At 37.8% G+C, this 576,716-nt stretch overlaps 26 protein-coding genes and 1 pseudogene across 45 annotated transcripts in view; 13 read left to right on the top strand and 14 right to left on the bottom strand.

Moving 5' to 3' along the window:
* Positions 1–2,974: 2,974 nt before the first annotated feature.
* LOC139952810 (vitamin D3 receptor-like) lies at positions 2,975–20,598 on the bottom strand. Of its 2 annotated transcripts, none has more exons than XM_071952167.1 (7): positions 20,475–20,598; positions 11,861–12,004; positions 9,951–10,023; positions 9,348–9,639; positions 8,441–8,841; positions 7,081–7,921; positions 2,975–6,306 (listed from the first exon to the last, which is right to left on the bottom strand). In XM_071952167.1, the coding sequence occupies exons 4-7, from the start codon at positions 9,637–9,639 to the stop codon at positions 6,053–6,055; spliced, it is 1,788 nt and encodes a 595-aa protein (XP_071808268.1). In that variant the 5' UTR covers positions 9,951–10,023; positions 11,861–12,004; positions 20,475–20,598; the 3' UTR covers positions 2,975–6,052. The 2 variants fall into 2 exon arrangements, with proteins under 2 accessions (XP_071808268.1, XP_071808187.1); XM_071952086.1 differs by having other exon boundaries at positions 9,951–10,079.
* A 431-nt stretch (positions 20,599–21,029) lies between these two features.
* Positions 21,030–48,566, top strand: LOC139952930 (uncharacterized). Of its 7 annotated transcripts, none has more exons than XM_071952294.1 (14): positions 21,030–21,104; positions 23,916–23,972; positions 26,098–26,235; positions 27,122–27,397; positions 28,603–28,746; positions 29,337–29,477; positions 30,347–30,430; positions 31,119–31,205; positions 35,053–35,181; positions 35,535–35,615; positions 36,695–36,901; positions 39,895–40,127; positions 42,221–42,291; positions 43,010–48,566. In XM_071952294.1, the coding sequence occupies exons 2-14, from the start codon at positions 23,934–23,936 to the stop codon at positions 43,639–43,641; spliced, it is 2,262 nt and encodes a 753-aa protein (XP_071808395.1). In that variant the 5' UTR covers positions 21,030–21,104; positions 23,916–23,933; the 3' UTR covers positions 43,642–48,566. The 7 variants fall into 7 exon arrangements, with proteins under 7 accessions (XP_071808395.1, XP_071808560.1, XP_071808633.1 ...); XM_071952459.1 differs by having other exon boundaries at positions 31,140–31,205; XM_071952532.1 differs by having other exon boundaries at positions 31,149–31,205.
* A 13,407-nt stretch (positions 48,567–61,973) lies between these two features.
* LOC139953795 (uncharacterized) lies at positions 61,974–83,552 on the bottom strand. 2 transcript variants are annotated; one of them, XM_071953477.1, is made up of 4 exons: positions 83,403–83,552; positions 81,664–81,768; positions 77,523–77,771; positions 61,974–68,654 (listed from the first exon to the last, which is right to left on the bottom strand). In XM_071953477.1, the coding sequence occupies exons 2-4, from the start codon at positions 81,709–81,711 to the stop codon at positions 68,607–68,609; spliced, it is 345 nt and encodes a 114-aa protein (XP_071809578.1). In that variant the 5' UTR covers positions 81,712–81,768; positions 83,403–83,552; the 3' UTR covers positions 61,974–68,606. The 2 variants fall into 2 exon arrangements, with proteins under 2 accessions (XP_071809578.1, XP_071809499.1); XM_071953398.1 differs by having other exon boundaries at positions 81,664–81,867.
* An 85-nt stretch (positions 83,553–83,637) lies between these two features.
* Positions 83,638–88,919, top strand: LOC139953657 (3-oxo-5-alpha-steroid 4-dehydrogenase 1-like). Of its 2 annotated transcripts, none has more exons than XM_071953202.1 (6): positions 83,638–83,769; positions 84,663–85,000; positions 85,498–85,664; positions 86,610–86,711; positions 87,213–87,363; positions 88,259–88,919. In XM_071953202.1, exons 2-6 carry the CDS (start codon positions 84,672–84,674, stop codon positions 88,323–88,325), a joined length of 816 nt encoding a protein of 271 aa, XP_071809303.1. In that variant the 5' UTR covers positions 83,638–83,769; positions 84,663–84,671; the 3' UTR covers positions 88,326–88,919. The 2 variants fall into 2 exon arrangements, with proteins under 2 accessions (XP_071809303.1, XP_071809380.1); XM_071953279.1 differs by having other exon boundaries at positions 83,646–83,795.
* A 147-nt stretch (positions 88,920–89,066) lies between these two features.
* On the bottom strand, positions 89,067–98,423 carry LOC139953577 (DDB1- and CUL4-associated factor 4-like). The gene is made up of 14 exons (XM_071953080.1): positions 98,296–98,423; positions 97,244–97,817; positions 96,716–96,878; positions 96,206–96,288; positions 95,879–95,987; positions 95,254–95,309; positions 94,721–94,820; positions 94,163–94,218; positions 93,383–93,444; positions 93,019–93,120; positions 92,393–92,493; positions 91,775–91,948; positions 91,323–91,437; positions 89,067–90,976 (listed from the first exon to the last, which is right to left on the bottom strand). The coding sequence occupies exons 2-14, from the start codon at positions 97,747–97,749 to the stop codon at positions 90,792–90,794; spliced, it is 1,812 nt and encodes a 603-aa protein (XP_071809181.1). The 5' UTR covers positions 97,750–97,817; positions 98,296–98,423; the 3' UTR covers positions 89,067–90,791.
* Positions 98,424–98,552: 129 nt separating this feature from the next.
* On the top strand, positions 98,553–119,919 carry LOC139953945 (uncharacterized). Its single transcript, XM_071953591.1, has 22 exons — positions 98,553–98,621; positions 99,851–99,921; positions 100,276–100,318; positions 100,755–100,828; positions 101,483–101,548; positions 101,858–101,992; positions 102,211–102,299; positions 102,769–106,986; positions 107,443–107,615; positions 108,139–108,240; positions 108,689–108,798; positions 109,318–109,408; positions 109,825–109,941; positions 110,380–110,467; positions 111,002–111,155; positions 112,942–113,085; positions 113,999–114,099; positions 115,005–115,064; positions 116,082–116,185; positions 116,631–116,731; positions 116,925–117,050; positions 117,761–119,919. Exons 2-22 carry the CDS (start codon positions 99,881–99,883, stop codon positions 117,879–117,881), a joined length of 6,258 nt encoding a protein of 2,085 aa, XP_071809692.1. The 5' UTR covers positions 98,553–98,621; positions 99,851–99,880; the 3' UTR covers positions 117,882–119,919.
* Positions 119,920–120,062: 143 nt separating this feature from the next.
* On the bottom strand, positions 120,063–122,357 carry LOC139954120 (sperm-associated microtubule inner protein 10-like). Its single transcript, XM_071953791.1, has 3 exons — positions 122,188–122,357; positions 121,780–121,873; positions 120,063–121,302 (listed from the first exon to the last, which is right to left on the bottom strand). The coding sequence occupies exons 1-3, from the start codon at positions 122,229–122,231 to the stop codon at positions 121,081–121,083; spliced, it is 360 nt and encodes a 119-aa protein (XP_071809892.1). The 5' UTR covers positions 122,232–122,357; the 3' UTR covers positions 120,063–121,080.
* A 132-nt stretch (positions 122,358–122,489) lies between these two features.
* LOC139954113 (uncharacterized) lies at positions 122,490–129,203 on the top strand (annotated as a pseudogene).
* A 142-nt stretch (positions 129,204–129,345) lies between these two features.
* Positions 129,346–137,405, bottom strand: LOC139954106 (kinetochore-associated protein NSL1 homolog). Its single transcript, XM_071953768.1, has 6 exons — positions 137,214–137,405; positions 136,091–136,175; positions 135,541–135,698; positions 134,229–134,292; positions 133,581–133,642; positions 129,346–133,057 (listed from the first exon to the last, which is right to left on the bottom strand). Exons 1-6 carry the CDS (start codon positions 137,403–137,405, stop codon positions 132,764–132,766), a joined length of 855 nt encoding a protein of 284 aa, XP_071809869.1. The 3' UTR covers positions 129,346–132,763.
* Positions 137,406–140,077: 2,672 nt separating this feature from the next.
* Positions 140,078–152,076, top strand: LOC139940148 (uncharacterized). Its single transcript, XM_071936462.1, has 3 exons — positions 140,078–140,717; positions 141,078–142,855; positions 149,595–152,076. Exons 1-3 carry the CDS (start codon positions 140,078–140,080, stop codon positions 151,932–151,934), a joined length of 4,758 nt encoding a protein of 1,585 aa, XP_071792563.1. The 3' UTR covers positions 151,935–152,076.
* A 2,401-nt stretch (positions 152,077–154,477) lies between these two features.
* On the bottom strand, positions 154,478–165,504 carry LOC139954025 (arginase, hepatic-like). The gene is made up of 9 exons (XM_071953709.1): positions 165,332–165,504; positions 164,112–164,337; positions 163,768–163,840; positions 162,646–162,758; positions 160,282–160,607; positions 158,630–158,734; positions 157,802–157,878; positions 156,855–156,914; positions 154,478–156,427 (listed from the first exon to the last, which is right to left on the bottom strand). Exons 2-9 carry the CDS (start codon positions 164,310–164,312, stop codon positions 156,261–156,263), a joined length of 1,122 nt encoding a protein of 373 aa, XP_071809810.1. The 5' UTR covers positions 164,313–164,337; positions 165,332–165,504; the 3' UTR covers positions 154,478–156,260.
* Positions 165,505–166,994: 1,490 nt separating this feature from the next.
* LOC139954128 (uncharacterized) lies at positions 166,995–203,959 on the top strand. Of its 7 annotated transcripts, none has more exons than XM_071953827.1 (24): positions 166,995–167,258; positions 171,019–171,107; positions 172,233–172,447; positions 173,239–173,528; positions 173,917–174,204; positions 174,702–174,843; positions 175,581–175,848; positions 176,525–176,679; positions 177,496–177,681; positions 178,193–178,510; positions 178,699–178,856; positions 180,032–180,191; positions 180,686–180,778; positions 187,965–188,018; positions 189,019–189,045; positions 190,565–190,939; positions 191,266–191,442; positions 191,997–192,129; positions 193,979–194,110; positions 195,642–195,833; positions 196,112–196,213; positions 196,641–196,836; positions 197,857–198,017; positions 201,231–203,959. In XM_071953827.1, exons 1-24 carry the CDS (start codon positions 167,234–167,236, stop codon positions 201,420–201,422), a joined length of 4,128 nt encoding a protein of 1,375 aa, XP_071809928.1. In that variant the 5' UTR covers positions 166,995–167,233; the 3' UTR covers positions 201,423–203,959. The 7 variants fall into 7 exon arrangements, with proteins under 7 accessions (XP_071809928.1, XP_071809954.1, XP_071809920.1 ...); XM_071953819.1 differs by lacking the exons at positions 166,995–167,258; positions 193,979–194,110 and adding exons at positions 170,002–170,302; positions 193,239–193,337; XM_071953802.1 differs by lacking the exon at positions 166,995–167,258 and adding an exon at positions 170,003–170,302.
* Positions 203,960–204,091: 132 nt separating this feature from the next.
* On the bottom strand, positions 204,092–208,481 carry LOC139954164 (uncharacterized). Its single transcript, XM_071953862.1, has 6 exons — positions 208,318–208,481; positions 207,326–207,465; positions 206,741–206,871; positions 206,088–206,231; positions 205,283–205,415; positions 204,092–204,999 (listed from the first exon to the last, which is right to left on the bottom strand). Exons 1-6 carry the CDS (start codon positions 208,399–208,401, stop codon positions 204,819–204,821), a joined length of 813 nt encoding a protein of 270 aa, XP_071809963.1. The 5' UTR covers positions 208,402–208,481; the 3' UTR covers positions 204,092–204,818.
* A 1,254-nt stretch (positions 208,482–209,735) lies between these two features.
* On the bottom strand, positions 209,736–216,487 carry LOC139954172 (uncharacterized). The gene is made up of 7 exons (XM_071953874.1): positions 216,315–216,487; positions 215,855–215,927; positions 214,473–214,566; positions 213,819–213,962; positions 213,239–213,326; positions 212,534–212,643; positions 209,736–212,201 (listed from the first exon to the last, which is right to left on the bottom strand). The coding sequence occupies exons 1-7, from the start codon at positions 216,354–216,356 to the stop codon at positions 212,030–212,032; spliced, it is 723 nt and encodes a 240-aa protein (XP_071809975.1). The 5' UTR covers positions 216,357–216,487; the 3' UTR covers positions 209,736–212,029.
* A 129-nt stretch (positions 216,488–216,616) lies between these two features.
* On the top strand, positions 216,617–250,829 carry LOC139954182 (CCAAT/enhancer-binding protein zeta-like). The gene is made up of 24 exons (XM_071953886.1): positions 216,617–216,745; positions 218,067–218,206; positions 218,815–219,289; positions 220,608–220,716; positions 221,422–221,678; positions 221,807–221,932; positions 222,460–222,549; positions 223,699–223,783; positions 224,364–224,448; positions 237,819–237,915; positions 238,856–238,940; positions 239,432–239,546; positions 240,007–240,148; positions 240,777–240,905; positions 241,143–241,287; positions 241,631–241,713; positions 242,428–242,584; positions 243,029–243,161; positions 243,956–244,116; positions 245,059–245,119; positions 245,457–245,665; positions 247,043–247,248; positions 247,783–247,864; positions 248,577–250,829. Exons 1-24 carry the CDS (start codon positions 216,617–216,619, stop codon positions 248,774–248,776), a joined length of 3,501 nt encoding a protein of 1,166 aa, XP_071809987.1. The 3' UTR covers positions 248,777–250,829.
* A 148-nt stretch (positions 250,830–250,977) lies between these two features.
* LOC139954190 (small ribosomal subunit protein uS5m-like) lies at positions 250,978–259,410 on the bottom strand. Its single transcript, XM_071953898.1, has 9 exons — positions 259,279–259,410; positions 257,665–257,808; positions 256,330–256,455; positions 255,723–255,950; positions 255,028–255,153; positions 254,592–254,696; positions 253,189–253,251; positions 252,773–252,909; positions 250,978–252,332 (listed from the first exon to the last, which is right to left on the bottom strand). The coding sequence occupies exons 1-9, from the start codon at positions 259,331–259,333 to the stop codon at positions 252,114–252,116; spliced, it is 1,203 nt and encodes a 400-aa protein (XP_071809999.1). The 5' UTR covers positions 259,334–259,410; the 3' UTR covers positions 250,978–252,113.
* A 41-nt stretch (positions 259,411–259,451) lies between these two features.
* On the top strand, positions 259,452–270,765 carry LOC139954204 (26S proteasome regulatory subunit 10B). The gene is made up of 12 exons (XM_071953922.1): positions 259,452–259,545; positions 261,149–261,228; positions 262,135–262,174; positions 262,591–262,711; positions 263,404–263,518; positions 264,370–264,457; positions 264,724–264,785; positions 264,939–265,124; positions 266,577–266,697; positions 268,004–268,084; positions 268,198–268,269; positions 268,993–270,765. The coding sequence occupies exons 1-12, from the start codon at positions 259,461–259,463 to the stop codon at positions 269,109–269,111; spliced, it is 1,170 nt and encodes a 389-aa protein (XP_071810023.1). The 5' UTR covers positions 259,452–259,460; the 3' UTR covers positions 269,112–270,765.
* Positions 270,759–277,186, bottom strand: LOC139954212 (26S proteasome non-ATPase regulatory subunit 8-like). Its single transcript, XM_071953931.1, has 7 exons — positions 277,028–277,186; positions 276,319–276,391; positions 275,178–275,280; positions 274,519–274,612; positions 273,663–273,761; positions 272,580–272,765; positions 270,759–271,972 (listed from the first exon to the last, which is right to left on the bottom strand). The coding sequence occupies exons 1-7, from the start codon at positions 277,136–277,138 to the stop codon at positions 271,841–271,843; spliced, it is 798 nt and encodes a 265-aa protein (XP_071810032.1). The 5' UTR covers positions 277,139–277,186; the 3' UTR covers positions 270,759–271,840.
* A 28-nt stretch (positions 277,187–277,214) lies between these two features.
* Positions 277,215–302,128, top strand: LOC139954198 (nephrocystin-1-like). The gene is made up of 28 exons (XM_071953908.1): positions 277,215–277,425; positions 278,639–278,727; positions 279,177–279,237; positions 280,234–280,308; positions 280,971–281,032; positions 282,340–283,053; positions 285,631–285,900; positions 286,676–286,817; positions 287,437–287,531; positions 288,297–288,366; positions 289,025–289,076; positions 289,360–289,393; positions 289,787–289,829; positions 290,222–290,306; positions 290,977–291,068; positions 291,206–291,281; positions 292,613–292,665; positions 292,905–292,979; positions 293,892–293,964; positions 295,206–295,243; positions 295,969–296,054; positions 297,205–297,281; positions 297,756–297,855; positions 298,269–298,381; positions 298,829–298,902; positions 299,750–299,794; positions 300,391–300,507; positions 301,252–302,128. The coding sequence occupies exons 1-28, from the start codon at positions 277,366–277,368 to the stop codon at positions 301,399–301,401; spliced, it is 3,021 nt and encodes a 1,006-aa protein (XP_071810009.1). The 5' UTR covers positions 277,215–277,365; the 3' UTR covers positions 301,402–302,128.
* Positions 302,129–313,813: 11,685 nt separating this feature from the next.
* Positions 313,814–380,029, top strand: LOC139954220 (ras guanyl-releasing protein 3-like). Of its 2 annotated transcripts, none has more exons than XM_071953942.1 (16): positions 313,814–313,994; positions 340,719–340,853; positions 344,578–344,683; positions 345,001–345,111; positions 357,888–358,019; positions 362,346–362,496; positions 363,144–363,317; positions 364,051–364,167; positions 365,252–365,346; positions 369,963–370,143; positions 371,124–371,204; positions 372,111–372,215; positions 373,319–373,434; positions 374,206–374,615; positions 375,181–375,503; positions 376,951–380,029. In XM_071953942.1, the coding sequence occupies exons 1-16, from the start codon at positions 313,850–313,852 to the stop codon at positions 377,119–377,121; spliced, it is 2,553 nt and encodes an 850-aa protein (XP_071810043.1). In that variant the 5' UTR covers positions 313,814–313,849; the 3' UTR covers positions 377,122–380,029. The 2 variants fall into 2 exon arrangements, with proteins under 2 accessions (XP_071810043.1, XP_071810051.1); XM_071953950.1 differs by lacking the exon at positions 313,814–313,994 and adding an exon at positions 336,916–337,032.
* A 10,855-nt stretch (positions 380,030–390,884) lies between these two features.
* LOC139940147 (DNA polymerase eta-like) lies at positions 390,885–399,767 on the bottom strand. Its single transcript, XM_071936427.1, has 11 exons — positions 399,534–399,767; positions 398,926–399,077; positions 398,035–398,169; positions 397,466–397,728; positions 396,851–397,005; positions 396,304–396,407; positions 395,689–395,808; positions 394,817–394,940; positions 393,934–393,999; positions 393,143–393,312; positions 390,885–392,684 (listed from the first exon to the last, which is right to left on the bottom strand). The coding sequence occupies exons 2-11, from the start codon at positions 399,057–399,059 to the stop codon at positions 391,589–391,591; spliced, it is 2,367 nt and encodes a 788-aa protein (XP_071792528.1). The 5' UTR covers positions 399,060–399,077; positions 399,534–399,767; the 3' UTR covers positions 390,885–391,588.
* A 775-nt stretch (positions 399,768–400,542) lies between these two features.
* Positions 400,543–456,701, top strand: LOC139954236 (apoptosis-stimulating of p53 protein 1-like). Of its 4 annotated transcripts, none has more exons than XM_071953958.1 (12): positions 400,543–400,707; positions 406,603–406,750; positions 410,457–410,582; positions 421,526–421,569; positions 438,750–438,893; positions 444,181–444,310; positions 445,961–446,151; positions 446,696–448,978; positions 450,193–450,326; positions 451,683–451,849; positions 452,292–452,491; positions 453,018–456,701. In XM_071953958.1, the coding sequence occupies exons 1-12, from the start codon at positions 400,684–400,686 to the stop codon at positions 453,045–453,047; spliced, it is 3,621 nt and encodes a 1,206-aa protein (XP_071810059.1). In that variant the 5' UTR covers positions 400,543–400,683; the 3' UTR covers positions 453,048–456,701. The 4 variants fall into 4 exon arrangements, with proteins under 4 accessions (XP_071810059.1, XP_071810066.1, XP_071810072.1 ...); XM_071953965.1 differs by lacking the exon at positions 400,543–400,707 and adding an exon at positions 401,305–401,380; XM_071953971.1 differs by lacking the exons at positions 400,543–400,707; positions 406,603–406,750; positions 410,457–410,582; positions 421,526–421,569 and adding an exon at positions 423,260–423,971.
* Positions 456,702–458,108: 1,407 nt separating this feature from the next.
* On the top strand, positions 458,109–469,986 carry LOC139954260 (uncharacterized). The gene is made up of 10 exons (XM_071953993.1): positions 458,109–458,339; positions 460,811–460,905; positions 461,502–461,598; positions 462,080–462,665; positions 462,921–463,031; positions 463,510–463,585; positions 464,942–465,084; positions 465,551–465,731; positions 466,284–466,410; positions 466,988–469,986. The coding sequence occupies exons 1-10, from the start codon at positions 458,208–458,210 to the stop codon at positions 469,202–469,204; spliced, it is 3,765 nt and encodes a 1,254-aa protein (XP_071810094.1). The 5' UTR covers positions 458,109–458,207; the 3' UTR covers positions 469,205–469,986.
* A 1,930-nt stretch (positions 469,987–471,916) lies between these two features.
* On the bottom strand, positions 471,917–477,443 carry LOC139954270 (AP-2 complex subunit sigma). The gene is made up of 4 exons (XM_071954004.1): positions 477,382–477,443; positions 476,309–476,458; positions 475,251–475,364; positions 471,917–474,790 (listed from the first exon to the last, which is right to left on the bottom strand). Exons 1-4 carry the CDS (start codon positions 477,382–477,384, stop codon positions 474,629–474,631), a joined length of 429 nt encoding a protein of 142 aa, XP_071810105.1. The 5' UTR covers positions 477,385–477,443; the 3' UTR covers positions 471,917–474,628.
* A 277-nt stretch (positions 477,444–477,720) lies between these two features.
* On the top strand, positions 477,721–492,348 carry LOC139954345 (DNA-directed RNA polymerases I and III subunit RPAC1-like). Its single transcript, XM_071954105.1, has 11 exons — positions 477,721–477,780; positions 478,548–478,619; positions 479,077–479,184; positions 480,253–480,385; positions 481,149–481,268; positions 482,194–482,243; positions 483,999–484,131; positions 485,248–485,367; positions 485,776–485,843; positions 486,690–486,738; positions 487,071–492,348. Exons 1-11 carry the CDS (start codon positions 477,721–477,723, stop codon positions 487,193–487,195), a joined length of 1,038 nt encoding a protein of 345 aa, XP_071810206.1. The 3' UTR covers positions 487,196–492,348.
* Positions 492,349–492,494: 146 nt separating this feature from the next.
* LOC139954327 (inactive tyrosine-protein kinase 7-like) lies at positions 492,495–551,018 on the bottom strand. The gene is made up of 13 exons (XM_071954084.1): positions 550,664–551,018; positions 541,045–541,341; positions 507,208–507,498; positions 505,496–505,664; positions 504,664–504,791; positions 503,618–503,908; positions 501,127–501,260; positions 500,553–500,688; positions 499,438–499,710; positions 498,702–498,971; positions 497,722–498,108; positions 496,854–497,086; positions 492,495–496,219 (listed from the first exon to the last, which is right to left on the bottom strand). Exons 1-13 carry the CDS (start codon positions 550,740–550,742, stop codon positions 495,644–495,646), a joined length of 3,264 nt encoding a protein of 1,087 aa, XP_071810185.1. The 5' UTR covers positions 550,743–551,018; the 3' UTR covers positions 492,495–495,643.
* Positions 551,019–553,679: 2,661 nt separating this feature from the next.
* Positions 553,680–576,716, bottom strand: part of LOC139954279 (uncharacterized) — a 42,145-nt gene continuing 19,108 nt past the window's right edge. The window contains exons 4-11 of the mRNA XM_071954016.1: positions 567,598–567,824; positions 566,567–566,721; positions 565,489–565,572; positions 564,112–564,237; positions 563,277–563,318; positions 562,692–562,775; positions 559,488–559,757; positions 553,680–557,943 (exon numbers count right to left, since the gene is read on the bottom strand). Coding sequence (XP_071810117.1) covers positions 557,761–557,943; positions 559,488–559,757; positions 562,692–562,775; positions 563,277–563,318; positions 564,112–564,237; positions 565,489–565,572; positions 566,567–566,721; positions 567,598–567,824 — 1,171 coding nt within the window. The 3' untranslated portion in view covers positions 553,680–557,760. The remainder of the gene's footprint in view (positions 557,944–559,487; positions 559,758–562,691; positions 562,776–563,276; positions 563,319–564,111; positions 564,238–565,488; positions 565,573–566,566; positions 566,722–567,597; positions 567,825–576,716) is intronic.

Below are 576,716 nucleotides of genomic sequence, written 5' to 3' on the forward strand. Positions count from 1 at the left end.
GAGTGGTCTACAGTGCCCAAAGTATATCTTTATTATTTACATTAAATTAAATTCCATTATTTACAGTCATTACCTTTTTAACAATTGATTCCCAATATGTACACATAAAGCACAAAATAAATGAATGTTTAGTGCTGGGTCCTAAAAACTGTGATAGTGGGAAAACAATTTAATGTACTGAAAACCATGTGAATTTTTACACGGGATTTGTTAGAGTTAACACATCTGTTAAGAACTGAAAGGCCTCAAAAATATTGACACTATTGTAAAACTGCCAACTAACAGCAACTGCAGGTTCACATCCTGTACTTGACTCGTTTCTGTTCACCCAGAATAAAATAAAAACCTATTATTTACCATTCATATAGCAAACAAATGCAAGCACAATTTTAACCTTGACAAAATAACCAAAACAAAAGTGGTGTTATTAGAAATTGTAACCCTGAACATGTTTTGTAAATGGTTGTAACAAATTGAGTTTTGGATTTTGTGAGCTGTCAACTTACAAACCAGCAATGGCAAAAAACTGTTAACATACACCATGGCGGCTCTGCTACTAGAACATTATTTCACAAACCATCGGCCCTCCAAAACACAACCAAACTCTGAGGCCCTCTTGTGATTGTGCAACAGAACTTTCTTTCACACCATGCAATTAGTCCCTGGTTAGAAAATAAGGGCTTTATGTGTTTGATATTTTCAAGTGTTAAATATCATAACGGAGCTCTTTAGCTAGTTAATGTAACCTAGTTCATCTTCCTGCGAATGTGAAGCCAATAACATGATGGAAGCAATCTTCCTTGCTGTTTTTCAATTTGATTTTAAAAATGGGAAACGCCAAATTAACCTAATTTATAGGGTTTATCATGATAAACATGCATGGACAATTACCTATTTGTTCACATGGCATTTAACCTATATCTAGTTGAGATAAAAGAGAAAGACAAACAAAAGACTAAGGAAGAAGCATAAATCTTGTCAAACATTCTTCCCGATGCCATCATACTTGCACAAACACAGAGAGGGATGAAATTGCCGGCAGGGAGACAATGTTGTAGTAGACTGTTGCAGTCTTTGTTTTGACAACTGTTTATCTCCTCTACGTTAACTAGAGGCTTCTGGGCGTTCATAAATAACAAAAAGGCAAAAGTTCTGCATTAATGGTGAATAAACATTACGTACGTGCACCTCTGGGGGGTTATTGAGGTGAGGTGACAGTGAGATACAACTCGTTTGTTTTTCTAGTGTCAAAGGCACTGGACACTATTGGTTATTATTTGGCAATTGACTAAAGAAACCAACTAACTGGCAGTTACATCAAAATGAAACTAAACTTGCAATGTAGTTGGAAATTTGCTGTTGAAAGCGCTCTCGTGCTTTCAACAGCAAATTTCCAACAACATACCATCAGTTGGGGAGAAATCTAAAAATGGACACACACTCGCCTTTTGTCTTATCACAGATACATCTGTGAGGAATGAAAGTACCATAGAACCTAAAAATATTCCTTTACATGTTCAATTCAATGTCTTCTGGAAAACTAACAATAAAATAGCATGGTTTGGTTTGCTCTATGTATGTAAAAAACACTATCCAAAGATATTGCGAAACAGCTCTAAACAGCAAACTGATAAACTGAAAGGAAACAAAAGACCAGTTGCAGGGAAAGTAAAACATTTCTTTACAGCTCTGCATTTTTCTTAAATAAGATGGTAACAGAATGCCATTTAGTTTGAATGTACAGTACACCTAGAAAGGGAGTCCTTGCACATGTAGGTACAGTGTACCAGACTGGCAGGACATTTTGCCTCCCCCCCCCCCCCCCGGTGATCTGTCCCCCATACAGTAAATCACATATAGATTCCATGTGATAGCGCCCTCTTTTGTCTCAATTTCCTTCAAAATACCCGAGTAATATGCATGTGATTTTTTTTCACAGAACTTGGGAAAGTACCGAGTATACAGTGCTAACACACACTGATGTATATGGGTTAAACCAAAATGAATATTCCTTTAGTTAGTTTACTGTATGGGAGATACACACACTGTGGGACAAAATACCCTTTGACACCTTCAAAAACTTGTATGGTAGATCCCCCGAGTGAAGGTTATTTCACTCCACACCACCACCCGGTTCAGACAGGCGCTCCAGAGTCGCGCCGAACCAAATAGATAAGGAGCGACGCTGGGTCGACCCAATTAAATTTTAGTTTTATACAGGCGAACTTAACATATCATTTACATTAGGTTCGGCTCATGACAAGTTCGGCGTCTGAAACCAAGGCTCCAGAGTTGTTCCGACCGACTGCAACAGGTATCTTTCGACTTCTAGCGCGTCCAGTCGCTCCTAACTGTTTCAGACGTTGAACTTTTCATGCACTTAATTCAGAATTTGGTTTGGCACGACTCTGGAGCGCCTGTCTGAAACGGGTGTAAGTCGCCATTAACTTGTTTGAGGGATGAGGGAGGAAATAAGGAAAGATGGGTTAAAGGTAGGGTCATAGTTTGGCAACTACTAAAAACATTTATGACCATAAAAAAATGACTTGGTGAGAAGCACTGCAGCTGTAGAAAGTATAAACTATTTTGAGAAAGGAATTCCCTTTAAAGCAATATGGTTTGGATAATTTTTTACCCAAAAACATTTTAACTTAAGTCGTTTCTCAGGTTTTCTTTTAGGGTTGGTGACCATAAGCAAATACTGCAGCCAGAAGCAAGTGGTACTCACTGTCACCGTGGATGGATTCAACATTCTTGTGAAAATACTTTCACTAATGTTGTTATAGACTGTGTTCACCTGAAACTTTCACAAGTGACTTTTATTGTAACTTTCTTTGAAATTTCCCCTACAAATCAATAGTACCTTGAGAAAACCAATCTATGACTCTGCCTTTGAAACTTCAATCCTCAAATCCTCATTTTAAGAATGTGCTTAAATGTGCACAGAAACTACCTGCACACAATACATCCGATGTCCGGCACAACTCAACGAGTCAAAACATTTATTGAAGCTTACTGTAAATTAGCACACAAAAGACACTCTTTAACATAATAATATACATAGTTCATTAAACATTTTAATATTAAACCCAAAAAGGTTTACACAAATCTCAGGGATAAAACAAGAAAATTAATATTGCTTTCTACAAGATTGACTCAATATCTTTGCATGTTGAGACCCTCGGTGCAAATAATTAATCTGCGAGACAAAGTTGACCTCAAATAAAATTGAATTAAAAGGAAACACTCTAAATATTTGGAAACAACAATTTCAGTAAATTATCAAGTAAATGCTGAAAGGAAAAGTTAAAGCAACAGACTTTTGGCATTGGATGTTGCAAATGGCTGGAGACAAAATCAAGGGAAAAACACTGGGCCCTATCTCATACCTCTGCTTACTGTCGGCAAAGAATCTGCGCTTACAGAATCAGGGAATTAACGTCAAGTGTTTTTCACTGGGAATCTATGCTTGTACTCGTGCGAACTCAACATTTTTAGGCTAGCATTGAAATTCTATGTTTTGTCTGAAAAGCAAAAAAATGGTGATCACAAGCCATGAATTTGGCAGAAAGCAGAGCCATGAAATTGCTCTGTAGTGATGTACCAACATCAACAACCCAAAATATCAGTTCAGACACTGCCTTCCTAATGTGTATTAACATGTCACATGAAATATTTTTGGCACAAGTTCGTTTTGTTTTCTTTTCTTGATTCCAATAAAAAGTGCATTCACAAATTCTTCAGTTGAACAGTTGAAATGCGAACAAGGCTTTATGGTGCATTGGTGCGAAATCTATTTTGCTATAACACACAAATTCATCTTTACATTCTTGTACATTGTGGTACTACGACAGTCAAAGTGACAGGTCTTCAGGGATTTTGTCCCCATCCTCGGTGCTTTCCTTTTTGGGCTTAGGGAAGTTGAGTCAAAAGAGGGCGCTGTCAGAAGACAGCTGGCATATGGTGGGCCAGAATCTCCCGCCTAACTGATTCTGTTCCAATCGTAACGTGCAAGTACATGTATGCATTAACTTCCCTTTTTTTTTTTTTTTTTTTAGAATTCATTGATTTCAAATTTGAGTGTTGCGAAATGAATATCAAGTGCACTTCATGTCTGTCAAGAGAGAACATTTCTCTCTTTCAATAGAGAACATTTCTCTCCTTGTGTCCAGTGTACCATGTTGCCATTAACATAATGACATAACAGAGCAGTGTATCATGAGTGTGTTATGGGTGCCTCTACCCAGTGTTATTGTGAAGACTTTCATAAAAAAAGATCCAGAGATGGAAAGCGAATAGACTTGTGGACTTAAGCACCTCCAAACAGTTCTTTTTTACAGTGTTGAAAAATAGAATTTGTACAGAAAAAAAAAGGAATATTCACAGAGTGACTGTAGTATAACAAAGAGTTCTATGTGTATGAGTAGGAATACACATTAAAACCAGACCATTATCCCACAAGAATCAAAGATTATAGAGCACCGTAGGCACAAGATGCGGAACTGAAGCTTTATCTATTGTTGGAACGTGAAATACACATGTTTTGTTTCCCATTGATAGGAATGGTCATTGTCTGCACTGATCTGCCCTGATCTACTGTTGTATCAAAAGAGTAACTTGCCGAAATGGCGTCCAGAAGATTTCACATTTCAGCCCGAGTTCCGCATCTTGCTTCTACGGCACTCTATAATCTTTGGCAAGAACACAATAGCCTCTCCAATGCCATTCTGCACAACTCTGCCGTGAGCGCCAAGCATACACGCACGAATGTCGGACTTAATAGTATGGGACTTTTGGTTGCGTAACGGGTTGTGATTGGTCACAGAGTCCCTGTTTATTGGGGGAAACGTTCCTCTCGTTGGAAAGTGTGTACAAACCCAATGGGAGCTAATGCCATATACAGTGGTTTGAGTACAAAAAAAACACACAAAAAAACAGAAAGAAGTCATCAATTACAAGTGCGTACACACTTTAGTGTGTTTGAACTGAATCTTTTATATCAAATTTTCGAAAAAGAAAGAAACTTGAAACAAAACTACCATTAGTGCATCTTTCTGTACATGCCAGAGTAGCTTTCTGATAAAAACTTCAATACCATTATTAAATTTTCTTTATATTGGCCTCAATTACATTTACACAAGCCATCATTATATTATACTATTATTTCATTCATCAAATTCACAGCTGCCCGATTTTAAAAATATTAAGTGCAATTCGACTTGGTACAAAATAACAATTTAATCATTGTACTTGGTCAAAGATGAACAGGTTGGCCCCCGAGAAATTAGCATAAAAATATCATCAAAGATTTATCTTGATTTGTGTTTATAATAGAATATGCTCACCCGGCTAGCTCACGTTGCAAATGATTAAACCATGTTGTGCTAACAGAAATGTGTCTGCCAAGTTGAAATGAATGTTGGCGTACTGTCAAACACAACTATATTTAAATAAGAAAAGTGTTTAGAGGCACTGGACATGTTTTGTAATTGGTGTTACAAGTTTGGTAGTTCTCACTTGGTGTATCTCAATAAATGCATAAAATAAAATAAAAAAACAAATCTGTGAAAATTTAGGCTAAATTGGTCATTAAAGTTGCTAGAAAAGAAACCTTGTTGCACAAATTGTGTGTTTCAGATGCCTGAGAAAGGCTTCAATAGTTAGAAATTACCTCTTTCTTAAAAACTGTGTCACTTCTCACAATGTTTTATACTATTAACAGTTCTCCGTTGCTCGTTACCAAGTAATTTTTTTATGCTAATATTTATTTTGAGTATTTACCAATAGTGTCCAGTGCCTTTAAGAAGAAACAAACACAAACAAGCACCCGTTGGTACCAGCAAAGAGGAGATTGTCAATGCCTAAGAACACCTCGAAAACCAAAACCCCCAATGCTAGATTTACGACCTGCTAAACATAACATTTCTTTGCAAAAACATGAGAAAGATTTGCTAAATAGAAAGTGGAATGCACCACAGGCGGACAAGAACAGCAACCTCATACCCAAAGTAACGCCCCTGCTCTATCCCTAATAGACTGCCCTCACCTACTGTCATACCGTCGAGCTTGTCTCCAAACCAAAGAGTTCAATAATGAGAGGACTCAGGTCTCTCTCCTGTACCTGGACCTCCATCAGGTCGCTGAGGTGCACCACGGCAATATCTCTCATCTTGGTGAGCTTCATGATCAGCTTGGCAAACAGCGTCTTATCCTCCTGGTGGAACACCTTGGTGGTGGCGTGTAGCGTCTCTACAACGGAGAACTGGATCTCTTCAACAAGCTCGCGATTGTGGAGCTCGATGCGGTCTGTTTCATAGAAAATATTGGACACAACTTTAAGATTAGATTTTTGCAAACGAAAACAAAAGTAGAACAGCTTTTCAGTATTGAAATCCTAATTTTAAAAATGACACTTTGGATGCATTACTGAGCATTCACAAACGGTAACAGTTTATTCCACCTTCTAAACACCATTCTAAATCCAGAAACCAAGACTAAAGTCTCAGGAAGCCACTTGCAAATCATTGGCAAAACCTCTTAAAGCCATTGGACCCTTTCGGTAAAAAGTGTTGTCCAAGGCCCACACTTTGTGTACCACAACTTCTATATCAAATAACAAACCTGTGAAAATTTAGGCTCAATCGGAGAAAACAACGGAAAACCCCACCCTTGTTTCCGCGCGTTTCGTCGTGTCATGACATGTGTTAAAAATAAATTTGTAATTCTCGTTAACGAGAATCTATATTGTTTTGCTGTTTTCTCAAAAAGTAAAGCATTTCATGGACTAATATTTCAAGAGAAGTCTTTCACCATTGCCTTCTGTAAACCCTGTAAGCTATTTGTGAATCTGTGAACTTTTATTTTTTTTTTCTGAACCGAAAGGGTCCAATGGCTTTAATAACTGCCGACGATCATACCCCAGATTCCTGGGCGATCTGGCAATGGGAGGAACATTGGTGAAAGTCCAAATCAAAGCTTTATTTTTTACTCTAACCTATGTTATGCACAACCTATTTACAAGGATATTTGCTTTCAGATTTATATGATGGTGAAGATGATACTGTATTCGATAACACTTACCCGGTGAGAGGATTGCTACAGCATTAAGCAGAGCATACTCTGCCGTAGACAGTTGACACTCTTTGGTCTCTTTCATAAACTGAAATGCCTGCTCCGGTAGGGTTGTATACCCCATCTGGTACATCATGTTAATGTGGAATATATCATTGGTCATTTCATTAAAGACACAGCCCATATCGGGAACGTAGCTCTCCGCACAGCGCAACAGGAGTGCGTCCATTATACTGGCTTTGATCAGCACCGCCTGGTCATCGCACAGCAAGTCCATGAACCCGGGAATTGTTTTGGCAAAGTGAATTGTCTGTTTGACCAGGATGGCGAACATGTCCATCGCTGTGTGTAATAACTCCTTGTGGATGGGTAACTTAGGTCTCTCCTGTGTGGCGCACTCTTTCATGGAGCCGTTGGTAATGAAAGACGTCACACGATGTACTGACTGGTAAGCGTTGGGTTCTTTCCCCTCTCCGTCTGATGAGGTTCCAGCTGAGTTTGTCTCACCAGTCCCTGCTTGGTTTTGAGCGCCCATTAGACCCAAGGCAATGTTTGACAGGCCAGGGGGTAGACTGCTGAGGTCGAGTCCAGCAGGTATGCTGAGGTCTCCCGTAGCCAGGGCATTCAACGCCATCTCGGCCGTCATCCCATCGGGTAGGAGCGACATCAACCCAGTCAAAGGGTTCTTTGAGGCTGATGAGCCACATGATGTAGAGGCTTGGGATGGGGCAGTTCCTCCTGCTGCCGTCGCTGAACCTTCTTCTGATGTTGTCGCAATGAGTTGTGATATGCTGCTACCATTGGCTCTCACTGAACTCATGGGTATGGCAAGCGACCCAGGTGCTCTAGGCTATGGAGAAAATAATACAAATTTGATTAGAAATTACCAAGGAAAAGAAATTAATTACTTCAATACCATAACAGACTTTGACGTAAAGTATTTTTTAAGAAATATTTCCAGTTGTGGGGGAAATATGTTCGACAAATCTTTTGTTAATAAAAATTGTTAACCTCGATTGAATTGCATAAAGCTGTTAAACTGAAAATACTGCTTAGCGAAGGAAAATATCTCTAAGAAGAGACGGATTACAAGCCAAACTACCAAGTTTTGTGTATTGTTTGTGACTGGTTATCTACATGTACTCATCTTGTTTCGCAGAATTTTTTTTTTATGAGAACCATTTTCTGCTTAAAAGCTTCAAGACATTGGGCCCAGTAGGCAAACGGCCTTGGAGGGAAGGGTTAATGACTAACTCAACAACGCTACCTACTACAAGCAATCAAGTAAATGTTAGATTAATTTGGAATGCCCCGTACCCCCATCTTGAGTTTATTTTCTGGACTATATCCTAATGGTAATAATACGTACAAAGATATTTTTGAAGACTTCCTTGGATGCCGTGTAGCCTTTCTCCAAACGCTCCAACAAGCTCTTCTGCTCTGCAGTCAGCTCCCACTGAGGCTCACTCTGGCCCATTGGCGAAGGTTGCATAGAAGTCTGGTCTATGCCAGGGGACATGACAGTATTCATGAAGGCTGCTATATCTGGGGTCATGTCAGAGGTCATACTTGGGGTTATGTTGAAGGAGCATGTCGGATGCGACTGCCCAGGCGGAGGGGAGTTGGCAGCCGATGTGTCAGTACTGGATGGAGGGGAAACGGTGCTCGCAGCCGCAGCGCTGCGCTTTGGGTTAGGAGAGGGCTGTTTTTTCTTCCGCTTGACTCGGATGAGCTGCTTTCTCGTTTTCAAACGACTATCGTCCCACACCCCTGCGTGAAGAAAACACAAAAAATGCAGATGAGTGATTAATATGGAGCGCATGATGCATGAACCCAGTCTTCAAACATGAGATGAAATATGAGTACTGTAATTGTCAAATCAGGATGTATTTTCTTTCCACCTATATGCATCCACTTGGTACTCCAGTTTCAGCCCTGACGGTCCCCATTCCTCTGTGTCAAATTGGCAAAGTAAATGACTCACAAAGATAGGGCCGGTAGGTTAAATGCTTTTTACAGGGGTGGCCATTCCAATGATATTCGAAGTCACATAGGAGAGAAGGATTGGGGCTATCGGAGGATTGAGGCTACATGTACATGCTAGCAAAATTGCTCTTTAAAACTTCTTTGGTTAGAAATCCCGTAGAAATTATTGAGTACTTCACACTTAGTAACCATGTATGAACATGAGTTAACGATATTCTGCAATAAAAGTTCCAAAATTTACTTCCAGCATCGTTTGATAATAGGGGTTATATTAAGATAACCAGACTTACGATCCACATTCATTCCTAGCTCCACACATCTTGTCATCCGGCAGGCTGGACAATGCCGTCTGGTGTACAAATCCATGGAACATTTCCCGCCCTGGTTGCAAACGAAGGTTGCCTTGGACTTGGTGCTGCGCAGGAAGAAACTCTTGCAGCCCTCGCAGGACAAGACGTTGTAGTGAACCCCGTTGGCGCGATCGCCGCATACTAGACACAGGCGTTCATCTTTGGTGGACGGAGCACTGGATTTCAGGTCAGAAGATTCCGCTGCTTGGGACATTTCTATTGTGCTTTCCATCTTAGAGTGGGGGGGAAAAACAGACAACTTAATTTAACTGTTAAGGTTTTGAGGAAGACTCTGCTAGGGTCGAATCATCAGTCCATTAACTATTTTTCACATTTATATCATAGGTCCTTTTGGTTGGTTAACAGTTTGCAACAGCTATTTTCTCGCATTACAAATAGATTTGACTTTCGTGATTCAAGCATTTGCTAAAATGCTACTCAGGCAAAAGAACAAACAATTTTGTCAAATTTATCAGTCAGTTTATGCCGATATAAACATTTATTTTCCCCTGACTGGTGCCAAAATTGGTTTGACTTGTTTACCTTCACACTTGATAACTGGATTCACATCAGCATCTCCGAGGTTTCTGTCAAACACTTCAGCATTTCTTTGGAACTGTCGAGATTAAAAGATGTTTTGAAGATACTTCCACCCAACTTCCTTGCTAATCACTGGGTAGACAATAATAAAAGCTCATTGAATAAATTCATCTGGATTGTTGAAAATCACAGATTATGGGGCTTGTTTTTTTAATCGAAGATTAATGTAGTTGCTACTAACATATTATTTGAGCTATGTTTCAATCCTAAGCTAGGAGCTTCATCAGCCTGGTGACCATGTTCTATGCTTAATTGCCTTCTGTACCCTTTCTTTGTGGTCATGGAGGGGTTAGGAAGGCCAAACCACACCAACAACACCCTCTATGACCACGAAGGAAGGATACAAAAGGCAGTTGACTTTTGGACATTGTCACCAGTCTGAAGAAGCTCTTAGCTTAGGAGTGAATTTTGACACGCAAGTACATTATTTTGGGATTTTCAACAAAAAATGTCATCATCCAAGAATAAAAGCTACTGTCATTTAAAACGTTTGAAATCACACAACAGATCATTTTATTATTGTGTTGTTACCTGTGCAACTTTTCACCACACATTTTTTATGAACTTAAATACTCATGATCTTGGTTTAAAGACTTGAAGACAGCTTGGGCAAGTTAGTTCAACTGAAGACAGAAACCAAAACAATGTCTCTTAATACCCGGCAATAGTGAAAGCTAACAATGTCTCCCTGCAAGCAAAAGTCAACAAACATGTAGCCCAGGCAATTCAGGACATCCAATGAACAACTTCAATTGTGTCTGTTTTTAATAATACTCAGGATAGCGGAAAGAGATTTAAACTGAAAGTGTTTCAGGGTCTATATCTTCCTGTTACATCCAAAATGAAAACAGACATTCTACACTATAAACAACCATACGTGTAAGTTTGTAATAAGTGCATGACCAACCCAAATGTTATCAAGTTACATGGTGACTATATTTTAGTAACCTGTAATGAACCCATGTTCATAGGTCAAAGTCATAACTATCTTACACAATGTGGTTTTGAGATGATCAGAAAACCTCAAGATTTCTTGTCTGTTTGTTTGTACTTTGATGGGGTTTTTTCTTCTAGAGTAAAATCTCTAGTAAAATCTCTAGTGGAAGAGAAGAAAATGTGCTAATCTTGAAATTTAGTAAATGTCCAATGTAAGTACATGTACATGAAACTCTGAGTGCAGAGCATATCTTTAAAAAATATACACACGGAAAAATGTGGCATGTGGTGTGGCGTGGCTTGGCCGAGCAGTCAAATGTTTTGGACTCAAGCTCTGGTGTTTCTGACCAGCGGAGTGTGGGTTCCAGTTCCAGTCGTGACACTTGTATACTTCAAACTCAAGCTCTGGTGTTTCTTATCAGCAGAGTGTGGGTTCTAGTCCCGGTCTTGACACTTGTATACTTCAAACTCAAGCTCTGGTGTTTCTTATCTGAGGGTTGGTTTGTGTTAGTCTTGACACTTGTGCCCTGTGCATTTTCTAATGCACTTAAAATAACCCAGTTACACTTAACGCTAAGCGAAGGGGGTTTGCCCTAGTGTTTCTGGCAGTGGCTGCTGAGCACCTTTTAAACCATTATCAGGATGCTAGATACATTTTAAATGGGTATAATCATAGTTTAACTTCAAAACCTGGTGTTTTGAGCAGCTTATCGGTGGACACATTTGCCGTATGAGACTTCAATGTAACTATAATAATAACATTCAATGTTATATCTGCTTTATCTAAGGGCGTGTAAAGGAACATAAAGGACACAAAGTTCAGTTTACTGTTTGCATGCATAAGCAGGTTAATTTATAACAAATTTTGAAATGCACAGTTCTATCTGAAAATCAGGCATTTACCGACGCATCCTTACCTGATGGTGAGTTTCCAGGGATAAAACTAGACCAACTGGTGCTCTGAAAGTTTCAATATGGGACTCATGGACCTGGCACAAACATCAACGCAGCAAGACTCTTAGTTTATTGACAAATCAAAACCACCCTCTGGTCTTTTTCTCCTGTAAGGTGAATGAAAAAAAAAAAGAACTTAGTAACAAATATTTATATGATAACATTAAAGGTACTACACGGGATTGTTACCGCTCACAAGGGGGTAGGAGGCAGTATTTGTTTTGTGTAATCCACTATGAAATAACCAACCTTTGAAAATTTAAGCTAAACCTGTTGTGTGAGTCAAGAGAAAATAGTGAAAAACCATGCACAATTTTCAGCATCTGAACATTTTGTATACAGTCCATAATTTTGATTGTAAAAACCAAAATCATAATTTGTAGGTTTTCGGATCCAGTTTTCTCAAACTGCACAGGAAAAGTAAGCTTTCAGACTGAACAATAATGTTTAGTTTTTTTTCTTCTCACAAACCTGTATTCCCTCTCTTAATATTTATGCATGAGGTACGTCACAATGCTAACCCAAAACGAGGCGATGGGTGCTGCCACTGCAAGTGGTGGCGGACATAAATATTAAGAGAGGCGTATTGTACCTTCCAATTTCCACATTTCGATTTCACTGGTTAATAAAATAAAAAAAAACATAGGCAAACAAAGTAACATTAAATCAAGTAATAACTGAGAATAGTAACTAGGCAAATGGAGGCAACCCTCGATACGTAGGTGCTTGTGTTGGGGAAGCCTTATATTTAGGACAAGAGACTAGACAAGAAAAACCCAGACATAACGGAGAACGGGACTAGAAACAAAACACGAACACAAACATTTAACAGTTAGCATGGTTACGAGCATCTTAAGAGGGACAAATATATAGAGCTCATACAAAAAGCAGACATTACAAGGATATGGGACAAGAAACCAGACATAGGCCTATCGGGGAAAAGGGACAAGAAACAAAAACACGAACACAAACAATACACAATTAGCGTGGTTACAAGTAAACAGGCATCTGTAGAGTGGCAAAAATAGCTTGATCAAATACCCACAGCATTTTACGTTGCACAGCTCAGTTAAAAGGCACGCTGACTAATTGACCTTTGTATTTTAACGCTAAAAATGAAATGTTAGTTGATCTTGCACAGCCTTTGGCCTCTGATTCTAAAGGCCATGTAGACACATGCTGTTGAGAGCGTGCTTTGATTGTGGCGTGACACATTCACTTGGCCTTCTACCTGAGAGTGGGCCGCTACATTGAACAATAGATGCATAAAAATAGTGCTTAATTGTACTTGACAAACGGAGAGATAAAAAAACCAGTTTATGTAATACTATTGGGATTTGGTTTTTTTTTTACATCTTGACAGTTCCATAAATGACCTTATCAAAAACATAAGCCATTATACACTTTCGGATCAGAAAAAAAAAAGTTCACAGATTTATTTACAAATAACTTACAGGGTTTACAGAAGGTGATGGTAAAATACTTCTCTTAAAATATTATTCCATGAAATGCTTTACTTTTTGAGAAAACATTAAAACAATTATCAATTCTCGACATCAAGAATTACGGATTTACACACATGTCATGACACGGCGAAACATGCGGAAACAAGGGTGGGTTTTCTCGTTATTGTTTTCCCGACTCCGATGACCGGTTGAGCCTAAATTTTCACAGGTTTGTTATTTTATATATAAGGTGTGATACACAAAGTATGGGCCTTGGACAATACTGTTTACCGAAAGTGTCCACTGGCTTTAAACCAGCATTTGTATGCAGATCTCTACATTTTACAGACAATTTGTGTATTCCAAACAAAATATAAGCTCTTGATAAAGAAGCTTTTCATTTGAAGACTTTACATAAAGAGCTTCTTTATTAAGAGCTTAAATATGTTTTGCTTGGGATACAAAAAGGTCTGTAAAATCAAAGTGTCCTTCAATTATTCTAAATTGTTAAGTTCTACAAGGGAAGGGGAGTGGAGGCATGTACAATGAAAAAATAAATTTAAAAATAAAAAGGTAAGGGGGCGTGGAGGAATGAAAACTCACACAAACACATGAAACATACACTCGTGCGTTCTTCTTCATGTAACCTTTGAGCTGTAGATGATGTAATGAAGTGACTTCCTTTATAAATCTCATGACCAACTGGGACAAACAACTTTGCACCATTGTCAGTCCATGGTCAGTCATGTGATCTTTGACTTCCCTTGGGTTAATGACTAGAACCAATGATGAAAACATCAACCCAAGTTATCTATTCAGGATTTGCCCTTCGGAGCTAGCCTGGCGTACATTTTCTAGTAAAAAAAACTGCTGTGGGCTAGTAAACACTCTCAACTTGCCATGTGGGCTACTACAACCCTGCACAACCTTGTTGCAATGTTTATTGCTTCTTCTCAGGATATGAATAAAGAATTTCTTTAAGTCATAAATAATTTTCCAGGACTGCAACCCTCAATAAACCCACTCTTGTTAACTTATGAGTTTCAATACCAGGCCTGATATTCCATGAAGGCATTGAAGGTGATTGCCTCCGTGCCCCCTTGCCTCCATGGTCATTGCCTTGGTGCCCTTGAAATGCTCTACTACACTGAAAGTAGATATTTAGAGTTTCCTCATAGTCATAGGGTGCTCTTTACGAAGAAAGAAATGCCTTGGCGTCCTTGCCCTTTAAAAATGAAGCATACCGACCTGCAATACTAATCACAGTACTTAAAATAAAACACTTTATAAGTCAGTAACCCAATTTGCAACGCAACACTAGCATCAGTGCCCATTGTCATAGAGCTGCCTAAGCAAAGAATTATATTGAGCAACTTTCTGCTCCGCATAACAAGTCAGGATACCCGTCACAGAATGTATGTGGCATTGATACTTTGGCTGGTACCCTTATATTCTGGTTAGCATATTTGTGCCTTTAGAAGTGCTTGTCAGCTCTATGAGATTGGGCCCTGTGATACGTACAGCTGTACTCACACTATCAGGTTTTTATCACTGGCAACATTTGGTAATGAGTTATTGGATGCAAATACTATCGAGATTTAAAAAGTGATAGCCGTCCCCCATACTCGATTCCCGATTCCCTTTGCGTTTGCAGGTCATATCTGGATGTTTCATGGTCCAAATGTTATCAAGATATATCAAGATAAAGCACATCATTGATTGTGTACATTTGGTGGGTGGGTGGGTGGGGAAACTGTATCATCAAACTTTAAACCTATTGTTTCTAAAAAGCAATGACCTAATTTTCAAAGAACAAAATCTACACAGCACAGTAGGGTGTTGCAAACCGCAAATCATTTATACCTCCATGGTTATGCAATATTCACTGGGCATTAAGGCTTGAACTTGATATGCTCCATGATATGATTGAAGGCAAACAGAATCAAGAGTCATGAATTGTTCATAGTTTTCTACATACCCTCTATTGATGACAAGTCACTGTTGAGATCCTACCATGTAGCCCTAGCTGAGGTTACCCAAGTGTGGATTTTATCCCAGCAGTTTGGACAGTGGTATTTTAATTGAAACAGGTTGAAGCATGGAGGAATTTATTCCTCCATGGTTGAACATTGGTGGGATCATCATCTCACAATCAATGTGCAATCAAACAAGACCTCAGGAGGACCTTGTCTCTAGAACCATGGAGGAATCCCCCCCCCTAGAACTACTCTTCTTTATTAACAATAAGGGTCAATGAAAAGGAACAGGTTTATGCCAAGTGGATCAAAGCAAAACAAAACTACTTAAGACTTGCTGTGTCTTGCAGCTCCACCCAGCAGCCCGATCCTGTGTGCAGTACCCCAGCTTGGTAAATGAGGTCTAAAGAGGGTACAATGTACATTCCCTATTCATCAACCATGAATGTGACTCTCATGCATCATCGGACACTCTGAACCATGGGTTTCCACAAATCAATCTTGGGCTGTTTCAAAGAAGTTCATCCCATACACTATATAGAGCAAAAGGACCTGAGTGGTGAATTTCGGTTTGACATGATTTTCTGTGAGGCTTTCTGCATGCCTACTGAGGCTAATTTCAGAAGAACTACTTTTGAATTATAAGTAACTGAAGAAGACTGTACTGCTATCCATGTAAACCAGATCAACCTGAAACAATACACTGTAGGTGTCAAGATGCTTCGACAGAGAACCAGATTGGTAAGGTTGGGTTCAATATTTTAATTTGATTAATTTTCAACAGACAAGTGGTGCATCTAACTTTCAAAAATATCTCATTGCCGAATCTTTTGGGTAAATAATAGCTAATCAGTACATTTTGTATCATGAAACATTAACCATGACGGTTCTTGTAAAAAAAAAATGTTTACAATTTATATTAGGTAATTTAGCTATACAAAAAGAACTTATGGCTGACGTTTCGATAATAGGCAGAGTTTTCTCAAGGCTCTTTTAGCCTTTGAGAAGTATCTGCTTGAGTCAAAACACATCAGGACATTAAAAAGAATTTGTGTTTGTATCATAGGTCCTTTTGGTCGGTAAGCAGTTTGCAAACATTTCTAAATTTATCTATATTATACTATTTCTACCTCCATGGTACAATACAGCTGCAGTGCCAGTGCCCTCACAAGGATAAAGGACTCACAAGGATGAAGTTAGACCATGAAGGATTTCTCTCCTTCATGGTCAGAAATAAGACCATAACTGGTGACTATACATGTATAAACTAACACAACAAAAAAATTTTACCTTGTGTTTATCTATTGAATGTAGGCAAACATTTGCCAGACACTGTCCAAATAATACAAATTGCAATGTTAGCGATTCTTGTCACTCAAACTAGCCATGATATAGCCCAATATATAGTCTTTGTACTGAACTTTTCCAGTGACTAGCCAGGAAGGTTGGACCTGTTAAATGTAGCTTATCATTTTACTAGTTCGTTAAAGGGACACGTTATCTTGGATCGGACGAGTTGGTCAATTAAAAGCATTTGGAGTTTGTTATAAAATGCATGGTTAAAATTATGTTTTAAAAGTAGAATTATATAGCTATAAGGATCCACAAAAATATGCTTCGAAATTGCATGGTTTCCTTATACGACGTGAACTAACATGACACGCCATTTTGTGGAGTCAAGTTTTTGACTCCATAAAGTGGCCGACCGTGTTAGGTCGCAAAGGTTTTCCTGAAAAACCATGCACTTTTGAGGCATGTTTGTGTGGATCATTATATTCTACTTTTAAAACATCTTTCTAACGATATCAATTACATAACAAACAGTTTCAAATGCAACATAGACCAACTCGACTGATCCAAGGCAGCGGGTCTCTTTTGAAAGCTTTTTCACTGTTTCATATTTTGAGTTTTTCTATCAACATTGTCATAGGCATGGAACTTGTTATTTGAACTCCCGGTAATATGAAGTGGTTTACATATGTATCAATGGGACTTTAGCAAACAGGACTAGTTGGACCGAATTGAATTCTGACTGGTTCGTCTTTCGTTAAAGGCAGTGGTAATTACTCAAAAAAAATTTCATCATAAAACCTTAATTGGTAACGAGTAATGGAGAGAGGTTGATGGTATAAAACATTGTGAGAAACGGCTCCCTCTGAAGTGACATAGTTTTCGAGAAAGAAGTAATTTTCCACGAATTTGATTTCGAGACCTCAAGTTTAGAACTTGAGGTCTCGAAATCAAGCATCTGAACGCACACAACTTCGTGTGACAAGGGTGTTTTTTCTTTCATTATTATCTCGCAACTTCGACGACCGATTGAGCTCAAATTTTCACAGGTTTGTTATACTATGCATTTGTTGAGATACACCAAGTGTGAAGACTAGTCTTTGACGATTACCAATAGTATCCACTGTCTTTAAGAGAGAATGCTGTATGAATGTGAATAATTTGAATACCCTTGCCTTCCTATGCTTGCCCTTAAGGGCGCCAGCTTCCATGGACACATAAGCTTCTTATTCAGTCTTTTTTACTTGTTCAAAAAACTAGTTGTGATAACCATTACCCTTCATCCTTCCAACGTTTGGCCTTCAATCCTCCAGACAGTCTTCAGTTTGGAATATGGAGGGTTGTAATGATAACAACTAACCTGAATCTTGCTCACCATGTTCACTTACATCATGGAGGAATATGTAATCCATTCCTAACTACGTCATAGGAGAATCAGAGGGAGAGAGTCCAGAGTAATGACACTTGTACTATTTTATAATCCTATGCATGAGTAGGACCTAAAGGATTATGAAGGTCGTTTCTTTCAATTTTTCCTCCATGGTAGGATCAATTATGCTAAAATAATAAGACATAAAGCGACAATGCGAAAAGCCTTTAAGCGCATTTAAAGAGAACAATAAAATATCAAATGAGAGAAAGATAATTACAAATAAGGAGATTATAAAAAAGCAGCTTTGTAAATGAGTTTTCAACAGAGACTTAAAGAAGCTATGTCAGATTTTTGACCCCAAACATTAAAAAATAGATGGTCAGGAACCATGACAAAAATTTAAAACGTTTCTTATAAAACACATAAGAATTGGTCAAGTGATATATTGTCGGGATCCCAACAAAAACTAATTTTGAGCACTTTATTTCACTGCTACTAATAATTGGCGGACTTTTTTGAGCAATGGCTCAAATGAAAGCTTGTAACTTTCTCCACCCCCATCTAAATACCTTTTGAATTTTAAATCAAAATTTTTGGGTCAAATCGACCAAAAATCTGACATAGCATCTTTAAAACATTGTAAAGAACTAGCTTGGTAAATATGCACAAGGAGACTATTCCAAAGAAACGGTGCTGCATATTTGAAAAAGATCTGTGGCCATAAAAAATGGAAGAAGCTCTAGTAGTTGATACAGCAATGCCTGTTGAGATGATCGTAAGGTCAGAGTAGGGAAATAATGGTGAACAAGTTCAGATTAATAAGCAGGAGCTGTTAGAACCAATCTTTGAAGAAAAAGATTTTTGTAAAATTTAAGCAATGTGACATTTTTGACTGCGCAAACTATTTCCTTGGTTAACTAAAAAACTATTACAAATAACTCAAGCACAGTCAATGAACACCGTGCAACCTTTGTCGTTCAGCCATAATTCTCTGTGAAATATATGCTGATAAAACCACAGAAAACCATGTTTTTATGCCAAGATTTTTACCCAGTGTTGTCACTTACCCTAGCTCATTTGTGGAGAGCAAATTAACTCACTATTATGTGCGCTCGTTTTAGTGTAAATTTATGAAAACTTTTAGAGCTGGTAATCAGCGATCGCTCAAAAGACATCGTCCATGACATGATGTTTACCATTGCGCATGATCATGAGGGAGCATGGGAGTTCAGACAACTTGTTTTAAATTGGACAACTCAACATTCTGACAACTCGATGGGTGGAGTTGTCAGACTGTCGAGGGTTGGTAAGGTCTCCAACCATAAGACTATTCAACTTTTGATCAGACTGAGCACGCTGATTGATGTCAGTTAAACGCACGTAGATCAGTCATTCAGTGTTTCGTCCGTTGATTCGTGTGTCTTCCATTGAGTTGTTTTGCTGAGGCATCAGTGACGACTTGTCAAACTGTTGAGATGTCTGACCAGCCAAGTTATCTGACCCGTCTAGTTGACAGACTGTCAAATTGTCCCCCTGACGGGTCGTCTTACATTTGCATCATGAGAGAAACCAACTATCTTGATGATGATGTCAGACAATTCGTCAGGGGGATAATTTGACAGTCTGTCAATTTGCTTGTAATTTCGTGACGCCACAGCGCGCAGTTTTTCTCCGCACAGCTTGTTGCTGAATCACGTTCCGTAGTGGCACTGTGAGCAAAGAATACTGAATTTATCCGAGGACTACTCGTCTCGCTTGCACATCTAATCTTTTGAGCATCATGGCGCAGACGATGTTTTTTAAAAGAGTTTTTAATAAAATGACACCAAAACAAGGGCGACATTTTTTAATTAATGCGCTTTCGACAAATGAGGGAAAAAATTAACAAAACTGAAAAATATCGGCACAAAATTAAAAACCTGGTTTTATGTTAAGTCTATTTAACAAAAATGAACGCTGGCTGCATGGAAGAGATCGAGAGCGTAGGGCCAAAAAGCATAGGGCCAAAAAGCATAGGGCCAAGAAGCGGAGGGAGTCCAGCGTGTTGGCACTATTTCTATTTCTGGGGCTAATTATACATCCAGGACCTCTCTCTCGATCTCTGCTGAGCCTATCTGCTGAGCCGAACCTGAGAAAACCACCCGTTTAATAAAAATTGTATCAAAATCAAATGCAGCCCTAATCTAAAACTAAAAGCAATTCACCTGATATTTGATCTAAACTAAAGTAAAATTCTGATGATATTCAGATAAAAACTATGGGAATTTCACAATCATGAATTACAACCTTATGTCTTTTGATGAGTATCACAGTGACATGGTTTGGCGTTATGATATTGATAATTGATTTCTTAGTAGGTCCTATTAACGCATTATTTGTGAAATAATTTTCTGTGTAACTTATGGCGAAATTCTGATCAATAAATTGAATAACTGCTGAAAAGTTGATGTTAGTTTTTATACTACAGTCGTGCCAAACTTTAAAAAATACTTACCGTGTAGAGGTGAACTATCTTTATCGGCACACTGGGCTTGATTGAAGTTAAATGACGGAAAACCTGCAGGAATTTGAGTGAAATCGAAGTTCATCTCTGAACTCCGTGACATGGAAATTGCACTTTTTTGCCGATAACTCACCAACAGAGGGCGGTCCGGCTTGTCAGGTGACTTTCCATCAAATAATTGATAGCTAGAGAGTCAATATATTTCCCTATTTTTTTATTTATTGGTCAACATGGTCATATTGAATTTCACTTTCGTAAACTTAGCTTTTTTTCTCTCAAGTTCGTTTTTGTTTTACTTTTTATTTATTCTGAAAGTTTCATTTTTTAAAGACACAAACTTTCAGGGGTGGTGGTCGAGTAGAGAAGTAGACAAGATTAGCAAAGCCCTTCAGTCTCCTAGAAAATTAACCAAAAGGATCAGATGTATTTAGTCTGGTACCATTCACATTGAGTTGTGTACAATGCTCAATCAAATAAGAAAATAGAGATGAGCAAATAATGAACACCAGGTACCGTACTGATTTCATCACACAATAAATCACACGTAATTCAATGTCGCCGGTTTGGCCAGCGATACATAGCTGAGTTTTCGCAGCCTGCATACCCGCACAATCTTCACAGGTTTGTTGGTCAATAAATGGGAAATTTAATAGGTATACAATAATGTTGTTATAATGCAAATGTATACTATAACTGTGTTCAATGTAAGACTAAGCTAAGGTCTAATTCTACCATGGAGCAATAATTCTACCTAGTTGAATTGAAGTTGGACTGTTATGGAGAGTTGAACTGTCTGGCCCATATTATACAAATATTGACTGCTTCGAGTGCTATGGTTAAAACTATGACTCCCGAGGTGATCCACGGAGCGTTCTATTTTCCCGAGGCGAAGCCGAGGGAAAATAGAACGCTCCGGGGATCACCGAGGGAGTCATAGTTTTTAACCATTGCACGAGTAAAAGCAGTCAATATTTGTTTTATAACACCCCAAACATTTCTAAAACCTGTATTATTATTATTAAGTTACAGACCTGAATGCTACAATCCACGGACGACGCGAACACAGATTGCAAACACTTTTACCTACTGTGTTGCATGTAGTGTCGGACAATCCGAAATGGTTACAGACTATTAATTTATCATCCTCGTACACGCAACGGACGTCTGGGTACTGCACGCCGTGTGCTAGTCTGTCGGACTAGCGCACGGCGCCATGTGCTAGTCTTCGGACTAGCGCATGGCAAACCGACGCACTATCACACGGCCGTCGTCTAGCAAAACTAAGACATGTCATGTGACGCGCTCTAAACCAATGAGCAGGCACAATACTTGCAAGGGGTGTTATAATATTGAATAGGTCCTGGATGGGGAGGGTGGGTTTGGGGCGGGACCAGGGGGGGGGGGCTATGTGGTATTGGGGAGTGACGGAGACCAGACAACTCGTCCGTCGGACAACTCGTCCGTTCGGACAACTCAACGGTTCAGACAACTCGACGGTTCGGACAACTCGACGGATGATTTATTCAACCGTCAGACAACTCGACTTGGGGTCAAGACAAGTCGACGGATGGCCTTGACGGGGGCTCAGCGCGGGGCGCGGGAGGGGTAGATAGCGGCCTTGGGATGGAGGGATGTACTGACTAGTGACTTGGCAATGATGCACGGGCGTTCCGGCCCCAGGGGTGGGGGTATATTATGGTGGGTGGGTTTAATATCCGGGCAAACGGATAATTGATACGTGGTTTTTTTAAAGTTTTTTTTTAGGATTCTTTTTTTACCATGAGTCCATGACCCCGCATTTTAATTATTTTTGTACCATACATGTCTGATCGAGTTGTTGTTGGTAATAAAGTAAATAAAAGTAAATCTTCTAAATAGAGCTATATTATAATGTTTTAATTATTTAATGTTTAAACTGGTTTTTTTTTAACCTGTTATTTTGAATAAATTGAAGACAACTGCTAGCTGGCTGGCTATACACTAGAGATCATAGTCTGTTTTTTCACAAAGTATCGAGATAGAGTCACGAACAGATATTTTTTAGCAAGTATGTCTTCACTGGGACACCACACTTTCTTGTGATAAATAATAACTGATAAATAATAGAATCGCAGGAATTATACAGGAAAGTTCGTGTAAACATGACAGTTTCGGAGGTCGGCTGCTCAACCATCGACTTGCCTTGGCCATCCTTCGAGTTGTCTCAAAGTCGAGTTGTCTGAACCGTCGAGTTGTCCGAACCGTCGAGTTGTCTGAACCGTCGAGTTGTCCGAACGGACGAGTTGTCCGACGGACGAGTTGTCTGACATTCGTTATTGGTGTTACTATAGTAAATTTTTATTCATATTTTGACTGCTGGAATTGTGGCAAAGCAAAAGGGGGTGTTAATTGTCATGTCTTGTCATCCATTCAAAGTTCAGTATCAATATCAATCATGTCAATGACTTGAGTATATTTTATTTCTTGCCTCCCTATTCTCTGATCCAGTCCTTTTTTTTGCTGGCCTGTCACGGAGGAGGATAGGCCGCGCCTACTGATCATTTAAACTAATCCCATTCTAGATCATTGGAACAGTGGGATCTTTCAATAGTAGTGGACTTTGAAGTTGGCAGGTTGTGTTGTGCTTCTTCAAGAAACTAGGCTCCCCCGTCGTGAGCCTTAGTTATATATAGGGGTATAATATTTTGGACCTCCTTATAACGCTTTACGCTTTTAAAATCAGCGTTGATAGATGAAAGTTTTACGACCGATCGCCATCAATAACTAAAATGTCCTTTGTACTACAAACCCAAAACTTATCACACACACTCAATATACATTCATTTGATGATGTTTTTAAATTTAACTCAACAAAAAGGCAATACAAGCATCATGAAAAGGCAATACAAGCAACGTGTGTGTGATAAGTTTTGGGTGTGTAGTACAAAGGAAATTTTATTTATTGATGGCGAACGGTCGTAAAACTTTCATCTATCAACGCCGATTTAAAAAACGTATAGCGTTAAGGAAGTCCAAAATATTAGACCCTTATAAGGCTCACAGGGGAGCCTTAGGCTTATAGTTTCTAGAAGTAGTATTATGTTAATGAATTAAATTGCAGGTATGTTCAACAACTGTGTAGCACGTTGAAATGCCTCCGGTTTATCAACCAACATGCTCCGATGACATCCATTTTGTTTCCATCCCCCAAATAAGAAGAATGTATTCTTTAGAAGTCCCTGAAGAAGTTAGATAATCGGCCATAGCTGCCCACATCACAAGTGAAGTAATTTTTCACATTTGCCCTGGCCAGAAATAAAACACTGGAGGCTGCTACCACAGCTAGGTGTCGTCTGTTATTAGATGTATACAAAGCTATTGTGAAGTATGATACCTATAGATGTAGTACTTAAAATACTTATTTTTTACTCTGTTTTTTCCCCCTAATTTCAGAGTCCATATGAACTGACCATGTCAACTAATGTTCACCTTGAAGTGGCGTCAAATCAGGTAAGATTAAAAGTAGAACTGAGGGGGACATATTAAATCTTTGTGTAAATGAAATCATCATCATTTAGCGGTCGCAACCGAGATTCCATGCACAACGTTACTCCAGAGGTGTTTATCCCTCATCAGGTTTGGAAGGTCCACGATTTCAGTCTCCGTATCTTTCCCGATCACATCGATGTAGTTGAGTGGTCGCGGTCCTCTATTAGGGAAAATACCAATCCTCATTGATTTGTAAATCTGTTCTTGTCAATAAGACTCATCTACAGATCAATCATTTATGTGGGATGCTCTGTTGGTGTGTACACTAGTACAGTCTAGTTGGTTATCAAACAATGGACTGGTTTTTCTAAAGTTTGTATGGAATTGTTTCTACGAGTTTTCCAAAGAAAATAAGTTTTCAATAGAAAGTTGAAACATTTTATATAAGGTTGAAGTCAAGTCGACTCATAAGTAATTATGAAACATGTAGGCCTAACTGTTTCTATCTTGAAATTGTGGCAACATATTTCGGGTAATAAACAACAATAGAAACTGACTTGGTGTTTATAAATCAACTTTTGAGGTTGGCTTAAGAAAAATTTACTGGAGTGAGATTTAAATTGTGACCTCCAGGTTTACGTGTGTGCTAGTGCTCTTCAAATAGAGCTTTCTAGATGCTGACAAAATGGGGAGACTGCCCACAAAGGGCAAGATAGAGCTCCAGTTATTGATCCGAAGGTGGCAGGTTCAAATCCTACTAAACTCTTGTTCTTTGTGAACCCCTTTAACCAGTGACATTTTACATTACATATTAAAATCTAAAGCCATTTGGGACCATAATTCCTGGCAGGAAAATGAAAGTGTCAATTCAAAGGTCAAGAAATTAGGTCACAGTTGTCTTCACTCTTGTAAAAACTAATAACCTTTTAAAGCCATTGGACCCTTTCGGTTCAGAAAAAAAAAAAACTTACAGGGTTTACAGAAGGCAATGGTGAAAGACTTCTGTTGAAATATTATTCAATGAAATGCTTTACTTTTTGAGAAAACAGCAAAACAATATAAATTCGCGTTAACTAGAATTACGGATTTATTTTAAACACATGTCATGACACGGCGAAACGCGTGGAAACAAGGTTGGGTTTTTCCGTTGTTTTCTCCCGACTCCGATGACCGATTGAGCCTAAATTTTCACAGGTTTGTTATTTGATATAGAAGTTGTGGTACACAAAGTGTGGGCCTTGGACAACACTGTTTACCGAAAGGGTCCAATGGCTTTAAGTTCTTTTAAAAGCTTGGTATCATTTTGGGAATCTATGGAAAATGGTGTTTGCGTTGGTGACTGGTTGGAATTGGGGATTTGTAGTCGATCAATTTGCATGCTTGTTTCTAAAGTTCTACATGTATTTCACTGTGCTGAAAGTTGTTTAATACATAAATGTCAGTCAATGTACGTGTAGTGTCAGAATAGTTGCTTTTATATTTTTATATAAAAATTGTGAATGTCATCTGTGAAGGAAGTTTCTTGTCATCTCCTGTGTTTTCTTTGAGTTGAAATTTCTGGGTACTGGATTATTTTCAGATGAAAAACTTTTCAGGCCAATATGATCTGGTAAAAACAACACAATTTAATGAAAAACTCACAAATGGTAACATTTTATATGCTTGTAGTGGTTGGTGTAGACATACAAAGAAAAGCAGAAGGCGCAATGTTTAATCCGGTGTACTATGCCATTTGTAATGATACGCCCATCACATGAGACGCCCATCACATGAGGGGGTACCACTACATGTTTAATCCGGTGTACTATGCCATTTGTAATGATACGCCCATCACATGAGGGGGGTGCCACTACATATTTAAAATCACTTGAAAAAAATCAATATTTCATCATTTTACTGACTGACAGCACTTTTTATTTCTCTCTTCCTGTTTTTCTTTCTGCTTTGTGCTTGTCCGCTTTGTTCCTGCTTTTCCCTATTCGTTGCTGCAACTGTACCCCCCAAAATGGTTATGTCATGCACTCCACACAATGGCATCACTTTATTTTCTTGGTGGTCGGTATCTTCACACTGGGTGCTCAATAATGGTTTTGATGACGCGGTTGGCCCATCTCCCCCACTTGTCGTCTCTGTTCCACCTTCGTAGCTGGCCCAAGATCTGTCACAGATCGTTGATAATTTCACGTTACTGGATATCTTGAGCAAAGAGGAACAGGAAATGGTCCTGGAGCAGAAGATTGATAACATTAAGAAGACCAACCAAGAAAGGATGCGGAGATACCAGGTAAATGGTTGCCCCCCTGCTGCTCACAGAATTCACAAAAGTTTTACCTGAGGAAGGATATTTGTCTTTTTTTTCTCTTTATCTGGTGTTATTTTGCTTTGCTAGTTGTTGTAATTCAGCTCATTTATGGTTTGTTTTTGCTCACATTTAATGTCTATTTTAAAATATTTTTTCACTGCATGTTAACCGTGAAGTTAATATAATCTAGTGAAAGGGTGAAAAATTACAACAGTTACTTCTTGACGTTATTGTTGAGCCAAATGTTTGCTTGGCACTGTTAAAATATGCTTAGCCATTCAGAAAAGCCCTATATACATTGTCACTCTTTTTGTAAACAAAATGTTACATGGTCTATACAACTCTCACAACCATCACAAGAACCTTTTATCAAACATATTTTTGTTGAGTGTCATGCATGGCTGCAATATCAAAGCAAAAATCCATGCAAAAGTTTCCTTTACACTATGAGATAGACATGGTATGTTCAGTTTTCATTTGGATATTTCCGCTATATGAAGAGACATATTTTTATGATGCATGCACCATGGTTGTTTTTAGTCATTTTGCACAAAAACAAAATTTATTTGCTGGTAATTTTTGCAATGTTGTGAGTTTGGATGTAGGGCTAAATATCGGGCTAAATATTGAGTGGTTATTCTGGAGTTGTGTTTAGATTGTTGTAAGTAGCATGTAAGGCCAATAATGCAATTGAATTCATCTTGTTTCATAAATAGAATTTATGGTTTGCTATTTTATTAACCTTCTGGTCTGTTCTCCCATTTTCTTTCAATTGCTTCTCTTGCACAATCTAAATATCGATCTATCTATCCTTTTCCCACTTTTTCTGTTTCTTTTTCCTTCCTCAAAATATGAATGATTCCTTTAGGAAATTGAGGAAGACAAACAACGAGCAAGCCAAGATGGGACGACCATTCCAAGCACCCCATTGCAGGAACCTACAAGCCCCTCATTTCCTCCAGAATTACCTGCAACCTCCCCTACTCAGCAGTCGACAAGTCCATCTGCAGATAGCGGGCTTGCATCACCAGCATCATCCATTGAGAAGCATGGGGATGATGGAGGTGGGGGAAGGGATTGTAATCAGGATGGGGAGAGGGTTGGAAGTGGAGGGTCAAGACGAAGACAAGAATCTTCGGCTAAGGTTTGATTCTTTGGTTTCCTAATTCTTAAGGGCCGTTGTACACTATTGGTAAATCCCTCAAAATAATTATTAGCATAAAACCTAATGGGGAGAGGTTGATAGTAAAAAGCATTGTGGGAAACGGCTCCCTCTGAAGTGACGTAGCTTTCGAGAAAGAAGTAATTTTCCTTGAATTTAGAATTTGAGGTCTCGAAATCAAGCATCTGAGAGCACAGAACTTTGTGGTACCAGGGTGTTTTTTCTGTCATTATTATCTTGCAACTTCGGCGACCAATTGAGCTCAAAATTTCACAGGTTTGTTATTTTATGCATATGTTGAGATATATAAGTGAGAAGAAACCAATAGTGTCCAGTGTCTTTAAATTCTATGTTTTAGAGTTTCACATACATCACTTGAATTAGGTATTCTCCTTTTACAATATGTTAAGCTCTATTAGTCAAGACGATATTTAAAGATAATATGAAATGTTTTATAATATTGTTATAAGTTTTAAACTATAATAGATCTAACTTGCCTGTACTTTATCAGGATTTCAGGATTGTTAACACTGATACTGTGTACAGCGGTGACCTTACAAATACTTATTTGGGGAGGGGCCAAAGTAAAATTTTAAGGAGGGCTACCACTCGTAACTTCTGCTGAAAAGGCTGGTGCAATGCAAACATAATTGACCATATTTTTGACAGCATGAGGGCGCTTTTACCAGCAAATTTCCTTGCATCACAATTGGAGTTACAAGTATCTTATTGTTACCGCCTGTATTTTATTTATACCTCCGCTGCTGACTAAATTTTCATTTAAGTGGTGTTATTTTTTAGTGAGGTTCATTTGATAAGAAAGATTTTTTGGTGACACCATGTAGGTAAATCCCATTTGAGTGATTGGGGTTCTGAGAAGAACCAGAGTTTCCAACGTTTCGGACAGTGTACTCTGTCATCAGTCTCCTGACAGAGTATACTACCCGAAACCTTTAGTCCTTTGGTTCTGCTCAGAACCACCATCACTCAAATCACCATCACTAGGTTTAGCTACACCGTGTCACCGCAAAAAATTTCTGATTATCCTTCTACCATGCGAACCTCTTAAGTCTTTACTTAGGTTCAGTTGTATTGAATTGAAAACTCGCTTAGACAATCATTTCTCCTGAAACTGATCATCACTTTAATGGCTTAATCTCTTCCTTTTACTACCTTCCATATATCAGGAACCTAGCTCGATGAGAACACGCAGTGAGACAATAGAGATTGATCTTCACACATCAGGCACTGGTCTTGGCTTCGGGGTCATGAACTTCCCTGGTATCGGCGTAACGATCAAGACCATCTTGCCGGACGGTGTTGCAGGAATGGTAAGTCTGGTAGTTTCTTGTGAATAAACATTTTCTACCTGCATTACATTATTAAGAATTGTTGGAACAATAGTTGATTTGACACCATGTCAATAGTAAGTAATGTTTGCTCTGAGAAGAGCCAGTTTGATCTGCTTGACTTTTTCAATCAGTGTGCTCTGACCGTCTTGCTGTTTGTGTTAGCTCATGGAGGGTTTGGTGGGTTTCAGTGTTGAATGGGTTCGCTGGAGCGTGTGGTTGAAACCCTCCTACAATCAGTTAACAACAGAAAAATTATTCCACAGAATTCCAATAAGTTGGAATTTTGTAAAAGTTTGAAGAATGTGTGTATTGCTGTATCAAAGTCTCATAAAGGATTGGTTTAAACAGTTTGGGCTTTAAAAGGGTTCATCTCGTCAAATATTTTAGAAGCAAATCATTAGGTAAGCTGTGAAAAACATCATGTTTGTAAGTGTGACCTACTTTTTTTCAAATGAGAAAGATAGAATTAGCTGTTGCAAACTGAGGTGTAGGGCAAACAGCCACAAATATTGTATCCACAACTTTTAAAATAATCTACACATTATACATTTTTTTATTCTTATTGGCAGGATGGACGACTACATTCTGGGGATCTCCTTCTTGAGATTAATGGCGTGGATGTAGAGAAGAAGACTCGAGATGAGGTGTACAGCATCCTCAAGGAATGCAAGGGGGAAGTCAATCTTGTTGTATCAAGAGAAGTTATACAGGTAGGAAATACACTGTAGATACCTAACTGACTTCACTCTGGTCATGGCTGAGGGGATAAGAGCACCGAACTCAAGCTCTTGTGCTTCTGTTCCCGGGTCGTGACACTTGTGTCCCTGAGCAAGACACTAAACTATAATTGCTTCTCTCCACCCAGGGGTAAATGGGTACCTGTGAGGGCAGAGATGGTTCTAGTGCTTGATTTAGCTGAGTAGCGCAAGTTAATGATGCACACGCTGTATACTCCCCAGGGAGCTGAGATGGTTTAAGGAATGAATCAGGGGTAATAATGTTGGAAGCGCTTTGAGACTCCCTTCGAGTGTGAAAAGCACTTTATAAAACTGGTTATTATTATTATTATCATTTTAAAAACAAAATTTATGACATATCTTTGTTAAACTACTGGCATGTTGCCGTTAATGTAGATTTTGCCACCAACATCAATGGCAAGATCTATTGAGTGGAAAAATCGAAACGGCAGCCAATTTGAACTCCAAGGTTTCAAGATGGCTGCCCCCTCTGCTATGCCAGCCCTCTGCAATGCCTTCAAAGTATCAAAATATACTTATATCTATGTATTGTGTTGTCATTTAGCCTCTGAGAAGAACTCTGCCTGGATCGAGACACGAGGCACATTTACAGTTTTTCCCATTCAACATTTTTTTTATTGTACTTAAAAAACATGCTTGGATAGGTGGAATCTTATGATCATTCAGAATCCATGGAAAAACATAACCCACAAGGACAAATGTTTGAGATTGTCTAAAACAAAACAATACAAAAGCATTTATGAGAAAAGATTAAACTTGGTTTGTCAATAAACCTTATTTCCCCCTGTTTTGATTCTGACTTTTTTTCCTACTCTATCCAGGTGCCAAATAGAGGACCGCCTCCTCAGAAACGAGAAGGCCAGAGAAGAGGGCCGCCTAAAGAAGCCGCCAGACCCAAAAGAGAGGTACGATTTCTTTTAGCCTTTTTACTTTTCTTCCCAATTATCTTTTCATTTCACACAAAGTTTTTTTGTTTGTAAATTTTCTCCACTGTAGAAAGTAACATCTTACAGTGTGCTTAATCTTAAGTGTTCTTCTGAAGCATTTTGGAAATGGAACGCTACTTCAGTCTTTCATTTCAACATTGAAATATTGAAATATGTCAACATTGCATTTTTATTTGAAGTCTATGTGCTGAAATAGATTTGTTTGGTTTAAACTTGTTGTTCAGTATGAGCAATAACTCTCAAGTATCTAACTAGCAAATGTTGTAGGGATGGTTTTGTGTTAATTTTAGCTGTAAATATACTGTTGGGAAATTGTTGATTGAATGACAAATGTAAGTATTTATTTACACAATATGTCAAACTGATCTATATCATAAAGGTTTTTTAGCTGTTCTTCTATCTTTTTTATGAACTCTTGGTTTACTTCTATTTTTTGATTTGTTTATTGTTTTGGTTTTCGATTCACACTCCACCCTTTTGACCTTTCCGCCCTTATTACCCCATCCCCTGTGTTTGCTTTTTTGGGGGGTTATATACATGTACTTAAATTGCCCTGCCTTGTCACTCCCTCTTCCCCCCCCCCCCCTTGTCCCTCCCTTCTCTCTGGGTGTCTGTGTGGGTGTCTATCTTGGGATTTGTTGAGCAGGATTTGGTGGTGACATTTCAGAATGATCAGATGGTTCGAGAGCAGAAGGTGAAACGCAAAGTGACGATGCGGGGCGGACAGCAAGAGGTATTGACTGGTCATTCATGGGTCATTCCATGATTTGACCCCGCCCCATGTTGCTACTATTCTGCATGTTGGTATTAAGGTGCATTAACTCTCACCTTAACCAGTTTAGGTTGGAATGCCTGCCTCTGTGTGCAAAATTGTGCATGGTTTGTTATGTCTTCTTCAACAAATTTGAACACTTCGGCCTATGTTAATTTTTTTCTTCAACAAATCATGTGATATTTTTTTAATGCAATGAACTTGGATATTTGTTTTATGCAGGCATGATATTCTCCCTACTTTAGTCTGTTTTCCAATTTTGTTGGCCCTTGTAAAAATCAGAATTATTTGTAGTAATAAGCCATGCAAAGTCTTTTAAAGCCTACACCATGAGCCCCAAAAGCTGCAATCTCTCCTTTATTCTGCAGAAAGTTCCCTGAAAATTTATCAATCTGTCCATGTTCTGATGAACAATTTGAAAATCTTCTTGATTGAGGAAATGGTTTTTGTTTCCTATTAGGTTGAATGTTAATATTCTAGAAATCCCCCCCTGATTTCTGTACACAAAAAACTCCCTGCTTGCAAGATGCAAATGTTGGCAGCTGTGACATGTAGGTCAGCCCTTGGACTCAAATAAAATGTTCCTACTTTTTTCCAAGGATCAAATGTCATGCCTGTTTATGGACCAGAATAATCTCTGAACAAACTGTATCTCCCCCTCGACAAGAAATGCTGATAAATGTAGTCTCTATGGTTCAACAATATGAGTTCACATTATCTCTGATTTTACTCCTTTCATAAAACATGTAATGCAACTACTATACCCTATTTGACATTTAGGCCGTGTATGAAAAACGGAGACTTCGGCTACAGCTACGGCTAGATCGTGCGCGTCTGCCTATTCTTCAACACTGGTAGACGCGCTGATCTAGACGTAGCTGTAGCCGAAGTCGTCGTTTCGGACACGGCCTTAGTGTCAAACACATGGTGGATGTAGTTGTAATCACTTGTACTACTTCAAATACACACAGGCGTGTTAAAACGGCAATATTGTCTACTCTCAACATACCACACACTCAAAGAACTGTTGTTTAATTGTTGAGCAGAATTTAACGAGTCTCTTGTCAAGGGTTCTTTGATTTCAATATATTATGCTGGTATGGACCCTTGGCACCGACAGTTACTATAAATAATAAACTTGCAGGTAGAACAGTGAATAAATCTCTTTGGGGAGGAGTGTTGGCTTTTAGAAGTGACGTTACTTTTTGGTATATGATGAGCGATTATATCCTGTTGTTGGTGCTCTCATCTGACCTGTATGATGCAGGTGTTTTCCATTGGCGAAAGCAACTGTAAACCAAACAATCATGTCTGTGATGCAATTTATTTTGTTTGCTTGCTTATATTTTAAGTAAATTAGCACAAGGTAGATTTTTTTCAGATTTGTTTTTTTTAAGGCAAGTTTGCCCCAAACAAGGCTAAAAGTCACTCTGTATGGGCTACAAGAAAAACGATTATTAAATGAGAAAAGAAATCGGGGGGAGGGGGGGGGGGCTGAAGGTAGGAATTGATATTCCTCTTAAAACAGTCTAGGTTGGAGGATCGGGGAGAAGGCACCAGGCAAGGAGTTCCAAAGAGATGTAGTACGTGGAATAAAGCTGTTGCAATGGCTCATCTAGATATAGAAAAGAAATGCTTTTTCTGACTGAGGAACATAGGAAGAAAGCTGTTGTGGACTCACTGTTGTGTTCTCCTTTTTTTCGTCTGCGTCTTTGCAGAGCCAACACTCCTCCCACAGAGATTTATGTGTGATTGCACCCCTAAACTTTACTTGTTATAGTTACTGCCCCAACAATTATTACCCTCCAGTTTACTAGTTAAATGCACACCATGCCAAGTTTAAAACAGCACTTAATAAAGCCCGGTTCATACTTCCTGCCAATGGAAATGCAATACGAATTTAGATGTCACATGCCTTTTTCGCTGCAAATGTTTTAGAGGAGCTCAGCAGAAGTCAACTGATGCGAATTACTCTTTGCGAATTTTTGACGTCAAACTTCGTATCGCATTTGTATTCGCAGGAAGTATGAACCTGGCTCAACTGTCATTTATGATTTGGTATATTTAATTGAACTGCACCATGCAAGATTCTAACCTCATTGTTCTCTCTTTTACTGACATCTTAATAATTTTCAGTTGCTGAACTGCTGTTATTTTCACTTTGAGTCTGTTCGTGTTGGAATGAAGATTTTATCTTTGAAAGTGACATCGGCTGAATTAACCATTGTTGGCTTCTTAAAATTTTCTTAACTATTCAATAGTAATATTATTTGTGGCATCTTCTTAAAAATAATATTATTTTAATAAAGACTATGGCTATTTTTAATGCCCCGATGTCCGTTCTAAAACGTTGTTGTAGATGTGATTGTGCTACTATCTGGCTCTGGCTACGGCTAGATCATAGCATCTTCCAACAACAGATAATTCAGCATTGGTTTGCAAGCAACACTTTAAAAGCCATAGCCATGAGTATCTGCCTTGCCCTGAGTTTCTTTTAACATCTTATTTTCATTTAAATTGCAGCACAGCATGTAACATCCTTCAAGGTCTTGCGGATAAAATTTGATTGATTTTTATAATTATTTTGTATGAAATAATTCACTAACTTGCATAATGGATTTATATTCCTCCACAGTCTATGCACATATTCGGCCAAATACCATAGAGCTGCTTAATCACCAAAATTTGCTGTACACAAAATATATTGTGATTACCCCCAAAAAGTTACCAGTCAAACTGCCATGTTTAATCTACCAATTGTAATTGTTATACCTCGGTAACAAACTGTAAAGTTTGATTGGTCTAGAGCTTAATCACCAAAATTTGCTGTACACAAAATATATTGTGATTACCCCCAAAAAGTTACCAGTCAAACTGCCATGTTTAATCTACCAATTGTAATTGTTATACCTCGGTAACAAACTGTAAAGTTTGATTGGTCTAGAACCAATCATGTGACGCGCAACAAAAACGCATGTTACATGGCTCGATGGGCCGGGTAACATGAAAAGTGATGTACACCGGTGTACATCACCTTGATCGTTCCCGGCGTGGTCGATTTCCAGCGCCGTGTACGAAACAACCGCGGGTTCGAGGGAATTGTTTCTTGTTCGTCTGCTTATAAAACAATGAATAGTCGGTCGTAACAATGTTTGAATATGACAACAGAACTTCGAGAAGAGGAATAACAATTATACAAAGGTATAACAAAACAATTGTTGCACGCTGTGACTGGGGTCCATGGTTTTTGTACACCCTCGGGGGGGGGGGGGGGGGGATTTTCCCCCTTGAGTGTACAAAACACCATTTACCCCGTCACATCGTGCAAAAATTGTATACTGGTATCTTGTTTTTTTTGCCTAGCAGAAAAAGGCACTTTTTTCTTGAGCAGCTCTACGAAAATGTACCCTTTTTCAAAATAGTTGCTTAAACTTCGCTTATTTGTTGGAAAGACACTATATCTTGCATTTTAAATGTGGAGCGACATTTGATAAAGGCTCATGGCTTTCACAGTTTCTTGTCAAACTAATCATGAAATCAAGTTAACAATACGCAGCTTGTCCTAAGATAAAGTATGTTTTCACGGGAACGAATCTACATTATTTTTTAACCTACTTCTGTAAAGATGTGAATGATATTTGTACCACTAACCTTAGAATTAAAATGCTTAACTGTGCAAGAGAAAAATTAATTTAAGATGTTACCTTTTTTTCAGAAACTCACTGGTTTGAAGTAATTTGTTTCTGTATTAGTTTCCAGATTGTATCTAACCAAAATGTTTTGTTTTCCCCCGACCTAACATTTGTAGGATCTGATGATCTCTGTGGAGAATGATCAAGGGAAACCAGCAGGGCGTGGTGGTGGTGGGGGAGGAGGGGGAGGTGGTAGGGGGCGTGGCCGGACCGTCAGGGTCAGTAAAGAGGAAGTCAAGAGACGGGTAAGTCTCATGGATGTTTGTTTTTTTATGTATTTGTAATTTGATGGCATTATTGTACTTATTGTGTGTACACATGTATTTTGTGCTGTAAATGCTGTCAGTACTTTAACCAGTTAAATATATTACTTATTTTATAAATTTGAAATTGGTTATTGAAACAAATAATGTTACAAAAATAATACATTCGTTATGATTTATGCTTGCTTGTGTACATTATATGACTTGGCGAAATTGAAAAATATAACTCCTGTCAGTTATTTGCCGTGGTATGAGAAAAAAACCTCTGCTTTTCCATCATTTTCTTCACAACTTTTTGATGTGAAAATCATGAGGGAACACTTTTCATTTTGCAGGAGTTTGAACTGAAACAGAAGGATAATTACGATCGAGTAGAGGCTGAAATTGCCGCAATGAGGGAAGCATTGGAAAATCAGGTAAGACTTCTGCCCGTCAGACATTTTTGCTCGCAAGTTTGAGTACAGACCTTTCTTTTGCAACGTCACAGCCCGAGTTTTTGCCAACCCAGGTTGGAAAACTATGGAAAGCCATAAACGCAATCAAAAACAGATCGCTAACAATAATACAAAAATATTCAAACGTTGTGTTGATTTTGTTGAAAGCAAAACAACTAATTACAAGAGGTATTATATTTAACTGAAAGTTCGCAGAAAATGTTGAATTTAGTTAAAACATCTGTTGGTATGATTGAGTGTTTTACTAACATTCGGCCAGCCATGCCAACCAAGGCGGTCTGTTTTTTTAACAAAAGAAAGGTCTATAATCGGCTCTGTTCTCAATTAACTTGACGACCTATGACATGAAAGTTTGAGGTCATTTCATGAGATTTAGTGAATGGGATTTGGTTTTGACTATGTATGATTGTTGCAACTTTAAAGTAATGTCACAATTGTCTGTTGTATTGTAGTTCACATGTATTTATTGGAAGTTTATTTTGGTAAAAAAAAAACCAGCCAAACCTATAACTGTCCCTCTTGTGTGCCCTTTGTAACATATGTTTTGGTTACTCATCTTTTCTTGTGCAGTTTTACATTGTTCGCACAGTTCAACCTACAGTTCGACGTTTGATTTCTATAGAAAATGTTTTATTGGATAAAAAGTTAATAATAATAGCAATAGTTAGAGTTTACACAAATTTGTTTCCATTTTGAAACAATGAAACTTAAGTTACTTTTACGTAGCCAGTGGCATTGTAGTTAAAGAATTTAGAGTCACAGTTATGTAATGAACTTTTTTTGTTTGTGAACTTTTTTTGTTATAGGTTTGTGCTATTTACTTGTTATCTTGTTTGTATAGTATTGTTCTTTTTGTATTTTGTATTGATCTTTTTGATATTCCAAATAAATAGTAACAATAATAGTAATGAAAGACACTTAAATTGTATTGGTTTCTTCATGTTTACAATGTATATTGAATAGATATAATACAGTGTATGTTTTTAAACCTTTTTATTTATCCATTGAATTTTGAATCATGGACTCATCTGTCACTTCAGAAAGCCACAGGTGTCACCGACTCCCCATCAAAGTCTGTTTATAGTTTCCTTGACGACCCTGCTCGCTACGGGGCTGATCCAGATCATGAACGCTCCGCTAAAGGAAATCAACACAGCGGTGGAAGAAGGAAACAACAAGTCAGAGGTGGGCAGGAGTCTGACGTTGGGGGAGGCAGAGGCCGCAGGAAAGACCAGCGTGGACGTGGGGTGAGTTTTACAATTCATTGAACTCTAGTGTAGTATTATTATTTCTGAGAAAATAGAATAAGCTGTTGCAAACAACTTACCAACCAAAAGGACCGAGGGTATAAATGAAAAGGGAAAAAATTGTTGATGGCCTAACATTTTGACCCTAGCAGAGTCTCTCTTGAAGGCTAAACAAAAAGACAAAAATAATGATTATTTCTGGTAATGAAACCAAGGATGCTTCGTAAGTGAACTTGATCAGTGTACCTCGTACGCCTGAGGTAACCTGTAAACAAGGGTGCTTGCTATGTGAACCTGAAACACTGGAGTTAAGTCCTACTCTTCCACAATAAGTGTCCTGCAGCCGATTTCACGAACGCTAGGATCAATCCTATCTCGAGTTAGGAGGAGTAACCCGTCTTACTTAGGACATGTTCAATGCGGCCTACGTATTTGGATATGGAAATGAACCCGTCCTAAGTCCTAAGATTAATCCTAAGTTAGGAAGAGTTTGGTAAAATCGACGGCTGGGCTATGAAATGGAAACCTCCACAGTAAGCACAAAGTCAGTCGCTAAGCAGCTCCATGAAATTGGGCCCTGATCTTATTTCTCTGGCATGCAATTGTAGTGGAACCATTTATCTAGAAAATTTAACTTAAAAAGAGGGACCTTTGTCATGAAATTTAGCATTGCTGTACATAAAATGATTAACTCTGTAACTCAGTTACTGCGCGCTGACTGGCACTTCATAATATAATAACAACGGTAATAATAATAATAATAATGGAGTCTTATATAGCGCCGGTATCCGCCACAAAAAGGCGCCCATGGCGCTCGCTCAGGATACAAAATAAACAGTTCAAAAGAAAGGAACAGAAAAAGTTTGTAGAGAGTCGCTGGTCATTGTTTAACTGCAAAGAGGTGGGTTTTGAGGACAGTTTTGAAGGAAGATGTTGTATTTGCAGTCCTGATGTGGTAGGGAAGATTATAACACCCTTTGCAAGTATTCTGCCTGCTCATTGGTTTAGAGCGCGTCACATGACATGTCTTAGTTTTGCTAGACGACGGCCGTGTGATAGTGCATCGGTTTGCCATGCGCTAGTCCGAAGACTAGCACACGGCGCCGTGCGCTAGTCCGACAGACTAGCACACGACGTGCAGTACCCAGACGTCCGTTGCGTGTACGAGGATGATAAATTAATAGTCTGTAACCATTTCGGATTGCACGACACTACATGCAACACAGTAAGTAAAAGTGTTTGCAATCTGTATTCGCGTCGTCCGTGGATTGTAGCATTCAGGTCTGTAACTTAATAATAATAGTACAGTATTTAGAAATGTTTGGGGTGTTATAAAACAAATATTGACTGCTTTTACTCGTGCAATGGTTAAAAACTATGACTCCCTCGGTGATCCCCGGAGCGTTCTATTTTCCCTCGGCTTCGCCTCGGTAAAATAGAACGCTCCGCCTCGGGAAAATAGAACGCTCCGGGGATTACCTCGGGAGTCATAGTTTTAACCATAGCACTCGAAGCAGTCAATATTTGTATACTATTCCACACCTTCCCCGCAGTAACCAAGAAAGAACATGTGCCCTTTTTTATGTGAAAGCCAACGCACACATTAACAATGGGTTTGAGTACACAGTTTCACGTACAGCCACAGGCCTGCTGTGATAATGACATCAGTCCCCTTTTAATAGAAAATCATTCAAACAAAGCTATATCCTAAAAAGTCTGCTACAATTAATTAAAATTATCACATTCTACAGAACGTGTTTGATGAACATGAGGGGAGAAAATTAATTATCCTTCTGAAAACCTATTATTTACAATCCCTTTGTCCTTTGCAACAAACTGTCTTTCACACATGGACATTTATTTAGATAATTGCTTTTGAAAGATGCAACATCGGCCATAGTATTAGATAGATTCTGTTAATAGATCCTGCTAATCACTCTATATGTACCAGCATCTTCACCATAATTACACAGTTTTTGATCAGGCGTGGAATTCATGATGGCCATCGTGAAATGGATGGTTACACATGTTAAGTATATTCACATAAAAAAAGAAAAAAAATCCTCCCTGTGTCCTTTTTCTTTTCCTGTTTGGCCTTGGTGCCCTTCCCTTTTGACCCTACAGCCCTTCAACTTTTGCACCTATTCCAAGGCCACATTGGCCTTGCCCCTAAAAATGACGAAATTCTAATTGGTGATAAGTTTACATTGCTACCTTACCGTGCTAAAAACTACTATTCGCAATCTTTAGGCCTATAAGCTTACTATCATGTTAGGTTGGATCAAGCTGCATGAAATATCACCAACCTGGTCATGGCTTGACTTGTTTTTTAATTGCCACCTCATTCCTGGATTGATTAACATACTAACAAAACAAATGCTGGTAGAAAAATATGCAGATGTCTCACATCATGTTTGTCTGTTTGTTAGTAATGTTTTTTCCCCCACAAGATCAATTGATAACTACAACTCCTTTTAATCTATATTCAAATCATTGGAAAACCTTTATTGTAACACCATTGTTTGAGAAAGCTGTAATGCAGCTGATTTTTATGTGAAACACTGCATAATTATTCAACATTTTATTTGTTTGTACCCAACATTAAATAAATTTAACCAGTGTAATGGTATTCGTGAAGGGAAAAAAATTATTTCAGAAAAAAAATTGACGCCTGAGAAAAGATTTTTGGTTAAGATTTTTTAAGCGTGACACAAGACAAGTTTCCTTGAAACAAGGTTTTTTCGTATTTCCGAATGCCAGTTTTATCAGTATAGTTATGTCTGATAAAGTGTTTTTTTGATCTTTTTAAATAAATTCATGGTGTAATCATTACCAGTCTGCAACTATAATTATTATATTAAAGTTTGTAAACGGTGAAATTTTAATCCTCCATTCAAAATTGGGGGAGGTTTGTGGTTTAAAGAGTAACCTCTCAACTGACTCAAAACAATATCGATAGCGAGAGGTTTAACAATAAAATCTTCTATTCCCAGGGTCATTCTCAAGGAAGGGGTGCGCCAGAGTCCACTACAGAGACGGTCACAATGAGCGGGAAGGAACGGCGCGAGTACGAAGCCTGGAAGCGAGAACGCGAGAAGATCGACCAAGAGCGCATACGCAGACACAAACAAGCTACTACAGGAGACCAGGGAATGCAGTGGAACCCTGGGAAGGAGAAGGCAGTCGAGGAAGAGTGGAAAGAAAATGTTACTTTGCCGGCAAAACAGTAAGTATACAAAAAAACTTGTTTTAATCTTACTGTCTTCCCTGACGAAACAAACCAAATTAAAATGGTGTTCTGTCATCCAATTTAGGTTAAGCACTTTTTGTGTTTCATGGACCCTTCAGCTCCTGTTTTAGACAGGCGCTTCCAGAGTCGCGCCAAACAAAATCCTGAATTAAGACCATGAAAAGTTTGACGTCTGAAACAACTAGGAGCCACTAGCCACGCTGGAAGTCACAAGATTGACTGTTGCAGCCATTTAGAACGACTCTGGAATACCTTGGTTTCAGACCTCAGTCTTGTCATGAGCCGATGTTAATGTTATGTTGAGTTCGCCAAAATATGGGTTGACCTAGAGTTACTCCTAATCTACTTGGCTCGGCAAGTCTCTGGCGCGCCTGTCTGATTCAGGTGTTAGTCAAGTACAGTTTCATGTTCCATGTAATCCCATTTCAATCATCAACTTAATTGTTTGGCTTTACCTAAAGCAATATTTGTCTCATGTGCGGATAAAAAAACAGATGTTTTTGCAACTTGCTACAGACTAAATACAGCGGCTTGTATCACGCATCGATTCTTTTCTCATTTTTACAGCTGGACCTTAACTATGAATAGCTCCATAAAGAATCCTTAAGAAATGTTTAAGACTCATTCCAAGTAATTACAATAAAATTGTGTAAATGTAACTTTTGTCAGATACGTTTTTATCTGCAGCTTCAGGTGTCTACTCTTGGTGAATTTAAATACTTTTCTTGCAGAATCATTTCTGAACGAATGATGCAGAAACTGTCTTTGGAAGGGAATATTCCTTTCAGATGTTTAGTCAATTCAAACTAAACACATTCTTAGAAAAGTGTAAAGTTGTTGTACAAAAAGTGCAGCAAATTTTTATTATATTTATTATGGGTAAAACCAAAATTAATATACTATATCCCCGATGCAAATTTCCATCCATTATTTTTGTAATGGGGACCTGACAGAATCATTCCATCAGAACCCTCTTAGAATATCCATTCTCTGATAATGACTCGGGGATCGTTTATATTCTGTTATGCATCCATGTCAGCTATCCCCACCAATTATAATTCTAGCACACAACACTTGCCATTGTGTTCCCTCGGGAGTTTTCCATGTTGTGTCGAGGAATGCTGCCAATAAGTGTTGCATGTTTGCATTCATTTCCCATGAGATGCAGCCAGCCAGCCAACCATTAACTAGTAATCCTTTATTAATGGATGAGACATGAACAAGGACAACACTAAGCAATGTGACAGGGGAAATTTACTTTGGGAAATGAAAATCACTTCTTGTCTAGCTGTGTCTGGTGCATTGGTGTTTCCTGTAGATATAAGAGATGTTAAATTTGCATCGGGAATAAAGAATATTTTTCCTGTAGATGCTCTTTTTTGTAAGAAAAATGTAACTTTGTAGATCCCAACCCGTGGTGTATTTGGCTTCAGACTCTAAAATATTTTATTTGTGTAACTTTCGCCCAAAATGTTTCAATTGTTATTTGGGCCTGCAGTCCTAAATCCAACAGAAAACAGACAGAAATTTCCTGAATATATTTATTGAGAATTTGGGACCTATGTGGGTTAACTTTAAAAAAAAAAAAACATGAAATCTATTTCAAAATAACAATTAATCATTGTTGGTATAGGGTGTTCCATCCGTGGCAAGGGCCCAATGTGCTGTATAGGCATGAAACTTATAAAAGAACATAGATGTTGACATATTTTATTTGAATTTTTTATTATTTACTTTGCTGTTTATTACCATACTCTAGCAACTTAATTTCCTAAATAGTAAACCAGACTATCCTACTTTGGTAATTTCATAAAGAATGCTGTCTTATTTGCTGTCAATTACTGTTTTCTTTGAAGTCTTAGGCCCTTTTTGAAACGACGGCTTTGGCTTTGGATTCAGCTTCAGGCTAGCTTGGCCCAGTGGTTGTTTCTGACAATTGCGCGTACTGTGCATATAGGCCCTCAGGGTTTCAGACGAGTGGACAGAGACTGAAGTCGAATCCAATGCTGAAAACGTGGTTTCGAAAAGGGCCATAGACTTATTCCTTCCTTTTGATCATTCCATTATAGAGAGCAGGGGGATCAGGGAGAAATGAGGATCGGTCACTGGGATGCAACGGATGCAGTCACTAGTCAAAGAGGTAAGCCGACATGTCGCAATTGAGGCTATCGTAACCATACTTCTGTCAAAGTTTTCTGGTTAATTTATTTATGAATGATTAAAGGAACATTGCAGAGTTGCTTTTGGTAACAAAACAGTTGCTTGCAGTGTAAGTAATTTATGCAATCCACCATAATAAAACTGACAAACCTGTAGAAGTTTGAGATCTATCGGCCATCTGGGTCACAAGAAAATAGTGAAAAACCAATCACACATTTCGCATGACATTGGTTAAAATAAAAATTTAATGAAACGATCACTGAGCGATAAACTCCGCATGGGAATCAGTTTTATTTACTTCTCATCAAATGGCATTTCCGACAGAAATACTTTTTCATATCATTCATGTCATTATAAGACCGTGTAAGTTTGATGTAAATCTGTGATCTTTTTTCCTTACCGATTCTGTAATGTTCCTCTTATCTGAAAGAAAGGTTTAGGTTTTATTCAACTTGATGTTCAATTCTCTTTCGCTCTGTTGCTGTTTTTTATTCTAATTCAAAGGCAATTTAGAAAGCATTTCTATTAAAATACCAAAATCAATTGGATTTAATGTTACACTGATATTACCTTTGAGAAACACTTTGCTAGAGTACAAAATTGTCATTAACAATGTATTGCATTTGATGTTAAGGTCAATTGAGTCATACTTCATGCGAAATGCAAAACATATAATCTTCTCTTCAATTACCCTACAGACAAGAGAAGTGGGGGTGGACATTTTGAACATGATGATCGTGTCAAAGGTCAAACCCCTGACCAGGACCCACGCATTGGGAGTGGACGATTCACCCAAGAAAGTAATCAACGAGGCCGAGGAGGTGGGAGAGGATTCTACCGCGGTGGCCGGGGCGCCGATCGAGGGCGTCGGGGACGCGGGGGAAGCGGGTCCGACGAGAATAGACCGGGCAGGCGAACCTCTCCGCAAAGTCCTCAAAATAAGTCACCGAATAATTCTCAAGGGGACAACAGCCGACAACAAATATCAGAGTCAAATTCTAGAGATGATTCGTACGGGCAGTGGCAGCAGTCGGCGAGATCTGACTGGAACGCTGGAGGCTCGTCAAATACTACCCAGTGGGAGAGTGAATCAACCAAGGCATTAAGAGACAACACTGAGAGCTTACACATCGGCCCCTTGCCCAGTCCGTCATCAGCGAGTGATGGGGTTAAGTCCCCCAGGAGTCCAGTGTCTCCGTTTACTCCTACTGGTCACACCTTCCTGGTAGATTGGGCTGCCGAAGTGGAAGCACGGCATCCCAATGATGGTAGTTTTTCTACTGGGAATGATCTTGTTTATAGCAATTCACAGACAAACCAGGGTTTTTGATAGTGAATGTGTCTAGCAAACAAGAAGTAATTCCCTGTGCCTGAAAAGAATAGCTTGTAAATGAGCCTTCTGAGTGTTTCTGTGTTGACTGTGACTTCTGCAAAGTGGAGAATTTCAGTCAAATTTTTTAATACTTCGCTTGCTAACGTGTAAAAAGCTTTAAGTATTTTTGTGTAGCACTTGCCAAAAGGTGTAGGGATGTTGGTATCCTGAATACGATTACGCAGCATGTAAATTGAATGCAGTGTATTCACATTGAGCAATCAGTGTACATGTAAGTCTGAACTTTTTTCAAATGCATTTATTTCCTTGGATTTGAAAATTGAAAGATGTGCCTTTTCTTGATGGTATTTTCTTTCAAACAGCATGCAGTTTACAGCAATATAACTATTCCTCATATGTTGTGGATTGTGTCGGTTCAAATCACTGGTAGGTTGTTCTGCCCTTCACTTATATGAAATCCCGATAGACGCCATCTTTACAGACAACTTTGGTCCGAGCTTTGAGTCGCGTCAAGCGTACTAATCTTTTTCTATGGTGCCAAGTAGTTTACCACCGAATCATGCAAGGAGTTTGATCAAATTCCTGCATGTCACATGTGGTATTTATACATAACTCATAATTGTTGTTATTCCTTCTTTCTTTAACATTTTTAATGTCAATTGTGAGGAGCTGTGTACCTTACAGAGCAACATAGTTTGGCATTTACAAATCATGACTTAGCGCTACCTGTAATTATGGCTGACTTTACACTGTGTGCCGTCAACTGGGAACTGTCCATGACGCTGTTTTTTAATTGGTCCCTTCCGAGTCCAGTGGACACAATAACAATATCCACTGGCAACTCAGGTGGGAGTCGAACCATGACCTTATGCATTCTGGAGCAGATGTCTTGAACAGTTACATCACAGCTTGCCTGGTGATAAGAGAGCATGTTGATTTCTCTAATTAGAACGTGATGGGGTTATTGTAGTGTATCTTTACTATGCAATTCTTGCGGCTGAAGTAACAAGCGTTGTTTTTGCATTTTTGTTTTTGTTTGGATATGAAGAAAGGAGGACCACGTTAACACTAGTTGCAGCGCCCTCTTTGTTTGTTCATTTCATTGTTGTTTCTATAAATGCTAGGTTTAAAAATGGCTTGTAAGACCCCTCGCCCCATAGTTTTAATTGTAATTATGATTCAAGGTCGCAAATGCGTAAAGCGCAATGCAGGATTCAAAAAATACTTTTCTCTTTGTAGCAATGATAATGATTTTACAGAAACCCTCTGTCTCATACCAGTAACTCTGCACAGACATGTGATAATACAAGTTAAGCTGTAAGTGATTTTAGTATCAAAGATTGGTATTTATTGACTATGAGTGCAAACTCTGGATTCCTTAGCCATAAGACATTTAAAACCTCATGGATACAGACATGTTCAAGGCTGTGCGTGACTAGACTGAGGAATAAATTTATTGTTTATGAAAATTATGTTCAAACTGATGGGCAAAAAAATGCATAAATGTACCGATTATGATATTCAATTTTTTGACGGGTTAGCAGGGTATTTTGGCTTGTGTGCGTTTGTACTACCTGTTTAGGCATTATTTGCTTACAAAGGTAGCGCAGAAGTTTGGTGCTTGCCTGCAAGCGGGGAATGGTGATCGTAAGCGCGGAATTCGTTGCTTAGCAGAGCTATTGAATTGGGCCCTAGCTGGCTTCTTACTGCAGCTACATTGTGTAAAACAGTTTAATGTGTTTGCTGAGGTTGAAGTGCTTTCGTGTACTGGTCAACTTGTGTATGGAATCTTAAGTGTTGATAGTCCACCAGCAAAAAAAGCATAACTTGTTCTTTATAGGTTATGTGGTTATGTGCTTGGCACATATTTGCATAACTTCCTATAAACAGTGGTTGGTATTGTTCATGTTCATACAAATCAGCTGGTATTGTTTGGTTGGGGTCTTAGAAACCATAGCATGCATAATGGTGCATTTTCCTCTTCACTTTTTGTTTTGTTTTGGGGGTTTTTTTTCCGGAAAAGTAAAGATGGTTTTATTCTTCATCTAAAAGCCAAGTTGGTCTGTGACAAAATGGCCCAAGAGATAGTCTGCTATTGTTTAGCATTTTATTGAGATCTTAAAACCCATTTCTTGTATTATAGCGGGTTTTGTCTTCTTTATTAAATTTGTTTTGAACTCCTTAAAAACCAATGTGAAGTTAAGTTGGTCTGGACCGATCCGGCCTGTCAATCAAACTGTGCGCGTTCACCCATTTGAACAATCACAGCATGATTGTGGTCGGACAATCTCGGTCATTCATGCGCGTATATTTGGCACGCGCGGCAGAATCGTGCAGAATGTCATTGGGAGTGCTCGTACACGTGTCCGCGGTGGGCGGAGCTTAGTGGAAAGCCGGAACGGTCTATTGATACTATTACCAAATCACCTTAGAGTGGTTCTGTCTCCATATCTTCCTCATAAGAATTAACTAAACATTTATATATTTAAACAAACATGTCAGTTTAAGCTGTTACTTAAATAAACATGCATGATATTCTTCCCACTGAAGACATTTGCTCCTGGTTTGCTGAGAGCGAAGCCAGAAAAGGCCAGAAAAAACATTAATAATTTGTAGGTTCAGCCCTTGTAATCAATAAAATTAAGGGTTTTTAAAATGACAAAATGTCACTGAAATATTTACTTTGATGATATTTCTTGATGAATGATTTAATCTTCTTTATCAGAAAAATATACAAAAATCACCCGCACCATGATAAAACATATGGATGCCCCTGATGAGAGTGCGCTTACCTCTTCTTCAATACAATTGTTTGCCTTGAAATTTTGCTCTTCATAAAAAATATCTAAACACAAAGAAAAAAAATGCCATTGTGGCATAAATATTTAATATTTATGATAGCAGTTGCTTTTCTCAAGGCATTGTTTCCAAATGGTAAATCATCTATAAACACCATAATTTATGCTGGACTTTCATGAACACCTAAAAATAAATATCCAAGCAGAATTTTTAATTCTACTGGCAGTATTTTTTAAATATTTGTCACATATTTTTATAATGCTGGTCCTGTTTTCAAACTAACAAAATTGATCTGTATCGCAAAAGAAATTGTTTTTGTATTGGTTGATTTTATAGCAACAGTGGATTGAAAACTACTGCAAACGTCTCATGCGCTGTTCACAGTTCTTATGTTATAAGTGTTTCTAAAACGGGGCTACATTCTTTTCCCTTCCAACCACAGTAATGCTTTGGGTAATTTAAATGCATTATTTAGCAATATAACATTGCTATCTATAACAATATAGAAAGAATACCTTTCTGAATCATGGTTTAGAACTATTTGATTTATACATGTTTTTATTGAAGGAGAATGTAAAATTGAATGTTTAGAACACAAACATTTTTTATGAGTGTAGTTAAAGGCAGTGGACACTATTGGTAATTGTCAAAGACTAGCCTTCACAGTTGGGGTATCTCAACATATACATAAAATAACAAACCTGTGAAAATTTGAGCTCAATCGATCGTCGAACTTGTGAGATAATGAAAGAAAAAACATCCTTGTCACACAAAGTTGTGTGCGTTTAAATGGTTGATTTCGAGACCTCAAGTTCTAAACCTGAGGTCTCAAAATCAAATTCGTGGAAAATTACTTCTTTCTCAAAAACTATGGCACTTCACAGGGAGCCGTTTCTCACAATGTTTTATACCGTCAACCTTTCCCCATTACTCGTCACCAAGAAAGGTTTTATGCTAAAAATTATTTTGAGTAATTACCAATAGTGTCCACTGCCTTTAAAACAAGTGCTGTGCCTCCCAAACACTTAACACTTGTTTAGTTCAAGTTGTTCGGGGATATACTGTATGCTCGCAGGCCTGTGGTGGCTAGCCAGAAAATGTTCTATAGCCTACCCCTAATGGAGCTATGTTTGTACAGTTAGTTTAAAGGTAATTCCAGCACTTTAGACTAGCCCCTTCTGGGCACAATGGCACTGCTGACTAGGGAGTAGCGCACTTGCAGTGCTCTGTTAAGCGTGTGATTCTAAGACCCTTAATCGCTGAAATCCCCACTAAGTAGTGAAGTGGTTCTCCTGATGGATCCACTGGGAAACTGACCTTGAAACGAGAATTGAATCAACAATTAAATGTTCTTAATGAACAGTCACAGCCAGCGAGAAAGGATATGAGGGGAGAAAGAGGATCAACTCTTAATCTTCCATGAGTAATTGATGGAAGTTTTCTTTTCTTAGAGTAATCACACGCCCTAATTCCAAGTCGTCTTTGTGTTTTTTTAAATTTGAGACTCCATTTGTAGGTCTGATTCTAGTTTGGATGATCAGAAAAGGTCAAAGGATGTAGACTTTGACAGCTAGTGAAGAGGTTTGTTACCGTAACGCTGGACCTGAACGTGCTTGAGTTACCTTGAGATTCTATGAAGGTCTTGCATTTAAAGTGGTCACGTTGCCATTTTGTAGAGTCAAAAATTTGACTCCACTAAATGGCGCGCCGTGTTAGTTCACAACGTATAAGGACAACCGTGCAATTTAGAGGACTATTTCATTATACTTTTAAAACTACTTTTAAAACATCTTTATAACCATATGCATTTCATAACAAATGCTTTTAAACGCTGGACCAACTCGACCAGTCCATGGCAACGTGTCCCTTTAACATACAAGGGCCCAATTTCATAGAGCTGCAAATAAGCACAAAATGTAGCTAAACACAACACAATTATGCTTACCAGAATAACGTTACCAGTCGAACTACTGTGTCACATGTACAATTTGTGACTGGTATCCTGTTCATTGCTGCTTAGCAGACACTTGAGCATTATTTTCTGCTTAAAGGAACACGTTGCCTTGGATCGGACGAGTTGGTCTTTAAAAAGCGTTTGTAACCCTTTTTTATAAAATGCATATGGTTGGAAAGATGTTTTGAAAGTAGAATACAATGATCCACACACATTTGCCTTGAAATTGCGTGGTTTTCCTTTTACTGTGCGAACTAACACGGTCGGCCATTTATGGGAGTCAAAAATTTGACTCCCATAAATGGCCGACCGTGTTAGTCGACGAGGTAAGAGGAAAACCGTGCAATTTCGAGGCATGTTTGTGTGGATCATTGTATTCTACTTTTAAAACATCTTTCCAACCATCTGCATTTTATAAAAAAAGGGTTACAAACGCTTTTCAAAGACCATTTCGATCGATCCAAGGCAACGTGTTCCTTTAAGCAGCTCTATTAAATTGGGCCATGGGTAACAACAACATTAAATATTTGTATATTTTTCTGAACTATAATTTGATTTTATTTGTTCTGGGTTCAACTTACTACTTTCCAACTCTTCTTATTTTATTTAAGTATTTGATTGTTTTTTTTTTAGCACTTTAATTGTACAGATTCTCAGTTATCGATTTAGTCACTTTGAATGATGTAATACCTTGTTTTAGTTACTTGAATTAAGATGGTTTGGGAAGGTACAACATTGGTACTGGAGAGATTCTAAAAGAACAGATAGTGGTTTTTGTTTATCCCCATTCAATCTATAATTTATAAAAATGTTGTTACCAATGTTGTACTGACCTTAAACCCTCCTTTAAACGCCTTGAATTTTAGTTGGAGTCCGATGAAAATGTTTTCATGAGGTATGAATTTTGATAAAATATTTATAAACTTAACTTTATTTATTCCAAAACTAATGTATTATGTCCCCTTGTAAGCAGTATGTTTTTAATAACATAAATTTTTTATGAAGCCTTGCTTACTTTACTACCTCTGCTAACTGGCTATACTTTCAGCTAAGCAGATATTGGGTTGTAAAACTGCTGGAAAATAATACAGAAGACTTAAGGCCATATTTTATTTCTTAAAGCATGAAACAATTTATCAAGAATGAAACCCTTTAATGAATGATTTGTTAAAGATCAAGCTCTAGGTTCGATTTTGGCCGACTTACCCAAAAGTTTAGATTGAATTTAGATTGAATTTCTAAATTATTTATCTTAGTTATTGCAAACACATAAATGTCCGCCAGTAAGAATTTGTAATTTATATAAACTAACAATGATTTGTCAACAGAAACCTGACATTAACTCACTTCCATCAGCCGTAATAAGTATGTACACAAAATTGTGCATGTTGCATGTATTTTGTGCGATGTCTGTGCCGTGTGCGAAATTTTTTGTACTTTTTCATTTTAAAACATCATCATCATCTGGCCTTGCAACTTTAATTCAAATAGTTTTAATGTCATTTAGGAAATACAGCCTTTGTCAATCCTCGACCTTGACCCCCAACCCACCATCTAAGGTGCTTTTCTGAAAAGAACCGTTCGGTTTTGTCAAAGCTACTGGCAATCCAACAGCACACATGTCTTCCAAAATTACTATGTTAATCACCGCCTTCTTGTCATAAAGACTTGACAAGTATCGAACACTCGAAGGAAAAAGGAATGGTTTACGTGCCATTTGACTTCATCACTTTGTCGTCTGCAAGAAGTGATGATATAGTGGCTATCAAGACTCATGGCAATAAGGTGCGCATGGCTAGCCAATGAAAACCCCAACTACTATCATTATCCCCTGAATGTTCCGCTTCGTCGGTTGAAAGATATCTACAAATTTTTGTATTGCCAAAGTATCTAGAGTTCACACCACCTTCTGGGGAAAAACCAATAATGGGAATTGCAATGTTGGGAGTTTTTATTGGAGTGGCCATGCACCAACGCTTTGAAGTCATTTCCTAAGTAAATACAATTAACCTAGGATGCTTTATGTAAGACTTATAAACATACTAACAGCTGTATAAAGTAATTAGTTTGTACTTACCCACGTAGGGGATTGTCAGAACCAGGGAAGCGATAAAATTTACAACCTAGCAACCTTTCTCCATCTGGGGCTTTCCCCCACTTGATAAGACCCTTACTTCCTTTTTTTTGTTGCTTATAGTTTCAGTGACCGTGCCTGTTGCTTCGTTTTTAAAAAGGCGAGGGCACCAAGGCAGTTTCTCCTTGGTCAATAAGGAAGTTGTAATTTTTTTACTGAGGCATTTCATGGGGGGGGGGGGGCATGGAGGCAATCGCCTTCATTGCCTCTGAGAAGTAGCGGCCTGAGTGATGATGTAATCATTTCTGAAATGTATCATGTCATGCTGCATTTGGAGTTCAAAAACAGTTCTACTCATAACTACCTTGAGTGTTAAACAAACCAATCTCTGTTCATGAATTCAAGAACTTGGTGCGTGTCTACCATCTGTCGGTTTTTGTATGTTTTTTTTTGCTCTTTTTTTGTTGTTGCTTTTTTGCGATTTTTAAATTTATATGTTCAAACTTTGTTATTTAAAGTGCCTGGACATTATCCTTATGATCTATATTTATACTTGGCATTATTTTAATGCATGGGTTATTAATTCAGATCTGTCATTTATGGACTAGTGCACAACTGACACAACTTTTGATGTTTCTACAGGAAAGAAATGAGTTTGTAATTAGTGTAATAAGTTCTTCACATCAATTACTTAGGACTATGGATGGTTTCATTTGGATTTGTGTTGCTATGACATTAGGCGCAGTCATTCTTACTCAAACTGAATATCATCAATAATGGGTTTTTTTCATCAATAATGGGGTTTTTATGTTTAGGGTATGATATGCAGTTCCTGGCTTGCTGACTGTCTTTGAATCGACATAAGGTACAGCATAGGGTTTGTTTGTAAACCTGATGCAGCTGAGTTGACTTTCTTAGAATGAAAATTGGTTACAAACATGGTTGGCCCTAATAATGTTAGTAGAACTGCTGCATTTGGTATGTTTACTCTCTTTTTGATGAGGCAAAACTAAAAGCAAATAAAAGTATAAACAAAACAATTTAGATTTCAAAAATAAAGCAACATCATGAAAGAATCCACTTGTGAACATTTTAAAATCATACCATCGTTACAAAATTAAATGACCCTTCCTTTAGTTATAATCATCATATATTTTTTTCTTCTTGAATAATTAGTATTCTAGTTTTATATGTACTACTAACCTCTCTAAGTATTACAGCTAGTGGCATCCTCAGACTTGGTCAATATTTCATGCGACGATTTGCATAAAAGCATCCGCAGTGGTGATCCATTATTTGCCTCTTCAATTATTTATATGCCTATCTAGCTACCATAATGGCGCCAACTCAAATTACTTTTTTGGGGGAATTTTTTTAATGGCTTTTTACTCACAGATTTCTACCAGATTATCTTCTCTTCTTCCATGTTGGACAGCTTTGATATTTTATAAACTTCCTGTATATTTCATATATTTAAATAGGCTGTATAGTAAATTATCCTTAAATTTTGAATTTTAAATCATGGACTGACAAGGTTTCATATGGAGCCCCTAAACGAACATATAATGAAACCTCCGACGAAAAAAACGTTCCAAGAAATAATTTGAGATCTTTATTTTCATGCGCTCAGAATCATTTACTGCAGTGCGCATGAAAAACATCATTTATTGCGAGCACACAAATTTACTCATTTTGAGTGCACAAAATGTTTTTGAGTGCACAAAATAAAGTGAATTTGTATCCTTTATATTTCCCTTAGAGGCTCCATATTTTTATAATGTTATCTTGAATAATAGGTCGTTATGCTACTGAATGCTCACTTTTTACTAAATGCTGAGAAATACTTTAATCATAGAGCAAGGATATTGCGCTACAAACGTTTCCATGACAAGGGAAAGCAACAATGTTGAAAATAAATTACAAACATCTGTAGGACTAAAGGAAAGACAAATTTGTCAAGATTCCATTCCTTAATGTGAATCAAGTAATATCCTATAGTTTTAATTACATGTAGTTATTAAGCATATTTAAAGACAGTGGACACTATTGGTAATTGTCGAAGACCAGTCTTCTCACTTGGTGTATCTCAACTTATGCATAAAATAACCAACCTGTGAAAATTTGAGCTTGATTGGTCGTCAGAGTTGCGAGATAATTATGAAAGAAAAAAACACCCTTGTCACACGAAGTTGTGTGCTTTCAGATGGTTGATTTCGAGACCTCAAATTGTAAACTTGAGGTCTCGAAATCAAATTCGTGGAAAATTACTTCTTTCTCGAAAACTACGTCACTTCAGGGGAGCCGTTTCTCACAATGTTTTATACTATCAACCTCTCCCCATTACTCGTTATCAAGTGAGGTTTTATGCTGATAATTATTTTGAGTAATTACCAATAGTGTCCACTGCCTTTAATTGAAACAATTTTTTATCACAGGTATTTGGGGCAATAGTAATAATCAATTTTTGACATCAATTATGTATTTAGTCTTGTTTAACAAGTGTACTTAATCAATCATGTTTTTAATCTGAGGAATGATATATATTCCATCAATTTGTATCCAATAATGCTGGATGAAAGGGATTGTTACACTGCTGGAAAATAATATATAACCTTGACGCAAATGAAGTGGACATATTTTGTTTTCTGACTCATTTGTTGTTTGTGTATCAATGTACTGCATTTAAACTGAGTGAAGTCTTTTGATCACTTATGCGTCACTTAAACATACAGAATACACCACTCCAGTGTTGCCAGCTCGCCCATTAGCAGAGTTAAAACAAATACTACATCTACCGTTACAACAGGTCTACATTTACATTTGTTATGATTGTTGATTGACATATGATGACTAACATCGCTTTACTGCATCATAATTTCCCGACACCATCACCGTCAAGCGAGGGATACTATTTCAAAATGTGTTCACCATACCCCAAGGAAGGTCACAAACATACAGTTTTAATTTCATTTCTTAAGAGGAAAGATACTATTTGATTTGTTAAGCAGGTGACTGGTTTTTGGTGCTATATTAAGATCGGATGGACAACTGCCAGAGCCTGCCAGCATTTTAGGCATAGCGGAGTAAATGAGAGCCCGCTGAGACATCATAAGGGAATGTTGTTGGGTTATTACCATCAGATGGTTATTACTAGTGATAGATCTAGGGTTGTCATCTACATTCCTGTCTCTGAAATATGAAATATAAGTCAACAAAACATAGTGTGTAAACAACAGCAAATACGGAATGACCACAAACAAAACATAAAACTTAGACACAAAAATAATACACAAAACAATTGTAACAAATAATTTTATCTACATCTTTGCTTCTCATGATTTGAAATCTCTGTCATAACACAATGTGTAAACAACAACAAATATAAACAGAGCGTGAACAGAGAAGACAAAACAACACTAATTTATTTAACCTACATCTTTGTCTCTTTTGATTGGAAATTTCTGTCAACAAAAAACAATGTGCAAACAATTACAAATGCTGCAAAAGAGTAAGGAAATCCTAACACATCAAACTTATTTGAGTCTTTATCCTTGTCTCTCTTCAAATGGACCGTAAACAAAACGGAAAGGACTGTGGTATGTAAAATAAACAAAATATTTACGGAATAAGAGTAAACAAAAATGTTAACTGAAATTATGTGATCTCCTACGTTACCTTGACTCTCACTCCGATAAGGGAATTATTGTTTGGGATGAAAGTAAATAAATAACAATTGTGTGATCCTTATCCTTGTTTGTCTGATATGAAATTAAATGCTGAACACAACTTGCTAAAGAGGAAATGAAAGTAGTATCGAGTAGTATTTGAAACTTTTGCATGGCGGTGGAAAATACAATCTAGTAAGGTTGCTGTAACATCATGGAGTAGTATTTGAAACTTTTGCATGGTGGAAAATACAATCTAGTAAGGTTGCTGCAACATCATGGAGTAGTATTTGAAACTTTTGCACGGTGGAAAATACAATCTAGTAAGGTTGCTGTAACATGGAGTATAGTATTTGAAACTTTTGGATGGTGGAAAATACAATCTAGTAAGGTTGCTGTAACATCATGGAGTAGTATTTGAAACTTTTGCATGGTGGAAAATACAATCTAGTAAGGTTGCTGTAACACCATGTATTTGAGTAGGATTTTAATTTAACCTTGAATGGTAGAGAATACAGTATATTACTTGATTTGCAGGATCAGTAGGATTTTAAGCTTTAATACCATCGAGGCTTAGAACTTGCACAGCAATAATATGAACATAAGTAGAATTTGAAACTTTGCTTGGTTGAGTTACAGTCTAGTAAAGTTTGTTGCAACACATGAACATGAGTTGGATTGGATTGAAACTTTGCCTAGTGGAGAGACTGTATGTAAATTGATATGGGGAGGAACAATTTGAAAATGGCTGCCGGCATTTTAGTACAGGAAATAATAATCAAATAATTTAACATAATATGACATAACTCGAGAGTCTTTGAGTGCAGTTTTGATTGATGTTTAATAGAGTGATACACTTCCTGCCATAAAGGCAGATAAATTGATGTTTTTCATCCTTATTGAAACCATGACTGAATTGAGAAAAGGGAGTATTTTTTGTCTTTGATCATGATGAGTGTTCAATTGAAATTCAAACAAAAAACAACAAAAAACAAATGAATAATTACCTACTGAATTCCTTCAAAATCAATAATGAAATTTGTTTAAGAACAAAAGTTTAAAGAGTGGAACAATTGCCCAGAAATTTGAATCTGTGAAATGTTTCTGCATACAGTTTATTTCTCTATACATAGAAAAATATGCATGGTGTACAAGTGAGCACATAGAAAATTGCCTGCATATAAATGTACATAGAGAAGTGTACAGTATAGTAAACAAGTATATAAAACAATTTTTTTTTAACTTAACATTGTTCAACCATCCATCTCACTCATATGCCTTTTCAACCAAGATCAAACTGCAACTTTCCTTCGTCTGTTTGACCCAATATTATTCAACTTGTTCATATCTGTTGTCAAAATCACTGCATGATTATCTTAATCAACCTTAGCACATACTGGGCATTCTACCCCCAGGATATGTAACAAGCGGATACCATCAACCATTTCATCTATCACTCTCAATTATCCACACAATGTGGATGACCAAGATGACCTGCCATAATTCCACTGATTCTGAAGGATGTCTGTATATTTATGCAGGTAAACTCTTCCACAAATCATTTGTGGCAGCAGTAACTCATATTGGCAGTCATAAAGTAACTTCGCACTGAGATAATGTACTAAGGGCTCCAAAAGTTTGTTTTCCTCTCTGCTTTTCACCTTGGTAACCCCTGGTTAGATTTGAATTCTGGACCAGGCATTGCTTGACAAGCACTAAAGGCAGTCAGGTTGGCTCTAAAGTTGTTTTCTTTCTTCTGCGTTGTCACCTCTGTAACCTCTAGTTAGGTTCGCATCCTGAACCAGGCCTCGACTTGCACTAAGGGCAGTCTGGTTGGCTCTAAAGTTGTTTTCTGTCTTCTGCTTTGTCACCTCTATAGCCCGTGGTTATAGGTTCAAATCCTGGACCAGGCCTTGACTTGCACTAAAAAAAACCAGTCAGGTTGGCTCTAAAGTTGTTTTCTTTGCTTCTAGTTTGTCACCTCTGTGGCCCCTGGTTAGGTTTTAATCCTGGACCAGGCCTTGACTTGCACTAAGGGCAGTCTGGTTGGCTCTAAAGTTGTTTTCTTCTTCTGCTCTTCACCTCTGTAGCCCCTAGTTAGGTTCACATCCTGAACCAGGCCTTGACTTGCACTAAGGGCAGTCTGGTTGGCTCTAAAGTTGTTTTTCTTCTTCCGCTCTTCACCTCTGTAGCCCCTGGTTAGGTTTGCATCCTGAACCAGGCCTTGACTTGCACTAAGGGCAGTCTGGTTGGCTCTAAAGTTGTTTTCTTTTTCCGCTCTTCACCTCTGTAGCCCCTGGTTAGGTTTGCATCCTGAACCAGGCCTTGACTTGCACTAAGGGCAGTCTGGTTGGCTCTAAAGTTGTTTTCTTTTTCCGCTCTTCACCTCTGTAGCCCCTGGTTAGGTTTGCATCCTGAACCAGGCCTTGACATGCACTAAAGGCAGTCAGGTTGGCTCTAAAGTTGTTTTCTTTCTTCTGCGTTGTCACCTCTGTAACCCCTAGTTAGGTTCGCATCCTGAACCATGCCTTGACTTGCACTAAGGGCAGTCTGGTTGGCTCTAAAGTTGTTTTTTTCTTCTGCTCTTCACCTCTGTAACCCCTAGTTAGGTTCACATCCTGAACCAGGCCTTGACTTGCACTAAGGGCAGTCTGGTTGGCTCTAAAGTCGTTTTTCTTCTTCTGCTCTTCACCTCTGTAACCCCTAGTTAGGTTCGCATCCTGAACCATGCCTTGACTTGCACTAAGGGCAGTCTGGTTGGCTCTAAAGTTGTTTTTTTCTTCTGCTCTTCACCTCTGTAACCCCTAGTTAGGTTCACATCCTGAACCAGGCCTTGACTTGCACTAAGGGCAGTCTGGTTGGCTCTAAAGTTGTTTTTCTTCTTCTGCTCTTCACCTCTGTAACCCCTAGTTAGGTTCACATCCTGAACCAGGCCTTGACTTGCACTAAGGGCAGTCTGGTTGGCTCTAAAGTTGTTTTTTTTCTTCTGCTCTTCACCTCTGTAACCCCTAGTTAGGCTCGCATCCTGAACCAGGCCTTGACTTGCACTAAGGGCAGTCTGGTTGGCTCTAAAGTTGTTTTTCTTCTTCAGCTCTTCACCTCTGTAACCCATAGTTAGGTTTGCATCCTGAACCAGGCCTTAATTGACTTGCACTAAGGTTGGCTCTAAAGTTGTTTAAGAGTTGGTAGTACTATGAACATTTTATCGGTGTCATTTAAACCAATGTTATATAAGATAAGTTTTAGGTCACTAAGCCAATAATCTTGGCCAAACTTCATCACTGCTATTAAGCAGAACATTAAGCTATTGCTAAGCAATAGCTTCGAGTATTTCACGGACAAACCTGTTTTCATGTTATTTTCCAGGTTGAAATTTCCTATAGTGACTCGATTCACCCTAACAACATCAAGACCCCATGATAGATCTTGGTTGCACCATTGTGAGTCTCAACCTCAATCCCCATGTGTAAATGTGAAGTGCATTAAGACCATAGAGCAATGGTTAGATGCACATCATATCTTGCAATTTGACTTGCAAACTGATGGCAGACAGAAGACTGTATAACCCCCAGCGACGTCAGTGCAAGGGGCTCTAAACAATAAAGAAGAGGGAAAGCAATAAAAAAAAAAACAGAACAAAAAAAACCAGCATCATCTGGGGACTTTACTAATGACCCAATCAACATTCAAGCGTGCATCATCTGATATTTCAGCATCACGGTTGCCATGGCAATGCAGAGTAGTTGCTAGATGGATAGATATCGAAATACACGACATGGAAAATGCAAAGTCAATAATTTCTTAATGGCTGGCTTCAGTTATGACATCTAACCAAGACAAGGCTGATCACTCACACAATGGAGCTATCTCCTGCTTGTAGCTCCATGCTGGGAGCTATCTCCTCTTTATAGCTCCACGCTAACACCATCCAACTGAAGATACTATAACCCCCCCCCCCCCCCCCCCCACTCCTCCTATATGGTTCTCAGATATGATCAGCTTAGGAACTATGATGAATTGACCATTGACATGTTCATAAATCCACAAACATCTCAGGGATGCAGAATGGCATGCAAGAACAAAATACCAAAGATTATATTTAATCTGATGATCAAAATGTGAGACACTCGATGAATGATGCAACTCTGTGCAAATGAAGTCCAGCTTTCTATTGGTATCCTAAATGTCACTTTAACACGTGTGTAGAAAATAAATATAGAATTCCACATTTGCAGAAATATAGAAAAAAATATTTTGCCTTCAATGTTATCACATTGCAACTGAAGTGAAACTTCTGTTGCTATATTTCCTGTTGCTATATTTATCAACGTGAGGTTTAAAGCTCACTTAAGTTTGATAAAAACAACTTTCAGTCATTTTAAAAAAATTTGGTGATGCAAAAGCTGCATCCAAAACAGCTTCATCACAGTAATTTGGACTCAAAAGGAAAGTTGTCTACTTGCAATATTTTAGTTAATAGATTGAAAATTGTACTCAAGTGCATGTACACACGCATGCAGTCCACGTTTTACCATCATTAGCAATGCAGCACTTTGTCTCCACACGCAATTAAGAATTGTACAGTAGACCTGGTCCTTGAGTAATTCACATAGAATAACTGTAGACAGTATCAATTAGAATGTCAACGTGGAACCCTAAGTTGTGACTAACGTAGCGTTTTCAGCGGCATTCGTGTTTGTCTTCTGCACCCATCATCCTCTGTGAGGTTATCATTGCTAATGTAGCAATCTTAACCCGCACTAATTAATCTCCGATTTTCAAGGCTATCCCGTTAATGGAAATGTGTCCCAATTTGCAGATGGTGTATTACCACAACATCTCATCACAAAAAACATTGTGTGCTCAAGCTATGAGGAAGGTTTTACATACTTTATGTTATTCAACCAGGCGCTGATACAGGAATTTTACCAGGGAGTCCCCCCCCCCTTCCTAATAAAAAAAACAAACAAAAGATGCAAAATGCAAAACAATGTTTTTTTTTAAGAGTATGATGCAAGCAGGCATTATGACTAGAGGTCTGTAATGAGCTTTAGGGTTGAAACTGTGTGATGGCACAATTAGGTCCCATTCCCTGGAACCATCCCCTAGACCAACACCCCCCATGATTCATCCTTGGACCCAACCAAAGGACCCAACCCCTAAAAACCACCCCTTAGACCCCAACCCTTGGACACGCCCTTTAGAACCACACCTAACAACGTCTACTGTATCTGAGCACACACTACTGTATAACGCAATAATAAATTTTAAAAATCTGACTGTAACACCTTTAACAAATGTTTCCCAGAAAAGCTAATCGAAAGGAACTTCTGACAACAACTTTGTAAAAGTCCATCCCTGGGGCAGGACAAATATCATGTTGATTATATTCACCCCGACCCTCGCTTCAACAAAAGAATGAATCACAACTAGTGACATACAAGTGTTATAGACACTGGTCCCTCCGACACCAATCAAAATAGATGAACACACCCATCAAATAATAAGTGCTTTATCAACTGTGTTATTGAGAGCGTATTTTTTATCCCACCCATGTTTATATTAGTTTACTTAATCATCATGACAACAAACGACTCTAATTGTTGTACAGCGCACAGTTTTATGACCAAGCAATCCTGTTCTACATTATGATACATTAAGACCACACTTATCGTGCTGTCGCTTGACTGCACACAATGATCATTTTCTACTTTTCTTTCAGTCTTGGTTTCAAATAACATAATTAGACAAGGTGAAAACAAAAAACCCAGATGGTTTGTACGGATATTATGTTCATGTTTTTTTAGTTTACAGACACGGCAGACACAGTAAACAAAAATGGCTAGTTGCCTGCAGAGGCAATGTATTTAAAAAAATACAGGATTGGTAATTTCTTCTTCTTTTTTAGAGAGGGGTAATCTATAAAATCAGAAAGCTTACTGGTGATCAAGTTCAAACCTTTACCAATTATACAAAGAAATGATCAGTAATACTGTGAAAGGGCAAACAGCATTTGAAGACACCCAATATAACCATTGCTTAAGTTTGTTAGAGTTGCTCAAGTCTAAAACAATCATGTTTACACCAAGGAATGTTTGGTGTAACATTTTTAACTGGTTCCCTGATATTTCTTGCTAAGCAGAATTCTTTTGTAATAAAAAGTTTGCTGCATAACAAACTCTATAAAATAGAGCCATGTTGAAACAAATAAGGCAACATCTTCAGACTTCATCTATGTGCGTTTTTGAGTCTTCTTCAAGATGACTCCGCCATCTTGGAAAAAGTGGATAAAGGGAGGGAGTACTTCCGATTTCACCTTTGGCATTCATTTGAATGACTGTATCTGTGCATTTGGACTCAAGCAATTCACTCAATGGGTCAATAAATTCAAGGCTTTTTGCAAGAGATGAAGATTTCCCTACACCGGCCTCAACAAAAACAAACCACTATATATCACTGTGTATTTCAAAATACACATAAGCCTTATAACATACAACTTCACAGCACTGTCCTCAAGGAAAGAAAGCAAGTCATGTCTACATATTTTTTTTCTTTTTGATTTATTACGAAGATGTATTGATTTAAATTATGTTAGTACACTATTGAACTTAATCAATTTATGAAACAAACAAGAAATTAACAAAATCCAAGCCACCCTTACTTAATTTACCCATTACAGCTACCATGTAGGAGATGTTAAAGGAACACGTTGCCTTGGATCGGTCGAGGTGTCTTTCAAAAAGCGTTTGTGACCGTTTGTTATAAGATGCATATGATTAGAAAGATATTTTAAAAGTAGAATATAATGATCCACACATGTATCACTCGAAATTGGCTTGTATGGGAGTCAAAATTTTGACTCCCATAAATGGCCGACCGTGTTAGTTCGCAAAGTAAAAGGAAAACCACGCAATTTCAAGGCAAATGTGTGTGGATCATTATATTCTAATTTTACAACATCTTTCCAACCATATGCATTTTATAACAAACAGGTTACAAGCGCTTTTTATAGACCAACTCGTCCGATCCAAGGCAACGTGTTCCTTTAAGATTGATGAATACAAAAATAATACACAGCAGATTGATGTGCAACACAAATATTACGACACTGGGAGTATACACCATTAATAGAGTAGCCCGATATGCATCCACAATTGAAAGAGGAGGTACCCACATATGATGTTGAAACTTAACTGTGGAACTTTATCTCTTTCTATTGCAATATCTTAATATTTAAATATCTTAATATTTCAAGGCAATACATGTGCATAGCAACAAAAGAAATGCCACTAGAGTTCTACCAATTCTCTTCATTTCTTTCATATGTTTTTTATGCAGAATAACTCTGCATAATGTTATCCATTCATAACCAGCAATACTTCCTCACAATTCTTTTGGGAGGTATTTATCAATGGTGTAGACACCCTTAACAGACTTTATATTAATCAAAAATACATGTTAGATACTCAGGAGAGTTTCTAACAATGTTTGATTAAAAAACCAACTCTGCCGGTCTGCGGAGCAAAGACCCTGGCAGGGGAAATACAGCTACATGTACATTCAACTGACATGTGGTTTCCCAGTGGCCCGGTGATCATGAAATATGTACGTCTGTCAGGTTATTAAAACATCTTTCTGTAGTCACACTATCAATTGGATCATTGCGTAGTTTGAGTTTCCTTTGGGAGAGGTTGAGAGAAAGAGAGAGAGAGAGAGAGGGGATTTGAAATTGTATTGTCTGTAAGTCATACAGCGTGAGGAATAATATGACAAGAAGCAATGCAATGCTTTGCCCCGTAGTTCTGTTCATGCTTTTGTGTTGGTTTTTAACCAATCATTTATAATTAGTCACAAATGGTAATGATAAAGGTAGTACGGCGCAATTTCATTACTCCTGCTTACAACAGAATTGTGTGCCTTGCAGTACAAGATTCTACCCATAAGCAAAAATCCATGGTAAGCAGAGCCATTATATTGGGCAGAGGCTTCTAAAAGCATGCATGCAGTGACATGCTGGTGGTACAAAGCATGTGTAACATCTTCTTTAAGGCATGAGCACTTCATGTACATAATCACTAATGCAAGAAGCGGCCATTACTCTATCAATGAACAGTGCAGAATGCTGCACTAAGCTTCTATTATGACACTGGTACCTGAATGCATACGTTGCACTTAGTCAATAAGAAACATACACTTGACATTCATCATGGTTCGGCCATCTTGTTTTTGTTATTTTTTGGTCCCTTTATATATATTTTTTAAAAATCGAAGTTATCTGTGTCTTATAGGGAGTCTGATTAAGATGACCATATACCATCATGGAGATCTTCATGAACCAATCTACGCAATGAGTGCAATACAGAGCATGAAGCACTTCGGGAGTGCTTAAGTAACTGACCACTGGCACTTACAGGATTTTATCATAATATGGGCCAAGGCCAAACGATAAATGCACCTCTTGTATATTGAAAAAGAGCAACGTTGAAAAAGCAAAGTTTTCTGCTAAGGAAACAAAATAGTAAATTGCTAGAACATGTAGAATGTACAATGCACATTAATATTTACTATGTGTGTAAATACCTTGCATGTCTTCAATTAATAATAGTATCATTCCAAAGTAAACCACGGTACCATGTATTACAAAGGTGTGCTTGTTTTATAGGGGAACAAAACATCAACAAAAACCCGACTTATGAGATTCTCTGAGTATGTCTTTACATTCATCCATCAAAAACGAATGTGCTTAGGAGCTGTCAACAATTATGTCTCTTAAACTTGTAAAATCTTTACAGTACAGTATGGTGTTATATAGGAATACACACTGATAAGTTATAACAAAGTACATAGGAGATAATTTTAAGGTGAGTAATTTGTAAAAGTTTTACTTTTTTATAAATAGTACCTCTAACAAGTAGTACCTTTTGAAAAGTCACCAAAGAGTCAGAATGTGAGGGAATAGTAAAAGCTGTAGTTGAAGAGAGAATTCTTGGGAACAGAATCAAGGAACTGAATTATTTTCATCAAACCAAGTTATTACTATTTTTGTTAATATTATTATTCTTTAAACCAAATAAATACATAAATATGAAACACAACTACAGATACAGACAACAGACATCCCTGCGTATTATGGACAATATGAAACAAAAATGTGAAGAAAAAAAACTTACAGTAAAAAGTGATTTGTGTCATCAATCCTCAAAAAAAATAGTACCAAACATCTGTGATCGATTGGTTTGTTTATTCTCAAAGCAAATTCATCTGCACAACAGTTGCCAATCAGGAAATGATACTGTTATTTCCAACTAAACAAAAAACTTGGGATTTCAGTTGAACTATATAGGCAATATAGAACTTGTACAGCGATGTCACAAATCAACAGCATGTTTATCACTCAGCCTTCTTTCACCTCAAAATAAGAAAAGCTCACAAGTATCAATGAAATTTTCCAAAACTTTGCCACCTGTCCCTTTATAAATTCAGTTGTTAAATTTTCATTTTTTTTTCCATTAGACACTTGGCAAGCGAACATGATACACAAAGGTGGTACAAGTGCCATTTCTCTAATGTGGTTGGCACAGTACAACTCATTGTTTCACACACTGTTATTAATGTAGATGAAACATGAAGCGATTGCAACCTGTCGACATCCACATGTCCACATCCACATGTCCACATGTCCACATCCACACGATTTCAACAGAAACCGGCTATTCTCTGAGCCACCACATACTCACAAAAGAGATTTCTTACTTATGATTTCATCTTGGACATGTTGACACCATATTCAAATCAGCCAGTGTCATACTACATGCATGATGAATTGTCAGATATGGCAAAATGTTAAAACTTGAAATTCCATCACGAATCAAACTACACAGACAAGAGGTGAACAAATTTGTTTCAAGACAAAACAATGTACAATCCAAAAATAAAAATATGACAGTAAAGAACAGCTGTTATACAAGATGATATATTGAAAATAATTTAAACTGTTTTTTGTTGGCATACATTTAGTCAAGAACAACGTACTAATGTGTCCATTCAAATCTAGTGTGTATTTTGCCATAATATACTTTCTTTAACAAAGTTGTTATAAACTTGAGGGATGTGAGTATTTCAAAAAGGTATTCTACAAATATGTCTCAACAACTTTAAACTATAATAATTTTCTTATAAGATAACCCTTGCAAAAAAATAAAGAAACTCTATTCACCACAAATATTAGTGCACTTCCAGGAAATAAATTGCATTATTAAACAAATAAAATAATAAATACTAAGCCAATGAACAAGATCTGAAAGAACTCTAACACGACTCAATCGCTTGAAAGAAGCAATTTTGATAAAAAGTGTACATCTTTGATAAAGTCTCCACGACAGATCCATGGTTTCTTAGACCCTTTCAGAACCAGGAAACCAGACTCAAATGACGCCATTTGCATACAAGGTCTATAGATTACCACGCAAAGCTGCACAATCTTTACCAATAATGGACACCAAATAATACGTACGTTTATCATAACAATTAAAAATAACCCAGAAATAATACCACATACAAAGTTATTACAGATTTAAGATTTTTCTTAAGATTGACACAAATATTTTTTGGTTATTTATGAAGCATGTCTCGATATTTTGTTTGAAATGACCACAAAAATAGCTCATTTGGGGGTTAAATTTCCCAATATTCTACACAGTAACTGCAATAAGCCATTTGCAAGTTAGATTTTCACTTCTATAAAAAATGTCTGGTTACCGCTTAAATTTGAATTCCTCAGACTAAAGCTGTCTCATGAATCGGGCAAGCTTCAGAGAGCTTATTATGTTGCTAATAATAATAATAATAATGAGCAGTTTTTAGATAGCGAAAAAATACATTAAGTCTCAAAGCGCTATCGTCTAAGGAATTCAAGTTTCACCCACAACTTGTGAATATAAGCATGTCATCATTGTACCAGACATTCAAGTCTAACTCAAATATAGATTGTTATAAGAGATAACATGTACATGACATTAAAAAAATGACAATACATCAATCCAACAATTAACATCTCACATCAACAACATGAACTTGAAGAGTGCCTTAAACCTCAACACTCAGATATTTATGTTTCAATAACGATATTTAACACTAGACTGAAATAACTTAATCCTATAAAAATGTATACGTGTACATGTTTTGAGTTTAAAAAATATAGTACCATAGACAAATCGACTGTGCTTGAACTCTCCACCCTACATGAGGTGAGTTTAATACAGCAAGTCAATACACCGTGAGGACACCTGTAGTGTTAAGAAAATATTAATATTTATACGCAGTTACAAGTTTTTAATTATAAACTACACGAGCCCACTCTTGTAATGTAAACTGCAAGTGCATGAGATAATTAAAGCACATATTTATATACAATGTTATCAAATATTATATGTTAATATATTACAGATTATACATGCAAATTATTTTACATGATAGGCACAAAAGGTTCCTATTTTTTTGTCCTCGTAATTGCACAGCCAGAAGAAGGTGGTTTTGGACCAAGCGATGGTATCTAATGAGGGGAGTAAACGATTCTTAAAACCCACAGACCCTTCTCAAGAATCCTTTCTAAAATATTGAAAGAAAAAAATATATCTGCATATCATCAAAGTCTCAAGAGCAGGATTTGTATCATCTTAAAATTCAGATTCTTATGTGGTGAAATTATTTATATTTTAGTGTCTTTTGTGCGTTTGCCACAGAGAAATATTATTGTCCCTTCTCACCTATGTTAATACAAAGCACGTGTAACCACAAAACATTCTCCAGGGGCTAACCTCTACCTTGTAACATAAATGGCAATATATTGATTTTCCTGACAGCCTATTACTATGGCAACCGGGAGGGTTGTTTAGACATTATGGTGACTCATTTCAGATGTACATGTAGGCAGAACAAAACGTCGGTTCAATCAAACACGGAGCTATTTATGTAAACGTTTGCAATACTGCCAGCTGGGTAACCACGTACGCTTGTCCGTCTTGCTTGAAGTGACGTTATCAAGTTGTGGCCACGCTCCGTTTCCCTCAGACTCTACGGCGCGGAAGCCGTTGGTCACCGGTGGTCAGTTACCGTTGCGGATGTCCATATGGCGTTGAAGCCACATTCCACACACGCACGTCTTTTTCCCCCCTCCCTTTCAATATGACAACAATCATCTTGAACGAATTGCTGCCTGAACTTCCCCGCAGGATGACCTTGCTAATATTATTAATGTGTTTTGCGTGACTTTCATGTTGGATATCTCAGGGCCATATGTGACCGAATCTCACAGCATGAGCAGGAAAAACCTTTGCAATCGCTCTTGTGTAAAGAGCCAAAAATGAAGATCCTCACAAAATATCGACCACAAGATTGTTTAATAAAGACAGCTAGATATAGTATTGTTTAGTTCTACATAGAGATGATAATTAATGCTCCTAATTGCCTCCCACATGAATATATTTGCTAGGCTCACACAGTTCTGTGTTACATAAATGTACACTCTGTGGAAATTCCTTTTTTATAGTGTGCTTAAAAAAGGATATTATTCAACATTGGTAAAAGCACCGTGTGGAGGTAGTAAACATAATGTCAAGTGCCTTCACTTTGTTGGTGTGCTGTCAAGGCCCAATTTCATAGAGCTGCTAAGCACAAAAATTTGCTTAGCATGACATTTCTTCCTTGATAAAAACAGGATTACCAACCAAATTTCCATGTGATTTTGAGGATAAGCAAACAACAGCCGAATACAAGTAAACAGGCAATATGCAACAAATGGAAATTTGTTGGTAATCCTGTTTTTATCAAGGAAGAAATTTCATGCTCAGCAAATTTTTGTGCTTAGCAGCTCTATGAAATTGGGCCCTGATAGTTTCACTTGGTGCAAGATTGTTAATCAACAGAATTAAGATTGATTTGGGATTACTTATTATTATATATTATGTATGCTTGTGTTTTAAGGCAGTGGACACTATTGGTATTTACTCATTATAATTATTAGCATAAAACCTTACTTGGTAACGAGTAATGGGGACTCTCAATGGTTGGTAGTATAAAACATTGTGAGAAACGGCTCCCTCTGAAATGGAGTAGTTTTCGTGAAAGAAGTAATTTTCCACGAATTTGACGTCAAGCATCTGAAAGCACACAACTCCGTGTGACAAGGGTGTTTTTTTCTTTTATTATTATCTGGCAACTTCGATAACCGATTGAGCTCAAATTTTCACAGGTTTGTTATTTTATGCATACGTTGAGATACACCAAGTGAGAAGACTGGTCTTTGACAATTACCAATAGTGTCCAGTGTCTTTAAGCAGAAATGAGCAGGAAACCAGTCACAAATTGTACTTGTGACATGATAGTTTGGCTGGTAACCTTATCCTGTCAAGCATTGTTAACTTCTTTAATTGCTTGTCATTATTCGCTTGATTTTTTGTTGTTGCTGATTTTAAACTTATTTTTTATATCTTGTTGTTTTTGCTGATTATCTATATTTTAAATGTTTCTCTGTATTAGCGCCATGGAGCATTGTTTTTCGATGGATATGGCGCTATATAAATTTTTACTATTATTATTATTATTATCATTAGTGTTATTGTACTTCAGCACTTTTTGTGCTTTAATCGGCTCTAAGAAATTGGGCCCTGATTTCCTGCCAATTTTTGCTCATCAAATTAATTTGTATAAAAGGTGATTTTTCAGCTTTGCCACAACTACATTTGCCCCTCGGGTTAAACCGGTGCTATTAGTCAGTAAATTTGTGCAAAATATATATTGAACATTTTAAACAATTGGATACATTGAATAAAGCGGGAGATACTTGTTTAAAAGTGTACTTTGAAAGGCATAGTTTTCATGTCTATATGGCTGATAATACAATTCAACCTCTTAATATTATTTACTTGTTAATTTTCTTCTTTTTAATTTTTTTTTACGTTTTGTTATAAATAATCAAGAAAAAGTGCCTCACAAATGGTTCAAATTTTAGGACAGCGTACTAAGAAGTACAAAGTGGCATTAAACTGGTGCCATCCAAGCTCCCTTCTTCACCCTATAAAAAATTAATCTTGGTGCATTTTGTTTGACGGCTTCATATGTTGTATTTCCCAGAGGTGTCTACACAGAGATTGGTCGAAGTCACAAAACATGAACTATGCAATACCATCTTAAACGAACTGCACAAGGTTTGTCCACTTGCAGCGTAAACATACTCGTGTCATACATTTCATCCGGACACGGGTGGTACACACACTGCCACAGACGTCGCCGCCATAGTTTTTGGTTATTTTCGTCTCTCCATACCAATTCAAATTTATCTTGCATATTGTTGTCTGTCTTTTGACATCTCTCCCTGTTCCTCACCGTATCTGTCGGCATGTCTGTGCTGTGCTCAGCGTTCCAAAATAGTTTTAGGTAGAGACTTGATTAAACTGCATTCCATGATGCAAGGCTAGGTCGTAGGACCATAAGACGGGGTGTTAGTCCCAGCAGGTTGAACCTGTGGGCAAAAAAAAAGACAATCAGATTACCAATTTAGCTGAGCAGTGAAGAATGTAATTTGTCCCCTCTGCTTTTCAATACATTGTAGATGCTGTGTCATTTTGTAAATATTGTGTAACAATTAGGCCGCAATAAATATATTCCTAATATTTGTTTTGTTCAAACATTTTTTAACCAATGACAATTAAAAAATTTGTATAATAAAAAAGAGAGCATACTTTCTGTTTCGAATACCAAGCCGTTTCGTTACAAAATTCTGAAATGTGTGCCAGTGAACATGGACTACCAACAAATGGGAAAGAAGCTACAAATTCATTGTACAGTTTTACATGGCTTGATTTTTTTTTTTTTACGAGGAATTTTTACGAGGAAGTCATACATACGCAAATTTCTGTTAAGAGAAGATCAAAATAGCGGGGATTTTTTTTTCTCTCATCCGATGTTTTTTAAGAGAAAAGTAAGTGGACTGCAATGGATGAATTCTCAGGTTATTTAAAAAAAAAAAACATTCCAGCACATGGATTGTCACAAAGAATTTGGATCGTAAGTTACAGTGGGTATCTCAAGTGGATGTGACTGGATCTCCGAACACATTACAATTGGGATCTAACAAGTGAGAAAATCAACAGGAAATTCAGCCGGACATTCGCCACTTATCGGCGGAAGACTCTGGGGAAGTACATTTTAAACTACATTCTCAAGACTTTAACTTGAAGCGAATAAACCTTCGGGGGAGACGCTCAGAATCTTAAAACGTTTTATACTGGAGGGTATAATGGAAAACTAAACTGGCTAACTGCACTACTGGTGGAAAACTTCACATCAAATGTTTTGCCAGAATGAAATGCTAAAGCTTTTAAGAAATGAGTACACCAAATAGTTTTGAGCTAGCGAGTCCAAAATCCAATGTTTACGAACAGTGATGGGGTTTTCAGGCTGGAATGTTTGAAAATGGCACTTTCGTTGGAAATTGAACAGCTAAAAAAAGGCCATGGAAATTTTTTTGAAGGGGCACCAAGCAAGGCCCAGATCAGGGTAACATACATTGTAGACCATGGTGTTGGTGGCTTCCATACAATTCTGGGCCTGGGTTTTTCACAAATTTCATGTGACTCCACTGACAGATTGCGCTTTTAAACTTGAACAGGTTTGCTATTACACGTATGCTCAACAAAATGTAGATTGACAATATGACCAATGTTGCCTGCAGCTTTTAAATCATTCAGGGGTCAATAACTGATGTAAGGCTAACTGTCTCATTATAACCAGCTGGTGTATATTTGAAATCAATTCTTCTTCAAATCATAATGTCCAGCTACTTGTATGATTACAAGTAATGTAGTATTTCTAACAATGATATTGAAACCGATGTACAAAGTCTGTCAGTGTTTCTTTCATGGAACCCGTCTGTTGCACAATTAATGGGGAACGATCCGCACCGAAGAGGATGAACATGGCGCAGGAACACACACGATAGTGCAATACTTGTAATAAGCAAATTAATAGCACAGTACATGTATATTTGTAATGGATATTTTATGACATTATCCGCCAACCCTCAGGCCTACAAATATAGCCGCATGCGTATAGGTTTAACAGTACAGAAAGCTCACACATGTACAGGATTCACCTTAAGTACATGTTACTATGGTAATTGATGATGTCAAAGCCTATTTCACTTCATTGTAAGTAACGTGACAGTGAATTATACAATATAATTACATGTACACCTTCATGGTTTTGTTATCATTTTTCAGTTTGCTCACAATTACAAAAACATTATCCATCTTTTCACACATCATTAATATGTTTTTAGCTTTAATTCTACCAATTTTAAATTATTAATATCTTCTCCGTCATGATCATTTGTTCTTTGTCATGCCTCAATGTTGAAAAAGCACTCTGCACTTAATGCTTAAAATGGAAGCTCAGTGAGTATGGTGACATTACGAAAATTTTGTACATGTACCAAGACCCAAGTTGTTTGGTTGGCCCATTAAATGTATTCAAATCTTGCTAAGACCTTGTTACCTGCCCTTAACAATACCATGTGATACATGTATTTATAAGATACAGTGAAAATCTGATAAATTTACAGTATACGATACACTTTTGGCTGATCTTTTTCGTTCCATCACCATAGAATGTGTGTGTACTGAAGGGAGGGAAAAACTGATCTTTCAAATTGATTGCCTTGCACTTGCACACGTGTGAAGAAAAAAAAACAGAGTACATTTTCACTGCAAAGACGTTATAAGGTACATGTACGTCACTACCATTATAAAATGGCCATGACAAGTGTCAGGAAAATTTATTACATGTTCACACACACAGGCTAAGCACTTACTACATGTTGTAAATGACAGAAAGTACACACATGTATTATGCATACTAATGTACAAGTACTTCAAGGATTATGAAAGATAACAATTTGTGACAAGTTTATGACAAATGGCACCATTTTGTTTTAAGATGTTTTTATTAGTGGTGTACATCTTGATGTAGTTCACCCTGAATTAAAGAGTAAAATTCTGTTTCATTGATTCTTCGCTGCATTTTACTGAGATAATAAGAATTCACAATGCAGTTGGCTGATTTTTCAGTGGCGATAGTTTTGACGAGTATTTAGGGCATTTAGAAATGAATTCTTTTGGTAAATTACACCTAATGGCTTTTTTCAGGAACCAGAAAGATAATTGTTAAAAATCTGCATACCTCTTCTGACCTTGAAAGAATATCAGATGCAAATTAATTTACGCAAATAATTAGCATATGCTGGTACGCTTTAATTATAGAAATGATAGTAATATGTATATTTTTTATGATGATATGTGTAACTCTTTAGAGTTATTTCAGATGTTTTGTAATGTTGACGTGTTAGACACAGATGTCAAAAAGAAAAAACACTTCTTCTCCAACTGTAATGACTTTACTGAAGTGCAAAGTCAGCAATGTCGAAAGAGTGAACATTTTGTGGCTTGCGATCCCACCGCAATGTGACAGCGGTGATCGCAAACAGGGACTTTGTTTTCATGGGTACACACCACTATGAATATTTTGTGGTTAATTTCACTACACAAAACAGCAGTGTATGATTCATTAACCGTGTTCAGCCCGGTTCATACTTCCTGTGAATGCGTTGACGTCACAAATTCGCAACGAAATTCGCAGTGGGTTGAGTTGCAGGCGAATATCGCAGCGAAGGCAGCGAAGGCAGAGTTGTGACGTCAAATTTGCATCGCATTCGCATTTGCAGGAAGTATGAACCGGGCTTTAGGTAGATGCCCTAAAGAATGTAGGGCAGGGCACTCTTGTACTCACCAATAGAAGATGAGGCAAAACAGAAAAGGGAAACAAAAGGTCTCAGTATGGAAATTCTAATGGCAGCAATGCTCCACCAGAAATTGTTGTGTATAAAGTCTAAGAGAGGATTTTTTGTACAGGGACAAAGACAAGAACAATGGTACTGTAGTCTCCACAGGGATGCATACTACACGTAGGTGTGCATATTTGAGAATGTGCACGTACCGTATCAATTTCAAGTGTACAAGGTGTATAAATATATAAATATATATTTTTTAATTTTTTTTTCATGTTTGTGTTTTTTCATGTTTGCTGGCAAATAAAATGAAATGAAATGAAATGAAATAAATTATAAATACAGCCATGAGCCATGCTTGATTAGGCCACCTGTATTCAACTTTTCAAATACTGAAAATTGTGTATGGGTAATGGTGCAATTGGGTGGATGGTTTAGGAATAAACATTAACATGAACCATGCATGCTAACACATGTATACAACCTTCCATTTTTATTTTATTTTTTCTTCCAAGTAGTGGAGGCATTTGTGTATGGTTCAGTAAGTGGGAGGTTTAGAAACACATCAGGTGAAGAGTAAACACTTGATTGATTAGATGTGGGTTGTAAAAAGCTCAGTCAAAAAAGAACCCTCCAGCTAAAAAAAGAAATGGCATCCGTGGGCAAATTCCTGGAACTAATGACTAACAAAAATATACCATTTGCGTTTTAATGTTGTTCATGTCCTCGGGGCTTGATTTTCACAAAGAGCTAAGATTGATCCTTGCTGCAAATCAATCTTTAAAGCCAGCAAAGCGTGAGGCCACAATACAAATTACTTCTGGTAATACCATACTGGCTACTCATCTTACAAAGAATCTTACGCCGTTTCCGGATAGGTGGTTATACAGCTACAGCTGTTGCTAAGGGTGTTTTTTAGGGCGTTCTACACTTGGATACCTTTGGTAACTGTCAAAGACCAGTATATTCTCCAATATGTATCCCAACATAGCGAAAATTTTGACTCAGTTGTTCATCAAAGTTGCAAGAGAATAATGAAAGAAAAAACACCCTTATATCACAAATTTGTGTGATTTCAGCAGATGCCTAAAAAAGGCATCATTCCTTCGTTTTTTTTCATATTTGAGTGAGAAATTACTTTTATCTCTAAAACTGTGTTACTTCAGAGGGAGCCATTTCTCACAATGTCTTGTACTATCAGCAGCTCTCCATTGCTCGTTCCCAAGTATTTTTATGCTGAAAATTATTTTAAGTAAAATATTCTCAATAGTGTCCAGTGCCTTTAACATACAGTTAGCTACATAGCCGTAGCCACAAATTCAGACACTGTCGAAGTGCTTTGTGAAATTGAGCCAGGACATGTCAGCCAGACTCGCATGGAGGAAGAAACAGTAGACACTTGTACAAGTAACACACAAGTCTGACTGCAAATATGCCTTCATTCTGGAACTGCAATGACAACACATACATGTAGAGTGTGTGGCCAAAGATAAAGTCAAGGTTTTTTTTCACCACTGATGACCAACTCTCACTGTCACCATCAAGAAGAAAACACCACTTGATGGATAGAATTCTTTATTCTAGCAATACTCTCTCCGAATTTTAACAGATATTACCTCAGATGAACACAGCACGAACCTATCAGCCCTTACAGAAATAATTATCAACAGTCTAGTGTCATGATTGTCATAATTAAACGGAATGTCCTGTAGCTGTACTATGCACAGTACTCGGGATGCAGAGAGCAATATAAGCGACAATATTACAGCGTATTGAATGAGCGTCAGCCAGACAAATAATTAAATATTTCCCAGGTTTTAAGCATGGAAGATAAGGTATCCTATGAACCTGTAGATGCTTTATTACATATAGTGGAATCAAATCCATTAGCTTACAAGATGTACCATTGTAGTGCATGTTTTGTACATACATTGTAGTATGTGCAACAGCTGATACCTGTTTAAGTGCCACACATCAAACAGATATAGAATCATAATTTATATATTTTTTACAAATAATGCGTAATACTGAGAAATTACCAATTGTAATGAAAATTACTACATGTAACATCATGGAACAACTAACGCTTTCTCATTAAAATTATTAGATTTGTACAGCATAGGTACATCTTGTAAGATATGTGTACTGAATAATTAATGATGAGGGTGAACCACATTGAGACTTCAATGCAACTGAATGCAAGTCAGTCTTGCATGTAAATGATTCTTTAAGTTTCGAGGTCGGACAAAGAAAAGTCCCACTCACCCTCTAGTTATATTCTTCTTTTTTCAACCAAGTCAATTTCCCCAGTTTTCAAAATTACTTTTTTTTAAGGAGTTCACGTGTACTGCAATTGTAGTGAAAATGTAACAACAGCTTTGTGGGTTGTGCCAACGTGCAACTTTATTTAAAAAAAAACATTATTGATAAAATTTTCACCCCCAAAATAAACTGCAAAAAAGCCTTAAAGGTCTAGGGCTCAAACCCAGGCTCTCCCTACTGGACACACCCTTGACCCTTATCGATCCCGTGTGGTAGATGGTTGGCACGAATATCTTTCTAATTATTGGACCACCTTTAAACACCAATATCATTATCATCATCTGCGCCTTGAACACCCAGCAGGGTGGATACGTGCACATTTCAAGTCTTATTATTATTATTATCATTATCATTATGAGACAAGTGCATGTAAGCTGCATCTCCTTGACACAAAAACTGTCCAACCTTGAATTTCAAAATGCTACTGGTAGTACATGCAATCGTTACCAGGATTTCTGGCATCACTACAGTAATGTAGGTCTATACCAGTAACTCAACTGACTGTCAATAAATGTTGATGCACATTTTGACACTGGCAATGGCCAAGTGGTTTAGATGTACATGCTTTTGTACAATAACCTGCTCCATTTTGATGTTTCTGTTCAGTGCCTCAATAAAGTGTCTAATTGATCATCAGATTGAAAAAAAGAGTTGTAGTTTATTACTGAACAGTGTACATTTAGTGTACAATACACAATACACTTGTACAATACAATACATTGGTCACACAATATTCAGCTGTGCATAAGAACTATTCAAAATAGGAAGCAAAGCCAAGTGAACCATACATTTACAATGCAATGGATGGCAGACGACAATTGCTTCGATATGGTGCAAGTATATGGCTTTGTAAAATGTTATCACAGTTGTGTGTATACTTTCAGAATTCATTGCACAAATAAACACAAACAAGACAGCCCCAAGAATGGCATCACCCTTCCGTTAACAAAAACAAGAATGAGGTATTTTATTGCCTGTCCTGCTTTTAAACAGAAAGTCAATCCTGAGGTAAATGAGTCTTCTTACACTGTTAGTTAAATAACCCAAATCTATCCATCCGTTATGCAGTCTTTTGTCACAATTCCATGGCTGGATTCAGTTGACAAACCTGAGGCCAGAGTTAAATGGATAATCCACCATCCACTGAAACATGCCTTTAGATAGTTTCACCCTGTGAAACTGCACCCTACTGTAGTCTTGTTTTCCCAAACCTCGGCTACAAAGGCTCCAACTTCAGGCTCTGTTTGATGTTGAAAACACCATAAAAATTGCACATGGCTCCAAAATTGATGACGGAGGCCATAGCCAGAGCTCAGGCGGGAGCTTGGAGTCCAAGCCTAGACCAATTCATTATTTGCCATTTTAAACACATTGCATGGATGTCCAGTACATGGGGTTTGTGCCATTTATTTTGACACTTTTTAAAAGCGTGCCTACCCATTGTATACATGTAGTGCGTTACGTGAACATCATTTATAGGAGATGCCTTTGGTAATACGCAAATCGAACCAGTGTAGAACAATCCCATTGGATGTGTGTATATTAATAGACAACAACATCAGAAATATCTGCTGCCCTTTTTTTTGTTCCTTCTGGCACTTGAATCAACTCAACCAAACTACCGCTACGCTAGAAGGGAATGAGGTCCATGCATTCCCAGAACCACTTGTCTTGATTGCCTTATAGCCATCAGAGAACATAAGAATCTACTCAGAAACCAGACAGTGGAAACTGCTCCTCCCATTGAATCAATATTAAGCGTACGAAGATAACTGTCTTTGGTCCATCATTAGGATTCATCAGTTGAAACACGGTGGTTCACTGCCGCGGTTCAGCTACACTTTTCAGTCAATCATGATACATTTAAATGTAGTTGAAACACTTTCTCTTTTAATATTCCAATGTCAAGAAATTATTTACTGAAATTTTGTATTTTTGGCAAAACTTGTATGTTGTAATGTTTATAACTCTTCCACCTTAAGTGTTCAACTAAATAAAATAACTTTAAACAAACGATTTATAGAAAAACTTTGCTTAACAAGCTGCATTGTCATCTTTGGCATTTAAAAATATACTAATTTGGCAATTATTTCTTTGTAGATTTTGCATTCTCATAGAGTTCACATCTTGGTGTACACAGATTTTGTACATTGTCCATTAAAACTAGCAGTTGATGATCAATTAATTGCAAATACGAGCACACTAGGCTATTACAGCATGTAGGAAAACATCAAAATTTATAATATCCCTTACCCTCCAAAATCTGTCTCATATCCTGTTTTATCGAAATGAAGTATTCAGAAAGACTGGATGAGGGCTGTAGGCCAACATACCAATTGCTTAATGTGCAAATTGTGTGTATAATTTCCTTTTTGTTGTTCTTTTACATTTTTTTCTGGTTATTTTCCATCTTGTAACTACGGTTTAATTTATGTCTTCTTAGACTTTGATGTTTTTATCTTGTTAATTGTATAAGAGGAGGATATTGGAGGATTGAGATCACCAGAAGGCAAAAAGGCCTAGTGGGGTTTAGGAGTTTTTTAAATGTATTTTTCTACAATTCCACGATGTCATCGTTGCATATAATTCCCATTAAATTAATGGTTTTCTTACAGAGTGCACCATTGACCATAGAGCACTAGATGTACTTCACACATAATAAATGAAGAGAAGACCGCAAGAGCAATCTTATTACAAATTCGATCCTCTTTGCTCTTTGTTGCTATTAAACATGTATTTGGCCACTCTCATTATAACAAGGTTGTTGGGACTATCTAAATTACCTCTTCATATATGTAACAGGAACGTTGTTATAATAAGAGGTCAGCAAATAAAGAAACACACAGTAGAAAATGAGATTCTGGACTTGCTCTTACATTTTTAAAGCTGGTAAAAAATGTACACAGTGTTGTACAAAAGCGACACTTAGACCTTCATGATTCACTGTACATGTACTGGGTGGCAACTCATGGCTCTGCTTACCGTGAATTTCTTTGCTTATATCGCCAGCATAATTCTATGGACCATAAGCACAGAAATCTGCAGTAAGCAGAACCATAACAATTGGGCCATGTACTTATACACCTCAGCAGTCAGGAAGATTAATTTTATGTACTAGAATTCAAGATTGGACATATTCAATTCAATTTAATTCAATTTATTATAAACATTAAAAAAAAATAGATATACACAGTCTTTAAGATTTTGGTGATTGAAATTACTTACCGTTCCCGTTGATGTCACTGTACTGGGTGCAATCGTCGTATTTGCCATGTTCTGTACCCAAAAGAAGCTATAGTAGATTGCCAGCACAATGGCTACCAGCGAGACGGAAAGTACGTAAGCGAACACTGTGGCTAGCCGTATCCACTTCTTGTTGGTCTTGACGGAATTGGCCATATTGGCAGTCGTGGCTGGCTTGGTCCCGTTGCTACGGTTGTTGTTATTCACAGAAGTGTGGTTGTTTGCGTTTACCTGAATCAAAGAGTTCGAGAAGTGAGATGTTATTGCAAGTGATAATTTGATTGAAAATGAAACAAGGAGTTCACGGGCCGCACGTTAAAACATCATTGACTAGTATCCAAACAGGAGAATGTTTTAAATTCCAAGAACAAAGAGTGATCGCCTCTTGTTGGGTGATTTCTTAATGATGCTCTTTTTTTATAAAGGTGTGTACGTCCCCATTATTTGTTATTGTTTAATTTACTGACATTTCGTATGCATATTTAGTCTACTGTAGGATCTGGTTTAAAAATAGGGTGTGGTGTTGTCTGTTTGTTTGTCCCATTGTCTGTCTGACAGTTCATCAGGCACTTTGTGTATCTGTCAACAATGGATGCGTGGGATGTTTATTTCTTTGTCTTTATTTGTCATTGTTCACTGGGGGTGTTGTTTGTTTGGGTTCAGCCCCTGTGTTCCGACACCCCTTCATGTATGTTCTGCCCTCCAGAATTATATATTTTCCATAACCTTAACCCTATCCCTAACCCTAGCGTGTATATCACAAGTGGTTATCAGAGCGTGTTGTTTAAAAAGCAAATAGCAATCACCTTTTATTTGTATTACTTTGTTGGTCCTTTAATGCTTGGTTCTTTAGACACCCCACTGTTTTCTTCCCATAATATGCCTACATTTGGTATGTAATTTTATTAATGTTTTTCTTGGAAGTGGCCTCGTCTACCATACTCTTAGTAACCTATATTGATGAAATTTAGCCTAATTTTGTGTTCGCATATAAGGCTGCAGCGCTGCATTGGTAGTGAAGTCTTCTTTGTATAATTCTCAATGACACAGATAGAGCTGTAACGCATGTTCATTTCCGAAAGTCAAGCAATGAAGCATACGCACTGAACACCTGTTTTGATCTGCCCAAGGCAGCCATGAATGGTGACTCTGGCTTTTCCACTGGCAGGGAAATACAGCGCTCTTAAACATGTTAAATATGTATCATACAACATATATGACGATGCCAGAAGATGTAGAAAATGCTCCCAAGGATGGGACAAATTCTGCATTGAATTGTTGTCTTCCATAAATTGCAAATAATATGTGTCTCAATCAATTTTGTAACAATACATACAAAAGTACATGAGGTAGGCCTACATCTTTTTCTTATCGACAGAAACAGTTCTTCTCTGGAAATTAACCATCCATTTAAAAATTGGTGAATGAAATATTATAACCCATTTTTTTCAAAATAAAGTGGATGGAGTGAACCTTCTCATTGTGCACTATCACCTGTCTTCCCCCGGTTTTGGGTGATGGGTATGGGTACACCAAAGAGGTACATCCCTCCCTACAAAAGAAAATGCAACATATTGATGTTGAGTTATCATACAAAACGCTGAGAAACTGTGTGTGAACTTCAGATTATTTAAATGTCATGTCTGACATTGATTGGTGTTTTTTTAAGAGGACATCCTTGGCAGTGGATGGTGCGCGGAAATGCAGTAGACTGTGAAATAATTTTAGTGGCAATGCAAAACTCAAATGGAAGGCTCAAGATTGTGCAATAAATTAAAAAAAAAAAAAAAAAATCGTCAGCAATTTTGCATAGCAAAATGTTTAGATATCAACCGCATTTTGTGCAAACTGAATGCTAATATCGAGAAGAACTAAAAGATGATGTTTTTTGTAGCAACTGGTAGTCCTGGTACATTACATGTAAATATAGTATTTTGCTTCGCAAGGGAATACTTTATCTGGAAAGCACTTGTACGTAACCTCTTTAATGGTTTTAAACAGAGGTATCTGCCAGCTTCACTTTCGGGCTTTGCGTTTTTAGGTTATGGGGCTAGGGTATACTTCATGCATTAATATTTGCCCCCAGGAAGTTAAAACTATATTTTTATGTCAAATATATACCTTTCTGATAAATGTAATGCAATAACGGAAAAGTTTCCGTATGGCGCCACCACTTTTTCATTTGATATGAAATAATATAGGAACTTATTTACCTGATTGATATATCCCTTTTTCTAAAAATGAGTGAAAAAGTGGTGGCGCCATGCGGAAAGTTATCCGCAATAACAACCTGTTAAATGGTCCAGTGAAGATAATCACACACCCAAACCCAAATTAACATTTTAAAAATTCATTATTCATTCTGTTATTGTCAAGGAAGATACACGGTATGAGCATAACAAACAAGTAGTGAAGGTTGCACAGTTTTTAGTAGCCCACATGACAAGTTAAGAAGTGTTGTTTATTACAGACATGGAGGTACCTCCACGCTACAGGTTAGTAGGGTTAGAAGTAGTAGGCCACAGCAGTTTAAAGTAAGACACCTGTACACCGGATCGATGGTTTAGGGCAAGCCCTGTTTTGATAAAATTGGGCGCTTACCTACAAATTGTTATACTGATGCTGTCATAAAGGGTTCTTTAGTGGACTCTGCTAACTTTTGACTATGTTGTTAAACTACAGAATGGCGATGGTTGGCACATGATGTAAAGCTAGAGACATTCAGTGTACTGCGAGCATGAGGGTGTGACCTCTACCATACAAACTGGTATTGTGTCATGAAGGTAGTGGCTCAGTGGTTTTCAATAGGGTTTCCAAGGAAGATACTGGGGGGGGGGACACAATGCATTTGAATACTCAGTGAGAGACCTGGTTTAAAATCAGGTTTTAAAAGAAAGTTCTGCACAATAGGACAAAACTTTGATTCTTGATGAGGGGGCAGACCACTGTATAGCACAGGAAAGGGAAATAAAAGCCACAATCCCTGGCTTGTTTGTGATGGAAAGTGGATTGAGCTTGGAAATTGGTACGCTCTACACAGCCATCAACCTTGCATACAAGCTTGAGGCACATTTTAAGTCATTTGTAATACAAGTCAGGTCTGTCTGTGTAGCCCAACTGCCTTCATTTGATAAAAAGACTCACATGGGCAAATATTGGTATCTAACAATTCCGTGGCCCTCAAAAAATCAGATGAACAACAATGTCACTAGGCCAAATCCATCAAGATCTAACAGTTGATTACAGCAGATTTGAGCGTTGTTCAGGTGCCATATTAAGTGTTGTTGGATTCTGATAGATTTCAGTGGATTTAGGAAAGATTCCCAAAGACTGGGTGAATATGCAAACAAATAATAATCAATTGATAATTTGTTCCAATGTTTTTGTACTGTGTACTGTACCTGTTTTAAAATGAAAGCATTATGAGTTTGACTGGAAAATGGGCTACTGAGGAAGTCTTTGCCAATGTGTATTTTTCATATTGATTTACGGTATTTCTAGCTATACAAATGTGCCACTGTTAGTAGTCAGTCACTAATGTTAGGATCGGGTCAACCGATCAACACAAATGGTTAACGGGGAGAAGGCTAATGACGGAGAAGGAATTTGTCTGAAGGAGGGAGAATCTTTGATTACAATCCGATGCAGAGAAAAACAATCATAAACCCAAATTTGCATCATTTCCCAATTTAACGAAACTTTGTATCCATGGTTGTTCAACATTTTTCTACCACTATTGAACACACCTATAAGATGCTTCAATCAATAACACATTTGTGTGCTAGATTTGAATATTGTCTGGTACAATGACGTTCTTGACCACAAGTTACCAAGTTTTTATCAAGAAAGTTGCTATGTCACATGACATGGGGCAAGCTTTTTCGCAGTTACATAAGAGATGTCGCACAATGGTACCAGGGTTTGCTCATTTGGAGGTTGCCGTGCAAAGGCTCGCCCCGAAACATTTGCAATTAGCAACTGCCTCTATAGTCTACTGAATTAAATTGTAAATTGTGACTAAGCAAGCCATTGTACCACACATTATTCAAATAAAGATCACAAATGGCTTAAGTTACCTACTGTACACAATGAATAATAAAACTTCACCAGACACGGCACTCACCTCTTTAGTTTTAGCGTTTTGTGCAGCTTTAGCTTTCAAGTCAATCATGCTTGATGCAAAGCCCCTCGTTAAGCTGAAAGACTGTCATTTGCACGACAGTGTCCACTAGAATTCAGAACAAAACGTTTGAAAATCAGTATGTCTGGCTCTGATTTTTTAACGATCTTTCCTCTACAAATTCCTTGGTTAGTACTGATCGGGGGACTGGGGGAAAAAACAAACAAACATCACAGAACAAATGGTTAGTTATAAATATTAATGTGCAGTTCTACATTGATTTGGATTCTCACGATGCTCTTATTTGAGCCAAATGAGATGAGAGAAGACATTGAAGAAATTTTGGTCTTAGATGTGGGAGGAAAACCCCAAAGAATTGTTCCAGGGAAAATCCACGTCCAGACAGTCAAGTAGGGACTGAAAACCCAATCCACACATTGTATTGTGTACACTAGTTGTCAGACTGATCAAAGAAAACTTGGTGTGGAACTCTAGGCCCTGGGCTTGTGTAATAATCATCAACTGTGACCACCCTCAGATTGAACTGCAATTTACTTGCACTCTGTGGCGGAACCAACGGCATCAAAAGTCAACCGCATCAGCAGGGGATGGTCGAATCCATTTATGTAAGGGAAATAAGTGTGCACAGAGAATTGTCCATACCTCTGAGGTGTCATCGAGAACTATAATGTGCAAAAGCACTATTCCTGGAATTACACTTGGTTCCAATGATAAGCGTAACTTCAACATGTAGTTCTTGGAATAATCAAATGTTCTTTGACTTTTACAACTGAATCACAAGTCTTTGCGACTAAGATTTTGTAAATGCTGCGACTTCAACGGTGGACAAACATCAAAAACACTTTTATTCATTACCCAAATCAATAGAACTACATGTAGCTAGGATATTTAGGGTGGAAAGGGTCCAGTAATTTTACCGAGTGTAAGAATGATAAGGTTTAAATAAATTAAAAAGGAATATTAATTTGTGGAAACCTCTGCAGGTTCTAACTCAAGTATAGCAAAAGAATTTAGTAAACGGTCTTAAAATGTAATGAGAGCACAATTTTTACGAATCTTGTTGCTAGCGCTCCGTTTTTAGTAGACCAATCCACTAGCATGACTAGACTTACTTCATACAATATTATTAAAACACGGAGGAAATTGCCCTAAATTTTTTATTGCACTCGACTATCTTGTCTCAGAGTAGCCCCACTTTAAATAACTAACATGTGGCGAGTCAAAGTTGGGCTACACACAAAGCAAAGCGAAGAAATTCAACTGATGTAGGCTTGAAAGTATTATGTAAACTGTAAGTTTAACAGAGACAGGAAAATAACATGCTTGATTCAATAGAATAGGATCAGTCTGGAACGACTTCGAAGATGGGCAACTGTGTTTTTAGTTAGCAGTTAGTTAGTTAGTTAGTTAGTTAGTAAGTTAGTTTTTAGTTAGTAAATTAATGGCCTGGTTGCAGTTTTTAGTATCAAATCAAATGTTCCATTATTTTGCTTCATGGGTGCCATTAACTTCCATTTTGACTGTGCTATCTCCATGGTGCAATAAACGTCTGCTTTGCAGTCATTCATGATGATTTCCCTGTCACTGTTCAGCAGTCAAGACTAGTAAATTAAGATATGATTTTTTTTTGTGGCATAAATACTGCACAATGCAATGAGCACGGATCATGGCGTTCCTTACAATTTATTACACTGTCAAATACACAAATTAAGCATACTTACCACTTATCTTTCCAGAAAAATAATAAGATTTCGTTAAAATCCAGCAGTGGAAGTGCCAGTATGATCCTTCGTTCCCTGCGAGTTTATCCACACAGTATCGAATTAATGTTCATGCAGAGAGTAGAGCTGAGAGAGAAGAAGAGGAAGAGCAATAACGCAGCAGACGATCTAAAATTGATGTGCTACATACCGCCCTCTATTGACTAGGATTCTCCTATTATTATCTTTCGTCTGTGTGCGGTCAGCTGGCTGGGGCGGCGCTGCGATTTGAGCAAATATTCTACTTTCTACCCTCGTGTTTGTACACAAATTTGGTGCCCTAGATATATGTTCTTGGGAGAAAGAAAGGTTGAAGACTTAAAAAAAGGTAACTTAATATAAGTCAAGAGTTTGGTAAGTGTTTCAATTAAGTAAACCACGGTTTAACTTTAATGCATGCTCATAAAAGAGCCAACATTGGCATCAACATCATCATTTATCATTTTGATTTTGTGAATGTATTCGTATGTATTGTATGTATTGTAAAGACGCAGACTAAAAAGCATTTCTACCTCCATGGTCACACTCACACCACACTTAATTTAGCCCCCTGGTTTACTTATAGTTTAAGCCAGGTGTAAACGGTTGGGGTACTGTTGAATAAGGGGTTTCTTCCTCCATGGTTAGTCTAGTCATGGAGGAATAATTTATTCCTCCATGGTCTAGTGTTCACTACTACTAGTACTACCATGGAGGAAGAAACTGTTCAAATCTTCCATCAGAATAATCCAATTTTCCATAGTCGTGTGTCACAGTCAATACAAGGATAATCTTCCGCACGTCGCCACCAATTTATCCGCCAATAATTAACTCCAAAACCACTGAATTTTTTTCTTACCTGAGAAGAAGGGTTACCGCATGTATACATCCAGAAAAAAAAGGGAGAAAAATAACGTAACAGTTTGTAAACAAAGGTCAAAATTGCGCTGTGAGCGGAGCCTATGGATCGGTGTATTGCAAAAGAGTATGGAGTATTTCAGCAGATACGTAAACAACACTTAGGGCAGGTTAGGCCTACACAAATAAAATGTTTTAATGAAAAATAACTTGGTTACAAAGTGTCTGGTAGACACAATCAAAGTCCAAATGTTAAATTTTATTTTTAATTGCATTTCAAAGAAATAGCTTATGCACAGATACTTGTAATTTACTACAAGCCTGCATATTTTCTAGATTGGTCTAATTTCATTGCCAGAAATGATTTGAAATTTTCTCATTCAGATCAGCAACATGTCGGCAGCCGACCCTGTACCACTCCCGATGGTAGAGCCCCTGACAGACATGCTGGGTATTGATGAAAAGGTCCTACTCGACAAGATAGCCTACTGGCTGATGGTCTTGGGCATCATCTCCAGTTTCTGTCTTCAGTTTGTCGGTGCGCCCTACGGTCGTTACGTCAATGCAAGTTTTGGATTTAGTGTACCCGGTCGTTTGTCTTGGTTTATTCAAGAAGTACCTGCATTTCTTATACCCACGTATCTGTTGGTTACTAGTGGTGGACGACAGGGTTTTATTAACAGCCTGCTTATCAGTCTCATGATCATACACTACTTTCAAAGGTAACTTTTCTTTTTCAAAGTATGTGTAATTTGTTACATTTTAATCTATACTTCATTTTTGAATGTTTTTACTGTTTCAAGTTTACCTGCTCAAAAAGCTGTTGAAGCTTTAAAGTATTTAAATTTTCAATGTCTATCTGAAGAGATACAGAAAATGATGGTCTTCAAATCAATAGCATCATTTATTGTGATGCAGGCCTGAATGCTTTGTTTTTGGAACGACAAGGGCACCAAGGCATTTTCTCCTTGGTAAAGGGCACCCTATGAATATATATCGTAAATTTCTACTGTCAGAGCATTTCAAGGGCACCAAGGCAATGACCAGGGGGCATGGAGGAAATTCGCTTTTGATGCCTCCGTGAAGTATCATGTCTGGTGTTGTCCTTTTCAAAGTTATTATAACATTCTGATCTGACAGGGTGATATATTTCAGCAAAGTTTCTCTCTCCAATGTAAGAAACTTAATTCCACTTTTTCTTTTCTTCGTTATTCACCAGAACGTTCATTTTTACGTTCCTGATTCGTGGAGGGAAACCTTCAGCCTTCCTTGCCTTCTTCTTAGCGTTCGTGTTCTGTGTGACAAACGGCTACCTGCAGGGTCGCTACCTCACTCAGTACGCTGTCTACCCACAGAGCTGGCTGTGGGATCCTCGATTTATCGCTGGTATGTTGCTGTAAATTTACGAACAAACTGCAGGGATGAGAACTTTCAGACTTATATCTGAACTCTGACCTTTGTTATGTCTGCCTAGTGGACAACGTAACGTTATTTTCTTATATATAAAAAAATCATGCTCTCTTTTTGCAAAGTTTGTTTGTTGTTATTCCATTTCCTTGTTTGGGATTTTTATGCTTTACTTTATCTTTTTTTTTTCATGTGAATTTTTTGTATCTGCACTGTTTTAGTTTTCACTTTGAAAACTTTTCACTTTGAGAATGATCTGTATACGTTTATGTTATATAGGATTTAGGGCATAACATGGTGTATATTTGGTTTGCGGTAACACCATACACATGGGCAGTCTATTCTGTGAATAATACTATAACTATAAGTTATATATAAATTATAGGCATTTATTGGGAGCTTTCAAACATTGTATCAAAGTGCCTTCCACTATAACTTCCCCTGTTTACTGAAATTAACCATTTCAACTTCTGTATGTAGAGTATAGGCCTAGTATACAAATATTGACTGCTTCGAGTGCTATGGTTAAAACTATACTCCCGAGGTGATCCCCGGAGCGTTCTATTTTCCCGGAGCGTTCTATTTTCCCAGAGGCAGAATACTTGTAAGGGGTGTTATAATAGAGAATGTAGCACCGGCAACCACATTGGCACACAGGTTGCTAATCATTCACATCAACAATATCTACCCTCGCTGGTAGGCATTTACCTCTGGGTTATGAGAAGCAATAATATTGTAGTTAAGTGTCTTGCCCAAGAACGCAAGTGTCACAACCAAAATTTGAACCCAACCTCCTATTGCTCAGCCATCAGAGTCCAATGCTCAAGTCCACTCGGCTATGAAATGCTGTAGCAAATCAAAACAAGTCCTGTCATTTTTTAAACCAATGATTACTGAGATACTTGTTTTTGTTCTCTCATGTAGGTACTGCGATGTTTTTTACTGGTATGGCAATAAACATTCACTCAGACTCTATCCTCAGGAATCTAAGGAAACCGGGAGAAGTGGGTTACAAAATACCCAGAGGTAAGTCAATGCATTTAGATATAGACTCCTCATCCCAATCAGGATCTAGTAGATGTTAGATTTGCATGTGGGAGAAAGAATATTAATTTCAGTTTTACCATAAACAACGGTATGTGTAGTACTGTATAGTCGGTACTTTTCTTTTAGCTATCGGGCAATTTTGGTGGCCCAGTTGGTAAAACACTGCTCTAGAATTCCAATGACCATAGGTTTGAATCCCACCCAAGTAACATGCCTTCAATTTTTTTTCACAGAGCCTTGGAAAAGTACTGAGTAAACAGTGCTATCATTGGTGTAAGGGTAATAGCCTAAAAAAGTATTGGTGCCAAAACATACGTACACAGCATTGGCTTAGGTCTATAAGTTTGCTTGTTTGTATGGATTTTATAAAATGGATTTTTATGACATATTTTGAATCTCTGGTAAATGGAGTTACTAGTTCAGTCTGAGTGGTCTCCAAAGTAAACTGTACATTTTGACATCTTTTCCTCACTTAACCAGGTGGAATGTTTGAATACGTTTCGGGTGCAAACTTCTTTGGAGAATTTGTAGAGTGGCTTGGGTTTGCCTTAGCTTGCTGGTCAGTGCAGGCTCTGGCTTTTGTCGTCTTCACTATCTGTAATATCGGACCAAGAGCGATTCAACATCATAGGTAAGCGCTTGTTTTCAAACTCATGATGAGTATTGGCAGCCCGCTTCCCCCACCCCCTTCATTAGCTCAAAGAAGAAAATAGGTTGAAAAGCCAATGCACAATCCACTAGGTTACTGATATAAAATGCAAAGTCATCAAATGTTGCTTATAAAAGGAACCATTAATTTCCCCCCCCCCCCCTTGTGAAGCCAATGAAATTGAACTTGATCACTGTACTAGCCAAGAACTCAATGGAGAGAAGACAAGCAAGTTTCAGTTTTAGATGAGGGTGGAAATTCCAGAGAATATTCCAGAAAAAACATGCGCAATCAGGTCTTGTAGGAACAGAAAATCCAATCCACAAAAAGTGCCCCGGTGTGCTTCGAACCAGTGTCCAGGAATGCACTACCGCTTCACATACGTAGCGAACAGAAACTCATCTCTTTTAAACGTAATATAAAAACCTATCTTTTTAATACCGCTTTTTAGCTTTTTAATGTCTTCTTCTATGGTCACCTTGCCAGTTAGTTTAGAATTTTACCATAGATAGGGTTAGAGGCGTCTGTCTCCTGAAAAGGTCAAAACATTACCGATGCCAGCAGAGATAGGCCTATGTAATAAGTAATTAATTAGTTCTCTGTTGGCGGGACAGAGGTATCCCCATACTTTTGTTTGGGCACTGGCCTGGTGACCAGTCTTTTTTCTTTGTCTTTTTCTTCCACTCTGTGCTTTTTAACAAGTGTTCTGCACCTTTGATCATTTTGTATGTAAGGGGCGCAATATAAATTTTAAATATTATTATTATTTTTGTTGAAGGGAAGGAAAAATACCACTACGCCAACCCTACCACAGATGCATCGAGTATTGTTGTTGTTTTGTTTATTATTTACTTACATTTTTTCCCCTCACTTTCAGGTATTACCAGGAGAAATTTGACGACTACCCAAAGTCAAGGAAAGCTTTTATCCCATTCTTTGTTTGAAGTGACAGCTGCTCTGGCTCAGGACTGTGAGGCAATGTGTAATCAAAATCAAATTTGGTTTGTATTTCAGGATTGGAGAATCATCTTTTCTTTCTTTTTTAACTGAACTAGTTTTAATATTTTCTCTGGAATAATTTGTACTGTAGAATCAGTAAAATTAATGGACATTATTTGCTTTATTTTGTTGAAAACGTTAATGTGTGTGAAAGTTTTCAGATCAGTTTTAATTTAAGTCGAATTTTAGAATTTTGATTCTTCTAGAAGATGAGGACTATTTGTATATGTAATTGAAATTTCTGTAAAAGATGGAAAATTATTTTGTATTAATTTAATGCTTTGAAAATAGTGTCGGGGCAATGTTATGAGAATTGCCAAAGAAAAATGTAAGATTAGGTTTTTATGCCAGCTATTTGTTCTAACCATCCCCAGGCCTGATACTTCACGGAGGCAACGTAGGCGATTGCCTCCGTGTCCTCTGGTCATTGCCTTTGTGCCCTTAGAATGCTCCAGTACAAATTTGCAATTTCATCATAGGGTGCCCTTTACCAAGACGAAAATGCCTTGGTGCCCTTGCCCTTTCAAAAAACGAAGCATACAGCCCTGCATCCCTCAGTACGTTCATTAACTAACTGCATGTTTGGAATTTGAGGCATTGCATAGTGAGGTATCATATACATGTATATATTGATTTGTGGTAACACCATGTGTATATATTTTTGCCAGGTAGAGTCTGTTCTTTAGAGAACTGCCTTGCTATATATTCTACTACCATGGAGTAACTGCATGTATTTGACCCCCAACTGTTGCATATATAACAGTTATATTTTCAGCATTTGGGGGCATTTTGTGGATGAAAGCAGTGATTATGATCAGTTACTTAAAGTTTTTCATTTTCAGCAATTTCCTAAATTTTAGAAAAGAGCCTAAAACATGCTCCAGTCGGGAATCAAGTGCCAATCTGTCACCTTATTTTAACTTGTTTTTATAAATTCTGAGAATCTTTTTTCCCCCTTTTTTCAGCTATGTCTTGGTGTTATACTGACCATCTACATAAAGTGTGTGAACACATAGCTAAAACTGCAATAACATCTTCTCCCGATGGGATGGAGAAATTGCTGGATTTTTTTTTTTAATTGTACAAAACATTGCAAAATTTATTAATAGCTCCTCCCAAAAAACTCTTTACGAACTAAAAAGTTAGAAAGTTCACTTTAAAAATTTTTACAGTAATAAACAAAGTAACAATTGCGCCATGCAGGAAAAACAGCAAGATGTCTTTTAAAATGTTGGTTTTTCTTTTAATTCATGAACCAATTCTCTGTAGCGGACACATAAGAAACTTTTGCAACACAAGTAAAGTGACCAATGTGAGAGACTTTCACCTTATAGTATACAATTATACTTGTTATGATTATTCACAACTGTGAGTATTCATTTTATTTACCCTTTTTGCCAAAATAAACATAAACAGTGGATATATTTTACCATCGTTATTCCTCGATTTGAAATGTAAGTTATAGACCAATGAATGTTTGCATTTTTTAATTGGTAACTTTAATGGGCAAATCAAGAAAACTAAAGCAACTTTTTGTTATTGTATCAAACTTGCTTTTATTTACATGTTTCAATATTGAAGGAATATTTTCAAGGGGTATTGTTAATAAGTTGGTCAGCTGGAAATAAATTTGTATTAAATAGAACCTAAATTGTAAATAACTTTGTAGGAAATTGAGTGCAATTAATTATGATAATGTTGGATAATAACTCTGATTAATAAAAAGTTTATGACAAATTCATTACACTCGTTTAAAAGAGAATCTTTTTTATTGTACATTTCATAAGGTTTTTTCCAAAGCGAACCCTCGCTGATAAATCGGTCTTTACGGACTCCTTACATTGATATCACACGCAGCTCCTCTCTGCTTTCGGTCTGCCATTTTGGGAGTCAAACTGCATGTAAAGATACACTGTAGGGTGGGCCTCAAACCGTGCATGTGTCATCTTAAGGTACACATTCCACAGTAGCACATGAGAATCCGTCTCCCAGTATGGCTCCAGCAAGTCTTATCATGGGTGATGATGTCAGGGCCCAATTTCATGGCTCTGCTTACCGTAAGCAAGCAAAGAATCTGTGCTTATGGAAGCAGGGAATTCCATGCTTCTGTCAAGTGTATTTCACGGGCCAGCAGAGAATTTCTGCTTGTATGCCTGCTTAGTCCACGTTACTATGCATTCTTCTCTTACACAACTAGTGCAGATTGTAAGCGAAGAATGGTGATCTTAAGCACAGAATTTGTTGGTAAGCAAGCAGAGCCATGAAATTGGGACTTGGTGAATTGGGTCAATAGACTTGTATCATGCCTCTGCCATCTTTTACAGAGTTCACATGTTAGGTCATAATATTGCACATTTGTAACACTGAAAAGGGTACAGAATTTGACTTTCAGCCTCAAGTTGCTGTGTGCATCATAAAGGGTACCAGTATAAGTTTCTTTGTACCCCAAGCAGTAGTCCAGGTTGAGTCCCATGTTTCCATTCCTGTGAGAATATAGCACTAGGGCTTAGGTGACTTGGTGGCTGTGGGCAAGGGATGGTCCTCAGGAGAGTGGCATCATGGAGGCTCCATAGTCTGGTGTAACTGTCTTGGCCAACTAGGACAAGGAAAGTGGAGAATAAAACCCATTATGGATTAGTCTTTTCACTGTCCATCTAGCACTAATGACACTTAATGCCTACAATGACTTGCTTTCAAAATTAGATTTCGGAGTTTTAATACTTGAAGTCCTTCGATGAAAATGTTACCTGGGGCCATATCACACAGGGAAATTTACACGCAACCAGTTTCAGGCAGTCTCCAAGAAGGAAAATAGTTCATGTTTCAATTTGTGTACATTATTTTCCAAGCTTTTCACACAAACTTGATAATTTGGGAATTGTGTACTTGTGTTTGATCCCTTTAAGTTTCTCACACATTGAGAGTACTTTGCATAAGCCTACCTCCGTATAAAGTTTTCTCAGTTGAATCGACAGAGATAGGTAAATGAGCGTGCTGGTTATTATGACCCTTGAACTCCTGTACACATAGACACTGACGAAGGTCCCATAGTTTGACCTGAAATCAAAAAGGGAACAAAGCACAAGAAATTTAAATAAAGAGGATTGTTAATCTTAAGTGTGTCAATAATACTGTCGAGAATACAGGGATAACTATAAACAAACATTTCCAAATAGGGACCAAAAATGCACACAAGTATTTAGGCCTGATACGTCACAAGGGCAATTGCCTCCATACTTCTTGTCAATGGCTGTGGTCCCCCTGGAAATGTTTCAGTACCCGGTACAATTTTATACAAAGGAAAACCTGCCTTTCCTTTCCGAGATAAAGGATCAGCAGCCAATTTCACTATCCAAAGGCCAACTCAAGTTTTTGACATTTAAAATTGTCATACCTGCCCACTCATGTCGCTAGCTACCATGTAGTTCTCATCTTTGAGAAGACGGACGGAACACACAGCCACTTTATGCCTCATTCTCAATGTAATATCTGACCTCGTCTGGGTCAAAGATCGAAGGTCACAGCCCAATATCTCACCACGACGAGTACCATTGTACAGAACTGGTTTCTGTATTACAAATATTAAGAAAGAAAAGGGTTAGAACAATTTGTTTGAGAGACACTGCTCACAGCAAAATCCAAATAAAAATTGTACATAAATATTAAATTCTGATTCAAGGACAGAAAAATGGAAAGAATACATTGTCAGCTCAGTAAATGCAATTTCATACTCGTAATAATCAAAAGGTCGTGAAAAATGCATATAAGTTTTAAAAATTAATCAAGATACAGAAGTAAATGTTTTTCTTAGAAATTGAGTGTCTCTTTTTGCCAACAATTACTATTGAGACCACTCTTGATCAATAAACTCCATTTACCGAGAGCTCCAAAGTATGTAAAAAGCAAATTTCTGAAATCTATGCAAACTACACCTTATAGTCCAAATAGTTTTTGGCCCGCCTAGTTCGCCGTCTAATATCTGGTTCTAAAACTGAGATTAGATAAAACTTACTCTTGTAGAGAACACCTGGGCTAAGACATCGCTGTGATTGGTGAATACCTTCCACTTGTATGCAGTAACAGTGTCTACTACAATGGCTTTATTGCTTGAACCTACATGTACAGAAAAGACCATAAAGTCTTTTAACGCTGGGTTTGATGGACATTTCCAAATACATTTTAACTTATAATAAAAAGACGTCTTTCGAAAACAAAATAACTGCCCACAAACAAAGATGTTGACAAAACAGAGAATGCCGACACATGGGTAAGTACGTAGCCTGTAGGTAGAGCACTGGTATGTAACCCAAAGGTCGCAGTTTCAAATCTCGCTCCAGTCAATTATTCTTTGTTCATCCCAAAATTTTAAATTGTTTTATCCCCCCCCCCAAAAAAAAACCCCATGAACACCTGATATTATTAAACACTTTCTTTTCAAACCTGTTTATCCGACAAGATTTCAGGCTCGTAATTTAAAGTATGAGAGGGCAAGGCCAGTTTCATTTTGCAAAAGGCCGAGACAAGGGGCAACAGAGGCTATCATGGCCTTCTTAGCCTCTGCGTAAACGTTGCGCAAGTGGACTTACGCAGTTGCGTAAAGTTTCGTGAAATCGGCCCCAGGTCTGATATTCTGCTCACCTATACTAAGATATGATGGAGCTACTGGGTTGTTGCTCCATGTGCACGTCCAGGCAGACTCATGATTGCTCTCATAGCTATACGTGATGTGGTTATGACCATCTAGAGAGGAAATAATTGCGTATTTACATGTCATCTTCAAGATGTTAAGGGGGATAGTTAGGGTGAGCTCAATGAGGTAAAAACTCAGATAATATGGTGACAACAATTTTAAAACATATACCCGGTACATGCAACATCAAAGCGGTTAAAATTTGGGTTGAATCCGTTCTGTTAGTCAGGAGTCAGTTTGAGAAATCATGCAAAATGTTCATTACTTAATCTTAATTTGGGTTGTAACAACCAATCAGTTGTGTTTTCTAACCTTCTTCTCTTGGGCACCTCAGTAGCTGTACCGAACTCATTGGACCACCGGATACAGAATATCTGAGATAACACTCAGTCAAGGAATTCAATTTGTTTTCTTTGTAGGTATAAAGTAGGAGTTTAAACTTTGCATGGTTGGAGTATAATTAGGTGAGGTTTGCAGTAGCAACATGTGTAAACCTCTTTTGAGTGGTGTTGGTTCTGAAAAGAACAGGTGGTGGACAACTAATGTTTCTATCAGTATGCTCTGATCATCTTCAGGAGAAGACGATCAGAGCATATTTATTAAAACATTAAGTTGTCAAATAGGAAGACGATCAGATTATACTGATCGCAACATTGAGTTGTCAACCACCGGTTCTTAGTAGAATCGACACTACTCAAAAGAGATGTGCTACTATACCATAAACCACACCTAGTTAAAAGTTAATATACAGGATTGGCAGAACTGCAAATAGTGGCAGACATTGTTAATCATGTTTAGACTGATCAACCATATTTATTAAAATCCGGCTCTAATCCATTGTGTGAGCCAGGAGAAAATAGTAAAAAACAACCCAAATCAGCCGATTGCATATTTTAAAATTTTCAGATACATTTTTCTCGAACATGACTTCATTTTTAAAAAAACAATGTCACAGAAAAATGGTTCAAGTATGGGCTTCGTAATCAGTAAAGCTTGCTTTCAGACTAAAACTAAACAATGGAGATATTTATTCTGACCAAAACCTACAAGGTTTTTAAGGAATTGAGTTTGAATGTATAACTGAAAGGATACATGATTTGTAGGTCGTCTGGATTGTCAGTGCAGGAAACCCAAGAAGCACTTGTAACCTGCAAGAAATAGATCAAACAAAAGAAACAAACTCACTTGAAGCCTCTTGGAGGAAAACCTGTGAGACTGTACATGTGATGAAAACTCATTCAATCTCCCACTCATCAAGGAACTATTTTCCAGTGAGAATTATGGGGTGTCGTGGTCGAGTGGATAAGAGCACCAAATTCAAGCTCAGGTGTTTCTGTTTAGGAGAGTGTGGTTTTGAGTTCCGGTCGTGACGTTTGTCTCGCTTGAGCAAGATATTTAACTTTAATTGCTTCTCTCCACCATGGGGTAAATGGGTACCTGTGAGGGCAGATGGTTCTTGTGATTGATTTAGCTCATCAATCAATCAATCAATCAATCAATCAATATAACATTTATTTTCAAACTCACATGGAGGCGTCATCCTCAAGCCGAGGCTTGTGGTTGAGACGCCTTTGGGTGTAAAGCGCTATAATTTTTTATTATTATTATTATTATTATTATTATTATTATTATCAAGATGTTTTCCTTTACCTTGGTCACTCTTGTACCGATAATGTTGATCACTTTCCAGTCAGACACACACACTGATCGAGGCTTGGAGGGGTCAGGGGTGATGGTGCCTTGCCACATTCTGAAGGAGAAAAGTAATAGAATCAGAACATGTAAACAAATAGTTAATTGTCTGACATAAGATCAACCCTCGCAGAGTCTTTCCTGAAGGCTTCCCAGAGGCTTTCCTGAAGGGTCGAAAATGCAAAGCCTTTTAACTTTTTTTGTTACTTTTATACAATAGATCTTTTTGGTTGGTGAGCTGTTTGTGACAGCTTATTCTATTTTCTCAAAAAGTGAACCACAATTTATACATAAATATTTGGTTTGCGGTTGCGTTTTAGCTGTGTACATTGTTTAAGAAAGAACTTTTCCTGTTGTTCTTGTACATGTACTGCAGAGTAACTTTTAAAATTCTGTGACTTATAAAGATTTTGTTGTCATTCATTTTTTTTTTTAAGTATTACCGATCTATGACCCTACTTTTAAGTTTGAAACAAAAAGCATGAATTCACCTGCTCAGGTAATCGTGTGATAAAACCATCAAAACCCTTTGCTGACACTCATCAACCTATTACAAAATAAAAAGTTAATTGCCATATTATTATTATTAATAATCCATCAATTAAATTCCTTACAAAATAATGTATTTATAACAAGTTTGAAATGACCCCTGTAAAAGCTCTTAACAAAGTTTGATTAGTTTTGAACTTGTATCACACACATGCCTTATTATCTGCAGTTATTGTTTCTAGAGCTAATATATTTGCAATTTTGTTATGAGTCGGAGCATTTTAGAACTTAAAATTCTTGGCATTTACAAACGCACAGATAAATAATGAGTAACTCTTTGCAGATCTTGTATTCGACAAACTCTAACACCAATTTATTTATTATTGACACATAGCGATTTTTGTTCCTACATCAGTGGTTTTCCCAACTGTTGTTCTTAAAATGGAAACGGGAAAAAATGTGTACACATGATTGCGACTGTGTACATGTACAGCCCACAAACATAAACAATTATACATGTACCTTGATAGAAAGAGTTTGTGGAACTGTGTAAAAGATATCTTTGATATTATTGTTTGTTTTACAACGTTACTATGGAAACAATAAACCAAACCGTTTTTGACCTACCTGCAGGAAACTGATATCACCTGATTCTCCATCAAAGTACTGGTCTGGGAAGTTAGCGAGCTTTCTTGGTTTTAAATCTAGATTCCTCAGGGAGTGTTCCTGGGAGAACCTGAAGGTGGTGGAAAATTATACACCTAAAATTATTCAGTGGTAAACATTCAGCGCTAACATCGGAAGCTTTGAACTGTGAAATTCATAGAAGAGTACAATCTGAATACCAGGCAATTAAACAAAAATTGGAAATAAATAATGGCAATTCAACCAAGTTTGTTTACCTAGTATAAATATATATTGTATGAAATTTAACACAACAGTGCTTGCACTAACCTCATGAATTGTCTCGAAGTCAGCTGTCCAGTTTGTAAACTTCTCTGGAGTGAACAAAACACTGTATTCCTATTAGATGTTCCCTGCATTGAGAAAGGAGATACAGTTTCAAACATCTTTTGATTGCTTCTGGTACATCAGTTGTTTTTAAGGTGTGTTGTCACTCAGGCTTCGAGAAAGACTCTACTGATTAAAAACGTCTGGCCATGAACTACCTTTTGCATACAAACATCTTTGAACACACAGACATTTTTACTGTAAACAGCTATTCAAAAAAAGGAGAAATGTGGATTTGGATTAAGTGTCCACACACATTTCAAAAACTTACATCGCAATCTTTTTCACCTACATGTAGGTTTATGTATGCTTTTCTTAGCAAAGTAGAATATAATGATCCACACAACATGCCTCGAAATTGCGTGGTTTTCCTTTTACTTTGACAACTAACACGGTCGACCATTTTGTGGAGTATGGCCGACCAAGGCAACGTGTCCCTTTTTAGACACAAACCTTCTTCTGGCCGATGGCTTGGTCGTCATTCAGCAGCTCCAGTCTTTTCTTCTCTGCCTCTTTCTTCTCTATACTCTCCCTTGTTAGGGGATTGAAATTATTGTGTCCAGGTAGCAACCGGAAATAACGTTTCTTGACCGAGTCATAATAAAATCCTGGAATCTGTGCTTTGACATTAAGGTTATCAAATTCCAATTGATGAAGAGACATGAAGACACCCCCTTGCATAGGTACCTTAACTTTCAGCCAACTTTTGTCAATTTGAAATGAATTTCCCATCAAGATAATATTTAAAAAAAAGTTAAATTGAATTGTATTGAATTGAAATGAAAGAGTGGGGGTTATCCCAATGTTTCTCGTTCGCACAGCAAGTACCCTTGTTATTAGGTCTCGTCATCAGGCTCTTGTGAGCCGCATAAACAGTGATTAACTTCTTTAGGCATGAAGCACCTTTGGCTTCATTTCCCAATGTAGCCTGTATTTACCATTATAATACCAGGGGCATAAACTGAAGTGAGCAAAAGGATATCTTTGACGGCTGTAGTCGCTGGTGGTTGTCCCGATGATGTAGAGGCTGCACTCCCTGCCCCGCCGCTACTGCCTGCTACAGATTCACCAGGGCTGCAATGTCCACTGCTTACTCCCTGAGATTTTACCCTCGCTTGTTTATTAGAATTGCCGCCGGAGCCTCTTGCTCCTATACAACCACAGGGCGATGAATGCGATCGACTTTTCCTACAACCTCCACAATGTTTCGTTGTATTCCATGGTTTTGGCTTCTGATGAGATACACCAGAACCAGATGCTCCTGGGGTTCTGTCGTCAAAATGTCCAGAGCCAGATGATGACCTTTGACCTCTACTACTACTAGTAGCAACCGATGGTTTCTCGTCTCCGTCAGGGGGATGGTTGCTATGGTGATTATTATCCCACTGATGTTTACCACCCTGATGAAATCTGCTCTTGTTTGAAGGTTTTCTCTTTTTCCATTTCCATTGCCAGTTTCTGCGTTGTGGGGGCGATGTTTCTGACATGATCGCAAGTTTACTTGTTGAAGGCACTCATCATCATCTCCCTCACAGTGATCACATTCAAATAAAACCTGCCCCAAAAAATAATAGATCATTATATTAAACATTTTCTCCAATAGACCGTATGGAATATGGCATCGACATTCAAATAAACTGCCCTACAACATAGTAAAAGCGTGTGCGTGGGCAGTGGGCGTGTGTCATGCACGTGCCATAGAAATCAAACTGGGAATGCTACGTGCTGCGGGTTCATTGACATTGGACCATGGAGGTTGTTGGACATTGATGATGAACGTGTTTAGACGTGTTTAGACGTGCAAATGGGCACTTTCATATCCCAAAAAGGGGTTATTCGATACGGCCTTTGACTAACTAAACAAAACACAAAGCAAAATTTACACCACACTGAACAGCATGCAGGGAGAAACTTTCTCAGAAAGGCAAACAAGCAAATAAAAATTAAAGGGAAGCACACACAACAAGTTAACACTGACACTTTCATTCATTCAAGTCCATCATCATGAATATCCTCCACTGCAGTCTACTTACCTATTAATTTAACAGAAGTAACTTCTCTATACTAGTTTAGTTACAAATTTCTTTGGTCTTTAACTCGATGATTGACAGGCTTGCCCACCTTCTGCTGCTTCTGACCTTGTTTATTGACAGACGGTAACAGACAAGGGCGCCCTCTTTCGTCGTAACCGTCGAACTGGTGAGCCCTTGAATTGTCTCTAGACGCCTCGCTTGGTTTTCTATGAGTAATTGTTGAATTGCTCCGACTATTTTAAATTTCTCTAAAAGCGGTGCGTTCAAAATCAACGGTTACATCTTTTGCAAACAAACGTCCGAAAATGTCAAAGTAACAGCACTCGGTAAGCTTTAACAAATGAATAAATGCTGAAGAAGTATAATGTATTTCTAATTTATTTACCAAACCTCGTAAATAATATGTTATAGCCCCTTTTCCCCTTTATTTATTTGTACGCAAATTTTCTCGCCAGTACGCTACTTATAACTTAGTCTACACCGTATGTGTCCGTACATATACAGTTGACTGAACATGGAACTGACATTTTTTGTGACGTGACGCATGACGGTCAAAGACTGTAATTTGAATGATCCCAGCAATGTCCGACTTTATTTCCCCGAAGAAAAAAAGGATAACTTTCCGTATGGCGCCACCACCTTTTCACTCTTTTTTAGAAAAAGGGATATCTCATTGAGGTAAATTAGATACTATATTATTTCATATCGAATGAAAAAGTGGTGGCGCCATACGGAAACTTTCCCATTAGGGATAACTTTCCGTATGGCGCCACCACTTTTTCACTCATTTTTACAGAAAGGGATATCTCATTGAGGTAAAAATTAGATACTATATTATTTCATATCGAATGAAAAAGTGGTGGCGCCATACGGAAACATTTCCAAAATTAGCGTCATCCGCAAAAAAAGATGTGAAAATAACCATAGTTAGACTAGGCCCTATATTTTCTTTTCAAAATCAAATACTTAATAGGATTGTGCACTTGTAGCTATGGCTTCGCATATATATTAGATAATTAGGCTATATAAGCACAGCATACATGACATGACTGGTGGTAACACGGATTTCCGTCTTTATTGTTTAGTTAGGCCTTTTTGTTTGAGTTTTGTCTCTTCCTCCCCATACCAGACGAAGGGAATTCACTATTATTTAATGGTGGTCTCTTGCCCCTCTTCATTTCAAGACGAGGAAAAAAAAAAACGAGTAGCTTGTTAATGTGCTGAGGTTGCACTGGAATAAACGACAACTGAAAGGCGGGAGTTGAAAACAGCTAAATAGAGCAATTTTGTTTGATTCGGATACCTACCTACTTATCAATAAAGAAATACCTCTGATTTTAGTTGCGATAACGTAACCCTCCTGCGGATGGCAGGAGGGTTACGGTATCGCAACTACTCTGATTTCAACCCTGTATTTAAAAGTTGGAAAACGAAGTAAGGCTCTCAAGTCTTACTGGAGTGTAAGATTGCCAGTGTAAAGTTATAGATAAATTTTAATACTTTTAATGTTCCAATTGCCAAGAGTGTAATCCTAATATTTTTTTCCAAAATTCAGGGTTTGCTGTTCTGAATTGACGACTTTAAAATGAGTGGAATCCGGTTTGCATCGGACATGGAGAACCCTGTGTAAGTCAGTCTAATTTTTATGCCTCAAATTGATTTATCAACGAGGAAATTTTAACACGGTGACAGAGCTCAAAATAGTGGAGATTGAAAGAGAACAGGTGATGGTGGTAAATTCAGGAATACGCGCCCCTTTACAATCTGAGGTTGAAGTGGCCACTGACGCAAGTCTATGCTGAATGATGATGAAACCTTTTTACAAAGGAAAATATGGCTTTACATCCTGATTGCTTTATTAATAGAACCATTTATCAGGCCTGGCAACCACATCAACCATGCCATCAATGGGTCAAGCATACTAACCTACCTTTAATAACAAAAGAAACAATTTGTTGTTCTCTTCTTTCCTGTTAACAGTCCAGTTGGATCCAGGGCCAAACCAAGAAAGAGGCGATCCTCTGTAAGTAGTTGTTAAAATATTGATACTTCATAAAATGCAGTACCTAGTGTTAGGTTTTTTTCTTCTAATTCACTTACATAGTGAACACTGTAATTTGTTTACAAATGTAGCGTATGGAAATGCTTGAAATTATACAAGAAGTCTTTCTAAGTTTCATATTCAGATGAAAAAACATATAGATTGTTTTTTTGGTTTTTATGTTAACAATGTTTTACAATCAAATTTTTTACAATGCTTTGTTTTATAACTAATCCAACCGACTTTATATTTATCTTTAAATGTATTTGATAACTTGCTTGTTATTTTTTTGTCAATTACACTTTTTGATAACACTGAAGAACCCTATGAGTTTTAACTTTTTACTGTTGCATTGACCTTTGTAAATGCATTTCCACAACACTGAAATTTTATCACAACGATGTTCTGTTTTGTGCAGATTTTGAAGTCCCCATCAAGAAATGCCCTTCATGACTTGGATCCCAATACTGGTGAAGAGCGAGATACAACCAGGTACAAGAGTTTAAAACATGCAGTCTAAAACTGTAATGCACAGGTCGATTATTTGTGTCTGTTTTTGGGGTGGGGGGGGGGCCTGCAGTTTCTTTTGAAACTCGCTATCACAGAGACGAAGGACTTGGGTTTTTTTAATGATCAAACCTGTAGACTTTTGTTTGTGGCAAATTCTCTGAAATGTAACATGCTACTTCATCAGGGAGTGTCATCTCCATGATTTATGCTTCCTTGCTCTCTGATTTATGTGATCCAATAATCCGGTTTAGGGGTTTCTATATAATCCCTGTTTTATTTGTTTATTCGTTTAGTTATTACACATGCAACGGCACAATTAATGCCAGTAACAGGATGAATAGGAAACAAGAAAAAAGGTTCAGTTTGAGATGTTGGAGGAAAACCTCAAATGGGGGAAACCAGAAAGTTTATCTTGGTTTTAGGTTTTTCTCATAATCTTCTTGATCATTACCATTTTCTTGAAAGAAGTACAACCAAAGGACCACTTTGTAGTTTCTTGTATTTCTGGTGATGCACAGAGTCTGTAAACCCCTTGAATTGTAAAATCCGAGAGGTTCTTGGTCTAGAAGAAGCGGGAACCCAGACCACAAACATCAAATTTTATCCCTAAATTGTATTTTTTTTTCCACTTTATAGTCATGCCAAGAAGAAGAAACGTCTCTCATCAAGAAGAGTCAGCTTTGCCAACACGTATCAAGTCCAGTAAGTATTGAAACCTTCATATAATAATATTAATGATAATAATAATAATAATAATAATAGGGTTTCACGCCTGAAGGCTGGTCTCGTACAATCATTTACTTTTTACATTATTTCATTGAAGTTTTGGTTGATTTTTTTGGCCCGTTGAATAATAAGCTTCATGATTAATTGTTAATAAATGTTACATGACATCCAGCCATGAAACAATCTATTGGCTTTATAAGTGCAGTGTCTTTGTGCATTGAACTGCCCCGATGGAATTCTAATGAAGATTTTGTTTTCTCTCATTCCCGCTCTGTCCAATTGCAGAGAATTTCTGACTGCACAGCAGCTGAACATTTTGGAGGATACAAAGGCTGAACAAGAAGACACTCAGCCGTTCTCTCCAGAGAAGATAGACCAACAAGCACCAGCAAGCAGCACATTAGCACCTCCTATATCAGGGTTTGTTCTTAAATTGTTCAGTAGCTAGCCAGCAGTAAGCTTGGGCGGGTTTTGATTTTGTGGTATATCGTTGCCATAAACCGCGGTATTCTGTATAACAGGGAACTTTTTGAACAAAACAAAAACAAAAACCACCGAAACCACTGAACTAGGAGGCTAACTACACATTTCTAAATCGGCTTTTCTCAATGACCATTGTTTCTTTTCTCTACAATTAGGTCATCGTCTGCAAACACTGGACAACATGCGGATGTTTCTCAATCACGCCAGCCTGATACATCTGTTGGACCCGGGCATTGCATTCGAGGTAAAAAGTTCATTACAACCCTTTGAGCCCAAATCGTGAATTTGTTTGACTGCACTATACCCTGCTTGAGCCCCAGTGGCGTCTTTATTCGACTGTGCACTATACCCTAATTGAACCTCAATGGCGGTTTTAGGCAACAAAGATAAAACACAAAAAGCACTCAAGCCGAGCAAAAAGGTTATAAAGCAATAGTTTTGTCCATGTTCATCCTTCATATCCAAACTTGTGGTTGCCCAATGATGGGCACACTGAAACCAAACTAATGGATTGATGACTAAAATTTACGGTCACAGATCTGTGGTATCGTTAGTTACTCTATTCTCATTATTATTTGTTCAACTAGAGAATGGGAATTAATTTATGTTTCTTAAAACCTATAACTTGTCATACCTATAAGATACAGACATTTTGTGTTAAGCACGTCCTTTATATAAAACCCATTTAAGATATTTTTAAATTATTTTTTTAGGTCTTGACATTCTTCTGTCTGGTCCAATAAAGAAACAGTCCGCGACGGAATCCTTCCCAAAGATGCTGCACTGTCCAGAAGGGAGCATCGTAGAGCCTCCTGTAGGGGCCATGTACCCAAGCGATGGCACAGCTCACTTGCCTTCGATTGACGAAGATTGTGAGGTATCTATGGAAAGACACGGGCCTGAGACGAATACCAACGAGAGATCAGATCTAAAAGATGCGCAACAAAATTGGCCAGGGCTGACAATTAACCCTGACACTGCCGGCTTGATTGGACCAGCTTACCACTGCAGGCTCCCAGTAAATGAATCCATGAGCAGCTCCCATCATGGCTCTTTGAGTGCTTCATCGGCTGACCAAAGCAAAGACCAGATCTTTGATCTTCATGACACTTTGTATTTTGAATCTACCAGCGGTCGTGATCAGTTCTTGTCAGTTTTTGCAGATTTAGGGGAAGGCAAGCCACTAGAGGAACCTGTTTTTGCAAAGAAAGACACCTCCTCTTTTCTGAAATCTTTCATGAGTTCAGGCGACACACTGGCTTCACAAAGTCCCCCGAAGAAACAGGATAACTTCTTGCCAGTTTTTGCAGATTTGGGGGAAGGGAGGCAACTAGAAGAACCTGGTTTTGCAAAGAAAGATACCTCCTCTTTTCTAAAGTCCTTCATGGGGTCAGGCGACACATTGGCTTCACAAAGTCCCTCGAAGAAACAGGATACAAAGAGTTTCTTAAATTCCTTGTTTGGGAATGAAGAGAATCAGCGCAACAATGAGACCAACCAATCCACAATCACTACATCAAGGTTAGATGAACACACCTCCATTTTTGACCAGAATGCCTTGGTATCAGAAATGGAATTCACAACTTGTGTCAGCAACAAGGAAACGGAGGGATGTCGGAGAATGGAGCCTAGTGCTTTCTTTAAGTCTCTGATTCAAACGGAATCAAGAGGTAGTTTGGACTCTTTTGGGCATTCAACATTTCCAAGCGATGACAGCCAGAAAACACGTGTCTTTGGCCAGAATGAGGCTACAGGTGCTATGGACTTCACTACATGCATCAGTGGTGTGATCAAAGAAGCCGGCAGCGTTCTTCATGCGTCTAAACAGCAAGATGTAACGATGAGATTTGGAGAAGACCCTGCTGCCAACATGGAGCTCACTCAGTGTATGGATGCTTCGCAAAAGAAGCCTACTTGCTCCGTTCAGAAGCCTAGTGGTAGAGTGGGTAGGCCGCTGGAAGATATCACCAGGATATTCGATGGACAGATGGGTGGAGGTGAGATGGAACTGACGACCTGTGGTGTCATTGCTGACTCTTATAACAGGTCAAAAGCTGAAAATGGGCAAAAGAACATCTTGAATAACAAAGATGCAGATACTGCTGTGACGTCTTGTTTGGAGGGCCAGCCCTTTCCACTAAGCGTGCATAAGAACGACAACACCAGAATCTTTCATCATACAGAAACTGCCGCTGGCATGGAGATGACAGTGTGCTTGGAAGGTAAACCCTTCCCACTACAATTATCTGAAAATGGCTCCAGTGCAGATTTATCTAAGAATCTTGAGAAAACCAGAATCTTCCAAAGCAACGAAGCTACTGCTGCCATGGAGATGACAACTTGTTTGGAGGGGCAGCCCTTCCCCCTGAAATCGCAAGACAGTATCTCCGGTAACAACTCTCGTAAGACCCTGGAGAAAACCAGAGTCTTCCAAAGCAACGAAGCCACAGCTGCCATGGAGATGACAACTTGCCTAGAGGGGCAGCCCTTCCCTCTGGAATCGCAAGTCAGTATCTCCGGTAACAACTCTCATAAGACCCTTGAGAAAACCAGAATCTTCAATTGTGATGAAACCACAGCTGCCATGGAAATGACAACTTGCCTAGAGGGTAAACGGTTTACTCAAAAATCACACGGAAATCTTCCAAGCATAGATTCTTCGAAGGACCTACAACAAGATGCTGAAGCCCCCAACTTCCCTCAGTCTAATTTAGAGGTAGACGTTACAAGATTATTCAGTCCGAACGATACATCTTGTGGGATGGACATGACAGAGTGTATGGATGAGAGACCACCTTCTTCTCTCTCAGGGGCAGTCGACAAACCTCAGGGGATCTCAAGAAGCCCAGTTGATGAGAAGACTGAAGCATTCTGTGGTATTCCATTTATTGGATCACCTTTTGATGAGGATGACCCATTTGAGGTTGATAAGACCCAAGTGTTTAAGCAAGAGGACACTGCTGGTATGGACTTCACAGCCTGTGTTGGAGGGTTGCTCCCTAAAACAAATCCTACAAAGGTGACCGATCGTGGAGAACAATCTGTAATTGCAAGAAAGACAACCTCATCTCAAAAGTTGAATGATGAAGGTCAACGCCATGGCTTAACGCTTGGGTCTGATAAGGTTCAAGATGATTGCACAAGGAGATTCGCATCAACAGACGACACTGCCAGAATGGAGTTGACAACTTGTGTTGCTAGTGAGGTATCTTATACCCCAGCTGGCACTGACGATAATCTTCCACGAGGCGGGCAAGGTGAGAGCACACAGATCTTTTCTCAAGGAGAAACAGCACAGATGGAACTGACATCTTGCCAACTGCAACCACTGCCCGCCCTGGCTTTTCTTTCAAGCAAAAGATCCCCACGTAAAGCCCCCATGGATCAGACTACTAGAATGGAAATCACAGCCTGTATCGGTGGGATTTTCCCGATAATGTCATCGGATCCATCTCAGGCTGACCATCAGCAAGACAAGACCAGGGTGTTCAGCCCAGTGGATCATGCAGCTGGCATGGAGATGACCCAATGCGTTGGAGGTCTTGATTTGCATTCCGTTGAGACAGGAGGACAGTCCGAAAATCTCAAAGAGCACACACGAGTGTTTACTTCAGAAGACACCGGTAAGATGGAGATGACGAGCTGCATCGGCGGCCTGCTCCCGCAGCCGTCGGGGATTTACAGCTTGGAAGCAGGGAGTAGAGAGGTACAACCCAGCCACTTACACCTACCTAGGATGGCTCCAACCGGAAGGTCTACTGAGCAAGCTGCTCCTCAGGACCAGACCCGTATCTTTACATCTGAAAACACTGCATCCATGGACATGACTACATGCATAGGAGGAGTTATTGGAAAAAGAATACCACAGTCCGGCAATTTTTCATCCCAAGAAACGTTACCTGATGCCCCGGACAGTCTTCCGGATCAAACGCGCCTCTTTACCTGCGACAACACAGGAAAAATGGAACTGACAACTTGCATTGGGGGAATTAATGGCGGCTGCTTCACACAGCAGAAATCTGTAGATGTTTGTCAGGAGTCCAGCCAGAAAGGTCACCCTCTCCCGGATACAACATGTATCTTCACTCATGATGACACAAGTAAGATGGAGATGACTCAATGTGTTGGTGGGATTCACAACAAAGCCGTTGAGCTGTTTACTGGTGCACACAGCAGAGAAGAATCAAGTAGTTCTAGAGATCAAAGAGAAATGGGCAGAGAGGCGTATAGCAATGCCTCAAAGAAAGCAAAACTGTCAGAGGAAAGAAGTGTCGAAACCTTAGAGAAGAGTATCTCTCAAGAAGGCCAGGTTTTTCCTGTGGATCAGGTTCATCCAGATCAGACAAGAATATTCACATCTGAGGATACGGCAGCCATGGAAATCACTCGCTGCATGGATCAAATTCCGGCTTCCTCTGGGGACAACATGGCCCCAGCATGTGTCACTGCGAATGGTATAAAGCAGGAAACGACACTCCAGTCCACTCCTGGACAGCTGCTGACTGACTCCGACACGCTTGCACACCAAGTTGACCGCCCATCCAAACGTGATTCAGATACCTTTACAATCGATCCAGCATCTGGTGTCATCAAGGCCTCTGCGCAAACAACCAGACGATCTGACACCTACACCCTGGACACCTCACCGGAAACCTCTGCCGTGGTTGCAAATCACCCTGCTGCCACCGTTTCCCAAAGGGATGGCTCCAGCTCCTCAACATCAGACACAAGTAAACGAGGCAGTTGTGAGGGAGAGGAGGAAAGTCGAGATATGATAGGGGAGCTGATTCAGTGGGGTAGCTTGGACTCTGCAGCTGAGGGTATTGATGATGAACAACCCATGTGGGTGGAGAACACGGAGGATTTTGCCCAGTTGTCGACCCAGGCTGGACTCGCTAGTATCATACTAATGGAAAAGAAGGATCACACAGGTAACTAGTGTTCAATTTCTTCTGCTGTTTTTTTTTTTCTTTCTTCACACTGTGAACACTTGTAGTTTATTTGATTTTCGATCTATAGAAATTAAGTATCGGGTAAAGGCCTTGAATAGGCACAGCAATTTTCCTCTGTTAAAGGTCAAATTACAAAAAAAATAATAATAATTACAAAATAAGGGGACATTTTAAATTTGTATTGGAACTTGAGAGCACAGGTCACCACAGCAAGCCATTGATTATTTTGAGGCCTACGAGTATAACAACCATCAAGTAAATCTTGTTATAAGGTTTACAAATTTTATACCTTTAAAAAATAATTTAACAATATCTTTTCCCAGATTTAATTGTTGATATCATCTCTAAGCAATATTGCCGATTCTTATTCCTCTGTTTTATTTTCCTAAACTTCACATTGTTTTCAATCCATCTCTTTCTCTCTCCAAAACGCAGCTTCAACAACTTCCAACGCATTTCCAGCCTTTAGCAATGACAATGGTCAAGGTGTGGTTCTCGCATCTGAGATTCAAGACACTGAGGAAACCAAGAGCCCCGATCCCAGCATAGAGACAAATGAGACGATGTCGTCACCTGACTCCAATCTGCAAAATGAGAATCCCATGCCTGTAAGCTATGAAGTTAAAAGTGCCGTCTCTTATAGTTTGGGTGTTTATAAATGCTTTGTCCTTAGAAATTCAATCAGTATTCTTCATGAAGAAACACTTTCATTATGAGGAAACTCCTGAATTACTTTACATCACAGAAATTATGACGGTGTGCTAAATGTGTTTTATCCCCCCCCCCCAAAAAAAAAAAAAAAAAAACACAAAAAGAAAATAAATAAATAAATAAAAACATGTGTAAATAAATAAAATACAATTTTTTTTTTAAATTGGGTTTAGAAAACCAGTTTCCCTGGGCCTAGCGTTTTACTTTTAAGTTCTGCTTTTTTTCAAAGTGGATGTTTTTGCTTTAATCTCTGTCTTTTACCGCTTTTCTCCCAGCTACTGTCTGGTGAAAAGCTTTAGATCTAAAATTTTGTCCCACACCTGGGAATAATGTTCTTGCCTCTCAGGCAGGATCTGAAACCTTCAAAACGTTATTGTAGACTTCTCATCAACTATCCATACTGAAATTGTTTCATTGCAGAGCTCATGTTCGTCAGATCCAGTATCAATGCAGGACTTTCTCAGTTTTGTGACTATCAATGTAAAGAAGGGTCGTCGTAGTGTCCTACCAGCCATCCCAAAGGTAAGTAGTTTATGGTTGCTGCTTGTAAAACAAAAAAAACAGTCATTGAAGTTGTTGTGTCAAGAACCAAACATTCAGCTCCAGGGTCTGATTTCATAAAACTGCCAAGCACAAAAATATGCTTAGCATGAAATTTTCGCCGTGATAAAAAGAGGATTACCAACCAATTTTCCATTTGTTACATATTAGCTTGTTACTTGTATTCAGCTGTTGTTTGCTTATACTGAAAATCACGTGGAAATTTGGTTGGTAATACTGTTTTTATAAAGGCAAAAATTTCATGCTAAGCAAATTTTTGTGCTTAGCAGCTCTATGAAACTGGGCCCTGGTCTGAGGCGGGATTTGAACCGGGGTCCACAGAGGTGAATGCGGGGGAAAAAACTTAGCCAGTCTGAATGCCTAATTTATTGTGTCTAAATACAAATTGTCTTTACTTTGTCTTTTGCAGTTGACATCAGCACAGACAATAAGTGACCTACTGGAGAATCGCTTTCTCATCCAACCAAGGAAAGTGTTGTACGAATGGGCCATTAACCATCTGTCAACATCCATTGACAAGTAAGTCGTTAATTCCTGGCACATTTGAAAGGTAGGGTCATAGATTTGTTTTGTGTCAAGGTAAAGCTGATATATAGGCAACCACCCTCAGAAATTTGAGAAACGATTTATGCATGAACCGTTTCTCCGATTCAAATGTTTTGAGGTGGAAAATTATCAAAACCATATTACTTAGAAGGGACTTCTTTTCTCAAAATAGTTTATACTTTCAACAGCTGCAGTGACCAAGTACATTTTAATGGTCATTTCAAAGTGCCAAAACGAGTACATCTATATTACGTTTGGTTTTTACCCATACACCGATGTGTGTTAGCACTGTATACTCAGTACTTTCCCGAGTCCTGTGAAAAAATATCACAGGCATTACACGGGTGGGATTTCGAACCCACGACCCTTGCAACTCTAAAGCAGTGTCTTACCAACTAGACTACCGAGGTTGCCCGGTAGCTAGAGGCAGTCCGATGCAATTTTAACATCTATTATATGAGTACATCTATATTTCTGTGTGTCTGTGTTTAGGATGCAGGATGAAGTGAATGAGCAGGAGCAACGTCTGTCGGAGAATAACCCAACGGTTGTGACTCAAGTACAACACGCATCTCCTGAACATGTATGTATAAAAACAATCATTATCAAGAGCCCCCTAGGGTGGGTCCCTAGGAGAGCGGTATTTCTCAACCTGTGATTGCGTTACTTTGTTAGACTTTGTGTTGATAGATCAGGGCCCAATTTCATTGAGCAGCATGCTTAAGTAGAAAATATTGCTTAAATAGTTTTTGCTAAGCAAACATTCACAGAATGTACATGAGTAATGTTTTTTTTGGTTAGTAACTACATTTTAAGTAAGTATTATTTTACTGTGCTAAACTACTTCTTGTGCTTAAGCAGCTCTATGAAATTGGGCCCTGTTCAAGTCTTGGGCTATATATCTGTATTCAGAATTAGTACAAAAACAAAAATACATAAACAATGATGTATCTTTCCTGGGTTCACAACCTAAATCTCTTGAATGTTCTTGTTCAACAGGCGGCTGTACTCCATGAGCACATAGAATCTCTGCACAAAGCCTGCAGTAAGATGTCTAAGCGTAGCTTCCAAGAATGGCGACTGAAGATGATCAGCAAGACCCATCAGTCTCTCCAGGTCAGAGAAACGTTGGACATTTGTTTCATTTATGTACTATTTAACTGAATCAGGGGATGTGCTGGGTGTTATTTTTCAGGATTTGTTCTTGATATCGAGATTCTTCTATAATCTCTTTGAGTATTAACATTTTCTTGAAAGGGAGAGAGAAATAGTTCACCTTTGTGTCAAACAAGGTGTTGTATATTGCTGGTGATGCACAGAGTCTTGTAGACCTGTAAACATATGGGAGGCACAGGATCTAATCCACTATATACAGGCATGATTCTTACTTTTTTAGTCGATGGAAAAATCACAAAAACTGTGATTAATTAGCCCAAAATGTCTGTTAATGCCTCAACCATGTGAATCTTTTTCAGGATGTTATAACAAATCTCAAGTTGTGCGTCCTTGTCCAAGTCCTACAAGCCAACTCCTTCTCTTTATATTTGTCCACAGTGTGTAGAAGCAGAATTGAATGAGATACTAGCATCGAGATCTTCCTCATCAGACGCATTGGACAAGGCAATGGAAGACCTTGATAAATGTAAATATAACTTTTGTGCTTCTACATAACAACATGAAGGTGTTACAAAGGATTGGTTGAACTAACAAAATAGTCCCAGACAGTCTTCATGTTTTGTATGATCAACCATACACATGAAATAACAACAATAGGGAAGTTTGAACTAACTTCGTTGTTTGAGTCAGAAATTATAGTGAAAAACCATCCACAATCCCCCTTTTTACTGTTTTCCAATCCAGATGTATATATTTATATAATTAATGTTTTTAAGAGCTTCATCCTTTTCGTATAAATTATTTGTAATTTTGTATTTTAATGTAAATTGCCAAAGCCAAATAAATAACAATAACAATAATGGCGCTTTAAGAATACATTAAATGGAGAGTACATGTACAACGTCTTGCCACTGAAAGAGTCGATGCTTTCTGTTCTTTATCCATTAGTATTGTTGTACAAGCACTTTGACGCCGTTTCGTAGCAATTATTGCACTTTATAAGTTTCTTTCATTGTTTCTATGTTTCTGTTAGTAACTTTAATTTCCATTGCACTCCCAGATGAAGACAGCTTGGGTAAAGCCCTGAATAGACTTGAGCAAGTCCAACCACCCAGTGAGGATCAAGTCATGGAGTTTGTTAACAACCAGAAGATGTTGGTCAATAGAACTGCCGAGGTTGACGAGATAAAGAAGACCACAGCTGCACTTGAAAGGTAAGTCAAATAAACTTCATTCATTTTTTTTTTTTTTTTATTAAAGGGAAGGTATACTTTTGGTAATCACTCTAAAAAATATTGGCAATACAAAAAAGTGCCAACCTTTTGAAAGGAAATTTTCACATGTTTAGTTTATCTACATTTATATAGGATTAAAGACAGTGGACACTATTGGTAATTGTCAAAGACTAGTCTTCACAGTTGGTGTATCTCAACATATGCATAAAAATAACAAACCTGTGAAAATTTGAGCTCAATTGGTCGTCGAAGTTGCGATATAATAATGAAAGAAAAAACACCCTCCGTCACATGAATTTGTGTGCTTTCTGATGCTTGATTTCGAGACCTCAAGTTCTAAACTTGAGGTCTTGAAATCAAATTCGTGGAAAATTACTGATTTCTCGAAAACTACGTCACTTCAGAGGGAGCTGCTTCTCACAATGTTTTATACTATCAACCTCTCTCCCTTACTCATAATCAAGGAAGGTTTTATGATGATAATTATTTTGAGTAATTACCAATAGTGTCCACTGCCTTTAAAACAATCGAAACAAAGGTATACTTTGCCTTTAAAGCAATTATCCATCGGGTGCCTTCTGGGTACTATTCACAGTCATTCATTATTTGGGAGTTTTATGGTAGCCAAACGTTGCCTTTTTCAGCACAACGAAGATTCATCCCAAGAACTGTCGTAGAAATTGAGGGCTCCCGTCCTCAAAGCCGACGCATGCGCAGATGACATGTCATCATTACCGTCGCAGAAACATCTGTCGTCGAAAACAAAAATTCCCTATTGCCCTCCACGGGAGGGCCATATATGCCAGGAGTACCGGTTGTGACACTTGTCTTAAGGAAGACACTTACCATTATTGCTTTGTCCATGTGTTGTGTAACGCACGTAAAAGAATCCAGAGCACTTATCGAAAAGAGAAGGGGTTCGCCTTGGTGTTTTTGGTTTGATTGGCTGCATGTTTCCTCAACAGCACCTTGTATAACCAGTACATGGTGCTGTGTAAAGAGACAAGTCTCGTACTCAAAGCTCTAAAATACCTTACAGAAAAATACTGAATGTTGATGCAATTTGAGCTTCACTGAGTAATTGATATGAGCCGATATAAGAAGCCACTATTATTATTTTTATTATTAGTCTGTGTTTCTTTAACTTTATTTAGCAATGCTGCGATTGATAAAACAGGAATACTTGCATTGATTGAACGCACAGAAGTTCAGTTGACTCTACTTTGTAAACCCTTACAAGGTGCTACAATTGCGTCTCAGAATTCATAGCTTCAATAACCTTTCATTCAAAATAAAAAAGGAATATTATACTAAGTGCCTTGAGTAGCTTCTTGGTAGATACATGCTTTAAGTAAGACTTTGGTATTAATGATATTGTTAAAAATATTAATAATAACAAATTCTTATATAGCACATTTCACAATAAACCGTATCAATGCGCTTTTCATTAGTCCCCTGGTCATTGGGCCAATAACTTCCCTTTATTCTTTCTCACTTCTCTATAAGGAGAGGGCTTTTTTATTCACAATATCAACATCTACCCTCGCAGGTACTCATTTATACCCCTAGGTGAAGAGAAGCAATTATAGTAAAGTATCTTGCTCAAGGACACAAGTGCCACGACCTGGATTCAAACCCATACTCCGGTGACTTAACCACCAGAACTTGAATTCGATGCTCGAATTCGATTAACCACTCGGCCACGTCACTCTACAAGTGTTAGCACTACTTCTTTTACTTCTATAAGTACTTCTTCTATTTTCAGTGAATCTGTGAGACTCAAGTCAGAGATTGAGCTGTACGGGAAGGAGCTCGTTGATGTGAGAGAGGAAGAGAGGTTGATTGAGAGTCAGGTCACATCAGAAGATGGCCTCCGAGATGCTTTGGTTAAGCTAGAGGATCTCCATTGGTGAGTTGTGTTGCTGCTGTGAGAGCTTACCTTTAAGCCTGATTCCCACTTCACACACAAATGTTCATGACACAAGCTATAGACCGTATTGAATATGACGTCACCTTTCAAAGCTGCCCTACAACATGGCGTCTGTGAGCGTGTGCGTGGTGGGTGTGCGTACGTGTGCCATGTACAAATCTAACTGGTACTGCTGCGTGCTTCATTGATGTGCGCGTTAAAACGCGCATACGGTTTGCCCTACAAGATGGCGACTTTCTTCAAAAAAAAGGGGTTATTCAATACGGTCTATTGTGTCCAGCGCCGTTTTCCAAGTGTGACTCAAGAAAATACACTTTTGGCTTTCAATTCTTCACATGACCTTCACTTTCAAAGCTTGTGTGTGAAGTAAATATGCACCAAGCTTACAGAGTAACAACCAAAATCGTGACCTTCACAGCAAATATAGACATCAAGCCAATTGCTTTTCTAAATTGTAATGATCACTAACTTGACTTTGTAATGCGTTTTTGTATAGTTTTGTTGCGGTTCTTTTGCATCTTTTACCCGAGTGTATTTTTTCTCTGTGCACTTTCCTCTTTCAACTTTTGCATATTTCTGTGCGTGATGTGTAGTACTTTTATAATGTTGATGGGGATCATGATACTGTATTTGATATACTGCTTTTCACAAATGTTCACTGCATGTTTTAAAAGGTTTTGTAGTTTATGTATTCTTAACATTTATTTTAAAGAAAACTTGCTGTACATTGAAACGCTTTACTTGATGTTTTTAAACTCAGTACATTTTATGTATTCTTAATATTTATTTGTTTCAACTTGCTGTACAATGAGTCACTTTTGAACTTTGGGTCACTTGACTCAGTAAAATGTTGTGAATGAAAATAGACAACAACCAGTTTTGTAATTTTTAGTTTGCAACTGTGGAGGTTGAGGAAACAGTCTGAAGAGGAGCTAGTCTTTACTTTCCTGGAGGAATCCTTGGTCTTTGCCATCAAACTAGGAAAGAAGATTGGTAAGTTGAACTCAAGAATATATATATAAAAAACAGTAGTAGTTCAGCATTTATGACATAACGACTGCTGGGTGTTCAGGTTTGGGAAAAAGGGATGTGTGACCTTTTTAATTGTTTTGATTCGTGGTTTCTTGATTCAAGATTTAAAATTTGCGATTTATACAACAGGTCTAAAACAAATTTGTTGTTTTAAATCAAATATTTGAAGGAGTTGGATGTAATATAATGGAGCTGTTTAAGCACACAATATTGCTTGTACATTTTCTGCTAAATAAATATAAGCAGGATACTAGTCAAAGATGGTACATGTGATATGGTATTCAAATGTCTATTTACTTAGAGGCAGTGGACACTATTGGTAATTACTCAAAATAATAATTAGCATAAAACCTTACTTGGTAACGAGTAATGGGGAGAGATTGATTGATAGTATAAAACATTGTGAGAAGTGGCTCCCTCTGAAGTGCCATAGTTTTCGAGAAATGAGTAATTTTCCACGAATTTGATTTCGAGACCTCAGATTTAGAACTTGAGGTCTCAAAATCAACCATCTAAATGCACACATCTTCGTGTGACAAGGGTGTTTTTTCTTTCATTAATATCTCGCAACTTCGAAGACCAATTGAGCTTAAATTTTCACAGGTTGGTTATTTGATGCATATGTTGAGATACACAATGTGAGAAGACTGGTCTTTGTCAATTACCAATAGTGTCCACTGTTTTAAAGTACTAAGGATTACTTTACTTTACCAACTGTACTTATTCATGACAGTTCTTAGAAAATGTTGATTCAGGACGATCATTTGTAATTGGTGTATATTTTGTTTTACCTGAAATGAACACATTGTTTAACAAAAATTTTGTTTATTTGATTTATTTGCTTTATAAACCTGTGAACTCTGCAGAAAGCAGTGGTGGGGGCTACAGCGAAATATCCAGCCTGCACTTGGACAGCTCTTTTGCTGGTAAGTTATCAAATTTCTATAACTTTGTAAGCTAATCTCAGCTAATCTCTGTAAGATAATCTCTGTAAGCTAATAGTGATAAACATAATATTTATACATACCACTTTTGTCTAGGGCTGTTTCAGAGTGCTTGTAATTCTTTGGGGGGGGGGGGGTTCCAGAAAAATTGTGTGTCATATGAAATAGAAGGCATGACATTCTTCCTACTTTAGTCTAATGATCTAAAATTGGTTTGGCCTTGGAATAATCAGGAAAAACTGTGAATTATTATTAAACTCTAAACTAAGCTTGGGCGATATCACGATATTATCGAATATTGCGATATTAATTTGGACACGATTTCGATATCGGATGGATTTGGTTTTAATCGAAATATCGATATATCGCGATATATCGCAATATATCGCGATAATCGCGATAATCACGATATATCGATTAAATATCGCGGTGTATTTGCTAGCTGATACCCCATAGGTTTGGAGTAAAACCAGAAGAATAGGTCATTAGAACACCTCTCTTATACTAGGACTGTCTCTTCTACAACTTTCACTTGGAGTTTTAAGACTGATGATGTCAAATTCCATTAATCGCGATTTTATCGAATATCGCGATATATTGTCGGCGATATATCGTGAATAAAATAAATCGATATCGCCCAAGCTTACTCTAAACTATAACGAACAATTAGGTCAGCCTTTGTACTTGTATCCTTGTATCCAAGGACCAAATATCTTGCTTGAATTGTGCTCCTTATTACAATAAAAAGGACAGGGCCCAATTTCATAAAGCTGTTAAGCAGATTATTCTGCCAGGCAAAGTTCTGTGCTAAACAAGAAATAAGTGGGGTACCATCCACAGCATTGGTAACCTGTTTTCGCTAAGTTTTTGTGCTTACAAGGTTTGTTGCCTTCATGCTTTATGAAATTTGGCCCAGTCCTGTTGATGCTTGATCAGACAGATTATGATGGGATTATTCTGATGCATATTTTGTTCTCTCCTGTCTCTTGATCCCATTAGCTGATAATGGAGTCAGTGCTCATCTTGCCCATAACCTCATCAAGGCAAGCGTTGATGTTACACTCCTACACTCAAGACATCCAACCACTGCAACCCTCAAACTGGTATGTCACTATTTATCTGGGCACTCATCTTCTACAGGCAAAGTACCTTTGGTTTTTGGAACCGTTTGATTGTTAATCCTATATAAATGTGTACAATATACTAACATGGCAAATTTCATTTCAAAAGTAGGTCAAGTTTTTGAGATATCCGGAGCGAATATGTCCACACAGGAAGAATAATACCTATTATAGGATTACACAACTTGTGAAACGTTACTGACCAATAACGTTTCTCAAATTCAAGCTTTTGGGCAAAGTATACCTTCCCTTTTGAAGCACAACATTCGCCACTACAAAAAACTGAAAAATGGTTGAAGAATCCACAGGGAACATGATGTGGCTTTTTTAGCAATCTGTGCGGTAAAGTTAAAATCAAGTCAAGTCAATCAAATTTTTAACAGATTTTTGGAAGGTTCACATCCTCTTCCTGTTTTTTTTTTAATAGTTGCTTCAAGACGTGTCTGAGATGGTTGAACAGGCTGATGGCATTGCTGATGAAATAGACAGAGTTAGCTACAGACATGTGGTCACCCTTAACGAGACAAAGTAAGTCGAGTCACATTTTCTATCACCTATCTTTATCAGTGTTGCTATTTGATCAAGTATGATTGATCAAATCCATTTGTTGCGATAATTAAAACGTGCCATGTTGACTCTAAAAAGTTGACCAACACAAACAAGTGGACTGATGAATTTTTTTCAATATTTCATGATGTATTATATATATATTTTTTTTCAGTGTGACTGTTGAGTTTTCTAATCTGGATGCGATGGTTAAGTTCTGGGTGACGTTTGGTCTTCGGCCTGGCAGCTACCCCTTTGGTGTCATCTCAACTGACTTCAAGCACAAAATCGGAATACTGAAGTAAGTCGTGTTGAAGCACAGTGGTGGTCAGCACAGTGCTTTAGTATTCACATATTTTTCTTGGGGATCATAAGACATTGTTTGAAGATTCCCCATGTTCTGCCAAAAGTGGTCGTGTAGCATGCACTGTAGTTGGTTGCCTCCAAGTTGCTTGTAAAACCTTTCCTCATGTGAAAAGGCCCTACTTTATTAAGACCCCGATTTTTGCTCTTTAAATTCCCTTAAAGGGAAGGTACCTGTTTGGTAAATACTCAAAACAAATATTACCTTAAAAACTGACTTGGTAACAAGCATTGGAGAGCTGTTGATATTATAAAACATTGTGAGAAATGACTCCCTCTGAAGTAACTTAGTTTTTTGAGAAAGAGGTAATTTCTCACTAAAATAATAAAATTTTTCTAGCTAGAAGTCTTTAATTCTTATCTGAAAGCACACAAATTCGTCCAACAAGGGTGTTTTTTCTTTCATCATTTCCTCGCAACTTCGATGACCAATTGAGCCCAAATTTTCACAGGGTTGTTATTTCATGGTTATGATGGGATACACCAATTGAGAAGACTGGTCTTTGACAATTACCAAACGTGTACCTTCCCTTTAATAAAATATTGTGTTCATGTACATGTGTACATGTAATTTGTGCACGGTATTTCTTTTCACAGAGAAAAAAAATCAACCTTTTAAATTCCTTTTCTTGTTTTGTTTTTTGTCAGGGAGGAAGACGTCAAAGAAGAGGTTGGTAAAGTGACGCCTGGATTTGCATACTTTAGTCGACTGGTTGAGAGTATAGACAGAATGATCGACAGATTCATACCAAGCCCACCTACAATCTGAGCAGGTTCACTCAATAAATGTCAGCAAACGCTGTGAACCAATCTTTCAAATGATTTCTTTGTTTTCACTTTTAGATTGAATGTTTGAAGTAACTGAATTAATAGTATTGTATATATTTGTAAGATATTTAAGAGTGCAGATGGTACAAGGACCGGATCAGTGTGGTTGGATGCAGCCAAGAGTTGTTTGATTAAATTATATTGCAAGGTACGACTCTATAGTTGAAGAACCTATGTTATCAGCAGGTTACTCTAATAGTTTGTATGTAAATTTTCACCACATTTTCTGCCACTTTTACTGGTTAGTTTTGCTCAACTTCCCTTTCATAACAAAATGTCACCATTTCCTTGAATTTTTCCCAATGCTCGAGTCAAGATAAATGGTAACCACTGAATGACCTTATCAGGGCCCAATTTCATAACTCTGCTTCCCGCCGAATTCTGCGTTTACGATCACGATTCCCCACTTACATGCATGCGCCGAATTTCTGCGCTAGCCCTATAAGCGTAGAATGCCTAGTAACGTGGAGTACGCACGCGCAGAAGCCAAAACTCGCCGCTAACCCGAGAAATGCGCTTGCCGTAAGCATAGAATTCCCTGCTTCGGTAAGCGCAGATTCTGTGCTTGCGGTAAGCAGAGCCATGAAATTGGGCCCAGCTCATCAGAACCAAATGACATGGTACTGCTTACTGCAGAATTCTGCAACGACATTCTATAGACGATGTGACCTATGTTTACATTCAAACCGCCCTCTGTTGACAAAACACTACATACGTCATGTTTCGCCGGGCACTGAGTTGCGTAGTCAAAGTAAGATTGCGTACACTTTCTAGCTGGCTGCCAAAACACAAAGGTTTTGCCTGGCGGTATGCGCGCGAATCATGTTATGGTTTTCGTGTGAAGTCAGAGGTCACATGGTCTATAGAATCACATTGTTTACAGAGTGCTGAACCTGCAGAGTTCTCTGGCCAGCAGTGACATGAAATTGGGCTTAGTATCTCGTAGATGAAAACAAGTCGAAAACACTTTCAAATAGAATTTTGGACCAGCAGTGAACAGGGTGCGGACAATTTTGAACAATACTGGTTTGTAGTGTACTACTGAGATTTGGTGGTAAAAAAAAATCAAATAGTATGAGCATATCGGGCAAAATTTACACAGACTATACTGCAGGCCTGATGCTTCGATTCTGAAAGGGGTAAGGGCATCAAGGCATTTTCTCCTCAAGGGCACATCAACAAGGGAACTTATGACCAATGTTGACACATTTGTTTGTAATGTTCTGTCCAGCTAATTTACATAAGGTCGACCGCTAAAACTGAAATTTATTTGTGTTGACCTGGAGTTGCTCTTAAAGGCAGTGGACACTATTGGTAATTGACAAAGACTAGCCTTCACAGTTGGTGTATCTCAACATATGCATAAAATAACAAACCTGTGAAAATTTAAGCTCAATCGGTCATCGAATTTGCGAGATAATAATGAAAGAAAAAAGCACCCTTGTCACACGAAGTTGTGTGCGTTTAGATGGTTGATTTCGAGACCTCAAGTTCTAAATCTGAGGTCTCAAAATCAAATTCGTGGAAAATTACTTCTTTCTTGAAAACTATGGCACTTCAGAGGGAGCCGTTTCTCACAATGTTTTATACCATCAACCTCTCCCCATTACTCGTCACCAAGAAAGGTTTTATGCTAATAATTATTTTGAGTAATTACGAAGTGTCCACTGCCTTTAATTTATTTTATTTGGTTAAGCCGGACTCTGGAGCGCCTGACTGAAATGGCTGTAAGTAATTCCTGAGATTTCCAATGCACAATGAAGACAATAGGAGGGGGTAACACCAAACCCCCATATTGAGCCACACAGGTCCTTTATGTCATTCTCAGACATTCAAGTGCATTTACTTCCACTAGCGCCTGCAGTACCAGTCAATGTATGGATTGTATGTATAATAAATGTATGATAGGGGTGTACAAAATAATATTAACATGGTAAATGAAGTTTTTTTCTGATTTTTGTTCCCTATTGACTTTAATTTTTGGAGGCATGTAATAAGCACATGATGCATTATTGTAAATACAATTCAGTTTATTCTTATCGTTTGCAAAGCTAACAAAATAAACTTTATAAACAACGTAAAGTGTAACAATTAAAACTAAGTCAAATTAAAAAAAGAATCAAATTAGAATAGAATAACATGTACATGCAGTTACTTGATATTTACAAATTAGTTTTACGGAAGTTTACATAGTGGTTGGTTGTCCAAACCTGCATTTAAGAGGATTAAAAATGAATGGTGTGAGAATAAACTTTCCTTCATCTGAAAATAAAATAATTCCAAAGTGGTCCTTTAATTTTTTACTCTATGATAAAACAATTGATTGATACTTTTTGAAGGTGACTCTTGTCTTTAAGAACAACATCCAAACACAAAACTTGCAGCCATTTTGTGAAACCATCTGTGTGAAGAGCTTGTTGACGTCTGCACTTTCAGTTGTGATCAGCACGGTGAATTTCTCTCTAAAGAGATATTTGGTCAGAGGAAATACAATTCTCCACAACTATCACCCAGGAAAATGGGTTCTTTACCAATCGAGATTGAAATAAGTTAGTTGGACAGAAAATTTTAGGATTCACTGGGTTGCTTTCTCCCAGAATAGGTGGTAAAATTATTCCCAATGAGTTAATTTTAGTCCATAGACTTTATGAATTGACGTCATCCAGCTGCCACCTTGGGGGTAAACCAATGATGAACAATGGAAACACAAATTTGTAAGATTGGCCAGCGAACAACCTTCGCGGGCACCCTACTCAACTGGCGTCATGATAAATTATTTTTGAATTAGAGTCAGCCTGTGAACTAGGCTTAAGCTGCATTAATTCTTGTAACAAGTTGAAAATCTCTATCTCTTTGGAAAGTGTACTCATGGGCAGAAAAATATAGTTAGTTTGTACAAAACGTGTGTAATAAAATAACAAAATTCCATGATTGAGCGCAAAGCTTTTAAAAGATCAATTGGCATGTTAAATAACATGGTATTACCAAACACGCTAGTTCTTAAGAAGTAAATATAAATAAATAATAAATAGTAAACTTGCCGGTACAACCATGAATTAAATCTCTTTTGTGGTTGTAACCGCAAGTTTACTCTTTATTTATTTTCCAGACCATGCAAAGCTTCTTGTTCTTCAAATAAACTACTGCGTCTCGTTAAAATCGTCCCTTCTGAACATGAGACTACTTTGGTACTTGGACTGTGTGGTGTGGAACTCTGGTCTGAGGGCCGTGTAGCGATCCAGAGCTGGTCGTTTGGATTCACAACGTTGACGTGGCTCTACTTCATTCATCCTCTCTCTCTTGTCTAAGAAAAGGCTCTCATCGTGAGGACCCTTTGGAATTATTCCACTGACTTCACAGTTCTGGAAAGACAAGTTTGAACTTATCAGATATAAAGGCAGTGTCTTAGTAATTTCTCAACTAGTTAATGACCATACAGTAAGAGCTGTTGATAGCATAAAACATTGAGAGAAACGACAGTCATTGTTTTAGAGAAAGGCAATTTGATTTCCACCAGAAAATTAGGAATCTGAGAAAGACTTCAGACATGAAGCCTTTATCTCAATCACCTGAAAGCGCACAAACCTATCCAATTCTATTTTTCCTTTCAATTTTTCTTTTCTTGCAACAACAATGGCACTGTCAGGGGGTGAATTTGAGAGGGGCAAATTTGTAAGTAAGGGGGCGACTTTGCTTAGTTAGGGGCGACTTTATAGTGGGCAACTTTGTAGTGGGCGACTTTGCTGGGGGCGAGTTGACTGGCATTCAATAAACAAACAAACAAAAGAGGATTGCAGAGTGATGAGATTTATTTTTAGACAGGTAATGAAATTGTATACCTTGATGATCAATTCTCTGTTTCTCATGTCGTTTGTCCATTCTGGTACGTATCTTCTTGGGATGACTGGATGAAGCTTGGAAAATTCAGGAATACTGCAAATAAAAAACAAAATACATTACACTGTGAAACTGAAAGGAACAAGTTATAAATAAAATATGCTGTTGTTGTTAATGTTGTACATCAATTTCGACCTTAATATTTAACCAATGAGTAACTTTAAATTAAAAAAAGTAACAGTCACACAGATCAAGAAAGATATATTCCTTTTGAAAAAAAAAATTGTGAAGAAGGATTGGCAGGATGAGGATACAGAAATCTGTCCACTTTGTTGACTTTCGATTTTGATCTGATATTGATAAGTCTACTCTTTTTATTAAACCATTAATAATTGTCTAGTTTTTTTTACCTCATATTTTTCCTATTCTGTTGTGCTCGATTTTGGTCAGTCATGTCTAAGGAATCAAATGGAAAATGCTTCTGTACTGTAGCTTCCTCTGTGGTGTGTTGTTAATGTGTCAGCTGATTGTGTGGATGAGAAGATTGGTGTGGCGGAGCATGCTGCATGATAATAGCAGCGCGTCAAGCAGTTGCCATGACAAGGGTAAAGGTCAAATCTGGACGCGCAGCACTCTGCTAGTCTTCCACTACGCTGAGACGTTTACCGACGAAGGGGTTGGACACACGTTTGTCAATAGAGGGCTCACGTCCATGTTGTTAAAATGTTGCTGCTCTCGTGAAATCATCAAACGAAGCAATGGGTGGTGAGAGAGGTAACTATGTAAAAGTTTTGTTTTAAAACCATCTACTTGTAGTTTTTGCCATAAACACTTGGCTCGGATTAATATTATAGGTTGCAATTTGCTTTTTGCATGCATAGATTTGTCATGCCTAGTGGGGGCATGGAGGATTGGAGGAGGCATAATAATAAAATAAGCCCTAACATTTAAAAAAAAAAAAAAAAAATCAATAACTAGGCCTATAATAAGGAAGGGAATCAATGTGTGGTGAAAAGGTTTTCAACTAATGGTTGGATAACTTTCCGTATGGCGCCACCACTTTTTCACTCATTTTAACAAAAAGGGATATATCAATCGGGTAAATTAGATACTATATTATTTTATTTCGAATGAAAAAGTGGTGGCGCCATACGGAAACTTTTCCTAATGGTTTATAATCCCAGCGAGGCCTGGTTCTTGATAATTTTACCGAGACGAAGTCGAGATAAATTATCAAGAACCAGGCCTCGGCAGGTTTAAACCACTAGTTGAAAACTAGTCGTGCGATGCGGCAGGAAAAAAAAAAGTGAGTACCGAGTAAAAAATTGCCTTTTTGTGAAGAAATTATTGAACGTAACTCAACAAAAGGGAAATACAAGCATTATGAATGTATATTGAGTAGGATGGGGAATGCTTTAGGTGTACAGTACACAGGAAACTTCAGTTCTGGCTGGCTAACGGGCGCAAAACTTTCACCCATCAACGCTGATTTGAACAACGTGTAGCGTTAAAAAAGCCCTAAATATGTGACCCCTATAAGGCTCACAGGGGAGCCTTATAGTTTCTAGAAGTAGGCCTGGGGGTACTCCTCTAGTCCTAGAATTTTAGCAGTTTGTTCTGCAACCAATTCATTTAGAAATTAGTATCAATCTCCACAAACGATGAATATAACGTCTCCCATGCAGTAACATGACAAACGATCGCGGACTGAACCTTACCTTGTGACTTGTGTAGTTCTAAGATGATGAGAGTGGAGATATGGGGGTATTTAGAGCTTGCATTGCACTAGTTGCGATGACGTAAACCTCATCCATCCCGATGGCGAGGCTTCGCCGTCCCCGGGGCCGGAGGAGGGTTATGTTATCACAACTGTGATTCCACTACCCTTTGTCAATGTCCCTCTTTTTCAGGTTGAAAGGAAGTGTTGCACGGAAGGTGCACGCTACACAATGGAATGTCCTGGCCGCGTCCCTGGTTCCGTTTCTAGGTCCAATAACCCGCCTTGTATTAAGTAGTTGTAAACACATAACATTATCTTGGCTAGTTGCGATAACGTAACCCTCCTCATGACTGCGAGGGAGGTTACGTTATTGCAACTATATCTTGGCACACTGTTAAAAAGCAAATAAACTGTGAAAGTCATGAACAATTATGACCAATGTGCTTGTTCAAGTATTTTTTTAGGTAATATCATATTCATTCAGTAGATTAGAAAAAGTGAAGAGAAAACACATTATTTATATCAATAGTTTTTTAAAATGCTGGTTATATATTTATTTCTATACTAAGTAACTGGAATAAAAACGTTTATTCAATTTGTCTGAGCAGGTTCATCACCCAAGAGGGAGTCACGCCGACGGAGGCATTCAAGTTCTTCATCTTCAGTTTCCTCACGTTCACACAGCAGCAGAGTTGACCGGAACCGGGACCATGTCAGAATAAAGCGCAACCCTGAGCCTTCTCAATCTAGAACCAGACGTGATGAATCATCTCACAGTCAGAGACGACGAAGAAGTCGATCTTCAAGCAGCAGCAGTTTATCGTCATCGGGCAGGGGGAGGGACAGACATCGGAAGAAACATAAAAGGCGTCATTCATCCTCCAGTTCCTCCTCCTCCTCAGCCTCCTCGTCATCCTCCTCAAGTCATGACTCTTCTTCATCCTCAAGTAGTTCCAGTTCATCAAGTAGAGGTATGTTAGTTAAATTGCAAAGGTCGTGGGTTCAAATCCAACCCAAGTAGCAAGGCCTGTGATTTTTTTTCTCACAACTTTGGGAAAGTACTGAGTTTACAGGTAACTGTAACAGTGCTAACACACATTGGTGTATATGGTTAAAACCAAAATGAATATTCCTCCTACTATAGGCATGTTTTTTGAGACAATCAGACTTGGCATTAAGATAGGAATTAACTGTACATGGATAATTTGTGGGTACAACCAAGTGTAAAAGCTGTTTTGTTTTGTTTCTCCCTTGGTTTATTCACTTAGTTGTGGAATTAAATTTCAAAACTGTAAAGTTTATTCTTAAAAGTGTTTTTTAAAGTTTTTAATTTGTCTTTTTTTATGTGCAGATGCCCTGTTAGTGCGATGTTTCATTTGTTTATTTACTTACCTGTTTCTAATTTTACACAATTAAACATGCTGTTTAACTTTATGAATACTTTTCAAATCATTGCAGAATGTTAAACCAGAATGTTTGTATCCTAATCCTATACAATAGAGAGAAAGAAACATAAAAAGAAGAAGCGGCGGAAGGAGTCCAAATCCAAAAAGAGGCACAAGGTATGCATCCTAGAATAGTTGAATCCTTGTCCAAGGAGTTTCCTCACAATGTGCCTTTTTATTGCAGTATCATTAATGCTGTAACAATTGTACACAAAACTGTATCTGTTTACTTGTACATGTATCTTTATTGTTTTAGGATCATATTTTGTGGATCTTATTTTTGGACCTTTTAATTATTTAGTTTTTTTGGTTAAAACTTTGATTTTTTTTTATGGATTTGGCGCTATATAGATTTTTTTATTGTTAATATTATTATGTGTTGTGTAGGTGTCTTCACCAAATTATTGTATCATTTTGTATACTGCATTCAATGCATCTATCCTTGTGAACCTTGTAAATATAGTGCTGGATGGTCAAGGTGTAGGTAGGTCAGTGATTTATCATGTTTGTCTTTCTCATTTCTTGAAGAATCACAAAAGGAAGTCAAAGAGTAAAAAGAAGAAGACTGAGGAAAAGCCATCAGGGCCTATTCAACTTTCCAAGGTATGGTTTATTAATTTTGGTTTTTACCCATACACCGATGTGTGTTAGCACTGTATACTCAGTACTTTCCCGAGTCCTGTGAAAAAAATATCACAGGTATGTTACTCGGGTGGGATTCGGACTCACGACCCTTGCATTTAGAGCAGTGTCTTACCAACTCGGTAGCTAGAGGCAGTTTGAATCCTTTGTTTTGGCAGTGGGTACCGCAACGATATAATAGATGTTAAATTTGCATCGGGGATAAAGAATATTAATTTTTTTTAAGAAATTAATATTCTGTATCCCCGATGCAAAATTAACATCTACTATAAGGTATAGTTTCTTGCAGCCGATTTCACGTAAGGCTAGGATTAATCATATTTCCTAACTTAGGATGGGTTCAATGCATACTAATGTCTATGAATACGGAACTGAACTCATCCTAAGATTAATCCTGAGTTAGAAAGAGTTTGGCGAAATCAACGGCTGGTAATTTATCAAATTGAACGATTCTTTCTTTTTGAAATTTGCATTTCCTTCATAAACATTTATTGCTGAATCTCATGTTTTGATGTGTAATTGCTCACATAATGCACTTTTAATTGACATGTATATGTAATGTTTACCCAATTGTCATTTTATTGTTTTTTTTTACCTATGACTTTTATTGTATAAAACCGTTTTAGTACAACCATTTTGTTTTTTGTGTGTACAGTGCTTTGTGATATTGTGTTTAACCATTTTAAAGATGCTATGTAAACACTTGCATATTTTTATCACTTATTATTGAATAATAACTTGATTTCTTCCCCTCTCTTTGCAAGCTAATCAATGTATTTGAATTGTTTGCATGTGTTGATATGTTTCTTTTACAACTATTTAATGTTTCATTCTTTTTATGTAATATATGTAAATGATTTCCTGACTGTTTTTTGCAACCTGTATATTTCGGCTTTTAGCCACTGTATTGCAGTATTTTAATAAACCATAAGTAATCATTCCCAAGCTTTTTACTTCTGCAGAGGAACACATCTCTGACTTGACTGACTGACTTTCAATAATGTGTATCAGTACAACAATATGAGTCTCTTACAATAGCATTTCTTTACACCCAAGTTTGAAAGTGTGAAAATATTGTATCTGGGCTTAAAACTTTGATATACACACCAATGCCGAGAAACAATGTTTTTGCACAGAGCGTTTTTTGTGTGTGAGATACGACGTTTCACAATCAAGATTTGACAATGTTGTACTGACGCTTCAATACAATTGTAACCCATATAATATATCAATCAAAAGATATATGTAAATATATTTACTAAATAATATATCCAACAAAAGATATTTGTAAATTAAATACTGTAAATACAGTACTTGGATGTTAATTCTTTGGGGCTGAATTACAATGTTTATTAAAACTTTAACAAACCATCAGTGAATATACTCTTGTGTAGTTAAAAAAATGTATATATTTAATGTATATATAAAACAGTAAATATAAGATAGATAGACATTAACATTAAAATGAAACCTAATTATTTGAGATGGTGAGGAGGGAAATATCAGGATGTTTGAAATTCATGTTTACATTTACCTTTCAGTTTATTAAGGAGAAAACTAAAGAGGAAAAGCGAAGCATCATCTCTGGCAAGAAGATCAAGATGAAAGTGAAAAAAACCAGCAAAGACAAAGAGGTGAGGAAGTCAGGCTTAAAATTTTATGTAAAGGTCTGCAAGAATTACATCAAAAATTTATCTCATTTATAATCAGTATATTTTTGTTTGTGTGCAATTTTGTATGTTAAGTACTTGTATGCGAGGAAATTTTCCTCCATGGTAGGACTGGACCATAAACTGAATTGAATTGAATTAATTATATGGAATGGGATAACTATATTTTTAATTTGTGTTTAAATTCCAGCGTGACCTTAACAGACAAGACCTGCTTAACTTTCTGAATTCCACGATGTGAAGTGTGGGATGTTGTTTTGAAAGTTGTGGCAGAAGGTTGTGAGTGCACTGTAGGTATCCCTCTGAAGTGTGTACACACCAACAAGATGTTACCCTATCAACTTCTGTCTGACAGGTATCTTCAAGTTGTGCACTAAAAAACCGTACTGGTGTGTGCGAAAATGTTTAAGGGAAATAAACCTTTTTAGTGACCTTTTTAATTGTGTCTCCCCACAAATTGATTATCTCACTTTTCATCAAAACATTATATAATCTAGCGCGATAATGACACAGTTCCATCTTGCAAAACCTCTTCTTATAACATTGATGATGCCGTATAAAGGCCAACATTTTTTCAGCTGGTCAGCTGATTGCCTCATTTTGTGGGTTTTCGGATGTAAGCCATTGATGGTAGCCATTGATAACTGAACAAAAACAGAGTCCAAAGACTTGCTGTACCAGGCAACTTTTTGTTTTACTAGTTGAATACCTGTTAATAGCATGGAGAAAGGGAGAGCAATATCACTGGTATCCAGTAAACTATAAGAGATATACTGTGAACCATTACCATCAGGCTGCATAGTTTTTCCCTTGTAACAGTTCTCATGTCGTGTTGTTTGTTCCAACACCCCCAATAGGAGGATGGTCATTTCGAGAAAGCACACAATATACCTTTATCATGGTGCAGCCATCTTGAATTTCTCCCATTGATATCAATGTTACCAAACCGAGGGTGGAAGAACCAAATGGTCTGGTTCCTATTCGCCAAATGATTATTATGGTCATTATTGTTATTCGATACGAGGAACAAGACCAAGATAGAGGAGGCATGATAGAGGTCTACTAGCTAGTTTGTTCTGAAGAGTCCAGTAAAGGGCTCAAATGGTTTTAAGTTCCGAACAATGTGATCAAGACAATTCTGAAAGTTTTTCTCCTATACACTATCGACATCATCTTTTTCTTATGGAAACCCCTTTGGGCTCAAAATATTTAGGACCCATGGTGAACATGGTTGTTGGGAGATCTCATTATTTATTTTGCTTTGCCACCACTGGTCTCATTTAACGACCACTTGGATAGGCTGATGAGTTGTACACATTCTTGTTTAGGATGTAGTGAAGTATGATGGAAATGATTGTACTGCCGATAGGCTCAATGAACTGTCATGTGATAATGTAGCCCTCTTTTTAAACCAAAGTTGCCAGAAGAATAAACTATTAAGGTGAATTATTAATGTGATCAAGCACCAATTTTAGTAAAATGTAAACAAATTACAACATGATTATTTGCATTGGAACTACACCCTAGAGCTACATTATTATTGATAGAGGTCAAATAATTCATGAACAGCAAGAGGTGCCCATCATAGCAGTACCAGCTGCTAAAAGATAGGATTCAAACTGCCTTTAGCTATCGAGCAATTTCAATGGTCTAGTTGGTAAGATACTGCTCTAGAATTGCAACGGGAACTCGGGAAAGTACTGTTTATACAGTGCCAACACACATTGGGTAAAACAAAAATTACTACGTGTATATTTTTTATCCCCGATGCAAATTTAAAATCTCTTACATCAGCTTACCCAAGCACCTTTGGTTGAGGGATTTGGATAGAGCAAAATCATTTACTATAATCTAAATTTTAGCATGGATTATCCTAATGTTAAGGAATTTTTTAATGGAGGTCTTGTATAGTCTTGTGTTATAGTTTTTCTAGAATTAAACTTTAAAAAAACCCACTTTTCAGTAAAAAGGATTACATGTACATTACTTCTTGTATAGACTAAACTTGAATACAAATAAATAGAGCATCAATCGATGTACAATTATTTACAGATGTACAATTGAAACAGGTTTCTTTGTTTTATTTTTTATTTTGCATAGCTTTCAACCTGCACAAATAATGTCACACAATGTATTTCATGACACTGTACAATGTGTGTTAATCATCACAGCAATGCACACTTTGCCTTATACAATGTATGCATAACTTCTCTTACTTTTCAGGGTGCTATAATTATTTAATCTTGTTGGTTAAATCTTAGATGTTTGTAACTTGTACCTACATGAGCCTTCTCAGACGACGGCCTTGCACATAAACATGCTATGGTAAGGTGTTATCAGTGAAAAGGCTTTAATGACTCATTTCACTTGCACCTGCCTATATCCTGCCTGCCATTTTGTTAGGCAAAATGAGTGCAAAGGAATCAACTCCTATAACGGCAAATTGTAGATGCATTACTGCGTGGAGGTGCAGTTTGTATTGTGCAAGGGGTCTTTAGGTATACATACGTTGTTATTTCTACTCTGATCCATGATTTGATAACTACTGATCGATGCCAAAGTGAGAAAAAAGTTAAATGCAGGAGTGTTACTATGTTCAATACAATGGATGAGTCTGTAAAACTTGTGTATACATGCCTGCTCTGATGCGGCAAAATGGTACACTTCGTAGTTTGTTATGTTTAAAGTATCTGCCAATAATTGTCTCACTACGGTCCCTGAAACGATAATAGAAACATACAATACCTCAATCATACCTGCAAAAAATTGCTTCCCAGAAGCATTTTGTGAAAAATGCATAACCAATGCACAAGCACCAGCAGTGTCTTACAAAGACCATAGCACATGTGTTTCAAATTGGATGTGTTTGTTAATACTTATAATTTAATTCTTTCACTACCGCGTCCTGCTCACAGCGGTGCGGTAAATGACATCATCCCACCTCCAGTGAGCCACTCAGTGGCTCAAAGTCAACACAATTAAGAAAGCTCACATTGCAAGGTTGATTTTAATGTCAAATATTTTGCAGTTACAACATCAAATGAGGTAGTTACCAGCAGGCTTAAGCAGAAATTTTTGCTTTAAAATCTTCTGCTAAGCACAAAAGAGCAGGATACCAGTCATATTATGTACAGTAAAAATTTCATTTTGGCTGGTAAACATATTGTAGTAAGCATAATTGTGTTGGGCTAAGGTACTTGCTGTGCTTAAGCACCTCTATGAAACTGGGCCCAGTTGTTGAACATAGGAGTATTGGGAATATTTGTTTCTGTGCACAAACAATTCGGTCACAGCTACACAATAAACTTTGTAGCAAGCGAGTCGACAGAAAAAGACTGGATAAAACAGTTTTACATTGTGTTCTGCAATCCTCACAATAACAAGAATTGCAACGAAATGAAAAACGATAAGAACTTAATTTATAATAGTTTAAAACATTTAACAACACCAGATAACAGGTACACAAGTATGGATATAATTAAACTGCACTTTGCTGAAAATGCAGTTACGAATTAAACTGAAGATTTTTAAACAATGCTGTTTAACCATAACATGAATACAGCGTTTGTTAAGTGCACTTTCCTGTAAATCATTCCAAGGCAACAGTTTAGAGGAAAATAAGTTAATAATAATATTAATGGACACTTTCAAGGCGCTGGTATCCGCCGCAAGTAGCGCTCATGGCGCTGCTCTACAAAAGAACAACCAACAAGCAAACACAAGTATGTTCAAATTGTTGAGAAGGCAAGCGTGAACAAAATGTGTTTTAAACTTCTGCTGGAAGAGAGTGAAGTTTTGCATTTTGTTCGAGGTCTCCAGGAAGTGAACTCCAAACAGGGTTTGCCCAAATTTAATGGGCAGCAGGACCATTTAGTTTGCCATTTCATTAGTCCACCAGCTTTTTCAACTGTCCATATTTCAAATGACAGGTTTTTTTAGCCAGCCGGACCTCTTGAAGTGAATTTAAATGGCATTTGGCAAGCAGACCACTTATTAAGGGAGAAGACTGCAGAGTCGTGGTGTTGTGTTTAACCAATGCTCAACATAGAAGGGTTTTAAGTACACAATGATATTTTATTTAATGTAGTGAGGAATAAAAAAATACAAACAAATGCATATCATTACAAAAGAAATGATGATAACGTATTTACAGTAATGTTACAAATTAAAAATGTAAAGTATCTTTACAACAAAACTTTAAGTAAAAAAAAACTTATTGTGTGTACAAGCCCGTAGGCTTGTACAAAATTGTACTTCATTTATTTTCAGTTTATAAGTGTGATAATAATTTAAGGATCATCAGAAAGAGTGTGTTAGTTCCCTCTACACATAAATTGATTCCATAATAATCTTAGTATAAATTGTTTACAGACATTCAGTACAAAAGGGTCCAAACCCACCTATTCAGCAGGTAGGACGAATGAATATAAATCCTAAAATTGAAGGCCAACAATGGCGTGAATCTTCCATCAGGGTAATTTTGAAAAGCAACTGGAGAGATATTAACTGTAGTTGGTTTCACATTTACACTGATGTATGTGAAAAGGTGTATTACTTTCCCAAATTCTGTGAACAAAACATCACAGGCATATTACTCAGGTGGGATTCGAACCCAAGACATTTGCCAATCTAGAGCAGATGTCTTACCAACAGACCACCAAGATTTCCCGGTAGCTAGAGGCAGTTTGAACCTTATATTTCTTTAACCCAATGCAAATTTAATATATGTTGAATCAGAGAGGTATTTAGAATTTCATTCGGCAAAATGGTAAGGGAGGTTGTAGAATTTGTTCATCAGAACATTAAAAGATGGTTTATTTTCAGGAATTTTTCTGCAGAAGCAGGGAGAATTGACAGCTCCGTAGAGTAAAACTATTACTGTAAATTCATGGAATGACTTTGTTGATCTGTACGAAAAGGATACCTCAAAGAGGCAAATGCTTCTATGCAACTGGTCATTGCCTTGGTGCCCCTTGAAATGCTCAAGCGGAAATTTCCCTCATTTAGATGCCCTTAAACTTAAAACTGCCTTGCCCTCACAACAACAAAGTATCAAGCCTGCTGTATTACCATATAGGTTGATTGGTTGTAGTTGGTCATATACAACAAGGCAAATGCTTAAGTAAAATTGGGTGAGGTTTAGGTTAGCATAATGTGTAAATCTCTTTTGAAAGGTGTTGGTCCTGAAAAGAACCATTGATTGATAACTCAATGCTTTGATCTGTAATGCAGTATGCTCTGAACATCTTCAGGATTGTCTTCTACTCAAGTGAGATTGAGGGGGGCTTCCGAGTTGGTGGCTACAGCAAGGGCTACAGATAGATTTCCGCGTCATCATGCATTGAGGTATAGGGCAGCCATAGCAACACCCTAAGCAACAGCCGTAGCCGTTAGTGTAGCTGCCAAACCCTCACCTAATAACACTGCCACCATGCAAAGTTTCAAATCCTACACACATACAAAACATATTATAACTTCAAAGGTTACATGGCACAGTGTGAGTAGAATCTCAGCTTTTCTCACCGTTGTTACTTGTACTGGGTTTATATCGTTTGATGGGATGATTATTCAATTGAGCGGTCAGTCGTTGGCGTTTCAGAACCTTCTCTGCATTTTGCAGGGGTGCCATGGGCGTCTCGTCGGCTTTGATCTTGGCCTTGAGGAACGCTAGTGAGGTCTCCATCTTTGACTCGGCCTTTTGAGGATTCGTCACAGTCTGGTAGGTTTTGTTGGATGCTAAACTGTTGTGGATGTTCACTGCCTCCTGAAGCCGGTCTGACTTTTCTCCGAGGTCGGGCAATAGCTAAAAATGGCAAATCAACAAGTGTGTTTAAAGTAACAACAAATTCATGAATACCACTTTTACAAGTATTCTAAATGAAAAACAAAATTGTACCTGGATTTCATTTGTTAAAACTGCATGAGTTAATTATTTCTTGAAAAAGAGCCAGGGTTGACTACTAGAGGTGCCCAAAATACTATGTGAGTGAGACTAGAGAACAAGTCCACAGTTCACAATCCATCCTTTCCACATACTGTATCCATCGTTTCCACATACTGTTTGATAATAACAGCAATATTGTCCCTTGGCCCTATTTCATAGAGCTGCTTAACAAGCACACGACAAAATGTTGCTTACCAGAGTAACCATGGTCACCGGCTAAATAACACGTCCCATGTACCATCTGCGACTGGTATCATTTTCATTCTTGCTAAGCAGACAATAATTGAGCAAATTTGTTATTTTAGGCAGCTCTATGACACGGGTCACCGTCATTACCTAATTTTACAAATAATTGATTGTATGAATGGTGCCGAGTTCTTACCCTTGACAATGTAGAAATTTGTGTACTGGCAGAGGATGCCCTTGTAGTAATTGAGTTCTCATCTGCAAGATGAAACAAAAAGAGTAAACAATTAATTAATTTAAAACTCTTAAAGAGATGGGGTTTCCGGATCTTAGAAGATGTAACCTGTATCTTTAGCACTGAGCCTCAAACTATGGAACACCTTCAGAGATGCCATATCTTGGAGCAAGTGTGCAAAGCAGAGGACCTTGTAGATAATTTAATGAGAAGTGTGTCCAACAGTGGCTTAAACCTGGTGTCTGATAGACTCGATCAGAAGATTTAAAACATGCCAGCGTCTACTTAATTTGTATGTACATTCAAACTCTTTAAAGCAAGATATGTTGGGTTTTTTCAATTTCAAAATTGCGAGTGATGCAAGACCAATTGGAAAATTAAGTTTTAGAAAACCCCAGGGAAAATCAACTCAGTTAGGTAGGGACTGAAAACCCAATTCACATATATTCAAACCGGGTCTTAAAGGTGAACGGTGAGGAAAGATACCACTACCCAAATCCAGCCACCCTGTACCAGTGTTTTCCACCACTACTGTTTAGGCACAAACTGTAATCGCATCACACAAGCTTTGTAGGTTTTGATGACGCATCAACTCATTGACAGACTTACCATCCAAGGAAACAATAGGGCTGTGATCTTCAATTGTCTTTTCTAAAACCGGCTTGAACTGCTCCTACAAGGAATAAACAAACGAATAAGTTTTAATGTGAGCTCTGATTTGAATTTTGTTTGTCATTATCACCCATAATTCAAGGGGTCATGTCACCTGCACCATCACCTCATTTATCTCAAATCTTCCAACGTTTATTATGGTATTCAATACAGAGGTGAAAGAAAAAGTACACTCGAGAGGGGTTTCTATGGCAACAGATCCACAGTCAACACCACAAAGCTGGATACATCTGTAGGACTTCACTTCAAACTTCCTAATCACTCCATTTCTGATATGATTTTACAGGGCATTGAGGTACTAGATACACAGATACACTTTTCGCTCGAGTAAAGAGAAACTGTGGATATGGCGCCTTCAAACCTTTCAACCCCATGGTCTGAACATCCAAGATTAGAAGGAAATTACTAGTAACCTGTTGCATTTGTCTTCTCCTTGTCCCCACTTGTAAGCCTGCCTCATTCACTACTTCTTTAGCCCCCTCTTTCCACCTCTGACCTTGTCCTTTGCATTTCCAAAATCTTTTGGTCAAACCAGCCCCTTCCTCCCCCCCCCCCTTGTCTCCCTATTAATTGTTCACCCCTTGCTTTTTCTGTGTGCTTTCTGACTCTCCCTCTCTCTATGCTCTATTCATATATTTCCACTTGACTGCTTATGTTACACTTCTATACTTGCAAAAACTAGTTAATGGTGGATAGCCTGACAATTTGACCCATCAGAGTCTTTCTCAAAGGCCATTGAATGACAACACAACAAACATAAACAAGTAAACTAAGTGTAACATAAGCAGCGAAGTGGAAATACATGAATGAGAGAGAGAATCAGAAAGCCCTTGTTTTGTCTGTTTGCTTTCTGACTCTCGCTCTCTATTCATGTGTTTCCACTTCATTGCTTAAGTTACACCTAGTTACCTGTTTATCTTTGTTGTGTTGTCATTTAGGTGTTGGTATTTCTTGTTCAATGGAAACACATGTTGCCAAGACTTTTCTAGTCATGAGTTTTCTGGCGGAAGGCTAAAATCACTTGCCTTGGGCCTTTGGTCTAGTGTTAATCTTGAGTCGAGGGCACAAAAACTAGCAAAGCAAAACAAAATTATGTTTACCTGAATATGGTTACTACTAGCCCCAAAATAATTATACACAGGTACAGTTAGTATGTGACCGGTATCCTGCCATTTTTTGCTTAGCAGAAAAACAATAAGCAATGTTTTTGAGCAGCTCTATGAAATTAGGCCCTGATATGTAAACTTACAACTGCTGTATGAAGGCACCGAAGCTTCTTGGCCACTTGTTGTGTCAGTCTAGGAGGGTAGACTTTCCTCTTTCCCATCGTGTCTACAATCAATGTATCCAGCTCAGTTGCAATCTCCTCAGCATCTGCTTTGGTCTTCAGATCTATAGGTTCAAACTCTGAAAAAGCAGAGATGTTATTCCATAGGATTTTCTGTGACAGAAAATCTTAAAAAGATGTCAATGTTTTTTTCTAAATGATTTGTACTCTTCAGTTGAGTGGTTACTATTTGGTTGCGATGGACAGGCCTGATACTTCACGGAGGCAACAACGCACAACTGTTGAGCGTCAAAGCAAATTTGACCCTTCGCGATAGACAGAAAGTGTAAATTTTCTTGATTTGTTTCACAGATTTTCAAATATTATTATTATGCCTTTTAACAAAATAAGGGAACAAAAGAGTAGTGACTCAGTCTTCGACTTGGGCCTTAAAATCATGACCACGACCCTGCCGGTTTTAAATAGACGTTTAAGACCCAGTCACTACCCTTTTATTCCCTTATTTTCAAACCTTTGGTGGTGTCCAGATCATCGGCTGCCTCAGCCCACGACTGCCCATCTACAGTACTATTCTCATGTAGGGTATTCTTGTAAATCTGAAGAACAAAATTAATACAGTATTAAATTACTAAATAGAAACTAATTAATGGCCTGCATTTCAACCCATAGCAGGGAAAGAGGCCTTTGTGTGAAAGGTTCTGCTAGGGTAATAACATCACTCATCAGGACATCCTTTTTTAATACCATTCATACTCATACATACGCCACTGGGTCCTTTTCCCTTTGGTCTGTAGGCAGATTGCAACAGCTAATATTATTTTCACAAATTATTAAGTAAGTAGGAAATAATTATTTAATAATTTATAGAAAATTAAACAAGATCACAGCAGGGTGAGCAGTATATTTCCTCATGATTCCCTACACCGTACTACCATAGTTTTAACTTCCATTATCAAAAGTTGAATAGCGGACGAAAACAAAATATTTTTTTAGGAGTAAAGACAGTCACTCATGAAACCTTTCCTATCTTTTTAAAATTAATTATAGGAAAAGTTTCTGTATGGCGCCATATACGGAACGGAGAGTTATCCAAACTAAATTACTAGTCTAGACTCTAATAATGAATTTTATTATCAGCAGGCCAGAGTCCAGAGACCAGACAGTTGGATAAACATAAGGCCTAATCATTACATCATACTTTTTACCACGCACAACCATTCATTCCATGATCATGCAACATGATGGATGGAGAAGAAAGAATTAGAATAGTAGTCCCACTTGTCATTGCTTGTGTGGCCAAGGATAGCTGTCCTTGACATTGGCCACACAAGTGGGGCTAGAGAATTAGTCTTTACTGTTTAACAGAGGTTTTGGATTGAAGTTAATTAAAAATTAAGGGCGGATAAATTGGTGGCGACGTGCGGAAAATTATCCATTTGTCTCAAAGTCAGTGGCAGAATAGATGTAGATAAAATAGTAGAAGTGCATCCATCAAATCATCATTTCAAATATGCATCCATGACGCTATCTGCAATCCCAATACCGAGTTACCATTTACACCGTCTGACCATGGAGGAAGCTGACCGACCGTACAGTTACAACAACATTCAACGGCTCAACTCAATGCACATTACCTCTCTAAACCTTCTTCTTAGTCGATCTCTCTGTTCCTCCGACCATATGGCATTTTTACCAATAACATCATTGATTGCTGAAAATACTCTCTCATTTGCCTCATCTTGGGATCTCTTACTGAAACAGGAAATCCGTGTCTCCGAAGCTGAAGCTGAAGCCGACGATTCTTGACTTGTCCGTTCGTCCGCCATTTTGAAATCACTCTGTAGCCAACCTCTTCTCCATGACTGCGCACAATCTTTAGTTCATGAAGGATCTATATTGTTATTGCGTGTGGGGTTGACTATTGTAAATTATGAGGTCGTGGTTGATACATGGCACTGTGGTTGTTTTGAAAATTTACCGCGAACCGTTCCACCACCACTGCTGGGAGACAGGTTCAGGTATAGTGTGGTTCGTCGATCAGTGATACACTTGGGTCAGGGACATTTTCTAAAACAACCCAAATACAACCACTAAAAACAAATCAATTTTAAGAGAACCATGTTTTAATTGTTCTATACTTTCTGGGGTTTTTTTTGTTCCAATTTCGATTCCATGCGATGGGCCCATAGAGCAAGGATCGAATGATATGAGCCTAAGCGATTTTCTACTCAAATTTTCACACTTGTTACCGTTTCCTTTAACTTGTTTTTTCCTCTGTTTTTATTTTAATTTTATATTTGTATACTTTTATTTAGGACAACAAGGAAAATACGATTGTTGTATGTAGCTTGTTCTGTTTTCCTCGACAACCAGACGCCCCGGTCTACGGGCTGGTTTCATAGGCCAATGAGACCCCGCCCACTATACTCTCAGAGCGGCGACGAGATCAGATACTGAAATGAGTTTGACGCCCATGCACTACATTTCAAATTAAAAAGTCTCCAATGTTCTAACAATTGAATGTGGAATAATACTCGTCACAATCGGAAAAGTATTTTTCCCAAAACGCAGTGATGCAGGACTGTCATTCAACACAAAAGAATGTATAACGGGATTTTTTTAGGCGTGGCGTGGTTTCTTATAGTTGCGGTATAGACGGAGAAATCTCCACTGATATAGGTGGCTCCCACCATCAAAACACATGCCATTATGGGTGCGTTCGTTTAGCTCCCCTGGGTCGACCCCAGTGCGTGGCGTTTTGTCTTTTACCAGGACGAACGTGGGTAATTATCTGCACACGTTCGTCCTGGGGAAAAAAGACCGCCACGGGGTCGACCCAGGAAAGCTAAACGAACGCATCCTATATATCATCAAAATATAGAGCATGCTAAATTGCGATCACCGATAGTTGTAAGAACCGATATTTTGTTTAATTAGAGCATGGAGGTAGAGGATGATCAGAAGGCAAGTTTTATCTCAGACAAAACAAATTGTAGATAGGCAGGTATGTGTAGGCCTAAGCGTAACATTCTGTATGTGTGTGCTGGGAGTGTTTAGAAGTATGTGGTGCGGCCTATAGACGATGTGACCCGTGACATCACATGTTTACAAAAGAGCCACAGAGCCTGGACTTCCTGCAGGCATGATTTGTACACGGTTCAATGGGAGAAAACATAAAATCTTAAAGTTTATGGAGATTGCAGTCTAATTCTTACCAACTTTTGATATGATGAAAGGGGGCACATCTCAAAACTTGTCCAGCTTTTACTTTCATAACTCTTTGTTTAACGTGGAAATTATGACACAAAATGTCAACTTTCCCATAGGACCAGTGTAGTACCATAGAGAAAGGACAGTGCCTGCCAGAATACTTAAGGAATGTACAAGGTCACACTTATTGTAAACAAGGGTTACGTGGTCTCCCGCATGGGATCCTTCCTTTTGTATATTATCACCCATAGCCACACTTGTTAAATCCCCCGCTATGAGATAATTTGTTTCGGTCGATACTTGCTGACCGTCAAGACTGCTGCGTGTCTTTTGTCTTAAGTCCAGTCCTCTGTTTGTGTCTGTTTTTTGTTTGTTTCAGTGTTTACTAATTATTCTTTGTAAACATGCATATGCATTGAGACCTGCTGTTATATTTTGTTCATTGGTGGCTCGACTCGACCACGGACCTCTACGGTTCACTTAACATTATTTATAATCTCAATGCATATGCATGTCATAAGGGACCATTGCCTACATACTTAGCTTGTTAAATGGATCCCTCTCGCAATGTCAATATTGTTATGCATCTATTTCTTCAAACCTATGTTGTGAAACGATTATTTTTCATTGTTGTAATAATTTCTTGTGACTGCTGTTTGATATTTTTTTTTGTCTTTTGATTCTGTGGAAATAAAATGAACCTTGAACCTTGAACCTTGAGGATACAAGCAAGACAAACTGAACACCGTATACTGTACATGTCTCTCATCTGTTGGCTGGGCCATGGCTGGTCGAAGTGTGCGAAGGACACTGGATGTATAGCCTCTCCATTCCAAATCCGAGTTGTGTCCACTCTGACACATTGCGGCAATCAATAACCAGTGCCGTTAATAATTTTAAAAAAATGGGTGTGAGTGTGGTTTAAGTTGCTCTATATACGAGAAGCGCCGAGTTTTTTGTGTTCTTCAATAATTATTATCAATATTGAAAACAAAACTCCTCGCTTCTCAGGGTAGCTTTGAAAATAAGTTATTCAACAGGAAACAAAATGCAAAATGAAACTTCCGTTTTTGGAGGGACTATGGACTCTCGGTTATGCTGTTCACCAACTATATATACAGTGTATCAGTTTTCTTTTGCCTGTGATCGGATAAGGAATTTAACACCTGATAGTTCGATGTTAAACTACATTAGCTGCACCCAAACCCGGATCCGCACAGTCATGATCAAATTCGGCGTTATGTTTGTGACTGTTTCAGTGCCACAGCTACCTCAAATTGAATTCAAGATGGCGGTTTCAACTGATATCTTTGTTGCAGCAGTAACGATGTACATATTGTCAGTCGTGCCTCCAGCATCGTGCACGTCAGTTTCTCCATCGATACCGTCTATGACCGTCAATAACCAAACTACTCCATGTAAACTGTACAACGTAACAATGTTTGATTGCAGTGCTCGCAATTTGTCGGCCACACCCATCGATATCCCTATAACGCTAACCCATCTCGACATCTCCATCAATCGGATATCAAACTTGACCGGTTTCAACTTCTTGTCAAGCCTGAAAACTTTAAACTGTTCAATCAACATTATTCAAGCAGTTGTCGGTAGCGACTTTCAAGGTTTGATTTCCCTGCAGATACTTGATTTGTCACAAAACAGTATCAGCTTTTTTGCCGACAACGCCTTCATCTGGCTTCAGAACTTGGTGCGACTTGATCTATCTTCCAACTACATTGTATCCATACCGACAGCGACATTCGAGGGTTTGGGTGAAATCCTCGAGCTCTCCCTGCGGCTGAATGATCTAACAGAGGTACCCTCAGACGCACTCGCCAACCTGAGAAAGATTGAGACATTGGATTTGTCGTTCAATCAAGTCAAACAATTCGAACTTGGGTTGGGATTCCAATCTTTGAGAAATCTCAAGCGACTTTTACTGTTCGGAATGAACATTGAATTCCTGGCCAACTCAACTCTGTCTGCACTGAGCTCGCTGCCTCTTGAGTACATTGACTTTTCGTTCAACGATCTCGTTTATATAGATACCGGTGCTTTCTACCCAGTGCAAAATATTAAAGGACTGAGCTTACGAGAAACTTCTTATCAAATTATTGATGTGTTGCCTTCTGGGCTATTTGAATTGGATCTATCTAGAGTAGACAGTGTTGTTTCCAATGGAGTTTTAACCGTACGGATTGCTGAAAGTCTATCGAGACATCTTCCAAAAGTAACATCAATCTCTTTCGCAGAGAACAAAATAAGATGGATTGAAGACTCCGCACTTGGTAAGTTGGTAACTCTTGAAAAACTTGACCTCAGTCTTAACCAGTTGAAGGCCTCCGGAATGACTAACGAGACATTTTCAGGTCTGCACAATCTGGAAGAACTTCACCTATCTGATAACCATTTAAACGAAGTTCCAAGAGATGCACTCACACCATTCAACGTGACTGGTTCCTTACGGCGGTTAAATTTGGCCGGTAACAGTTTGATCAGCTTAAATGCAGATGATTTTGCGTCTGTTCCCTTTTTGACAAGTCTGAATCTTGAAAGAAATGGCATATACAACTTAGATAACTGCTTGGATAATCTTCAGAATCTTAAGTTTTTGTACCTGGCTAACAATCAGTTTTACAGACTACCACCAGCAGAGGGCTGGGTAGCTCCACTACGGAGTCTTCGACTTCTTGATACGTCCCATAATCCGGGAGGAGAGTACCTCACAAACACACTCAGTACTTTAGCTCCTGCACTTGAAGAAATGTATGTTAGTAATATTCGTGACGATTTCGAACTCTCGATTCTTCTCAACTGTACTTTACTCATCACATTAGATGTGTCCCATAATGGACTCACAGACAATGATTTCTACACAAGAGGCTTGTATGGCTGGAGTGCGTTGAACCTGCCTAAACTTAAGACTTTAAATTTGGCGGGAAACGCAATGCAATCTCTGCGTGTGAATGTTTTTCAACGAACTCCTCGGCTTCGATGGATAAACTGCAGCAGAAACTCCATCGAGGATGTTGACGGCAAGACGTTTGAGAACACGACGGACATTAGGTTCATAGACCTCAGCGAGAATCAGCTCACAAACCTCTCCGCTCTCAGTCCATCACATCTTCCTAACTTACACTCGGCGATATTCTCCGGAAACAAAATATCGTTCGTTGACGTAGAGTTACTTAAGGAAAGCAGGCTTCCATCTCTTAGTTTCCTTGACTTGAGTCACAATCCATTCTCGTGTACATGCGATGTTCAGGATTTCAATCAGTGGATTATTGAAGATGTCAGAGTGTTCTTGCCGTCTCCATTTGAGTACAAATGCAATTCTCCAAGCAACCTGCAAGGGTACTTAATCACACAGCTAGTTTTTGATCAGTGCGTTTCGCATCTTGCTCTGTACCTTGGCGTGAGCTCGGCAGCAGCGCTCATCTGTATATTCACTGTGACCATCTTCTGCGTTCGGTATCATTGGCACTTGCGCTATAAATGGTTCTTACTGTTTCCCAGACGTCGTCTCATTAGAAGAGAAGTTCGCGAGGAGAACAGTACGGAAGAAAGCAGAGTCAATAATAACCCTCCCAAGTTTGATGCGTTTGTGTCGTACAATGACCACGATCAAGAGTGGGTGGTGAATCAATTGATTCCACGTCTTGAGGAGGATCCAAACGAGGGTGAGAGGTTTCGGTTGTGTGTGAGCGAGCGGGACATTGATGCTGGTGGCTCCAGAACGGATGCCGTCGTTGGTGCCATTCACGACAGTCGCAAGACTATTCTTGTCCTCTCCGACCACTTTATGGAGAGCGAGTGGTGCTACTACGAGATGCAGATGGCTCATCAAAGACTCTTCAACGAGGGGCAGGATGTACTTATTCTCATCCTTCTTAAAGATGTTTCAGACAGCAAGATGACATTGCTGCTGCGGCAAACCCTCTGCAGGAAGACCTACTTCAAGTGGCCACATGACAATCTCGGCCAACAGTTATTCTGGGACCGGCTTAAAGCAGAATTGAAAATGCGATCGATCGTTAATCGTCGTGTGGATACCCAAAGTTTATCTGCTTAAAACTCTATCGTTTCTTATATTATGTCTATGTCATGTAACCGCAACCAAAAACTTAGTTTGCTTTGATTTAGTGAACGGAAGAATTAGAAGACGATGCAACCATGAATATGCCCGTTTCAGAGTAGGAACATTTGGTTAAATGTCTGACAAAACATAAAACATGTGGGAGTCTCATTTATGTCTTGATTTCCGTTCAAGAGTAAAAACAAAACAAAAAACAACAACAACAATACTTGCCTCATCATTACTCTTTTGCCTGTTCCTGATTGTTTATAAACGAATGAATAATCTATTTATTCTTGCGATTAGTTTAACAGTTGTACTATATATGCTGATCGACACGTCGAAGTGAAACCAACGGTTATATTCAGAACCACTCCAACTCATTTTAGAGATTATCATTACATGGCCGTAAACATTTACTATATCACATTTCCACCATTCAAAGTTTCAAATCCTACTTAATTTTACTGTGCTATAAGAGAACACTGCAAACGGGATTTATGTAATGCTAAGTTGTGCTACATTTTGACCGAAAATGGCGTCCAGCTACCCAGTCAACTCTATGCCGCAGCTCACTCAATACACAGCTCTGTTTCACGATACAAAGAGTTAAGACTATAGTCTTAATTGTCTGGAGTTAAGACGAGTTACTCGTTAAGACGAGTTACTAACTCAAAAAGAGTCCCAGGACTAGTCCTATAAGTTAGGGCTTGTTTTGTGAAATCGACCCCGAATCCAGTAGGCATAATAATAGGCACTCTTTTTTAAAAACAAGACCACATGGCGTCGTAACAAGTTTAACATTAGTTTCCTCATTAATTATGACACACCAACTAAACAATGATATCACACTGAATGTAATAATAATGTGTATCTTCAAGAGAAGCAATAATGTACTTTTATTTCTACATTAACGTATACCATCTAGTATCGCTATTGCCCTTTTCAATACTGAATCATTGGCGTGCACTCTTTGTTACTTTGTAAATAAACACATATCAAAAGTACATAACGATAATCTGGTTACTTTATCAAATTAACAACTTGATAAATAATGTTTCAAAAACGTTGTTATTTTCTCTTTGGAATGCGAAATATTTTTATTCATTAAAGTATAATAGGCCTATGTTATATTTAGATAAAGAGGGTCCGGTATGTAGAGACCACAAGTAAACTTTTACCCGTATGCCTATCGTGCATTTCACAAAAACTTTGATCAGACTATAGTCAATTGGTTCAGAAAACAATTTGTACCAAAACAATTGTTTGTACTTTCGTTGTTGTTCTGTTTTATTTCTGTTATCGACAGTATTTCTCTTTGGTGCGTTTTCGGTCGTAACCAACAACTGCTTGGGTTTAAAGACAGTGGACACTATTGGTAATTGTCAAAGACCAGTCTTCTCACTTGGTGTATCTCAACGTATGCATAAAATAACAAACCTGTTCAAATTTGAGCTCAATCGGTCGTCGAATTTGCGAGATAAAAATGAAAGAAAAAACACTCCTTGTCACACGAAGTTGTGTGCGCTTTCTGATGCTTGATTTCGATACCTCAAATTCCTAACTTGAGGTCTCAAAATTAAATTCGTGGAAAATTACTTCTTTCTCAAAAACTACGTCACTTCAAAGTGAGCTGTTTGTCACAATGTTTTATACCATCAACCTCTCCCCATTACTCGTTACCAAGAAAGGTTGTATGATGATATTTATTTTGAGTAATTACCAATAGTGTCCACTGCCTTCAATTGTCCGTTGGCTAAACCACTTGACAATGATCGAAACAAGTGAACACGCACAATCTAGATAAAATGCATTCACCCCATTACATGAATAAACTTACTCTCGCAACCCTTTCAGTTTAATCAACATGCTTGTATTGTATCTATTAGTCATGAGAGAGTTTGAATTTCACTTATCAATATTTGTTACCTTAATCCGGGTTGCTGTACAAAAGGGCACTGTGGTAATCCATATTGAGAAAATAGATACAATTATGTACACTGATGCTAAACGGATTTTTTTTTATCATTCTGACCATGGAGGAAGAAATCTAAACCAAACATGAAAGTGCAACCAAAAACAAAACACATACTAAATACACAGGGTCGACTCTTTATTTGGTACCAACTCACTACACTCTTTTTCAGTTTGGAGCAATTAGTTAATGCAGTTCTAGGAACCTAGTTGGCATAAAACATGGCAATTATTATAAAGTATTATCTAAATAGACTTGCAAAAGTCGTCCATTGATTTGATTTATTTATTTTTGATGCAACTTTGTTATTTAAACTAACAAGTTATAAACCACAATTAAAATCAGTTACCCCTGTGGTTTATGACTCTTTAATAATGCGACTGCCTTGAGCAAGGCTAGCATTTCGCACGATACTTCAACAGCCTAGCTGGAGCCGGACTTGAATCCAGGACTCGAACCAGAAACAAAGCATAGGTTAGCAATAGCCCATATTATTGTATGTTCAGTGAGAGAATTTCAGTCAACATTCAGTATTTCAGAAAACTACAAAAATAAGTGTACATTTCTATGCTTAATTTGGGGAAAAAGAAAATGGTTTAAAATTGCAGTAAGTTAGCGACTACTAAAAAAGGAGACTACTGCTAAAAAAAATACAAGATGGAACTGAAGTTAAGATGTACCTTCTAAAAGATATTAATTTTATACAATCTTGTTTTGAAGATTCTGAAAAGTAATTTTTTTCAGGCAACTGAAAATATACTTGGACTCCGATTGTACATGTATATAATATTTGTGGTAAATAAAAACCGACTTTACTTTCCAATCCTTTGAATGCGATAATGCAGTGTTGTATGCAAACAGCAAAATAAAAATGTAAGAAGTAAAATTGAAGTTGTCTATGTTGTATATATGTTTAAAAGATAGTTCATCATAACTAGCGAACAATGTTTTCTAGAAATTTGTCAACAAAATAATGTATGTTTTATACCTCAATTTGGTGGATTTTTAATAAATATAAAGTACTCGCACTCGGAGATCTGAATGCCAAGTAGTCAGCTGTTGGACTTGGCACTTGGCTATAATACTTAGTACTTGAACACTTGTACTCATACTCAATGGCCCAAGTACTACTACTCAAGTACATCTCAATCACCTTAGTACTAGGCACTCGACAGTACTTGGTACTCAACTAATAAGTACTTGACTACACCACTGCTTTTATATATATATATATATATGTATATATAAGCAATTCATCAGGCTAACAAAAGCAATTGTGTATCATAAAAACTCTGTTATTCAGAGAACACCACACCCTAAAGGGAAGACAAAATAATGGTTGATCAAAATTTAACAACCATGATAAAAAAGATTTGCATCCAATTACATTTTCGGTCATTATAAAGCAGTTAACAGCAATTGCATGATTCGTTTGTCATATTAATAATTAAAAATAATACTCCTAATAATATATGGTTCTTATTTCCATAATATGGTAACTGTCCTAGTAGATGGATCAAGATGCCTTACAACATTATTATCCCTGTTCATACTTTGATAATTCCTCAATCTTTCTCAACTCTCTGGAGAGCGTATAACCTGAGGCTGCTTAAGTTATAGTGCTAAGCGGTTAACCAAATACAATACTGTCTCAGTCCTCTCAGGTTCCCAAATATACACCTGGGTTAAGAGAAGCAATTATGGTTCAGTGCAATTTGTGTGAGCGCAGCTTTGGTGCCAGTTTACAGACTTGCGTCAACTTTACTTCAACTATACCTTTAAAATCATTCAGCCTTCGTAACTTCATTAGCCGGGAGTAACACTGCTTGGCCCATATAATTTCTCTTATTACTTATGTTGGGCGGGTTTTTAGAGAGAAAGTAGGATGGGGGATGTTGTGAACTATAAAGGTTTTGGTGGAATTTGGTAGTTATCCGGTACGTAACCCATCCTTGTCTCACCAAGAGCAGCACAGATGATGTTGACTGCTGCCTTAGACGTCATTTCCTCCTCAGTCTGTGAGCCAAGCTCAGGGTTGACTTCCACCAGGTCGATCATGTTCACCAAGCCTGTCAGAAGACGTACACAGACAATTAGTTAACAAGTAATAAAACACAAGGGAAGCTGTGGTTGAACACAAAAAAATACTTGAAACTGCGACCTCCAGATTAACCTGCCAGCGCTATACCAACTGTGCTATCTAGCCATGTGTTTGTCAGTTTTAGCTCTGTAAATATTGATGTATTCTGGTTTATTTATGAAATTAACTGGCGGCCAAGCAGGCCGAAAAGCACATTTACAGGTCATAATCTTAAGACAAAATTTGAATTTATAAAAGTGAACCAATCATCATGGTAAGATTATCAACAAAATTGGTTGACTGTAAGAAAAGTGTCAAAGGGTTGTTTTCAATCTTGGCACAATCAACCTAAATAACAGTTGGTTTTGTAAATACTCAGTGTTACCATTCTATAACAAGCAACAAGTGGTCCTTACCTGTCGATCCCAGTTCCTCTGCAATGTACAATCCTTCCCGGTAGGTCAGACCACCAAAGCCTAAACAAAAAAGAAAAAGTAACAACAAATGTAGAGCTTTAGAGCGAACCATAGGACTGGGGGTCCTCTACATATACATCGCCACATTTCACAAATGATGCATGTCTCCTCCTATATACATGTAAAAGGTACCAACTTCTCAACTGAACAGCTAGTCCTTGCTAGTCCTTGGTAGGACCATGTAGGACCATGGTACTACTCTCTTGTTAAAATCCCAGCAAAAAGGTTTTTGGTTGCTTTGACAACATGCACAAAATAAATTGTTATCAATAGTGCTGAGACATACTGGTACACACAAATTTATGAATAATGGCGTGTAATGGTGTATCTGGTCCTGACACTTGTATCCTTAAAGGAAAGGTACACATTTGGTAATTACACAAAACAAATATTAAGTTAAAAACTGACTAGGTAACGAGCATTGGAGAGCTAGTAATATTATAAAACATTGTGAGAAACGGCTCCCTCTGAAGTAGCATAGATTTTGAGAAAGAGGTAATATCTCACTAATATAATAAAAGACTTCTAGCTAGAAGTCTTTTATTCCTATCTGAAAGCACACAAATTCGTCTGACAAGGGTGTTTTTTCTTCCGTCATTTTCTCGCAACTACGATGATCAAATGAGCTCAAATTTTCACAGGGTTGTTATTATATGCTTATGATGGGATACACCAAGTGAGAAGACTGGTCTATGACAAATAGTGTCCAGTGCCTTTAAGCTACGCTCTTCGGATGTGACGTAAAGCTGATGGTCCTATGTATTGTGTAATAATCCTACACAGGTCACAGGTCTACTATGTTGTAATCCCAAAGCAAGCTAGTTAAGAAACTGTCAGAAAACCCATACATAGATACTTACTTGGTGTTCCAGTGCTAGGGGCAACTTGTGGATCAAACGAGTCAATGTCAAAACTCAAATGCAGAGGTCGATTACCCCTAAAAATGAAAAGGATTTAAAATAAGCCTAAAAATTTGCATATTTGACTTCATATAAAAATGTCCAGGGCCCAATTTCATAAAGGCTATAAGCATAAAAATTTGATAAGCACAGAAAAAATCTTGCTTCACAGAAACTGGTTACCAGCTAACATTCCAAAAGGTTAACATTCTTGCAACGGGCGTCCCACTCATTTTCAGCTAAGCAGCATTTTCTGCTTGACAGCTTTATGGACCTGGGACCAGATTGATGTACGCCAAAATTAAATGTCTCTTCTTACTGCTGTTTTCTGCAGTTTGAAGATTATCATTCTGAGTTTAATTGGTGCTTTTGTGACAAAATGTCTGCACTAGCATTCACTGAGTCCTGGTTTACAGACAAAAGAAAGTAATTATAGAAAAAGTGAATCTTAAAATTAACTGATTATGCAGTCCATATTTGTACAAACTCTCAAGAGAAACAGCTTTGTCTGAAAAAACACCAAATTACTTTGCATACCACTCTTGATCAATTAACTCCACTAAGCAGGGGCTACAAAATATGTAAAGGCATTATTTGTTATTATTTATTTTATTTGCCAACTTTTCTGTTGGAAGAAATATGAAACAAATTTGATGAGACTTTGTTTTTTCATTAAAGCCATCCATTTGTTGACTTCCCACATACTGCCTCAGAGTAACGCCCACAATGTTGGAATCAAATTAATCATCTTGACCATCTTTACACTGAATTTTAAATGCATATTTGTCAGTTAAATTTAAAGGCATCCTAGTTAATCTTCATCTGACTCCAAATTCTCCTGCAGAATCTGTACTGTACTGTACATGTCTCTCATCTGTTGGCTGGGCCATGGCTGGGCGAAGTGTGCGAAGGACACTGGATGTATAGCCTCTCCATTCCAAATCCGAGTTGTGTCCACTCTGACACATTGCGGCAGTCAATAACCAGTGCCGTTAATAATTTAAAAAAAAATGGGTGTGAGTGTGGTTTAAGCTGCTCTATATACGAGAAGCGCTGAGTTTTTTGTGTTCTTCAATAATTATTATCAATATTGAAAACAAAACTCCTCGCTTCTCAGGGCAGCTTTGAAAATAAGTTATTCAACAGGAAACAAAATGCAAAATGAAACTTCCGTTTTTGGAGGGACTATGGACTCTCGGTTATGCTGTTCACCAACTATATATACAGTGTATCAGTTTTCTTTTTCCTGTGATCGGATAAGGAATTTAACACCTGATAGTTCGATGTTAAACTACATTAGCTGCACCCAAACCCGGACCTGCACAGTCATGATCAAATTCGGCGTTATGTTTGTGACTGTTTGAATGTGCCACAGCTACCTCAAATTGAATTCAAGATGGCGGTTTCAACTGATATCTTTGTTGCAGCAGTAACGATGTACATGTTGTCAGTCGTGACTCCAGCATCGTGCACGTCAGTTTCTCCATCGATACCGTCTATGACCGCCTATAACCAAACTACTCCATGTAAACTGTACAACGTAACAATGTTTGATTGCAGTGCTCGCAATTTGTCGGCCACACCCATCGATATCCCTATAACGCTAACCCATCTCGACATCTCCATCAATCGGATATCAAACTTGACCGGTTTCAACTTCTTGTCAAGCCTGAAAACTTTAAACTGTTCAATCAACATTATTCAAGCAGTTGTCGGTAGCGCCTTTCAAGGTTTGGTATCCCTGCAGATACTTGATTTGTCACAAAACAGTATCAGCGTTCTTGCCGACAACGCCTTCATCTGGCTTCAGAACTTGGTGCGACTTGATCTATCTTCCAATTACATTGTATCCATACCGACAGCGACATTCGAGGGTTTGGGTGAAATCCTCGAGCTCTCCCTGTGGCTGAATGATCTAAAAGAGGTACCCTCAGACGCACTTGCCAACCTGAGAAAGATTGAGACATTGGATTTGTCGTTCAATCAAGTCAAACAATTCGAACTTGGGTTGGGATTCCAATCTTTGAGAAATCTCAAGCGACTTTTACTGTTCGGAATGAACATTGAATTCCTTGCCAACTCAACTCTGTCTGCATTGAGCTCGCTGCCTCTTGAGTATATTGACTTTTCGTTAAACGTTCTCGTTTATATAGATACCGGTGCTTTCTACCCAGTGCAAAATATTAAAGGACTGAGCTTACGAGAAACTTCTTATCAAATTATTGATGCGTTGCCTTCTGGGCTATTTGAATTGGATCTATCTAGAGTAGACAGTGTTGTTTCCAATGGAGTTTTAACCGTACGGATTGCTGAAAGTCTATCGAGACATCTTCCAAAAGTAACATCAATCTCTTTCGCAGAGAACAAAATAAGATGGATTGAAGACTCCGCACTTGGTAAGTTGGTAACTCTTGAAAAACTTGACCTCAGTCTTAACCAGTTGAAGGCCTCCGGAATGACTAACGAGACATTTTCAGGTCTGCACAATCTGGAAGAACTTCACCTATCTGATAACCATTTAAACGAAGTTCCAAGAGATGCACTCACACCATTCAACGTTACTGGCTTCTTACGGCGGCTTAATTTGGCCGGTAACAGTTTGATCAGCTTAAATGCAGATGATTTTGCGTCTGTTCCCTTATTGACAAGTCTGAATCTTGAAAGAAATGGCATATACAACTTAGATAACTGCTTGGATAATCTTCAGAATCTTAAGTTTTTGTACCTGGCTAACAATCAGTTTTACAGACTACCCCCAGCAGAGGGCTGGGTAGCTCCACTACGGAGTCTTCGACTTCTGGATATGTCCCATAATCCGGGAGGAGAGTACCTCACAAACACACTCAGTACTTTAGCTCCTGCACTTGAAGAAATGTATGTTAGTAATATTCGTGACGATTTCGAACTCTCGGTTCTTCTCAACTGTACTTCACTCATCACATTAGATGTGTCCCATAATGGACTCACAGACAATGATTTCTACACAAGAGGCTTGTATGGCTGGAGTGCGTTGAACCTGCCTAAACTTAAGACTTTAAATTTGGCGGGAAACGCAATGCAATCTCTGCGTGTGAATGTTTTTCAACGAACTCCTCGGCTTCGATGGATAAACTGCAGCAGAAACTCCATCGAGGATGTTGACGGCAAGACGTTTAAGAACACGACGGACATTAGGTTCATAGACCTCAGCGAGAATCAGCTCACAAACCTCTCCGCTCTCAGTCCATCACATCTTCCTAACTTACACTCGGCGATATTCTCCGGAAACAAAATATCGTTCGTTGACGTAGAGTTACTTAAGGAAAGCAGGCTTCCATCTCTTAGTTTCCTTGACTTGAGTCACAATCCATTCTCGTGTACATGCGATGTTCGGGATTTCAATCAGTGGATCATTGAAGATGTCAGAGTGTTCTTGCCGTCTCCATTTGAGTACAAATGCAATTCTCCAAGCAACCTGCAAGGGTACTTAATCACACAGCTAGTTTTTGATCAGTGCGTTTCGCATCTTGCTCTGTACCTTGTCGTGAGCTCGGCAGCAGCGCTCATCTGTATATTCACTGTGACCATCTTCTGCGTTCGGTATCATTGGCACTTGCGCTATAAATGGTTCTATACTGTTTCCCAGACGTCGTCTCATTAGAAGAGAAGTTCGCGAGGAGAACAGTACGGAAGAAGGCAGAGTCAATAATAACCCTCCCAAGTTTGATGCGTTTGTGTCGTACAATGACCACGATCAAGAGTGGGTGGTGAATCAATTGATTCCACGTCTTGAGGAGGATCCAAACGAGGGTGAGAGGTTTCGGTTGTGTGTGAGCGAGCGGGACATTGATGCTGGTGGCTCCAGAACGGATGCCGTCGTTGGTGCCATTCACGACAGTCGCAAGACTATTCTTGTCCTCTCCGACCACTTTATGGAGAGCGAGTGGTGCTACTACGAGATGCAGATGGCTCATCAAAGACTCTTCAACGAGGGGCAGGATGTACTTATTCTCATCCTTCTTAAAGATGTTTCGGACAGCAAGATGACATTGCTGCTGCGGCAAACCCTCTGCAGGAAGACCTACTTCAAGTGGCCACATGACAATCTCGGCCAACAGTTATTCTGGGACAGGCTTAAAGCAGAATTGAAAATGCGATCGATCGTTAATCGTCGTGTGGATACCCAAAGTTTATCTGCTTAAAACTCTATCGTTTCTTATATTATGTCTATGTCATGTAACCGCAACCAAAAACTTAGTTTGCTTTGATTTAGTGAAAGGAAGAATTAGAAGACGATGCAACCATGAATATGCCCGTTTCAGAGTAGGAACATTTTGTTAAATATCTGACAAAACATAAAACATGTGGGAGTCTCATTTATGTCTTGATTTCCGTTCCAGAGTAAAAAAAAAAAAAAAAAAAAAAAAAAAAAAAAGCCCAACAACAACAATGCCTCATCATTATTCTTTTGCCTGTTCCTGATTGTTTATAAACGATTATAGTTTAACAGTTGCTGATCGACACGTCGAAGTGAAACCAACTCTATGCCGCAGCTCACCACACAGCTCCGTTTCACGATACGCAGACTTAAGACTATAGTCTTGTCTGGAGTTAAGACGAGTTACTCGTCCTTAATTGGACTAGCATTAAGTTTGTACTAACTCAAAAAGAGTCCCAGGACTAGTCCTAATTTAGGGCCTGTTTGGTGAAATCGACCCCGAATCCAATAGGCCTATATATAGGCACTCTTAAAAAAAACAAAGACCACATGGCGTTGTAACAAAGTTAACATTAGTTTCCTCATTAATATGACAAACCAGCTAAACAGTGACATAACACTGAATGTAATAATAATGTGAATCTTCAAGAGAAGCAATGATGTGCTTTTATTTCTAAATTAATGTATAAAAATACCATCTAGTATCACTATTCCCCTTGTCAATACCGAATCATTGGCCCTCTTTGTTACTTTGTAGATAAACACATATCAAAAGTACATAACTATAATCCGGTTACTTAACAACTTGATAAATAGTGTTTCAAACAAACGTTATTTTCTCTTTGGAACGCGAAACATTTTTATTCATTAAAGTAGAATACTAATAGGCCTATGTTCTATTTAGATAAAGAGTCCGGTATGTTGAGACCAAAGATTATAGAGCGCCACAAGGCGCAAGATGCGGAACTCGGGCTGAAATGTGAAATCCCATGGCACTGGACGCCATTTCGGCAAGTAACTCTTTTGATACAACAATAGATCAGTGCAGACAATGACCATTCCTATCAATGGGAAACAAAACATTTACTTGCTGAAATGGCGCCCATGCGTATTTCACGTTCCAACAATAGATAAAGCTTCAGTTCCTCATCTTGCGCCTTGCGGCGCTCTATAGTCTTTGGTTGAGACCACAAGTAAACTTTTACCCGGAGGCCTAAACCGTGTCTATTTTACAAAACTTTGATCGAACTATAATATTGGTTCAGAAAACAATTTGTACCAAAACAATTGTTTGTACTTTTCGTTTTTGTTCTGTTTTATTTCTGTTATCGACAGTCTTGGGTGCGTTTTCGGTCGTAACCAACAACTGTTTGGGTTTAAAGACAGTGGACACTATTGGTAATTGTCAAAGACCAGTCTTCTCACTAGGTGTATCTCAACGAATGCATAAAATAACAAACCTGTTAAAATTTGAGCTCAATCGGTCGTCGAATTTGCGAGATAAAAATGAAAAAAAAAACACCCTTGTCACACGAAGTTGTGTGCGCTTTCTGATGATTGATGTCGAGACCTCAAATTCTAAACTTGAGGTCTCAAAATCAAGTTCGTGGAAAATTACTTCTTTCTCGAAAACTACGTCACTTCAAAGTGGCTAAACCACTTGACAATGATCGAAACGAAGTGAACACGCACAATCTAGATAAAATGCATTCACACCATTACATGAATAAACTTACTCTCGCAACCCTTTTAGTTTAATCAACATGCTTGTATTGTATCTATTAGTCATGAGAGAGTTTGAATTTCACCTATCAATATTTGTTACCTTAATCCGGGTTGCTGTACAAAAGGGCACTGTAGTAATCCATATTGAGAAAATAGATACGATTATGTACACTGATGCTAAACGTTTTTTTTTTAAATCATTCTGACCATGGAGGAAGAAATCTAAACCAAACATGAAAGTGCAACCAAAACAAAACACATACTAAATACACAGGGTCGACTCTTTATTTGGTACTAACTCACTACACTCTTTTTCAGTTTGGAGCAATTAAATAATGCAGTTCTAGGAACCTAGTTGGCATAAAAAATGGCAATTATTATAATCTAAATAGACTTGCAAAAGTCGTCCATTCATTTGATTTATTTATTTTTGATGCAACTTTGTTATTTAAACTAACAAGTTATAAACCACAATTAAAATCAGTTACCCCTGTGGTTTATGACTCTTTAATAATGCGACTGCCTTGAGCAAGGCTAGCATTTCGCACGATACTTCAACAGCCTAGCTGGAGCCGGACTTGAATCCAGGACTCGAACCAGAAACAAAGCATAGGTTAGCAATAGCCCAAATTATTGTATGTTCAGTGAGAGAATTTCAGTCAACATTCAGTATTTCAGAAAACTACAAAAATAAGTGTACATTTCTATGCTTAATTTGGGAAAAAAGAAAATGGTTTAAAATTGCAGTAAGTTAGCGACTACTAAAAAAGGAGACTACTGCTTAAAAAAAATACAAGATGGAACTGAAGTTAAGATGTACCTTCTAAAAGATATTAATTTTATACAATCTTGTTTTGAAGATTCTGAAAAGTAATTTTTTTCAGGCAACTGAAAATATACTTGGACTCCGATTGTACATGTATATAATATTTGTGGTAAATAAAAACCGACTTTACTTTCCAATTCCTTTGAATGCGAGAATGCAGTGTTGTATGCAAACAGCAAAATAAAAATGTAAGAAGTAAAATTGAAGTTGTCTATGTTGTATTTATGTTTAAAAGATAGTTCATCATAACTAGCGAACATTGTTTTCCAGAAATTTGTCAACAAAATAATGTATGTTTTATACCTCAATTTGGTGGATTTTTAATAAATATAAAGTACTCGCACTCCGAGATCTGAATGCTAAGTAGTCAGCTGTTGGACTTGGCACTCGGCTATAATACTTAGTACTTGAACACTTGTACTCATACTCAATGGCCCAAGTACTACTACTCAAGTACATCTCAATCACCTTAGTACTAGGCACTCGACAGTACTTGGTACTCAACTAATAAGTACTTGACTACACCACTGCTTTTTTATATATATATATATATGTATATATAAGCAATTCATCAGGCTAACAAAAGCAATTGTGTATCATAAAAACTCTGTTATTCAGAGAACACCACACCCTAAAGGGAAGACAAAATAATGGTTGATCAAAATTTAACAACCATGATAAAAAAGATGTGCATCCAATTACTTCTTCGGTCATTATAAAGCAGTTAACAGCAATTGCATGATTCGTTTGTCATATTAATAATTAAAAATAATACTCCTAATAATAAATGGTTCTTATTTCCATAATATGGTAACTGTCCTAGTAGATGGATCAAGATGCCTTACAACATTATTATCCCTGTTCATACTTTGATAATTCCTCAATCTTTCTCAACTCTCTGGAGAGCGTATAACCTGAGGCTGCTTAAGTTATAGTGCTAAGCGGTTAACCAAATACAATACTGTCTCAGTCCTCTCAGGTTCCCAAATATACACCTGGGTTAAGAGAAGCAAATATGGTTCAGTGCAATTTGTGTGAGCGCTGCTTTGGTGCCAGTGTACAGACTTGCGTCAATTTTACTTCAACTATCCCTTTAAAATCATTCAGCCTTCGTAACTTCATTAGCCGGGAGTAACACTGCTTGGCCCATATAATTTCTCTTATTACTTATGTTGGGTGGGTTTTTCGAGAGAAAGTAGGATGGGGGATGTTGTGAACTATAAAGGTTTTGGTGGGATTTGGTAGTTATCCGGTACGTAGCCCATCCTTGTCTCACCAAGAGCAGCACAGATGATGTTGACTGCTGCCTTAGACGTCATTTCCTCCTCAGTCTGTGAGCCAAGCTCAGGGTTGACTTCCACCAGGTCGATCATGTTCACCAAGCCTGTCAGAAGACGTACACAGACAATTAGTTAACAAGTAATAAAACACAAGGGAAGCTGTGGTTGAACACAAAAAAATACTTGAAACTGCGACCTCCAGATCAACCTGCCAGCGCTATACCAACTGTGCTATCTAGCCATGTGTTTGTCAGTTTTAGCTCTGTAAATATTGATGTATTCTGGTTTATTTATGAAATTAACTGGCGGCCAAGCAGGCCGAAAAGCACATTTACAGGTCATAATCTTAAGACAAAATTTGAATTTATAAAAGTGAACCAATCATCATGGTAAGATTATCAACAAAATTGGTTGACTGTAAGAAAAGTGTCAAAGATTTGTTTTCAATCTTGGCACAATCAACCTAAATAACAGTTGGTTTTGTAAATACTCATCGTTACCATTCTATAACAAGCAACAAGTGGTCCTTACCTGTCGATCCCAGTTCCTCTGCAATGTACAATCCTTCCCGGTAGGTCAGACCACCAAAGCCTAAACAAAAAAGAAAAAGTAACAACAAATGTAGAGCTTTAGAGCAAACCATAGGACTGGGGGTCCTCTACATATACATCGCCACATTTCACAAATGATGCATGTCTCCTCCTATATACATGTAAAAGGTACCAACTTCTCAACTGAACAGCTAGTCCTTGCTAGTCCTTGGTAGGACCATGTAGGACCATGGTACTACTCTCTTGTTAAAATCCCAGCAAAAAGGTTTTTGGTTGCTTTGACAACATGCACAAAATAAATTGTTATCAATAGTGCTGAGACATACTGGTACACACAAATTTATGAATAATGGCGTGTAATGGTGTATCTGGTCCTGACACTTGTATCCTTAAAGGAAAGGTACACATTTGGTAATTACTCAAATCAAATATTAAGTTAAAAACTGACTAGGTAACGAGCATTGGAGAGCTAGTAATAGTATAAAACATTGTGAGAAACGGCTCCCTCTGAAGTAGCATAGATTTTGAGAAAGAGGTAATATCTCACTAAAATAATAAAAGACTTCTAGCCAGAAGCCTTTTATTCCTATCTAAAAGCACACAAATTTGTCCAACAAGGGTGTTTTTTCTTTCATCGTTTTCTCGCAACTTTGATGACCAATTGAGCTCAAATTTTCACAGGCTTGTTATTTTATGCTTATGATGGGATACACCAAGTGAGAAGACTGGTCTTTGACAATTACCAAGCGTGTTCAGTGCCTTTAAGCAACGCACTGAACCCTTAATGCTACGCTCTTCGGATGTGACGTAAAGCCGATGGTCCTATGTATTGTGTAATAATCCTACACAGGTCACAGGTCTACTATGTTGTAATCCCAAAGCAAGCTAGTTAAGAAACTGTCAGAAAACCCATACATAGATACTTACTTGGTGTTCCAGTGCTAGGGGCAACTTGTGGATCAAAAGAGTCAATGTCAAAACTCAAATGCAGAGGTCGATTACCCCTATAAACAAAAAGTATTTAAAATAAGTTTTAAAAAGTTCATATTTGACTTCATATAACAGTGTCCAAGGCCCAATTTCATAATGCTTGTAAGCATAACAATTTGCTAAGCACAGAAAAATCTTGCTTCACAGAAACTGGTTACCAGCTAACATTCCTAAAGGCTAACATTCTTGCAATGGGTGTCTCTTTTTTTTTGCTAAGCAGTATTTTCTGCTTAATAGCTTTAAGAACCTGGGACCAGATTGGTGTGCGCCAAAATTTATCGTCTCTTCTTACTGCTTTTTTTCTGCAGTTTGAAGATTATAATTCCGAGGTTTACTGGTGCTTTTGTGACGAACTGTCTGCACTAGCATTTGAAGTCCATATTTGTACCAACTCTCAAGAGAAACAGCTTTGTCTGAAAAAAAACCAACCAATTACTTTGCATACCACTCTAAGCAGGGGCTACAAAATATGTAAAGGCATTATTTGTTATTATTATTATTTCTAAATATATTGATTTTATTTGCCAACTTTTCTGTTGGAAGAAATATGAAACAAATTTGATGAGACTTTGTTTTTTCATTAAAGCCATCCATTTGTTGACTTCCCACATACTGCCTCAGAGTAACGCCCACAATGTTGGAATCAAATTAATCATCTTGACCATCTTTACACTGAATTTTAAATGCATATTTGTCAGTTAAATTTAAAGGCATCCTAGTTAATCTAAACTTCATCTGACTCCAAATTCTCCTGCAGAATCTTACTTTGGGTTGATTCTGTCCAACGCTCGACTCAGTGTTTCGGCCACACCGATCTTCTCCACGTCGTGCATAGTGAAACAGGTTATTCCTTTCTGTTTCAATATGTGACTGAAAGTAGAATCAAATTAGAAATGAAAGTGTAACAAACACAGTAAATAGAGTTTTGTGATTAATTATGATTAATACCTGCACTAGCATTGAAAACAAAAAGTAAACTAATTTTCTTTACAAAAGCAACACATGTTGACTGGTAATATCAGGTACCTAGTATACGTCTATTCCCCCAAGGAAATTTGAGTGACTATAAGAGGGACCTATTTCCCCGAGGCTATAAGGCTGAGGGAAATAGGCCCTCGCATGCCCCAGGGGGAATAGACAATAGTAACCGAATTATGCCAGTCAATATGTGTTTTATAACACACCTCGGTCTTAAATGTGAAATAAGAACAGGAATCTGCAAAAGAAAGGAAGTTTTGTAGTTGCTGTTGTCGGTTCAAGTCAAGAGAGGGCGCTGTAACTAGGCACTATTCTCAAAGACTAGTGCCCGCTATAAATGGAAATACCGGGGATAAAGAATATTACTTTTGGTTTTGCCCATATACATACAGACTAGTATAGTGCCCGCCCAGGTACTATTTCCGCAGAGCAGGCGCGCGCGATCACTAGACTATATTAGTTCATCCCACGTGACCATGTTTCAGCCAACCAGAATACAGAACAAGCAGGAGGTGGGTTATAAATGGAAATATCGGGATAAAGAATATTACTTTTGGTTTTACCCATATACATACAGAGTAAAAGTGTTTTATCTAACTATCCCTTGATATGCAAGAAAACACAAACCTTTAGGAATGGATGGTCACTACACACTACAGCATTATATACAACTCTGGATTTTAGAGTACTGTTGTGATTTTACACTTATGGGATTGTGATGCACACATGCATAAAGGTAATCCATCGTTTGGTAATGACCCCTGGAAAAATATTGGGTAATTTGAATCCGAAAACTTACTTGTTATAAAGATGGTCATGGTAGTAAGCATACTGTGAAATTATTTTGACTGAAATGCCCCCATGTATTAGAAACCAATACAAATATTTGAATTTGACAAACGACTAAAGCCCGGTTCATACTTCCTGTGAATGCAATGCGATACGAATGTTGACGTCACAAATTCGCAACGAAATTCGCACTGAGTTGAGTTGGTTGAGTTGTGCTCAACTCAGTGCGAATATCGCAGCGAAAGAGGGGTTATGACGTCAAATTCACTTCAAATTCGCATCGCATTCGCAGGAAGTATGAACTGGGCTTAATGCATAAATCGTTTCTCAGATTTCTGAGGGTTGGTTTTCGTTAACAAATGCTGCGGCTGGATTCGTCATGGATGGACTTGATGTTCAGATGAAAATAGCAAAATACCATTTACTGTTTTCTCAGCAAGTAGACACTGTATTCAACTGAAACCATTGTGACTTTCATTCACTCTTTCTTTATAATGTTGCCTATAAATAATCATATCGTTGACAAAAACCAAGAATGACCCTACCTGTTAATGTGGTCACTAGACTAACTAGGAATTGTCTCCCTTTGATATGCTGCTTTCACTCGGTCAAATCAAACTCTTTACAAAACTGCTCACTATTTCACTTACCTTTCACACTTGTCCACATCTCTTAAGCCAATGTATGCAATGTCATTGACCGACAGGCATGGCTTGACCCACTCAAAGCCAGGTATATGTGGTATGTATTCTTTCAGTTCATGTACGAGAAATGATAGCACCATCCCGTGGAGATTCCCAGAGGGCGAGCAATGGGGAACGTTAATGTCCGCGTGAGCATCCACCCACACCACGCACATATCAGGCTCTGCTTGGCAGTGACCGTGGAGGGAGCCTATGGTCAGACTGTGGTCGCCGCCCAGGGCCACGACCGCCTCGTCGTGTTCCGTCACTATGCTGCACACGGTCTGTGAAAGCTATGGTGATGATCCGTGCAAAAAAAAAAACATCAACAAAATTGTATCAGTAGTATAACTCATTCAGTGCATACATTAAGGAAAAAATCTTCATTTATGAAGTGCACGATTTAATTTCTTATTTAACACACAGTTTTGGGGATTTACCAACAAACAAATTTAACCCAGAGTTAACCCAACGGTTCTTTTCAGAACCACCCCAACTCATTTAGAGATTGTTATTACATGGTGTTACCGCAAACTCTTCTATATAAATTTAACCCATTTGTTTTCAACAAACAAATTTAACCCATTTGTTTTTACAATTAATATTTGGCTCTGCTTACTGCCAAATTTGGCGCTTTCGATCACCATTCTCCACTTAAGTGCAAGCGCTAAGTTTCTGCACTAGCTGTGTAATCATAGAATGCCTAGTAATATTGAGTATGCACACGCACCCGCCAAAATTCCCTGCTTACCCGTGGAATGCGCTAAACGTTAGCACGGAACTCCCTGCTTCCGTAAGTGCCGATTCTTTGCTTACGGTAAGCAGAGCCATGAAATTGGGCCCTGATCACTGCCTCAGGCCAACTACCTATCTCACTCAGCAGTCTACCATTTGGAACAGTTTGTGCTAACACAACATTGAGATAGTTGAGCCATTGACCTCTCAGGCTTAAAGGATTTGTTTTGGACCATCGGTAATGGATTCAGATGCACAGACACTCTTGTTAACATACAATTGCAATTTTATAGTGTAAAGCAACAATAGGCAGACTCTGGAGAACTGTAGGGCTTGAGTTTTTGATTTGTGGGGTTTTTGGGGAGTTTTTTTGCAGGGTTTGGGGGACACAGGAAATTCACAAGATCCCAAAGCTTGGAACTCAATCTGTATTGGGCCAAAACTGTTTTTACAAGACCAGCTGCAAAAACCTTTGTAGACAGTTTAACATTTCAGCTGTTTTAGTCTGCACAAGCACTGAGAGAAAGTGTATCTCGTTTGATGGGTAATGTATCTTCTCTGGAGTTTTACTGTGAATAACATTAAGTTAAAACAAAAAAATGATGCATTGCTTAGTAAACACATTTATTGTTCAAGTTACAGCACAAGACTGCAATTGTTCGGGCACTGTTAAGTGGCTGAACTCTAACAACACTGGTCTCAGGCAGGCAGATTCCAGTGTATAAAACTTCAGCAAATAAAAGAATTATTGTTTGGAGGAGATTCCCTTGAAGTTCAAACCATAATCCAGGTCAGAGAGTGTGTGCTAAGGGGCATGTTTTTGCAACCCTGGCCATAAACAAGTTTCTGTATTCATAGATAAAAACCTTTTTCTGAGAACTATGCAATAAACAGGTTGGTAAACAGACACACTTCTTGACGTAAGTAAATCTTGTAAAACATAAATGTTCTCAAAATGTACAGCCTTTTTTTCAAGTATTGGAACTTAGTCTTTGTAATTTTATCACTACTATTGGCATTGGGCTTAAAACTAACACTGGACCAAAGGCCGAAGCCTGTGATTTTAGCCTCGGGCCAGTAAACTCACAATGGGAGAAGCCAGGTGGTCTTGTGTTTTTCAAATGAATGAATTACCTCATTGTGTAATATCTTGGTGGAAAAAAGTGGACTGTAAATGTGACAGTTATCTTTTGATTCTCTGTCAAGAGTATCGAAGTACACTAACACATAAACACATTGAAATAGATCTTCTCAGAGCGTTTGCTCAACTCATTTTGATTGTTTTGTAAAAGAAATTCTGGTCCAGTAAACATTTGGAGATACTAACGCTGCAGTCTTGTAGATTCTCCCCCCCCCCTGAATATGCTTCAAGGTTTTTCATTGTTAAAAGAAATTCCATTGCCATTTTTGATAGCTTGTGTAAGACGCCATCTTGAAACCAAGTCCAACCGAGCCAACAACTGTTGCGTTGGAGCAGTTGCATCAGCACAACGAAACCAAAGATGAGAAAATGATCTTAGATTGAAAACTGTTCTACCAAGTGAGCCTAATGAACTTTCCTTCACTGCCTCTACTACCCCTTTGATCTAAAGTTACCTTCTGTAATGCTTGGCCGAGAGTTCGTGAGTTTTTCACATATCCTCCTGGCTGTGTCGTGTCTTGACTAAATTTCTCATATTTCAAATCACCACGGTCTTTCACTGTCAACCCTGAAAAAGAAAATGTTTTTTTAACGGAAAAAAAAACAATAAATAAACTAGACATTAGGTGGTCGGCTGTCGTTTGGTCAGTGTTTTAAAGTGATGTGAAGAGTGTTGTTTTAACAACAAATAGCTAATCCAAAATCAAAGAAATCCAAAAGAAAGTGTATTCTTGATGTGTTATATGGTAAAGCATCAAAAGGTGTACATTTCAGCCTAAATGAGATTAAAACAACGCCTTTTCAAAGCATTTTGCAGGCATTTCTGGTTAGACAGGGCAAAAGGTCAAGAAAAGGTCACCAACATATCCAGTTTTGTACGTAAAGCCCTTTCATATGATGTATAGATTGTCAAACCTTGACCAAATTAATCAAATAATTGACAAGGACTTTGATATTTTAGAGGGCTGGAATATGCCCCTCAAAAATAACAAGCAACCAAACCACAAACCTATCGCTACCCGATAAGCACACCAATACTGCTGAACAAAAACAAGCAGTTAAAACTAATTTGTTCATGCAAGGGTTTCTCCACCCAATACCTGTGTGCACCTCGCACCTCTATGAACTTGACCTCTTGGACCTTGTTGTATTTGCTTGTTGTGTTTTTACATCGCTTTTATTTCTGTACAGATACCAACCTACACAATCCTTTGCTCCACCAACACTGGGCTCTTGCACATCCCACGTTACATTAATTCCATGAACACAACGTTCTTGAGGACATTGATCCTTTTCTGTTTCAGGTCCACACAATTGCAACTCCCTCCCACCTAGCCTTCAGCAGGAAAGCTCCCTCCACCAACTTCAAATCACAACTAAAAATAAAAATTCTTGTTGTCAACGCTTAACTCTGTTTGGATAACTCTACTTTGCATCTTTTTGATTTTTGCCAAGACTGTACTGTAGTTACAACATCATTTTCTCATAACCCGCGCCAGGAGTTTCAAGTTGACAGATATGGCCATTATTATAATAGGTAAATGTTGACATCGAATTGAAGTCTGATTATTACTTACCCATTTCTTTCAACCTTGATATAAGTCCAGCCTCCCTGATGACGTCAGGGCCGTACATTACACCCATGTTAGGCTGACATAGAATATAAAAAAAGGGAAATTACAAATTCAGTAACATTAACTGATGAGAAAAAGGTGTAATTACAGTAATTACAGTAATTACAGTAAGTAATTATACAGGATTTGATCACAATATTAAACAAGGGTGTGGACCTTATGGTTATATGGTTTCTGACTGACACCACCGATATTGACTTATATAGGGATAGTTTAAGTGTACCATGGTGCAGATATTCCAAGAAGTTGCTAAAACACTTAAATTTGTTTTCTTTCTTTACACCTACCTGTCCCTCATGAATGGGCACACCTATCACCCCAATGTTTTGCCTTGTCACATAAGCACTGGAGCGTGACGACGAATGGATTAAACTTGCGCAGTTCCCTGGGCATTTCTTATGGACGTTTGTGGCCCTCAATATGGGTTTATGCTGCACCGACGTAAGACATGATCTGATTGCTCGGGCCAGCACTGCTATGGAAGCCATATTATCGGTTCTGTCTTGCTAATCCCTGAAAATCAAATGAGAAAACAGACACTATAAACTGTGAGTGAGTAAAAAATGTAACAAATCTTTCATAGCCCCCCCCCCCCCCCCACTATAAAGGCTGGTTTATTGTCGGTCGTGCAACACAAAAACTGCATCAAGATTTCCATTGCCCGACCATCGCGCGACTCGTGCGACCGACTTCAAACCGGCCTTAATAATAAAAGCATGTTGCACAATTCTTGTAATCGGCAAAGATCCTATGAAAACATCTCACCAACTTTTTGTATTGTAAGGCTCCCGTGGGAGCCTTTACTCTAAGGAAGGTAGAAGTACACAGAGTACATACATAGTTGCGATAATGTAACCCTCCTCCCGTTATCGCAACTAGGTTATTTTTATACAGTCTTTAAAAAGATGGTAAATCACAAATCCCCCACCGCCCAGGCTGTTTTTTTTTTTTTTTTTTTCAAAACCAGCCAATGAAAAAGAATTATTCTTAAGACTTACTTCATTCATTTCAATCTACATTCATAATCATATTCTTACCTTCCACTTTTTACAAAGTTATACTTATAGCACAGGCAGCCGGCCTGGGAATGGGGATTGTTCAAGAACGAAGTACCTCCCACGAAGTGTACAATTACAAATATAGCGTTCAATTTACTTCAAAAGGAAAAGTTTCCGTATGGCGCCACCACTTTTTCATTAAAAATAAAATAATATTGTATCTAATTTACCTGATTGATATATCCCTTTTTGTAAAAATGAGTGAAAAAGTGGTGGCGCCATACGGAAAGTTATCCCTTCAAAACCCTGCTTTTCAGCTGATTGCATTTTGGTGTGAGGTGTGGTGTCTATGTGTCCGGACCTCCACTCTATCATTTTTCCCATTGGTCTTGTTGACCAATAACGGGCGAAGATGTGGTCGAGCCCCCACCCAGCCTTCCCCTACCTAAGCCTAACTAATCATTATCATGCTAATCACTGGACTTTGGTTTTTGGTTAAAATCACCTACCTGTCACCTTAGCACACCTCCTGCACAGTTCGTCGTTATCAACAACTGCAGATGACATGAATCATAAGACTAGAAACGTGCTAACTCAATCATTCAAAAAGAAGATAACTTTTTTACCCTTGCACGGCATAAAATGGACCACCAAACACTTATGTAGATGGCGCGCGCATCGGACCACCTTTTGCAAGATTTTTGTATACCCGCCAGCGGGAGAGGGCGTCCTAACCATTGTTTGGATTCCTTTACTGATAATCTTCATCCTCACTGCGCAGACACATGTCGCTGTTCCAGAATATTGTAAAAAGTCTAAAATTTGTTGTCATATTATAGCTAGCTAGGGAAGGTACACGTTTTGTAATTACTCAAAACAAATATTAACTGAAAAACTGACTTGGTATAAAACATTGTGAGAAACGGCTCTCTGTGAAGTAGCATAGATTTTGAGGGAGAGGTAATTTCTCACTAAAATAATAAAATACTTCTGGCTAGTCTTTTATTCGTATGTGTGAAAAGCACACAAGTTCGTCATGGTCCAACAAGGGTGTTGTGTCTCTCATCTCGCAACTTCGATGACCAATTTAGCTCAAACTTTCACAGGCTTGTTATATGCTTATGTTGGGATACACCAAGTAAGAAGACTGGTCTTTGACAATTACTAATTTTATAGAATAAGGAACACGGCCCAATTTCATAGAGTTGCTTTGCACAAAAATCTGCTTAGCATGAAATTTCTTCCTTGATAAAAACAGGATTCCCAACCAAATTTACATTTGTTTCATAATGCTTGTAACTGGTTTTCAGCTGTTGTTTGCTATTCCTGAAAAATCGCGTGGAAATTTGGTTGGTAATCCTGTTTTTATCAAAGCAAATTTTTTGTGCTTAGCAAATTGTTTGTGCTTAGCAGCTCTATGAAAATGGGCCCACCTCAACTTGAAATGTCGCGCCCCCTCCATCCGAGTTGATTTGCATCATCAGAGCACATCATTATTTTTCTTTAGTGGGGAGGAGGCCGAGACCAATACTACAAAATAAAGATATGCCCTCCACTGGAACATTTCCTACTCCTTTTTTATATTTTTATTCTGTTTTGTATTTTTCTATTATACAAACCCCAAAAAACTTAAAAAGTGACAAGAAATGAGGAGGAGTACGTGTTCCCGAATGAAGGGAAATCGTTTTATGTTAATTGTGTTTTCTCTTTGTTTGGGGTTTAGGGAGAGGGGCAACAGCAGAACATTAACAAAAGTTATTTAGAAAATTAAGAATTGTTTGGATTGACTTTCAAATGCCTTTAATGGTCTTCTACCTATCGTTTCACTGGATGAAAATTAAATTCTTCAACCGACAGAGCCCCCCTCCCCGTAACCCCGCCCTAAATCTAGATCGGCAATTAAAGTCACATGTTAAAGTATTGTCGTTACGCCCCTACCCCTTTTAACAAATTCCTGTTCATACAAACACTTATACTAAAGTAATGTTTTTATTGTGACAGCAAAAAGGGCTAAGACTTTAAAAACATTAAATAGGCCAACAAATGTGTCGATAAAAGCAGTTGGTTGTAGGTTCAGATCATTTTAATCACCACCAGTACTGAGTCTCCAGAGGGAGTAAGCTGGACTCATACAATTTCAATAGCAAGCTCCCTGGAAACGAGTATGCAGCACTCAGCTGCTAAAGAAAATGGCGACGCCGTGAAGTTATCTGAAAGTTGAATGCTATCCCACAACGAATTCCTCCTCAGCTAGTGAGGACTCGAGTTCTGTGTAAACTCGCATGTAAAGAGGCATAACATGGTTGAGGTTCTTCACTACACTTGCGGAAGGACATACATGAGAACCAGTAGATCCTACACGTCCAAAATGCAGTTTAAAACTTGTTAATTTGATTGGTTGGTGGTGTAGCATGCATTCATTGAGAGACATGAAACGTAAGAAAAACATTGCTAAACAATTGATTTAACGCCATGAACAATTTTGGTGTTTTTATTTGAAATTGTCACTCTTAATAATAATACATTCATGTTTTAATTAACCAAATGTCACTGAAACTTATCCATGATTTCATTGTCTACAAAAATGTTAAAAACAAACTATCTTTTTTGTTTTTGAATTTAATTTTTAGTTGTTTTTGTTTTTTTAAATACTTTATAAGATTTAACAAAAAATTCACGATTTAAAATTGCCCAACTTGTTTGATATAATATGCACATTTCCTAATCCGGAAAAATTTCTGTATCCTGCTACCACTTCTTCACTAATTTTTACAAAAAGGAATATTTTATTTAGTATTAAGTAAATTAGTACAGTAGAAACCTTTTTTGTTTAATTACGAATGAAAAAACGGTGGCAGAATACAGACATTTTTCCTTTATTTTAGCAACTTGTAGTACCAATTCCTTGAAGTAATGAGAGGAATATTTTCTCAAGGAATTGGTACCAGTTTTCTAAAACGCTAACTATAACCTATTCGCTATTGCAGCTGCGCATGTCCGTTACTGCTGACAACGCAATTTGTTTATCTCCCGTGACCTTTTGACAATAAACCCGGGTATTGTCAAAAGGTCACGGGAGATAAACAAATTGCGTTGTCAGCAGTAACGGACATGCGCAGCTGCAATAGCGAATAGGCTTATTAAAAAGAAAGTTCCAGCACTTTAGCAGACATTTCATATCACACTCGTGCTTACACTAAACAGGACAAATAGTTACTGCCTGTTAGTGTTATTTATGATTTTTTTTTAATTAGGCTTAGGCCCAGTTAAAAAAAATACCAGTTGATCGTCTGGGTTTTTTTCAAAAAGAGGAGGATGAGGACCTTTTAATTTTTTAATTTTTATTTTTATTAAAGCTGGCTGCAATGCATTTTAATTCAAACTGGCCGCCAATTCTTTGGTTTAAAGTCACAAAACAATTAGTAGCTTTAACGAGAAATACACAATGATAACATTTGTCTTTTTGAAATAAAAATGTAGAATACAAAAAAAGAAAAAAAAAGAGGATGCGACCTCAAAAAAGGATGAGGGAGGGGACGATCAACTGGTATTTTTTTACCTTTTCCTCTCTGTATACATTCTGTCAATCTTTCTTGACATTAATAAAATGTAGTGATTAAATTTTAAGGTCTAGTCTTGGTTTTTAACTTTAGCCCTTTGTCAAATTAATGCAACTTGGTTCAAATTCATCATTGTGTGGGGAATTTACCCATGGCCACACAAATTCTATCCAAAACCTCTGATTTAACTAAATCTTTAAATTTGGGGTCAAATACTGTGTATATGACACACACATTATGACTTACAATTATTGACTCTGCCAAGTACTTTGCCAAGTAACAAAGAAGTAGAAGTGGAAGTTCTAAGCAACATAGATTTGTGGAAAAGTAAACTCCTTTTTACTCCACTCCAAGAGAAATTATTCGGTTATGTCTGATTTATTGCACTGGCCCCCAGTGGAAGCCAGTTTTTAAGGTGTTTGGGCAAAACCTGGATTTTAAAGAAAATCTATGTGTAATGAATAAATTTGTACGTATTTTATAAGCATCGCAAAAAGGTGAAAATGAGATAACTTTCTTGGCCTAAAACTTTGCATTGCAATGTTTATTGTGAACTTCTAAATTTGCAATTTTTAAGAGACCATTCTGCAATAGGATGGAACTTCTAGAGGAAGTAGAGAATGTTGATAAGAATGATTTAAAAGCAACCTGTGCTCCAGTGTGGCTGCTCTGAATGAGTCAGATAGACGGTTCTATGCTGGTTGGTTAGTAGTTGCGATGCCGATAACGTAACCCTCTTACGTTATCGCAACTAGTTGGTTAGATGCGTTTAGGCCCAGCAGGGGTAGTGTCCAAGGCACTTTCATGGAAATGTCACTTTCGATAATATAAATAGGGGATTATACACTTTAAGTTAGTGCAGCCCTTGAAAAGGGACATACTTAAAAAAAGGGAAACATAAAAAATATAATAACTTACTTTAAATAGTTGCAATTCAAAAAGCACTACAGGAACTATGTATAGCATACCAGTAAGTTAGTTGAGCTGTTTTGTCACCAGTTTGTCAACATAGGCTCTCATAGGCCCAAGATGAGAGCCTTGTTCTCATCCTGGATATTTCCTTATATTCCAAATATACTTGAGAAAACTAAATGGAAGCCCCCATTCTCTGTATAACTGATCCATGTAGAAGTTGAGGGTCACAAAAATGACAAAAAGAAACACTGATAATCATTCCGTGCGAGTCCATGACACATCGCTCTGTACTTAGTCTATGATGTTCACTAAATGGTGGGTACCAAGTTGAATGCTCGATATTATCCAAAATGCACACATTCTCACCTGCATTATTGTGTTTGTAAACAGAACACGTTACTCAGCTGACGTAATATGTGTACACACTACACAAGAACTTTGGAATCAGTGCAAATCCGGATTCTCGATATGATATTCACACTACAAAGCGAGGAGTTCACGCGTAGAACTGATGATTGTTAATGAATGGCTATTGCTAAATCCATGTTACCCAGCAGCTATGAAGTGTATGATGGCCTGTTGATCTCAGACTAAACCTATTTCACGTACCAAAAACAGTATTTATAAAACGATCAAGTGCCTCTTTAGACTGTGTATTAATTGGTTTAGCAACGCCACCTTTTGCCGTTTACTCAGTGTGTTGGTTTTTTGTTATCATGAAGAGATAGCGTTGTGTGTTTATAAACACACACAAAAATTGACCCGTTGTTATGGATGTAAATATATTGCATGAAGGGGGACATTTGAACAAATTGAAGTTTAATGAATGATGGAGTGCAGTTGTGTCTTTGATTGGCTGAATTAGTCAATGCTTAATTTATGAGCTATTCGCTGAAGTCGGTCTGTCATGTCAATGAAGTGGAGCTGCAAGAGTTGGATTTAATATGGAGTTGTCTCCATCACCAAGCACCGATCTGTCTACCTCAATTTGGTGCTCAAATCAACGTAAATGTTTCATTTCACTACATTTTACATGTACTTTAGATAATGAGCTGTTTTTCTGTGTGTTGATCTGAGTATTTGTATTCAGAAGTGGATTAGAGTTTCTTTTGTTTTTTGAAAATTGCAAGTTATAGGCAAGCGAATGCTGTAGTGTTTTTACATAGTTGTCTAGGTACCTCTGTATATCTAACAATAGCATGGATTTTGTGAACGGGAACATTTTTGCAGAGTGGGTTAGTCCATCACAATGCACAAAACAATAGACATACCCTTTTAAATACCTTTTTAAATACAGGACTTTGCATCAACAAATTTATTTAGTGGGGGACATACGGAGATCCTGTACTAAGGTTGCATTGATTTCAATTTCCCTGCTGTGTTTCATTGGTAGTGTGTATGCTGTGTCCTTCACCCCCACCCAGTTGCCAATATTCTGTGTTATTATAATTAATTCTCCTTTTTTTTCCACCCCAAAGGTTCCATATGTGTTTAAAATCCTAATACATTAATGTTTTTAACTTACTTGAAATTCATGCACTGCGGAAGCCTGCCAATTTTGTGAATGATTTTCACAGCCCATCGCGATCATTGTGGATTCTTTTCACATGTTTTTTTTTAATGAAACTGCCATTGACCATTTACAGTCAGGAAATATGATTAGGGTCTTAATTTGTAGTTTATTATTTACTAAATCAAACATATTGTTTCTTAATTCACAGCCATTGAAGTAACCGAGGAGAACTTTGAGCCTCTTCTTGTCTATGATGACCTGTTCCTTGATTACTTCAATGCATTCCTGCAGCTCTCAGTAAGTTAATTTTCAACAAATGATTTAGTACTTTGAAATTTAAATGTATGGTCTGTTTGATTCCAAAAGAGCTGAGAAAGGAATGGTTTTGCTTCATGTCTGAGGACAGTTCCTTGGCTTGAAATCTGGACTGCAGGCCCGAGGCCTTTGGTTTTTTTTCTTTCTGGGGGGGCATTAAAGGAACACGTTGCCTAGGATCGGACGAGTTGGTCTATAAAAAGCATTTGAAAACGTTTGTTATGAAATGCATATGGTAAGAAAGATGATTTAAAAGTAGAATATAATGATCCACACAAGTATCACTCAAAATTGCACGGTTTTCCTTTTACGTCGCGAATTAACACGGTCGGCCATTTATGGGAGTCAAAAATTTGACTCCCATAAATGGCCGACCGTGTTAGTCGACGAGGTAAAAAGAAAACCACAAAATTTCGAGGCATATTTGTGTAGATCATTGTATTCTACTTTTAGAACATCTTTCTACCCATTATATGCATTTTATAACAAACGGTTACAGAACGCTTTTCAAAGACCAACTCGACCGATCCAAGGCAACGTGTTCCTTTAAACTCAGGATTCAACAAGTGCAACATTCTTGTGCAATTCAGAATATGTTTGATGCGCGTAGGTTGTGTGTACGCGCGCGCGCTTAGATTACGCGCTGTTACTAATAGCTATGAATTGTGTTCCGCGTAATAAAATTGACGTACTTTAGCTTGAGGGCCGTACTTTAGCTTGAGAGCTGGTAATAAACGGCTCCAGCTGGTCATTATCAATCGTTCAAACTCCCCCACGTGACGCGCACTCCACCAATAGAAGTAGCGAAACTGTCTGGGGGTATTTATGAATACCCATTTAAGATTATAGATATTCTCTCAGTGATTGTTTAAATGAAAACAGTTTAAAACCAGTCCACCAAGTAATTTTCCAGGAATGTTCACACACTGAAATTTTATTCCTGCCATATGGCGCTCTACAATAAACACAGCATATTCAAAGCATATTTCATTATCCACAAATATAATTGTAAATAATCTGTTCCTGTCTTTGTAACCGCCATCATGTAGTAAATGTTTATCGAATTGAATTTAATTGAATTGAATATATATTCCACCCTTCATGCAGGCATTTCCCCAGCCACTTTACTACAACCGCCTGACTGGGACATTCCAAGAGGTTGAAGATGATGTGCAGAATACCAATAACTCATCAGCGCTTGCATCCATCGGGGAGGCTATCCCAGGGTCTCGACACCGCCACGCAGTGTTTGCTCCTGGTGATGAAGAAAGAGAGAGAATCCTAGAATGGGCCAAGACTGAAAGGCTGCCTTTATTTCTCAGGTTAGGATAAAACTTGATCTCACATTGACGAGGTTGATCAGAGCCTCTATTTACTGCAGAATTCTACGCTTACTGCCCATAGACTCTTGCGCTCAACAGGGCACAGAAAGCCCAGAATTCTGTGATCCGGGCTCGATTTCATGACTAATATGGGTGAATGCTACGCTTTCGACCATCAATCTCTGCTTACTGTTCAAGTGCAGAATTTCTTCTGCGCTAGCTGTGTAAGCGAAGACTTCCTAGAAAAGCAGAGTATGCAAGCGCACATGTAAAAAATCCTATTGCTAACCTGTGAAATGCTGTTGACATGAGCTCGGCATTCCCTGCTTCCATAAGTGTAGACTCTTTGCTTCTGGAAAGCAAAGCAGTTAAATTGGGCCCTGAGGAATAGGCAGTGCCATGAAATCAAAGAAAGCAGTGTAACGATCCAATATAAAACCAAAATCAAACGTGTTTTCCATGATTCTTTCTGAAAAACAGTCTAACACATTAAATCCCACCATGCTTGATAAGAGGTTGCATGCTTGGTTCGAAGCTGAATGCTATATTTGCTTAAAGACCATTGATAGTAAACAGCACATCTGCACTATATTGTTATGGAAGGAATCGCGGTCGGCTATATTGTAGGACTACTACTCTTTGGGATTCTTGATAGATTCGGGTAATTTCTGAGATTAAGGTCCAGGGAAGTTAGGATTGCACATGTTGATCGTTTGGGTTTTTAAGTATGTACAAAGGTTTTTAACTTTTTTTGTTTTTGTTTGTTTGTTTGTTTTTGTCTACACATACAGAACAAAACTCTTCCTAGAATACAAACTATGCAAGTTGCTTCTGCGACCTCTGGATGAGCGGCGCTCGGCAAGTCGTCAGAATTCGTCTCGAGGTCTCCGGGGCTACAGCCGCCAGACCACTAGTTACACCTCCACATCTGCCAGTCTCGCGCAGAGCCGAGAACCGTCCATTTACGAAAACGAGGGCAGTGAATATGGATACTGGTTGGATGAGAACGAACGCATGGCCATGTTCAGATATCTTAGGCCTGGTAGTAGATGTATAAGTCTACCACCTATGTTGGGGTTAGGTAAGAAGACTTTGTTGTTGCTGTTTTGTTGTTTGTTTGTTTGTTTTTTTGTTTTGTGTTTGTTTGTTTGGTTGTTTTTCCAACAAATTGTCAAGTCGCTGGACCTTGCTTTTGGAACTGTCTGCCCATCAACAATTGGGGGGGGGGGGGGTGTTATTAGGAGTTCTTCCTTAACAAGGCTAAAAAAAACACTCTTGGTAAGGTGATACAGGAATGAAACAAACTTGGGGAAACTGAAAGTTGGAATCATTTGTAGGATGGGGGTATTTTAACAGGCAGGAACTTCCAAAGAGATGGATGTTGTTTGTGTCTTATTAAAATAAGTTCTTCCAGGAGTAAGTCCCACATGATTGTCTTTAATCCCCCCTGTAAATTGTTTCCATTGTAGGTTCAAACAGTCCCATGTGGAATGCTGAAGTCTACTCTGACATTCCCACTGTCCCTCCAACTAACGTCACCAACGACGCGTCTAAGCCTTCCAGCAAGTCTGCGTCCGGCAGGCGGTCTCACAGTAAAGCCATTGCTGCTGCTGCTGCTGCTGCCGCCCAGAAGCCGGAGGGTGAGGTAACAGAGAATGGCTGGACGGCCGATATGGCTGAGCTCAGTGAAGAAGTCAGGGAGAGGCTTAGCTTCAACGGAAACGCTGAAAATGGCACCAAACAAGATGGAGCAGCCTGTAAGTTGTTTCTAGTAGACACTGGGTTACTTAATGAAATCTTGATATCTTTGGTTTGTGTAAACTGATGTATTTGATGTTTCCATCCCATGAAATTATGATTGTAAAGCGCATTGATACTTTATTGTAAAATGCGCTATATACAAACTAGTTGTTATCATCATTACTACTATTAAAGAGCCTGAACCTGATTCTTATTTCAAACCTAATCTTAAAATCTATTCCAGTCCTGGAGAATAGTAATCAGATGTCCTCTCTTTCGTTTTTCTTCTCTTGAAGCCCTCACCTCATGTGGAACTTTGGTCTTGTGCTTGGCATTTTTGTTCATCTAAATAATTGAGAAGAAAACCCCTGTCAATCTGCCTGAGGTGAAGGGACAGGAACATTTACGTCCACATTTGCCATTTTTGAATGAGTTTTCCAATTCACTTGGAAGCCAAGCCATTTGCCGTTTATAAAACACTTCAATTCTAATTACTCCAATTTCTCACTTATAGCAAGTAGAAAGAGCGCCCTCCGGAGTCCTGGGAGTAAGGGGATTTCCCCGAAGAAGAAGGCCACTATCTTGATTCCACATGTTGATGACACACTCAGCGATACCTTGGAAGAATCCAGTAGTACAGTTCAATTTTTAGACAGGTATGACTGATTTTTCATTTGAAATTTTATATTTCAAACAACCTTTAACTCTGTCACCGCCAGTCCTGTTTTATAGCTACTGTTATGTTTTTCTCAAAACTCTGTCAATATGATAAAACTAAATTTTGTATGTATTCTTTTCTACATGCATTGTTTTCCATTGACAGTAGTCCGCCAGTAGTCTGGCCAAATGCCAGTTACAACTTCTGAGAGGATCAGTCAAAATTCTGTGCAAGTGGTACTGCTGGCTAGTGTGAAGACAAGCAAATTGGTCCCGCTAGCTAGTCACTGAAAAAATGTCAAGGGTACACCCTTAAAGAATTACAGGCCTTAAACTTTGCCCTTGAATGGGCACAGCAGTTTTCCTCTGGTAAGGGGCACTGATTTTTGCAAAGGGCACCTCTGAAAATGCACAGGGCACCAGGGCAATTGCTGTGGGTTAATTCAAGGCCTAGGGTTATTAAGTGTCTTTAAAGGAAACTAATGGATTAAGTGATTACCTTTTTACTCTTATTGTTCTAAAAATTGACTATTCAATTCAATCAACATTTATTTCCATGTTGGTGAAAATAGGAGAGTAATAAAACAAATTGGTTTTAATTATTTAGGTCAAAGTGGATAAGAACAGGTCAAGAAAGCAATTGATAAAAATGAAATGAAAAAATGTAAATGTAATGGCTAAGGAGCAAACGAGCATCATGTCTTAATAAATTAAATTATGTTTTCCCATGATGTAGGGTTCCATCTCCGCCTGATGAGTACCCCATACCCCCTGAAGGAGGTGGATCAAGATTTCAAACCTCACTGGAGCAGAGTCTCCTTGCAGGAGATGATGAAGATGAGGAGGAGGAGGAGGAAGACGAAGATGAAGATGCAGGGACGGGCACAGCGAGTGTTATCGAGTATGACAATGAGGAAGATGAGCGTACCGAGTCTGAACTCAGACAGATAGAGGGACGCCATCGAGTCACATTCCAACAGCTGAAGGAACATTTGATTGGCGGGGTGAGAATTGTATTTTTTGTTGAAACAGGGAGATTGGCTTCTTAACTGCTTTTCTGGAATCTTTTTGCCTATTAATTGTTTTATATGAGAGATTGCCTTACATCACAAAGCCTTGGACGGCCACTTCAAGGTGAGAGCTCACGACCCAATCAACTTCCACCAGGGGCACGTTGCCACCTACTCCCGGGGCTGAAACAGGGTTACCCCCAAGCACAGTCAGTAAGGATGTAGGGATGGGTATCATCCACTAGGAACCTGGGGCCAATTTCATAGAGCTGCTTAAGCAAAAAATTTGCTTAAGCACGAAAATAGCTCGCTTATTTTACACATGTTACTGGCCAAAAATTCATGCTATATACATTGCTTATGACTAGTATTTAGCTGTTGTTTACTTAGCATAACAATTGAGTGGAGTCTTGGCCGGTAATCTGATTTTACTAAGCAATGAATTTTTTGCTTAAGCAATTTCTTTTTGCTTAAGCAGCTCTATGAAATTGGGCCCTGGCTGGTAGAGGAGAATGCAATACCTTCCCAACTTGCCTCAGGGATATGTTATTAATTTGGTGCTGCACAGTGCTCGATCAAGTTGCTGGTAGTTTTTTATTATTACAAATTGTCATTATTGAACTAAATATACTGACGTGGGTTTTTAAACTTCTGTTTTTTTGTGTTTTAGTTATCAGGCATGGCAGCATTCAAGTCATTCCTGAGCAACACGGCAGGAGAAGATATGATGAACTTCTGGCTAGACTGTGAACTTTACAGCGATAATGTACAAGCAATAAACTTTGGGGAAACCTTAACCAGTGCAACCATGACTAGATTGTTTAGGTAAGGTGCAAAGTTTGACATTATGTATAAATCAACTACCCAATCAATAAATTAATTAACAGTCTCTTAACCCCTTTTCATAATGTAGCTCTTATCCCCAAGGAATACCGCCCTGGGGAGGCCCAAGATGTTTTTTTTTACCTCACAGTTAACCCAGCGCCTTTTGCACGGGGTTCCGGCTTAACGTTTCAAGTCGATACCCCGGGGTTTTACAGGGTACCCCTACTCCATAGCAGCAGTGGCTATTCCTCATGGTATGCCCATAAGCCATGTTGAGGTATGGTGGACACTATTATAATTGTGCACTGTTTGGTTTGGGTAAATGTGTCTGTAATGTGTAGTCGTATATGGTGTTCGATATATCTCAAAAAGGCTAATTGGCTGGGGTAGATCAGGGGTTAAAGGGATTGAAGTGTGAACAGTTTCAAAAGGGCTTTGGTAGAAGAAATGTAGACATAGACCACGATTGGCTTTTATTTTAAATTCATAAATACCTCAGACAGTTTCGCTATTCTTATTGGTGGAGAGCGCGTCACGTGGGGGTGTTTAAACCGTTGATAATGACCAGTGTTTATAACCGGTTGTCCGCGCTAGTCTTGATGCAAGACGTTTCTTGTTATGGGCGATGCAGGCGCTGTCGGTGATTTGGCCGCGCTGTGTGTGAATTATCAAGAACCAGGCCTCGTTGGGATTTGGGATTAAACCACTAGTTGAAAACCTCTTCACCACACATTGATTCCCTTATTAGCTACAAGGCTTGAAACTTATGGGATCATAATGTGTTTTTTGTTTTTTTCCATGTTGTAAACCCGACAGAGATATTCAAGACAAGTATAAGTTTAATCTGACAGCTGATGCCAAAGAACAAATCAAGCAAGCTCAAGGCAATACAGGGTTAAGTGAGTCGGTCTTCACGAGGACTCAGTACGACATCCTGAGGAGATTGCGCTCTTACTGGGTTGCTAGATATGTCCTACACAAGGAGAGAATGGGTGGCATAAGGTAAGGTGAATTTTTTGTTTGTTTACAGGTGACTTTCGCCAAGTTAACTGCCTCCAAAAATGGTTAAGTAAACTGTGATTTTATAGTTCGTAATTTGTCTTCAGAGTGGGTTTCACAAGTCTGTATGGTAGGAATCTTTTCATGACAAAAGTTACTTTGTTTCAGCTAGATATTATTTTTGCAACATGTTTACATTTAGATGTACAGTTATTTACATTTGATAGGGCTTACATGTGATGTATGTTGAATACAATGATTAGCATTCTTTTTTATGGATTTAGCTCAGTTCATATATACAGTACTCTACTTGACCCTTTTACCCTCCCAAATCTGTCTATCAAATTGTCTAAAAATTGCTTATCACTCAGGCATTCCAAACAATTTGGTGTGGAAGGCCGTTTTAGGAGAGGAGGATAGTGGGAGGTTGAGGTCACCTGTAGGCAAAAATGTATTGGGAGTATAAAGGGCTAATAAGCAGTTGCTAAAGTCTTTTTCTACTCTTTCATTTCAGTGCAGAGAAGCGAAAAGGAATTCAAGATTCCGATGCCGATAATACCCCCAAAACTCCTCAGATGTCCTTCCTTCCCTCCATATCCCTGGTCAACAGTCTTCCTGTCAGGCCCTCTTCTTGCTTTCGACTTGCCTCTACCAGCCGAGACTGGAGTAAAGTAGCCATGGGCGGCCGCAGGATGGAGGACATGGTCCGCCCGGGCCGGCTAGTGGACCTGGATGCTGTGCCTTACGTGCCAAGGCCTCTGTCTGCCAGGTTTCATGTTGGACTGGCGTGTGACAGAGAAGCTGGGAGGCCGTTCCAAAGACACCTTGAAAAGTTTGTGCCTTACTGTGTTTTATTCTAACAACTAATCACTACTTCCCTAATACAAGAATTACCAAGCCATCTGCTGTAAAGTAGTCTGTGTTAATGCCATTCTTTAGTCATTTTGATGACAGCACTTACACTGCTTGCTATCAAGTTTTACACACATTTTTAATTGAACTCTCCATTCTTTTCCGTAGGCAAGTGGATCAGAGGCTGCTTGCGAATCTGTTATTCTGGCAGGATGTAACGGACTACGGAGCTGAGGAGGACAGGGCTGCTGATAGGCTTCTCCGTATGGGTCATGCCTGGGGTATATTCAGTAAATTCATCATGGATGGAGGCATGTGGAATATAGGTAGGTTTCAAATTACCCACAATATGATTGAGAACATACATGTACTTGTGGATCTAGTTGGTGTATTTTTATATATTTTTTTATGCAAGTCGCCCAAAACAAGGTTAAAAGCCACTCTAGGTTAAGGGCTACAAGGAAGAAAACATAGACATGCAGAAACTCAGTGGAGTTGAAGGTAGGAATTGACATTCCTCTTAAAAGATAGAAGATCATAGGATGAAGGGAAACATGCACCAGGCAAGGAGTTCCAAAGAGATGCAGTACGACTGAGGGAAAAAGCTACTGGAGTAGCTCTTTGTTCTACATCTCGGCACAGCCACAGTATAAGGATGAGAACAAGCAGAAAGCCTGGTCTCGCGCTCAAACACCCTGACAGGAGGAACAAGGTCGGATAGACTGGTGGAACATTTACCATGGAAATATCTGTAAAGCAGGCAAAGGCTGGCTACAGACCTTCGGTGAGAAAGGGGTTGCAGTGTAGTTCCTAACTTGCAGTGTAGTGGTATCTGCCTTTAACCTCTGCCGACCCTGGTTCGAATCCCACCTTGAATAAAAGTCTTCATCATTTTGTCTGCACAGGTATCTTCTTGCGTATGGGTAACAGTGCTAGCAACATTTGAGGATCCCATGGTATCATTGCCAAAAGATTCAAATCAAGTTTTCAAAACCAGGGCTCGATTTCACAAAGCACTAGGATTCATCTTCAGATGAGTTTTCAGTATTACCATAGTGATTTGTATTGTGACATCACACTTTACTCAGCAACTATGATTGATTTGCAGTTAAGATCAGTCTTAACTCTTTGTGAAATCGGTCCCAGGTTTAACAGGGGTGGCATGGATTGCGTAAAGTGCTAACCTCTCACCATTGTGGCCTCGGTTTGAATCCTGGCTAAAGCGATATGTGAGCAAACCTTTTTTATCTCTGTCTGTGCTCCAGATTCATATATAGGTTGAATTGGCTGGCTGCTTAAGGCGCTCATGAACATGTTGTAGCCGCGTCGTTCGCAATCCAGCTGCTCTGCTACTATTGAGGATGATTAGCCTCCCACATTAGTAGAACTATTAATTATTATAGTGGTATTATGATCAATTGTGCATTCATTTGACAGTCGGATAATAAACAAATAAACCTGTTTAGTAACCCTAATTCAATAAACCATTCTTTGTAACTAGGTGTGGATCCCAATGAAAGAGACAATATCCACAGACGCCTGTTAACAACCAGTGACTTTGTAGAAGCGTCCACATTCAGTCGTGCCAAGGAGCATGCCGTCCTGATGCTACAGCGAGAATGGCTGGTCTACCTTAAGGAGGATCTGGCTGTATTTTTACAGTAAGTTTCAATCGCCATAATATGTACAGCCGTGACAAATTGATCAGAATAACAAGAATGTTGAAAATAATTTCAACAACTTCTTTTTTCCCTAAAACAGATTTTGGGTCTCAAGTTTGATAATTTTTTTTAGTATGATGTGATGCAATTTTACATCATTGTTGGACATTCTTTAGAACACTCAAAATATTTTTTTCATGAGCAAAAAGTCTGGTTCATTCTTTCTGCGAATGCGAAGTGAATTTTGATGTCACGAGGCTGTTTTTGCGTGAATGTTTTGCAGGAGTTGAGCACATCTCTACTTTTCCAAATTATTTGTTACGAATTTGTGACGTAAACATTTGTGCTGCATTCACATTCGCAAGAAGTATGAACCGGGCTTAAGTTATAACCTTACCAACCTACACTTGCCGTAGTATACAATTTCAGAAGGTAGAGCTTTCTTAATTTGGTCAACTATTGTTTGCAGCATAGTTTTTTTCATTTTCTTGAAGCTCTAGGGCGAGACCTGATGATCGATTTTCTTCTAAAGGTTCCCGCCACTCCTCGGCCAAGTCAATCAAGAGAGAAGTGGCTCCCCCTACTCGGTAAGTTACAGCAAAGTTTTTAATTCTAACGAGTAATGGGAAAAGACTGACATGACATGGTACTCCTATATAGATGGAGGTCCTAAATACACCAAACAAATAAGAGAGAAAATAGAACTGCTTACCAACCAACAGGACCTGTGGTATAAGTGCAAAAAATAGTTAATAGTCTAACGTTTTAACCTTAGAAGAGTCTTGAAGTCTATTATGATACTCATGTTAGATGGAGGGGCTAACTACGCCTTCGAGGAAGACTCGGCTTCGAGGAAGACTTTGCAAACAAAAGATAACATGTTTGTAGGCCTGAGATTTTAGAATAGTTCACTGATTTCAGTAGATGTCATTTGACGTTTGTCATCTTGGAAGTTGTTGTGCCCTTAGTTGAAGAGTGAACCTCAAGTAGAGATGAGGACATGAAAACAGTGTGTTATGCTGTTGAATTCTTTATTCAGTTACAAACACTGGAAGTTTGCTGTTAAGAAATTGTTCACTTCATTTTTCTGCCATTGTAACTGAAAAGTAGCTGTGCATAGTACTTGAGTTCGAAATGCTTTCGCAGATGTTGAAAAGTAGTTCTTGCGTGTAGCACTTGAGAAAATGGTCAACTAATTTTAATGACCATTTTGAAGTCTTGTAGCAGGAAGTGTTGATTTTTTTGCAACCTGATAATTACAGGGTGAGTATGAAAACAATATTATTTCAACCATTGCAAAAAGTAGTTTTATAAATGCTTTTTTTTTCAAAAACAGATCTGATAGTTTAGCCTCACTTTACCTCTATTCTGCGTTGAACTCCATTTCTGTTGAGCACTAGGTAGCTCCTTGCGCAAGTTTCAAACTATTACGTACTTCAAACTTTCTAGATTCAAATTTGTAACCTACCAACTTGAATTGGGCTGTGAAATACACTGAAGTATAATGATGCTAAATTAGGCTGCACAACATTTAAATGTAGTCAATTTAAGATTTTTTTTCCCCCCCGCTTTGAAATCATAATATAATAATAATAATATGAAACATTTATATAGCGCTCTACGGAGAACAGAGCGCTTTACATGAGACTATGACAACAAAACAAAAGAAAAACAAACAAACTAGGATGGGTGGGGAAAAAGAAATGTCTTGAGGAGGCTTTTGAAAACAGGCAACGAGATCGCCTCTCTCAGACCCGCGGGGAGCTCATTCCATAGGCGAGGGGCAGCTATGGAGAATGAGCTATCCCCAGCTTTCCGTCTAGTTCTAGGAACGGAAAGCCGGGTCTGATCAGCTGATGAGCGGAGTCGTTGCCTGTATTCATCAGCAGTATTGGAGTTTTGGGAATGAACAAGTTCAACCAGATATGATGGAGATTGGGTGTGGAGGATTTTGTATACATGAGTGAAAATTTTGAAGTTGATACGTTCTTTAACAGGGAGCCAATGCAGCGATGCAATCAGGCCGGCAGAAGGCTGGTCACGGCCACACGCAAATACTAGCCGAGCGGCCTTGTTTTGTAGACGCTGGAGTCGAGCGAGGTCATTTTCGCGGGCACCTACCAAAAGAGAGTTGGCATAGTCAAGACGGGACAAGACCAGACTTCTGACGGCATGATGGCAAGCGCTTTGTGTAATAAACCGGCGAATACGCCATAGATTACGTATGTGGAAATTAACAGTTTTACATACAGAGCTAATGTGATGAGACATATTCAGAGAACAATCAAGCGAGACTCCTAGGTTCTTAACAGATGTGGAAGCAGGAATTGTAAAGTCGGCCAATATTAGTTCAAGATTAGGGAGAGTGGATAAAACATGACTGTTCGCAAAAACAATAAACTCCGTCTTTCCCTGGTTCAGCTGAAGCATGTTTTGAGCCATCCATTTGTTGATGGCAAGCACACATGATGATATTTTGCTGAGTACACGCTGACGATCACCTTCAGACTTAGGGTCAAACTCAGCATAAAGCTGAATATCATCAGCGTATTCATGAAATGAGATACCATGTTGACGAATGATCTCGCCAATGGGATTGGTGTACAAAATGAAAGCCAACGGACCTACTATGGACCCCTGAGGTATGGAATAGGTAAAGATATGATGTCTTGAGAAATCGCCTTTTATCGAAACTTTGGTGGTACGGTTTTTGATATAAGTGCTGAACCAAGTATTGACCGTACTGCTTATTCCAAATTGAGTATGAAGTCTCTGGAGGAGAATGTCGTGGTCAACCGTGTCAAAGGCGGCAGACATGTCAAGCAACACTAAGAGAACAGCTTTACTTTTATCAAGGGAACGAAGAATGTCATTTTTCACCCGAAGGAGGGCAGTCTCAGTGCTATGAAAGCGCTTGTAAGCAGACTGGAACTGTTCCCCTAGTGTGTAGCTGTCCACATGGTTAATTACTTGACATGTTGCCACCTTCTCTATGACCTTGGACAAAAAGGGTACATTGGCTACAGGACGGTAACTCTTAAGATCATTACGGTCAAGAGAACTCTTCTTAAGTACAGGAGTAATTACAGAGTGTTTAAGATTGGACGGGAATATACCAGATGAGAGGGAAGCATTAACAATCTTTGTGATAACCGGGAGAAGAGTGGATAGATTGTTTTTAACCAACCAGGATGGTAAGGTGTCCAATGAGCAAGATTTGTTTGAAAGACGCATGATAATTTGTTTAACGGCGTCACAAGTAAGCTGCTCAAATTCTGGCATACAAAAGACAGTGGAAGTCTGTTTAGGAACAATGACATTGGTATCAGGGTGTGAACTGACATTGGAGCGTATGGTATCAACCTTGTCCTTGAAAAAGGACAGAAAGTTGTCAGCAAGCTTTGTGTTAGAATCACATTCAGGTAAAACTTGAGCAGTCTTGTTAAGAAGAACATTAATTATGGCATACATATCTTTGATATTACAATTGGTACATTTATCGGAAAAGTACATAATCTTAGAATCAGTGATCAGTTTGTTAACATGTTCCTTTTGAGAACGGAAGGCTTGTTCGTCAAACGCTGAGTTGCTCTTTTTCCATTTCCGTTCAAGCCGACGTCGAACACGCCTTTCAGTATGGATGAAGTTGTTTCATATCCTGCTTAGCAGGAACAATGTTTAAGCATGGAGGTAGAATTCCATGGTTAAAGCTTGCGCTAGGCACCAATCAGCCATCATGGCTCAATAGAGGGCTCCCTTTGTGTAAACAAGTGATGTCACATGTCAGATCATCCAAACCAGTGTAAGGCCGTGTCCGAATTGGCGACTTTGGCTACAGCTACGGCTAGATCAGCGCGTCTGTCACTGTTGAAGAATAGCAGACGCGCGCGCCCTAGCCATAGCTGTAGCTGAAGTCGCCAATTCGGACACGGCCTAACTAACATGCAGGGAAGAGAAACAATCCAATAGCAGCTCAATGTGCTTTGGGGCAGCAGAAACAGTTATCACTGCCAATTCACAATCCCATTGCTTCAAACTAGTTATAATATTTGGTGCAACTCACAAAAAATGACTACTGAATTAAATTTACACACAGTTCAATATTTTCTAAATGTAGCTGATCTAAAAGGGGGCATCTCCACATTATGATAATGGGGAATAAAATTACAAGTTTCTGACCTCGTGTTAAAACGATGTAAAATGCCATTTTATTTGGTACTCTTCCATTACAAATTTTGTCAACATCCTAAAAACATGCATTGATGTCCCATTTCAAATTGTGCATGTTTGTACAGGAACTATTTCAGTTCATTCCTGAATTTTGATGATATTAAATAAAAAAGGCATTGATTTTGATCTTTTGACTGAAGCAAAAATTCCTATTTGGACGTGATGAACACCCATTCGTTGTTGCATCCATTGACGTCATGTTTCAAATTTTGCTCTGAAAATGAGATGACATATTTACATCATTTCAATGTAAGATTAAAGACTTGTATTTTTTGCCCTCATTTTTATAAGGTCTCTATCTATATCTATTGGAAAATGGAGGCATTACAAAACTTAATTGGACCTTGAAAAAATATTATGGAAAAAAAATTATATCGAGGGGCAGTTTTTGTAACAAGAAGTACTTCCAACCTCCATCCTGGACTCCCCTTGATTTTGTTGTACCTCTAAACCACATTGACTGTGTAGTTCCTTCATCAAGTGTGGATGTAGCAGTTTTAGTGTTTCCCAAAAGATAATTTATTCTTTTAAGTGATTTTCATTCTCTTCATTTCATGGTCCATAAGGGTTTATTTTAATTTCCATTGCCTGTAAACAAAATCTCCATCAATCATTTCTTTTGTTGTATCTTGAAGTAAAGCATGACTTTTGAAAGAAAGTCAAACAATTTTTGAAAGATTTAAGGAAGTTTGTGCATAAAACTGTTGTAATTATCAGAGTATACTCAAACTTCATTTGTTCAATCATTCAGAATGTCATACACTTTTTTATGGGATGACGCATAAATTGTTTTGGGAAGAGTGCAGTCATTTACAGACAAGTGACTGTCCTGTGAAACTGAGATCAAGAACAAACTCAAGATAATAGATTAAAGATCGTAAAATGGTCACTTGTGTTTGGCTACTAAGAATAATTTATATTTTTGTATGCACATGGTTCATATAAACACATATCAGGCCTGGAAATACACGGGTTTGGGAGGCAGTGGTCTCCCCCCCTGGTGTTAGTCTTGGTGCTCTTTCAAGTTTTTCCATAAGATTTTCCAATTGAAGTGCCTTTTGGAAGATGCAAATGGCCTTGCCCTCTCAAAGATGAAATTGCAGGCCTGACAGTTGTTCAGCATTTTAAAGGAGGCTCAATGAACTTTCTTTTTAAAATGCGTAAATTCCAATGGAAATATTTAAGACGATTGTTACAAGTTCAAACATTACAGGAAGACAGATTTCAGATTTCAAATCAGCAAATTGATTTTACTGACTATACATTTAAATGATTTTACAATATATGAGAAACTCAAATCTTCAAACACTATTTTTGTCTCATCCCAACACATTTTGACTCATTGCCCAGCTCATCTCCCGTGTGTGACACTCACAACACCATGACAAACTCATAGGTCCAACATGTCCAAGGTATACATGCATGTAGTTTCCACTGCATGACAAATGAAATGATGATAAAGTATGATCCTTAAAAGGAGACTGTCATCATGTGGCTGTGCATGGAACTATGAACTCTAACCATTTACTGCACGTGAAGGCATCTTCAGTATTTGATTCGGCAGGGGTGCCTTTTAGCGGCTGTACAACAATAACTGTTTCTGTTATTAGCCAGTGATTATAACCTACATGGTTAACTGTACCCCAAAGTGCACCCCAGTTAAGTTGATAATTCCATGTTCAGCCATAAGTCTACTATGATCATGATGACAAAGTCCCCCTTTAATAATTTTGTTTGCATGAACTTAAATGATCTGTTTCAACTGTTTGACGTTTTTATTTATTTTTTACTTTCTATCACTCTACTTGGCATGGAAGGCATATGTAAGACACTCATCAATTGCACTTCTCGCCATATATTGATTTATTGTTAATCTAGAGCTACAGTTTCAAAAAGTTACTCAGCTACTTAAAAGATTTACTCAGCGGAAATAAGCAACGTACCAGTTACAAAAAATACACTAAGCAACCCTTTTTTTCTTTGCTTATTATAACTGTACTTTTAGAAGCTTTATGAAATGGATTATTGTAATGTACATGGAGACACACTGTCTGGAAGCCCATTCCTTGTCAGTTACTTATGAACTAGTGCTGTTTTTTTAAAACTATGGCTTAGGCTTTGATTCTGGCTTAAGGAACTGTCTATTTAAGGTGTACATTTTCAAAACTGATCAAGCCAAAGTCGGAACCTAAACTGAAGCCTTAGTTTTGAAAGGGCCCTATAGGCTGCTGAGAGTTTCGTCTCTAAAATGTCCTATATAGTGAGCTAAATAATATGAGTGCCCTTGAAGTTATTAGTATTCAAGTGACACTTTCAAAATATTTGTTTGCAAATCAATTCAAGGATGGTACCAGTTTGTTTCCGTTGCTAGAGGTTCTTGTATTTGGTAGCACTTATTATAACCACGGACGGAGAGAGTTCTACCTCCATGTTAATATGCAGTTTACTGCTACTTAATGTCTTTTCTATGTGCTTATATTTTAGCTTTTTAATCACAGCTACGCCCTCATTGCATGTTCATAATATTTGCATGTTTATAATTTTTGCATGGTTTTGTTGCAGCAGAGAACACCATCCTAATTTTATTTTGTAATTCATCATGAGAGTTTCTCATGTGTTACATGCGCCTAATTCATTACATCGCTATCTTAATATTAATATTTACTATTTTGACACTAACCACTGCAAGTTCATCAACATTCATAGAGGAAGGTGTTATTTGTGCCCAGTAATTTCACGAGTTTAGTTCTTAATTTACTCTTTTTTATGAGTGCTACCCCCTGGCTTATTTTGGCTTACTGTAGTTGATTGCCAAGTGCACCAGACCGTTATCATTCATGACCTGGAACTGTTCCCAGTCATTGCATTGACCAGCTGAAGTCAGGGAACCAGGAAAGATGCTCATGTGCACTTGGTAATCAACGAAAATACATGTAAGCCAATGAAAATCAAAGGACGTATGGGAACCACTCTTAAAAAGGTTTTTACTCTTCCAGGGGGTGGCACTCCCACAAAAATAAGCTGGAACTAAAAAAGGGCAAAGAAATACCTTCTTCTGTAGACTCACACATAGTTCTCAATGCTGAACAATTAATGCTTTGCTTGAAGCAAGTCTAGGCATGCCAATTCCATCAGCAGTCAATCTTTAGGAAACAAGGGACTTAGTTGTACTTCTTATTTTTTAATTATTTTTTTTAAATACATATTTGTGAATGTGATGGCATTGTCTTCAGCATTAAAAAAAGATAATGAGCTTTCTGGTTGCATATAAGTCAACTTGTTGAACTGTAAATGATGCGGAAAACTTTATGCTAATGTTTTTTCTTCTGACTGAAAGATTCTTAATGTAACAGTAATTGCCACATCCATGTACCCCAGTTTCATGTAAACTCCCCAGTTTATATAATCATTGGTGCCATTTTCAATCTTTCCATATTCTGTAAATTATGCGCACTTCTCCTTTGCATGTCTTTGTTCTTCCCTGCATTCTGTTCTTGCTTCATGTTTGTTTTTTGTTTGATCTTCCTTTCGGCTTGTTTCTAGTGATGAGGACAATGACAGTGAAGAAACGGAATCCAGCGATCATGATGACAGCAGGTGAAACCAAATTCTCCCCCTATAGTGCGAAAATTTAGCTTCAAAAGCGCCCTCGCTGGTTAACAACAACAAAAAATCAGCGAAAAAGAAATTTTGTGTTTTGCTAAAAAGTGATAGATTAATCATTGCTGCTTCATTCAAAATGTAGTGTGATTTTGGGCAAAGCAGTTTGTCCAAATTAGTCTCTAATTAGAAATAATTCAAATTAGAAATTCTTTTTTGAAATTTTCCTTACTTCTAAGTGAAATAGTTTCCTCAAAACTTAAGAATTCCAGTGTTGTTTAAATGAACAAGCATTGGAAACATAAAGATACTCTTAGCTCAGGATTACGTTCCCTTTCATTGATAAAGTGCTGAGGCATGACTACATAAAGCAAGCGCAAAGTGAAAAAAGGCTTTCGACATTTTCTACGTAAGGTGTGGCCACAGCCATCAATGGAAAGTTAAAATGTGATGGGGTAGGGGAGATACATGTACATATCTACCTTTACTGGTCCATTCTTATAGGTCTATTTTTTTGCAGCTATGCGCTGCCCTGATAATATAGTGTGTGACTCTGAGACTGAGTTCGAAACAGCTAATATGTAGACTAACTAATAAGTGATTGCTGTTTGATTAACCATGTATGACCTTCCACAACTAGCGGCAATGTGTTGTTATATTAATAAGATAGCACATTAATCAATTTACCCAAATTTCCGAATAATAATAGTCATTACAGTTGTGTTGCCACAAAATGTGTTTTTGTTTGTACCTTTTTTTATATATTCTTTCACACAAACTGTTTTGTGATACCAGTTTTATAAAGTCTTTAAAATTTGGAAGACATTGGACAAGATTGCTCTCTTACCAAGTAATACATGTGCAGATCCCAAATTTTCTCATTCTATGTTCCATTTGTATTCAAATGTACAAATCAAGGTAAATCGCACTGTAATATCATTGGTACACAGTGGAAACATACACTAAATGAAAATGACAATCTTTTTATTTAACTAAGGAACTGTCAAAAACAACGATTGATGGGGTGAGCTAGTTGTTTGTTGTTTTTAGGCTGCACTAGACCTGTAGAAATGCTCCAAATAGTTCTCCTCATTGAAAAGTATAAGCATACCATGCTAGCTGTATATTCAATTGTTAACCTACAAACAACCGGGATCGTCCTAAGCAATGCCAACATAAGGTTTGTGCTGCCTACATCTTAAAATCATTTTATGACGAGCTTTAGTGTGCATCAGTGCAGTCTAGTTATTTCACAAGTTAGAAGAATTGTAGCTGAAATGAAGATCCTAAAAAAACGGCCTGTTAGCGGTAATGTGAACCATTACTTAATCTCAACTCCATTTGATGAGCATGCATGTGCTTGATATCTTTCAAACTCTTTGCCTGGTGCACTCTTTATAATAAGTTGTGAACATTTTGAAAATGAAGGCCCAATTAAAGGCATTTGGTGCATCGTTTCTGCACTTAATTTGCAAATCAAGGTTTTCCCCCTTTTTCCCCCTTATGCTAATGCTCTGCTAATCCTGTCAAACAAGTAGATTTATATTTTTATTTAAAATGCCAAGCCTAAAACATGCAATTGTGTTTTACTATTTTGTAGCTCTTTATTTATTCTTTGTGGTCATTCCTTTTTATTGATAGAGTAGTTTACCAGACAGTTGGATGTTAGCATTCTTAATTGACAAAGTGCTAAGCATACAAACATTTTATAAAATCTAAGAAAACTTTTCAGAGATCCAGTTCCCTCTGGTAACCAGAAGAAGTGGAAACAATGTAAACGATCATTTTAACATAATCAAAACTGTGAAGTTTGCGGTAGCATTATGTGTAAATCTCCTTGAGTAGTGGTGGTTCTGAAAAGTACCGGTGGTTGACAACTCAACGCTACGATCAGTAGGCTCATCTTCAAGAATGGTCAACCACTGGTTCTTCTCAAAACCAACGCTACTCAAAGAGATTACATACATGGTGTCACCACAAACCTCACCTGATTATACTCCAACCAGGCAAAGTTTCAAATCCTAGAATTTGAAATGTTTGCTCACTGTGTGATGCATGTGAATTTGTTGTTTTCCCACACAAGACTATACCATACCATGTTCACCTGCAACTCTCTTGCTACTTTTGCATGCTTATTTGCTTTTAGACAGCATGTATTTGTCTTTTTCTTTTGCATGTAAAAGTTTGTTTTTTGATGGTTGCTGTGATTTTGAAGTGCCTTTTGAAAATGTTTTTAAAATGGAGGTAAATATTTTAAAGCATTTCAATTGGCACGACTTTGTGTTTTTAGTCTTCAATTGAAGCATTAGTTTTCATGTAGTTCAAAGATTGCTGTGGTGATTGTGTTACCTGCACATATTAATAACGTCAATCATACAGTGCATAGTATGATTGACTTCTTTAGTTAGATGCCATATGTTGCATCTTTTCATGTGTGAACTTGTGGTGATAATAGCATGAGATTTGTTTTAGATCTTTCTCATCAAAAACACAAAATTAACCATTGACCTTTAACCTGAGTGATCTTACCTCTTCCTGACCAGCACCCCATCCGAATCACCTAGACGCCAAGCCCGCCAGCGAGCACCCTCCAAAGCGGTCAAATCGCGCAAGAAGCGCGAGCTCAGCCCGGAGTCTAAGAAGAAAGCCCAGCAGAAGAAGCGCAAGGAGCAGCTCGCTATGCAGAAGAAACTCCTGAGGCAAGTGAAGAAGGCCCGGGCCGAAGCAAAGAAGAAACCAGGAGTGAAGTTTCAGACCCCTCATGACCAGGCCAAGGGGGATGGTGGTGGGGGTAAGGGGAAGAAGGAGGAGTCTGCCCCAGCATCGTCTCAGATTCAGACGTATCAACCACCAGATGTTAAGTCGGTGGAGGAGGCACGAGAGGATGCAACATTCAAGAAGATGGCCAAGAACAAACAGTAAGGAGAATATTGTAAACATCAGGGCCCAATTTCATGGCTCTACTTACTATAAATCGGCACTTGATTTCACAGGTTAGCAGGGAATTTTTTCATGTGCGCGTGCATACTCCATGTTACTAGGCATTATACGCTTACGCAGCAAGCGCAGAAATTTGACACTTGCAAGTAAGCGTAGAATGGTGATCGTAAGTGAAGAGTTCGGCGGTAATGCCATGAAATTGGGCCGTGATCTTACTCTGGCTTTGTTTTGTGAACGGTCATTAATGGTTATGTGACCACTTTTTGATGACTGCCTAAACTAACTAGGGTATTTATGCATGCAGATTGATGACCTTGTTCAAGAGCTACATGCAAGAGATCGAAGGGAAGGAGAACTTGAATGCATTCAACATGTACTTTGATATTGAAGCTCCTCTACGTCTGTCGGATGCCCATGCAGAGAAACGCAATACACTCTCCCGTCAGATAGCAGCATCATACTTCGACCCATCGTCCAAGAAGTAAGAAAAGCATATCTTGAATCATGTTTTACGTTTTACAGACAAACTATTGGGCTGGACTTCGCTAAGCATTAGACCACAAAGGGAAGGTATACGTTTGCTAATAACACTTAAAATTAATGGCAAGGTGAAATTACTTGGCTAGAAGTCAACAGCTTTCCATAGTATAAAGTATTTTAAAGAATCGTTTCAAGTCGAAGAAATGTGGTTATGGAAAATGATATCAGTCAACCATCTCCCAAAATTTGAATGTGAGAAACATTACTGTCAGATAAATTTCTCAGATTGTGAATTCCAAAAACAGATTTGTCTTCCTTTGTTGTTGACATAACCGCTCTGGATTTCAAGACCTATTACCCCCTTTTGCAAATTTTATTGAATATACATTATAGGATTAAAACAATTGATTAGTCCAAAAACCTCAAACTTTGCCTTTACAAAAAACCTACCACAACAATGAGACTCCTGCAATAGATGATTCTGATACTGACTAGGGATCCTTTGTTCTTCAGCAACTATTTATGTAAATAACACATGATTAAATTTGTTTTCAGGGCTGTGGAGTTGTCCCACGATGTCTTAACACGCCTCGGCAGCGACGGTGACAGGCCAACAGTAAAGACTCTAGAAGCTGCCCAGAAATCAGTCATACCAAGACTGGAACAGGTCTTCAGTAATTTCTGGATTGTAAGTTCAATCTTCAGTATTTCATAGTTTTCTTTTGTCAGGTCTATACCACTCTTTGTTTTTAAAATTATTAAGGGATTTTATTTGTGTAACTTTCCAGTTCTTGATTTTTGAACTAAAAGCAAAGTGTGCTTTGGAAAAAAAAATGTATCAAACGAAAGAGTTTTCTGTTGTGCTTTCATTTCTCTGGTCATAAGTGCTTGAAGATCTCTGATGAGTGGCGGCAAATCTGATGAAAGTCAAAACTAGAATGTAGTATTGACAAATAGTGTATTATCTCTAGAACTTCTATTGACAGGGTTCCAGTTTGATAGGAGACACCATATATGCATCAATTGATACCCTTTCTTTGAAGAACTACTGCTTTCAAGGTTGTCTAGAGTTAATCTTCATGTATTGCAAATAACCTTCTTTCCTGAATACAGCTTCACATGAGTTGAAATGGCGTGCCAGGTCTCAGGTGTGTTTTACATAGACCGATCCATAGGCTCTGCCCACGGCGCACGTGTGATCAAGAACACGTGAGCCTCTCCAATGCCATTCTGCACAACTCTGCAGGGCCTGCCAAGCATACGCGCACGCATGTCAGACTTTATTTGTCGGACTTTTGGTTGCGCAACGGGTTGTGTTTGGTCAATACGCAATGGGGGCGGAGCTAATGGATCGGTCTATTGGATACTCCACATGATTGAGTTTTATCCTGCTGGTTGGTTGGCTGGTTGCGACAGAATTCACCTTCACATGATTAAAAAAGGATTGAGAATCTCAGATAATCCACTTGATGAATCAGGAGGGTTGTGGCAGAGAGTGAAGATTGTTGTGAACCTTCCTAACAAATAACTTGATTCCACATTTAATGCTTTGTAATTTGAACTCATTAACTTACAATTCTACAATGCAACAGATTACCGATCCAGGGTGTATCAGAGAGTAAAGGTTGTTGAGAACCTTCATCACTAGTCAAAATTGTATTCTAAAAATATGATTTGTTCCTATTTCAAGAATACCATTTGAAGCGATGTTACGACTGCATTTAGATCCCCAACTTGATTTCACATTGGATGCTTTGTTATTTGAATCCAATACCATACAATCCTACCATGCAACAGATTTACCGATCCATGGTCCATCAGACACAGGCCGATAGTGTGGATAAAACTTACCTCACAACAGATGAGGTTCAGATGCTGCTGACTATAACGTCCAAGGTATTCAGGAAACTCATCAGCTCATTCATTACATCAGATCCAGATCAATTCAAATCAGATCAGTTCAGATTAGATCCAAATCAGATCAATGTTAACCGATTTCGATCAGTTTAGATCAGTTCAGATCAAATCAGATCTAAGAAGATCGGAATCAGATCTAAAAAGATCGGAATCAGACCTAAAAAGATCGGAATCAGATCTAAAAAGATCGGAATCAAATCTAAAAAGATCGGAATCAGATCTAAAAAGATCGGAATCAGATCTAAAAAGATCGGAATCAGATCTTAAAAGATCGTAATCAGATCAAAAAGGATCGGAATCAGACTCGGATCACTTCTAATCAGTTCAGATCAGTTCAGATCCAGATCATATCAGATCAGATCATATCAGACCACATCAGCACTCGTCCACATGGCTTCACCATACACAATTTGGCAGTATTCTGTGCTTCGCATTGTTGACTACCTGTAGTTGAACTGTGCTTCACATTGTTGACTAGATGAACTGTCAAGTTGTTTAAGATAACGTGATTTGTTCCACAGCTCTCATAACCCATTCTCGTTCCATTCACATTCACCCATCATCAACACTACATTTGCTTCTCTCCATTCTATGCACTCTCTCTACACACATTTATCCAGGCCCACTTGGAATCCATGGATGAGCAGGGCGGAGGCGCTGGGGGCGATTCCAAATTTGACATGGCCCTCCGGTCGGGGAGCACTCAAAGTTTGGTGCTCACGTGGAAAAGGCGTAGACGCGGTAAAGGCCCGGTAAGCTTATTGAAGGGTTATAGTTTTTTCGCCGAGTGTGACAGGTTTGCTTGCAGTGAAACCAAGCATCATGCCCGCTGTTGAGAAGGGTTGCTGCGTTTCATCAAATTAATCTACATGTGTAATTGCGTTTACAAATATAAAAAAACTTGAGAGGTAAATAAAACAGCATGCAATAGCACATTAATCCTGACAGTAGAAGTCAATCAGCAGTAGTTTTTGAGGGGGGGGGGGGGAGAAGCAGGGGTGAAAATGGCCTACATTACAATCAGGCAAGCAATGTTGATTAATGTTGTCATTTCCATGCTGATATTTAGTTGAAATCTATGACAACATTTGCACAGGATTATGGTTACCACCCTTGTGTACCACTCTCTCCTCCAACATTTATCTATTTATTTATTACTTTTCTTCACCCAGGGTGTGCCTTAAAACAGTTGAAACGTTCATTTCATGTATAATAACGCTATCATGTTTAAGGTTTTGAACTTTACCAGAATTCAAACCAGTTTTCTCTCTTCATTTTGTCAATTGGATGCTCCTTATTAATTGTGGGTAAAAAAAACATGTATGAATTTTGTCAAACACAGAAAATGTGTTACCCAGTCATACACTTGCAGAAATTAATTAATGCCATCTTTTTATTGTGTTTATATCAGAGAATATTAATTTTTTACATAACCCTTAGATGACCCATGTAGAGCTTGAACCTGTGACCTCCTGCTTACATGTATCAATTCATGCTCGCTCTATCCCACTGGACACCAGCAAGCTGTTTACTTTGCATAAAATATGTACCATTTTGCATTGATATTTATTCATCCATTCATAATTCATAAGTCAAAAGAATCATATCCATTATCAAGTTACACAATTCAATGATATAATGATATACATGTATGTTAAAAAATAATGAGTTTTGCTCATGGCATTTTGTTTTTAGAGCTAAAAGAAAAAAATAGAATTAATGCGCATTTTGCTCATAAATAAAACTCACTTGTAGCAATAATTGCTCTTATTCAACACATTTAATTGTTAGATTAGGAAGTGCCATTTTGCAATATTCATCAATTTATAAGTAAAATGAATCATCCCATATAGGCCTAGGTTAAACAGTAATAATATATATATATATATATTTATACATAAAAACGAAATACGTAAATTAGTTGTGTTTTGGTCATGGTATACTGTTTTTAAAGATAAAAGAATATAATTAATGTGCATTTCTAAGATTTCACTTGTAGCAATTGTTTTGCTAATTCAACACATTCCAAAGTTAGATTTAAAGCAGGACTGATGTTAAAGATGCCTTCCATACCAGGGGCCTTTCACAACCCTCTACTTGGGCTCTGTCTGGGGCTTTGACTCTATGTGTGCGTAGGCAGTGGAAATGCCGCGAGTAGGCCTTTACATTTTCTGAGCCAGAGCCCAAGCTGAGGTTTGAGAAAGGCCCCAGATGTTGCACTTAACTTGTAGCTCCACAACCCTGTTTGACTTGAACGTCTTGCCCCCCCTTAATCCCAAACAGCACTCTGGGCAGCAGATGCCAACCTCACAGGATAAGAATGAGTTCCAGGCGTTCCTCCTCAAGTCAGCCCGAGGCATCCCGCCTCAGAAGATGATGTATTTCCATCGTTACCTGATGGAGTATGGAGAGAAGGACACGATGCCCCTCCTAGAGAAAGATCTCGTCTTCTACTTGGAAGTCCAGAGATTCAAGGTTTGGATATTTGCAAGTCGGAATAGTGATTGCCCCTCTTCAGTTAACTCCATTTAGTATCACATTTTACGTGGTGTAAAACACAGTGCATTCAAAAGTAACGAATGGTTCAATGCATTGAAACCCACCCCCCCCCCCCCCCTGAAAAAAAAAACCCAAACCAATGAACAAATAAAGTCAGTTCTTGTACTTGATAAAATATTTCTGTTTTTTTCCAAGAAGCAAATATACCTTGCTTGGTTGATTCAATATGATGTTATTTATTTTTTCTCTTTTAGGAATCTCACCATGCATTCTCGGACATGATAATGCTCAAACGGAAGGTTGAAGTGATCATTGATTGCTTCATTGATTCTCCAGTCACTAACCCAGGATTACAGGTAATTATTAGCACCACACACACCTGAGAAATTAATTTTCCTGTATACTATGGAAGCTTTTCCTTACCCATCTTAAAGAGTATTATTTGGACAAGTCTAACAGTTTTCTTTGCACTAATTTTTCATGTTATTCATGTTCAAAATCAGCTGGGCATTAATATTTTTTTTTAATTATTTATTTATCACATTGTAGTCTTATTACTAGTTGACCTCGGGATTGTAATAAAATTTTTTCTTCATTTTTATAATGCATTTTACCATTCAATTAATATATTTTTGAACCTATAGTAGTCTGGGTACTCCACTACAGGAGGGTTGTTACCTCCGTTTGTACCTTAATTTTTCCAATTTTCATTACTATAATTACTTTTGTTATTTAATGCAAAATAAAGACAAATATGTATTGATGAACTATTGTGTGTCCCAGATTGATGTTGCACCAGAGATCTCGAGTAAGCTGCTCAAACAGACGGATAACTACCTGAAAGACAAAGGAAAAGATCCTCATAATCCCACCATGTTTGATGACGCCCAGTATACCGTCTTTAAGGAGATGCTTCCATACTGGTCGTCATTCACAAAGAGGTACAAGGAATACCATGACAAGAATCCCAGATTGCCATGTAAGTCATTAATCATCATATTACATTTTGTTTTTACCCTAACACCGATGTGTATTTACACAATGTATGTTGGACCAAAGTGGTCCCAAAAATGTTTGGATTTGCACAGTCTATTGACAACTCAACTTCATTTTTTCTTCTAACAATGTTTTTTTGTGTGTGGAGATACTCCATTATGATTAAATGTCACACAATTGATTATTGCTTCATGCTACTTCTGATTATGCAAGCTTATTAAGGTTGGGCTACTCTTTGTGAACTTCTCTTCATGTATTCACCATGGGTTCTGTGTCTATACATTGCCATAATTATTGTCATTTTGTGCTTCTTATAATATTAATAATAATAATGGAAATTTATATAGCACCCATCCATGTAAACATGCTCCTGAACGCTGAACTATTAAAAAGAAAACCTGTTAAAATCCATAAATACCCTAGAGAAAATACAGTAAAAATGTAATTGACATTGTTTGTTTTTTCATTGTCATGTCTATATGGGATTTGTTTACTTGACATTTTTGTTTGTTTTTTGTTTGCATTTAATCCAATTAATTGCTCTAACTTCTTTGGCTTTATGGTAATATTTAATGTTTGCACTCTGCAGTTTTTGGTGTGAATTGCAAATGTATATATTTTTTATCAGTAAGGATATTACTAATGTATATTTAATGGACCAATACATTTTATCTTTCTTATATAATAACTATTAAACATTAAGCATTTGAGAAAAGGTCAAAACCATTAATAAGTTAAGTTCCTGTTTCATTTCTTTGTTTTATAGAGGTCGTATTATAGTTATTTAATCAATATAATTTATGTTTATCCTAGCTAGAGAGGAAAGTCTCCTTGGCAGAAACTAAATTAATTTGTTATTATTTTTTAAGTATTTTGTTGTGAATTTGGCCCATCTGATTAAAACCAATGATTCATATTGCTCCAATGTTTCTGTATTAAACCACCACCAAACCGACTTGGCCATTAATTTGATCCATGGGTACTTCCTTGACTCTTTGAACAGCCACCAAGGTGCAGAAGCTGACCAAGCAGAGATTGAAGAAGTTCCTAGACATGAAGGATCCCAGGAGAGACTTTAAGCTACCCTCCGTCTCCACGGCACCACAGAGCAGAACGGGAGGGACCGGAATCACATTCTCTATAAGCGAAGGACTTCAATGGAAGGTACATCTGTCTTTATTGACCCATTTCACCTGATGTCATCATCAGAAAAACTTGAATGCGCCATACTGCGCGTTATGCAGTAAAGTGTGCATTTTAGGCGACGCAGCGTTAATACACGTAAACCTAACTGCCCACCAACATGGTGAGCGTGGCATCAGTCGCCGCGTGTAAAGGGGTCAATATTAGTTAATTTGGGGTTAAACAAAGACAAATTTACTAGAGGTGGATTTGAACCAACAACCTCTAGAATAACCTGCCTTGACCATTTGTGACCATTTAATAAATCATTCCTCACTCTTGCCCATGGTTTTAGAAACTCTTTAGTTTCACCATTGTATGAATATGTGAAGTGTGCAAGTGGTTTTCATAGAGCTGCGCTAGCACAAAATGGAGCTAAGCACAACAAAATTATGCTTAGCAGAATACGGTGCCATGTCACATGCACTGTCTTTGACTGGTATCCTGTAATGTGTCATTGAGCAGAAAGTCTCTGCTTAAAGACACTGGTCATGTTTGGTAACTACTCAAAATACAAATTAGCATAAAAACTTGGTAACGAGCAACAGAGAGCTATCGGTAGAATAAAACATTGTGAGAAGTGACTCCCTCTGAAGTAGTGTAGTTTTTGAGAAAGAGGTAATTTCTCACTAAAAATATTTGAATATGAGAAAGACTTCAGGCCTGAAGCCTTTCTCAAGCATCTGAAAGCACACAGATTTGTGTGACAAGGGTATTTTTATCCCCCATTATTTTCTTGCAACTTTGGTGCCCAATTGAGCCCAAATTTTTACAGATCATTAAATATGTTGCAATGCACCATACTTGTCTCTGACAATTACCAAACGAGTCCAGTGTCTCTAAGCAGCTCTATGAAATTTGGCCCAGATTGTTGGAGGGTTAATACAGGTTTTTTTTCATTCTCTTGGACTTGGTATACAACTTAATCTAAGGCATGGATGATGTCTTGCTTTCTGTATGTCCTTTTGGCATGTCTTTGTCCGGCTTGCTAGATTTGCATGAGGTAGTCCTCCATGTAGTGTTCTCAAATAATGCAATAACCTTCCTACAACTCACCCTCCTTTGCTTCCCCCCTGATTTATCCCCTCCTTGCATGCTTTCCTAGGAATGGAAGCTTGATCTACTACCTGATGATTGAACAACTCCACAAAGTCAGTTTTGTGCAAATCCTTTTCCCTCAACCCTAACCTACTTGCAAACTTTCATTCATTACTAACCTCTACTTATTATTGTAAAGTTTGTATCACCGCTTAATAAGGAGACGATAAAATGTGATAATTCACCACACTTTTTATTTTTCATTTTTACGGAAAGAGTAACAAACAATTGCAGGGGGATGAGGTAAGATTGTATTAAATTCAGAGTCAAAATAACAGCGTTTGAATAAGCGGATTTAGTTGTGGGGAAACATGTATGGCAATTAACCTTAACTGTAAAAGGTCTTGCACAAGCTTCCTGTTGATTCATTAAAGGGGACAGCTGTACCCAAACTTTTTATTTCTGCTGCTTTTTTTTGCATTGAACTTTGTTCTGGTATTATAAAACAATTCCATGGCTATTTTGAAACCTGACCACCATCTTTGATGTGGTTCAATCAAGCACACATTTATATCATGTTTTGCAATCTGCTTATTTTTCACAAATTGTTAAATTTCTTTTCTTCATGATTCAACTAAACTTTCCCCAGCCTCTCTGCACTCCCTACTCTGCTGATACATATGGACAAATAAACATTAAAAAAATATCCTTTTTTTATTTGTGCATTGGTAGAAATGGTTTTTCCCTTGAAGACAATAGACCTTGTTGATCTCCAGTCAACATGTTCAGGACACAAGTCTATTAACACTTTATCACATGCGGTGCACATTTAGAGCAAAATAAACCCAACTGCAAGAGCAAAATACTCCCTTGACGTCCCCTTGTTCTGCTACTTGTATGCAATAGAGGAGTCCAAACTCAGTGGGCTAACACTTAGTACTCTACCTTGCAAATACTCCCTTGGCCCTGGTACTGATGTCCCCTTGTTCTGCTACTTGTATGCAATAGAGGAGTCCAAACTCAGTGGGCTAACACTTAGTACTCTACCTTGCAAATACTCCCTTGGCCCTGGTACTGATGTCCCCTTGTTCTGCTACTTGTATGCAACTGAGGAGTCCAAACTCAGTGGGCTAACAGTTAGTACTCTACCTTGCAAATACTCCCTTGGCCCTGGTACTGATGTCCCCTTGTTCTGCTACTTGTATGCAATAGAGGAGTCCAAACTCAGTGGGCTAACACTTAGTACTCTACCTTGCAAATACTCCCTTGGCCCTGGTACTGATGTCCCCTTGTTCTGCTACTTGTATGCAACTGAGGAGTCCAAACTCAGTGGGCTAACAGTTAGTACTCTACCTTGCAAATACTCCCTTGGCCCTGGTACTGACTTCCCCTTGTTCTGCTACTTGTATGCAATGGAGGAGTCCAAACTCAGTGGGCTAATGCTTAGTACTCTACCCTGCATAAACAAAAGTACACTCCATTGGAATATTAACAGTTTGTGTATGCGTTAAATTGATCGGTGATGGGAATGCACTGCCCTACACTTTTCAAAGGTTGATGGGTTAACCTGAGTCATTGTCGTGAATTGATTTGGCAAAACAACTTATTAAGGTTAAAAAAAGGATTTGTGATTGAAAAATTAGTTTCATTTTGAAAGCTCACTGATTAAAAAAGTTCATACTTCTGCCAACTACCAGTCCTCCGGGGAAATATTTACTACAAAATAGTTCAAAAAATTGCTTTCAAAGACCATTAGCAGTTGAAATAATCACACATGAAACACGCACATAGTCACAGACAAAACATAAACTGTTGGTTTGTTTGGTTGTTTGTTTTCCTCCCACTATTTTGGGCCCTCCTTATTTTGATAAAATCCAATTAAAATGTTGGTTGTATGTGTTCATTGAAGAGCAGGGGTCGACCTTAATGCTGGCCCTGTGCACATTGTCTTAAACTGCTGCGGGCTAGTCAAAACCACTGCGAAAGTTGCCCGGTGGGCTACTTTCAGATGTAAATAAGGAAAGTATAATTAACTTTCAAACACTTTACCTTTGTGAGGATGTAATATAACAATGATTTCAACTTTGAGGTCAATCACCCAGAATTCCCGAAGGGACAATTTAACAAAAACTTTGATTTTATCTCTCTGTCTGGCAGACGTTTGAGTTGTCTGACGTTAGCGATGGCACAGTTTCTCCAAGCCAGAGTCGTAGAGCTAGTTCCATTGAATCCGGTATGGGACCACAGTTCCACAGGCTTCGTGCTGGGACGAATAGAAGTCTCTTATCACAGGAATCTACCAGCACCAGAGCATCGAGGGTTGCCTCCAGGGTTGGGGTTACTGCTTGATGCACATAGTTTTTTTACATATAAAATTTGCACTATTTTGAAACAAAAATAAATGTTTATATTTTGCTAAAACAGTGACCAGTGGATTTATTTGGGTGTAAACTTGTAAACTAATGAAGAGGGTGTGCTTAATGAGTAGGTTAGTTTTATTTTAATTGTTTTAAATTAAACTGTTCGTACAAAGTACAGTACGGACAGTTTAATTTTATTACATTGCATCTGTTTTGTTTAATAGGTATGTTCATCGTTTGTTTTTTGTCGATGAAATGCTGATTTATGGCCAAAATTATCAAGAAAGATACAATAAAAATCACCTGTGAAAGTTTCTGTTGAATACAGTGTCTACTTCTTGAGAAAAAACAAAGCAAACAAACTGTCACCCTATTCTCATCAAGACATTGAATTCATCCATGTTGATCGGGTACCAACTGCATCTCTGGCCAGTTAAAAGGGAGCATTCACATGGACACCATGGACATTTAAAAAGTCGCTACAGAGAATCTTTTGGGAAATTAAAACTTTTTTCGTTACTTTTATTGATTTCTAATCGATGTGGTCTTTTCAGATGACATAATTGCACATGATTCTTACTCACATTACTATCTTTATAATAAACAGGTTTTCAGATACAAATAACAATTTATTTAGGGGGTCATTACCAAAGTATATGACTCTACCTTAATCTTCAATATTAATTGCTTATAAACAACCAATCATGTACCGATATTTAATAGTCTTAATCACTATAGAGGCTGTTTGGTTGAAGGTTTGCACTTTTAAGAATAAACATTAAATTTCCCCAGCTCATATCTTGAAACAACCGAATAAATATCACAATTTACTCCAATGTAATAGATTTGTATTTGCCATTTATGTAGTATTTTCAGGTACAATAGCTCTACAGTGCCGATACCAGTTCCCTTTTTGGTGGGCTTTGTTCCGTTGACTGTATTTGGATACCAGTTCTCTTGCCGGTGGGCTTTGTTCCGTTGACTGTGCTTGGCAATTGGCATGTGTGTGTTTACCATTTATGATTCCATTTACAGCTGCAGGCCTGCTATAGAGCCCCTTTAAAAAGCATTCATAAATACCTCAGACAGTTTCGCTATTCCTATCGGTGGAGGTCGCGTCACGTGGGTGTGTATAAACCTTTGTTTATGACCGGTAAAAAGTGTTAATTCGTGGGCGTGACACGCGACCTTGCACCTGTTCTTATAAGACAGTTTCTTCATTCCTATTGGTCGAGAGCAACAGCTGAAACAGTTGTGCCACATCACGCGATACGCGCACAGCATTCCCTTATAAGGAGTTGTTTACCCGAGGGCGGCGGAGGGCTTTACCATTTCATAGCTGGAGGGTTGTTGTGTTGAAAGAAATCATTTAACAATTATAATTTTTGCATTTATTTCACTTTTTGACCAAAAAGTGATGATGTTTTTAACCGAAAAGGTATTTATGAATGGGAGTCAAAAAGTGTTGAATCGTCGTCTCGGTAAAATTATCAAGAACCAGGCCTTGTTGGGATTAAACCACTAGTCGAAAACCTCTTCACCACACATTGATTCCCTTATTTAGGCATTGAGAATGGGCAGTTTGGTGTCAACTAAAAGCGAAATACAAGGAAGAGGCCTTTAGAGAAAGGGGTAAAAGATTTTGAAATTAGACTCTTTGTGTTTTTGTTTTTGAAAAACATAACGTGGATGTTTAACCTGAAATGCATTATCAGTTTATCTCCATTTTAACCATTGTCTTGTAAAAAAAACTAAGCTGAAATTGAGGATTTGACCTTTGTAATGTCTTTATATTATGTCCATATGGTCAGGTAGGTCGCTATATTTTAAATATGTTTTGATGCATTGTTGTCCAATGTATTTACCTTCCGTCCATTTGGTTAGCTAGGGTTCTGTTGGCTATTTTTTTTGTTCTTTAAAATTTGTGCAATGTTTTGGAAATTGTATATATTTTGTGTGTTTTCATAGTCTACTCTTGTAAAATTCAATAGGTTGAAAATTTTTAGGTAACAAAATTATTTTGATATAAAATGTTTTATGATCAGATCATTCCATCGCTGTAATTCCAAATGAATTTTCCTTTTAAAATTGTTAATTACACATTTGAAACATATTTATCCTTTGAAACCACATGGGTAGTATTGAATAGATATACAAGCACAATCATGAGGGTTGGGATATTAAACAAACAAAATTGCTAATTCAGAATGTTATTTTCACAGCAATCAAATCATGGAAATGTCAATTGTAAAATTGTTCTTTGTTCAAACCCAAACTATTTAAAACAAATTATTATACAATAAAGTGTCCTATATTTCTATGATTCACTAAAGGTGTGATGAAATTAATTGACCAATGTATGTGGACCAGTTTGGTCGCTAAATTACATGTAGTAGACTGTAAAATTGGTGACTGGATTTCAGAATAATAATTCAGAACTCACCTATTAATACTATTTGTAAAGTGTGCATTTTTTGTATTAACTGTGAATAGCATTAAACAAAAAGCCTGACATATATTAACTAATTATGCGTTTCAGAGTCAGAGTTTGTATAAAAGCAACAAGAAGTATTTAAAAACCCATGTACAGCATTGGTAATTGTCAAAGACCGTTGTCAAAGACCAGTATCCACACTCAAGGAATGCACCCCCATTACAATTTGAGGATGAGGTGGCTACGGTTGCAAGTCTATGCCGAATGACGATGAATGTCTATGCCTAATGATGATGAATGTCTACATAATGTGTTGATGGGAAGCTTGTTCATCTGGTAGTTTTTGATGCTTTGTTGTTTAACCATAAAGCCTCGGTTTAATAACCAAGTTGTTAGTCTGCCCTTCATCAAGTCAACACAGGTCAACACAGGTCAAATTGCTTTGAAAGCAAGCATATCGCCTGTGTTACATGTATGTAGATTACAAAGCAACAAACGAGAAAGCCGATTCCCAAGATTAATTGCAGGAAAAAATGTCTCTCCCACTTGGCCCATAACTGGTTGGGACACTGGCTTGGCCAGCGGTGCATTTTGGACCAGTAGATCTAGACCAGGAGCATGGGGCAGGCTTGAGATGCCATCAAGGCCCAATTTTATCAATCCTGTGAGCACAAAAACTTGCTATGCACAGAAAATGTTTTGCTTAGCAGAAACATGTTACCAGTCGGAACTTCATTAAGTTTACACAGTTGCGATTGGTACCCCACTCATTTCTCTGCTTAGCAAAGACATTCAGTTAGCAGTAGTTTCGTTTAAACAGCTTCATGAAATTGGGCAATGGCCTCCACTTGATTGACAGAATTGGGTCAGTATGGAGTTGAGGGTAAACTCTACAAGTTTATCTGATTTTCTTGGATGCTTTGCTGTTAAATCCAATGTTTGCTCTCCAAATCAAATAAAAGGCAAGAGATTGTTCTCCATAAGTCTCCATACAGTGTTAATGACAAAGTCATGAGCCATTTGGTTTTCCTTGATGCTCTGTAGTAAGCCAAGCTGTAAGCCGTCCAATGGTACATCCGATGTAATTGTGTAGTTGTGGAGACTGGCTAACGGAATCCCTTCAGCAATTTTTCTAGAATACACATTACAAAAATGAAAAATTAAACTTATCTGAAATAAAATAACATGTCTGTAAAAACAATCCTTTTTTTAATTTATAAATCATTTCCAAACAAATTGTTTGTATGAAATCAATAATTCCCTAAATACTGTTGTGTGATCAGAGACAATTTGTTATGACAATTGCATCGCAAACTTAGGCGATGTTTTTCTGTGAGATGCATTTATTCATTCAATGAGCATTTTATCTACTTGTGATGAGTAATTTTGCTAGATCGCTGAAGAAAACATCTTACCTAGGTGACTCGATGCGGAGTCGAATGCAAATCCCACAATGCCTCGTTGAGAAACGTAACACCCCTCCATGACTGAATGGAAGAGTATCATACTTGGCCCAGTAAAATACTCTGTCCTCATTTATTCTGTGTTCTGCAAGTAAAAAACAATTAAATAATACAGAGTTTGAGCACAGGCGTGGCAATAATAATAATAATAACCCGTTTTTATATAGCGCTTTTCACACCCGGAGGGCGTCCCAAAGCGCTTCACATTATTACCCCTGGTCACTGGGCCTTAATTCACTCCTTAAACCATCTCAACTCCCTGGTGGGGAGTATGCAGCCTGTGCAACATTAATATGCGCTACTCGGCTAAATCAATCACAAACACCATCTCTGCCCTCACAGGGGAGATGACCTAGTTAAATCATGGAGCAAGGACAAGTTTTATGGTTTTAATAAGCTGTATTCTCTTGTGCAAATCAGACATGCAATTTTTCAGCATAGAAATTAGAATCCATCCACATTTAGCGGGGTGACAGTGCGGACCAACTGCATCTCTAGCCAGAGCATTCACGAATGGACACCGGCCCTAAACAATCTCAGAAACAATTCATACAAGAATCATTTCTCAGATTCAAATGTTGTTATTTATTTCTTATCAACGGGGGAAATTTCAGACAAAATTTATAACAAATGAGCTTTTGAATAGAAATTACACAAAATGTTTTTGGAGTCATTTACAATATATGACCCTACCTTTAACAAAGTCTACTAAATTGAAGTTATCAAAAGAAATTGAATTTCAAGGTGCTAAACTTACTCTCCATTGAAGGTTTTCCAGGGCTAAGATCGGGGTCTGCGCGTCTTTTCCAGCGAGAAATCTGATGAAACCACTCTTGAAGAAAACGCGTCTCTCCGGCATGATTACTCTTTTCCTCTTGGAAATCACCGACCACATATGACTCTGGATAGGGGCAAAATGAAAGAAAATTTATTTCAGAGATACTTCTTGTAGCGTATGTTCCACAGTCTTTAATTATGGAAGGGAAAAATAAACCTTGAAGTAAGTAAGCCAATCTCTCTCTGAGAGCATCTCAATGAGGGAAAATTGAATTTCTGCTGCAGTCAATTTGTCTGTTATATCGTAATCATACTAAAATTGGGTTCTTAAATTCTTATATAGCCCACATATCTTTATTATCCCTGTTCATAACCAAACTTTTAGACCATTCCTCCATTTAACTCAACTTCCTGGGGAGCCATACAACCCCAATCCAACATAAGCTGTCTCTGCCATTGCAGGCTCCGATAAATACACCTTGGTTAAGTGTCTTGCTCACTGACACAAGTGTCATAGTGTCATCATCATGACCTTGTCGAGTCCACACTCCACTGACAAGGACAACAGAGTCTGAGTCCAATGCAGTTGACCTCTCAGTCATCTTACTTTTAAAGTAATTAGCCTGTGTATACCTTCCTGGAGAACTTTCAAAATGGCCGTCTCCTCCCTTCTTGCCATGGCAACCATCAGCTGTTGATTTAACTCCAGCAAAAGAAGCTCCGATTGGTAGACATTGTTGACTTGAGGGTACAACTGGTCAAACCTGTAGTCAATGCAATCAGTTCAATCATTTTGTCTGTACTCGTTTTGTTGTAGGGTATTTCCTAGGGTATGAATCTATTTTTTTTTATTGAAGGAATCTATTAAAATACTCACCAGGTTCAAAATGTGCCACTACACATAAATTAATCATAAATTTCTTTCTAAAAAGCAAAAAATCATGTGGTGCTTTCAACAGAATGAAAGCAATTCCTTTTACGGCGCTTTATGAAATGTTAAACGGACTGGGATGAAAGTAATCTTAGGGTGTAACCTTAACTTAATATTATCGGAACTATGCACAACTCACATAACTGAAAAATATTGCTTCGTAGGTAGATCTTCTGCATACTAGCTGCGAATATATAGCAACGTGTGTGTGATTAATTATAAACATCTGAGATGAAAACATCTTGAAAATAATAACAGCTAAAATTCCAAAGTTGTATAAAACTAACTGTTTCCTTGAAGCAAATGGTAACTTTGCAGTTATTTCTTCAACGGCTGTGGCCTGTTCCCGGCTGGATGAAGCAATCTGGGTCTTCCTCTCCATCAGAGTCTCTTTACATTTCTGGAGTGAAAGCTCCATCTCTTTCATCTATATAGTCAAACAAAATACCGTAATAAGACGCAACATTTAATTATTCATAACAAATCAAGTTGGATGATGTAGTCAACATATGGTCAACAACTAGCCTAGTCCACCTTGTTGAGCTAGTATTAATGGCTCTCTTTTAATATCGGTAACATCACAGTCGCCAGTATACTGGCGACTGTGATGACTACAGACTGTGATGAGACCTATGTTAAAAGAGAGTCATCAACAACTCAACAACTTGTACAAGGTGGGCTAGTCAACAACAAGCATGACAAGTATTGAATGAAAGAAATCCTCGGTCATAATGATTTAAATACAAAATAGGTACGCCTAGAACTATAACGTTCGTTCCAATGCGTCAGAATTTATATAATTTTTTTTGAGATTGCGGTGACCAACTTCAAGGTCAATGAGAGTTCAAAGAACACGACGTGACCATGGTGACATAGTGGGTGCGTTCGTTTAGCTTCCCTTGGTCGACCCCGGTGTGTGGCGGTTTGTTTTTCCAGGACGAACGTGGGTAATTATCTGCACACGTTCGTCCTGGAAAAAGAAAACGCCACACAACGGGGTCGACCCGGGGGAAGCTAATCGAACGCACCCACACGCATAGAACCCAATTTTGGCGAGATTTGATTTAAAAAAAGGAAGAAGAGATTTGACCTCAAATCGAAATGCCATAACCCCCCCCCCCAAAAAAAAACAAAACAAAAAAACCCAAAACCGTTTGTGTTGTGAGACATCATCATGACTCTGACTGAGTAGTTGCGATAACGAAACCTTCCTGCATGCCGACAGCGTAGTCGGCAGGAGGGTTACGTTATCGCAACTAGAAACATAGAAGTTAATTACCTTCATCAATTCTTCACGCTTTGCATCGTTGTTTCTCTTCAGTTTTACCAATGCATTCAATTGAAGTTTGGAATGCTCATCCATCCTTAACTTACAATAGGCCTACAGTTAGTTGACTAACAACACAACAACGATTGAGCGAACCGCTGACAGTTTGTGGCAATGTTTACTGTTCCAAACTCTGATTGAGTCACACGTGTGTATGTGTGTGTAATGTACATACGCGTTGAAGCAAGACGTCAGGGGAACTTGTATAAGGAGCCAGACTGTTGTTGTTTTCAGCGCCGCAGTAAAATAAAAAAAATAAAAAACAGGCGGCAAAGAGTTTCACGCTGGCAGCATCGTGCACGAGGTACTTGAAGTTTTACCATGTAAAAACTTGATGTTGACAAGTTCGAGGCCCACAGACATACATAAAGAACCTTCTTTATGTCTATGCCTGCACCACGAGGTAGGGCCTACTGTTGATATGAAACACTCGACAAGTGCAACCGTCTCAGACTACTTTTATGGCGGGAAAATTTGAATGGACTTTTTGGTTGTTTTAACTGTGTGTTTAAAAAACTTACCAAGGCGTTTTCATGCAGTATAATTTCTGAAGATTCTGAAGACCAGGCCTTACAAATGTTTTTTTCAGTTTCAATGTAAGGCAAAAAAGCACAACCGCTAAGAAGTCCGACTTCGCTGTGCAAGTGGATCATTCGTTGACCAACCTTAGTTCGTTTTAAAAACATTTTTCGGTAGGCTTAATTTCTATGATTTATTAAGCCTATTCTAATATGTTGATGGATTTTAATTGTGTGTAGGCCTAGGCCTATTCAAAGGGGTGGGGGGGGGGGGCTCGCCAATTCCACTAGTGCCGTAGGGCCGGCCGCGAGTCGTGAGCATCCACATTTCGTATACATTGATAGCTATGGCCTAACTGAAAGGTTCCGCAGTGTAACACCTCGTACATTTACCACTTCGTGCCTTCAAGATAGAGCGGTGTGAGTTGGGAGTCCCACTTCTTCTTACGGTACATTTCATACCATACCTCGCACTAATGCCACCAAAGTCACCGCCGCCTATAGTTAATGACCGTTGTGAATTAACTTACTAACGATTTTGTTTGCGACTGTGACTTTCATTTCAATCTTTAATCTACAAAACCTGTTGAAAAATCCTTTTCGTTTTGAAAGGAAGCTGTATAAAAGCTTGGATTAAGCACAATAACAAAACGCAAAATAATTTAAGTTCTCTTCTAAAGCCCAGTATGCTTTGGCAATTGTGAACTCATAAAACCTACAGACTATGTAGTCCCAAGGTAGGCCTATGGTTGTTTTGACTGTGTGAAGTTTTGTTTTCTGTATTTAGTTTTCCATGTTTCAGACGTCATCCTCAAATCACTGCTAAAATAAAACATGGACAAAACACAACACTCACTGTCTCAGTTTGTTTTATTGTTTTTCTCTGAAACTATAATTTGTATATTCAAACGTGTCCTCACAAAGAACAATCGATACATACAATACTTGTCATATCACCACGTAGGCCTATAGAATATTTCCAACCCCATTTTGAAGTAAAATTAGTCACTAAGCAAGTTTTATAAACAGGGGAAAGAGTTAAGCGCAACAAGAGGGTAGATTTGTTCTTACAAGAAAGTGGTCATGGCCTCACCAGTCGACCCCAGCCTTGAATTTCTCGTAAAGTAATATGTTTTCTTTTGAGCATTATACAGGTTAGATATTAGGCTTCAAACATCCGTGTTTAATTTCAGTCTGACAGCATACCAATTAGGAAATTCATCTAAAACCATAATTTGAGAAAATTGTATCTTAAAAACTGAAACAGCGGATTTCGGTTGTTACAACCAAATTTGAGGAGTGTGTTTACATGCTGAAAACTGTGCCTGATTTTCACTATTTTCTCCCGACTCACATTATAGATTAATCCGAAATGTTCGTCATTTCATATAATCCCAGATAACAACACTGTCTATGATTGTTAATTCAGTACAATACATTTAGGTGATGTTGTAGTTTTGTAATATAAAATGAACCTTGTGGTTTAAAATAAACCACTTACATATTAAAAGCGCATGAAATTGTCCAATGCCAAATCTAATTGCAACTTAGTCATCCATAATGACTCAAAGCCGATTGTATAACAACGGTAAATATATCTATTCTTAATAATTAATGAAAAAGTAGCAGTCAGATGCGACACTTTAAAAGTATACATTTTCCGTTTTGAACTCTGAAATGAACCCTATATTATGTTTATATAACTGTTAAATATTCCTAAAGAAAGAACAAGGTAGTTGATCTGAAAAAGTGTCAAAGTAAAATGAAGTTCCAACTTCTAAAGTGATGTTTTACTTTTGACGGTTGTGACACTTGTAAGGACATTAAATAGGCAAACTATGGTTTGTAACCTTGATTCTCACTAATATCAGTGGTCTTTTGTGACAGACCATTTATAATACAGCCATGTTTCTTTTACATCTTAAAATTATATGAACAATGTGTGCAGAACCAACTTGTGTAACTTTTTTTCAGAGTAGACGTTGACCCCTTTTTATAAATGCTGAGCAGAAACTTTTTAAAGAGTTAAAACAATGAGTTAGTCCTGTATCACGCTGCAGTCATCTCTGTGAGATTCCCTGTACTGGTATACATAACGACAATGACACATTCACAGCCTTAACTCTTAATTTATGAAAAGGGTCAGACTATTTGTTTTCCCTGCCAGCCATAGTTTGGTTTCACTGGTTTTAAGGAAAATAAAACACCAAAATGGTGGAGGAACTATGATCAAAGTCTTTTGCAATATTTCATGTCATCGTTCTGTAAATTCACATTGATTCTGCTGCACATAAAAATCTATTACCAAAGAAAGTTTTTGTCAACATGCAAAATGCAATGTTATGCATATTCTTGCCAAGTACAACATACAAAACCTGGCTCCAACGCTTTATATACAGAAATTTAAATGCTAAAAAGATAACTACAGAACTAAATTAAATCCCTACTTCCGTTGGCACCATGCTCAAACAGACTGGTCGATAAAAACTGGAGCACTGCTCAATCTCTGAATGCATGCATGAGTAGATAATAGACCCTTAGGCAGTGTCCAAATTGGCGACTACAGCTAGGGCTACAGCTAGATTTTCGTGTCATGTGTTGAGGTGTCGGACGTCCTTAGCAACAGCCTTAGCCGTACCTGTAGACTACTTCCTGTAGACGCCAAATTTTGATACAGCTTTAACCTCATCTGTTGAGATGAATCAACAGCAATACAGTGATTACACCATACGTGCACTCCACTGCATTCGTCATACAAAAACCTTTACCAATGACGTTGATCGATAAGTCAACAGGAGTGTGGGCTTTCACTCACGACACACTGGTATTGCACAGTAGCATTGCGGATCATGTGATTTCAACTAAAGACACCCAGTGGCTGACCCCCTCATTTTGACTTGGTTCAAGATGATAATAGTCTATCTAAATAGTTTTCACAAAACACTATGTTTGTCTTAGCTGTATATTACCACTGGATAACTCCATCACAAAGCACTGAATCCGGATATTGCAATGACATTAGATCAACCAATGGTCTACAACTGTTAATCACTCCAAACTTCCATTTGAATGGTCCATCGGAGAAAGGGATATCTCAAGAAAATACCAGTGTAGAAAAAAACACAAAAAAACAGTAGGATCATTTGTTATGTATCATAATTCTCATCATCATCTGTGCTGTTGTTCTTGGGTGCCTGGTACATGCCCATGCCCATGTGGACTGTACCCATAGCTGCGGTTGGTGGCTGGAAGACTGGTATTGGTGGCATAGGCAATGTAGGCGGTGAGGTCGACAGGGCTGGATGCATTCCTGGCACACTATTACAGAGTGGAAGAAAAAACACTGAGATTAATGATTTGCCAAAGATTTGTTGATACGTCAGAGATACATGTGACGTCTTGGAGGCTTTTCATCTTTCTTTAACCCTCCTACCCTCAGTAAACTTTCAAGTAATTTTACTGACCACTATAATTGATTCAACTGCAAGGATTGCATATGTTGGCACAACGGCGTTCATGTTTTTACTGTGCAGGCCTGGGATTTCTTTATCATTAACTTTCTGCTGAATGAGGGAGGGCTGGCTGCTCTGCCCGATTCCCAAGTTTTGGGTGCAACACAGTGCAGATGAATCTTACGACAGAAAACTTACCAGGCCGGACTTGGTATCTCAGCAGTTGCTACAGCAGAGGCCAGAGGGTCTTGCATGCTGTTGCCGTCGCTATTGTATGTTCCTTCATCCTCCTCAGTATCAGAGTCATCCTGAACATTCCCCGGAAAACAATCACAAAACAAACATAATGTAGCTATGGAGCTGTATTTCTACATACCGAAATGTGTCAGAGTTTGCCCTTGTATGGACTTGTTTAGTGACTGGCCAGCAGGACCAGTCAGCTTGTTGATTTTTTCACTAGATAAAACACGGATGCCTTTTAACAATGAACTTGCCAGTCATCCTGTGTTGTAATGTGCATTTGGCCAGTAGACCACTGTTACGGGGGACGCTGTGTGATGGATATAACACTTGACCTAGTTTACTGTGCTTGGTTTCCCAAGATGCATTGTGATATTATTTTTCCAAGATGGCGCTTGTACATAACGGGCTATTGGGCATTACTTTTGCTAAAAGTACAGATGCATTAAACCAAGTATGTTTTTGTTATGGGAAATAGAGAAAATGTCAAGAGAGAGAAGATGAACACTTCGCTTGCACTTAAAAAATTGCAAGATGGAGGAAAGCAAGAGAAATTTTGTTGGGAGTTACATAAGTGCAGCAGTAGATAGGGAAAAGCTGACAGAAAATCTTATAGAACTGGCCTTAGGAGATGAACTCTTAATCTTTGTTGTTTTGACCTACCTCCGACGTGGATTGTTCTTCTGATGACTGCTTCAGTTGGCTATTGCTTGGACCGGCCCCTTCATCCTTGCTGCGTTTCCTCCTTGGTCTAGAAGACAAGATAGGCTCAATCATAATTTTCAGTTCATTGAGCAGAAACGAAAGACTACCACATGTACATTTGACAAGGGTAAAATCACAAGGGTTACAGGACTGAAACTTAACGACGACAATGAAGGCGTACATGATAGCCTTTTTCAAGCGATTGTACAATATTATCCAGATCCAGAAGGCAATTGCCCTCATGCCCCTTGCCACCACTTTGATGCCCCTAGAATGTTCCAGTTAGAAATTTAGATGTCACTAATAGAGGTGCCCTTTGCCATGGATTCAAACATTGCAATGCTTTTGTCCTACATACATTTGCAGGAAACAAATTTGTGCTCTTTAACAGGTCCCAATATTTGCATATCCATGAGACTTGCACAGTCTGTTAATGATAGGAAAAAACCTGCCTAAACCTTATAAGAAGAAAGATGCCTGGTTGTCACTGTGTCAATCCGTCCCTTATACCCCCCTATAGGGCCCTATCCATCCTTACTTATTATGCTGCCTGTGTTTTCGCTCAGTTGGATGCACAGTGGGTGGTTGGGGACCATCTTCCTCCTCACATGGCATGTCTGGTACATTCTCCACAAGGTCCTTCAGGAAATCAAACGTGCCCTCACTCTCGATGCATTGTTTTCTAGCGGAAAAGGGAACAGCACAAAGATTAATAACTGCATTTTCAATTTGGTAAATCTTACTTTTAATGAAAGATTTTCTAAGTACTTGTGCTGCTTTCCTGTAAAATAAAAACAATATAGTTTTAATACAATCTCGCATACAGGCTGGTGACCAGGCTTTTTCTGTCTCTGCCCCTCGGCTATGAAATAAACTTCCCATTTATGTTGGGAATTCAACTGGTCTCACTGCTTTTAAAAGGCCCTCAAGACCCATCTTTTCTCTGGTCACATGTAATCTGGGTTTATCCAGTCTGCCCCTCCCCCGATCTTTCTGGCTTTTTTCATTTTCTATTTCAGCGCTTTGCATTCATTAATTACATCCACTTTATAAAGGTTCTGTTATTATTATTGTTATTATATAAACGTTCTATTTTAAAAGATTTCTACTGTTCTCTCTTAACTCCACCAAATTTCTATATATATTCAAATTTCTGTTCAATTAAAGAACTAAATCCCAGAACATTTCTTACATATGAGATGTTGACATCGTTTTAGCACTTCTGGCTTGAGTCTGTTGCAGCGACTTTGTCAGAAGAGATTCTACAAAGATCTCCAGCGCCTTGGCTAAATGAAGGTTTCTGTCAAGGACTAAACTAACACAGGTTTCTATTCTTAGGTGTGAGACAGAGACTCATTGCCATTGCTGACAAAAAGGGCCTGAAACTCAGATGGGTGGTTTGATGATGTTTTTGCCTTGAAGACACTATGTATGAGCTTAAAAAAGTGTAAAATCACCAGAAAAACCTGGACAAAAATAAGTACATCTGCGTAAAGCTGCGGACACCATTCAAGAGACCGTATAATTTAGAGATGGTAATGATTATACACAACATGTTATTAAGCCAGCAGACATTCATGATTTGTGGAAAAGTGGAAGTTGAAAAGAATGGTATTGTATGATGGTATTATTGACTAAAAGCATTATTTGTAAATGCAACTTTTGCTTCAGAAGATTTAAATTATTGATCCCATTATTATTGATTCTCTAAACCACCACCTCCAAAGAAAACTTCTGAAGCAGTGCCTAGCACACTCATGGTGTCAAAGGTCATTAGACTCTACAAAGAATTGGTCAGGCCTCTCAATTAGGCTACTGTGTGCAGGCATGGAGGCCTCTTCTACAAAGGTACATTGATCTCATGGAAAGTATCCAAAAGAGAGCGATCAGAATGATCGGAGGTCTATCACACATAGACGAACTCAAGGAAGTGAAGTTGACCACAAAAGAGTGCAGAAGGATGTGGGGAGATCTCATAGAGACCTTTAAGATTATCTAGGTCTTGAGGGTTGGACCCAAGAACTTTTTTGATTTTGATTTTTCAACCGTTCAGCAGAGGGGAAATGAACTGAAACTGTACAAGAAAAGATCTAACCTTAACCTCAGCAAGTTCTGGCAATAATGAACAAATTTAATAAGGGCCATGTAGACAAATTTCTCAAGAACATTAAGGGGGTTTTATATAAGCTGTAACCATTGACCAAGACCATCCTCTCCTCCCATGATGTGTGATGATTGCGTCTATGAATTAGAAAGTAAGTTCAAGTAAGGTCATAAATCTGTAAATCTGCGTCTACGAGAGCATCCGCATGCACCAGCAAACATCAATGTTGGAACAACTTATGGACCGGAACAGAAACGCGAAGTTAGTTAACTTAATTAAATTTAAAAAGCCTGGGCCGTTAAAATATTCACATTGGGCACTGGGGGTACTCCTACAATTAGGAGGTTTAATCCGCTAGGCGCTATACGAATGCAGATTGAACCTCATACTCATACTAAATAGTTCTGCGTAAAAGGCCACCGGCATTGTGGCAACGCGCCACTGCCTAACTTTTGTTTTAAAAAGGATACAAATGACGACCGGTACAGCTGCAGCCACTTTGCCCACATCTTCATCCAGCTGCATTATCTTCTTTATCCTTGCCTGTTTAACAATATAAAAAAAAGAAACAAATATATGATTAATTATTTAAATTTGATTTCAAAATCATATTTTCATTTTTATTAAAATAAAATAAAAAATTAAATTATTTATTAATAATATTATTGTTAACTTAAATATTATTAATCCTGAAAATCGATTAGGCATATTCCATTATTAATTGATTCATTTTTTGTAAAAAAAAAATAAAACTTGTTTTTATAAGGGCCTAATACTAGTAATATTTAATAATTTTAAATAAAAAAATAAAAAAAAATATTCAAAAAATTAATTAAAATTAAATAAAAAATGGGTAACAAATTACAAAACAAACAAAATAATATTTTGTGAACAGGCCTTTCATTACCAATCGTGACTGTGACAACTTACTGGTGGAAATCGGGCGTTGTATTTCTTCTTCTTTCTAGGCATGATTATCCCAAAAAATAGATCCCAAGTTTATTTTCCAACGTTACACAGGAATCGCAATGTTGTATTGCAGAGGTTTGTGCACGCTGCCATTTTTAATCTTTCGTCATTATTAATTCTCGTTTTCATCTACATCGCCGCTTGTGCCCAATTTACATTAGGGGATGATGTGAGGGCGTGTGCAGAGAACGAAGTTGAAAGGGGGGGTTGCGAAAGAACGGACTATCTCTCAACTGGCCCTTGAGGGCGCTTGTCATTCAATAATGGCATCTACCGTGGATAAAAAACGTGGTGCGAAAAAGGTGAAGAAAACAAGCAAAATGAAGAGGAAAAAGGGTAGTAATTTTGACAAGCTTACTCTTGATGACATCAAATATATTGACGGAAACGAAGTGAGTAATTTATCTTTGTTTGTGTAAATGTTTTACAATTATTGACTCGTCGACGATGTTTTATTAGAATTCCTTGCTTTGCATGTGTTTTTTTTATGTTGATGTTTTTCACCAACTACACGTGGACGGTATCTTCGATGTATGGGATGGGTCCCCCTACTTGCCATCACTGTCAACACGCTTGGTGTCGTCAACTCGCCGTCAACTCAACCAATATATCTTGGTGGCATGTGTTTTCAGTATGATAACAGGACAATTGTTCACAATCAAAAACTAAATATGGACAACTTTCCGTACACACGCCATCACTTTTTCACTCATGAGTCTTGAGTCTTGTCTTGAGTCTTGAGTAGTGTGATCCCTTTGCAGCACAAATTTGGCTAAATTGGGATGGGTGCAGCGTAGCGTCACAGCCGTAAGGTGCAAGAATAGTTCCCAGACGCGTGTCCATATGTTTGTACACAAAGCACCAATCAGGAATTTCTTCTTTCCAGGACGGACATGTGCTGATAAATTTCCACGTTTGTCCTGGGTAAAAAATGAGCGCACACACAGTCGGGGACAATCGACATTAGTAGTGCAGCAGTAAAAGAGCGGTAGTTGAGAAAATTCACACTCAAAATTCATTTGATTTTTACTCAAAACCTGTGATACATATTTGAACAATTCCAAGTGTAGGGCTATCTGCAAATTCTGAAGCATTAGATCGGTAAGTTTCATGATGCAGATCGTTGCAGATGGTTTTTCAAGAAAGCGAACGATTTTGATATCAGACGTGCTGGGGCCAAGGATACGGAGTGGATTGGACCAATTTATGGGGCTAAGTGCATGCTAACTCCAATTTGAGGAGTCTCATATTGAGAAAAGAAAAGATCCTAAGGAGTTTTTTCAGTGGCTCGCAAAAGCACTTACCTCTTCAGCAATTTCAGCTTATAAATCCTCTGAGTGATATGCCAATATTTAACCTTGCAGGAATTACGCTGTTTAAGTTCCAATCAGATGGACATATTGTGATCTATATTGTGAGGCATTTATTTATAGAGGCCTGTATTTCTGTAGACACTCACTACTGCACAATTTACACTGGTCAGATGGTTATGAAGAAGAATCGCACATGTTGAGTAGAAATCTGCACTGCACAAGTTTAAAACTTGCCTGTGCTAGTTTTAGAACTTGCCTTCAACACACAAATGAGGGAGACATTTGTAACTTAAACTTTGAGTGCAGTTTGCTTCAAATTGCTTCCTTTAATGGCTCTTAAGTAATACGTAAAAATACAAGAAAATACTGACAAAGAAATATATTTACTTTTTGCTGACAGGATGATCTGAAGTTGATTGGTGACATCACTGGGTCAGATGACGAAGAAATTGGGTCTGAGGTAAACAAGGAGTTTGATGTTGATCCTAATGAGCTGCAAGACTACATTGGCAGTTTGGGCTTCAAGAATGTGCCATCAGAGTAAGTGTACAGATGCCTGAGCATCATCAGTGTTCACTATGGCTGATGAAATGAGTAAGGTCCTCAAAACTCAAACAGATGATTGAAGCATAATTTACACATCCTGCAATTGCAGTGCTCACACAAATGTATGTTGATTCCATTTACATCTTGAAAAATATAGCGGTAATGAGAAATTTAGAGGTCAATGAAAAATGTCATAAATGACAGTACATGAACATTTTTTAAGTGTTTTTTATGACAAATTTTCACAGTGAGGTGGTGATATTGACAAAATATTAAAACAAGTATGAGGTGATCTGCCTCTCATTTGAATGGCCTGTGTACTGCTGGCCATTAGTTGTACGATGTTGTGCATATATAGGACAGTCGCCGGAGTTGAAAAATTATGTACAGGGATATTAGTTTTGACGTTGTAGATCTGAACATACAGAGTAATAAAATAGAATCATTTTGATAAAAGTTTTTATTATAATTATATTTTTCTTTTCTGTCAAATCTTTATAGGGGTTTTGTAGATTAAAAAGACATTGAGACTTAATAATTGTAAATGAAAAAGAAATGAACACCTTGCCTTTGTCACCCTTATTTTATTGTTTATGTTACAGTAAACCACCACGTGACTTGGCAAAAGTTAAAAGCAATATCTCAAAGGTACGAACGATCACGCCTCAGGAAAGCAAACCCATTCAAGTAATCGCCAAACAAGACAAGAAGAAGAAACTTACCAAAAAGGGAAAACAAGATGCCATGGTTAACCAAGAGCAGACTGTAAAATCGAGTACATCTCCCAAGAAAGAAATGTCTCCTAAAGAACCTGCCTCAGGATTGTCCAAAGTAACAAAAGAAATGAAGAAGACCAACAAGACAGGAGCCGGAGGAGCAGTGGAAGGAGCAGCTAAAAAGAAAGAAAAACTCGTTTCGGGTAAATCAGACGTCTTACAGCATGCAGAGGTGTCAAGCACATCAACGGGAATGCAAAACATCAGGAAGGAAAGAGTTTCATCAGAAGAACTCTTGAAAGATTACGTGCCAAGGAAAAGCCTGCTCTTTGAGACCGATGGGTTATGCTTCTATCGAGAGGTAAGAAATGAAGAATCAAATCTTCAATCAGACTAATCTTCTGCATGATTTTGCTTGATATTTAAAGGCACTGGACACCTTTGGTAATTGTCAAAGACAGGTATTCTCAATTGGTGTATCCCAACATATGCATAAAATAACAAATCTGTGAAAATTTGGACTCAATTGGTCATCGAAGTTGCAAGAGAATAATGAAAGAAAGGGCATCATTGTTGCACACATTTGTGTGCTTTTAGATGCCAATAAAAGGCTTCAGGCCTGAAGTCTTTTAATATTTGAGTGGGAAATTACCTCTTTTTCAAAAATACGCTACTTCAGATGGAGCTGTTTCTCACATTATTGTTTAGCTCTCCATCACTTGTACCAACTGAGTTTTTATGCTAACAAGGACTTTGAGTAATTACCAATAGTGTCCATGGCCTTTAATGCGGTACAGCACTTTCTATTGGAACAGACTCATTGGATTTGATGGCCACAAGTTCAAACAGTGTCCTCACTGAGGTCACTGGAAGACTTTTCAGTTGAAAGTCTATACATCTTGAATTGGCCAACCCCAAACCTTGGCTGATAGACCATGGTGAGCTGGAATATAATTTGGTTGTTTACCCTTGCACCTACACCGGTGTATTAAGCACTGTATACTTGATGCTTTCCCAAGTTCTGCAAACAAAACCACATGGTAAACGCTCGGATGGGATTCGAACCCACGACCTTTTCATTGCTAGAGCAGACGTCTTAACAGTAGATCACCGAGCTAGCCTCATGGCTAGAGGTAGTTCGAAATATTAGAAGTGGGCACTGCAAAGATTTAATAGAATCATGGTGGAATACAGAACTTGCCTTTCGATAAACAATGATGGCAGCAAATAGACCTTTATCATGGTGCAGCCATCTTGGCTTTCTCCCATTGATATCAATGTTACCAAACCGAGGCTGGAAGAACAAAATAGTCTGGTTCCTATTTGCAAGCTGATTATTAGCTTTCATTATTGTTATTCGGTACGAGGAACATTACCAAGATGGAGGCAGCATGATAAAGGTCTATTGATCTCTCATAATCCCCTTTTGTACGAAAAAATGACGAAGGTCAGAAATTTTACACAGTAACTACCAGAAGATGGTAGATTTATAACATGAGTTGGAATGGTCATAAATGTCTACCATTATTCAAGTGGGAATCAAAATACATCATCTGTCGTCAAATGGTTTAGAGAAATTATCTTTTATGTCATGAACGTTATGCTGTAAGGCATTGATAGGCTACATGTTTTCTTTAAGAAAATATTGTCATTGTTTTTTTGTTTTTTTCTTCTACCAGTTCCAGTCAGATCCAACAAAGTTTGAACTTTCTGATGACATCACCGTTGCTGCTTACAAGGGATTGGCCGGCAGGCTTTATTCAAATGAAATTCAAATCTACCTTTCAGGTTGGTTTTTACTTTGAACTGGTACTGACTTTTTATAAGAGAAAGATGCATGGTAAACTAAACAGTATTAATGTGGCTGTGGAAGCGTTACGTATTATTTGTATTAGTCTTTATTGAGTAAGGTTTGCAAATGGAAAAGGAATTTTGCTTATGAATTGTGGTGGCTCTGAAAATAACGGAGGTGTTAAGTCACCGGTTCTTTTTAGAGCGACCAAAACTCCTAAGATAGCTTCATGTTCATGGTGTTACTCTAAGCCTTACTTGTTTTGTATTCTCAACTGTAAAAAGTTTCAAATCCTACTCATGTACATGGTGTTACCACAAACCTTACTAGGTTGCATTCTCCACCACGCAAAGCTTCAAATCCTACTAATAAGATTGATGTTACTGTCAACCTTTCTTGATTACTGCCAGTCTTTCTTGATTGTTAATCAGTGTGCCTGAAATGCATGCACTAAACTACTAATGTCCTTATTATTTATACATGTAGCCCAATCATTCAGTTTCCCAATTCAATTTGAGCGAGTCTTATAACCAAATTTTCATTGGGAAAAAAAAGTGTACTATTTTAAATTTAAATTTTAATATTTCAGTAACCCCAATTAAATCGTTTTGAAGTGCCACATGTTGAATACATATGATTTCTTGTATGACATCATGTCTTTAAAAATAAATAATAAATAAAACTAATTGTTCCTGATACAGGAAAGCAGGGTGACGTCAGCTCAAAGGCACAATGGATGCGAACCGTTGTCAGCACCGGTGTCCTCGCGGATAAGATCGCTGCCCTGACACTACAGGTCCAGACTGCGCCTCTTCACACGCCCTCGGCATTCGACTCCCTCATGACGATGGTCAAGAAGAAAGGAAGGAGAGAAACGCTGGTCGCCATGGATGCGCTGAGACAGCTCTACCTCCAGGAGATGCTCCCCGAGAAACGCAAACTCAGAAAATTCTCAGAGGTAAAGAATTTCTTGAGTCTTTTGTCTATTTTTTGTGGTGTTTGTCTCAATTATCAGTTTACCCTTTTGCAAGAGCACAACACTGAACTCATTGTATTTTCTTCTTGTACTGTTCAATCTGTTTGTAGCATCCATTCATGATGTTGAACCATCTGAGCAAAGGCAGACGAGATGACCTGAACAGAAGGCTTGTCCTGTGGTACTACGAAGATCAACTCAAACAAAAATTCCAGGAATTTGTAGTAACACTGGAGGTAAGATAGCAAATTATTGGAATACATTTTGAAAGCCCTTTTCACCCTACTCTATTCCCAACCAACAACCAAAACTAAAAGGCAATGTGTAGAGGCAAACGCATAAATAAAAACACTCACATCAGTGTTTGTTCTTTCACAATGTGCAAACTTTATTTACGACAAACGTGGTAGAGATGACTCTATATTTGAAAAGGAAACTACATATACACACTTTAATCCCCTAAATACTTGACCCCTATAGCTAAAAATGCATATTTTTATTCCAAGATCGGACAATTTATTCACCATATTTCTGCAAATATTGTCCATATTTTAAAGAACAGCACACTTGTGGAAATCAAGTGGTTAATAATTTTCCCCTATTGAGCCCTTGCACAAAACAGAAAGCACCTTTTGTACATTTTAACTACCAAAACAGCCGACAGGTTAGGTGCGTGTAGGTCACTGCGTGTTGCGCAAGGGTTCTATATCTAATTTTGTGTCAAAAATATATCTCTAATGCCTTTCTTTGTTGCCTTTTTCAGCGACTGTCCCATGACACCATCCCTGCTGTGAAACAAAAAGCAATGAGCACTGCCCATGAGCTACTGATACACAAACCTGAACAAGAGAAGGTACGCTTAATCAATTAGCCATTTGTGAATTTGATTTGAATAATTGACATTGGTACATACACTGAATTGCTGTTTAAAGACACTGGACACTATTGGTAATTGTCAAAGAGCAGTCTTCTCACTTGGTGTATCTCAGCATATGCATAAAATAACAAACCTGTGAAAATTTGAGCTCAATTGGTCATCGGAGTTGTGAGATATTAATGAAAGAAAAAAAAACACCCTTGTCACACAAAGTTGTGTGCTTTCAGATCCTTGGTTTTGAGACCTCAAATTCTAAACTAGAGGTCTCAAAATCAAATTGGTGGAAAATTACCTCTTTCACGAAAACTACCTCACTTCAGAGGGAGCCGTTTCTCGCAATGTTTTATACTATTAACCTATCCCCATTTCCCATTACCAAGTGAGGTTTTATGCTGATAATTATTTTGAGAAATTACGGATAGTGTCCACTGCCTTTAAGTTTGAATTCTTCAGACTACAAGAGTCAGTTGCTATGGTTTAGGGGCAGAAAAGTTAACCCTGGTGCAGTTGTTGCATATTCAATCATTCAAAGTTGTGCACGTATTATTACTGTCTCTTACGAAAAAGCTTGCACTGAATCAAGTGACATAGCACATGTCTCCAGAGTCTGAGGTATGAAAATGTTAGTGTTAACTTGTCACTAAGTCATTGTATGTACCAGACATTATTCAAATCTAGCTCGCAAACAGCTGATTGGTTATATTGGACATGTTTTCTTCTGCAGAACTCTTTTTTGGGGGGAGCGGGGGTTGGATCACTGAGTATAGGTTTGGGGTGAAACTAAAATGATGTTCTTTATTCCAGATGAAATTTTTACATCTAGAAAGATTTATGTTGTTTAAGGAACCATTAAAAATAAAATACAAAACTCGAAAGCTATTCGTGTATTAAAGGCACACTGTCACAGTTTGTTTGTTTGTTTGTTTGTTTGTTTGTTTGTTTGTTTGTTTGTTTTCGTTACACACACAATCATCTAGCACTTTATCAAAAACATATTCCTGCCATTAGTTTGTTATATTTAGATATGCCATTAGTTAGATATTTTTCGATCTTAAAAAAAACTTTTAGAGAAGCTTAATTTTGTAAATAAACTACTTTCTTAAATTGATCCTTTCTCTGACACAGATCCTTCTGACGTTGGTTGTGAACAAGATTGGTGATCCAGATTATAAGGTGGCAGCAAGAGCCGTCCACCTCTTGCAACGTTTAGGTCAGTATACTTTGAGTAGAGAAAGATCCTTTTCTTTTTCTTGGGGTTGGGTGAAGGGGATTTGAGAGTATTATGAACTGAATAGACCGTGCAAGTATTGTGCATATTCGAACCCGTTCGTATTCAGGGCCCGTTACAGTGCGCAAGTATGTTCCTACACCCGTTAAAGCACGTGTGTAAGATTGGGTATTGTCAAAGACCAGTATCCACAATTGATGTGACCCAACATATACATGTTTGGATGAAAAAGGGTAGACGGTCCAACTCCCCAGCTGCAGTGACTGTGAAGGGTTTGTCACCAGCCTTGCTATGGGGTGCACGGTGCAAATCAGACGATAGCTCAATCGGTCACAAGAAAATGGTGAAGAAAAAAAAATCAGTTTTCAAACATTGGGCATTGGATTCCTAAGATAAAAACTAATTCTTTTACTCATTTCTGAAAAGTTAAAGCATTTCATGCAAACGAAATTCAAGGAAAGTTTTCCCACCATGATCTTTATGCCATTGATATAAATTTGTGCAAATCTGTGAATGTTCACATTTTCAATCTTGACAATTTTATGCACAATCTTTTTAACAGTGGAGATTCATACCAACATGAAAGGAATAGTCGTCACTGAAGTGGAATCCTTATTGTATCGTGCTAACGTCAGCCCAAAAGCACAGTAAGTCACTTTTTTTGGATCTCATGTCTTTTAATCTACAACTCTGTGTAAGATTAGCTATATCGCAGAAGACCATGGTGTCTTTCCTTTATAACAGTATTGATGGTGTAAACGTGTTTATGTTTTTTACTAACACAATTTTTGTCCTGAGGGCTTGCATGGAAAGCAGTGCTGGGGGCTGACCGGAGTAATAAAAGTTGACATAAATAAATAAATATATAGATCTATATAAAAAAAATACCACTGTGTGCATTGACTGTGAGATTATGGCTCAAAACAGGGAACAGGTCAAAACAGGGAACCGGTCAAAAAGAGTTAATGATTCATTTTGTAGCATTTCAGCTGGTTAACCCTATTCTGCTTAGCATCTCTTAATTCCTATATCGCAACAAAATTGGCGTGGGACTGACTTTAAATTATGGTCTTCCTTAATTACTGGTTGTCATCAATTATTGTTTATAATTTTTTTAACTATTTCCGGTTCGTGGAAAGCTTAGTCATATTCGAGTTGATATTCCATTTAAAATTTACAATTTATAATGATACCAATAATATGAACAGTTATTAAGTGCCGGTTTCTAGCAAGTATTGACACTCATTGCGCAGTTCAAAAAACTGAAAATATTATTTTAAAAAGCATTCCAGAACAACATATCAACTATACAATACAATACAATACAATACAATACAAAACTCAATCTATTACCCAAATTTACCAATTCAACACACAGACAGTGCAATCCCATTCTCGTTGTGTAATTTTGAAATGTGTTAGTACAGTACACATGAGTGAATACTCACACTGGCTTGGACTTGCGTGTTTGACACGTTGTGATGTCACAATATGTAGCTTATATTTTTAGCATTCGTGCAGAGTGCTATTTACTTATTTGTTTATTTATTTATTTAATTGTTGTTTATCCGTGGGAATTTTGTTTAATGTGCCAAGTGACAAACAATCATAAAACATAACAATAGAAAATTGTACGTCACAAAATTTGTCAAAAAGAAATTACTGGGAATATGCAAAATAATTTGGAGTTGAACAAATGTAGATGTATGGCTTCTGACTGGCTTCCCTGAAAAAAAAGGTATTGAAAAAGTAGGGGGGATCGCCAACATTTACTGCTGTCATGTTAACTCGGTGGTCATTAGTTCAAATCCTGCTCTACTCAAGTTTCCTTTGTTCCACCCCATATTATTTGTGTAAATTTGCTCTGTCAGTTTCCCGTGTCTTTTATAACTCCATAATATAAAATATGATAACATCAATACATTACAGTAAAATTTCAAGGGAATGTTAAAAACAAAAGACCCTGGGCCAGCTAGAATTGATGAAAGCAGAATTAATGGAAAGCAAAATAAGGAAAATTTTACTAAATTAGGGAAGGCTAAATGAAGTGAGAGAATGCAAAACAAGGAAATGTCAAATAAATTAGGAAAGCCAAATTTAGAAACATTAGTAAAAATTAGTGAATTTTTATAAAGTTCAATGATTTAGAAAAAATGGGAAAAGCTGAATGAATTGGAAAAGGCTAAATGAACTGGTGCAAAGCCAAAAACAAGATAAATGAATTCAAATAAGCAAATTTTGGGAAATGCAAAAGTTGCAAAAGCTTAATGAAATTGATATAGTAAAAATTGTAATGGCAACTTGTACAATCAAGCCCATTGAGAAATGAAATAAATGTGCACTATACTTAAAATATTCTGCACTAATTAGCATTAAATGCGTTCGGAAAAAATACTGCAACTGGCCTGGAATTGATATAATTTGTCTTGATCTTTAGACATCGCTTCCCTTATTAAAACATTCCTTTGGAAAAAATATACATTTCTTGACCATATTACAGTGCGGTAGCGCACACATCAAAATTTTCACATTAGCATCAACAAGTAAAGACATTTTCATTCACTGACAGATGTCTACACTTTATAACTATTTTAAATAATGCTGACTGCATTAACTCTCATTTTAAAGCGTGTTTTCAATGGGAGACATTTTGAAAGCTCTGCCACTAGAGGGCAGCAGACCTACCAGGCAAGGGTGCACAACTCCTTTAGCAAACAATGGTAAATGCTAAACATTCAAAAATACTCAAAAAATATTTAGAAGTCTCTCAGCCTCTTGAAAATTAAATCACATACATTGTCATACAACTTAACTTCAGATTTCTTCTCATTTTTTGGTAGGTCAGCATTTTGGAATTTTTGCTAATTACCCTAGAAGAAACACTCCCAAATCCTCATGCCACCGCTTGTTATCATAGGGGAACTCGTGTCCAGTACGTCCTGTTCCAGAACAGTTTGGTTTATGCTGGCATTGTGTTATGAGAAACAAAATACAGTTTGGCTAAGTCTAAATACAAAATCAAAACACGCAAAACACAAGGTATTTGCTGTCAGTGACCGTCACTCATGCTTCTCCTATTCCTAAGTTGTTGACATTACCTGGTGGAGAGCGCCCTCTCTTGGTGATTGGCAGATATTCTAAAGTTTCCCATTGATGAACACTAAAGCTGAATCAGAATTAAACTTGAATGATTTATTTGGACCTTTCCTTGTTGTAGCAATATCTAAATGCATTTTTGATCTATCGTTGGATAACTGTGTCATTCTGAATTTCAGAGTGACATAGTATTTATTTGGATGCCTTATATCAAGTACCAGCTTGTTACAAAACTTATTATATCTAGTCCAGCCGTGATCACATCAGCAATGTTTTTTAAATGCATGTGTGATCTCATAATTTGAGCAAGCTGGAATATGTGGGTGTAAGCTGAATGTCGAACATTTTTCATATTGAACCCTAGTTCACACCTTATTTCCAGAGTCAAATAAACAGAACTAAAATATATGCAAATTTTACATTTCTTTGACATCGTTTATAACTAAAAATATACTTAATGACAGCTATAACTATATCTCGATCACCTTTACACTTTTTGGGGATCCTGCAGTCTAATAAATATTTGTAAAATACATTGTAACGAAGCAACAATCAATAATGTGAAATACTGTACAGCTACTTCAATCTAGGTTCTCAAATGATAAATGAATGTGAATAAGCCTTAAACCATGCCTTTGCTATGACCCACTTCACCTTAGATTGCTTCTCTTTATCCAGGAGTAAATATCATTTACCAGCACTACTGGTTATCAGGATCAGGCATGTATGCTTCACTTATGAAAGGGCAAGGGCACCAAGGCATTTTCTCATTTCTGACCTTACATGTATTGAGAAAATTGTATGTTTTTACTGGAGCATTTCAAGGTTACCAAGGCAAAAACCAAGGGGCAAGGAGGCAATCGCCTTTGTTGCTTCCATGAAGTATCAGGCCTGCAAGATTGTTAAGGATGAATTAACAGAGAGCATTGGACTGGCTACTTTGGCCTCCTTGGTAGCGATACCCAAGAAGACCACAACATAAAGGAAATCTTGAGCTCACTTATCTAGTTATTCTTGTAGAAGCAACTTCCTGGTGATAAGATAGTTAACCATAGATAGTTTCTCTGCATCCAAGAGTACAAATTATGACCTGTTCATCCAGAGACCAAGGCTGTTATTTATGAATACTGATGAGCTGCTACTGTTTCCCCTTTGGGCTGTAGAAAGATCCAAGAATACAAGAAGTTTGAAAGTTCAAAGGCCGAGCTTTACGTAACGCATTCAGCAACAAATGATTAGAGAAGCTGCTAATAGTTTATTCAAGTCGGCGACCAACTCCCAACTTCTCAGTATTGATCGAAGTTGTTTCCTTTCACAGTAAATGCTCCAGTCCCCATTCTTACTACCTGAAATATTAAGACAAAACAGATAATGAAATTAACATGTTTTTACAGACACAATCAAAAGATATACAGAAAGTACACAAAAATAATATCATAAAGCTCACTGACTTTTTCCATTTTTTTCATTCTTGCAACTGTTTTACTGAATTGCGAATTCCTTAATTTATTTGTCACTTTGTTAAAATAAAACAACGAGAACTGCCTGCTGAGTGCTTTGAACAAAAAGCATAATGAGATTTGTGACTTCTTGGCAATAAGGCAACGGTATTTGCCACTATGCAAAAAAAGCCTGATTACTAAGGCTAAGGGTTGTTAAAAATAATTACCCGTTTGATATTTTTGGGGTATACTTATAATTGTTTCTTTTTCAAAAGATTTTATCACAGTGACACCATTAGTGAACCAAATACAAACAACAAATGTTTGCATAAAAAGCACCAGGAATTCTCTTTCAAGAAAATCTCGTTTGTGAATTGGCTGAACCCTAGACCGAAAACCATGGCTAATAATTAATCGATCTAGATGGTTAAAAGTGGCAGTAGCCTGTCGGCAACAAAAGGATGTAGATTTTAAACTGTGGATTACACAAACATCCCTTTAAAAGGGGAGACTTGGAGCATGAGTTCCAGTATCCTTGCTCCCTTTTAGTATTTGCCAATTGGAGTATAGCAAGTGCATGCACTGTGCATGATACACAATAATAATAATAATAATAAATAATAATAATAATAAGACTTGTAATGCGCACATATCCACCCTGCTGGGTGTTCAAGGCGCAGTAATATATCTGGTTGTGTTTACATGTCTCCCATTTAATGACCTATATACCCCCCCCCCCCTCTCTCTCAAAAAAGGAAACAAATTGTTCTTGTGAGTATTCTCCAATTTCAGCAGCATCCCAAGTACAACTTTAAAACAGGCTCGTTAGGCTCTCTTTTTCTGGTCGATAAAAGCTTTTCAGCATCGTTAAAAAGTGTTTGAGGAGTCCCTTATTCGCCTAATTTGAACTACTCTGACAAATATCTTGGTGTTGATTGGTTAGAGGGAAACTCGTAGAGCAGCATTGATATGAAAGAAATTGCAATAGTGGGATATAATTGAAAAGAAATGACATGAGAGTTCGATAATCTTAAATTCTTAACACTGTTTTTCGATATTTGGTTTTTTAGGTGTGCAGGCAAGCGAAGAAAACAACTCGTTATTACCAGGGTTTTTCTCTTTCTTTCTTTTCTTCTTCGTGAAAGTTGGCCAATGACTTTTTGGAGCTATGCCCATCCACAATTTAGAAACCTCTGAAAGAGTAGACAGGCCAGTGGGAATTTGGGACCTAGTTATACAGGTAGGCTGGGCATTCATCACACAGCCTGTCTATTAGTTAATGAAGTATGCAGGCCTGTTTGCTTCATTTTTGAAAGGGCAAGGGCAACAAGGCATTTTCTCGTTGGTGTAAGGAATTTTTAATTTTCTACTGGAGCATTTCATGGGCCTCAAGGCAATGGGGGGCATGGAGGCAATAGTATTTGTTGCCTTTGTGAAGTATTAGGCCTGAAGTAGTACAGTTGGGACGCGTTTTTAAAGATTCAAACTCTACTACAGAAGTTGATATCTCAAGTTAGTTGCCACACAGCAATTTGTTTGGTGTTCAAACAGTCGCCCATAACACCTTGAGGCAATATCTTATAAGTTCCTATTGATTGGAAATAAATTGTTACCAAAGATATTTTTTTCCTTTGATTGGAAACAAATTAGCAGGCAAGACGTTTTTCTTTGATTGGAAATAAATTGCTACTCAAGACATTTTTCCTTTGATGGGAAACAAATTGGTACGCAGGACGTTTTTCTTTGATTTTAAATAAATTTCTACTGTATAAATTTCTACTCAATACATTTTTCCTTTGATGGGAAACAAATTGGTACTCAGGACGTTTTTCTTTGATTGGAAACAAATTTGTCATGAAATTGTGCTCGATATATTCTCCCATGTACAACTAAGTGTAAAACTGGTATTCTAGCTGCTTTCAGCTTCAAAATTTCTACAAGTTGGACAAGTTCAACAATTTCTACTCGGCTTCAAAATTTCAACAAGTTCAACAACTTCTACGTTCCAAACCATCGAGTCAATGTCACTTAAAATGGTTTTATTCATTGTTTGTCCTCTCATTACAACTGAATTACCCATTTGAATCCCAGTGTTAACATTTTCCACCTCACCCTTCCTGCCTTCAAACAAAAAAATCAATGAAATTTTGTGATTTTTTCCTCTCCTTTGTACTCTTTGTTTTATCCTCTGTTTTTTTTTTTAATCCGAAAGGGGAGGTCGGGTCCAGAGTGCAACTTATGTTTTAGCTACTTTAGTTTGATGTTAGAACTTTTTCGCTATTTTAATCTTTGTCAGGTGTTGTCTGTTTAAATAATTTCATGTGCAGTTTTTATTTATTTAATGTTTTTATTCATCCTGATTTTGGCGCTTGCGCTGTTGAATGTGGCTAAAATGAAATTAAGATTTAAGTATTTACATGCTGTGAAGTTCATTATACAGATTAGAAATCCATTAGTCAGACAATTCTTTCAAAAAAATGAGCATATAAACTAACTTGGTAAGAAACATTGCAGCTAGCGTGATTATGTATCACATTTTGAGAAGCAACTCCCTTCAGAGGAAGGTAGTTTTAGAGAAAGGAATTTTTAAAATGTCCAAACTGAGAAAAGTTTTATGCATGAAGTGTTTCTTAGATTGTTTGTTTCCAACTATGGATTAGTTCTTCTTGAATGGACATAACTGCTCAAGATTTTCAGCAATCTCCCCTCACCCATCTTGCCACTGTTGTACTTGTCCTTTATTTGGGTCTTGCAGGATTTCTGTCTTTTTGTAATGTTAGGCTTTACCTTCTTGCCTTGTGTATGATTTATGTTTTAAATGAATAAATAAAAAATATATAATAACAAAAATATTTACATAAACACAGTTACATAAACACAGGATTAAATGAATGGTTTGAAAACCAAAAGTATACTTGGCGGCAAAGGACACTATTGGTTATTGCTCAAAATAATTATTAGCATAAAACCTTACTTGGTAACGAGTAACGGAGAGCTGTGGATAGTATAAAAAAATTGTGAGAAACGGCTCCCTCTGAAATAATAATAATAAAGGAAACTTATAATGCGCCATTACAAAGCTTACAACTGAAGGAACTTGTTAAACAAAATAAACAGAAGGAAAAGCAGCTGGTTAGAAGAGGTGGCTTTTGAGTTGGTTCTGAATTTGATTTTGAGACCTCAGAATTACATTTTGAGGTCCCGAAATCAAGCATCTGAAAGCGCACAACTTCGTGTGACAAGGGTGTTTTTTCTTTCATTATTATCTCGCAACTTCGACGACCAATTGAGTTCAAATTTTCACAGGTTTGTCCAGTTTCTTTAACTACATGAATGAAAATTAAACAAATGACAAAGATGATACAATTAACAAAATGTTAAGTTACCTTGATTAATTGTTTTGGTTACTTCTTTAACTTTGAATCATACGAGCTCTCTCTATTCTCTTTAAAACTCAATCTCTTTCTTCTCAGTTATTTCGTTGAATCAAGTTCAAGTGTTTCGCCATAAACTGTTAACCATTTTCTTAGGTCAATGTCATGAATTTGAGACTTTCTTCTGGCGTTTTACCTTTTGCAGTGCATCTGCCAACTTTTTCGGGATGTTATAGGCATAATGTTAGTAATAAGTGCAGAAAATGTCTCAATTGTTGCTGGTGTTTTGTTTATTTTTTGTTGTTGCCCCCATGCGATGAGCATTCTCTTTTATGTTATAAGTTTAAAGTACAACACCTTACCTTTTTACGTGTGCTTAATCTTGCACTTGAGATGCAGTGGCATTGTTGAGCTCACTCATCTGTGATCCAATCATGTTAAACGAGTAGCATTTCGAGTCGTAGTGGCAGTCAAAGCAGCACTGGATGGCAGGTTGGCTCTCAATTTTGATCTCCTTGTAGGTGTGTTTCAGAAGGCACAGCTGCTCCATTTGGTGCAATAGTCACACAGCGTACTGGCTTTGGATTTTTCCTAATCTCTCGTTTACAGATGAAGCTGCGAGGAAAATCACATAATCCCACTGTCCAATGTCCTTTATCATGAAATCTTGTGCAGCGTTTGGTTAGAGTAGTTTCAACATTAAGGAATGATGACTTAAAGTTAAAGTACATGGAGTTGTCACTGACATCAATGGTGTATTGCACAGTTACATTAGGTTCCAACAATAGGCTGATGAAAATACTTTGTGGGAGGGCTTGGATCATATTCTGGATGTGATCATTTTCTTCCTTAGACTCAGGTTGCGTAAGAACACTGTTTATAGATTTACAAAATTTGTCGGCAGCATACCTGTCTAGTTGTGGATTGGTGACAAGCTTGTAACAGAATTGACCATTTTGCTTCCAGCCACGAGCACAGTTGCAGGAGTCTATACTTGACGTGTTGACCAGCACCAAAACTAAACAGACATACACTTGCCACATTATTTTAAAGAACTTTTTCTTTAGTATTGTTCAAGAAAATTCCATTTTTGTCAAAGTTTTGAAGAATTTAGTGTTGTGTCAATAAAAACTATGTTATCAGCTAGCCTAAAGGATAATGACTGAGCAGGAGGGGTGCCTCTGCTCTTTGTGACCTGCTCTGGAATCAACTCGGTTCAAAAAGCGAGGAAACGGACCTTGGGCTGCTAATAAGGTTTTGATCATTATAGTGAAGGGGCGTTTGTATCGATCTCAAGTTATTGAACTCAGTCAGATTTCTTATAGGCAACAGGGAAGCTCTTTTGTGGCACACAATTACTGTTAATATCCCGGTTCACGTGAAAGCAAATTGCGACGCAAATAATCAGGTACGCTCTGTTTTCCAATTGTGATGTCAATTTTGATTACAACTTTGGTGAAGTTGCTGGTGCAAGTAGTCTCAATTGCTTTCAAAAGTCGCGGGGGGGGGGGGGGCTCCATGTGCTTTCAAGATTTCAAACTTTTTTGCCTTGATGGTTAAACTTAAATTCTTAATGCTGGTACTTTATTGTTGTAAACAGGCAAACTTGTCTGAAGATTGGGTTTGGAGTGGTGGGTATTGGGTAAATTGAGGAGGGTGTGAGAGTGAGTGTTGGCGTACTTGTTGATATAACCTGCATTATCTTCAAGGCAAATGGATAATGACAGAGAATGAGGTGTGCCTCTGCTCTTTGTGAGATGCACTTGAAGTAAATTGAACAAAAAGCAAGGAAATGAACCTTGGGGCTGCTTGTGGTGTATTGATTGTTATATGAAGAAGCGTTTGCATCGATCTCAAGTTATTAGACACGTCGTAATATTTATAGGCAAAAGGTAAACACTTCTGTTGCGCATTGATTTCATCCCAGAATAGCAAAACTGCTTCACAAATTGTTTTGGTTTGTGTGTTAGCAGTCCATAAAGTTTGCATAGCAAAATTTATATTGCTTAAAGAGCCGTTCTCGGATGCTCTGAAATATACAGTTTTTACATATTTCCAATAGATCGAGTCCCCAAGAAATAGATAAAGTTATTATGAGTCCCTTACCTCAGGGCTTAAACAGTGTGAAAAATAGATTTTCCTCGAAACACTCCAAGTCCAAAATCTGAAAACGACAGGTCGAACAAACAACGTGACGAAGGACTTGTGACTTAGTAAGTGGTTAGTTAGTGTGGACCTGCCTATATGAATGTTTGTAGCTATCGCAAAAACACTGCAAAACTTCCCTACTTGCAATCAATACAGCTGTAAATCTGACTCTTTATGGGACAATCTAAGGGGGTAAAAAATCAACAGGTCAATATGTGATTTGGGGATTTTTAATTTTTTGTTAATAGGCAAGGCGATTCTGCTAGGCTTGTTTTTTTTTAGTGAAGCCCTCTACATGTGAAGCATTAAACCCTCACTTTACAAGTAATACACACACCACAAAAATTATTTGACAAGTGCCAAGAACACAGAACACATTGCGTTCTGTAGGATCTGTACACAACCCACAATCCTTGCAAAACACAAGCAGTGGCATTCTTGATAGACTATAAGGTAAAAATTTAAATATTGAGAGATTTCTAAGGTATGTGGTTTTAGAGAAAGAGAAACAAATTTTATACTGAGAAAGCTTCATGCATGAATTGTGTCTCAGACTGTGTACTTCAATTATGGATTAATCTTCCTGCGTGGCTATAACCACTCCAGATTTTAGGCGATATCTCAAAAATACTATCACCTTGCGAAACAAAAAACTAGTTTTATAGTATGGAATGAGATTTTTAAAATTGAACAGTTGCAAAGACCAAAAGGTATACATTTCTTATATAGACTTGATCCAGTATAAAAAGACAAAGAGAAAACAACTTTTAAAATGTTCACTTACCTCATTAATTTTTTTTGTTTTGTTACTTCTTTAAACATTGAGTTGTGGGAGCTCTCGCGTTTCTCCATAAAACTTATCTTCTCTCTTCTCGGTTAATTTGTTCAATAGTGTTAAAGTGTTTTGCCATAAACTGATCACTATGTTCTTTGGTAATTCTCGTGAATTTGATGATAGCATATGCATTCCACCTTTAATGCAGTTCATCTGTCAACTCATCTTGTGTGTTCTAATTTTTTGTTTATAAGTGCGTAGCATTTCTCACTTCTTGCTTTTGTAGTTTACCCATTCTGAGGAGCATTCTCAATTTATGCTATAACTTCAAAGTACGCACACCCATTTTTGTGTGCTAAATCTTGCACTTGAGATGCAGTGGCATTGTTGAGCTCACATATCTGTCCGATCATGTTAAACGAGTAGCAATTTGGGTCAAAGTGGCAGGCAAAGCAGCACTGGATGGCAGGGTTGATATCAGACTTGATCTCCTTGTAGGTGTGTTTCAGAAGGCACATGTCTCCATCGGGTGCAACAGCCACACAACGTGCTGACTTGGGGTTTCTCCCAATCTCTTGTTTACAGATGAAGCTGCGAGGAACATCACATAGTCCCAATGTCCACTGTCCTTTATCATTAAATCTTGTGCAGCGTTTGTTTAGAGTAGCTTCAGTATTAAGGAATGATGGCTTAAAGTTGAAGTATGTGAAGTTGTCACTGACATCAATGGTGTGTTGTACAGTTACATTAGGTTCCAACAATAGGCCGATGAAAATACTTTGTGGGAGGGCTTGGATCATGTTCTGGATGTGATCATTTTCTTCCTTAGACTCGGGTTGCGCAAGAACACTGTTTATAGATTTGCAAAAGTTGTCGGCAGCATACCAGTCTAGTTGTGGATTGGTGACAAGCTTGTAACAGAATTTACCATTTTGCTTCCAGCCACGAGCACAGTTGCAGGAGTCTATACTTGACGTGTTGACCAGCACCAAAACTAAACAGACATACACTTGCCACATTATTTTAAAAGGACTTTTTCTTTAATATTGTTCAATAAATTTACATTTTAGTCAAAGTTTTGAAGAATTTAGTGTTGTATCGATAAAGCCTGCGTTATCTGCAAACCTAAAGGATTGTGACTGAACAGGAGGTATGCTTTTGCTTTTTGTGACCTGCTCTGGAATCATCTCGGTTCAAAAAGCGAGGAAACAGACCTTGGGCTGCTAATAAGGTTTTGATCATTATAGTGATGGGGAGTTTGTATCGATCTCAAGTTATTAAACACAGTCAGATTTCTTATAGACAACATGGAAGCTCTTTTAAGGTACACAATTACTGTTTATATCCTGGTTCACGTGAAAGCAAATTGCTTGACGCAAAACATCAGGTACGCTCTGTTTTCCAATTGTGATGTCAATTTTGATTATAACTTTGGTAAAGTTGCTGGTGTAAGTAGCCTCAATTGCTTAGATAAGTCAAAGGGGTGGGGGGGGGGGGGGCTTCATATGCCTTCAAGTTTCCGATCATTATGCCTTGATGGATTGACACAACTTCATAATGCTGGTGCATAATGTTTCCAAGCAAACTTATCTGAAGATTGGGTTTGGAGTGGTGGGTGTTAGGTAAATTGAAGAGGTATATTTCAGTTAATAAAGACTGAAACATATTACCACGACATACTTCATATCCATAATGGACAATAAGACCTTTATAAGCCATTATAAGCCATCATAATCCACATCTTGTTTTTAGTATTTGTCATGGTTTCATTTAGGTTAGTAACGGCTACAATTTATATAATTTTGTTGGTGGGCTTAAATTGGGAATTATACTCTTAAGCTGGCCTCAGGTTGACCGTGGGCTTTGAGAAATATTGGGAGTTGTTTGTGGGTATTCTGGGGCAGGCAGCATGGATTTGTTCATGTGAGAAGTATGGTTTGAGGAGATGGATCCCTGCAACTGGTAGCGTTTGGCCTTGTGCTTTGTTTATTTTCCATCTTTATTCACAGAATTTAGAAAACTGTTTACTTGCCTCTTTAAATATTTGGTTATTGGTTCTTTAAAAACACTTTAAGCCTTCGAGAAAGACTCAGGAATTTTTTTATTTTTCCACTGTCAGCTCTTTACTCTTGCCACATTTTTTCAAGAACTTTTCCGTTAATATATTTCAAGAGCATTCCATTTTAGCTGAAGCTTTTAACTTAGTGCTTGTTATGTGTTGATAAAACCTGCAATATCTACAAGGCAAAAGGATAATGACTAAGCATGAGGTGTGCCTCTGCTCTTATTGATTTGCTCAATAAGCGAGAGAAAAAAAAAACGAGGAAATAATCTTCTCACTACTAGATTTTGGGCTGTATTGATTATTGTAGTGATGGTCTCAGCGAGCTCAAATTATCAAACATCAGGTTATATTTTTACAGGCAACAGGGAAGCACTTTTAAGCATGCACAACCTTTTTACAGCACAGTTCATAATTCTACCTCCTTGGTTCATACCTCACGCGAAAGCCAATGCGAAGCAATTTTACAAGATGCAAATAATTAGATAGGCTCTGTTTTATACATTTTTTTAAATTATTTATTATTGATAACCAACAGCAGATTGCAGCCACTTACAGGTTTCATTAAAACAAACAGCTGCTTGACTGCTCTGCCACAACATGCCTGCATAATTTTGCTGATCAGAAAACTTAATCAGCTCCATGAAAATCAGTGCAAGGGCCCAATAATGGAACTGCTTGCCATATAAATTGCCTGGTCATTGCATGTACTACAGGGCTATGCGCCTGAAAGATGCCAGTTCCGGTTTGTGGCCTATTTTTACATCCTTTTTTTTCATACATTCAACAAGTTATTATTTTAAAAATATGATAAGTGGTAGTTAATTGGAAACTAGTTAATAATTGTGAGGACTGGACGTTGTTTCTAAGTCCATCAGCCACATGTATAGTAGCAACAATTCATTTATTCAACCTGTGCATCGTCAATGGCGGATGCGATTGTTTTTATTTATTTCTTATTGAAATAATATAATATTTCTTTCAGCCCAAATCACCGTAAGCAGATAACTGTAACGTGCAGTGCCATGAAAATGGGATGTAAGCTTGCAAGATCAACTGGTACTTTTGCATCATGTTGGTAAAAAAAGTTGCTTATTTCTGTTTTGGTTATTTGTTTTAGATACTATGCTGTTTGTTTTCTGAATCAGCTGATCTTAAGCCACGACGAGCCGGACTTAGCCACCAAGCTGATCATTGTCTACTTTTCCTTCTTCAAGGTAAGTCGGGAAAATATACCACCGACTCACCATCCTCCCCCCCCCCCAAAAAAAAAAAGTGACTACACAGTAGAGTATAAGTTCATGATAAATGAATTACTTTGTTTGACTTACATGTATTCATAGTAGAAAACATTGGGTAAAAAACAAGAGCAAGAATTTTTTAAATTCTTGAAATGGAATTATATATTTTGCACCAAACTACACTTACAAATATGATAGTATCTGGCATTAATAAAGGTTCATTCAGGTATACAACTTGTCAGCTGATCAGATGATTTCATCTTTTTGACAACGGTCTAAATCCTGATTGTCCTTTCCGTTTTTGTTTGTGGACAAACTGCAGTTGTTCAAAATACAGTAAAAGTTTGATAGCAATTATAATTTATTTTTCTTCTAATCTGTGTTTTAGTGTTTAGGGACATTGAAATTTGAAAGTTGTCGCCCCTTGAGCCCTACCTTGTGCTATTTTAACTGACTACTCAACCTCTGTATTTAAAGTTACATTGGTGTTTGGTTTTTGGCTCCTAACGAGTGTACCTGTTGGCTCAGGCTTGTAACTCTTAGTAAGCTCCCCTGCAGAATCCCAAAAGTGTATTTATATCAACCTGGCTAAACTGTATAGACCGTATCGAATAACCCCCTTGTTGCTATGAAAGTAGCCATCTTGTAGGGCTGGCCGCCTAGGCGTCTTAACACGTACATCAATGAAGCACGCAGCATTCCCGGTTTTATTTATCTGGCACATGCACGTACAAGCACACTCTTACAGATGCCATGATGAAGGGCAGGTCTTTGAATGGTGATGTCATATTCGATACGGTCTTTTGTTATTGAAACATGTATGTATTCATATTATTGCCTATATAAGATTTGTTACTGTGGAAAGAAAATAAATCTTGAAGCCTTGAAACTGTATTTTGTTTAAAATTGTTACCAGGCTTGCATGAAAAAGAAGGACAGCGATCAGAAGATGTTGAGTGCTGTACTAACGGGAGTCAACAGAGCCTACCCTTACTCCAACGGTAAATTATGCATTTCACTCATAAAAGCGGGTCCTCAAGGTCAAATTCAGTTTTGTGATCCACTCATTTTCCAGTAGACAGAGTCTTTATAAAAATAGGGAAAACAAATTACAAGTCTTGTCCCTCAAGTTGTAAACCAAAAGGGAAACAGACTTGGTAAAATTTGAAATGATATGGGGTTAGACAAAGAAACTTTACTAGAGCGGTGTTTGAACCAACTTCCGGTTTAACCATTTAGATAGCTCATTTGGTACAGTAAGGGGAGAGGTTGAAATTGTGTATGAATAAGCAACTGGAACGCCACATCAGTTCAGGGAAGTATACTCCCCAGGGAGCTGAGAAATATTAAGGGAATGTTATTGACCCAATGACCAGGGCACTAATGTAAAGCGCATTGAAATGTTATTGTGAATTGCGCTTTATAAGAACTAATTATTATTATTAAATACACCATTTTATTTGGTTCAAATTCTTTCCTACATTTTCTTCAGCTGGGGATGATCGGGTTGACGAGCAGACAGACGCGCTATTCAAAGTGGTTCATATTTCAGCCTTCAACACGGCCATTCAGGCTCTGCTGCTTCTCAAACAAGTTCTGGATTCTAGGTAAAGTAACCTTGGTTGTGGGCGTTTTTCATTTCTATTTATTTCCAGGGTTTCAGTAATTAGAAATGTAAATGAATGTGAGGTTTTGAGTCAAGAATAAGGGAGAACCCAGGCCCTGGGATCTGTTAGCAGGAATTTGTTAACATTCTTCAATTCTTGTCACTGTAATAGTAATAATATAAGTAACAAAGCAACAAAATTTTAGACACTTGTTGATCATAAAAATGTTAAGTTGTATCCATGTTATTTTATCTTATAAAAGATGAGTACTGGTTCATAAACCTTGCATTTGTTGGTTGTCTACATGGCAAGACTGGGTGTGTATGTATTTTATTCTTCAATCCTTGTTGGTGTTTCTTTTGCAATTTGTGTATTTTTGAAATATTTGTAGTGCTTTTAAACTTGTGCGAGCATTCTTTTTGGAGAGTAATAAAGTCTTATGTCTTGTTTCCTTTGGCAGGCATTCCATCACTGACCGTTTCTACTCGGCGCTGTACAGCAAAATTCTTGACCGTAGTGTTGAACACTCAACCAGGCAGGCCATGTTCCTCAATCTCATCTACCAGTCACTCAGAGCAGATAACTCAATAGGCAGAGTCAAGGTACCAGACATGTCACGATGCTTCCCTTAAATTCAACACTTTCTCGTGGTTACTGTCAAGATGAAATTTTATTTTACTTCAGAGAAAGTGAGCATAATTTGCTTTTTTTTCTAGGGTGTGGGACAAATCTCTGACAAGACATAGCTAGTATAGCTTTTATAGACCTTTCTTAAAGGCAGTTGACACTATTGGTAATTACTCAAACTAATTATTACCATAAAACTTTTCTTGGTGACAAGTAATGAGGAGAGGTTGATTATATAAAACATTGTGAGAAACGGCTCCCTCTGAAGTGCCATAGTTTTCGAGAGAGAAGTCATTTTCCACGAATTTGATTTCGAGACCTCAGATACAGAACTTGAGGTCTCGAAATCAACCATCTAAGCGCACACAACTTCGTGTGACACTGGTGTTTTTTCTTTCATAATTATCTCGGAAGTTCGATGACCGATTGAGCTAAAATTTTCACAGGTTTGTTATTTTATGCATATGTTGAGATACACCAACTATGAAAGCTAGTCTTTGACAATGTCCAATAGTGTCCACTGCCTTTAACCAATAAGTGTGCATCATGGAACATTTAAACTGAGTTTTGTGTTTTATGTTAGTTTGTTTACTTTGCTTTCAGGCTTTTGTGAAGAGACTTTTGCAGACATCGTCCACCCAGCAGCCTCCATTTGCCTGCGGGGCACTGTTCCTTGTTTCTGAGATCATGGCCACGAAGCCTGCATTGTTGAATACTGCCATGGAAGCAATTGTGAGTCTCGTCTTAGTTTGTTGTTGAAACGTTTTATTTCTACTGAAGTCTAAGCAACCTATTTGAGAGAAAAATGTTACCTTAATTTTTACCTTAGTTATCTCAGAATTATTTATTTGTAAACTATGGTTGTACAACTTCATTATCAAAAAGCGTTCAGGCTAAAATTCTACATTTATGTTTTATATGCTTACCAATCCTTTAAAATGGTTTTGGCGGTTTATTGGTTTATTTTAGGATTCTGATGATGAAGAACACTTTGTTGACGTTGATGAGGATAGCAAAAAGACGAGACAAGTCAATGAGCCGATAAGGAGCGAGAAAGGAGAGGTAACCTCTGAGGCTGTATCATCCTGGGTCCATCAAAAACTCTTTAAGAAAGGTACGTGGCCGAGCGGTCAAGTGCTCAACACAGTTACATGTATTACAAACAGGTTGAATGTTTTAAAGAATTTTTACTCCTATTGTTATAATTCAGTTTCTTATTTTTTAATGTGTCCATACATTTGTACCCGCTTAGTTTTTGACTAGTGGTAAAGTTTCTTGCTTAAGGACACAGGTGTCACTGCTCTCGAACTCATACTCTGCTGAACACCAGAGCTTGAGTCTGGTGCTCTTAACCACTAGGCCATGACACACCACAACCCTAACTATCATTGGAGTGCTTCTTTGTGGCGATCAATTTGCACACTCATGTACTTCAATTGATTAATTTGTTATTTCAGAGAAAAAGACCCAATATGATCCAGGAAACAGGAATCCTCAATACTGCGGTGCAGAGGGGAGCATCTTCTGGGAACTCAACAAAGTGAGCTTTCTTACTTTTGTCTGTAAAGAAGAAAAACAAATTAATCAAATCCATTGATGTCATGTTGAAATGGATTATAAGTGGAGCGGAAAATTTAGACACTTCCAGTGGTGTAAACCATATTCCCTTCCCTTTCTTTGGAAACCCCCACCCATCCCCAAATGAGACTGAGAAAATGCACAATTGAATGGTTTTGTATATGAAAGGGCTTTTATAACTTTTGTAGATCAAGTTTTTGGCCATGACATGAATACCTACTCACTGTGCGTATGAAGATGTATATTATACTGTAGAAGTTTCAGCTTCATTAGTCGTCAAGTTTTGTTTAGAAAAAGGTGAAAGTCACAAAGCAATGTTTTCAGGAGAGTCGGGTCAATCCGTTAATCATGCATGAATATTTCTCGGCTTACTGGCATGAAAATTATTTTTGTGAAACTGTTTTACTTGTTTCTCAAAAAACTACAGCAAGTAATATTTTAGCGGAAGCTTTCTACCATCATTATCTTTATACTGTGTAAGTTTAATGTAAATCTGTGGATGTTTGCTTTGTACAAAAAGTACCCAAACTCTTTTAATAGCCCCCAAATTTCTCATGATTTCCCCTAGGCCACCCCCCCCCCACCCCCGCCCCATAAAAATATTTGGTTACTTCACTTGACACCTCACTTATTGAGACTTTTAGGTTGATTGTTGTTTTTATTTTTGATATTACAGCTCCAGAATCACTATCACCCTTCGGTAGCCCTCTTTGCAAAGACCCTACGTGATGGTTTGAAGGTACACTACATGGGCAACCCGCTGCATGATTTCACGCTGATGAAATTCCTGGACCGCTTTGTCTACAGAAACCCAAAGAAGCAAGCAGAAAATGGTACGCCACTAGTTTTGGATTCTGACTTTTCTTAAAGTTTTTGTAATGTAAAGGTTCCTTATAAAGGGTTTTTGTACAATTAAAGTTACAATTTTATTAAGTTAATTAAGTTAAGTTAAGTTAAGTTTGTATTGTAAACTTGGGTGTAATCCCTGGCTGTTCAGCAGTAACAGGTTGAATGGCTTTCGACTGGCACCTGTACCAAGATGCTGACAAAAGGTTTTTTTTTTCAATCGCAACATTATTTAATTGTAGGCAGTGTCTGAATTGGCGACTGTGACTGTTGCAAATTGCACTGGTATGGACATTTTAGCTGAAGCAGCTAATTCAGATGTGTGCTTAAGTGTCAGCATTGGATTTTGAGTACTTTTATGTGCAGCAATCCCTAACTGGAGTTTACTGTGCATTTTATTTATGTCGTCTATTTTTGTTTTGCCACCACAGTGAGAGTATCAGTAATGGAGCCCAAGGGGAAAGCCTACAACCCATCAGCGATCAGACTCCTACCGGTCAACACAAAGGATTACCTTAAAACATCACAGGAGAAAATACCCATCGATGAGATGTTCTTCCACAAGTATGTAGAACTAGAAAAACTTGTGTCATGTCGTGGCTGAGCGATTCTGGTTGATGAGTCATCAGGATGGTTATTCCCGGTTATGACACACAGTGTGTCCTGCACTTAGTTGTTGTTGCTTCTCACTGCCCAGGAGTAAATGGGTAGCTGTGAGAGCAGTGATGGTTCTTGTGTTTGATTTAGCTTAGTGTGCTACATACTTGGTAGCACAGGCTGTTAACTACCAGGGGGCTGAGACAGTTTAAAGAATGAAATATATGGCCCAGTAACCAGGTGTAATAATGTGTGAAGCATAAGGATCATTCTTTAGAATTGCTCTCTAGGAGTCAGTATTATTTTATAGACGGTTTGTGTTGTACCCTTACACTGATGTGTGTTTAAAGCAATGTAAGTAAAATCTACAGGCATATTGCTTTGGTAGGATATGAACCTACAAATTTTGCCATTCTAGAGAGAATGTCTTACCACTACACAGACCATTCAGCTTGCCCGGCAGCTAGAGGCCGTTTGGCTCCTATATGTTAACTCCCGTATTTTGGCAATGAGGGACAGTACGTTTTCCGTTGCAGGCCCCCTCCAGAATTCCTGGTCCCTTGGAAAAGTTTTAGGGACTCTCAAAAACCTATTTGTTCACGGCACTTTGAATTCTTTTGCAAAGGTGCTCTATAAATTCCTAATATTATTTTAAAAGTCTAACCTTCCCCCCCCCCCCCACTGATGTAGATGATAGATTCTGAAGACTGTGATGAAGTTTCACAGATAACTTCATCGTGGGAAAACTCTTCTTTTTAAAGGTATTTCACGTCAAGACAGAAAGGACCTCAACATCCTGTCGCAGAGCAAGAAAAAGGAAAAATCAAAAAGGCTCCTGAAGCTGATGACGCAGAGGATGATGACCTTGAGTTTGATAGCGATGCATCAAGTATTGATGATGACGAGTTTGACAAAATTATTGGTGAGTCTTTTTAGAAAAACAGTCAACACAATTCCCAAATTCCCAAAACTGTTTGTTATTGTTGTTATTAATTTTGGTTTTACCCATATACACTGATGTGTGTTAGCACTGTATACTTAGTACTTGCCTGAGCTCTGTGAGCAAAATCACAGGCATGTTACTTGGGCAGGATTCGAACCTACGACCTTAGCATTTCTAGAGCAGTGTTTTAACAACTAGACGAACGAGATTGCCTGGTAGCTATGGACGCAGTACTGGGTATACAGTGCTAACACACATCGGTGTATATGAGTAAAATTTTAAGTTTATATTCTTTATCCCCGATGCAAATTTCCATTGTTTAAATTGTTGTTATTATTATCATTTGTTTGGTCATTGATGCAACAGCTTAAAGTTTAGGCATTCACAATAAGATAAAACTGAAATTGTGAGAATCGGACATTCGTTGTTGTAATAATAATATCAAAGTCTATTATAGCGCACGTATCTACCAAACAAGGTACTCAAGGCGCTGAGTATATACAAACTTACAGAAAGATAAGTTATTGCAGTGATGAATTCTGAGACCCAATTATGTAGCACCTTATAAGGGTTTACAAGGTGCTACGGCGCAGCCACAGCCAGGAACACCGGGGCGAACGTCTTCTCTTTTCGATAAGTGCACTGGGTTTTTACATCTATGTGATAGAAAGTACGGTCAATTCTGTGGGTTTCGAGGTAGATCAACAGCTTACATGGAGGAAGATAGAACTTGGATCTCAACATTGAATATAAAACAAAAATTCAAAAGTTGCTCTGTTGAGGCAGACAGTTGATATTAGCTATCTAAGGCATTGGAGAAGTATTTGCAATTTTGTTTGCAAGCTCTCTTTTTTGAAACTAGTTTATGAAATAAAATTGTAGTTCATTGTTAAAGGTACATATTTTGTTCTAATCTTACAGGTGGTATGGATTTTGAAGAAGAAGTAATAGAAGAAGATGATGATGACATGGACTTTGCTGGGTAAGTTTTGCCATCTTACAGGCATGTCCTTTCTCATGATTGTTTCTTGATGTCAGGAATTTTACAAAAACTTCTGAAACATCCTTTGTGTCTGGCAACTCACATCTGTTATCTCCATGTAGTTCCTTTTCTAAACAGTGGGCTTAACTGGATCATGCACAAACCAGTAGTGCTGCTGGCTGCCCCAGGCATGTCAACTGTACATCCACTAAGTTTAATGACCCAAGTAATTTAATGTAACCACACTCACTCTTTAAAAAGGTTGTATACTTTTCAAATTTTGTGACCAAAACTCTGAAACTCTTTAATTGAGCTTTCCTGCAATGTTTACTTTCAGGGAAGTGAGTCGGAAGAAGAAGGACAAAAAGAAGAAGAGTAAATCCCAAGATGAGGAATCCAGTGACGATGAAGATGACTTTGGTAATGACAGTGACATGGAGGAGGGAGGATCTGATGTGGACGACGATGCAGATGATGATGGTTTCAAGATGGTCAATGATGAGTTTGATGAGGAGGGAATCGGTGCTTCCGATGAGGAGTTTGAAGGTGAGGTTTCTGAATTGAATTTTAAGATAGATGAGGATGATTTTAATGATGAGGAATTGACAGAATCTCTGGACATTTTCAAAACCATGTTTGAAACACACACATCATTGCATACGATATATATATGGCATAAGGTTTATCGCGATTCAGAACTGCAATGCGTTGTGGGTAGGCAGATGGGGCAGTTTGCTATGCGGTGTATGTTGTCATGCACGACTCCCGCACGCATGGCCTGTATATGTGGGTTGATATTTTGCTATTCGCGATAAACCTTATGGCATTGTTAATCCCGGTCATGACACTTTAGCAAGATGCTCTGTTATGGTTGCTTCTTTTCACCCAGTGTTGTAAATGGACCCCGGTTGATTGAAAAAGCCTGAAGAGTGCCATGGCAGTCTGAAGGGCCAGTCACACTGCAGCGACCATTAATTGAATTGCTTCGCGCAGAATACACTTGCGCTTATTCAACTAGTCGTGGGCATGGATTGTTAACGTTCTCATTTTCGTTCTCGTTATCGAGGCCAGTGTGACCTTAAGGCTGTATACTTCCCAGAAAGCTGAGAAGGATCATATGAATTTTATTGGCCTAGTGACTAGGGCACTAATTGTAAAGTGTATTGAATGTTTATTGTAAAACATAATAACTATAAGAACTAATCATTTTCATTGCATACACTGTCTTTATTTATCTTCAATGTGCTTTCCTTACATGCTTTGTATACTTTGTGTTTATTATTTAAATGTTTTCTTCTTTATCCCAGCACCTCCAAATATATTTGGTCATTGAAAGATGGCACATTACAAATGTATTACTATTATTATTTGCAGCTGAGTTTCCCTCTTGGATTCTTAGTGACAGCTCCACCGTTAATTGTGTAGACTTTTATTAACAATGTGTACATTAAAAAGCCAGAATAATTTATATTTTTGTTGGAAAATTTGTGGAAGCTTAGAGATATATTTATACAATTTGATAGTACTGCTGCATGTAGGATGATCCATTTTGGTAAAATATTAATTTATTTTAAAGTATATACAATATTTGTTATTTGTTCTTAATTTATTTTCTTTTGTTTAATGGTTGTATGTAATTTTTGGACAACTTTAAGATGCTAAGTTTTTTTGTTTTCTTTTCTCTTCTTTAACAGTGTATCTGAAAACATCTTTTAAAAAATATTGATTTCATGCATATCTTTTTTCTAAAGATACCCAGAAAATTCATACTTGATGTCAAATCTAGAACACAAAGTGTACTCTTTTTATTGTGATGATATAACTTTTAATCTCAAACATTAAAATCTTAATCACACTAGACAAAGTTTGAACATTGCTGTGAAATTTTCTGTTTTTAATTTGTTTAACTTGTTTTTGTTTCAGAGCAAACCTCGTCCAAAGCAGCCAAGCTTAAGAAGAGCAAGAAACGTACAGTAAATGAGGAATCGGATTCTGATCAGGATGTGGACTTCCTCGGTGCCATGGGAACTGGCAAGAGAAAAGCAGGAAAGGCAGCGAGGAGAGGAGGTAAAAAGAGGAAGACTGATGGAGGTGGAGATAGCCAAGGATTACAAGCTACTGCAGAAGAGGTAAGTCGCAAAATGTTTGTCTTGGCAGCCAATGAAATATTTGATTTGTTAAGATCAGGGAAGCGATACAAAACAATAAAGTGCAGAACAATTCAGGCCAAGGTTTAATCCAACAGCAGTTAGGGGACTGAATGATAAGTAATCAATCTGACAGATTTTATACTAATTTCCTTTCATGTCTTAATATTATGTATTTCTTGATTTACATATTATCATATTTTGTTACGTATTTTATAAGCAGGAGAGCCAAGACGGTTTCTATTGTATACATTTTTACAAATCGCAATAAACAAAATCAAATAAAATCTAATGATGATCTTTCTTTTGTAACCTCATTTCGGATTTGTTCTGCATTCAGAAAATCAGGAAGATTGTTATTAAATAGCTTAAAATTTTCTATAAAATCATAAATCATATGTCGTTCAATGGATTGGCAGTGAATTAACCAGGGGTGGACCAGAGTTGTATCTCGAGTGAAAGCAAATTTCTTGACATAAACACTCATTGATGTTTACTTTTTATGTTCCTTTGCAGTTTTCATCGTTGATGGATGACCATGTCGGAGCCAAGTTTGATAGTATTGGCCTCAATGCCATGGCCAACAAAGATAATGCACGTAAGTAATCTTTATAAACGCACAATGATGTATAGACATGCAGCTCCATTGGGGTTGTCTGCACCAGTGTTGTCTGCCATTACCGGGACGCAAACATGCTGAGCGTAAGTTTGTTTGTACCCATCAGGGGAATCTAAAACAAATCATTTTCATGCAACTATGAAATTAGCACAACTTGAGATATTGTCTATACCTTATGTGCACATGAGTGTAATAACGTCACAGTGATTTGAGCAATGTATGGGGCCATTGGCTTCCAAGAACTTTGCATCCATCTTTGTTTGCTTCCTCGGACCATTTTGAAAACCACTGTACGGATTTGTTTTTATTTTTGTTATGATTTGGGCATTGCATGGTGAGGTATCAATATATTTTTGGTTTGCGGTAACACCATGTGTGTATCTACTTGCCAGGTAGAATTTGTTCTTTAGGGAACTGTCTTGCTATATATTCTACTACCGCAGAGTAGAGTTATCAGATTGTTCAGGAGACTTCATATATGTATATATATATTTTTGTTTCTGTGCTGAACTTCTTTATTTCGTTTATATATGTTTGTGTACATTTTTATTATTATTTGTATCTATCTTTAATTGCCACATTTAGCATTTGTGAGTTTAGTTTTGTATATGTAAATTTAAAGATTCATTTATTTGATTAGTTTTATTTTTTCCTGTGACCACAACCATGCCATTTTGTTTTATGTACACAGATGCCAAACAGCTGAATTGGGAGGTGAAACGAGACCAGTGGGTCCAGGGTAGAGACCCAAAGACCATGATGGCCAAGAAACGTGGCAAGGGCAAACCATTCAAGAAAGGGCAGCAGAAGGGACATCCTAAGACGGGCGGGGCCAAGGGTGGGGCTTATCAAGCCAAAGGAGGAAACGCTAAGGGAAAGAGGAGAAAGTGAATGGATCATGGATGAAATAAATTACTCTTATTAAAATTCACTCTCCAATGGACTGACCATTTGCTAGGTTCTGTGTTGTGGTGATTTTTGCTTTTATTTTGTATTATACAATTTGGTAAATTTATCTCTACTGTACAGTACAATAAGTTTGTGCAGAGGTATAACTACCCCTTTATTCTTTTCGAATTATGGTCAACTAACTTGACAATGCTGCTGAGAATTGGAGGGCTGTCTGCAAAATCTGGGGTCAGTTTTAAGGCTCTGCTTACAGCAGATTTTGCCGCTACTGAGTTAGCGCAAAATGTATGCGTTAGCCGTGTAATTAAAAGCATTATGAAACAAAGAAGGTAATAGTAGCGCTTAAAGAGTTACGGATTGCATACAAAACTACATAAGCTTTTGTTAAAACTACTACTTCATCAGATGCAAAGATGAAGTAGTTACTACAAAGCTTATGCATATTTTTTTTTAAATGTAGTTAGTTAGTCTTTAAGTGTGACTAAAACCTTCCTTGTTTTTTATATCAGACTAAAACAACTATTTTTATTAAGAATTATGAAGTAATAAACTACAAGGGAGGTGGACTTGGTAAATTTCAATAATTTTGTTTGATAAGGCCTTGGTAAATACAAGACTGAATAAGTTCTCAATTACGAATGCTGTTGTGAAACAGAACACTGTTTACCATACTTTATTTGATTATTTATTTTTATTAAATCTATGGCTAAAATTTGTGGATCAGGCATGATTTTGATTTGTTTTTATCCATATGGTTCTAAACTTGAGTCCTTTTATAAAATGTGCATCATCAGTGCAGAAAAAAATTGTTTTCATTTGATCACAAATAAAATTAAAAAAATTGTTTACACAATGTCCATATACTCTGCTTTAAAAAAAACTAGTACTTGATTGTTGAAAATGGATGTAAAGTATTTTTTTCAAACATCTGAGTTGGAGGAATATTAAAATAAGTAAAACTGCAAATGTTTTACAGCTCTCTACATTGTTGTTCGATTTATGCGTTACTCTATTCATAACAAACAAATAAAATAAATTTATACATAATCAAAAGCTGTCAAGAAGAAAAGTGAAAATGTCTTGTTAACTTCACAATTTAAATTGTGTACAATTATGCGTGTCCCCCCCCCCCTACGGTTAGTACAATTATTGTAACGGGTGATAATTTATAAATTTTTGGTTTAACTCTTACACCAATGTGTGTAAGCACCGATATACTCTGCACTTTCTCAGAGTTCCATGGACAAAAATCACAGGCCTCTCATACCGGATACCAAAAACTGTTGGAATATTCACCTACTTAAACAACTCTTGTGAGTTTATTACGTGCCAATGAAAAAAAAGAGAAACGGCTTATGCCTTAGTGCATGTCAAAGTTAGGCTAAAATGTTCTTTGGTGTTTTTTTCCACGGTTTTGGATGATGTACAAATTGAGACACCAATGATCGGTGGATGACATAGAGCTATGGTGGATGACCATGTAAAATAGTTTTTGGAACAAAGGGTGATTGTCGACTATGAAAGTTTTTAAAAGATTATTTTGAGAACGTACATGATGAGAAATGGAATTGTATTTGGAATTTCATCCGTTGAAGAACGTAACAAAGAAGATGTACCAAAAAGTAAAAAAGAAAGATTTATAAGAAAACTGAAAGTTTTAGAGTTAGTTTGAGTCATTGCTCTATGCTTCGAATAGCTTAATTGTCTGGACCCAATAACCCTTTTGGCAATACTGTTGTTTATGGAACATTACTTAATATCACATTTCAACATCATTGGTTTGTCATATTGTTAAGCAAAAAATGACAGACTTGGGTTCAAGTATGTGATTGTGGCCTACCCGATAGCCAATACTTTCTCATGAAATAGCGCCCTCTTGTGGTCTATCTAGTTATCGAACGTTTAATAGCTTACATGTTGATGAGTTCGTCGTGGCTGATGCTTGAAATCAAGTGCAATAAAATGGATATTTTGGAACTTTGGCCATCCTAAAACCAAGCCTAACCAAGCCTAAGGGTTGTGGGTTTGAATCCCACCCGAGTAATATGCCTGTGATATTTTTCACAGGACTTGGGCAAGTACTGAGTATACAGTACTAAAACACATCGGGGTATGGGTAAAAACCAAAATTAATATTAATGTGAGTTAACATTGAAATGAAGAACAAACCAAACAAGAATATATAGAGGCTCAATCTTCAGGAATATAAGCTGATTTTAATGTACAATGGTGACGGAAAAAAACATTTGGTTTAGAGAACTACATCAATTCAAGAGATCATTTCTTTGTCTTTTACATGTTTGTTTTTTAAGTTGAATAACTCTTTCCCTGAAAAAAAAGAAATTATTATTTACAGCTTCTGATACCAATTAAGTTATCTGCTGAAAAGGAGTTTTCATTGGAACTGCAACATTAGGTATTTTTTAAACATAAATTTCAAATACTGCATTTCTCAAAGAGTCATGGTTGAGCCAACCCCCCCCCCCATTCAAATACATGCAATTAATCCTAGGTTGTGACTGAAGGAATGGCCAGATCGCTACAAATGCTTAGTCATCAATTTTGCACTAAGCTGTTTTTAGCCAAAGTCACTCAAGTTGAAATGTGATATCATCAAACACTTTTAGATGTTAACAAAATTGCACTTGCGGGTAGCAAACACAGCGGCATTTTACTTTGTTTAAGGTAGAGACTGATATTTTCATAATGACTCTATCTATTGGATCTAGTGGATCACAAAACTCAATTTGACCTTGGAGCCTGTCTTTAATTAGAAGGAATATCTTGCCTCCAATAGTCAGTTCCTTCTCTATGTATGATATGCATGAGCATCAGTGCTAAGAATACTGGGCACCTGACGGATTACAAAAATGTAGCTGCGTTGGCTACAGCTATGGCTATGTGCCTTTGAAGCAGAGACAATGTTGTTAGCAATCCAGCCATAGCCACTGTCAAACCAGTTAATTCCAACTATAACTTTTGCATGATTGTAGGGTCAAGATCATTCTTGTGGCTGCTCTGGGGTCCGTTTTCAGGGTCCTAACTAAACTGTTTTGGTTTTACGGTTTAACTTGCCTTTTGGTTAATCTCTGGCCAATGATCGAAACAACCGCCAAAACGCACCCATGGATTCCGATGCTTTCATGTGTAAACTCAATCCTCCATATCTTCTGTCTTATTCTCACAGCTTCCAATATCCTCATATTGTGAGCATAATTTATGTTGAAATGGAATCAGACTGACAGAATTCTCGGACACTACAGGCAGGTGCATAAGTTAAGTTTACCATCTGCTTCTCTTAAATCAAAAACCCCAACATTTAGAAGAAAATGGTTCCTTCTCGACTGAAACTACTGGTCTTTCTTGGTCTTTCTTCCTTCCACTCTAAAGGAAGCTCTTTATCCCAAGGCTCCTCCTCCACATCTTCAAGAAGCTGTGCTTTCTCAGGGGAGGCAACGACGATTGGGAGTGGACCACATTCTTTGCGGAACTCTACAACGTGCAGGCCTTTCCTGTCAGCAATCTGTTGGTGGGTCTCCTGTAAAATCGAAGGAAGACACGATAATAGAGAGTGATTAATTTGATTGTATGGGAAAATAAAGTCAAATAAATTAAAACTTGTATTGTATTCATTTTGTTCCAAAAAAGGAATAAATCCCATACCCCGGGAAGGGTTACACAATTTCAAGCTTAAAACATAGCAAAGAAGAAGAGGTTAGCATGAAGAATTATTAAAACTATTCTTGGTTTTTCTTAAACTTAAAAGCATAATGGTTTAATCATGTGAACTCGTATTTAAAAAAAGTAACTTTGTCATTCTATGATACTAAAATCTGTGTAAAATTAATTTCTTAATACATTAAACAATAAGGCAAAATAGTTGGCAGAATAGTTTCCAATGGTTGGTCAACTTGTTGGAAAATGTTCCCAATAGATCCTTGAACGTGAAGAGTCTTCTCAACAGAGAAACACACAAACCTGGTTAGCGAGTCCATTAATGAAAGCCACTGTGAGATTGATGGGATTCTTAGAGCCATACACCCTGGCATAGAGGTCCTTAATACCAGCTAGTCGACAGATCTGCTTCAGGATTCGATGGCATCGTAACCCATAGCCTAGAAATGAGACGAGGAGAAAAGGCAAGATGAGCTCAATAATTCAAACAAACTATGGGAAATGAGAAATGTGGGAAAGTACTACTTGATTAAGAAGTGGTTTAAAAAGGGGTTTATGATGCACCATTCTGGTGATCTCACTATCGTCAAATAACTGGGGATGATTTTGGATAGAAAGTGGTAAATGTTTTGACTCCATCTCCCTAGTGTTTGTAAGGGTTGTATCACATTAGCTTAGGTAGAAATTTTTAAATGTAAACTGAATCGTGAAATACCTACCTTTGTTCTGTTTCTGAATTCTCACTCTTGTCACCTGGAACTTGGACTCGATATCATGATAAACTGAAAATAACCAACAAAATAAAAAGTTCTCAGTTAAATTCTTGATACTGATACAATAAACATATTTAACAGTGAAGTGAAGCAAAAATACAAAATTGTCAAACAGCAGAGTAATCTACAGACTACTGATCTGTATGTTCAGGAATGTAATTGTGCAAACATAACACAAAATCTGGGAAAATGCTCATCAGCTCCTCTTGGTCAGGGGCCAATTTCATAGAGCTGCTTAAAGCCATTGGACCCTTTCGGTTCAGAAAAAAAAAAAAAAGTTCACAGATTTACAAATAACTTACAGGGTTTACAGAAGGCAATGGTGAAAGACTTCTCTTGAAATATTATTCCATGAAATGCTTTACTTTTTGAGAAAACAGCAAAACAATATAAATTCTCGTTAACGAGAATTACGGATTTATTTTAAACACATGTCATGACACGGCGAAACGCGCGGAAACAAGGGTGGGTTTTCCGTTTTCTCCCGACTCCGATGACCGATTGAGCCTAAATTTTCACAGGTTTGTTATTTGATTTAGAAGTTGTGGTACACAAAGTGTGGGCCTTGGACAACACTGTTTACCGAAAGGGTCCAATGGCTTTAAGCAAAAAAAATGCTTAAGCACGAAAATAGCTCGCTTATTTTACACATGTTACTAGCCCAAATTTCATGCCATATACATTGCTTGTGACTGGTATTTAGCTGTTATTTACTTAGCATAACAACTGAGTAGAGTCTTCGCAGGTAATCTGATTTTTACTAGCAAGTACTTTTTTGATCAAGCAAAATTTTGTGCTTAAGCAGCTCTATGAAATTGGGCCCTGGAGATGAAGCCCCTTGAATACATTGATGAGGATCACAACAACTGTAGCGGTTTGATCATAACTATGCCGTTCTTGTCTACGATTGCAACTGCATTGCCTGTCGTGGCCGAGTGGTTAAGAGCACCGGACACAAGCTCTGGTGTTTCTGATCAGCAAGGTGTGGGTTCATGTTTTGGGCAGGATACTTATGTCCTTGAGCAAGATACTTTACCAAAATTACTTTGTCCTTTCAGATGGGACAATAAGCTGTAGGTTCAGTGTATTAAAGGTTGGTAGTGCACATAAAAGAACCCAGAACATGTATCGTTGAAGAGTAGAGGTTAACCCTGGTGTTTCTGGTTCACATAGCAAGCACCTCTGTTAACAGGTTTCCTCAGGCTTGCGAGCTACAGTTGTTAAGTTTACTTATGAGGCATCTTTGGTTTCATTACCAGAAATATATAATAATAACAAATCTGGAGGTGAGGGGAGATCAATTAAAACCAATGAATTCAGGCCAAACTCCTGACAAATCATAGTTGTACCTGTGTGGTTGTCATAGCGCTCGATGTAATGAAGATAGTTGGCAGCTTTGTTTTTGGCTTTCCTTAATGCTGACATCACATCTGGGGCTTTCCCCATCGCATAACCTGCACAGATGAAGAACAAACAACACAAACAAAAATAAATAAAACATTGAAGTTTTCGTTTGCAGCTACCATGTCTGGAGGATAAATGAATAAAAGTTATACCGATGTTGAGTAAAAATGTCTTCAATAATACTATGGTCTAACCATAACCATGTACAGTTTAAACATGTATTTTCCAGGTCTTGAATTACATGAAGGCCACAGAGGGCATGTTCTCTTTCTAGGCCTTGTTGCCCCTTCAAATAGATCCCACAGAGTGTAAGATTTTCAAAAGGAAGTGCATATGAACCCTAACAGGGAAGATGGTCAAACACAATAATGAAATTCATACCTATAGCACCGTTCTGGTTGCCGACAACGACCAGAGCAGACATACTGCGTTTTCTGCCGACGGTACCAGTCATGTTGAACACTCTCCGTACAATCACAACTCGGGAATCAAAGCCTTCAAAGTTCTCTGTTTAGAAAAACAAAATTATTAAAACAAAATCAAAACAACATACATTTTAAAGGTTAGAGTGAAAATATAAAATTAATGTCCATGGATTTATGGATTGGCACAGAACTTTTATTGTTTAAAGACCATGGTGTATAACATCACTTCAAACAGCTTTGGTCAATTAGTTTTGATCTTGTGAGTCCACAGACAATAAAAACATGTTTAAAAAAAATTCCACTACTTTCTTGTGACTCAAGTGACTATTTAATCTTCAAACTTCCCAGGTATGTTTTTTCATGTATGTGTAGCAGGCCTGAAATTACACGCCAGCCATGGAGGCCATGAACTATGTTGCCCCTGGTCTTGGCCTTGGTGCCCCATCATAAGTTTCACATTGACTTTAAGATTTTCCAAAGGAAGTGCCCTTTACAAAATGAAAATGGCCTTGCCCTTTCAAAGATTTGATGTAGGTTACATAAAATGTGGATACTGGTATTTCACAAACAACAAAACTATCAATGTTGTCCGAAAGCTTAAAACTACTCCGATGCCATATTTTCAAAATTTACAAAATCCTTATTGTTCACCTCCTGGTATTGGATCAGGAGGGCCCAACCTACGCCCTCCCCAACTCTTGGAGGTCCAGCCTCGCTCCTCTGCAGGTACTGTGCGTCTCTTCTTCTTATCCCACTGAGCACGAATCATCTGAAGCTTCTCTTCCCGCTCTGGGTCTGGCGCCCTCGTTTCCATGGTTTGCACAACACGGTCTTTCACGATGGGTGCATTGAGCCCTGGCCAGGCTATGTTTGCCTTTCCTATTGAGAAAAACAACATTTAAAAACTGTGTTTAGTTTTATGACTCGCAAAGGACCGAGTATACTGTGATAATCGTAAAAACCAAATCAGATCTTAATCTGTGGTTCCTTTACTTTTAGCTGCAACCATTTCTTTAAATTTCCACAACTCCTCTCCAGATGAATCCCACCTGAGTGATTTGCCTGGGTGTTTTTTTCCACAGACCTCAGAAAAGTACTGAGTATGCACATCGGTGTGAGGGTAAAAACAAATAAAATTCCTAAGTATGTTTTATAATTTTGTATTTACATAATTACATTATTTCAAGAACTTACAATTTTTAGCAATCTTTACACAAAAAAAAGGTTATTTCTAAGTGCTCCTAAACTTGATAGTCACCTTCTCCAATAATCTGTCCTCTGTTGAGATCTTTCTTGATCCTCTTAGCAGGTCGTTTTCCCCTTGCCTTGGTCTGAGCCTTTCCTGTGGTTGCCAGCATTCCTTTCCATAACTGGTCTGCCGTTACTGCAATGCACCAATAAATCACAGATAGTCAAAAGAGCATTTCGGGTGAAAAATATCAAATCTATTTTCCAATATCTGTAAAAGTAACACTTTCTAGTACCTGAGGTTTTAAATATCTATAAAAAGTGCATAAATGGTTCATGGTCTCATGTTTTAACCCTAGCTTAGGCTTTCTCAAATTAGAGCATAACATACACATTCAAAAGTACAAAATGTGATCTGTATATTAACAAGTAACTATTACCAGTAAACTTGCTGATACAACTATATGTACAGAGAAGTCGAGCAGAGTGTAATGTTCGAAAGGTCGAGCAACACTTCTCCCAAAAGATATTCATACATGGTTATCCTCGCAAGTTTACTGTTTCCAGGATTAGGAGGTACCAATTTCATGGGACTAATAACCACAAAATTTGTGCTTATGGCGCCCTATAAAGCAAGTTATTCTACCGGCCTTAAGGGCAGAGATTCGCTATATTAGTAGTGCCATGAAGTTAGGCCACAAACCTGTGGCCATCAACTAGCCGGCTTTGTTGGGCTGTTATGGCCCTCTTTAAAAATTGGTCTTATCATAGTCACTATTTGATAAGACAACAGCCCAACAAAGTGAGCTCTTATGGCTCTCTTTTAACATCGGTATCATAGTTGCCATTTTGATAGGACCAATGTTAAAAGTGATCCATAACACTAACAGCCCACCTTGCTGGGCTCTTATGGCGGTATTGATCATATTCATAGTTGCCATTCGCGAACCAATGTTTAAAGGCAGTGGACACTATTGGTAATTACTCAAAATAATTATTAGCATAAAACCTTACTTGGTAGCGAGTAATGGGGAGAGGTTGGTAGTATAAAACATTGTGAGAAACGGCTCCCTCTGAAGTGGAGTAGTTTTCAAGAAAGAAATAATTTTCCACTAATTTGATTTTGAGACCTCAAGTTTAGAATTTGAGGTCTCGAAATCAACCATCTAAACGCACACAACTTCGTGTGACAAGGGTGTTTTTTTTTCTTCATAGTTATCTCGCAACTCCGATGACCAATCGAGCTCAAATTTTAACAGGTTAGTTATTTTATGCATACGTTGAGGTACACCAAGTGAGAAGACTTGTCTTTGACATTTACCAATAGTGTCCACTGGCTTTAAAGAGATTCTAAACAGCCCAAGTATTCACACCATCATCTATATAAAAAAAAGGATATACAAACATGTGTTGAACCAGCTTGTGTGTCTGCTTGGTGTCACAACCACCTGAGGTGCTGGTAGCAATGCATTGGACGTCTGCTTGTTATGTAAGCTATTGGTCAAGCTTGGTATTGTACTGCAGTGCCTGGTCGTTGAAACTGAGAGACCTGTATGAGAGACCGTAGAGGATAAACATTGATTAAATATTATGTAAACTGATTAGTTTTAATTATATGCAGATTTAAAATAATGAAGGATTTACAGCAATAGAATTTCATTGAAGCTGTGTCAAATGTCAATAAAGGCTTAAATGTTTTTCTTAATCTTGCGATAATCATAATCGGAAGGATGGGAAGTGACAATTATCGCAACAAAGTAATGTTTTTGTATAATTATAAATAGTATTAGGTGTTTTCTTCATTTTGTAGAAACTATAATTTTAATGCATTTCATTTGATTTTTGAACAAAAAAAACACATCACATTTCTCACTGAGCTTGACCTTTGTACTTAATATCAGAGTATTTCTTTTTCCTGTACAAGAATTTTTTTTTTTTTGGGCCATTTGACTGGTATTGATAATTTTGGTATTAAAGCCATTGGACCCTTTCAGTATATAAAAAAAAAGTTTACAGATTTACAAATAACTTACAGGGTTTACAGAAGGTAGTGGTGAAAGACTGAATTTTTGAAATATTATTCCATGAAATGCTTTACTTTTTGAGAAAACAGTAAAACAGTATCAATTCTCGATATCGAGAATTACGGATTTATTTCAGACACATGTCATGACTCGGCGAAATGTGCGGATACAAGTATGGGTTTTCCCGCTATTTTCTCCCGACTCCGATTACCGAATGAGCCTAAATTTTCACAGGTTTGTTGTGGGCCTTGGACAATACTGTTTACCGAAAGGGTCCAATGGCTTTAAATTTAAAATATAAAAAAAGGTGTTTGTAGGATAAAAGTTTTAAAATAAAAAAAATACAACAGTTAATTTTAGGCCTATTGCATATTTCAAAATTGGTTGAGTTGACCCATGGAGGTAGGATTTGACCATTCTACCTCCATGAGTTGACGGATAATTCGAGATTGCTGTGATGGAGTGAAAGTTATCCGAGTTTCTTTTCTGACTCAATTGTTTTTTTGTCTGGTTTCCACGTGATTTTCAGGATAAACAAACAGCTTAATACCAGTAACAAGCAATATGCAACAAATGGAAATTTGGTTGGTAATCCTGTTTTTATCAAGGAAGAAGTTTCATGCTAAGCAAATTTTTATGCTTAGCAGCGCTATGAAATTGGGCCCAGGGTGGATTTCACAAAGAGTTAAGACTAGTCTTATCTCGAGTTAGAACAAGTTACAGGTCCTAACTTAGGACTAGCCATACGTTTTTGATATCTCCTAGGACTAGTCCTAAGTTCTAAGTTAGAACTAGTCCTAACTCTTTGTGAAATCGACCCCCTGGGCTACTCTTTGCATGTAGTGTAGTGCACTGCGCTACAGCAGTAGGCCTATACCTAGGTAGATAGGCCAAATCTTAATTTTAACCTATATTTATTAAATTTTGTGGTGGACCAACCAACAGAGTAAAACAATGGCCGAAAATGTTAAGGGGTAGTTTTGAAATGCACTCACCCTTTGAAAAATTTGCACACAATCTTGCCAGCGCAAAGTTACCATAACTCGCCATTCTAACCGGTACTCTGTAGCTAAAAAATGTAAAACTGAAACATGCCGAGATATTTTTCGATTCACGGCAGACAGGTATAGCGCCCTCAACCGATCGGCAGCGAGTATCCAAAAATAAATTGTTCATCATGGTGGACGCACGAGAAAAAGCGATCCAGGATTATCGCAAGAAATTACTCGAACATAAGGAATTAGATGCTCGTTTGAAAGAAGGTAAGTATTTCTGGGGCTATTCAAATGTATTGTGCGTACATTGAAGTATTTGTGTTCCTTCTTGTTCATTTCTTTGTATGTTTTAAACTGCCTTGAAAAATACTTCAGTTTTCTAAAGTTTGCTGAGTCAGTGCAATTGTGACTGATAGAAACATACTGCATCTAATTCGTGATAAAATGCATAATTGTCATAAACTAAACAAATTTCTCTCTCTCTAAACAAAGTTTCTCTATGGCACCACCACTTTTCCATTCGATATGAAATAATATAGTAATACTATTAGTATCTAATTTACCTCAAGTCAATGAGAATGAGATATCTCTTTTTGTACAAATAAGTGAAAAAGTGGTGGTGCCATCATACAGAAAGTTATCCCAACTTTGTTTCATTGTTCCACCAGGCTGTGAACAGTGAGTCAATGACACTGACTGATAAATCATGATTTTCTTTTACACTTCTGTTGACCGTTAACTGTCGTCTCTTACAAATCCAATTGAATTCTCATCTGTTTGTGCAATTGTTAACTTTTTAAGGAATCCCTTTTTATTATTCATAAAAAACATAGAGGTATTTATTAAATAACATTGATATAGGCCCCCTAACCTATATTTTTGAATTGTTTATTTTTGTTAAATGTAAATTTTTGTGTTTTAGAATTTGTTTATATTTATATGTTGTTTGTATACATAAATATATAAACAAAATGAATATATATTTGATTTACTGATATTCCAATTCTCAAGCATGCCTGGATTAATAAATACTGTTAAGTGGGAGCAGTGTCAGTGCTGTGTGAGTAAAATGCGAATTTGCCTGATCTGCCAGAACTCAAAAAATAATACACTGTTTTTCTAAAATATGCAATGTATAGATCAATAGTGATAAATTACCCACTTCACTTCACTCTGCCCAAGATTACAAGAATATCCCCGGAATTCAAATGAACTCACGGAAAATTTTACTAAATGCCTTTTGTTTTGTGTCACAGCATATATAGCCCATATACATGTAGCCTTTATAAGTATAAATAATCATAAATAATAATATTACTAAAAACAATATTAGTCCAATATTATAAAACTTATAAAAGGAAAGAAAGGAGCAGACGTCAACATATTTTTCAGGATGGATCTTGATTAAAAAAAAAAGGAAAACTTTACCCTGTCTTCATAAAACTTTGTTTAGGAATAAGATAAAGGTACTCCTTGAACTATGAGGTTCATTCGGTCATACTAAATACCGACAACTCATGACCCCTCACGACAACAAATTAGGGTGTACGTGTTCTTTGTTCTCAAAATAGCTCGGCGTGGCCGTGGGTCCAGGAAATCCACTCTGCAAAAACAATGATGCAAAAAATGATAAATTCTCACCTCTTTGTAAATCACTCAAGGAAGTAAGGGACGGGCCTGGAATAATATGACGGTCATGGAGGCCATGGTCTTGCCCTGTCAAAGATGAAATTCCATTCCCTCTTTTTGGGGTGTTCAAGGGATGAAATTGTGGCTGTAGCATCTTTTTCTTACAAATTAATAGCAATTTCTATCTTGGTAGTGTTCGAGTAAATAAATGTGTATGTGTTTTTTATGTTTTTCTTACTAGTGCGTGAGCAGTGTAAGGAATTAACAAAGAAGTATGACAAATCAGAGAATGATCTAAAGGCATTGCAGAGTGTTGGACAGGTAAATATCTTTAAACCATTTTTGTATCTTACATGTAGTCACTTAGAGGCAGTGGACACTATTGGTAAATACTCAAATAGTTATTATCATAAAACCTTTATTGATAACGAGTACTGGGAGAGGTTGATAGTATAAAACATTGTAAGAAATAGCTTCCTCTGAAGTGACTTAGTTTTCGAGAAAGAAGTAATTTTCCACGAATTTGATATCGAGACCTCAGTTAAGAATTTGAGGCCTCAAAATCAAGCATCTGAAAGCACACAACTTTGGTGACTATGGTGGGACAAGGGTGTTTTTTCTATCATTAATATCTCCCAATTTCGATGACCGATTGAGCTCAAATTTTCACAGGTTTGTTGTTTTGTGCATATATGTTGAGATACACCAAGTGAGAAGACTGGTCTTTGACAATTACCAATAGTGTCCACTGTCTTTAAAAATAACAGGCTATGGGATCAGTATTTGCCCATTGCCTTATAAGTGACTAGCTAGCAGGACCAGTTAGCTTGTCATTTCAGAAGTCTGTCGGCTTTTCACTAGTCCATACTTTAATTAAATTAAAGAGAGATGCTTTTCAACTCTGAACTAGCCAGCTGGACCACTAAGAGTGAAGTTTGACTGGTCCTTGGGTATTTTTATCAGGCATTTGAACAGCGCACCGCTGTTAAGAGAAAACCCTGAATTGTATGTCTGCTGTACACTTGTTAGTTAATATTTTTGGATAGTATTGTTACTATGACATGCTTCTAATATTCAAGGAAATAATACTCTTTTGTTAAATTAAAACACGTTTTTTTTTTCATGCATACTATCTTTTTAATTGCATCATGTTTTCAGGCATTTGCCAATTAAGGGTGATGTCATCGAAAGTGTGATTTTAGAGAAAATAATTTTTGTTTTCTTCAGATTGTCGGAGAAGTCCTCAAGCAGCTCACAGAAGAAAAATGTAAGAAAAGATTTTTGAATTTCTCTAAAAAACCGCAGGTCTCTATGGAAAGTTGTTTAAAAATCTCTGATAAATGGTTAAAAAGATTATATGAATCGTTTAGGCCTACACATACCATTCTTTCATATGAAACAAGACCAAATGATGACAATTGCCTTTGTTGTCTGATGTCAAAGCCTTGGTGCCCCTTAAAATGTTCATATAGAAATGTTTATTTTCCTTATAGAGGTGCCCTTTACCAAGGAAAAAATGCCTTGGTGCCCTCGCTCTAGATTTACCTTAAAGATGGCAGGTGATGGTGTCAGTGTAGAGCATGCAAAGAACTTAACTTTATTGGGAAATTAATACTTTGCCTCTTTAGGGTGGTTGGAAATCAGTATTGACTTTTTATCATGCTTTTCTGAATCTTTATGCAGTTATTGTGAAAGCTACCAACGGCCCTCGCTATGTCGTAGGATGCCGGCGTGGCATCGACAAACTCAAACTGAAGCAAGGCACCAGAGTTGCACTGGACATGACGACTCTTACAATTATGAGGTAATAATGATTGTAGTTTCTTATATAGCGCTTACCAGTAAATCCGTCACTCAGTGGCGCACATGGCGCTCGGACATCATTACATATGGTCACTGGGCCATTTATTTTATTCCATAAACTATGTAGTGCACCAAGTTATATAATAATAATAATAATAATAATACAAAGCTCTTATAAAGCGCACATATCCTATACACTAGATCAAGGCACTGAAAAACTAGAGAATTAACAATAAACAAATGAATGAGCTCTGAACAGTTCAGTCTTCAAAAGTTTTTTGAAGCGTCATGATTGAGTCAGACTAGCCTATTAACTTTATTACCTTGGCTGGAGGTAAGACATCGACTGGGACTACTATTTTCGCTTAGTGTTATTGGATTGAGGGGACTTCGCTTTTTTAACTACAGTGCTGCAGAAGTTCTAGTTGTTGGTCTCACTAGTTCAACGAGTCTGCTCTAGTCATCGTCAGGCATAATATTTTTCCCACTTATGTCTGATTTTGAATTTTCAGCCCTTGGAAAAAATAGCAAAATTGTTGTTAAATAGCCCAAGAAGTCTATTAGAGCCTGTACCATCTATACATATGTATGCAGGTTGGCCCTTGTGCTCAATAACGTTTCTTACTTTTCCCAGGGCCAAATATTAACCATGCCCATTGTAATAGTCTGTTCATTGCCTTATTATTTCATCAGGTACTTGCCAAGAGAAGTTGATCCCATGGTGTATAACATGTCACATGAGGATCCTGGTAATGTTTCTTACTCCGCTATCGGAGGTCTGTCAGAACAGATCAGAGAACTGAGAGAGGTAAGAAACAAACTCGAGTCTCTGCTGGTTTCCTTTGATGATAAACCTTCTGTTGAATGTGTGTCCTCAATGGTCCCAACCCCTCAAAGAAATTTTTTGAGTAAAACATGTCACAACTGTAACATCAGGAGTGAAAAAGCGTAAAAACTTAATATTATTATTTGTTCACTGTGTTTTTATCTAGCACTTAAAGGGTTTATGTAACTTTTGTAGGACAAAAAACACAATGTCCACAGATTTACACTAAACTCACACAGTTTGAAGATAATGATTATATGATAGTAGAAAGCTTCCCTGAAAATATTACGTGCTGAGGTGCTGTAGTTTTTGGGAAATGAGTAAAACAATGTCATGAAAATTATTTTAATCATTTACAAACGTATATTCATGACATTGTTTTACTCATTTCTCAAAAACTACAGCACCTCAGTAAGTAATATTTGAAGGGAAGCTTTCCACTATCATTATCTTCAAACCCTGTAAGTTTAATGTAAATCTATGGACATTTTGAAAAGGTACCCAAATCCTTTATTGGAGTAGACAATGCATTTGGGTGGCATGTATGGCTAGTGCTTGCCTCTCACCAATGTGGCCCTGGTTTGATTCATTGCTGAGACCATATTTGAGTAGATTTGTGCGTTGGATTTCATCCTTTACCATGAGGGTTTTTCTTCATGCCCTCTGGTTTTACCTTTTATTGATTGGGAAATGCTCCTGCACTGTTTTTTTAATAAGCAATTGTGTACACGTTTTAAAATAACTGTATGCTGTATGTAACTGTATGTTTTAATTGTAAAAAATTTCTTTAAATTATTAAAATAACTGTATGTTTGTAATTTGTTGATCTACAGGTTATTGAGCTTCCTCTGATGAACCCAGAGCTTTTCCAAAGAGTAGGAATAACTCCTCCTAAAGGTTGCCTGCTGTATGGTGCTCCAGGTGGGTAACATCAGTAGAGAAAAATAAAAGCACCGGAAACCATTTTTCTTCACTTTATTTCTAGGGTGTATCTTTCAAAATCATTTGTTTTTAACACGGTTTGCATGTTTTGTAAAAGTGAGTTTTCTGCAATTCAAAAATGTGGCACGTTCGATGTACAGTTGAAAAACACAAGGCCTTTTGTGCCTTTTGTGCCTGTGATCCAGCCCTACTGCATCAATTTTTATGTTGATGAGTGAAAAATGTTTATTTTCTTGTTTGTACAGGAACTGGAAAGACCCTTTTAGCCCGAGCTGTGGCTAGTCAGCTTGATGCCAATTTCTTAAAGGTGAGAACAAGCTTAAGCCATGTTTGCATTAGAAATAAACATAGGCTTACTACACAGTAAAAAAACTTACAAAGAGGGTACCAACAGGCACAACATTTGTCTTGAAGACGGTTCATTTAAGGATTATTGTACCCCCATTTGTACCCCCTACAGGTTGTATCTAGTGCTATCGTTGACAAGTACATTGGTGAGAGTGCTCGTCTCATCAGAGAGATGTTTGCCTACGCCAGAGACCACCAGCCTTGCGTCATCTTCATGGATGAGATTGACGCTATAGGAGGACGCAGATTCTCTGAGGGAACGTCGGCCGACAGGGAGATCCAGCGAACACTCATGGAGGTGAGAATAATTTGAATGTTGGTTCAAGTTGTTGTGGAATCAAAAAAGTGACTAGCCACAATCATAGGTACACATTCGTTTCATGCCCATTTATGAACACCAGTTTGAAAGTGACTGATGTAGCAATCTCAGTGTTATTTATATACCAACAGGAGACTTTCCAAAGCTAGGTGGCAGCAGACAGTTTACTTAGTTCTGAACATGCACAAAATTCTGAGAAAAATGGCTTTACCCAGTAAGTCTGCTGCCATCTAGAGTCACAGAAAGTCTCCTATTAACAATCACTGTGTCAATAATAAACAAACGATGCTTGAGTTTGTCTGCTACAAGAATCTGCAAATCGTTACTCAATATTTATATGTTGTTCATTTGGTGTCTTGATAACAAAAAGTGTGCCCATGATTTTGGCTGTGCACAAAAACTGCATCCACTGGATTCTTCTGAAAAAACATAACAGGGAAATTATTTGTGAAGAAAAAGTTGTTATCGGGAAAGAGATGAAGCCATCCTCTGCCAAAAAAATAAGCAGAAGATCCCTTGAAGGGACACAATAAACTCGGATGCGGCGATTCAGGCTTAGAAAGCGTTGTTTTGAAATAAGTACGTTTGGATGGAGGTTTTAAAAGTAGAATATAAAGACTCAAGCAAATATCCCACCAAATTATGTGGTTTTCCTTTGACTTAATAGTGAAGTAACAGCATACAGTCTAAATTCTGTGCAGAGGATCCAAATACAAAATGTATGACCTGATGATTTTGTTTTCAGTCGAATGTAGTTGATAAAGTCACTTAAACATCACCGTTCTCAATGAGAATTTTTTACTCCACAAAATAAGGGACCGTGTTAGGTTATGAAGTAAAAGCAAAAACAAATGGATATTTGGGTGAATCAATATATTCTTCTTTAAAGGAACACGTTGCCTTGGATCGGACGAGTTGGTCAAAACAAAAGCGTTTGTAACCGTTTTTTATAAAATGCATATGGTTGGAAAGATGTTTTAAAAGTAGAATACAATGATCCACACAAGTTTGCCTCGAAATTGCGTGGTTTTCCTTCTACTGTGCGAACTAACATGGTCGGCCATTTATATGGGAGTCAAAATTTTGACCCCCATAAATGGCCGATGTGTTAGTCGACGAGGTAAAAGGAAAACCACGCAATTTCGAGGCATGTTTGTGTGGATCATTGTATTCTACTTTTACAACATCTTTCTACCCATATGCATTTTATAAAAAACGGTTACAAACGCTTTTCAAAGACCAACTCGACCGATCCAAGGCAACGTGTTCCTTTAAGAAAATGAATGCATTTCTTACCGAATGCTTTTATAGGCAAAAGCATCAAATCAGAAATAACATACCCATTTTAACGCAGATCCTAGGTAATTTGACAAATGGCAAATTGTACAATCTCCGTGCCAAAATTAATGTTTATATAATTCTCATCCACAGTTGCTGAATCAGATGGATGGGTTTGACACACTAGGCAAAGTGAAGATCATCATGGCCACCAATCGACCAGACACATTGGATCCAGCACTACTCAGACCAGGTCGCCTGGACAGGAAGATTGGTGAGTAATCAGGCAATTTACAACTGTAAACCTTTTCCAAAGCTTGTGGATCTTTGGTTGTGTTCATCCCAGTATTCTTTAGAATTTGTAACTCTTTGCCAATGTTTAAAGGAACACGTTGCCTCGGATCGGTCGAGTTGGTCTTTGAAAAGCGTTTGTAACCGTTTTTTATAAAATGCATATGGGTAGAAAGATGTTGTAAAAGTAGAATACAATGATCCACACAAACATGCCTCGAAATTGCGTGGTTTTCCTTTTACCTCGTCGACTAACACGTTGGCCATTTATGGGGGTCAAAATTTTGACTCCCATAAATGGCCGACCATGTTAGTTCGCACAGTAGAAGGAAAACCACGCAATTTCGAGGCAAACTTGTGTGGATCATTGTATTCTACTTTTAAAACATCTTTCCAACCATATGCATTTTATAAAAAACGGTTACAAACGCTTTTGTTTTGACCAACTCGTCCGATCCAAGGCAACGTGTTCCTTTAAGAAATCTCTTAAAACTTATTTGTATCAAATGTAATATGTTCCATTGGTTTGCTTGCTCTATATGTCGAAAAGGTGCTTTATAAATGCCCTGCCGTCGATTTCACAAAGAGTTAAGACTCGTCTTATCTCAAACTCGTCCTAACTTAGGATTAATCTTAAGGTCTGCATGCTACAGTGCAGGGTTGGACTCGTCCTAAGATTAGTCTTAAGTTAGGAAGAGTTTTGTGAAATCGATGGCTGTTGTATGTATGTCTATATATATGTATGTATGTGTTGTTTTTCATGGATTTTTGTTTGTTTTTGTTTGCGGTTGAGGATTGCTCCACAACAGGGCCATAGCTGAGCACAGATAGGATTAAATGTGTCGTTCTTCAGCCATTTTTTTTTTTTTTCAGCCATCTTTTTAGGGGATTTGTTAGTACACCTGTTTTATCATCACCCACTGATAATCTTTGGAATTTACTTTTGATTTTGTTTTTTGTGCCTTCTGATTGTTTATCTTCCAATTGAATCTACCGGTAGTTTTATACTTTTATTATGGTGTTTTTAATGTCACATTTTTCATTGTTGTATTTTTCTAAGAATTCAGCCAGTACATAGGCCTAACTGTCATGTTTTACATTTGCGTGTAATAATTTTTGCATTTGATTTGCAATTTTTACAGTTTACAGTTAATTTAGTTTATAAGTTTGACTTTAAATAAACCGTAAATAGTAGTTTTAGTAATCAACGCTCAAAAGTGGACTACCTTATTTTCTAAAATGCTGTTTATGCTACCACTGATGGGTTAATGACAATGTTTGCTTTGCAGAAATTCCACTTCCAAATGAGCAGGCTCGTCTAGACATCTTGAAGATTCACGCTGGCCCAATCACCAAACATGGAGACATCGGTAAGTGTGAAAGTAACATTTCCTCTTTGTTAAAGACACAATTCTAAAAAGGTGCTAGGCAGACAATTTCGTTTCGTTACTCAAACACCCACATTTTAACTTTTCTATTTCAGATTTTGAAGCAGTCGTAAAGCTTTCCGATGGTTTCAACGGGGCGGATCTCAGAAATGTGTGCACAGAGGCAGGTATGTACGCACGGCAGAAATTCTTTTGACTCCCACATTTTTTTTTAAATACAAATGTTCATGACCTTGACAGTCATAGGTTACAAAACCACCTATTGGTATGACATTTTCAAAAGTTACTTTTATTGTATACAATACATTAATACAGGATTAAAACAATCAAGCCGTTCTAAAAACCAAGGGTATACTTTGCCTTTAAGATGTTTCAGCCTCCATGAGGCACCGCAATTTGTTTTGCCCGAGATCATGTTCAATTGAACACATCCACTAAGTGTCGTGGCCGAGCGGTTAAGAGCACCGAATTAAAACTCTAGTGTTTCTGATCAGCAGAGTGTGGGTTCAAATCCCCAGCCGGACACTTGTTGCCTTAAGCAAGACACATAACCATTGCTTCGTCCTTCGGATGGGACGTAAAGCCGTTGGTCCCATGTGTTGTGTAAATGCATGTAAAAGAACCCAGTGCACTTTTCGAAAAGAGAAGGGGTTCGCCCCGGTGTTCCTGGCTGGATTGGCAGCATATTGCGCCACAGCACCTTGTAAACCATTACATGGTGCTTAAGGATTAGGTCTTATATCTCAAAGTTCGCCCCACTCCTTGTAGTAATAATACCTGGTGCTTTGTATCCTTTGGCAAAAGGCGCGTTATAAATACGGTTATTATTATTGTTAAGTACCACACTACCCCTGTTCATTATTTGTCTTTTCTTCATCTTGTCTTGACAGGTATGTTTGCTATACGTGCAGAACGAGAGTACGTATTAGATGAAGACTTCATGAAGGCTGTCAGGAAAGTGTCTGAGAGCAAGAAACTAGAGACCAAGCTGGACTATAAACCTGTCTGAATCAAATAAACCAGACCAGCAGGCCAATATCACAGGAAAAAAAATTAACGCAACTTCGAAAATCCACTTGTGCAAGAAGTATTGCACAAGTGGACTTACACAGTTGCATAAAGTTTCGTTAAAATCCATGGAAGGGCCCAGTTTCATAGAGATACTTAATCAGAAAATCTTGCTGAACATTTTTCAGCCAAGTCTCAATTTTTGGGACACCAGTCAGGAAAAGTCTGTGTGACATACTGTTTTTCGTGGTATAAATTAAAAATTTTTGTTGTGGCTCGGCCTATTTTTGGCTGAAAAGCAGCTCTATGAAATTGGTCCTTGTTCCAATGAAACCTTCCTATAAATTTTAGCTTTGGGTACTTCACAGTCCTGGGTTATTACTGAGTTATTACTGAATACCTAGAAAGAAGGAAAGTGGTTATTAAGAACAAAATGTTTGTTGGCTTAAACGCCCTAGTTCTGATGGAGCTGATCAGAAGAGTTACTAAGAAAACATTGCGTCTCCCTCCTAAACCTGTTTGATTAACCAACATTAAAAGAATATTTCACTCCAGCATTAATTAACAAACAAAAATTAAACATGTTTTTGAAAGACTTGGTAGTTTCACTGGGTGAAGATGACCAGACTCAATGGGCCTTATCTAAAGCGCTGTGGTACCTCGTGTAAGAGCGCTATATAAATGTATTTTATTATTATTATTATCTAATTGTTCGCTATGCAGGGAATAATGCAAAGTAAGTTTGCAGAAAAATGCATCACTCGACGTCAAGTGGTTACAGCAAGTTTAGAGACATCTAATTTTCCCCCCACTTTGATGAGGTCACTAAACTGAATTTTGACCTTTTTATAGGATGTCCTTATGTTGACATTCAAATCTTAGAGGAGTTACTGCGTCATAACACCCTTTGTGTTTACTAATCGCATAAATGTACGTTATTCAAAGTGCAGGTTTTCCGTTCAGATTTGAAATGTGTTGTGCTTTTATTTCGTCAAAAATTAAGATCAGTATTGTTTTGTACTACGAACTGGGCAAAACTCCACGTATTCCAGGTGTGTCTTTGCAACATTCCTGTTATAAAGAGGCAATTTGGTCAGTCCCAGCTATCTTGTTATAATGAGTGTTGACTGTACACCTGTGCCCAATCACTCACAGAGGTGTATAGGTTGTTAGTAATTTGGCCAGTCAAATATTTGGCTGGTAATTTGGCCGGTCCCAGCAGTCATTGTAACCAGAGTCGAAAGTATACCTTTGCCTAATCACTTAACCCTTTGGTGCACAAGGCGGTTGTAGCGACCACCAAAATCACGTCAATTTGGACTTAAAAACAGTCACGACTTAAAAACTACAACCCCTATATACTGCCCTCATTCAATTGTTTAGAGCGAGTGTTGAACTTTCGTTTTGTGTGATGTTCAACGGGGGTGCTATTAAAAATGTTGAGAAAAACATGGTTCAACATGTTCTTTTTTTGCTTTTTCAAAAATTAATCTGTGCACCAAAGGGTTAACTTAGGTTGATATTATTTGTTACTCTCATGATTAACTTATTGTCAGTCTGCTTAATGTACATGTACATACACCTCAGCTTCTACTTGTCTTCATTATTAACCTAGAAAGGTGACTCAATAAACAAACATTCTGCACACTTTTAAATTCAATGAGTTTTTGTTTTATTATACAATACTTCAGAGTTCTCCCAAATATAAATCCATAAAACAATGACCAATATGTGATGGTGACCAACTTTGTATTGTGTACATTATACAACTCTTAACAATTTCATTTGCTCCTCTGGCATGCCACACACAGTATTGACATTCAGAAATTGAATTATCATTGCCCGTATTATAGCTGACTTTACACTGGGAACATTCCAAGAGGGGTCAAAACAATGACCAGTTGGTAGAAGGAGGTAGCTACATCTGTAAGCATAAACCCTGTACATTTCACAAATAACAAAGGGATCCTGCAACACACAACCTGTAGGGCTAATGCTTGCAAACAGACTGTCAAATACGGAGCACCCATCAACAGAATGCAAAATTATTAACTGCTAGTAGTTAGCAAAGCTGGTTGTTCTTTTACGCAGATGAGTATTCCAACATCGGAAAACCGTTTCATGTTGCCAAATCTTCTTGATCGTTTATGAAATACACTTGTTTTCACTTATACAACTTTTCTGCTATACCAAGCACAACTAATTACTTATTGGTAAGCAGCATATAAGGAAACTTGGCCCTTGTCAGTAAATTAACCACCTATAAAACAATGAACATTGGTACACTCGACTCACAAAACAAAAATGTATTTCATCTTTGTGTTTCAAGTTTTACTCGGGAACTTTATTTATGTTGCCTATATGGCAAGCTAGTCAAACAAACATGTCGTCAGCTCGGTGCTATAAGGTCGCCAATTTCATTTTCATTTCCATAGCGATCAAAATAAATGTGAATAAATTTGAAAAGCGCATCAAAACCCGCAAATAATTGGTTTACCTATAGAACAGTTGTACATTTTGCCAAACATTACTTTCGAGAACAATATTGATCAATAAACTCCCGTTCCTAAAGAGCTCCAAAACACACAAAATTAATTTTATGGAAACCAACAAAACAGCACTATCGACCTTATAGTCCTGAGATGACGATGTCACATTTTGACAAAAACCATTTCTGTTCAACGTGTGAATATGCAATAGTGAAATCTACTCTACTTCCTATGTGGTTTACTAGACAATCATCTCAAGCTCTCTTGCATATTCTATAGCCTGCAACGCCAGCTGGTGAGAGGGAATGCTGTCATCTGCCTTCTTGTCTTTGTGGAACACGAAGTAGTTGTCTGAACCAATTTCCCAGCCACGCTGAAAATTGAAAAGGAGGGCGAAGGTTGAATTAGAACAGTAATCTCAGAAAATGGTTAAAGTAAATTTGAAGATGTAAAAAGCAGTGTCTATTTAATTTATCATATTTTACTCTGATAAAATGAAAGTTAACTCCAAAACTGTTGCCTTCTTAGATCTTCACAATTTGGTTCTAAAATAAACTATAAGATCTTATGACAAAAAAATGTTAATGAGTTTCTAGCAACAGACCAACATATCATCATGGAAGGTACTCTTTCAGATCGAAATTTAAAACATGACGTCATTGAACAGCACCAAAAAAAAGGGTCTGTACATTCCAAAGAGGAATTTTTGCGCCAGTCATGAACTTACATCCAATGTCTTTTTGATTAAATAACACTAGAATTCAGGAATGAACTTAAAATTCTCTGAACAAAAAGGTATATACGATAAATGTGACATCATCAAACCTTTATGGATTTTTGAAAAAAAATTGCACACGTGAGGTTTGACACCTGTTATATTTTCCCAAAATTTCATTAAGACTCTATCTATTGAGAAAAAAATGAATCACAAAACTGACTTTGACCTTGAAGCCCCTCTTCAAGAGACTGAAGATTTTTACCTTTGTTGAATATGCCTTCATTTCTTGAGGCTTGGTGAAGAAGAGCATTCTTGCAGCCTCGTTGAAGGCTATTCTGTCATAGGCCTTGTCCAGACAGGCAGCGATCTCATCTCGAATGGTCAGCAGGAGGATATCTATAAAGAAGTTATAGCTCTCCGCTGGAACGTTGCCCTTGGCAAGAAACACCTGCGTTTGACGAAAACAATATTGCAAATTTGACTCTGAATTTATTCATTTTTAAGGATCAAGTAATATAGACCACAAGTAAAACTCACTGGGTGCATTTTAAATAATTTGGGGTTGAAGAAAGAAGAGTTGACATGCGCAGGATTTGAACCTGCATCCTCCTTATTAAAATGCTGAGCTCTACCAACTGATCTACATGTATCTAGTATCTATTTTTGGTCAGGATTGCCAGTCAGAAGCCATTTCTTTGTTCAACCCAAAATTATTTAAAATTTACCCAGTCAGTTTCCCTTGTGGAATACCTCTTCTTCCGCTTCTCAGTTTATATCATAAGCTTGGGTGTGATCCCTGCCTACACGGCAGTAACAGCTTATATGGCTTATGACTGGCATCCCAAAGAAAGATATTGACAAAATAGGGTAACTGCCAACAAAGGGCTTGATAGCGTTAAAGGCAGTGGACACTATTTGTAATTACTCAAAATAATTATAAGCATAAAACCTTACTTGGTAAAGAGAAATGGGGAGAGGTTATTAGTATAAAACATTGTGAGAAACGGCTCCCTCTGAAGTAATGTAGACTTCGAGAAAGAAGTAATTTTCAAAGAATTCGATTTCGAGACCTCAGATTTAGAATTTGAGGTCTCGAAATCAAGCATCTGAAAGCAAACAACTTCGTGTGACAAGGGTGTTTTTTCCTTCATTATTATCTCGCATCTTTGACGACCAATTGAGCTCAAATTTTCAAATGTTTGCTATTTGATGCATTAGGTTGAGATACATCAACTGTGAAGGCTAGTCTTTGACAATTACCAATAGTAGTGTACAGTGTCAGTAATGAGGAATGTGCTTGATTGACTGAAGGGTATGTCTAATTAGAATGTTTTTGTCAGCTCACCTTGTTGTAGCTTCCTTCCATCAGGTACTGTTCCATTGATACCGGGTGCTTGATGTAAATATTATTCTGGATTTCTTTGGCTGGTAGCAGCTCCAATTCCTGTACAAACGGACAAACATCAAATTTAACAGTGAGAGCAGAGACAAATTGACCCTAAAGAAAAGGTGTTTGCTTGTCTTGACACAATCATCTGACAATCATGAATTGGATAATATTAAGCATAATGTTAAAGTTTAATTAAATTTTTAAGGGCAAGACCACTGTTTTCCTTAGGGTGAGCCAAATTTTGGAGGCCACTAATTGCAACAAATAGAAAAGGCACAAAACTATAAGCCAGCAGGTGTCAATACACTTTCCATGTTTTGGTCACAAAGCTAATAGACACCGCACACTGGCAGCTTGTCTTCTGAGTGCAGCAAGAGTGTTACAAATGTATTTAACAAACTGAGGCAAAGTATAACAAACTGCAGTAGAGTAACATAAGAGATAATTGGATCTCAGTAGGAGGGAGTGTCAATCATTCTGTTTAGGTAGAAACGTTTATGTTTTTTTAAGGATTGACAATTTGGAAATAAAGGCAAGGCAATTAGTTTGCTGTTCATTGTAATATAATTTGTGCTACATTTTTTGTGATCGGTAGAATGTTTATTCTGTGTGGCAGTCGGCTAAAGCTAGAGCGGGAGTCTAGTGGGCAGCAGTTTTTCAGCTCTGAGTGCCCGGCAGAAATTGTGCCCAGCACCGCCCACCGTGCCTACAACGCTGTTGTCTTTCTCCTTTCATTCAGTCTTTGAATTGGGGCCTTGCAACTTTTGGCACTGCCACTCTCTCCTATGAAAGCAAGTAGCTGCATACTTACTGTATGAAACTCGGCCAGTCTGTTCTGTGCTAGAAGTCTAAGTAGATTTAATCCTAAAAGCTGAAACTTGTACGAAGATTCTGGTAACTCTTCCCTGGAAAATGAAAGAGAGCAATGCTTTCTAGTTATTTTATCTAAATTGTGGTTTATAAATCATTGTGTCAATGCAAAAAGGTTGTATCTTCATGCAAAAGAGTTTACGTGAGTCGCGACTTTTTGAGTGACAAAAGTTTGTATCTTGCATAAAATAACCTGGATGTACACACAGTCATTAGCACAGGTTTATTAATTTTGGTTTTTACCCATACACCGATGTGTGTTAGCACTGTATACTCAGTACTTTCCCGAGTCCTGTGAAAAAATATCACAGGCATGTTACTCGTGTGGGATTCGAAACCCACGACCCTTGCAATTCTAGAGCAGTGTCTTACCAACTAGACTACCGAGGTTGCCCGGTAGCTAGAGGCAGTTCGTATCCTATGTTTTGGCAGCGGGTACCGCAATGATATAAGAGATGTTAAATTTGCATCGGGGATAGCACAGGTTTGTTATTTCATGTATTGGTTGATCCCACATGAACACTGTCTGTGATTACTTTGTCAGCTCTACCAATCCTGTATAATATCTTTAAACACAAACTTCATTGTATTCTAACTCACCTGTAGTCAAAGTAATACGGTTTCAGTTGAGCCATATACCTCTCAAATGACTGGATGTCTCCTTTTAATACACTCCATTGCACACCAATCTCTAGAATATCACCTGCCAAAAACCAAGACAAAATTAGTCTTAAGTAGAACCAGTTCAATTATGCATCTGGATTTCATGATCAGGTTGGCGAGGTGGTCTCTTTCCTTGCCATCCACCTATGGGACACTGGTTTGTAAACCCACTGTGTGGATTAGTTTGTCAGTCCCTAAATATACCTGGTCCTGTTTGCTTATAATTATCTGAGGTTTTCCTCCCTCATTTAAAACTGAAACATTCTTCTTCTTTTTCTCTAGGTTTAGTTTTTCCTGGCTAGTATAGACGATGTGACCTATGTTTACATTCAAACCGCCCTCTGTTGAAAAAACACTGTATACCTCATGTTTCGCCGGGCAAAAAGACGTGTAGTCATGGTAAGATTGCATACACTTTCTAGCTGTCTGCCAAAACACAAAGGTTTTGCCCGGCGGTATGCGCGCGAATCATGTTATGGTTCGTCGAGTGACGTCAGAGGTCACATCGTCTATAGTTTGTTGGTTTCACAACCAGAATGAAACAAAATGAAATTAACCAAAACAACCACTTTGTCATCTTGCAGCACATTACACTGTGTGATCTTGTTATCTTTGCAGGCATTTCAATACCGCTTCATTAAACACAGTATAATTAAGTTGATTTCTGAATGGCAGTAGTTTTTACAGAGAACCTGTGCAATTACTTTATAAAATCATTTGCTGTGATGGCAACTTCTACATTCTTTTTTCCCTTAGAGTTCCAATTTTAACGTTTACTCTATACTTTGTTAAGCAAAATATTTACAAACCTTATTAGTATGTTTTACCATTATAATGGGAACTTGTTCAAATTTTGCTCACAATTCTTACACTTGTTGGTTTGGGGAAATTGTAATGTGGGGAGACTAGGGTCTGGAACTTGATCTTTGAGAGGGGAAGGCCAAATTGCAAAGGGCGCTTCCGATGTAAAGTCTGTGGGAAACTTCTGAAGGAAGGGGCACCAAGGCTATTAGACCAGGGCAAGAGAAGCCATGGCCTCAAGCTTCTGGGTAATTCCAGGCCAGGAAACTCTACTCACGGGCAATGAGTAATTCTTGTTTGGATGGCTTGCTTCCAGCTATGGGTAGAAATGAAAGGTTCAACAAGGCAATCTGTGGAAGAAAGTTTCAGATAAAAAGACAAAAGGAATTGTAAATACAGGAAGAAATGTTTTTTTTTGTTTTTTTTCGTGTTTCTGTTTGTATTGAAACTATGCACTTCTACAGTAAAACTTCTAGTAAGTTAAAGTTTCAATATAAACCGAAACCAACAACAAATATGTTAATATTCATAACATATTTGTTGTTGTTTTCATGAATACCATTACCATCAAGTATAGTAAAGACTTAATAAAGCTTACATTGATGGACAGTCATATGTAAAAACGAATATTTGATGCTTTGTTAATTTTTGAACTTGTTGAGAAAGTTTTAACAAAAGAAATATCTTATTTAAATATATTCAATTTTGATTCATAATGCATGAAAAAGTGGTGGCAGGATACAGATAAAGCAATATCTTTTATGAAATTTTTCTGTTGACAGCTTTCGGCTTGCCAGTCAATCCGCGCAGAATGACAGTCAGTGTGCCCTTCTTATTTTGTACACATAAGTGTTGATAAATTTACCATGTGTTTCGCATAGGAAACAAATATGAATCAGCGATTTATTAACTTCATTATTAAATTGATGCTACAGCAAAACTAACACAACAAACAACTTCAAATATAGCGTGTGTATACTTCATACCTTTAGCTGTCCAAGAATAGCGCCACATTTATCAAGACTTGGTGGTTTCTTGTTCCATTCCTTGTTTAGCTTTTGGTACATAGAAACTGCTTCTTTCATTGTCGTCGCCATGTTGTTGCTTTGCAAATCGATGTCAAAAGAGGGCGCTGTTTGGCTCAACTTTTGTTTACTCGTACCTAACCTGCAGACGTTCCATTGCAATCACCGAAAACACTCCATGTACACACATTTTTAGCGGGTGAAATCAAACAGTTATTTCGCACTTCTACCTTTTCTTTGCAAGAAGATTGATATAGAATGATAACACTAGGATCAGTCAGACAAGGAGAATACTTATAATGGCGTCCAAAGGGGGTCTACGGAGCTCGATCCGTGAGGGTGATGCTTTGAAGAAAGAGGTTCGAATGAAACTGATTGACAATGACATGAATGATGATGATTGATTGATGCAAACAGTCAATGATGATAGTATCCAACTTGTTTTTGTTTTTCAGGATTAAAATTACGATATGAAATGTGTATATTAAGGTTTCATAAAACAAAAAATGTCACCACAACAATGTAATTACTTATCTGCAAATAGGGCGAAATATATTTTCTTGTATAGGGCTTTTTTCTAAAAAAAAATAGTTCTAATTAATTTTGGTGGGTCGCTGGCTGCAAATATGAAAAGTGAAAAAGGTTACCAATTAATTAGAGGTCAGTTGCACCGGTGTCAGTTGCTAGGTCTACCTACTAAAATTGTTTTTGCAACTTTAAAGTAATTGGTGCACGAATGTGCTTTGCTTATTTCGAACTCTGCAACTAACCACGCACAGTCGCACAGGATATATGGAAATATATATCGTACATTCACTTCTACGCTACACATTGACTCTGCTACTTCCATTACATTCAAATTCAGTACTTTTGGTTTTGCAGTAGGCCTAAGTTTTTTAGGCATATTTTTTAAGAATATGTATGGGCGTTGTATACTCCTAGAACTATGACTCTAAAAGGTTTGTTCTGCTATCTACAGCTGAAATGTACAGAGGGGCAGTACAAGATTTGCAAACTTTGCCATAGCGTTCAGTAAAGCTAATAAAAATAATAATAATAATAATTTGGGGGGCTAATCATCCTTACTCGCAGCTAAGAGCTGAATTGCGAAGGACGCGGCTACAACGTGTTCGAGAAGCAGGCATGCAAGGGCGCATTCAGCTGCCAGCCACATCGACCCATTATGACCACGGAGCACAGCCAAGATCGAAAGTGTTTGATTTTTTCCTGAGGGAGGAAAACCGGATAGTCTGGAAAACCCTCGTGGCACAGCAGAGAACCAACGCACAACTCATCTCACATATGGCCCTGACCGGGAATCGAACCGGGGTCACCTTGGTGAGAGGCGAGCGCTTTACGCACTTAAGCCAACCATGCCACCCAAGCTAATCAGGTGCTGGAGATATATTCATAGAAATATGAGCCGATAGTGGAACGAACCTCATAATGTAGTTCTAGGAGTACCAGAGATAAACCCACTTATCTGCTGAGAGAAAAAATGTGGACAGTATGCCATGAATGATATGACAAAACAAATTTGTGTAAATGAGTTATCTTGTTTTCTTTTACCAGGTGGATGCTTTTGGAGTGGAATGCCAGGGAGTTATTGAAGACATGGGATTAACTGACAGGAAACTTCGTTTGCAGAAATTACTACAAAGGTGATTTTTCTTAATCGATTGTTCACTTTCAAATTGCCAACAAGAGCAAGTTTCTTGGTGACCAAAATAGCTGAAACTGTATTGGATCAGGGATCAGAGCGTTAAAATCATTGTGATTTGATTGTGATTTTAGATTTTGATTTTAGATTTTGATGTTTATTGAGAAAAAAAATGACATTTGCAGCCAAAGGCTGAATTGCGGTAATATTACAAAGAGTTTAAATTATAATATTCAGAAAACAACCTAATTACAACCAAATTAAAACCTAATTACTGATCACAACAACCAAAACCATTATTTATATCAAAAAAGAATTAAAAAGTGCAACAAATTATATATGATGGATCAGAATTATTTATTAAAAATCATCATTGCGTTTACAGGACACAAATTTGCAATATACTCATTTTAATTTAACCAATTGTTTACTTGCTTGTTTTGTATACAGAAGCAAAGATTTAGTGAAGAAGGCTACCAAGGCAGAGCAGACAGTATCAAAACACACAAAGGTAGGCATCTTTGTTTGCTGTTATTACAAATATAACAATTATGTTGTTCCCTCCCTTTGGTAAATGCAGTGTAAGAAACTTTTTTACTGTGTTACTTATTTTTTTAATTAGTTCCAACCAGGTAAATTTCATGTGAGGCTTCCTAAAAAAAATTTGATAAATAAAGTGATAAAATGTTGATAAATAAAATATTTCAAATGCAACTGTAACTGCCATCATGTTACAAAATGGTAAAGTTTGGGGTTCAAATCCCACCAGAGTTGTTTTGTTTCCCCTACAGGACTCAACCAGCACTGAGTTTTGAAACCTTGTACGACATGGGGAATGCACCCCTGCACAATTTTCATCGACCATTTCCACCATTTTGGGCGTCTTCTCCTTTGTGTCGATTTTTTTACTCCCAAAATAGCGGATATGGTAGGCTTGTGTAAGTGCGGCATGAAATAGGTCAACAAAATCACTTTAAGTTGTCATGGGAAATAACCGTGGTGACCTGTGGTTTAACTGCAGAACTTGCGATCACAATGTTGAGAGTTTGAATCCTACCAAGGTACTCGCTGATTTCATACTGACTAGAAAAAGTTATGTCGTCTAGTCACTGGATCACAATTTATTGATTTGTTAAATTCATAATAATACAGGTTAAACCGATCTTTCTATGAGAGAGATTGGCTGGAGCCAGCTTGTTGTTTATATCCCCTATGGGAGTTTGCCCAGTTCCCTCAGCAGGGGCCGATTTCACAAAGAGCTATGATTGATCGTAACTGCAAATCAATCGTAGTTGCTAAGTAAAGTGTGATGTCACAATACAAATTACTATGGCAATACTGACAATTTGTCTTAAGATGAATTTAATTACTTTGTGAAATCGAGCCCAGGAAGATCATGTAAACAAACTACAAACAATTCCAAAATAACATTGTTCTCTATAATACCCGATGCTACTCTTAAATGATTAAGTCAATTAAAACATTTGTGATATTCTCTCTTTCTCAGGGCAAGGAACCAACTCCAATCAGTCGATTTGATGAAGTCAAAGCAGATGAGATTAAGAGACTTAAAACCTTAAAGGTATTTTGTGGGTTAGCTAGGGTTTCTCGTAGTATATGATAACAAATCAACATTTTAAAATTAATGATACGATACTTTATTTTGTCAGAGGGTCAAGCTTCTGACCAAAGTATGGGCTTGTTAATTCTGATTGGACCAGGGAACACCTTAAAAGATAATCAATTTAAGCCAAAAATTCCAATCCACAGCTCATGTAGTCCCAATTTAAATCGGCAGGAAAGCAGCCACAGACAGTACCCATGAAATGGTAAAACACTATTCTAGTGCCCCCCCCCCCCCAAAAAAAAAAAAAGTTTTGCATGATTTTGACACCATGGCCTAATTTTGTGGATTTGCTGAGGCAGAAATTGTTGCTCAACATTTTTCTGCTGTACAAATATGTTATCAGTCACCAGTGCTACGTGTGACATGTTTTTTGGGGGGCTAGTAACATTATTCTTGTAAGCATGATATTTGTTGTGCTTAGCTTAACTACTTTTTGTGCTTAAGCAGCTCTATGAAATTTTGCCTAACTCATATCCATCTGTATGTTACAACACACACCTACCAAGATTCTTGTGTATGTGTGGTTGTTCCTTTTTCAACATGTATCAGTCGGAAGTATTTTGCTGAAATTCAACAAAAATTGAACAAAAGTGTTTTAATATTTTTGTTGTGGACAGAGTCGTCTTGAGAAACTACAAGAGAACCTCGTCCCAGATGAAGTAGAGGAAGAGTATTTCCGGTTAGTGGAATCAAATAATTGTACTGTTCAAAAACAGGAATAAAGGAGAGCTTAAAGACACTGGACACTATTGGTAATTGTCAAAGACTAGTCTTCACAGTTGATGTATCTCAACATATGCATAAAATAACAAACCTGTGAAAATTTGAGCTCAATCGGTCGTCAAAGTTGCGAGATAATATGAAAGAAAAAAACACCCTTGTCGCACGAAGTTGTGTGCTTTCAGATGCTTGATTTCGAGACCTCAAATTCTAGGTCTCGAAATCAAATTGGTGGAAAATTACTTCTTTCTTGAAAACTACATTACTTCAGAGGGAGCCGTTTCTCACAATGTTTTATACCATCAACCTCTCCCCATTACTCGTTTTCAAGAAAGGTTTTATGCTAATAATTGTTTTGAGTAATTACCAATAGTGTCCACTGCCTTTAAAGAAAATAGAGAAGACAGCGTAAACTGTTGCATTGTTTGAAGGGGCATGGTGTTTTGTACATACAGGGGAGGGCAAATGGCAGCTGTGGCGAAGCTGATGGTGTCATTTGCCCCCGAGGGTGTACAACACCCCAGAGCCTATCACAGTGCATGCAACAATTGTTTTGTTATACCTTGGTAATAGACTGAAGGCGATCAGTTGACACCGACATTAGGGCAACTGAGTCCATGGCCTTTGTGGCATCCATGTGATTTATTGCATGTTACTGTAGTTATTATTGGGTTCAATGTCAAACCATCTTGTTTTCATTTTAGTTTCAAATCAAGGCAGCCAAACCCAAGGGATGAAAAAATAGAAGTCAGCAAAAGTGTCTTAAACCTGTGTAGATTAAAAAAAAATCCAAAAAAATCACAGTAATGCTTGAGTTAAAGGTTATATGTTTTTAAAGCATAAATTCATAATGGGAAGACCTCTACACATGATAACTGCCAGTCGTTATATGCAGCATGTAAATGGACTTTAATTTTCCTAAATGATTGGCACGTTTACGACTTTTATAAACTGCATGTGTACAAACACTGAAGGATATTGAATTCATTCCATTTGTTATCATTGTTTTGTTTGACACTGCTTGAATTGTTTTATTCATATTAGAGAAAATAGAGTTAGCTGTTGCAAGCTGCTTACCAACCAAAAGGACCTATAATATCAATCAAAAAAAGAGTTAATTGCCTGATGTTTCGACCCTAGCAGAGTTTTTCTCAGGGTCTTCGAGGAAAGACTCTGTCAGGTCATTAACTATTCGTTTTCATTCATATTAGCTGACATATTCTTGCCATTCATTGCTTGTGCCCATAATACTTAACCTCCCATCAGCCAAGCCACAGATCAAAAAGCGCCATCCAAAAAAGTCAGTATTAAGCCTGGTGCTGACAGCACTTTGGGAGACGAAGAATCAGATGAAGAAGAACAAGAAGAAGATGAAGATGAAGAAGAAGAGGAGGAGGAGGACGTGGAAGAGGAGAATGAGAAGTCCCCATCTCCCAAAGCAGAAAGCAAACTGAAACGTCTCAGCATCTTCCGCCGCTCATCCAAAAGCGCCAAGGACGCTGCTTCAAAACCCAAAGAGTCAGAGGACAGTGCCGCAGGAGAGACTAAGAAGGAGAAAAAGGACAGAGAAAAAAAGGAGAAGTTGCTTGAGAAGGAACGACGTGAGCAGGAGAAACGGGAAAAGCGGGAAAAGGATAAACAAATTAAGGAACAGAAGGAAAGGGAAAAGAGGGAGCAGAAGGAAAGCAAGAAGGGGAGTGGCAAAGGAAAAGCTGGGAAGGCTGAGGCTACTCTGGAAGAGATAAGCGAAAGATCCGAGGAAGAGGATGATGAGGATGACGATGAGGAAATGGAAGACAGTGAAGATGACGAAGACGACGAAGACGATGTTCCAATAAAGTCTTCAAAGTCATCTGGGAGTCCAAAGGGTTTATTCGGAGGCAAACGTAAGGCCAGTGAATCGGAGGACACTGTGAAGTCGCCAAAGGAGAAGAAAGGAGGCAGTGGGTGGAAGCTCTTCCAGCGCAAGCCATCTGACAGGTGAAGTTTCACTGGAAGTTTTGTGATGTGGTCTGGAGCATGTGGGCTTCCCTTCCCTTATTCCACCGGACTAATCCTACCGAATAATCTAACCCGTCATTTCCCTCCCACCAGAATACCCCTTTTCCCTGGCTAGCAATTGTTAGTGATTTAAGTGTGATTGTTGTTTTAATATCCTTTCTACATTAACCCCTGTAGAGTTGTCAAACCACCAGTTCTTCTCAGTTCTTCTCAGAACCACCACTACTACTTTGTATTTACTCAAAAGAGATTTTTTTCACATGGTGTCACCGCTAACCTAACCTGGGTCCGATCTCACAAAGAGCTAAGATTGATCTTAACTGCAAATCAATCTTAACTGCTAAGCAACAAGTGATGTTACAGTACAAACCACTATTGGTTATACTGACAGCTCATCCTCAGATTAATCTTAGTGCTTTGAGAAATCGACCCCTGATAACATTAATCCTCATGAATATTACTTGTTGCCTGGTTGACTGGGCAGTCAAAATTGCAGAACAGACTGAACATTTTTAACGATGCAGGAACCACATAGTACGAATCAAGTAGGGCAACATTCAATTTTGTAAGATTTGTATATACAAAGGGCACCTTTATTTTTGAGGTCTTTAAAGGCGGCCTCAGGTCGACCTACGATTTTTTTCGGGATCACGTCGTACAAGTTGAAATTGTTCTCTTCTTGCGACTGTTAATTTTTTCGAGCGGCGACTTTCAAATTGTCCTAAAATCATCGTAGTTACGCCCAGGTCATAAATAATCGCCGACTGAAAAGTTCCCGATGGTCAGGCTCAGTGTGATCCTGAAGAGTTAGTCGCTGGCTTTAGTGATATTATCTTGACTTTTACTGGAGAATTAGTCTTCACATGAACTTAATAACGAGTTCATATTGCAACAAGTATTTTTTATAATATAAATTTGTATTTGGGATGAAGAACAGTATTGTAGCTAAGGCAATTTTAATGGTGGGCTCTAAATTCAATTTAGTCCACCAAAGGCAATCGGTTCAACAATATTATTCATATTTAGATATGGGGCCATCATTGCTGAAGTGCAATCTGGGGGAAATCTGTGCTTGGCCGCACAGTATATTTTGCTCAGAGTGCTGAATAAAAATTTGTTAGTTCTGGGCAGGTCCGCATGGCATCGCCCATTGTGGCTGCAACACTGATGAAGAATATATTTTGGTTTTTACAAATACACTGATGTGTGATAGTAGTACTGTGTAACAGTATTTTGCCAGTAATATTTTACAGTGCTCAAAAACATTGGTGTAAGGGGTAAAAACAAAACTCCAAACCGTTGTATATTTGGTATATTTTGTATTTTTTGGGGGGGAGTGATTACCAGTAATGTATTTATCTTCTAACCTTGATGTTAACTAAACCCTTACTTATACATGGCATTCTTCATCTGATGTTTTGTAATTCAGTATGGTGGTATTATTCTAATCGCTCTAATGCACAGTTTTTGGATGCTGCTTTGTAATAAACATTGTGCAATGCACTGTCCCATTCATCCCCTCCTCACTTCACATGTACCTATGTTTTTAGATGCACTCTCATCATACTAACATAATGTGTGTGTTTTTTGATGTGGAACTGTGGAAATTTCATGTAACCCTTTTTAATGTATAAACTGCACAAATTAAGTCAAATTCACAATAGGAAGACGTAAACTTGAGGCTCAGTTATAAGCCTCTGAGTTAAAACTTTGAGTATTTTCCAATACTGGTGGAGGGCAAAAACTGAAACTATTATAATTGGTTCAAATTAAAAAAAAATTCATGTGTGCAGTCAAGGCTATGTCCGCTCTGCTTGCGCGAATATTTTGCAAACGTTCCCGCTCAGTGCAATTGTGTGAGTGCAAAACTGAAACAACTGCTTTTAATATTTCAGCCCACAGTCATGCCATTTATAACTTCCTATAAATTGTTAACACACAAAATGAAATTCACCCCTAATGACTGTATAATAATGATACAGTTTTAGCATCTTTTGAACTTTCTGCCATGCCATCTGATGGGTGCAAACCCCTCAGAAATGTGTTCGTCCATTCGTCCTATGCTATAGTCGCCAATGTTGGCAGTACATAGCGCGTTCCACCAGAAATTGTTTTCACACATTTGCAACATTCACGCAAGCAGAACAGGCCCAGTCACCCAAAAATAATTAGTTGAAGTTATAAGAGGCAACGTTAAGCAAATAGGGAAAATTGTTGTGGAATTTGTATTGCAGATCTTTAAAGTTTCAATATGTACTTAGGTTTATTTAGGGTAGAAAAAAACCAAATGTGTATGTTGCTGCTGAAGCAACTCATGTCTAAAACAGCTCTTGATTTTGGCTGGCAAAAACATACTGCAGCTTTAGTACATTGGTATCACTCATCAAAAAATGCAAGATCACTTTAAGGGTCACGGATGTTAAAATCTTCTACAGTAATTTGTTTCAGTTATATTATCTATGTACCTTTTCTCAAGTCCTATAATTTCAAAATAATATTGAAACAATATTTTAGCTAAAAGATTTATTTTTGAATGTATAATTTGTCCATTTTTAGGAAGGCTACAACAGCTGGAGGAGAAGCTGACATCAAGGAGACAGGAACTCAAAAGAAAGGAGCGTCAAGCAAGAAAGAAGAACCAAAAGGAAAACAGGATTCCAAACAAGCTGCAGTAGAGTTGGAAGACGATGAAGATTCTTATGAAGACGAAGATGATGATGAGGATGAATACGAAGATGAGGAGGAGGATGGGGAGGAGGTGTCTGAGGAGGAGGAAGATGTGTCTGGAGAGGAGGAGGAATTGGAAGATGAAGAGGAGGAAGAGGAGTAAGATTTATTTCACAGTCTGGCCCCAATTTCATAGGGTTTCTTAAGAAGAGAAAATTAGCTTAAAACTTTTCTGCTGAGCAAAAATTAGCAGGATACTAGTTGCAAATTGTACTTGTGACATAGCAGTTAGGCCGGTACTTATTCTGGTCAGCAGAGTTTTGTTGTGCTTAGCTGTTTTTTGTAATTCAGCGGCTCTATGAAATTGGGTCAAGGGTGGCTGAGTCCCATTAGCCAGTTGGCTCTGTGACTGTTGGCTCTGTAGTCCAGCGTTCTATCATTTAAGAAGTTTTTAAAAATAGGGGGGACTACGCCCTTCATCAACTCCTGAGATGGCCTTGAACTAACTGAATTTTCTTATCTATTTTTGTATTATCTAATTCTACTCCCTTGTTTTGTTTTTAAACCTGACATTGTGGTAGTGTCCCATGAGTCGAGTCCATGTATGGCAGATTGCTATGTGATTGGCTAATAGAAAATGTTCCACACGGATCAGACTGACTAATTTGCAGGGATGAGAAATCTTTTATCTGAATTCAGACTTTTGGTAACACAATTTCCAGGTAAAGATGCATACTGCTCTTTGATGTACATCTCTAGTGCTGAGGATGCTATTCCCAGAAGCTATTTGGAGTCTATAACTCCAGGGGTTATCAAGAGGTGGAAATTTCATCACTTCACCAGACCTCCAAAGATCTGGATCCAAGTTTCAGACTTTTCTGTCAGCTTTGACTCTCACCCCTGAATGTCTTTCTTAATTTTTTACCCTTGTCAGGGAGGATGAAGACGAAGAAGTAGATGATGAAGAAGATGAGGAGGAGGAAGATGAATATGAAGATGAGGATTCCGAAGATGAACTTAGAGTAACTGGAGACTCTGCCGTCAGTGATGGAGTGTTCCAACCTCCTGATGAAGGGGTACTTATTTATGATCGACTAATTTGTCAAGTGGCTAGACTGAGGGACTGGCTATGTCAAGGTTGTGGGTTCGAATCCAGCTAAGCTAACTGCTGATTTTACAATGACTGGAATAGGTATTGCTAAACAGAAACAGGTTACCAGTCAAATTTACCTTAATCTTACATTGCTGTGACTGGTGCCCCAATTATTTCTTGCTTAGCAAAGAAATTTGTCAGGCAGTATTTTCTGCTAAATGTTAACAGTTTTATGAAATTGGGCCCAGGTAGAAGTTAATAAGCAGGACGGGTCTTTTCAGAATTCAGTAGTCTCCTGAATTCTGAAATCTACTCTGCAGCAGTAGAAAGCAAGACCAAGTTCCCCCCCCCAAAAAAAAAAAAAAATAAAAAAATTAATAAATCTACACAGCCAAGTGACCATTGGTGTTACCACAAACCGATCATACAAGTCAAAGTCCATTACATGAAAAATGTATAGAAGTCGGAACATCTCTTTTTGCATCGCAAAGTGTTAAATATGAGTAAACAAACATTTATGATGTTAAATTAACACACTTTAGTCTCATTTTTGAAAAAAGTTCTGATTAAGACTGATTTGAGTAAATATTTTTTTTTTGTAGATGGAGAGGTTCGAGGCTGTTTGCGACTTCAATCCGGAGCAAACTGAAGATCTTGGCTTTAGATGTGGTGACATCGTCACTGTCCTGAACGAAAGGTATGTAAATGAGGAGGACAGTTTGCTAAACAGTCAAATGACTAAATCAACAAGACAGTGAAAATGTCCAAGTGAAACTAAAATATTTGTAAGTGTTTTTGTAACACACTTACCAATTGCATATAATATGAAAGTTGTTTTCTAACTAATCATAAAGATGACGTAGGGTTGACAAAGGGGATAAAAAAACAACCTTGTTGTGGCGTTGCCGTCTACTGATGTGTGATAAACATTGTATGGCCAGTGCTTTCTCGTCTTAGGCCGTGTCCGAAATGGCGACTTCAGCTACAGCTACGGCTAGATCGCGCGCGTCTGCTATTCTTCAACACTGGTAGACGTGCTGATCTAGACGTAGCTGTAGCCAAAGTCGTCGTCGTTTCGGACTCGGCCTTATAGTCTGAAAAACAAACCCATTCAAGAGCTGCAAGCGCTGCCTCGCTCTGCAAAAAGTACCTTGGAAAAAAACTCATTCTTTCCATACTCTGATAAACAATTCTTTTTCTTTAAAGTTGAATGTAGTTCTCAATTTCCCCTGATTGCAAGATGCAATAGTTGGCAGCTCTGGTATACCACCATACTGCATTGTTTTTTTTCTTTTAGTACAAAATTGTAAGTTTTGTGTTTTATCATGTATAAATGGAAAGAACAAATGCCAGCTTCTATAACTTGATTTAGAAAATGAACCTAGTACTGTTCTTATACCTAATATTACTCCCAGAGTTATCGTGAGATCATTGAGCAGTTTGTGTTTTTTGTTTTATTCAGGGAGGATGGATGGTGGATGGCTGAGGATGAAGAGGGAAATCGTGGTCTGGTACCCAGTACCTATCTCAAGGTATATCATAGTCCATGTTTGAATAGGCAGCTATGGCTAATCCATAGAGTTATATATAAGAACTAGAGGGCGCACTGGCCTATATACGCGCTCCGGCATGCGCGCAGGCGGCCATTTTCTAAGTTGACAAAACTGGCATCTCACAGCATGTGTTTGTGCGGCCATTTTGTAAGTTGAACAAACAGCATCATGTGAGCGTTCAATAAAAAAACAACTCAAACTTGTATTTCATATTCAACGCACGTGCAGAATGATGCGCTTGTCATCTTGCAGTCCCGTGGCGTTTGTGCACGAAGCATCACTCGTGCGCCCTCTAGTTCTTATATATAACTCTATGAGCTAATCCAACGTATGATCAAGCCCAGTCTTATGGTTCTTTCTACCGCATCATTCTGTGCTTGCGATCAACATTCTTCGCTTATAGGGCAAGAGCTGAATTTTTTGCGCTAGCTATGTAAGCGGAAAATGGCACAACGGTACCAGGAATTGCTCTTCTGAAAATTGCTATACCAAAGCTTACCATTCGACATAGCAGACGTCTGTATAGTCTGGGGAATGCAAATAAAATTATGACTAGACAAATCATTGTATCAGACATTATTTAAATCTAACTTGCAAATGGCTTTAATGACTGTATTTTGCATTTGTCTTCACTCAGTTGAAAAAAGACTACAGTGATCACAGAGATCTCCAGTCTCCTGAGCATGGAAGTAAGTACCAAAAATTCTTTATCGCAACAGGGTTTACATACGGAAGGTAAAATAATCTTCAAGCATTTGTAAGAGGCAAGACTTCTTTGATAAGTAATCTAGACATTGGCAAAAAATAAATTTCTGTCGTCTATTGTTCCAAAGAAGTGTACATTGTATGACTGCATGAAGGGAAACATTACACAAACAGAAACTAAACAAAAATACATTCCAGACATAACAATGCTTGTACTCAATGAGGAAATTGAACATTGTTTATTTCGTTTCTCGTCAATTTTGACAGATCAAGATCATGGGCAAGGAGCCCGTCGGAAATCGTGAGTATTTGGTAAAAGCTGTTTGGTCATCTGCACTGGGATGTTACAAAATATCTGTAAATTCTGTATTGATTTTTTGCTCCATTACTTGAGCAGGTTTTACTTGTGCACCTACTGCAGTATTTGTACAAACATTTTACCCCAGAATGAGGTGACCGAGTTTATTCATTTTCTATTTGTTGGACATTTCTACATTGTCCAATGGGAGACTTTGGAACGCTACGTGGCAGCAGACCTACCTGGTAAATTGTCATTGTTTACTTAGTTCTGAGCATGCGCGCATTACCGAGAACAATGGATTTTACCTGGTAAGTCTGCTGCCACCAAGCGTCCCGAAAGACTGAATAATGTGATAATACATGATAGTGATATTCATTTCTGTATTCATCACAGTGGGACTGAGCTCTGGAAGGGATTGAAGAAAGCAATGACAGAGGTAAGCACAGATTTAGATGAAGGTGATGGTTTGTGATATAAACCTTATACTGTTTTCCCAGCCTGTATGTTAAAGAGAGGCTCTGAGGTCAAGTTGAGTTTTGTGATACAATCATTTACCATTAGATAGAGTCTATAACCTCAGTTACATGTCTCTAACCTCACGTTAAAATGGTGTAAAATATCATTCTATTTGATACTCTTTCAAAGCGAGATTTTAAGTGTCTTTTGGAGATGGGTAGTCAAGTAACACATGCAACACACAAATGTTACCCTATCGCATTGGATTAGTGAGGAAGTGCCTTAGTCAATAACCCTAGAGAGTTTTGTGAGCTTTAGCTTTAAAGGCGCATATCATTTGGTTCATTTTCTTGCTTCCTTTTATCTTTTCAGACGAGCGTAACAGATGTATTGACAGCCATGGGAGCAATTCCTTCAGGGTTTAGGCCCTCACTGACTGCCAGACTTCTCAAAGAGGGTGAGGATCGTGTGTCAAAGTTTCTATTTCTACCATATTAGATGGATGAAATCATGAAGTGACGTAAAGTAGAAATGCCGCTTAAAGTATTGCTGACACACAATTTACATTTGCCTTTAATATGCGATGCACACTATGCTAAAATGTGAACAACTTAAAAAATGAAGTGACACAAATTTGGTGTGTGATGGGTTCATGTGCGTTGACCTTCAGGTTTCCATACTGTATGTAATGTTGTAATACATTGAAATGTGCCACTTTGTGATAATGGAAATTTTTATTTTATTTTATTTTTTAAATATTTTTTTTTTTGGGGGGGGGGTCTATAGGATTCACAAACTGACACACACCTTCCTTCTTTTAATGTTCATTAATTTAGAATGTAAAAAAAATCAGTCAGAAACAGTATATTTATCAAGTTCAAAGCATCAAGTGCCCACAATGAGAAAACAGGTTGAAAACACCTTGATATTTGGAAGGCCAGGTGCTTAAAAAAACGTTCAAATTCAGGCGATATTTTCTTCAATCACTCACTTTTAATAGTACCTATGTGCATGTTACTTTATGGCGTCAGTGACAAGTTGTAACAGATCCCGGTGCAGTGAAACAAAATATTAATGAGTCAATAGTTACGTTCAGTAATTCTTTTGTTTGGTTTCTATGACAACAGATCAGTACACCTTGAGTAACATCTTAAAGCCTCGGCTGAGCCCCTCTAGTCTTGCCTTCAAAGATCTCTTCTGGAATCCTCAAGAAAATCAGGTGAGCCCAGCAAAGCCTCATCTTTTCACACAACTACTGGGTTTTTTGTTGTTGTTTTTTTATAAATTGTAAACAAAACTCTAGACGTCACTGCAGTGGAGGGAAAAACTAAGAAGTTTTATTTCTTATTTCATCAGATAAGAGCCCGCTCTGTACGCGTCCAGAAGATGTTTTCAGTTATGATGATCAAGAACATGCCACAAGTTGGAGCAGGTTAGTGACTGCCCTTGGGTCGATTTCAAAAACATAGCCATAACTTAGGACTGGTCATAGGAGTTATCAGATACTTAAGGCTAGTCCTAAGTTAGGACGAGTTATGAGACAAGTCTTAACTCTTTGTGAAATACACCGTGGGTCATTTAGAGATAGTTTTACATAATGCTCATGGGCCCAATTTCATAAAGCCGGTTTGTGAAAAACTTGCTAAGCCAGGCAAGTCTTGCTGAACAGATTCTGGTTACCAGCCAAAATTCCATAAAGTTTGCATTGTTTGCAACTGGTGCCCCTGAATGTTTTGCTTGGCACAAAAATTTGCTGATGAGCAGTATTTTCTGCGTAACAGCTTTATGAATTTAGGCCCAGGTCCATGTATTAGTCTACAGATGCAGAGCTGCCAACTCGCCCTTTTTCTGCAGAAAGCTTCTGGAAAATAACCCAATTTGTCCACCGATGTGTGTTAGCACTGTATACTCAGTACTTTCCTGAGTCCTGAGAAAATATCACAGGCATGTTACTCGGGTGGGATTCGAACCCACGACCCTTGCAATTCTAGAGCAGTGTCTTACCAACTAGACTACCGAGGTTGCCCGGCAGCTAGAGGCAGTTCGAATCCTATGTTTTGGCAGCGGGTACCGCAACGATATAATAGATGTTAAATTTGCATCGGGGATAAAGAATATTAATTTTAAAATATTTAAAAGAATATTAATTTTTTTTTTTTTTTAACATCTATTACAATTTGTCCATGTTCCGAGGATCAAATTTGACAATCTCCCCGATTAGGGGCAACGTTTTCCCTATCATTATAAATGTAGTTTTAAATATGTCCCTGACTGTTGCACAAAAAACTCCCTGATTGCAAGATGCTAATGCTGACAGCTCTGCAGATGTCTGACAAAAAGTGTCTTGTTGCACAGTTTTGAGGATCACTTTTGGGAAGGAAAAGGAAATTTTATGTATAATTGTTCTAGGTTTGAACACACTGAGAACTTTCGTGAATTCTGTTCATTTTCATTACACAATGATACTTACTTCAGTTTGGGTCTGAACTAAGAAAGAATAGTTTTTAGGTTTGAACAACGAAAAATTTACTAATAGGGAGACCAACAAACGTAGGGCTAGACAGCTCTGTTGGTAGAGCATCGGTAAGTTAATCTTGAGGTTGTTGGTTTAAGTCCCGCTCCAGTCAATTTATCTTTGTTAAAACACAAGCTTTTACAAATTTACCCAGTCAGTTTCCCTTGTGGTTTATTACTTAGTACTTAAGTTTGATCGCAAAATTTGCAATTAATGTTTTTTTAATTTGTGTCTTTGTAATTATGCAGGTCTTGAGGCAAAGAACAGGCATATCAGAGTAGCAGTGTTTGATGGTGAAAAGGTGAAACAAAGCTAGATTTTTACAACACATGGTTTCATTTTATGGAGCTCCCAACCCTACATGGGCTGAATGACCAACTGATGACTATGACAGTAGTTAATGATAGTGATGACGAGGACAGCAAAGATGACGACAATTGTTTTTCACTGCTTTTCATTCCAACTTCTTCTAGTAGCTGTCTGTTTTGCAGTTTTTGCTGTTCTTTTGTAGAATTATATTTTTCAAATTATTCTTTACAGGTCCTGAGTAACATTCATACAGTTCAAGCAACGTACGTTGAGTCGGACCCCAAAACTTGGAGGTTCTCCCCAAAGGTAAAGCACCAAGCAGTGCCCTCAGTCTTGACAATGTTAAAGCACTCGGACAACTTAAGTAATTGTCAAAGACCGATATCCACAATCTGACCAAATGTATACATGTCATAACAAACATGTGTGAAAGTAATTGTGCAAAGGAGTCACAAGAAACTAATGGATTTCCCTGCATGTTGGCTAGCATGTTAATTACACTCGATATAAATTTCTATACATTTTATTGTTGAATTCTGTGGCATCCATCTCTTCATAATTATACTCGTTGTTATTTGTTTCAAGTATGATTAATTGTTATTGTCAACACGAAAAATAAATGTGCATTGAATTAAATTGGATGAAAAAACACAACTTTCAATTATGTTTTCCCTGTTTTTTGCAACAGGATTTGGACTTGTGAGATCAAAACTTATTGTTTTCCTCATTTCTCAAAAACTGTATAGCAAAAGTATTTCAAGGGAAGTTTTCCCACTATGTCCATCTTTATACATGTATCTTATAATAAGTTCTCTTCAAATCTGTGAACATTTATATTTTAAAACTTACCATTGATCTGGACACCCTTTATGGTTTGAAATGATCTGCTCCCCAATTAATTTTTAAACTATGCGTAGAAATTGAACCAGAGTTTTATTTTATTTTATTTTCTGGTTCTCCTTGTGTTACTCTGCCAATTTCATTGAACTGCTTAAGCACAGAAAAGTGCTAAGCACAGCAAAATTATGCTCACCAGAATAAGGTTACCAGCTAAAATACCATGGCATATCACCATCTTGGACTGGTATTCTGCTAAGATTTGCTTAGGATAAAATTGCTAAGCAAAATTGTCTGCTTAACCAGCGCTATGAAATTGGGCCCTGCTCATGAAAGCAACAAAGGAACTGAAAATCATGTATTGTTTCTTTCATCGTTTAGATGACAGGAATGCTGCCTAGTGCACTGGATGGGGATTGCTTCGTACGTACTACCCATACACAGGAAAACATTGGTAAGATACCTATTGCTGGAAGTTAAGTCATTTATCTTTATTGGATAGAGTGCAGAAGCATATTGTTAATCTTGTGTGTGAAGGGTTGGGATCAACGTTTTAACCTATTTCCCTCAATATGTCTGCAGCCAGCCTCTTTGTTTTCAACAGAAATTTTCATGGTGAATGTGACACCAGTGTGTCTGACCATGGAGGAAGGAATAGAAGGAGCTCGAACGAAGGGACTTCAAAAGTCGAACCTGCGGTACCGCGGTCATTTAACAACACCTCGTAATCACCGACATACCTTATACAGACAATGGGCGAACTGGCGTATGTGAGTTTGCGCGTGCGCACTTGGTTCTTCACTCAACCATGGTGTCGTATGTCGTATGGATATTATACAGAAAAACAACTTTTTTGAGACCTGATAAAAATTGTGTACACTTGTGCTCACCAAATCGAAAAATACAATTGAATACCAACCACCCTCGTGTGCTAATACCCAAATTTTGAACCACCGCTAGTGACCGGAAAGTAAAAAAAAGGAAAAAATATGCCATGATGTTTCAGTGAAACACCACAAACGGTAAATGAAAACGTGTATATTCACAATTCTTGTCTCAAATGATTCAACTTTACACGAAGGCAACGGTGCAGAGCGGCGGTACCGCACGTTCTGTACAAAGAAATCTAATCCTGCTCGTTAATCGGCCGTCCAGCTGGAGGTCTCCTATCTTTTTCCACTGGTTAGACGGGGGCATTGTCAGGGTATTCTTTTGTTACTCTGCGGTTTTGCGGGTCGTTCGAGCTCCTTCTATTCCTTCCTCCATGGTCTGACCTGGTTTCTCATATCAGGGTGTTTGAGCGTGAAGCCAGTCTTTCTGCTTGTTCTCACCCATACCATCCCATACACTCTCGCTTTGTTGAGATGTAGAATAAAGAGCTATTCCGTACTACATCTCTTTGGAACTCCTAGCCTGGTTCATGTTTCCCTCCATCCTACAATCTAGACTGTTTTAAGAGGAATATCAACTCCTATCTTCAGTTTGGGGCAAACTTGCAAAACAAAACAAAGTCCTTGGGCGTAGCCGTTCATTTCCGCAGGTTCATTTCCGCAATTGCACTGGAAACCTTCCTAAATTTATCAGAAAGAATACACCAATAAACACCAAGCAACCGAGCATGATTTAAGGAAACTGATATCGAGCGCTCCTGTACTGTAGGTACCCTGTAATTCTTTCAATTTATTTCTGCTACAGGACTGCTGTTTGAGTGCTGCCTTACCTACCTACGAACGGTAAGTCCGATAAACCTTGTGTCTGTCATTTGTTGTGCATAATGGGCAATGCGTATTATGAAAATATACGTCAACATAAAAAAACATAGTGCATCCATGTTCGTACTGCATTATCTGTAAAGTTGCATTTTTTCAGGGCACTAGAAGCATTAGTGAAATGGCTTTGAATCAGAATCAAGGACAACAGAAGGTAAAAAGAGCAGCTTTTGATGTTAGTTTCAGAAAGTAATATGCATCAAAATGTGATGTACATTTGGGATTTGTTTGAGTTATAATTTGGGTGGGGGTGGGAGTTGATTTCACATTTACCTTTCCTAATCTATACCATGTTAATGTCTATTGTTCATTGAAACAAAATATATAATTAATAGTTACAGTGTGCAGACTTGTTTTGCAATTGTGTTGTTTTATACTGAACATAAATAAAGACTTACATCTTAATTGCTGAATAAACTGTTCCGTTCATTTTTAGAGACATGTCACATGGGGCAATTTACAGGCAACTAGCTCCAAGCAATCTCTAAGAAGAACAGGCATTCGCATTTGAATGTTTACCTAATTTTCTTGAGTATTTTAAGACATCGTTTAAAAAAATAACATCTGTTCTACGAAAGTGTTCCTTTTTGCATACAGCACAGTTGGTTGCCTCTGAGTTGCTTGTAAAAATTCCCTGTGTAACCCATGCCTTTATATTATTTGTTACTTTCACTTGCAATTTTCTCTAGAAAACTGGTGAGAAGGGAGAGTTCAGTTGTGGCTGGGTGCACTTACCGCTGTTTGATGAAACCACAGGTGCCCCAATAGTCAACAAGTAAGTATTGCAGGGAAACATGTAACTGTTTCAAACTATGTTAAACTGGCCAATATGCCCAATTATAATCTCCATAATAGAATGATAATAATAAATAATGTTTGAGTCTTATGCGCACGTATCCACCTAATAAGGTACTCAAGGCCCTGAGTGTATACAAACTTTCAGAAAGATCGGTTATTGAAGTTATAAATTATGAGACCCAAGTATGTAGCACCTTATAAGGGTTTACAAGGTGCTACGGCGCATTTAGCAGCCACAGCCAAGAACACCTGGTCGAACCCCTTCTCTTTTCGATAAGTGCGCTGGGTTCTTTTACATGCGTTACACGACACATGGGACCAATGGCTTTACATCCCACCCGAAGGACGAAGCAATGGTTAAGTGTCTTGCTTAAGGAAACGAGTGTCACGGCTGGGGATTCGAACCCACACTCTGCTGATCAGAAACATCAGAGTTTGAATTCGGTGCTCTTAACCGCTCGGCCACGACACTTCCACGTCAATCGACCTTATGCATATGACATCATATGAATAGGGCGCCCTCGCCTAAAGATCAAATAGAGGTTGTTCATTGGCCGATCCTGACGTGGTTGCAGCATTATAAACAGCCATGTGATTCTTCAGGAATTTTCCTGATTTTAGGATTTTTTTTAAACCTCCTTTAGCATCAAATTTTCTGGCAGAAGTAAAGCAGTCACTAAAGGGAGAATGGAGTAGTCCTCGTTGTGGCCAAACCTGTACTTTAGTATTTCTGGTGATGCACAAGGTCTGTAAACCTCCTGGATTGTAACATCTTGGAGGTTCAGTGTCGAGAATAAGGGAACACAGGCACCCAAGCTATTTTCAAGAATTTTCACAATTTTCAAATCTCATCTCTGAGTATAGTTCAATGAAGACTCATTAATGTTCTCTTAATAGACCATATTCAATAACCCCTTTTTTTGCTATGAAAGTCGCCATCTTATAGGGGAAACAACCGTATGTGCGTCCAAACGCATACATCAATAAAGCACGCATCACGCAGCATTCCCAGTTTGACAAAGGCATGCACACGCGCACGCACACGCGCACAGACACAATGTTGTAGGGCAGATATTTGAACGGTAAAGTCATATTCAATACGGTCTATATGTCTGTTTATCATTTAGGGTTTATGAAGTGCCAATCAAAGGAGGAACTCCATTTGAACAAGACGTTGATGTAGATCCATCCATCAGCAGAAAGGGTAAGACTGAAGAGTCCCTGTTAGTCTTGGTTCAAGATGCTTCTATCTCATGCTGGTAAAGTGATATCTCGATAGAGAGTCACGTTCTTTAATTCATTGCCGCTAACGACTGTCTATAGCTAGAATTTGAACGAAGGGTAGTGACGCCCTTTGCTGTTTGTGTTGAACCGATTCTGTGCGAACCAAGAATAGGGATGCCCTCTCCCTCTGTTGTTGAACTTTATCCATTTCAGTGCAAAGGTCTTGGAACCAAGATTAGTTCATTGTCAGTGTTAAACTTCAAACCTTGCTGCTATAAAACTTCTTTTACTTTTTAAACTTTTTGTTATTTTACAAAATTGTGTAGGTTTAAGGATTTCTTTTTAGGAAAATGTGAGTTTTTGCTTTTTGCAAAATTGTTGTGCCCCTTCAAGAACAAAATCAAAAACTGAATATTGTTTAAAATTTTGTTCTCAACATCTTTGTTCTGGACAGCTTCGACAAATAAATTTCGCACCATGATGACAGCCAACAAATTGCCAAGACTAGTCATCAAATTAGTCACTCCAACCAAGGAACAGAAGGCAGAACTAGAGTGAGTAGAAGTGTTTTTTATTTTATATATATATACATTTTTTTTATGCAAGTCGCCAGACACACAAGGCCCGAAAGGCCACTGAAGGTGTGGGCTTCGAATTCAGGGGCTGTTGCCACCTACTCCTAGGGCTACAACAGGGTTACCCATATAACAGTCAATACGGGTGTTATGATTTTAGAAAAACAAAACTTTAGCAGTGTGCCTTCTTGAAAACTTTTAAAATTCAATTTGGTTTAGCCACTTCATGGAAGTGCTAACACATAGTTAATTTGTTTAGCTTATAAGGGAGAGGCAATTTACAGGAAACCAATGCCAGGCAATCTCCAAGAAGAAAGGGCATTCGTATTTCAATGTGCACATATTTCAAAGTTTAGTTTTTGATAAAATGTTTTCTTTCCCTTCTTGTACAGCACTCTACCAGACACAGTCGTTAGTAGTACCTGCTACGTCCCAGCTCTCTCATTTTATCGGAAGCTTCTGGCTGATGCTCTTCTCACAGACAGAATCGACCTGCAGAATACGGGTAAGGTTTTGGGTATATGTCAGTATGGATATCCTAACAGCCTCAATCCACCACTGTTCTTCATGCATACTTTCTGAAAACACTTTGCCTTCTGCGTTTAAGATCGTTCACCCATTGTACTCTGATAGCTAAGCTTTGATAGACCATTATGCTAGTTCATATAGTTTGTTTTTACCCTTGCACCGATGTGTATTAACCACATGTGACCGTCGGGCTAGCTCTGTGGTCTAGTGGTAAGACGTCTGCTCTGGCAATGCAAAGGTAGCGGGTTTGAATCCAACCTGAGTGATTTGCCTGCGGATTTTGTTCCCAGAACTCGGAGAAAATACTAAGTATACAGTGTTTAATACACATCGGTGTATGGGTAAAAACAATTTTAACATCTATTGAATTGTGTAAGTTCATTATGACTGTGACCTTCTAACTGATGTCGTTGTTTCTTTACAGATCTGATTCACAGTCCAGTCCTAGCAAGTTTCCCTCATGCTACCCTCTACCCAGACATCATGGATGCACTCAGGGTAATCACATATTGATTTTGGATTCTTAAAGGCACTGTACACTTTTGGTAATTGTCAAAGACCAGTGTTTACACTTGGTGTATCTCAACATATTCATAAAAACACAAACCCGTGAAAATTTGGTCACTTTGCTCAATTGGTCATCGTTGCGAGAAAATGATAAAAGAAAAAACACCCTTGTTGGCCTAATTTGTGTGCTTTCAGATAGGAATAAAAGACTTCTAGCTAGAAGTCTTTTAATATTTTAGTGAGAAATTACCTCTTTCTCAAAAACTACGTTACTTCAGGGAAGTTTCCCACAATGTTTTATGCTATCAACAGCTCTCCAATGCTCATTACCAAGTCAGTTTTTAAGTTAATACTTGTTTTAGTAATTACCAAACTTGTACCTTCCCTTTAAGGGAAATTGTTGAAAGACTAGTAGTATCTTACAGTGGCTTATTTGTTTGTACATCAAATATTTAGCGTTTGAGAAAGACTCTGTTAGGGTCGCACTGTGATTAATTTGAATTGTTTGCATTTTTGTACCAAAAATTGTGACTGATAATCTTTTTGTATGGATCTAGGAATAAATAGGTCCATGTAAAGTTTTTGAACAACACAAGACCACACAGCCGGTTTTTTTTAGAGTGTTTATAAATACGATTTTCCTTAAGTAAACCAAACAAAGGCATGCCCATGGCCACAGGGTGACTCCAACACAGAGCTGTGTGGATCTAGAATGGTGTATGTGGGGGGGGGGGGGGGGAGGGGGGGTGGTTGTGCAAAATAGTTTTGAGTTTTTTCCCTTAACACAAAGTTGTTAGTAATTTTGTTCATCTTTTATTGTTTTCTTTCCTGCGTGCAGACTTGTTGGGCAGACAAGAAAAGAACGATGAAGAAATCGGACAAGGTAATGATCCATTCAGGCTGCAAGATAAATTAATCAGTGAACATAATTTTGGCCGACTGATGTTTCCTCCGCTGGTTTATATTTTGATAAGTGGGGGTATGTTTACAAGCACCATTATACCAATAGAGCAAAATGTTTGTGCAACATTCCTAGTCTTGACCATCATGATTAAATTTACTCAAGACTTTCACTCTTTAGTGCTCCCCCCCCCCCAAAAAAAAAAAGAAAAAAAAAAAAATGGAAGGTAAGAAAATAAGGGACTGGAATTTGTTTACTGAAAGTACAGGATGACTTTTCTTGCATTGAGAGCACTTGCCAACAGTATGTCCATCGGAAACATAACAAGAGGCAACAGCAGGTCTTGAATGTCTTCTTTGATGAGAGGGCAAGGCCATTTTCATTTTCAAGGGTCACTAAGGCCAAAGATCAGGGCAGCATAGGCAATGGTCTCTGTGGCCCCGTTGTAGTTCCAGGCCTGCAACAGGGCAAAGTCAGGGGGCTATGTTGCTAACTCCATTGTATCTTCCATAAGAGTGTCAGCATGCTTGTTTATGAAGGTGTTTAAAGTTGGTACTGTTTTTTTTTTATTTTGGCAGAGAGACCTAGGTCAGATGAAAAAGCAGTTCAGCGACGCCTGTATGGAGAGTGTTTATCCGCTCATTCAGTCTGCCACACTACCTCTCTACAAGTTTGGAGACACTGACAATGATCAGGTAGGCACATCCAACCACTCCTATTCTCAGTCAGACCTATAGATAGGTTGCAACATGGCGTAAATGGGCCACCTTTACCTACCATTTGGAAAACACAGTCATGCCTTCCACTTGAGAATGGCTTGCAGCACATGCACATTTCACAGAACGCAATGCACAATTGGTAATTGAACAATGCGGCTGCATTTTTAATTTTTAAAGATGGTGTCTATTTGATCAACATCATCCTCATTCTAAAAATCTGTTGCTGCTCAAATTGGTATTTTGTTGTATATTTTTTTTAATAATTTGTTTTGTTTATCCACATTTGTAATTCTCTTTTTTAACTTTGACTCAATCTTGTACGAACAAAATACCTTGTACTAAGCTGCGACTCGATAACAAAATAACTTTTGTGTGAGAGCTGTTAACGATTGCAATAGAGATTAGTGCATATTGAAATAAGAAAGTGGCATTCTCTTATTCCCTGGCTACAACTTCCCAGGTTGTATTATGTCAACCCTGGCTACACGGCAGTAAAGAACGGTTGTATGGCTTCTGACTGCCACCCCACAACCAAAGACATGACAAAATAGGGAGACTGCCAACATAGAGCTAAATAGCTCAGTTAGAAGTTTAGCTTGTTAAACCAGAGGTGGTTGAATTGGTTAGTTAAAAATTCTCTCTGGTCAATTTTTCTTTGTTCAAACCCAAATTCTATGAAATGTGCATTTTGTGATCGATAAGTTTGTCTCCATCATTCAGGAACGATGGGAAGAAATCTCAAGTCTGACGAAGCGCAATCAAACCACCGGAATACTTCACTATCTACTACAGCCAGGGGTCATGCACACGCCATTTGAAATCACCGAAGTCACCTTTGACCTTTTGGAGGTGTACAGTGAGAAAAGGTGACAATGGTTACCTCGACACCACGATGCATAACCTTGATCAAAACCAGAACAAAATAGAAAGCTGTGATACCAAAGAAACCCTAATTTTTAGTCAAAATTATCTCGTCTTATCTCGAGTTAGGACGAGTAACTCGTCCTAACTTAGGATTAATCTTAAGGTCTGCATGCTACAGTGCAGGGCAATGCAGTAAAAAATTGGTCAATTAATTATTTTTTTCATCATTTAACTTTCCATGGCAGATTAGATGATGGTGCACTGCTTCGTTTGGGGCTACTTATGTTTAAAAGACACTATCGTGGACAACACAAAAGAATAATGAAGAAATAGCTCTTTGCAACTGAATTTGACAATTCTAAGCAAGTTTCATTGTTTCAATTAAAACAGGCAAGAATAACTGATATATCATTGACTTAAAGGCCTTGTCGCACTGGGGAATTTTTAAGGCAAAAAGAAAGGAAAACTTTGGCGGTACAATTGAGCATTGGTTTGGCTGTAACTCACAAACAACAAGAGAAACAAAATTAAACCTGAAATATTAATGAGTTTTCTTATAGGAGATTGCCTAAAACTGGTTGCCTGTAAATTGTCTTGTGTGACTTGAACTTAAAGTAATTCTGGAGAAATCCCACAATTATACAACAATTATAAACACTTTTGAAACATACTAATGATCAAGGAAAAGAATGCTGAAGCTACTTTTTATATACTGTGTATTCAGTACTTTGTATTATATTTTAGTATTTAGTATCATCTACTGAAATAAATTATTAAAAAAACTTCAAAACATTTTCCTGTATCTTATTTTAACTTCACTTTATATATTTTAGAAGACTATAATGCAACTCTGAGAAAAACAAAATTGTAAACAAACAAAAAGTAAATTATCCTACTCTAAAACATTTTCCCCACCTTTTTGATTCACCCTATGACTTCTTTTGACTACTTTACTCGAAGTGAAAGTGAACCTTACTTATCTAAAGGCAGTCAGACCGACTGTCTTCTCGATCATCCTTTTTTTCTGCATTATAAAGATCTGGAGGGAAAAAAATAGCTGTTGCAAACTGCTCACCAAACAAAAGGACCCATGATATGAATGCAAAGAAATAGTTAATGGCCTGACGTTTCGACCCTAGCAGAGTCATTCTCGAAGGCTTGAACAAATGAAAAAACTCTTGCAGAAAGATAACGAGTTGAGAGCTCTGTAGATAGGACGCGAGAGGGCGCTATATTGTGTGAAACAGCTGCTGACTGGCGGAAAATTTGTGATAACAATGCATGCATGCAGCAGATTGACTGCACATTGCATGCATTGTGTTACAAAGTAAACATTGCCACGCGACTTTGTAATTCTTCACAGTAGTTAGTTATGACATGGTTATGATATTCATAATAGGTTGAATAACAACAACACTGTTGCAATTCAGAGCTGGGTTCCGGTTTAGAGCGCAAACACAGAGGTAATAATCTGCTGGGAGAGCATTTGCTGCCTACCACTACCAGGACCAATCTGAAAAACAGAGTGGACACAGAAGAATCACACTGGCGAACTCGTCTTTTTGCTTCCTCCAGCAGCAGTGTGATATGCATGGCTTCAGTACACATTCTATGCCAAGGTATGGATCTTCACGGTGGAGTGCATCCATGGTGCACCACATGGTAATTTAAATGAACTGTAAGTGTAAGTTTTTTTCTCGTTTCACTTAAGAAAGAAGGTAGACTCGGATTTTCGGAGTAACTGTAGGAGGTCCTGTTTTCGAGGTGTCCCTGAAATCGTGGCAAATCTTTTACCTCTCTGTGCGCGATGTAAACAGTCCCTAGATAAAAATTGTGTGGTTTTATTTGCCAAGCAAAGAGTCTCCTCTCCCTTGACCAAAACTTAGAAACACGTAAGGGTCCACTGGATATTTGCACTTGTAAATGCAAAAAGTTTGGTATTTTAGGCATTTCTACAAGGTACAAAAATAAACTGCGCCAATAAAGTATCTAAACACTTACAAATGGTCAGATATATCGGAACCTGAAATAGTATGCTAAAAAATAATTATTCATTTCTATTCACCGTTAATTTCTGCACATTTTGACACATCTTATGTTGCGCTACGATGTTGTTTAGTGGATTTATGGACACTTGAGTGGCTTAAGGTCGAATTTCAAAAGTTGCAAAAGCCCCTATTCAAGCTAAATCGTTGTATTGTGACGAGTAAGATCAGCGTTTCTTTTGCCCGCCCTTTATAAATGATTTGTTTGTCGCGTTTTGGATAAATCAGTTGCGATGAACATCAGCAATAATTGTCAGTAACCAAGCAAAGGGGTCAAAGATGGGAGGCATACAACAAAATGGGTTAAGAGCCAGAATCCCTGATTATGGTAAGACAGGGAAAGGTGTTTCAAGATAACAGGAAAGATGGCTCAACTGACCAAACAGGAAAGAGGACGAATCGTTGGTTTGATAGAAGCCGGTATGTCGATTCGAGCTGCAGCTCATCAAGTTGGAACGTCACCAGCGACGGTCAGTAAAATGGTGGAATGGCTACCAAGCTCAGGGAAATGTGGACAACCTGCCAAGGAGTGGCCGCCCGAGTGTGACTTCTGCAGCAGAAGAAAGTGAACAAGTCCATCAAGCCTGACACCACTCTCGAGGGATTGCGACGCATCCTGATCAGGAAATGGCAGGGGATTGACCAGGGACAGATCAGATGTCTCGTTTGGAGTATGAGAAGACGACTCCTTGCCGTTAACAGTGATGGAGGACACACCAAGTATTGAGGACAGGATATCAGCAGTTTTAGAGTTAAAGATACGGCCATAAATTTCATGGTCAAGTAAACGAAACGAGTTTGTGTCTTTTGTCTTGATTTTGTCTGTGTGTGAGGCTTGTGTGAGTTCCCTTCTGGAATTGGGGTGAATAGGGGCTTTTGCAACTTTTGAAATTCGACCTTAAGCCACTCAAGTGCCCATAAATCCACCCAACAACATCGTAGCGCAACATAACATGTGTCAAAATGTGCACAAATTAACGGTGAATAGAAATGAATAATTATTCTTTGGCATACTAATTCAGGTTCCGATAAATCTGACTATTTGTAAGTGTTTAGATACTTTATTGGCGCAGTTTATGTCATAATGTTGAGGCCATATAAAAATATTTGCCCACCGAAAAAGTTTCATCAAACACTATTTCAATTCACAATTCATGATGATCAAATAATGTGACTGAATATTTGGCTGAGCATTCTGGAAAAAAAAATACAGAGGCTTAAAGAAGCCATGTGCCTTATATCATTTTCTAATATTTTTTGAGATTTTGTTTTTAACTCTCAGATCAATATTATTATTAATATTAAAATTTAAACGATCAGCTTGTTGATTCAATTATCACTGTTAATTTATACGCTTTATTATAAATTTTAAGCAAAAAAAAAGGGGGAAAAATAAATGAAAATCGATTTGAAAGCCAATGATTATTCACACTTTTTATTAAATTGTTTATTTTTGTTATTTTTTGCAAATTACCATGGTAATTTTAAAATTTCATTAAAAAATATTTGAATAAAACAAAGACAACTGTTGGCTATAATGTCATACACAGAGTCTCAAAGAACACTTGTAGCCACTGTAGATGTTTCTTCCATGTATGGCTTCACCGGGAAACCATGCGTTCTTGTTTGCTGTGAAAACAGGAAAAACTCAAAACAAATGGGGCCAGTTGAAGTCATCGAAGATAGGTGTGTAGTGTGAACATTTCAATGTCCATCAAGTTTTAATATATGTTTGCATACTTCATATTAACAAAAGAAGGTAATTAGGGCATCGGTTGATAAAAGGCATCATTATTTTTTTCCCAATTCAAAGAAAAAGGCATAATAGCGTGAAAACTGGTAAGGGGAGGATACTATATAATAATAATAATAATAATAACAAGTTCTTATATAGCGCATTTCACAATAAACTGTATCAATGCGCTTTACATTAGTCCCCTGGTCATTGGGCCAATAAACATCCCTTTAATCTTTCTCAGCTCCCATTAGGGAGTATACAGCCCCGAGCTGCCGTGGCGCTCCGAAAGCTTTTCATTCACAATATCAACCTCTACCCTCGCAGGTACCCATTTATACCCCTGGGTGAATATATAGGACACAGGGCCACACTCGCCGACAACCCTAACCCTAATAACCCTGGCCTACTCCTAGAACTACTTCGGTTTCGTCCGGCTATCGGTTACGGGAGACGATAGCCGGACGAAACCGAAATAGTTCTAGGAGTAACCCTGGCCTAACCCTAACCCTAACCCTAACCCTGGAGTGGCCCTGTATTCTATAATTATACCCTGGAATACTTCTAGAAACTATAAGGCTCACCCGTGAGCCTTATAGGAGTCTAAAATTTTGGGCCTCCTTATTAAATGCTGATACGTTGTTCAAATCGGCGTTGATAGATGAAAGTTTTACGACCGCTAGCCATCAATAACTGAAGTTTCTTATGTACTACACAACCAAAACTTATCCAACACACTCAATATACATTTAAGATGCTTGTATTGCCTTTTTGTTGAGTTAAACTAAAAAACATTTTTAAAAAATGAAATTTTCTGCTCGGTACTCACTGCTGTTTTTCTGGCGCATCGCACGTTTTTTAACTTCTCAATATGCTTAACGCTTTATTTTTTGGTCACCGGCGCTGTACACGCGGGCATTAGCCTACTCGCTTGCTGAACTGCCGAGCCACGACCGAGTTGGACTAAACCATTTTGTAAAAGGAGTGTTTACGCGGAAGCGCGGGCGCGCTGGACGCTTACGATACCCGCCGTGCACGCATAGCATATTGCGCACACGCTGCCGTTGTTTGGAGTGTTCTAAATGGTTCACTTCTTTCGGTTGCAATTTACAAATTTTTATTTTTTTTTTATTTATTATTATTAATTGCTACGAATGTTTTAGCAAAAGTGTGATGACCAGGGCCCACAACTATATTATAGCAGAAAATACTGCGAATTTCTTTGCTAAGCAAAAGTTGAGTGGGGCACCGTCCCAACAATATAAACTGATAGGGAGTATTGGTTGGGTAACTGGTTTCTGCTAAGCAAGATATTTCTGTGCTTAGCATGTTTACAGGGTGATGTAAGCGCACAATTTTGCAGTAAGCCCAGCCTTTATGGCTGGGCTTGTGCCTGTAAGCACAAAAACTTGCTTAGCAAAGAAAAGCTTATAAAACAGGAATAGGTAACCAGCCTTTATGGCTGTGCCTGTAAGCACAAAAACTTGCTTAGCAAAGAAAAGCTTATAAAACAGGAATAGGTAACCAGCCAAAATTAAATTAAGTTTACATTGTTGTGACTGGTGCCCCACTAGATTCTTGCTTAGCAAAGAAATTTGTCAGGCAGTATTTTCTGCTTAACAGCTGTATGAAAATTCACTGAGTCGAAATTTGGTGGCTGGCCGTTGTTTACGGAGTTTTCATTTTCAATGACGGATGGTTCTGCCACGGTAATGATGACATTTTGCCGTCAACTGCGCATGCGTCGGCTTTAAGGACGGTCATTCCTCACTTTATACGACAGTTGGGATGAATCTTAGTTGTCAGGGTTGTGCTGAAAACTACATTTGGCTGAAAAACCGTCAAAGAATCATCCGTCGTCAAAAACAAAATCTCCCGATCAGCACCAACCAAAAAATGTTGCTTTAAATTACTGATATTTAGCTCAGCAAATATAGGTAGGCAGGGAACCAGGGAACATTATGACAATTGTGTAATAATGTTATATTGCATTTTACTGGTTCCCTGCCTAAATATTTGCTTAGCTAAACAAAAAGCTATTTGTAGTTTGGCTGGTAACAAATTTGTGTTGTTGCAAAGTTTTCTGTGTGTAGCAGTGTCTGTACATGTTTTAAGCTGTAAACTAGTTCTTAAAAAACTTATAAATAAAAATTATAGAAATTAAGACTGCAGACAAGGCATTCACAAGTTCCAAATTGACATCCAAAACTGAAAATCACAAAGATCATTTTGAAGGTTGTGTTGTGCATTGTAACCAATACAAGAGTATACTCGCTAAATTGGGCCATCCTAATCTGTCTGGACACTGCAAGGACTAACAACTGATATCAACTACTTTGGGCACAAAGCGTTAGTGATCAGTGTAAATAACAAGTGTCAGTGCCGAATAGTGAGGCCAAACAGTCATCAAATGATCCAGCAGGGAATTAGTTTGAACTTGAGGTTGTTTTCCTTCAAAATAGCGTTAAGTTGGCAAACACATTTCTACCCGTATGTTTACTTTTTGTGAGTTTGCTGCCCCCACAAAAAATAAATGCAGGCAGTAGGCTTTTATTTGTCTTGGTGTCAATTTTTATGCAAGGGTTGTTTTCAAGATAATAAAACTGATCAAACAGAATTTATTATGGCAGCATAAATGTTGACAATATTGAACTTCATTTTTGATAAAAGACTGGTAGGTAAGGATAATTCAATTTAGAGTTTTTTTTTAATTCAAAGCTTACCAGGTTTCAAAGCAGGTGCTGGTACTATTCACCTTGAAAGACAGAAAATATGTTTTTAATTTAATTTTTTGTGCATTTTATGAAACCACATTTCACAGGACATGATGTTATTTGCACTGCCTTTGAGGAAAACCCCCACCCATTATTTGTTGAGAGCATGGTAGTTTTTAGTTGTGATGGTTCTCCTGAAAAAAATGGATGATTTTAAATTGTACACATTGTGTAAATCGCTCTAAAGTTGTGTCACCCAATTTGTCACTGGTAGACCAACAACCATTGACACATTTTATCTGAAGATTTTTGATTTATAAGTAACAACAAATTAACAATAACAACAAATTCTTATAAAGCGCATTTCACAATAAAACGTATCAATGCGTTTTACATTAGTGTCCTGGTCATTTGAACAATAGCATCCCTTTTTAATCTTTTTCAGCCACCCTGGGGGAGTATACAGCCCTGAGCTGCCTTGGCGCTCAGAAGGCTTTTTTATTCACGATATCAACCTCTACCCATTTATACCCCTGGGCGCTGAAAAGCAATTATAGTAAAGTGTAAAGTAAATAAGTGTGTATTTTAAATGAAAAAAAAAGAAGAAGAAGATGAATGCTCGAATGGGTTCATCGATTCTTGGTGAAATTACCAATACATTTTTGTTGCTGTTTTGTCAACAAGTAGACACTGAGAATAACCTATAAGCTTGTGGGGACAACCATGGTCTTTTGAGGGAGTGTTGGCTCTGAAAAGAGCTGGTTTGGTCTAAAAACTTCAAACAGCATACTCTGCTCCTCTTCAGCAGATTTGTTTATTATTAATAGTTTATTCTTATTATTCACACCATGTAAAGCTTCCATCATCGCTTATTATAGTCAACTGAAACTATAAATCAGCATAACGTTGACAAAAACCAAACGATGACCCTACTTTTATCAGTGAGTTGTTCTTGTTTTCATTTCAGCTCAGTAGGAGGCATGTGCCTCATTATGAAGTTTGAGCTTGCAGACAACTTTCAGGCTAATCTTGACGACTTGTACAAACATTGAAACCAAAAGGTAAGTGCTGCCAGGAAAATAATACATCAAGACATCATAATAAAAAACAAGAGTAAAGATAAAAATTACACATCAATTCATGTGACTGATAGAGAGTTTGAACAGGAAAAACCTTTCACTTTTCATACTCAGAATGTTAAAGGAACACGTTGCCTTGGATCGGTCGAGTTGGTCTTTGAAAAGCGTTTGTAACCGTTTTTTATAAATTCCATATGGGTAGAAAGATGTAAAAGTAGAATACAATGATCCACACAAACATGCCTCGAAATTGCGTGGTTTTCCTTTTACCTCGTTGACTAACACGTCGGCCATTTATGGGGGTCAACATTTTGACTCCCATAAATGGCCGACCATGTTAGTTCGCACAGTAGAAGGAAAACCACGCAATTTCGAGGCGAACCATTCAGTGATGTATTTTTCAGAAGGAAGACAACAAAACACTATTGACCAATGTTTTTTGGTGTAATCAAAGTCACTACCATTGTCATATTATAAAGGTAATTGAGTTTGATAAATTTTCTCATTTTTTAGTTTTGAAAAGTTTGTTTTAAAGCCATTGGACACTTTCGGTAAAATGGCTTTAATGGGGGCTTTGAGAGAATAGTTAGTCCAATGCATAGGCCTAGTCTATGACCTTTTTTTTTCTTTTTTTTTACAATATTATGCTCCCCCCAAAAAATTATAAAAAATAAAAATAATAATAAATAAATGAAAAATCAATCGATCAAAATAAATTTGTGTTCTTTTAACTTCAGAACAAATTATAAAGAAATCATAAAGATCAAACCATTAAGAATTCCTCCTAAAGAAAAAAAGAGAAAAACATTCTGAGGACCCTCGTCTAACATCCAAAACTCGGATACAGAATGAAAATGCCCTCTCAAAGATTCCTGGCCAGGGTCTACATCAGTTACCATGACATAACATCCTAAACATACAATAAGTTAAAACTTCATAATCAGAAGACAGTCTTTGTTTTCTTGTCCAAACTGTAAATTGGCTACCGTCGAAGGTTTGAAGAGTCAAATATATGCTTTAGAGCAATGCAGTGGAACGCAGCGATCAAGTCAGAGATGATGAAATAAGAATACCTTTTTGCTCATTATGTGATGTGACATTGCTCATTCCGCAAATGTCATACTTGGGTCTGGGTTTTGAGCTGGACAATTGTTTAATTTTTCTACTCAGCCAAGTGGTTCACCAACCAATCCTGCAAGGAATTTGAAAGAACTCCAAAAGTTGCAGTATTGACACAAAACACATTAGTTTAAGTTAAAACAATTACTATAACTACCTGTTTCATACTTCCCGCGAATGTTGATGCCACATGGCTTATTTAGCAGTGAATGTTTTGCTGTTGCGAATTATTCCTTGCGAATTTGTGACGTCAAAATACAGATCACATACACAGAAACTATGAACCCGGCTTACAGATGGTCGACTTAACACTGTGTGATGGAAAGTCGAAAAATCTTATCTTTTAGTTTCACTTTCCAAGGCTCATAAAGAAGCAACAATGTTTTTTTGTGGAGTTTGTAAAACTGAAAGGTAAATTTATAAGGCCTTGTAAATTGGGCCATGTTTCAAGATTTTTCTCAAGAGCTCTCTAGAAGATCAAGTACGTTTTTCTTTTGAATGTAAACATTCACAGAACACTTGAGTCTTTGCTTGTGCTTGGGAGATAGTGAATGGGGAAAATGTTGGTATGCTGTGCACAAATTCCTCTGATAAAAAGCAACAATTCTTTTGGGAACTGTTGGCAGTCTACTTTGAGAATTGTCAAACTATGTTGGTTAGTGTGGGTTGGATTTTTCTGTCAATATAAATAACGTAAAAGAACCTGTGCCAACAATCGCTCACATTGGATCGAGAAAAAAAAAAAAGAGAAAAAATATCCACATGTTCAGTCTTCATCAAAACAGGATTCAGTGGTTCTAAGAATAACCTGATAATATTGGCTCATTGCCCAGGAACAAGCTGTTAAGAACGTTCCCCATCATGGTGTATTAATCATAGTGCTGTGTATTTGTGTTGCAATAATATGAGAGAAACTTTGCAAAACACAGGTGTCAACAACCAACTGTTCATAAAACTTTTAAAAGATTCATTGTTTACTCCAAAGTCACGCCTCAAAATAACCCACGGCACCCATAGCAATTGCTGTGGTGCCATGTGCTTTTACTGGGGTGCAATCTGCAAACTTGCAATTCAAGTTAACATTTTCCTCATAGAACTGAGTGCCCCTTACTGGAGAGAAATTGCGATGCCCCTTTAAGTGCGGAGTTCAAGGCCTGCAAAGGTATGCCCTTTGAACATTGCTTACATGTAAGTCATGTTATTAAAGAAGGTAATCTCCATTTATTTGGTGCCACATCATACGAATTGGAGAAAGTTTATGGCCAAGTGGTTTACAGAGCATCAAATTGAACTTCTAGTGGTTAAAGTCAGCGGAGTCTTGGGTCGTGACGCTTGTGTCCTTTAGCAAGATACTTAATTTCTTCTCTTCAACCAGGGGGTATAAATGGGTACCTGCAAGAGTAGAGGTTGATATTGTGTATGAAGAAGCCTTTGGAGCACCATGGTTGCCCGGGTTGTATTCTCCCCAGGGAGCTTGTTTTAAAATGCCTGAACATAACTACTCCTTGATTAGACTCCTACGAAAAATGCTTATTTCTTGGCCGTTTATGCTGTGGCTCTCACTCAGCACACCTAGCAAGTGATTCTTCAAAAACCTTTTTTTTCTGTGCTACATACAATATTAAAATTCAATTATATGCACCAGTTCCCCTTATCTCCATAGTGAGGAAACCCCTTTGCCCTTAGGTCTTTTGGAATAATTATGTTTTTTTCTTTCTTGTTCTTGTGGAAGAGGGGAATAAAATGGCGGTCTTCCAGTAGGTACACTACAATACTTTAGGAATTTGTTATTTACATATTTTGATTTGTCCTGGAGTTCCATCAGGTACAAGCATATTAATCACGTTGTATCATCAAATGTGGATGTGAAAGTACCCTCATTTTTGGTTGTTTTCTCAACAAGTAGACACCGCAATCAGCTTTTATTGTATCTTTTTTAGTAATAATGCATAAAAATCAGCAACGTTGAAAAAACAAAGCAATAACCTTACCTTTACGTCTTCAAATTTCACCGCTTTGCAAGGAATTTTTGCTTGTTCTTGTGTATTCCATGTTACTAGGTATACTTTGCTTACACAGCTAGCATAGAAATTTGGCGCTTGCTCAAGAATGTTGATCCTAAGCGCATAATTTGGTGGTAAGCAGAGCCATGAAATTTGGCCTTGATTTCGTCTAATATAGCCTTGATTTCAGTGACAAAGAAAACTGAAAAGTTTTGTTGAAGTTTCCTCCCTTTTCCCTCTCCAATATCAAAGTTGTATTTGTGATAAAGCTGAGGTGGTTTTGTCTCCATCCCACTCATCATAACCTTAGATATCATCAGTTGACCCTTTTTTCCTAATTTCTTGCAATCTGCAATAATTAATTCCAAATTCTAAGTACACTTCTCAATTTTGAATATCCTGCACCGATTCTTTAATGAATAAAATTATGTACACCAGAAATTAGTATGATAATCTAAAGTTTATGACAGAAATCGCATGGATTATGCAAATAAACTGTGTGCTTAACCCTGTTGCTAATCAATCACATGGATTTTGGAATCACATGGATTCACTGAAAAGGTTTGGGGGCTTAACTATGTTGCTCATCCAAAGCTCATTTGCTCAGTTCTTGATGCCTGCTGACTATAATCGCCCTCAGGTGGCCATGTAAGGGGGTGTGGCTTATCTCAAGCTGGATAGGTCAATGAGAATCTATGGTAGTCCTAGAAAATCCTTAAAGGTTCTTTTAAAGTGCCTTGGCTGACTTGGAGTGAGCCCAGAGCTTTCAATGCATAAAATGAAAGTCATGAATGCGAAAAAAGCGCTCCACACAAATTGGCAAAGATGGAGTTGGACTAGCTTGCACTAGAAAGGGATCAAGTACATGTAAATTGTTCTCAAAATTGTCTGAATATATGTTCAACAATGTAAGTTTGCCATTTGCAATTATTTTTTTTAATATTCTCCCTATTGTGGTTTTAACTCTCCAGTGTGCATGAAACATCGATTAGCAAATGTTTTTTATCCTTAATGACTGACGTACTTTTGCAGCTTGAGAAAATAATTCTGTTTTTAGAATTCATGGAAATTTACTTGGCTGATAGAGTGAACCCATTGGACAAACTGTCATTAAATATCGTTTTTGCACATAGGTGGGAAATAGGGGGAAATATACCCCTGAGATTAGCTCAGAGCTGAAAATATATTGATTGTGAGCAATGTTCACGTAACGTTGGCACTGAGGGCACAAAAGCTCGTAGGTCTGTAGGTGTGCGTGCATGCCTCTAGTCACGCTCATTATCTTATCAAACATAAAGGGATTTTATGGGATGAATGGTACATTATGACGGGAAGTGCGTCATTTTGTGAGTGCCTAGGTCAGCCTAGTGTTGAGTCGAAAGAAGCTGACTGCTGTAGTCAGTGTGGGTCCCAGGTCTGTCTGTTGTCAGCCCTGACGAATCCATAAGGTCAACAGACAGTCACGGTTACCCTACCAGTGAGGCTGGCAAAGCTATGTGTAGACACACACTTTCTTCAAGACTATAAATACAACTCATTAGGCTGCAGAGTTATATTTATCAAAAATCTACAGTTTCCCCCGTGATTTTAATTTGGCCAACTGCTGCGGAGTGTGTGCTGTGTGGAACGTTACCCTTTGGCTTAGAGAGTAAGCCTGGCACCTTTGTTTATGAGGGCACGAGAGGAGGTTTTTCTCAGGAAAGTACAACAGTTTGGCTCCAGCTCCTGTTAGGGGAATCTGAAACAAGTTGTTTCACAGATGATTTGGACCATGTTTTGTGCCTGTGCTTGTGTGTGCAAAAGCAAAAGTATGACTAAACTCCCTTCTGTGTCGTTACCTAAATCACGACTAGCTCGGGCATTCTCTGGGTCAATCAGGAGAAGGCGACGAGATACTCCAAAACGTAAGTTTTTGTTAGTTTTTTTAAAAATAAGTTGTCATTTATTGCATATTTTACAAACAGTTCATTTCAAGATTATTCTATTGGAAAGAGCTTGAGTAGAAAATGAGTAAGTTTTGATCACAGAAACATATCTCTGCATGTATACTTTGGTTGTTGTTGATTAAGTGGAGAAAGACATTGTAAGTCATTATCTTGTGGTCTCCTCACTTGTTGAAATGTATGAATAACTTAAAGGCATTGACAGTCCACATTAGATCGCATAAACAAAAATACTTCTATTTTGTTTTAACCCTTTTTTTAGCTCAACACTTTATGTTTAATATTGTTTCTCTTATCCGTTTTCTGACGTCCTTGAGCTCTGTACGTGTGTTGCAACTTTTATGACTGAGACAGTTTTCAGATATGCATTTGTGCGCGTAGTATGCATCCTCGTATTCATGGACTAAAATGGCACGGCGAGATCAATCACTACTGGGAACAAGGTTGTGGGCTTACTCGCACAAATGTATCTGAAAACAACCGGTTATAAACAGCTCCAGCTGGTCATTATCAACCCTTTAAACACCCCCACATGCACGCTCTTCCACCAACAGAAAACGCGAAACTAGAATACTATGTGATAAAAGTGCAGATGCGGAGGTTGTTTTGCAATGTTCCTTTCTTGCATGACATGGCCGGCAGGGTGCAGTCTACAGATACCCCTTGTCTATCTGCCAAGTTGTTGCCTCTTGGCTTCCTCTACCCACCCCCAGGCCCCCATTAGACCAAAATCCCGACACAGTTATTTGTGAACATTCAACAACATTTTATACATTGTCTTACTTGTTTTGAAAGTTGTCCATACTTTGTAGGGAAAGACCAGTGTATCCTGCACTACATTAATGTGGAAGGGATTCTCCTAGATTGTCTTATAGTTGTAAATGTATCCTGTGCAGATCATGTACAAAATACCTTTTTATTGCTCGATATTTGAAATAAAATGTTAACCCCCTTAAGTTGATACTTGTAACTACACTTCACATGTTGTATCATAAACTTGGATGTGATTCCTGGTCATCACTTTAAGGTTGATTTGATCTGTCTGCCCCCCCCCCTTCCCTCTCCTCCTGAGTCCCAACAAAGGTATTGAAGAAATAGGAAGATTGTATTCTCATTTTTGTACAAATTTTTCATCGCATAGGCTGTCGTCTACTGATTTTGGTACTAAAAATCTTCATCCAATACCAAATATTGTGTCGCCTCTTTAAAAGCTATTTACAGTATGAGTTCATGTAGATAAGTCGTTCATTTTTTCCCCTTAAAAGATCTCCAAATGATTAGTCAAGCATGCACTCGTACACATTGTCAATGCAAGTTTGATTTGTTTGAAAAAACTGATGTACAACACTGAGCTGGGAAAATGTGATCTGCTGTCGCAAATTAAACGTCTATTCATGTATGTCATTACTGCCTGGAAGCGCATCACTGTCGCGGTTGAGTCCTGCTAAATATTAAAGCCATATCTTCTCGCTCTGTCCAGTTGTCTCTCAAAACCTTTGGAAACATTCAGAGAAATGTTTGGATGTTTTCTTACAGTGGAGACGGCTTTCAGCGACGTAACTGAAGGGGGCTAAGGGGCGGGCACTTGCCTCCCCCAATGGATGTCTGAACCCCCCCCCCCCCCCCGTGCCCTTCATTTGAAATCTGGACCTCTGAGATTGAAACCTACTTAAATAAAATCTTACTTTCTATGAGCTCTTATGTAGTATTTTCACTGTTAAAAAAAAAAAAAAATTTTTGTTGTTGCTGTTTACACACATAGACTATGTGAATGTTTTTTTATTTCGCGGAAAATTATCTTCCAAAAATATTGTAAATAACATAAAAAGGGGAGCAATGAAAAGCTAAGAAATGAAGTGTACAATGATTTGAGAATCGGGAATAGTTTCTTGTTTGATATTTTGTTTGCCATTTCTTCATTACTTTCCATACTCAATGTTTTGTAAACCAGGTTCCCGCCCTTTTTGTGTGTGTTTTCTTTCTTTAAAAGTGTGGTCTGTCAATCCCTTGCAGGGAGGTACTTCATTGCAAAAGCTCTGCAAAGTGAGCGTTGTTACTGTTAGTTTCAGTGCTTGGGGTATTTTAGCACATGCCTGCCTTGTTGAGCTGAATCTTATCTGCGCTGTAACAGAGAGTATTTTCAATGGGTGTAAACTTCTTGTTTGTGCGGTGCCCGTTCATAGTTTACCACAAGGCTTTCAATCATGGTGGAGTAGCATAAAGACGCCGGCATCGGGAAATCCTCTTTCTAATTTTGATTCCCTGTTTATTATGAGAAGGCTTGGTGCCCGCCTGGTGCCGCTATGGTTCAGATTAATTTATTGTTTCTTGTTTGGGTGACTTTTGTTATGCTTTTAGAACTTTTTGTGCTTGAGCGGCTGTGTTTAGAGACAGTATGGAATGGAAGGTGCTAACTGAGCATCATGGTTTTTTATGGGAACTAATCTCTCAATTATGTATTTTCTGATGCTCCATTTGAAAAGCAAACTTTGAATTTATTTTACAACTTTTAAAAACTGCACATCAAGTTGTGTTTCGGTTACAATCTTCTCTTGTAACATAACAAGAGAACATGTAACAAAATATGTATATTGGGTGTTTTTTCTTAGGTATGTTTTTTTCACTTTGATCATTTTGGTTGAAGCGAAGTGTTTGATAACATGCTCTGTATTAATTTGTCAGTGCACAAGAGGTACAACAGTCTACAAACATGTTGAGTCACATCTTAAGCTTGCCCTCTATTACCCCATCACACTTGACCTTTTTCTAGTGAATTATGAGAAGTACCCAGTGTAGAGTGGGAAGAAATAATCTTGCCAGCGCTGGACTGATCTTGGCATTGCGTGTGTACCCAAAAGCCACAGAATGAGCCATGGGGGTTTTGTCATACGTGTACTTCCCGTTTCTGTCAATTAGAAGAAACTGGTGGGCTAAATGCAGAGCAGGTTCGATGACAGCTCCTCAGCTGAATTTTCGTAAACTACCACGCAGGATTGGAAAGACTGTCCCAGTTGAGACATGTGTGAGGTAGTCCTTTTGGTCACACCCCCCTTCCCCTCCCACCCTTCCTTGAATGTATCTCAGCCGGATGTTACTCTTCTGCGTTTGTATTTCCGATGTTTTGTGATAAGTTAGAATTTATAATTCGGCGGGAAAACTTAGACCATTTAAATGTACTAGAGATAGAACAGTAGCGGCTACAAAAAGAGCTTTTGTAGGAAGTCTGGACAGCTGATCCTATCAAGTCCTATCAGTCTATGATTCATGAGGATCCCGAGAATTTATTGTGTCCCAGGGAAGAGTTTACACGAGTTCAAGGGTATAGGTATCTATAATAAATACAAGCGTGGTGACTGCATCTAATAGCATAAATTTATCTTGTTGAGAGAAATTTTGAAGAAATCCTGCAATGATTTCGTAGTGAAAAAATAAGTTAATTAATTACCTAAAACTGATAACAAAAAAATTATTGAACAAAACTAACTTTTTTTTTTTTAAACCAATGATGAGAATTTAAATGATGATTTTCTTATTTGTAAAGAAGAATTTCTCTAACACAAAATGACCTGCAAACTGTCTAATTTGTAAGTTTGCTCTTTACTTTGCCAATCAAGGGGTGGGGGGATGATATAAACAAATCTACAGAATTTATTTGATTAGCAGGACATGTTTTGATAAACATGCCCATGCAATTGTGAGAAAAATGCTGTTAGAAAATAGATTACATATTTGCTGACAAAATAAGTGTTCTGTCTTTAATATGGATGTTCTGTGGAATTGGGCCAGTTTGAATTAATAAATGAACATCTAATACAAAGTTTTTTTGTCCATGTAAAGTCAAATAATATAAATTTAAAGCATATATATAAATATCCATTCTGATTGGTTGAGAGGATGTTATATGGTCATGTTTTAAATGTATCACACAAACACGGTGAGGATTGTTTAAACAGAACAATAATGCGTAGCACGCAAGCTCCGGCGGGCGCTAATTTACAGGCAACACAATCTATGTAATAAATAAACTACTAATGAAAGTGTAATGACTTGGTAATAAATTGTCATTTAAAACCTTGCAGGGTTGTTGCCCTGTGATAAAGGACCTTGCCTTTGGCTCAGTTCTTTATTGTACAGCCATGAACCTGTCAGTTTCTATCTAGCTTAGTGTCACTTCCCTCCAAGTAAAGAAACCAGTAAAGGTTCGTAGAGATTCTTCAGGATTTGTTTGTGTTTCATCACCATTCCCCCACCATCTTTTTTGTTGTGCTTGTCGCATCCACACTTCCAGTTTCTCTGATGATGTCCATGCAATGCCAACTTGGTCTGGCTGTTTAAGACCTACTACTCTTTAGTTCGCCTATCATTAATTACAATATTTTGCAATTCTCAATTCAGTTTTAAGCATTTTCAACACGATGCTCTACAAGTCCAGTGGAACGAAATCTCAGCAATTTCTCCAAAGGACTCGATTAACATCCACTGTTTTTCAACTGTCCCTTAAAGGCAGTGGACACTATTGGTAATTAGTCATAATAATTATTAGCATAAAACCTTACTTGGTAACGAATAATTGGGAGAGGTTGATAGTATAAAACATTGTGAGAAACGGCTCCCTCTGAAGTAACATAGTTTTCGAGAAAGAAGTTTGATTTTGAGACCTCAGAGTTAGATTTTGAGGTCTCGAAATCAAGCATCTGCAAGCACACAAATTCGTGTCACAAGGGTGTTTTTCCTTTCATTACTATCTCGGAAATTTGACGACCAATTGAATTGGGCTCAAGTTTTCACAGGTTTGTTATTTTATGCACATGTTGAGACACACCAAATGAGAAGACTGGTCTTTGACAATTGCCAATAGTGTCCAGTGTCTTTAATTAAACAGTGAAATGACATAATTTGAATCACATTGAGACATCCAAGTATGGCCAAAAATCTCAATTGCGAAGTTAGACCTTTAAACCTGCATACAGTTCCCGACAAGTATGAATATAAGAATGAAATTACACATTCAGCAATTTTCTCCAAAGTCCTGAAATGACATCCACTGTGACGCTGACCCTCTGTCTAACATTCTAAAAGTTCAGGGTCTTTTTTGTAAGTGGCAGTCCTGTGGCACTGGACTCATAATTGATGATAATGTCACACAGGATGTCGGTACTTTATTGATTTCATGACTTGAATAATTTTTCTGAAACCTAAGCATTTGTGAGTTCTTGAGTGTATTAACAAAATTCATTGTAGCCTTACTCTGTAAAGGTCAGTTTGACACAATGGAATATTAAAGTTATGTAGTATAGCTGTAAGTGTTTCCAGCAAGCTGGTGTTTTTTGTGGCTTTTTGATTCAATGTAAAAAAAATATGTATCTGCCCGACATTTTCACCCTAGCAAAGTCTTTCTGAAAATTTTGTTTTCGTTAGATAAAAAGTTCGATATTTGTTACTTAAAAAAACCCATATGTATTTATTATTTAGAAGAAGAAAAGTGGTTGTGATTGCTAACAAATATTTTAACATGCAACCACTGCCTCCACTTAACGATCCTGAATATTACTAATAGCACCTTCGGTTGGTGCAGGCATCTTCTGACAACCTTTTGCCACACAGTTCACCCAAAAAAACTTCCTGGTCTGAATTGACCCAGAATCCGGGTAACAAGGTGCCTGAGTATTTCTGTGTCAGTATGACCTGGAATGTATGTCAAAACTACCCCAAACCTATATGTCAAACTTTTGATACACAGTTGGAGCCAAAATCCCTATTTTTAACCTATAATCTCTAGTTCATGCTGATCCAGAATGGGTTGGGTTCCCAAATTTCCTCAAATTTGGTCAATTCTGACCCAAAAGATATTTTGCTTTTTAGTGATGCAGTGCTACAGGAACGTTCTTCGAAACTATTAACGAAACAGTGAAATAAATAATGTCAGTCCGCCCCAAAGAATAGTGTGTAATAATATTAACTAACCATGATTTCTAGGACAACTTTCAAATAAAAGCCCTTGTTTTACAGCCTTGACTTCAAATTCACCTAATAAAAATCTTAGTTTTTGTTTTTGTTTACTCTGGGTGTTTTTTATTTTGTTCAACCATAAAGCACTTTGGTTCAACCGAACTGTTTACTTGAACTAGCATAAATATATACTCTAATTAAATCTGAGACAACATTGTCCTTAGTCCGTTTGTTGTTGACAACAGATGTTTTCATGAGAGAGAGAAAATGATTGTTTAAACTTTGCAGAGGAAACATGAAGGTTGGGTGTAAACGGTCATAACACTACTTACCAATAATTGACCATATTGTCCTAAAATTCTTATCCTGAATTACATGCAGGTCGTTTATTACTCAGTGGAAGGAAGTCATTTCTAAATTTATACAGAAGTCAGGAAGTAATTCACACACAAGTACGTATACTTGTATTTGTCTTTTCTTGCGATTTATTATTACAGTCCAAATTCATGCATCACTCATTGCTAGTATTCCTATAAAGACATAGATAGTACCTTTACGTGTTCCAACCTGGAATCAAATTTGAATTTACGTATTGCGGTTTGTAATCAGATATACAGGATTCCTTTTTGTCATTCCTTTCAAAAACAACCCACAGCCTGCAGCAAGGGTTTTTTATGGATGAAGCGAACCCCCGTCACAGTGCAAAGAGAGCACCCAGGCTTTTCTCTTCACAGTATATTGCCCTTGATACATGTCTGTGTATATTCAGAGATGTTCATCGTCACTGCATTACCTCGAATCTGCAGAGCAAGAGAGGGTCGATGAAATGATGACACTGAATACGCAGGCACACTATCCGGTTACCCCTAGCCAATAATGAACCCACGCTCGAGCTAAACGGGCTTGCGCATTAAAGACACCCACAACCTCGCTCCGAGTGTTACACAAGTTAACTTACCTACTTCCCCGAACCCCCTCCCCCTTCCCAGCTCCGCATCTCCCGTCCACGCACCCCCTCTCCCTTTCTCATCGTTGTGTTCTCCTGGAGAAAACAGATGAGTACTTGATACTGCCTAGGGACAATCAAACCTGTATACACATTAAACAGCTACCCTGGGAATCACCACTGGCTCATTTATGAGGACCCTGGGAGAAAAAAACTCATGCAGTCTGATAGAAACTGAGGCATCTACAATTATCGGTGATATGACAGATGCCTTAATTGCCAGCTGCCCTCATCCAATTACAGCGGCGGTGTTGATGACGCCCCGCCCAATATTCTCCTCCGCTATTAAGCAGCCGTACATGTCGTTTGTTTCATGAATGCATGTATTGACTGCTTCTCAGTGTACGCAGACAGGATTTTTTCGTTCGGTCAACCGTTGTCTTTGGCCCTGACTCATGTACATATGGTGAAGGCTCTTTTATCTGAACGAGAGCACGTTGGGTTGGCACTGATGAAGAAGTATCGGACTGTGTGAAGAGGGAAGACATTAAACACCTGTATCTTATCCGCTCTGATGCAAATAATTTCATCCCAAGACAAGCATGCTGTACGGTGGTAGTACTAGGTACTGTTGAGTCATGGAGAAATGCACACATGCACCTGCAAGTAAAGAAAGAATTAAAGGTTTGTAAAGATTCTTCGTAAATGTTTTTGTGTTTCAAGGTTTTTCTGGTTGTGTTTGCTTCATTGATAAAACATTGAGGTCAAATCATTGACACTTGTTTGTTGATTTAGACAGCTATGACTGATAACTGAGTTATTTGAGTTGAGTGAGGCTAATTTTTTTATCTTTGAAACCTTTAGAAAACTGGCAGAATGTTTCTTGAATAGGACTTGAATTTCTGATGAGAGCTCTGAATGCTCTGGGTTTTCTTTGAGGACAATTTCTTGCCTCTCGCAAGTATTACAAGACTTTTTGTGGAACAGTTTTGTTTTCCCTACACAAAAAGAGATTTCCTAGTTTTCTATTTTTATCATAAAGTTGTTTTCTCCCATTTGTTTATGGGACTTTCTGCACAACTGTAAAGTGACGGTCGTTGAAGAATTTCATTAACATAATTTCTACTGATTTAACTTTGGCTTTCTGGCCATGTCTGTGTTTTAACTCGGAAATTGATAATCTACATCTTTAACTCTAAAGAGTCCCCCTGAAGAAGTTCTGTTGGGGGCAATCATAATAAACACATTTGCATACATTATGTTGTTTTCTGGGGGAAAAAGCAGGCAAATCTTTTATGAATTTTTCGTTCATTATGACAATTTTTTGTTGTGTATCATAAATGAAAAAACGTCAGCTCTAAGTTTTGGTAATTATTGACGCAATTCATCATGTAATTAGTAAAGCTTTAAGTTCCTAAAGTATAATGTTTAAATAAAACATCCAATACATTGAGGATAACTGAATGGCTTTTTACAGTACTTATATTTATCACTTGTTCAAGTGTCATTCCCCCTGTGCCAAAATGTTTTGGTTTACGTCACACAGTTTAAAGTCGGTCATCTTTACGAGGAAATAAACTATAATTTTTTTTTAAAAACAACCATACGCTATGTGTAAATACTGCGTGAACAAAATAGTTTTTTTTAAATACACAACTCTGCTCTATGCGGAAATACTTCCCTATGTGTAAACACTGCATGAAAAAAAATCATGATTTAAAACGCACATCTAACTACCGCTCGCAATCTGCAGGAGTTTTATCAAATTGCTTGCATTGTCAACCACCTGGATGTGTAGCACAATTAGAATGTAAATATTTCTCTTCATCCAACCACTACCCGAATTGCCAGTTTCCCTAGATGACGCTGTACTTTGCTGCCCATTAACAATTATTATAATTTGTTTATACGATCAGGCAGAATGCGTTTATTTGAAATAGTTAATTTGTCAAGCCGGTTGTTCCAAACGAATGATGTATATATTTAAACAGAGAATGTCAGGGTTATCGTGCAAGGACAGAACCAGTGAAACCTGTTGCGTGACGGAATCTTTTGTTAAAGGCAGAGTATTAATCATCTATTTTGTTGCTTTTTAATTTTATTTCTTTTAAAGATACCACAGTGCAGTGGTTGCTCGCAAAATTATTTGAGTTATGTCTTCATGCTCTAAATTTTGTGGATTCATTTGAGAACAATATAACTGAATTCAGACTGATAAATATCTAATTTGGCAAATACTTTTTTAAAGATACCACAGTGCAGTGGTTGCTCATGAAATTATTTTGAGTTATTTCTGCATGTTATCAATTTTTTTATTCATATGAGAACATTATAACAGAATATAATTCAGACTGATAAATATCTACTTTAACAGATACAGTTGCTCATGAAATTATGCATGTATCTTCTGCATTTTATCCAAATATTGGATGCCTAGCATATGAGAACAATAAAACAGAACATAATTCTGAGGTGAAGTCTGGACTGTTTCATGTCAGAAATTAAATGGAACAGTCCATGACCCAATTTCATGGCTCTGTTTACCCCTGAATTCTGCACTTATGATCAACATTCTCTGCTTACTGTCAAGCGCCAAATTTATGCGCTACCTGTGTAAGCAAAGAAAGCCTATTATTACCTTGGAGTACACGCTCGCACATGTAAGCATAAACTCCCTGGTAATCTGTGAAATACACTTGGCGTGAGTGGGGAAATCCCTGCACCAATTCTTTGCTTACGGTGAGCAGAGCCATGAAATTGGGCCAAGATTTCAACGTGTAATTTTACTCTACTACATTGTGAGAGTAATTACCATGCATCTGATATTTGTTTTATATACCGCACTCATAGATATTTATCGTTTTATTTTTTGTATAGAAAATTCATAATTTATTTCAACAATTAGCAACATAAAGTTGTGAACAATAATAATTTTAACAACAAGGTATTAAAATACTGATAATGACATAGCTGGAGCTGTTTCAGACTGGTTGGTAAATGCATTGTCACCATTTTTTTCACCACAAGTTTGTTTTTCTGTGATTAACTTAATCTTGAATGTACTGAAGACATTCTTAAAGTATGAGAAATACAATGGAGCAGAAATGACTCTGTCCGAAAGCCTTTGATGTCCCAGTCAAGGTCTAACGTGTTTCTTTATTTATCAACTAATTGCCGTCGGAGATTGCTCTGTCTTTAAGTGTCAATGGTCATCAGGAGGAACGGTCAATAGTTCAAGGACTTTTGGCCAAAGTGATCAGTCAGGGAAAGGCTTTTATCAATGATTCATTGGTCAGACATTTTAATCAAGAGAGTCTACCTGAAAATCAATCTGCAATATTGAAAGAGTTGAAGGCGAGAAGACAGCAAGATACCAGAAAAAACAGTGACTTGCATTTTTAATGAGACAGTTGTCGGTGATGAGCATCTGACTCTCTGCAGTTAAGTTGTTGATGGAATTTTTAGAATTGTAGAAGTTCAATTGTAGAAATTATACTGCCACTTTAATGCATTTAATCAAGTGGTAGCCTTGAATGAATGTAAATTTGCTGGTAACCAGGGGCTAAATTCCTAGAACTGATTTTTGCAGGTCCGGAATTACAAGCCATGGCCTCCGTTGCCCCCCGCCTGGTCATGGCCTTGGTGTCCCTTCAAAAGTTTCCCATTGACTTTAGGATTTGCCAATGGAAGTGCCCTTTGCAGAATGAAAATGGCCTTGCCCTCTCAAAGATGAAATTCCAGGCCTGAGTTTGTGCATTATGCATTCTCTGTATGAGACTTATTCTTGTTGTACCTCGTGGCAGCCAGTATAGCTTAGCATATCAGACTCAAGTTTTGATCACAGAGTTATCAGAATGCACATCCAAAGTGACTTTGTCGTCCTTGGGCAGGACATTTAATTATAATTGCTTCCCATTACCGACGCGATGTCCATTTGGCTGCTGGAGCTGTATGTTCCAAAGGAAATGTTAAAGGAATGCTTTTGTCCCCTTACTGAACAGGAATAGTATAAATAGTCTAAAGCGATTTGGTACAACCGTACAATGGGTTTAAAAGCACCTAATTACTGCCTATTAAAATTATGTTTTTTTATTGTCATCCTCATCCATAGTGGTTGTATGCTTATCATACCACAAGGCTCAATACTGGTGTGTGTAATTGTGTTTTGTTTATTCTGTGGCTGCGTTGTATGTAAGTTGTATAGCTACTGTGCTGATTGGCATTACCGTATTGTGTCTATTTAATTGATACGGATAGTGAGTGTTACTAGTTTCTGTCTGTGGATTCATATAGAATGAGAAACATGAAAGACAAAAACAAGACTTGGTGACTTGTATCTTATGCAGCATTTTCCCTAGTCTTTTGTCAAGGCCTTCTTTGCTTAGACAGATGTGGAAGCGGAGACCCTTACGTGAGATTAGCGAAGCAACAAAGAGATTTTCCCGACATGTCAGGAACTTGTAACGTTTTTTTTCAATAAATATTATTGCTGTTCTCCCGGGTAAGCAGACATTAAAAATAATGTATTGTGATTGGTAAACCTTTTAGCACTATACTTTCATAAAAATTGTTGATGATCTATTTTTGAAATCTTAATGAATCATAAAAATAAAAATAAAAATAATAGAAATAAATCAAGTTGGAAAAGGTCTCCTGGCTTCACCACTTAAGCATGTTTATGTGGTCTCCCCGTTTTTCTGATGATTTGGGGCTACACAGCTTGTCTTTTTAATGTAAAAAATCTCTGTCGCAGTGGTTCAGCTGGCTATTTAAAGGCAGTGGACACTATTGGTAATTACTCAAAATAATTATTAGCATAAAACCTTTCTTGGTGACAAGTAATGGGGAGAGGTTGGTGGTATAAAACATTGTGAGAAACAGCTCCCTCTGAAGTGCCATAGTTTTGGAGAAAGAAGTAATTTTCCACAAATTTGATTTCGAGACCTCAAGTTTAGAACTTGAGGTCTCGAAATCAACCATCTAAACACACACAACTTTGTGTGACAAGGGTGTTTTCTTCTTTCATTAATTATCTCACAACTTTGATGACCGATTGAGCTCAAATTTTCACAGGTTTGTTACTTTATACATATGTTGAGATATACCAACTGTGAAGGCTAGTCTTTGACAATTACCAATAGTGTCCACTGCCCTTACGTGTTGCAAAGCATTGCTGCTTAAAAATATGAAATATGGACTCAGACTTGTGAAATGGCAAGCTAAATGTCCCTGCTGGCTATATATACTGGGGGGGGGGGGGGTTAGAGAAGGAAATGTTCTTATCCTTTCAAGTAGCTTCCAAGAAATTCATTTTGCACAAAAAGTACCCAAAACAACTTTAGTATGTAATTTTCATCATAACTGACAAACATTATCTGTTTTTCTTTAACATGTTTGATTTGTATGAAGGACCTGCCCCCCCCCCCCCCAGACATTTACATATCTGTTTTTCTATTACATGTTTGATTTGTATCGGACCTGCCCCCCCCCCCCCCCAGATTTATGACTTTGGCAATTTAGTAAACATTTATGCTTTCCCAAAATGCTAAGCTTTGCTCAGGGTAAATGACACCTTTACATTCCAAAATGTTAGTTTGATTTATGAATTTATATTCTTTCAAATGTTGCCCCCATGTCTGTAAAGATATAAGACAATAAATGGTCACTTACTCAATTAATGGATATGAACTTAATGTTCATGACGGTTTGTAGGCCTATTAACTTTTCCTAGAATCAGGTTTGGTCGTTAGAAACATGATGAATTATTCCCTAGTCTAAACTTTCCCATTGAGGGAAAGCACAAACGATCAAAACAACATTATACATGATGTCTCGAGACTTCTGGCAAAGCAAATGTTAATTACTCTAACAAGCTTGTTTTCACAACTTCAGGGACTTTTTGTTCTTAGTTGCGCTGAACCAATTACACTTGAGGGATGACATATTGTCAGAGTATTTTAATTTGACATAATGTAAGTAAGGCTTGCGGTGACACCATGTAAAATCATTTTGTAAGTAGTGGTGGCTCTGAGAAGAGCCGGTTTGTACTGCCCGACATTTCGGTCACTCTGCTCTGACCGTCTTCTGTAAAATAAAACTGACCACACCCCCACCGCACTACTCACAGAGAGATTTTACATGGTTTCACTGCAAACCTTACTTGCTTTGTATTTTCCATCAAGCATATAGCCTCGCGTCTTATCTTAATTTGACATGTTGTATTACCAAAATGATAAATTAAACTTCCCTTTTGAAGGTGAATATAAACTTAAAAAAACAGACGCACCACTTGCTTGACAAACATGAACTCCCAAAAACACATTTACAACTTGTTTAAAGCCATTATACACTTTCGGAACAGAAAAAAAAAAGTTCACAGATATACAAATAACTTACAGGGTTTACAGAAGGTAATGGTAAAAGACTTCTCTTGAAATATTATTCCATGAAATGCTTTACTTTTTGAGAAAACATTAAAACAATTATCAATTCTCGACAACAAGAATTACGGATTATAGTAAACACGTGTCATTACACGGCGAAACGTGCGGAAACAAAGGTAGTTTTCCCCGTTATTTTCTCCTGACTCCGATGACCGATTGAGCCTAAATTTTCACAGGTTTGTTATTTTATATATGAGTTGTGATACACGAAGTGTGGGCCTTCGGACAATACTGTTTCCCGAAAGTGTCCAATGGCTTTAACAAACATGGGGCATCACTAGTTTGACTATAAGAGTTCATTGACCTCTCAAAAACAGATGCATAACTAGTTCGACGATGAACATGAACTCTCAAAAACACTTGTTTGACTGTTAACATATCACTTGTTCAACTATAAAGCATGAACTTTCAAAAACATACACATCTCTAATTAGTTTGACTAACATGAACTCACACAAACAGACGCATAACCAGTTTGACTATCATTACCTTTCAAAAAACATATGCATCAACAACTTGAGCTGAGCTCTATGTTTTTTTTTTTCTCGTAATGTAGGCCTGCTGTGAAACCTAATGTTGGTTAAAGCAAACAAAACATCCTAGCAGCCGAATGTTCTCCATCGATCCCACATGTTTCTATTGTTGCAACTGTTGGTTTACATTTGCAAAAGACAAATCAAATCCAACTCTACTGGTTTTCAGATGTGTTTTTTATTTGTCTCAGAAATTATAAACCATTTAATTTGATTAATGATTGTTGCTGGAGGGTATTATAACAAACCCTGCCTGTACACAGTTCTACAAAGCATGTGTTTATCAATACCTGTGGATATTATGCATTCTGTATGCCTGTTCTAGCAACCTGTTTTAATGCTGACCATTTGGGGATAGTCGTGTATCGTAATCATCCCAAGTCAACCCTATTGCTTATAATGAGATGAAAGCATGCCAGGATACGGATTGACCTTCTGCGGACATTGAACTCCCTCTACTTCTCTAGGCTCTTAGGCTTAACTTTTCTTATTATGATTATTATTTTTTTAAATTTTAAATCTCACTTGATGTTCAATGATCAATAATTTGGTTTTGTGAAGGGGCTGGGTTTTTTTCCCAGTGAAAATTACTTTATTGCACAAAAATATCGTTTAGTTTAAGTCAAATGTAAAAACAAAAAAATCTAAATTTCATAGGGTGTTCCTTGCAAGTGAATAGGGTGATTCTTCTATGTACTGTTATTCACAATGTGATTTTCTGTTTTTGTGACTAAAAACAGAGCTAAATTTTTGCTTTGTTAAGAAAGTAGCTTACCCAGTGGTATTGAACACCTCTGCAGAAATTGCGCTTGAACATGTTGAAAAGTGACACTTGTCAAACTTTGACATGTTTTCAGTGTTTGGGTACTTTTGCTCTTATTTCATGAAGGCACACACATACCAAGGTCAGCAGCTTAGATCCAGGGTAGTTATAATGCGGAGCGCACACTCAGAAGGGAACGATTTGTGGACAAAGTGTCGCACATGTAAGAAACATCTATTGGTCACAATACAGGCACAATGAAGAAAGTAGGAGGTCGCACAAAATGGGATTCACTTCACCTCCTGAAGCTCTGACAGTAATGACAAATAATGATACCTATTTGTACTAATCAAATTACATGGTAAATTTACTTTAAGGGTGACAGTTGAACACGCAAAAGCATTGATCTGTGCACTGCCATAAGTTTAGTCGTCCCTTTCATAGAGTTGCATAGGAGTTGGGTTATGATTTATGGGACTTGAATTTGCAACATTATGGGTGCTATTCCATGTAGGATGACTCAAAGTGTGATGAAGACTTCGTGCTTGCAGGCAGATCCGTGATCTGGTGACCTTTTACTGATAGTAAACTACAGCCTTAAAGCGTTCACTCACTCTAGAGGCAGACTTCAGGGCAGAGTTAAACTGTTTACATCTGTTTTGATAAGTAGCAAGTCCTTCCTGCTGATCTTCTCTTCTCACCCTCTCAATTTTTGTCTCCACCTTTTTTTCTCCTTCATAGCTGTACGATTCTTTGCATTAAAAGTACAGAACATTCAGCGGGTAGTTTTCTGAAGGTTCTTTGATCCCTGGATATTGAATTACCCAAATCCGTGGGAAGGCTCAAGAAAAGTCTTCAATTTAGCAAGATCTGATTTCACTTTTTCATAACCCGAATCATTCTGGAAGGGGAAAACGATCTGGGGCTTGCAATTTTGACGATGCATCTCTTAGTCGTTGGAACAATATGTGTAAACAATGAATACCCTTTCGCTTTGTGCTGTGGTGTATCAATTGAACTGGGAATTAAAGAAAAGAAATGTGCAATGGGTCGATACCAATGACGCAAAGGCAGCATCTCTTGCTGCTGAACAAATTTATTTTTACAAAGTATGAAAATATGAAGAAGAAAAAAATTGCTGGTTTTCAATGTTTGTGTACATTGTACATGTATAGTAACTTACTTGGTTTTAAGGCTTGTAAATTGAATTAATCTCAACGATTTAATATAATTCATGAAGCGCTTTTTGAATCGGTTTTAAATCACTGCAGATTAGCAGCTTATTTACAATTGTTCTTTCATAAATAACTTTTTAAAAATATGGCTGTGAGGGATTCAAGAGACGAAAAGAACATCAGTGACTGTTAATGCTCATTGACCTCACTACACATTTGAAGAGTTTAAAACCTTACCAAACATATCAGGGCTCTTCCCTGATAAAAAAACCATGTAGAATGATTCAGATTGCACAGTCGGACCAAGATGAGAATAGAAAAAGTAGAAATTATTCCAAAGACCTTGTATTAATTTGGCTAGCTTCAGCCAAACATCCAATAATCTAAGCCCAGAGTACCCCATCCAGTTTGACAAAACCTTGGGAGAACCCTGCATGTCAACATTAAATGCTGTTTCTACAAATTAAACACAACGTCCTATTTTGTTGAAGTTTCCACTCGGTACTTGTAGGATACTTTTTCTGGTGAGATAAGTTTGGTTAATGTAATCTTTAAAACGACCGATGTTGTACCGACCCCACTATCTGAAACTTACATGCATCTATAATATTCAAAATCCATTGTCAAGTAGTTATTTTCTTTCCCCCTCTTTGCAATTTCACAAAATTGTTCTTCAAGACTCTTTGATGCTGTGATTATTGATGGATCACCTTTTAAAAAAACTTGCCAATCCTAACTGATCTTTCAAAAGATCACTCTATGGAGATTATGCGTCTTTGGTAATTAGCTTTTTAGAGAGTTCTTACAGTTCACCACTCTCATGAATCAGTAGATTATGAAAAACCTTATAAATTGAGTATCTATTTCCATTTTTTCTAGCCATGTTAGTACATGTATAATGTAAATGTGAGGTTAGAACTAAATGCCTGCAGGAAAGAATAAGATAGTTTTAATTAACTTAAAGGATTTTCTTTTCATTTATCGATGATTATAATTAAACTAAATTAGTGTTAAATCATCAGTTTGTATAATGTGCGCCCACCATTAAAACTACCCAATTTTGCTCATCAAATACCATAAGCTTGGAAAGAAACACTGAATGTGTTAAAAATTAAAAATTATGCGAAGCCACTGCAATTACAAAATCATTGTGCTCTTTTTTTCCCAACTCAACCTGACAGAAGGAGAGAATGTATTTCTCACTGAAATCCAAAACTACAAACCCGAAACATTCCGATCGACGCAAATTACATTTTGCAATCGGTTTTCTGTAATAAGGCTTGACGGTGATGTGTGTTTACTTAACATTATGGGAGAATTGCGAGTTGGGTAAACATCACTGCACAGTGCATGGTAATCGGATTGGGCAGTTCACATGACATTGGCTTTTATCGTTAAGGCCCTTGCTTGCCGATGAATCGCCTGCCCGACGTTGGTCAAGGCAATCAGTTTCTTTGGTATTGAGGCGTCGTTGTGTAAAAGGCTCGGAAATAAGAGCGGGTATTTTGTTTCCGTTTTTGCGTGAATATTTGCCTGAACATGGCTACAAATCACAGGAAGGGGAAAGGGGGAAAATCATAGAGTTATATATAAGAACTAGAGCGCGCACTGGCCTATATACGCGCCCCGGCATGTGAGCAGGCGGCCATTTTCTAAGTTGACAAAACAGCTATCTCACAGCGTGTGTTTGTGCGGCCATTTTGTAAGTTGAACAAACAGCATCGCGTGAGCGTTCAATAAAAAAACCTCAAACGTGTATGTCATATTCAACGCGCGTGCAGAATGACGCGCTTGTCATCTTGCGGTCCCGTGGCGTTTGTGCACGAAGCATCACTCGTGCGCCCTCTAGTTCTTATATATAACTCTATGGGGAAAATAGATTTTAAATTGTTTTGAAGGTAGGATGTACAGGTCATCAGATGACGGGAAACATTTACTAAACCTGCTATATGACAGGCAGTGCAATTAAAATGGTACCACTTTGCATCTGTGATGCTAGCAGTTATCTCCAATGGTTTTCAATTTTTATTTTATTTAAGTATTATTTATTTACAGTACCCTAAAGTTTTATTAAAAAAATGTATGAAAAGGGCATGTTTTCCGTCCATTTTGAGGGTATGTAGAAAAGAAAAAATTACATCAAGTGAATCACTTTAAATTCTTTTCAGTATGAGCATCCATTTACATGTTGAAATACTTTAAAGGGTGGTTTCATGTACTTTAAAAACATATACAACACTGAAAAAACTGCTAATTATGACAGTATGTGAGTGTACACTTTATTGTGTACACTTTATTAAAGAGTTTGGACATTTGAAAATATGAAGTCTTATAGGTTTGAGAAGAAATGAGCATTGCATCATTCACGACAGTGTAAAATTTATTGAATTTTTGCTGGTAAACAGTTTCTACTAAAAAATAAGCAAGATTTGTCTGATGTGCTTAGCAAGTGTGTGTTAATATAGGCTTTTTGAAATCTGGGCCCTTGTGACTGTGCACCATATATGTAAAATGTATGTGCTGGAGTCTGTGCTGGAGTCCGACCATAATGTACCATTATTGAGATTGGTGGCATAAATATATCATCTATAGGGGCCTACTTTTTTAAAAATGAAAAGATCATATCAAACCAGTTTCTCCTCAATCACAGTAAAAATGTTAGGGAAGGTGGTTTGTGCTCAATCTATTAACAAAAAACTTTAAAAAATGGAGCACCAGCCTAACAATTACAACTGCTTCTATTTTCTTCTCATGTTTGGCAATATGTTGGCAATGACCTCTCAGTCCTCTCACTTGGTGTATCTCAACATATGCACAAAATAACAAACCTGTGAAAATTTGAACTCAATTGGTCCTCGAAGTTGCGAGATAATAATGGGGAAAAAAACACCCTTGTCACACGAAGTTGTGTGCTTTTAGATGCTTGATTTCGGGACCTCAAAATCTAAATCTGAGGTCTTGAATCAAATTTGTTAAAAATTACTTCTTTCTCGAAAACTACGTTACTTCAGAGGGAGCCGTTTCTCACAATGTTTTATACTATCAACATCTCTTAATTGCTTGTTACCAAGTAAGTGTTTACCCTAATTATTTTGAGTAATTACCAATAGTGTCCACTGCCTTTAAGTAAGTTTCTAATAGAGATTTTTCATTAGAAGTGCCCTTTGTAAACTGAAAGTTGTCTTGCCCTCTCAAATTTTGAAATTCCAAGAACAAGATTTGCAAACAACTGTACATGACAACCCGCCCCCTAATTGACTCGATAGTGGTGAGGAACTGTGCAATTGAACTCAATGGAATTCCATTTCTAAGATAACATGCAAGACAGAATTTGTAGAATGCTGTTTCAACTATTAATCTTTAATGCCAGCCAGTGTTCTCAAAATAAATGGCATTCCTCAATATTAATGCATACACCCATAGACACGTCTTATGCATTAGCATAAATTTCTAGTTAAAATACACACATTAGTTCTGTTGTGGAAGGGTATCATTGTATTTGTTGTGTTTTCCTCAAAATAGAATATGTTTTCATGTCATTACCTTTGACAGATTTTTGTCAGTATATCTTTATTTAGATACAAAGTCTTCTTTGTATACAATCAGTTATAATTGACAAAAACAGTTTCCAGAGTTTCTGCGAATTTTATGTCGTTGGAGTGACGTGTTTGTAATTGATAATCCTTTTTTTTTTCGAGGAAGCGTCTCAATTTTGTGCCGTTGGTGATAGTTGAAATCCTGCTGGTCACTGGACCCTAGACAGTCAGTGCAGTTAATTAATTCCGAAAAAATGTACACAGAGGGACGTTCGGGCTACGTCAGCAGTCTGATCTGTGCATCACAGTGACTAAATTTGTTGTCAAAGGTGGGCGAGAATTGGGCATTCCATTTCAGCAAACAGGTCATGTGAACGTCATAAGTTTGAAAATAAATACATAACAAAGCAATCAGTGCCCCCTTGCTTTTTTCATCATTTTTTTCTTTTCTTTTTGCAGTCTTTAAATATTACACTTAATTCTTGGTGAAAAGATGAATTACAATTTTAGAAATTCATATCTTATTTCTAGCAGCTGTCCTGTGATGTCACAAGAGAAGAAAATGAATAAGTTGATGGAATAATTCTATACTTGAGAAATTTTAGGACTGTTTTTTTTCACTTCTTAGGTTTTTGCAAGCCATGTTCTATATGTAATACTGTGTATATAGACATATGCTTTCTAAAGTATGAATATTGATGGAGCTTCTGAAAATGTGTGCTCGACACTGTTTCCATTGTGTATAAGTTTTGACTTTCCTGTTTTGTATAGACACATGTGTACGTGTTAAATGACTCTTTTGTGCTCGGCATGTGTTCAGACCATGTGGAGTTTTCATTGCCATAAATGTGTCTAATTGGACCTTGTTAAGTGTTTGCCTCTTTATGTCTCTCCATTACCTCAAGGCGGCCTGGCCTGTAGTAGGGACTAATGAATGATTTCCACCCTTTGTGTTGGTAGTCCGTTCCATTATTACATCTTAATACAATGCAGGGTCAGAAGGACAACCAAGAAGTTGGTTAATTCCCTGCTTCCATATAATATGAAGGATATATTCTGGAGTTACATATTCATGTCTACAGCTAGTAGTAGTAGTAGCTCAGTGTGCATCGCTCATCACTGAGACTAAGATTCTACTCATGCGTGTGACTTGGTGATTAGGTGGCTGGGACTTGGGACTTGGGACAATCCGAGGGGCCCCAGCCTACAACACAGAGTCTTTATTAAATGTGTCAAACAGTTATATTAAATGCTGATTTGGTATATGCATGGTCGCCCTTCTCAACTGGTCTCAGGTGAGTGCTGATGAAATTAATGGGAGAGAATTATATCTTAGGATTAATTTCAGACTTGGGAGGGTAAACAGGATCCAGTACCCAGGGCTATGTCGTGTTTTGAATAACACCCTCGCTCAAGATGTTGTCTATTTTACCGTAGCGGAACATGAGAAGTGCTAAAATAATGATGTGCTGTTTGTGTCTGCGCACGTTTTACACACTTACACACGCAAAACATTTGCGCGTATTGTGACCTTTAGCACATGTTATGAAACAGTCTTTTCCATTGGATATGATTTGCTTTCTTGTATTAGGGCAACTTGTTTAATCAACCAATCATCAATCTGGTTACAGTAATGGAAAGAAGAAATATTCAGCCCCAAGAAGCCGTTTAATTAATAAACCCACAATTTAGAGTATGTGGGCTACGGTAAATCAAGTTGTGTGGGCCAAGACGGTATGTAGGGTTTTGTGGCTGACTCATAAGCTTTACTTGTTCGAATAACAACAATTAATTTATATCATTTATGAATAAAATAAATAAAAAATCTTTATGAAAGTGCATTACGCAAAGAATTGGCTTGTCAGGCAAATTTCTCACTTGAAGTTTCAAACTTACGAATGCAAATTTTGTATTTTTACGTGCCAAATATGTTGATACAATCTTAAACTGGGGTGTAAAATATGCGCGATCCACGCAATTATCTGGTACTGCCTTCTGTTGACTAAGTTTCCTCAAGCCAGGTTAAAACACTTAAAATGGCCACAAGATACGCTCTCAACCAATCAGAATGGATAAAGTGTCTCAGGTATTTATGCATGTGTCTTTAAGGACGGGATCCAGTCCCAGCCGCCAATTAAGACTTAGCCATCCTCATCACCCAAGTGTTTTGGACTCTTGATGTAAGAGCTAGTGTAATGAATACCTTTACACAAGCCCCAATGAACAGTTTAAAGACATTTTAACTAAACTTCATCAATTATGAATCACTGGCAATGGCTATCATTGATGTAGCTAATTTATCTCTCGGCCCGCTAGTGAACTTTAGCTAATATAGAAAGAAATAGTTTGTCTACAACTGTTGTTCGTTTTGGAGCCTCAATATGTATTTAATAAAAAGTACTGATTACATAATTTTATACACAAAATTACAAATGTGTATTAAAAAAGAAATTATGCGTTTTCAAAAATTTCATTTTGTTGATCAGTATGATAATGTCATTTGGATGCGATTCCTGGAAAAAGAAATCTAACGTTGATTTCACCCTGTAACTGTTAGATTTCTTTGGCTGAATTATATGTACCATACTTCTTTCTTTGCTGTATAGTACTGGGAGGCGATGACCGACAATAATTCTGGGTAATTTTCAGATCCTTTGGGAGGAAATTAAAACTAATAGGTTTGGTTTATGTACACGGGCATTGAAAGAGCTAGGGGCTCAGTGTCTCACGAATCTGTCTTTAAAACAGTTCTGTTGTGTCGGCCACTGAGGGACCCGTGTGTAGATTACTGCGGCTACTTTAGAATCTGATGGACTCGGCTGTATCTGACCTGTTATGAAAAAGGGAAGGTTAGTGACGTATGTAGGCGGGGATGTACCCTGAGGAAACTAGCTTTGGCACAGACCTGCACTTGCCAAGTGTTTGTAAGCTATGAGTTGGATCATTAAGACTGCATTCTGATGTCGACTACCGCAGGAAAACACACGCATTGAAGGTAGGTCAACTAAACTAAGTGGTCAGGATGATGTTGGTGGGCTGCATAAGTATCGTCTGTTGAATGAACGTGTTTTCATCCCCCGTGAGACGAGTCACATTTGTTTGTGTTTGATGCATTACTTTGGTTGGTCCTCTGCGTCAGTTAACCGTATAGAGACATCCTGGCTCTGTGCCAATGTGAACCTACAGTCCCACGACGACGGACGACGGCTAGCTTTATAGCGCACACTGCAACAAGCCAACATCAAGCACTCGAGAGTCTGCAGCAATGAAGGATGTATTTGTACAACTCGCAGGGCCATGTGGTGATTCAGCATGAGATGTTTGCTGGTACATGGACATCCAGGGAGCTGCAGTTTAGTGGAAACAGAGCCCCTGGTGATAAAAATAGGGTTCTGCCTTAACATTAAATTTTCTGCGTGGATTGACACTTGTTAGTGGAGCGTGGAGAGAGTGATCGGTGTTATTACATTGTTTGTGGTGTTTCGGAGATGATGATTTGGGCAGGTGTGATGCTCAGAGCTAGTGTTGATTTGCATCACATCAACTAGCTAAGGTTATTATTCTGATCACTGCATCCATATACCTGGTTGTTTTGTGGAAGCTGCACCTCAATGCCAGGGAGGGAAGTATATTCTTGTATGCATAGAGAGAAAGGTGAGTGCAGAGTAAAAAAAAAAAAAAAAATGTAATATAACTTTCAACAGTTTTGTTTATTTTGTTACATTAAAATTAGCATTAAATTTCCTTGACACTGGACACTATTGATAATTGGCAAAGACCAGTCTTCTCACTTAGTGGATCTCAACATATGCATAAAATAACAAACCTGTGAAAGTTTGAGCTCAATTGGTCATAGAAGTTGCGAGATAATAATGAAAGAAAAAAAACACCAATGTTACACAAAGTCGTGTGCTTTCAGATGCTTGAGTTTGAGACCTCAAACTCTAAATCTGAGGTCTTGAAATCAAATTCGTGGAAGATTACTTCTTTCTCGAAAACTATGTTACTTCAGAGGGAGCCGTTTCTCACAATGTTTTACATTATCAACAGCTCTCCATTACTTGTAACCAAGCAAGTTTTTATGCTAAAAAATATTTTGAGTAATTACCAATAGTGTCCACTGCCTTTAAAGGTTGAGTCATAGATTGGATTGTTGGAAACATAATTACCACAAAAAAAAGAAGTAAATTCTGCCAGAACATCACCAGTAGCATTGTCAAAATTAAATTGTGATCAAGGTATTTTTTATTGTATGATTGTTTAAACCTTGTTTTATTTATGATTTGTAAGCAGCTGTAAAAATTGCACTTAACTTCAACAAAGATCAGGGTCAAATTTCATAATCTGTTCAGCAGAAAATACTGCTTGACGTTTTTTTTTTTTGCTAAGCAAAAATTGACTGGAGCACCAGTTACAGCTATGTAACCTGTTTCTTGCCTGTAAACTTTTCTTTGCTTAGCAAGTTTTTGTGCTTGTACAGGCTCTATGAAATTGGGTCCAGGCGTTGTAGAAAAGAGATAGTTCCAGGATAAATCACTTGTCGTTCAGCCAGATCGCATGTGCACAAATATTCCTCCATCATTGTTCGCCACAAGATTCCTGCGAATAAACGGTATAATCGCAGACAAAATGCAGGCAGAACGCTTTATTGTGGAACAAAAGAACAGTGCTTCCCAGTAAATAAACAAGGAAGTGTTTCTTGATCATTAAGACAATTAAAATATTCTGTCTTTTGGAATCCTTAGCAGGCCTTGAGGTTAATTTTTTCTAAATGACTTTCACTTTCAGTCTTAAACCCTTGTCAAAACTGATTGTGAAAATGGATTGGCAGAATTGATTTGCAAAATTTTAATTGGCAGATTTTAATGGCCAAATTTATTGGCAAATTGATTGTCAATTTCAGTTGGCAAAACTCATTGGCGTCAACAATTTGGTTTTCATTTCATAGGCCTCCATCTGTGAGAATTAATGCACATTGAAAAAGAGTGTTTGTGTCAAATGTGAAAAGGAAAAGAAAAACAGAAAACCAAAACCTGTGGATTTTGTGAAACGTTTGATCCATGAATGCACCAAACGTTTGAGGGTCTCGTGACGACCTGATACCAGTGTGGTACTTTCCCTTAAATCTTCTTCGTCAGGACTTGTGTGAGGGATTCAATTAGAGCATGACCATGATGCGTCATTAATTGTACCTCATGTAGGGATACTTGATGCCATCTACCCACTTGTTACTAAATGTAGATGACATATCTCACAACTTATCAGTGTGATGTGCGTAGTGTGTGTATTAAATTTGAACTCAAGTCAAGTGCAACAAATCCTTCTGTTGTTAATCGTGACACAATTCACCTACAGGTGTATAAGTAGAGTACCATAAGAAGCATGATGAATTGTTCCTTTCAAACCACTGGTGAGTAGTGCTGAGTTTAGGCAAAGCACTGCTTCTGAAGCTTACCACAATTTTCCAAGGCAGTCTTTGACTCTTAAAGCCATTGGACCTTTTCGGTACAGAAAAAAAAAAAAAAAAAGTTTCACAGATTTACAAATAACTTACAGGGTTTACAGAAGGTAGTGGTGAAAGACTTCTCTTGAAATATTTTTCCATGAAATGCTTTACTTTTTGAGAAAACAGTAAAACAATATCAATTCTCGATATTGTTTTACTGTTATCAATTCTCGATAGCGAGAATTACGGATTTATTTTAAACACATGTCATGATACAAGGGTGGGTTTTCCCGTTATTTTCTCCCGACTCCGATGACCGATTGAGCCTAAATTTTCACAGGTTTGTTATTTTATATAGAAGTTGTGATACACGAAGGGTCCAATGGCTTTAAAATACTAAGGGTGGCAGACACTACCCACATGTGATGTTGGTGCAAGGGTCAATTTTTGTTTTATTTATCTTTTTAACATTAAATTTGTTTTGGCAGGACCATAAAGTTTTTGTTTTTATTCTGTCTCAGAATATTTGTGAAATTTTGTTTGGTAACATTCTTGTAGTTTAGAGTGTGGGCCTCAAATTAAATGAAATAGGCCTATATTACCAATACAATATTCAACAGCTGGTGATTGACAAAGTCATTTTGCATTGTACACAGGTTGTATGCAAGTGTTAAACCTTGTTATTTTGGTGAATTACTTTTGGGGATATCCCTCAAATTTGGACTACATTGTATAACACACAGGGACATTGACTCCCAAGATGGTCAACCAAAGGCGGCTGTGGCCTTTCGTTGCCTTGGCCTTGTGGAGCCCCTTAAAATTCTGCCTATTAAGGATTTTCTGATAAAAATATCGATGGTGGAAAGCTATTTTATTATTATGGAACTTGCTGATGTGGTGCTGTAGCTTTTGAGAAATAAGTAAAACACAAAAATAATTTTTTTCTCAGTGAGAAGAATTTGTTTAGCTTGTACATCGGATGTACATGACTGTCCTGAAATATTGCTCTGTGATTTCATTTTTTTCTGCTCAAAAACTCGATGACTAATGAAGCTAAAACTTCTACAGGTAAATTATATTACATAGGGCCTACATCTTCAGGTACAAATGGTACCAAAACCCTTTAAGAAGCTTCCTTTTCTGTCAATGCATTTCGCAGAATCAACAGCTGTTGTTGAAGATGCATAGGTGGCATTTACTTCTTCTCGGAAATGCCATTGGTCTGCAGCGATTAATATCTGGTGCGAGTAGACTAACTCCTAATGAAAAATATCACACGTTATGATAACTCTTTCCAAATTATGACCTCTACTTTTATAAACACTATTCTTTGAAAAGTTTAATTGATTAACAGCCATTTTTTTCCCCAGCAGTTTATCACTAGATTCTCACAAACTCTATTTTGTTGCTTCTTGGCACACAGTATATAGTAGGTTACTATTTGTGATTTATTATCATTTCATTGACAGCAAAATGTTTGTCCCACATTTCTATGTATCATAACAAGTGACCAATTGAGAGCTCTATTGTTTGTTCTCGCCATGTTTCAACAACAACATTGAAGGCCATTGTGTACATTTATTCATTGCTAATTAAGTTCGGCACACAACCCCCATATTTATAGTAAGAAAAACAAACAAAATGTTCTACAACAACAAAATTAAAAACGGACATCGTTGTCCTCCTCTTAAATACAATTACGGAGGAGTCGATATGACTGTGAGAAGTCAACGCAATGAGCTTGTCCTTCAAACAGTTGTCAGGTAATTGTTTTTATTGGTGAGCAGATGGACGGAATACTCCAATGGTGCTCCTTATCTTCTTAACGCAGTTATGTCATCAGAGAAAACATTTTCTTAAACTCCTCTCTTTCTTCTCTCTCTCTCTCTTTTAGAAACAATGAATCAAGAATCAAGTAGCCCGAGACGGAAGAAGTTGGGATCAACTTCGGAGCCACTGGATGATGAAAAAGGGTCCATTAAAGCTGTGCCGCTTGATAGACTCGCCGAGTTAATAGTGGAATGCTTTGGTGAGTACAGTGTCATTGTTTTTCTTATAATTTTTAGGGATACCAACTGACAGTTGGTGACCATTCTTGATATAAACTGACATTTGGTGACAATTCTTCATATCAACTTACTGACAAGTGGTGGAAGGTCTTGATAGGTGACAAGTCTTGATGTCAACTGACAAGTGGTGGAAGGTCTTGATAAATCATGAAAATTGAAAGCCATTGGACTCTTTCGGTACAGAAAAAAAAAGAAAAAAAAAGTTCACAGATTTACAAATAACTTACAGGGTTTACAGAAGGTAATGGTGAAAGACTTCTCTTGAAATATAATTCCATGAAATGCTTTACTTTTTGAGAAAACAGTAAAACAATATCAATTCTCGATATCGAGAATTACGGATTTATTTTAGACACATGTCATGACACGGCGAAACGTGCGGATACAAGGGTGGGTATTCCCGTTATTTTCTCCCGACTCCGTTGATCGATTGAGCCTAAATTTTCAGGTTTGTTATTTTATATAGAAGTTGTGATACACGAAGTGTGGGCCAATACTATTTACCGAAAGGGTCCAATGGCTTTAATGTCAACTGGCAAGTGGTGGCAAGTCTTGATAAATCATGAAACTTTGTGACAAGTCTTAATGTCAATTGACAAGTGGTGGCAGGTCTTGATATCAAGTGACAATTGGTGACAAGTCTTTATATCAACTGAATTGGTGACAAGTCTTATATGTCAACTGACAAGTGATGGCAGGTTTTGATATCAAGTGGAAATAAATTTAAGTGTGGCATAAGAGCAACTATAAATATAAATATTAATAGTAAACTTGCGGGTACAACCATGGGTAAAAACTCTTTTGAGGGAGTGGTGGCTCTGAAAAGAGCCGGTTTGGTCTCGACGTTTCGAACAGTATACTCTGCTCGTCTTCAGGAGAATGTAGATTCTATTTGTTATTCTCCACACCATGCAAAGCTTCAAACACCATTTAAGTGTGGCATACACCGTTTTTGTGAAACTAAGACGCAAACTTTGTACTTTTTAGGCTGACATACAGTGTGTTATCTTCCAAATGGAGCATTTTTTAATATTGAGAGTTTCAACTCAAAATGTCAAAAAATTGGGTCAAATTAGGGTCGTAAAGCTCATGCTATACGTGGGAGCAGTACCACAGGTACATCGTCTGATTTGCTAGTTTCTGGGGATAATCAATGTATGTCGGCAAATATTTTTGAAGATTTAAAAAGAATGTTATGTAGAGTTTGTGATTTTTTTTTTTTTTTGCGGTACGCTAAGGTAAGACCATTATTAACTAAAAGAGAACCTGTTGAAAACCTTGAAACGGGGGATTTCTGATGATTTGAACGGCTCCAATGCGGCTGAATCCTTGGCGCTGCAGGAAAAATAATCAAAACATCGGCATTGGAAAGAAAACTGCACGCAATCGGTGTATTTACACCCAGATTGCAGGAAACATTTCTCCTCATTTTGCTACTTTTAGTCTGTGGAGGAAATGTAGGCAATCTCCTCTGTGAGTGCTCTGTGACTTTGGGTGTGCCATCAATCATTGGATGGTTGGTTGTCAAGTGTGCAGTCATAGACACATCTATCTGTTGATAGAATGGTAGCAATGATAACCATGAAGTAACATAGCTGGGTGTTGATGTACAACATGATTGTTGGCTACAGCTCAATTCCAATTATGGAGTCATGAATAAATAATATGTAAATAATAAATATACAGTGCCTAAAAACCAAAGATAATCAAAGTAGATAAGATAACTTTACCAGGGATCATCATGGCTTGAATTTAACTTTTAGTTTAAAAAAGGGCTTAGGTTTCTTTTTAAAAAGATTTATGAGATGTCGCTTTAAATCACAAGGCCAAGTTATACAGCCACTTCAAGGTGAAGGCTACACTTAAATGATTTGGGCTGTCAATCCAAATCAACTGTCATCAGGGACACGATGCCACCTACGTACCCCTGGGGCTGAAACATAATGTTACCTTCACAGTTCATAAGGATGTAGACATGGGTATCATCCACTTGGAGCCTGGCTGGTAGAGAAGTTAATGTACTACGTTCCCCTTAAAGCTTATTCCAGAGTAGGGGGCCTTGATGTCTGACTATTTTATTAAATAATGTGGTCCTAGCCTTGAAACTATTGACCTTGATACTGATAAATGACTGTTCAACTCTTTGGAGTAATGAACAAGAATACTTTACCCGTAAAGACAAATGAAATAAATCTTCCCTAATACATGTCTGAGTGCTTGTTCACATAAAAACAGTTTTTAGCCTTTAAGAAAGACTCTGCAGCCAATTTCACGAAACGCTAGGATCAATCCTATCTCGAGTTAGGAAGAGTATTCTGTCCTAACTTAGGATGGCTCAATGCGTCCTACGTGTTTTGATACGGAACTGAACCCGTCCTTAGTCCTAAGATTAATCCTAAGTTAGGAAGAGTTTGGTGAAATCGATGGCTGCTATTTTAAGGGTCAATACAGCGAGCCATTAACTATTTTTTTGACTTTTTACGACCGGCCCTATGCGTTTTTACGATAAACATTAAATATTAAATTTTGTTGAATAATTCGAAAGGAAATTACAAGTTGAATTTAAACAATTTGGAAAATGGAAAATGTGTGGCGGTCAGAAACAGAAAATTCTGTCAGTGGTGGTTGGGGAATCTTGAGTGCCGGGTGGGTTTTCTAGCAGAACCCTGAGTAATGGTCAGCACATTAATGTAATTTTGAACGGCTGCAGTAAAAAAAAAGATAGTAACATGAAGTCCTTTGTGATACTTTAATTTGCTTAAAAGCCGCCTGTTTTCTGTGTTGCGTAAATGCCGCACAACAATTACATCCAGTGTAAACACTCATCTGGGGTTGGTGAACATAAACTGAATATAATTTTTTTCAAGTCTCCTCCAAATTGAACACAAATATTTGCCAGCGCTGTAATATAATTCACCGTTGACGTCACGCGGTTGTTGTTTTAACCTAGTCGACATCCATGGGGGTAGGGAGTTAATTGACGAACGGTTTTGTTTTTGAGGTAAACATTACAATCAGGCTATCGTCTTTCAAGTGAGTTGTTGGGATTGAATGGGTCCTACAACTATTAGGTACGCATGTAAGAGCACTTCACATAAAGTGTCCGACCCTATTTTATTTTCCTGCTCTTTTCCCCCCTGATTTGATGGAATAAAATGAACCAGAACTAGATCCTGACTGAACTCGTCCTGATGACCTACTTTGTAAAAGTGGGCACGTGCTGTAGGAATGTAGTTACACTACAAGTTGCCAATTTTGTGCTTTGTGCAATTCAGCCCGTTGACTGCTTTTATTTTATTTTTTAGTTTTATATTATTATTATTATTTTCAATAAAACAAAAATAATTTTAAAAAGTGAGTATTGAAAACAATATATATACAAAAAGATCTGCAATCCATAGACTTTTCCACAAAATACACCCATTGCGCAAGCGCTAGCTGTTGAATGAGGTGCATGCTGGTCTAGCTAGCGATAGGGTCGTATCACTAGCTAGACCAGCATACACCTAATTCCACGCCTACTGCGCACATACCGAGTACTTGCGATTAGGCCTATGAAGCCACAACTGAGAAACAAATCAGGGTTGCATAAAAAAAAATCCTACCACCCCTTTGTTTTGAAAGCTGTGTTACTATTGTTTATTTTATATTATTTATCTCTATATCTAATTGTGTTCATTGCAGATGAAAATGGCATTCTGGAAGATTCAGCGCCATTCCCAAAGGTGGTTTTCCGGATGCACAAGTGGTTCACCTCGTCCAAAGAGCTCTCCGGGCAGTTTCTGGACTTATATCCTTTCTCTTCAAAAACTAAATTCTTCATTCATCGAATACCTAGGACGACTTATCAATTTTGATGGGTCGCCGAGAGAAGATTACATGGACAATTTTAATTCATTTTATCCAGTAAACGATGAAATTCTTCATACTCAGCATATTGCTCCCTTTTGGTTTGCTCCTTTTGGAGTCAGGGCATGGAGGAAGAAAATGGTATGGGGAAGACTGGTTATCGGGTCTAGCGTGATATAAACAAAGTTAGAAGTGTGATGGAGAAACATCTTTTCATCTTCTGTGTATAATTACTTGCCTCCTTAATTCACTTCTTACATACAAACAGTGCAAAAACTCAATATGTACCACATCGTCCTGCTCACACAGACCGGATTCAGCCAATTGTCAAGTCAATAAATACAAGAGAAGAATATGTCATGGGCTCAGGTATGTAGACAATTTTCTCTTTGGAAATATCTTGATAAATATTGAATTTACTTATTTTGTTGGATGATAGAATTTTACTTTGTTGAAGGGTGGAAACAGTTACTGTCAACAAATGAGACAAGATAAACAAATTTAAAGGGGATAACAAAAGAATATATATATATATATATATATATATATATATATATATATATATATATATATATATATATATATATATATATATATATATATATATATATATATATATATATATATTTATATATATATATATATATATTATAATTCGGAGCATGCAGTTCTTTTTGGGAACAAACGGCACAGCGAGACCGTCAACCCCTGTGAATGAGGTTGGTTCCAGGGTGCTTTTTCTCATTGACCCTCCTACCATTTTCTAAGAATGTTCACTCATGTAAAATCACACTCCTAGTATGTTATTTTAATAACCTGATAAGCCATTAACAATTTCACTCCTCAGCATGGTGTTAGCCAAATGGACGCCTGGGTGTATCTTGTCTATGTTCTGAATTTAGAAAATCTTCATCTTTTATTTATGTGTGATCATTTTGTAAATGAGGATTTTGAAAGTCATACTTTTAACAATTTCCAGCAAGTTTTTGAGATTATGGCTAAAATTCTGACCCTCAGCCTTTCCAGCTGCTGTTATCCAGTTCTTTTCTTGATGAGAAACTAAAGACTTTTTTAATATGTGCCTGGTGGAAAACACAGCTGTTTTTTATTTCAGATACTACAAAATGTTGCTGGTTTATATACTTCTCTAGTGTTCTCAAACTCCTTGGAATCTTAAACTTAATGTAAAAATGCCATTATTTCAACACACCTCTTAAAGTTTTGATCCTGGTTTCAGATCTTTTTGTCCACCCTCACCCTCTGTTCTTTAAAGTGGCTTCTTCACATTTTAATGGTACAACCTTTTCCTCTAAATTGTGTCCATCTAAACTGAGGTTTTTTGCCTCACACCAGATTTGTCTAGTAAGCAGTGGCAAACCTAGCATACCCCCCCCCCACTCAGAATCATTGCCTCTCAAATGAGATGAAAAAAATGCACAAATAAGGGGTGTGGCACATCAAAAGCTACTCCAAATGATTTTGTCCCCCCCCCCCTTCCAGCTTGCCCTCCAGTGTTGAAAAATGTCTTTTTTAATGCCACTATTACATGTACGTGGGCTCACTTGGCACTGTTACAAAACTACTCTCTGGACAAAATATGTTGTATACCCATGAGAAACATTTGTGATTACTTGCTCGTAAACCCAGGGAGACTTACATATATGATGAATTACACGTCCATATGGTTTACTTAGATTGGAGTTCACGAAAGCGTCCCCGTTTGTTGGAGATGCAAATTGTTTAAATAAAGTCTGTCAAAATGATGGAAAAAACAGAATATCTATTTTCATTGTGAAGGTACAATCAAACTTAATGGAATCAAATGGGGAATATTCCTTTGAACATTAACAAACTTTTGGCCCATGCAATACTTTGGTCCTCAACTTGGTGGATGAACCCAATAGTACTTGATGGTAATTTGTCTATGTCCATGAACTACTTAGTGAATTTTGTATTCGTGAACTTTATTAACTGCAAAAAAGACTTATTTTTAGTGGCAGGACAAATCGACCCGAGCAGAGTCTTTCTCAAAGGGTAAAATCTTCAATATGATCAGGGTTTTTCCATTACAGCTGCTGTGTGTTAAAAAAAAAAAAAAATATTACTCGGATTGGATTCGAACCCCTGACCCCCATGACCTGGACTTGAACAGCACCACTGTGCTTCTCACCATGGAGGTAGTTCTCACAGATCAATCAATTTTGTTGGAGTAGGATTTGGCTGCTTTTTTTCTGCCTATTATAACCAACTTTAGAATTCTTTGCTCTAATGTTGTTAAACACATATTCTACACTACTGTCAAGGCTGTCCACACCAATGATTCTTTTTAACTAGTCAAAATATAAATATTGTATCACAGAGTGACTTAAGCATGAAACTTGAGACGCTATTCCAAAATAAAGTCCAATCATTGTTTTTAGTAAAGCACTCTCTTGATCAAGTGTTCACTTTGTTGGGGGGGGGGGGGGGCTGGGAGGAAGTAACTTGCTGTGCCCAGCCTTGCAGTTTGAGAAAAACTCATTGCTGCCGCACTGTGTGTAATAGAAGTTCATTTTGTGTGTCGAGTTTCCAATCGTCTGGGAAGTCATTTCCTGTTAAAGCAGCTTAGTGGCTTTGGGACGGTATCTCGGTGTCTCTACGCTCAGCCAGCGGGGATCCAGTTTCTTCTTGACATGCGTAAATCCCTGGACCGTCCTGAGCGCATGTCACTCCGAAAGGCAATCTCATTCACACTAAGACCCAGACAAAGAGATCAAGGTGTACCTTTTGAAGGTTGCATTTTTTCGGCGGAAATTATCAGATATAAGAGGGATGACTATGCCATTCAGTGAAATCTACTACGGTGCGTAATACGTTATACTACCAATCTGCGTAATGTTAATGCCTTATTCAAGGAATTGCGTTACGACGTAGGTCTGAGCGATGTGTAGGGTAGTGTTTGATCCTTCCACAATCTCCTGACTTCCTCCTGCTGATGAGACAAAAATGATGAATGGAAATAGGAATAGCTCTTTGCCCCCAAGTTTTATGTGATATAAAAGTTCACCCTACATCTTTTTGAAAATTTGTATCATGTTTTTTTGTGGCCTTGAAAGCAGGATTATGGGGCACTGATGCATTGTTTATGACATGAGTCCATGCAGGGAGTCTTAAAAAAAAAGGACCTGGAAAACGGCTGGATTAAAAAAAGACAAAATTCCCCAAAACTTGTTTGAACATAAAACAAATCCATCCTCACTGAAACTACACTTAAACAAGGTTGATTAAAACTATTTTTATTCAACTGTTTCAATTTTGAAAGTGTACAGATTTACAAGGGAGGGGTTTGTGAGGTGAATGGTTTTAAGTGTTTGGGTTCCTTTTTGTACGGCACAAAACACAGACGTCCACTGATTTACATTAAAATCACAGGGAAAGCTTCCCTTAAAATATTGTATGCTGAGGTTCTGTACTTTGCAAGAAATGAGTAAAACATTCACACACACAAAATGTTGTCTCCAGTGAAATGAAAATTGTGTTAGCAATGAATCAGATTTACGCGAGTCTCCTGAAAACATTGCTCTGTGATTTTACCTTTTTTTCCTCACAAAAAAAAAATTGACAACTAATGAGGTTGACACTTCTACAGCCGGATTACATTACATACATCTTTATTCGCAGTGAGTAGGGATTCATGTCATGGCTATAAACTTGATCTACAAAAGGTATCAAAACCCTTTAAGGACGTGAAGCCTCTCGGATAAGACTTTTCTCACCTATCTCTCAATTAATATAATCCGGTCATCAGCTTCCTTCCCTCAAACCTGTCTTGAGACACCGTGTACTTACCGCAATGCACACAAGGAAGCCATTTGTAACTGAAACTGTATTCACAAAACGCAACTAACTGACACCGCTGCAGATCATGTACATTATGTAAATCGATTGGTGTTGACATGTAATAGATTATGTTGTTATTGAAATTGAAAGACGCGTCCGTCTGTAGAACTAGCAATCCAAATTATTAGAATTAATTTTACAAGATGCTGACATTCATTCAATCAAACTCGGAACAAACTTTCACTTCTTTAATTGATCTAACGGAATCAAAGAAAAATGTAGTTGCTTTTTTGGGGAGACTCAATTTTTAAAGGGTCATTGTTTCTTTTATGTTTAGTTTGCAAAAAACGGATGACTAACTTTAATGACATTTTGAGTTTAAGTTTACCTTTCTTTATTGATCAAATTGATTGTCAAGGTCTTGACAATGCAGAGTGGTTTGTTAGTTTTTTTGGGTAGAAAGCTTGACTCATTTTTAAAACTTCACAGGAAATTTATCGGTTCCTTCCTGCCAATATACATCAGGCTGGGTTGGTATCACTTTGTAATCAGGGTGAAAAGTTCAAAGCAGCCATCAACGACAATGTGGGTACTCCAGATGTGAAGGGTTTAGAAAGAAACGCTGAGTGTACATACTCAGATCTTAATGTCAAGATGAGGGTGGAGTGATTTCTTAACATCATTTCTTTTTTAACCAATGCATTGCAACGGTGAGTTTTTTTTAGCGTGAAGAAATCCTTTATAATGCAATTTTTCCTCGGATCAGCTGAATTCCTCTTGTTTATTTTCTCATAATTGTGCTGTGCCATTCAAACTTGCAAAAAGCACTATACAAAACCGTTGGAATTTTGTAATTTCCTCTTTTTTGGTGAAGTTACAGTTGCATGCCTGATTTATTCATTCCCTCCCCTTCCAAATAAAGTTTGTCCCTCCTCCAAATCCACGTTGGGGGGGGGGGGGGGGTGAGTAGAATGCTTGTTATCGGGATGGTTCAGCTGGCGCTTGCTAGCATTAATTGCTCGCTGATGGAAAGGAGCGCCTAATTAAATGGACCATTTCCAACTGTAATCTCATTGTGACAAGGAGGCCATGTCTGCTCATTGGTCGGTGCAAGATAATGGCTGCTGTTTTTAGCAATGGGGGTTACTTTTAGAGGCGGGGAAATTAAGTTTACCGCGTATTTGGGGTTAACTAGAATCATTGCATAATCAGCCGGCTTCGATAGTCACAATCATTCTGGAGGGTAAATTTGAGTTTCTTCCAAGATAAAAAAAAGAAATACAACAGCATGTTGCTAGTTTTTTTTGCATTCACTTATGAGTGATTTTAATTGTACTGTTCTTATTATTCCCCTTTAATTTTAAGGGCACGGTCATAGTTTAAAAGAAGAGCCAAATACCGATGAAAATGCGAAAATCATAAATGATACAAAAAAGGCACAAGTAAAGGTTTCAGCCAAATACAATGAATTATTTTACTCATTTCTCAAAAACTACAGCATCCCAGCATGTTATATATAAAAGAAAGCTTTCTACAACCATTATCTTTAAACCGTGTAAGTTTACTGAAAATCTGTGGACCTTAGTGTTTTGTGTTGTACAAAAATTACCCAGACCCTTATGAGATTCCATTCAGACAATGGTTCTGCTTGAGCGTCTAATACTCTCACGCTACTTATTTATTACCGTGGGGAAATATATCGGACAACTAATTTGCTTTTAATTAAGTAATTTTATCACATTGTATATAGACTTCAGTGACCCTGTAGCACTGCCGCATGTAACAATGTATTAATGTCTATTCCGTCGCAATAATAATTGGAATCTTTTCATAACATACTTTGCCTCGGGGTACTACCTAGCATTAAATCAAAGTGTTATCCGGTCTAAGTACGGTCTATTTAGGGTGCACACCACTCAATAGAGAGAAAAAAGGGTGCCAGCATCATGAATATTTTGTACCTCAAAATATTCTACATTTAGACTATTTTGAGAGCCAAATAAAAAGGGACATTCTGCAAATTTCCCCCAATGTGACCTGGAGGATGTTGAAAAAAAATGGTCATATTTGCCAAGAGCTATAGGTAAATTATTTAAAGATTGATGCTCAGACTTTTGGAAATTTGTATCAGGGTAGGTAGGGGTGTTTTTATTCATGTGCGTACACAGACATAAAAAACGTTCAAGTAAAGCAGGAAAAAACACTTTTACAGGACAAATAAAATTTATCTATAGATGGATTGGTCCATAGAATTCTAGAGGCAGCCATTTTGTTCATCCCCTTTTACAATAAATGTAGGCCTATCAAAAGCAAGGCTATGGGAAAGATAAAATATTCTGGCCCCTTTTTGTGGAAGAACAATCAACAGTCAATTTATTATGATAACTTTGTGCAGAAGACAGGGAACATGACATGTCGAAGATGGTGGATCAGCGGGATGAAATTTCTTTGAGTCCTCACATGGTTTTGTAAAACAGCCAAAACGCAATCCACCCACCTGTGACTTGAAAGTATGCTCTTACGTGTGCCTGCTTCAGACCAGGCACCGTATTATACACTGCAAGCCCTTCATTATGGAAAACTGTATCGTGTGCGATGACCATACTATATGTGTGGATGGATCCACAAGATGATTAAACAGTGCCAACAGCTACCCTTCTACATCGATTGGATCAAGTAGCCATAGGGACACGGGGTCTTGGCTTCGTTCCCTCTTGGATTCTTTCCCTCACCATGGGATACAGAGGATCCCTCCAGGGTCCCGGTTGCAATGGCTGGAGAAGCATGAAGATCGAGATGGAAGTGTTAAACCAGTGAGTGCCAAAGTGGTGGCGATATTTTTTTATCTTGCTCGAGGGCTAACATCGTCATCCATCCAGTGACTGGGATTTTCAGTCATCGATCCTATAGGGTATGGCATCGTTTGGTCAGTTACCTCAGGTTGTGTGTGTCGAGTTATAAACCATGTAGTTTTGCCCGTTGGCTGAGGTTCCTCATCTTGTCATCAGTTATCGCTGGAGACTCGCTGTATAATATGAAGAATGCATTTGTCAGCTGGGGTTGTGATGTCAACTTAGTATTTGAATATATCATGGGCCCAATAACTAGCATTATGCATCCGTTTGTTATTTTATCCAGATAAGAAATATACACAGAAATATGTATATGTCAGTACTGTATACTGTATTTATATATTTGTATGCCTCTGACAAAGGGCCACTCTGGATTGAAAGATGAAGCCATTTCCCCTACTAGTTTAATATAGTTTAATACATACAAACATATATTTGAATATCTTTCTGCATAATTGGATTTCTATTTGAAATTCAAAAAGTTGATCTTTCAAAAAAATTACTTTTAAAATTATTTTAGGGTTTTTGTTGGGAGGACTGCGTGGACTTGTCAACTGCAGAAATAAAAAAGTGAAAACCTTAGCTCCATGGTCAACTGATTGAAACTAATTGAAATTATTCAATATTTATGATTGATTATTAGCTATCAATCCCCGTCTTTAATTTGTATTCATTCGATTTACCTCATGTCATCCTCACAATTATCTTGGTTGTGCCATTTTTATAGTCAATGTCTCTGTGTGTTTAATACAATGTTGAACAAATTGTTAGGCAATTTGGCGTTTAACAGGCTTACCTGTTGTCTCCCAAAATGGTGACCATGGCACAGTCTCCGAGTGCGACAGGGATGCGGGTGGGCATTACCAGAGTGTTTTCAGAAGAACCAATCCTTGTTGCCATCACAAAAATCACTGTAGTTGAAAAAAGGTCCTTGCTCATACGTGACCCCTTCCCTCTGATGCTACAACAACCTCAAGATTAGCAGATGCAATTATTGGGCGTAAGCAGGTGTTCCTGTCTTGCTTTCTGTAGTTGTGTTTTTAAGTGATTGAGGGGGGGGGGGGTATTTTCATTCTTCGGAAGCAACATTTGCATAATTAAAGACTGGATTTTTCGCTTCAGCTGGCTGTATAAAGACTGACCGATATATATTGAGATTATTTCAGACTTTTATCAAAACTCGGATGTCTGTATTGAGAAAAAAAGGTATTTATAAAACCACCTTCTCCAGTGCTGATAATACTATTCTTAAAAGCTCCTTGATGACATCTATAATTCCAGGGACAACCAAAAGGTGGAATTTCCACCATTTCAGCAAACCAACTAAAATTTTAATCCTAGTTGTCAGACTTGTTTTGTCAGCAATGACTCTCACCCCTTGATTGAGCAAAAACATTTAACAATTGCAGATTTGATTTCTGTAAAAAATTCTGGCAGAAAACAAGCAGTGTTTAAAATTTTAAAAATAGCTGTTGTTGCATCTTGTTCTATCTCTTTTTAGTCTATTGTAAGATTCAAATCTGTTATGACCAGCTGTAGCCAAAAATCTTAATACACTATGATTTTTTGTCAAATTCCATACTTTTATCATCAAAGGCAAAATCCCATTAACTGACATACTAATACCCACAGAATTTAGAATTGTCCGGCATGGAATTATCATGCCACACAATTTCGTCAAATCATGAGTGTTTTTGTTGTTGTATGGCAGTCTTAAAATAGATGTTAAATTTGCATCGGGGATAAAGAATATTAATTAACAGTCTTAAAATAGACAGAGATTTTACAACACCATTATAGTGTCTGGCAAAAATATCTTAATGATAAAAACATCTCTAAAAAGGCTCTTTATAGAAACAATCAATTTTATCCGACCTTTTTTACAAGATCATCAACAAGTATGTAGTGTTTCCGTTAAGAGCGAGTTTCGTACTTTGCATCATTAGCAAACTCTTGGAACATGCTCGACGAAAGCCTAGAAATAATCAGTTTAATATCCGACTTTCTAGACATCATCAACAAGTATGAATGGTTTTCGTTAAGAGTGAGTTTCATACTTTGCTTCACGGTTGGAACATTCTTAGTGTAAGCCTAGAAACAATCAGTTTTATATCAGGCTTTCTAGACATCATCAACATGGTTTCTGTTAAAGGCACTGTACACGTTTGGTAATTGTCAAAGACTAGTGTTCTCACTTGGTGTATCCCACCGTAAGCATAAAATAACAAGCCTGTGAAAATTTGGGCTCAATTGGTCATCGAAGTTGCGAGAAAATGATGAAAGAAAAAACGCCCTTGTTGGACGAACTTGTGTGCTTTCAGATAGGACTAAAAGACTTCAAGCTAGAAGTCTTTTATTATTTTAGTGAGAAATTACCTCTTTCTCAAAAACTACGGAGGGAGTCGTTTCCCACAATGTTTTATACTATCAACAGCTCTCCAATGCTCACTGCCAAGTCCGTTTTTAAGTTAATATTTGTTTTAAGTAATTACCAAACGTGTACCTTCCCTTTAAGAGTAAGTTTTGTACTCTGCATCACAAGCAGACGCTGCTCACATGCTCAGTGAGCGTTCCACTTTCACGGCGATTGCAACGAACCTGCACACTACATTTTTTGCAGATCCCAGGGGCCCGATTACTTGTCATCAATTTCATTTCGATATTATGCAGACCTGGTACTGACGAGTGGACTAGCTGTCATTGATGACCACATACACAACTACGCATGGTGATGATTCACACTCTGGTAGTGGTTGACTGTTTAATTAATGACAATGTAACGAGATGGGTACTATGGTGTGTCGTCAGTCTGGTCTGCTGGTGTGAGACAAAGGCCCCTGCACAGTGTACATAAAAGAATTAATCGGGATACGTTACATAGTCTGGGTTATTCATCGTAAGCCAATACGCAGAATGTAGGGTGATACATAATTGAGAAGGCCTGTGTGTGTTGCTTTTTTTATTTTGACAGTAAATTAATAGTGCTATTATTTAATTACCTCTTAACAGGAAATGTGAGCATATTTGTACAAAAAATTACTTGTAGCATTTAGCATAGATTCTGCAATGCTAAAAAAAGGCGGATACAAGCTGCAAAATTTGTTTTAAGAAGTACTAATCGGGACTCTCCGATCTGGTAACAAATTTATGTGGGTAATGGGAAACTATAGCGTAGAAATTTATATTCTTGTGTGTTCAGGACCTCCTGTCACGTATTTGTTATGATTGATGTTCTCATAAAAATACCATGCTGCATATTTACTTGTCTTCTGAATTTTGAAAGAGAGTATTTCCAGCAGATGCATTCTTTAGATGATTATTATACATAGTATTTATACCATGGAGGTAGTAGTACATGGAAACATATTGAGAGACCATAACCGTTAAGCTCATTTGCATTTGGGGAGTGCTATTTTCAAATCCAATTGAACCATCAGCTGATCACTGCTGATTTTATGGACATTATTGCGCAGAGTCTAATGCTATGAGACGGCTTTCTACACTTCATTACCTGGAACCGTCACAAATGGGTTCTCCCACTGCACCAGCTAATGTATCCGCTCGATTTGTGCAAATTGCATGCAGATACTTTTTATTTGTCCATTGTCTTTGCACATGTGCAAGCAAGTCCACAGACCATTACAGCTTTATATCTGGATTTTGCAGGTTATTTCATATCACACAATTCCTTATGGCCATTGTTGTACTTATAACATCGGCATGGGACTTTTGATCAGCCTCTTCTTCTCTTTCTGCCTCCATGTTTGTACCAAACTTACAGTTTATTTTTGCTTCTCTGATGTTTTTGTATACAGCTTGTTGGCTTGTTCTATGATAAAGTTGTGCCTTCATGTGCAGAAAGCTGTAGTGGCTCAACTTATCCGAGTCCACTTTCATTCTGGACTCTGTACTCAAAATGGCTGCCAACCATATCGGCTGCAGCAATCCCTTGCTTAATGATCCATCATACATGATTGAGACTTCATATTTTGCATTATTGTGTAAATATGATTTTGCAGAATAAAAGCCTACATTATGTTGTTTTTTGTTTTTGTTTTTGTTGTTGTTTTAAGTATAGTTTTCTGTTTTAATTCAGGCCTCTATACTTTGTTTTTGAAAGGAAAGGAAAGGGCAAGGGCACCAAGGCATTTTCTCCTTGGTAAAGGGCACCTCTATGAGGAAATGTTGTAAATTTCTACTGGAGCATTTCAGCGGCACAAAGGCAATGACCAAAGGGCATGGAGGAAATCGTTTTGTTGCCTCCGTGAAGTATCAGGCCTGCTAATTACCTTTTAGCTTACCAGCACCAAGACACAATTGTCAAAATCAACCTGCGTCAAAAAGTATGCATACTGTATATCATAAACGAACCACTTCTACAATCAATAATGCTTTCTACGTTACACTCAGCCTTGATTTTTTCCTTCCCTGGTGACCTTTTCCATCTCGCTATGAAGGGCTCCGCTTCCAAGTCTCCCTCTTTGTAGATCATGCTAGTATTTATGAGCCGTGAGTGTAAACTTGGTTGGATTGGGTGAACAAGCAGAGCGGAGGTAAAAACCTGTCCTTTTATCATCATGCATTGCGAGGCCGGAGTCGTCGTATCAACTCTTTTGCCTGAGAGAGCTGTAGAGGGAGATTGATAGAAACATGAGACTGTAGATTGCGTCAAAGAACCCCCCCCCCCCCCCCAAACAATGACCTCCAAATATCACCAGGATGCAGCAGTTATTGCAGTTTTATTGCATCTTTCACAACAAGTTATCTAGGATCCGATTCGTCAATTCGCTGTAAAGAACTCAGATCAGGTGGACAGCAGAAAGCACAGAGATTATTAGTTGTTCCAGTCGGTGGATTCATTTTCGCTCATGCTCAATGAAATGTTTTTGATTTCTATTTATGGAACTGTAATGAGATAAAAACCCTTCTTAAATGAACGGATCGCAGGCACGTTTCACATCTCTATTGACCTCAAACACCAGAATAAAATATACTTTTTTTTTTTCAACCCACGAAAAGGTAGTATGTTGCTTGATCAGTAAATACGTTTGAAAGTCAAACTGACGTGGGTGCATTTATATTATACAGTCCAACATTTATCCTACCCACTCGGTAAAGAGTGTTTTGTATTAAATCATTACCTTCATATTTATATCAATGTTCGACACAAAATTATAGTAAATATGCAGGACGAGTTCATAACAGTAATATTGAATAATGTGCATTTTCAATTTTCATTTTTAATAGGTTTTTATTTATAGTGCATTTTATTGATGTATCGTACCCAGGTTAGAAAGCCTTAAAATAAATGGAAATAAAGCTAAGCACGATACTATATGATCTCACCTTCCCAGGGCAATGGTTACCATGCTCAGAACCCTTTCATCCCCCCTCCTCTGCCCAAGAAATAGAACAAAATGCACAAATGAATGGCATGACACTGAACAATCCCCATCCACACCCAATATCTAGCCACTGCCTCCAAAACCCCGACCCTCCAAAAAAATGAAAATGAAAATAAAATAATAATAATAATGAAATAAATAAATATAAAGAAAGTCTGGTTTGCCAATGTCCAATGGTTCAATGATATTTACTCTTGTACTCAAGAGTACGAAACTCGCTCTTAACGGAAACACTACATACTTGTTGATGATCGTGTAAAAAAGGTCGGATAAAATTGATTGTTTCTATAAAGAGCCTTTTTAGAGATGTTTTTATCATTAAGATATTTTTGCCAGACACTATAATGGTGTTGTAAAATCTCTGTCTATTTTAAGACTGCCATACAACAACAAAAACACTCATGATTTGACGAAATTGTGTGGCATGATAATTCCATGCCGGACAATTCTAAATTCTGTGGGTATTAGTATGTCAGTTAATGGGATTTTGCCTTAATTTTTGGTTAATCCATTCGATATCACTTAAATACCTTGATTTTCATTGCATCAGCATTTTGAAGCTTTGCTTCTTTATTTGCAAAGCGTAAAAAAAAAAGCAGATCGCCATTAACATGCAGGTCAGCTGCAGTGGAAACACTGGTTGTGTGAGATGATAGCTGCCAGAATTAATTGCCCCAGATTGCAAGAGACAATATTCCTGTTGAAAATTAATGTATGGACATCCATTATGCTTTTAGACAGAAATGCCTTGCAGAGAATTGGAAGCATTTAATGCTGATTAACATCTTCTGTATTTGCTCTAGAGATGACATGCATGTATTAATTTCATATGAACAAAGATGTTTAATTGATTTTCTCTTTTAACTCAAACTTGATGTTTATGCAGATTTTTTTTCTTCTCGTGGTATTATGAGATATTGCTTCTTTGGGATGGGTTTATCAATCACGCCACTGCCTTTTCAAAGTTGTTTGATAATATGAATTTTGTCTTTTAAATTAGTGTGTTTAATTTCATTCAGCTGATATTCTTGTTAACAAATTATCCATTTCAATTGTTCTACGATTGTAGGTACTGGATTGTACACTGTCCTGTGCACTTTGACCTCGACCAGGGTCTCTCGGAGGTCATGGGTCAACTTCAAAGCATCATGCATGCAGAAGGCAACAGCCAACTCAAACATGTGATAGACATCTCTAATGTGTGAGTATAACCCTTGAGTATTTGTCTAGCCGTCCCCGTGACTCTACATACCAGTCTCATTATCACACTCTTTTTTTTTTAGTTGTCTTGAGATAGAAGTCTCAGGATCCTTTTGTGTGCAGCCTTTGTGGGAGTGTTTACTCAACGAGTCCAGAGTGTCCCTTCTCACTCTAATGAGTGACACTAAACTGTCTCACGGTGGCCCAGCTTTCGTTTGGTTTGTGTCTGCAAATGTTTGCTTGCGCACGACTGAAAAGTGCAAAACATTTAAGCGAGGGGGGTTGGTTATAAGGAGGGGGGGGGGGTGGTTGGGGGTTGACAAAATGACCGGATGGCTCGACTGATGAATATCTCTTACCCGGGAATATGAACCAGCTATCTGAGCAGGGGAGCCCTGAACTGAAGCCAATGCAAATATCATTCAGTGTTTAGAAAGGGGGTTATGTCACCAGCCAGGCCTAGAGGGCTGAAGACTATCTCTCCATCAAGCGACGCGCCATCTTTAAGGAGGGACAAGGGGAGAGCTAAAGAGCTTGTATTACTGTATATATAACCACTCGTACAAAGGGTGGAATCTTGCGTCTATGGTTTTGCAGAGAGAACATTCAACAACTTATTTATATTTTATACTCTTATTTTCAGGGAACAACTTTTTTTTGTTTTTGTGTGAAGCCTCTTTGCTATTTAATTCATAAACATATCTGTCTGAATTGCATATTAAGTACAAACTTTGAGTCTCATTTTGGGGAAGCATTTTAGAAATCTGCCATCCCACAGAGACTAGATGATGAAATGAATATCTCAAGGGTTTATAATAATTCAATGGATTAGAGGAGTCTTCCTCCCCCAACTCGGTTTCAAACCCCCCCCCCCTCTCTTTGTATGAGTCCCTGTTTGCCAAACGATGGTACTCCACTTCCCCTGGTGCCTACTGTCTGTCCGTCCGTCCAGGGCCGTTGATTGCAAGCCAGTCGTTATTACCAAGCCTTGTAATGCACATGGGTAAATGTTTCTTTCGAGCGGCTCAAATCGCAAACCCAGATATGAAATCGAGCGGGAAAAATAACTGCAAGATATTGTTGCGGGTTTGTTTGGGGAGCCATGGTGGGAATCCGTCTCGTCAGCGTCTGCTGTAGACTGTGCTCAGTAATAACAAAAAGCCTATAGGCCCGTCAAGTATTAATTTTTAAGATGGTGCAGCAGTACTCGATGACAAAATGACGTCTTAAATTAATTATCAAAGTCTTCACAATTTTAAATATACCTATAGTTACTATATTTATCTCTGTATTTTTGCTTGGATGGCAACTATTTGAGATAAATGTGGATAACATTTGTTCATTTTTGAGTTAAAGAAAGCAAACGCTGGGCTTTGAGCAGAACATTTGTTTTTGTTTTTTCCCCCATTTTTATAAAAAACATTTTAAGATGGTGCAGCATTACATAAATTATGTATCCAATGAAAAAAAATTTGTCTTAAATTAAATATCAAACTCTTCTACTTTATTTACTCCCGGTTTTTATCTGTATGCCACTATTTTCAGAGTTGTTCACTTTGAGCTAAAGAAAGGTAAACCCTTGGCTTTAAGGGGACTATTAAAACACACCCCCTCCCATAAAAAGTATTTAAAAAATAACTTGTCAAAATATTTGTCTCTCGCCTTATTCAATGGAATATAATGTCTCTTTTTACATCAACACAACAACCAATACAAAATATAATAGGCCAATTGTGTACAACAAGTTAAAAAAATATTACCAAAATTGGTTATTTTCCTATAAAATATTAGTGGACTTTTGTTACTGTGACGGTTCCGCAAAAGGAAATAAATAAATATCAAGCCTGTATTAATTTTATTGGACATTCTTTGCTCTTTTATGTGAAACCTTGTGAAACTGAAACAGATTTTGAGGTCCGTAATTTACCTTGAGGGATATATACTTGAACAAAGGACCTGTTTCTTATTAGAAACAAATTCTTTTGTCCGTTGTTATTATACTGATGGAGTTGTGCAAATGGTTTTACATCATGTGTGTCCGTGAATAGGCTTATAAAAGACACAGTGCTTTATAAACTGATCAACAAAACCGTCATTTGAGTAATTTACTTCCACAAGGACATTGAGTAAATTATGTTTTTGTTTGTTAAAAGTAGGACTTGAACAAGTAATTTGTCACACACTAAAACAACATCCCCATGCAGGACCCAATTTCATGGCTCTGCTTACCATATAAGCGAAGCAGATTCGGCGCTTACGGAAGCATCAAATTTTGTGCTTACCTCAAGCTTATTCCATGGGTAATCAGGGAAATTTGGCTGGTGTTTTTCATGCGTTTGAGTAAGAAGAGCCATGAAATTGGGCCCTGGTAATTTGAGTATTGTGTCCAACATCCAGACGGAGGCAATGTGTATTCTATGTGTGCATAGGAAAGACGCTGTGATTTTACACAATTCTAACATTGATTTAATTCATCTTGTTCACCTGACTTTACGTATTCTGTTTGTCCTCTGAGAAATCTTTCTTGTCCCCCCCCCCACCTGACATTATTTTCCCTATTCATCGGGTAACTGCTTCTGCCTACCTGTTTAATTTATAACACAAACCCTATTTTTAGCTGTGCCTTTGAAATCTCTAATCAACTTTGTACTTGTTTGTTCCTCATGCTGAAAACATTGCGTGCAGGGTGCTGTCTTTATTTGCCTGCAAATATTTCTTAACCATGACTTGTGTTCTTTCTTATCAATCAGACAGTCCCAATAAAGGATGATCTCAAATATATAGATATTACAGTTTTCTAATAGCTGCAGTCCATAGGAAACACTAAAAAAATATAACGAGTCTTAAACAAACCCGCGCGACATAGGAATCGTGATGTCAGTGGTGGCTATTTGATGTGGAAAATAGCGCCCTCAGTTTGCCAAAGCTGGAGAACTGTGTTCAAACTCAATTAGGGGAAAATCGTCACTGGCATCAAGGGGTCATTTTAATAAATTAGCCGTTTTTGACTCTCGGATGAAAAAGCCGCGCGGCCGGGTATATTTTTGACTTGAGTTATTTATTATTAAATGCAAATTTTGAGAGTAAAATGGTTATTATCGGTATCTACGATGTCTATTTGGCCATAAAAAGGTAATAGTTGAAATATTCAGATCATCCTTTATTGGCTGTTTAAGTTGTTGTTGACATTTGTAGTTAATTTCATATAGTTTATTGAAAAGTTTAAGGAATACAAATTTGTAAGTTTTACAATGGCTTCATTCCGTGCAAGCAATTAATTACATTAATACATTATTACATGGCCCCAAAATATATAATGAGCATCTGAGAATGTGGATACTTATTTCAGAAATTTTGTAGCTTTATTTAATTTGCCCTTCTACACCAAGAAAAAAAAAAAAAAAAACCCTGGACTTGATTCAACGCTATGTATATTTTTTCTCAGATAAAATTGTCCCTCCACCGTCAATCTTGATTATTCCTATCTGTCCACTTTGTACTCTAATCTCTGTGGTACTCAACTTTTTTTCTTCTTTTCTTTGAAGGGATCTTTCATCATGCAAATTTTATGCTGTCAAAGAACATGCTTGAAATACCATATGGTCTTAAGGGATGAAGGCTGAATAACATAAAAATTCAAATGACATTTTCCCTGTATTTTTTACAGTATCCAAATGCTAAATGAACACGTTGCTTCTTTTACTTTATTCAAAAATGTGCTTATTTTTTCTTTTTTACGCATTTTATATACAGTTTTTATTTGTTGGTATTATTATTATTTCACACTGAAAATGTTCCACATCTGCAGAGGGAATCCTATAATATTATGAACAACAATGCATGAAATATTGGGGAGAAAATGAGAATATTATACAGGCATGATATTCTTACTACTCTTGTCTCATTTCAGATTTTTATTTGCCCTTTAATAGCTTGAAGAGCCTATTAAAGCGTACACCGCATGCGTTAATGTAGAACTCATTACGGTACTCATTAAAAGTTCCTACTTTTTCCAAGAGTGTATTGACAGTTAAGTTGGTAATCCAACTTTATGCTTGTCACTTCTGTCTCGGCAGACTTTTATCGTTCTGTTTACTTCCCGTTGGATTGGCAAAGAAGGAGAGCTTAACTGGAAAAGGTCTTTTCATAAATTGCTGTCATAAGTAGATCATGGTTGTTCTTCCAGCATAAAGGAAATGGCCTTGAAAGGCTCACATTATGTTTAATGTCCGCAAAGTGATAAACATTTATGTTACATGGAAACATTAACCAACAAAAAGTACTTGTAGATCATAAAATTCTTTGTTTATTTCTCTCCCTGGTGCAGACCAAGTTACGACTGGATGCGGGTCATTTCAGTACGGAATCCTTCCATGAGGACCAATCGCAAAGTCTCGCTGGTCTTCAATCACCTTGAACCTGGTGAACTGGCCAATCATCTTACATTCCTTGAATACAAAATCTTCAGAAGACTAAATGTAAGTGTGCTTGCTACATTGTTGAACTGGGGAACTGCTCAGAAAAGTGGATGAACTGAACTGAATTTTTATTACATACAAAATTACATTAATATATTTGTATGTTTGTTTAGTTGCAACGACCAAATGATTCAGCTACAGTCAAATGACTCTGCTGGGGTCTACTGGGGTTAAAAGACTCAACTGGAGTCAAATGACTCTGCTTTTTGATACAGATTGGTCAACGACTCTGCTAGGTTCATGTGGCAATTGCCACTTTTCACAAAATTACATTTAAAGGATAGACTCTGCTTCAGTTCAGGGTCTTGAACAAAATCTTACCTTTATTATATGATATCTACCCCCCCCCCACACTTCTCTGTTAGAACTAAAAACTTCTTTGTTTTTAGTTTACATGGATTCAAGTATACCAATGGTTGTTTTCAAAAATTGTTTATTTGTTTGGATTTTTCCCACATGTCAATGACAGTTAATCATCTATATTTAAATTTGTTATTTACATAGAACTCTCTATATGACTCATGAGTTGGGGTGTGTCTGAAAATAAAGAGATGGACAATTAACTATAATGTGCGTCTGTTTAATTTGTTTATATGCGTTACCTTGTCTTTGACTTTGTAAACAGCTGTGTTTTCTTCTTTTTTTAGTTCGCAGACTTGAAAAGTTACGCCCTCTCTGGTCAGCTGAAGGACAATCTCAAGTTGGAGCGTTCCATTGGTCTATTTAATGGACTATCACTATGGATACAGTGTATGATTCTCAGTAGACATACACCCAAGCAGAGGGCAGAGGTCATCACCAAGTTTGTTGAAGTCTCAAAGGTCAGTGAACCCACTATTTATAATCCTTGCAATTTATCCCATACTCTTACTTTTCATGTTCCCTCCCTCCCTTTTTGAATAGACTGTGTAATTTTCATGCATATCAAAAAAATAGGCCCCTTAAGTTGTGCGAGTTTGTTTGTTTTCTTCACATTAAAGCAATGGAAATGGGACCAAAGGGGTCCCAAAATTTCTCAATTTGTTTGAGGCATATACATAGTCTATTGGAAGTTTTCAGGATGAAACTTCCTGTTTTTGCCTTGGTTTCACTAAATCCAAAAAATAATTAATTAACACATTTGCAAACCTCTTTTTCGCTGGTTATGATGTAAGCAGTGAACATTTCAAAATAATGTATATAATAAGGTCTCAAATTGATTTTGGGCTGTTTTATTCATGATGCATCATTGTATTTGAATGTTGCCAAGTGTGTTTTAAATCTCTGTTATAAATCTCCTAGCCTGCAGTAAAGGCTGTGTCCATAAATTGGCAGTTACGGCTATGGCTTGATCCAAAGTCATATTGCATTGAAGTATAGGATGACCTTACCAACAGCCATAGACAAAGCCGCAAATTTGGATATGGCCTGAATTTCATTTGCATTTCCATGGCAGTGTACAGTGTTTTTTTTATCATCACAATCGTACATTCTGAGAATTGTTAATGCATAACCAGCAACCCGTAACATTTTTTGGAGTGACATTATTTCTGTAATTGCTCTCTTATCCCGTAGAGATTAAAACGGCTGAATAACTTTAACACCTTGATGGCTGTAGTCGGAGGATTGAGTCACAGCTCACTGGCGAGACTCAGACAAACTCTCGCCTATGTCTCATCGGACACTCAAAAGGTATTTCAAAGTTGTCAAATTATGAGGCAATTTGATTTAGGGAGGGATGTTGGTGAAAGCATCTGTTAAAGGCACTGGATACTATTGGTAATTATTCAAAATGATTGTTAGCATAAAACAACTTACTTGGTGTCCTGAGCAATGGAGAGCTGTTGATAGTATAAAACATTGTGAGTAACAGATCCCTCTGAAGTAACGTAGTTTTTGAGAAAAGAGGGAAATTTTCTCTCAAGCATTAAAAGACTTCAGGCCTGAAGCCTTTTTTAAGGCGTCTGGAAAGCACACAAATTTGTGAAACAAGGGTGTTTTTTCTTTTATTACTCACTTGCAACTTTGATGACCAATAATTTAGTGCAAATTTTCACAGATTTGTTATTTTATGCACATGTTGGGATACACCAAGTGAAAGTTGCCAAAGGTGTCCAGTGCCATTAAAGAATAGTACGGGGTTTTTATTTTATCAATAGAAACCACAAGGGAAACTGACTGGGTAAATTTTGAAATGATTTTTGGGGTTGAACAAAGAATTGACTAGAGTGGGATTCGAACCAACGCCCTCCGGAATAACGTGGGTTTTTATTTTGTGAGAATTAGAGCATAGGCCCATACTGCTTGAAACAATGTTGTGTTGTATTTTTGCCATTCCATGAACCAATATGTCTGTAGCCTATAAGAGGTACAGTCATTGTGTTAACGTGCAAACCTTCCAATACAGATCTGAAAAGGTTGACTCCTGTTATTACCCTCTTATTTAAGTCCAAGGAAAGATTCATAATGCACGCCTCATTTTTTTGTAACTGTCCTTTTATTTTGTTAACCGTGATTCTTGACAATTTTATTAATAAATAACAAGTTACAGAGAGAGAGAGGTCATTCTGTTTTGCAGGTTTGGGTTGTCAGCAGCGACAGGCTATTGATTTTTCTCAACAACTCTGTGGGTCATCGACAAATTAATTAGTTGACCTCAAAACTCCTCACTTTGAAAATCACCACTCCACTTCAGATGTAGTCAGTATTAAATAGCCTGGCTTTTTTCACCATAAAGCAACTTTTTTCATTATCATCTTTTTTTATCGTAAAACAGACGATATCAGAGATGACCGAGTTGCTCTCCTCTGCATGTAATTTCAGCAACTACCGCAAGGCGCTGCAGGAAGCACGAGGTTTCAAGATCCCAATCCTGTGAGTAATCTTCATATTTTCTCAGTCAGGGTCAATCTATGCACTTCACTGATACTTATCTCAAACCTAGACAATGAGCTTACAATATTCTGCCGCCCACTCGTTGATTCCCTCGGAGATTGCGGCTGCCCGTTATCTTAATATCTCTGTATCTTTATTCACTTTTGTATTGGATGGAGGATGAAATATAACCTTGTGGGTGATTTTCAATTCTTGAATATTTTCTTTTTTGTTGTGGTTTTTCCTCTTCGATACGTGGACAACCATGAGGATGGAATATAACCTTGTGGGTGATTTTTAATTCTTGTATGTTTTTTTATTTTGCATTTTGTATTTGTTTTCCCCACCGTTACTTGGACAAGCATTATTCTCACTTAGCCTTTTGCTGAGGGCGTGATCATTTATAACAGGTTTTGAGTTATTTTTATGCATATATATTTCCTTTTTTTGGGGGGGGGGTGGAGGCTGGACTTGATACTCTTCCCTTTTAGAACCAGGTATGATATTCGTCCTCCTTTTGTCTGTTTTTCGATTTATTTATTTATTTATTTATTTTTTTGGTCTCTGGATTTTTTTTTTTAAAACATTTTGATTCAATAGCCTCAAATCTGTATTAGAGCCTACATCGGCCATGTAATATCTTTCCTTTTTAAAAAAATAAAATAAATACCATGCCTGTAGAACTTGTGGATCGGTGCCTGGATGCACTATGACCCTGTAAAGATTACCCCTCAGATACATGAAAAGTTGCACTATTTTTGTAGTCAATTATCTCCACACTCTTCAAAAATGTTCACAACTTCTTTTGACTTTAGTTGCAATCAAACCCTATCTCACCCATCTCTCAAAGAAGTCTCCTGCCCCATGTCAGGGTCAAGGGATGTAATGATAGAGGACTTGGAATGCATGCTATATTGAGAATATTAGTTTTGACTTTCAGAAAGGAATGTCAGTATCACCGTAGGTGTTATCTATGGGTGTGCCTCACGGAAGATAGAAGCGCCGTAGTAATCCATTTTAAATCGTTTAGTAGTGCAAACAAGTCTCACGGTCGCTTGATGCAACTTTTCAGGGTCTAACTCCAAGAAAGTTGAGGGTCAAAATCCCAACGTGTAATATTGGACCCTCTGTTAACACTCCTTTAGAGTATAGTTTAAAATTTGTGGTTTACAGAGATTTTTCAGAGCATAATATGATACTTGGCGCATTGATTCGGTCACTATTTAGTGAGTCGAACCCCAATGGATGTTTCTGTGTACGGTGTCATATAGTGTAGCTATGGTTGAAGATTGGACAGTGGGTACATGGGGTGACAGTTAACAGCAACGAAAGGACAGGATTTAAAAATTCCATTTAAAAAATCTGTTTTTCTTCCTAATGAACTAACCCTCTATTGTTTCCTCCACTGTTCTTTTCATACATTCTTCTTCTTCTTTGTGGCTGTTAATCTAAAGAGGTAAGCAGTCTCAACTTTTTAGACCGTCGATACGCTTGAACATTTATTCATCTTTTTTTTAATGCATGAAATCCTCCTCCTCTTTGTTGCATGTTTGTAATCATTTCATAAAATTCAGAAACAGGTGTTTGTGGTTAAAAAATGACATGTCACAGTCCACTTGTCTTTATTGTGCTCTTTCCCTTCCTTTTTAGACATAGTTCGTTTTTGTGTTCTCCAGGTAAACGCATGATGCTTGCATTTGTTTTTTGTGGTGAATGCACTTTGACATTTTTATTTCCTACCAGCGCTGTCGCTCCTCTTCGTCCCTCTCTAGCACGCTCTCTCCTGCTCGCTGACTGAAGTGCTTTTTATGAACCTTGTGTGAATAAAACCATATGCCATATACCATTTTACATGGAATTCTGCGCCGCCTCAAAATAGATTGCCAATGTTGTGAATTGTGCTTGGCTTATTATGTGAGTCAGTGAATGCAAATGACAGCTGCCTCTTTTTTTCTTTTCTTTTTTTTCCTTCTTTTTTTGCGGGTAAACAGTGCTGAGTATATTGAGGAAACACTTGTAAAACTGCATTGTTTGTTTAAGTCAGAGTGCTGTCAAATGGCAATTCTCTTTTTTTGGTTTTGGTCCATGAAAAAATTACAAATTTCAGCGCGGAGAAAGACAAGCGAGTGTCAGAGTCAGTGTTAAGTAAATTAACATACCGTGACAATTCCCATTAGAGATTGACTCACTGTTGAGAATTGTTTACAGCTAATTATGCATGGCAGATGTTTTTCTATGAAATCCTTCGGAATGCTCTTCTGGTGCACAACTTTAAATCGCGAGATGTGGTTAATTTGAAAAACACTTTTCAAAAAGCAACTTTTTAGCTGACAAGCTGGTTTGCTCAATTTTGGTTTCTCAGTGCCATAAGAAAAGAAAGCTAAAATTCCTAATATTTGCTGTTACTGAAACTTTCGTAAGTTTTTTTGTTCTTAAAGTGCAGTTGCATGCATGATTATGTGTGTAACGTTTGTCATTATTTTTGTGTACATTTCATGTAAGATTTGGAATAAGAAGGTTAGAGTGACAGGGTAAAAAGAAAAGGAAAAAAAACTTTCTTGGAATGTTTGTGCGGTCACATTGAAATCGAACTGCCCCAATGGTTTTGTTTATTTTTCAGGTGAATGAAGATGCAATCCAAAGAATTTTCATGAAAAAAAAGCTTTGGCAAAATTAAGTTACAATTGCGAGAAGTTTTCTACACAAGAGTTTGAAGTGAGATTAGAAATACGCTTGCATGAAGAATGAACCAATTATAGTTTTTGGTGTTTTTTTTGGGGGGGGCACATTAGGTTACTCATCTCGGCATGATGGTTAAAAACAAAACCTTTGAAAATTTGAATTCTAGTTGCAAGAAGTTTTCTAGACAAGTTTTTCATTGAGATTGCAATTAAGCTTGCATGAAGAATGAACCAGTAACAGATTTTTTCGTTTTACGGGGGTGGGGGGGGGGGGCACCACAACACATTAGGTTACTCATCTCTGCATGGTTGTTAATTAATGTATACTATACAGATGTTTATAATTTTGGTGATTTGTTTAGCGTGCCAGTACCTGCCCACCCTTCATAGATCTTAAAGATATTTTGCTTTCAAACCGGGCATATTTTTTTTCCCCATGTCTAAGCACAAAGGGAGACGGTAGACCCTAATGACTTCCTAGTAATCCATTTCTCCAAATGGGACCAGACACATAACACACGCACACTAATTAAATCATGGCACATAGCGTGATAAAGTTAATTGTTAGTGAATTACTTTTTCCACTCTGCTTTTGAAAACAGTCCTTGTCCCAATTATTCTATAAATACTCTCATCTGAAGCTGATTTCACCCACCTTCATTTACAATGAAGAGAGAGACAATTTGGGTTTGGTTGAACTTGCGCCTAAAGTAACAAGCGCACCTTTTAAAGGAATGTGTTGTCCTTAGTATCTGGGCTTGATTTCACAAAGCACTAAGATTCAACTTTAACTAAGTTGTCAGTATACCATAGTACATTGTTTTAAAGGATTAGGGTACTTTTTTTCGACACAAAACACAATGTCCGCAGATTTACATTAAACTTACACCGTTTGAAGATAATGATAGTATAAAGCGTACCGTAAAATACTTGTTGCTGAGGTGATGTAGTTTTTGAGAAATGAGTAAAACAATGTCATGAAAAAAAAAACCGTTTTTACATGCTGAAATAATTTTCGTCTCACGATCACTGACACAAAAATTATTTTCATGACATTGCTTTACTCAAAAACTACAGCACCTCAGCAAGTAATATTTCCAGGGAAGCTTTCTACTATCATTATCTTCAAACTGTGTAAGTTTAGTGTAAATCTGTGGACATTGTGTTTTTTGTCCTACAAAAAGTACCTAGACCCTTTAAGATCAGTCTTGGCTCATTGTGAAATCGACGCCTGTTGTATTACTTTTTAAAAACTTCATCAAATCACCTCATTATTTTGTTTCTTTTTTTGAAAGGAGTGGCTGGATAGACCCTTCCTCAGTGAATTTGTAATAATTAAAAGATGAAGCTTTGTTAAACAGGAAATTTGGGATAGTCATAGAATCAAAGAATCCTTGTTATTTTTTCCAAGTTACTTTTTCTTAAAGATTCCCCGAGGAATATTCCAACTGTTCTAAAGACTTAAGATTTGTAACATTAGGCCTATATGTTAAGTCTCTATTAGTTTAACCCTTTAGGGCCTACTGCGTGCCACAAAATATTTCACCTACCTTCAACTTAACAAATTTCGCCAACAATTGTCATTATCTTGCTATGTTATTATAGAAAATATAGAAGCTAAAATTTTAACAACAAATATCTGTTTTGTATTGTTTTAGTTTTTGCACAAAATATGGTGAATGGCCTGACAATTCAACCTTAGCAGAGTCTTTCTCATAGGCTATTGTTTTTCAATACAGTTATTTAATGAAAATAGAACAACAATCTATTAGCCATGTTTTGGAAAATGGTGATGATTATGTTGAAGTTAATGGTCTCTAAAGAGTTCGCTTCCAAGAACTAGTTCCTTCCAGGCCTAGCTTGCCTCTTTCAAAGAATGAATATTATCCTACACAATTTCTGAAAATGAAATTCTTCAACCTCTCTCCTTTCCCTAGGTGTGCACTTGAAGGATTTGATCCTACTTCATACAGCACTTCCCGACCGTACGGACGACGGTCAACTCAACCTACGTAAGATGGGTCAGCTCTCGGTCATCTTTGCTGAGCTGATGCAACTACAGAACACCAAACCTCCTCTTGAGACCAATGTGGACCTGGTCAATATGCTCAGGGTAAGTTTTTTTGTATGCACTAAATAATAATAATATCAATAGTAATAATACTAATAACAGACACTTAAAGACACTCTATTGGTAATTGTCAAAGACCAGTCTTCTCTCTTATGCTTAAAATAACAAACCTGTGAAAATTGAGCTCAATCGGTCGTCGAAGTTGTGAGATAATGAGGAAAGAAAAAATACCCTTGTTACTCGAAGTTGTGTGCGTACAGATGCTTGATTTCGAGACCTCAAATTCTAAATCTGTAGAGGTCTTGAAATCAAACTACTTCTTTCTCGAAAACTACATCACTTCAGAGGGAGCAGTTTCTCACAATGTTTTAGTGTCCACTGCCTTTAATGGTTTTAATGGTTATGGTTGTAGAGTTTATATTTTGGTTTGTATTTCACTGGAAACAAGTTAGATCAAAATTTCACATACTCTTTGGGATCAAAACAAGTAGAAGACACAATCTTGATTAAGTTACAAAGCTCCTCAGATCCTACCGCAGATCCTTAAATAATCTTACCAGTTTTAAAAGGCAGGGTTTACCATTGGTTTTTTAGAACCGTTTGATTGTTTTAATCCTGTATTAATGTAATAAAACTAACAAGTGAAAATTTCATTTGAAACGATGGTCACTTTTTTGAAAGATCACCGAAAATCCGGAGGGAATAATTATGTCCATGCAGGAAAACACAATCTGAGATTCAATTTTTGAGGCGTAAAAACTGATTTATTTTTTACATAACCACATAACTTCAAAGTTAAGTGTTTTATCAAAATGCTTTTAACTATTGACAGCTGCTGTTTTGTTTTTTTTTCTAACCAAATTTGTTTATTTTCATTAATTTAATGAATGTTTTGAAATAATAATTAAAACAAATTAAAAAAATTGGTCCTTGTAGTGACCCACAGGTTTTGTCCTTCTGGTCCTCATAGTTTGACTATTCCTATAATAGAGATTGTAACTGGACTTGTTTGTTCTGTTTAGGCATCCCTTGATCTCCAGTATACTGAAGATGAAATATATGAGCTATCTTTGGCAAGAGAACCCAGGAATTCAACGAGCGCAGTAAGTACACAAGTAAACTAACATCAGAAATACTTTATCTGTTTGCATCTATCGATAACATTCCACATATGGTTATAAAGTGCTTATTGGATCAAATTCAACTAAACAAGTGATAACATTTCAGACAGAAGAATTTTTCTGGAATGATACTTGTCGCCCTCTTTTCAAATAAGTTTTAAGACTGAAAATCATTCAAAATTAAAAAAGCAAAACAAAAAAAAAACATTTCTTGGGGATTTGTTTGTTTTGATCCAAGTTTCAGGAATCATCTTCCATTTCAACTAAATTCAAATGTTGTACAGCACCGATAGATTTAAGTTGCTGCTAGTCTTTTACTAAATAAAACTCATCTTATGTAAATTTTTCTTCAAAGTTGATGTACATTTGTAGTTCCATTGTTATTTTGTGGTTTCATTGTAATGTAATTGATATTGTTGTGTTCTACAAATCTGTTTTATTATTATATTAACATTCTAGGATTTGAAACTATTCAACTGTTTTTAAAATTAGATTACTGTATTTCTTGAAAGCTAATACTTGTTTTATTGTATTGGTTGTGTTTTTAAGCAATAGAACCATAACAAAATCTATTGTAAATTAGTATATATAATGTAATGAGTAGGGTAGATGGCCTTAGCTTTCGATCTAAACCGGACCTTCTTCATTAGTATATATTATATATAATAATAGTCATAATCATCACCAAAAATACTGCAAGGTAAATTAAAAGCCCTTTACTGACCTAATTTTTGTGAAGACTTTCACTAAAAACTATAAGTTGCTGTATTACAAAATTGCCATTGAAAAATGTTTTGTTGGCAGAAGTAACACACAACCTGCATGTAAAGTTCCTCTTTTATTTTATCATTCCCGTAACACAACTTGATTATTTTTTGCTTGAAGCAGCCGTCTACTCCCACCAAACCAGCAGTGTACGCAGACTGGGCATCTGGTGTATGTGTTCATCCCGACCAAGAGACCATCACTAAACATGTAGCCGCCATGGTGGAGGTAAGTAATAGGCCGTGTCCAAAACGGCAACTTCCGCTACAGCTACCGCTAGATCAGCGCGTCTGTTACTGTTGAAGAATAGGCAGATGCCACGCGCGCGATCTAGCTGTTGCTGTAGCCGTTTAGGACTTGGCTTTAGATAGAGAGGTTTATAGCAGCGTTAGGTATCGAATTGAAAACCCCCCAGTGTTTTGTTGGCCCTGTCCAAATTGGCCCCATGTGTGGTATTGGCTGTGGCTAGTGGCTGTGGCTAGTAGATGTGGTTAATGGCTGTGGCTAATTGCTGTAGCTAGTGGCTGTGGATAGTGGATGTGGCTAATGGCTGTAGCTAATGGCTGTAGCTAGTGGCTGTAGCTAGTGGCTGTGGATAGTGGATGTAGCTAATGGATGTGGCTAATAGATGTGGTTAAAGGATGTGGCCAATGGCTGTAGCTAGTGGATGTGGATAGTGGATGTGGCCAGTGGATGTGGCTGAGGCTATGGCTGAAGCTGTTGCGTAGGGTTTTGCTAAGGCGTCCTATGAGTATGCTTGTTCCATGGTGATCAATCCGCATCCATTAATTTGACAAGGCCTTAGATCTTGTTCTTTACACCTGTTTCCTCTTATTTGTGCAGTAATGAAGTTACTGCTTCATAAAAATGATGTATTTTTTTGGAAGGAGAAAAATAAAGGAAGGACAACAAATAAATAAGGATTTTAAAGTCTAGACACACTAAATCTTCAATCTATAAAAAAAAATAGTAATACTAAAATACGTACATTTTTATGAAGGGGAAAACAAAAACATAAAATATAACAAAAAAAAAACTCAATCCACCAGACAATTTCAAAAAGATATTTATTATTAAGGGAATCAATGTGTGGTGAAGAGGTTTTCAACTAGTGGTTTAATCCCAACGAGGCCAGGTTCTTGATAATTTTACCGAGACAAAGTAGAGGTAAATTATCAAGAACCAGGCCTCTTAATCACTTGGATGTTTAAATCTACTGCGGGGTTGCCAGGCTTGTCTTTATGCTGTGCCAAAACAAGTATAAATGTAGATACATTTTGTATCAATGTTTTGGAGTTAATATTTCATTTTGTATTTTGATTTATTAACAGACAGTGTTCAAGATATACGATACAGACAGAGATGGTTACATTACATGTGCTGACTTTCAGGGCATTGCCACCAACTTTCCTTTCATGGAGTCCTTTTGTGTACTTAATGCAGACAGGTCAGTACAGAGAGATTCATTTTGTTCTCATTTAAAGGCAGTGGACACTAAGGGTAATTACTCAAAATAATTTTTAGCAAAAAACTTTACTTGGTAATGAGTAATGGGGAGAGGTTGATGGTACAAAACATTGTGAGAATTGGCTCCCTCTGAAGTGACATAGTTTTCGAGAAAGAATTTGATTTTGAGACCTCAAGTTTAGAATTTGAGGTCTCGAAATCAACCATCTAAAAGCACACAACTTAGTGTGACAAGGGTGTTTGTTTTTCTTTCATTATCTCGCAACTTCGACGACCAATTGAGCTCAAATTTTCACAGGTTTGTTATTTTATGCATATGTTGAGATACACCAAGTGAGAAGACTGGTCTTTGACAATTACCAATAGTGTCCACTGTCTTTAATCGTAGGACTGTAGTAAATTTTCCTTGTGCAAATTGATGAATCCCATTTTGCATGTACATCCCCCTTCAGTAAAACATTTCCTTTTGATAATGATGATCAATAATGAGCTGTCAAGCATGTTCAAACTTCTTAATTGTCATTCGATGTTTCTTGATGAGTGTGTCTTATTTGTAGCACGAGGAACTTGTCAAATTATGTCATTAATAAGAAATACATCTTGCTGTAGTGAAGACAGGAAACATTTACAAATGAAAGAAAAACAATCTGAGGGATCAGCATTTTAATTAATCAAAGTTCAACACTTCCTGAGGTATATAGTTGAGGAAACGTTAACTTGATCAATTCACTCGCCTTATTTTAAAACACAGGGAAGGTCTGATCAGTCGGAGCGAGATGTGCTCTTACTTCATGCGGGCCCACAGCCTGGCTCTTAGCTACAGCTACAAACACAACTTCAGCGTGCACACCTACCTGACGCCAACCTTCTGCCAGCACTGTACGGGGCTCCTGTGGGGACTCATCAAGCAGGGAGTCAAGTGTAAGGTGTGTGGCATCAATGCCCACAAGCACTGCAAAGATCGACTGGTCATCGAGTGCAGGAGTAAGAAAGCAAACGGAACGAACGGGATTACGTCGACGATGCAGCGGAGGCATACGTTAGACGGGCCGGTCAATATGGCAAAGGCAAACGGAAACGCCAACGGGGTCGTCGTCAGCAGGAGGAAAAACAGTCACGATATCAAGGGATACAGCCAAAGTACTAGTCAGCTAAACAGAGGTGAGTGTTTGAACATCATTTGCTTGGGATGCGGTTGTTGATAAACAGGAGTTGTTTTATTTGTTTTAACCATGTGGAAAGATAAAATTCCAGCATCAATAACAAATTGAATAACAAAAAACACTTAGGGTGCTGTACATCTTTACAGTTTTCTTCACTGTTAATATGTTAAGTTTTGTTTAGTTCATTACCTTTCACAAACATCAAAATACAACTTAGTGTAAAAGGGAAACCCAGAACAGGCACTCAGGCAGGCCCACTAAATGGGGACCCTTGATCACACATCAGAATAGAACCAAGAAACAAAGACAGCAGCAAAATGGTTTAAACAATAGCAGAAAATATATGGTTGTTTTTTTTATTGCTATTTAAAATTCCACCATCAATACAAAAAATTTAAGCTCATACTGCATAAAAAAAATGCTCAGGGTGTTTATCTTTCCAGTTTTGTACATAGTTGTTAAATGAAAGTATTCCTTTGGAGTCTGAAATCCTGCCTGAAACAATTCAAGCAGTAGACCTTAGATTTATCCAATTCTATTTTCTATCCTTTGTCATCCACCAGTCTCAATCTCCAAGGAAATAGTGTGGGAGGACCAGCAGCGTTTTACTCAGTGCCAGAAGCAGATGAGACAAGTCCAGCAAGCGACACAGACGGACACCGCCCTCAACCCAGAGACATCGTCCCAAGACTCGGACAAAGAGGGTGAAGAACACGGAGGAATCATCTGCAGCAGCGGCCGGAGGTTGAGCGAACTCAGCGAAGACGACAGCAATAGTAGTTTTGGTGACCAGAATAGCGTGACAGGAAGCGATTCCAGTGTGTTCAAGAGCAGTACTGCATCCAAGAGTGATGAACTCAAGGACAAGCTCATTAGTGCAGAAAGAGTAGGTTTGAGACATTTTTTCTCTCCAGTGGTATATGCAGACATTTTGATTATGGGGTGGGGGCTTGCAGGGGCAAAGACAAAATTCTGCGGGGACGAATGTATCTAACCATTTGTGTGTGTATTTTTCCGAACTCATTTGTGGGACAAGAGGAAGGGAATTGAGCTTCTGCCTTCTAACAGGGCCCAATTTCGTAGAGCTTCATGCCTAATCAAACAATAATACTTTAAAGCACTATCATCAAAAGTTTCTTCTGAGTGAAAATGAGCAGAAGATCAATCACTGATGTTACATTTGACACTGTGTTTTGGCTGGTAACCGTATTGATTAATTTGGTTGTGGTTACTTTTTGTTCTGTGAATTTGGGCTCAGAGATTTCTCAAACATTGAATACTTGTTGGCTTCTGAAGTTTTATACTTTCATTATATGTGTACTTATTTATCAAAAGTTTGCTTTGAATCCTAAACTTTTATTTATTTTGAAGAACAGGCAATGATATTCTTTCTACTTAAGCCCGTTTTCCAGTTCGTTGGCCCTCCGGAATATCAGTAAACTTTTTATTAAATTAAAGTCTATAAAACCCTATACCATGAATACATGCTTACAATCCCTTTTACTCGATCAAATTGTCTCGATTGTTTCCAAGGGCCAAATATCATGCCTGAAAGAATCTACTTGTCACTCAACAAAAGTACTTCATTTTAAAGCCATTTGACCCTTTCGGTTCAGAAAAAAAAAAAAAAGTTCACAGATTTACAAATAACTTACAGGGTTTACAGAAGGCAATGGTGAAAGACTTCTCTTGAAATATTTTTCCATGAAATGCTTTACTTTTTGAGAAAACAGCAAAACAGTATAAATTCTCGTTAACGGATTTATTTTAAACACATGTCATGACACGGTGAAACGTGCGGAAACAAGGGTGGGTTTTCCGTTGTTTTCTCCCGACTCCGATGACCGATTGAGCCTAAATTTTCACAGGTTTGTTATTTGATATAGAAGTTGTGTTACACAAAGTGTGGGCCTTGGACAACACTGTTTACCGAAAGGGTCTAATGGCTTTAAGTCATCTTTCTGTTGCTTTCTTTGTTCTTTGCTATATAAGTGTGTGATTGATCTAACATTTTTTGCATTTTTCCTGCTACGTATTTTGTTTTGTACTAATAAGTATTGAAATGGTTTTAGTTTCATTTATTATTTTCTCCTATTTCTATTCTTTGTATTTTAATCTGAACTTGCTATTCCTTGCAACAATTTTGCAATATAATTTGTATAGTCATAGGCCTACCATTAAAGAATTGATGATTTTCATATCTTATTATTTTTTTATTTTTTTATTCTATGTTTATGTAATACTTGTTGTATGTTAAACACAATTCAGCTTTTGATGCTTGAATTTTTTTTTCAAGAAACCAATAATAATAATCAAACTTCTCTGTCCCTCAGGAACGAGAACTCCTGGAGATGGAGAATGTTCGCTTGAAACACGAAGTGACGAGCATTCAGGAGAAGAATAAGATGCTTGAGAGTCACCTAGAGCTAATCAGACGACATACTGTTTCCTTCATTCTGGATCAGATGGATACCTTACATCTACAAAAAGATACACAAGTCTGATGAAGAACTCTGCAAGCTTCTGATGCCACTCACACTTCTTGTAATTATGAGCGAAGCTTTTCTGTGATGCCGGCAGGAGTTGAACAAGACTTATTGTTACCCAGTGCAACAGTGGCAACAGATACCCAAGTCTGATGAAAAACTCTGCAAGCTTCTGATGTCGCTCGCACTTCTTACAAATATGAACAAAAGTGTTTCTGTGCTTTCTGCAGGAGTTGAGTAAGACTTGATAGTGGTGCACAAAGGGACAACACCCCAGCAACTCAGACTTCGTACAAACACAAGCAAAGCTTCAGTGTACTGTCGGCAGGAGATGAACAAGACTTATTTATTACCCAGTGCATCAGTGGTGCGCAAAGGGACACAACAAATCCAGCAACTCACACTTCTTACAAACTTGAGCAAAGCTTCATCAGTTCTGTCCGCAGGAGTTGAGCAAGACTTATATTATAACCCAGTGCATCAGTGGTGCGCAAAGGGACACAAACCCAGCTTACAAATACAATCAAAGCTTCTGTGCTTTCTGCAGGAGTTGAATAAGACTTATATAACCCAGTGCATCAGTGGTGCTTAAATAGACAAAAACCCAGCAAGTATTATTACTATGGTCATGCCAAACTGTTGATACCTGACGCAGATATTATTTTGAAAGCCACAGATAGTCAGCTGTTGTATTGTACTAAACTAACCATCGAAGGTACACATGTAATGTGAACGACCCCCCTCTAGTGATCACTTCAAAATGGTGCCTATGGATTAACGTGTAATGTATGATGCATAAAGGTCACGGGGGTGAAAAAATGGATGTTTCATCTATCTTTGGCTGTGGATGATTGTGAGACTGGTCTGGAGTGTGTGGGAATGCGAACGTGGACATTGTCATGTTGAAAGGAAAACCTGAAAAGTAATTTTCGTTGATTGCTTACACAAGAGAAACCTCATAGTGTCTACTTCCCAAATTACAAAAAGCTAACTTTAAATATGTTCTTTTGAACAACATTTACAATTGTTTCTGGAGACAAACTAGCATTAACCAGGCTCCAATGCATGGCACTCCTTAGAGCAAAATTCTGCGTTTAAAGAGTTCTGTAGTAAGGAGTGCTATGAAATTGGAAACAGATCAGAAACTGAGGGAAACAATTTATGCTATCGGCTTACGAGATAGAGGAATACACCTTTTAACACATGCACGCATATCGCATGAAACCTGCTTCACAACATTGTAATAGCAATGTTTATAACACACTGTCTGCACGAATACAGCATCAAGCCATTCCTGTGTACAGCTTACCAACCCCTCCCCTGACAACATTGCATCATCGTCATCATCGTCATCATCATATCGAGCGAACTCGGGCATCTTTGACAACGGCTCTCCACTGGTCTCTTCACTTGAAGGTCACGGCAGTTAATGCTAGAGTCCCGGTGCAGGGTGTCCACAAATGTTGTTGCAGGAGACCCTCTATGATCTTTTGCCATGCTCAGAGGCCCCCAGAGCAAAACTAGTTGAGTCATCGTTGCAGTCTCAACATTGTAAAGGATTCATCATCATGGTTGGAAGGAGGACGATAAAGTCTACCGTAGCCGTATCTTAAGAAGACTGGTCCTCGTGCTTATCCCATAAGCATAAGAACAAGTACTGGTACTTGTTTATGTATAAACATGTGTGTCGGATTTAACTGCGAGTCTCCAGAACCATGCTGAAAGCCATGTGAAATGATGCGGGGTCAAGTGATTATGGAAGTGGGCCCAACATGCAGACGCTTTCTGGCATAATTGACGAGCCTTGCAGTGTGAAGTCAGATGTTCAGGCTAAATCTTAGGTGGCCACACAGCCTCTCCTTTGCTCACCAGTAGAGGGCTCTTTGCTGATCAGTAGTGTCAAATTTAATCATGCGCAAGTGCTAACTGTGGAATGTGGTGCATGCTGGTCTAGCTAGGGATCAAACTTAGTCACTAGCTAGACCAGCATGCACCTCATTACACTACTAACGTGCGCATACAAGTATTTGTGCTATAAGGTCTTTGGGGAGTTGGGAGGTCGTAGCCATGTAATGGCTGTACCTTGATAACAAGTCATATGATTTTTCTTCCTCTTGCGTATAATTTTACAATTAAATGAGCCTGCTCCTTTTTCTCTGATAATTTTTTTATTTTTAATTTTTTATTTTAACATAAAATTCTATTTGCCAATTTGTCCATATGCAAACGGTCACATAACAGAAGCAGCTTATTGTCATTGTGCTGGCACACTACAATAATTTTTGTTGTGATAAAATTTATGAAATGTAAAGGGACATTTTTTTTTCCCCAGTGTAATTATATACTGTACTGTGTGTTTGTGGCGTGTCTACACCCCAACTCATTTTTGTATCTAGGATTCTGTATATAAATCTGTATTATACCAATTGTTTAACAGCTGGTCTGTGCTCAAATAATATAACATTTAAAAGTAAAACGCTTCATGAATTGTGTTGGTTTAACAAATAAAACACTGTACACGTTTGAGGTGAACATTCCGTCTTGAGCAAAACATTTTGAAGAGCTATTTACAACATGATTAATTTCGAAATGTCCAGAGAACTTAGTGAAATTAAATGAAATATTAACCTTTACTAAATTATTCTTCAGGCATTCATAACTAAAAATAAAATGATCTGCTTTGAAAACAGTTTACGCATTTATCTAATTTGGGGTGAACGAGTAAAATTGACAATAATGGAGTTCTTACATTTTCTTAACATCTTCATAAAAATGGAGATAATGACTCAAAACTTAATTTGGTCATTCAAGCTTGATTTCTGACCAAGGATCACCAAGCTGCAGGATATTCAATTCGTCTGGCACTTATATTTATTCTTTTAGTTTGGAGTTTTTTAAAGTAAAACTTGGTTGGGATAGAGTTAAGGCCCGGTCCCACTGCAGCGATAACAAGAACGATAACGATAACGACGCAAAGATAACACATTCTATTGGTTGAAAGAGCGTGTGCGTATTCTGCGTGGAGCAATTCAACCAATAGAACGCATTCTCTTTGCGTCGTGATCGTTATCGTTCTCGTTATCGCTGCAGTGGGACCGAGCCTTTAGGCAATTTTTTTTACATGGACGCACACAAGTAAAGAGGTGCAATTATGATATTTTGTGCAGTACATTTTGAAGTGTCTATGTCATAGTTGTGAGACCATCTTTAATTCCCGGTAGTAAAAGACACTTTATCAGAAAACCAGAAAGTTTCGGGGAGCATTTGCAGGAGCCCTAAACAAATGTAACCAGTGTAGGCTTATGGCCTCTTGGCCAAAGTGCAACTCCAGGCCTCCACGTGATACAGTAGGGAAAACAATAAGGAAAGATTTTGAAAATATACTTAATTTGTAAGAGTGAGCAAGAGTGGGAGAGAAGGAGAGAGACTGGATATTTTAAAAACTTTCCAAGCAAACTTGTAATTCCATGCCTCTTTGTGCAACGAGAGGGAAACAAATCTTGGAAATATATAGAAACGATACTAATTATGTAAGAGTGGGAGAGCGTGGGAGAGAAGGGGCGAGACATGACATTTTAAAAACTTTCCAAACAAACTTGTAATTCCAGGCCTCTATGCGATACAGGAACAAAACAAATCTTGGAAAGGATTAGATAAGAAACTAAATTTGTACGAGTGAGTTATAGTGGGAGAGAAGGGGCGAGACATGACATTTTAAAAACTTTCCAAGCAAACTTGTAATCCCAGGCCTTGTAATACAAGAGGGAAACAGATCAAGGAAATGAACTGAAAAGATAATACTATGGTGGAAAAAGTGAGCAAGAGAGTGAGATAGAGAATAACTTTAAAAACGTTGCAAGCACACTTGTAAATCCCAAGGCCTACCCGTGATACAGGAGAGAACAGAGTCTAGGAAAGAATTAGAAAATATCCTAAATTTCTAGGAGTGAGTGTGATTTGGAGAGAAGGGGCGAGCCATGATATTTAAAAAACTTTCCAAGCAAACTTGTAATTCCAGGCATCTATGTGATACAGGAGCAAAACAAATCTTGGAAAGGATTAGATAAGAAACTTAATTTGTACGAGTGAGTGAGAGTGGGAGAGAGACAGAATATTTATTTAAACAAATTCCAAGCAAACTTGTAATTCCAGGCCTCTATGTGATATACAAGAGGGAAACAAATCAAGGAAATAAATGAAACAGATACTAATTTTGTAATAGTGAGCCAGAGAGTGAGACAGGGAGAGACTTTATAAACTTTGCAAGCACACTTGTAAATCCCAAGGTCTACCTGTGATACAGGAGAGAACAGAGTCTAGGAAATAAATAAAAAAAAATACTAAATTTGTAAGAGTGAGTGCGATTTGGAGAGAAGGGGCGAGCCATGATATTTAAAAAACTTTCCAAGAAAGCTTGTAATTCCATGCATCTATGTGAAACAGGAGCAAAAACAAATTATGGAAATATAATAGAAAAGGTACTAATTATGTAAGAGTGGGAGAGCGTTGGAGAGAAGGGGGAGACATGACATTTAAAAAACTTTCCAAGCAAAATTTTAATTCCAAGCCTGTATGTGAAACAAATTATGGAAATATAATAGAAAAGATACTAATTATGTAAGAGTGGGAGAGTGTTGGAGAGAAGGGAGAGACATGACATTTTAAAAACTTTCCAAGCAAACTTGTAATTCCATGCCTCTATCATGTGATACAGGAACAAAACAAATGTTGGAAAGGATTATATAAGAAACTAAATTTGTTAGAGTGAGTGAGAGTGGGAGAGAAGGATAGACACAGAATATTTTAAAAACTTTCCAAGCAAACTTGAGAGTCCCAGGTCTTTATGTGATGCAGGAGGAAAACAGAACAAGGAGGAAAAAAATTAGAAAAGATACTAAATTTGTAAGAGTTTGAGAGGGGGTGTAAAAGAGAGGGAGAGAAGATATTTTAAAAACTTTCCTAGCAAACTTGTCTGCTAAGCTATCTGTTTCACAATTACTGCACCAATCACAAATCATGCTCTATAAGATTAAATTTGTTTGAAAGCAGCAATTTTAGATAAAGATGCTAACAAATTATGAATAAACCTTAAGTAAGCGCTGCTGCTAAGCTACTAGCTTCTCACAAATGCTGCATAAATTATAGAGCATGCCATTTTAGTTCACAACAACGCACCAATTGCAGTTAAAGCTATGTTACAAAGACAGAATTATCCATAAAAGCTTATTCGACAATTACTAAGAGACTCTGTGTGAACACTGAAAGTATGTACTATTCAATTTTTGGTTGACAAAAATTGTCCAGGGTGTTTTAAGGAGTAAGTTTTATTTTGTGTGAAAAGAAAAGTATTTTTTATTGGGTCGTTCCAAGCTGGTCCCAATTTCATAGAGCTGCTTGAAAGCACAAAAGCAGCTAAGCACAAAACAATGCTAACCAGATTAAAGTCAACAGCTAAAACACCATGTCAAATGTACCATTCCTGACTGGTATCATGCTCATTTTTACTTAGCAGGAAATTGTTTAGCAATATTTTTTGCTTAAGCAGCTCTATGAAATTGGGTCCATCAGGTCTTGTTCTCATCTAACCCTTGTGACTTATTTATAATTTCTTTTTAATGAATTCTATTGATACTTTTGACAATAACCTTGAGTAGTAGCCCTTCCTGTACAAGCACTGGTCTTCCACTAAATGCAACGAAAGAAGAAGAAAACAAAGCCAAAACAAAAATGGTGCATAGTAGCCTCAACTCTTACTAACGGCAGGTTCATACTTCATGCAAATGTAAACAAACAAATCAATCCTGAAACATCTGATTAACTCAAGATTTTAAAAATAAAAAGACTGGGCTAGTGGCCAATCTTGTCTGTATGATAAGGTGGAACAACTCTTTCCTCCTCTTCCTTTCTGTTAACTTCCTGCTTTTTTTCTTCTGCGTTACAAACAACAGTTTCAAAGAAGCGTTTGCACAATTTGTTTTTTTTTCCAGTCGCCCTGCAGTCGCTTGTAGGCCTACTCTTCAGTCTGATAATGTAGACAACTATGAATCACTTTATACGTTGTAATAATTGCATCAGGTTTTTGGTAAACACATTTTAAAAAGTCAAATGGTTGCTTTGCATTTGTGTTAAGTATGACCTAGCCATAAGAGTTGCTCTATTTTTCTGTATTTTTCTGTATCCAACAAATGGATATTTTTATAATAAAATGTCGCTTAACTTATCTGTCTAACTAAATAAAACTGGTTGTACAAAGGATGGGTTGAGATTTTGGACCAAATCGGTGCTTATATGGAGTGTTTTGGTTATTAGTTTACTAGAGTTAGCAACAAACCACCAGTTCTTTCAAGCCTTAACCAGTTCAAACTGGTTCTAACCAACTGGTACAAGTCACATTCTAAAGACCAGTAATACTTTATGCACAATATTGTTGAGCATAGATAGAGTGCTAAATTGTGGTTTATATATAAAATTGATTAAAAACAAACATTTCAGTGATGTAAATATTAAAATAAATATATATATTTGAGTTTCTATCAATTTTTTGTTGAAATTTAATTTATTCTTTAAGGAAGAAAGGGTTGGGTATTGGATGGTTTTGTATTCATGTTGATGGGTGATTATTACCTCATTGTATATTATTTAGATCATCACACATGACCACCGTCATTTTAACTGATTTTGACCCTAAATCAGCCATAGTGTTTATTGTCAAAGAAGTTGGTTTTTGTTTATAGTTTTTTGTTTTGTTTTTAAGTGCTGCAAAAGTTACACCTACAATGTTGGCTCAGTTAGGCTGGATAAAAAAGTCTGCTGTATGTGTACAGAGCTATGTATCATAACAAACTTTGGAATTATACTATAGAGGGCTGTCAAGACAGATAGACCCATTTCATAAGCTGCCATTACTGAGGTTTTCAACTCTCGGCCAATGGTAGGTCTTTGTTGACCTCAGTGAGGGCGCTGTTCGCGTTTGTGGCATCCTATGAAAGGGGTCTATTTGAGGAGTATTTTGTGAAGTTTCATGTTTGTAATGTAAATGTGATGTTAACGTCAATATGCTGCTATTTGTATAATGTGATGATCAAGTGCATTTTAAGATTGGTCATACAAGTTAATATTATTTTAACTGCTAATTTGATTAAACCCCTAATAAATAATTGGAAGAAAAAAAAAACATGATACTGAAGCCACCTATAATTTGTGTAAAGTTTTTCTAATGTCATGTGTCATGTCTAATGAGGTCTATCAGACCGTATTGTTTTTGGTTTTTGTCAGAGTGCATGTAAAATCCAGCTTTCTTTCGAGCAACTATCACCCAAGTTTTTTCCACAATCAAACCTGGGCCCAATGTCATGCTTATCGAAAGCAAATACTTGGCGCTTTATTGAAGCAGGGAATTACGCGCTTGTGTCAAGTGTATTTCACAGGTTATTAAGGAATTTTTGCCTGTGCGTGTGCACACTTCATGTTACTATACTTTGTTTTAGCGCAGAAATGCGAAGAATAATACTCGCAGTTGCAGAATTTGGGGGTAAACTATGGAATAGGGCCCTGATTGGATCTTGCTCGTACACAACATCTGACTGTACTGCATACTGGAGTTTGTCTCCCAAGCTGTCTCGCATTGGATGTACTTGTACTTATGAATTCAAACCCTCTTCCTGTCATGAGAAAACATGTTTCGTTGAAACCATGGGTTGGCTGTGGTCGGTGTTACCAAAACATTCACAATGTGGATAAACAAGTGATCCGAATAATGCAACTTGGTGATTTTAGTTCAAAGATATACATTTATGTTTTTGCCCTACATGACAGAGGAAGTTGTCACACACACAAACTTCTTCATTTTTTGTGTGGCACTTTGAGGTCTCGAAATCAACCATCTAAAAGCACACAACTTCGTGTCGGTGACAAGGGTATTTTTTCTTTCGTTATTATTTTGCAACTTCGATGACCAATTGAGCTAAAATGTTCACAGGTTTGTTATTTTATGCATATGTTGAGATACACCAAAAGAGAAGACTGGTCTTTGACAATTACCAATAGTGTCCAGTGTCTTTAAAAGGAGATGAAAAAGGAGAATATTGTTGGATCAGCTGAAAGGGTTGCATGCCACGGCTCCATTGATAAGATTATTTTCATTAAAGAACACTTGGCCTTTCTTCTTGCAAGAGAAATTAAATAGGCACAAATAAAAATAGATCAAATACTGATGTTTTCAACAAGTTATTTTGTTGAGTGTTCGCAGAATCAGGGTAGATAAAAAGCACATGATTAATTAAGCACTGACAGAAATATTCAATTTACGATAATAGTGCTTTTCTCAGAATTGCATTGAATAATTTAAATGAATTGTCGAGTGTTGATACCCGCCCACATTGTTAACTAATTACACCCTGGATGGGCAAGGTACACTTGTAAAAAATGATAATGGTGCTAATTAGGAATAGTGTACATGACAAATGTTTTGTTGGTGTTTTTTTTTAAAGAAGGGGGGAAAATGCAAATGCATTCTTTTCTACAAAAAATAGGAAAAGGTTTTGGGGTGAACTAAAACTTTTTTTTCTGAGGAAAGTTAAAAAGGTCAAGGTTTCAGATCCTTAAAAATCGATGTTCATTTCTGTACGAATGAAAGTATGTAATAAGGACAATCTAGAAAACTGTGAGTGTTTGTGCTAAAAACACCCCAAAACGCCTAGCACTTAACCAGTATCATAGTTTGCTCAAAGCAATGTAATGACTCCCAATAATAAACCATTTGCTAACATTATTAAAGGGACTGTGTTGTCATGATCAAGCAGGCCTGTGGCTGTACATGGAATTATTAACTCCCCCCCCCCCCAAGTTACTTTAAAGGCAGTAGACACTATTGGTAATTACTCAAAATATTTATCATCATAAAATCTTTCTTGATTACAAGTAACTGGGAGATATAGATGGTATAAAACATTGTGAAAAACAGCTCCCTCTGAAGTGACGTAGTTTTCAAGAAAGAAGTAATTTTCCACGAATTTGATTTCAAGACCTCAAGTTTAGAATTTGAGGTCTCGAAATCTACCATCTAAAAGCACACAACTTCATGTGACAAGGGTGTTTTTTCTTTTGCTATTATCTTGCAACTTCGATGACCAATTGAGCTAAAATTTTCACAGGTTTGTTATTTTATGCATATGTTGAGATACACCAAGTGAGAAGACTGGTCTTTGACAATTACCAATAGTGTCCAGTGTCTTTAAAAGGAGATGAAAAAGGAGAATATTGTTGGATCAGCTGAAAGGGTTGCAAGCCATGGCTCCATTGATAAGGCTATTTTCATTTAAGAACACTTGGCCTTTCTTCTTGCAAGAGAAATTAAATAGGCACAAATAAAAATAGATCAAATACTGATGTTTTCAACAAGTTATTTTGTTGAGTGTTCGCAGAATAAGGGTAGATAAAAAGCACATGATTAATTAAGCACTGACAGAAATAATCAATTTACGATAATAGTGCTTTTCTCGGAATTGCATTGAAGAATGTAAATGAATTGTCGAGTGTTGATACCCGCCCACATTGTTAACTAATTACACCCTGGATGGGCAAGGTACACTTTGTAAAAAATGATAATGGTGCTAATTAGGAATAGTGTACATGACAAATGTTTTGTTGGTGTTTTTTTTTTAAAGAAGGGGAAAAATGCAAATGCATTCTTTTCTACAAAAAATAGGAAAAGGTTTTGGGGTGAACTAAAACTTTTTTTTCTGAGGAAAGTTAAAAAGGTCAAGGTTTCAGATCCTTAACAATTGATGTTCATTTCTGTACTAATGAAAGTATGTAATAAGGACAATCTAGAAAACTGTGAGTGTTTGTGCTAAAAACACCCCAAAACGCCTAGCACTTAACCAGTATCATAGTTTGCTCAAAGCAATGTAATGACTCCCAATAATAAACCATTTGCTAACATTATTAAAGGGACTGTGTTGTCATGATCAAAGCAGGCCTGTGGCTGTACATGGAATTATTAACTCCCCCCCCCCCAAGTTACTTTAAAGGCAGTGGACACTATTGGTAATTACTCAAAATATTTATCATCATAAAATCTTTTCATGATTGCAAGTAATTGGGAGATATAGATGGTATAAAATATTGTGAAAAACAGCTCCCTCTGAAGTGACGTAGTTTTCAAGAAAGAAGTAATTTTCCACGAATTTGATTTCAAGACCTCAAGTTTAGAATTTGAGGTCTCGAAATCAACCATCTAAAAGCACACAACTTCATGTGACAAGGGTGTTTTTTCTTTTGCTATTATCTTGCAACTTCGATGACCAATTGAGCTAAAATTTTCACAGGTTTGTTATTTTATGCATATGTTGAGATACACCAAGTGAGAAGACTGGTCTTTGACAATTACCAATAGTGTCCAGTGTCTTTAAAAGGAGATGAAAAAGGAGAATATTGTTGGATCAGCTGAAAGGGTTGCATGCCACGGCTCCATTGATAAGATTATTTTCGTTAAAGAACACTTGGCCTTTCTTCTTGCAAGAGAAATTAAATAGGCACAAATAAAAATAGATCAAATACTGATGTTTTCAACAAGTTATTTTGTTGAGTGTTCGCAGAATCAGGGTAGATAAAAAGCACATGATTAATTAAGCACTGACAGAAATAATCAATTTACGATAATAGTGCTTTTCTCAGAATTGCATTGAATAATTTAAATGAATTGTCGAGTGTTGATACCCGCCCACATTGTTAACTAATTACACCCTGGATGGGCAAGGTACACTTTGTAAAAAATGATAATGGTGCTAATTAGGAATAGTGTACATGACAAATGTTTTGTTGGTGTTTTTTTTTTAAAGAAGGGGGGAAAATGCAAATGCTTTCTTTTCTACAAAAAATAGGAAAAGGTTTTGGGATGAACTAAAACTTTTTTTCTGAGGAAAGTTAAAAAGGTCAAGGTTTCAGACCCTTAAAAATTGATGTTCATTTCTGTACGAATGAAAGTATGTAATAAGGACAATCTAGAAAACTGTGAGTGTTTGTGCTAAAAACACCCCAAAATGCCTAGCACTTAACCAGTATCATAGTTTGCTCAAAGCAAAGTAATGACTCCCAATAATAAACCATTTGCTAACATTATTAAAGGGACTGTGTTGTCATGATCAAAGCAGGCCTGTGGCTGTACATGGAATTATGAACCCCCCCCCCCCCAAGTTACTTTAAGTAAGGAATTGTATTTGTACCAATATCCTCATTCCTGTACAGAACATCATTGCCAGTATTACAAAAATGACGTAGTTATCTATTTTAGTCTCAATGTTAATATAATTGTACTTAATAATAATAATAATATCATCTCAGTTTCAAACTACTCCTGTCTTCACTGAGAATAATTAATACCTTTGCTGTCTTTATGTATGAGAAACTTTCCTGTGTGTTTTTAGATCACGTCCTCTTTATCATGAATGTAAGGCACTTTAAAAATTGTTAGCAAACACAACTTACTTGGTTAAACAAGCAACGGTTGACACTGTGGGTACCATCAATAACATCACTATTGTCAATATTTAGGGAATTTCACATGTAAACCCCAGCATGACCAGTCTTTGACCAATCAGAGTGCATTAACTCTCAGAGATGTTTATAGTATTTTTTTTTTAAAACATGCTTCAGTTTATACACGCCCATTTATTGTCACATTTTTGTGAATAAAAAAAACTATGATTTTGTCATTCAGAAAATTAAGTTTTGTTGTTGGCTTATAATTATTATTCTGTTGACTTAGATTGTGGGTCCTATAGTGTTTGACCTACGAGTGGAGTGGAGTGTGGAAACTTCACACTGAAAATTACTTGACACTGAAAACAAACAGTTGCATCCCCTTAAGGTGACTGATCACACTACTGCCGCTTCCGAGACTCGATCATAAATTGGGTGTGATCCGTGGATATACAGCAGTTACAGGTTGTACGGTTTGTGAATAGAACCCCTGAACAAAGATGCTGACCAAACAGGGGGACTTCCAACATTAGGGCTAGATGGCTCAGTTAATAGAGTGATAATGAGGTCACATCAACCCATTTCCCACTCTAGTCAATTTTATTTTACTCAACCAAAATTCGTTTGTTGTACAAGTTAATATAAGTGTGTTAAATCTAGCTCCTATGTGTGTGAGATGGGGCCCAAGTAAAGTCAAATGAGTAGTCAAAGGTTGGTAAAAAACTGGGGAGATGTTTTTTATAGGATTTGGTGGTGGGAGAAGTGTTGGTCTGATGTCACAATTTCACTACTGATTTTGTTTTTTGTTTTTGTGACACTCATCTTAATGGTCATAGACATGAATGTGTGCAATTCCAAACATGGGTACAATGTTCATTACTCTCTCTAGTTCATTAGGGCGTCCACCGTCTCGTGGGGGTCCAAGAAACGAACTCTCTGCAAGCCTCCCTGTCCAGAGCTGTTGTCGTTAGCTCATGCATGTTATGTTTTTTTAGCGCACGAATGTTGTCAGTCCATCTGGCTTTCAGTCTTCCTCTTCCAGCACGATCAGCAACACGTCCTTCCATGCACTGCTTCTCAAGATTTCCCCCGTCTCTCCTTGTATTATGGCCCAAATACTCAAGCTTCTGCTTTAGTATGATGTTAACTAAGCTTTTTGGGTTGTGAACTTTCTCCAACACACTGATGTTAGTTGTGTGGTCTTGCCATTTGATGTTTAGCATTCGCCTCCAACGCCAAAGCTAACCATTCGTAACCATTCGTCACAGGGACGATAATGAATTGTTAACTCTTTAACAAGAATGCTTTCCTGACAAAGACCGATTTATTATTGAAAATGTGAAAGCAATAATGCATTATTGGTTTTCCACCTGTTGTTGATAGTGTGTCTTCCTGAAAAGGGTGTGGCAATTATCAGAGCCATTGTGTCAATGTTACAAGTGGATTGATCGATTGAGCGAGGCCTGCTCCAAGGGCGTCAACCTAGATCTACCTGCAGGTGGTAAACTTGAAGGGCTCATTCTAAACGTGTTTTCCCTTGAAAAAAGGCCATACAAATGGGTCTCATAATTCAATAACAGTTCATCAGGGCCCAATGTCATAGAGCTGCTTAGCGGCCGATTTTGTTCTTGCTGCGCGATTTCCATTTCATAGCGCAGCTTACCATAAACATATGAAAAGGCATGCCAACCTTTCGGTGCTTACTGCATGAAAATAAATGTCACAATACAAATCGATGGTGAACCTGGGCACCTAATTTTTCTGCTAACCTGTGAAATACGCTTGCACCGTAGCAATTTTGTTTTCTACATTAAGCACACAAATTTGCTTACCGCTAAGCAGTGCTATGAAATTGGTCCCTGGTCTTAAAACTAAGAGCACTTTGAAATGACCATCATGTAGAAATATAATCAGTATTTTCTCCAATACCTTAATTTGAGGAAATTTGAACGACAGTTAAAAAACTTTGAAAAACATACAAGCTTCATAGGTTCATTTGTAAGGTTTATTAATAAAGATATTACTTAAAAATCTAATTAGGATTTAACATACTGGAATTTATTAGAACCCGCACAAAAAATATTTGGAGAAAAGTTATACAAAAACTTATAAACAATTTATGTACAAGTCATTGCTGTGAATTAAAGATTTGAAAAGTTGGATTATCCCACTTTAATTTTGTTTTTCAAATCTGAAATCGGATAAGAGAGACATGGACTGCAAAATTCATTATATATTTCAGACAAAAAGTAATTTGTCCTAAGTCATAAGACTAAAATAACTTAGCTGAATGTTCAGAGCCTTTCATGTTTTAACGAACGCGTCTCATTACCTTTTTCTCAGGGGAAAATAAGCAATTAACATAGAGCTATATTTTTCTTGACCAATCTACAAAGATCAGTATTGGATTGCATTACAAAAGCTGTACAATAAATGGCTCTATATTAAGGTATAAAATATCAACATCCTACATGTACATATTCCATACACATTTAATACAATCTTTACTGATTGATCAATATTAATTGAATAGAAAAATAGCTTGACTTAGAAAATATGCAAAGATACTTCTCAAATACAGTGTAAATCAATACAACAAACACAGGGCTTAATAGCAATTGACCACTTACAAACGCTGCCATTGCCGAGGAAAGACAATGGCAACATGCATGCACAACTATCAGCCAAACAATTTCTTCATTTGACTTCAGTATGAGGGCGCTGTATGTGGTTGTGATGTCGTTATCCAGTTACATGTATTACTAACAGGTTGAATGTTTTGAAGACTTTTTACTCCTATTGTTATAACTCAAGTTCTTATTTTTTTAATTTGTCCATTTGTACCTGCTTAGTTTTTGACTAGATCCTTTTGTTCGGTGCCCTAGAGCTCGTCAATAAGATTAAGGCGCTATATAAGTTTTGGTAATATTATTATTACTATTATTATTATCTGCACAGGCTTTATTCATACTATCATGAAGCCAACTTTTTGTTTTTTTAAATGTTATTTCTTCCTAAAAAATGAATGTAGCGTTGACCCTGGTGAGAGATCTGTTTTGGCCTTCTTGGCCCCTTCAGAAGACCCATGCGATTTAGCCCTTCTTTTGCCGCTCCTGCTCCCTGTCCCAGACACAGAGGATCTCTGTCCAGTATCAGGAGTACCAGAAGAACCGCTCTGATTGATCTCAGATAATCCCATCTCTTTCTGTAGATCCACCGCAAAGTGATAATCCAAATGCTCAGGATAATCCCAAGATGACACGACCTTGTTGCACTTTTCACATAGGACTGTGTCTGTGGTCAGACTTGGGTCAAAGGGCACATCCAGTTGCTCATTTCTATGAGTATTTGTCTCCAATTCTTCTGAGCCATTGACTGAATCTGTGACATTCTCAAGGGTTTCCACAGTTTGTTTTAAGTGGTGATTATTTTGGTGTTTTGCAGCTGGATCTGTAACATCAGAAGGTTTTGAATCTGTCGACGGGCCTTTGTTCGAACTGTCCACAACATGGAGTTGATTTGTACTTTCAACAAAACAGCTTCCAGATTTACTACTTTCCAACACAATGCTGTCACTATCACTGCTAGCGGCATCCGTTTTACAAGCATCATTGCTCTCCCCAGCCTCTCTCATCTTCTGGAAGTAGTTTCCAAAGAAACCAGCCGTCTTCTTTTGGGCAGATTCTTTCTTTGATCTACCAGAATTTTCCGACTTCCTGGTTCCTTTAGTTCTACCAGAAACAATCTGGCTCTGACCCTTGGTGTCAGGACTCTCTTCATTGTCCTCTGAAGGCTGTTCCTTTCTGGGCGTAAAGAAGGCCTGAATGCCATACTTCTTCACAACCTGCGATTCCTTTTGCTCATCGTCTGTACTTTGTCCATCCTTTATTCCATCTCCTCTTGTGAGATCTACGATAGCTTGATGCTCCGGATCATTGTCATCATCATCATCTTCAGTAGCAGATGAGGTGCCGGGCTGGTCTTCAGACAGCCTTGCAACAGCGCTGAGGAAGTTATCAAGTCTTTGTATGCCTGATTTACCAGATTGTATTTCGCTGAATTTGGATGCCGATATACCAAGTGATGTAATCGATGGTACCCTGAATGGACAACACAAGAAAAAACGTTAAATTGAAATTACATAACTTCACTTGAGGATTGGCAAAAACAAAAATTATGGGTCCAGAAATTTTAATTTCTTGCTTTACTTTTAATTTTTATAAACCCTTACTTTCTCAACCCACTTTCCCACAGGTGACCTTAAGCCCCCATAATCCAGCAGCCGATTTCACGAAACGCTAGGATTAATTAATCCTATCTCAAGTTAGGATGAGTAATTAGTCCTAACTTAGGATGGGTCTAACATGTCCTAACGTGTATGCTTATGGAACTGAATTCGTCCTAAGTCCTAGGATTAATCCTAAAGTTTGATTGGTATTTCCAGCCCAGTAATAAGCAATTGTTCTTTGGGCCTAAATTCTCCACAACCCTCCCATTTATGAAGAGGATTATTTAGGATTTGGCTGCACTTATGTTTGAAATTTATATTTATGCCTACCAGTCTTCTTGTTGATTGCCTGCCATATTCAGGCTCTGAATGACCAAGAAAATATCTCTTGCTATTGTTGTGGCTTCTAGGTGATGCAAAGCACAGGAGCGACTCAGGCTAGATGGCGGGTTACCAGACTGCTGAATATGAATCGATAGCAACTTGGCCATCCGATTGTTCTAAAATACAAGGAGAAAAAGAGGTTTTCTTGTTTATAACTCGGCCCAATTTCATAGAGCTGCTTAAGCACAAAGTGTAGTTAAGCAGAACAATTATGCTTACTTGAATCAGATTACCAGCAAAAACACTGTGTCACATAAACCATCAGTGACTGGTATCCTGATAATTTTTGCTAAGAAGAAAATTGTTCAGCATTGTTTTCTGCTTATAGTTGTATGAAATAGGGCCCTGGTTTCAGTACAATGAAGAACTACTGACCTTTATGAATCCCTCTTTGCAGAGTTCAAATCATTTGAAATGTATGGTGTGTATTGGTGATTCCATCTTTGCACACATTACTTAAAATACACACATACATGTACATGTACAATATTTTATCAAGACAAGTTTGTTACAGTGATGGTTTAAAAGTCATTTAGAAAGGCTCTTAACAAATTGCAAATTCGTTAGAATAGAATAGAATATTGATTATGCCTCAACTCTTTGTCATGTCGAGTGTAAGAAGTGTAGATTAAAACAAGAGGTGTTTTTTTCTCAGTGCAAGTGCGAGCACTTGGCACGTGAACAGTTTGAAAGAATGAAAGATTGAACAATTTGAAAGATTGAAAGACTTTGCATACCACGTCTTGTTCCCTGACTAATCTCTCAGCAAGCTCCTCCGACAATTGAGCGATCCAATGTTTCACCTGAAACAGTTAAAGAGATAAATGTATACGGCCCCGTCTAAATTGGTGGCTATAGCTATGACTACAGCTGGATTACTGCGTCGCCATGCTTTGAAGTATGGGACGTCCTCAGCATTAGCAACAGTCGTAGTCGTAGCTGCAGCCGCCAATTGAAATACAGTCTGATACAAACATGACATAAAGCCCCATTGAAACTGATATTTTGCCTACATTTATTGCTAGATAACTTTTTTTTAACATTACTGCCAAAGCTAACCGGCTACAGTAACCAAATCTGACATGAATTTGCTCTGGTTCACAAGAGCAAATTGGAGGAAGTTCGAACAAGGAACCATGACCGACCCATGGCTGCGAATGCTCACTGATAATCTAGTGCCAATGTGGCTAGTTTGAGTCAGTGGCTACACTTTTACGGTCGATTGTTCCCACACATCATGGTTCCCATACACTTTGTCATAGTGTAGGATTAAAAAAAACCTATGATAATCAGCCAGCAACCACGATCAGTTAGATAGTTTCAAAAAGTTCACTACAGCAGACTTGTATCACGAATGAAAACACAACAGTCTAGTCAAGTTAGTCTAACAATAGTTGATGCTTGTTCTTGTCCGAACTTGCTCAAGGCAGATAAGGCTAGTCCAGATTGACTATGCAATCTTCACTTTAGAATATAGACCAAACCCTGTACAAAACCAATGGGGATGGTGCTAAGAACAATTATGTCCAGACGGGTAAAGAAAAGTCCTTCATTTACGAGTTCGACAAACTGTGTGTATATATACAGCATTGACTTTTTATTCAGTTCTTTTTTACCTACCTTCTGTTTTGTGTCCAGTGCCATTACACCCCTGAAGGTCTTGCCACAACCCACTGACTTGGGTAGCAGTCTGGCCTTAACTGGCTCATCATCTATCCCACGACAGAGACCATACAACCAGGCTCTGTAAACGGCAGATATGAACAAACTTATTAAAACTAGCACAGCAGTATTCTCTTCAATAAGATGTGCTTACTTTGCACTGTTCTCAGTTGAAACTTTGTTTCGTGATGCTGTTCCAAAGTCAAGCTTGTCTGTAGTGCAGTCTCAATTAGAAATAAAACTCAAATCTTTGACTCTTTGAGTGGATTTTGGCACAGTTTGGATTTGTTACTTGACATAAATGTTGCCTCCTGTTTACAGGTATGATGTTTGGTCCGTGTAAAAATAGGAACATTTTATCAAGTGAAGGGATGGCATACATACAGTGTATGCTTTTTGAATTCCTCAGACTATAGAGACAGTTGCCATGTCACAAGATTCCTGGCAAGCTTATGGTGATGAACGCCCATACACAGCTTTGAATGAATGTGTATGACACATCGGTACCAGGGTTTGCTTATCTTGAGGTTGCTATACAAAAGTGTAACCTGAAACATTTGACATACCCAAGCCTACATCCGTATGGGCTGTGAAGGGGTTAACCCTGTTTCAGCCCTAGGAGTAGGTGGCAACGGCCTCTGGAAAAAAATAACCCACACCTTGAAGTGGCTTCAGGCCTTGTGTGTCAGGCGACTTGCCCAAAAAAAAAAAAAGCCACTGTCTCTATAGTCTGAGGGATTCAATCCGGCCTCTGTCTGCAATGATGCTTTTATCAGTAAACCATTTCAATTTCAATTTCAATTTGAACTGCCACCCTAGTCTTGACTTACCCCGTCTTATCTCCAGTGTGACTCTGAAGTTGTTTCTCTGTGTATTTACACAAATCTCCCATGAACTCAACATTCAGATCCTCCATTAGACTATGGCCAAGCTTACCACCTAAATTACGACTGCACATAAAAGAACCATCAAGAAAGGACCACAAGGTTTAAGCAAAGTTGACAGTATTGACACTTTACTTTAAAATGTAAGCCCAGACACTATTCAGGAAGAATAACTGACATCCCTTTTGTTTGTCAGTGGAATGTCTTGTCTGTCAGTGGAATGTCCCCAAAAATGATGTACATTGTTTCCAATGCCCACAATTTGTTTAATATTTTGCTTTGTATGCAACCACCCCCTCATAGTTTTTATGGTTTTCTGACTATATAAAGGCCGGTTACAGTGTACTGTTCTTGAGGGTGTGTTGACATCTGCTCCTTTTACAGTTTTCTTATTGACAACGGTGGAAACAGTTAAATTGAAGTTGCAAATTTCGTTTAGGAAAATGAATGTAAATGGTTTAAAAATATAAATGTAAGTGTACAACTCCATTACAAGCGTTGTCATTATTAACTTGTTATAGGTCAGCTTTTAGGAACAAACATAAACATATGATGACTTACATTTTTCTGATGGGTAGAGTTTGGAAAAGCATCGGTATACTCTGCTTTGGAACAATAGTTTGCTTTCTCGGCTTATGAAGACCGCAAGAGAGCTTTGACAACATCTGTAAGAAAAAACAATCATCAGTAATTGTGAACAATAAAATCAAAATCACCAGGCTCTATAATGGTGGAAAAAAGGAGAAAGAACAAAATTGCACAATCATTTTTGAAAGCCTTTTGTGCAACATTGGGAGTTGTCAAAGACAAGGGTCCAGTTCCACAGAGCTGCTTAAGCAGAAAATACTGCTTAGCAGAAATGAGCAGAATACCAGTCACAAATTGTACATGTGACATAGTAGTTTTAGCTGATAACCTAATTATGGTAAGCATAATTTTGTTATGCTTGGCTACTTCTTGTGCTTAAACAGCTCCATGAAATTGGGCCCTGTATATCCGCACTTTGTGTGACCCAAAACTACATGAAATCAGCCCGACTATTCGGCTAAGGAAATCACCCACAAGCAATCCTGGTAAATGTACGCATTCCATACTTATTGTATCATACCTTATTATGTGCAATACCAGCAGAACAATGAAACCCAGTTTGTTGCAGCACAGCAGCCCTCATTTCCTCAGTGATGACTGCTGCTACTGCCAGTCGTCTGTCTTGAATATCTCTAAGCTGGTCCAACCACTGCAATGTGCCGGTTCTCCTAGCATCTAGGAAAGAAAAATATTATTCAAATTATGACAATTATCTGTATTGCCAATTCATACAAAGCTTATCCTGATATCATAGAATCCTTCGACATTTCCATTGCAAAACAGCCAAAAAAAGGTTGGTTTCTTATATAAGGTCGTATTTGATAAATTGAGGCTGTTTTCCTACCTTAAAGTTACAAAGACGTAATATGTATGAATGTGAATATCATAACAGGCTCTTTTTTACACTTTCATCCCTTTTTTATGGCAAAACAGTATATCTCCTTACAATTTTTTGTTTGCATTTTGCCATGAAGGGCTTTATTTGCCCTCCCCCCTTTCCTTAGTTCATTTGATGTTGATGACTGGTGCAGAACTGTCTTCCAACTGTACCCTTGATTCTGTCTTACTCTACCCTAGCTTGAAAATCATCATACCAAAAGCTACCCTTAAGTCATCACATTAATAACGGTCATACCTTCAGGAGAGAGGGTATCCATGGTCCCTCCATCCTCCTCCACCTTCTCCTCCTCCCCATCTTCATCTTTCCTCTTTCCATCCCATCCAGCAACATGAGTATTAGGCAGCATGTCTACACTGACAGTCTCTCTGCCCAACGCTTCCAGACGGTTGTGAACAACGTCTGTCAGATCTACGTAAGCCTCGTCTATGCTGGCTCTTTCCACACACTTACTGAACGTGGTCAGAACAGTTATGACCTCTGCTCCAGCCTCTCGGTATCTACAGTGAGGTCAAAGGTGAAGGGTCAATAGAGTTTATAGCGGATTTAAGAAGGGTTCTTTCTAGAAATTTAGCACAAAAATAATATACATTAAACAGTTGATTAGTCTAGTCTTGTACTGCACAAAACGCCTGTTGGCCATCAACATGCAGACCACCATGCATCGTTTCAACTAGTCTTATCAAAAACAATTTGATAGCAAGTGACCAGTCTTCAAACACACTCAGAGTGCACAAACTCACCATAGTATTTATAAATGAATATTATTTTTACACATTGCAAAAGGCCTGACTAAGCCATCTTACCTTGTGAGATCAGCTTTGCCTCTGTTTACAGGCACTCTAACCAGCTGGATATCAGGGCATTTCTCCTTGGCCTGTTCTCCTCTCATTTGTCTTGTAACTCCATGGGCTCTTGCTTCATACCCAACAGCTATAATACTGATGCATACAAAAAGTATACAAGTTAAATAAGGTGAAGATAGACTTTAAAATTCATAATCAAATATACACATCAATCAAAACATTATGCAAAAAGCCAAACAAGTTTTGAGATGTGCCCCTTTTCTTCAGATCAAAATTTTATACAAAATCAGAAATTTCTGTAAAATATAAGAATGTTTTCTTTCAGTGAGCTGTATTGACCTCCTGCACGCAAGTCTAACGCAGTGACGTTGCCACGCTCTCCACGTTGGTTTATGTGTAAACGCCGCATTGCCTAAAATGCACACTTAACTGAATAACGCACAGTGACATTGCCCACCAGTGTGGCGCATCTAAGAATATTTTGATGATGACATCAGGTGAACTGGACCAATAAAACTTTTTCCTGCAGGAAGTCCAGGCTCTCAGTCTATTGCTCTTTTTACAAACATGTTATGTCACAGGTTACATGGTCTATAGCTCTGGATTCCTTAGACATGTTAGACAGTAAAATGGTTAGACTGCATGACTTGCAATCACAAGGTTGTGGGTTCAAATCCCACCAAGCTAACCATTGATTTAACAATGACTAGAATATAAGTTTTGATGGTGTCTACATGTAGTTTACTTAATCAAAATCATAATCGTTAAACCAATGTTTGTCTGAGAGAGATTGGCTGTTGCAAGCCAATTTCTTGCAAGCTAGGCGTGTAAATCCCCTTGTAGGAGTTTGCCAAGTTCTCTCGATGGGTAGATCCTCTAAAACAAACATACCCTCCTCCTTGCCATGTGTTGTACTGCACCACAGCACACGGTTGTCCCTTCAGGGTAGGGTTCCTTCGCTGCTCCACTTGGACGTAGAAGCAATCCATATCAATTAAGGCGATTATTCTATCCGCCAATGGCATGTTGGTGATTCTGTTTACCTGTATTCAAAATCAACAAATTTAAGCATTGTTACATATAAAAAAAGAAAACTTCAACACAGTTTTCCATTTCTACCCCCAGTCCCCCCCCCCCCCCCCAGAAAAAAAAACTACTGCGGCCCAACACCCTATCCAACATTCCTCCTACAAACGGACGACAAAAGCGAAATGCCACTTATTATTTAGAAAAAGAATCCTACTTGTCACTACCTTAGTTTTTTAGCTAGCCCCACTTGTGTGGACAAGACTAGCTGCCTTTGTCACACAAGTGGGGCTGTGGCATCGCCGATCACGTTATTCAACTTTCAACATTTTTTTGGATTGGTTGCATGGAGTCTTGGCTTATCTTGCGATTTAATTTTGTTCTTAAATGTCCATGGTACTAAGACTTTGCCCAGACTTAGTCGCTGATGTTTTTTAAACCACGGTTACTCCTTGGTCTTTGGTTTTACTCACCTCTTTCACCCTCAATTTTCAGGGAAATTCAGCTTTTGTAATTCCCACTTTCCCGCAAACAACTCTAGCTAGCTTCTGAGTTTTGTTGACCTCTACAGCGCCCTCTGTTGTTAATTTCAAAATGGAAGATTTCGAGGGGGCGGATCCTCACTACTTTCTGAATGCTGAAGTACAGAATTTTGGGAACTGAATTTTAAAATTTGTCAGTTTTAGGTGTGATGGAGATACCCCTTTGATGTGTCATTACACGGAATTGAAATTTTATTAAATTTCTCCCCATCGTTTGATGAATCTCCAAGTTTCAAAATCAAATTATTGTTTGTTTTTATAGGAATCTTTTATACTAACTGTGGTCCGTTTTGAGTTTAAATTTTTAAATATAGCCATAGTTGTATTTTCGTGTGAGAAATATAAATAGGTGCGGTTTGTGAGATCTAAGTAATTTTTCTTGTGGTAAGTTTTTGTCTGTCAATAAATTCAGAAGAGGAAGGGGGGAGAAAGACAAACAATTTATTTATGTCGGGCAAACATTTAGACTCATCACAGCTGTTAGTGTACAACTCTTCTTTAGTTTTTCACCTATGCTAACACTTGACCTATTTTCCATGGACCTCCACATGGAATTTAATAGGTAGGATAAACAAATAATTGTAATGGAATGCATTTAAATTAAAATAAACCCTGCAAATTAACGATTAATTTCTACTTCCATGGATTAATTAACTTATGTCAAACCGAAATCTAGATAGCAGATTTTCCAATCAACCATCTATTAGGAATTTGCGAAACTACGAGTACATCGTATTAATAAGGTTATGGCAGGGTTATTGAATTTAAACGCTGCCACGGTGTTACCGGAGAGCAGCAGCAAAATTCACAGTTTCGAAAAGGCCCTGTGAATAGTGAAAACGCATATTCTTTGCTGGTACACGCTCTTTGTGTGTTTTCTGAATGAAGATTGGTTTGGATACCAGCCTATTGTCAATGCTGTTCCTTCATCATAGGGCAAACGCGTAATCAAACGGTAAACATCCGGATTGTGTGTGTGGCGCATTATTGTACACATTGCATTGGGAAACACGTTGAACCTGTATATTCTGACTGATAATTGATACAAAATGAAGGGATATTTTGGAGATTTCTAGTAGTTATGGCACATCTTTCAAGTACCCAGGTAAGCCTGCAGACTATAACATAGTTGGTTTTTATTGTGAAAGTATTCTTGTTTTGCCAATTTTTCATAATCAGGCAGATTTTTCCTTTCTAAACATGCTCAACAACAAGTGTTTGGAAACGCACTAGAGTCAAAACACAACACATGATCAACCACAAATTCGGTGACCGGCCGGCTGTCTATCCATCCGATCCAATCTACACCGTGCGTTGACAGTCGGTGAACTATTCCATCTCTTAATTTTGGTGTTTCATGGCGGAACTTTCAAAGTTACTGCAGAGCTTCCCGAGTTTTAACATTGTTTGACTTTTTATTTTTAGGTCATTCTTTTTAAAAAAGAGTTTTATTTTATTATTTAAAAATATCATTCAAAATCAAATAACTTGATTTTTTAATCAGCCTTCTAAGTTCTATTTTTATAGTGGATAACTTTCCGTATGGCGCCACCACCTTTTCACTCATTTTTACAAAAAGGGATATCTCATTGAGGTAAATTAGATACTATATTATTTCATATCGAATGAAAAAGTGGTGGCGCCATACAGAAACTTTTCCTTTATAGTTTTCACGAAACTTCACAGAGGAAACAGCTCAACACATGCCCCTGGTGATTGCCTGTGGTTGACTGGTGCCCTGGCCTAGAAATGATCCCGACAGAAATTTAAATATCCAAGTTAGGTGTCCTTTTATTCAAGAAAAGAATGTGTTCCCCTTAATTATCATGGACAGGGGTCGAAATTGCCACTAGCCCGCTAGCTCGGGACTACCAGATTTACAGCCGGGCTACTCATTTTTCCAGCTTGATAGCCGACGGGCTAGTGGAAAAATAATGCAAAAATCATCATCACAAACAATAAAGAACTATGTTATTGGTGTATTGTAAAGTTTGAGCCGTGACGCGGGACATAATGTGTCTTTCGGGCTACCAAAATCTAATCAGGGCTACTAAAAATTATTGGTCACTAGCCCTGCTGACTACCATGGAAATACACTTAATTTCGACCCCTGATGGGGGTAGAAATATTTCTACCTCCATGCCTTAATTAAAAAGAACAAGTTACCAGGCCTGACATAAATGGTTCCATTTCAGAACAATGTACATTTTGTAGTCTTAAAACTAACCTCCATGATACAGAGGCCAGCTATGTGTGACATTGTTCAAAGCTCACCCTGCAAGGTTTTAAACAGCTGTGGAAGAACAAGGGTAGTTACCCTTTTATTCCCATTCATAAATACCTTTTTGGTTAAAAGGCGTAATAAAGTAAAACTCTGTAAAACTTATCTGTTTCCGATGTGCTTGAGCTCTGTATGTTTCTACCTCCACATGGTATGCACATGTTACATGTACATGTACGAAGTCCGTGTGTTGCATGCCTATTTCCGACAGTTTTTGGTTCCGTTCGTGCGCATGCGGGTATAGTCTTGGTGCCTACGTTCTGGTTTTCCTTTTACACACAGCTGCGCGGCCAACTCACCGACAGCGCCTGCATCGCCCGTAACAAGAAATGTCTTGCATCAAGACTAGCGCGGAGTCTCCGCTCACAACCGGTTATAAACACTGGTCATTATCAAAGGTTTAAACGCCCCCACGTGACGCACTCTCCACCGATAGGAATAGCAAACTGTCTGAGGTATTTATGAAGACAGCATTAGTAGACATATTGTGTACACATAATATAGGCCTACAATAAACCAAACAAACGTACACTATAAATTTATTGGATGTCAGATGGGTTTAGAATTGGTAGTTACACCGTAGTTGCTGACCAGACTACGGTCAGTTTCAGCATGGATGGAGGAAGATTCCTCTGGATGGAGGAAGATTCCTCCGTGGTTTCAGTTTACAAACGTAAATAAACTCTGCTGATAGGATGATTTGAAATGATAAACTGACACTCAGGCTATTTGATTGCATTCCTTATCACTGGTGTCATTTGTAAATTTGTTTGTATCCATCATTGATCAAGCATGACTTAAAGTGAATTCCTTACAATGTTAAAGGGAATGGTGGTCGGGTTGGTGTATCTTTCCTTGCCTCCCACCTCTAGGACCCGGGTTCGTTCTAATCAAGCCGGGGGCAAAACATGTGGGTTGGGTTTTCAGTCCCTACCTGACTGTGGGGATTTTCCTTGAATAATTCTCCTGACACATCTGAAGCGGGAACTTCGGCTACAGCTACGTCTAGATCAGCGGGTCTACCAGTGTTGAAGAATAGCAGACGCATGCGATCTAGCCGTAGCTGTAGCCGAAGTCGCCGTTTCGGACACGGCCTAAGTGATCATATTTTAATAAGATAGGGTACTCTGTTCATGATTAGAGTTTCAAATTTAACTTTTTGCGCACATTTGTTTTTCCCCATTTAAAGGCACTGTACATGTTTGGTATTTGTCAAAGACCAGTGTTCTCACTTGGTGTATCCCATCATAACCATGAAATAACAAGCCAGTAAAAATTTGGGCTCAATTGGTCTTTGAAGTTGCGAGAAAATTATGAAAGAAAAAACACCCTTGTTGGACGAATTTGTGTGCTTTCAGATAGGAATACGAAGCTAAGAGTCTTTTAATATTTTAGTGAGAGATTACCTCTTTCTCAAAAACTACGTTACTTCAGAGGGAGTCGTTTCCTACAAAATATACACTATTTGTAGAAGGCATATCTTTTGATACACAGCTGACAGCTCATGTTATACTCATCAATACAAATCTACAGCTGGGCTGTCATTAGCTGTAATACTGCTTACTTAAAACCATGGTTGACAGTAAATCAGTATCTATATTGGATGACTGCATCAGAAAATACATGGAGCAGAATTTCAGGGCATGGATGATCGCCCCTTGTTTGTTTCAACTCATGGCATTGTATTGCGCTTAATAATCAGGCTAGTCATGCGTGACAATGACTACTGTTCATATTCTTACTGGCATGTCAAACTTTAAATTTTTTCTTTATTTGCTAAATCTATTAGAGGCCTTCCCACAAAAATTTCCTTTTAAGTGAAACATCTGCTTTGATACAAACATACAGTATTTGGGGTTTGACAAGTGCTTCCTGATCATCCTTTTCACATTTTATTATTCTTTTAATTTTAAGAAGCTTGGGTTGAAAATATATTTTGTTAATAGTTGCAGTCAGTTTTTTTCAGTGGCAGTTGGTTTTTACTGAATCAAGAAGAAAACAAGTTATATAATAAGTTTTTCTAAAGTTGTTATTTTTTACTACAGTGGCCTTGGTTTTTATAATTTATATAAATATCGGTTTAAAAAAAAAATCATTCTATTGTATTCTATTACACCTGTACACGTCGTATTGCTAAGGATGTACTATACTTCAATGCATGATGACATGGAAATCTAGCTGTAGCCGTAGCTGTAGCCCCCAATTCAGAGAGGGCCTCCTATAGTCAGTTAGATTGTGCATGGTTCATATATTCATGCTGTACTGTGGATCAGTACCCACACACCACACCTCCCACAAATACTAGCCTATTTTGCATACAGCAGTGCAAAGTGCGGTCTACCGTGTAAAATATATGGAGCTTTGTTGACATTTAAATCTCCATTGAATGAAAAAGCGGTAATCACACAAACAGTACATGTTGTGCCCAAGGACTAATATGACATGTACAGTGAGTCCATGAACTGCGCAGCAATCCTGTGTTTTGAATTCGAGATGTAAATTCTCTGTGTAGTAAAATGATAAACATGTGATAGTACGATCATAGAGGTTCTACCTCCAATCCATGGTACGATCCAGTGCACTGTACTTTGAACAATCAAGATCTATTAATTATACTTTGCATGTAATTGTACACATGTCATACATGTAGCATTGGTCACAAACGGGGAAGTAGTGCAGAGTGGGACTACAAGCTGAGTTTGAATCTGTAGTTTTTAAAAACATGTATGTTAAAACGGTATAAATTCAGAGAATTCTAATTTTCTTGCATCAGGTACTGGGGAAAGCACAGAGTATACAGTGCTTACTGCAAACAAAAAATGTTCTTTACCCTACAATTTTAACATGTATTAGAATTGTTACGGTAGCCGCTGCTAAAATAAATTAGTAGTCTAGTGGCGTGGTTTGAATCCCACTTATTTATATGCCTATATGCATGTGGATTTTGTTTTTTTACCAGACTTTGCAAAGTACTGAGTATACAGAAAATTGGTACACACAAGTTGGCATTCAATTATGAAACATAGTTAGACTACAGACCGTTTCATTCAGTTTTATTGTAAAGTTTTCTTTTAAAACCTTTCTGTTATTGTGTGAAATTCTGGATTATGTTTTTGAACCCATTATCTTTAATCAGCGTTCTCCCGAAACAGATGTTTGCTGCCCAAATGCCACTCGAAACAACTAAAGACCAGTCAAAATTCTTGCTAAGTGGTCCAGCTGGCTATTTTAGTGTTCAAAAGCAATCTTATTGGATATGAACAAAAATGCAAAAGCTGATACATGTAGATACCAGTGAACTGTATATATAGCATTAAACTGGTGCTGTTGGCTAGTCACTGGAAAAAATTCAGGCAAATGCTGCTGAAAATCTTGAGGGAACTTAAGATAAATAAGTTGCAAAAATTCAACAAAATGTCTGTCCTATAATGTGTTTTGAGTTACAGCCTACCAAATGCACTCGGCGAAAATATCAGGCTGCAAATTTGAAATGCTACACTTTTTAACGTGCTCACAAAATTACTACTCATTTAATTTTATGATTTTGAGCAGCAATAAATTTTGCACAAAACAATGGTATGGTGTTTATTGGCTTCCTGCTTATTATTTGCTGAAGTTGACTGAAAAACATAAAACTGCACATTTTGTATAGAACAATTCATATGATTTATCAGCAATATGAGTAAAATGAGCAGGTATGATTAACGATAATTAAAAAAGAGGCAGGTTTAAAGTGACAATTATAGTGTAGGAAATTGGCTTCTGTTAACTATTCATTGTTATCATTATTTTCAGTACACATTTTATCAACAATTTTATCAAAACAAATTATGGGAGGCTTCAATAAACCAAAGTTATTGCTGCATTATGTTGATGATGTTTTTGTTGCCATTTTTACAGTCTTTTTAACCTATTTAAATCCGCTGTATGAAGAAAGGCTCTTCATAAATTCTTTATAATTCTCTTTATCCTGAGCTTTTGGGCATATTATCATTCTCCAATCTATCTAAGATGTGCAATTTTGGAGGTCTAGTTGGTAAGACACTGCTCTAGAATTGCAAAGGTTGTGGGTTTGAATCCCACTCGGGTAAATTGCCTGTGATTTTGTTCACAGAACTCGAGGAAAGTACTGAGTATTATACAATCCGCCTCGTTAAATAGAACATCTCATCTTTCAAAGCATGAACATAGTCGCACCATTGCACTAATAAACATTCATTATTTGTTTTATATTTAACATCCAAGTAAATCTTTGTCATTTTGATTGGAGGATACAACTTTCAAAACAAACAAAGCGTAGGCCTACAACTTATGAATGTGAAATTACACCCGTTTCTTTTGGGTCAGCCTGTTAATGTTGGATCCAACAGTGACTGTGTGCGTTCTGTACAGCTATTTTGAGACACGCAGGGGCCGAAATAGTGTGCCTTCGAGTAAGACTGATGCATTAAAAAAGATGCGCACGCAGTGATGTTTTTACGAACCGTGCAATAGTACTTTTCGGATGGAGCGAAAAATGCACGCCGAATGGAACGAAAAATACGTAGTGAGTGACGTAGTGTGCAATAGTACTTTTATTTGCTAACACGTGACAGACAATCCTCCATCAAATGGCAAGGATCTGCTTGGGTGTAATATTTAACGATGCTAAAACACATCGGTGTAAGGGTGAAACCAAAATTGATAAGTTGTCCTTACTATTGTTTCTTGTGACTGTAGATGATTGTGAATGTCTATCTAAGCAACAAGGCAGACGTGGTTGCCGAGCTACCCATCACGCCTGAGACGACTTGCCGCGATGTTGTAGATTGCTGTAGGGAGGTCGGGGAGGAACAGTGTCACCTGGCAGAGCTGTGGAGAGGTTGTGGTAAGGAAAGTTTCTTTTTTGGAACAAGTTTTTATCTATTCCATCGGTGTCTGAAAGTTAATCGAGAGAGGTTGCTCATTCATTTTAATCAAGAAAACAGTGAGCACACAACAAATTTTATGCTAGTTTTTTCCTGAATAAGGAATTAAAGAAATTGTTCAAAAAGTTTGTCTTGTTTGTTTTAAAAAACATGACAAATCACATTTGGGTTCAAAAAAGTGGCTGAAGAAAGCAGTATAACACACAAATTGTTTTGGTATATTAAATAAAAAAAATGTTTAAGTCTGTCTTGTTTGTCATAGAAGGTTGTAAGTCGTAGTTGGGATTGAAAAAGTGGCAAATTTTTCCAGAATAAGTATATTTAGAGAAATTGTTTCAAAATGTTTAAGTTTTCTTGTTTGTCAAGAAAGGTGACAAAGAGTTGCATTTGGTGATTTCAATCAGGTCATTTCTTTGTTTGTTTCTATTATTGGTTTTGGAAAACAGTTTCAAATTGACAAACTCAGAGATTTAGTTCTCTGAAATTTGGCCGGCAGTCACCCTACTGTGGCCGGCTGACCATCCTGGTGGCCGGCTGTCCAAAGCCATCCATAAACCTTCCTAGGCCCATGCAATGGATAGCTGGATGGCTAAATGAGACACTTGCAGCTAATGTACTACATGTATACAAACACTCAAGATTCCGAAACTGTGATTGTTCTTCCCTGTCTGTTCTAGTGAGTTTACATTAGTCATCTGCTTTTCTCAAGGAATTAATCTTTCCTCAATCTTCCTCAAGATTATCAGATTAGCCTCTTGAGAAAATCTGCTTGATTAACATTTTTGTTGAGATTATCCCTGAGTCAATCCCAAGAAGTATGTGATGTGTGGGTTGAAAAGGAAGATTGGAGTTGAAAGATTTAATTCCATGAGAATCGTTATTTCCCCATCATTTTCTCTTCCAATTAAGCCCCTTCTACATGATCCCCCTGACAACCTAGATACCTTAGGAAGAATTGTACGAGCGCGGATTGTTTACTTCTCATCTCACAGCTTTTGCGAGCTTTCAAACGACACCAGTTAATTAATTGTGATGACAGTACAAATATAGCTAGTTACCACTGAACTATCGTGTTTTTGTTCTTACCCACCACTAGTACCAGTGAAATTATGACGCATTGCGAACTTGTTTTGAACACAACTTGTTCCGGTAAAGATTGTTATTGATGCACATTTTAAAACAGGTAGTGCATATATATTTGTGAGGTAAGATCAATTTTGCAAGGAACTTCCTCCCATTCCAGATTTCCAATCGAATTTGTTTTAAAGTGATTTGGCACAACAGATGGTCAATTACGATTTGAGAACATTTTGATTCCCTTGAATCTAAGAAATCTGCTCTATAATACAGCTCAATTTTTTTTGACATACTCATTCCAAGAAAATTTCAGAATCAAATCCACCATTCAGAATTGTTGGAATGTTGTTACCACCATAATCGAAAAACACAGTGGTGCTGTTTTTGATAACTTTATTATGGCTGGGATGTTGAGCATGTGAATGTTGTCGGCACATTCTATTTGACCTGTTTGCCTTGCCACTGCAGAGTTACAACATGTCAAACATGATTTTCATCAGGCCTTCACAGGTGATAACCTCACCTCAGATTGGCCCAGTATGTTTTGTTTTGTTTTGACAGGAAAGCTCAAAGGTTTACCATTGGGGATCAGGATAAATAAATGCACTGAGCTCAGTGAAAAGGAGTCTGTAACTATTTTAGTGTTATCACAATCCTTGGAGTGAATGATTTAGATTGTGATAATTCAAAAACAGTTCCAGTTTTGGGTAGGACTGTGTTACTGTAACAGTTGCGCACAACTCTTTATAAAAGTGACACCATTTCCAAAGGAGTGTCTTTAGAACTGATTTAGTTTTGTACTCCTTGAAAACAACTACTTGCTCCTTGAGAAAAGAGTGTTTATAATAGTTGCACACTCTTTTATAAAAGTTACACCATTTCCAAAGGAGTGTGTTACTGTTTTGCGCTCCTTTAAAACAGTTAAAAACTCTTTTTGAAAGGAGTTCTAAAACTGTTGCACACAGGATTAATTCAAGTAAAATAAAGATTCATATTTTTAAGGTATTACCTTAAAAATATGATTCTTTATGTTTAAAACAATTGCGGTAAACAAATGGTCATGAGTACAGTAGAAAAAAAATCAAGTATAAAGCAGATTCAGGTTTGAAGGTAAAACATCAAGGTTCTGTTGACAATCAGTTACTTCTTTTGAAATGCTGCACACAGATTGTTATCTCATTTGAAAGTAATATTTGTAAATCATATGAGACAATTGGAATGTCAGCAACTGAGCGACCTAATGAACCCCTGAACATTCCTGTCGTATTGAAAACGGTCGACCAGCGTTATCAGCAGGTGTAATCTTTCCAGGATCAGAGAATATCGTTAACGTCTCATCTTGTGGAATCTCTCGACTATTTGCTCCCCTGCTCTGGTGATAATGAGAAACCCCTCAAGCTCCAAACTGTAGAAAGTTTACTTAAACTCAATACTCATCGCTCATCCGAACATAAAATGTTCTTTTACGTAGAATCTTGTTATTTTTTGATTGGACTAAATTACCTCCCGCTTTCCCTGTGATCAAAGTTGTAATTTGCTCCAGCGTGACGGCTGAGATTGAGGCATTCGGACTGGAATTTCTGAAGTCTCTTTTAAAAAAAAAATCAACAGGAAGCTTTTGTGAAAAGGATGAGTGGATGTGTTAAAAGCTTATAAAAGACTGACATTTGATGTTACTTACAATCACATGTAGTAAAACTTATCAGCAGAACCAATCAATTCATTTTAAAACCTTGAAAATGAGTTTGTACTATATGTTAATTTTCAGTGCTTGCAGCTCACTCGTGGAAAATGTTTTTTAATCAATACATGGTACACCTGGAAGAATTATCAGTACTTCTGTATGAAAAGATGAATTCTCTGATCAAGTATTGCGAAGAATCAAACAGTTACACGTACTTTGAAATGTATTCAGATCTGATCTCAGAGTGAAACAAATAAAGTTTGACATTGCATCAAATTTTGTCAATTTCATTTAGTTCCAACCTGGTAAGGCCTAACAAAAAAATGTTGTTGTTTCCCTTAAACGTAAGAGAAGACTTAATGGTGGTTAGACAATAAATTTATTTTAGAAAAAAAAAAAATGAAAATAAGCGGATGGAGATGATGACTGGTTTTACAAATTTTGTTGTGATCAGATTTAATCAACTTTTGTTTAGTTAAGTCTGGAAGTTGATCAGCGAAAAAAAAAAGGGGAAAAAAGAAGGCATTTTCATCTTTTCAAATTATTGCTAACATGTATTGTGGTCAGCCACCAGCAGGCTTTTGAATGGTGGTCAAGTTACAGGCAACTACAGTATTGTTTTGGTTGGCCTAGTAACACAATTTTGTCACCAAACAATAAATCTAAGTGCTATGTAAATATTTTGTTAACAGTAAATTGTTCACACTCAAAACAAGTTGTCAAGGCCTTAAAAAGTAAAAACGCAACCAAATTTAATTTGGTGTCAAACATTCACTTGGCAATGGTTTAATTTGCAGATTCATTTCTTCGTTTAAAAGGGAAAATGAAAGACAAGACCACCTCCCGCAGTATCACACTTTTTTTACAATTCTGAGTGTTTTCAAACTCACACTGTTTTCCAACAGAGCGACCCATTGGACCAGAAGAGCGTATCTCTGACATTCTTAGGCAGTGGGGCATCCATAGCAACGAGGTGAAATTCTACTTGCGTCATGAAAGTGCTAAGATGGAGGATTCCAGCCGAGATCAAGGTGGGTCATCTTGGCTTAGTTCACCCTCTGTGAAAAGTTAAACTCATCTGATACTATGCCTATTTGGATTTAAAGCAGTTGGGATTGTGCTTTTAGTTAAAATTACATTCATGTCTTGAATGAAGTTGGCATTTCTAACTGTGTAAAGTGTCATTGACTTGTGGTGTGTTAAAATATGCCAGATACAAGTTTACACATTTTCTAATAGACTCTTATTTTACATGTCTTGTGTTTGTACCTTTCCCGCTGCGAATTTGTCCTCAGTTTTTACCATTCTAGCAGAGGAGGCTACATGTACATGTACATGGCAATACAAAACATATTGAGCAGGTCATTTACATGTACATTGGTACGTTTTATATTGAAAGTGTTTTATTTAGTGCATAGAGAAGTTTAGTGTAACAAAAGCAGGCAGCTGGAATACTACAGAGTGAAACGCGAAGAGGAAAGAGCAGACAAAGCCCATTTCCAGTAATTATGCCACTACATAAACATTGTACAGTTCACACTGTCACATTTATTATTAAAGTCGGTCATATATTTACATAGTAGATAAGTTTATAACATTATTAATGCTAAATATGTTATTTATGAGTTGACGGTTATGAACAGCAACTATGATGATTGATGGGTGACCAGGAATTACACAAGAGCCATGGCCTCTGTCGCCCCTCGATTTGCCTTTGTGCCCCTTTAAAAGCTTCCCCTAGACTTGTAGACTTTCCAATGGAAATTGCCTTGCCCTCTCAAAGATGAAATTTCAGGCACTTAGTCTTGACAAACGTGTTCTTCACGCTGTTCAACAAATTAGTGTTCAGAAAATTGTAAATTACTTGTCTTGGTGTATTATTCACGTCACATTCAAGATCCCAGTTTCTGTGCCAAACAATGTCTCATACTCACAAGAGCCTTGGGTGTTAGATAAAGCAAGACTTGCAGAGCAAAATTTGATTGCTAGTCATGCTGTCATTCTAGACGGAATTAGTCCATATTTCTTTTCAAAATTGAACTCACACAGGTTTTTGAAATCCATACAGGGGCCTGCCCTTTTAAGGTGGTCTCTTCAGGCTTCCCTTCCTGGTCTGTCCACCCCTGGAGTGTGGTAACACTTGACGTGAATTGTCTCGGCCTAAGACTTTCCAGTCTCACACTTGGAATTTTGTAGGTTATTGTACAGCCCTCTGTGGTCTAACACAGACTTTAATTTATTTTAACCGTACATGTTTCATTTCCGGGCGGAAAACAACCTGATCGCAGTTGATACTCCCAAACTTCCCAGAGGCATTTTTTTTCTTTTCTTTTTCTTGCGACTGATGGAAGGAGCGATGCTGAATCTGTGACTCACTGATTTCTTACGGTTTGCTCCGTCAAGAAAAAAGTAGAGATTATGAATGCATCAAGGGAGGCTGGCTTTTTTTCTCTTTTTTTTCTCTGCATGTGGCTATCGTGTTAACATTGCCGTGAGATGTCTGAGGGTTTCAAATTGGCGAACTTTTGACTTTTATACATTCAACAATGGAAAAGTGGAACAAGCAATACTAAGGTTTCAGGTTATTAACATCTGGAATGAAACCTCATCTCACTTTAGGGATTTAATACTAAGATTTAGTGCAACTTAAACTTTCACAATGTACCTGCTACCTGTACAGTACAGTTGATGTATACTTACTGGAAAAGTCTGGATTACCGGTCATCTTTAATATTTTAGATCATGTGCAAAGTTTCATTATTAGATACAGCAAAATACACCAATACACCGTCAGTATAGCTTTGTTTGATTAGGCCAAAAGAGAACTCAAAACAAAAAAATTCTATTGATACCTACATTTCGTGTACACTGTAGATTTTTAGAGTAAAAAGAACATTTATTAAATGTAGTTTTACAGGTATGGGTCAGTCAGTGAGGTGCTATTTGCAAATACTCTTTTACAGTCACTTCTTCGCTATGATTACCATAGTGATTTTTCTTAGACTGTGCGCTGCCTATTTGTAACAGTTTGCGCACAAATTCAATACAGACTGGTAGTGGTACTCGATAAAACGATTGCACGCTGGCCACGGGGCGAAGTATCATGTGTAAAGATTTTATTCTTTTTCGGCCATCTCCTAAAGATACAGACATTGATTTGAGTCGAGTGGTTGTGTATCCATGAAAATGACAGAATTGTGCTGAAGTGGTGTGTATACACGTGGGATTTGAATCGCTTAAAACAATAGTCTAGATTTCTTATTCAAGGGAGAGCCTTGTGAATGGCTGTTCTAAATGGAGGTTGAATGGGCTGTTTGAATGCTAGGGTATAGGGAGCAATAGGTAGGCTGTCTGGCATTGAGTTTACAGGGGTCGAAATTAAGTGTATTCTATGGTAGTCAGCAGGGCTAGTGACCAATAATTTTTAGTAGCCCTGATTAGAATTTGGTAGCCCGAAAGACACATTATGTCTCGCGTCACGGCTCAAACTTTACAATACACCAATAACATAGTTCTTTATTGTTTGTGATGATGATTTTTGCATTATTTTTCCACTAGCCTGTCGGGCTATCAAACTGGAAAAATGAGTAGCCCGGCTGTAAATCTGGTAGTCTCGGGCTAGCGGGCTAGTGGCAATTTCGACCCCTGAGTTTATGTTTGCATAGCTTTCAAGAATATTGGTAAGGAGGGCTCTCCTCAGGATTTTATCCAAACTGGGGCTTTCTGGACCAACATTTTTCGATGTATGGCTGAAGCGTACTAAATAATCAAAAGTTTTTTCCCGGAATGTTTTGTAGTTGGTGTTTATCTTGGTTTTAAAAGCCCTACTGTGAAATCTGGAAAATTCTCTGTGGTTTTCTCTGGATGATTTTCCCCCCACAGTACTTCCCTTTACTTTCACATTATGCTAGGAATTTATCACTGTTTTAGAATTTAGTATTTCTAGAGAGGAGAAAAAAAAAACCACTAAAACACTATTTTAGTTGTAGAAATATATTATGTATTGCGTATATAAGAGACGTGTTTGTCTTCCACATTTGCATTGTACATCCTCAGCGAAATCCAGTCTTGAGGATAAGACTAACATGTAGGCTTGCCGCAAGAAATTCTGAGCTTACACATTGCAATCTGCAGTAAACATACTGAACACTCTTGACATAAAGAAGGCTAGTGATAGATAGCTACATACGCAGTTAAGGATCATAGGTTATTCATGATAATGCAATGGGTACATTAAGGCTTTATATGCTGTAAGAAAGCCAACGACCGACACATTATGATGATAAACCACCCCAGGGCAAAAGTAGCACAAAATGCTGGTAGATTTTAAAAGCTGTTTTTGGATAAACCATAGGCCTACATTCAATGACAATTAGCAATTCACATTTAAAAAAAGACAGCTTCTTCAGTACTCTGAAAAACAACTTTTATTATTATGAAATTTGTTGTGTGAAAGAGGGGCTCCGAGGTCAGAGTCAGTTTTGTGGTGCTTGTATTTTTTCAATAGATAAATTCCTCAAGCAATTTGGGGGGGGGGGGGAAATTTCAACTCCCTACTAAGCTCATGTTAAAATGTTGGAAAATGTAATTTTATTCAAATTTTCAGATGCAAACTTGAAACATGGTGTCCTTGGATATCCACATCAAATGGCCTTTTATATAGCAAAGAGGAGTTTATTCGCCATGAGTTAAAACATCAAACTCAATGCTGTTTCGTTCTGAATGTCATCAAAATAATAATAAGAAATACTACAAAAGTTCTCTATAAATACAATCTACATACTACACAATTTAATGTTTTTGAGTTTTGGCAAAAATTGCACTTAAAGGGTATCAAACACGGAAGCATTCTACACCGTTTTAGCTTCCAGGTTTTAGATATAAAAAATTGCTCCCACTTTCTCGAGGAGTCTATCTACTGGAAAATAAGTGAGTTACAAAAGATCAAGTTGACCTTAAAACTCCACTTATATTGCGAAAAAAAAACCCACTTGTAATTGTATTAAATAAGGGGCTCCAAGGTCAAATTCAGTTTGGTGATCCATTCAATTTCCAGTAGATAGAGTCCTTGTTAAAATTGTGGTCATCAATTCAAGTAGCTAACCTTGCATAACAAAAAGTCTTAAATGCCACTGTGTTTGATACCCTTCAAGTGAAATTTGAAATTGGCGTCTGTTCACTTTTGGACATGGAATTTTCAGTTTATTCATGAATTTTTGATGTCATTCAATCAAAATAGCTTAAAAAGTTGACCATTGACTGGCGCAAAAATTCCTCTGTGGAAAGGACGGACGCATTTGTTTTTTTAAGTCCAAAGACGTCATGTTTTACTTTTTGCTCTGAAGGGAAGGGTACGAAATAAAATGACATTTCATACAATTTTAACGTCAGGTTAGAGACTCCTTTACAAGGACCCTATCTACTGAAAAATTAATGCATCACAAACCTCCATTTGACCTTGGAGCCCGCCTTTAAGATTAGGTTGCTGAGTTTCAAATGTGAGTTTAAATTATTGATATATATAGCTTGCTCGTAAATATTTATTGTAGACCCCACTCAAAGAAAATGTTTGAACAGAATTACTTCAGAACGACAAACATATAACCTAAAGTGAAATTGGAACCGTAAAACTGATTGCCTTCAAATTTGTTTTATATCGTGTTAGTTTGTAAGCTCATATGGGCAATAGTGGGAAATCCTTCCAATCAAATCACCAATTTCAATTACTGAATAATGAGAGCAGAAAAAGATTACATTATATAATTTCCATATCAAATTTTACAGTAATCTCCATAAATCCTTTGCCTCAAGCAAGCCTGTAGCCCGGAAAGGTATTTAGGATTGGCATTCAGACTTGTCTGATGCACTTCATCGCACAATTTGTCATCTTCGAAGAAGAAGTCGCCGTCTTCCGTCGTTCATGAATTATTCAAAAGCATGTCTCCAATCTGAGATGTGTACTTCACACCACATGTGGCTTCCAAGTTTACCGGTTTGCTGGGTACATATTAATCTCACACATCGCTGACAAGGTTCTAGCAGCGGTTCAGTCAGCGCAGCTAATGTGATTATATGGTACACTTGCCGTAAGATATTCCAGAGCTACTGCTAGGTCTTGCACTTGTGCCTTATTCACACTCTGTTCGTGGTGTGTGTGAGACTTCTTTTTTTTTTAGCGTGTTTGGATTAATCTGCAGAACTGTTGGCAGTTTTAACTTTACAATTCAGTTATTAAATCGCTCAAGGATAGGATCACTGTTCTTGTTTAGTGCATTCAAGAAGGAAGGCATGCAATTTCAATGCAGGGTTCCGCAGAAAAGTCATTTACCATCGGCTTAAATGGATGTTTTCAACTATCAAGCTCTGCGCATACATACAACGTAACGAGTGGCCTACAAGTACACAAATTAAAGATTTATGTGTACTTATTGAGTATGGGTTGCTGTCCGATAAGGGTGAAAATTTCACCGCTTAGCCAGGGAACAGGTTTTCAGAAAAACAAGTAAACTTGCTTAGGAGATTCAGGAAGTTTGCCTTTATGCGATTATGTGATTAATCTTTCTAAAGCATACAGGTTTTAAAAAAAAAAGATTATGCAAAAGATATTGTATATATATTGCAGTGTGCAGTTCCTAAAAAAAATACAATTTATTTTGGATTTCATTATTAACTTCAGGCACCCTTTGGGTCAAATTCCCTGTGGACCTTCCTAATAAAACGATTGACATGATTGAAAGTCAAACTACTTGCGAAATATAAATCAAGTAACAAATTGCACTCTGCCTGAAATTAATTTTACAGAAGGCCTGGTCATATAATAGTGAAACTTAATAAGCCTTGTCACATCGGTTTCAAAAATACATAATAACTAAGCAGATAAATAATAAGTCCAAAGAATGGACACTTTTCCCATGTGTCCCAGATCTGTCAGTTCGTGATGGGGGGTCTTTCTATCGGTCTGAACATCTCTAATATCAGAGCAATCTGGCACTCTAATCAGCCGTGTGTACTGTACTGACGGGCGCAATTTACACTTGAGCTCACCGCAAGTAAAATGCTGGTGGATGCAATGATGGACACTCGTATCCCGTTAATGCACCCAACATGTGAATTCACACAGCACGTGCCTCATAATTCAACTGGGACCATGTGTTTTTTTAAACTCACAGGTCTGTCTGAATATCTTGCATTATGTCATTTGTACCCTCAAAAAGAAGGGATGAAGTTCTTGTAGCCAGGGGTAACTACAAGATGACTCACACAATCCTAAATTCATGAGGCTTAGAAAACTAACACTGTCTCTCATTCAACCCATCAGCCCCCTCTTTTCAAATATCCATTAGTCAAATGTTTTCCGCCAAGAACATGGCACTCCACCATTTTTCTTCATAAGATTTTCGTCATGTCGTTACAATTGGGTGTTGATCGAGTCCACAAACTACCCTGCTTTCCTATGCACCATTGATAAGAGGACATTTTGTGAATAAATCCATCAGGTTGAAATAGTAGATTTCACTGGGCGTGTTGCCGGAGAGGATGTTATTTCATCCATGGCGTGTCCAGTTCGTTGACCCTCCTGCTCCGTCTCCAATCTGCCTCTTTGTCGCAGCTGTGCGGCTATCTGTCATTCAGGAGGTACCTTGAAGGCATTAGGGATGGTCTTTTAAGTATTTGACAGTTCATGTTACTAGTGGATGATGGAACAGTAGGTAGGAATCGGTGGAGAGTCATCGATCAGTGTCATCATGGCCGTTCATAGTCTGTTCAGTGGGAGTTTTTCAGGATGGACTTTCCAAAGAAACCAAGTACAGAGTAGTACTTGCATGTTGTAACACAATCATGAAATACTAAATGGCCCGGGTACACATGATGGTACATCAGAACCGCCCTTTCTTTTATAGTGAATGATAGGACCAGGTAAGACAGCTGCACAGGTGTGCAGTGCAAACCTACTTTGCAAAGTGTTATGTTGAACTTGGCTTGCTAACCCAGTTACAGTGACAGTGTATGATCTTGCTGTGCTATTTGTCTTTGGAAGTGTGACTTTGAATTATCCAAATAAATTGGATATTTTAATTAGTTCTGTGTGGCCGATCCACTCTACATGCGTGCTTAAAATGGTGGCCCACAAAAGAGGCATCAAGTCATAATAATAATAATAATAATAATAATAATAATAATAATAATAATAATAATAATAATAATAATAATAATAATAATAATAATAATAATAATAATAATAATAATAATAATAATAATAATAATAATAATAATAATAATAATAATAATAATAATAATAATAATAATAATAATAATAATAATAATAATAATAATAATAATAATAATAATAATAATAATAATAATAATAATAATAATAATAATAATAATAATAATAATAATAATAATAATAATAATAATAATAATAATAATAATAATAATAATAATAATAATAATAATAATAATAATAATAATAATAATAATAATAATAATAATAATAATAATAATAATAATAATAATAATAATAATAATAATACGGACATTTTTATTGCGCAGATACCTATATAAATATACTCTACTGCGCATTACATGGAATACAAAAAATGCATAAAATAAATATGAAAAAAACAAAATACACAAACAGAGCAAGAATGAATTAAATGAGTGAAGTAAACAAATGGGTTTTTAACATGGAGCAACTGGTCCCCTTTTGTTCTACTTTGATCTTGATACGTGTCTGAATGTATTCAGTTAGGGTAGGCATGATATTCTCCCTACTTTTAGACTGATTTCCGATTGTTTTGCCCTTGGGAAAAGACATGCAAAATTGTGATTAAATAGCCTGAAAAGCCTATTAGCCTACATCATGTGTATGATGCACATGTAGGTCAGCCCTCGATTAAAAATATATATATAAGGACCAACTGACCGCATGTCATGTCTGTTAAAGGGAGACTGTGTAAAAGCATGATTCATGAAGTGGATCACGTGGCAAACTCACTGATTAAAAGGCAATACCAGCATCAATTTTCTTAAGCTGTCTAAAATACTGCCAAGTGGAGGAAATTGCATTTGATGACCCCACAGATCACAGCTGTTTGTTTAGATTGTCACAATCAAAAAAGGTCTGTTGTAAATAGTGTAAACTCTTCTGTCAACACATATAAACCGTAATTGGGGTTTTGGTGTTTTCATTGAAAAAAAAATGACCAAGTTGATCACATGTTGAATGAATTTACTGGATGTGAATGAATTTACTGAAAACACTGGTATTTGCTATCCACTCGAAACTTAGTTTGGTCTTTGGAATGAATGACCAATGCCCAAATTCATGGAACTGGTAAGTCACTACTAAATGTAGATAAGCACAATTTTTTGTTTATTCCAGAATTCAGCCCGGTTTATACATTAACTTCCTGGGATTGCGATTGTGATACGAATTTGAAGTCACAAATTTGCAAAGAATAATTCACATTGAAATGTGCTCAACTCCCGCAAAACATTCTCAGTGAAAACAGGGCTGTGACGGCAAAATTCATATCGCATTCACAGGAAGTATGAACTGGGCTTAAGTTACCAGCCAAAATACAATGTTAATTATCTGTGACTGGTATGTTGCTTATTTTTAACTAACAAAATAATTCAAGCAGTACTTTCTGCTTAATTAAGCAGCTCTATAAAATTGGACCCAGTGCTGAAATGTCTACATCGGTTGTTCTCCCAATCCATTCTCATCACCTGTGATTCACCTTCCAAACATTGAGCTGTTTGCCGAGTGATGGGGGCATTCCTCATGAATGGTTTCCTCTGTGTGTTACCCTTTCACATGTCCGATGGACTGTGGTTACAGCACAGATCAGAAGTGCATAAACCCCTGTGTACTCATTCAGCTTGTGTAATAACATAAGGAGCAAGGCAATGGTTATTTCCTGACCATACACCTGCTTCCAAACATCCATTCACGGTCTCCTAGTCTCAGACAAATACTCTAATGTCCAGCGGCTAGAAAAGACCTCATTTCTTATTCCCTTTTAAAAATCGCAACGTTTTGTTTGTTTCAAGATCCCTGCATCTGGGAATTGTGAAAAAATACTCTGTTGCCGCCATGCAGCTAAAGTATTGATGTTGAGCTATCACATTACATGTGATTTTAGCTGGAGGAGAGAGCATGCAAATAGATACAGGTGTTTTCTGTGTTTCTGAACCGAGGATGACAACGAATATTCCAATTGTAGTATTCCATTTTTTTACATCGAAGGAAATAATTGTTTGTGAATGCCCCCATTCATCACACGTTGCTCTGGGGGTTGGTGGGTAACCAATTACGACCATGTTCTTTGGAAAAGTATGTGAATTGAAAGTTCAGGAGCAGTTCAAGGGTTCAGTTAAAAAAAAATTCACAGGTGCCTTCTATTGTATTTTTCTTTAAATTTTGTCCTAAAAATCAGCATTTCATGTTCATTGAAAAAAAAAAAAAAATCTACGTTTGTGATGCCACCTTTAAGTTAAAATAAAATGTTTAACAAGTTGTTCCATTGTCTAGAAAGATAAAATTTTGGGAGCTTTACATTTGTCTCTCTTTTAATGGTATCCTGAATTCATTATTCCCCAGCTACTGATTAAAATTCATAACACTGTCTGTGTGTTCAGGCTGTGTATCACATTGCTTGCCATTGGTGTCATACCAATTCCAGAAGGAAATGTTTGGATCTTCAATGTTTAGCCAGCATTGTTGTATTTGTCTGTAAATGTGAGAGTTCGATACCATCAAGGCCTTCACTTTAACGAACAGGGAATTGAAAGAGAAAGAGGGCGGGGGGGGGGGGGGGGGGGGATACCTTGCTATTTGCATTTAGAACCAAAACATCCATTGTCCCATTAACCTAGTTCTCTACAAACATAAGCATGCATTATGCAGACTCTTGAGGACAAGTTCAATGTATGAACTGTCTGTGTTCAGTTAATAGCTTGAACTGTGCTCATTTGTGCACTGGACACAATTTCATAACAACTGCAGAGCTGCTTTAGACACAACTTATTGCTCAAGTAATTTTTGCTTGATACCAGTTACATTGAAACCTTGTGTTTTGGTTGGTTACCTTAATTTGGTAACTTTCAGATAATTTAGTTGTACTTTTAATCTCTATATTTGAGGAAGGAACCTTCCCTTCATGGTTATAATGTACAGTACTTTTGTGCTCAAGCAACTCTATGAATTTGAGTTCAGTGCCCAATTTCAAAGAGTTCTGTAAGCAGATTTGTTTGCATTTTAACAACTCTGTGCTTAGTGAAAAATAAGCAAAATAATCGTTCACAGTTGGTAGGCCTATATATGACTACAGATTCTGGTGTGTCACTGTTTTCCTTGGTAAGCAAGGTTGTTTTGCGCTTATTTCTATGCTAAGCAGCTGTATGAAATGGAAGGGGGAAGTCACCCACACTTGTAATGTTTGACAACTGTTTTCACTGATCATCTGTTACAATGATTATGACTGTTGAAATGGCTTATAACCAGGGCCCAATTTTAAAGCTCTACTAACAACAGAGTTATGCACTTACGGAGCCTTGTAAAGCGCATAAATCTATGGGAAGTAAGCACAGATTTCCACACTAAGCAGTATGCCACGGAACAGGGCCTAGTACTTATCAAGCTATTTCTGAATAGGATGAGACAGGTCTTCTTTCTCTGGACACCACTGGACCCCGAGTCCACATTCCACGAAGACACCACTGGGATTAACTGGAATTTCCCAGGCAATGTGTTTTACTATTCAGTGTCACTTTCATTTTTTTTTTACCAGGGATGTCAACTTGACGGATGGCTTTTGATAAGACCTGATATTTCTCTGATTGCAGAACCAGGTGTTTTTGCTTTGTTGAAATCAAAAACTGTGTTTGACAGTAACAGGTACATCGGTTTGTTTTGTTGTTGAATTTGATATGAAAAACAGGGTTTTGTGTTTTCTTTATTTTGCAGGTCAAAGGTCTAAGAGAAACAATGGGTTGCCGGAGGACTACAGGGTAAGCCCCCTTTCTTTTCTTACAATGGAATGGCTTTTTATTTATTATTTAAAGTGTAAATATTTGTTCATTTGTTTTCAAGAATGTGATTGCACACTGCTAAAAATGGTATTCTTGAAACAAGAAAAACATCTTATTTTAAGAAAATTATTCTTGTGTCACTCCCTAGAAAATATTTTCTAGGGAGTGACACAAGAAGATTTTCTCAAAATAAAGATGTTTTTCTTGTTTCAAGATAACCATTTTTAGCAGTGCAGTAGCATTGTATCTGGTGAAACTGAAAGTTCTCTGCAGTTTGTATTCGGTTATGATGTTGCAAAGTTATGTAACAAAATTCCAAAATAGGATTGAGGTTTTGATAACTTTGTGTACTATTTGTAAAGTTGTCTCATATGCCATTCGCTGTATGTAGGATGTAACCAGGGAGGAAGGAGGGAGGTTTCTAAATGTGGTATCTATGATTTTAAAAGAACTATGCAATGGGGTGTAGGGTTAACCTTAAATGCAATATATGCGCAATGTAGCAGGTTGTGTTGTTTCCGAGCAGTTACAGAGCCACTGGACTCAAGCACTGATGTTTCTAAACAGCAGAGTGTGGGTTCAAGTCCCGGTCATGGCACTTGTGTACTTAACCATGCTTCAGATGCGACATGTTTAGCCCTGTATTAGGATTGGTAGTGCTTGTAATGTAAGAGATTCCAAAAACACTCATCATGGAAGAGTAGCGGGGCTAATTCCCTGTGTTTCTGGTTCACACCTTTGTTCAGAAATACAGATTTCCTCAGGCTTGCAACCTGCAGTGATTGAAGTCACTTATGAGGCATCCTTGGTTTCATGAGCAGAAAAAAAGGAATACATTGCACACAGATATTAGTACACGTGAATGTTGTGTTTGTATCTAGGTACATTTATAAATACATTTAACTGAGCATGTACAATGAACGCACATGTACATGTCATGCATGTACAATTGTCAGCTGTAGCAATGTAGTTCTGGTGTGTATGTACATGTACATGTACAAGGACAGTCTCCTTGTTCATGTATCTTGTAACCATATACAAATATACATTAATGCTTTACTCACAAAGAAGACAACATTTACTTAGTAAAGTGATTCAAGACCAGTGGAATTAATATTCAATCAGTGATTACCTGCACAATTTATTACCAATTACCAATACCAGTGGACGTAATTGTGTGTGACGTGTACGTACATCTTGTGTTGATATGCATGGGCACCGTTCATGATATTCTTCTGGGGAAATAAACGTAATGAGTGAGTGCCATTGTACATCAGTACCCACCCACTTAGTGACTCATTGGACAGGCATTGGAGGGCAGTCCTCCTCCTTAAAGCCATCTAGCCACTCTACCTCTAACCATAAAGCTAGGACTCTAACTCATCAAAGCTGGATTTATACTGGAGATACCAGGGCTTATATTTAAACCAAGAACGGTAAGGTATGTGTATTATGTGTGCAATTGAGATTGCCAGTGTGTTTGCTATTACCCGCTATATGTATTAATTGAAGGGAGGGCAAGTTTGACTGACTGACATGGGGGTTGCAACCACCTACGCACATACGTTTGTCATGTATACACAAGCAGTTGGTCGCTGACTCTATGGTACTGAACACACAAACACCACTGGAAGCATAGAGAAAGGACACCACTCCGAGTCAGAACCTTTGTGCAAAACCATGCTACCAAACTGACAGTTAAAATCAGTTGAGACACTGTGCATTAGCATTTCTGTAGCAGTTACAAACACTGTGATAGTTTATGTTCGTGGTTGCTTCTTGTGACTTTCTGAATTTATTGAATGCTTTTCACAAGCACATGTAAAGACTTCATCGATACAACATAAACATTTACTGGAGATGAAGTACATGTTGTTTCACAGCCGAGGGAACAGAAGTGCATCTTTATGTTTACAGTTTGGAAGTCAGTGGCGATGGTACTGTGGCTCCAGTGACCACCCTTCCAGTTGATTAAGTTTTTACCATATTTTTTTCATCAATCTGAGGGTACTATTATGTGTCTGTCTGACTCCATGGGATTCGGAGCTCCTTGTTCATGAATACTTTGGGCACTGCAGTGCATTTCAGCAATTCTGAGCCTTCATGACTGGTGCAGTTTATATTCACTCTCTGCTGGTAAATGTACATGTAGTATAGTCACCTTCAGCCGAGGTGTCATCCAAACCATCCTTCAGTGGTTCCTACATCATGACTGACGTAGTAAGCAGCCTATAAATAATCCTCTCATTGTCCTGTATGTGGATACCCAAGGCCGCTGGATATTATTAAATGTTGGTATCTTATTGGGGAGTATGGATACAGAGTTGCAGTATACAGCTGTACAATCAGCAGACATGTTCCCACAGCAGGATCACTACAAGGTAGGAGTTGGTTTAATTGGCTTTTGCATATAAATATAAATTATATTGGCGGCGGTGGTTCTTGGGGTTGGGGTGGTGGGAAATTGTGTCAAGTCATCAAAATACTCTACTGTTAGCACTTTAGGCTATAAATCAAATTAGACAAAATACATTAGGCCTTACCCCTACCATCATGCAGGCTGGCAATTTAAATTTTGTTTTTACACTTTATATTTTGAGTACCTTAATTGATCTTCCAGACATGACTAACTCCAAAGTGTTTTGCCATATAAGTCTCTTGGTGAGCCTTGGTTCGAGGAGTTGTGCATTCATGTCTATTTAGGGCCCAATAATCTAAGCACAATTAAATTATGCTTACAATTTGTGGCTGGTATCTTGTTCATTTTCGCTAGCAGCAGATTATTTGACAATAATTTCTACTTTAAAAACCAGCTCTATGAATTTTTTGCCCAGGTTTTTTTAGAGCATGTTATCAAAGAAAAGATAACTGTGAGTTTGTTAAAAAAAGTCATCAGAATAGGTACTCTGATTTTTGAGAAGACAGAAGGGATTTGAATTTTTCCTGATACAGGGTGCCCTTTATTATAGGAAAAAAACTACCTTGCCCTTACAAAAACTGAGTACCAGCCTTGCATGGTGTAGTAAGTACATAAAAACTGAACAGGTTTATTGGACATAACTACTGAGAAGAACTTTGTGGGTTGACTTGAGGTTTATGGTTGCGGCTACGGCTACAACTGTTGCTAAGGGTGTTACTATGGTTATCCAATACTCCAAGGCATGATGACGTTGAAATCTAGCCATAGCCGTTTCTGTAGCTGCCAATTAGGACACAGCTTACATACATGTTTAGTAAACTTCCTTCTATTGATATTTCAAACAGTAGACTCTTCTGGTCTTCAAGAGAATCAAATGATTCAACCTTTTCAGTTCTGGCAAATATATTGCTTTGCCTCACCCAAAGGAACTCATTTTTAGAAGCAGTCTTGTAACATCCTCCTAGTTCTTGTACATGTACAAATACAATGTATTAGGCTTACATGCTCACAAATCGCAAGACAATTGTTTAATTATCATGAAGACAATTTGTATGCACTACTACTTTTTGTTCAAGGCCTCATTTGCTAGTGTCCTCATTTGAGATTCATAAATTGTGAGTGAACCACTCACAGTATCCAACAAAAAAAAGTTACTTGTACGTGTGGAGTTTACCTACATTGTGCACAGAAGTCCAACCATCTCATTCTCCTACGCTGCAGGGTTTTAGTCAATAACAAGAAAAGAAGTAGACCAGAAGAAAAAAAAAGCTCCTTGATAGATTGAAATGCTGTGAAATTCATTTCCGTGTTCAGCAGACAACATTTCCAAAAAACCCAAGACGGCTTGATTTATACACTTCCTACTTGAGGAATTACACACAGCTTAGCTGACCCACCCCCCCATTCATAGTGTCCTCACACTCTACAGGTTACTTCATCAATCATTCATGTCTCCATTTTATGACAGTTGTAAAGCTCTCCAGTTTGACCTACCTTGCAGTCAGCCTGTGGTTTTTTCCCCCATTGTAGGCCGATCAATTCTGATCAATGCTGGACCATGGCTGAACTTATTCCTGTTCATCATTCATAATGAAACAGGGTGGGGGGGCTCTAAGAATGTTAATCCCCGGTTACTTGGCTAGTGCTACATGGACTTACGCACTTGTTGCGTAAAATAGTGCAGGGCAACAAATCAATCTCATGGTTAGACTTTTACTCCATGTGAATTTAAAGTCCGGCTAGACTGGCATGTGGGCACAGTTTTATGTTAATCAGTATTTTCAAACTGATGATACTGCAATTTTCTACGGTTTGACACTTTGTCACAGACACCCATCATGCATACAGGAGGACACACACGTTGTACTTTAGGAACTATGTGTCACACAGATACAGTTGAAGCTGTTGAAAGGTACTGTTGGTTTTCTCCAGATTATGCTAATAAATAATCAACTAAAGATTTTGTTGTTCATATGATGATGCTGCAACTTTCTTGAGTTTTGACACTTTGTCACAGACACCAAATCCACCCACCATGTATGTACATGTACATGTATGTGTACATGAGGACACACCTAATGTACTTTGAGGAAGTGCAAATATATTTAAAGCCATTGAAAAAAATTGTTAGTTTCTCCTGATTATTATGCTAATAAATAACCAACTGAAGACTTTGGATATTGCCCATATAATTGCTTCGGAATGTGACACTGAAGTCATGGCCAACTTCCTTGACTAAGTTGTGACTGGCATGATCATAATAGTACATTGCTCATTCTCCAAAATATGTTGACACCCAAATCAGGGCCGGCTAACTTCCATAACTTTTATTGAGTGGCACTATTGTATCTGGGCCAGACAGCGCCAGGAGTTTGGTGTGTGCTGTGATGAATGCAGATGACCTCATCTATTGTAAAAAGTCATAATGGCTTATCCTACCTTTAGTGAATAAGGGCACATTCTTTGGTTGACTGTAATAAAAGATAATAAATACAAGCGTGAGTATGAAATGACATCCAGCCGAGCAGTATTCAGTTTGTGAACGATTGTGTGTGGAGGCTTTTTAAACTTGAGCGTCGGTTGAAGGATTTAACCATACTTTGTACATGGAATACTAGACGATTGTAAGCGGTAACAACTTTTGGTAGTACATTCCAGAGTTGTTCTATGGGGCTTCTGTGAGAGTACCGGCTTCCTGGTAAGCTGTCTTTGTGTGGTAGAGAAGTTGTCTTTGGTTGGAAACATTTTGTTGTAATGTTGGTTTCTCTTTATTCTGGCTCATATATTCATGATTTTTTGGAACTTTAAATTATCTGCACAGCGTAAATCATTTCACCAAGTTAATGATTTGCGTGCATTTGACTTGAGTGCACACCATGTTTGTGCCATCAGCATTGTGAACAGCACATTTGAATCAAGTGAAGAAAAGTTATCGCCAAAGTTTTCAGTCTATTAAGTTAGCTAGCCTGACATATAATCTGCAGTGTAACCATTTGTTACATTATTTTTTATTAGGCCTGCTTGCTTGCTTGCTTATATTTACAATAGTGTCATATAAAAAGAAATGCCTAGCCGACAAGTGCAACTAGTGCGAATTTAACCATCTTTTGCTTGGGAAAATCAACAATGTTTGGTTTTTAAAATAGTGATGACTAGTATAGTAGTCTCAACTATTGGTAGCGTGACTAGTCGGGTAGTGAATTTCACTCACCGCCTAGGCCTACATGATAAGAGTTTTACACCCAACAATCAGTTTTCTGTTCAGTAAAAGCTATCTTGAAAAAAATATACTTGTATAAAAAGGTAAACATTAAATACTGGTGATTATTTACTCTGTGACAACAAAACCTTGGCCCCTCTGGCCAGTGACTACATTGCAGTCAGAGTTTTAAATACTTTTTAAACAAGAAGTGAAAAAGAAACCAAAAGTCAATAAACCATAAACTAGCTCCAGAAGAATGAGTTAATTGTGTTCCACGTGTTGTCGTGGTTTCTCTCAAGTTTACTCTGAATCCAGGAATTGGTTTTTGTTCTCACAATCAGTCAATGAAACAACCAGAAACAAAACCACAATAGGGCCCACTCTAAAAAGAGTTCACTCCCTGACCTTTTGTTCCGTGTTAGTAGTCGTTCAAGAATTTGCAGCAAAAACAATGTGAGGTTGAGTATGTGCTTCTGCCCTAGCAGTGGTGGGAACAAACTATTAATGTTGTCACATACCAGAGTTCTGTTTGCCAATCAATGTCAACCGCAAAATGATTTACTTTATGTGTTACATTGAAGTTGTGGGAGCACCATAGTGTAAATAATCGGTCTTGAGGAGGGATGCGTTTCTGAGAAGAAGCAGTGGGTTAACCATGGGTGTCTTATTCATACATGGAGCTCCATGGTTCATGCAAGTGTTTTACAAATCTGCAATGGGGTACTTTTGAGGACACAAGGTGGCAGCAGTCTTACCAGGTTAATTATACAGTGAAAAATTACCTGGTTTGTATGTTCACCCAGCGTCCTGTTTCTCTCAATGCATATGAATAGATGCCTCGCACATTTTTATGCATAAAGAACAGGTATCGTCCAATGAGCTGACTACTTTTGCTCGAGTGCGCAGTGATTAACCATGTAATGACCAATTCAACAGAAAAAGTGTAACCAATGTTGGCCAGTCACTTTTTCACACAAAACCAATCTGATGAAGTTCATACTTCATCACACTCCAGAATGCATTCGTTCCCTGCTGAAACTTTTACCTGATCAACACCACTGTGTTTTTTTTTGTTTACGTTAAAGACATATTTTTTTCCCCTCTGAAAATGATTTGCCAAGGTTGCAGGGTTGGGACGTGATTTATTATGATAATGGGGGGTACTGGCCATGGGGTTCCCCATTAGCGGGTTAGTGCAGGGTGATTATCCGGCTTATTTTATGACAGGGGCAAGAGGATTGAAAGTTAGCACCTGGGTAGTACAGGAGAAGTAATGGATTATTATGTCAGTAATGGGGTGAATTTGGGGTTCGTTTTGCGCTGCTCAGTTCAGTGACTTCAGCTTCAGTTCTATAATTAAACTGAATATTTTTATAAGAGAAAAAAAGAATAAAAAAAGAAGAATAAATGTGTTAAATATTTTCCACATTAAAAAGTGTACAATGGAAATTAAAATGATATGTACACATCTGTGTATAAACAAACGATGCTTATTAAAGTAATTAAATCACCATTTTTACTGTTTTTCCCCCATAAACAACCAGTGTTCTCCCTTGACAGTAATCTGGTGGCCAAATGCCAGAAATACAACAGCGAAGGACCTGTCAAAATTCTTTTCAACCAGTCCAGCTGGCTAGTTTAAAACTGTAATCAAATAATGTTCATATTGCTTCAAACTACAAGTCCCACAGTGAAAGGGAACCTTAAAACACGGCAAGCTGACTGGTCCCCCTGGCTAGTTACTGACAAATTGAGGCCAAACCCTGACAAGTACATGACTCGACATAATATTGAAATTTAAATTTTTTGAACTTTCAGTGTACATGTGTACATCAGTGTTCTCCCTATCACTGGTCCACTGGCCAAAATAATAGTTAAAACACCCGAGGACCAGCCAAACTTCACTCTAAGTGTCTATTTAAGTGTTGAATAACACCCATATTAAATGTAAATTGTGGACTAGTGAAACTGTTTGACAAGTGAAATGCTAGTGGATTGCTGGCAAGTTAAACCCTGTGGGTATGTACATGCATGGAAATAAATAATGCTGGTTCAGATTGGAGCAGAGTTTGACTATCACACGCTCCATGTAGAGCATGCACCCTTCGTGATTTTTGTTTAAATTCTTTTAAATTCATGACGCTGAAAAACTCTTTTAAGTTTCCTATCATGCTTGCCTTAGGATGGATCCATAACAGGGTTGTTTATCCAAATTCCAGACATATTTTGTATAAATACAACTTGATATGGCCTTCAACTGGGAAACTGATAAGGGAAGAGCATACCCGTAGAAACCCTAGAAAACAATTGGCAAGAAACCAAGTTGTTTGGTACTTCTTGGATACTTTTTTGATGCAATGTACACAGAGTGTATACTCAATGGTAATGTACAGTACATGCGATGTTATTGTTCAAGTTTTGTTAGCATTCATAATACAACTTAATGTACATCCATTAACTGTAGCATGTGGGAAAGACAAGGAACCTAACAGTGCACTGTACAAGTTGTACTAGTAATTTGTAAGTTATGTTACTGCCCTCTTTAGGTCATGATCTTTCAAGAAGTGAAAAATGAGATTTATTATGAAAGCAAGATAATTCCCTTGCTGTTGTCTGGCATATGTTGTACATGTGGAAACCATAGGGTTAATTTTAAGGGTCAGAACTAAGGGGTCAGGTGCAACAAAAGTAGCAGGAAAGATGCCAAAAGGTATACACAGCGTCCACCTGCACAGGTGCCAAGAATTGTAAGAGATGGATGATGTTTGATTTACAGTACCAGAGGGATCATTGCACCTGAATAGGTTTTTTTTTTTTTTTTTTTTGGGGGGGGGGGTGCATAACACATGTGTACTGGGCTTATCAACCTGTCCTAGCTTCTTGTTTCATGTACCAGGTTTCAGTTTCATAGAGCTAAAAATGTTGATTAAAAGTTTCTGGCACCCTCATACAAAAATCATGATAAAATAGGGAGACTGCCACTATAGATGCTCAGTTGGTAGGACGCTGGGCATGTCAATCCAAGGGTCCAATGGTCAGGGGTCTAGTCAATTTTGTTTTGTTTAACCCCAAATCAGTTGAAATCTTTGCTTAGCAATTATTAGCAGGATACTTTGCAGGTCTATGAAATTGGCCAGTGTAGAGCTTGTCTTGTGTGTAAGTTGCATGGGTGTAAGTTGTATGGGTTCTGATTCCCATATACAATGTATGTATAGCCCTTTTCACACTACAGAGCCATTTCCCGGGAAATAAACTCACGGGAAAATCCCGGGAGTTTTTAACCCCACCGCCACCCCAGCAACCGTTCTCACTATCCCAATTTGGTAACTCCCAGGAGTACTATTTCCTAGGAATATGCACAGTCGTTTCACACTTACGATCAAGCCCCAGGAAATGTGGTAAACAGGTCAGCCCATGCGGAAGTTACAATGTTTGTGGACGGAAGTCCGTTCCCACAATGCCACGCGGCCGCCTGCAAAATCCTTGCCACATGCGACCCAAAATGGCTGCACTTTAATTTTGTATTTGCATGTTGTTATACCAATATATTGTGTGATTACGGCGGAGAAGAAGTCTTGCAGTTCGGGGAAGACGTCGCTGGCGTCTTGTCAGGAGAAGACGATTGCTGTGACAGTGTTTTAAAGACATGCGGAATAACAATCGGATGGAATTTGTCGTGCGATTGACGGGTTTCATGGCACTTGCTGGAAGTATTTATTGGTCAAAGGTCAATCTGGTCTACCATGAAGAGCGGCCACTGGTGGGAGCAAGTTGCTATTAGAAAAAGCGAAAGGGAGCTTTCCATCTGCGACAGCTTTTTTTTCTTTTGAGAACTGTAATTGAATGGACTTTTGTGTCCGTGTTTTACCCAGAGGTTTTGTGTTGGCGTTCATCTCAATTTTTACCTGTTCACACTATAGTTATTTCCCGGGAAATTCCCGGGAACTTTTGGTTGATCTGTTCACACTACAAAAATACTCCCGGGAATTTCCCGGGAAATGACGTTTTCCCAGGAAATAATTAACCCTGCTCAGGGGCAGGGTTAAGGGAATCAACCCTGGGGTAAGGCCTAGAAATTTTCTGAATGGCATTTTCGAAGGATTGCATAATAATGTCCACGATGTTAGGGCCAAGATAGTTAAAGGTTTTATAGAAAAAAGTACCGCATAGTCGATTTTGCACAATCTGACAATAGCAGTAGAAAGAAAAACAAGCATTCTTCCCTTCCAACATCAACAGTGCTGTTTTCCCATCGTGCAAAGAAAGAACACGGAATAGGCTTTAGCCCTATATTGGCTAGCATTTTTTCATGGCTTCATAAAGACTTTTAAATGTATGTTTCTTCAAAAAAAAAAAAATGTTTCTGCAGGAGAACACTTATGCAATAGAAAATATTTAGGCCTTGAAAAACAAAACTATTATCATACCGACCTATAGTCTTTTTTCCCAAGGTTTTCAGTTTTTATCTGCAATGGGCAGGGGTCCGTTAATATCCAGCTTCAGGCAGAAAACTTTCCCGTTTCTTGTAGTCCTATATGCCCATCTAGCTGTTTTTGGACTGCATCGTCGGCCAAAAATGCAACCAGTTTCAAAATTTCATCATCACTCCATCGGTCACTTCTACCCATCGTAAGAAATTGAGCAACAGATTGAACTAAAATATTTACTGTCAGGTGGTAGACAGCAATGTCGATCGAAGAACTCAAATCTGACTCTGGACAACAAAAGTCCATCAACGCCCAAGTATACATGCATTAAGAAATACCATACACACATGGCGTGTGTACGAGAAGGAAGCTTGTTCACGCCAACTATTTATTCTATTCCTATTCCATTCACGTGGTCAATTTTTTCAGTTCATATATTTATTTGTAAATTACAGATGTAATTCACTTTTATTTTCGTACCTAAACGTAAACACTTTCAGAAGGAGAAAACAAAAAAGGGCTATTGTTACCACGCGAATTATTTGGCGCGCTATTTTTGACGTCTGTGACCTTTCGATATTAATGACATCTCAACACAGTAGAAGCAAAAGGTGGGGTAAGTTAAACCCGCTTTCGTTCCCACTAGCTGCTTCCCCGGGGTTAACTCCTTTAACCCTACCCCTTAACTGGGTAAATTATTTCCCGGGAAAATGTTATTTCCCGGGAAATGTTTTGTAGTGTGAACGGATCGACTAACATTTCCCGGGAATTTCCCGGTAAAATACCTGTAGTGTGAAAAGGGCTTAAATGTGTGAAGATGCTAATGTATATAGATCATGTGGCATGAATCCTCAGCCTCTAGAGTTGTGTTTAATACTCGCACCTACACTCAGTGATGCAGAAGAAATCTGTCTGGCATCTTCTGAGACATCTTGATCTGATTGCATCTGAGCGGGACATCTTGTACAGGTGTGCGTAGCGAGTACACATACCCAGAGACATTGCGAACTAGTTTTAAGTGATCAATATTTTGTTTGTGTCAAGGTGTACATGTGCAGGAATTAACCATCAGGCTGCGAAATAAACCACATGTGCTTTTGCTGCGGTGCCCTTTGCAAAGTTCCAAAACAAATGTAAGTTTTAGGGCCCCTTACCAGAGGAAAATTGCTGTGCCCCTTCAAGAACGAAATATATAAAGGCCTGAATCCTTGATATCAAATTCTTTATTCTCAGTATTACTGATATTTTTCCCAAGATGGTGTTTTGTACTGCACCTAGAATCGAAAGTCATAACTTTGTAATGTGTGTTTAATATCATTTTGCTCAATAAGTTTTAGACTTCCTGGCTGATTGATTTTTCTCTGAGACTGTTGCAATATTAACATCGATTTGGTATTTTTCTTTATTTTTAAAAAGGAGTCCTTTGTAGAAAATTATTATTATTATTATTTTTTAAAGACAAAATCCAACAATGTATGTAACTTTATATGAGAATTTCAGTTCAAAGTAAAATTGAGGTTAAATAATCCCCATAGGATAGCCATGCATTACTCCATCTGATCTCTCATTGGATTTTGCCCTAAAAGTCTATTACAAAAATTCCTTTATTCATTCATGCTGGGATTGGACTCTTGGATTTTTCTTACTCCGAGTAAAGACCGAGCAGAAACTTTGAAAAAATTGATGCTGGCATGAAGATTACATGGCGCTGACAGACGCAAAAAGCTCTGGAGCCGTCTTGAGTTACCGAGTCATAATATACGGCCACTCACTGACTTATAGACTCGTAAGACGTTTTTTAGCGCCGACGCCTTATTTCTTCACGACGCCTGTGCAATACTTTGCAGGGAAAAGCAATCTTGCTTCCTGTTTTAATCAATATATCTACTGTGGCAGTCTTTTGTGAAGGCATGTGCATTGACCACGTTGCTGTCAATGACATGAAACGGAAACAAGGGATGAAAGAACAAAAACACTAGTATTTCATCAATAGAGATACACAAGAAGCAGGTTTTCTGTTGGTTTTAAAAGCATTGTGAAACTAAAAGCCACAATTTGAGTCCATTACTTCATAAATACGGTTGTGATGCAACTAAAGGGGAGGGTCATTGAAAAGTGCATTCATTCTTTTGGCAAACAACTTTGACGAATTTCATCACTTTGGATTCTGATAGTTCCGCGGGAGCAGCACTTATGATTACATTAATAAATAGTATACAATGAGGGCCTACATGTTGTGTTGTGTGACAACTTAATGTGAATTCGTGAACACGTTGAATTTTGTAGTCATCAATTTGTCAAGGGCAAGGATACCTGAACTGAAGTGCAGTTAATTCTCAGGAGAATTGGTGAGTACAATGCACACGTAATAATGATGGTGCAAACATAATGAAGCAGTAAGTACCAGAAATGATTGTGCTTGACATTAGTTGGCTGTACCACGTATCTCTGGAGGCTTGCACTCTATGGTTGCATAGACAGCTGTGTGAGATCAGTGTAGTGATTTAGGTTCCTACTGCCAAAATTTGGTCTTCCAAACTTTACAGTGGTAGCAGATTTGTAGAACCAATCAAAGTCTTATTCTTTTTTTTAAAACAAGAACAATGTGCAGTTTATTGAATTTCATTTACATGTAACATGTTACCCTCCTTCAAGCATGGAGCTCCATGCTTCAAGTAACTCATATGGCCAGCGTTTGAAGAAAGCCCACACCTACACGTCTCCTCAGAGACAAATCCATCTTGTCTCACCACTTACTTTTGGGTCTTGAACCTCGGTCACATTTTGAAATCTAATCATCGATATGGTGTTTTTCTCCACTCACATCAGCTTTCAATCAGTACACACCAGCAGGCGTCCTGTGACCTCTTGTTCTATCAAATTTCATCTCCCTGTACCAATTCTGGTCGTCCCAAAACCCTGTATCGATCCTGTCTGGCTCAGGACATGCCGAAAAAATGAGTGAGCTTCCCCCCCAAATACCAAATGTTTTTAGGTGTCTTTTCACATTTGTGGCAGTCTGGTTCAAGGTGGATGACTGTGTCTTGTGAATGCCGAAGTGTGTACGTGCGATGCATTGTTTTCAGCCGAGTGCTTGCTTCTACGGCGGCTGGGGATTAGTGTCACAGGGATTGGATGCAGAGGATTTGGGATCAGAGCGGGATGTGGATGAGGAGGTAGTCTATTGTCGTCTGCCTTCGGTTCCAACATCTGCCGTGTGTGGTAACTTCCTGGTGAGTCCGTTGGGGACCTACATGTAGCGTTCAACACGGGTTGGGTCTGAAGCTGATATACGTTTAACTTTTACATGGAAACCTAACACCATGTGTGTGTGTGTGTAACTGGCTTGATAGCCGTTAAAGAAAAAGGTGTGGCACCCCCTGAGGAACTGTCCCAAGTATTTTGTTCGTCACTGGATCTCAACTATTTATCCTCTGCACTTAATTTTGCTGGCTACATGTATCAATATTTACTGTTACAATTATACCGGCATTAACATTTCAAGAACTGTTGATCTTTTGGATTTAGCAAATTAGTTTTGTAATTTATTAATGAGCTGCCATGAGTGTGTCCTCTTGAGCTGTGAATGTGTTTACATTGTTCTTGTGTGATCATTTGTTCTATAACTGCAATGTGTTTCAAAAAACACTTGTTTCCCAGCCTGACAGCAGCTCACGAGAGTGCCTGTACACAGTGTACTGTTTGATGTGAGTGGGACTTTTGCTTGGCCAATTTGAACAAGCAACTTACAAACATCATTAGTTATTTAAGAAAATGAGCACGCCAATTTACTTTTGATTACAAAGACCCTAATGCAACTACATTGAGATTGTACAGTGAACCAGTGAGCGGTCATATCCCCATCATGATGTTGACATTTTCCACTACATATAACCAATAATTTCTGTGCCTGTTACTGTGGAGTGAACCAATCTGAAGATGAACCATGTTATTTTCAAGAAAATTTCAATATATATGATGACTTAGTGATAGAGTTTACATGTATTAGGTGATGTACGATGTACATGTTATGTACATGTACATAAAACATGTATGTACACTACATGTGGTGTACCTTACAGTTTTGTTCACAGTACATTACATTACGATACCATGGGAACCAGTGTAATGGCATCTTTGTCTATACACAGACTCACCATCACATTGCTGTTTCTGTATGTTGTGGAGTAACTGCATGGAGGCTCGTGTACTTTACATACAGTAATCCTTCAGAATTAATTCAATATTTATCAAATCAGTTATGAATTAAGGAATTTTATTTTGATAATCTAACATTGTACATGTACACACATAAATACACTTGTGTACATGTATACAGTGGTGATTACAATTCATTTTAAATGGAGTTCACAATTTAATCTACATTATAATGACACTGTCCTTCATTGTTTTCCAATGACTTTTCTCAAAATCTTCAATGCAACTAAGTCTCAAAAGGCTGTTACTGGTACTACATGTAGAATTTGTTTTGAAGGGAAAATTTATTGACTTTTTTTATTGGCAGCTGTACGTGTTCATGTCAACAACATCCGTGTCTTCATCGGGATCCTGCTCGGAACTCTTAATTAAGCTTTCAGTGGTGTCTTGTTGTTTCTTAAAATAAAAGATTAATAGCTGTCAGATGGCCGTAAACAATATTTGATATGTCTGGTTGTTCCACTACCAGTTCTTTTTTAGAACCACCACAACGCATAAAATGCTAGATTACCAGACAAAATAATATTTTTAACGGCGTTTTAATAATAAAAAAAAAACAGATTAGTTTTTTTTGTATTGCACATGTGCATGTACAGTACTTGTACATTTTACATCGATATACGTAAACAAAATTTACGATGTCCAGTTTTTCGCTACCAGTTCATTTAGGAACGAATCAAAACAACATAAAGATGGATTATTTTGGTGTTGTTTCCGCCATCCTCACTTTAAAATACTAGAGGACTAGACAAAACAATATTGATAGCCTGCTATTAAAAATGGAAAGAAGATTGGTTTAGACACTACATACTAAAAAAAAGGCCTACCTGTTAATTTACGTGAAGTGGTCAGGCCTGATACATGTACTTTGTCTTTGTAGAAGGGCAAGGAAACTTTTCCTTTACTTACTGGAACAATTTAAGGGGCACCGAGGCAATGGCAGGGGGCATGGGGGTAATTCTCTGTTGCCTCTGTATAGGGTTTCAATTATTTATGAAGTACATTTGCAATTAATATTTAACATAATTTTTTTTTCATGTTATGGTTTATTGTACGTTCCTTTCACAGAAGTGAAACAATACATGAATGTACTTCTGTACGATGACAAGCAATGACATAAATAAATGCAAATATGTGTACAAATGAAGAAAAAAAAATTCAAAATATGTACTTCAAAACAGTGTATTTTCAGCATAATTTTACCATGCTCTTCACTTGTGTGTTAGTTTACGGTGTGTCATGGCCGAGCGGTTAGGAGCACCCGACTCTTTGATGTTTCTGATCAGCGTGATTGTGGGTTTGAGGTCCGGTCCTGTTCTAAGATTGGTTGTGCCTGAGAACCGGTTCACTTTTTCATTCAGCACCCACTTTCCTTTTACTTATTATGGAAGAGTAAGGATTAAGCCCAGTGTCACTCTTGTTTACAGGTTTCCTCAGGCTTGAGTGCTGCAGGTATTAAACTTTTAATTATCAGGAAAATAAAAGAATTAAAAACATTCTACTAAAACAATATGTATTGACACGGGTGATTTAATCAGCCCTATATTTCTAATGAGTCGATATTGCTTACTGTTCACCATGTGACCTTAAAATGACCTTTGTGAATCTTCAAGTTGCGACCAAAATAACTGAACAATTGTTTCTAGAACTTAGTGTAAAAGCAATTTAAAAAGTAGTAATTTACAGTTTTGTGGCTGTAAACTAGCTCCATTATTAATACAGTGCACTGCTTTGATTAACCCATTCATTGTAATTATCCCGACAGATAAAACACCTCAGCATATAAATCGGTCCATATATATTATTAGGCTTCTACATGTATATGAACATATAATTCCTTTCATTGCTGGAGGTTCATATTGATTTGTTTCTACAGAGCATATGTTTTTAATGGGACAGTGGTATGGATTATTGTAATATATACGCTCTACAAAGCAAACTCCATTAACCTGTATTCTATGGGGTTGGAATTGGATTTTTAGCTTTGAACTTGAGACTATTGATGTTCACTTGATGTTTGCAGACACAAATAAATGGCTGTGACTCTGCAGGGCAATTATCTTGGAGATTGGAATAAATCTGCGGATATGTAGTTTTTGTATATATATATATATATATATTTTTTTAATATAGGCATCAGAGATTAGGAATATTTTTTGTGTTTTTACCAATACACTGGTATGTATTAAGCACTGAATACTCAGTACTTTCCTGAGTCCTGTGGAAACATAATCCTCATCTATATTACTTGGATGGGATTTGAACCCACAACATTTGTAATTCTAGAGCAGAAATCTTACCAATAGACCACAATAGAGGCAGTTTGAATCGTATAATTTGCAGCGGGAACCTCTTAAAGTAGATGTTATTGTCCTCGTTTGTATGCATCAACCACCCCCCCCCCACACCATCGCAGTAAAGCATTTAATGATGAAAGTAAAATAGATCATTTGAAAGTGGATCACAAGGAATTTTAAACCAATACATAATACCCAAATGGAGACCATTAGATATTGGTCAATTTTGTTTAGTAAACTTCATTCTACTTAATTTCTAATTTATCTACATGTACTAGTTTTTATTCCTATATCTATAACCAAGCATTGAAATCTAACTGATTTCATGTAAGAATCCTAGCCAGACGTCATATGCACATGTATGTACATTCAAAAATACTGTGGTCAAATTTACCACAAACTATGCCTGGATGTTTGTCCAAGCTTCCTATAATTGGTCCATTGAAAGGTAACCCAGTTTCAAGGCTCGTACCCCAGCAGGGGCGGGAACATGTATATGCTGCATAGACACCCCCACCTCCTCCAGAGGTAAAGGTTAAGTGACTGACATGCTTAAGAAGTTTTGTTTTCTGTTTCACCTCCCTCTATGTCTCCAGATACCACCCGGTGTAGACCTGTCACTGACGGAGCTCCAGGACATGGCTACCAGGCAACAGCATCAAATTGAGGCCCAGCAACAGACGCTGGTTGCTAAGCAACAGCGACTCAAGTTCCTGAAGCAACAAGAAGTGAAACAGCAGGTGAGAAAAAAGGCGGGGCGAGGAGTCGGGGGGGGGGGGGGGAGTGCTTAGACAGAGGTGTTCAAAAGTGCATTATGTGGGATGGGTTGATTTTGAACTGGAGAGGTTTCAATCATCCTTGATGGACCAGTCATGAACCCATGGCCTGCCTTGTCTACCACAGATGGTTCAATTCATTCTTTGTCTTCCTGAGAGTGATATTTTCATCTATTGTAGACAGGCATATGTTTGTCCTCAGTTGGTTAAAAAACAGCATGCAATGGCTTGGATGGTATGTGTTGACCCTGGTGTAGGAGCCCTATGACAGGTTTTTAAGTGGGGCTCCATTGTTGAATTTCATTGAAAGCAGCCATCTTGGCAATACTAATGGTAGATTGGCAGCACTTTTTTTTATGTCCCATTGTTTCATTCAGATTTTATTCTTTTGCTGCTACTACTACTTAAGGAGTGTTGTTAGTTTTTACAGTCTTGCAAAACAAAACAACCAATGGAATTTGTTTTAAATTGAATATCCTTCTCAGACACTTAAGTCAACTAAATAAACGTTAAGTATGTTATGTCCACAGTCTCAAACTGTCATTCAACTTAATAGTTAATCAAATATTATGAATGCCAATTACATGATGTCATCCAACGAACATTGAAACACAAACACACATCGAGCATAACTTATATAAATTAGTTTAGCCTGTGAGTTCCAAAGGTTGGGCCTTTATAATTCTGTTTGAGTAATATTGCCATTGTATTGTACGGCTCGGGCGTACAGTACCTAATAACTAATAACGACAAGTGCATCCTAGTATGCTAAGTGCTTCAGGCTGCATGTTCTTTTTCATTAAGCACCAGGAAATAGCAGCCCTCAATCCCAATCACTGGGAACAAATCACCCAGACTCGACTGGCCTTGTTTCAGAATTTACAATGCCCCAGTGAACTCTGCATGGTGTTGAGGGCCTTGTGTTGAGGGGCTGCGTTGTTGATGACTGGGACCAGTGTGGCTGTTGGGCTGGGCTGTTGTGTTGGACTGGGCTGTTGTGTTGGATGCTTTCATTGCAAATTGAAACAAAAATGGTGTACAGTCTACATGCAGCTGTCTATTGTCCATAGTGTGCGTGTACCATAAAAACACAACCGTCTCAAGGCTGATAGTTTGTGTGTTTTTCCACCCCATCAGTTTAGATGGGGTTGCATTTCCGAATGTGTAACATGAAGCGGTTTGTCTTGAAAGCCAGTTGTATAGTGTTTCGTTTGAAGGTTAGGCCCTAAGCATTAATAAATCCTTCCAAAAAATAATCAAATTGGAGTGGTTGATTGATTTCAATTGTTGGAAAATGGTTTTTATATATTGGAGATGATAACATTACCATCTGATGTAGGCTGATCTACATTGCAGCTCTAGGTTATTAAGTCCTTTTGAGTGATTTACTAGGATTCTTCCTCAATTCCTTGCTCTATGTTCAATCTTACAAAATCCAACACCATTTGGTAAACTCAGCACCAAAACACTCTGATGATGACAGTGTGTGTGCTGATCCCATCATGGAGGTAGAAATTTACCTCCATGATTCCATGTAAAATGATGGTCTAACACAATCAAACAAAACATGCTGTTGGATTTTGTCGGGCTTGTGTGGTACATGTACATGTAGGGTTAATCGTGGTTACAATTATACTGTTTTGTACAAATAAGGAATATAAGGATACTCAACTTATGACTAACATTATTTTTTTGTTTTGTGTGTTACTTGGGTTTGTTTGTTGTTGTTGATGCTGTTATTGTTGTTACTGTTTGGTTTTTGTTGTTGTTGTCATTGTTTTTTGTTTTTTTGAGGGTTTTGGTTTTTATATGGTTGCTCAATATATCAGTACGCCACTCAAGGATATTTTGGAATTGGCATTTGCTTGTTTTATTTTGTTTTGTCCTTGGCTCCTTTGTAGTAAAGTGAGCACAATGGCATTTCTCAAGCCAGTGTAAACAATCCTTTGATTATACTTCAAGTTCATACATTCCAGCATATGTTATTGTGACAGCACTAGTGGTTTTAAAGAAAATACAACATTGTGAATGTGTAAATTTACACAACAAAGAGGCTCCTGGTTCTGTTTAATGTCTGTGTTATGTCTTGCAGTGTTGACCTTGTATGAGGTGTATAAACTGTAATAATCTGACAACTTGGGATTTCATGTTCCTGTGATCCTCTCAAGGTCTTCAAGATTACATTCTTGTGTGTTGTGCTGACCTCAGTTGTCACTCATAAAGAGCTGAGAACTTTTTTGTGAATGTACATGTATCCCCACGGGTATGTGCTCACTCACATCATGGAAATGTCCTTCCTCCATCCTCAAATGTACATGTACCCTGCTTTTCTAAGCTGGGTTTTAACAGATTTTGTTTTTCGCAAGCAGAAAAAAAAAAACTGCCCTGGGGTTGTGTTGTTTTGAAGACACGATTATTTTGTATGGGGCTGTGTTGTGAAAATACGGTCATGGGAAGAAAATACGAACATCAATTGACATTACAACTTCTTATTGAAATGGAAAACTTGATCCTGAAATATGGTCTGTTATTAATGCCTCAAACTACATGCAACAGCAATAGATAATTCCCAGTATACATTGTACATTCCCAGTATACTGTACACCATTTTTATAGGCAACTTGGGTTTTGGCTTTAAGCTGTGTCAAGCGTTTTAATTTGTCAATGCAACAAATTGGTTCAACGACCAATCATGCAAGTAGTTTGACCAAAACTCCAAAGTGATGCACGCAAAAGCTACGCATTATGCATAGTTTTGCGTTAAAAAAACAATTATTATTGCCTGTTAAGATGGTCGACTATGCACAGTGTGATATTCATGTGGGAAATTTGAAGAAAAAAATAACTTTACAGTGTATGTCAAATAATCTGAGTAAAGGTCTATGAATTTAAAAGGCTTAATCTTTCAGTTAATATTGCACATTACATGCTAAGAACCTTTTAAAAAAGCAGATAGCCTTTACCGCCAATCACCTCTTTTACAGTACATGTGTATGTATGCTGGCCTACATGTAATTCATGTACTTCATTCATGAAGGGCATTACAGTTTTTCTTATCCAAAGACGCCTCTTATGAAGGAAATTTTTATTTGCACTGGCCCAATTCAAGGGGGCATCAAGTCAAATAATTACCTGGAGCATAACAGCACTTGCTTAGATTGCTTCCATAAAGTACCAGGCCTGTGTATGTTTTACACCCCTGGCAAATATTTGGCGTTAATTTAAAGCTTAAGAAAAAAAGTCTTAGTCTAACAGTTGCCTTAGTATAGGTAATCCCCCTTTAGATGTACTATGTGTAGAAGAGTTTTATAGTTTAAACTGGGGAAACAAAGTTAAACTTATACTTTGGAAATGTCATAGGCACAGATTTGGCCCAACTCACTCAGATTTGACAAATCTTTTCATGCACTCCGAACCTGGGTCTTCACACAATTGACATTAAATTCTTATGAAAATTCCCTGAGCCAGCATTTCAATTGTCACCATGGCTGACTAGCCTCAGGCTTCATACCACTTAGCACCCTGGCAGGGGTTTTAGACATTTGAAACGCACCGAACAAAAAAACACATTAAAAGTGGGTCATGAAACTCTCTGACAATGAGCACTAAGCTGGGGAGAGGAAAGAGCTGTGCTGGGCTAATCGGACTGAGTAACGGTTCAGTTTTCAAGTATTTATGGGCGAGCTGTGACCCAAAGAAAGAAGAAAGATATTGAATTGCCATTCTTGATGCTGGATATCGCTACTTGATATCCATGTAGAAAGTCAAGCGTGCGGTGTGTGGCGTGCTGTACGTGGGGAGCCTTGACTTTGTGCATTGCCCCTGGTGGCGAATGGCCTTGGAGATTTTTAATTGGCCTTGCCAACATTTAGCATCCACCGCTTTGAGAAACCACAGGGTTCCTCGGCTCCATAGAGACTGTTGTTTGTCATGATGGAGGGGGGAAAAAATCGAAAAAATATAGCTTTCTGTCAAAACATCGGAACATGAAGAGCATGCTTGGATGCCTTACTTTGAACTGACAGAAAGAAACGATATCAGAGGTTTCTGGCCGGTGCTCCTCCTCTTGTGCCTAATTGATGCAGTGAGGCATTGATTTGGATGAGACTCCTGTGGGGTTGTTCTTTACAAATGCCTGACTCGCAGAGAAATGTTATATTTGTAGATAATTCTTCTTTCTTCATGGAGGAACTATCGTCATCCTGTGTAAATAACTAAAAGCAAAATTTGTGTACTATTTTTTTGTAAACTATGGACTAAGCTATCTCTATGACTATTTGATCGTGATATAATGACAAAGAAAAAAGTATGACAAAAAAATTTAAATAAACAAAATTTAAAACAAACATCAAGGGTCATTAAGGGAAAACTTTTGCATCATATAAAATTTGACATTTAAGCTAACAGTGTGCATTCTTGCTGGTATTTTTGGTAGTTGAAGCAGGACGCAATTGACGTCAAGAGCAATTTTTATTAAGTTTAATAGCATCATGGCTCCATTCAGGAATTATTCCGTTGCCAAGCTCAGGCAAGTGAGGATAGCGAACTGAGTTAAAGAGTCTCGCTCATGCACTGGAGAGAGAGAGAAACTAAAAACCAGGATCCTAATTTTGTAGTCGGTTTCATGGTTGGGAAAACATCTCGCTGAGTTTTGACAGGTGCTGGGTTCGGAAGCAGAGACACTTAACTTCCCAGTCAGAGTGACGCTCTGTGCACAATCGCAAACCAAATTTGGCCTGGTTTATGAAATCATGTACAGCTGAGTGAGAGAAAAAAATAGATATATTAAAGAAATAAGAGCGCAAGAAGCTGGGAAACATGTCAGAAAGCCATTACTACAACAGGGTTATCTACGTGATTTTGCACTGCAGTCTTTGCATTAATGGAAGCCATGGACCCCAGAGCGCGCTGTTTTAGATGTTTTAAAGACTTGTCTTCCATGACGATGATTGACTATGATTGGTCATGTGTGGGATGCATGGATGCATACTGTAGAGCTGTTTTCTAAATCATGGAGAAAGTGGCGACAATGAACACGGTGCCAATAGTAAAGCTCAAGAGACGATATGAAGAGACAGATTTATTATAGTAGAAATAATCAGTCAGAAAGACGAGGATCGTATTACATGGCACCAAGTCTCCCCCCTTAACCCTACTCAGCGATAAGTGCTTCATTATAAAAACCCAAGGTACAAACCATCTTCCATTCTTTCTTGTGAATTTTTTGGTTTGGTGATTTCTTTTTCAATAGCAAATGGCAGCAGAGGACGAGCGCTTGCGACATCTGCGAGACAAAGCGGACGCCCAGGAGCAGAAGCTGCGCAAGCTACGGTCCCTGAGGGGTCAGGCCGACTCCGCCAAGAGCTCTAATCACTCACTGTGTAAGTGGCTTTATTCATACAGCCTGGTGCTGTTCGTTGAGTATACTCAAAGTGTAGTTTATTTAAGATTTTGCAACTTCGAGTGCTTGTAACGATTCCGTAAATTTATTAGCTAAAAAGCCTTTCACTTTAAGGCAGCTGAGTGCACGTCCCGTATATTAATAAATAAATGCCAGTGACATGTACAGTTAAGTTTTTATTACAAAAAAATGTTGTTCTTTATTAACCATGGCATTGCCTTATGAATTATGCAGTGCATTGGAAGCTTTCAGTCACTACTTTTTCTAAAATACTGTAAATGAAACTTGTAGAAACAAAAGTCGAGGCATGCCCAAGTTCATAGCTGACTTCCCAAGATATATTTGGTCACAACTTTCACAAAGGCCAAAGGTCATGTGGTGTGTTGTAACCAATAACAATGTGTTGTAAATAGGGCCAATTTAATCAGCCCTGCCAATACACAGTCCAAAAATTGGGCCAATTTAAATTACAATGCTAGGGTTAAATACCACTTTAATACAATCATGCAATACTATAAAAACAAACATTTTCTGACTGGAATTAACATTAAAAGATCTTGCGTCATTGAAAAGAAAGAAAGAAAACGGACAAAAAGAAACGTCTGTTTAAAATATGCAAAAACTCAAGGTATGCATAACTCAAGGTACGACCACATGACAGTGAAACTTGAAACACTCCCGCTGGGCTGGTTGTTTTAATGTACCCATCGTCACATCCTATATTCCGCGATTTGTCAGAAACGATGAGAGAATATTTCCTCTCGTCAATTGACAAGAAGGGTTTGGCCAGCAGCATTCACGATGTAGCAGACACTCTCTGTCAGTTACTAACTGACAGAGAGTGTACCGGTATTCAGTTCTCAAATGCCATGACCCATCAATAGTATCTCTTTAGCTTGAAGCACTCCAAGTCTTTCTATGGTTATTTTTGACAGATGGAAACTATTTTTTAGGGGGGGGGGTCACAAATTTGTTGCTTTTGTGAGTTTAATGCGGGCTTTCAACCGGATACAAAAACTTATTTGCAAATTAAAATGTAGAAATGTGATTGTTGACAAAATTGACTGCACATTGTTCATTCAACACCAATGTATACAATAAATTAAATGTTTAGAGATGACCACTTTTACATTACAAGTTTCATGTTATTTTGAGATGTGACATTTTCAAATACTTTTGTTTTGTTTCATCAAGTTGAACAACTTTGCTCAAGACCTTGCTCTATGATCAAATGAAAATGTTCATCTTCATAGTTTGATAGTTCAAAATAGTTCCAAAATGCTAAATTGCAAATCAGACAAGCTATTTGAATTATAGACCAATATGAATTAATTTTCATTAAGTAGGGACAAACACAGCTTTGATTAAAGTCACTTTGACAGGCCTTGATTTTGTCTTAAGTGGACAAGGCCATTTTCATTTTGCAAGGGACATTTTCATAGGCAACTCTTTAAGTATGTGGGAAACTTTTGAAGAGGAACAAAGGCCAAGACCAGGACAACAGAAACTGTGGCCTCTGTATCCTCCACGTCAGTCCAGGCTAGCTTTTAACTAAATATTGCCAGTGTTTTATTCATTTATTTGTTATAAATTAACCAAAACTGCCTTCTTTTCTATTGAACCCAAACAGCCAACGAGTTGGACTCAGTCAGGACGCTGTTTACACAGAAAGAGAAGGAGCTAGCCCAAGCCGTGGCTAAAGTGGAGGAACTGACACAGCAACTTGACCAGCTGAAACAAGGAAACCTAAACGGTGTCAACGGAGATGTGTACAAGTCCCCAGCTAATGCAGAACTAGACAGGCTCAGAAAGGAACTATTAGTGAGTAGCCATAATTATATAATTCTATCCCTGTTTGTCAAGCATACTTAGACCATTCTGGTAACTTTCTCAACTCTCTGGATTCATACGATCGCTAGAGCTGCTTAAATTAGCACGAAGGGTTTAACTCAACAGAACGCTTTCTAGGCCTTCTCAAGCTCTGATTTGTACATGCGGGTTAAGAGAAGCAGTTATGTTTAAGTGCCTTGCTCAAGGACATGAGTTTCATGACCGGAAATTAAAACCCACACTCTGACTGTTGAGCCATCAGATCTTGATTCCGATGCACTAGACTACTCCGCCGTGGTATTTGCCATGTCTCAAACATGTACAGGCTTACAAACAGTTAAAGGTACAGGGCTATTGTTTTCAACTTGGTTACCATTCAAAAACTGTAACTTTCCAATAAGACTTTCTTGACAGATGTCAGTTTTTTAACAATTTGTGCAAGGGTAAAATCTCTGTTAATTGCTAAAATTAACTGTACAAATCCGGAAATAATATAGTTAGTAAAGTGATGATGTGTATGTCGTTTTACTTTCAGTTACGCAATAGGCTTAATGATGAGCAGAGTGCAACTCTACAAAAGCAGCAACAGTCAATGTTCCATCGAAAGGATGAGATGAATGTGATTGACAAACGCATTGAAGAGCTGACTGATAGATTGCGCAAGACAAGAAGCATGGGAAAACCTCAGTTACCTTCGCCGGTGCCAAACATCAACAACAATGCACTGGTTCAGGGTGGATTGCCCAACGGCAATGCGGGGTTTGATAGACCTGGGTATGGAAACCAGTCACAGCAATCCAGGGATATGGGTAAAAGGACTGATCCCAGAGGACCACAGGGTACCAACCATGGAAGGAGATCCCCCATGGCGAATGGTGACTTGTCTGGCCCCCCTCCAGCCAACGGTAATGGGCGTACCGGTCCTACAAACCGACCAATGCCTTCGAAGCCAGCAACTTTGTTTCCCACACAAAGCTTCAAACCTAGGACAACAAACCAGAATGCCTCGTCAGTAATCCCTAGGCAGGGATCACCCATGTCGGCAAGCAGGCAACACCAGGTACCAGGTTCATGGCATTCCACATCTTTGGATAATACCCATCAGTCCCGTGGAAGACCAGAAGGTGTTAATGAAAGTGGTAGTGACACTTCCTCATTGACTGAGAATTCAAGCATTGATAGTGTACCAACAAGTGCCCTGCCTAATCAACAGAATGGGTCTCAAGGACCCATTCGCAGACCTGATAACCGTGGCTCTCCAGTACCTCATAATCAACGACCAGGAAGTCCAAAGGCTTCCAGCCCTACATCTAAGGCAGATCCTAGGTTAACATCACTTTCAGAGAGACGAGCTGGTGATAGGACACCTATGTATAACCTTGCAAGCCTTGAAGCAGCTCTATCCCCACCCAAAGAGTTCATTGATGATACAAGCGGCTCACAACAGGGTGATTGGAGACAACCCAGCTACGCTCCAGGACAAGCTCCAGGAAGTCCATCTCGTCAGCCGTACAGAAATGGTATTGATAATGAGCCTGACTTTAGAACCAGGAGTGCAAGCACTGATTCTTTCGGGTCACAGGGACGCGGTGGTACCAGACAGCCTCCATCACCACAGGGGAAAAAGAAGCCGCCACCTCCACCAAGATCCCTTTCCACTGGATTGTCTGGAAGGTCTGATCCTCCCCCTCTTGGCTCTCCCTCTAGAGATGGTCCACCAGCACCAAATGGTCAGAGGTACCCTTCAGTGTCTAGTCAGCCCAATTCTGCACTCACTACTCAGACTTCAGCATCCTCCAATCATCCTGGCAGTCCTAAACTTTCCGGTGGTCGAAGCTCAGGTTCGTCCTCTCCTGTTGTTGTCAATTCCTCTGGCCCTGTTCCAAGGGTACAGCCAGGGTCACCAAGTACAGTCCACCAAGCAAGACCAGGCTCCAAACCTTCCTCCCCTGTCAATCATGGCAATCCACCTCCTAGACCAGAGCTTCCTCAGCCGTATTCAGTCGGTGCTGCTACTGATCCAACCAAACCAAGGCATCAGAGATCACCCGCAACAGTGGGCATGTTTGTACCACCTCCCCCGGCCCAGATGCGTAATTACAATCGTCCAAGCTATGAGCAAGGCCTGACGGTGACTGACGGGCAGCATAGGTCAAATCCTAGAGACCAACCGGAGAAAAAGCCGAATCTTGCTGCTAGGAGCCTCTTCCCAAATGCCCTTCGACCCAACCCACCTGGTAGGATCTCGCTGTCTGGCAATCAGCCGCAGCCCTTGCGTGAGGGTGAGGAAGCCGATCCGAACCGATCGTCAAGTCCACTCAACCTTCCCATGAGCCACCTGTACCATCACCCCGACCTGCAGAGGTTGCGCAACATGCCTCGTCCACTCAAGAAGCGTCTGTCCTATTCTGAGGACAAAGAAAGCCTGAATTATCTTAAGATCGGGAATGAGCCTTTACCTCCCTACCAACCTCAGACACCAGGGACACTCCTGGAGCAAGATCCGACTCTGAACATTAACAGCATCGGCCAGGATCCTTCCAAACAGACCAAAGGTCTCACCAAGAATGAACTAGACATGAACTTAATGAACAATGCTATCCTAAGCCAGAAGCAGTACACCGCTGCCTTGTCACAGCTGTCCCGTTCTCCAGTCATCAGCAACAGAAGCTCCACCGGGAAGGGACAGGTCAAAGGAATCTTGAAAAAAGAAGGCGCTCCAAAGAAGACTATCAGGGTACGCTTTGATCCCTTGGCATTATTGCTGGATGCCTCTCTGGAAGGAGAATTTGACTTGGTCCGCAGAATTATGCCTGAGGTGAGTTTGACATTCAAAATGGATATTTTATTATGATTTTTGTTGTTGAAATTTTGATATATTTTTTTTTTCCTATCAGTAATTTTGTTATATATAAATGTAAAATATAAGTTTTCCTTACCAATTTCAACAAAAATTGAATCAACTTAGCACCCGGCTCATTCAATTTTGTTTGAAAATGAATGTTCCAACGCATCAGCATTCAATAGTCATAAGGATTAACACAGCTTCGACACAGGTTAGGTCTTCACTGGTCAAATTCATTCGGTTGCAAAGATCATTCGATTTTGTAAAAGTTAACATCAAGAGGCAGGTCAACCATTCAATTTCATCAATTGTAAATAGCTAAAATAGAATGACAAAAATGAACCTGTAGGAGGAACCTTAGTTTGCATGAATTAGGGACACATGCGTGAACATGAATGCATGCTGATGAAACTAATACTAAATGGGAAACCCTGTATTACTGCCCTATTTAATATTTGGAAAAAAGGGAAACACCCCAACACGTTCAATTTGATATTGTTCAAAAATGCTGTCATTTACTGACTGCATAGCTGATAGCTTGTTCCTGTTTCACTGTTTACAGTGTGACTATCATACCCGGTTGCACAAGTTTCAATTCCTACTCGCACACATTTATTTATGTCATGAAGATATTTTTGCGTGGTTGACATCATGTTGGTTTCAGGGAGGGGAGGGCGGAAGGGGTATTATGCAATCATCTGCGATCGCATTTTGAACACACTCCTATTTGAAAAAAAAGTTCCAATTAAAAAGGAAAAAGGAAACCATTAATACTCTTGAAATGCTCTCTCTATCAGCACTGAAAGCAACAGTGTAGGTTTTATGAGCACTTTCATATGTAGCAAGCTTGGTTGGTTTGATATAAAAAAGCCTATACCAAAATATGACCAAACACTTTTTGTTGGTTTATTGCAGCAACCAGTGTGTGTGAATGGGTCCAGGTGGAAAGGCTCTCCCCTAAAATTGGGTTCAAAAATTTACTAATTTCAAAAATTTATCGTTCATCCTCTGATTTTTTGTCACTAATTTTCATGAAGTTTTTGTAATGGTACTTTTGTAAAATATTAAAATTGGGAGGTAAATATAAGTCATGAAAATAGATAGACAACCCAACTGACAAATTTGTTACAAACAGTTCTTGTAAATATGTAAATATTACTCATGATTTCTTTAATGCATTTCTCCAGGTGCCCAACCCAAGCGGTGCCAACGATGAGGGGATCACCGCCTTGCACAATGCTATCTGTGCCAATCACTACGAGATAGTCAACTTCCTGATCATGAATGGAGTGGACGTCAATTCACCGGACAGTGATGGATGGTAAGCTGCTCAGAGAGTGTTTAGTGCTACGGCAACCCTAGCCGGGCCCAATTTCATAGAGCTGCTTAAAGGCCGATTTTTATGCTAACTGATGGATTTTCCAGTTTCGTAGCGCTGATTATTGTAGGCACATGAAAAGGCGTGCTAACATTTCAGTGCTCACTGTATGAAAATGAATGATGCAATAATGCAAAGCCTTGGTGAACAAATCATCAATTTTGCTAATCTGTGGAATATACTTAGGCTTAAGCAAGTTGAATTCAATTAGCATTTGCAATAGTTAGCACGAAAATTTGTTTATGAAGCACTATGAAATTGGCCCCTGGTCATACCCATTGTGGCGTATCATGCAAGCACTGTAGTGAAGTGTAATAAAACAGTTTGTGATAGCGTCATGACAGCTCAGGTCATAATTGTGGCTATGGGATGCTTACATTGTGGTATCAAATTATCTGAAGTAATTGACTTTAATCAAAAAGCCAGTCTGTAAAATTTCATCTAACGATTGGGGACATATGCAACCCGATCTACATGTACAAAGTCTGACAAGTGTAGATTGTCTGGAAAATGTCTCTCTGAAACAACTTTGTCAATATTTCCTTGTTTCGCTCTACCCGTACAAGATATCATCTGTCTGTATGGACTGTCAAGATAAAAAATATAAGGCTTTAGGGTTGCATGATGGAAAGACCACTTAGACTAATTACAATAAGTTCCTGAATAAAGAACACAGACATTTTTTTGCTGAACAAAAAAAGGTCTACATGCTATGTATATATATCTTGTATAGCTGGTTAAATGTACCTGTTTTTTTTTTTTTTGGGGGGGGGGTTCAAAAATTTTAATTTTGGCTGCCACTCACTTGTTTTAAAGTTGCAATGATGAGAAAAATGTAGGAGAAACAATACTTCTGGTTGAAAATCATGATACATGAAGTTGTAACCTGATGCAATTAAATGTCATTAATGCAAGTTGCGACAACATTTGTTGTAGAACAGACCATAGTTATTGCACTGACATAACATAGGGTAACCTTACTTAATCTGACTGATTATATTACATCAATATGTATCCACTGTTTCCACTTATGAAGCAGGGTAATTTGACTGACTATAACATCAATATGTAAACACTGTTTCCATTATTGTAACAGGGTAATCTGACCGAATATATTACATCAACATGTTTCCATGACACAGGGTAACCTGATTGAAGTTGTTACATGTACCTCAGCATGTATCCACTGTTCCACACCATAACATAGGGTAACTTTACTAAATTTGTTACATCAACATGTATCCACTGACAGATTAACATGGTAATCTAACCGAATTTTTACATCAATGTTTCTTACAGGACTCCCCTTCACTGTGCGGCATCGTGTAACAATGTGATCATGGTGCGTAACCTGGTGGAACATGGAGCTTGCATCTACGCGACCACCATCAGTGATAAAGAGACGGCAGCAGACAAGTGTGAGGAGGAGGAAGAAGGCTTCAAGATGTGCTCTCAGTATTTGTTTGGTAAGAAGATTACATCCTTTGAGAGATAAGTTTGTCTCTTGGCCATTCATGGTACCTGGGACTATGCCAAACATTTTCCAATAGGTTTCATCAGGTTAACTCTCGAGCTGATCTAGCTCATTTTGGGGCCCTCCTCAATGTCCCCTATGACCACACCCACCAGAGAGTGCTCGGCAGACGTCAATTTCCTTACATGGGCGTGTACATACATTTAGGTCATTGCTGTATGCATGAAAATTTGTTAACTTTCCAGCTAGACTGACCCCCTGGGCTCCTGCTCTAATAGTTCAGCCCCTTTAAGAGCAAAAACTGACGTCTAGGCGCTTTGAGAAACCCATGAAGAACCAATTATTATCATCATTGTTATCATTGTTGATTGTTTCCTCCCATGTATCTTTGCACCATAACTAAAGATGTTTTGTTGTTGTTGTTTATAATGTAGGTGTACAAGAGAAGATGGGTATTCTGAACGGTGGCCGCATCTTTGCTGTGTACTCCTACACGGCAGACAAACCGGATGAGCTGAGCTTCAAAGATGGAGATGAGCTGACGGTGATCCGACGTGGCGATGAAGATGAACCGGAATGGTGGTGGGCAAAGAAAGGCAACCAGTTGGGATACCTGCCAAGAAACCTATTTGGGGTAAGCAGACAACTTGTAAGATAAGACTTGAGGTTAATGCGTCTGTAGCAGCCCGGGTCACAGGTGTAGGGCATTGGCAATCGATTTCATCATACTGAGATTTATCGAACCATTGCATTCCAAAAATCTGCCAAATCTCAGCCTTACTCCCATGTTTTCAAATAAATTTGTGGAATATATTTGAATGCTTATCTTTTTGATTATTTTGGTCGTTCATAACCGTAAAATGGTTTTCCATGCATAGGAGCATAATGAAGGAGCATAAAATGATACAGATGTGTCAGATGCGATGAAACATAAGGAGTTTGCTCTCATTGGAAACCACTTGTTCATCTCTTATTTTTAATTTTTTTTTTGTTATTTTTATTTTTATTTTATTGGGGGGGGGGGGCGATAGCCTAAGCATCTGAAAATCCAAATTCAACGATCTTTTAACTATAAACAAACCAAATCTCTCTTGATTTGGAGACTTTTTCACACAGTGTATGTAACTTCTTGTTTTTGTTTTTATTTCCTCCCCGTGCAGCTTTTTCCACGTGTCAAGCCTCTCTTTTAATGGAAGTCTCTACTGGCGACAATTCCTTTAAGCAGCCACATCTTTGTAAATACCAGGTACCATGTCGGGACCTAGAATTAACCTTTCTACCACGTCACATAATAACTGAATAATAGCCAAACGCACAATCACTTTGAAGGAGTCTCACAGTTTTCTAGTTTTGTAAATTTGTAAATTCTTTACTAAAAGTTAAACTTGTCATGAGTCCCTCCCTTCCTTGATTTTGTATCTTCTAAATTTCTGCTGTCTTATGAAATAGGTATTTAAAAAAAAGAATTCCAGTATCTCTCTACCAAGAGCCTTATTTTATAGATCTGACAATATTGCTCAATAAATAAAATATAAGCAAGAAACCCAGTCAAAATTGGTACATTTGACATGGTTCTTTGGCTGTTTTTAAAATATTTTTTTACTTTGAATGATAGTGGTTTTCTGGTTCAAGCTTGAGCAGCTCTAAGCAGAAATATTGCTTAAACATTTTCTGCTTAGCAAAAGTAAGCCCATGTAGTTCTGGTAAGGATAATGCAGCTCTATGAAATTTGGCCTAGGTCCTATTCTCTTTGGTACTTTCAAAGTGTTGATGGCAGTTAACATCCCAAGTCACCAATGTCATTTTTCAACATGGAGGGAGGGGCTCCTTTCACAAGAAGACGTTTTTTTGTGACCCGGTTAAAAAAACACTTAAGAAATAAAAATTCATCACCAATTTTTATTCATCGTAGATTTATTGCAAAGATATCAGTTGTAATAGGTCAAGCACTGGGTGAAGTAAAATAACTTGACATTCCATAATGGCGATGTCTATGAAACTCAGTTTCTTAGCAGAATTATATATTTAACAAAACCCTAGATTTAAGATTCACTACATGATGAAGAAATGCCCCAGTTTTGTATTTTTGAAAATGTTGCTCTGTAAAGATAAATTTTTCTACCAGATACATGTATAACAAAGTGTCAGTTAAAGATGTGTGGTGAAACTTACCTACCGTCCATTAAAAGTGTGTTTGTGACTGCTTCCTCAGAGAACACTTTCTTGTCTTAACTGTTATTCAACATTAGGTATTCAAATAACTGTTCGTTATTCCAAAATAATTTGTGAAAATAATGAGATGTATGGGATTTGGTTTGTATCCGTGTTTCAATGTGGTTTTGATCAACACAAAAACTTCATTGTCACTTATCCTTGCTCCGGGAGGACCTTTCTACTTTTAAGGAATCTTGTGAGATTAATGCTTCACGTTCAAAGAATAACAAAAATGCGGAAAAAATCAAATAATACAATGGGATAACAATGGGCAAATATTCTCCACGATGCGAAACAAAATTGTTGTTTTCGGCAAAATGAGTTGCAGTGAATTTCACACTGAGACCTGTATATAATGTTTTTGAAAATGTTGTAAACTACTGTTTATTTCAGCTTGGATGAAAGTATTGTACTAAGATGAATAGAGTACAGTTTGAACACTAAGATTAAACCTGATTATTGTAAATTTATATTATATTTTTACGAGAGAAATGTATTAATTTTGCTGACTGTATTCACTTCTAAAGACCAAAGCTGTATTCAATTTGAGTTGTACTATACATTGTTAAAGGCAGTGGACACTATTGGTAATTTCTCAAAATAATTATTAGCGTAAAACCTTACTTGGTAACGAGTAATGGGGAGCTGTTGATATTATAAAACATTGTGAGAAATGGCTCCCTCTCAAGTAATGTAGTTTTCGAGAAGGAAGTAATTTTCCACGAATTTGATTTCGAGACCCCAGAATTAGACCCCAAGCATCTGAAAGCACACAACTTTGTGTGACAAGGGTGTTTTTTCTCTCAATTTTATCTTGCAACTTCGACGACCAATTGAGCTCAAATTTTCACAGGTTTGTTATTTTATGAATTTGTTGAGTTACACCAAGTGAGAAGAATGGTCTTTGACAATTACTAATAGTGTCCAGAGTCTTTAAGTAATTAAATGAAAAGATGTACTGTAATGGATTATTTTTGACTGATTTCAAAACTGAAATTGGGTACTTATCTAACATTCATTCCAATAATTACTATTGAATGCTCACTTAACATAATTAAATAATTCAATTGACTGGAGGGTGATCTTTTTCCAATAACAATGTACAGTACTTATTTGAGGATTAACTCTGTTTTTGTTGTTGTTTTTTTTCTTTGGGGGGGGGGGAGATTTATTCACTTTTTAAAACATCTCAAATGCAAATTGATTAAGTGGATGTAAATCATTCATCATTTGAATGTTAACGTCTTTTTTCATGTTGACCTGTTTCACATTTGTAACATTAAACATACAAACAATCAATCAATCTGGAATAGGATGAGCATTACAAACGTTATTTCTAGCTAGACCAGCATGCACTTCATTCAACAGTAAGCGCTTGCGCAATGGGTATTTGTGAAAAGGTGTATGCACATGACGCCATTTGAGTAGAAGGTTGCTGATTTGCGAATCCTATTGATCATTTGGTTGACCTCTGAAAAGAGGGCGGCTTTGTGACGTCAATGCATAAGGTTCATTTAGAGGGTAGTTGTGATGAATGTTTTCAGTTATTGAGTGTTAAAAAAAAAAAAAAACAATAGTGCAAAGTTTAAACAGCATCAGACTTTTCTCTGAAAGTTAGTGAACCCTCCTACTCTGGTACTATTTTTCTAGGTTGTTGACCAACCAAAATAAACCATTGAACTACATGTACATTGTATGCAGATACATTCACCACATGATACCATAATTGCAGGCTGGTGTAGTTAATTTATCATTCAAAACCTGATGATATTGAATGGTCGGACAGTATGAGGGTTTGCAGAATGGAGTGGTGATAAAAACCTATGTTGCACCGCTAATATCCTGACCTGTGTCTTGTGTGTTCAATGTCACGTGCCGAGTTTGCTTGAAGATAAATACGTTATAAATACGCGCTTGTGGAAATACGGAAAATATCCAACTCAGCCTTTGGCCTCGTTGGATAAGGAACGCAGAAGCACTTTATTTTTCCGTATTCCACTTGCGCTTGTGTGATAACTTATATTACAAAGATGTTTTTTTACAAGCAATTACACTGTCAATGCTAATAATATTCAGCATTATTCTGGTTAATTATGAACTCTTGCAGAAAGCCTGGTAAAAATGTTTAGGTTTAATGGTTGTTCCAACTAAGGTACACATGACTAAAAGATGTGTGTGTTTATTGTTGCTATGAATTAAAAAAAGTCTATGCAGCTCAATGAGTTAGCATTTCCAATAACCCCTCAGTGTATATAAAATATTATTATAATGTACATAATTAATGTATTCAATTATCTTTGTGCTTTAAATGCACTTTCTTTTGTGTTTAAACACTTCGGAGAGAGCTTTTGATCCAACCAGATTTTATTTATATTTATTTAGATTGATGAAGTATAACCGTTGTAATGATGTAATAACATTTTCTTTTTTTTAGTTACGGTTTCGCCCTTTTGTGTATTTTGTTTGATAATTTATTTATCGGTAAGTGTAGGTAGCTATTGGAAGTATACTTCTTGGTTGTTAACCTCTCCGTATTTTTGTTTTGTTTTGACGGTAGATTTCTGTAGATAAATTTTATGGATGGAGTCAATGTATTAATAAAAAATGGTTATTGGCTAACCTGTAATACATGCTGAGTTGAGATAGTCACATTCATTCATATTGACGGAAACCTTTGAAAGCATTATCCCTAAATGCTACCTGTTCCCAGGGTTTTTAAAGTACAAATAAAAGGAGATATTTAATAAAGATTATACTTTTGCTGAGTAGGATGGGGTGTGGTATTTTACGAGAGTGAAATTTCAGGGAGGGGTGCTTTAAATGTTGCTAAGGAAACTTGTTCAAAGACAAAAATTTAAACCTGCATAATAAAAATTTGGTACAAATAGTTTCACATGCATTGCACGAGACAAAAATAAGGCAATTGTTGCAAAATGTGATCAGGGAAAGGCATCCCTATGACCCCATTACGACACAAAGTAACTTTGCCGAGCTCACCATTTTGGGGATCAAAAGGTGGTAAAGCTTGTAAATATCTCATGTCGTCTAACATTTGCGCTTCACTGTAGAACAAATAGGGACAATTACTCCCAAAAATGGTGCAATAAAGATTATTGTGATGGCCGCATGTGATGATTGTGTGGATGAGTTGCGTCAATAACCAAAGGGTTGAACCTGACCTAAAAAGAAAAAAGACAAAATAAACAAATCAAACTGGTGAAAAAGACAAAATAATCAACCAGGAGAGCAAAACATTTAAAACAAGCAAACAGTGAAAACAAAATGCAAGTGTGATCCTCACACTGGTTTGGGGAGAAGAATGTTGATAACGAGGGTTCGTGAGGCAGAATTCAGAGAGGGGGCGACTAATTCCAAGTACACTGTCGGAAAGGAGTAAAACTCCAGGAGTAAAACTTAGTTGTCTTAATGTTTAAACAATGTTTCTATTGCAACGTCACAGTCTGAGTTTGTTGCCATCCATGGTTGGAAAACTATTGAAAGCCTTAAATGCAAAGCAAAAACAGATATCTACGTTTTATAACAATAACACAAATATTTAAAAATACTCTCAAATTTGTTGGAAACAAAGCAACAGATCTTGTGATTGTATTTGTATTCAAAAAGTAAAGCATTTCATGGAACAATATTTCAAAAGAAGTCTTTCACCATTACCTTCTGTAAACCCTGTAAGTTATTTGTAAATCTGTGAACTTTTATTTTTGTTTCTGTACCGAAAGTGTCCAATGGCTTTAATTGACAGTTTTCAGAAAAGGTTGAATTCGTTCACAACAAGTGAATGAATGCTTTGCTGACATTAGGCCGTCCACTCCGACCAGGGCGGTTTGTTTATGGAAAAGTGTATTATTAATGGTTTGTATTATTAGCAGACGACGTATGGTTTCTTCACTGGCGACTTGGGTTAGCGCCCTCTATTGCCGACCTTTCAATGACTCACACGAACCAATCAAATGTAGGAATCTCCAACACATGCAAAAAGGCGATCGTTTTGAATGCTCTGCTGACTGCGATAGAAATGGCTCTTCGAAGTTGAGACAGGGATCGGGGAAGCCGAATTTCAAACATTATTTTACACTTTTACTGTTCATATTTGACGTTGTTCCGAACGGCAAAGAAAGATGAAGGACGTGTTTGCCATCGAAGACAAGGAGACTCTTAAATATGTCATCCGTCATGAGCTGAAAAGTCTTGGTATAAAAGTGCCAAAAGAGAAGCGAATAAGTGTTCGCTGTACACAAGGCCAAGGGAAGGTGAGTGCGTAAGTCATAAGTGCATGGGAATGTTGTGTATCTCCGACATTTAAATTTGGTTGACGACACCGTTATTTACTGATGATCGGGGCTCGGTTATAAAGCCTCCCAAAGGAATTGGTAAATATTCTATGATTTTAATGGTGTTACTTTAAGCAGTTTCTCTCCATTTTAAATGTTTACTTACTTTTTTAATATTGACCTGTGCGCGATGTAAACAGTCCCTAGATACAAAAATGTTGGTTTTATTTGCCAAGCAAAGAGAGTCTCCTATCCCTTGACCAAAACTTAGATTAGAAACGTTACATGTATGGGCTCCACTGGTTATTTGCACTTGTAATATGCAAAAACTTTGGTACAAAAATATGTCATCATGTTGAGGCCATATAAAAAAAATTGCCCACTGAAAAAGTTTCATCAAACTGAACATTCTGCTGAGCAATCTGGAAAAAAAATACAGAGGCTTAAAGCCATTGGACCCTTTCGGTAAACAGTGTTGTCCAAGGCCCACACTTTGTATACCACAACTTCTATATCAAATAACAAACCTGTGAAAATTTAGGCTCAATCGGTCATCGGAGTCGGGAGAAAACAACGGAAAAACCCACCCTTGTTTCCGCGCGTTTCGCCGTGTCATGCCATGTGTTTAAAATAAATCCGTAATTCTCGTTAACGAGAATTTATATTGTTTTGCTGTTTTCTCAAAAAGTAAAGCATTTCATGGAATAATATTTCAAGAGAAGTCTTTCACCATTGCCTTCTGTAAACCCTGCAAGTTATTTGTAAATCTGTGAACTTTAATTTTTTTTTCTGAACCGAAAGGGTCCAATGGAAGCCATAAGTGCCTTATATTATTTTCTAATATTTTTTGAGTTTTTCTTTTTTAACCCTCATATCAATATTATTATAAATATTATTAATATTAAAATTTAAACATCGGCTTGGTGATTCAAAATCACTTTTTATTTATACGCTTTATTATAAATATTAAGGGGAAAAAATATATGAAAAAAATAAATAAAAATCAAATTTGAAAGCCAATAATTTTTCACACTTTTTATTTAATTTTTAATTGTTTTTATTTTTTTGCAAATTACCATGGTAATTTTTAAAATGTCATAAAAGTATTTTGAATAAAAGGAAGACAACTGCTGGCTATAGAGTCGTACACAGAGTCTCAAAGAACACTTGTAGTCACTGCAGATATTTCTTCCACGTATGGCTTCATTGGGAAACCATTCTTTCTGGTTTACCTTGAAAACAGGAAAAACTCAAAACAAATGGGACCAGTTGAAGTCAACGAAGATCGGTGTGTGGTGTGAAAATTTCAATAGGCCTATCCATCAAGTTTTAATCTATGTTTGCATACTTCATATAAACAAATGAAGATAATTAGGGCATCGGTTGATATATTGCATCATTATTTTTTTTCCAATTCAAATAAAAAGGCATAATACCGTGAAAACTGGTAAGAGGAGGATTGCTATTTACTTTTAGTAGTGAATCCACCATTATTTTTTGTTGAATATATAATACTCTGCAGTGCATTGTGCAAAAGTTTTAACATGTTTGAAGTTTTTTTATTTTTATGTGTTCTGTTCTGTTGTTTTACATTTGAAATTTAATTTTTTTCCCCATTAAAACAACAATTACATTTTCTTTGCGAAAGAAAATGAAACTGTAGTCATAGTAAAGTAGTGTTCAACCTAAACCAAACTCAGAACTGTGGTTCTGCACTCCTTAAAAAAAAATGGTTTTAAATTTCATCAGGTTACACAGGTAAATTAAAGTACAGGAGTATAGCGCCACAGGGGATATTGCTGGGATTAATGTTGAACCTACTCATAGAACTATAATTTTTTCCCCGCTATCGTGGAGACGATAGCAGAACGAACCTCATGAGTATGTTAAACCTATCCCTATATACATATAGAGAGTGCCAATATGTTAAACTCTCTCTGCTTCTTGGCCCTAGCCCCACTGGGAAAGTCTCAGGAAGTGTGGAGATCTTTTGAATGGAAACTAACATTTTTCCCCAAACATTTTCCCCACAGTTGTACTATCTCCTAATTGTGGAGACAAATGAAACACATACAAAATCACAGACGACCAACAACCCACTGTCCACAGTTGGCTTGGATTGTGAAATTTGATACGTTGTCTGAGATCCGAGTCCTTGTGTGACATCACCAGAGCTTCTTGCTTTGTGGCATGCTGGTGCATAGTGCTAATAAGTTAAAACCCGATAAATACCTATGTTCTAATATTTTGAGTTGTGATGGTTCATGTTGTATTTGTGTTGAGTTTGTGTACAAAATTTTGACTAGTACCGGTAAGATTAGTAGTATAGGCCTAGTCATAAGTAAAGCTAATGCAGCAAAACAATTACATGTGATCTCACTAGGGTAACTTACAGCATAAACTACTTCTAAAAGTCTTAAACATACTTCTTCTGTTTTTTCCCCAAACAGGAACGGTCTACCTGCAAAACAACCATCTTTGGTAGTGCACTGGAAGATATTCCCAACAACTTTATTAGTAAGAGACCTGGATGCTTAGTGCCAAAGTAAGTCATTAGAGGAAAACAAAACCCAGAATCTCACAAAGGCCATTGCCTCCACGCTACATTGCCTGAACCCAATACCATCAAAACCTACATCAAAAATCTTGTTTCTGATTATGTCTGCTTAGCTAACATTAGAAAGAGAACCAGTAGTGTGGCATGTCGTGGCGGAGCAGTCAAGCGCACTGGACTCATTGGCTCTTGTGTTTCTGATCAGCTGAGTGTTGGTTCGAGACCAAGTCTTGACACAGGCAAGGCACATCACTCAACCAAACTCCTCTGCCCTCGGACCGTAGGTCCTGTGTGTGCTGTAAACGCATAGAATGATAAGAACACAAACACGTATCTTTTAGAACCCACACTCTGTTTCTGGCAGGATTGCCAACATTCTTATTATAAAACCAACCATGCCCTATGACCCCTGAAAAAGGTGTTTTTGCAGTACAAGCAATGCAAACTAATTTATTCCGCATCATCCTTTTTCCCACACTATATGTATCTTCAGCATAAAAAACTTGTTTCTTAGTAACAACGTTGCATGTTTGTTTGGTTTTAATTATTACTACAACATTTAAGCGCCTTGCCCCTCTCTCATGCAGGTTCTTAGTGGAGTGTGTACATTTTCTGGAAGACAATGTTGAGTCTGAGGGATTGTTTAGAAAGCCAGGATCCAGAACCAGGCAGAAGGAATTACAGGTACGTACAAGTCATTGAATCTTCTAAAATTTTGGTTAACCCTTGTGACTGGGTTGAACATTTACACAGACCGTTTTTGCCCTCTAGTTTAGTGAACATTTTTGAGGTGCAAGCCCTCCTGTCTTGAGGATTTTCCCACCAAATTCAAGCTCTGCCTTATGAATATATTTTGAATGGCTGAGAAAAAAAGTAAAAAATAGCAAAGGTTTAGGACCCAATTCCATGGTGCTACATGTCATTGCCATTATAGTTGCACACACTTTAATCTCATGTATTTTGGAAGGAGTTGTTACTTTATGCATGGTTATTCCCCCACATGCAGATTCTAACCAAACTTGGTGCTCATTAGGTAGAATACACTTCCATGAAATTTGGTGAAAGCTTTTCTGAGTTGGTATTCCTATCAGTGTTTCTCCTTACAATGCATACAAAAAATTAGAAGTTTTTTATATCCTGTTTTAAAATATTTTACTCCATGTAGCTCAGCATTGAGAACGGCAACACAATCTCCAGCAATGCCAGTGTAAACGATGTGGCAGGCCTCTTCAAACTCTTCTTCCGAGAACTGCCCGAGCCCCTCTTCAGCGGCAAACTGGCCGAGGCCCTCAGTAAGTGTTGCCAGCTGAGTGACACAGAGAAGCGATGTTATGCCATGCGCCTCCTCTGCCTCACCCTCCCGTCTCTCCATCTCTCCACGCTGTGCTTTATCCTAGAGTTCTTGAAGAAGGTGGCAGCCAATGCGGACACCAACAAGATGGACGCCTCCAACCTTGCCCTAGTCATGATGCCCAACCTCATGAGGGGCTTCAGAAAGGAGAAAAGCAACACGGCGACCATCGAGAAGTTCCTGAAGCTACAGACGGCAGTTGTGAAGCACCTGATTGAGAATGCGGATGATTTGGGCATGGTTCCTGATGCCGTGCTGGAGAAACTCGATAACTTTGGGAATCGATCGAGTGATTTACTCGACTGGTTAACATCAGAAGATGAGTTGGATAAGAGTGATGAGGCGACTCTGGAAGAGCGTAAGAAAAACAGGAGGAGGAGGAGAAGCGGACCCATTCAAGGTAGGATGGGATCTGATTTAAGTCACAAAACTTTCAAATTATCCAAGAAGTTAAGTTTTAGAATAAGGGAGGAGAACCCAGGCCTGCAAGCTATTTCCATTTTCTTTGAATCTCATTCCTGAATTAGTGCATGAACCAATTACAACTATAAAACCACACAAAACACATTTTGAGTGTTTGTAACAATATTGCCATACATTTACAAAAAAAGTCTACTCATTATTTTTGATCAAGAACTGCTTTCTTCATGTACAGGTTTAATGAGTGGCATAGGACAGAGTCTGGGTTTACTCAAGTCTGGTGCTGGTAGTGCTACTGTAAAAACATCCGCTGTAGATGAAATCATTGAGAATCCAACGTTCCTTGGTGAGTTTTGTTTTTAGGGTAACAATTTGCAGTGACTTGACTAACCATTAACCATCCAACTGTATGGGTTAGTGGCAAACCTATGCACAATACTTACTGGTTTTCTTGTTTGATTCATTCATCACATGCTATCATGTTGCAGGCTTGCATAGCTTATCCATAGAGCTGTGATTTATTTTTAAATCATCAATACCTGGGACAGTATTTTGGTTCTGATTGGTCGAGGTGAGGCCATGTTTAAATATGCAATATAAGGACCTTACCTTTGGCCTTGGCCTTTTGTTGCTTGGCCACAACCCTGTCGGTTATAAACGGCCATTTAAAACCACATTATCGATCTTATATTTCCTTATTGAAGGTTCTCATAATGCTTGTAATTTTTTCAATTAATTCTGAATAGATCTAACTTTTTGTCATTGTGTATCTGTCAAAATTTTGAGGCCAGGTAGTAATAATTTTGTTGTTGGTACATTAATAGGTGAGACTCCACGAATACTAAGATCCAGCAAAAGGAAAGCCAGTGACGATCTAAGTACTTTGGCCTCTGTCAAAAGGTAGGTCACAGTGTTGCATACTTGCATTAAATATCTACTAATGAGGTCAGGAGTTTGATGATGCTAATGCTTCTTGTGTTTTTAACCCTTTAGCAGACTATAGCGGCTGCAATTTAAAATATTTTTTGCTTGTCATTTTTTGTTTGTAGTTTTATGCTGATTTTTAACTGATTTTTATACTTTTCTTGTTAATTTTGAAAATGGCTTTGTTTTTCAAAGGACTTGTTTAATGTTACTCTGTAAGCGCCATAGAACTTTGTTTTTTTCAATGAATTGGGCGCACTATAGTTATTTTTATTATGTAAGCAGAGGGACAAAGAATAGGTATTGGACTGAATCAAATTGACATTTTCCAATTTGTTCATATTTTTAAACATTGAAAAGTATATAATTCTCAAACAAACCATGTACTTCTGTTTCAGATTTATTTTCCTGACATTTTCCCCAATGTAAATGGGGCAAAAAGTCAAGAAGATTAGTCATTAGCAGTGTCTGGGAATATGGTGATTGAAATCCAGAAATGAACAGTGTCTAAAGGGTTTAAAGTGACTTAATAGATTAGCATCAGAAATCTCACACTATTTTCAGGGAGCATTTTCAACACTTCTTATTTAAAGGCAATGGACACTATTGGTAATTACTAAAAATAATTGTTATTAATTTTTTTCTTTTTTCTTTTACCCATACACCGATGTGTGTTAGCACTGTATACTCAGTACTTTCCCGAGTCCTGTGAAAAAAATCATAGGCATGTGATATGCATACAAACTTAGTTTGTAAGGAGCAATGGAGAGCTGTTGATAGCATAAAACATTGTGAGAAACTGCTCCCTCTGAAGTAACGTAGTTTTTGAGAAAGAAGTAATTTTCTCACTAAAATAATTGAATTGAATTTGAGAACTCGGCTAAGGTCTCGAATTCAAGCATCTGAAAGCACACAACTTGTGCGACAAGGGTGTTTTTTCTTCCATTATTATCCCGCAACTTCGACAACCATTTGAGTCCAAATTTTCACAGGTTTGTTATTTCCTTCATATGTTGGGATACACAAAGTGAGAATCTTTGACAACTACCAAACGTGTCAAGTGTCTTTAAAACAACACCCTAGAATTATTTCCCTACTCTTGTTCTTCACCTTTTTTATCTCCCTTGTAGGAGCGCTTTATAAATACTTCTATTATTGTTATCAGACACATGATATTCTCTCTACTTTAATCTGATTACCGATTTTTTTAATTTAATAGCTGAAAATACCATCAAAACATAATTACTATAGGTCAGTCTTTGTACTCAAAGACATTTCCAAAAGGGTAAAATGTCGTGCTTGTTTTATTGATTCCACTTTTACCGCCTACAGAAAAGCTATGCTCCATCAGATGACCTCTGACCCTCATTATAGCAAACCAGGCCTTAATCTACATAAAGAGGGTCGGCATCAGACAGTGACTGACTCTCCTATAACACCAATACGACCAACTAAACCAGCCCTGGGAGAAGTCGGTAAGTCACATTAAAATTTAAAGTTCAGTCATTGAAAATTCACGAGGAGTAATTTGGAAAATGGTTGATGAGATGTAAAAAATTAATTCCGTAATGTTTTTTCTCATTTTATGAAAATGTTTCAGACTGATATTTATTTCTCAATGTAGGGGCCCTGTAGCATTAAGCAATTTTACATTCGATTGTGAGGCAGCCAACTGCACTGCTTGAAAAAGGAAAAGTTTCAAAAGAGGCATTTTTTCCAACAAAACTGAACTGGAAATTTTGGATATTGGCAGGAACTTTTTGCCTGTTCATTGCCTTTGTGCGACATGTCCCTAAGTAAAATTTCAGGGTTAAAAACATTTTATTTATTTTAAAGAGATATACAAAGAGAAGTTTGTTGTGAGTCGATTATTATACTTTATTTTTTTGTTCGAGCAAACTGAAACTGCATGATTGATACTTTTACTCTTATTGTTCTCAGATGCTATTACGGAAGACGGGTCGACTGTCTTCAAGTTCCAAACGCCATCAATCAAGTTTGCCGACGAATCTTTCGCAACTTTCTCTGCTACTCCTGCGGCAGGCTGTGTTGACACAACCGGAGGGATGTCTGAAAAAAAGTCTGGAAAACTCAAAAAACAAACTGGCAAAAAGTACAAAAGGTGCGATCTAGTTTTATGAAGAACTTATGACCTGCAAGAGACACTTTCTAGGACCCAAATAAAAGTGAATGAATTGTTCAGGGAGAACTGCTGATTAACATATTGCTTGTTACAAGCGTTTCATGCATTGTGAGTGGTTAAGGCTTAAGTATTTTCTTTCTTTGTTTGAAAGTATCACCTGTAAAAATATCCTGAAAAAATAAAATTGTTTATCTTTGTTGTCTTTGCAAGTTACCGTAACTAGTTCAAACCTTATATTTTGATGTAGCGTGACTGGTTGTAGTGTAGTTCAATTAAAAGTGTAACCTATTAACAAATCATTACTTTGAAAACTTACAAATATTTTCAAAATAAAAATGCGAAAAATGTTTGAGTTCATAAATATTATTTACTTTCTATAAATATAAGAGAAACTTTGAGAAACACTTGTTTATGATATTGAGTTAAAACAACTTAATTTCCTATAATTATATTCTTTAAGTGTATCATAGTATCAAAACCTTAACTTGACTTAAATTTCCCTCTCTCTCTCTCTCTCTCTCTTGCTTTTAGACGTTCTGGAGTAACCCAAGTAGAAATGAGCACACCTCGATCAGCTCGTGGCAGCAACACCCCCAAGTCTGGCAGTGTTTACAATTCAATCAAGAAGAGACTTGGCCATAAGCATACTCACACACAGGTAAGATTTGGGAAAACAGATTTAACTGTTGCAAACTGCTTACCAACCAATTGAACCTCGGTATAAATGCATTAAATTGTTAATGGTTAACGACTCAAGCAGAGTTTTTTTCAATCTTGAAGGCTAAATTTGAGAAAGACTCTTCTAGGGTCAAAGTGTCAGGTCATTATCTATTTTTTTGCAGGTAAGGTTTGGCCAGCAAAGAAACAAAAGACACAAAAGCAGTCTTAGCTTCTATAAAATTACCTAACATAGTCAAGTTTATAGGTCAGTTTTGAATGTACACAGTCACCAGGCAATAGTGGGGTAAGGGACAGTATCTTTTGAAAGCAATTAAGCTTGTGTTTTGGTTGTCATCATGTTTTCCTTCTTCTCAGTAACCTTTTCTAAAGAGCCACTCGGTAGATATATAGGGAGATTGATAAAATTGTCCTTGCAGCACAAAGACTGAATTACAACTATTTTGCGATCAGCATTGTCTATAAAGGGTCAAAGAACATTCCGTTAAATTTTGTTAATGAATTTTGGATTGGACTGTAGTTCTAATGATATTTACGATGTCTGTTTTATTTTACAGCCAACTCCCATAAGCCTAAATGACATGCCTGATAAGTCGGTAGGATGGCGACTTGCTAACCCACCAACCAAAGATGGCAAAGCTGAGACTGACAACCTGGTACTTGGTTGTTCCCCCTCTCTAAAGAGAACACCAATTATGAGACGGCGACAGCGAAGAAATAAGATGCCTAGTTCTCCCGCAATGCTCTTCTCAACGTCTCTTTCCCTGCCAATGAACGAACAAGAGAATCAAGTTCAGAAGTCAGTGGTACATGTCAGAGGTGAAGGGTCAGGGGACGGGGTCGCAGATTCAGACTCACCTAAGGTATATGTAGTTGATTTACAGTCCACTGTGGTGTGTTCAAATGTGACTCAGACTGATGCGGTAACTCACGACTGCAATCAGAACAGCATTGGAAATGATATGAAAGAGGCAATGAGTAAAGACCCTAATGAGTGCAGCAATGGTGTCCCCATCGGAGTGGAAAATGTGAGTGAGGAATTGGTGAGCAATGAAAACCAGGAAACTACTGAAGCGGAAGTCCACAAGGAATCAATTTCTGGTGGGTCATGTGGAGTCGGTAACAAAGTCAATGCTACAGAGCGCCAGTCATTGCAGCATTCTATCAGCCAGCACAGTCTATCAAGCGTCCTGTCTCAAGTCAGTGTCACCAGTACCAAGTCTGCCTTCAGTATAGAGTGTGAAGATGAGATGAGGGATGTCAGAGGTATGACGGAAACTGAAGATTCTAATGATGTCACCATACAGACCGACAACACACTCTGCGAAGCACTCACTCCTGCACTGAAGGATCAAGTCGTCCAAGTTTGTAACAGAAATATGGAGACCTTAACTGCAGTATCAGAGGACACAAATGATGCTGTATTTACTGAAGGATTTGACAGGACAGATGGGGTTACCGGCAACCCAATCGCTGGGATGGGTAGCATGGTCAGTCTTGACAGTGTAGTTACAGCAGACTCCGCTGTGAGTGAGGCTGATTTCGACAGCCACGGGGGTGAACACCCTGATGGAATCCATAGAAGCAACAGCAGGAGAAAACTCATCAAATCAGTCTCCCTTGACAGCGGTAAAGGTTTATCTCTTGACGACCTTGCCAGCATCGAGGAGGGGAAACTCCAGGAGAGGGTTGACCAACGTCTAGCTTCGGAGAGGGGCATCAAATCTGCAAAAGCCATCCCTCTAGGATTGGTCAAGATGATGTCTGACCGGTTGTCTCCCTTAGAGGATGCCAGTGAAGAATCCAGCTGTAGTATTTCCAGTGAAGACAACCCTCAATTCAAGGAAACCAAAGCTTTCTGGAAGCTGGCTAAATCAGGTCGTATCTTCAATAAGAGTCTTTCTGAATCGCAAGTAGGTTCTCCTCAACGTACCAGCCAGGCCGTTCAGTCAGAGTCTCTTCATTCCTTGGTACATATCCAGAAAGACAGGGCTGGGAGACGCAAACGAGCCAATACCCAGGCAAACTCCAGTATGGTGAAGAGTAACATCAACATGTTCAATTCTATGTGCCAACAAATATCCCCTGTGAAGAAATCAGAAATGATCGGTCACTCAGGGTACAGGCAAAGAGCATTGACAGCACAATCATCGTATTCAAGAGAAGGCCAAAACACACAGGAGAAACCGAAAGAGATAAAATCCAAGAGACTTGTCCTGAAGAGTAATCTGACCAAGGCGGTGAGTATTGACAGCGGTTTGTGCAACCTTCAAGACGACCATGACCACAATGATTCCTATGAAATTGCTCAGCTCCAGGGATCTACTGTCCAGGTCCCCAAGGGTCAGCGTCAAGCTATAGATGATGAGCCGCACACCCCGGAGATGACAGATCAGAAGACGACAATCAAGTACGAGCACCCTGAGGACATGCCTGTTCACTATGGCGACCAAGAAGCCGACGAAATGCCTGATCACCTTGCACCCATCCACGCCCTTCACAATAAGTCCCTCACCCCCATGAAGCTGGCCTCCTCGACCATCATCCGCACCCCTGGTAAGAGGAAAACCATTAAGATCAAACATCGCTCACCTCTTGAACGGCTGCAGATCCCAAATGACAACACACCACCCGTGAGGGAGAGCAGAACACACAAAAGGTACCCCTGTTCTCCAAGGAACCCATTACTACATCAGCAGCCTAATGTTAGACAACAGATGAGGCCTCAAATACCAAGTCATGTCAGAGATGACATGGATGTAGTGGAACTGTAAGATTCATTCATCATTTCTTAAGAGGAAACCAACTTCCTTATGAATAATGTGGACCCTCAGATCAACATCCGAGTACGTGTGTTTGCAAGATTATTTAAGAGAGATACTAGAACATGTGTTTGAAAGGAGTACTGAATTAATGTATTGCAAGTGTAACTGTTGAAACTGGCCTATAAAATGTTCTTGGAATAGATCACTAGTTTTTGTGAGGAACAGTACACAGGTACAATATGTAGACTGCTTAGGCAGAGAAGTCTCTCAGATGTATCTACAAATATATAGTCACTTAAACCGTTCCACGTTTCTGACCCTATCCCATGTCCAGGCCAAATCCTCCACAATCCATAGTATAGTTTTAATTGAATTTGATGGAGAACAAATGGGTGCTTGTCATCGTACAGTGAAGTATATATTTTTTACAGATTTTTGGACGAACAGGATGACTGCAGGAGTTTAATAAAGAGAGGATGCTCTAGTTGATGCATCAGAGGTTTACTTTTACCCCTGTCAGCCATTAACAGTGTTCTGAAGAAGAAAAAAATGTCATAATAATGAAGGTGCAATACTGATGTCAAGTCAAGACAAGCTGGAAAAGTGAAAGAAGAGCTGGGAATTTTGTACATGTTTGTCAAAACAGTGTCAGATACTTTAAAGGCAGTGGACACTGTTGGTAATTACTCAAAATAATTATTAGCATAAACCTTACTTGGTAACATGAAATGGGCAGTGGTTGATAGTATAAAACATTGTGAGAAACTGCTCCCTCTGAAGTGACGTAGTTTTTGAGAAAGAAGTAATTTCCCATGAATTTGATTTCAAGTCCTCAGCATTAGATTTTGAGGTCTCGAAATCAAGCATCTGAAAGCATACAACTTCGTGTGACGGGTGTTTTTTCTTTCAATATTATCTCGCAACTTCGATGACCAATTGATCTCAAGTTTTCACATGTTTGTTGTTTTATGCATATGTTGAGAAGACTGGTCTTTGACAATAACCCAAGGTGTCCGGTGTCTTTAATGTTGGTCTGATAAATACATGAAATAAAACAGAATGTGTGCTTTATCTCTGGGTAGACTTTAAGGTTTCTTCATATTTTTGGGGGAAGAGTTTATTTTGAATTGTATTTTGACTAAGAAAGAAGTTGAGAGTAAAGTAAGAAAAAGTCAGAAGAAAATATTCTGTTAATTAAAACATTTACCATGAAGATTAACATAGGATAGGTTCAATATGTTTTAAACAATGCAATTTTGATTCTGTTTTATATATTGGCAGTATTGGAGTTGTGTATTAAAATACACATGAATATGAAAAATGCTCAAAACACATCCTTTTTCTCAAAGAATGTATTTACATGTATATATCTTTTCAGAATTATACTAATTTTCTAAGGTTTTCTTTTGTTTTCTGTGATTGTGTGAATGTCAACTAACCTTTATTTTGATAAATTATTTAGTGTGATTGTCCCTATAGGCATTAATGAGTGTTTGTATGTAAAGGCTATCTATCTTCAGCAATGTAAAGAAGATGGTGTTATTTCTGGTTATTGTGTGAGCCTTGAGTATCTGTGATTAAGAAACTAGAATAATCTAAAGGCTGAAATTGAATTTTGTGAATACATGTACAGAGAAAGCTTCCTTATGACCTCGTATGTGAGACATACAGATCATAAACACTCGATACTTACTTGTATCTCCATAAGTGATAAATACAGTGAATTGTTTATGAATTCAAGATAATTTTAGGTTGAACGATGAAAAATTTACTGTAGCGGGACAACCACAGTGGTACTCTGTAAAGGGAATAGTATGTAATGAATGTTCACATAACACCGATTTAGAAATCTACCATGTATACAATGTAGTAAAATAATCTATATTACTCCTCTATTATTGTATTGATTTCTTGTTCAAGGGTTGGGTGTTTTTTGTTCAATCTTGATATAGAGTGACACAAACATATTGAAATCAGTCTGTATTACAATTTACATTACAGTTATATTACTTTATTTCCAACTTATCACATTAATGAGGACTTAGGAGTACACAATCCATGGTTCTAAGGCGGTCAACAAAAATAATTAACATAAATTTTACACTTGGTGCATGGCATACATATATGTAGTTAAAGGAAAGACCAGCATTGGAAATTGTCAGATTAAACTGCTACATTGAAAGCTCACCGATTAGTCAACGCATATTTCTGGAATCAGTTCATTGAAATTGAATTAATTTGTAAAATTAATCAGTTACAGTTAAGTTGGGCAAACATCTTGTTCACACTTGGATTGGAATGATTGTACCATGTTGGATTATGGTTACCAGCATAAATCCCATGTCACATGTACAGTCTGTGACTGGTATCCTGCTAATTTTTTCTTAGCAGAAAATTGTCAAACAATTTCTTCTGCTTTTAAAGCAGCTCTTATGAATTTGGGCCCAGTATTGTAATATGCCAGAGGACTCAATAGGCCTTCAGAAACCGCTTTGGCATAGGCTCTGTCAATTAGTATGAAAACAGGACAGAGCCGGAGCTGAAACCCAAGCAGCAGTCTTAAGAAGGCTCGTACAATACTTGATAAGTCGCAAGGTTAACAAAACATACAGCCATTGCTTATGCTGACTCAACACCTTCATTATGGAGGTACTGATCCAAAACTACACATCAGAGTAGACACAGAAACAACAAATGACCGACATAAAATGACAAATAACATTTACACGAGGAACCATTATTTAATCATTTAAACAATTTGGTCTCATTGTCGATGAAGGGTATAGCCTAACCACTTGATTGTTGAGGGAAAGTGCTTATAATTCTTGCAAATGATTAAAGGTAAACGTCAAACCTAACCGGAATCTTTTGATATCCCCATAAAAAAAAATTCATCTAGAATATTGTGGACACGAACAGAATTTCATGTGTGAAAATAAACAACTTCACTATTACTGTATCAAATGGAAATATTTCTGAGTTAACTTCCTTACTATTGTACATGCAATTAACATACAAGGTAAAAATTATCCATCGTTTGATTGAACTGTGATCAATTACACTAGCAATAATGTATTTGTCTTTTATATAATACATGTACATGTGTATTACACACTACACTTCCTAGATTAGATTATGAACTTGTTTAGGTCTTACAATATAGAGTTATACATATTTACACTGGGTTTAACAAAGTACTAATGGCAGAAATACAATCATGGCTTCAATCTAATACTGAAATAACAGTATTCTAATTGTGTTTTTGTTTTTGTTTTGTTTTGTGGGGGTCTGAATTACTAACTTTGAAATTGTTGTATGGGGGGGGGGGGTTGAATCTTGCTAACCATACACATATCTATCAACTAAAGAGCTACAAACAGCCCTTGGGAGAATCCCAAAGCTTCTTAACGACCCCAACCCAATATCAAAGTCCACCAGCATGTTTTGTTTAATACTGTTGGACTGCTCAGAATTCTCTTGGAGTGATCTCAGCTAATCAGTTCAGTGTTGAAAAGCTTTTACATGAAGTGTATGGACGAGCGAAAAAAGCTGACTGAAAGATGATACGACAAGCTTGCTGGCCAAACACTGAAATAAGGGCACACCATGCTAACCATAGCTGGAATGCAGCCCAGTTCAGTCATTGGATGGAACTGGTTAACTACAGCCACAGTGGGGTCATTGGCCATCCCATGTTATTTAGGCAAAGTATGCAACCAGAATCCAGTTTCTTTAACTAAAAGTCATTTTGGTAATTATACAATTGTAGTTACTATGGGTGCAAAAGTTATGGCACATTTGCACCCCAACCTCAATTGTCAACTATTGCTTTGAGTAGCTCACAGAGAAAAACTCTACTTATGTCAAACGGTAGGAGATGTATTTCATTATGATTTTCTGAAGGAATTCTAACAAAAATGTAATACAAAGTTGATCACTAAACATTAAACCGACGTCCGATACAAATTTCTTTAAAAACACTATGGCATTACATGTACATGGGAAGCTGCAAATGAAACTAGTGACATGTACATGTGTTACATTAGTCTTTGTGCATGACATTTTTAGCGTTTCCCCCCCCCCCCCACCCCCACCGATTGGTCATAGATTTGGCTCTGTCAACAGAGGGCGCACTATACACATGATTGAACTTGTGTTCATCAGCGCGCTGTACAGTGTATTTGTATAGACGATGTGACCTGTGACATCACATGTTTACAAAAGAGCCACAGACCCTCGACTTCCTGCAGGCATGATTTGTACACAGCTCAATGGAAGAAGACATAAAATCTTATATTTTATGGAGATTGCAGTCTAATTCTTATCAACTTTCGATATGATGTAAGGGGGCACATCTCAAAACTTGACCAGCTTTTACTTTCATAACTCTTGGTTTTATGTGGAAAGTATGACACAAAATGTCAACTTTCTCATAGAACCAGTGTAGTATCTTGACTGCCAGAATACTCAAAGAATGTACAAGGTCACACTTATTGTAAACAAGGTTCACATGGTCTATTGATGTTCAATATTCGCTAGGTAGCAAAGGAAAAACGCCAAGGACGTCTTGCACCAAGACTAGGGTTACATAAATTTTGTATGACTTATAATTCAATTATTCAATTTAGATATTGCCCATGTAAGAAAAACCAATAAAAACTAAATACAAATTCATCATGATTTTTATGGTAGACAGTTCTCATTCAATTTCAAGAAATTCAAATGTACCTACAAACTTATTGATCCAATTTAACAGAGCTGCTTGAGAACAACAAATAGCTTAGCAGAACAAAATTATGCTTAGCAGAATAAGGTTACCAGCCAAACTACCCCATCACACGGACAATTTGTGACTGGTATTTTGATCATTCCAACTTAGCAGAACATTGTGAAGCAATTATAAATTTGGCCCTGGTTAGAGAAACATGTAATGCTTTTGATGGTATCATTTAGAGTGTTCAAAAATATAGAGTTCACTGGATTTGTTTAACGTAGTATCCTAACCAGGCTTTGAATTTCAATGACGTTAGTTTTCGGGTAGCTTTGCCTTTATAACAAGGGCAATGAAGTTTTAAAGTGATATTAATTTTCCTTAAAACCTGTCAGTACAAACTCATTTTGACAAATAATCTTTCGAAAACACAACCAATCTGTCGAAACAAGCTTACACAACAGCCCGAGACAGATCATGAACAGTCTTTGTGAAGGTAAAAATAACAAAACAAAGACAAATTGAAGTTGTATTTTATGAGAATGTATTTGGTTGGTGGTTATCAGAATTTTATTAGTTAACTGCTTTCCTTTTTTCGAAAAGAGAGCACTTAAGAAAATAGACTTCTGTTTTTATGAACTTTGAGAAAAGAGCAAAAGAAGACTACTTTAACTACTCATATTTACTCCAATTCTCATACGATATTATCCCCTCCCCTCCCTTCAGTCTAATTGTGACAGATTCGTTAATTGTTTCAGGACCTTTGTTTGACTTGTTTCTCGTATCTCACCAGCCAGGAACATTTCATCGACCACCGAGTAGACCTTGTAGAAGTTGAAGACCAAGTCCAGTTCACAAACATTGTGGAAATATTCATTAAGTACCTGGTGGTTGATAAATACAGGAGGAATAAAGAATATTAGTGTCAAGGCTGAGGCTAGGGCTATGGCTGTTTAACACCTACTATGCTTCAACACTTGTTCATGTCATGATCAAGCTGAAGCTGCTAATTCATAAACTGCCTTGATGTTATGTATACAATACTCCAAGAAAACATTATCAAGTCCACAAGGACACATTACAAAACATTTCTTTGGGGTATTTTGGAGCACGGTAAAGAGTGGTCTCCAAAGTAATTGTTGGGCAAAAAAAAGCATTCGCTTCCCAAGAAAAACATTTGCTTGTGTGGATTTTGATTACTTTTGATCATCACAGATATGAAACTGCAAAAAACGACCTTGTAGCACTGAGCCTCAATAATATTAGGCTGTATAAACTTTTCCCGTATCATTAGAAATAAGAGTATTAAGTGGCTGTTTAGTATTACGACTGTACTTGACTCACCTCTACAAAGTTGTGTATTGCTTCTAGATATGATAAATTGTTATCACCTACATCAACGCATATGCAGAAGTAGAGACCAGCATACCTTCTGTAAACTATCTTAAAATTACGAAACTGAAAGAAAGCAAAAAAACAGAAACAATTGTGTATAATGATTAATAACTCAACTGACATACCATGCAATTATCTCTCACTGCAGCCACCCAAAAACTAAAAAGACAGCCACAGAGCAAAGCCCACATTATATTACAAATTGTTAAAGGCATGCACTTAAAGCACATTTGTAATATTGGTAATTGTCAAAGACCAGAATCCATCCACACTTGATGTGACCCAAGATATACATGAAATGACAAACCTGTGAAAGTATAAGCTCAATCGATCGACTGGTTCACAAGAAAAAGTGGGGAAAAGCTAAAATGTTCTCACCGTTTTTTAAACATTGAGTTTTTGACACTTGCAAGATCAAAACTAATTGTTTGTTTTACTTATTGTTTAACTTATTTCTCAAAAATACTTCAAAGGGAGTTTCCCACCACAACCATCTTTATACGTTTACAATAATTTGTGCAAATCTGTGAACATTTATAGTTTTACTCTTACCAATGTTAAGCGCACCCTTTAGCAAGAAATAAATTTGTGTTTCATGTAACAATTATGTACAATTGATTTGTGGGACTTCGGCACTCTGTAAGGAATTCCTTACAGAGTGCCTTGGGAGTCTGGGTTTAAATCCCAACAAATATGATGTTCTCTTTTTCCAGGAGAGGCTGAAAAATACTAGTTGTGATAATGGTAACCCTCAATCCTCTTTACGGTGCGGCTGTTGGGAGGATGTCCAATTGACTTGGGGGACTTCCTATTCCTTTCAGAATGCATCGGGAGTCTGGGCTTATTCCAACAAAAATGATGTTTTCTTTCTCCAGCAGAGGCTACCTAAAGTTAAACTAGTTGCGATAATGGTAATCTTCCATTCTCCCAGCTGTCTGTAAGATGGAGGGCTACCATTATCGCAACTAATAAAAACTGACTCATCAATCAGTGCATGAAAAACTTACTTCTACAAAATTGGTATGTTTAGCATCTCTGACTGTGACCAGTGCGTGGACTTCCTCAATTAACTTCTGTTTCTCATCGTCATCAAATGACATGTACCACTTCGCAAGCCTCGTCTTGCCGGCACGATTCTGGATCAAGATGAATCGAATCTGAAAGAAAAATTAAATGTACTACACTAGTTGAATATTACGATAGTATTATTGTTATTATTTTAATATTTCAGTTAATGAAAACAAGAATACCTCATACTCAGTTACAGATAAACTTATTAATCACTCTAACCATATAAGCAAGCCTGAGGAAACATGTAAGGTGAGATGTAAACATTGGCGCTTGTTTTGTAACTTGTTATGTTAATTAGTTGCGATAACGCTACCCTCCTCCTGACGGCGGGAGAAGGGTTAGGTTATCACAACTTTATGTTAATTTGACTATTTCACTATTTCTTATAATTTATAGTGTTCTGTGTTCGTTTTCAAGCACTCTCCAATCCGAGAACACAGAACCGACGCCTTCATGTCCCATCTTATGGGTGTGGGGGGGGGGGGGGGTTAACACAAACAACACAGAATTTCCTGCCACACCACTGGCAGGCCACACTTTATTCTGGCATCGAATTCTGTCACCTCCTCCTCATCTGATTCTAACCTTCATGAATGATTCATTCTTCCATTCCCAACTTTTTGATTATTTAGATTTATCAAAAAGTAAGGCATTTCAGTCTAAACAACTTGGTGTGGAGTGATATAGAACTCTAGGAGAAGAAGAAATTGAAGGATTTGGGCAACACTCTAGCCAAACTGCCCACCCTAGTTAGTCATTGATTTGTATTGAAGATTCCACAGACAGGACATTTTTCACCAAGCAAACACACCCATTCATTAACGTTAGTCCAATGTAAATCACAGATTCACAAACGAACTAGAATTCTATTATACCGTTTTATCCCACAAAGAAAACACCCAAACAATCAGAAATCACACAAGAAAAACCTTAATCAAATGGCATACTAGTATAACGATTTATTTTAATAATAAGATGGAGTAAAAGTGGAATTAAAAGGTTATTTTACCATCGTAAATTGTCAGATTCTCGCCGCTGTCCAAAGGCAATGGGTCACCTTAACTCTTTCCGCCCTCTATACTGGGAGTATTCATTATTTCTGAAGGGGATAACTATGTGAAAATATTTTTTTATACATCAAAATATACTATAATATTAAAAAAATTATAAATAAAAATTAATTTATGACAGCATTATTAAAAGAAAAAATAGCATTTAATTTTATGCTGTTTATCTGAAAAACTTTGGAAAACAGAACCCTGTTATAAACCCCCCCTTAGTATTTTGGAATATTCTTTGTTTAACCTTTTGGCTGTTGTGAATGTTTACTCCAATAAGTTAACATAAAATGGCAGCTCTTCACGAAACCCGCACACGTGTGCGACTGCGAGAACATGAAGTAGAAAACGTGGGTATTATTTTTCCTGCTTAATAATTCATGAAAAGACTTGACAGTTGTTTTTTGAGGAGATATACGATTAAGTGATTATAGTAATAAAGGATTTTAAGAGAGCTGTTACACTTGTTTACACGGTGGTGGTGATGATTTTGTTTTGTTTTGACTGGGTCAATTCTACCTCCATGGGGGCATGGGTCAACTCAAACTTAAAAAAGACAAACTGACAAGGAGGGGGGGGGGGGGGGTCATGGCATGCTGCCTGATTGTAAATGTACACCAAATGTTTTAACTCAAAGTAACATATTACCGCCATCAAATATTCAAAACACTTCACACTCACAGTTTCAGTTTAGTTGCGATAACGTAAACCGTAACCCTTCTCCCAACGGAACGAGGAGGGTCACGTTATCGCAACTAACTAACACTTCTTGTACTTTTTAAAAGTTTCTGGAAAGGTTTCGCCACCATTTTTTCATTCGATATGAAATAAAATAATATCTAATTTACTTCAATGAGATATCCCTTTTTGTGAAAATGGGTGAAAAAGTGGTGGCGCCATATGAAAAGTTATCAAAGTTTCTTCTTAGCTTGCACAAAAACTAAATAAAATACAGTTTGTCAATTTTTTGTTCTCTTTACAATACCATACTAACCATATGGCCAATTTTTTGTTGTTTTGTTCTAAGTAAATTACTAAAAATCAATAAAAATGTATGATGAACTCCTGTTACGACTTACGTCCATGATACTCACTTTGATATTGTTTCTATTTTTAGCCCAACAGCTCAGATTTTCCTGGTAACTACGTTGGCTATGATGACAGTTGGAACCATGAAAAGTTTGTGGAGGTATTACATTTATGCAATTTAATGTTTTTATCCATCCTGTTATATTGGCGCTTGCACTGTTGGATGTGGCTGAAATAAAATTAGAATAAATATCAATGAACAACTATAGCTATGATAACGGTGGACTGTCAGGAGGGTTGAGGGTTACGATTGTGGCAGCTATGCAACTATTTTATTTAAAACTTGCCAGTGCTGGTCCAAGTTGACCAGGATCTTAACATTGTCAAGCATTGTTAAACAAGAAAAATTGAATCGGGCTGGATAGCTCAGTTGGTAGAGCATCGGCACGTTAATCCGGAGGTCGCTGGTTCAAAAAAACGGCTGAAGTAAATTTGTCTTTGTTCGACCCTAAATGAGTGTTTTATTTTTTAAATAACACTGCTAGATATGTTTTGTATTACAAATTTCAGAGGAAAATAGTGAAGTTGTCTTTTGTTCTTTTTTGGGTTTTTTTCAGAATTTTCATATTGACATAGTGAGTCTGACAGAGACGGAGATTGAGTTTGACATGGTTGGCATCGACGCTGCTTTGGCTAATGCTTTCAGGAGAATACTTCTGGCTGAGGTAAATTAGAATATGATAGTTTGAGATTTTAAGGATTGATGATACAAAGTTAGTAATCAGGCGTGACGCTTCATGGAGACAACAGAGGCACTTGCCCCCTAGCTCCACAAGTCCTAGCAGAAGGTTAAAATTTTTCCCCACCTTGCCCTTACAAGATTGAAAAGGCCTAAAGTTTAAAGCCATTGGACCCTTTCGATACAGAAAAAAAAAAAAAAGTTCACAGATTTACAAATAATTTACAGGGTTTACATAAGGTAATGGTGAAAGACTTCTCTTGAAATATTAGTCCATGAAATGCTTTACTTTTTGAGAAAACGGTAAAACAATATAAATTCTCGTTAACGAGAATTACGGATTTGTTATAAACACATGTCATGACACGACGAAACGCGCGAAAACAGGAGTGGGTTTTCCCATTATTTTCTCCCGACTCCGATGTCCGATTGAGCCTAAATTTCCACAGGATTGTTATTTTATATATAAGTTGTGATACACGAAGTGTGGGACTTGGACAATACTGTTTACCGAAAGTGTATAATGGCTTTAACCCTCACAGTTCCAAATCCTTCTTTTACATCCAATTGCCAAAGTGGAGGATTCAGGAGAACTGAGGCCAGTAGGTTCAACAACAGGTGGTTATCACAGGGTCAAACATTCATATCTTATCCAAGTCCAAACAATTTGGGTTGGAGTGACATAGAAAATGAGAGTGTTTGAGGAATTAGGTCACACGCTAACCAAACTGCTTAGTCTGTAAGGACTAAGATAATGGCACATAACATTTGTGGGTTCAAACATCAAATTAGACAATCAACAATCCAATGATTTTGTTGTCATCAACTTTTTTTTGCTTTTATGTTTTTATTTTGGGTGGTTGGGGGTTGGGGCTGGAGCTGAACCTTTTCAATTCTGCGCCTTGAACACCCAGCAGGGTGGATATGTGCGCATTACTAGTCTTATTATTATTATTATTATTATTATTAAATTCTGTGGCAACAGCTAATAACAATCAAGTCCACGAAGCGATTTACCAACTTCTTTTCTTATTTTGATTTAACCAAAACACAGGTGCCTTCCATGGCCATAGAGAAGGTGTTCATCTATAACAACACGTCCATTGTCCAAGATGAAATCTTGGCTCATAGGCTGGGCTTGATCCCCATCAAAGCAGACCCACGGATGTTTGAATATCGGCAAGAAGGTAAGCAAATAATAATATAATAATAATAATTTAGCCTTCGAGAAAGAATCTGCTAGGGTCGAAACGTCAGGCCATTAATTGTTTTTTGCATTTATACCCACGGTCCATTTGGTTGGTAAGTTGTTTGCAACAGCTAATTTTATTTTCTCAATAATAATAATAATAAAAATAAAACACACTTATATAGCGCCGAATCCATTGCCAAAATGCTCCCAGGTGCTTTACAATAAAAAAGAAAGGAAAACTATAACATTTAACCCTAAAATGAAAAATCATAAAAAGTTACCACAAGGTGCCCAGAAAGCTGGAGATAGTTTTGCTTACAAGTAACAAGCCACAAGGGAAACTGACTGGGTAAATAAAATTTAAAAAATTGGGCTGGACAAAGAAAATTTAACTAGAGCGTGATTTGAACCCATGACCTCTGGATTAACTGAGGCGCTCTACCAACTGAGGTATCGCGCCCAAATGTTTGTGGTCTTCCTATTTTGTCGGTATCTTGGTTCAGGGGTGCTAGTCAAACTGTAACTGCCATTTAGCCAGGAATCGCACCAAAATTTATGATACAACCTTGGAAGTGGCCGCAGAGGGATCATCTTATGGGAATGTAAGGTTTTATTTCAAATATGAGGTAACAGGACACAAGGGAAACTGACTGGGTAAAATTTTAAACTGCAAAATTAGGATAATAATATTGCCTTGCATCTTCAAAATTGAAGTTCACGGTCTGCAATGTAATGCATTTACACAAATTCCTTCCCAGGGGATGAAGATGGTACCGGAGAAGATACTATAGAGTTTACGCTGAAAGTGAAGTGCACCAGGAATCCCAACGCTGCCAAGGATGCCACAGATCCGGATGAACTTTATAAACACTCTAAAGGTAAGAGATTAACCTAAGATGCAACTTAATCAAGGTTCTACGGAGGAGGCATGGGAGAACACCCCCCCCCCCCACCTTCCCAAGAATCATTACTAGATCTCTGCCTTGTTCCAGATTTCGTCATTGATGTTCAAAAATAAAGATTTTAAAGTCAGGTCCCCATTTCATTGGGATTTTAAGCAGACACAATAGCAGACATTGAACTTGGCTTTTGGAAGGGCCGTGGCAATTTGCATAATGGCACCACAGCAAAAGCACAAGGCACCACAGCAACCGGGCAGGCAAGATGCTACTTTTGTCATGTGAGAAAGTTTAAGTTTTGTGTTGGAACTACCACATGAAAAAAACTGAACAAGCTTTGAGATGTGCTCCCTTTCTTTCTAACCAATGTTGATGACAGTTGTACAGTGCAAATCTCTTAAAATTTATTTTGATTTGTAATTTATCACGATAGAGCTGTGTAATAATAATGCCTGCAAGGAGTATGCTTTGTGGCTATTTTGAGAACCTGCTCTGTCATATGATACATGGCAACACCATCTGAAAGACCTTCATTTTAAAAAGATTCAAACAAATTATTTTTTAAATGTAGTCTCTTTGTTTCTTAAATGATTTGGGTACTTTTTCAAAATGTCCATAGACTTGCATTAAATTTACGTGCTTCGAAGATAATGATAGAAGAAAGCTTCCCTGCAAATTTTACTTAATGAGGTGCTGTAGTTGTTGAGAAATGAGTAAAACAAGTCACAAAATAATTTTACTATCATTATTTTCAAACTGTGTAAGTTTAATGTAAACCTGTGGACATTTTGTTTTTTTTTGTTAGAAAAAAGTACAAAGAACCTTTAAATACTTAGACGTAAACTCGGTGACTGATTTTGTAATACTTGTACCTTACTGCTGCAAAATTTTGTTTCTTCAACAGTAACTTCAGATTACTTGCACTGGACACCTATTGGACGTCAAACAGACACGGTATGTTTTTGTTTCTCATTGTAAACTACATGTAGCTGATTTGCGTACAAATATTGGACGCATGTGAAAATATTGGATGCATGTGAAAATATTAGATGCATGTGAAAATATTGGATGCATGTGAAAATATTGGATGCATATGAGTGCATGAAAATACTCACAATGTGAAAACTGGACTATTATGAAAAGCCAGATTCCACTGAGTGATTAAATTCTGCAATACTGCATGAACAAAATGCATTCAGTATTTGTTTTTTATAACTCAGACATAGATCCCATTTTAAAAATGTTCATTATAAACACAAACAAGACACAGAAACTTGGCCACCCCACACTCTGAGAAAAAAAAACCAAACCTTCTGGACAAATTGTTCCTTGTTTTTCCAAAGGGCCAAATATGCTTTTACTGCATCATATCTTTACATGCAATATGACTCTCATAAAGGCACACCATAATATGCAGACAGTAGCTGCATGTGAGTTCAGTGCAAGGGCGGGCCTGGATTTACATTACAGTAACATAGGCCATTGCCTCTGTTGCCCCTGGTCTTGGCCTTGGTGCCCCTTCAAAAGTTTCCCCATAGACTTTAATATTTTTAAATGGATATTTTAATATTTTTCAAAATATTTTTTAAAATAAAAATGGCCTTGCCCTTATAGATGAAATTCAATGTCTGCAAGAAGTCAATAGAATATAATGACAATAATATGTTGTTTCATTTAATTTAATTTATTTATTAATTTTGGTTTTGAAGCCCAAGACTGTCAGCGAACGTAATCGCTGTACTAGCCAAGAATCCGATGAAATGAAGGGAACAATGAAGGAAGTTTCAGTTTTAGTTGTGGGAGGAAATCCCCAGAGAATTTTTCTATTGAGTACCCTTGTAGTCAGTTATGGTCTGAAAACCCAGTCCACATAGTGCCACTGGTGGGATTTAAACTGGGGTTTCAGAGGTGGAAGTTTAGGAAAGATACCACCACCTCAACCTGACCACCTAAAGTTAATTTTTACAGCTTGTGTATCCCCTAAGCATGATGTTGATGATGTTTGAACATTATCTGTCATTGAGTCGCGGAACCATCTCAGCTACCTAGGGACACATAAAGTACCCTGCTGCCATGTATGCAATGCGATACTTCCAAACCACCAGGTGACAATTGGTTGCATTTTTTGACATCACCAGCACAGTCAAGGCTAATATTCAATAGAGGCTGGGTTACTGAGAGTTAATGGCTGAATTGAGTTGGCAGTCAATGTGTTAAATAATAATAATACTTTGAGTGGCTAATAATCATCCCTGCTTAGCTGAGAAGCTGAATTGCAAAGGATGTGGCTACAACATGTTCAAGATGCGACCATGCAGCCGCAGCCAGCACCATTGATCCATAAAATGACCATGTAGCCGCAGCCAGAGATAGAAAGTAGTTCAAACTGGAGGGCCCTGAGAAAAAAACCTTTGTGGCATAGGAGAGAACCAATCCACAACTCTACTCATGTTTTATTATGGCCTTGGCCTGGAATGGAACCATGGTCAAGTGGTGAGAGGCAAGTGCTTTATGTACTAGCCAGCCAAGCCATTATGAAATTATATATGTCTATGTCCACATTTTTGTCAAAACAATGATTGGTTGATTCACGACTCGTTTCTCTACCATTTCCCATTAGTTAGTACAGACATAAGTAGGCAGGGCAAGACATCTGTTATTGTTTTGTATTCATTTCCAATGTCAATGTATTTTGTTTTTGCCATATAGTTTGCAGAAGGATCCATTCATTCAGTCCATGATGACATTCTATTGGCCAAGCTGAGACCCGGTCAAGAGATGGACATCAGGATGCATTGTGTGAAGGGTATCGGCAAGGACCATGCTAAATTCTCACCTGTTGGTAAGTCAGCCAATGAGTAGGATGCTTTTATATGCCTGGAGTTTCAGGCCTGTATAATGTATCTACACGACAGGGTTTACACGTTTTTTAAAAGCAAGTTGTGGGCAGATAAGCACCTGTTATGGGCCAATACATGCGAATTGTGGGCCGTGACACAAATGACAATTTTTTTTTTTATTTAGTAAAAGGCCATGGACACTATTGGTAACTGTCAAAGACTAGCCTCCACAGTTGGTGTATCTCAACATATGCATAAAATAATGAACCTGTGAAAATTTGAGCTCAATCGGTCATCGAACTTGCGAGGTATGAATAAAAGAAAAAAGCACCCCTGTCACAGAAGGTGTGTGCGTTTAGATGGTTGATTTCGAGACCTCAAGTTCTAAATCTGAGGTCTCGAAATCAAATTCGTGGAAAATTACTTCTTTCTCGAAAACTATGGCACTTCAGAGGGTGCCGTTTCTCACAATGTTTTATACCATCAACCTCTCCCTATTACTCGTCACCACGAAAGGTTTCATGCTAATAATTATTTTGAGTAATTACCAATAGTGTCCACTGCCTTTAACTTAAAAGATTTAATTTTGCAATAATCAAAATTGAAAAGCATTGAAAATACTCCAGATTGCACAGTTGAATTTTAAACAAAAAATATCAGAGGACCTCTTTTCAATTCTGGGTGCTCAGGCAAAACATGCAAACTTTGTGTCCAACGTGTCAAACAGTTCAACAATTCCTGTACACAGGTAGAGATATGAATAGTTGTACCAACCATACACAATCTGTTTAGTTTAATGGTTTCAAAAGATTGATCAGCTTGCTAGGAAAAGTACAAGAGTAGTAGGGTTTTTCAGAAGACGGTCAGAGCACTCTGACTGAAATGTCGAGCAGTCCAAACCTGCTCTTCTAAGAGCCACAACAACTCACAAAGAGATTTTACATGGTGTCACCGCAAACCTTACTTAGTATTTTTTCCACCATGTACAGCCTTAAGTCTTGTCTTAGTAGTGGGGTTAATACATGTAAATCACTTGGGTTGCATTGCTGTACCTTGTCTCATTGATTCTTACGGAGAGGTATCAATTACACAAACTATGTTTTGATTGTCCATTACAGCTACAGCATCTTATAGATTACTACCAGAGGTGGTACTCACGCAGCCAGTAGAGGGCGACAGAGCAGACAAACTGGCCGCGTGTTTCTCCCCAGGAGTCATCGAGGTCAGAGAAGTCGATGGTGAGTGGTATTTAGTGGCTGAGCGGTCAAGGGCACTGGACTCAAGCTTTGAGTGGGGTCTTCAGTCCCGGTCTTGACACGTGGGTCATTGCTTCGTCTTTCAGATGGGACATAAGAGCACGGGTTTGCCCCGGTGTTTCTTGCAGTGGCTGCTGAATGCGCCGCAGCACCTTGTAAAGGTGTTACATAAATGGGTCTCATACTTCAACAACTTCAAAGCCATATAAAAAATATTTGATATCATGGATCACTTTACTATTTTTGTTTGTTTTATGTTGTCAGTGATTTGAGTGAAAGATCGCAAGATCAAGGCAAACACAAATTTAAATTTTAAAGTGACAAAGATTTGTACACTAATATTTTCCTGAATGTTTCCTGATTTTTGTGTTTGCTTCTTATTGTCAACAGGCGTCAAACAAGCTGTAGTAGTAAACGCCAGACAAGATACATGCAGCAGAGATGTCTTAAGACATGAGGTAAGTTGGCCCGATTCAACTGGGGTAAAATATCGAGGAGCCTGGGCCCAATATCATAGAGCTGCTCCAGCAACAAATATGAAGTCATATTCTAGAAAACTGTATCTGAGAACCTAAAAAAAATGCAACAGCTGATTTGGGTTGTTACAAGAAAACACAAGGACAATGTGTTACATACTGAAAATTGCGCATGGTTTTTCACTATTTTCTCCTGACTCACACAACAGATTAAAGACAGTGTACACTATTGGTATTTGTCAAAAAACAGTCTTCTCTCTTGGTATATCTCAACATATGCATAGAATAACAAACCTGTGAAAATTTGAGCTCGATCGGTCGTCGGAGTTGCAAGATAACTATATGAAAGAAAAATAACAAACCTGTGAAAATTTGAGCTCAATCGGTCATCGAACTTGCGCGGTAATAATGAAAGAAAAAACACCCTTGTCACACGAAGTTGTGTGCGTTTAGATGGTTGATTTCGAGACCTCAAGTTCTAAACTTGAGGTCTCGAAATCAAATTCGTGGAAAATGACTCCCTTCTCCAAAACTAGGTCACTTCAGAGGGAGCTGTTTCTCACAATGTTTTATACCATCAACCTCTCCCCATTACTCGTTACAAAGTAAGGTTTTATGCCAATAATTATTTTGAGTAATTACCAATAGTGTCCACTGCCTTTTAAGCCTAAATTTTCACAGGTTTGTTACTTCATTATGGTTGATCACACAAAACATGAACACTGTCTGTTACTCTTTTGTCAACTCTAGTCCCTGATGTAAATTTCCATCTGTTCTATCAGTCATAAGCTTTTCATTCTATTCATGGGTTTTTTTCTCCCTCTGTAGGACCTTAAAGATTGTGTAAAACTCAACAGAGTACGAGATCATTTCATATGTAAGTAGATTGTCAAACATGTCTTTGGACCATGAATATGTAGTCACCATTTTCACAAAGTGACGATTTGTGCTGAACGGCCCAAATTCACTTTAGCAGAAAATGATGCTGTATACACATTTGGTGGGGAAGTGTTCATAACTATTATAAAGAATGGAATTGAAGACATGAGGGGTTCTCTCGCTCAGCAACATTTGAATAATACGCTAATCAAATTAATGTGAGCCTTTGCAAAGATTTGCCGTATGTGCGTAACCAATGCAATTTGAGTGAAATTTTGACTTAAGAATTTGAATTTGAATTTTATTGCATCCGTTTTTTGTTGCTTTCAGTTTCAGTGGAAACAACTGGTGCCATGCAACCAGAGACACTGGTGGCCGAGGCCATCAAGATACTGATGGCAAAGAGTCGAGGGTTCAAGACACATCTAGAGCAGCTTGGGTCACAACAAAGATGACATCAAACATGGAACTGTATCAGAAATCCACCATTTCTAACGGAGGAGGATAAAACCCCTGGGCCCAATTTCATAGAGCCGCTTAAGCAGAGAGTATTTATTGCTTAACATTTGTCTGCTAAGTAAACATCAGCAGGATACCAGTCATAAATTGTATATAATGACATGGTAGTCAAGCTGGTAACCTTGTTCTGGTAAGCACAATTTTGTTATGCTTAGCTACTTTTTGTTCTTGTGCAGCTCCATGAAATTCGAGCCTGATCTACTGACAGTATATCACTTTTTGACATAAATTTTGCTATTCTAGTCAATGATTTTGTTGATTAAGCATTTCGGATTATTTTTGAGAAGATTCGTACAGCCCTGGTCAATTGATATATTCAGTGTGTATACATATAGACCGTTCTCATCATGCAGAATCTGCATGTATCTTTCTTACATTCCTTGATTCAAATAACATTAAGGATTACTGATATTCATTGTATAAGGATGTCTAGACTAATTTTTGCTAGGGCAATTACATAGTGTATATCACAGGTTGGCAAGAAAAACAGGCATTCCAGCTTGTACGTTCACCATTGATTTGCATTGTAAAATTCATTTTCATACAGAAAGCGCAGGAAGGTTAGCATGCCTTTTCATGTGCTTATGGTAAGCAGTCCTATGAAATGGAAACCAGCCTAGCAAGCTTAAAATCAGTTGTTAAGCAGCTGCATGAAATTGGGCCCAGCTAGGGTTGATGTAGCCTGCAATATCTTTGACTAAACACTGTTTGAACAGCTTACCATCCATCACTGAAGTTGAACCCTAGTCTGTCATTCTGTTGAATCTTGTTACCCATCCAAACTAGGTGCTGAGGCTTGATTGTCATGTGAACAAGCATCAATGTTCAGTTTACCCATAGCAACAGCCGCAGCTATTGGCACAGCTTGGAATTCAAATACAAACACCTGTTGGCATCATCACAATAATTTTGCGTAATTTTTGGAGTCAAGTGTGCCAATGTGTTATTCAGTGTAAAGGGCAAGGCATCACAGTATGTACAACCATACCATAGTTCGAACATGCCATTTGACTCTAACAAAGGCAAGCTTAGCAGACGTAGCAGCTTGTAAAGTTTTTGCAAGGGGTAAGTAGGGGCAAAGAAGATCAACATGTATCAGGCATGACATTCTTCCTACTTTAGTCCGTTTTTCCAATTTTTTGGGGGCCCTCAGAAAAATCTAGAAAAATTGTTATTAATAAGCACTTGTAGTAAAATGTTCCTACTTCTAAGACCCAAATATAATGCCTGATGTACACGTATGCACCATAGTAACTGTCTCTTGTATTCTTTAAAGAACGGAGTAGTAATAAATCACAACACATGAAAGAAGCAAAACGACCAAGTTTCCACTTTGGATTATACTTTATTACATTATGCCTCCTTGAGTACCAACTATCACATAATTTGCAATGCCTTAATACCGTAATGTGAGCTACATTAAATACATAGACACTGCCGCTAACAACTGCACATATCCAGTTCTTAAAGAGCAACGGAAATGTCAAATTTTTGTTTGTTGATGTACTCATTTTCCAGAAGACAGAGTCCTTATGTGAGTGGGGAAAAATGTACAGGTCTCTAGCCTCGTGTTAAAATGGTGTAAATTTACATTGTATTCAGTACTCTTCCGTTGCAAAAAAAATTGTCTATATTTAAAACACCTGATGACATTTTGGACAGGGATGGTTATGGACCTTGGGACTATAAGAAAATGAGTACATCGCAAAATTGAATTTGACATTTCCCTCGCTCTTTAAATAATTTGATCATAGTTAAGCTTTTATTATACATGACATTTTTCCAATACAAACCTACTTGCTATTAATGTAGTTAATTCTACGTCCTATTTGCAGCTTGTGTGAGCGTTCGTCAAATTTAGGAGACATTGCAAGCAGGCCTAAACATTGCAATGACCTTTAAACAAACTATTTTAATGTAATCGTCTAAAATGATTTATACAAAAAATTCAAGAGGAGCACGCATACATTTCCTTACACACCTTTTTTTTTTAAAACATAAGAAAGTGATTAAGATAATATTTGTAAAGTTTAGAAAAAATCCTCGCAAATCGGTGGATATTACATCTTGGACAATCAAATTTTTGTACAGGGAATAAATAAAAAATATAAATTATTTGAATGAAATAATGTTGGTCCTACTCTAGATTAAAAAAAAAGTATTACTCATTACTCGTACGAGGGACCTACTCATTACTAGTACAGTCTAAATTGCAGCCAAACCAACCGAGTGGTTTAACTATCAAAGACTTTCAGGGTATGAAGTTATTATTTCTTGTAAGACCATACAACCAATAGTTTTGGAAAAGTTCATTTACTTCATTAGTTTTTAAGAACGATATCTTTAACATGTGAAAGTTCATCAAAATGGGACACCATTCAAAATAACATCCCGCAAATACACCAAGTTTTGACAGTTACTGTAGTTTTTAAAGTTGATGTACTAAGTATTCCTTGAAAACAAAGGGGTGGAATGGAAAGTAATTTCTTGACTGTACTCTAATCCTCTCAGTAAACAATGTCAATGAGTAATGGAAATCGCCAGCTTGCTCCGATTGCAGTTTACACTTATAAAACAAGAAATGGATTGTGTTCTATATTGAAACTACAGGACATTTACAATCAATATCAAAGAAATGGGTTGCGTTACAAGATCACCTAAAGCTCTATATATTTTCAAAGGTAGCACATTGAGTAAAAAGCCCTTTCCGAGAACTGCCTTCCAACCCATACATTTAAAGGCAGTGGACACTATTGGTAATTGTCAAAGACTAGCCTTCACAGTTGGTGTATCTCAACATATGCATAAAATAACAAACCTGTGAAAATTTGAGCTCAATCGGTCATCGAACTTGCGCGGTAATAATGAAAGAAAAAACACCCTTGTCACACGAAGTTGTGTGCGTTTAGATGGTTGATTTCGAGACCTCAAGTTCTAAATCTGAGGTCTCGAAATCAAATTCATGGAAAATTACGTCTTTCTCTAAAACTATGGCACTTCAGAGGGAGCAATTTCTCACAATGTTTATACCATCAACCTCTCCCCATTACTCGTCACCAAGTAAGGTTTTATGCCAATAATTATTTTGAGTAATTACCAATAGTGTCCACTGCCTTTAAGCACTCCTTCATGTTCATTTCTTTTTATAACTGAATTGTTCACACCCAATACTGTTTAAAACCAACAGTTTCCAGCCCAGGCAACCCGAAAATATTTAACTGTAGAAAAACATGATGTTTTGAAGCCGACCACAAAATTAAATACAAATACATTTTTACAGTTCCTCCCCGGAAAACAAACCTACTAGAGTTTGAATCATTCCACGGGGATACTAAGCACAAATTAGCAGCAAACAGTGAGAAATGTTATGTATGTGATACAGCATTTGGCTGGTAACCTTCTTCCGGTAACTAACATTGTTTTGTGCTTAGCAGCTCTATGAAATTTTGCCCTGCAAACTGAATCCTTTTTCTGGTTTCTTGTACATGTACTAATAAAATCTGTTGAGCAATATTTTCTGCTTAACAGCCAATCTTAATAAGGCTATGCACAATGTTTTGTTGACCTTAATTTTAATTCATATTAACACATGTATTCTACTGACATCTCTTCAAAGTGACTCCCTCATATCTAGTTATAAATTAAACATAAAAAGCAAGTTTTACAACAAGCATAAACAATTTGACTACAAGAGTTTGGCGTGCTTTTACATAATGTACAGATATAACAAATAAAACAAATAAAAGATAAAACCGAAAGACCTCTATATAAACTTCTCCAAACCCTTAAGCACAGCTGAATAATCCGCAAAGCTTTGCTACAGATCAAATTCATGACAAAGTTGTCTGCCGTAAACTTGTTTGGCAACAAAGCACTGCATGAATTTAAGGCCCTTCTCGTGTAAAGTAAGCCGACAACCTTCTCTCTCCATGTCAATAGGAAATAACATTATGAGCAAGCACAGTGTAACTGAATATCTGAATTGCCTGAATCTAACAGCCACTGCGGCTGCAGAATCTCACTGATTCATTGACTGATAATTCCTTTGTGTTAGGTTACCTCATCTACAAACATGGAACTCATTGATTTATAGATGACGATCAATACCGTGAGTTGGACAGCTTGATTGGACCAACATTTCTTGTACTGTCTGCTGATGTTATGTTTTCCAAGAGAAACCAGGCAAACATCCAGCTTTAGCTTGTCTCAGTTTTGAGTTTCTAACGTTATACTGTCTCAGTGGTTGAAAGACAATGTGATTAGTATTCACATTGTTCCATTCAACCAATATGAGACTGCACAAAACTGTACTAGCACTCCACACACTAATGCTAAAAACACAAGCTCAGTACGTGGATCTCGGACAGTGTGTCAAAATTCACTAATGCACACAAGTTCTTGTCCACTCTCTATATTTACTTGCATGTACTGACTGCAGGTTGTGGTGAAATGTTTGTCTGACACACCGAGATTTTTTTAAAAGCAAAAGTGACATTATTAGGGCACAGTGCTATGAACATTTTAGATGAGAATTCCAAGGTTGACAAAACCCAAACCAAAAGGAGAAGGGGAAAAAAACATAAAAGGAAAGACTTTCCTTGAAAACACAATTTGTTTTAATACAATAGAAATAAGACTTTAAACTACCTATCAATCTTCTACATTATTTAGAGAAGCATTTTTGCGTACGTTGTGTTTAGCTCCCTTCACTCGGGAGCGATAAATACAAACAAAAACAATTTTTCAAATCACAAACAGAAGGCTTTCCTTCGGGGAAGCATGGCTGCTCCTAGTAAATAATTAAAAAAGCAAAGGCCACTATTATACATAACGAAAAGACATCAACAAGTTTATCATACACAATTACTGTACAGACAAATATCCCTAGGGAATATTACAAGAATGTCACAGTCCCGCCCCAACCGTTTTTAGCTCACTCAGTGACTTCAGTCACCCAAAACACCAAACACATTTTTTTCTTCTTATATGATTTATCTTAAGTCATTTTTTTTCTCGCTCTCTTCTCTTTATTTTTTACAACACATAAAATGCTTTGAATACATTACACATGATACTAATCTTATAATAACACTATCTTCTTTTCTGCTGTACTAGTGTTGTACTTAATAACAACCTCCAAAACATGATTGTTTGAGAACAACTGTATTTCTGTTTCTTCTATCAGCAAAACCAACTGTTTTCGATCATCCAGAGCCAATTTCACAGAGCACACACAAAAACCTTGCTAAACACAATTAGGTTACCAGCCAAAATCGGTGGCTGTTGCCCCACTATTTGTTCTGCATAATTTTCCAGTTAGCAGCTCTATGAAGTTGATCCCGATATCATGTAATGTCATTTCTTTTCATCACTTTACAAGCTTTAATACATACGTCACTGACTTCCAGTGCACACTTAATACAAATATTGACAATCTAGCAGTTTTCTGATTATAACTTTCAAAAAATCAATAAACTCCCCAAGTTCTGCTGAGTTTCTTAAGATGAATAATTGCGTTATTTTCAGTTTATTAAGAAAGCTTAGGCAGACCACCATGCTCACATTAAGTAGATTAAAGCCTATTTTTTAAAAACTATGACTACGACTGACGGCTTCAGCTTAAGATCCTAAGCCAGAGATTTGACAATCACTTAATTCTACATCACTTCGTTTGTAAGGCCATGCACAAGTAGTCATCGCAAAACACATCGTGAACAAGATTCCATAAATGACAATGTGTCCACATTTTGTAATGCAAGGATCACTCACATTACACTACCCCAAGCATGTACTGCTATTAAATACAAATAGTCAAGCATTTTTTCCAAACTCTGTGGTTTGTTTTTTTCACAACAGTAATTCTCCCAATGATTTATATTTTCACTTTCATTAATCATAGAGTTAAATTCTTCTTTAGTTTTCCAAATTTCTTTGGGCCACACAAACAAGTTGAATACATTAGTACCAATGTGTTTGCACATTCATTGTAAGGCATAGTACTGCATTATACATATTATGTATTTATACTCTCTGTCTTGTTCCCAGACTTATGCAGCATCAATATCATATAGAACACAAGCTTGTCATTTGTTAGGCTGTGTCCAAATTGTATGACTTTGGCTACAGCTATGGCCATAACACCAATGGCTGTTGTTTGCACCGACAATGTTGAAAAAATATATATGTATTTTTAGCAATCTTGCCATACCTAAGACCAAAGCCATCAACTCGGAAACAACCTTACTACCAAAGGCTGTTAGTGATACATTGACTACAGTGTGCCTACAGCTGCAGCCATAAGCCATAAACCAGCAGCCATAGCCAACAGCCACTGCTAGCAACCATGGACAGCAGCCACAACCAGCAGCCACAATGATCCAGCAACCACATCATCAGATGGGTCAATACATTGGCATAGACCAGTGTGCCTAGCTGAAGACAAGAGCCATGAACCAGCAGCCATAGCCAGCAGCCATAGCCAGCAGCAATAGTCAGCAGCCACAGCCACAAATGGGTCAATCTGGATACAGCAAACAACAACTTATCCACATTGTAACTGTTACACTGTCCTCACAACCACTTGCAATGTAAATCTCTCTTATTAAAGAGTATTGCATATAACGATGCATAGGAACAGTGGACGGTTAAATCACTTTCATGTACTTACTTTACTGTATTTGTTAACATTAAACTCCTCACTCACTACACAAATCAAAACAACATTCTTCTTTGGTATAAAAACACTTATTAGCATCACTTTTAGAGTGGAGTGCAATCGTGCAATTCTTTGATAACTAGCACTGTTAGAAAATGTAGTACAGGAAGTGCATCATTTGCTCAGGACTATCAGGCTTATGAGTCCAGTTTACTGTAGAAAAAAAAAATTGCTTTTGCATGTAATTTGGAAGTGCAGGTAAAGGATGTTTATTGACCAAGATTTGTCTCCAAAGTTACTGGCAAAAGGAAATGATTGTTTTCTAAGAAAAACATGTATTTGTGGATTTTGATTTATTTCTCTAAAATTTAAACTCAATTTTCATAGAATGCCCATTTGATTATTACAGATAGCGCTCGGCCGACAATAACAGACTATCTATACTGCATTGGTTAGCCAACTTGTATTGTCCCCATTCAGTGAATTAGCAAATACTAAATTCAAACCAAGAAATCCTGGCCTCCGATCTCACAACTGCACAATGGTTTTGTTTGAAAAATAGAAAGAGATTTTTAAGAAATCCCGTGCATTAAATGAATAGAGTGGTTGCTAGTATAAAATAACGATGGGTTTGGCACAAAAGATATCTATCTTTGAGAGAAACAATTGATTGAAAAAGTGCGGCGGGGCGGTGATACTTGCACATTGATCGATACGAGCACAGGTATTGTTTAAAACAAAATCAAAATTTTCTCTTTGCTACGAAAAACTGAAAGAGAATCTGTCAAAAACACAACTCGACATTCAATACTTTTTGTTCATAGTGGACACAAACATTAATCAAACTTTATAATGGGTACATTTAAAAAAAAGTGTCCACTCTAACGACTACATTTTTTGTTTTTTTACAATTCAGGCAAGGATGCAGTAAATAACTGCCTGATAAACCGTGACGCTAAGCTTATAAGCGGTGGTGGACTTTCTTTTAAAGAGTTGTTTCACAATTAAAAGCACATCATTTTTAAACAACAGTACACTGTTGAAGATCAAAAAGCAATTCATTTTATATATAAACATCAATATTATAAGATGGACAGTAGAAAAGTTATCATCAGATTAGAAAGAAGTTGAAAAAGAAAGGACAAAAAACCCAAAACACTTACTCCATTTCGGCATCTTCGTTAGGTTTGGGATTGATGTGACAATGTGACCCCTAGAATAAAAATCAACATCAAAACAGGGAAGACTTCTATACGCACTTACATGTATGGAGAGCTTGAAATGAAGGATCTACTTGCCATTGTCCATGTTATTGAAAAGCATTACAAAAAATTATCAAATATACAAAAGTAACATCAAGGTTCAATCAAATTCTTTTAGTCTTACTAGGTTTACAGAATTTACGTAAAATGACAACAGTAGAAGTAATATCCAGTGACTTGCTTTGCTTTGCAGTTCCAATAAAAATTGAGCCCAATATTACTTTGCAGCAGAGCAACAACTACTGCATTCATTATTTGGTCAGAACACTTAGCTTTGTACTTTGGGGAACACCATGACGTACAGAACAAAGTGAAGCCCCAAAAACCACACCTTAACGAGACTGATTATACTCCAAAATTATACCAGCGAGTGTGAAGATAACATATCAGAAACAGATTACCAAACAGTTTCTGTGTTATTTCAATTTTGCAATTACCCCTCAACCCCCTCGGAGTCCATTCCAAACTCACACACTGCTGTCTGGTGTTATACTCTGAAGAGCCATGACGATATCGCTGAATGAATAACGCTCCTTGGCACTCTCAGCCCAACACCTGTGCATCAAGATCTCAACCTCCTCCGGGGTACCGGTCGGCGTCTCCAACATCAGCTCTGCATCCAACAGTGCCCTCATCAGGGCATCGTTGTCCAGCTGCTTGTACGGCATGTCACCCTGAGAGAACACCTCCCATACGAACACCCCGTAGGCCCAGACGTCGCTCTTGGTCGACAGCTCGTCCTCGAAGATTGCCTCGGCCGGCATCCAGCGGATGGGCACCAGCTTCTGCTTGTACTCGTGGTACTCTGCGCGGTACAGGTCCCGACTGACGGCCATCATGCTGACTTTGGTCTCCATGGCAGGACTCAGGAGGCAGTTGCGAGCAGCAAGATCTCCATGGATGAATCGATTGCTGGATAGATGCTCCATGCCCAGGGCAACCTGGTTGATGGTGTCTAGCTTCTGAGCTAGGGTCAGAGGAGGGGGCACGTTAGTTGTGCCGTTCTCACCACAGGTGGCACGCAAATACTGCTTCATATCACCCTGCAAATCAAAATCACAATACGGTCAGCAAAACATTTCAAACAACAACAAATAAAAATAATAATAATATGGACTTGTAATGGGCACATCTCCAGAAGCTGATCAGGCCGCATACAAAAAAACATGGCAGGAGCTGCATTGGCAAAGGCACACTGACCATAACAAGAGGTTTTAAAGGCAGTGGACGCTATTGGTAATTACTCAAAATAATTATTATCATAAAACCTTTCTTGATTACGAGTAATAGGGAGAGGTTGATTGTATAAAACATTGTGAGAAACGGCTCTCTCTCAAGTGATGTAGTTTTCGAGAAAGAAGTGATTTTCAACGAATTTAATTTCGATACCTCAGATTTAGAATTTGAGGTCTCAAAATCAAGCATCTGAAAGCACACAACTTCATCTGAAAGCACACAACTTCAGGTGACCATGGTGCGACAACGGAGTTTTTTCTTTCATTAATATCTCGCAACTTTGACAATTACCAATAGTGTCCAGTGTCTTTAAATGCTGGTTGAGATAACATATGCAGTTGAAGATCTTAAAACCTGACCAGATTGTTTGAGTGAGATAAGCTCAATGGAGAACTCGTTTCCAAGTCTGAATACTCTGGAAGGGAAATACTTGTTACTCACCCATTCTAGGTACTCTGTGATCATGAGCTGAGGTTCAGCATCTCTGCACATTCCCAGTAACTTGACTACGTTGTCATGATTCAGCTTACTCAGCATGTCCATCTCCCGACGGAAGTCCATCTGTTGGGCCTCATTCTTGTTCTGCAAAGCTTTGACCATCACCGTGGTGGCCTCTACACCCTCAGTGATGCCAGCTGCCCTGGCTAGGAATACTTCCCCATACGAGCCGTTACCTACAAGGAGGGAGGGTGGGCAGAACAAAATGCACATTAGCCTGACATATCTTTTCTAAGGACAAAACTTGTCATGACTTTGAACTTTATAAGGGTGTCATGGCTGAGCTGTTAAGAGCATCAAATTCAAGTTATGGTGAATAAGAGTGTGGGTTAGAATCCCGATCATGGCACTTGTGTCCTTGTGTAAGATGCTTTACCATAATTGCTTCTCTTCACCCAGGGGTATAAACCGGCACATGTGAGGGTAGAAGTTGATAATGTGAATGAAAAGGCCTTTTGGAGCGCTACGATTGCCCAGGTTGTATATTCCCCATGGAGCTGAAAAAGACTTAAAGGATTCTATTGGCCCAACGACCAGGGTACTTATGTAAAGCACATTGAGACGGTTATTGTGAAATGACTATATAAGAACTAGTTATTATTATACAAGGATTCTGCTAAATCTTGGCAATCTTTATGAGAACATTTTAAAGCAATTCTTACGTCAAATGTGACACATTTCCAGATACCTCATCAACCCTAAACAGACACACATCCCTCAGTACAAGAATTCTTAAGTACTCCTTGAAACTCCGCTTCAAAAATTTATCAAACCACATCCCAAAGTGGCTAGTCCAGCCTTCACGACTCACCAATGACGACAAGCGTCTGTAGGTCGTGGCGTGGAAACTGCAGTTTATCGTAACTCCCCCTCCTGCCCGCTCCTTTCAGTAGCGGGTTCATGGCCATGTCGCCGTTGCTCATTCGTCCAACCTTCTCTTCATCGTGATATTCTCCGTTGGGGATCGGATGAGGGACGGTACCGTTCAGCTTAGCAGCCTCTTCCCCTCCGGCTGCACCAGCTTCTAACGCAGCAGCTTCTGCCTTGAAGAGTCGTCGCTGCTTCAGACGACGGTGACGACACCACCACATCAGACCGACGACCAGAATGATGTAAGCCAATGCACAGCCGACGGCTATGGCTATGGTACGGTTCATCAACTGCGGAGTGAAAGGAGCTAGGTTGGGTGGAGTTCCTCCTGTGGAGCATAAGAACAATGAGTAATGTTTCAGATCAAAGTAAATTACAGGGTTTGCCCGTAACTTTTTCAGTGACTGGCCAAAAGGATCGGTTAGCTTGTCATTTCACTGGTCCAACCGCTTTTCCCTAGTCCATGCCTTACATTACAGATGCCTTTCAACACTGAAATTTAATATCTATTAACACTGAACTAGCCAGCAGGACCACTTGAACAGAATTTTGATTGGTCCGCAGGTAATTTTGAACTGGCATTTGGCCAGTGGGTGCACAAAATAGAATGTGTGCATAAAAGTGTGTGTAATGTGTAGATGCAATCCTTAAATGATATCATATTGCCGGATGGTACAGTTATACAAAACCACAGTAGATGATGTTGAAAGGTCAGACAGTAAGAAGGTTGACTGTGTACTGTGTATATGCAGTTACCACATTATACCAAATAGCAGGCTGGAATAGTTTATCAATTCCACAAAACCACAGTGAATAATATTCAATGGTCGAACATTAGGACCATTGACTGTACTGTGTCACAACATGAAAATATGGATAGTATTGAATATAACAACAGGGTTAACACAAATTGCTACTCACTCCTAACTTCCAATGTAAACTCTGCACTATTAAGTCCAGCATTACTCCCAGCAATGCATTGATAGTTGCCAGCATCGGATGCTTTAATCTCATCGATGTACAGTGAACCGTTCTCCAGGGGTGTCTTGTGGGGTTTGTTGACCGTTGCCGGGGAGATGCCTAACCATGTGATTGTTGGAACGGGATCCCCGCTTGCCTTGCAGTCTATGGTTAGAGGATAACCCTCGTACCCTGTCACATTAACGGGGACTATGACGAATTTAGGTCTCACTGCAGAATGGAAAAAGATGGAACGTTTTAAGTCAGCAGTTCGGATGGGGTCAATGACATACGTTTTAAACATATGGTATAATCCAATACCCACTTGACCACAGGCCAGTCCGAAAAGTAATTTTAGTACTCGAGTTTTACACCGCACCATAGTGACTTTAACCAACATCTTAGGCTCAAAAGAATGAAGTTCAGATGTTGAGTTTTCGAGTCTCACAAACATCTTTTAATCCTGCTGAGTATCACCCATAACACCGAAGATATCAGTCTTCTCTGAGTGTCTTGTTAAGATCATAAAACTGTGTTCTCTGTTTGACTCTAGTCTCCTTTCAATTTAATTCTGCTCTTGTAAATAAAATCTGGGTCCAGTAAAGTTTCTGCGCTACAAGTCCTACAGTCTTGTGGATTTTACCTTGAAGTTCAACCCTGAACCAAATTTTATAGAAATAAAAGTGTTGGATCTTACCAAAGACATTGATGTTGACCGTGATATTGATCATCTCGCCGCCAGCCGTAGCGACACACATGTACTTGCCGGCGTCGGTCTTCATGGCCGGGTAAAAGGTCAACTTGCCGTCCGTCTCATTGATATGAGAATCCCATGGGGCTGTTCTATCTCCACCGAGCTTGATCCATCGGACTATCGGAGGGACTGATGCTGTGGCTCGACAGATGAGTTTGGAGTTTTCACCGAGCTCTAGAGGTTTGCTGCTGGGCGCTGGAGAAAACTTTAAGACGGCTGTTTGGGTGTTTGAGGAGACCAGAGGGAATAGTGTTATTCTGGGTATTTTGTAAACTGTACATTTCGACTTTTAGCCGCTGTATTGCAGTGTTTTAATAAATAAACCATTAATAATAACAATAATAATAGAAGTTTGTACAAATACCAAGCATAAATCAAGCATTTCTGTAATTTCTCTAATTTCTGTAATATTGTTTTAAATATTTTTGTAAATTTGTTTTCCCCCTGGTTATGTTACTATATTTACAAGTGTATCTTTAGCGAAGGGCTTTTGAACACACTTGTGGTAAAACTGTTATTACAACTGAAACTGTTTATCGTTATTATTCAGGCATATTGGCCCATGGACAAAAGTTGGAAAATTGTATAAATAATAAGGGCTAACCGAAATGGTGTAGGCTTTAATAGAGTTTTGAGGCCTCATTAAAGGAACACGTTGCCTTGGAACGGACGAGTTGGTCTATAAAAAGCATTTGTAACCGTTTGTTATAAAATGCATGGTTAAAAATATGTTTTTAAAGTAGAATACAATGATCCACGCAAATTTGCCTCGAAATTGCGTGGTTTTCCTTCTACTTAGCGAACTAACACGGTCGGCCATTTATGGGAGTCAAAAATTTGACTCCCATAAATGGCCAACCGTGTTAGTCAACGAGGTAAAAGAAAAACCACGCAATTTCAAATGATACTTGTGTGGATCATTAAATTCTACTTTTAAAATATCTCTCTAACCATATGCATTTTATAACAAACGGTTACAAACGCTTTTCAAAGACCAACTCGACCGATCTAAGGCAACGTGTTCCTTTAATAACATTATTATTATGATGATGACTTACCCATGACAGACAATGTGGCCTCAGCTACAACACTACCAGCCACTGTTTCTGCCCTACATACATAAACACCTCCATCTGTTGTCATAAGTCTCCTCATGTGAAGTGTACCGTTACTCAAGACCATGAATCGTCCATCCTGAAATACAATGAGATCAAACAATCCGTTTTGGCCATGATATGAATCCTTAGTCACTGTGAATGAAGATATATGTGATATAATTTACCTGTAGAAGTTCCAGCTTCATTACTCGTCAAGTTTTTGAGACAGAAAACAAGTGAAAATCACAGAGCAATGTTTTCAGGACAGTCGCTTAAATATGTTTTACATGCTAAAATAGTGTTTGTCTCCTGAGATGAAAATTATTTTTGTGACATTGTTTTACTCATTTCTCAAAAACAACAGCACCTCAGCAAGTAAAATTTTAAGGGAAGCTTTCTACCATCATTATCTTCATACAGTGTTAGTTTGATGTAAATCAAAGAATAGTATTCATAAAAGAAAATATATAAAAAGTAAAACAACCTCCCCTTTCAGCAACCAACCATTAAAACAAAAAAGACAACTTTTTCTCACCTGTATTTCCCTTCCGTCTTCTCGAAGCCATGTAATACGAGGTTGAGGGTTAGCGTCAGCCTGGCAGTGGAGCCATGCCTCGGAGGCTTCTCTTGCCAACACATCCTTGGGCTTCTTGGTAAATTCTGGCATTGCTGTAACGATAAGATAATCAGGGGCTAGGTATCATATTTGGAATCATGGTGGCTTAAGAGGTTTCATTCCCTGCCTTTCACCTCTGTGGAACCCGGTTCAAATCCCACCTCCGATCAGAGCCTTGCATGTGTATTGGCTTTTCAGTCCCTACCTAATTGCATGTTTTTTTTTCTTTTTTGGGGTTTTCCTTCCATATCTTAAACTGAGTTTTTTTTCTTGTTTCCCATTCATCCTGTTGTTGGAGCGGTTGGATGTGTAACAAATCAGTAATTAAACAAAGAAATGCAGTTGTGGAGTGTACAACTGAGCAGTCTAGCACACCAGGCACAGGTTTCTGTGGTTCACTCTAGAGGTATTGGGTTTGAATCCCACTCATGCCAGACTACCCAGATTCGACCCCCCACCAAAAAAAAAAAAAAAATATATCAAAAATCTCCCAAAACAAAGAACAAAGTCATAACATAATCAACAAGTGTTTCTTTCACTTTTTCAACAAGATTTTTGCAAAATGTTGGAAGATTTTGACAATAAGAGCAGCCAAGTTACAGCATAATGATTGGAGGCTCTTTCACAGGTGAATGAAGAAAAACTATACACTGAAAAAAGGTGCAGGAGTTTCTTGATCTGATAAGACTTAACTCTCCGCTGAAAGGTAAAAGTCAGATCCAAGATTTCTAATCTCCTTGGAAGACATTCCACAACATAACTCAAAAACAAGGCCCAGAGGCAACTAAAGGTGATGAAGAATACAGAAGAAAACGAGTAAACAGGAAGGAATTAACTGACAAGAAATATAAATCAGAATGGGATCAGATTGGCTCTGTGTTTTTAACCCCGGTTTGAATCCTACCTCAGATCAGAGACTTGCATTTGGATTTTCAGTCGCTACCTAATTGCATGTTTTTTAAATTTTCCTTCCACATCTGAAACTGAACATTTCTTATTGTTTCCTAATCACCACCCTGCTATTGACGCTTGCGTTGTTGAATGTGTACAGAAACAAACTAATAAAAATATAAGCCCGCTTCAGCTGTAGCATTGCTCCTTTTGGGGTTTTTATGTACTCCAAATTTCAACAAATTGGTAAGCCACAGCTACGAAGCTGCCCTGTGGCATCTACTGTCACCTTCAAGCACCAACTTAAAACTCACTTCTTAGCTTATGATCTGTTTTTTTTTTCTGATGTATTTTCTTCTTTTCTTTTTTTGGTTTAATTCTCCTGTTGATTATGTGGCACTGTGTTCTTTGTAGACACTCTGAATTATTATGACTGACAGAGAAAATACCTTGTCCTCCATGTAGAAGTATAGTCTAATACACACCAGGCATTGTATAATTATTCTATCAATGTTTTGATCCTGCAGGGAATGTAACCAGCCAAAGTGGCTAACTTTAGAATAGCGTGTGTAACTTGATGCACAGACTCATCTCCTGTACATGTATAAATTCCCCATGGCAACTCCCTATCAATTGATTGCTCATGGACCGAGGAAGGCCGGGCCACGCGCAACGATTTCCATCATCCATTGGAGTCGGAAACGAAAAACAAAAACAAAACTAGAGCTTCGCACAGAATTTCAAAAGGGGGAGTAGAATTATGAGAGAGGAAGTCGGATGATGAGTGAATTGATGAAGGACAAAGCAACGATCGGACTACTTCAATGATATCTCCACTCCCTATTTCCAAGCCTATGCACGTTCAAGGACAGTGAGCACAAATGCTGTTAATTTGGAATTCAATCTTTGTTTCTGAAGTACAATCAAATTTGAAATATACCTTTGCAAATTGTATCCTCTAGCCTTTCAACTACATTGTGCAGATTTTTTATTAATGAACCACGATACTGTAATAATAGATGAGGGAAATAGAAGAGTTGTGTTGGACTACTCCCAAAAGAGGGCAGTGATTAGGAAGATTTTGTCGCAGAATTCAAAAAGTAGTTTCACTCAAAGAGAAAATTTTCGTGAAAATTTGTTCAGTCACTATTTGGACTGCTATTACATTTACCTTTTATTATACAAAACCTCAATCCTCAAAGATGTTTAGTTTTACTCAAATTTTATAAAAAAAACCAACACTTTTTATAAAATTTGAGTTAACAAATTTTGTTTTAAAGGTTTTTTTTTTTTTCATGAAGTGGCTCTTTGCCTTAGGACAAGCCGGCATATGGGTATGAGTGCTAAAAGTGTGTGTACTGGCGAACATCTGACACCTTTAGTTTTTACATTAATTCCTGTTATATAAATCCATCTAAGAACAATATTAAAATGCAATTTTTTTTCCAAACCAAGTTTACATCTATGGGGTCGATCACGCCAATTCATGAAACCTGCAGGGATTTATTGAATTACTCACTTGCTACGATGACACCAAGTGGAGATGTCACCTCACCGGCCATGTTGGAAGCTTGACATGTGAAGTTACCATTGTCTGATGCCTGTACTCGCTTGAACACCAAGTATGTACCCCCTTCTGTGTGTACCCGGTCTGCAACATCAGAGCTTACAAGAGCACCAGACTGGTCCAGCCAGCTGATCTGAGGTTTGGGTATACCCCCTTTGACACCGTAGGGGTAGGTGCAGTTGATCGAGAGTCGCTCGCCATCGGGGATGGTTCTTGAACCGAGAATCGGCAGATCTTCAACCTCTGAGTAGTTGGAGATAAAATGGCAGGAGTTTTAAATCATTGATACAACATCAAAATAAGTGGTGGCTAGCTTTATATAAAACCTTGGTTGAAGTTGTTTCTATTCATTGCATCTGATGAAGTAGTTGTTGCTACGAAAGCTCATGCAGATATTTATATACTACTAGAACCAGTCATTAAAGTGCTACATTTTATGTTCCTCTTTGTTATAATATCATAAGATACATAAAATAGAGGAAAAACAAAAGGTTTGTTTTTACACAAAGTATCGCAAAAAAACTTGTAACATCAAAACCAACATCATAAATGTTTGGTTGCAAGATAAAAAACCTCTTGACATGCCTCTAGTCATTGCCTTAGTGCACCTTAAAATGTTCAAGTAGAAGTTTCCCCTAAAGAGGTGCCATGTGTTGGGAAAACCTGATTGTGTGGGTTTTCCCTCATTTGGGGTTTTCCTCCCACAACTAAAAACTAAACAATTCTTTTCGCTTCCTAATCACCATTCTATTATTGGCGCTTGTGCTGTTGGATGTGTTTAGAAATATATAAAAATAGTTTGGGTTTTAAACAAAGATAAATCGACTGGAGCGGGAATTGAACCAACGACCTCTGGAACAACAAAACGGCACTCTACCAACTGAGCTATCCGGGCGTTCTCCCTATTAGTCAATATCTTCGTTTTGGGGTGCCAGTCAGAAGCTGTATATACATGTAAACATTAGCTGCCTTGTAGCCAAAATTACAAAACTACCTACTTGCAACCATGAGTTCAGCCTCGACTGTTGCTTCTCCCAGTTCGCTTACACCCATACAGATATATGTTCCTTCATCCGCTGCAATCACATCATTGATCACAAGAGTTCCATCTGGTAGGATCTGAGTGCTGCAATAAGAACACAGGAATACATAAGGGATTTCATATCTGGTGCACTGACGATGTGGAAGTAAAATAAATAAAAATTCCACCACCCTTCCATCACATCAATGTAACCAAACTGAGAATAAAACTAGTTATGTGAGGTTTACGGTAGCACCGGGTGTAAATCTCTGTTGAGTAGTGGTGGTTCTAAAAAGAACTGGTGGTTGACATCTCAACGTTTCGATAAGCAGCACGCTTTGTTGTTACATGTAGATGCTGCTTAAAGGCACTGGACACTATTGGTAATTACTCAAAATAATTGTTAGCATAAAAAATTACTTGGTAACAAGCAATGGAGAGCTGTTGATAGTATTTATAAAACATTGTGGGAAACGGCTCCTCTAAGGAAACGTATTTTTCGAGAAAGAAGTAATTTTGAAGGAATTTGATTTCGAGACCTCAGAATTAGATTTTGAGGTCCTGAAATCAAGCATCTGAAAGTACACAACTTTATGTGACAAGGTTGTTTTTTCTTTCATTATTATCTCGCAACTTTGACGACCAATTGAACTCAAATTTTCACAGGTTTGTTATTTTATGCATATGTTGAGATACACCAGTGAGAAGACTGGTCTTTGACAATTACCATAAGTGTCTAGTGTCTTTATGTATTAACTGGGAAATGAGCTTGGCTCAATTAGGCGCAAACAATAAAACTATTCTCTTACCTGGTTCCATTAGATAGATGTACAGGGTTGTTGACCTCTCCTGACCCTTTAAAGTACCATTCTATGACAGGATCTGGGGTACCAGTGAAAGCGCACTGAAAACTTGCAGTGCCTCCAATGGTGATGATGTCTCCCACAGGGGCAACTTGATTGATAGGAAAGTCTGCGTCTGTGTTGGAAAGGATAAGGGGAATGTTACAAGGGAATGTGATAAGGTCAAATGGGGTACAGCTTTGGAAATTGGCAAATTTCATAAGAGATAATCATCGGTATTGTCTGCATTAGCTTTGTTTATCTTTATCATTTTCTTTCCTACCATGCCATCGACCAAGAAAGAAGAGAAAATAAATATCACAAAAACATAAAACAAACAAAAGTTCCTACAAATAAGCAAACAAATATGTGTAATATAAAATGATAAGTACTACACATGACAAGGGTATAGTACCATCACATTCTAAAATGTCCTACAGTTTGGTGTTTCTCAAAACCTGTAGCATTTTAAATGTACTGGATACTTCAGCCATCAACACTTACTTACATTTTATTAAGTTCAGCGAATACAAACAAGAATTTGGTCGTTACAAATAGTTCTGATCGGGTAAACATCCTGAGCTACAAGACCTGCTGGTTAACCCAGATTATCCAGAAATGTGGCTTCTGAAACGTTTTAGCCATTCCTAGTTTTTAAATACGTGTGCAACCAACGCCGCCACTTTTAAGAATTATACTCCGCGATTAAAACGCTTGAATGCTCAAGGCATTTTCTATGTTTTCTCTGGACCGACACAGCCACAACTCAAGTCACAAGTGTTCTTCTCTTTCCTTCATGGACCATGTCCCTTTATTTTTCTCTCTCCGAGTAATCTAGACCAGCATGGCGGTGAAACATCAAAGAAAGAGACAAGCTCCACTGCACTGCAGAGTGATTTCATGCATGTTTAAACTGACATACGTGTGTACAGTCACCGCGTGACATTTTCGATGCCTGTCAGATTGGGACCTGGAACTTGGGAACGAATCCCATTATTAAGAACAATAATTTTAATTCATTCTCCATCACAATGGTCAAGGCCGGAAAAGCCCCCACTGAAGAATGGATCCAGTCACTTTGCATTTGGGCAAATGAACTATATCTGGACCAACTTTCAGCAGGTCACTGTCTACCATAGAATTCTGTATACAGATGGTCATCATTATCTGCTCTGTGCGGGGTTACAAGTACAAAGTGTGTGTCAACTACACATTCTTCTTTCAAAGTTCATGCGCAACGTATTGTAATAATAATACTGAGCTCTTATAAAGTGCTTTATCACATCCGATGGTCATATCAAAGCGCTCAGTATTTTTTCCTGCAAGGCCTGTGGAACTACATTTTAAAGTTGCCTTTTAAGCACCATGTAATGGTTTAGAGGGTGCTGTGGCACAATATGCTGGATTTATACAAGGACTAACTGGCCCTGGCCAGCAACATGTGATTTATTGAGTCTAGAAAAAAAAGGAAAACAAAAAATTGCTGCAAACTGGGGGTGTCTAAAATAGCTCAAAACACAATATTTGGTATTAGTTGAGTGTCCAGCTTCACTACTAGGAGTCACAAAGACCCCCTAGTACCCCTCTCATGGAGGAGGTAGAAAACGCCTTGATGAATACTGTATGTTCCAGCTCACAGACCGCCACATTACAAATTATTTATAACCACTCCATCTTACCCAAGATATTCAATGTTACATTCCCACCGGAGCTAGACACCAGCCCAGCTCTGTTCTCTCCCTGACACGAATACACGCCGCTGTCTTTCATCCTGGCGCTCTGTATCCTCAGCCGGTTCCTATTCAATTCAAAGTCCTCATCAGCAACAAGCTTCTCCTTGTCGTGATACCAGACGATTTCAGGAGGAGGGTTGCCGTCTAGCTTGCAGTTGAGGGTGACCCTCATGCCTTCCTCGATGAGGTCCAATGAGGCGGGGACTTTTAGGGTGACCTTTGCCGAGGGTTGTATCCCTGTAGGAGAGAAGAAAAATGGTTGAAGTGAAATTTAATAAGTTGTGGAAGCTTTGTGTGGTGTTCCAAATATGGGATAAAAAACACCCTGAACAGTTTTAAAACGGTGTTGGATGTAAAGCGGCCGTATGATCATATACATGTTACCCATCTTGGATGGTCAACAAGGACTGGGCTGAAGCTGTTGAAGACCCGTATGGCCAATGAGTGCTCAGCCCTCTAGTGTCACAGATTTACCACAACGTAATCTGGTGTACCATTTATAACCTATTGCAAACTAAAACGAGGCCTGTGAACAGGAATTGGAAGATTACCAAACATGCAAAGCAACCTTCGCATTATTGATATTTTTTGATACAAGTTCCCTACTTTTATTGGAACCCAATAAGAGAAATAATAATTTTACATTTGTTTATGTTTTTATGTTTGAATTATTTTTATTTCTAAGACTGAAGTCAAATGGGAGTCGGCGGGGCAAACTTCTGCCATTGTCCTGGTAGTACAAGTACACAGTACACCCATATTAGAGATTTTCACTGCACTCTAGCCCGGTTCATACTTCCTGCGAATGCTTCGTGCGAAGGGAAATTGAGCGCGTACCAATTGTTGCGTCACAAAAATTTGCTTCGCATTTGCATTCGCAGGAAGTATGAACCGGGCTTAAGACAAAGTCCAAATTAGGCAGTGACTACATGTAGATAGCTGAAAAGGCTCATTCTTCAAACATTATCGCTGCAGCCACCGCAGCAATGGACAAAGCTTTCATTTACCACCCCAAACAACATACCAAAAAACCCATTAACGTAACGTACAAACATAAAAGTACATGTGCAACCGTATTTTATGATGATATCTAAAACATCATTCTATGAATGAATCATAGCACATAAATACCCCTCATAAATCTCGGCCCAGTCTGGATTGAGAAACCACAAGAATCTTAAGCATTGGGGTTCAGGGAATCAGAGAGATAGAGATGAAGCCAACAGCTGTCAAGATAAACCACAAACTACACAACAATAAATTCATATCTACTACAGCGAATGAAATTCAGTAACCTATGTTCAAATTGTCACCATTTTCATGAAGCAATGCATGGGTTAAAAAAAAAAAAAAAATTGCATTTTGGTTTGGACAAATATTTGATGAATTTATTACTATTATTATTATTATTCAATAAGTTTCAGGACATAAAGTACTAGATTTTGTAATTACATGACAAACAACTGTCTTTTTGTGTTTCCATGCAGTGACGTGTACACCCAAAAATACCACTTAAACCGTTTTCAAACAGCAACTTGAAAAGTAGAAAAATTTCAAGCGCATTTTCTCCAAAACACAGATTTTTGGATTGGATGTGGGGGCACTAACATGTCAGTTTGTTCAACGAGAGATCTCAACGGAGGATGGAAAACATTACAGATTTGGTTAAACTACAGGTATTTAATTTATAAATAAAAGGCAATCATACCTGGGAATACAGGTAATTGCTCAGAGAAGCCTTCCCTAACTCTTCCCCACTAAGGACCTTGTATATCAAATGGATTTCCAACCCTGCATGGGTTTTCCCACTTCCCACATCTAAAAGGCAGTGGACACTATTGGTAATTACTCACAATAATTTTCAGCATAAAACCTCACTTGATAATGAGTAATGGGGAGAGGTTGATAGTATAAAACATTGTGAGAAACGGCTCCCTCTGAAGTAACGTAGTTTTCGAGAAAGAAGTAATTTTCCACAAATTTGATTTTGAGACCTCAAGTTTAGAATTTGAGGTCTCGAAATCAAGCATCTGAAAGCACACAACTTCGTGTGACAAGGGTGTTTTTTTCTTTCATAGTTATCTCACAACTCTGACGACCAATTAAGCTCAAATTTTCACAGGCTTGTTATTTTTTATGCATATGTTGAGATACACAAAGTTTGAAGACAGGTCTTTGACAATTACCAATAGTGTCCAGTGTCTTTAAAGCTAAAACTTCTTCATCTCCACACAAGTATCTCCGCAGGCCTACGGGTCACAGCGCTTTGAGAGTCACATCGTTTTATTAACAGAAAGAAATAACAACAATAAATTTGTTTACTACATAGATGATCCTGCATCTTAATAATCAGCGTATTAACTCATAAATGTTCATTAATTTAAATAGCAGCTGAGTTATATTAAAGCTTTCCTTCTTGAATCTCATTCTCATCTGCAAAGGAAAATTACTTCTGAGTTGGCTTTAAACGATCTCAAAACCAGAAGGCTGATCAGCGGTCTTTAAGCCCCACCAAGAACCCACCCTGTCCGAAATGTCTACATAACACTCTAAACACTTAATCATTTCCTGGATGGCTTCGATAATATCAACTGATAACTCTAACATCTGTTTATATGACAAGGGGAAAACTTTTCCCTGCGAAAGCAATTCCGAGGGTTTACAATTATGATCAATTTACGGCAGACATGAAACACGGTAAATCAGTCCGCTCACGGCAGCCGTAAATCCTTGATGACTATTTGGAATATGTCACCACTAATCCCCTGGGGAGGATTTATATAATTTTCGGTTATGAATTTTGTCCACAAACAGATGGAAACAAGTTTTTAATGGAGGAGTTTAAATGTTTTTTATTTGTGTAGTGTACCATGAATCATTTAATGTTTATACGAACATGTACTTATCTGAACTTTGGGACAGCTGATGGATGTTAATTTTAAAAATGTATGTTACACTGATGCATTACTGAGCTGCCGGCATTTGCATCTTGCAATCAGGGAGATTTTGTACAGCAATCACTGGGAGATATTGAGAACTAGTATTCAACATAATAGGAAACAATCTGTCAAAAATCAGGGGGATTTCGGGGGACACAATCGGGGAGAAATTTAGAATAGGAATTCACCATAAACTGGGGAAATAGTTTTCATAATCAGAAAGGTTTAAAAAAAAAAAAAAATTCATCAGACCATAGTAGATCACTTCCTGTTCAGCGCTTAGAAACCTCGTATTAAGCGCTATATAAATGCATGTTGTTATTATTATTTATGGAAAGATTGGTTCGTTTATAGGGAACATTCTCCAGATTCACAGAGAGTTGACAGCTCTGTGAGAGGGATGGTGGCGGATATTGGTTCCCAACCAAAATATTGAATAATAAGATAATTAGTTCAATGTCCTGTTCACACTAATTCAATTGTCAAATTCTAAAAACACCACATCACAGTTATCAACATCCAGAGCACACAGTAGAGCAATGTACAACACCCTTCAGTTTCAATTAAGAAAAGCTCAAAGACAACTCAAGCGTACAACGATGCGCAGGGATTTCTTAAAGCGTTCAGTCGGCACTCACAGTTTTATCCTTGTTTTAGACCGTAAAGAATGACTCAACTAGCCTCCTCTACCTGTCCTTATACTCTCCCCACCTGAATGAAAACACAACAAGCCTCTGGACCCAGAAACCTTTGACTGGATTCTCCCAACGGGGCTCGTTCGTTTTAATTAAAAAAAAGAATCCCCCCCCTCCATCGAATCACACAGTACATTCTTCTCATGGTGTAAAATTAGCCTACATGATATCTTCCGGCAAAGAACTGAATACAGCGGTATAAGAACGGATAAACAAAACATAAATCATAAAAATGGGTAAATCAGAGTGCGCGTGATGAAACTTGTATAACACTGGCTTGAAATGTCTACTGGATAAATGAAAAAAAAAATGTTTTCATCTTGGGCTGCTGCATACTGGGAAGGCCAGGTACAGTCAAGGAGGTAAACTAAACTGGATTATCCGCACGTCCTTGACTTGTTCATATCCAAGAATTTTTTGATCCACTTAAGACAAATTGTGATGACAATAAGAACCTTTGGTGACTCCTTTCTGGACAACATGTCTCAGAGAATCTGATTAGCTCTTTCAGTACCTGCTTTTTATTTGTATTTTGAAACTTAAGTGCCCAGGGTTTTGAGGTTTTTTCCCCCTTGAAATTCTGGCTTTCTCTTGTTGATTTGTGTTGCCTTGGTACATGCCAAAGTCAAAAGTAATTCTTGAGTGATAATGCCCTCTTGCATATGGACATGTACGAATGATGACTTTTTGAGTATAAATAAAAAAAGATCAGACATGTATGATAATGGTGCTTTCAGAATAATAGATCATTATCAAATGTATGACAGTACAGAAATAGTTTATAAGAACAATAGTTACATCTGAAGCTCCAACAGAATGGTTATTTTACTTTATTAATTGTTTTGCTAATTGCCATTTAGTTAATGGATTTCTTTGCACAGGCTTTCTTTGCACAAGCGCCCGTGGTGTATCTGGTCAATAGCTTTGACTTCACATATCTTTACACCTGAACTGAGCAACTCATGCATAGTTCTCCACTGGCCAAATGCCAGTTAAAACACCTCAGGACCAGTCACAATTCAATCTAAGTGGTATGGCTGGCTATAGTTTGATGTTAGAGAGCATCCCTACTTACTATAAAATGTCATGGAGGTATACAATCATTCTTAGTATGGACAAGTGAAAAAGCTGGTGGACTAGTAAACTGACAGCTAAACAGTCCTGCTGACCAGTCACTAAAATAGTTTTAGGCAAACCTGTTCACGAATGACGCCTGGTTAAGTATATCAAGGAAATGACAATTACGGGGCTCCCTTTTTTTATAACTTATAAAACACAAGAAATCTTTAGAATGACAAATCTCATGGACTCCTTCGAGAATTTCAAAGAAAAAAATGTTGGGATTGAAATACAATGGAAATTATTTGTTCAACAACAAAATGAAAGGCCTACATTCTGTAAATAATTTCAGCCATTAAAAGCTACTTTAAAAGCCTACGGAGGCATGCATTAAAATCACATCTGCAAAACGGTGGAAGATTATATCACACATAATACTGCAGTTTCAAGATGATAGTTCAGATTTCATGGAACATTTCTACAATCAAAAGTACAAGAGTTCTCCACCCTCCAAATAAAAAAAAAATCTTAAAATAAATGATATTAAAAACTCAACGACCATACAGCCAGCTTTATCATCAGAGCGTGTATCATCTTGAGGGATATTAGAAGGTGGATTATTGGAACACCTTCCAGCAAATCCCTCCGAGGAAGACCAAAATATACTGGCTTTGCAAAAAGAGGGTTGGAATTCCGTACTCAAACACACGACATAGTCAGGCAATTAGATTGAAAAACGCACCAAATATTCAGGGATGATTGTAAATTTAATCAAGCTCAGCAGTTCACCTGCACTGTCCAGGATCACCCCCTTGCTATCCAGAGCAATGGGTCCCTGAGGTAAGACATCGCCAGAGCCTATGATACCCAAGGGATGATACCCACTAGACAGTAGTAGCTACTGGCTTACCATAAGGTGATTCAGACACCCATTGGGTGGTTAAAGGGCACCCAGTTCGTAACTGGGTGGATGTTGAGCGGCTGTACTTTCTAAATGTCTTCCTTTAATATATTTTTTCCAGGTACGTGTAAAATCAAAATATGCAAGACTCCTGTGAAAAAGAACACAAGCCCGGACTCCTGACCCCAATCTCTTTCCATTTCAGAGGAGAAAATTACGACCAGAATTACGAGTGTTTATACGAAAAGGGAAGGGCAACATCACCTTACACTGTGCTCCCTTTTAGCGGCCAACCATTGAAAAAAAATGGTTTGGGAATTGGTTATTGATTAGGCAAGTACGTTTTCTGTAAAACATGTTTTAAAAGTCTGCATCATATTCTCAATCTTTTTCATATGAAAGAAGGAAAAGAACTTTGACAAAAAGGCCTCACTAAATAGCTGAAATTGATACAAACAATTCACAGAAATAAAAGACTTTATTAATGACAGAATTCATTTTAAAAATCTGGCATTGCTGTATATTCAAAACATAAATTCTCATAATTTGTTCACATGAAAGAAGGAAAAGAACTCTGACATCTTTTAACAGCTAAAATTGAAAAACAAATTGGTAAAAAAAAAAAACGACTATATAAATAAAAGCACTAAATAAAAAACCTGGCATTGCTGGAAAACCAAAACACAAATAATCTAATAAACGAGATCCTTGGTTTGACCTGGAGGTCAACAAAAGGTGTGAAGACTATGAATGATTTAAGAGGGAACCAGGGAAGTAATGAACTGTCAAAATGCAATTAGGGTGTAGTTAATGTCGCCATCCCCCTGAGGGGGCCAGTTAATGATTAAATGTAGAGGCCACCTCACTCAATGATTTGATGTATAAAAAAAATCCTTTCTGATTTCATGACGGAATGTGGAACCTTTTGTGTATTCTCTGATGACTGTGATAGTATTTCTCAATGATGCCTTTGCTTCCATAAGCATAAATTAGGAAATGATAAATCGATACAGCTTGGAATGGTGAAGGTATTTTGTTCAAAATGAAACTGGCTATCAATCTGGGTTTCATATTTTCGAAAGGAAATAACAAGGACATGAATATCATTATAACCATTTTATGGTTATATAATGTTTATGTAAGCCACAAAAGGCAACTTTTGCATGTACGTAGGCATTTTGGAGGCAACCAACTGCAGTGCTTGCTACAGGAACACTTAGGTAGCGCATTAGTAATTTTTTGAAATTTGTCTTACGATCCCCCCTTAAAATAGGAGAGTTGAAATGTGAATGGCATTTCTACTTGGACTTTGCCTGGGATTGGTTGCCTTTAAATTGCCTGTGTAAGATGCCCTTAACATTCTGATCTTATGTAATTTCAATGTTCTTTGAGGAGTTTCATTCAAATTGCTTCAATCAAAATTATGACAAAGGGGGTGTTTCTAAGACACAAAATCCTTATCATTGTGTTTCAATGAATCTTGCACCAAGATGACTCAGGGCACATTCCTTAAAAGGTACAGTCATATATTGTTTTTTTGTCAAGGTATTATGCTGACTTATGTATCAAGAATTATCAAGAAAGATACAGTAAAAGTCAATGTAAAAGCTTCAGCTGAATACACTGTCTACTTGCTGGGAAAACAGCAACAAAACTGTCACAGTATTACCACAAGAACATTGAATCCAACCACGTATAGTGAGGTAACAGCAGGTACCAACTGCATCTCTGGCTGCAGCATTCGCAAATGGGCACCAACCCTCAGAAATCTAAGAAACGTATCATGCATGAATCATCTCTCAGACTCAAATTTTTTTGGGGTGAAAATTTTTCCAAACCATAGTACTTCAAGTTCAAGGGGATTCCTTTCAGCTGCAGTGCTTATCACCAAGTACATTTTTATGCCCATTAATTTTTTGAGTACATGTAAATCTATGACCCTACCTTTTACCTCAAAACACAAAATACATGGAAGTATACCATTGTGCAAAAAGAAATTAGGTTCATGCAAAGACTGGTGTACGTCTTGTTCCCCCACCCCCCCCCCCTTCGAAGAACATTCTTTTGATACCATTTGAACAGAATGATTGCCAGCACCTGTGCAGAAGACAGGAGATACCATACTGTCCAGTTAAAGCCAATCACTGATGACTGCCCTTAACTGTCTCTCTGCCCCACAAACTTCATGTACTTTTCATCAACTAATTCATCAGGCACAGAATTACACAGAGGTCATGGACTCTGGTCATGGCCTTGGTGCCCCTTCAGAAGTTTCCCATAGACTCTAAATTTTCCAATGAAAATGCCCTTCAAAACAAGAAAAATGTCTAATTTGTTCTCTCAGAGATCAACTTCTGACCCTGCTACATCATACACTACAATAATACACATTTGAAGCAGTTCTGAGTTCTATGTTCCTGTTTCTATGGTTTAAACCAAGGGACCTTTCTATTCCTGACCATACAGTGCAATATCACCATACATATCATCGCAGTATCAGGCCACCTTTATAGTCGTCTGTTTGCAGATTGGTAATTCTCAGAGTGATAGAGATAAGGATCTCCCTTGATACTGGCTGACTGGGTGCCATTGAACTTGCATGAACCCAGTCAACCTTCACATACCACATACATCATGTGCATGGTTTGAGTTTAATAGCTCCATGGTTTGGGCTGAATGATCATAATTTGAGACTAGTTCTCACAAAATGAACAATTTTGTTTATATATTTTGACAAATGTTATGGCATTTCTGACTTCAGTATAAATAGAGCCCTGCAATGCTATCCAACACTTGAGGTTTTAACTTGATTGAATCAGCCATTCCAATGTATTCATCTGCTCAACTTGTCCTAGTACTTTTGGTTATATGCTGATAATATATTGGGATTTTAGGCTCATTTAGTGGCAACAGGTCGCACTTAAAAAACATAAGGAAAATAATTCAAGGGTGTTGATAATACCATACAAAGAGTGAAAGACGCTGATGTTGATGGGAATGGTGTTCCAAAAATTGGGGCTGGCCATTGAAAAAGGCAAACGTGTTTCTGGAGGAATCATAGGATCTTGGGTAGGTTTTTTCCCTGGTCAATCTGCATGCATGTACTTTGATCGAGGTGTGCCTTTATTCATTCAAACTGCTTTCCATCTCGTCACAATGGCAATGGAAACCCTCGGTATTGATCAGGTACAGAAAAGACAGCTTGAGGGTCTGCGCTGCCAAACGAAAAGGTTCAACTTCAACAAGACCCAATGGTTCCCCGTTTCCTTTAATCCAAGCAGCGGGGCAATTACAAAATGTACCCAGGATTGAGTTACATCTGTATTACGGGGTCTTACATGTCCATCACACACTGATGGGACATCCATGGGTGGAATATCAGATAGAAAAAATGCTGACATTTAATAAGAGACGATCTTGCCCTGTGGTGACAACCCCCATCAATTGTATTGGGCTGTAGCTACAAATAATTTTTTAACAATGTGTAGTTGGTTTGAAAGGTTGTTTCTTTCTGTCGCCGGCTTACAATTTTGGCTCACATGGGATATGTGTACATTGTACATGTACAAAGGCAACATACATCAAATAAATTTGAAATATATCTACACACATACTTGTGCACTTCCATTAAAAAGGGGCTTAGCGCGAACAGAGATAAATAAAAAAAGGCTCAAAAGTGATGGTACATGTATAAGTCTGACATTGACTTTAGAATCCTGTCTATATTTATTTAGATCCTCTTAAAAAAAAATTGTATTAGACTATGGGCCAACATTTTTTTGCAACGCAGCTTTCAAAACTTGTGCTTTGCATTCTTGGCACAGTTGTAGAACTGGCATTATTAGATTGTTACTCAAACCAATTAGAAAGGGATTTGATAGGCTGTTTAAAAACAACCCTGAACTGTGAGCTCAAAGCGTGAAAGAAACATGAAAGCTTGTGAGCGTGAAGCCTGCTTACATACATTTATCTCTGGTTTTATCTTTGGTTCAATATGGTTTTATCTTCATTATTTTATGAATTTGATTTCTGTGCACAACATCTTTATGAAACGGGGCCAAGGTAACCTTCAAGGTGCCACATTATCTCCCCCGGCTTGCCCCGGAATCAGACTAAATATGCGTACATTGTGTTTTGGGATAATGTTCCGATCGTCAAATACATACTGAACAGTATTACTCGGTGTTGAGGATGACAAGAAAAAAACAGTTAGTGTGCCCATTGTAATTTGTCACAACTCCCATTCCCTGTCTTAACAAGAAGCCTAAAGGGAACCGCGACTTTAACTTCACACATTTTCATCTTCGCTGGCCGGTTTTCCTACACAGAACTCACCGCGCTGTATAATTCATTGCACAGCAACCTCCGTATTAAGTAGTGACTCACTCCAGAGAGATTCATTATGATAAATTGCGGGCTGCTGTCAGTTCCCAGTATTGTAGCTGTAGCTTTCGTACTTAAAGGACTCTCTTTAGTTTGACAGACAAAATTAGTCAGGATTCTGCTCCGCTGAATAAATCATTGCAACCCTTTTCTTGTTTTGTTTGAAGAAAATTTATAACTGACACTGACACTTTATTTGTATGGTTTAAATGAATGGTCACATTGGATCTTTCGATAAAGGGAGCGTTATTGGATTTGGAGACGGCAAAATTAATTCAAATCCTTCACTTTAAAATGAAGGCACAGTATACATTTGAATCTGTTTAATTGTTTTATTTTAAATGTATACATTAAACCTCAACCGTGTAAATTTGATTTCAAAAGGTGTGGTTCCCCCTCCTGTGTGCCTTGAGCACCTCATTTTGGTGGATTTTTGCGCCCTATAAATATTCTGTATTATTATTATTATTGTTATTAGTCTTTTTGAGATATCGCTGAATAATCCTAAATTGGAACACACAATCTGAGAAACAGTTCTTGAATGAAGTGTTTTTGGATCCCTCTCTCTAAAACTACTTTCCATTGAAAGGAAATGTATCTCAAAATGTTCTACATTATCAACAGCTGCAGTGTTTCTTACCAAGTAAGTTCTTACATGTCTTATGGCTATTCATTTTTTGAGTAATTACTTTTAAGATGTAAACCATGCAACCTTTGTTCACAAACAGTGAGTGTGTTCATTCCAGGTCCTTCTGGCAGGCAATAAACTGCATTGGTATTGTGGGAAACTTTACATTTTGTGTCATAATATCCACATAAATTCAAGATTTATAAACGTAACACCTGAGAAAGTTTTCTTCATATCAAAAAAATTATACAAATCAGACTATGGATGTGTACAAATCATGCCTGCAGGATGTCCTGACTATTGCTCTTTTGTAAATACGCGAGGTCACACTCACAGGCAAGATGGTCTATAGTTATATCACAGTTTTATTAATTTTTCTATTGAAAAATAGAAGAAAAGGTCAACCACACTTGTACAGTGTTTTTCAATTTTCTATTGAATTATTATTAAAGGAGAAAAAGAAGAACTCATCTGCAAGCATGCATCCAGAAAAAAACTTCCGCTTCATTAAATGTAGGTGATGATAAATGTAAGTGTTTTGTTTACAATCATTTCTCTTTTGTGATGGGCTGAAAATTCACACAATGAAGCTTCACCAGTTCTATGAAAAAAGGCACAGACTCAAATACAACACTTGCTCCAGGAACTCCTCATTTATTTCCTTCCAAAAAAATTCCAGGTTTATGCATGAGAAGACTCCGATGCATAAACCTGGTAACCCAAAACTAATTTCTACTTGATGATGATGATGTGGCCCATTGGTGATACAGTGTACCCCACTGGGACATCAGCAGGGTAGATGCGTTAACATACACTTCAATAGAAGTGTTCCAATGACTGATTGAACTGTACTTACTAGAGACTATGATATGCCCAGTCATTCTGCACCATCCGATGATGACTCCCATTACCATATCGTTACGCATGAGTGATCATGTAATACAGTTACTGTGTCACAATGTTGAAACAATAAAAAGGGACCTCCCTGCCACAACCAATTATCAGGGATTGCAGATATGCCAGCTTCGAATTAACGAATCAATCCGGCGGAGCGATTATTAATTAGGCCACAATGTCCATCAATTATCTTTGGCCTTAGTTATTATGGAAAGAGCTGTTTAAGTGTGGGGCTGGTGACAGTAATAGCCATCATTTTCACCTCCAGGCTAATCACAATATTTGAGAATGGTGGAGGGGTTTTAATGAAAAAGGGGCTAGATATTTGCCTCTTACCCTAAGGAAGGCTCTGCTAGGTTTACAGACGTGACATTAACTTCCAGTCTGCATTCAACACAACTGGTCATTTTGATGAGAAAGTGTCAACACCTCAAGCATTATTGCACATAGCTCACAAGAAACCAGGCACGTTGTTGTGCATGCTATTATTCATAACCAAGCTTGATACTTCACACAAGTTATGGCAATTGCCTCCATGCCGAAAGTTATTGCCCTGGTGTCCCCTTGGACATTTTCTAGTACAAATGTTCATTTCTGTTTAAAGGCAGTGAACACTATTGGTAATTACTCAAAATAATTATTAGCATAAAACCTTACTTGGTAACGAGTAATGGGGAGAGGTTGGTAGTATAAAACATTGTGAGAAACAGCTCCCTCTGAAGTGGAGTAGTTTTCGAGAAAGAAGTAATTTTCGACGAATTTGATTTCAAGACCTCAAGTTTGAACTTGAGGTCTCGAAATCAACCATCTAAACGCACACAACTTCGTGTGACAAGGGCGTTTTTTTTTTCATTATTATCTCAAAACTTCGACGACCAATTGAGCTCAAATTTTTACAGGTTTGTTATTTCATGCATATGTTGAGATACACCAAGTGAGAAGACTGGTCTTTGACAATTACCAATAGTGTCCACTGTCTTTAAGAACTGCACCTTGTCAATGAAAAACTACCTTGCCCTTTTGAGAAAAAACTACCATAGGTCTGTGTTAAAATGAATATAAAGCACAGTATTGTCAGTTGCATGCGTAATAACATGTAGGCCTATATATTATGTGTCGGTATGTATGTGCGATTGATGACACTTTTTACAGAATAAAACAAACCGTAGCATGTACATGTGTGATAATGACGCTTTCGGAATACATAATATAGATCATAAGTGTAAGACCTTGGCACTGAGAGAGTTAAGGCCTTGATTTCTATCCTTGAGAGGAGAGCAAGGCCATTTTTATTTTGCAAAAGGCACCTCCATTAGAAAATCTCAAAGTATGTCGATGGGAAACTGTTGATAAGGCACATTAAAGCAAAGACCAGTGAAACAGAGGCAATTGCCTTCATGGCTTCTGTTTAATGCCAGGGCTGATGACTTATGAAGGCAACACAAATAAAGTTGTTATCAAACGTGAAAAATATTAAATATGTTAATCTTTGTTTGAAGAGCAGGAAGAAAACAGTGTGAAAGCAAACAATCCACTGTTTACATGGGGATAGGTTTAGCGTTTAATGGAAGCAACATCAGCCAGCCAGGTTGACAGGAGATGTATCTTCTTGATGACATACAGGTTTAATACATTGCAGATGGATGAGTCACCTGGTTACAATGATAATGGCTCATTGTAATGCTTATGCTCTGCGCTTCTCCGACCAACATCCCAACATCGGGTACTTAATGCCATTCTTCTTGTCCATTGGTTAAAAAATACATATCATTTTCTTATCTTACTTAGTAAAAAGAAACGTTTATCAATTATAAGACATACTACATTATTATATAAATAATTGTTGATATTGACTATTGTTGTATTGACAATATTTTTACATTCTGGGTTGAACTGAGAAAAATTGACAGGAGCATGATTTCAACCTTACCGCCCTACCATTTCAATTTTTTTTTTCATGTTCACATAAAATATGTACGTGTGTATGTGTTGGTAATACATGTATATCATCATTGTCAGGGTTTCAAACTTTCCTGTTTCTGTAGTAAATGTCACCTTAGTCTGTAAGTAATAGTCAAAACTTCAGTTGCAGCAAAATAAATTCAGCATAACAAAGAATCATTTTCATTCCATTTACTTTCAAGACACTTCATGTAATTTATCCAAATATGTACATAGTATGCCTACTTGAATTATGAACCATACAGTACAAAATGTATGCATGTTCACTCACTCTCAGTGTAATATACATAGTTTGTTCTTGGTGATCAGCCAATTTTCCATCCAGAATAAGTACACTTATGCCTTCTACATTACAGACAGGGTTAAAAGAGGACATTTTTACCTGTCAAGTCCTCAACTAAAGCTTCCCGGTAATAGTATTATAACAACCCACAGTCTCCTGTCAACTATACATGTTTTTTCTTCAAAACTGTCATCCCTCGGTGGACAGTTATAAGAGGCAGAGATTGTCTTGAATTAATATTATTACAAGATGCTGATGATTCCGCTCTCGCCTCCAGGGATTTCATTGATTTTCCATTCTACCTTCTCCCCCATAAATAACAAGAATAATCAGAGAACTTTTATGAGCAGGAGAAATCTGTTGCTAGCGCTTTCCTCGACGACGAGTTAGATGGATAAAACCTCAGAGAGTGAAGTTGAATTCATGTAAACATCCGACGGAATTGACGGAATTCCAGAAGTGAAAGTTGTTCTTGTGGATGTTTATAAAAATGAGAGCGGTTTGGGACTTTATGAGATCATTAGGTTTGTATATAGGCCCTAGAGGCTGGAGATGCTCATGTAAGAAAACTATTGTTGGAGACAAGTGTTCTCCCCAGGATTTTTCAAAACTGTAGGGCATCCTGGACCCAATTTTGGGGAAGTTTGGCCAACCACACTAAATTGAAACAAGGTCCTACATGTAGGAACAATTTTCTACTCGGTTTTAAAAGCCTTACTGAGCAATCTAAATGGTTTTACATTGATGATTTTGTAAAATTGATTTGAACAAACTCCCCCACCAAAAAAAACAAAAAACAAAAAACCCATTAAAATTGTTTCTTGCGTATTAACAACAATTGGCGTTGTGTCCTCAGTAACATATTATCCTAGTCAAATGTCCCTGATTCCAACAAAACTACAAACTATTCAAAACATGCTGTGAATAATATAACTCAACCCATCTTCAAAGGAGTCCTTCTAAATTACAATATGTGTATAAGTATTTCAAACATGCACTTAAACTGTAGGCTGTAAACATTGAAGGTCTCTCAATACAAGACCTAGGTGTAAGTTATTTACCATAACATGTACATAGTGTACACATGTGTACTTTGTACATAACTGTGTGCTGCAAGGCCTAAATATTGATCGGAACGGGAACAAAAGATGATCCGTAAATCGGTCAACAGGGAGAGCACTCCAGCACTCCAGCAGAGACTTTGCCATGTTGAACTTACTCTCAGAAAATGTGAAGTCTCTACTTTGATTTGGCATTCTATGAATGAGTTAGCTGGAATCTGGAAGTACATGTGGGATCTGAACTTGATGAAATTTAGAAACAGGGGGGACATCAACATGGTGAAAACTAGCCAAACTTTTTGAAGGATAGATTTACAAAAAGGCTACATGTATATTGTGTATAATTTATTTTTAATAGGAGATTGCATGATGGTTTGACTTGCTGTTGCCATCAAAAAGTCGCACTTTCCCACTTGTTGAGAGGCTTGTTGAGGAAGTATTTCATTACAGACATGAAACTTGGGAATTTTAACAAGTAATTAATACTAGTAAAAGTTGTGGATACAATCATGTGCAAATCTTTTTGGGGAGGAGTATAGGCTCTGAGAAGCAAGTTGCTGAGAAGAAACGGTGTGATCTCAACGTTTCAAACAGTACTCTGCTTACAGGATTTGAGGCATTGCATGGTGAGGTATCAATGTATATTTGGTTTGCGGTAACACCATGTGTGTATCTACTTGCCAGGTAGAGTTGTTCTTAGGGAACTGTCTTGCTTTATTCTACTGCCGTGGAGTAGATAATCGGAGGTTCGGGAGGCTTCAGTTAATTACGATCCTATAAGCTAAAGTAGTAGTCCAGTCTAATTTCTATACCATCCGTTCTGGGGCCAATTTCATAGAGCTGCTTAAGCAAAAAATTTGCTTAAGCACGAAAATAGCTTGCTTATTTTACACATGTTACTGGCCAAAATTTCATGCCATATACATTGCTTATGACTAGTATTTAGCTGTTGTTTACTTAGCATAACAATTGAGTGGAGTCTTGGCCGGTAATCTGATTTTACTAAGTAATGAATTTTTTGCTTAAGCAAAATTTGTTGCTTAAGCAGCTCCTCTATGAAATTGGGCCCTGGTAATAGTACTCTGCTTGTTTTCAGCAAAATGCTGAACTGTAATAGTAAACTAAATTTATACAAATATTTGTTTAGTGTTTTCCAGTTTTCTATATTGTACAAGTAGAAGGGGAAATTTTTTTTTTTGGGGGGGGGATTAAGCTGGCTGCAAAGTGTTCAAAAAATGATCTGTTAAAAACCACCATCTACAAAACAAAACGAGGAATAGTTTGTGTCAATACAGATGTGAGAGCAATACAGATGTGAGAGCAAGAGCAATACAGATGTGTCAGCATTCTCAGAGAACCTAACAAACTTGCAGCAGTTAGATATTAAGATGATTAAGCGATGATATAACACTCGCACTGTTGCCAGTAATGTTTAAAATGTCACCACTGTGCCCCTGTGTACACATTGGCAGTTTGGCTGACAGAAGAAAAAAAAAATATGTGCAAGATGTTTATTGACATATGACAAGAGCTGATGCCTAATGTAATAAAGGAATGAAATGTGCAGCTAGGATAGGCCTGTACATGTTTCTGTAATATCAACACTGTACAGACATCTTAAAAAAAACCAAAAAAAACATACACAAACTGTCACACCGCCCTAGTTTTGGAGCAACAATTGTGTACAGTATTGGGCATGGACTTGCTGAGGAAGTATCTGGCAAAGCACATGAATTTGCTAAGCACAAAAAATGTCTTGCTTAGCAAAAATGGTTTACCAACCCAAATACACTGAAATGTATACACTAATAGTAATATAACTGGTACCCTGCAAATTTTCACTTACAAAAAATTAAAGTGTTTTGAAAGCAATATTTTAAACAGCATTGTGACATTGGGCCCCTGAACTACATGTAGGCCAAGGTATGTATACAGTGAAGGCTGTTTTTTTTTTAAATGAGTACTGTTTTAAAAGTCAACAACAGTTGGAGAAAAGGAAGTTACATGTGTCAGTGCATTCACAATTAAGGCCTACATGCATTGTAAATGACCTCAAACTAATCTCAAACTAATTAAATGAGGTTTTGTCCTTTTTTTTCAACACTGACCAACATTTATAGACCCACCATGCTTACATGTACCACCATGGAGGAAGCATGTACCAACACGCCTGGAGCTTTTAAGATGGGGTGAAAAGTCTAAACAACGCAACACCCCCACCATGGCTTTGGATGTTTTGTCCACAGCCCCAGACCTTGTTGATGTTTACCAGAGATCATGAATGCAACAGTTAGAAGCATTACAAAAGCCCACCGAGGATTACATCCTCTAAGGAAAGTGGAAGTTGGATTACAACAGGAGCAATAAGAAGTCTCTCGGCAATGCCTGTTGTAAGACTCTTTCACTCCGCCCTGTAATTGCCGTCGATCTCTCCACCGACATCTCAACTCTCAAGAAACTTGTATAAACAGCTTTTGTTCATTCATGAAGCTATTCATAGCTGATAAGGAGGAGGCTCGACCTGTAGTCCAGACAGAGATGCAGCACTCCAGACGTTACAGTAATCATAAAGTGCAGGACATTTACAAATGGTGTACGTATACAACTACCCACATCAGATACTACAACGTATGTTGCAAAGTTTCATTTATGGCAATAGTATTTTCAAATGACAATTACTACCCTGGAAGCTCCAAACTTTTCCGTAAAATAACAATCTGAAGGGCTAGAGACATAAAATAGTTGTGAATACTGACCCTAAGTGGGTACATAAAATATACATTAAAACCTTTACCTAAACCTCCATTATTGTTGTGACAGGTACGCATTCTTCTCGTCAAGTAAACAAGGAGGCCTTAATGGACAGTTAATGTGTAACACGAAGGTCTTTTAAAATTTTAAATCCGAGAGCATAAGTTCAATTTTTTCTTAATAAATGTGTACTCAGCAGATTTGTTGTAGGATCAGAACAAATATTGAAATCCTGTACTGTTTAAACACTGGACAATGGACATGTACAGTTTGTTCACTGTATTCTGGATGTATGTCTTCACCACTGATATGTAAATAATGTCTCCAGAAGATGCCAAGGGTCAGATATTGTTGTATACAAGAGAAAGGCCGGGTTCAATAAAAAAAGACATAAATCACATGGGGGAAAATTTCAACTCAGCGTTGACTTTGCATGAGACGTTTGAACCTAGAAATGTGCGTCTATGTACAATAACATCAATGTGTAAACAAAAGAAATTTGTCAGAAGCAACCAAATTCCCAAGCAACCTGACAATAAACAATTAAAGGGAGGGTATCTTAGGTAATTACTAAAAAACTTAAACTTAATATAAAAATACTATTTTGTAAGAAGCACTGCAGCTGTTGATAATGTATAGTATTTTGAGAGATGATTCCCTTCTGTTCTGAGGAATGTGGTTCTAGTGAAAGAGATTCAAAACACTTTCAATCAAAGAAGTGTTTCATGCGTGACTGAAATCTTTTTAAGATTGTCTATTTCTACCTCCATGATCAGTATTCCTGTCCAATTACAATATTCTTCCTGCTTGGACATGATCTACTAAAGAATATTTGGCCTTTTGAAATTAAATTTTCACAAGTTTAGTTTCGTTGTATATGCACAGCATAACAATAATCACACGGTTCCAAAAACCTTTAAAACACAAACATGTATCTCTTGTCCTAACTGTCACACGTTTTATTCAAACCACGAGAAAGGCCACACAATTCCGCCCTCCTCCCAATTGAATCCACTCTTCGACACACAGAGAAAACTGGATAAGAAAATGTCATCCCAATATAGCCATGGGCGATATAGTGTGGAGAATCCATACAAGCGCAGACACTCAAATGAAGCCGCTGCTGCGGTGTACCGGTTGAGTCCATCATCAGATAGCACAAGGATTCCTCTCCGCTTACCAGGCAAAGGTCTCAAGATCATTTGAACGCCCTACGGGCATCAACCCCCATCACCTTCACCATTACAATGTAGTAGTAAAGGATAATGTTAAAGCATGGGCCCTCCACCTCAAGAGGGACCATAGACCGCTACAGAGGGTCCGTGGTGAAAACAAAATCACTTTGGAAGTTTGATTGCATGTAGGTTGCTTAAAAGGTTTGGGGGTACATTTTGTACAACACAAAACACAATATCCACAGGTTTAGAATTCGGTTTGAAGATAATGACGGTAGAAAGTTTCCCTTAAAGTATTACTTGCTGAGAGGTGCTGTATTTTTTAGAAATGAGTAGAACCATACCACAAAAATGAATTTTGCATGTACAACGTATGTGACTCCTGAAAACATTGCTCTGTGATTTTCACTATTTTTAAAGAAAACTTGACGAATGAATCAAAACTTCTAAAGCTAAATTATATTACATACATCTTCATTCACAGTGAGTAGGGATTCATGTCATGGACAAAAGACTTGACCTACAAAAAAAAGGTATAAAAACCCTTTAAATGTCTTAACCCACCCACTTGAACGGTACTATTTTGAAAGTTGTTTACATCCAGGGAAAATTTAATGTCTGTTTTTAGTGTTCGTTCACAAAAAAACAGCTCATAGTGAAAGCTGTTTACCACTGATGTCCAGTCACTCCACAAAAACAATATATCACAAGGAGCCAAGTTTAAAAACATATATTTCCAGGGTATTCTGCTGTGTCATTGTAACTATATTTCAGTTAAATCTTGTATCAGTTTTTCAGCGCCACAAGCACTTTTAGGTAGATTTGTGCGAATTGTAAATTTTCATGATCATTGTTATTATAATAATATTAAGCCTTTTTGATTTGTAGCACACCTTGTTCTACATCTGATTACACAATGTAAATGAGTATCAAAAAAGTCAAGTTTTAACATTTCCCTTTTTTTTTTCAACTCCAAATTATTTCAATTTCCAATTGAATTGCCAAATATTTTGACACTTAATTCTCCACTCTTTGTTAACAACACACTGTACCACCACCATATGTATTCATTTAAAAAGAGGGAAAAAAACATTCATCTGACCGAGTTCACACCTTCTTCCACTACATCATTTCACTTTGTCATGTGACATTCACATACCCTGAGATATGGGGTTCAATTTCATGACATGTTCTGCTGTGCACGCGATGTCTCTCCTTTCAACTAATTTGCCATTCGCTGCTCGTACATCACTTCAGAAGAAATCCTCGCTAATCGTGCATGGGTCAGTTGTGCCTCAAGTATTATTCAAATCCTTGCTGGGCAATTTACACGTGAAAATACTCATGAAAAAGCTTCTTTCAGCGGCCTTTGGCGAGGCCATGTCCATTTGATGCAACTTTCCTTGGGAAAATGAACGCTTGGGATGCTAACACTTGGCTTACTCCCAAACAGTGAAGCTATGAAAATTTTAAGTTTTTTCCATGAATAATCCGGAAAATTTGTCTTGTGTGGAATGGCGCTTTAACCCAATTCACCCAACATCATCAATCGATAAATCTTGCTCTATGCCAAATTCAGAGTCACATTCCCCTTGTGTTACCACTGGTTATCCTGGTGCATTTTAGGTGACAAGCGCATTTAGACGCCCACCTTATCTTGTTCTTTAACGACTGCCGCAATAAAAGACACAGGGATCTGATCGGCCTTTGAGAAAAAAAACCAAAAAGCCTGAGAGCGCAATGCGCGAACACACGTGAGCTCGAAAAGTGAGCTCGAAAAGTTGCGATTCGAGCTCACGTGTGTCCGCGCTTTGCACTCTCAGAGTTCATGAGCCATAATATGAATATTTATCTTTAGTTTTAAAAGCCCTACTCTGCAATCTGGGGCGTTGTTAGATGGTTTTATCTCCACTTTTTATGAATCTAATTTTTTGGTTTAAAGGGCCAAAAAAACCAAGACTTCTGGTTAAAAACAGAGAAATCACATCCCTGGGTAGACCACGCCCCCTTCCCCAGTTGTAAGTGCAAGAGGTCAATAGCTTACTTTTTTTTGTATATTTGTTGGTTCAAAAGTTAACTGACCAAGGATGGACCTCATCTCAGCAAATGCCGCATTCCATCGGTTTATTTTGTTGTTATGTCTGCAAAGAGCCCTTAATAAGTTATGCGACTACACGCAGGAATTCCATTACATCATGGCCTTTTTTGTACAGGGCTGCATTGATTCACTTGCCATAGATCATGCTGTTGTTAATGACAGAAACATTTAAAAAAACAGCAAAACCTTTTCATTTAGAGAACAGCAAATAAATTTAATAAATATTATTATCAGTCAATAAGGCCAAATAAAAAAAAAATACCAGTTGATCGTCGGGATTTTTCAAAAAGAGGAGGATGAGGGCCTCTTTATTTATTATTTTTTATTTTTTCCATCATGGACGCTTAGTATTTCAAATGTAACAGGCCACAAATTCTTCAGTTTTGAAACACCGCAAACTTATTTTATATCTATTTGCTTGAGGACCCGTGTAAACAGGGTCGGATTATTACACTAAAAAGATGTGCTGGTATTTGGTAGGCATTCACTAATATTGTTTCATGAAACAAGACGGTTACACGTGTTCAAGAGCATAACGTTAGTATCAGAAAAGCTCCTAGGCCAGTCCGTTTAAAAGCGTGAAAATCAAAGCTGACGGTCAATGTTATCTTTTCAGATAATAATTTAAACAAAATACCGCAGTGGGGTCACCTTTATTTTATGTTAACTGTAAAACCAGAAAAATCAATGTCTGACATTTCTTATTTAATCCATATGGAATAATTGAAAATTAATGGCAACGATTGTTCACTGTACAGTGTACATGTATGACTACGACATACAAGACATACACCTCCAGATGTTTTTGCTATAAATGTGTAATTTAACTGTCCATGAAAAACCCCACAGTTTGAGTACATTACATGCGTTCTAGGAAATCGCATGATCTAAAGTGATATGTTTTGACATATGAGTTAATGCAAGACAGTGAAAACCCTTGTGCCATTTGCTAGGATCCTTCCTCACTTCTAAAATCCAACCCCATTTAGGAATTAGATTACAGGTCTGGAATTTTATGTTTGAGAGGGCAAGGCCATTTTCATTTCGCAAAGGGCACTTCCATTGGAAAATCTTAAAGTCTATGAAAAGCTTCTGATGTGGCACCAAGGCCAAAATCAGGAGCAACAGAGGCAATGATATCCATATAATTCCAGGCCCAAGTTTAATGTCAGTCCCGTCATTACATAGAGGCCAAGGCTTCTGTTGCCCCTTCAAAAGTTTCCCATGAACATTTAAGATTTCCCAATAGAAGTTAGAACTGCCCTTTGCCAAATGAAAATGGCTTTGCTCTCTCTTAGATGAAATTCCAGGCTGGCAGTCCTAAGAATCGAACTACAAAACACAAACTGTTAGACTCTTGTCTGATCCCATGCATGTAAAGACAAATTAGTTAACGGGCCTGGAATTTCATCTTTGAGAGGGCAAGGCCATTTTCATTCCGCAAAGGGCACTTCCAATGGAAAATCTTAAAGTCTATGGAAAACTTCTGGTGTGGCACCAAGGCTAAAATCAGGAGCAACAGAGGCCATGGCTTGCATGTATATCAAGGCCCAAGTTTAATGTCAGTCCCATCATTACACAAGGCCTCTGTTGCCCCTGTCTTAGTGTCCCTTCGAAAGTTTCCCATAGACATTAAGGATTTCATAATAGAACTGCCCTTTGCGAAATGAAAATGGCCATGCTCTCTCTAAGATGAAAAACCAGGCTAGCAATCCTAAGAATCAAACAAAACAATCATGCCGTTTGATTTTGATGGGTAACAAGCAGGACGTAGACAATCTCTGTAAACATGGCGTAAAGACTGATTACAATCTCTCTGTAGCTTGTTAAACTCCCGCTCCAATTCCAGAGTTCCCGTCTTTGAACAGAAATCATTATTAATCCTTAAATTGTTCATTTACATGAACCATTCACTGTGGCCAGTGAAGTATCTACTAATGGGAATCCGGGCATACAAATCCTATGCCTTTGTTATAGGCCTAAACCATCAATGCATATAGTCTGGATGACTCACAAAGCACTTTCTCTCTCAGATTGGAAATAAAGATAGCGGCTCGTTTCTATAATATCACCGCTACCCAATTAAAATGTAGCATGGCGACTGATGAGGTACCGACTACATCTCTTGCATGCATGTGGCAAAGCATGCCAGTGATAAATCATTCATGACTACCCATCCAACATGCACCAGAAAAGAGAGACAGTACTGGCTCTCCAATTTCCAGAAGTAGAAGTTGCCCAACAAATCCTCTCCCAAATCCGATGGGAATTTCAGATGGTCCAGAAATATGCGATTGGACTTGGGGCCAGCAGACACAACTTGACTGTGCACGTCTTGGGTTGATCTGCCAGATGTGGCCAGATCCTTTACATGTCACATTCACAGCTGTATGCTCTGAATTGTCAAACCTCCGGCAATAAGATTCACTGAATAATTCTACAAATTTTGTCAAAAGTGAATACACTTTTACCTCAGGATGTTCATGCAGAGCATTCTCAATTCGAGATGTACAAGGAATGTCTCTTGAACACATCTAGCAGTTCATACAACATACAACGTTACTCTTTTTCGCAGAATATTATAAAGCAACTGGTTTTATAGTTAAAAACATTATGATATAGCTGTCAATAACAAGAACTGAAAATTTGATAATTAAAAAAAAATCAGTTGTTACAGTAAAACATTGTACAGCTTCCACACACAACGTAAATGAATTCCTATGCCAGCTGATGGCCGTGGTGATGGTGTACAATAGGGTGAGGTATTGAACACGGACAATTCACCCCAGGATTTGTTCTGCAAGAATTTGTTCTGTAAGAACTGTGGGAGAACTTGGACAACGTATTATAATTTCAACAACAGCTCAAGATTGCGCATGAGTCTTTGTACTTGCTAGTGCTGTTTATACTACAAATCAGGCTATATTATATGCCTTGTTAATCTTGGGGTTCAATCCCCAATTTCGATTTTGACCATCTTGCTGTATTTCCTCAACCAGGGATAACAACTGATGCAAACAACCTGATTGTCTGTGCAGACAGACAGGTGGAGAGTTAGTTTACTGTGTTAACATGTAATCGAGCAAGCTGCACAGCAATCAGTCGCTCAGAAGGCAATGCAAATGTGTGTTTATTGAGGACTATGTTATACCATGGGTTATACTCTCCTAATTTATTAGCAGGAATTTCATTTGAAATCAAATTTTAGAGGTTGGTCAACAAAACACTTATCATTTGTGGTCATGGTGGTATACTGGATGAATCTATGCATGAAAGATGTACCAAAAGCATCCATTGAATAGTGGATGTACTGTAAACTTGGGTGTGATCCCTGGCAAAATGTAAATTCAGCATGAAATTCGGTCTTTAATTTTTTTTTTTTGAACACGGCACCTCTTTTGGTTACAATTTGCATTGCTTCTTACTGTCACCCCGAACAATCATTTTGACAAAATAGGCTAGACAGCTCAGTGGTAGAGTGCAAGCACGTCAATCCGAAGGTTTTTGGTTCAAATCCCGCTCTGGTTAATTATTTCTTTGATCAACCCAAACATGTTACAAGCACAAATACTGCAAGAAATGTACAAACCAAATTGAATGAAAAGAATGCCAACTGTCTGAGAAACTTGGGGTACCACTTTGTGGCATAAAAAGAAAAGTCACAGTCGGCCATCGTCTGCAGTCAATAAGGGACCCCTCTTCAACACCTAAAGAAGGATTTCAAGAAAATCTCAGAGTCCTTGATCTATGAACCCAACGCTTCCTTGCCTCTACCAGAAGGAGGTCCAAAACTACTTATTCAAAGCTGGCATTGAGGGGTGTCAAACTCAAAGGGGGAGATTTGTTGAGCTCGACTGGTGCTATGATCTCTAGTCCTGACAACAACAAAAACCCAGTCTGCTATGGACCACCGATCAGAGTATCCATGGTTGGAAATCCCACCACAATCACACGATGTAAATGGACCAGAAAAGGTGAGGACAATGTAGGGATTTGTGAGAGAGAGAGAGAGAGAGAGTTGTCTAGACTGCATGTAGTTTTGTAGCTCAGTAGGGCCCATTAAATGTCTGTGGGCTCTGCAAAAGAACATTGTTCACCTTAAATTGCCGTTTGGTTCCTCTTTTTATGTATGACTATAAATCAACTCCATAAAAGCTGCATGGGTCGAGTCATGCCAACAACATTTCTTTTTCCTCTGAATTTTTGACACAATGATGCGGTTTTGAAAATGGAAGACCAAGCAAAAACTTTCACAATATATCTTGGACAATTCATAAAATAACTTGCAAAATTGTTCATCAAATAGTAATCAACTGGTGGACATGAGATAATATCAGGATCCCGAAAACTCATTTTTTATTTTTTAATAAACTACCCATTTCATTTGCATTTTGTCTAATGCAATACTCTAAATAAAAGCTATTGAAAATAACCATGTCAAATTCGAAATGTTTGAGTCGAATCAGCCAAAAGATTGATCGAGCATCTTCATAATCAATTAAGAAATTTGACTGAAGTTTGAAACCATCGGCTAACAAGAAGTAGGGGGCCTACCCCTGTTGTACTTTCACAGGAGTAAACAGAAAACAAAAATCTTGATCGAGCATCTTCATAATCAATTAAGAAATTTGACTGAAGTTTAAAACCATCGGCTAACAACAAGTAGGGGGCCTACCCCCCCCCCCCCCCCCCGATGTACTTTCACAGGAGTAAACAGAAAACAAAATCTAAGTTTGAAATGACTTCATTGTACTGTGATGATGGCTTTGCCTCACTATCTGGCAATTCAGTTAAGATTCTGTCCACACATCAAGTTCTATTGAGAATGACATCTAGTCTGGTGAAGTAACTTCTCTAAGATGTGTGGTTCATTGTACCGTCCCTCGTCTAAAGAGGGGCTTTGTGTACTTTCAGTGGAATATCGTTTTATCTCCGTATGAAACATTTTCTTGTAGAATGTTTTTACATTTGAAATACTGACAAATCGCTTTATTTATGTTTGTCATGTAAGCATTTTAGCATATGTATAAAACAACCTGGGATCGATTTGATGAAGAGTTAGGACTAGTCCTAACTTAGGACTAATCCTAGGAGATATACAAATTGCATGGATAGTCCTAAGTTAGGACGAGTAACTGGTCCTAACTCGAGATAAGACTAGTCCTAACTGTGAAATCCACCCCAGGACCACTGGGGCTAGCTAATTACACGGATCAGTCCTTACTCATAGTCATAACAACATAGTTGTATGGTGCTACATACTCCTAAATAGCTGAGATAGTTTTGGGTATGTATAACTATGTAAGTCCTGATGAACAGGGGGTTAATGGGCAACTGCAAGGCACTTTCGCACAAAGTTAAAAAGCCCCTCATCATTTATCAACACCTAACTAATCTATGCTTAGAAGAACTCGGCAACCAAACTGCTGCACTTGTTTATGGTGGTAGGCCTGATCCCGAAAAAAACAAAACCCACAATTTTGCTGTGAGATTTTGCTGGGTTTGATGTGGTTTCGGACTAAAAGCTAAACAAAAAAAGCACAGGAAAAAAAAATCCAAAGTTGGGTTTGGGCATGTTCACTCACAGCACGATTGCATTCTACGACAGATGACTTTAAGCATTTGACCACCACAACAAGCTTGCTTTGATGACAAGATTTAACCTACAATCCTACATTGTCCAGCAGCTGTCAATTTAATTAAATATTCCAGATAACAAAAATAAAAACACAGGATTTTGAATCATGTAGGCCATGTAAATTAACACTGCCATGGATGTGCGCAGCATGCAACGCATCACGCTTCCAGCAAACTTTTGTCATCCGTCAACCCGATAATCTTTCTGAACTAACTTGAAAATAAGAAAGATACGCCATGATGATAACATCCGAGATTTTGATTATGAGGCCCAAAGTAAGGAGTCTTTACATTTATATTGTTTTCCTCCATGATTCGTCTATCAATACATCCAATCTGTGGGATGTGTTAAAGCTTGATGCAGACTGTCTACTACAGAGTGGACGGAAGGGGATGTTGCCATTTCCACTGTGAACAGATGACATCTCAACACTGTATGTTCAATATTACCTACGTTGTTGATGGACAGACACCTCAGGCTTGCTGGGGGCTGGATATTTGTTTTATCAGGGAGTGGGTTTATTTCACTACTCTTGGTGCCAGCCTAGACAATCTGGCCACCTATGGATACAGAACTAATTTTAGAATGTAGATGTATCGAGGTTTTAATGTGGTGGTTTATTGTCTCGCAAGTTTACGAAACAAACAGTAGTTCTTTTCACACTACTGAGCCAATTCCAAGGAAACAAAACCCCAGGAAATTCTTGAAGAATTTCCGAGTCCTATTATTATCTAAATCCCCCTAATGAGGTTTTTATGCACCAATAACGCATATCGTCCAACGATAAGCCTCCCTTTGCCTCAGTGAATGCACCATTGGCAAGTGTGATGTCATTATGCAAGGATAAATAAATTAAAGTGCAAAAAGTTCAAATAAATTTTTCCAGGAAATTTGTTTTGTGTGAAAGGTCACTTATCTCGTAAAAATTTGCATAAAACTGATGAATCACAATACATTTGTATTTCAATGATACGATTGTACATGTAGGCCCATACATTGTACCAGGGAGGTAGGAATACACATGTACACACCATGCTGTAAGTCATGGCTGACAAGGCACAAAGGTCTTGATCCACTCACATTTTCAAACATTTATACCAGCATTCATGACTGTGTGAAATAACTTGTCCATGTTGTAATGTCTGGCTGGATGTCAGACTTGTCGGGGACCACTGCTGTGCCTATACAAATAAAACATGTAATTGAGCTCTACAATTGCCCAAAGGAACGCACCAAGTTGGAATCGTGAAGGAGTGTTCTTCATGAGTTGGGGTGAGACAGACCCTCATTTTGTTGGCATGATGCTGCACAACAACCATTCCAAAGATTAAAAATTCAAGTTCCAATGGAAATGGCTTTTACTTCTTCTGAATGTAAAGGTACAAGATTTAGTGAGATTGAACAAAGAAATGTTCACAGATTTGCATATTACATACATGGTGTAAAGATGGTTATGGTGTGAAAAATTCCCTTAAAAGATAGTTTTATCTGAAATGCCATGTGGTTTCGAGTAATGAGTGAAACATTACGTTTTTATCTCACATGTTTAACACTTCATTTTTGAAAACAGTGAAAACATAATGTGGTCTTTCACTGTTTTTCTCTCGACTCCAATGACAAATTGAGCTTTCACTTACAGTGTTAATGTTGGGCGACACAAAGCGTAGGGGGGCCAAAATATTTGTTAATATGACGATCTCCTTAATATTCTTCCCCCATCTTTTGCTGTGATCATTCAGATTATATTATAATATATTATAATATTCTTTTCTAATTCTCACAATAAAAATAATAATAGTCCCTGATTAACACACAAAGAAGAGACCCTTGTAATTTCTGATTATTGTTAGCTTTCATTTCTAAAGATTAAGAAGATATTTTTGTGAAAGGAAATAATTGTACTTAATGAAACTAAATCAGTGAGTGAAGGGTAAGATTACAAATCTACAATTTTAAAACTTGGCAAGAAGATTTCCACGAATTTACTGATGCCTACTTGATCGAACCAGTACCAGTTATTCTCAACACACACCGATCTGCAAAATCACACTGTATGCCAAACAATAGAAAACACTTGCAGAATGATTTCTTGTTCTAAAAAGGCTGCGGTTAAGAATGAAGCCCCCTTCAGGGACTAGCGGCCTTTGAATTCTTGAGTGAAGGGATTTATGAGAGTATTGTAACCAGTTTGAAGGTATAAACATCAAGGACCATATGGGATGATTGATGGTTTTTAGCTTTGAACTGTGAAACGGTGACCCCCTCCACATAGCCTGTGATTCACACAAAGGTTAATAACAGTGCAGACTGTAAGGAGTGGATCAATGGATTTCTCTAAACCACAGTGGAGTAGTATCACTAAATATCAGAACATTTTTCAATATTAAAGTGAAAAATAACTGCTCCTTTATCTTGGTTAGCCGTTTCAAAAAATGCCCATCTTTCACTTCACAAAAGAAAATGTTATTTTGTCCTTGATTTTAAATCCAACCTGACAAGGAAATTGCAAACGTACAATTGAATGAAAAGCACCCTAGGGTGTTTTTTTTAAAAGCGTTCACTTCATTAAGACTAGTCTTATCTTGAGTTACATGTAGGCTAACTCTAACTTAGGACTAGCCTTTTTAAAAGTTTTTAATAACTCCTAGTACTAGTCGAAAATTTTGACTATCTTTGTGAAATCGACCCATGCCATTAATCAAGGGGTACAGTATTCAGTGATGTTTAATGGTCTGGTTTGAACACTTGAAATAACTCCATACACTGATCTTTGCCCAAATGTTTATCATGTTTCCTATTGGCTTTTGACCCTCCAATCTGCTAAGGTCATCATTTAGTGTCAAATATGGTTAGTAAATGATTTATGCTGTCAACAACAATTGTTCAGACATTATAAAAGTTCTGTAAATGAGACCTGTGGTTTCAAGGACAGAGTGCAAGATTAGTGCAGGCCTCAGCAGTGCTCACCCATTTGACTAGGTGCCATGTACTTTTGCTGTGGTGCCCTTTGCAAAGTTTCTGTTATCAGAGGAAATTTGCTGTGCCCCTTGAAAGAAGAATGAATTTCAAGGCCTTATTGTAATAAATAAAATTAAAATAAAAATAAAAATTGCATTCCTCAAGAGAAAGAGAAAAGAATGAAATAATGTCAAAGTCTACAATCAGGTACACGTATAAAGCCTATTTGAAGAGCCTAAAACCACAGACTGCTTATTTTGGTTGCTGCATACAACATAAACTGTTTGTTGTTTCAACCAAAATGTGATGAAACTTTCACAGGTTGGTTAGAATGGTGTTTTATTAATACTTTAGTGGATGAACACAAATCTATCCTTCCAAACCAATTGATACAATAGATAGGCCCTACCTAGATTGTAAACACACTATGCACAAATGTGAACCGTTCGCAACAATTAATTAGGAAATATAGTCATTCAAGAAATAATTGTGTTCCCTAAAAAAAAAAAAAAAAAAAAAAAGATCTCACGAAAAGGACAAAACAATGATTCCATTCAAAGAGTCTTGAAAATGATAGAAAATCAATGAGCACTTTCCGTTAAGAAAACATGCTCCACTTTAACAGTGTGGCGTTGTTTCTTCAACTGTCCATCACTCAGGGCGAAATTATCAAAATTATCTCTGGAATAATTCAGAGAATTTTATAAATCTCTGCCCGAGGGTATATTGATATCAACAGTGCAACTGAGGAACTAGTAGGCCTTTACATTACATGTACAATTATTGCTCATTTTTTTATATTAATGTATAAAGTTCTGTAGACCTAAGGGTTTTTATTCGATATTTGGACATGAAACCTTTCTTCAGGCATCTAATCTGGAAACACAATTCTACGCAACAGGGGTGTTTTTCCCTTATTTATTATTTTCTTGCAACTTCGATGACCAATTGAGCCTAAATATTCACAGGTTTGTTGTTTTATGCTTGTTGGAATGCACCAAGCGAGGATACTGGTGTTTGACAACATATTTAATACAAAATATACTATGCCATACGTTGGGTAATCACTCTTGAAATTAATGGCAATCACAACTTACTAATACTTAAACGTAAAGGAGATTCAATAGTATAAAGCACTTTGGGAATTGAAAATAATTTAACTTTGAAGTAATGTGGCTCATAAATGGAGTTATATATCACTTTTTATCAGCAAAAGTTTGAATCTGAGAAGCGTAACTGACAAGAACGTCTATCAGATTGTGTATTCCACGGGTTATACTTCCTACATGGCCATAATTGCTCCAGATTTCCTGTGATATCTCAAAAACGCTTGAAATGAAGTTTTCACAATTTATCTTTATTATGTATTTAGATTTATAAAATAATCAAACGATTCCAAAAACAAAGGTAGACCCTGCCTTTAAGAACTTTGCACAGCAGTTATATTGTGTTTCTGCTGGTTCACAGCATCATAGATATCTCTTGTCACTGTGGATAATTGAGTTGATAAAGACCAGTCCTATCACTCCATGAGGCCACCATACCAACGTCTATTACTAAAGCCTTTATGATTCAGAATGTTAAAGGAACACGTTGCCTTGGATCGGACGAGTTGGTCTATAAAAAGCGTTTGAAACCGTTCGTTATGAAATGTATATGGTTAGAAAGATGTTTTAAAAGTAGAATATAATGATCCACACAAGTCTCTCTCAAAATTGCACGGTTTTCTTTTTACCTCGCGAACTATCACGGTCGGCCATTTATGGGAGTCAAAATTTTGACTCCCATAAATGGCCGACCGTGTTATTGAACGAGGATAAAAGAAAACCACGCAATTTCGAGGCATATTTGTGTAGATCATTGTATTCTACTTTTACATCATCTTTCTAACCATATGCATTTTATAACAAACGGCCACAAAACGCTTTTCAAAGACCAACTTGACCGATCCAAGGCAACGTGTTCCTTTAAGCTGTCTTGAATAATCACAATATAGAAGAAATATATCAGGGACATGGTGTGTAAAACCCGAGAGCAAGGACAGGGTTGCTCTATGGTAAAACATTGTTAACAGTCAAACGCTTGTAAAAAGTCTGTATTTGTTCTGTATTTTTTCTAGTAAATTGCCCCACAAGAGTGTATTGTTTGGAGGTGTTTGCTGTTTTATTATTGTTGTTGTTTGTCTTTATTGGAGGGTGGGGAGGTTCAATGCCATCTCATCTCAAGTAGGCCAATCCGGTTGTATGGTTTCCATTCCCCCTGTGACCTGGTATGTCCATGGTCCAGGACCTAAGGGCTCATGCAGGTCACAGGGACTTGAATGTAAACTGGTCCTCACACTGGTCTCTCCGGAATTAATCCGACAGACAAGGTTATACAGGATTATCCTGACAGACACAATGGATTTGCTAATCCTGATCCCTTTTATAGAAGTCTGTAGTTCCAGATGGACGGTCTGGGATTCCTCCTTAGCCAGATTAACTGTTCTCAGCCACAGCTTCTCAAAATGTTAGTATTACAGTTAAAGAAGTTTAAAGCAATTCACTATTTGTTGTTGTATACCGGGTAACACTACGAAGTGAAAGAATCAAGTTTCCACTGCAAAGACTGTCATTCAACATTGACTTCGGTTGAGGAAAGCTACAGCAATAGGAGATCTACCTCCATGGTCGATTAAGCATTCATTTAAAAGTAGAACAAAATTAATTCATAAAAATTAAACCACAACTTCCAGAGACCGTAATTTTTTAGGGTACTGTAGTACTTTGGTGCCAAAGAGAATGATATTTTTTTTAAAGAAAAATACAGAATTATTTGTTTACCAATACCACTACCAGGCAGACTTTTTAAAACAAAAGGTATGAATTCAGATAAAACTCTGTCATTTCTAATCCTAATGTCCACAACGTATTTGAATGACTTCATTCTCATAATGAGAAACTGAGTCTCCAACTCAAGAAACATTCCCACTTTCCATATTTGGCCAGAACAAAAAAATGTTGGCAAGAAGTAAGAGCATGCAGCAGCTGGCTTCAAAGAGCAGCGGTAATGTTTATTTATGCTCTGTACCAAAACACATTGCACTCCTCACAGTACACTGTTAATGACACAGCCATACACCACTCTCTCAGCCTGTATACAAATCTAGCCAGTACTGTGTTAGGTCTGTCAAACAAGCCTGTGGCAGTCTCTTTTTATTATGCAGTGTAAATTCCACAGGAATTCAGGGAGGTTGAGAAAGAGAGAAAATCATGAAATAACAAACAGCCTTGAAGGATAGACTGATATATACCAGCGCATAATAGCAACTCATTCTCTCTTCTTGGCCCAGGCACAACGCTCTGGGGCTATGGGATTCCGAGTGTGTGTGATACATCTCCTACTGCTAAGATATGTCGGTAGGGGGGTCCAGAGTGGAGCAGGGTCGGAGTAAGGAGTTTAATGCAAGAGAACTGGGCCACTTAAGTCCTGTCTGGGCCCTTGAATAAATACTGTAGTGTTTTAGTTATCTGCCCCAGCTAAGAATCGCAAAACTATATATACATCATGTTATGATTTTATGATTTAAAAGGAATACAACAATCTAATAATTTACTTCTATTTGATTCACATAATGTCTTCATTGTTTTCTACAGAAAATGTAGGCCTATCATCAGTAATCAGTTTATTTCAAGGAATTTCTCATTTACATCAAAAGATTAAGAACTAAACATTTCAATCAGTTTTCTCTGATCAGCTCCAAAAGTGAACAAAGAATTTTAAAATGTTTAGAATGAACGAGACCAGCTTGAATAAAAACGGCAACATGTGATATTTGCTGAAATTCACTTCAAATTGTGTTCAATCAATATGAAAACAGAGTTTAACTGAGAGTAAATGGATTTTAATATGAAAAATAGTTTTCCGAATAGATTTGCGAAAAGCCCCATTTCTTTATCACTCATGACTCATGTTTTGTCATTTGTGGGAGCTCCGTTTTGTAAGGCCACTTTATTGCACTGTCAACAGTAACAAAGCAACATCCCACAGACGACGTCACAGTATTGTCCTTTTGACACACGCCGTCAATGGCAGAAGTGTTGAGTTGAGGCCTAATTTTTCATCAATAATTACAAAAAATCATGAAGTATAAAAATATCAAAAAGAAAGCTGAGAAAATAAAATTAGCTGTTGCTAACTGCTTCCCAACCAAAAGGACCTACAGTATTATTAATGCAAACAAATGATTAAAGCTTAATGATATTGCAAAAACAAAACACATTATCAGCTTTTCAAAAAGCCTTCCCGTCACATTTTTCCCCCCACTGTTTAAGAAAGGTACATTTTGTGAGCAAAAACCCTTGTCTGATACTCACATATTATATTCAACTCGGCTGGACTGCTCGTCTTGGTCTCACCAGTAACTGTTTCCGTGGCAACACAACGGAACTCCCCAAGATCAAACATTCTGTCCACTCCAGTGATTTGTAATAAACCGGCGCTGACCGTTCTTCGGTCATCGTCGGTTATATCTTCACCGTCCAGTGTCCATTTGAATTCAACGTTCGTGTCGTCGTCGACGGTGCATTGAAAGTTTGTGTTCTTTCCCTCTATGGCGTCCCTGCCGATTGGCTCGTTGACAAATTCAAATGATGAGGCTAATTTGGATGTAACTGCAGAGGACGAAATAGAAATTGACAAAAAGGTTGAGATCACTTTAAGAGCAAGGTTGGCCACACTGGTGTAAATTGAATGAAATAAATGTTCAAAAAGTGAAGACGTGAAGAAAACAAATCCACTTTAAACTATTGCACTTCCTAAGCAGAAATTAGCAGGGAAGCATGTAGGCTTCCATTTGATGTTGGCATGGTTACCTATTACATCATTTATGTCTTTATAAGCACATAGGCCTACACTGTGCTGCGTCAATCAAGGGTGTGTCCAGTGAAATGATAATGGGGGGGGGGGAATCCCATCTAGAAAGTCTAAATTGTTGAGCAATTGTTGCATGTAATCAAATGTCACTTCAGCCTGTATCTACGACTGTTCAGGCCTAGTTCATATTATTAGCAAGGGCAAGGCCATTTTGTTTTGTAAAGGGCTCTTCCATTAGAAATTCTCAAATGGCTACACTTTTAAGAGGGCACCACGAACAGGGTTACAAAGCTATGGCTTGTTAATTTGTTATACTGATGAACATCATGAGTTTAGTTTCTAAAAAAAAAACATGTTGATGGATTTACGGACAGCAACTGTTTTAACTCTGAGACAACATACGGATCATCTGTAGACCCTAAATATTCCCATCTTAATGCTTGGCATTTTTAAATTAGGAGAGCAAGTATCACTTTCATTTTAACTTCCATTTCTTCAAGTAAAGCCCAGTCCAAATGGCTGGAATCTGTCTACAGTGCATTCAGAAATTCTGAACATTCTGTTTATTATCAACAACAAAACACACATGCTTCAGCATACAATAATTGATTCTTTTTAAATCAGAATCAGCCAATTAAGAATTTCCTCGCTAGAGGTGTAATCACAATGAATAATGGCAGCCACACATCATATTAAAATGGTGAGACATTCCACCCAGGCTCTCTGTAGTAAACATCTACACCGCCAACACTTATTTGCAGGGAGAGAGCAGGCGGCACATGCAAGAAAACAGTTGCAACTGTGCAGTTGGTCTTTCACACTTTTCACCCCAAAACGATGTTGTTTATCCAAGGAACACCACTCTCCCTGCCGACAGACAAAGCCTCCCAGACGACCCATTCAACCCTGTGGGCTCCTTTCATCAGCAGCTTGCAGAATAGTCCCAGACCCATTCCACATGGATGCAGCAGTCATGTAGTTTAGATTATTGACACCAATATGAAGGGCTCAAGCTTGGCTGAATCTTTTGTTGTCTGTGAATATTTAATTGAAGGCAAATTACAACAAAGGATGCCGCTCTGCTGGGATGAAATAGGATGCCAGATGCTCCTCATGGGTGAGGACTATTGTCTGAGGCTGGGCACTCAATTGAACACCTTCTCTTCTCTCTTCTGGAACGAATGTCCAGAAAGAAAGGTGACGAACCAAGCACTTGCTTAAAGATGTCCATTGCTTAAAGATGTCCATTTTACTTGTTAGTGGGGGAGGGTGGTCTAGACAGCCATGCAAATCACGCAATCGCAAGCAGGGCTTTGCTGGTTTGCTTTTTTAAACAATGCAAAGAAAGAAAATCTACTTTATGTTAATGTGCCAGTTCAAATGTTGCTCATCAACTTTTACTATTCAGCAAACTGAAGCAAGTTCTGAACTACTTCACTATTAATGTGTTTAAGGGAGTATTTAAAACAATTAATTCTTACACCCTCTGAAATTTTATGCTGTAATAAACTGATCTAAAAAATATTCTGATTAATAAATTATTGTTTTGTTTGAACAATAAGATAACAGTCTCCGTATTGGGACACAAGAAGATACAAGGAAGAGTTCACTTCACCAGGCTCACTGACAATGTAAATGATAGTAACTACATATTTGTTATAATCATCTAGGTTATTTCTAGACAGTAAAAAGACAGTAGTGCGTGTGTTACTGTCATCAACTTTAACCCCCATAAATGAAAAATAAACAAACCAGTTCAAACATGAAAAAGAAAATAAATTTACAGCGGTTATCTTAACAGGTACATGTACTACTTACCTACCTAATTGTACAAATTTACAATTTAGAGACAAATGGCTGCATATAATGGTCAAGCAAAATGAATTTTAATGTGACAACAAAAGAAGGGACCATGAGAAAGTCCTTTCTGGAAGGAGTTTTGGCTGAGAAAAGAGCCTTTGTTTGTGGCGTTGATGTTTTAAACCTCAGTGTTGCTCCCCCCCTCCTCTAGAAGAAGACAATCAGTGCACTTGTAACTAGGCCTGTAATATCATCTTGGAGAGGGCAAGGCCATTTCACTTTGCAAAGGGCAATACCATCTGGGAATTTGAAAGTCTATTGGAATCTGGAAACTTGTGATGATGCACCAAGCTACGTATGGTCCATATTACTCCAGGCCTGGTACCTAACATGAGCAACAGACCACACAAGCTGTGCCCATGTATTTTTGTTTAAATAAAATCAACAAAATATGAAGAAAAAAATCCAGACATTTTTCCAAGCTCAACCATAGTTTTTAGTAATGGAATGTGTCCAGTCTGAATGTGTCTGCACATGTTGACATCGTTTGAGAAGGGTCTGTAACCCTTGAAGCAAGATATTCTTACCAACCACAACAAGGTTCATAGAGGTTGACCATGTATAAAGGACAACGCAAACAGCAAGCCTTCCCAGAAAAAAAAAACCTCCAGGAAAACAGACATTTACTGAACTTTCTGAAATTTCTTTTAAAATCAATGCTGTAACTTGAAGACATTTTGAAACAACATAAATTAGCCTCTTTAAGAAAAGCTTGGTGGTCACATTACAAGGACACGATTAAGATTCGGTAAATCTGTTTAGATCTAACAGAGCACTTGTATAGTTTTTGTATAATGTACCCAATATCTCAAAGAGGTCAAGTGATGAGAAGAGGTAATAGTGTTTAATTATTCATACAGCAAGAGTTGTGTTAAGTGGTTACAGTTATATTTTTTCCAACATTTGTCACTGCAGGCAATGGCCATAGATGTAGCCAAAGTTGTTTGATTTGGACCTCTTATCGTTTATAATGGTGTAGTAAAACTATTCTCAGGAACACTCTAAATGGAAAATGAGAGCATAAAATAAACTCAGATTCAACCATAACCAGACTTCAAAAGACAGACAATCCCAGAGAACTGTCAGCTTAAAAATTTGCATAAACTGTAAATTTATCAACTTTGAAGAAATCATGTTTTCCCTCACATCAGAATGTTGACAGGAAGCAATTTGCAATACAAAGCACAGTGTGCCACAAGGTCAACCGTCTGAACAATGCTCCATTGTGCATTGCAAACTGCTCCACAGGACACACACTCCTGCATGCTGCATACATTTACAGTGTAGGTGTTCATTCCACTGGGTGAAAAAAAACTAACTGGAGAGACTTGTGTCTTGATAAGTTAAGTCCAATGTTCACTGCCAGGCATCCATTATTTGATTGTGTCACCATAAAACTGAGAAGTAAGCAAATATGGTCAGAGACTGTATTATTTTAGTCACCTTTTTGAGCATGGGTGGGTTGTTTTCTAGCCCCACCTTCAGGAAAATTGCAGAAAATAACCTGGTGCAGTGCGACACTAATTTGTGTACAGTGCCTCCATGTGTACAGCCACATACCCATGGCATCAAGCATGTGGACCCAACCCTTTTAAATTTTTCATAAGAATGATCTAATCAATGAAACTTTTTATTTGGGAACAGCAGTGCTCTTTCAAACCGAAAAAAAAACACATTATGGATAAACCGTCACAAGTACATGTAAACATTTACACTTAAGTGCTTTTAATTTTGTTTTATATACCAAGGCTTGTTATTTCAATGGACTGCATCGGGCCAGTAAACTCATTGTCCAGTAGACTAGACAAGTCTTGTGCTATTGTTCAAATGTTAACTTCCAGTCGGATACAATCTCTTTCAATTCTGTTGAGAATTGAAGAATACATGTAGGCCTAGTTACTCATCATAAACATTCGTAAAAGAAATGAGATAAACATTTCTTTGTGGTTGTTGAAATTAAATGCAAGTTTAAAATGTTAAACAGTATGGGATTTTGTTTTCTCATTTCAACTCTGGTCTTTTAAAATAAATTCTGGTCAGGGAAACATTTGGAGCTACCGCAGATCTTAAGGAATTTTCTCATAAATCAAAGCCCTGTAGCCCTGTTGCTTCCCATTTATGCAAACTGGTTTAGAGTATTGCACCGGTTTACTTCAGACCGATCAAATTTTTATCCTCTTCAGAAAATGTGGAACTACTCTTTTTACTCCAGTGTTCAGCAACCACCATGCATGATGTCAATGATTACTCACACCACAGTCACCCCTCAACAATGCACTAATGAGCCTTGGTGTATTATTTAGTCATGGTCAGACAATACCACTGTGCTGCTAACATGAACCTGTAGAGAGGAATGCTCTCACTGCAGTTTCACATTAACATTCTGCACCAATGTGTATACAGAGAACAGCCCGCAATAACAACAGCACAGCCATTTTGTTGTACCAAAATGAGACTACAAAAAGGGATGAAATTCGTTTCAATTCTTGAAAATTGCTTCTAGGCCTGGGTTTCCCCTTAAAATTATGGACCTGTATGGAGTCTCCCAGATATTACAATTTGGGAGGTTTACAGACTCACCAGAAAGAGTGAGTCTGTAAAGAGTGTCACCAGAGTGCATCACCAGAAACATTACACTATGTTTGGACACATGTTGACTATTTTTGTCTCCCTTTGGTGGTGACTGCCTTTCTTCTTTTACACAAAGTTGAACGTTTAAAGAAGATCCTGAAATCAGGAAAATCCTGAGGAATCACAAGCATGTAAAAGGGGAAATCAGCCACTCCAGGTCTCCTTTCTGATCAGTATTCAAGAATTGGTCTCCTTTGACTGATTGTGACTGAATTTTGAATTGACAGACTTTGACAATCTCAAAGGCACTTGATTGGAACACCTGCAACTACAGAAAACAACATTTCGTCTCGAAACACAGTGAGTGCCTCAGTCGCTGTAGTGACTTGCATTCCACTCCTGAATTTAGGCAAATTAAAGGAAACGTTGCAATTGACTGAGTAGTAGGACACAATTATGAAGTTGGATTTGAAAATTGTTAGGACAGAAGTTAAGATTCATGGCCCCTTATAAATATAAAATGCAAGTTACAAACGATGAGACAAGATGGATGAGGAATTACTAACATGCAAGGTTACAGACCAAATTCACTCAAACCATTACTTATTTATTCTAATGTAAGAAAAATCATGAGTTTCAGTAGGCCAACATTTTGTTAATCTCATGCAAAATCCTGCCACCCATTCTACCAAGTGCCTCTCACAGTACACACACATTATGCTCAAATGCAACCAACCAGAGGTCCTTTCAAACAGAAATGAAAATAACTGTTCAACAACAAAATGGATGCATTCACCACAGTTTAACTGTATAAAGAGGCAAAGACAAACACATCAGCCTGCTGCAAGCTATGGGGGGTCGGCATTGTTCAGACAGTCAGCCAATGAGGGCATTGACATACTAAGCAAGCAGGAGAACAAAAGCTGGCACAGGGCTAAGTGAAGTCTAGTATGACTCACGAGATATGACAGTCTGCCCTTAAAAGGGCTAGACTTGAATCTGCCTTTAAGAGGATTGGGTTCTCATCAGGGATGTCGACACAAAGGTCGTATTTGTTTCATTTACTAACAGCAGTGGCAGAGCACTTGGGTTTCAGTCAAATTTCATAAAAATGAATATTGGACTTGAAACATTACTACATTTTGATACTCTCTCTCATTCAAAAACAAAACATAATTGGGTATAATTGTATATTTTGTTTAGGTGCTCATTCGATCTATTTGATTGATCCTGCTTAGAGTGATACAATACGAAGACAAATGCACTGCTTCCAAACAAACATACCACATTGTTTGAGAAAAATATAGAAGATAAATTCAATACTTAAAGAACAAAAAATAGTTTTATTTTGAACTTGTAAACTTATCAATTTTCAATCATTTCTTCAAGTATAATCCCACTCATGTAATGTAAAAAAAAGAGATTGCTATAATACAAAGAAGTAAGCACTGCTTCAAAAGAAAAATATTGTACATATGGAGAGAAACAAAGAAAACAAAATCAAGAACTTTTTAAAGGAACACGTTGCCTTGGATCGGTCGAGTTGGTCTTTGAAAATCGTTCTGTAACCGTTTGTTGTAGAATGTATATGGTTAGAAAGATATTGTAAAAGTAGAATACAATGATCTACACAAATATGCCTCAAAATTGCGTGGTTTTCTTTTTACCCTGTCGACTAACACGGTCGGCCATTTATGGGAGTCAAAATTTTGACTCACATAAATGGCCGACCGTGATGGTTCGCGACGTAAAAGGAAAACCGTGCAGTTTCGAGTGATACTTGTGTGGATCATTATATTCTACTTTTAAAACATCTTTCTAACCATATGCATTTCATAACAAACGGTTTCAAACGCTTTTAATAGACCAACTCGTCCGATCCAAGGCAACGTGTTCCTTTAAAAACAAAAGAATCCTGAACATGAAAACTGATCCAATCAATTTGCAACCCTATCCTCAAGTTAATGAAAAAATGGTTTGATAAACAGGGCGCATAATGAAACATTTGGGCTAGTATAGTCTCATTAGTCTGCATTCCTTTTGGGGATACTTTTCTATGCACAAGAAAGGTTCTCTGCCAACCAAATACTCATTGAAAGATTTAATTGCTTAAATTTTTAAATTCTGTAGAAGATGCTTTGATTTTTAAAAAAATAATCAGGGCTACAAATACTCACTAGACCGCTGCTGGACAGAATAGAAACTTGGGTGCTAATTATTTCAGGACTGGTTAAGTTAGAAAAAGTCTAGCTGTCTAGTGCTTTCCGTATAATTTTGAAGAGATATATTTTTGGCTTTGCCAAACAAAATTCTTTTCGGTCAAGTGAAAATAACCTAAAGGACCAAACCATTGAAAACAAATATTTTGAATTAGGCTACTGTGAGAAAAAATACTGGACCTTTCCTCATTTAATTATTATTTTTTCCTCCAATTTGAGTAACATTATTGAGGTTTCACTTGGGCTGCTTATATTTTAAGAGTTATTGCAAGTTGTTTTACATTGGGCAATGTTAGAGTGCACTATTCTGTTTCCTTTCCTTCTTTCCTTACTCAAAATAGCTGTTAGCAGATAACGGCTCCCTCTGTGAAGTAACAAAGTTTTTGAGAAAGAAGTAATTTTCCACTAAAATATTTGAATATGATTTTGAGACCTAAAAATTAGATTTTGATTTTGAAGTCTCGAAATCACGCATCTGAAAGCACACAGCTTCGTGCGACAATGGTGTTTTTTTCTTCCATTAATATCTCGCAACTTCGGCGACCAATTGAGTACAAATTTTCACAGGTTAGTTATTTTGTGCATGTTGAGATACACCAAGTGAGAAGAATGTTCTTTGACAATTACAAAAGGTGTCCAGTGTCTTTAACAAAAAATTGTGGATTCTGTGCAAACCCTTATGTTTTGAAAATGTTTGAACATGCGCATGATCTAAAACAGTAGCTTCAACAAGTTCATATTGTTCGCAAAGGAGTGGACTTGTATGGTTTGAAGAAGTCAACAACAAAAAGATACACTTTTATAACCACTCAATGACAATTAAGAATTTGATCTTAAAAACTATCCTTTTTCCCCCTGACGTTAAATCACAACAAGACAGGGTTAACAAAAGAACAGAGTTTGTATCTCTTGGATCTAAATGGCCCCTCAGCATTGCCTTGTTGTCCTTTGAAATGCCCAAATAGACTGTGAAGGTCTCGCGCAGATTTGAACTTCCGGGACCATTGTGGTCCCAACCTTATGGAGTTTTACGTTGGGGAGATCTTGTTTCGTCCATTACTTTGGTTTAATATAGTTTATGACCATAACAATGACATATGTTGTTAAAAATGTAATACTAATTAACAACATATATAAAAGTTAAAATAAAGTCAACATAATAACGAAGAAAAACCGATATTTAAACTTGACCTCAGGTCAGGTTACTTGTAAAAAATTAAGAATTTGTGCCCATCTCCGATCACGAAACTTACGCAGACGCGTGTTTTGGCCGCGCGGGTTGGAAAGCCTTTTCATTGGTCGCTTAGGCGTCGGCCTCCTCTTTAAAATGCGTCACGCGTTTATCTAACGCCCTTGCGACCATCGTGCGTCCGCGTAATAACCAGCTTTCAGTAGTTTCACATACAGGCGTAGATTTACAAAAGGGGTTTCAAAACATTTAAGATCAAACAAACATCCTTTTCCCAGAGTTTTACTTTTGTCTATACATAGACTAAACCGATAATTGTATATTTGTTTAAAAAGCTAAAACTAAGTTAAACAAGCTCTAATGGGTATTTTTGTTGTTCAGATTTGGCATTAAGAAAAAATTAATGCAAAGATTTGATTCATAAAAAAATTCAATTCTTCAGTTGTCGTGTTTTCTCGCTCCGGTGCGCGCGAGACTTGCACAGTCTATAGAGATTAGAACTTTTACCAAGCACATAAAATGTTGTTAAAATGTTTTGAAAGTTATAGAGTGAAAATTGAACTATAATAAGAACAAGGTCATGCTGCAGGGATTAACTCCTAATAGAACTTAAATTAAATTTTAAGAAAAAATCACTGTTAAGTAAAAAACAAACAAGAAAATTAACAAAAATGTATCTGTCAAACTGAATAAAAAAAATGTTTTGTTAGTAACAATAAATTTTTATAATAAACAAATTCACAATGTTTATAAACTTATAATGTCGAAATGTCTAACCTGTTTTATTTTTTAGGTATTAATATTTTACTTTTATTTTAGTTTAGCGAAAGTGTAGTTTCAATAATCGACTTTGAGGATAATTATGCACAACTGCTCAACAGGGAAAGTAATGTTATTTATTTGGACTGGGGGTGTCACTAGCTGTCACTGTCACTAGTGTCCAGTGTTGGCGAAATGGCATTTCCAGAATTTAAATTCTAATCCAAAAACAGGCCAACTCAAAAAGTAAAATGCCATCCTGGCCAGAGACTAAGTTAAGTAGGAAAGTTACTTTTCATGCTATGGTCATCATGGCCATGCAGTGGAGGGATCCCAGTGGAGATATGACAAATCCAAAACACGGTAGAAATATGTAAAAATTATGTGTAGTGAACGCAAGTGTGCAACGCATAGGGGGACCCTACACGCCAGACTGTATAACGTTTCCACTGTGGACACACATTGAACACATACGTACGTTACTCTATAGCAATTTTGTACACTCAAGATCACACTACTCACCGATCACAACAAGAGTTATGAAAAGGGTGTTCGGGAAAATCCTATATTTCAGTCCACTCATACTCCTTAACTGCCACATTCTGAAGAGTTTGTTCTAGTACACTTCCCGGTTCACAAAAAACAATTCCGTTGTAAGTTCTAGATCCCAGAGGCGCGGGTAGAGCAAAATCACGAGAGCTGAAACTGAATTACACAGCGTCCATCTTCGATCGCTACACACAGCTGACAGACAGATAATTATCAAACTGCGCAATTTGCATGTGGGAGAAAGATTGCAATGTTGCGCGGCCTAGTCCTGCTGTCTCTTCTGCATTAGATTGTGCACACATTGGAGAAATTGACTGCATGGGTGAACATGCTTGCATTGTGCATTGTCTTTGTGTGCAAACCGCACCACCACACGCACTTAACACCTGAGTGGCTAGGCAAATCCGAACTCTAGGTGGCGACATTTCTAAATACTTTATCCTGATTTTACAAAAATAAATCAGAGTCCAGGGACAACTTTCTGTTTCACTAAAAAAAACACCTGTCGTTTTATGGGCCAGAATTTGAGAATGTTTTCTTTTTGAATTATCAAACAAAAACAATTCTTCTCCCTCCCCCTTTTTGTTAACCCCACAATACATTTATTTTAACTTCATCCAAAGCTACCTCCATATCCGAAGTATGACAGCCAACAGTGAAAAACCCCTCAATCTACTCAAACATTTAGCGAAACACCTCCCATGCCCTAGCATATAACATGATTTATTTTTTCCCACTCAATTTCTGCCAAAAAAGAAAATTTTCTGAAAACTTTGTTATCCCCAGTTTGATTTATAACCAGATATTTTTTTTTAAAGTTAAAAACAGTGGACACTATAGTGGTAATAGTCAAAGACAGTCTTCACAGTTGGTGTATCTCAACATATGCATAAAATAACAAACCTGTGAAAATTTGAGCTCAATCGGTCGTCGAAGTTGCGAGATAACAATGAAAGATAAAAACACCCTTGTCATACGAAGTTGTGTGCTTTCTGATGCTTGATTTCGAGATCTCAGATTCTAAACCCGAGGTCTCGAAATCAAATTCGTGGAAAATTACTTCTTTCTTGAAAACTACGCCACTTCAGAGGGAGCTGTTTCTCACAATGTTTTATCCTATCAACCTCTCGCCATTACTCGTAATCAAGAAAGTTGTTTTATGATGATGATTATTTTGAGTAATTACCAATTGTGTCCACTGCCTTTTACCGTTTCATTTGATTGCACTTTCATGCTACCTATTTCACATGTGGACTACATTTCCATTGTATTCAGCTAAATTTCAACAACTTACAATTTGCTGCTGGCTTTTACAAAACAGAGAATTTTATGTAACTAGTGATTGCTAACCTGTTGAATTTAATAACTAAATTACTTCTTTTGATAGTTGAATGGACAGAGCATTCATTTTAAAATGATAGGAAAAGGGCCAGGTGTTAAATTGAATGAGAAATTGTTGAAATTGGCAGGGAAAACAAATTATCATGCAGGAAGTTTTGTTTTCACCTTTGTAGTAAAATAAATACTGCTGAAAATATATTTCAGATAAGCTTGTTGTGCCCAGGGAAAAGAGTTTCTAAGCAGAAATTAGTGCTTAGCCCAAATATCCAACAGCACTGAGCCAGTCTCTAGCATTGCATTACATATAGCTGGGGACTTGTTTATGCCTAGCTACTTGTTTTATGCTTAGCAACTTCTTGCACTCCCAGCTCTATGAATTTGTCCATAGATAAGACAAAGGGTCTGAGAAAAACTGTTAAAAATGAAGACAGGTAAATAACAAAAAATTAATGTCGAATACAATAACTAAAAAAGTCAAAGGTAACTGTTTTCTTTTTTAAAAAGCAATTTATTTACAAAGTAAGCAATTTATATAGTTAATGAGTGACATCAAAATGGCCTGGTTGTTACAAGTGGACAGATTAACTCCAATGTGAGACTTTGGATCGCCAGGTGGCAGCAGACTTACCAGGTAAATTTCCATTGTTTACATAGTCCTGAGCATGCGCTCATTAACAAGAGAGACCAATGAGTTTACCCGGAAAGTCTGCTGCCACCAAGCGGCAAAAAAATCCCCAATTGGTTTGCTCTCACCTCAGTTCTAGGTTATAAAATCTCTCCAATGTTTACTTAAAGTACTTATTTAGATATAGTGTAAGTGTTTGATGGTAGACTTCAGTGAATTCTTTAGGCATAAAGTACAGATTTTATTTTGAAATTTTATTAAATAAGTACTGCCAGATTAAAAATGAATGTTTGAATGCAAGCTTAATCTTTCACAAGCCGATTTTACATGAGCATAATTTGTATCATTTGCATTGAGAAATACAAAACTAATGTACTGAGATAGGTTCAAGTAGTACCTTAGACTTGCATGAAAAAGTGAGTAAAAAGCCAGTGAACTTGCATGACATCTGAGTGGTCTTACAATGTAGAGGCTACCATACCGACTAGCCAAACTTGTGGTTCACATGGTTCCCACTGGTCAAAGTGACGAGGGGACGAATGAAAGCCTAACAGCACCATAGCTTCTACATTGTTTAGACCACTGCAGTTCACTGGTTTGCGATTAATGGCTTGATCTAATGTCTAGAGACAGCCAACACCCATACACAATTTGGAATAAAAGTATGGCACAAAAGTTGACTCATCTGGCGGCTGGTATAACCGAATAAATTTGCCTGAACATTTTGACTGTTTCTACAATTTAAGCAGTAACTTGTGACCAAGCAAGTCATTGTACCAGATTCTATCCAAATCTAACTCCCAAAATAATGAAGTGTCTATCCATAACCATTTAACAAAAGCAATTTCGGACCAGTGGGATGGAAATTTGCGCTTTATAATTAAAAGTAAAACATTTTTTGGAAAATCTTCTCTCTTTGCATTAAAAGTACATCAACATAATATAAAGTGTATTATAATATTCTGTAATGATACAAACTAATTTTTGAAAATTCACAAAAAAATTATTAAAAAGAAGCTCGCCCAGCATGTATATATCTTTATTGAAATCGCAAGGAATTATCTTATAGCATTACAAGTACTTGTATTTTACTTACATTTACCAGTTCGTAGTGCATAAGGTTTTATTTAAGTATTTGAAAACAATTAATATTCAATGTTATGTAAAAATATATATTTTCATTATTAGTACATTGAGGTCTTTTGAATACAAAAGATATATTCAAGAAACTTTAACCATTCACAATACACCGCCACTCCCACATATGACATGGATACTCCACACCAGACATTTTGCACAAACTATCTACAGATATTTCTGGAACCTTTTTCCCTGCCTCTTTGAGGTCACCATGTTGCTAAGCCAGTTTCATACAGCTTAGCCCAATTACATAAAGCTGTCAAGGCAAAAATATAGCTAACAAGTTGAGATATGGCCACGTTTGATTCAAGTGACTTCGGCTACGGCTATGGCTATTGGCAGCAGCAGCAATTGAAGAATAGGCCTTTTTATCACGATTAATTCTGACACAGACTACGTCTCAATGGCATCTTCAGCCAATGTTGTTTATGTATACAGAAAATTGGCTAGTGATCTAACCAATGGCCAATTGGACCAAAAGTTATTAGTTTATGTCCACGAACATGCACCCATAGTCTTTAGTAAACGTCACAGTACTGAGTATATACGCTCACTTCCATGACAGTAACATGACACAACATAATATGCTGAGGTTCATTTGAATAATAAACAAGTTATTGACATGTCTTGCATAATTACAACAGCATAAACAAAATCAAGTACGTCACGGTTGATTGTATTCAATCAACTCTATTAATTTGGATTAATACAAACTTTGGTAATAATTACAGTATATACAAGGCACAGCAAGTTACACCCAGAATGGTATTAAGTCTAATGGATTTGCTAAGTCTAATGGATTTGCTAAGCTGATATGAGAGAGTTACATTGGAGCAAGTGTTGGCAGGAAGTTTAAATTTAGATCAGCACCCTGTTTCAATCCAAAGAGTTTTCTTATTCAGATTTAGAAATGTAATGGACAAACCGGGAGGAGGTTTCCTCCTGCAACGGGAGGAGCTGCATACAGCAATGGAAGACCAATGTGTTTGCAGGGCCATCATCGACTGAATGAATGAATGAATGGCCACAAAAAGCCATTTTTAAGTAAGATTTGACACTTGAGCCGGTAACCTGTAAGCAAGGATACTTTGGTTTTGAACACTTAGAACAGTATTCTTTCCAAAGTTCTAGTATTACAAAAGCTTCAATTACAATTTCAATGATTCGTTGTTTAGTGATTCTTTTTATGAGTTATCATACTGTAAGCACCTACTTCTATCTCTAGTGCTATATGGTGCCTTAAACCTGGATAACACTCAGAGATACCTGTGACCATACTTTTTTTGAGTGAAAACTGACCAATAACAATTGTGTTACTCTTTCCCGTAAATAACCCAAAAGTAAAAAGTTCACTAAAAATGGTGATGATTGTATGTTTGATACTACGCTAACAACAAGGTTATTTTTTTGAAACTCAGTTCAGAAGATGTTCGGTAAGTATTTATATATACAAGAGTATTTACAATTCCAAGTTTCAAATATGCCCTTGATTTTAGTTTCCTATTACACAAGAAGACCTTCACGATTTGGTCCTCTTACAGTAAAGGTTTTTCATACTTGCATAGCTGTAAAAAAGAATGATAAATCTTTAAAAGTAACAAGTAACCCGACATGACTTCAGTGTAATTTTACCACCATGTGCAACACAGCTGCAGGTATACACATTATCTCATTCCTTGAATGCACTCACACATGTAATCATGCCATAATATGTCTAAAATATTGCAGACACGAGTTGAAAAATTAGGATAGTTCCATACATTATACATCTGTACATCATAATAAAACTTATAAGTACACATAGGTTTTTTGAAGAAGTGCACAGCTCATGCTCTGAATCACCCCCCCCCCCCTAAATGTATATTTTATTTCCAATTTAAATTTGGTTATATTCTTTGGGGTTTGTCCATCTGAAAAGTTTATGAGTCAAGTCAAACCCAATGCCCCCGAAAAGGTGGACCATTTGGGAATTTGAGCTGAATCTGGAGAAGTTTCTTTTCAAAGTGCAGCACCAATGATGTGACAAATGTAGACAGATACAAAATAAAGAGGGGGTGGGGGATATTAGGGAGAAGAGGAAGTGGAAGGATTTTCCATACACCTCATGTACTTTGCTGGAAAAGTATGCATAGACTATAAATAATCTACTCTACAGTTATGTACAGAAGAAAAACATAGACTACACATTTGTGGCAATTTCAAGTTTTGAAGTGGACTCCAGTAAACTGCTGAGTGTGGTGTAAACAGTTTCGTTGTAAGTAATTCTGATTATACATGGATGTCCTCTCTTAATGGAAAGGAATTCATGTAAGTTAATGACAGGAATAACTTATTTTATTAATTCATTTCAATTTCTGTCAGAATGCAGAGGCTTTTTCTTGATAAAAGAAAGTGATATTTAACTTCTTGAAAAAAAAATGGATATGTGGTTCTTTACAAATAAAATAGACAATGCTTTTGTTGGATATGTACCGTGGCCAAATCAATAAAGATCTGAGATATTTAGAGACGACACTAAAACTCTCAAAAACGTAATTTATAAGTAACTGAAGAAATAGATAAGTATGATTTGAAACTTTGCATGGTGGAAATACCATATAGAATGGTTTGCGGTAACACCATGCGGTAACACCATGTAATGACTATCTCTATCTGGAAAAATAGAATTCGCTTAGTTTCGCAATCTACATTTAAGTAAATATTATGGAAAACTTTCAAAATCAAAAGCAACCAATATAAATTAAAAGCAACCAAGATAAATCAAAAGTAAAACTTTTTTTAAAGCTCATCAAAACAAAACACTTACTTGCTCATAAAATTAAAATCAAATTAAAATCTAATAAAAAAAATCTGGCAGTTTTGTTAGCATAATTGCAAATAAATGAAAAACGTAAAAGTTAAAATCTCTCACCATAAAAACATGTTAAGGTATAATTGAAACAACACTATGGCCCTTTTCCAAACCATGGCTTCGGCTTTAGATTCGGCTTGAGGCTCTGTTCTCTCGTCTGAAACCCTGGGCACATATACGCAATGCACGCGCAATTAAATCCAAAGCCAAACCCAGTCGTTTCGAAAAGGGCCGAAGTACTTTGTTTGCTCCTGGTACAATAATGCATCCATTTCAAGTTTCTACTCCTCATCTATCATTTAATAAATGGCACATCTCCAAACACATCCAGGATTCAATACAGCTAATTGTTTCTACAAGACAGCCTTGCTCTACAAACATCCCTCGCTCCTAAAACATCCCTCATTCTAAACACACTTGGGGAGACTGTCTTTTTCACATAGTGGACCATCTCTTTGGAAAGCTCTTCCACTGAACCTCAGACTTAGTACATGTACGCACTCACTCCAGCTTCAAAGCTTGAAAACACGCTCATTAAGTTTAGGCTTTAAGTACCGCCATGAGCAGTGATCTTTTTCTATGCGCCAGGACTATCAATCTGACAGACAAATTGTCCATTGTTATTATTATTATTTAATAACTCATAATTAAGATAAAATGTTACATGCCCAACAATTCTCGAAAGAAAAACCTAAACCAACTGTTAGAACAACCTGTGCATTTGGGAAAGCTCTTTGTTAATAACAAAAAGGAAATAATTTTCTTCACAGTCCTTTTTTGAAGAAACACAATATTCTCACAATTCAGTGCGTTAATTGCCTTTACGATTTCCAAAATACTCTCAAGGGAAAAAGCATTACTTAGGGTTTTAAATACTTTTTGTGACTTCAAGTGTGCATTTAATGCAACTTGAAAAGTTAAAAAATTAGGTTTTGTACCTAGCCGTATGTGGGGGGGGTTTCTTTCTCTGTGCTGTACAAAGATACAGAGTTTCATTTCAACGGCTTGTATATGTACCTTCATGAATCAATCTACAGTGATCATTAATATACAAATATTTCCAGCAAACATATATTTACACATAACCAAGTTATTGTTTAAGACCTTACAACTCTAGCTGGTTGCTGGGCATTGCCAGAAGTGCATGTTACATTGCCTTCTAGATTCCGTGATTTCTGAGGACTGGCCACCGCACCGACATCTATATCGAATAGCTCCACTTGACAAATCTTCACTTAATAAAACAGCATGGGTTCCACCAATTGTCGTGCAGGTCACCCCAGTAAAAATCTTATCCTGGAAAACAAGTAAAAATACAACAATAAAAATGAAGATAAAGCCTGTGATTTTTTTTACTCTATGTGCTTGAGTGGCAGAAGCTACTTTGGTGGCTCTTGTTTATTGACAGTAAATCAAAATTAAGTGAGGGGATTCAATTTGCTTAAATGCTACATATATAGCCTGTTGACCTGAGAATACAAGAGGTCCACACAGTGGAGGGACTTGTAACACTATGCGACTTCCACACATCCCGGTGTGTTTTGTACAGAGTACAGAACAAAGGAATGTCCACAGAGTTATTGCACAACAGTGAATGCGTACAAGAGTGCCCTTGTGGGGTCTTTTTCACAATAGAACAATGGACGCCAAAAAGGGAATTCTTAGTTCATACCAGGACCCCACTAAGTATTTCTCTAAAAAAAGGCAATAATAGAACAAAAATAGCCTGGCCCAAACAAAGGAGATCTGTAAGTTTGGGTGTGTGTGGGCTTGTATGGCCTACCCTCCGAGGCAGTTTTTCAATAGGGACAATAAGTCCTCACTAGTCGGTTCATTGTTTTCATGGGTCCTCACTAGTCATTTGTGTACAAAACCAATAGGGATTGCTTCAATACAGGAACAGCAGAAAGAACAATAGGTGTCCTCTAACTTCATGGTCAAACACGACTGTGTGTGTGTGTGTGGGTAGGTATCCACTAGGCCTGGGCGAATTATTCGAATATCCGGTTAATGGCAAATAGGTTTTCCTATCCGTAACTGCGAATGCCTTTTTTTTCTTAACCGGATATCCGCATAGGGCGCGAATACCTATTTATAAAATGGATAGTTCTGTAATTACAACCAAGTAACCGGATATTCTTTAATATCCGAATATCCCTGGACGTCGGGCGACAACTGATAGGAATGTTTTGTCTGAATCCTTATGAAACTTCCATTAAGACAGCATAAAACAGCATAAATTAAGTATTTAACTATGCTCACCTCCGTGAAGAGTTAAAACAATGACATTTCCGACTTATTTTGTTCAAAGATTACAAAAGTTTTCCTTCACGTAGAGTCAATCATGATCAAAAGAAAATGTTTATATTTTTAAAATATTTTTAATATATATATATTTTTTTAATAGCACCCTCTAGCGGCAAAAAACTATTTGAATATCCGGTTAATTTCGGATAGTTGGCCAGCGGTATCCGAATAACAAAATTTCACTATTCGCCCAGCACTATATTCAAACCGTGGACCTATAACAAAAGAGATAATAGGTCCAAGGTTTCTATCACAAAGAAAATCATTGTGGTCCACGGTTGCTATCACAAAGCGTTGGACAAAGGAGGGTCCACGATTGCAGTGTTGACACACTTGCGTGCGTGTAAATCCTCAGCTTAAACATTTAAAAACCATTTTAAACCATTTGTTCGCTCTCCCCATAAAGTTACTTATCATATTTTTTTACCATAGCTTGCTGAATCACACCATAGAGTTGGTAAGAATACCCACAAATTGGATATTAAAATGAAACCCGTATATAAAAAACCCTTGGGCCTGTTTGGTCTACTTACACTTGGTGGCGTCTCCCAACCTCCGCTGGTAGGCGAACCGTATGAAGATGAAGAGGTGCGAATCTGGTGGTCACACTGAGTCAGATCCCCGGCACCGGCTGGACCCTGAGCTCCGTCAAGACCAGCTGGGCCAACTGAGCCATTGTAGCCCCTTGGTCCTTGCATCTTACTGATTGTGTCTAGCCTGTCGAAGATGGTGCGGTTGGCTTCAGCCAAGTTGAGGTCAAACTTATCCGACAGGTTCCACAGTTCCTGCTGAACATTGGATATCTAAAAAACAAGAAAGGGATTCAAAGTTTCATACAATACTTTGAAAATGATTGAAGTACTTCAGTCGTCGATTTCTCCCTTGTGGTTTATATTGATTTCTCAAAGAGTTAGGACTCGTCTTATCTCATGTTAGGACGCGTCTCGCTACAGTGCAGGGTTGTGACTCGTCCTAAGTCCTAAGATAAGTCTTAAGTTAGGAAGAGTTTTGTGAAATCGACGGCTGGTTAGATGGTTAGCACCATGGAAACATTAATTGAGATAAATAGCATTATGTACCCAAAAGAACACTTAATACCCCATCCACCTAGCCCACCTTGTTGAGCTGTAATGGCTCCGCTTTTAACATCGGTCTCATCACTGTCACCATTACAGCCCACCTTCGATACATGTCTTAAACGCTAAGTTTTCAAAGATGCAAAATGCGAGGTAGTTTGATTGCAAATTTCTCCCATTTAAAAAAGTCCTATACTACTCCAACATACCTCATTTCATTCCTTACATCTGTGGAATTACTATAACACATAACAGGGCTTACTAAATGATGACTTTGTCCAGATGTGATTGATTTGAAAATTGGTCCAAAAAAACGTGTACAAATGTGACATGTTCTTGGGCGCCGCCATCTTTAATGATTCTCCCCCTGTTGATCGTGGGCGCCCGGCAAATCTTGCAGGTCATGAATATCCATAAGGTGACGTCATGATCGCTAGGCTTATGTGCGTGTGCACAGTAAAACATCAATATGTATAAGGTGACGTAGCGATGCGCTGGATCTGGAAACTACAACCGTGCAATGTCACCTCATACATATTCATATTTACTTTGTACACCACACAAATTGATAAATCAGCGTAGCCATACTGCGTCACGTGACATTACCTCTTGGATATTCATGACTTGCAATATTTGCCTGGCGCCCTGACTTCTCATGTCCAAACAAGAAGAGAATCATTAAAACATGGCGGCGCCCAAGAACATGTCACATTTGTACACGTTTTTTTGGACCAATTTTCAAATCAATCACATCTGGACAAAGTCATCATTTAGTAACCCCTGTTATGTGTTATAGTAATTCCACAGATGTAAGGAATGAAATGAGGTATGTTGGAGTAGTATAGGACATTTTTAAATGGGAGAAATTTGCAATCAAACTACCTCGCATTTTGCGTCTTTGAAAACTTAGCGTTTAAGACATGTATCGAAGGTGGGCTGTAATGATGACAGTGATGAGACCGACATTAAAAGCGGAGCCATTACAGCTCAACAAGGTGGGCTACCCATCCACCATCAGGCATGCAACTGCCCGATGAAAAAAAAAGAGGAAACTTTTCGAGACCCACAATGGTACCCTAAAAAGTGTTGAGGTTTTTTATGCTCTTAGGATCAATCTTAGCATGTAAGACAAAGACAAAGTGAAGTGTTTTATACAACTAAAATAACATGGAAAAAACACCTTGCCTATGTATGCACCGTAATTAAGTTGAGGAAAACTAACTATTGTTGTCCAGATAATTATGAAATTTGCATAAAATTATTATTCCCCCCCAAAAACAAAATAGAAAAAAAACCCTTTTTTTTTTTTTTTGGGGGGGGGGGGGAATAATAATTTTATGCAAATTTCATAACTACCTGGGAAACAATAGTTACTTTTCCTCAACTTAATCAACTCCCAATGCTTTGCCACCTTACAATGGTCGGTGCGAGCCACTTGTCCCCGCTTGCCGTCGTTAAATCTCCCTCTTGCACACCACACAATATGCCCTTCCTGGCTTGTCCACTTTCCGGACGGTTTCGGAGAGCAGTTTACCGTCTACGTCTTTTTTTTTCCCAACCAAAACCACTTCCAGGTATTTTTTACTCCTTTATCTATGGCTTTAATTTGGCCAGGTACCACTCGGTCCCGCTCTAAAATATAATTTCTTTTGGATGTCATTTTGACGGACGTTTGAAGATGCGACTGTTTCGTAACGCAATGTGAGACAAGCACACAGTATACATGTACGTTTGGTAACTAACTCACACACAAATGTACAACACGTGTATACTATTGCAAAACAGCGGGACGAGACGAAGACACGACCTTAGACTCATTTCAAGGCTGTATAATAACTTGGTTTAGCACACAACTCGCCCGCACCACGGGGTGCGTTCCACTGTTCCAGATTTTTCGACCGTAAACACGGCTAATAATGACCGCACGCAGTGTGTAAACGTATGCATTGCTTGCTGTGGGCTTTAGATTGACCATGCAGTAGAATGGATTGCGTACCGAGGCAGAGGCCAGACCATGCGTTACGATGCATTGTTGTATTTGTCTTAAGATCGCGCTAACCGCGGAATGTCTTTTTTTAGCGCTAATCATATTTTTAAAAACGCGGAATTCCACGGAAACGCGGAAGAGTTGCATGCCTGCACCATACAAAAGTCAAAGTCCTACATACACAACCAATGGAGAATTACCATGCCTACTGCCACCTACAATCCCAGCCAAAATGCTTGGGCCAAACATTCGCAATATGACTATAAACATTCTCTCCCATTCCCCGGCTCAATGTTGATGGCAGCTGAGGCCGCGCAATGAGAGCCAACATTGAAAGGGGGCACGGGGGCGATGGTGCGGGGGCCCAACGAGAGATTGCTGAGATTGTAGCATCCATAATGTACCCCTGTGGGTTTCAGTGCTGAACTAACCACAAGTTTCATGGGGAGGACACACGGAAGTTTCAATTTTAGATGTGGGAGGAAAAACCCCAGAGAATGATGCCAGGGAAAAACAAGATAGGGACTGAAAAGCCAACCCACATAGTGCCCTCTGCAGGATTCAAAGTGGGGTCCTAGAGGTGGCAGGTGAGGCAAGACACCACTACCCCAACCGGACTGGCACATAAGTATCCAACCAAATGTCCAAAGCCAGAAAGCTATTGAAGTACCTACCGTGTTGTCTTGTTCGTCATTCTTCTCTTTATTCGTTTGTATGTCAATGCTTTGTGTCTGTGCTTTGGCATTGAGTTGGCTCACCTAAGAAAAACAAACAACCAAAACAAATCAATCTTCACCAAATCAATGTCAGATGTGTACGCTGGAATACGACTGAGTGCAATAACACACTCTTTTCAAAGTTGTAGTTTTCATTTTGACAACTCGAACAACTCTTGTTATTAAATCGATGCGTTACCTGCTGCAAAAATATACAATTTGAACTACCTCACGCTACCGGGCAGTCTCAGTGGTCTAATTGGTATGACACTGCTCTAGAATGGCAAAGGTCGTGGGTTTGAATCCCAGCCAAGTAATATGCCTTTCATTTTTTTTCACAGAGCCATAGAAGGTACCGAGTATAAAACATTCACACACATTCGTGTAGGGTAACAATTAATATTCTTTATCCCAGATTCAAATTTAATATCTATTAAAATCTTGTTCAGGTGTGATCTTATTATATCAAGACTAGTAATATTTTTTATTTTTCAACAAAAGTAATTCTTAAAGTTTTACACAAGTAGTTTCTAGAGTACTCACACTGCGCTCAAGTTGTCGTGTATTGTTTTCCAACGTTGATGTCTGAAGAAAAAAATAAATATGCAAAGTATTACTAAAGAATAAAGGTCAAATTATGTAAACAACACAGTGAAAGTAGGAAATGTAAACTGACCCAGGGGCAAAATTCACAAAGAGCCGAGATTGGTCTTCAACTGTGTGTGTATCAATCTTGATTGCTAAGCAAAGTGTGAAGTCACAATGCAAATCACCATAGTAATATTGATAACTCATGTTAAGATGCTTAGTGAAATCGAGCCCACCGATTATGTGGCATTTCCTCATCATACAACAGTACACAACATCTACCCAAATTACAAGACACGTTTTCACAGTAAACAGTGCTTGAAAAACATCAGTGTATGGCTAAAACAATATTATTTGCTCTCGATGCAAATTTAACATCGATTAAGCAGAAAAGAAAAGAAAGTCACAGCACTCAGGTGTTGTGGCCGAGTGGATAAGAGCACCGAACTCAAGTTCTGTTGCTTCTGTTCAGCAGAGTGTGGGTTCGAATCCCGGTCGTGACACCTGTGTCCCTGAGCAAGACACTTAACTATAATTGCTTCTCTTCACCCAGGGGTATAAATGGGTACCTGTGAGGGCAGAGATGGTTCTTGTGATTGGTTTAGTCGAGTAGCGCATATCACTGCGCACAGGCTGTATACTCCCCAGGGAGCTGAGATGGTTTAAGGAATGATTTAAGGCCCAGTGACCAGGGGTAATAATGCTGGAAGCGCTTTGAGACACCCCTCAGGCGTGAAAAGCGCTATATAAAAACGATCTATCATTATTATTATTAATAAGAAGGACTTACCCTTATCACAGTGCTTTCCAATCTCACGAGGGTGCCAGACAACGAATCCTGTAACACACTAACTCTCTGGTTCACTTCTGTGATATTTTTACTTGCTGACTTAATGGAAGCATCGATGCCCTCGATCTAAAAAGAAGTTGACAAAAGCAAAGTATGATGTCAACATGACGATAGAAAAAGCACACTAAAATAGAGTGACTATACTTGACATGAATCGTAAAAGGCGAAGCAAATTTCCACATGTGACAATTGGAAATTCAGTGCGTACATTATTGTTTGTGTCATTGAATTCGCTTTGCCATTGTTTTTGCGAGAAGTCAAAGAAGACAAATAATTGTTTTTTTGATATGTGGCTTGGTGTACCACCTCCCTAAAGTGTCTTCATTGTGTTCTGGGAATCTCAGGAATTCTTTTGAGGATTTTAGGGGGGGGGGGTCTTATGTACCAGAAAAAAAGGCCTTTTCACACTCTCGTTCTTTGATCCGTGTTGAACCTTATCCGGATAGGGTCCGTGTTGGTTCTATAAAATTTCAACACTGATACAAACAGCTTTGCTTTCACACTAGCTCTGCGCGAAATCAGATTTTTGGTTGCATGTGTAACTTTTCAATCCGGATATTGTCCGACCGTTTCATACTGCAAGGTCTTACACGGATCGAAGCAGGACGCGACTACTTTTTATTTACGCGCTGGACATATGTAGTGTGCGAGGATGGCGCCATACACACTCAACACGGATCGAAAATTAAACCAGTGGTGTTCACCCTACGGCTTTCGATCCGTGTTGGAATCTTCGACACGGATAGAGATTTATCAACCCACCTCCCGGGCAGGGTTGGTTTCGACACGGATAATGTGCCATATCCGGATCGACACCGTGTTGAAAAGTTGTAGTGTGAAAAGGTCAGTGCACATTATCCGGATCGTATCCATGTCCAACACAGAGATTTTTTGTAGTGTGAAAAGAAGAGTGTAAATCATCTTAGCACTGGCTTGGCCGTAATGCCTCATTCCTCCATAGCATCGGAGCTACCAGCAAAAATTTGTGTCAGTGTGGTAGCCAACAAACCATCAACCACATGCGTGGCTGCCTCGACTTCAGACAACCAAATGACGAGCAAAAAATCATAGACCTAGATGAGGACATCGCCAAGTGGATTGAAGTCATCTAATTAACAATCTAAATTCAATTCAATGTTCACCTTGGTCTAGCGATCAAACGAAAGAAGAAGGAAAAAAGTGTGACAAAGTATGCATTTGGGAGGGGGAACCACCCTCTGCCACATATCAGGCTCGGTTTTAAAAAAAACAAAACTGGGAGACAATGATATGAGTGCAGGTGAGCAGGTTAGATTTCCAAGCGTGTCTCTTTCTTACCTTGAAAGAAATCAAAGCCACTCTGGTGCTTAGTGTTGCGTTGGCTTCATCACCCCCTCCAAGGACACCCTCAAGCATTGTGATCTGTGGATGAAGGAAAAGGAAGTGGTTTGAATAAGGGCTTGGAAACTTGCGAGCGGAAAATGTTGTAAAGGCAACCCTAATAGGACAGAAAAATAATAAGGACTAGGTGGCAAGGTCTGCCAAATAATGACTCTTCACTGGTCCTGTGCCTCCTATTAGTGGCTGGCCTTTCCCATCATGGAAACCAGTGTCCCGGTAGAAGGGCGTACACACAGTTGACATGCTGTATTCCATCTCAATCTCACCCAGCGTCAGCTTCACAATAATGTTGCTTGCGCTACTTTTGGAGCCAATGTTCCCATGTGCTATACAGTTTAGTGTGCTATTTAGGCGACATAGTGTTCATACACTTTTACATGCAGTTAGACTCTCAACATGGTGAGCATAGCAGACAGTAGCCATGTGTGACATTGGTGCTATGGGTCAATACCTAATTTTATAATTGAACTTGAATGTGAATTTGTACTTTGTTGTGAACCGGTTCAACCAATAGTTTATTTTGGTGGCTGGCCATACATGTAGCTCATACAAGTATGTATTTTTCTGAGATCAATGAAACCCGAAATCAAAGTAAATCTGGCGAAGCGTAACACTTTGGTTGCAGGTTTAGATTGATGCTTTATTCGTTAATCGTTGCTAGTTCTTTTAGGCATTCAGGTTGGCTCAGTGGTTTCTTTCCCTGCCTTTCACTTCTATAAATTCAAATTTTAACCTCTTTCTGAGTAGTGCCATGCATGTGGATTGGGTTTTTCAGTCTCTGCCCGATTGTGTGGGCTTTCCTCCAGGGCTTTATTCCCACATATATATCTTACTGATTTTTCTTCATCTTCTCCAAACAGTCATCTTCAGTCCTACAGGTCAGTGAAAGGTACTTTTATGAATTCTGCATCTTTATTACCAAAAAGATAGGCCAATAACTAACTTGATAAAGGCAAAATTTGCAAAATTTCAGATATGAGGCCTATTCACAGAGAAATACAAAAACTGGACTAACTTTTTCCTGTAACATCATGATGGTGCGTTGTTGTTCTTCAATCATGCTCAACAGCCTTTCAGAGTTTATTGCGTCAGGATTTAGAGTCGTTGTCGGCATACTGGTGACTGGCAATGTGGCCTGGACTTGGCGATCGGGACCCTCAGGTAGTGATCCTGTGATAATATTACACAGAAAAAGAATCTATGAGGATTGTATAGTGAAAGAATGTTTAAGCGCTTTGAGACGCCCCCTTCCAGTGTATAAGCGCTATAAGTGCTATATAAAAAACAGTTATTATTATTTAGTCTGTACAAAAAAGTAGGAAAATTCACTGAGTACAAGGGACCTACATGTACACATGGTGTAGGCTGTAATAGACATTTCAGGCTATAGTTATCACAATTTTCAGATTTTTCCAAGGGCTAAAAAATCAGACCAAAGTAGGAGGAATATTATGCCTTAGTGAAAGGTCACACTCCCTAAAGATAAACTGAAAATCAGTGGATAGTATGATCAGGTTGTAAATTGGGAAACAAATCTATATTATCGGTCAAATGTATTTGGAATGCTGCCACCCCCTACCAAAGTTTAGTACTATTATTTCCTATTTCTGCTTATGAAACCAAGGATGCCTCATAAGTGAACTTAATCACTGTAGTTCCAAAGCCTGAGAAAACCTGTTAACGAGGGTGCTTGTTACGTGAACCAGAAACACCTTCACTTCTACCAATCCTAGTACAGTATAACAGATATTTGACTTTCCACTACCCATTGGCGCCATAATTTTGACTCTTCCTATTGAAATTTTCATGCAAACAGTAGCCTACAAGCAAGAACTCTCTACAATGATGCAAGTTTCTGCTTGAAAAGAAAATGTGTTGGAACAGCATTGACCAATTGCTTAAAAATTTGTGCTTAGCAGAAATGAGCAGGATACCCGATTACAAATAGAACATGGACATGGTAGTTTGGCAGGTAACCTTATTCTGGTAAGCATAATTTTGCTGTGCTTAGCTACTTTTTGTGTTTAAAGAGCTCTGTGAAATTACCTGGGGTCTCAATGGTACCCAACATGATGAGCACAACTGCAACGATGACGAGTGCAACCAGGGCGAAGATAAACACGATGGTGCACGGGTGGCGAAGACATCTACTTGGATATTTGCGACAATTCCCCTTGGATGGTGGTTTGCTTTTCTGTTGAGAGCCACCCTTGGAGGTGGTGATTTTTTCAGTAGGGCCCTGGTAACGGTCGTAGACTGGGTTGACTTTTTTCCTGTGAAAATATGGGGCAAACCAAGAGAAAACTTGTTATTGTGACAGAAAAAAACCATGAAACAAAGGTCATTTTTCAAAAGCAATGACAATGGCATTTTTTATGGATGTTTGTCTGATTTCAGACAATAATGGTTAGGGAACTGTTTAAATATTTTCTTAAAGTGATTTAAATTCAGTAAATTTGATATTGTAGCAATACCAACCTTTAGCCTATACTGTCTTTTAACCATTGTGTATTTGTTGACTTTCTGTAGCTTTGTGTACAACAAGTTTTCTGACACGTTTTTTTTTAGCACTAGACTAATCTTCTCTAAATTGTTTTTTCAATATATTTTAGTGATTTATTTTGATGGATGTTAATTTGAAAAACACCCTTCCTTAAGCGCTTTTTTTTTAAATTTGATTTTCAATAAACCATTTCAATTCAAGAAAAACAAAAGAAAAAAGGAGTACCCGGTATACAACTTGAGGAAATGGAACCAGTTTTTAAAACAAAGTACTAAATGGATATGCACACTGTTTTTAAATAAAAGGCCTAGACTACAAATCTTGTCAGTTCCTCTGTGTTACTATCAAGTGCTGTTGCAACCCCAGTATTTGGTTGTTTTGGCTCCTTGTGTCTCGCCCATAAATTCTTCTGCATGTAACACAACAGACAAGAATGACAGAAGTGACCTAACCTCTAACCCCTGTAACCTTTCAAGTAATGCCAACTATACATAAATCATGAAAGGAAATGCAACAACTTGCACTGTAGAGTAATGCGTTCAGAATGTACAGCAAGAACAGCGTGTCATGGGGGAACTGAAGCTTCACAAGCTCAAAACTTGGCACTTCAAAGTTTACTTAAATGTTAGGCCTACCCTCTTAAAAGTAATGGACATTTGTACCAGGGATGAAGAATATTAATTTTTGGTTTTTACCCATACACACCAGTTCAATTACTTTCCAGAGCTCGGTGAACAAATATCACAGGCATATTACTCGGTGGGATTCAAACCCAAGACCTTTGCGCAATTCTAGAGCAGTTTCTTACCAACTAGACCACCGAGATTGCCCGGTCCGCTATTCCTCTCACTATATTACATGTAAATGTAAGTTGATTTGAAGAAAGATGTATTCACTTTTTGTGTTGTAAGAACTTTGAAAAATGGCCAAATATAAACAAATAATTAGGAATCTACTTTTACATTCTAATAACGTTGAAGACCTACAATGGTCATCATGTAGGATCACATGCCTTCAATGAAATAAAAACTAGTGTAGGAAATTACACTAACTCTGGGTCATCACGCCTTATAATTTTGCTTCCCCACTGTACAACTTGGCTACAAGCGTACCCCGAAGTTTAAAACGCTTTTTCATGTACCAAAAGGTTTGAAAATCCAGTGCCAGCCAGCACTCCAGATGAAAAAGTTAAAGAATCCTGATCCATTGTAATTATGTATGTCAAGGTGTTGAAGTGATTATTCCTTAATCATGAACATGTTTGGTACCATTACAATCCTTATGTAAATGCATTGTTGATAGCTATAAGAATGCCGCTCTATCACGTTGCGTTCCAGCGTTCACCATATTGGTATTCTAAGGACATTTTGCCTGTACCTTTTCTAGCTACATAGGCTTAGATTTTCTGTGAATTTACAGTGCTTTGGAAATAGAAATGGTCACAGCTAAATGTTTAATCCTTGTGAACATGTTTGGTACCATTCCAATCCTTATATGAATGCGTTGTTGTTATAGCTATAAGAATGCCTTTCTAAATACATGATATATAACCTTAGATTTTCAGTGAATTTTACAGTGCTTTGAAAATAGAAATGGTCACAGCTAAATGTTTAATCCTTATGAACATGTTTGGTACCATTCCAATCCTTATGTGAATGCGTTGTTGTTAGCTATAAGAATGCTGCCCTATCAAGTTTCGTTTCAATGTTTACCATGCAGCCATTCTACAGGAATTTGTTTTAAACCTTTCTAAATACATGATACATAAGCTTAGATTTTCAGTGAATTATTTACAATGCTTTGAAAATAGAAATGGTCACAGCTAAATGTTTATTCCTTATGAACATGTTTGGTACCATTCCAATCCTTATGTGGATGCGTTGTTGTTAGCTATAAGAATGCTGCCCTATCAAATTTCATTTCAATGTTTACCATGAAGGCATTCTACAGACAATTTTTCTAAACCTTTTTCTACTTCTAGCTTCATTGTAAGCATATATTTTCTGTGAATTTACAGTGCTTTAACAAACAGAAATGGCCACAGCTTAAAAATGTTTAGGCAAAAAAATGTTTGGTACCATTTAAATCCTTATGTGAATGCATTAATGTTAGCTACAATAAGAATGTCTAATGTAGTGTGCAAACCCCCAATGCAGACATAGTTAGTTGTGGCATTTTGAGGCACACAGACATTTACGAAGAGAGTTGCAGCTATATAGCACAAAATGCTTCAGTGAGAGTGGTAAACTAGAGAAGCTTGTCCACTGTTGAAAGAGATGAGATTCAACCAATAGTCAGTTTCTGCAGAGGCAGTCGTTGAAAGTGTGGCAAACAGGTTTGTTACAGTGCATCTGCTGAGGCATCTTGCCGTATCCACCTGTAGGAGGGTTATTGTGTACATCGTACTAAACAATCCAAACAGACAACTTCTTCCTTGTGTAAAAAGGACCATGAAAATGTGGCGTATAGGTTACTTCACCACTGTGTGCATAGCCTAATGGCGATTTTGAGGTATCTTGCAGTATCCACATGTAGGAGGGTTATTGTGTACATCTTCCTAAACAGTAATCCCACCAGACAACTTCTTCCTTGTGTAAAAAGGACCATGGTCAACCCTAAACACACACTTTGCATGATTTTCATTTCCTACCTTGTCTTCTGTATTTCAGACTTCACTGCGAATGTAGCGGGGAAAAAGAAAGTGGATGAGTAGGTTGGCTCTTCCATGATCACCATCACTGAACAGAAACAACACTCCAAAAAATTGATATTGTCTTGATGAATATCACATCAAAACAAAATGGCCTCTTTGAAGTCGAGTTGCCAGGCACTGGTTTCAGTGACGACCCACAGTTGAAACAATGACCATGAAGACACAGACAGACTACCTTTTCTTCCTCCCAAGGTGATCAGAGTCGGGAAATATTCATTACATAAAATACTTCGTACAAGAAGAAGCGGTCTTGAAAGAATTATTTTGTCAATCAAACCACCGACTGAATCCACTCACTAAAACAAACTACAAATCTTTCCGCAACAACCTGAAGAACACCGACAAGTGATTCCTCCTGATGATGTGGTCTTCAACTCTAAACATCAAATGAGCTGACAGACTGGCAAGTTCATCAGGTTTCTCCTCTGTTGAAGGGGGGGGGGGGGGGGGGCGACTGAACTGACTGGCATGCCAGTTCACCAGAGTGTTGATAATTGGGACAAGGTCCTTTTAATCTAAATCTCCCGTGAGGGTTAATATTAAAAAACCCAAAGAAGGGCAGCAAACACCTCCAGGCCGGCCCTATTGGAACAACCCACTACCTGAAACTTGTCCCCTCACTCCCTCTCTCACTGATAAGCCGTCTGGGCCGAGGGTGTGAGTTATTGGTTCATGGCTGTTCAGACCTCCCTTCAAAGGTTTCAATCAAGGCTTTTGTTTTTCACTTTTAAAGTTTCTCACACATTAAAAGTTATTCACGCTTCAGTGCCCTTCAATCGTCCAACCACAGAAAAGAGCAACTGGTCATTAATCCCTGGTGTAACATTAAAGAATTAAACACGGACCAGTGGCACAAAACTGCAGAAGTTATTTGTTTGTTTGTTTACAAGTTCTCTCATGTGAAGTGTACATAATTCAGGATAGGTGACTTTGTGACTTTTTTGAGAGTGTGACTTTTTTGTTATTTGTAAAATCAAAGCCTGTTAAGTCTCTGTAGATACCAAGTAAAATTTTCACTAATTTGTAATGTTTAATAAGTACTCCCTGAATACTGATAAAATCACAATGATGGTTAAAACCTCTTTCAAAATCTTTCTTCCTGCGTAAAAAAGAAAAGAAAAGAGTTTTAGATACAATCTCTGGTGGGTCATTAATCACTTTTGAAACAATAACATGTCCAAAGAAAAAGCTTTTTAAACAAACAAACGAAAAAATACTCCCCCAAAAACAAACCAAGAAACAAGAAATACAAGGTACGTTGATAATATTCCCATGGGAATATACTAAAATTCGGTGACCCTGTTTGATTATTCAGGTCGTCAGTAAATTCTGATCAGCTTTTTTATTTACTTTCTCTTCAGACCAAACCTTGTGGAACAAATACACAACACAAACATACACATTGTAATCCCTTCCGCCTAACACAAATATGTTAATTTTTAAAAAGTTTAGCCTTGACTCACAAATCACAAACAAAACAAGTACACACAATTATCACACTGGTGATATCAATTCTAAACATTGTAATCTTATGTTATGAATGACTAACTTCTGGGGTTTGGGTACAAGTTTGAAAATATCCTGATGATAAACTCACGCGCTTTCACACTGTATCTCTAATCCCTGTGGAATACAGCCCTGGGAAAGCCCAGCAGTTTTCTACCCCCACGGTTTCCCCTGACGCACTTTCACACTGTCCCAGCCTTGGTTCCTACATGGTTCCAGCCCTGTATGCTTTGTTTTTGAAATGGCAAGGGCACCAGGGTATTTTCTCCTTGGTAAAGCGCACCCTATGAGGAAATTCTAAACTGCTACCAGAGGTACTTCAAGGGCAAGAAGGCAATGACATGGGGGCATGGAGGCAATCGCCTTTGTTGCCTCCGTGAAGTATCAGGTTTGTGGTTCCAATCCTTGTTGACTTAAAAAAACTTCAAAATTATCAGATCCATTCTGTGCTCACATTGCACCGCACTAAATCAGCCCTTTTTTGCAACAAGTGTAAACATGGTCCTTTCTCTATGGTGCAATTAAACCCACGACCATCCTCCCTAGAAGTCGGGTCGGGACCCACCTCCCGAGGAGGGTTTCTTTCAACGGGTCGAACACTCTACACGGGTCAACGCAATGTTGAAATGTTGTAATGTGAAAAGGTCGGTCAAACCAAGCTAACACAGGTCGGACCTGTGTCTAACTTAATTTTTCCCAACATACATTTTTGTTCATACCTTAAAGCCATTGGACCCTTTTGGTACAGAAAAAAAAAAAGGGTTTACAGAAAGTAATGGTGAAAGACTTCTCTTGAAATATAGTCCATGAAATGCTTTACTTTTTGAGAAAACGGTAAAACAATATAAATTCTCGTTAGCGAGAATTACGGATTTATTTTAAACACATGTCATGACACGGCGAAACGCGCGGAAACAAGAGTGGGTTTTCCCGTTATTTTCTCCCGACTCCGATGACCAATTGAGCCTAAATTTTCACAGGTTTGTTGTTTTATATATAAGTTGTGATACACGAAGTGTGGGACTTGGACAATACCGTTTACCGAAAGTGTATAATGGCTTTAAACAGGCCATGAAGGTAGGAAATAACAAGGTAGGAAATAACAAAGTAGAAAAAAAAATATATTTCAAGTGAGAGTGCTTTTTGATGCTTTTAAGTGTGCCACCATTAGGATCCACTGATACCTCACTGGTAAAGGGTTCCAATGAAGGCTCAAATGTCCCAATTGGGACAATTTGGGTGGCAATGACCCTTTTGACCTCCCTACCCCAATGGTCCCAGAAAGGTGTCCAGCTCTGGGCACAGTACCCTTACAACATGAAGGGAAGACTCTGCTTTATTAAGTGTGCCTCCATTAGGATCCACTGATACCTCACTGGTAAAAGGGTTCCATCAAATGTCCCAATGGAATAATTTGGAAGGCAATTACCCTTTTGACCCCCCTACCCTCATGGTCCCAGAGAGGTGTGTCTAGGTCTGGGCACAGTACCCTTACAACATGAAGGGAAGACCCTGCTTTATTAAGTGTGCCTCCATAGGATCCACTGATACCTCACTGGTTAACTAAAAGGGTACCATCAAATGTCCCAATTGGGATAATTTGGGTGGCAATGACCCTTTTGACCCCCCTACCCTCATGGTCACAGAGAGGTGTGTCTGGGTCTGGGCACAGTACCCTTACAACATGAAGGGTTGATGTACGTGTCGCCTTGACCCCTTCCTTGGAGTAGATTCTTATCTAAAGCCCCAATGTTGTCTTTTCATCTTTTTCCCAGCGATAAGTGAACCATATTTGAATTGATGATAGAGTTGGCTGCTTTTGACCGGTGCCCAACTCAAAGGTTTCATTGACGGCCGGTCAATTGGTCAATTAGTCAAATCTGTCAACAACTACAGATTTCAATTTGTTTCTAGTTGAACTTATTTAAGGTTCAATAAATCACGGTTCCAGCCTTTTCAACAAAATAATAAAATCACAAGTTGTAAGACATTGCAATCTTTTCTTGGCATTCAAGCAGGAAGCATAGGCCTACTCTTAAGTAATTTTAGAGCAGCAATGTCCAATCCCTTAAATATTTAGACCAGCATTTTATGAATCTGCAAAGTTAACATTCATAGATTCAGTTTAGAAAATAATACTTGCATTTATACTTGCTTGAATGTTCTTTTTTTGGGGGGGGGGGAGCGGGTGCATAACAATTGCATTAAAAAACAATTCAAGACTCATGGACTCATCTGAAGAATGCCACTAATACTGTCCAAGTTCAGTGTACTGTACTTTCCATTTTAACTCAATTTGACCATGATTCATATTTTAATGTTTTAAACTGTAATCCAAAATTCTTAGAAATTAGAGGCAGATATATCATTACAGTGCTAGTCCTCCCCCAAAATCTGTGACCCTGGCCTTTCAGTAGATTGCTTTTCCTTATGGGATACACACAGGTCACGTTTCTTCAGTCTGACGATGTTAAACACTGCAATTATTGACAAACTAAAGGTGTATTGCAACCAATTCAATTGTTTTCATATCTGCATATTGCATTTTGTAAACAAAGTAAATCGTTTTGCAAGCAAGTCATCAGAGTTTCCGTCAAAGTTTTAAACCAAATAGTTTCAAGGTGACCGAGAAAATTTCAAAGCCAACTGTTTGTTGACAAATAACCTCTGTAAAAAACAAAAAAAACAATGCAAAGTCACAAACTAAACATTACTTTCATCACGATATTCAAAACTATTTTTGGCGAAAGTGTAAAGAGATTGATGTAGGTGTTGGGTAATTATGGTCAAACAAACAGCATTACAGACACGACCCATTCACGCTCACTGATCTCGTCTATCTGTTACTTCCTCTTCACCATGGTTACGAAACAATCAGCTATTCCAAGTATTTTCTCTTTATCCAGTCTTTACTCACATCGATCTTGCATCAGTGATCAATAACTTTATTTAGGTTTCCACGCAACAGAACGAGTTCGCATACATTTACGTAGTCTGTCACACTATATAGTCTGCCAGATGGCATAATTTGCTCAATGACCGATTCCTTGGATGCATAATGTGACCGAGTTTACCAAGCCTGAAACTTCACAGAGGCAATGAATTAAGGCAAATGCCTCCATGCCCTTTGGTCATTGCATTGGTGCCCTTTAATGCTCCAGTAGAAATGTACAATTTCCTCATAAGTTGTCCTTCACTAGGGAGAAAATGCCTTGGTGCCCTTGCCCTTTCAAAAAGGAAGCATACAGGCTTGGTTTCAATGAATTTCAAATACACTGAACATAATATATCAAATGTATGTTTGTTTTCCCCTCATACCATTTTACAAAATGGCAGGAAAACATAAACATTCTAATAATTTCCAGGTATCAAATCAGATTTCAAGTAACAATAAACTGGGGGGGGGTCATTGTTCTGACATTTAAAGCACTGTACAGAGTACACAGGCTTCTAGAACACATTTAATCAATGTATTGAAACTTGACTAAGTCTTTTGATTCTACAAAGTCTGGTGTTTTTTATCTTCTGATCTGAATACAATCAGAGCATGTGATCAACAAGGTTGGTGTGGATCTCAAGTGTTTGTGACAGTAGTCTGACATTGTGCCAGCAGCACACATTATGGACCTCCTATTCCAACTGGACCCTCCCGTTCCAACTGCTGCCATGAGTACAATCTTGATAACCATAACCCTACATGTACATTAAAAACTTACAAGTTTAAAGCAATAGATACCGTTTCACACATGGTACACTTTGACTTGAACTAACTTCGTTTGCACAATATTGCTTAACAAACCTGCTTAGCTAACGTAATTTAGATCTGGGGAATCACCCACAAGTAGTATGTAGAGTGATGTTATTCCAGCTCTATCTTCACATCATTTTGGGATGGTAATCTGCTTCTGCTAAGCAAAATATGTCGATGCTTAATAAATATGTGCCCTTGACATCTCATGGAAATACTCAAGATTCTCACTTCAACTTGTGCTTAGCCATTTTACAATTCACTAAAAGTCTATAAGTTCATTGCACGCCAGCAATTAAGTTTGTTTTCCAGGGATCATGTGTAGGCTATGTAACTTGAAAGAACAACATGTACGTAGGACACAACATGTTTGACAAAACCATAAAAACAACATTTCTTTCCTGAATGCTTTCATTTTATCATTTGAAGAGAAAAAACTGACATCAAACCACATAAATTTCCAACCTTGATTCCTCGCCATCTAAAGTAATAACTGACAATTTCACAATCCATTATTTTCATTTAAACTTCCCAGCAATCATTTCAAGAATGACATACAATAATAGACATTTCCAAATAAGGACAACAATGGAGCATCTCTGTTAACCTAAATCTTAATCTTACAAACACAAACCACAAGAAATTCTTGAAGATTACAATTTTGGAAAGGCCAAGCATCATCAATCCATCTTGAC

This window comes from Asterias amurensis, chromosome 1 (genome assembly GCF_032118995.1).
Source record: "Asterias amurensis chromosome 1, ASM3211899v1".
NCBI classification, from domain to species: domain Eukaryota; kingdom Metazoa; phylum Echinodermata; class Asteroidea; order Forcipulatida; family Asteriidae; genus Asterias; species Asterias amurensis.

Bases quoted from the DNA above. Each gene is read 5' to 3' on its own strand.
- LOC139952810 (XM_071952167.1), bottom strand. From the start codon at position 9,639: ATGGAAAGCACAATAGAAATGTCCCAAGCAGCGGAATCTTCTGACCTG. The intron at 8,842-9,347 runs GTAAGTCTGGTT...TTCTTCACGCAG, and splicing joins GCTAGGAATGAATGTGGATC to GGGTGTGGGACGATAGTCGT. The intron at 7,922-8,440 runs GTACGTATTATT...TTTTCTCCATAG, and splicing joins AAGTCTTCAAAAATATCTTT to CCTAGAGCACCTGGGTCGCT.
- LOC139952930 (XM_071952294.1), top strand. From the start codon at position 23,934: ATGTCAACTAATGTTCACCTTGAAGTGGCGTCAAATCAG. The intron at 35,182-35,534 runs GTAAGTCTCATG...TTCATTTTGCAG, and splicing joins AAGAGGAAGTCAAGAGACGG to GAGTTTGAACTGAAACAGAA. The intron at 35,616-36,694 runs GTAAGACTTCTG...CTGTCACTTCAG, and splicing joins GGGAAGCATTGGAAAATCAG to AAAGCCACAGGTGTCACCGA.
- LOC139953795 (XM_071953477.1), bottom strand. From the start codon at position 81,711: ATGATTGACTTGAAAGCTAAAGCTGCACAAAACGCTAAAACTAAAGAG. The intron at 77,772-81,663 runs GTGAGTGCCGTG...TCTTTGATTCAG, and splicing joins AAAACGCTAAAACTAAAGAG to GTAAACGCAAACAACCACAC. The intron at 68,655-77,522 runs GTAAGTAATTTC...TTTTGCCCACAG, and splicing joins CAGTGACATCAACGGGAACG to GTTCAACCTGCTGGGACTAA.
- LOC139953657 (XM_071953202.1), top strand. From the start codon at position 84,672: ATGTCGGCAGCCGACCCTGTACCACTCCCGATGGTAGAGCCCCTGACA. The intron at 85,665-86,609 runs GTATGTTGCTGT...TCTCTCATGTAG, and splicing joins GGATCCTCGATTTATCGCTG to GTACTGCGATGTTTTTTACT. The intron at 86,712-87,212 runs GTAAGTCAATGC...TCACTTAACCAG, and splicing joins GGGTTACAAAATACCCAGAG to GTGGAATGTTTGAATACGTT.
- LOC139953577 (XM_071953080.1), bottom strand. From the start codon at position 97,749: ATGTCAGAAACATCGCCCCCACAACGCAGAAACTGGCAATGGAAATGG. The intron at 94,219-94,720 runs GTAAAGGAAAAC...TATTTCTTGCAG, and splicing joins TCGGTACAAGAGTGACCAAG to GTTACAAGTGCTTCTTGGGT. The intron at 91,438-91,774 runs GTATGACAATTT...TTTTGATTTCAG, and splicing joins CTAGCGACATGAGTGGGCAG to GTCAAACTATGGGACCTTCG.
- LOC139953945 (XM_071953591.1), top strand. From the start codon at position 99,881: ATGAGTGGAATCCGGTTTGCATCGGACATGGAGAACCCTGT. The intron at 99,922-100,275 runs GTAAGTCAGTCT...TCCTGTTAACAG, and splicing joins TCGGACATGGAGAACCCTGT to TCCAGTTGGATCCAGGGCCA. The intron at 106,987-107,442 runs GTAACTAGTGTT...TCCAAAACGCAG, and splicing joins GGAAAAGAAGGATCACACAG to CTTCAACAACTTCCAACGCA.
- LOC139954120 (XM_071953791.1), bottom strand. From the start codon at position 122,231: ATGACTGACCAAAATCGAGCACAACAGAATAGGAAAAATATGAG. The intron at 121,874-122,187 runs GTAAAAAAAACT...TTTTATTTGCAG, and splicing joins CAGAATAGGAAAAATATGAG to TATTCCTGAATTTTCCAAGC. The intron at 121,303-121,779 runs GTATACAATTTC...TTGTCTTTCCAG, and splicing joins ACAGAGAATTGATCATCAAG to AACTGTGAAGTCAGTGGAAT.
- LOC139954106 (XM_071953768.1), bottom strand. From the start codon at position 137,405: ATGGCGGACGAACGGACAAGTCAAGAATCGTCGGCTTCAGCTTCAGCT. The intron at 135,699-136,090 runs GTTTGAAAATAA...CTGCTTTTTCAG, and splicing joins TGATCTGGACACCACCAAAG to AGTTTGAACCTATAGATCTG. The intron at 133,058-133,580 runs GTAAGAACTCGG...TGCCATTTTTAG, and splicing joins AAATTTCTACATTGTCAAGG to CTATTGCCCGACCTCGGAGA.
- LOC139940148 (XM_071936462.1), top strand. From the start codon at position 140,078: ATGGCGGTTTCAACTGATATCTTTGTTGCAGCAGTAACGATGTACATA. The intron at 140,718-141,077 runs AGCGACTTTTAC...ACTCCGCACTTG, and splicing joins CCAATCTTTGAGAAATCTCA to GTAAGTTGGTAACTCTTGAA. The intron at 142,856-149,594 runs GCTTAAAACTCT...AAACTACATTAG, and splicing joins TGGATACCCAAAGTTTATCT to CTGCACCCAAACCCGGACCT.
- LOC139954025 (XM_071953709.1), bottom strand. From the start codon at position 164,312: ATGGCTTCCATAGCAGTGCTGGCCCGAGCAATCAGATCATGTCTTACG. The intron at 157,879-158,629 runs GTAAGATTCTGC...TTTTGTTTATAG, and splicing joins TTGGACAGAATCAACCCAAA to GGGTAATCGACCTCTGCATT. The intron at 156,915-157,801 runs GTAAGTATCTAT...TTTTTTGTTTAG, and splicing joins CCCTAGCACTGGAACACCAA to GCTTTGGTGGTCTGACCTAC.
- LOC139954128 (XM_071953802.1), top strand. From the start codon at position 170,242: ATGGAGTTGTCTCCATCACCAAGCACCGATCTGTCTACCTCAATTTGG. The intron at 191,443-191,996 runs GTAAGAAAAGCA...ATTTGTTTTCAG, and splicing joins TTCGACCCATCGTCCAAGAA to GGCTGTGGAGTTGTCCCACG. The intron at 195,834-196,111 runs GTTTGGATATTT...TTTCTCTTTTAG, and splicing joins TGGAAGTCCAGAGATTCAAG to GAATCTCACCATGCATTCTC.
- LOC139954164 (XM_071953862.1), bottom strand. From the start codon at position 208,401: ATGGATGAGCATTCCAAACTTCAATTGAATGCATTGGTAAAACTGAAG. The intron at 207,466-208,317 runs GTAATTAACTTC...TTGACTATATAG, and splicing joins AGCGTGAAGAATTGATGAAG to ATGAAAGAGATGGAGCTTTC. The intron at 206,872-207,325 runs GTTAGTTTTATA...CATTGACTACAG, and splicing joins CCATTTGCTTCAAGGAAACA to GTTTGACCAGTTGTACCCTC.
- LOC139954172 (XM_071953874.1), bottom strand. From the start codon at position 216,356: ATGCCTAGAAAGAAGAAGAAATACAACGCCCGATTTCCACCA. The intron at 215,928-216,314 runs GTAAGTTGTCAC...ATTGTTAAACAG, and splicing joins ACAACGCCCGATTTCCACCA to GCAAGGATAAAGAAGATAAT. The intron at 214,567-215,854 runs GTATCCTTTTTA...ACCTTCATTTAG, and splicing joins AGCTGTACCGGTCGTCATTT to CCAAGGCGCTGGAGATCTTT.
- LOC139954182 (XM_071953886.1), top strand. From the start codon at position 216,617: ATGGCATCTACCGTGGATAAAAAACGTGGTGCGAAAAAGGTGAAGAAA. The intron at 243,162-243,955 runs GTATGTAGAACT...TTCTTTTTAAAG, and splicing joins GATGAGATGTTCTTCCACAA to GTATTTCACGTCAAGACAGA. The intron at 245,666-247,042 runs GTGAGGTTTCTG...TTTTTGTTTCAG, and splicing joins TTCCGATGAGGAGTTTGAAG to AGCAAACCTCGTCCAAAGCA.
- LOC139954190 (XM_071953898.1), bottom strand. From the start codon at position 259,333: ATGGCGAGTTATGGTAACTTTGCGCTGGCAAGATTGTGTGCAAATTTT. The intron at 255,951-256,329 runs GTGACTATCAAG...TTTTCTCAATAG, and splicing joins AGGACAGATTATTGGAGAAG to GAAAGGCAAACATAGCCTGG. The intron at 252,910-253,188 runs GTAGGTATTTCA...TCTCATTTCTAG, and splicing joins AATTCAGAAACAGAACAAAG to GCTATGGGTTACGATGCCAT.
- LOC139954204 (XM_071953922.1), top strand. From the start codon at position 259,461: ATGGTGGACGCACGAGAAAAAGCGATCCAGGATTATCGCAAGAAATTA. The intron at 265,125-266,576 runs GTGAGAATAATT...TCTCATCCACAG, and splicing joins TCCAGCGAACACTCATGGAG to TTGCTGAATCAGATGGATGG. The intron at 268,270-268,992 runs GTATGTACGCAC...TTGTCTTGACAG, and splicing joins AAATGTGTGCACAGAGGCAG to GTATGTTTGCTATACGTGCA.
- LOC139954212 (XM_071953931.1), bottom strand. From the start codon at position 277,138: ATGGCGACGACAATGAAAGAAGCAGTTTCTATGTACCAAAAGCTAAAC. The intron at 274,613-275,177 runs GTGAGTTAGAAT...TTCATTTTCCAG, and splicing joins CCGTATTACTTTGACTACAG to GGAAGAGTTACCAGAATCTT. The intron at 271,973-272,579 runs GTAAAAATCTTC...TTCAATTTTCAG, and splicing joins TGAAGGCATATTCAACAAAG to CGTGGCTGGGAAATTGGTTC.
- LOC139954198 (XM_071953908.1), top strand. From the start codon at position 277,366: ATGGCGTCCAAAGGGGGTCTACGGAGCTCGATCCGTGAGGGTGATGCT. The intron at 280,309-280,970 runs GTATTTTGTGGG...TGTTGTGGACAG, and splicing joins AGAGACTTAAAACCTTAAAG to AGTCGTCTTGAGAAACTACA. The intron at 296,055-297,204 runs GTAAGTATTGCA...TTTATCATTTAG, and splicing joins GGTGCCCCAATAGTCAACAA to GGTTTATGAAGTGCCAATCA.
- LOC139954220 (XM_071953942.1), top strand. From the start codon at position 313,850: ATGATTTGGACCATGTTTTGTGCCTGTGCTTGTGTGTGCAAAAGCAAA. The intron at 313,995-340,718 runs GTAAGTTTTTGT...TCTCTCTTTTAG, and splicing joins GCGACGAGATACTCCAAAAC to AAACAATGAATCAAGAATCA. The intron at 362,497-363,143 runs GTAAGTGTGCTT...TTCTTTTTTTAG, and splicing joins AAATCTTCAGAAGACTAAAT to TTCGCAGACTTGAAAAGTTA.
- LOC139940147 (XM_071936427.1), bottom strand. From the start codon at position 399,059: ATGCCATTGGCGGATAGAATAATCGCCTTAATTGATATGGATTGCTTC. The intron at 394,000-394,816 runs GTAGGTAAAAAA...TAACTGTTTCAG, and splicing joins CACTGGACACAAAACAGAAG to GTGAAACATTGGATCGCTCA. The intron at 393,313-393,933 runs GTATGCAAAGTC...CTTGTATTTTAG, and splicing joins TAGTCAGGGAACAAGACGTG to AACAATCGGATGGCCAAGTT.
- LOC139954236 (XM_071953958.1), top strand. From the start codon at position 400,684: ATGGCACATCTTTCAAGTACCCAG. The intron at 406,751-410,456 runs GTAAGGAAAGTT...GTTTTCCAACAG, and splicing joins AGAGCTGTGGAGAGGTTGTG to AGCGACCCATTGGACCAGAA. The intron at 438,894-444,180 runs GTGAGAAAAAAG...CTTTTTCAATAG, and splicing joins AACAAGAAGTGAAACAGCAG to CAAATGGCAGCAGAGGACGA.
- LOC139954260 (XM_071953993.1), top strand. From the start codon at position 458,208: ATGAAGGACGTGTTTGCCATCGAAGACAAGGAGACTCTTAAATATGTC. The intron at 460,906-461,501 runs GTAAGTCATTAG...TCTCTCATGCAG, and splicing joins CCTGGATGCTTAGTGCCAAA to GTTCTTAGTGGAGTGTGTAC. The intron at 463,032-463,509 runs GTGAGTTTTGTT...GTACATTAATAG, and splicing joins TGAGAATCCAACGTTCCTTG to GTGAGACTCCACGAATACTA.
- LOC139954270 (XM_071954004.1), bottom strand. The intron at 475,365-476,308 runs GTAAGTTTTTCA...GCTTTCTTTCAG, and splicing joins AACATACCAATTTTGTAGAA to TTTCGTAATTTTAAGATAGT. The intron at 474,791-475,250 runs GTGAGTCAAGTA...ATCAACCACCAG, and splicing joins CAATACACAACTTTGTAGAG to GTACTTAATGAATATTTCCA.
- LOC139954345 (XM_071954105.1), top strand. From the start codon at position 477,721: ATGGCAGCTCTTCACGAAACCCGCACACGTGTGCGACTGCGAGAACAT. The intron at 477,781-478,547 runs GTGGGTATTATT...TTCTATTTTTAG, and splicing joins GAGAACATGAAGTAGAAAAC to CCCAACAGCTCAGATTTTCC. The intron at 485,368-485,775 runs GTGAGTGGTATT...TATTGTCAACAG, and splicing joins CGAGGTCAGAGAAGTCGATG to GCGTCAAACAAGCTGTAGTA.
- LOC139954327 (XM_071954084.1), bottom strand. From the start codon at position 550,742: ATGTGGCAGTTAAGGAGTATGAGTGGACTGAAATATAGGATTTTCCCG. The intron at 498,109-498,701 runs GTGAGTAGCAAT...TATGCTCCACAG, and splicing joins GTTTACATTGGAAGTTAGGA to GAGGAACTCCACCCAACCTA. The intron at 497,087-497,721 runs GTGAGTCGTGAA...CCCTCCTTGTAG, and splicing joins ACAGACGCTTGTCGTCATTG to GTAACGGCTCGTATGGGGAA.